The 576,716-nt window shown below is 35.4% G+C and overlaps 9 protein-coding genes across 18 annotated transcripts; 4 read left to right on the top strand and 5 right to left on the bottom strand.

Annotated features, from left to right (window-relative positions):
* Window positions 1–31,134: 31,134 nt before the first annotated feature.
* On the bottom strand, window positions 31,135–40,181 carry LOC128984125 (uncharacterized). The gene is made up of 3 exons (XM_054403411.1): window positions 40,122–40,181; window positions 33,439–33,693; window positions 31,135–31,200 (listed from the first exon to the last, which is right to left on the bottom strand). Exons 1-3 carry the CDS (start codon window positions 40,179–40,181, stop codon window positions 31,150–31,152), a joined length of 366 nt encoding a protein of 121 aa, XP_054259386.1. The 3' UTR covers window positions 31,135–31,149.
* Window positions 40,182–65,542: 25,361 nt separating this feature from the next.
* LOC128986227 (sestrin homolog) lies at window positions 65,543–122,213 on the top strand. The gene is made up of 7 exons (XM_054406458.1): window positions 65,543–65,799; window positions 97,429–97,599; window positions 99,538–99,720; window positions 101,482–101,904; window positions 115,157–115,347; window positions 117,148–117,292; window positions 119,569–122,213. Exons 1-7 carry the CDS (start codon window positions 65,773–65,775, stop codon window positions 119,653–119,655), a joined length of 1,227 nt encoding a protein of 408 aa, XP_054262433.1. The 5' UTR covers window positions 65,543–65,772; the 3' UTR covers window positions 119,656–122,213.
* A 4,133-nt stretch (window positions 122,214–126,346) lies between these two features.
* On the bottom strand, window positions 126,347–150,498 carry LOC128987190 (small integral membrane protein 8-like). The gene is made up of 3 exons (XM_054407932.1): window positions 150,390–150,498; window positions 130,530–130,637; window positions 126,347–126,581 (listed from the first exon to the last, which is right to left on the bottom strand). Exons 2-3 carry the CDS (start codon window positions 130,623–130,625, stop codon window positions 126,426–126,428), a joined length of 252 nt encoding a protein of 83 aa, XP_054263907.1. The 5' UTR covers window positions 130,626–130,637; window positions 150,390–150,498; the 3' UTR covers window positions 126,347–126,425.
* A 5,301-nt stretch (window positions 150,499–155,799) lies between these two features.
* Window positions 155,800–171,647, bottom strand: LOC128986501 (AP-1 complex subunit beta-1-like). Its single transcript, XM_054406902.1, has 2 exons — window positions 170,917–171,647; window positions 155,800–158,364 (listed from the first exon to the last, which is right to left on the bottom strand). The coding sequence occupies exons 1-2, from the start codon at window positions 171,442–171,444 to the stop codon at window positions 156,148–156,150; spliced, it is 2,745 nt and encodes a 914-aa protein (XP_054262877.1). The 5' UTR covers window positions 171,445–171,647; the 3' UTR covers window positions 155,800–156,147.
* A 3,799-nt stretch (window positions 171,648–175,446) lies between these two features.
* On the top strand, window positions 175,447–311,290 carry LOC128985442 (phosphatidylcholine:ceramide cholinephosphotransferase 1-like). 6 transcript variants are annotated; one of them, XM_054404925.1, is made up of 8 exons: window positions 175,447–175,614; window positions 183,378–183,684; window positions 287,274–287,620; window positions 288,698–288,905; window positions 290,586–290,703; window positions 291,413–291,569; window positions 294,146–294,321; window positions 302,756–303,070. In XM_054404925.1, the coding sequence occupies exons 3-8, from the start codon at window positions 287,275–287,277 to the stop codon at window positions 302,909–302,911; spliced, it is 1,161 nt and encodes a 386-aa protein (XP_054260900.1). In that variant the 5' UTR covers window positions 175,447–175,614; window positions 183,378–183,684; window position 287,274; the 3' UTR covers window positions 302,912–303,070. The 6 variants fall into 6 exon arrangements, 5 of the variants coding, with proteins under 5 accessions (XP_054260900.1, XP_054260898.1, XP_054260899.1 ...); XR_008490023.1 differs by lacking the exons at window positions 175,447–175,614; window positions 183,378–183,684 and adding exons at window positions 272,648–272,834; window positions 311,194–311,290 and having other exon boundaries at window positions 302,756–302,973; XM_054404922.1 differs by lacking the exons at window positions 175,447–175,614; window positions 183,378–183,684 and adding exons at window positions 272,648–272,834; window positions 311,194–311,290 and having other exon boundaries at window positions 302,756–302,940.
* Window positions 311,291–313,501: 2,211 nt separating this feature from the next.
* On the bottom strand, window positions 313,502–380,683 carry LOC128984124 (nose resistant to fluoxetine protein 6-like). Its single transcript, XM_054403410.1, has 19 exons — window positions 380,576–380,683; window positions 369,548–369,769; window positions 359,771–359,949; window positions 346,374–346,564; window positions 345,541–345,611; window positions 344,593–344,679; window positions 344,448–344,543; window positions 344,185–344,271; window positions 344,040–344,135; window positions 343,777–343,863; window positions 343,537–343,727; window positions 331,613–331,773; window positions 321,773–321,941; window positions 320,032–320,222; window positions 318,791–318,929; window positions 317,508–317,697; window positions 317,086–317,231; window positions 315,863–315,968; window positions 313,502–314,918 (listed from the first exon to the last, which is right to left on the bottom strand). The coding sequence occupies exons 1-19, from the start codon at window positions 380,643–380,645 to the stop codon at window positions 314,836–314,838; spliced, it is 2,562 nt and encodes an 853-aa protein (XP_054259385.1). The 5' UTR covers window positions 380,646–380,683; the 3' UTR covers window positions 313,502–314,835.
* Window positions 380,684–404,360: 23,677 nt separating this feature from the next.
* LOC128985444 (moesin/ezrin/radixin homolog 1) lies at window positions 404,361–468,602 on the top strand. Of its 3 annotated transcripts, XM_054404928.1 has the most exons (11): window positions 404,361–404,477; window positions 405,931–405,988; window positions 433,098–433,277; window positions 448,100–448,222; window positions 451,777–451,928; window positions 452,520–452,750; window positions 460,632–460,892; window positions 461,420–461,546; window positions 464,066–464,296; window positions 466,274–466,507; window positions 467,140–468,602. In XM_054404928.1, the coding sequence occupies exons 2-11, from the start codon at window positions 405,977–405,979 to the stop codon at window positions 467,302–467,304; spliced, it is 1,716 nt and encodes a 571-aa protein (XP_054260903.1). In that variant the 5' UTR covers window positions 404,361–404,477; window positions 405,931–405,976; the 3' UTR covers window positions 467,305–468,602. The 3 variants fall into 3 exon arrangements, with proteins under 3 accessions (XP_054260903.1, XP_054260902.1, XP_054260904.1); XM_054404927.1 differs by lacking the exons at window positions 404,361–404,477; window positions 405,931–405,988 and adding an exon at window positions 422,165–422,325; XM_054404929.1 differs by lacking the exons at window positions 404,361–404,477; window positions 405,931–405,988; window positions 433,098–433,277 and adding an exon at window positions 445,574–445,591.
* Window positions 468,603–476,359: 7,757 nt separating this feature from the next.
* Window positions 476,360–491,490, top strand: LOC128988011 (high mobility group protein I-like). Its single transcript, XM_054409177.1, has 3 exons — window positions 476,360–476,419; window positions 487,611–487,825; window positions 490,543–491,490. The coding sequence occupies exons 2-3, from the start codon at window positions 487,631–487,633 to the stop codon at window positions 490,657–490,659; spliced, it is 312 nt and encodes a 103-aa protein (XP_054265152.1). The 5' UTR covers window positions 476,360–476,419; window positions 487,611–487,630; the 3' UTR covers window positions 490,660–491,490.
* Window positions 491,491–515,853: 24,363 nt separating this feature from the next.
* Window positions 515,854–569,816, bottom strand: LOC128985810 (uncharacterized). Of its 3 annotated transcripts, XM_054405696.1 has the most exons (10): window positions 569,589–569,816; window positions 558,150–558,244; window positions 552,137–552,242; window positions 545,417–545,565; window positions 540,263–540,769; window positions 536,065–536,226; window positions 521,899–521,995; window positions 518,020–518,115; window positions 517,466–517,556; window positions 515,854–516,030 (listed from the first exon to the last, which is right to left on the bottom strand). In XM_054405696.1, exons 1-10 carry the CDS (start codon window positions 569,670–569,672, stop codon window positions 515,945–515,947), a joined length of 1,473 nt encoding a protein of 490 aa, XP_054261671.1. In that variant the 5' UTR covers window positions 569,673–569,816; the 3' UTR covers window positions 515,854–515,944. The 3 variants fall into 3 exon arrangements, with proteins under 3 accessions (XP_054261671.1, XP_054261672.1, XP_054261673.1); XM_054405697.1 differs by lacking the exon at window positions 536,065–536,226; XM_054405698.1 differs by lacking the exon at window positions 552,137–552,242 and having other exon boundaries at window positions 569,589–569,680.
* Between the last annotated feature and the right edge of the window lie 6,900 nt (window positions 569,817–576,716).

The raw sequence follows: 576,716 nt of genomic DNA, 5'->3' as shown, positions 1-576,716 counted from the left end.
AACGACATTAGGCTTTACGAGTACCTGGGTTTGCTGCTAGAGGGACATTAATAAAGCGAGTTTTTTTATTTATATAATAATAGAATTATATAATAATAGAATAGTTTAAAATAAATACATTTGCCAAGTTGCATTAAAATATATTCATAAACAAGCAAACTACAACAGTTTATGTATTCTCCGTAAGAATAACATGGGAATGATATACTTTTTTTTGTTTTTTCTCTATAACTTATAGCTGTACAAAGACACTTCAATATACTAAATTATTTTTGTTTTGTATACTATCTTCACAATTGTTTATATAAATTGGATAATTTCATGTTTTAAGGGTTAAACAAAAGAAACGCCAAATTTTACCCCTTAAATCCCGCCTAAAACCCCGTTCCCTTGTTCGATGAAACGTAGGTTTACACGTTTGTACCAAATTTTATCAAAATCGGATGATTTTCATAACTCATTTATTAACCCAAAATAATAAATACAAAATTTGCATTGGTCATGTCAATTGATAGCTTAGAGCTAAAATTAAAATAAACAATAAACAATGGTGCTTCAATAAAACTTTACTATTTATTAATTTCCTAACTGACACACACATATACAGACAGCGTGTTCAAAAAGGGTATGGACAAAATTTACGAGTTGATCCCTTGTGCCAAAATAAGAAGAACATAAAGAATAAATTTTTTTACAAAATCGTTTCGTTAACTAGATATCCACAATTTATTTTTTTTATAAAAATTTTTATCCTTTGATTATTTTGACTAAAATTTATGAAACATGGTACCTATGTTTGTAAAGGTAGAAGATGCTAATTTTAGGTAAAAATAATTACTGTACCTTAATCCAATTCAAAAATTTAAAATGGCGTTCTTTTAATTTTTAAATACAAAATTATTGAAAAAGGCAGATTTTATGAAAAAGTGACAAGGACACTTCTGTTTAAAATTTAAAATTTAGCATTTAAAATTCCCCATCAAACGATACCAAGTTCAAAAAAGTTGCAAGAGAAATGATTGATATATCACGATTTTAGTTGTAAACAGAGGCAGAATGAGGCTAAGCTAGTCAGGTTTTCCTCAATTTACAACTAAAAGTGTTAATATTTCAGTTATTTTTATTCCATCGATTTGAACTGAAAGTAGTTTGATAGAAAATTTAAATGCTAACCAAAAGTTTTCTGGTCATTTTTTCATAAAATCTTCCATTTTCAGTAATTTTGATTTTAAAAATTAAAATGCCCGCCATTTTGAAAGTTTGAATTGGACCAAGGCAATTATTTTCCCTAAAATTGGTATGTAGGTGTTTTGAACACCCTGTTTATGTGTGTCCGTTAGCACAATAAATCACGCAAAAATGATTTGATTTCGATGATATTTGGTACAAACGTGTAAACCTATGTTTCTTCAAATAAGCTCACGAACCAGCATGATCGGACCATGGGAACGGGGAGGTTGGGAGGATTTATGGGGTAAAAATTTGTTTCTCTCATATTTGACTATCAAAACATAGAAATCCCTAATTTATCTTTAAACAATTGTGAAGAGCTTAAGCAAACAAATAATTTAGTACACTGATGTGTTCTTGCACGGGTATTGGTTTCGGAGATAATTCAAAGAATTGTAAATTTAAAGTTGCCATGTTATTCTTACGGAGAATACATGAAGTGTTTTAGTTTGCTTGTTTGGAGATATATTGTGAAGAAACCAGGCAAATTTATTTATTTTAAACTGAGCTATTATTATATTAGTAAAAACTCACTTTATTACTCTCCCTGTACCAGCAAACCCAGGTACTCATGAAGCCTAATGTTATTGAAATAGATTTAATTAAAAATCCATTTAGGCAAATGGAAACTCGCTTAGTATGCAGGTTTGCTGTGGTAGGGGTATTTGCCAATTCCATAAAATTTGGAGACGGCATCACAACCTGTTATTGCAAGGAAAATTAATAGGTTGATACAGATCTCTGGAGGGAGTTGAGAACTCAAAAAACTGAAATATTTTTATTATTTTAATTATTAACGGCCACCATTTTAAAACTACTTGATCAAACTCGACCATAGAAAACCTAAGCTGAGATAATGTATTCAAGCACTTGTATTCCAAATTTCATTAAAATCGGTTCAGGCAATTGGGCGCTATAACCAATTCATGGCGACCCAGCATCCTTTTACAGCTGCCATTTCATTTCATTTCATATATTTCAACGGTAAACACCATTTATACAATAATAATAAATACATTATGATACAGGCAATAAATCAGTCTTATAAGTAACAATAAAAACAAGCAGAATAGGACTAGAAATTGATAACAAAAAGGATAACACAACAACAAGAAATCACAATGTGGAACAAGAAAGGAGATTAAGAATAGAGAGGCAGTGTAAAACAGAGATGATAAAAATGGGAAATAACAACCAACAATAAATAGAAAACAACAACAATAATGAATAACAGTGAATAAAAATATGAAACATCAATAACCAGCCTAAACAGATAATAAGCAGTAAGAAATGTAAAGTAACAATAGCAGAAACAGGACACTTGTTTTATCTTGCACTTTTTGTGGCCCATTAGTGGCACCACCAAGGTAAATTCACTTTCACATAATCTGGCTCAGCACAGAGCCGACCCGACTTCTGAAGGAGGCAGTTGATCCAGAGAAGAAGTCGATGTGTGTAGCAATTTGACTCCCTAGTCGATGCAATCTGGACAGACCGCTGAGGAGGGCGAAAAGTGTCGGCTGGGAGCGACGCTGGAAGGAGGTTCTGGAACGTGTCCCTCTAGGTACAGCAAGGTCAATATTCGACAATAGATCAGGGCAGTCGATAAGAGAATTGATTAGATTGAATAAGAAGACTGCATCAAAGATCATACGTCTGATGTGTAGTGGTTGAATCTCTAGCTGTGCCTCAAGCTCCCGGATTGGTGTGTCCCAATATCTGAAGCCAAGCCTGGGTCCAAGCATCCTTATGAAGCGATCTTGTGTTCTTGAGAGCATTTGGATGTGTCCAACCTGATAAGGAGACCATATTACAGATCCATATTCTAAGATGGGGCGAACCAGGGATTTGTATAGGATCACTTGTGTATATGACGACCTGAAGTTTCTTGTGGATCTGTATATAAACCCCGAGAGCGAACTAGCCCTGGCCGTTATATGAGCTATATGCTGGAATGGGCTGAGATTTGGCGTCATGATAATGCCCAAATCTTTCACTTTATCAACTCTTGGAAGTGTGATACGATTTAAGCAGTAGTCGAAATTAAGTACCCTGGTCCCACGCTTGAACGACATAACTTACACACACATATCTTGAACACATATCTTGAACATATCTTGAAGACGTCATTACGGACGACCAAGGTCCTTAAAAATTGGGGTCTGGGCAGTTTTACGTTTAGGGACCTCTACAATATAACCACCTCAAGTTGCATGTTCCCCGCCAGAACTGAATCATTCTGCCACTTTATACAACCATACAACCACATTATATACATTTTGGTCCAACAGGTGCGTTACGTCAGAGTGTACTTTGACACTCGCCATTTACGCCAATACAGTATTGCTCAAAAGTTGTTATATTATACATGGAAAGGAAGCGGAATTTAAAGCCCTAAATGTTTGCTAACAGATAAAATCTGCATTTCCTCAATAATAATGGCGAAAACCTCGAAAAAGTGAGAATATGTGTAATTTTTTTTACATATTTTAAAATTTAATTTGTTTGTTCACTATTAAAATCATATAACTAATATACAATATGGTATTTTCTTGTAGGTAATATTATGGCGAAGAATTTAAGACTAACTACACTTTTCTAGATGGAATGGTTTGGGAACAATAAGTTTTTAAGTGGAACCTTGCAGTGGTCTATAGACTGGCCGCCATTTTCCAAGATGGCGGATTTTGCTACAGTGGGAAAAGTTGGGAATTTTCACAAAATGTTAAGGGATGCATGCCTAACACATTCCAGTTGGTTTTGCTTTGTTATTAATTTTGCCTAGGTCAGGCCTAGTTTTATGCTAATGGTCTTAGACTACATTAAAAAAATCATAACTCTTATATTAGCATTCAGCTGGTCTTGCATTTTGCATGCTATATTGTTTCTGACTTACTCCTGTGAAACTCTAGGAAACCTTTTCAGTAAAGCCAGCTGATACTTACGTTGTGTTTTGAACACAAAGAACACTCCTTAACCTAAATCAACCGTAGACTCTGCCATGTATTCCTCGTACACAACACAAGTCCTGCAGTGGCGGAGATGAAGAAGAAGGAGGCTCCAGACGTGTGGAGGTTGGTGCAAGTGATGGCTGCCCTCGTGTTGTTCCACGTGTTGTGTCTAGCAGTGTTACTCGCGTTCCAACATGCAGCGTATTACCTACAATGTCACAGTATGGACTTCCCATCGCCACCCGACGTGAGACACAGCTCCGTACTCATGGAGGAACTCTACAAGACCCGACAAGCGAGACTGCAGCAGCCTCCTCAGCAACAGCGAACTCGGCCTCGCCTTAGGAAATCCAAATCATAAACTACATTATCAACATTGTTCTGCATCTACGACTTGTGGCAAAGAGAAAAAACATAATTAAATCTTACAATAATCCCGGATTCACAGAGTTAGTCGGTTTACTCGATCCCTGGGAGGTATTTACGAAAGTTACGAAGACAGTTATCCCGGTGTGCTTCCTTCGACGTTATGTCTTTACATCGTAGCATTTATCTAAAGGTTTAATAAAAACAAAAAACAATCATAGAATCACTAAGAGATTTTGACTTTTTTTGCAGATTAATTACTATAAAATATAGATATAAAGATAACATTGTTTGATGCGAAGCATGTTTTGGGGAGCTCTAGAGTATATTATTATGTATATGCGCATAATACCTTGGACCTCTATCCCCACCAATAAAAAAACATAAATAAAATAGTATTCAAACACTCGGTTACTGAATAAAAATATAATAGAGCTATGTATGTAACTGGATAAAACAGAGTCCAATAAAAAAAAAAAACACGATTATAGAAACCCCGCCATATTATACTACTGGTAGAAAAACTTGTAAGGGCTTAAGGCCTTAGATGAGATGGTTCTACTTCCATAGCTTATAATTAAGTAGTAATATGGTATAGCTTAACTCAAACTTGTTTACCACTTGTAAATGATGTATAAATCATCGCTCGCTGTAGGGAAAGTGTTTTGGTGAGAGATAGAAAGACTAATTCGTGCCAAGAATGAAGCGCGCGTGCCAACAGTGGCCAGGGCTACAGAAATACACGCGTGCTATTCCTCTCACACGCGCAACTTTACACAACTTATCCTTCGATTCATGATTCCCCCAATGTTGTTCCTACCACGCGGTTTGCCGCAATGAGTATCGACAATTGTTACTTTCTACATGTAAACTCCAAAATTTAGAAAAGAATCTACTGTATGTAGATATTGGTTCAAAACTGGACCTAGTTGTTCCTGATCATTGGGCTTTAAATCAAATTATCCTGGCCAATGAAACAGCTAATCTTAGACAGTAACAAAACTACACAAATCGTCTCAGTCCATTCTACACTCATACTTCACTCATATTTGGGTTGAAATACGCACCTAGGTGGCGTCCCTATCTCAATTGATAATTGATTACTAAATATTAACATTATATTTATAATGTATACTTATGATACAATGTTAGTCTAATAATATCCCAATCCTGGTATTGAATTCCTAGACTTTCTTGTCAAAAGTTACATTCGCGAGTGTTATGACTAAAAATCTTCAAAGCCCTCTTTATTAGTGACTTGCCTTTCATTAGAATAGGTAAAAGATTCATCATGGTACATAACAGCACAATGCATTGTTACTTATGCAGGTTCGATATTAGAGAGCAAATTATCTATATACTTCAATCTTAGTGCTATAGTCGTTATACAGTATTACTGTATCGTCGCTTCGGGGCTACATAGGTACAGTAATACAAAACGTTGCTTGCCAACCACTGCAGATACGACGGCGTGGACGCAATGTAGGTACAGACGTGTGTTGCGGGTTGCCGACAGCCAGGTATACAACGACACACCATAAGACTACCTTGACTATTTATAGACATTGTAAGAAAATGTGAAGACCTTTTCAAAAGATCCCTGGAATCTGGAATACTCGTTAAGAATACCTAAGTAAGTTTTCAAATTCAAAAATTGTTTAATATAGAAAAAAAATATATAACTGGATATTCCATCCCCATGTTAAAGTTGTTGTCAGTTTTAAAATCGAAAGGAACGTAGCCACCAATAGAATGTGCCATTGTAAATTACTGATTTATGTCGAATACGCAAACCGTATGAATAACGAATCCAAACTTATTGCACAACCTATTTCTTTATTTTGCTAGACTTATTTCGCTAGAATTTCGTACGTCATATGAATCAATCAGGAACAAAAACTAAGGTTGAAAATCTAATTTAAGACTGTAGGGCACCATGTGAGGGGTTCATTGCATTATATTCATTTTGATGAAAAAAGTCTCACCTGTGAATTTTAAATTTACAGTTTTTGGGGTTTCCTTCGTAACCTTGAATCCTACAAGTTTCCAAAAGTATTGAACTATACAAAGAATAGACCAGATTTTTCCTAAAAATTGGAAGCAAAGAAAATAGATTAAGTTTAGGATCATATAACTAGAGGGTATTGAGTATGTTTTATCTATGGTATTAGTGTATTGGGTTAAATCTTCTATATATTAATAAGCAAGCATGTTTCTTTAAAACCTTTATTCTCAGCTTGTGTGCATCGCAGGGAAAATCTATGCATATTGATAGAAATATATTTTCCTGTAGATGTGCAGAATTCCTTTATAAATTAAAATAGGCTCAAAAATAAGCACAAAAAATTAATTAAAAATTAAAAAAAATTACATTGCCTTGCAATGTGTGACGAAATAACAACGAAATATAAACAGAAAATCTAAATACTGTAATTTGAATAAATTAAAATCACATGTTTTATTTACAGTGTGGGGTGAAAATAGAGAAGTCTGTAACTTACATTACATATTTTTTGTTGAGTTTTCGACCACCGGACGACCTCTAGTACTAATTAAAATCAATGCAGTATCATAGCAAACAGCTGATTGATTTGTCACTTGACACAGAATATTGTCATTAGTTGGTAGACCATCTCAACAGATTGCACCACGTTTTGCTTCAAATCTTTACATTACTTGGGAAGTCTATTCTGTGCATAGTCAATGCCAAAAGTAAATGGTTGTATATTATCATTGGTTCCACCCTCACGGTACTACTCGAGACTCCAGGCTCCGGTTTGATCCAGTTTCAACTCGTCATACTCTTATCACACTATCGATTGTTCCTCACTACCCTCCACTGATAACACTGATTGTTTATATAGTCCTGTCTCTTATGAGTCACTCGTAGTTTATCCTAGCTTTGTTTTTGTTTGACAACTAACTGTGACCCGTTCAAAACTACTGTTCGTATCTAAAAAAAACCCTGAAGCTATATGCCTACAATATTGTAGCGCTTAGCTTAAATAGAGCCTGTTTCAATCTTAGTATTACCACACTTGACTTAAAGATGTATGTTGGCACGCATAACTTCTAAACAATGATCTGTTTATTTATAACAAAGTATTATTCTATGACATGAAATGGCATCCACAGTGCATGCATATAAATATCCACAATTCATGATTAGATAGATCTATGTAAATGGTAAATGGCCACCATAACGATTTTGCAAGAACATAAACAAAAGAATCGTAACATGTTCCTTAATAATTAGTATACATAAATTAATTAATTAACGCTACAGGTAGCAGCAGGAGTTACAATTTCAGTAACGGCTTGATTAAGACTAAACCATTGCAACACTTGCCTTAACTGAACTATTCATTTATATAGATAAGTTTTTGTGTACACTGACCACAAAAACTGGACAAAGTGGTCAGTCAATTTCCGAATTGTTTTATGATTTTGTTAATGGTTTGTTTTTGAAGAAATAAAATCATTATTCATCATCCATTATCCATTATATGTTTATACAGAGCAGATAAAAGAACAATTGGAGATATACGGTTGAGCATATTATACAAAAAATGAATAACCAATTTGGTCAATGTCGATTTTAATGAGAAGATAAAACGAAGTCCTCAACCAAAAACACTACAGCATAGTTTAACAAAAGGAAATCACAACGGTGGAACGGTAAGACCTACACTCGAGACCGATATAATTTTTATTTTTATGTCTCGGAGGCCAAAAACACAATTTGTTCAACTTCGTTTCAAGATGTAGGCCGAGACCGAGATAAACTTGAATGAGTTCGCAAACCCGCAAGATCGGTTTTAATTTTTAACTGTTAATTTTCATTACAGCTACGTGTAGAGCTGAAAAACAAATAACTTTTTTATATTGAAGTGTTATCAAATTAATTTTACAGGACAATTCTAGATTTAAGAGATTTAAGATAGACATAGAGATTTTAGATATCTTATCTTACTAATATTATAAATGTGAAAGTTTGTGTGTTTGTTTGTTTGTTTGAAGTTTAATCACGCATTAACTACTGGACAGATTGGGCTGAAATTTGGCATGATGATAGCTCACATTCCCGATTAACATATAGGGATATTCATATCCCAAAAATACTTTCGGGCTCCGCCCTAGTGGCTCTGTTGTTCCCCAAGTAAACCTTATGAGTATTCATATTTAAAGGGAATTAGTTGGTTCTGTGATATGCAAAAGCATTAAAAGTTATAAGATTTACCAACAGGGTGCAGCACTATTATTTTTTATTTATGAAAGCAGCTAATTTGAACCAAGCAGCAACAAAAACCGCAATACGCAATGAGAACTGTCAAAGTTGGATTGTTTACAGTTATGTTTATGTATTTAATTCCATGAATAATTTGTGATAATTTGAGAATCTTTAATAATATTTTTCTCTAGCCTAATTGATTAGTTGAATTGGTAGAACATTATGGCTATGTTAGATGTGCAATACTATAGTATACCGTAAATTTAAAGAAGCAAATTTTATCAAACTGTGTCCTCCCCCATTGCAAACGCAAAGCTTGAGTATAAATGCAATAAGCATTTTATACTTATATGCCAATCCCGTACGAAGGACGGGTACTCTGCTAGCGTTATAGTAATGAAGAAAAGAAAACTTTGTAGTTTGCTTGTTTAGTGGGGGTCTGAATGTATGTTGATCAGATTTGGGCAATTTAGATATTTCATCTTATACTATTAACATTTGTTAAACAAACTTGTTATCTTCCCCCATTGCAGCAAACCCAAGTAGACTACTCGTTAAATCTAATGTTATTTAAATGAGGAATAAATAGTATAGTTTATAAAATACTAGCTGTTGTACCCGTGCTTTGCAACGGGAAGAGGACACAAAATAGAAACATTTCAATCTTTATATCTGTTGCATATAATAGTTACACATCTGCCAACCCTTTTAGAAACAAAATTCAACTTTTATAGCCTTAATAGAAACGTTTAAGTTATGACTTTTAAATCTGGTAAGTAGTGGATACCACCATTTTGGTTTTGATTAATTTTAAATATTGTCTAGGCTGATGTGAGAAAAAACTGACCAAATCTTCAAATACAACTTTTACATACATGATTTACCTTCATCTCCCTTAATTACATATCTTTTAATTTATTATTGACATTTTAAATTTCAATTTTGAAGTTGCAAAAACACTAATTATTAAATTTAAATGAAATTTTTTTTTAATTTCACTCTTCTTTATATTAAATCACAAATCCTTCCATCTTCAGTTTCTTCACTCACGATAAATCATTAGCAAAACTAAGTCAGCTGTTATAAACCTTAGAAATATTGCTGTTCCTTATCAATACAGTCTTTTGAAATATTAAAGAAACGATATCTATAGGTACCTACTATAAAAAATTGTAAACAAAATTATTTAGCATTAAAGACAGGAGACAAATCTAATATGGTTATCAAAGTATCAAGAACTAAAAAATGTAATAGCAAATACAGTATATGTTGCATTGCATCTCTGATTCTACTATACAAAAATATCAACAAACAACTTAATATACAAAACAGTTCTTTTAAGACCTTCTTCCATAGACCATTGCATTTACATTTTCACACTTACCATTAAGTAAACATACTAACAGATATTTCATTGATTTTAGAAACAAAAGAACACTGTGTAACTGCCTTTGACTATTAATACAACAACTGTATCAACTTATGTATCCAATAGTCAATGGTACTGCTTAGTTTTATCATATTTTCCTTGGTTTAATTTAATCAGTGGTGTGGCAAAACACAAATAATATATGTATCAAATAAAGTAAATGTTAACTGAAAGCTATGTTAAGATAAAATAAGAGTATTTTGTACTACCATTTGATAATTAAATATAGTTACACATATACAACATATTTTAGAAAACAAAAATCAACGTACAATTTAGTTATTGATGATATTCTTTAGTTTAATTTAAGCATGGGCTTAGCAAAACACAATAACTTAATGTACCTAAATATACATATAAAAAACAATGTGATGTGCAAGTTATGTTAAGTTAATCAAACACATGTTAAGCAGTTAGAATTTGTTTAAAGTAGCCTCCAAATTCACACAAAACATCTATACATGGTAATTTCCATACTGTTTCCATAAACACATATCAATAACATTATTTTCATAACTTAGACGCTTTGAAAAATCCAAAGCAGAGCCAGAGTTGATACAGCAACGGTTATAGAATATTTTTTTTCTATAATGATTGACATTGTTTTAGAATAAATAATCCATGATAAAAGGTTAGATTAAAATAAGCCTACCTCATTAGTTATGGAAAATATTATATTTAATTTCTTTGAATCAGCTGTCTGAAATTGTGAAATATGCAGTTTAGCAGTTCTTTTTGTTTACATTTAAATGTCAAAGCAAATGTAAACAAACATTGTTAGAGTTATCATCGCAGCCATGGAGACCAATCAATATTTACTTTTAAAATGTTCACCTCAGAACTTTTAAAGCCAAAGGGGCAAAGCCTACGGTCAGTATCGAAATGTGAATAGTCCTATAATGGTTCTTGGTATGATAGCTATATTTTTGTAAAATTTAAGCCCAGTTGGTTCAGTAGTTTTTGCACCTATTAGTAATACACATACAGACACCATTAGATTTTTATATAATAGTATAGAAGTATAGATATAGATATAGATTTTAGTATTTTAGTGTAAAAGAGGCACATTGAAATTCTCTTAGTCAGCAGGTTTGCTGCGGCGGTGGTATTGTTGTTTTGTACAATATTTCTAGACACTTGAGTTATCTTAAATTTCCAAAAAATGTAACATTAATTGTTGTGTACACCCGATATTCCCTGAGCAAAGCTCGGCCCCAGGTACTTTCTCATATAGAAGAATCAGATCAAAAATTGTCTTTCTTGATATAGGAAATATTCCAATCGTTGTTAGTAACATTTTGAATAAACAGTTTGAACAGAACTGTATTTTTATCATTTTCCAATGGTCGAGCAAATTGCTGTTGGACTAACTATATTTAAAAATATGTAATGAATAGTTTTGTATGTGTTTTCTTGACATTTTATAATGCCCATTAGCGTTGATGACCTATTAAATCTTTAAATAAACTCCTTCTTATCTCGAAGCTCTAATGCTGACTTCCATTGATGAACGAAAATATCAGTCTCACTCTCAAGAATAATATCGTTATTGTTATTGCGACCATTTATAGTCAAAATACGTTCTAATAATAGATCTTAAACTTATTAATAACTTTAAATTGAGGTGTTGACTCACCAGTCTAATTTAATGGACTACCAGACCAGATAACATTATTGCTAACTGCACAATATTGAAACTTGGAAGTAAGAATTATACTGTGACTCTAGATATACAGGGTGTTTTTTTTTTTTTTTACTTGCATCTTTATTTATGTAAAAACCGTAATAGATAGAAATATGCAATTGGCGGGAATCATCTTTTGACGTAGGGGCACAATTTTTTTGAATTCAACGTTACATTCACATCCTCCCCTTTCCCCCCTGCCCCCAACTAAATTTTTTTAAATAGCAAGGTACCCCTTGTGACATATCAAATAAAAAAGCATGAAAAAAGTAAATGTTTTATGAAAAAAAAAATTGAAAATCGGTTTATAAATTTGTGAGATATTCCCCCCTCCCCCCCCGGAACTTAAATTTTTTTAATAGCAAGTTACCCCTTGTGACATATCAAATGAAAGAGCATGAAAAAAGAAAATTTTTGGGGAAAAAAATTTTAAAATCGGCTCATGAATTTGTGAGATAATCCCCCCACTTTTCATCTACCCATAACTTGTTTTTTAATAGCAAGGTATCCGCCCTTGTGACATATCAAATGAAAAATAAATTTCACCAAACATTTTCTTTTTTCATGTTCTTTCATTTGATATGTCACAAGGGGTACTTTTCTATTTAAAAAAAATTAAGTTCCGGGGAGGGGGAGGGGGAAATATCTCGCAAATTTATGAACCGATTTTCAATTTTTTTCATCAAACATTTTCTTTTTCATGCTCTTTCATTTGATATGTCACAAGGGGCACCTTGCTATTTAAAAAAATTAAGTCGGGGGCAGGGGGGGAAAGGGGGGGGAATGTGAATGTAACGTAGAATTCAAAACAATTTGGCCCCCTACGTCAATAGATGATTCCCGCAAACTGCATATTTCTATCTATTGCGGTTTTTACATAAATAAAGATGCAAGTTTAAAAAAAAACACCCTGTATAAATATATATTATATATTTATTTTTATTCCATTGGTTTTTAAAGTTTTTTGTACAGAGGACCTGTATAAACCGTGGGCTTGTTACTATAACGTAGACCTTTATTTCGGATAGCACCAGCATTGTTATTGGATGGTATTTGAGTCCATTATCGATTCCAACAACAGTTTTGCTAGGGATCTAACTAGCAATCTCCAGTATTATAGACGATCTCTGAAAATATTCGGATACCCTGACAATTTTGACAATACAGGCCTTGTGAGTAATAGGGGTGCACTAAAATGGAGTGAATTTAGGCAAGGTGAGAGAAATAATAGAAACAGTATGCAATGAAAATATTTAATATTCCATTGAAACAAGGTTATGCTATAAATTAATTACGTTGGCATGATATATACACTAGTCACATACTTAGATGTATACAGTAGTCACAACTCTTTAAGTGGTCCCATTTGGTGCACGTGTCTAATTATTCTGGCTTAGTTCATGTTATGCATTTCTATTGATTTAATAAGCAATGCTGGTTTAGGTCATGTTATTTCTATCGATATCATAAACAATGATTACCGTCATAAATTTAGAATCGACGTTTATTTTGGCATGCGGCATCTGTATTTATGCTATTTAAGGCAAGGTGAGAGAAATAATAGAAACAGTATGCAATGAAAATATTTAATATTCCATTGAAGGGATCATTTTAGACATCTTCATCAGTATTAGTACAAAACAAAGTTTTTATTATTTCGTCCCCAGGTGAGAAAGTACCTAAACATACTGTACTTTCAACATACTTTTTGATTCATTTGAGCCACTATCTTGTGCAGACGTCTCCATTGGCATACCATATTCTCATTTTTTTCTAAAAGTCATTTTTCTTCCAGGAGTTAAACATCTTCTTGTGACTATCACACAGTCATCTGTGAGGTTTCCTCTTGTTGGATTTTCACTTCTCAGCTTTGCCTGGGAGTGTGAACAAATCTTGTCATGGTAATCAGATTCTACTACTAGGGACATTGTGAAAACGGGTTTTGATTACAAATCGCAATGAAAACGTCTGCAATGACTTTAAATGGCACAACCCATTGATGTAATGTAGAATTATTATACATCGATGCACAAGCCTCACCAACGCCAAATTTAACTTCAAACAGTGAACTAGATACAGTGAAAGCTAGAAATAAAATTAATCACTTCAAAACGAATATCGTTTAATATCCATTACCCATTAATATACTGTTACAAAATTTAATATGAAACATTGGAAGCGATTAGTCTAGTCGTAAATCGCGGTGTCTGTCCTCCTTGAAGTCCCGGGTTCAAATTCCATTACAGTTGGATTTCACTATTTGATATTGCTGTGGCCCCTAGGCTGAGGTAATGTGTAAAACGATTCCAGGCTAGAGCTTGTAAAGGTGTTTTGTCTTCCAACACAGCTCTGCACTCTGCAGTTGCCAGGGTCGCCAACAGACGGCAGTGTTGCAGTGTTCTCGGGGTTTCTCGTTTATCGCCAGACGACCTTGAGGCGGTTATTGTGTATTCACTCTTATCAACGTTGTCGTGTCACTGTACACTTGTTTTTTACGTCTGTCTAAGCTACAGTTGTTAGCCACAGTAATTGAAATGATAGGGATAGGCTTACGTTGTTGCTGCCAATGCACATAGGCTGTCGACCGCCGATCATGCTACAGGTTTTGAACCGTTGTCAGTGTAACCGGTCAAATGCGAGATACTGTAATAAGTATTTCTGTATGCTTTTCACTTCAACTATGGTAAAATTGATTAGGACAAAATGTCCTTAAGGCACTAAAAATTGTTTAATTGATCTTTAAAGATAAATATTGCCATTGTAGCTTGTCATTTGGCACAGAAATATTTTTTGATATTGACTGTGGTAAGTAACAAACAGTGAAACAATGCAGGTAATATCTGTCTGCAATGTAAAATATTCTTAGTTCTGAACAATGATTTAACCATACCAGAGGTATAGGCATATTAATATTTTAATGTAAATAAGAAGTAGTAAACTCCCTATTGACACCTCTAGTAAACAACTATTGACGAAACACGTTTAGGTATCAGCAAAGTGCCAGACAGAGCATTCAAGGAATATAACGTTTCGACTATTCCAGGAGTTAAGACTAGGTTTGTAGTGGCTAGTTTATGTTGTACGATTGTCTACTGATCAGTGATCACAGTGTGTAGTATTTTACCGAGGTGTCGCGTAAATGGCTGTACCGAAACTGCCACGACGTTTTATGATCATAATCCATACCGAAACTGCCACGCCAATTAGTGAGGATTATAAGGGTGTTTTTGAGAATGCTAGAAACACTGAAACTGCCACGGCGGATTCCTCAGGAAGGGGAGGTTGGTTTGGCAACGTGCAGGGAGAAACGGGAATGAGAATAACCCTCACTCATCACAGTGACGATTTTGAAACACAACACTTTACGTTGCTCATAACTTAGTTAAATGCTTTTCATGTCGCTACTTAAAAGAGGCCATACTAACTTTGTACTTATTTAACCCTCCGAGTGTCCATAGTTTAGGCCTTAATGTCCACCTATTTTTGGCCCCTTTGCAAGGTTTTATTAAAACGGATCTGAGAAGCTTAAAACAATGTCAATTCTAATGTTCTATATACCATTTTGTTTGGAAAATCATGGGCTTCAATATTATATATAAAACATAAGGAACATTTTTCCAAAAAAATAAGTTCGCGCTCAATGAAATTGTATAAATTATAGGCCTATAAATATTTGAAAATAGCCACTTTGTTCTAAATTTAATGAGGATTACAAATATATAATCATATAGCGAGGTAAGTTATCAAATAAATAAGTTATGAGCGAAAAACGGATTTCAGTACATAGCGTTTAGCTAAGAATGCATAGCCTAACCATAGCTAGGAATCTGGCTGATAATTTACATCAATATCACTACCTACTTCTTCAGGATCATCAACCAGCACTTCAAAACCACTTAAATCTTCTTATAATGCACCACGTATATCACTACTTTTGATTTTTAACACTAAAACAATGATAAACGTAATAAAACACATCAGTCATCGGTCCGGGGGAACCTAGCTGTTTACAAATACACGCACGTCAGCTGTCTGCTACAATATTTTCGGAACTAAAATGAATAGCGCTTAGAGACAGACCTCTGGAGAAAGCTTAGAATATTACGGAAAGAACGATACCTAACTCGATCCAGTTCAATCCGATTCAGTCAGTCATAGAGCCTTCGCCGTAAACGATGTTTGTGCGTCATAAAAGTGACGCGTGACCCTACACAAAGTGTGTTGTGCGTCATTTTTATGACGCGTGACACTCGGAGGATCACGTATCAATAGAAAAAGTCATTTAACTACCGATGAAGTCAGAAATAATTAAATAATATGTTGTAAAGGATTAAAATTGCAATGGAATGTAAAATGTTTCTTACTAAATGTATTATATGAATGCTCTTAACCCGTTATAGTGAATTACTGGCGTTAAAGAACTCGATAAACACATATTTTATCATTAGATTTGAAGTTTTAAGTTTATAAATATACCAAGGTGTAGGTAGGCATCGTCAAAATTGCACAAGAAGAAACATAATCCAATGCAAATAATAGCACAACAGGATACGTGTCGGAAGTATAAATAAAACACAATTGTGATAAATATATTGAACATATATGGAAAATTTTAGTAAGAATCCAATCAAACAAATTGAAATTCACTTAGTGTGCAGGTTTGCTGGGGCTGCGGTGGAGGTAATATATTTAGAAATGAGCTGGGAATACCATGAAAACATGCTTTTCAGCAATGAGTTGGAAATACTGAGCGCACTGCGTTCCAATTGTCTTAGGAATTGGCGTCGAAGTATGAGATCCTTTGTGATGACTAGAATACACAGAATTGAGTTCGAGTCTGTCCAGATTTTGTTTAGTACGAAATACAAATAAAATACAAGACTAGGCCAAGAAATATACAGATACAATTATACTTGTATACATAAGGCGAATAATGTGCAGGTTTACATTAATAATACCAGATAAAAACTTCATAATTGATAAGTATACATTTTAGATACGGTTGATAGGCTACTTGTAGTGATAATTCAGGGTCACCTAATTCTGCCAACCTAGAAACCGGGAAAAGCACGTGAATTTTAACTATCAGGAAAAAGTCCATGAGTTGTAATTTAATTTAGTAAGAAACCGGGAAATAAAAATGGTCAAATATTTTCCGTAAAATCCACCCGAGAACACAGAGTTTACACGTTTTGCGTAATCGAAAAACGCCATTGCGAGAAACTACTGTAGAAATGACCACGAATATTGGCGCAATATCGATAGATCACTAAGCCGCAAGTGCAAGATGATCATTAATTTTTCGTCGATCGCGAAAAATAGTTACGGGTGTTAAAATAATCGCTGGAGATGAATGCGAATGTTGCCGCAATTGTGAAATCATCACCGGTCATCATCATTGCTGTCGTAGTTTACCATCACAGTTATTTCTGTGTTTGATCATGTTTGAGGCGAGAAATTATCACGGATTTGGCCACGATCGCAACATACGATCACGGATGTTCGTTAAAGTTTCTTACGACGATTCTCCATTTTTAGGCGTTTCCGTGATCGCAAGTAATAATCTCGGTCGTTTCTATGATCACAGAAAATTGTCACGGATGTTACAACTGGTGGGAAATCAACACGAATTTGCTTCCCATTTTCTCATGTTTAATTATAATGAAATGAGACTCGGTGTATGTTTTTGCATATTTATTTAGTAATATACCTCAATTATAAATTTTGTTTATTCACATATACAGGGCTGGGCAAAAGTATGGACATCACCAGTTAACTTTTTAATGGGTTACGCCAAGAAAACAAAACTCTGTACACGTCTCTATATCACGCAAGTGAACTTTTTGTTGTATTCAAATTTTGTTATTAAACCCAAAAATGGGTTATTTTGGTGACCCCATCGAGTGACACCTCATATTAATAGGCCATTAGTCGAAGAAATATATATCGAAGAAAGAATATCGACAAAAGCTAGAGGTCTCTATTTAAACTCAACCCACTACCGTGACTGAAGAATGGTACGCGTTAAAATCGTTTCAGTTACTGTTACTCGTTGTTATATATAATCTGTGAAGCATTTTGCTCGACATCCTCCCCGATTTTTTCTATAGCAATACCACTTATTAACACCACACTTTGTATAACAAAACGGTAGCCGTCTACTAACAACGCCGCACCCCTTCTCTTCGTTTCAAATATCTTATTCTCCATCGAAAGACTATCAACTAAGTATAACTAACACACCAACACCCTTACTACTAACTCTCTGAAGGATGGCACAAAACTGTTGAGAAATACCGAATTTGAAAAATATTACATGAGTCAAGCTAATAGGAGGGCATTCCACTGAGATTCCACGTGAACGCCCCTCTGCAGACCATGGAGGTTGGTACAGCATTTGTAGGTTCTGCAACCTAGCGTCTTGGGCGAATAAAACTATTTTTGAATATTACAGTTTTACAGTATTATATTAATATTTGATCACCTCTAGTGTAATTAAAAGCGTCGATCAGATCATATAAAATACAGTGTTATACAGGGTGTCTCAGACCACCCGGCCGGCTTGTATAGCTCCAATATGAAAGCAAATGGAAACCTAATTGCAACTGGAACCCCCTATTTTGACCCCAAGGAATTCAGCTAAATTATTTTCAACCCCAAAAAAGCACCCCAAAGGGCAGATTTTGGGGGATGGGGGTGGTTTTTGGGAAATTTTCAAATGTAAAGGGGGGTCGTGTTATACCTCTTTTTAAAGGTCCTTTAGTCCTGAGTATTTTAGTGGAAAAAGATTTAAATTATCTTCATCCCTATTTACAGGGTGTTCAAAAACGTACAAAAAATAGACCTTTGAACTACTTTTCATTGTAAAGAGGTGGAATTTCGTGGGGGGTTCAAATTTTGACAACACTTTAATTAATAAATGAACTTTCAAAAAACTCTGATTTCAACCCTTTTGCTTTCTTTTTACTTATGTTACGCATTTTCAAACTTTTTAAAGTTTCAAAAGCTGTTGTCTCAAAAATTTCAAATGGCAACATGGGTTTCATTACAAACCACATTGTAGCCCTTGAAATTTGCTATAATTTTTGTATTTAATGTTTTTTGGTATCTTCATTGGTGTAAGAGATATAGCGAAATTAGTGTATTTTAATGTTTTATTAAATGGTATTCAAAGTGTTTGCTGTTGTAAATGTACACGTCTAGGTCTCAATTAAAACTAATTATGTTAAAAAATTAAAATACTACCCAGATTGTTAAACTTGGAGGATTAATAAAGGAAAAAACACAACTGCAAATATTCTTAGTTATTTTACAATTTACAAAATTCTAATAGTGCTTTGAATGAATACTGTCTGCTACTGGTAAATAAAAAAATCATCATGAAATCAATGAGCGTGTGCGTGAAACTGGTCACGTTTGATCAGATAAAACAAATTATAAGGAACTTACTTTATCTGTACGAGAGGTGAATGCACCTGCGGTAGTAAAATAGCAATACAGTACCATAATAGTGGAGAAGAAGTACTACGTGTATAAACAGAGTTGGGGTTTGCATGGAACAAAATGGAAGGCAATTTAAGCATTTGTAGAAGTCCATCGGTATGTAGGCTATTAATGCTGATTCAAACAAATTATTCATTCAAAGTACTATTAGAGCCATGGAATTGTAAAATAACTAAGAATATTTGCAGTTATGTTCTTACCTTTATCAATATTCCAAGATCAACAATCTGAGTACTAATTTATTTTTTTAGACAATATTTGTTTTAATTGAGACCTAGAGGTGTACATTTGCAACAGCAAACACTTTGAATACCATTTAATAAAACATTAAAATACACTAATTTCGTTATATCTCTTTAACCAATGAAGATACCAAAAAACATTAAATACAAAAATTATAGCAAATTTTAAGAGCTACAATGTGGTTTGTAATGAAACCCATGTTGCTATTTGAAATTTTTGAGATAACAGCTCTTGAAACTTCAAAAAGTTTAAAAATGCGTAACATAAGTAAAAAGATAGCAAAAGGGTTGAAACCAGAGTTTTTTGAAAGCTCATTTAGCAATTAAAGTGTTATCAAAATTTGAACTCCCCACGAAATTCTACCTCTTTACAGTGAAAAGTAGTTCAAAGGTCTATTTTTTGTACGTATTTGAACACCCTGTAAATAGGGATGAAGATAATTTAATTCTTTTTCCACTAAAATACTCAGGACTAAAGGACCTTTAAAAAGAGGTATAACACGACCCCCCTTTACATTTGAAAATTTCCCAAAAACCACCCCCACCCCCCATAATCTGCCCTTTGGGGTGTTTTTTGGGGGTTGAAAATAATTTAGCTGAATTCCTTGGGGTCAAAATAGGGGGTTCCAGTTGCAGTTAGGTTTCTATTTGCTTTCATATTGGAGCTATACAAGCCGGCCGGGTGGTCTGAGACACCCTGTATAAGTGGTAAGTGAACATAAAACTTGTTTCTTAGTGGTAAATCATTATTCGTTAAAGTAAATATATTCTCAAGAGACGGAATAAATACTTACAAAGTAAATACTCTAACAGTCGCAACACTAAAAACTTAAATAAACATAAAAATAACTCCTAAAATATAAATACGAAAGGGCAAATCAATCACTTATTTTTCCAATCAACGTATTATTGTGAAAGAAATGAAAAGGTTAAGACAGAAATGGGAATTTTAAGTCTCCCGTTTCTCCCCGTCTATCTGGGGAATCCGCCGTGGCAGTTTCAGTGTTTCTAGCCCTCTCAAAAACACCCTTATAATCCTCACTAATTGGCGTGGCAGTTTCAGTATGGAGCATGATCGTAAAACGTCGTGGCAGTTTCGGTGTCCCCGCGTAAATACAGTGGAGGTGGTTGACCGCCTCACACGGCCACACTACCACACTATGCGGACATATAAACACCACACGACGCCGCTATATTGGGAACCTATTGTCCTCCTTGTTCTTTAAATACCGAACAACTCTTTTGTCCGTGAGGAATTCGTGTGTGAAAAGATTGACAACAGTTATTTCTAATACATTTTTTGCATTGTTTTTACAATAGGAAATTTCCTCTTCATTTTCTTGAATAAAGATATACGTTTACTAATTTGAACAAGTCATGAGTAATTTATTTGGCAGATTTACATAAATGTATTGGCCAAGTCAGAAATTCCATCATTAATACAATTTGTCTTAAAAATACAATGTCTTATAATAAAATAAAATGGATTGGTTTCTATTTCAGTTTCTTTTTTGTTTCCATCACTAAATGCTACCATTTTCAAATTATTTAAAATGTGATCACGTATTTCTACTGTACACGCTGTTTTGTATTGTCTGTTTATGGACAACAGTTAGTTATTTCGCAAAAAGACAAGCTCGTTTATGGACAACAGTTAGTTATTTCGCAAAAAAACAAGCTCGTTTATGGACAACAGTTAGTTATTTCGCAAAAAAACAAGCTCGACATCAGTACTATTTTACATACATAAACAGCATAAAATTCATATTTGTTGCTACAGTCCAAATATAGAGTTCTGCAAACTGATACGACCTAAATTCTTTACTATTAGCGAATCTCCCAAATAGGGAAGAAGCTATTATCATTGTAGGTCACATGGTAAGTCATGGACCAGGTTTTACTTTTTACTTTTTTGGTCCCCGGAGGCCAAAAATACCATTCGATTAAATTCCTATATATATATATACTAGCAGAGTACCCGTCCTTCGTACGGGGTTTGAATATAAGTATAAAATGCTTATTGCAGTTATTCTCAAGGTTTGCGTGTGCAATAAGGGAGGACACAGTTTGATAACATTTGATTTTTTAAATTTACAGTATTCTATAGTATTACACATCTACCATAGCCATAATGTTCTACCACTTCACCTAAACAATAGAGAAAAATAAATTATCAACAATTCGCAAAATATCACAAATTATTCATGAAATGAAAAACATAAACATACCTGTAAACAATCCTACTATGACAGTTCTCATTGCGAATCAGTTTTTTGTTGCTGCTTAGTTCAAATTAGCTGTTTTCATAAATGCAAAAAAAATATAGTGCTGCACCCTGTTGGTAAATCTTATAACCTTTTAATGCTTTTCCATATCATAGAACCAACTTTTTTAGTTGAAACAGCTGACTAAATTCTTTAATTCCCTTTAAATATGAATACTCATAAGGTTAACATGGGGAATTACAGAGCCACTGGGGCGGAGCCCGAAAGGATTTTTGAGATAAGAATATGCCTATATGTTAATCGGGAATGTAAGCTATCATCATGCCAAATTTCAGCCCAATCCGTCCAGTGGTTTATGCGTGATTGAACTTCAAACAAACAAACAAACAAACGAACAAACACACAAACTTTCACATTTATAATATTAGTAAGATATATATATATATATATATATATATATATAAAGATTTTTATTTGTGTCCGTTAGCAAGATAACTCGAGCAAAAATTATCCGATTTTGATGAAATTTGTTATACATGTGTATAAAAAACATAAATTTATTCGAACGAGTTCGCGAAACAATATGTTTGCGTTAAGACTATGGGAACCCCCGTTGCATGGGGGGTTTTATGGGGTAAAATGGTTTTTCACATTTTAGCGAATTTCCCAAATAAATAGGGAATAAGCTATTACCGTAGGTCTCACGGTAAGACCTAGACCCGGGACCAATTTACTTTTTTGTTTTGAGGTCCCCAGAGGCCAAAAACACCCTCAGTTCAAATTCATATATACATATTTTTTTCAAAGTAGTGTCAATACCTATATACGGGATACAATAGGTTGGTAACAGAAATTTTTTTCGAATTGTTAAAAAAAAAATATAATGAATTGTTTTGTCGTATTTATTTCCCCTCCCCATCTTTGTTGCTCATAAATAATTTATACCAGATGGTGCCAAAGCTATAAACACACAGAGGTCTGCTGTCGCGTCAACAAGGTCAAGTTGATTGCTGAATGTTGAATGTTGTCTACAAGTATGTGTACTAGGCTTACACATACGGGCAAACAGACTACTCTGGTCACTTGGATCAATAATTATCAGGGCTATGGTCATTCGTTATATTAATAAGTGTGAATGTCAGTCAATTCATTGTGAATTAGACCTACAGTAATTCAAACGTTTGTGAAGAACATAAGCCGTGAGGGCGAGTACTAATGAGTTGGTACCAGTTAACCAGACCAGCCGCGGTACTAGCCCTGCATTCGTATCGCGAGCTACTTATGGTTTGTACTTCTCCTCCGTAATGTCATAGTCTCAGGTGTCATGTATATTGTCATATAACGTTTAATATGTAAATGTTTCTTATTTCTAACATATTGGCTCTAAAGAACCCCATTAAATGTTATGAGAATAGATAAATGGTGCTGCGATCTCGCCAACCAATGAGGCAAGTACTGGTGCTTAAATGTTTTAAATGGAGACCGCAAACAATATATTCGTCGACCATAGAACTTTTTTGCTCGACTACCGGTTCTTTAATAGTTTTCCTTTCAAAGAAATATATTCAGCAAGTAATTTCTTAAATTATACATATATACAGCCCAATTGTATCTGCCGCTGTATATGTATATGGCACCAACAGTGTACTGTAGTACAGTGTACGGCGTAGCTATGCGAGGACAGTTGTAAAGACAGTTTATGATCTTAACCTCGGTCAACATGACGACTGTTGTGACTTGGACTACTCACTTCTCCACTTAACTACTGGCTTTATATAGCTCCAGCCCGGCAAACAGGTCATGATGGAAATATTACGCTAAGCGATGAAATATCTTCCTGATAATATAACCTTAACATATATTTACAGTATATTTGTTTGAAATCGGTGGCCAAACGACTGACCTTCTAAATAAATTATCATTGACTCTGACTGCACTGGTGTACTTGCCTGTATGAATTTAATTAAACTTTAAGACAACCTTAATAATACAGGGTGTTTATAAAAAACTTTCCAACTTTAAACAACTATAACACCTTTATATTTCCACTTAAATCTATGAAATAACTACCAAAGACTAGGAAATCATATCTTGGTTTGTTACATAATAAGAAGTTGACCAAATTTCAATGTGTTTTCCACAATTTTCACGCAAATAATCAAGTCTAAATTCCAGAGTTTGGGCCAAACACAAACTAAAATGAGGCAATTAATTTATGCAAAATTTGAAGTTTGTAACCACGGAATTGAAGAGTTTTAGGATTTTATGCTGGGGAGTGTGTTATGTGTATCAGTTTCGGCGTGATTGATGAATAATTCCATGTTGTATTCTCTTCAAAATGCATTTTAATGACATGGTGCGCTCTACAGCTCGGATTTCTCAGTTCCTACACCATTGCACTGAACAGCGCCTTGAAGAGTGCTTGCAAGCCTTTTGCATCTGGGTGATTACATCGTTATCATTCAACCTTTTAGTAAACTAACTACAGATTCTAGTTTTTAAGAATCTATGGCACTTCCCCCATTTGTTTTTTTTTTCTCTAAAAATTATTTGTATGCGTTAAAACTTATGATAAAAAAACGCGTATTTTAACATTTTTACCAACCTTTGAGCCCAACATTGTTTTTTAATTATCTAAATTTTAAAAGGCTCAGGATCTACAACAATATTTAACAAAATATATAACACCAAGATCTTTTAAATTGGTTTACGATTGGGGCTATAGTGGTAGCAAAACGGGAGTGCCGATGGAGACATGTGGGGGTGCGTGCGTTTAAAGGGACTTGACCTGGTCTCCATCGGCACTCCCGTTTTGCTACCACTATACAAACAGTAAGAACCATGCATTTTACACCTCCCTAACAAAAAAAAACCGAAGTCCTTGCATTTGCGCGCGCCAGACGAGTAGAGCGCAACCCCAAGTTTTAAATAAATGTCATTTAACAGGCAGAGACTGAGACAATTAGGTTCCAGCACATTGGTCCAGTCCGGTACAATGTCTGGGCAACTATTGACAGTTGGTGTCACCCCAGCGGAGGTTTCCACTACGTCGATCGTAGTATAAGGAACTTTGGGTGTTCCGCCCACTTCGTCGACCTTAGAACCCTGACCATTGTACACAAATGATTGTTAGTACTGAACACTGTCAAACCTACAGACCTGATATCACAGTTACTCCCACCACCTACCCATGATAAGGTTGTTGACAAGCTAATGGGAGAAAGTATGTGTCATATTGCTGATATCGTTTATTATATTGGTAATAATTTTTTGTTGATACGAGTACACGGAAATACAAAATACTGATTGATAGCGCGCTTGAGGACATTTTTTAGAAAGTAAGATATGATACAATATTTTTTTAAATTATGATCATTGTTTTGTTATACTTTATCCTGTATTCCCAACCCAGTCTCAGATGAACCAAGTGATGTTGTGGTGACTCGCACAACGAATGTCTTGTTTGTTGTTCGCTTATCTGTTTGCCGGTACAGTAGTTGTCATGTGTACATTATAACATTCCACTGTATTTTCTACAGAAACTTTACTTTCTCTGTATACAAATGTTGTAGCTCCTCTTCTTCACTTTGATGGGATCAATAAAAATCACTTGAGGGGGGTTTACATTTTATGAATTTTAAGCTGCCCCCGGATCCCCCCCTTTTTGGGGGACACTCAACATTTACAAAATCATAAAATGAAATTCCTGCCAAGACTGCATGACCACCCAAAGAATAATTCTGTAATATTTACTTAAGAGCAATTTAGAGGGGAGGGATAATGACTTTTTACATAAGAAATTTTATGTAAGAGTAGACGTCATTAAACCTTTGACAGGCTACCATTTTGAATAGAGAAGAGATAGCGAACTCTAGTTTTCAACATTCTTTAAGTTTTTGTAAACACGTCAAAATGAGGTGTGACATGAAGGGGGTTAACTCTTGCGTTTCCACCTAAAATCCCCCATTTTTGGGAGACACTCAAAATGTTTAAAATCATAAAATGAAACTCCCTGCTAAATTTTCACGACCACGAAAATTATACATATCTCTGGATATTTACTTAGAAAAATATTGGATGGGGGGGTCTTGAATTTATATTTACCCTGTATATGAATTTTAACAGATGATGTTTTTTTGACTTCTGGGGGGATTAAAACGAAAAAGTAAATCGGTCCCGGGTCCAGTTCTTACCATTAGACTTACGGCAATAGCTTATTCCCTATATGGGAAATTAGTTAAAACTAAAAAAAAAATAGTATACAGGGTGAATCAGATATCCCGTGAATATACTTTTATTATTCCCCCTAAATCACACACGAATAAACCATTTAAAATACTTAGAACATGATCCAAGCACAGGGTGTTACAGAAATGAAGGTAATGGATTCGAATCTCGAAATTTCCTCGAAATTATGTCAACCTATATCACATTGTACGTTTTTAGAAAGGCCTTGCTTATAGTAACATTTTGGTGATAACAGAACTCAATTATCTCAATTCGTTTCAAAATAGCGGCAAATTTTGTGTATTTTTCGCGTATTGACGAATACCCAGTATTTTCAAAACTACTAAACATGTTTCCGTTCTGATTGAAAATTCGTAATTCTACTTATCACAGCTTTACAATGATGTGTCACATGTAATAATTTTCAAAGTTATAATTAATTTTTTACCAAAATTATATTTTTTGTAATGTTGGTAGCCCTGTAAATGAAAAAAAAAAAACTATGTCAAATAGCATATCATTTAAGCCTCTTGTCAAGATGAACAACTTTCCAATTTACACCTACTGTCTATTTCTTTTAGTATTTGAGTAATAAACCAAAAACTAAATTTTCTCTTTATGAAATGGATGTTACAGTACTTTCAAAAGTCTAAACACTTTTAAATAAGTTTGGTATTATTTGGTAATGCTATTAACATCTATATGGGACAATTTAGTTTTTGGATTATTATTAAAATACAAAAAGAAATAGACAGTAGGAACGGAAACATGTTTAGCGGTTTCGAAAATACTTTGTATTACGTCAATACGCGAAAAATTCACAAAAATTGCCGCGATTTTGAAACGAATTGAGATAATTGGGTTCTGTTTTTACCAAAATGTTACTCTAAGCAAGGTCTTTGTAAAAATGTACAATGTGATAGGGGTTCACATAAGGACATTTCGAGATTCGAATACGTGACCTTCATTTCTGGAACACCCTGTGCTTAAATCGTGTTCAAAGTATTTTAAATGAGAAATAAAAATAAAAATACCAAACTTTTTTAATTCGTATGAGATTTAGGGAGAATTAATTTCATTTCGCGTTTCTAGGTAAAAGTTACTCTCGTAAAAAGTATGTGCAGGGTGGGTTCACCCTGTAGAATCACACTGAAGTTAAGATTCATTCAACTTATTTTCATTGAGGAAAACTGCACCTTGTCCACATGACCTATTTCAATATCCAAAGTCAATAGGAAGTAAAAATGGAGATAACATTGAAAGTGGAACTTAAAGAGTTACTTCTTAAAAGTCATACACCTCGAAATGTCAGTCATTCACAATATTACAGTTGCAAATTGTATTACTTTTTAAATTATGAACCAGCGCTTCTAATCTTACAACTAAATTACGCAAACAGAGTTATGTCTGGGTTTTACGATTAGGGGAACAAAAAATGGTAATGGACTAGACACCAGTGACCAGTGACCACTGACCAGTGATTCGCAAGGTTGGTAACATCGTGGCCTCGGTGTGGCGATTCTCTTGACCCACATATGGCAGTGCGGCGTAAACTTTGCACACTCCCGGCAGTCGGCGACGAACAGTATGTAGTGTAGAGTGTGAGATGGACTCAATAACTCAATTCTGATCCGACACATTACACGGACAACTGTTCTAGGATATGATCATATCACATACAGTCATGACTTCTACTAATTGATAATGTACTGTAGTTGAAAAAAAAACCATTACTATTTTATTTTTTCGGATCAGATCAGATGGACTGAGTATACCAATATCATAAAACGAGGAATTAAAAAAAATAACAATAAATTATTAAATGGCCCCATTTTAAGTTGCTATTAATTTTTATGTATGGTAAAAAATATCCTCTTTTTTATCTTGACGCATTACAAAATTGGTGACCTCTCTCACTGTTCTAATTAGATTTAAAACTAATGTTATCTTATATCAACGATTCTGTTATAACTATTTTGGGATTGTCCCCAAATAGCAATTAGTTAATTAACTAATCAACTCTTTACATCATTGACGGTCAACTGAGTGCGTATTTGAAGTTGAATATGATTTATGGACGAGTGTGGGTAGGTGTAAGATTATGTGTAGATGTTTTACTGACTAATAATCAGCGTTTCCATTAACAGTCCAATGATCAAGGACAACTGTTTCTATTTTCGAAGAGTCCGGCGAGCATGTAGGTACAACATTTTAGCGTGCAATGAACAAAGCTGCTATTTCTTTGGTTTATCCTAATTTATCCGTTCCACAAAAAACATGTTAACCGAACGAATTTGTGTACTGAAATGAAATCAACCAATATATTTAATCTCCATCCTATAAGTTATAGCTTTGAATGATGTATGATCTGCAAAAACAACATTTTCTTCTCTACAGATGTTTTGATAGATAATTTACATAACGCTGGTGAAGAGTAGATAAGCCATATGAGAACATGAGTCTGATTTTGCCAGACAAACAGTTTTTTTCACTTGTTGATAATCACAAGGCTACAGAGTGGTGATAAGGTGGGCTGCCAGATGCTGATAGCTGAAAATACAGTGTGTTGCAGAACTTGCTACCAGGCAGATGGTGCCACATGTGTACAACTGTACATATGTGTATAATGTATACCCCCTTGGCATTTGTGGTCATTTAAAAATAATCCACCTTTGTACTGTACATTATAAATTCAGATACAATCTACAGTATTTGCTGTACATTGTTTACTGTTGGTATACATTGTGACAATCTGGATTTTTGTTTCAGAATTGTTACTACACTTTACGCCAGGTTTCCTTACTGATTGTAAGTACACTACTATGAATCATTGAATTCTTGATGAGTCTTGATGCGTTCGAAACATTCAGGTAGAAGAGTTGAAGAGTTAACTACTGGGGTAATCTATTTTCTGTTATACTAATAGGGATACTACAGCTGGGACAGGGGTAGAGGATTTTAATCCATACTACACGACTAGACAAAACCAAACCTCCTCAAAATCTAACATCACTTTATGTTTAGATTTTCACAAAATATGGCTGCTAAAAACTAATATATTTTTGCATGAAGTGGCATTTTTCGAACTTTTCAAAACCTGAATACACAATTGGCTTCAAAACAAAAATTACAACATGATAACCAATAACATAACCAAAGATGGAGACATCAATATGTGTACGACAATATGGTATTTACAAAATTAACTGCACTGATTGTGAACATTCTACATTGGTCAGGCAGGAAGTATGTTTGGATCTAGATTTAAAGCTCTCAAAAGGAAAAATCAAACATCCATGAAGTTAGATTTTGTCGAACATCTCTTATCAACCAGCCACGATTACAAAAATTTAACTAATAAAATGAAAATTCTTTAAAGTTCTAAACAATGGAAACAGAATGGATTCGACAGAAGAATACATTAAATATAAATAAAACCAGAAAAATTCTAATCAAATTATACATAACCAAACTCCTTCAAGAAACCTAATTATTTGAACAAAAATTTCAATCAGATAGGTATTATGTTTTATCTATGATATTACTTAATTTCAAAATTTCCAAATCCAGAACCTTTAAGGAATCACCTGTAAATTAAAATTATATTCACACAAAATGAACAAAGTTAAGTATTTGACTATTTATTAAAGTTGAAAATGGACTAAGTCCGAAAAACGTCACTTCATTAATAAATATTAATTTCTAGGTGCTCAGTGGTTTTTTAATTTACTACCTTAATATTACTTTAGTTAATGATCTGTCAAAAAATATCTAACCTGTATGGGTTAACAAAGTGAACAGATTATCTGCATACAATAATAAACTTTTAAAACAAATAATGTATGAATTGAAACTACATAGACGACACAATTTAAAGACAAACTCGAAAGCAGTTTTATAGTTTTTAGATGGTTGATTCTTAATTTATAACCTCACCGGCACAAAAATGCATTCCTAGAAGTGGAAAGAATCGTTAGAATTAAAACCAGAGCTTTGTGGGACGGTGACTTACGCTTTAAGTTATTAGGCGTTCTACAAGAGATGATAGTTAATTTCTTCCTGTTTTATCACATTTATATTTGATTCACTACTAATATTCTGATAGTTCAACTAAGTTGTTCTTTATCAGCGCCAATGCGGTTTATCAGTTATGACGTGTTTTAAAATGTTATTTATGAGATGAATAAATGCATTTTAACTTATTTTCCTCTAGGGAAGAAGCATTAACTGGCATGTTAGTGGTAATTAAGACCAAGGTCTAAACTATTCTCATTACTTATTTCGTTCCTCTCAGGTAAAGTCCTGGCTAGAGATCACGGAGGTCACTAAACTACAGTAATCTCGTAAAGATTTCCCAAATTCTAACTTCGTATTCTAAATACTACTTGGTTATATGCTGAGGTTATATATGAGAAATATGAATATGATATAAACAAATAACAGTACAAATAGTTTATAAGGTCATTTTTATAAAAAATATTGTACAGATGTGATATGTTGTAATTCAATGACTGTGTTGGTGTCCGTCCACGGTTCGTAAGTATACATTGTTCTTGGAGGAAACGCGTTCCTGTAGTTTGGGAGGCGGAAAACGAATCTCCTGACGATCCTCCACCCTTCGACGACGAAGACACTGACAGCAGATCAGATATAGCCAGATCTTGATACATACGATCCCACAGGAGACTAGGAACAACGCACCGTACACCACCAGGAACAAGGTCCATTCTCTCAGCGTCGCCATCACGGCATCCTGCAACAAGCAACAGTCAAACAACTACAGAAAGAGGTACCAGGAGACCAGGAACAAGGTCCGTTCTCTCATCTTCTCCTTCACTGTATTCTGCAACAAGCAACAGTCAACTACAGACAACAGGTACTAGGAGACCAGGAACAAGGTCCGTTCTCTTAGCGTCCCCATCACGGCATCCTGCAACAAGCAACAGTCAAACAAATACAGACAACAGGTACCAGGAGACCAGGAACAAGGTCCGTTCTCTCAGCGTCCCCATCACGGCATCCTGCAACAAGCAACAGTCAAACAAATACAGACAACAGGTATCAGGAGACCAGGAACAAGGTCCGTTCTCTCAGCGTCGCCATCACGGCATCCTGCAACAAGCAACAGTCAAACAAATACAGACAACAGGTATCAGGAGACCAGGAACAAGGTCCGTTCTCTCAGCGTCACCATCACGGCATCCTGCAACAAGCAACAGTCAAACAAATACAGACAACAGGTATCAGGAGACCAGTAACAAGGTCCGTTCTCTCAGCGTCGCCATCACGGCATGCTGCAACAAGCAACAGTCAAACAACTACAGAAAACGAAAACAGGTACCAGAAGACCAGGAACAAAGTCCGTTCTCTCATCTTCTCCCACACTGCATCCTGCATAAAGCTACAGTCAAGCATCTACAGACAACAGGTACCAGGAGGAACAAGGTCCGTTCTCTCAGCGTCGCCTCGCCATCGCTGCATTCTGCAACAGACCAGTTGTCTCTTTTGCATATAATCTGCTTGTAAAAAGTAAGACGATTGATTTGATTTGACTTAGCCTAAAGTTTAACAGCTGATTGAAAGTCAACCCACTGGATTTGTATATTAATCGTTCACTGTATTTGCATTTTCCTAGGAACCATTTCATGGCCTAACTAATATGATGCAAGAACTGAATCATTCATAATTAGTGGCAAAGGAACTGAATTGGCATTGATGAGAAGATTTTATCTCAATAATTCATCGCAGAACTTAGTCCACAAACAGTGCCCCACAGAAGTGTTGAAGGAGATATGCAAGTCTATCAACGATAAGGATGGGTCTGATGAGTCCAAATATGAGTCATTGCTTTGACAATGCTTTAACTCACATCTTTACAAAGTTTAGTTGGTCATTGGATGATTATGTTATACAGTGGCTGTATGTCTTAAGATGTTCAATAAACCATACTGTATTGTTATTTATATGTCCGTCAATGGGGCATGACAATTTATTTCCCATTCATACACACTTACAACCCTTGTAACGTACACAATATTCATAGTCCCTACAAATTCAACACTCCTTGTTCATATATATACAGTTTGTAACATCAAAGTTGTGACAGCAAAAGGTTCCTCATTTAAAACTTAATGAAGGTTTCTTAAGTAAAATCTCTCGCATTCGTTTAATGGTAATGGTTCTAATACTCTGGACATCTTGTTATTGAATTTTCTTTGTTGCTGTTAAAACTAGACCGCTTTGTACTTGGACAAAGATCGATGCGCATTATATTAACTACTAAGCCACTTTTACTTGTTATCATCTTTTTACTACGACCTTAACATACCTCTAAACTTGAATGAATATAGCAACGCCCCTTCAATGCATTGTTCTATTGAAGGTTACAGATTAGCACACGGTGGTAGCATTATCTCAAAGGTTATTTAGTACAGTATGTTTATCGCTATTACGTAACATATGGGATTAGGTTTTGCAAATGGATCGAGTTTATCTAGTAATTGATGACACTTACTAATAGTTATATTTGTGAATTGAGATATAATAATATTTGGCAAGAAGTTCGTAAAATGTTACAAAATGTACTATGCTATTCATAATATGTAGAATCGTTATATTAAGCGTATTTTATAAGATAATTACTTAGGAGAGAAATAAACTACGACTGTGGAACTCCGTCCATAAATGAAGAAGGACGTAAAATAAGTTTACTTAATCGTTCCACAATCGTAGTTTATTTTTCTCCTTTTTAATTGTTCGTTAAATATACCAACGACACACTGTAATTGTTTAAATATAGTATAACAGTATTGGATGATTACGTGCCGGAAGCGACCGTGCTAGAAGCGACCCAGCCAAAATCGTGCCAGAAGCGACCCAGCCAAAATCGTGCCAGAAGCGACCCAGCCAAAATCGTGCCAGAAGCGACCCTGGTAGTAGCGTGAGTGCCACTAGCGACCCATTGTTTGATAAAGGATTTTACAATGTTTTGTTCAAATCGGATTAACAAAAAACAAATCTTACTGAATCTATAGATGGTCGTATTTGGATTTGATACTAGTTTTACTGAATACCACCAACAATAAATTAAGTAATTTAAGCAAATTGATCAGCAATAACTAGCCGTATTTTTAAAACTATATGTGACTTATCTTTGTGAACTATATTAGTCATACACTTTTATCAAAAGTTAATGGTTATTTTACATTATTGAACTAATTGTAATATTTTCATCCTACTAAAAAAAAAATCACGTACGCCATTTTATGTTATCCGTCCAGACTTTATCCAATATAAATACGAGACATAGGATACTTAAATTATGTCATTATTTGATATATAATTTATTACCTTGTCTCGAAGATGTTGTAGTAGGAAGCCAGCGCACGAGCCGAGGAAACTAAAAATTATCAAGAGGAAAACATTTTCTAACCTAAGTTTTGAAAGTGGATCAACATGGCCGCATCTGATCAGCTGTGAACTGTGAACTTCAGTGTTACCAACACAACCAGATTCACTCAAATTATGGCTCAATGTACCCGATCTTCGACCCTCTCTGTCAATAATAAGTACAGTCGCGTCTCGTTGACGGTACAGTCGTCGCCTCTACAAATAGCTCCTTCTCAAACTGTATTCCTCCATTAGCCCTAATATCCACATAGCAAAGTAACTACCACGGTGGTATTCCTGGTAGGGCAATAGATAAAGTTGGTTGGTCCATGCACTATATATATACACATACTGGTAATTGGTATATGGTAGGACCTAGGCGTGGAAAAGTAATGTATAATGTGTGATCTAGTGTATATAAATAGTAGAATACAGTGCAACATTAACAGTGTATGTTGTCAAATCAATGTTTATGCAAAGATAGGCTATTATATACTAGTGATTTTACCATTAAGTGAAAATAGACAATTACTGTATTTATATTGCTGTAAACCCCGAAACGAGTGTTGATGCACGTTCCGTGCTGGTGACGTTTGAGTGCACTGGCGTCAGATACGAATAGCTTTCATGAACAGCTTTTTACTTAAATCGGACAGAACTAATTTTATCAAGTCTTCAGGTGATCCCATGGGAGTATTTTTTAGAGAAATGCTTATGCTGAAGTTTTAATATTACTTGAAGAAATATTTAGTAGGGCCTATAGTACAAAGCAAACAGATCATAATCCTTACCTACATTAATTATTGTTTTTTACTCGATTCTTCCTTAAGAAATGGCACCGGATTAGTCACAAAACATTCTTTAACTAGGCAAGTAAATACGTATACGCTTCTCAACACTTGAAGATACTACGACTACGCTGGTGCAGCGTTTCCCATTCCGTTCAATGCTTGGATTTAACATAACCTAAAAACGTTATGTAATGTTATAAAACGTTATAGTGTGTTTGAAAGACTAAATTATTTATATGCTTTACAATAACTGTAGGAAAATACTTCGCACACTAGTTACACAAATAACTATTGTTGTAAACCATAAAATATTATGTCTATATCCTAAACTCTTATATGAGCAATGTTTGTTTGTATGATTGCTTGCTTGCTCGCACAAAGATCTTGATGACGGCTTCGACGATTTCCTAAAAACTATACCGAGCCATGTCCTGGTCACCCTGTACTATTATATTGTTTTGAGCAAGGCTCAGTGCCCCGGTACTATTATATACAGTAGTTCAAGCTGTGACATTGACATTATTTACAACGAACTATGTCTACAGTTGACGCAAACTCAAGATAAATTAGACATGGACTGACTTAGCCACAAATCATAGATTCCATGTGTGCCGGCAGTGGACAGCGATACCTGTTAACATTACTTGTTACTGTTACACTGATCAAATAAAGTAAACAACAAGATCAGTGTCAGCCACCATCGACAAACATGTTGTCAACCGAGCAGTCATACAGAGACCACTGGCAAGGGAGTTCTCAACAGTCGTTACAATGGTGGAATTCAAATTGATGACGAGCTAGTTGACAAATATACACATTATTGTTTTTCTCTGAGGCATACAATTACATAGATTTCCTGTTATCAACATATTAATTCAGTTATATGGCAAGCTGGTTTATATGTACACGGTTTACGTACATAAAGTTACGTAAAATATTACGTACACGGTTTACTTTGAATAATTTAGATGATTAGTGATATCCAATAGAAGTCAATCAATTATATCAATTATTTAAGATGGAGACGCCACTATGTGCGTATTTTAACCCAAATATGAGTGAAGGATGAGTGTAGGATGAGTGGCACGATCTTGTAGTCTTGTTAGTGACTAAGGCCATAACAAAATCATCAATTTTTACACGATCTCTAGACACAGCTGTTAATTAATAGCCCATACAGCTAATGGCAACTAAGGGTCCTACAGTTCATAGTGGAATCCGAACCACATTTTAACCTTGGTATTAACGAATTATTCTAACTATCAGATAGTCATACTGTGAACACTGAATAGATGGGCAGCTCAGTGGTTAAAGTGCTCCCTAGAAGGTCGCTGGTTCGATCTTGTGAAAAGTCAGTACCTCTTTGATGGTCGAAACTGGTCCCAGCTGTCCTTTATAATTGGTCTTTAAATAAATGGTCTGTACTAAATAAACAGCTGACCTTACCAACAAAGCTAAACAGATCATCTCACTCTATTCTACCCTCTTCGTGCATCCATACTCCAGCTTAAAATACGCACCTCAGAGTAAGAAGCTATCTCAATGAATCGAATCAAAACTTCCAACTACGTTTATTTCTTAACATTGCCAGATAAATTATATTTAGAGCTAGGTGACTGATGTACGTAGATATAATGTTGCACAGTTCTCAAGTTGTTCTCAAGTACCTATACTCGAGTCCATTGACCCCTGCACAGCTATTAGCCGTACTCCGCTGTCCGCAGGGAAGTCTTATACATAGTACAGTAGTTGTTTATATCGTTGGTCTTTGGAGACTGGAGGAAGGAAGGACACAGTTGCACCAGTCCATGGCCGCGCCTCCTACACACGCCTAACCGGTTCCAAGAGGAGAAATTTACCATAAACCCAAAATAAACACACAACCAAGCTTGTTTTGAAGAGGACGTATTTTTAAAGTACCCAGCTGTTCCCGATCAGTAGGCTTTAAATAATTGATCATGGCTAATGAAACACAGCTGGTCTTAAGTCAATGGGTTTGGACCGCTTTCCCTTAAAAGTGTTTGACTTCATTACAAAAATGCCGCTGGCGTACATACGAGCAAAAAAAAAAAAAAAATCTACACAGATCATCTCACTCCATTCTACACCCATCCTTCACACAATTGGGTTAAAACACTCACCAAGGTGGCGTCCCCATCTCAATTGATAATAATGATAATGATAAAGTTACAGACCTGACCAAGTTTAAAATAAACCTATTTCCACAGAGAAAAGAAATCCGAGGTATTACTCTGTGGCTGTTTACCAGTCCAATTTCCTTCATTGTTCTACTGGTCTCTCTACTGGTCGAGAAAAATGATTAACTGCTTTAATTTGGAGACTTTTATGTCATATACAGTTTATTTCTTACGTTTATGTAGTATTGCTTCCTTCATGTTTTATAAATAAGATATCAGCTTTTACCTATAGCAATTGTAAGAAACTATACGGAGACCTTTGGCGTAGGTTATAAAGTTGCGGTGTTGCTGATATAAACTTTACAAAGATTATACACGCAAATAACAGGTCAGCACTTACCACAATAGTTGACTGTGTAGAGAAATAGTCAAATAGATGTCCCATTTCTATGTTAAATTTGTAGCCATTTTTAGAATGAATATAACGCGGTTGAATTAAGCAAACGCTATACACCTGTAGAGGTGTATAGTCAATGCTATTACTGATGTCTATTGGAAACCAGACTTTTGACGAATCTCAAGCGAAAATATAACATTGGAATAACGCAAACTATAGCATCTTTAATGTTACATAAATGATCGTGATCAAGTATTAAAAATTAAGAATTAAAATTAATAGTAGACTCTTTGGACGGTTCATTAGACTATAATTGATTTGGCTACATCTAATCCATTCCATATACTGTTGATGTCCAGTATAGTATACAGCAAATCAATCCTACACATCTGTTGCAACCCGTTCAATGGTAGGGGTCTAATGGTTTTATGTTATTTTTGTCGACAGCTAACGCGATCTATACATGTTATTGTTCTAAGTATATCTACGTCATAGACAGTATCTTGACATTATCTGGTGTGTTAAGCTTTTATTAATGACCGGTCATTGCATCAGCCAACGGTCCGGGCTTGGGGCGCCGCTAATCATCTGTTCAACAATCAACAAAGCTCAACCAATCAGCTGACGACCCCTTGTTGACACGCCCAGGTGTTTGTTATTTTAACGTTAATGGTGAGGGGATTTCCAGATACCTAATTTGATGTTATGTTTTGATACTATACGATTAATATACATTCAAAACAATAAGTGTGTCCATAGTCAGAGAAAAAGAGGATATGACCTTAAAAAATTGCAAGAAAACGTTTTATGGTTTTTATTTGGTAGTGTTGGGTCTGCAGAGTGACATACTAAAAGTTGCTAAAAATCGGTCGACAGGAAACCACCTAAAATCACTATTTAAAATGGCGGCGTTACCCATCATTGGCCAAATTTGAAAGAAATATACCACATGCATTATTTTATTCAATTTTTTTAGACATTGACTTGGGACGACCACAGATGTTTATTGGGTGGTTACTACTTTATTTCGATAGGGAACTCATTTTTGGCCGCCATCTTGGACCCACCATATTAGATATAAATAAAAAAAATCAAATGTAGGCCTAATGATAACGTTGTGACACATCATTATAAACTAGATTTTCACGCAAATTTCAATGCCGAAATCCATTTTTAAAATTATGTTTACGTTTTGAAGATATATTCAAATGAAAATTCTCCCCCATACATTTCTTATGGATGTTTCGTACTTTCGTAGATTTTTTAAGACAATTTTTCTTATATCTCCAGTTCTTATCAACGCTTGCAGTTCAGTCTAGCCTTTAAATATTCTGTAATGTAAGGGGCTTTCATTTGGCCTATTGATCATTCAAATCGAACGAGTTAGAGACGAGCTATGATCCCCAAACCAATATTAAATTTAACTTTTTTGAAATCTTTTTTTATTAAAGGATTTGTATCTCACGTTGTTAAATACGTCACAAAGTTCTTTGTGGTCTCAAATTACTCATTTATTGTTTTGCTTTAATTAATAAAATCTGGCAAATTTAAAATTAGCAGAGTGCCTTAATTTAACATAAAATTATTTTTATTTTGAAATTTGTCTTTAGTTAAATGGTATTATGTCACCAATTATAAATAACTCCCAAAACTCATAATGGTGTTAAATAATTCCTCAAAGTATTGACTTTTATTTTAGCTAAAGATTACTTATGGATTGTTTTTTATAATTGGGTATATATGTCTTAAACCAAAGACAAACTTCTAAATAAAAATAATGTAATGTTAAATGAAGGTCCACGAGTCACTTTAGATTAGTCAGATTTTATATAGTGATTAATAAAATTAAAGCCAAACATTTACTAAGTAATTCAAAATCAGAAAGAACTTGGTGACGTATTAACAACTCGAGATAAAAATCTTTTAATAATAAAAGATTTCTAAAAAGTTAAATTTAATATTGTTTTGGAGATTGTAGCTCGTCGCTAACTAGTTCGATTTGAATGATCAATAGGTAAAATAAAAGCCCCTTACATTACAGAATATTTAAAGGCTAGACTGAACTGCAAGCGTTGATAAGAGCTGGAGATATAAGACAAATTATCTTTAAAAATGTTCAAAGTACGAAACGTCCATTAGAAACGTATGGGGGAGAGTTTTCGTTTGAATATACTGTATATTCAAAACGTAGACAGATATTTAAAAACGAATACAGAACATATATTTCGGCATTGAAATCGGCGTGAAAATCTATTTATAAAGATGTGTCACAACGTTATCATTACATTTAATTTTTTTTATTAATATCCAATATGGCGGATCCAATATGGTGGTCCAAAATGAGTTCCCTATCAAAATGAAGTACTATTTACCCCATAAACATCCGTGGTCGTCCCAAGTCAATATCTCAGAAAATTTTGAAAAAAATATGCATGTGGTATATTTTTTTCAAATTTGTCCTATGTTGGGAAAAGACACCATTTTAAATCGTGATCTTAGGAGGTTTCCTGTGGACCGATGTTTGGAAAATTTTAGTATGTCACTCTGCAGACCCAACACTACAAAATAAAACCATAAAATGTTTTCTTGCAATTTTTTTAACGTTCCCTGTGTCAGTTTTTTTAGTTTGCTTGGACTACCAGAGAATTGTTTGATAGACCAATACGACTACATCCATCCTCAACAATGTCATAGTAGCCTACTTAAAACGCTTAGTAAATTAGTCATACTAAAATTTTTAAATTTTTAAAAATTATGATTAATTTATCATATTAAATTTAGTTAAAGAAATTAGGTCTTAAGCTCCACTATAAATGTATTGAATACCAATACTTTTCGATGTATCAAAAATAATATTATTAATTTTTCTAAAATGTGAAACGAATGATTTCTGTATTAATTTTGTAACGGTATTCTTAAATTGATTTTAAATAATATTTAACTCCGAAATAATTCTATTTTGGTGAAGTGTGATATACTTGGTTGATCAGAATGCCTTTTACTCTGTGTTTGGTCGGATACCGATGATTTGCGACCTATCGCTCATCGTGAATTCTGGTACTTAGAAATAATCCTCATGCACGACAGCAAAAATACAAAAATATGCACAGTTATTTTCGTCTCTAGTTGACAAGACTTTGGATTTTATTGATATTAAATCCACAAACAAAAAATATACTGGCTATATTTATCAAAATTAGGCTCAAAGAGCAGCCTGTGGGCCCGCCCATCTGCGTCACCGGGGCTGCGTGCTGATAAGGTGATATCTGGACTGATAAGACACTAGGTGATGTCACAAGGTCACTCGTCAGAACACACCCTCCTCACTCCCCAGCCGTCGTCTGCCGAGACAAACAACAGCCCAACAGGGAGGACCATCTCAAAGTGCAACTTTTTAACACAAGGCTAGGAAACGTAAACAATTTTTTAGAGTTACTGTATTGAAGGCTATGACCTTTGTTTGTTTGTTACAAGTTGTGGAATAGTCTGTGTACAGTCAATGATTGAATATAGTTTTTACAGCGCTAATAATACATGCATAAGTAATGCTGCATGGTGGCAGTATGGGAAATTAACAGCTGTGTCTAGGAATAAGTCGGCCTTTTGTCACTAACAAGACTACAAGATCGCGCCACTCACCCTACACTCATTCATACTTGGCTTAAAATACCTACTTTGTATGGTCGCCATTTCATTGAAAAGTATTAAAGTATTAAGTAATAAATACATTAAAAAGTATTCATTCATACATTATTCATTTCCAGAATTATTTGACCGTAGATAAAGGTTCAAATAATTATGTAAAAAAATAATTCTCTCCTGAAAGGTGCTGCAGTGTTGTATTTTCCTTGATATTGCGTCATAAAAATTAAAAACAAATTAGAGGATGAATAAGAGCACATACAAAATATAACGTATGGCCGATCGGTATTCATTGTTTGATATTGTTTTTATTATACATTATGAGAATTCCCATTTATACGTGTACAATTCACATAATGCAACTCACACTTTACCACCTAACCTACGTAACTAGTGGAAATTTCCATTCGTAAACTGCAATACTACAATTCGTTAGTAAGATTCCACTTGAGTTTCAGAGAACCATTTACGTGCTTATACAGCAAGGCTGATAATGCCAGTGCATGTTCGCTCTTTGCGTCTGTATCTGCAGATGATGTAACTGCTGCCACCATTTGTATCATATATTTTGGATCTGCTTTTCTAAAGGTTAGTTAGTTTCATTATATATTTTTATGTGGTTCATTAAGGTATTTACCCTTGAAACACGTTATGCTTGTGTACCAATCAATTTAAATGACAACGTAATACTTGTCCAGGAGAAAAGGTCACTACTTGTCACAATCACAGCCCCCTCTTTAAATGCAATTTTGCTCAAACCAACTTCGTAACTAACCCGTATGAGCGATAACACACTCTTTACAGCAAAACTCTTGACATTTCCCTCCAGTTTTATTCAACGAAAAATAGAATTGTACTTAACTGAACAATTTTTTGCCATTCAACTCTTTTGGAACACTTACATATACACTCGAGTTAGAAGGTAATTCTCAAACAATTCCCTAACAATCTCTTATTGGGATTTATCTACTTTCTGAGACTAGTGTAGCTGTGTACTTGTTTAGTGTTATCGTTGGAGCGGTTGCCCAACGATTCCTTTACAAAGGAAATTATACTTGTCTTATCGCTTTTAATCAATAGACAGAAGTTCTAGTAACATGAGCGATCAGCCACGGGTCAGGTATTATCATGTAGCCACAAACCATCGGCGATTTGCGGGATTTGAACCTGAGACATTGTTAATCACTGGACCAGCCACGCACCATTCAAGGCAAGAATAAGTTGTATCATATTTACGTTATGGAATCGTGGGATTGTAGGTTTACAGTTGATGACATACATGTTTTCACCGTAACAAACACAGCGATTGGCGGCATTGGCGCCTTGTGGCTTGTTTCGAGTGTAATCCAAGATAAGCAAGTAATTGGACTGACTCACTCCCAATTGGGCTGTAATTGACGTTTCGGCGCACCACCCTCTTCACCTTAATTGGATCATTTACTACCGCATTCAATGTTCATGGTCATATACATTCCCAAGAGTTACATAAGAAATCCCAGAGTTACGAAAAACATCCACTCAAATTTTGTTTTCCCAAGAAAAGTCAACTTTGCTTAAGAAATTGATGAACTTCTCAAGCTATTTTAAGATCATATGTATTGTTGCTTATATCTTGAGATTTACAAATAACACAAGAAAACCTGAAGAAGAAAGAGAAAAGGGGTCTTTAAACAGCAGTGAAATTGAGAAGTCTACAAAAACAATTGTCAAACTTATCCAGGAAGAATGTTTTCAGGATGAAATAAAGCAACTGAAAAAACATGGACATGTCAAAAACAAGAGTAAACTGAAAAATCTATTCCCATTTTTGGACGAGGAGGGTCTCTTGCGAGTTGGAGGCAGATTGGCAAATGCAAATATACCGTTTGACATGAAACATCAATTGTTATTGCCAGGAAAGCATCATTTTTCAAAACTTCTGATTAGAAATGAACATATCAGACATCTACATGCTGGCACTCAATTGGTTCAGAATGTAATACGACAAAAATATTGGATTATTAACATCAAGAATGAAATAAAGTCAGTTATTCGGAGTTGTACAACATGTATCAGGTACAAATCGTCAACAGCTTCCAATATAATGGGTAATTTACCAATCTCCAGAGTCAATGTTGGAAGAGCCTTTAGTAAAACAGGAATAGACTTTGCCGGTCCTATTACTACAAAAAGGATGGGAGGAAGAGTAAAAGTATTCTTAAAGAGTTATGTTGCACTATTTGTTTGTTTGATTACCAAAGCTGTCCACATTGAATTAGTTTCCGATTTAACTTCAGATGCCTTTTTGAGCGCTTTCAAAAGATTTGTTGGTCGAAGAGGATTTCCTAACGACATGTATTCTGACAACGCAACCAATTTTAAAGGTGCCTATAACCAACTACACCGTGAAATTGTCAAGTCCGATTCAATTTCGAGATTTTCTCAAGAACGAAGTATCAACTGGCACTTCATTCCTCCATCATCACCACACTTTGGTGGATTGTGGGAGTCAGCAATTAAATCTATGAAGATTCACCTAACTCGAGTAATGGGCGATCAAGTGTTAAACTTCGAAGAACTCTCCACTTTACTGGTTGAAATCAAAGCTTGCCTTAATTCAAGACCATTATCCCCTATGTCTAATGACCCAAGAGACTTAAATGTTATTACACCTGGGCATTTTCTTATTTTTGCTCCTTTAACCTCAGTTCCTAACCGAGATTTGACTGGTGATAAAATTAATCACGTAAAAAGATGGACACTTGTAACACAAATGAATCAACATTTCTGGAAGAGGTGGTCTCTAGAATATTTAAATAACTTACAACAAATGGACGGAGGTAACAAAGAATTTAAAGGTCGGAGATCTAGTCATCATCAAGGAAGAAAATATTCCTCCATGTAAGTGGCACACTGCCAGAGTAGAAGAAGTACATCCAGGAACTGATGGAATAGTACGTGTGGTCACCTTAAAAACGACAAGTGGAATAATCAAACGATCCATCTCAAAACTGATTGTCATTCCAACGGACTGATCTTGAGATACAGGGTATCTCAAGGGGCGGAGAATGGTTAGACTTTACCATAATTTCTTTATTTAAGTCATATGTTTTCTAATTATTAAAATGTTAGCGTTTACTTTCAAAAATGTAAATAAATATTGAGTTGAGTGAGTAAATGAATGAGAAAACCATGTCCACTTTTCTGAGTAAATATCTATAATTTCTTTAGATTGGTCAAGTTCACCACAATTTATTATGTCATCATAGATCTACACTCATGTCGCACCCAAAATTTGCCATTCTTGGATTCTATCTAGTACTTGAAAACCTCAAAGTTCTATTTTATTAGAAGAAAAAACACCAGCGACAATTTGTGGTATTTTAATAACATTTGAAAATCTGATCTTGTTTCAGATGTCTACCTTTTAGTAAATTAATATTAGACATCTATAGTCTAATTCTAATTTTTGGAATTGAATAAAGTTTTAAAACCAACAGGCATCGTAGTAGGGTGCGTATTTCTGCTGTATTAGTTTCAGCCTACATCGTGGTCTCGTAACTTGGCTCCTTAGGAAAATGTCTTTGATAAGCAAATATAATATAATATAATTTCATAGTAACATTATGATTGAGGCACGAATTTGATATTTTGGAAATTCATATTTATTTTGAAATTAGAATTTAGTTATATTGTGCCTATTAGCCATAATGTATTATATTAATTATTCCAATCTACTATGAACAACGAAAACTACCAAACCCATAGATAGTTCTTTATAAAGCTTTCTCTGTTATGAGAAACGTTTTCAGACTTTATGACGTTTTTAAACGATTTATAGCATAGAAGAACTGGATTGCGGATTGCTTAGCTGCAGTAATATGGATAAATAACTTATCTGCATTTACAACAACACATGAACAACAACAACAACAAGGTAGGACTATAATGGGTAGGCCTACTACCCACTGTGACCGTGACCTTGACAACAGCTGGGATGAGGCTCCACACAGTCTCTCATCACCTCACACCTCACACCTAGCTCAGGTTATAGCTGTGTAGCTGGTGTATATTGGTGGTTGATATACATCTACAGATATAATTACAGCAAGGTAGGACGATGATGGCTACTCACTGTGACCGTGACCTTGGCAACAGCTGGGCTATGGCTCCACACAGTCTCTCATCACCTCACACATAGCACCTAAGGCCGCGGCCTTCGATGTGGCAACGCCGCGACTCATCCCCGCCCTGGTCCAACTCCGGGTATTACCGCCAGCGTTAAAACGTGCAATATTTCGCCAAAACTGCGCTTATTCACGTTTAAAGCTATGGAAATGTAGCCAGATCAATAGATTAATTTTTAGCATGAAATGCCGCTTACCATTTTTCAGATTGTATTACGAAATACTAATTAATACATGTTTATATAAACGTATATCCACCACTTAATTCCAACCCTGAATATATGTTGCGCATAATGCACAAGCGATATACATTTGTGATAAAACGTAACCATTTTGGACCCTAATGAGTTATGAAAATATATACTTTTACAAAAGGGCCTAGGTTCCCTTAAAATTCTTTTTCATTTTATTATGAACTGGTCGTCTAGTTGTCGAAAACTCGACCAAAAATATGTAATATTCAGACTTATCTATTAACCCACGTTGTAAATTAAACATTTTATTGGAATTTCTTTCATTTGATTTGTTTCTTACTACTTCTGTTCATTTCTTTGTAATTTTGTCACCAGCATGGCAGCCCATGTTATTTTTTGTCTATTTACATTTATAAAGGGATTCTGCACATCTAAAGGAAAATATATTTCTAATAGTATGCGTGTATTTTCTCTGCGTTGCACACAAGCTGAGAAAAAAGGTTTTAAACACGCTTGCCTATTAATATATGGGTGATATTATAATTTCAAACTTAGTTTCGAGATATGCAAAGTTGTTTTATATTTAAAAATTTTGTCATTGAATGTTCATGCAGAACTGTACTAAGGTAGAAGAAATATTGCTACACCTCTGACTAAATGCATAGGAAATGTATGCAATACATGTATAATAAAATGTACAAAACACAACTGCGCAAGACTTTGATAACATCTTGCCTATTTAAAATATTTTAAATTATCTGTATCAATAGTGTATTGATTTTTCATTTTGATAATACTTAAGAGGTACAAAAACTGTTAGTTCATACTATTACTATTAATATTTTAGTTTTACATTTTTTATCCAATATGTTTTACTTTAGTTTTAATAAAGTAGGAAATGTGTATTTTCTTAATCAGAACGTGGTACTTGATTAAGTTTAAATTTAGGCTATAGCTCTAATCCACTCATCTTGATGCGGACCTTCTAAAGAAAAGTGAAATAATTGTATATACTCCTCAGTTTTTAATGCTTTTAGGTGGTTACTTTTACACCCCCGCACGACACACTTATGAGGCATAACACACTGTCACTACGAATACCATATTGTCTCTAATTGTGTAAAACAAAAAGATTAATCACCGGTGATGCACCGTCTATCTGTGCAAACTAATGGCAGGAGCCGGCTGGACTATGCCTCGGATGCGACGTTGCCAGATTTCGCTCGCCGCGGCCTTATACTAGAGATGGCTATGACCTAGCTCAAGTTGTAGCTGTGTGGCTGATGTTTAATGTGTGTTGCTGATGTTGGTGGTTGGTCTATATCTACAGCGATAATTACAAAAGGTTGGACGATAATGGGTACTCGATGTGACCGTGACATTGACAACAGCTGGGCTATGGCTCCACACAGTCTCTCATCACCTCACACCTCACACCTAGCTCAGGTTGTAGCTGTGTGGCTGATGTTTAATGTGTGTTGCTGATGTTGTTGGTGGTTGGTCTATGTCTACAGCGATAATTACAAAAGGTTGGACGATAATGGGTACTCGATGTGACCGTGACATTGACAACAGCTGGGCTATGGCTCCACACAGTCTCTCATCACCTCACACCTCACACCTAGCTCAGGTTGTAGCTGTGTGGCTGATGTTTAATGTGTGTTGCTGATGTTGTTGGTGGTTGGTCTATATCTACAGCGATAATTACAAAAGGTTGGACGATAATGGGTACTCGCTGTGACCTTGACATTGACAACAGCTGGGCTGAGGCTCCTCACAGTCTCTCATCACCTCACACTTAGCACCTAGCTCAGGTTGTAGCTGTGCGGCTGATGTTTAATGTGTGTTGCTGATGTTGGTGGTTGGTCTATATCTACAGCGATAATTACAAAAGGTTGGACGATAATGGGTACTCGATGTGACCGTGACATTGACAACAGCTGGGCTATGGCTCCGCCTGAAGGGCTGACAACGAACTGCACTCATGGTCAAAGCAATTTACGGGAGGGCTGGAACTGCACTCACGGTCAGTCCCTGGTCCTAATCCAACTACGGAACTGCACTCACGGTCACTTTGAGCCTTTCTGGAGGTACTGGAACTGCACTCACGGTCAGTTTTTAATTAGCCTATATCACATTGTGCAACACCATGATTGAATTGATTAAAACTTATTAAAGTAGTTGAAATATATTGAAAAGTTTTGATTAAATTAATCTAAACGTCAAAAAATAAACTTACTACTGACATTGTAAAAAATACACATATATATGTGCACAGAAAATTCTAGCATAGTATTTACGATAACATGATAGGTTTTTTTCTTATTATAACGAAGCTTCTTTTGTAAAGGTTAGGTTAGGTTAGGTTTTTTATTGTTGTATTTATTGGGACAGACACTAAAACGTGTATTAAATAAAGTACGAGTAATGTCCAGTGGTCGAACTGCACTCATGGTCAAAGGAATTTACAAGGGTTGGAAGGGTAGCCCGCCTAAGCCATATGGAACTGCACTCACGGTCAAAAATCGGTCTTTCACGGCTGAACGCTCGCTAGCCCCTTATAGTCATCTGTTTATTCCGTCCTCTGTCTTACTTTATCCAATCTATATATTAATAGGCAAGCATGTTTCTTTAAAACCTTTTTTCTCAGCTCGTGTGCATCGTAGGGAAAATCTACGCATACCGTTAGAATGCTATTTTCCTGTAGTTGTGCAGAATCCCTTTATAAATTTAAATAGGCTCAAAGATAAGCACAAAAAATGAGTTTAAAAATTTGAAAAAAATTACATGGATCTTATGCATTGCCATGCTGGTGACGAAATAACAACGAAATATAAACAGAAAATCAAAACAAATGGAAGAAACTCCAATCACATGTTTTATTTACAGTGTGGGGTGAAACATTAACATAAGTGAGTACATTACATATTTTTGGTCGAGTTTCGACCACTGGACATTACTCGTACTTTATTTAATACACGTTTTAGTGTCTGTCCCAATAAATACAACAATAAAAAACCTAACCTAACCTAACCTTTACAAAAGAAGCTTCGTTATAATAAGAAAAAAACCTATCATGTTATCGTAAATACTATGCTAGAATTTTCTGTGCACATATATATGTGTATTTTTTACAATGTCAGTAGTAAGTTTATTTTTTGACGTTTAGATTAATTTAATCAAAACTTTTCAATATATTTCAACTAATTTAATAAGTTTTAATCAATTCAATCATGGTGTTGCACAATGTGATATAGGCTAATTAAAAACTGACCGTGAGTGCAGTTCCAGTACCTCCAGAAAGGCTCAAAGTGACCGTGAGTGCAGTTCCGTAGTTGGATTAGGACCAGGGACTGACCGTGAGTGCAGTTCCAGCCCTCCCGCCTGAAGATATAGGTTCTGGTGGAGTATTTGTAAAACAAAAAAAGGAGTGTAGAATAAGGGCGCTACGCTCGCTCCATTTAATAATTACGACGATATCCTACTAAGGTTATGCAGTTGACTTACATATAACCAAAGAACAATTATACAACGTTGTAACTGTGACCTAAATGTAATTGTAAGTTTTGAAGTCCTCAGTTTATACCACCTTAACTGTAGCCGAGTGAGACAGCCAGTAATCAATTTGTCGAGGACAAATGAATCGCTATTTGGATTTACATTTAGGGATGGAAAGTTAAATGGAAATGTCTAACATTTATCACTCGACTTCTAATGTACATTGTATTAAAATGTGACCTCGCGGTAGATACGGCTCCTTTCGTTACCCCACATCACACATTGCCTTGTTTCACATCTATTCTTGGTAAAGATATCTTGACCTTACATTTGTGTCATGTGACCATTACGATAGGCAGCCGTGATCAGTCTGGTCAACTTAGTCTGTATACAAATGTAATTTCTCCCTTCATGACCAAAAACTTTACTAATTAGTAATTAAATATCAGTTGTGTACAGCTGTCAAAGACAATTAGTTAGCGTTATTGAACGAGTAGTTGAATAACTACAGTACTTCAAAATACCATAAAAATAGAAAGCATTTTATAATGATATAATTTAATAGATTTAGGATTGTTTGTACCTCACAGTTATACTGTACTAATAAACTGCTTGTGTCGTAGTAAAAGGTGTAATACTGAGCTCAAGCACATATACCATCTAATACTTTTTTACAACATGAAATTAATAATAAGCCTCATTTTCGAAACTGTTTCCAGCTATTTTAACCTTCAAATTCGATGCAAAGGAGCCTTGGACCGTCCGCCGTGTAAGGCCTTCGACTGAAGCTTCCGCTGCCTGGTCAGCCTTTCGCTGCTTCGCTCAGATGCAGATGTAGAAGATACACTACTGCTGGAGGGATTATCATTATTGATAAACTACTACTATGCTGTTGTTCATGGTGGTACAGCAATCAGCAATTTGTTAATTTAGAATGAAATGGTTTATATTACCTGTCCGTCAGTGATCCTATTGTTGTCGTAGGCGACCGGTTTCAGGATTGGACGTCAAGATGGCGGCAGGTGAAGATTCAGCTATATGTCCTGAGTGTAAATTAATCGTGAAAGATAGTGATAAAGGTCTGCAATGTGATGGGTTTTGTGATAAATGGCATCACATTAGCTGCATGAAAGTGGAAGTAAAGGATTACAAGAAATTAAAAGACTTAGGAGATGTTGCCAAGTGGATCTGTAACGCATGCTCTGGTAAGCTAGAGTCCATGAGAAAACAGAAGATAAGTGCTGTCGACTACGCAAATCTTTCTAATTTAGTAGAAACGGTGGTGAAAATGGTCAAGGATATGGCAAACAATAACATAGATATAAATAACAGGCTTAAGAAAGTTGAAGTGGTCCAAGCTAGGTTATGTATCACTCAAGAAATTGGATCCGATGAAGAGCGATCGATTGGATCAATCGAAACAGATGATCGAATGCCAGAAGTATCGAATGGACATGAGTCGATGCATCAGACCAAAGACAACCAAACTGAACATACGCTAGAGAAATCAAATGGAAAAAATAATAAATTAGAAACTTCACATGTTATTGATCTTGAAGAATTTCCTGCGCTCGGTTCAAATGTGGAACAAAAAAATACCTCAAAGCCTGAGTGGAATTTTGTAACATCAAAAAAAGGAAAAAACTCCAGAAAAAAACAAGTAATGCAAGAGCATATAGATACGAATCAAACTGGCCTTGGATCTAATAGCCGTGTGATGAACACTTCTAGCAGAAGTACCAACGTTTATCGAAAGTCGTATCCAGTTTCAGATCGCAAGTCGAGCTTTGTCATTGGTACGAAGGATACTGCTGGCCTAGTAGCTGGCGAAAAGAAGGCTTGGCTCTACCTAGGACGTCTGCACAGTGATACAACTGAAGAAGCAGTTAAGAAATATATCTCAGACTCTTTTGCGGATGTGACTGCCACGGTAGAGAGGCTAGAAAGTAAAGGCTCAAACGCAAGCTTTAAAGTTGGTGTTGATTTTGAGAAGAAAGACAAACTTTTCAATAGTTCAGTATGGCCTAAGGATGCAGTTTTGAAACGTTTTTTATTCAGAAGAGGCAGGAGCAAGGTCCCGAGTTAGTAACGAAGGCTGCAGAAGATGTAGTACCAAAAGGGCCTTGCATTATATCTCCACAGCCTAGGCCTACAGACAAAGATAGTTTTAAATTAGTTTATGTTAATGTCCAGTGTCTTAGGACAAAGATCAACCTTGTCTCCCTTTTTGTGGAAAATGTGTACCCCGACATCTTGTGCCTTGGTGAACATCATCTGGAGAGCCAAGAGAGTGACTACTACAGCTTAATTGGACACTTGAAATTGGCTGCTGGTTATTTTCGCTCGGACCATAGGAGTGGAGGAGTATCAATATACCTGAACCCTGACCTAGCATTTGATGTCTTGGATGTAAGGGCCTTCTGCTGTGAACTGGACATCGAACTTTCTGCTGTTAGGCTGACTGAGCTATCTGTGATTGTTCTGGTGTTATACCGCTCTCCCGATGGAAACTTGGAAATCTTCTTTCGCTCTTTAGACAGATGTTTAGCTAGCCTAAATCAACTGGGCCTGCCGATAGTTTTGGGGGGTGATGTGAACCTCCACCTTAACACTGAAGATAACCCTTCAAATATATTTATGTGTCTTCTTCATACCTATGGACTGTATATAACAAACCGTGCACCTACCCGGGGGAAGTACTGCCTGGACACCATTGCAACGTCTCTAGATTCTTGGGACTACAAAGTGTACGTGACAAACCCTGTCATAGCTGACCATGATGCTGTGGTAATGGACCTACATAGGAACCTGGTGAGTACGACTTCTCAAAATTTACCTTGGCATGTAAACTACTCTAGAACTATTAGAACTATTAAGGATGAGAGCCTACCCTTATTTAGAGCTGCCCTCATGAATGTAAATTGGACTGAAATATTAAACAACTGTGTAGGACTATCTAGTTCTGAAATTACATTCAATGATTTCTTCAATAAAATTCAAGAAGTATATGATCAGTTCTTCCCTACTAGAAGTACTAGTATGTCCCTGTGCAGACATGCATCGTCTAAACAACGAAATCTGAAATCCCCCTCTCTAAATAAGGGTTGGTACACACCTAGGCTACAACTACTTAGGAATATAGTGCTGGCACTAAATGATCGTTGTAAAGCTAGTATGGGTGAAGAGGTAAGACTTAGGTTTTATGATTCTTATCTTAGGGCTAAAAGGCAATACAGATATGAAGTTGACCTTGCAAAAAAGAATGCTAATATTCTTGCGATTAAATCCTCCAGTAACCAATGCAAAGCTGCTTGGAATTTGGTAAACCATGTTGCAGCATCTAGGAAATCTACCACTAAACCTAAAGTAAAGGCGAGTCCGGACGACTTCAATCGCTTCCTTTTGAGCCAAGTTGATGACATTGTTGAGTCCATACCTGATACTGGTTTGTCATTGGATGATGTATGTCTGCCAGTCCATACCCTAAGAAACAATGCCATAGAATTTGTAAGTTGGACTTCGGTTAGCCCCAGTGAGATCATTGGGCTTGTGAAACATTTCAAGAACAAAAAGTCTCTTGACATATATGGCATGTCTGTAAATGTTCTGAAATATGTAATAGATGTCATTGCTGATCCCTTAAGCCAGGTGATAAATAGATGCCTACAAGAGGGGTGCTTCCCGGATGTCCTGAAGCTTTCGAGAACTGTGCCTGTTTTCAAGAAGGGGGATCCAGCTGATCTAAAGAGCTACAGACCGATATCAGTTATCCCTGTACTGGCCAAGATCATGGAAACAATCATGAAGTCCCAACTAGTCGCATTCTTTGAGGATAATGCACTTTTTTTGAATGCCCAACATGGCTTTAGGTGTGGGAGATCAACCGTCACAGCTATGTCTCAGCTGGTGTCTACGTTGCTCGACTCTTTTGAGGCCAAGGAATCCACTGCTTTAGCTCTTGCAGATTTGAGCAAGGCCTTCGACTGTGTCCCCCATGCCCTTCTCATCGAAAAACTTAGAGCATATGGTGTGAATGGTCTGGTGCTTTCCACCCTCAGTTCCTATCTGTCCGACAGGAGGCAAATTTTAACACTTGATGGGGCAAATTCTAACCCGTTGGCCATTAAGCATGGAGTGCCTCAGGGGTCAGTCATCGGACCTACCCTGTTCCTGGTCCTAATAAACGACCTTGGTCTGTTAGGAAACATCCTTCTTTTTGCTGACGACACCACCATCTTCGCCAGCGCAAACACCCCAAACTTATCCCAGGAGCGAGTATCTGACACCTTCGGTCTTGCTAAACAGTGGTTTTCATCGAATAAACTGAGCCTGAATGAAGCCAAAACCCAAGAAATTACATGTAGTCTCAGCCTCAGCCTGACAAATGACCTGAATGAGGTTAAGCTTTTGGGCTTTACCCTAGACCCTAAATTGACCTGGAACAGTCATACAGACATAATCTGCCTTAAACTTGCCCGGGTGATTTTTCTGCTAAGACGCCTAAAACCCTTGCTGTCCAAGAAGCACTTAATCGAGGTATACCATGCACTCTTTCACACCCACATTGTGTATGGCCTCTTGTTGTGGGGACATTCTTCTGGATGTCAAAACATTCTTCTCCTGCAGAAAAAAACTGTAAGGCTGATCGATTCTGCTGAGTACCTAGAACATAGTAGGCCTATTTTCAGCAAACTGGGTATACTGACTATTTATAGTCAGTATATCTTGCTCAGTTTGACCTACATTAAAGAGAACAACTTGTCCCTTACGAAACGAGCAGAACATCACTCCTACAACACCAGAGGTAAAGACCAACTCGATGTGCCATTCTGTAGGCTAAGTAAGAAGAAAAACTGTTTCCCGATACTAGCAATGAAACTATATAATGCATTGCCAGCTAGTACCAAGGATCTTGATCCCCGCAATTTTAAGCGAACAGTTGAAAAATGGCTGAAAAAAACACCTCTCTTCTCTATTGAAGAATTTTTTGAAGAGGTCAAAAAACCATAAATCCTGCCGCCAATCTGTAAATATTGAAACAGTAAATTCAAGTTTAAGTTTTATTTTTCTTTGTGACGATGGACTGCATAGTTCTAAATATTAGTTTAGTTAGTATCGACTCAATCTATCCAGCAACTGCTGGTCAAAGATGAAGAAAAGAAGTATGAAGTAAGTATGAAGTATGAAGTATTAAAATCCCATCATCAGGCTATTAAAAAATGTCATGTCACTCAAATCGAGGTCATCGGTAAACACAAAAACACACACATACAACACGAAACACGAAAATACGGATTAACATTGCTACTGGCCAGTACAGGACACTATGACGGGGCACGGGTAGTTGCGTGGTCATGAACTACACCGTATTTCTGCAAGTTTATTTCGTTTTTCATTTTAATGTCCCCAGAGGCCAAAAACACCAATCGTTCAAATGTGTATAAATGTATATATATATATATTTTCGTACGAATATAAAATTCTTATTTGGGAATTTTTAATTTAATTTTTTTTAATTTTCTCCTTTACTAATAACGGTACAAAAAAACTTTGGTATACTAAATGATTTATTTTTTAAGCACTCGAAAAAAGTCTAAAGATAAATTGAGAAATTTTGTGTTTTGAGGGCCAAAAATGAGAAAACCAATTTTTACTCCCATAAAACCCCCCGTAAATCCCGTTCCCGTGGTCCGATCATGTTGGTTCGCGAACTCATTCAAGATTATTCCGCATTACACCTTTAAACCAAATTTCATCAAAATTGGACAAAATTACTCAAGTTATCGTGTTCACGGACATATACATCTATATAAATTTGAACGAATTGTGTTTTTGCCCTCTGGGGACATCAATATGAAAAAGTAAATCGGTCCCGGACCTAGGTCTTACCGTGCCACCTACGGTAATCGCTACTTCCCTATAGGGTAATTCGCTAAAAAACAAAAATAACTTGTTATTCCCTAGGGACAAAAAGAGTTAGACCCGCAACATACGTATTAAAAACGGCTGTTGTTGCTGCAGTTGGACGAAAATGTATTTTAATTGTACGCGAAGAACAAAAATCCGGTGAGAGAGAGACTAGGGAACTGGAACTGGTGGAACGGTTTTCTTATTTGTGGTTCGCGTAACGTAGATTTGTGTATATAATGTACGTGCAAGATTGTAGTTCCTTTTGGTTTTCAAACATGTAGAATTTTACTAGAATGCCATTTGAGTTAAATGACTCCTCAAAATTTAAATTGTATTGTTCATACAGTAATGTTGTTGAGAATACAAAGATTCCGTTCATTATGAAATTACTAATCAAACCTCTCGCAACAAATAACACAAATTTTTGTAACATTGGTTAGATCCTTGATCAATTGTATACCATCGCCAATTTTGGTAATGAAACTCATTATCTTTTAAGATCAAACGACGTAATAAGGTAACATAGTACACTGTGTTTATATGTTATAGTTAGTAAACAAAACTATAAATATTCGTTCAATTGTTCATTTATTTTAAACGCGTAATCACAGTCAAGTGTTTCTACGGAAATAGATTACAACAATAGTCAATGATAATAGTCTGTCTGTATTTTGTAAGTGATCGCAACGTAAAGAGTGCTCATAGTCAGTGTAGTCAAGGAAATGGAACGTGGAGCGTTACAGACCAATTGTATTGTATGCATGCAAGCAGGTGGGTGACTCACTGATAAGGCGACCTTGTCAAGGTCAAACTGGCTGTTATCAAGGTTGGATTGAAAGTTCCCTCTTTCTTCACCAAACTGTTATATTACAATTCCACTACATCTGAGTGCTTTTGTCTTCTATTTAGACGTATATATATTTAAATGACCAATGAGCAAAGCGACAGATTCATAATTTCCTAATGTTTTAAATTTTAACTTTTTATTGCAGTCTCACTGTTACGATTATGCCACGAATACTAGAACAGAAACAGTATGGGTCATAAACATAAACATGTGATGTTACTGGCCCGAATGTAAACACTTTTTATCAATGAATGGAACTGTCTAAACCATATTATGTTAATACTATTATAGGTTAGGGTTCGGGTCAGTTACTTCATTTTGTTTATGTTTATGATCCGTACGACTTTCTGTTATAATATTGTAGTAGTTTTGCTAACAGAAGTCCAACAGTTTTCTTAAAAATGCTTTCTTTTATGAGTTGTCAAAAACACATTTGAGTTGAAAAAAAAAAACACATGCAGGATCTCAATCAATATAAAACATGCAAAGCAATGCATGCAACTAAAAATAAAGGAAAAATGAAAACTACATGCTGCAAGCCAGTATCTTCACAGCTGTTTATATGTTGAAAATTCAAACAAACAAAAAATAATAGCGCTTAAAAACTTCGTAACTTTTTAATGCTATTGAACATCATAGAATCTAGCTTATGTGTTTAGTTGAAACAGCTATAAAATTCTTTGATTCTTTAAAGATGAATAGCCTACCCAATAAGGTAAACATAGAAAACTCCAGAGCCACTGGAGCGGAGTCCATAAGGATTTTTGAGATAAGAATATGCTTATGCTGTATATTATTGGGGAATGTGAGCTATCATCTATCATCATGCCAAATCAATTTTGAGCCCAATCCGACCAGTAGTTAATACGTGATTGAGATTAAGCCCCAAACAAGCAAAAAACTAAAACAAACAAACTTTCACGTTTTTAATATTAGATATAGTATAATATGAATAGATTAAGTATCATCATAGACAAAACATACTCCCTTAGTACGTTTCTCATCATTATGGATCAGCTGAGGACAATTAATTCTTATATAGTTCCGTTCGGTGCACTGTAGAGGTCGTGTTTTGTTGGAAAAGTATTGAATGCTATATCCGCTAAATATTGCAAGCAGACAACTGCATTGTACACCTAACCTAATCTAGCTATCTCAGCAGGTATTAGTGTGATAGTACTGTAATAATAATGCTACAGTAGATCACCCTGTCTGACACTAGCTGTTTGTTGTGTCAGTCTACAGTATCTCTAGCTGTCTCAGCAGGTATTAGTGTGATGGTAATAATAATGCTACAGTAGACCACCCTGTCTGACACTAGCTGTTTGTTGTGTCAGTCTACAGTATCTCTAGCTGTCTCAGCAGGTATTGGTGTGATGGTAATAATAATGCTACAGTAGACCACCCTGTCTTTTGTAAGTGATATGGTCTTTTGTAAGTGTCCCTGTCTGACACTAGCTGTTTGGTGTGTCAGTCTACAGTCTACAGTATCTCTAGCTGTCTCAGCAGGTATTAGTGTGATGGTAATAATGCTACAGTAGACCACCCTGTCTGACACTGGCTGTTTGGTGTGTCAGTCCATACTCTACAGTATACATTATCTCTAGCTATAATTGCTCTTATCTGGCCCGCGCCGTGATAACACCGTTACAGCTTCATTGGGATAATTGGTTTTGGAGCTATTTTTAACAATTCAATAGATATAGATTATTTGTTTGTAGCATGATAGCTCGGTTATTTAACTTTTTGCAGATTTTCTTGTAATGATTTATTTTTTTTAATCAGTAATTTTCCATGTGTGTCAATTCGTGATCGGTGCGTGGTTGGTAACTGGTTTTGTTGCATCTAATAGAGGAGAGGGTTTGACAGTCCAGACTTTACAGCATGTCTTCGTTAGTGTATATTATTTGGGAATTTCCATAAAAGCTGTCAGGTATTTATACTATAACGAAAATTTATTAGAACTATTTAAATTATTTAGTACCGGTACATATTGCAAGAAAGTGCAGTAGTCTGATCAATTATATTCAAGGGATATGTCATCCGATGAAAGTTAGAAATGTAAATTGGTTTGGACTAGCAAGGAATTTAGCATGCACCTACCTTCCAACAATGGGTACAGTATTTATAACAGCCTGGTTACGGGAGGAAAAAAGTTTTAAAAACAACCCCAGTAGGCTCGCTACTCAATAAATTAGGCGTTACATCTTTTAAAGAGTTTGGGAGTATGTTTTATCTATGGTTTGACCATCGATGTGGTTAAAAATGGTCCCATTTGGACTATAGATGTGCGTTGCCATTACGGAGGCATTGGGAGATCAAATTACTTGCTCTAATGGGAGGTCATAAATAAAATCCGTAGGGGTAGGACCAAGGAGCGCAGAGGTACCTTGCGCGCCTCGGTCCTACCCATGCAAGGAACTAATCCCCTAATTATACGGATTAAAAGAGACAATGGCTGGGTCAACCCTGCAAGTAAATCCCATTAGTCGCGCCTCATTGAATACACTTCTTTAAAATGAAAATGTAAGGAGTAATTTTGAAACTATAAATATGTTAACAGAGACAATGCAAGATACTGGATTATGCATTCGAAGTAGTTATCTTAAAAACAGTTGGGTTTTGTCCTACGTTAATAAGCCCATTTTCAATGCAGACACACTGCATATTTTTCTAAGTGCAGTTTAATACAAATTAAATATTTATCAAAATAATAGTACGGAACTAAATTTGCATTATTCTATTATAATTAAAATCATATTAGATTATTTGAGACAGCTAAACTTTCTCTCTGCGTTTCAGAACTATCAAATGTTTACATTATTTTGTTTTGCAGGTATAGTTTATACAATTTTGAAATAGCTTTGAAGGCATGACGACTATTAATTGCTTATAGCATGCATGATTCTACGTGATTTGTTTTGATCATCGACCCGTGATTCAACCTTCGTCTCCGTCCTGTGGAAACACCTGACATTTTCTCTCGTGATAGAGGTTAGGATATTGAATGACTTAATATTACCGGACGTTCGTACTATTTAGGAGCAACGCATACCATTCTTGAAACTAATTCTTAAGAACAACATTATATGTTGTGCATTTCCGGATTAGGTGGGTGAGCCTACTGCTGAAAGTGATATTTGCCAAATGACAATGTGCCTGGGCTAAATTTACTTCAAAAAGTAGTGTTGTTTACATAGGCTTTGTTTAAATTTAAAAATACTTTTTGAATAAGAATTACTTAGGTTTTTCTGAAAGTATATAGTTAGAAATATCTGAAAATAAATCGATTATTTTGTTTCGTTTACTTTTTTAACTGTTGTATTGCCGACAAAAAAGTGTATCTAATGAAAACATTTACTCCTCAAGATCCTATAATTATTCCCAACTGTTTAGACAAGCACAAATTTGTTTAATCAGAATTTACTTGGCTATTTCCAAAGTAATGGTTTAAGCATCGTAGATTTTATAGCCTCCGGATTACCAATAAATATAAACATAATTACTCTATTTTAATGCTAAATTCAAATAACAATGCTAAATTCAACAACTGGCACATACTCTAAAAGGAATTCTAAAAAAAGAGTAAACTACAAAAATTAAAACTTGTCTTTATTCAAGTAGTGTTACCTGTTACAAAGTAAATTATCTATTATAAAAAAATAAACTTTTGAGTCTAGAATCAAATAAGAGATAATAAGTAATGAGTAACTTACAATCAGTGACGTGGGTTTTTTTTTTTAATTTCTTGCTGTACATCTAATAAGGTGACCAATTTTACAAATTCGTTACCGGTGCAGATTCCTAAAGAAAGTTCTATTCTCGGTTAATGTTAACGGTGCAATTGGTACATTTTCTAACTAATGTCACAGATTCGTGGGTAAAAATACTTCATTGGGGCAAATAAATCCTAATCAGAGTGCACCATTACTCAGCATCCACAATGTAATATACTGTGATTTTTCTTTAAATTAACAATAACTGTTTCATCTAAATAAGGCTAACTGATTATTTCAGGGCAAAATAATCAAACTTATTTATCCAGCGAGAACAAAGTTATTTTTGAAAAACATCAAACCGTAGGCCTACAGTTTAAACATTTTTTAGGCCTATACAAACATTAGTAACAATGAATTATGTTGTTTGACGTTGTGACATGTTGCTATTTAGACATTGTGATGACAATGTTATATTATACATCATTTGTGTCATTTAACAAACGTTTTACATGGTGACAACATAAACGCCAAATATAGATGATAATTCGAAAACTAAAAGAAAGTACTGTAATACAAATTGAGTTTAAATTAGGAAGATTATTTGGAATTGCAATAACTTTAAAATTATATGGAATTTGAGTCATGCTACCATATAAAGTGTTGGCTAAGTAACTTTAAAAAATTGTTCCTTTGTAAAATCTTGTTTTTGTAATATAATGTTATCACTGTTGGCATTTAAAAGTAAAGCTTACCTCCTAAGAAATGTGAAATGAATTGAGAATGGCCCGTATTGTATTTTTGGAAAAAATATATGGGATTCGAAATAGTACAAAATTGTCTACATAAAAAGTCATCATTTTGACACAAATACAATATACATAGTAAAATTCTGACTCCGATCCTTGCTCTCGAGTCTGAGAAACTGCAAAGTATATCAACTATATACTGTATTGGTACGTATGTTTTGTATTACCTTTTCTTTTTATCAATCAATGGAAAAATAAAGTACTTCAATGGATATGCGCATTTTACATATCATAAAGATGAGATGGTTTCTGTCTGTTGAATTTACCTATAAAACTAAGATGAAAAATTCAGGTTGTTTTTATCAATGGTGGGTACACGTTGAAAGCATTTAATTGTATTCATGGATTTAAATTAGCTAAGGATTTTACAAACCATTCCTGCATAAAAATTAGTATATTTCATAGCGAGGGGTCCCATTGCAAATTTGCACATTTTAATAGGGTTTTAACACCTTTTCCAAGGTAAAACTAACGGTGCTATACCCCTTTCTTTTCAAAGATTATGTTTGTTTAAAGCAGTTATTAAAAGTGAATAAACTTACTAATTTACAATAATTTCCATTCATTGATTTTAGATCCACACCATGAAGACTAAAGTCACCTACCTTAATCAAGTCGCAATTATTAAAAAGTAGCCTATTTTAAATCCATTTTTATAAAATAAAAAAATCTAAATGTGGTTTAACATTCAACTGAAGGATCAGCTTTTATATTGCAATTTAAATTCGAAAGTGAAAGTGTACGGCCTGGTAATTTGTTGATACATTAGTTTGGTAATAAGTTGCACTAGAAAAATATACCTGAATCAATGGTGTAGACAGTGAGGCGCGACTAATGGGATATACTCACAGGGTCGATTCAAGCATTGTCTTGTTCAACCCTCGTAAGTAGGGGATAAGTTCCTTGCACGGGTAGGACCAAGGAGCGCAAGCACCTCTGCGCTCCTTGGTCCTACCCCGACGAATTCTTCGGCCGAGGGGTTGACAGTTTTACGACTTGCGCTCCTCTGTCCGTTTCCCCCAACTGTTACCGCGCACCTCAATCTTGGAAAAAGGTGACGTTTCCGTGACCGCGGGAGACATTGATGATATCTCCAAGAGCGAAGAAGATATTCAAGACTTTGCCGCAATGGCGGAAAAATATGTTGCCGTTTTCATGACCGTGGGAGATGATGATGATGTCTATAATACCGAAGAAGATATTCATGTCTACGATGATCATGTCTACATGAACGCACGATATATTCAAGGTTTGACTGCGATCACGGAAAACGCTGATGATGTTTCCATGACCGAGGGAGACGATGAAAGAACGTCCGCGATAGTTTTTGGATTTTGCCGCAATCAAGGCTTTTGCTGAGATAAACGAATAAAGCATAAGTGGTGATGTTTTTAACGTCATCACTGTGCTGTCTACTGTACGTTGTAGGTCTAGGACTATAGTCCGTGGTAAAGTCCCCCGCACGTAGAGTTATCGCTGGTGTGTGTGTGTGTGCGTGTTGTGAGCCTCCCAAGTCACGTACACTACAGTGTATGTGGCCAGTCAGTGCGCGGTGGTGGTGGTGTCGGATTTAATGTGATAGTGGTTTTCGTTTTGAAAGTGTCGTCTTCAACACATGGACCAACGTCACCACATTTATCTCTGCTTCACTGCTTCAATGGTACGATACCCTTTTATAACTCATGTGCAAATCAATCAATTACTAGGTACCCGTCGAAATCGATGGTCACTCTTGAGGTTTCAAGCAAATTCAGCTAACTGTGATTGATAAATTAAAGTTATTAATACCCCCACTGCAGCAAACCTGCTGACTAAGCGAATTTCCATTTGCCTGGATTGATTTTACATTAACGTATTGAAACCACAACAATGTAGATAATTTAATCCTATTAAAAATGCCATCCTAACTTTGATTCTACGTTTAACGTCCGCACTAGTGGGTACTGCGCATATCCGCAGTACCACATATTGTCTGTGGCAGTACTATCCTGATAATTACACCAATTTGTTGATACCAAGGCAAAAATGTGGTTCGGATTCTACTATAAACTGTAGGTCCCTTAATTGCCATTAGCTGTATGGGCTATTAATTAACAGCAGTTTCAAAGGAATATGTCGGCCTTAGTCACTAACAAGACTACAAGATCGCGCCATTCATCCTACACTCTTCTCCATCCATGCTTGGCTTAAAATACCTACTTTGTATGGTCACCATTTCATTGAAAAGTGTTAAAGTTTAAAAAGTATTAAAACATGAGAAATTTATTTATTTTATACTAAGCTATTGATATTTTACAAAAAATTACACTTTATTAGTTTCCTTGTAGAAGCAAAACCGCAAACTAGACCTAATGTTATTTAAATAGATTTAATTGAAAATCAATTCTGACAAATGAAAATTCACTTAGTCGGCAGGTTTGCTGTGGCGGGGGTATTATTTTGATGTAATAATGATTATTGAAAGTAGAAAAAAAGGCAAGTGGCAACCCTTACAATAAATACAAGCTAACCCGATAAGAAATAATTATCTGTTCCTTTGAAAGAAAAAAAATGATAACACTTACCATGCAGTGTAAAATGAATGTTAAAATCACAAAACATGTTCAACATTTTCATTTTACAGTTTCAGTAAAAATGCTTATAAACATGACCTTTTCAATAAAATTTGAATGTTACTGTAACTGCTGTTTCATTAAAAGATCGTGTAAAATTCTCCACCTGGCCATAATCTAAACAAATCTGGGGAGGGAACTTTAAAGGCCTCTAGGGAAGAGACTCAATGCAATTTACCTTGTTTCTCTTTTGATGGCTCATTGGCTCATTTACAGACCAAAACCTTTCTTAAGACACCCCTATCCTGCCAAGTTTCTACGCCCAGCCGTTCTCTCAAATTAGTGGAGCAAAAAGCCCGTTTTTCTTCCATAAGAATAACATGGGAATTGGGAAGGGAATTTTAAAGGCCGCAGAGACTCAAGGGAATTTACCTTGTTTCTCTTATGATGGCTCACCTACAGACCAAGACATTTCTTTAGACACCTCTACAAAGTTCTCTCAAATTAGTGAAGACAAAGAATAACAGTTTCCAATTAAATATATAGATTGTTGAGATGGGGACGCCCAATAATTGTTCTGTAGAACATATTAACTGTGATTTTAATGTCTCATGTTTATTTTCACTTCATTGGTTGGAATTTGCGTAATATTATAATGCACAGTATAACTCGTATGTCTATTGTAACGTGTTCCTCTTGCTTTTAAAGCGACCAAAGGTGATTTATTAGAATTAAGTTCATAGTATGTACAGTACACTTCATTGTGTTTAACACTGGGTATGCCTAGAGCAGTTATATTGTTGGATTGTATTAAGGGAATTATTATTGATGAAACAATAGTTATCAGGGTGTTCTATCTATCTTATATATTAAAACACTTTTGCAAAACTTATGACAGCCAGGTGAAAATAGAGAAATTTGCACAATTACTTTTGCTCGAGTTTTCGACCACGGGGCGAGCTCTAGTAACCAAAAATCCCAATGATCAAGGACATCCCAATGGTAAGGTAAACATCGCCCCACCACGCCGTTACGGAAGCTGTATATATTCAAGTATTATAGTAATCACATAATGCTTACGACGTGCTTTGCTCTAACGTGTTGACCAACGAGGAGAACATGAGCTCACTGGTTTATAGCTCGTAGGCTGCATTTGCATTCAGTAAACACTTAAGCCAATTAAGCACTTGTGTAAAAAGAAATCTTCAATAAAAACTAATACAATCTCAAACTATATTTTAGCGATTTTTTTAAATGACAGTTGTGTTAAGATTAGATATTTCTGAACCAACAGCCAAATCCAGATCAGAGGTTTCCAGAATTTTGGTCAAACAAATATGCATCCCAGTTCATCTCCGGTTTTTACTTATTGGTAAGTGTTATTCCACTGACCACAACATACCTAGTCAGACACTATACAAATTACAAACATCACGTATCCTGTGGTATGACGTTGATTCTTCAGCTGAAGAACCATCCCGTCCGACGCCCTAACTAAACTGCTGACTATCAGCCCAATCCGACCAACACCAGCATTTCTACAGCTTCAGAGCCAATGTATGGATGTGGCGTGATGTTCATTCAAATTCTACTATGACCTCATTACTCTTATCATGTTAACATTTAACAAAGATAAATAACTCTGCTCTGTGGTCTACCTCCACGATGTTTATTTGTCATCCTTTGCTTGTCATGTCGTTTTATACTGCTGTACATACTTGCTGTACATACTTGGACTCGTTCAACACAATCGTTTGTTACTCACGATAATAATTTATCGGCTATAAAGGCAAGGGGGTTGTTTAAGCTGTTTTGTTTCACGATTGATCCTAGTTGGGAACAACGAAGCCCCCCCCCCCTTAATAGTCTCTCGACCAATTGGTTTATACGAGCACGAGTCATCACTTTGTGATAAAGAATAAACAACCTTAACCACAAAGTTATGACTGTAAATAGCCAACAAACAACCTTGTTTGTCTGTGTGGCTTTTATTGGGCCCAATGTACTTTGAGTGTTCGGATGAATATTTCTTCATTTTCATTTCATTGCTTGTACAAGTGTGCCAAATTGTATGTATGTTTATCATATTTACTGATAGTTTGGTTTTGTTGTGAAATAATAATGCATGTAGGCTATAGTTAAACTGACAAACACGGGTTCTCACCCCATACAATCACGCCGTCATGCGCTGAGTTTGATCAGCACTTTAAGTTAAATGGGAGCTATCCTGGAGCTATGCACCGCGTGAGCGACTCGGCGATCTCTAAATCGCGACAAATCGCAGCTTCAAAAAATGTGTCGCGCGCGGTTCAAGTTCTCTTGCTTGGATCAAATGGGTACGTTTATGCACCGCTACAGTCGCGGCGCGACAGTTGTATTTTTCATACTCCACGTGGTATATTCTCCATATATTGATACTACCATATATTAATATGATATAATATACATTTCACATATATTGATTAACGTCAAATATTAATATTTAAATAATTTCTTTACCCTTTATTTTTAACTAGCTGTACCCGCGGGCTTTGTCCTGGATGAAGTTCGTTCGCTACGCTCACTCACCTTTAGGTTGGAGCTCGTTCGCTGCGCTCACTTGCCTTCAGGTTCGCTACGCTAACTCGCCTCCAGGTTGAAGTTCGTTCGCTACGCTCACTCACCTTTTGGTTGCAAATTAGCTGTTGTCATAAATTAGGGGAAATTCGCTAAAAAAAGCTGCACCCTGTTGGTAATCCTTGTAACTTTATTGCTATTGAACATCATAGATCAGAACCAACTTGTTTAATTGAAACAGCTGTTAAGCTTCATCAATTCCTTTTAAATATGAAAAATCATAAGGTTAACATGGGAAACTCCAGAGCCACTGGAGTTATAAAACATTTTTATAAAACAAAGTGATAACTTTGTTTTACTGGTGTGAGCAACTTTGCGCGACTGAACTTCTTTTAAAGTTCTTGTGTCCAAATTAGAGAACGCAATTATCCTTTCATCGAAGTCACCTGTTTACAAACAGCAGCTGCAATAAAATTTATATTGCAAGTTACAGTATTTATACAGGTTTTAGTGATTTACCACAGTTAATAATCTGTTCATTATTAGAGATAATGAACACAAACTGTAGTAAAAACTTAATAAGTTGTATTATTGCTACTACTGTAATTCTACAAATTTTTAAAATGCTACTTTGACTTTGACAGTTCGTTTTGACGTAAGTGACAGCAGACAGCTCACAAAACAAAACACGGCCGCCGGGCCGGTGCATGTGTGTGTGTGTAGTCTGTAGCCGCCGTTGCCAAGAGACGAGTCAGGTGATGAAACTGCGCCTTGTCAGCCAATAAGCGCGCAGCTACTTTCCCCCACTCACCCGCCGCCATCGACCGCAACCATATGATCGCTCGCCTCCGTTCAGTCAGGTTCGGGTCGAAGCTTGGATCAGTAGGTTCGAGAGTTCGGCGCCCAACGCGCGTCATCTAGTCGAGTTACATGTTTGAAAGGACGTATTTTTTTCAATTAGCCAATTTCGGATTCAGGTAGTGTCTGTGTGTTTCCTTGGAGTGACCATTAACGGCCTAACCATTCCCATCCCCAGTGCCAAACCGGACGACTCGTCCGGCGCCGCTACCCCTGAGGACATGGGTCACCACCAGCCACCTCAAGATGTGAGTAACCCAGTTACACCGTCTTGCATGTAGTCATGGCAGTGAGATTACTTCAGTACGCAGTACAGTACCAAACAATCCAACCTATAGATTACTTAGTTGCGCAGAATCCATAGTATTTATTAAGTTTAGACAGTGGCCTAGCTAGCTAAGCTAAGCATAAGCTTATAAGTTTCTTTGGACCGCCTCGTTCGAGGGATGTAAGTTTGTTTACTTAAGTATACATTTATTAAGGGTTGTATGATGGCTATTTGGGGAGGAGGGTCAGTCCCCCGCTGATGAATTATCAAATTTTAGTGTTGGCCTCTATTTTTAGATAAGGCTGCTCATGACATTGTCAGCTAATTAATTTTGAATCGAATATTTGACAAAGTTTAAGGTTAGACCAAATTTGTGAAATTTTGAGTGGGTGCAGTTCATCCGAGTTGTATAGGCTTTTGGTTTTTTCAGACTCATTATTTAGAGCGATAAGGCCAAAAAACTTGTAGTTCATCGGTTCAATAGATCAATCAATTTACATTCATAGGATGTAGCCTATCTCAGTAATATAATAACTTAGGCCTATAAAACCATAAATAAGTTGGGCTTTGTTTATTGGATATGTTCATAATTTACTGTTGACACAGTCAAACATGCTTTATCAACTAAGTCAAACTAAAAAGTTTTACTTTCTATTTACTCCAAGATTAATTACTTAGAGGATGAATTATCAAATTTTAGTGTTGGCCTCTATTTTTAGATAAGGCTGCTCATGACATTGTTAGCTAATTAATTTTGAATCGAATATTTGACAAAGTTTAAGGATAGACCAAATTTGTGAAATTTTGAGTGGGTGCAGTTCATCCGAGTTGTATAGGCTTTTGGTTTTTTCAGACTCATTATTTAGAGCGATAAGGCCAAAAAACTTGCAGTTCATCGGTTCAATAGATCACTCAATTTACATTCATAGGATGTAGCCTATCTCAGTAATATAATAACTTAGGCCTATAAAACCATAAATAAGTTGGGCTTTGTTTATTAGATATGTTCATAATTTACTGTTGACACAGTCAAACATGCTTTATCAACTAAGTCAAACTAAAAAGTTTTACTTTCTATTTACTCCAAGATTAATTACTTAGAGGGGGTTTTATAATGACAAGTTAACTTAAAAAAGTTAGTTCTGTGTCAATGTATAGACCGACGATGTACGGCTTTTATCTACAAATTAACTAACTGTCTCGTGACATATTTGATTGCATTCTTTGATTCCTTAATTAAGTTCCTTATTTAGTTAATTATACGTGTAGATATACACGGACAAAAATAAAATACAGAAGGATAAAATTATGATCCTAAGACTTACAGGACCACATGGAAACGAAAACTCAATTAAGAAGTGTCTATGACGATTTCCCCATTCAATTAGTTATTTATTGGTTATTTTGTGGTTAAATAATGTTGCTCGATCGCTTTGAACTTGTTAGGTAAGTTTTGGTTTTACTTATCTGTTATTAAAGTAGTAAACTTACTCTTGTCAAGCTTTTTAATAGGCATATTTTTAGTTAAGTAAACACTAATCTTTTGAATAAAGATTGGTGTTTAACGTTAACCGCCAGATTAATTAAGTTTAAATTAGTTTATACACCTGAAACGACAACAAAACATGTAGGCTACTAACTGTGGTAAGCATTCAAAATACATAGTAGGCCCTATAAATAAGACTCCAAAAACCTGTGACCGTTTGGCGTTGATATAATAAACACAAGTCCAACCTCACGCTGTGCCCGACAAAAAAAAGTTTGTCTCTCAAAATGGATGTAATTTTGTTATAACTAACCCGTGAGGTAGACTAAAACAATGGTAATGAATAATGTTTCAGTTTAGTCGTGAGTTAGTAAATAGTTATTTGTGTAACTACTGCGCAAATTTCTACTTCAAAATTTAAACGAATTGTTTGGTTTTTTTTTCCTATGGGGACATTAAAACTAAAAAGTGAATCGGTCCCAGGCCCAGGTCTCAACTGTAGGTTACCACCTGCGGCAATACTAAGCTACTTCCCTATTGAGATATTCCCCAGAATTCAAAACTTAACCATACTAATTTGGCGACTTGGCTTGGTTGATACCTGCAAATAGATGGATATCTGTATTTTAACTACAGTAGACATGCAATGGATTCCGTCACATGCAACATATATATTAAGCATCAGGATCTAAGGAGACTTCATGATCAAAGCTAAGCTAAGCTAAATGAACTATTATGAATAATTGTTAGCTTTGTTTTGTGTATAACACAAGAAGTAGGCCTAGCAAGGTCAACGATAAGATAAATAATCAACTAACTGATCTTCTGATTTTCAGTGACAAAACACTGAAAATACACCCTGAAAACACTGTCGGCGTTTTAGTGAATGGATAAAAATAATGGTGAAATGTAAAATTTAAATCTAGTGATCTCCACAAATGATTAGGCAACTATTGTTGTTTGTATGACGCATATTTCTAGATTTGTTAGGACAGCTCTACAACTTGAATGCTGCTTATAGTACTGTATTTAAGATTAGGAAAGGCAAGGTGTATATTTATTGTTTTTTATCTGTCACAGAGTATGCCATCTTTGTAATTTCTTGTAAAAATAGTGTATACCGTATAAATAAATAAACATTTACAAAACTAGCCCCATGTTTTGAAACGTACGAATAAAGAGAACACTAATGCAAATACCTTTATATTTGTCTTATTGAAATAGCCTACTGAAATTACACACGACCGCAACTTTTGTTTTTGTAAAGGTTAAACCTTGTTGGTTATGCATAGTGGCTGAAAAGTAAATTGCACCCCGCTTAACTTTTAAACCTTTTGAGATATTTAAAATCGGTTTGCGGCAACCTTCTTAGAAATGAGGGGCTTCAGTAATTAATTATGGTTGGTATTGAAAAATTTCCCCTTAGAGGGTAGCTCGAAATTTTCAAATGTCAAGTAGCCCAGAGTCGAGATTGGTATCATTTTACAGACCTTGACAAAACTAAACAATTGACATAAAGAAAACCAAAATCGGACCAATAATAACAAAATGGCGTCCTAAAACGTTTCAAATCCAAATAACCACGAAGGTGGCTGAAAATTAACTTGCACGGCATCTTAACTTTTGAATTATTTGAGATATTTGAAATCGGTTTGCGGCAACCTGTTAAGATATGAGTGGCTACAATAATTATGGGTAATTTTGAAAATTTTGCCCTTAGTGGGAGCGGGGTGTAGCTCAAAATGTTTAAATAGGAAGTAGCCTATGGTCTAGTTTGGTATCATTTTACTGGTCTTGACAAAACTAAACAATTATCACGAAGAAAATAGAAATCGGACCACTAATAACAATATGGCAGTTAAAAATTACTATTAATAACCATTGTCTTAATAATTTTTAGCTGCCATTTTCTTATTAGTTGTCTGATTTCTATTTTCTTTAGCACCTCGTATCCAAACAGGTTACCGCAAACTGATTTCAAACATCTCAAAAGGTTTAAAAGTTAACGGGGGTGCAAGTTAATTTTCAGCCCCCATCATCCGATTTTTGTTTTCTATGTCAATTGTTTAGTTATGCCAAGATATGTAAAACGATACCAAACTCGACTATACTTGTTGCCATTTGAACATTTTGACCTACCCCCTACCTTCGCTACTCCTAAGGGCAAATGTTTGAAAATTAGCCATAATTATTGTAGCCCCTCATTTTTTAACAAGGTTGCAGCAAACTGATTTCAATTAGCCTATCTCAAACTATTGAAAAGTTAAGGGCACCCCCGTTACGTTACCAAGTTACTAAGTATTAAAGTACCAAAAGTTACTTTTCAACCACCCTGCATACCAAACTAACTGACCTTTAACTAGCATTTAACCCTATAGCCGCCTCACCCAGGGCTAGAGTAGCCCTGCGCCTCACCGCCGTTGCGCGCCGTTTTTTTTCAACCCGTTTCTTGAACGATCCTGCTGTAGCTAGATTTAGGGCCTACAGTATTTATATTTACTTCCTGGTTTTACTACTGGATGTTCTCTAATCTGCTAATGTAGGCTATTCCGCTAGTGTTATTGTTATATACTGAACGAGAATAAAGCTCGCCCCGTTTGAACTGTTTGAAGAGATAAAGAGTGTGGGAAGAGTTCACCGATAAACAGATAAACGTAACAAAGGCAACGGCACAAGTTAGCAAAGATGGAAATAATAAATTTGCTGTATCTGTGTGGTTACGTAAGAGAGAACAGAAATAGAATTGCTTATACAGCTTGGTCGTTGGTCGATGTCCTCCTCAGGTCGGCCCGCTCTGTTGGCAACACTGTCAGTGCCAACAGCTGATTGTACATCTTCAGTACAACAGTTGGCAGCAGTTTTCGCTTTTTATGACTTTTATGAGCGTTTAGGCCGGGGCCACAGCAGCAGGCGGTTTTTAGCCTATTCGCCTATGTTCTAATGGCTATATACATCGATAGAACAGACTACTGTAGGTGAAATTTATTTCTCTTCGCACCTTGCCACTGTGGCAAATATTATACAGCGGCTGGAAGTGGCTTGTCATCTACTGGACCTGTCATCAGGTTACACTGTCACTGGAGCTCTAGCGAGCCCAAACTACATTTTTATGACCAAGAGGGTAGTCTTGCATGTTTGCAACTTGGAATTTTGTCATCTTGCCTATGTGCTGTTCTGGTGATTCCATACTTTCTGTTCACGATTTTTCTTTAAGTCTTGTTAAGTGCCTTGTTACGCTATGGACATGTTGAAGGCTGGCTAGGAATTGGTAATCTTGCAACCTTGTGACGATCTTTCCTAGCTACTGTATCTACATCGAGCTGTCATCTTGTCATGTGACAACGGTTGGGACAGAGTACAGACAGTAGTGCAGCAATGTTACATTTAGCATTACCGGTATGTAGCAGCTCTTGTCTCGACATGTCAGCAGTCAGCAGTCCGATGCATGATGCATGCTGTATGACTCACAGCGCACATCTGGCTCGCACCACTCACACTTGCGGTGTCAACGACCTACTCCACTCTACTCTCGTGGAAAATTCCATCGCTGATAACAATTTTATACGCGCTTATCACCACTTAATCCGCACGCCAGGTGAAAGTCAGTAGCAATCATGCCGCAGGGTCGTGTCTCATGTCTGGTGGCTGTTCTCTTTACTACAACCGCAACGCCCGCTCCGATCTCAACTCAGCGCATCGAAAAATTCCATATACAGTACTCACTCCCTATGATTTAATTAGTTTTTGATTAGCAACTATCGATGAATATATATATCCAAAAAATACCTTAGGCCCCGCCGGCCCCGGGTACGATACGAGCGGCGAGCGGTAACCTGAGCGGCACGTAAACGGTGGTGGTAGCTACGATACAAGCGGCACATTTATAACGCTCATCAAATTTCCACAGTTTTATGAGTCAGTTTAGTTGAAAATGGTAAACTATGCTTACCTGCAAGACGTATTGCAACAATTGTTGCTATCTGAAAATTTACTTTACTTTTTAGTTTCGATGTCCCGTAAAAAAACAATTCGTTTACATTTTTGAAGTGGAACTTTGCGCAGTAGTTATGACAACGAACTAACACAATAACTACAATACAACACACAAATAACACACACAAATAACTATTATTTATTTCCTGGCCTTTTGCCAATAAGGTTGTTGTTCAACATGCCAGCCCGAACATTGATTGAGAATCTTCTCATGCCAATAGGATGGGGGTTTTCAGCTGCCCACGTATGGTTGTTTCGGGAATTATAAATGCCATCTCGAGTAAATGTGGACTCGTCTGAGAACAGTACATTTTCTACGAATCTTGGATCTTCAACAATTTTGTGTAGAAACCATCTAGCACTGTTCACGCGACGTGGATAATCGTCGGGATACATGGCTTGCACTTTGTGAAAACTGTACGGGTAACCCGTTTTCTTTAAGTACTTTCCAAACAGAATAAGAACTAGAATCTACTTCACCTGCTACCGATCTTGTTGTTGTTTTTGTGAACAGAACTCCTCCCTCATTTTTGAACCGATTTTGATGATTAAAGTGTCAAAAAAATTGCCCTGATCTGTTGCAAAGTGGTTTTCATCTTTTGAACGGGATTAGCGATCATTACGGCCGCTTCAGTGCTTGCTCGAAATCAGTGCACCGCCTTTAACTTATATCACAGAAAACTTATATTCAGTTCGATTGACAATCGGTGTGGTTTGCAGACTCGGTGGTTGTATTGATTCCCCCAGTTGGAGTGGGACACAGTTCCCTGGATGAGGACTAGGAGTGTCAGTGCTGGAGAGTAGACCTTGGGTCCAGAACCGGTCTGTCCAAACCTCAACTCTACACCCTACACACACCTCACACGTGTGTTGTGCTCTCTCTACTCTCTGGTAACGTTCAGTTGTACATCATACACCCTACATACACCTCACACGTGTGTTGTGCTCTCTCCACTCTCTGGTAACGTTCAGATGTACATCATACACCCTACACACACCTCACACGTGTGTTGTGCTCTCTCTACTCTCTGGTAACGTTCAGTTGTACATCATACACCCTACATACACCTCACACGTGTGTTGTGCTCTCTCTACTCTCAGGTAACGTTCAGATGTACATCATACACCCTACACACACCTTACACGTGTGTTGTGCTCTCTCTACTCTCTGGTAACGTTCAGATGTACATCATACACCCTACGGCCTACATACACCTTACACGTGTGTTGTGCTCTCTCTACTCTCTGGTAACGTTCAGTTGTACAACATACCCCACACCCTACACACACCTCACACGTGTGTTGTGCTCTCTCTACTCTCTGGTAACGTTCAGATGTACATCATACACCCTACATACACCTCACACGTGTGTTGTGCTCTCTCTACTCTCTGGTAACGTTCAGATGTACATCATACACCCTACACACACCTTACACGTGTGTTGTGCTCTCTCTACTCTCTGGTAACGTTCAGTTGTACAACATACCCCACACCCTACACACACCTCACACGTGTGTTGTGCACTCTCTACTCTCTGGTAACGTTCAGATGTACATCATACACCCTACGGCCTACATACACCTTACACGTGTGTTGTGCTCTCTCTACTCTCTGGTAACGTTCAGTTGTACAACATACCCCACACCTTACACACACCTCACACGTGTGTTGTGCTCTCTCTACTCTCTGGTAACGTTCAGATGTACATCATACACCCTACATACACCTCACACGTGTGTTGTGCTCTCTCTACTCTCTGGTAACGTTCAGTTGTACAACATACCCCACACCCTACACACACCTCACACGTGTGTTGTGCTCTCTCTACTCTCTGGTAACGTTCAGATGTACATCATACACCCTACATACACCTCACACGCTGTGCTCTCTCTACTCTCTGGTAACGTTCAGTTGTACAACATACACCCTACACACACCTCACACGTGTGTTGTGCTCTCTCTACTCTCTGGTAACGTTCAGATGTACATCATACACCCTACATACACCTTACACGTGTGTTGTGCTCTCTCTACTCTCTGGTAACGTTCAGTTGTACAACATACCCCACACCCTACACACACCTCACACGTGTGTTGTGCTCTCTCTACTCTCTGGTAACGTTCAGATGTACATCATACACCCTACATACACCTCACACGTGTGCTGTGCTCTCTCTACTCTCTGGTAACGTTCAGTTGTACAACATACACCACACCCTACCTACACCTCACACGTGTGTTGTGCTGGTAATAATAATAACTGGCTTGGTAGTTGAATGGTTATAGTGCTCACCACAGTCAAATATTGCCGGTTCGATCCAGAGAAAAGTCAGTAGCTTTTGATGGTTTGAATCTCTTACTCCTTTTTGCACTCACTCATAATTGGGTTAGGCACCTAGGCGGCGTCCCCATTTCAATTAATTGATTATTGATTATAGCTGGCAAGCTAAAACAAACTGTAAATCACAATGTTACGTGCATGCTTTGCCTACATGATGACTCCAGTTCCTACCCTGTCCGACCTGACACATAGCCTGTTCTACATGTCATACATCTGCATTTGAACATCCTCTAGTCTATGAATGTTCTAGGAGACGCTTAATACAGAATTGCCACCCCACGTACTGTATCAACACTACAGTTTATACAAAGTAAAAGGAATTTGTTGTTTTTTAGCGAATTTCCCATATAGGGAATAAGCTATTACCGTAGTACTCATGGTAAGACCTGGACGCGGGACCGATTTTTTTTTCGTTTTGAGGTCCCTAGAGGCCAAAAACACCATCCGTTCAAATTCATATATATATATATATATATATATATATATATATATATATATATATTTATATATTTATATATATTATTTTCTTGCATTTTTAGAACTACTAACGAAACATGTCGTCATGAAAAATAAAATAATTACTAAAAGGGTACTTTGTTATATATGTTTTAATTTTATTTATATATATATATATATATATATATATATATATATATATATGTGTCCGTCAGCACGATAACTCGAGCAAAAATGATCCGATTTTGATGAAATTTGGTACAAACGTGTAAACGTACGTTTATTCGAACGAGTTCGCGATCCAGCATGATCGGACCATGGGAACGGGGGTTTACGGGGGGTTTTATGGGGTAAAAATAGGTTTTTCCCATTTTTGACCCAAAAAACATAAAATTTAGCAATTTCTTTCCAAACCATTTTGTAGAGCTTAAAAAAACAAATAATTTAGTATATTGAAGCGTTATTATGCGCCTAATGGTTACGGAGAAAATTCCAAAAATTGTAAATTTAAAATTCCCATGTTATTCTTATGGAGAATAAGTAAACTGTTGTAGTTTGCTTGTTTGTGAACATATTTTGATCAAATTTGGAAAATGTTTTTATTTCTTACTAACTATTCACATTTTACAAAAAAAAAACAGTTTTACCCTCCCTGATGCAGCAAACCTAAGTACTTGTTAAACTAATTCTATTTAAATCAAGAATAAATGTTATATTTTTAAGTAGACATTTCAGTGTAAATCCAATCAGTCAAATGGAAATTCGCTTAGTCTGCAGGTTTGCTGCGGCGGGGGTATTTTTATTAAATTTATACTACGAACAATTCTATTGTAATTAACAAATTATAGTGATTGATTTTATTTATAGTGATTGTATTGCGGATGTATGTGTATAAAGAGTTTTCTAATCGTTCCTGGTTCCTATCCTACTTTGGCCTTTTGCATTTAAGAACAAAATGACACTCCGTAAAATCGCCCAATCGCCTTTTTAAAGTGGATGTTTTTCAAATCAAATTATCGTTTATTCATTTTGTACACAATATACATGAATAGTGTCAATACAATAATCGTGTCAAAACTAAAATTTTATACAACACGTAATTACGTAAAATATTTGTGTTTAGGCACTAAACGAGGTACAGTAGTAGTTAAATTAAATTTATAATGCGTTTGTTTGTAACTATGCCACGTTAATGAAGAAAATAGGGAGTATATGTTTAAATTCTTATTATTTACTCTCGCAATGTTAAAATGAAATATTAAATACAGTAACTACTGTCACGCTTTCGAATCCGTTATTTTTACAAAGGAGAAGACGGGCATTGTTTATGACGTGCAAATGATGCAATGAGGTTAGCACTGTGTGATAGTGATGGACAGTCAGCATCCAGCAACAGGAGCAGTAAAGTGGAGTGGTTTGGCGGAGTGAGTGTGTAGTACGACTATGGTAGTACAGTAGTTGAGAATTTAGATAACGGCCACGTGGAGCGGTTGAGTTGCATCACACATTGCCTTTGTGTTCAGCGGCTACTGAACTTCACTTAACCACTACCCAACCCTCGTATTATTGTCAATACATACATGCACAATAAAAACACACGCACGCACTATCAAACACGTCGCGCTCACATTGACCCATTCTAGTATTTTATGACGACGAGCAGAATAGAATACACCAGTTCGTAACAAAAAATCCCTTGTAGGCTAATAACAAGACAAAATTATGATCACCCTGGTTGATTATAGTACAAATAACAAACTACACAGCTCACCTATGTAGCTAACAGCAACCTGATCAGTAGGTCTGCCTATCAGAATGTTTGTGGCCAGCACTCAAACAGTACAGTATATTGGTAATTTATTGTCAGCAACAAATAATTACAGTTAAGTAAGTGCATTCCAGCGAACAATTATTAAGGTCTATGTAATTAGGGGATTTCCCTATCGGGATGAAGCTATTACCGTAGGTGGCACGGTAGTGACCTTGACCTGGGACTGATTTACTTTTTTCCATTTTGATGTCACTAGAGACCAAAAACACTATTCGTTCAAATTGTTATACGAACATTGTTATATATTATATACTGTATAGGTTTATACGTCGCGTAAAATAAGTACAGTATACTGTTGTAGTTTGTTTGTGCATCGATATATTTTGATCAAACTTAGCAAATTTATTTATTTTGTACTAAGGTAATAATATTTCACTAAACACATACTTTAATAACCCCCTGTAGCAGCAAACCTATGCACTTGATACACCTTATATCATCTGTATATAGATTTAATTAAAAATTGAATCAGGCGAATAGAGAAATTCGCTTAAGTCTGCAGGTTTGCTGGGGCGGGGGTATAATATACTCAGCTCAGTAACAATTAACCAACAAACAACAACAATTAACCAGTAGCCAGCAACCGAGCTCAGTCAAAAACAACACACTATAATAGTCAACATCAACAAACCAGTTCAGTGTTACAAACAATATACTGTAGTCAGTCAACAAATCAACTCAGTATCAAACAATATACTGTAAGTCAGTCAACAAATCAGCTTAGTAGCAAGGTAGCAATCAATGTTCTAATGCTCTAATCAACAATTCAGCTTAGTAACAATCATTAATATACTCTAATCAACAAATCAGCTCAGTTACAAACAATATACTGTAGTCAGCAACTCTGTTCAGTATCGTATAGAAACTCTGTGCTAGCAGTGCACTATCGGCGAGGCGTGCGAAGGCGAACACGATATTGGACTCGGTCTGATCGCGCCATGATTCGTTTTCGTGCTCGCCTGGGCTTCCTTTTTTTGTCGGTTTTTGGGACGAATCAAAGTAGACGAGCAGAGGCGAGTGCCGGTTAAAATATCCACCATCAAGCATGTTCGGCGAACATGGGGGGGCGTGTACTGGGCGAAAAGGGCGAGCTCGTGGTCTACGTTCAACGTTCGGCAGTATTCGTCGTCGCAACTCGAGTCAAAAATCCGGAGATAGTCTTATAGTGTACTGCTAGCAAAATCACAGTGGTGGGTGACTTCCAGGTTGGCAACACTGTATCAGGACAGCTTGTAAGCCTGGTCACGTATCAAGGTCAAACCACTGCCACCGACCACCACGACCTACTTGTTTCAGTTTCAGGCAGTGGCTTCGTTATTGCAGCGTGGGTGTAGCCGTGTAGCTCGTAGTTTTGTGCAGGGGAACTGGTAGCTCTAGCAGTGACCTTGAACTCCCATCTAGATAAAGGACAGAGATGTCACTCTTGTCAGCACACGCGACAAGCCACCGTCACACTGCACTGCAGAAACACATAATAATATGTGATACATGTCTGTAATATCAATAACCAAACCGTGAGGGAAATTCAGAAAGTTGGAAGAGTAGCCCCTATGTAAGTGCGATTCAACCGTGATAAAGCGTATACTATAGGCGTAGCCGTAGATCATCCAAATTACCGATTACAACTTTTATTACTTACGCCTCTTTCACACGAAGCGGCGCGCACCGTACGGCGTCCGCCGCGCGGCGCAGCGCCGGACAAGCGTGTGTCTTCACACTATAGTACGGCCGGCCGCACACCTGATACAGCACGGCACGGCAAGGCGAGGCGAGACGTCTTTGCCTCGCCTTGCCGTGCCCGATGGAGATTTGAGATGCATACGGCACAGCACGGCAAGGCGACTTGAGCACCCACATGGTCGATCCCATGGTTTCAGTAAAGTGAGATACTGTGTGTTATATGAGGTTGTTTGTACATTTTGTGACACTTTGTACTACACATTTTGTGAGAATGGATGCAGAAGGCGAAGAAGACTGAAGAGGCTGCTGCCATCGCTGCTAAATGGTACCATTGACTGTTGTGTTTATATAGTCAATGATGGTACCTAATGAATGTAATGGATGATCTCCCTAACAGAGAATCGTGGGTGCATCCCATCAACCAAAAAAGGAACTTGAAACCATTCATTGCATAACTAAGAGCAGATCCGGAAAAAATCATAATTACTAATCGTTGGAAATGCACACTGATTTTGACAGGGGCTGTCACTGCGCTGAACGTGCTGTCGATCCTCGCGCATGCGCACATAGTTTTGCCTCAAGCCTTTTGCCCGAAAGACGAAAATTGAAAAGGCAGAACAAAGCGCCGTACGGCGCTGTTTTGCCGTGCCTTGCCATGCCTGATGATGTGTGCGGCACCCCCATTTGAAATAATAGAAATCTAGTCGCATAAGGCGCCTTAAGGCAAAACGTCGCGCCGTGCCGTGCCGTGCCGCATCAGGTGTGCGCCCGGCCTACGGTTTCGTGCGGCGCGCGCCGTACGGCACTCCTAAATATTTATTATTTTCTGTTCAGTTATGGCTTTTAAATGAATACTCCACTTAAAAGTTCAAATTAAATGAATAGGATAATTTAAATATAATAAACTAGTGCACCTGTTGCTCGAATTTGAGCAATTGCAAAATATTAAAGGAGTTTTTTTACGAATAACTGTCACTATTTCCGTTGACGTGTGAGAGTCAACTCAAAGATAATGTAACCAATCACTCCACTCCAGTTATCGAAACTGGAAACGAACTCACTCTGAAAACGAACGCTCACTCGACTCCATCTATCGAAACTGAAAACGAAAACTCTTGTGTGTATCATGTGTGTACTATGAACAGCTGTAATTAATACAAATTATTCGTCCGTTTAACTAAACAAAATCTTGTCTTCATAAGATATACATTGGGATTTTGATGGCCTGAGGGGCAAAGCCCGAGGACTTTTACTACAGGAATTGGTGAAAGGGAGCGTGTACACAACAAATACTTAATTTTGACACATCGTTTGTAAAAATCGGTTCATTATTAACGGAGGAGTAGTATTTCGTAGAAATCACCTTCACGTATTATACAGGGTGTTCATTTGAAAACTTTCCATATCTGTTGTGTGCAAAGGTAAGGCTTTTAACATTTGTTTGTTCTCATTTCCCCCTAATTTGGACATGCCAAATCCAATAAAATTATTTTCAATTTTGAAAAATGCCCCAAAAGGGCCCAATTTGGGGGGTAGGGGTGCTTTTTGAGAAATTTTCAAATGTAAACATGGGTTGTGTGATACATCAATTTAAAGGTCTAATCACCCCGATCATTTTGGTGCAAAAAAAGTTTAGTTATCTTTAACTGTATTTACAGGGTGGGTCAAAACGTATTAAAAAAGGACTTTGAAGTTAAGTACCGTATTACCCTAACTACTGAACGGAACAGCGCCAAATTTCTTTCCAAACTTATTCTTGAGCTACTCTTTAAGATAACTTGTAGTAAGGGTATTTTCCAAGTTATTTTCTAATTTTTAAAAAATCCCAAATTTTAAGAATAAAAGAAAGCTGAAAACTCAAAATTCTTAAATAGCAAGGTATAACAAATTTCATACCACGTGAAAGGTCCTTTTTTAACAAACATTTTACGTATTTAAGTTTTCTTTCTATCTCTTACCGTTTAAAAATTGCAGTAGAAAAACATAATTTTCTATGGTAAAATTGTAACTAGTTTTCTAATAAAACAGCCAAAATTCGTCAATAGACACATTAAATGGTGCAATAACTGAAGGAAACAATTCATAATTATTTTTAGGCAGATAGGCAAATACGTTTTACTTTGTGAAAAACAAGTTTTATAGCTGATGAGAAAAACCCAAGCGTGGGCCGCTTTCTGTAGTACCATTGACTAGTCAATGGTAGTATTAATTTCAAAAGTACCATTTCCTGTCGTACCTAATCAAATATGGTGTAAACTTAAAAAAATAGACTTTATTTTACTTATTGGTCATAACAAAAGTGTTTCAGGATAACTGCAAAGTGTAACAATAGATATCCAGGTAAGACCTTGAGTCATATGGCTGTAAATGATTTAGTTAGGAAGTTTTCTGAAACTGGCTCAGTTACCAATGAGAAAAGAACAGGATGAGGGGTCCAAGATGAATTCTGACACACGTAAAAGTAGTCGATCAATTTGTTATGAATCCTACTACATCGTTGAACAAAGTGCAATGTGTTTTATTAGAAAACTAGTTACAATTTTACCATAGAAAATTATGTTTTTCTACTGTAATTTTTAAACGGTAAGAGATAGAAAGAAAACTTAAATACGTAAAATGTTTGTTAAAAAAGGACCTTTCACGTGGTATGAAATTTGTTATACCTTGCTATTTAAGAATTTTGAGTTTTCAGCTTTCTTTTATTCTTAAAATTTGGGATTTTTTAAAAATTAGAAAATAACTTGGAAAATGCCCTTACTACTAGTTATCTTACAGGGTAGCTCAAGAATAAGCTTGGAAAGAAATTTGGCGCTGTTCCGTTCAGTAGTTAGGGTAATACGGTACTTAACTTCTATGTCCTTTTTTAAAACGTTTTGACCCACCCTGTAAATACGGTTAAAGATAATTAAACTTTTTTTGCACCAAAATGATTGGGGTGATTAGACCTTTAAATTGATGTATCACACAACCCATGTTTACATTTGAAAATTTCTCAAAAAGCACCCCTACCCCCCGAATTGGGCCCTTTTGGGGCATTTTTCAAAATTGAAAATAATTTTATTGGATTTGGCATGTCCAAATTAGGGGGAAATGAGAACAAACAAATGTTAAAAGCCTTACCTTTGCACACAACAGATATGGAAAGTTTTCAAATGAACACCCTGTATATAAGTATTCGTCATATCTGAAAATATTGTATTCTAGAAGTTAAAAAAATGTTTCATTACGTATAAATTACTAAATTATTAATTTAATACTAAATATTCTCCTCTAGTTATTAAAGGAAAATTTTTGTTTTAATACTTTAAGTTGGTCGATTTGCATGGGATTAACATAAAAATGTATGTTTTGTAATAACTTTAAATATATTATTTTCCGATACAACGATATATATAACGAGGGTGCAACAATTAATTAAGAAATTATATATCGTTGTATCGGAAAATGATATATTTATTAATAATATATATTAAGTTATTACAAAACATATATTTTTATGTTCATCCCATGCAAATCGGCCAACTTAAAGTATCAAAACAAAATTTTTCCTTTAATAACTAGAGGAGAATATTTAGTAGGTATTAAATTAATAACGAATTAAATTTATACGCAATGACAAATTTTTTTAAACTTCTAGAATACAATATTTTCAGATATGACGAATACTTATATATAATACGTGAAGGCGATTTCTACGAAACACTACTCCTTCGTTAATAATGGACGGATTTTTAAAAACGATGTGTCAACATTAAGTATTTGTTGTGTAACACGCCCCCTTTCACCATTTCCTGTAGTAAAAGTCCTCGGGCTTTGCCCCTCAGGCCATCAAAATCCCAATGTATATCTTATGAAGACAAGATTTTGTTTAGACAAATAATTTTATTAATTACAGCTGTTCATAGTACACATGATACACACAAGAGTTTTCGTTTTCAGTTTCGATAGATGGAGTGGAGCGAGCGTTCGTTTTCAGAGGGAGTTCGTTTCCAGTTTCGATAACTGGAGTGGAGTGATTGGTTATATTATCTTTGAGTTGACTCTCTCACGTCAACGGAAATTGTGACAATTATTCGTAAAAAAAACTCCTTTAATATTTTGTGCACAAATTCGAGCAACAGGTGCACTAGTTTATTATATTTAAAATTATCCCATTCATTTTATTCGAACTTTTAAGTGGAGTATTCATTTAAAAGCCACAACTGAACGGAAAATAATAAATATTTAGGAGTGCCGTACGGCGCGCGCCGCACGAAACCGTACTAGTGTGAAGACACACGCTTGTCCGGCGCAGCGCCGCGCGGCGGACGCCGTACGGCGCGCGCCGCTTCGTGTGGAAGAGGCGTTAGATACGTAAAGCTATTTGTTTTGCAGGATATTAGCATAGATTAAACTTTTATAGGATGAGTCCCTAGTTCCAAAATGTAATCAAAATCCTTCCGCTGGATTTCGAGATATATATTACAGACAGACATATAGACATAGCTTGTTTTAGAGTATGGGATTTGCCGTAACTGGTTGTTTGTATAGATTGGATTTACTTGGGTAAAAAAGGCAATGATTGTAACAACATCTCTGGTTCATAACGTTGCGAGTTGTGGCCTTGACTAGATTGAAGTGACATTTGACATCTGATTGACCTGTAGTTGTAGACCTCTGTTGGAGACCATTCTCTCTACATTCACACACACGTATATTTCTAAACTATTTATGTTCATAGACTTGTTGTAATTAAAACACTAATCCAGTACAAATTTGTATGGATGTGATGGCATTTCGTTTGGTTTCCGCGTCCTGTTTTTTAGTCGGACAGAGGCGTACAAAGCTAAATTGAGACCAGAAGTAGGTTTGTGTTGGAGCGATAGCCACTGTGCCGAGCGTTATTGTCTGGTCAGTCGTCATCGTCGTCATGGGTTGTAGAAGTTACCCGCATGTCGCGTGTGTTGAGTACTTGGTATATACACATTATCGTAATTTGTTGTTTGTTGTTTGCCATTGAACATTATCGGTAGACAAAGGAAACGTGACGCAACGTGTGAGCACTGAGCGTTGCTGTTAAGCGTTATTGTCTGGTCAGTCGTCATCGTAGTCATGGGTTGTAGAAGTTACCCGCATGTCGCGTGTGTTGAGTACTTGGTATATACACATTATCGTTATTTGTTGTTTGTTGTTTGCCATTGAACATTATCGGTAGACAAAGGAAACGTGACGCAACGTGTGAGCACTGAGCGTTGCTGTTAAGCGTTATTGTCTGGTCAGTCGTCATCGTAGTCATGGGTTGTAGAAGTTACCCGCATGTCGCGTGTGTTGAGTACTTGGTATAAACACATTATCGTTATTTGTTGTTTGCTGTTTGCCATTGAACATTATCGGTAGACAAAGGAAACGTGACGCAACGTGTGAGCACTGAGCGTTGCTGTTAAGCGTTATTGTCTGGTCAGTCGTCATCGTCGTCATGGGTTGTAGAAGTTACCCGCATGGTCGCGTGTGTTGAGTACTTGGTATATACACATTATCGTTATTTGTTGTTTGTTGTTTGCCATTGAACATTATCGGTAGACAAAGGAAACGTGACGCAACGTGTGAGCACTGAGCGTTGCTGTGCGTTATTGTCTGGTCAGTCGTCATCGTCGTCATGGGTTGTAGAAGTTACCCGCATGTCGCGTGTGTTGAGTACTTGGTATATACACATTATCGTTATTTGTTGTTTGTTGTTTGCCATTGAACATTATCGGTAGACAAAGGAAACGTGACGCAACGTGTGAGCACTGAGCGTTGCTGTTATTGCGTTATTGTCTGGTCAGTCGGGGACCGCGTCTCGTTGTCCCTCCGTCTCGTTGTCCCTCCGTCTACTTGTACCTCGAGGCCTAGAGACAACTAGTCGTAGGTACAACTAGACGTAGGTACAAGTAGACGTAGGTACAACTAGACGTGTATCCCACCGACAAGTAGTATCACCTAGCTTGTACGGATGCGACCAGTTGTCCCTACGACTAGTAGTCCCTACGACTAGTAGTCTCTACGACTAGTGGTCCCTCCGTCTAGTAGTCCCTACGTCTAGTTGTACCTACGCGTATTTTGCGTCCTTATAGTCTAGTTGTATCTATCCTTCAATTCGTTACCCTGTTTAATTGATTACTGCACGAGTACTTTTTAATAATACCCTTAATTAAATCAGGAACTGCAGTGTTCCGAGTCGATTGAGTATGATTGGCAAATATTTTTCACCGCAATACGATGTTTTAGTAGTTTTACAGACGTTAATTGGAGGCTGAAAGCTACGCATTGCTGTCCAGGGTCGAAATGGCAGCTATAGTTGTGATTAAAATTTTCCAGCCCTAGTACCGAAAATCGCTTATTTAATTAAAACATTTATATATATCATTAAATATACAAGCAGTATATCCCTAATGCATTGCAATAGACCGCTGCCCAGCAATTATGTATTACTATTTTTGCTGATTCCTTTAAATATTTTTTCACATAACCTTAAAGTATTTGCATTGATTAGTGTGCATTTCTTATAGTTTACAATGGATTACCCAGTGATCAATGAACAATGAAGTGTACAATGAAGTTGAGGTCCAGCGGTTGAAAACTCGACAAAAACTATGCAATGTACTACACATACTTCTCCATTTAACATACACTGTAAATAATAAATGTGATTGGAATATGTTCCAGTTGTTTTGATTTTATTTTCATAATTAGTTGTTATTTCGTCACCAGCATAGCAACCCGTTAAACCCATGTTAGTTTTAAACATTTGTAATTCTTTTTTTATGTCTTTTTAGCCTATTTTAATTTATAAAGGCATTCTATAGATCGACAGGAAAATACATTTCCACCGATATGCGGATATTTTCTCTGTGATGTTCACGAGCTGATAAAAAGGTTGTAAAGAAACATGCTTGCCTACATTATTGATATATTTTCTCAGTTTTGTATAGTTTGGTGAAAAACAGCAATCGTACCACGGACCGATTTCATCTTCGTCTCGAACTTAAAAATGATCCCGAGCTGAAAAAAAGTCATTTTCTGAACTAGGTACGAAATATACTCTTACTAAACTCTATCTTGGAATTGCATACACTCGCTCCTATCTTTAAGTTTACGTTGTTGCCATACAATAAATGTATAAATAAACACAAAAATTCACAAGTTTTGTTGTAAGTACCTATATCATGTATAAATAAAAACATACAATAGCATCATGTGTAAGTGTATTCTGTAAAACTTTAAACAAATATTAGTAAAATAGTTTTCAGGTAAACTATTGTTGAATGAATTAGTTTTAAGTTGTTAAATTAACCTCGACCCGTGCTATATGTTTAATGGAGTTTGTCCGGAAAAATACCATAGTAAAATTAAATCAAATAAATAAAATCAAAAGCAATTCATAACAAAAGAATAATAGATACAGAATGAACGTAATTTCTGAAAATCGACAGGGCCCACATATGCGAAGCCTGTGCGTGGGGACCAAGTTGACTCAATAATTGGCAATTTGTCATAGTCTTGTAACATAATTAACTAACACTACTATAATTATCATTACATTTTTAAAGGAGAAACAAACGTCCGATTATTTCTAGGCAGCCACAACAGATAACTTTAGAAAACTACGTTATAAGAATTAGAACAACTCAAAAATTAAATTGTTAACATGATTTGTTTAGCCTAACGAAGAAAATCATGAAAACCAAATTTAACTCCCATAAGAAAAACATGGGGAGCAATTTCGTTTACGTATAAGCCGAGTGAGATAATAGAAAAATATACGCCGATGCTTGATGGCAAATCTGTGCGTGCATACCTTTAATTTGAGACCTCAATAATAAAAATGGTCGGGTAGCAGAGCCAAACGAATAACCCATTTTCTTAAATTTATAAGATTATTTAATTATTTATTTATTTTAATTATTTATTTATTTTACTTGACTGTTAATACCAAAGCAAAAGCTTCAACTTCGTATGCGTCCGGATTACGAATAAACCTAAAACAATCTTACACCAATTTACCAATAAGTTTAATAAACCAAAATTGCACATACTCCGGACAGATTTCTTATAAAGAGATGCTATGACAATATGATCAAATCTCTATTTAATATCGTTTAGGTTGTGTATTGATTAGTCAGGACATTGATTGAATAAATAAATATTTAAACAGTATATATATATACTAAAACATAAATACAGCACAAAGCAAACATATAAAACATAAATGTACAGTACATAAATAGCCTAATTGTTACAATAAATTAACAATGATCATTTGTTAAATTAATCAGTTCAATGTTATTTATATAATACGACCATAAAGATAGGCGAATGTCAATCGTGTTTATTAGGACAATAACACAATATACCTTATTGTTGATTCAGGAACACGCCATGAACAGCTATTTCTGAGAAAGGTGAACGAAATACCTGTTGTAAAATGCAGCTAAAGACATCTGCTACAACGTGTTTGACTTATTGTTTAATATAAGCAAAACCATTTAGATTCAGTACTTGGAAAGGCAAAGGAAATATTTTGTAAACAGCGTACAGAATGTCCCGTTAATCCCCACACGTTACTCCGAATGGACTTCATTTGCAAATTCTTAGAGTTTCCTTTCACAACAATCCATTCCAGTTATTGGGGTGTTGGGTCAGCCCTCTATCGCGTAGTTGCGAGAAAGTGATTGACCTCCAATCAACCTAAATATTGTTTTGATTTTACGTAGTACTGTGGTAGTTGCTAAAAAAAAACTCTTTCACTCACAGTATTAAACATTTTCAAAAAAATGTTGATTATATCAAACTGTTATGAACAGTGTGATTTTTTATTAAAAACATAAGCTTTTAGTTGAGTATTTTAAACTCCTTGAATGACAAAAGTTTTAATGTAAAACAGATCTATAATCTGATGTACGCTGCCCAACAAAGACGTTATTTATTTATTAGTTTTGAAATAATTCCTGGTAATACACATAGCTTAAAAATTAGTCGATTTCGAGAAACAGGTACACTACATTATAGTGCAAACAAAACGTAAATAACACTTAGATTTTCAATCCATTACTGATTTTATACTGATTTTAAGTCTAAATCTACACAGGCAACGTAACTTATGAAATACTCTTAGTTTATGAAGGCTTGGTATAAAAAGTCTTGTAAAGTGCCATTCTTGTGTGTTCTCTGGTTAGGAAACTAGCCTTAATATTTAGTTGTTTATGATATAAGCGGTCTGAATCATACCTACAGTGTATTCAGGTTTTGGACTGGCTAGGCCTATATACAAATATGCATGAGTGTTCGATGTCATCATGAGCGTTGGAATGTTTACCTAAAAAAAATGTCGTAGTAGAGGGTGATAGTGTAAATCATAGCTGTTCCCTGGTCCATCGGCCGGTGCCTCGAGGGATAATGACCGACGGACTAGGGATAGAGCTGATGACTCATCCGGTCATGTGAACATCGATATATTAACTAATACTATTTAATAGTAACTAGGTGAAACCCGTCGAAATCGACGGTTACTTTCAAGGATTACGTTAATTCACCTAACTGCGATAAATTGGATGAAATATAGGCTACATATTTTGAGCATTTAGCATTGTTTAAAGAATAATAAGTGTAAAAACAATATTGATATTAATTGCGTTAGTCGCCAAATTCGGTTGATCATTCAATGAATAAAATATTCCCCTTACCGTACGTCATCGGAGTTATTATTAGTATGTTATCTGGTATCTCTTCCTTTGGAAGAACCTTTAAATAGTATTAAAATCGTATTGGTGGATCTTTTGTAGTTAAACACTTCCGTGATTTCATCAGTGTAATTTGTGTTGTAATTTTATACTGAGCTAGGTATGTGTACACTGGCTATGTAGTCTGCAACTAAACCAAGATTAGTTTTACTAAGAACTAATAAGCGCGCGCAAAAATAGTCATATCTGGGTTATTTTTTTAAATGGTATTTCAATACTGAGCTTTAATTACGTTTGCGTAGAAGGTAATTAAGATGTTTTTTTGAGAAAAGTTAGTAGTTAAGTCATGGCCCCCACATTTAATTGTGGGCCCTGTTACCACAATCTGGCTCGGGCCCCCCTACCAACCGGGGGGTGTGGGGGGTATGGAATACCCCCCAGCCTAGAGGGGGGTCCGGGGGTCCTCCGACGGGAAAATTTTGAAAATGTCATGTATTTTAGTGAGTTTTAAAGGCACTAGGTATTAAATTTGTGAGTGGTAAATGGCACTCTTGCAGTATTTTTTAAGGAAGAAAAGAGCTCTTCAATGAGTTTTATAAGACTTGAAATTACAGGAATTCAGCTATTAAAACTATTATATCAATACACAAAAGCTCCATGCCTATTAATATTTAGTCTTTTTTATTTCCCCGTAAAAGGGTTTGGCTATCTTAACTGCTATAATTGTACTTTGTAATATGGAGTAGGAAAAACACTTTTGTAAATCAAGTTTAACAGCTTACACCAATGAAATCATATTTTATTCAGTGAACAATACTACATTTTTTGGGAGTGGATGCCTGAGCTGCCGAACTTGCGCGATTACGATTAGTCTCGGAGAAAAACGAATGTGCACGAGTAACGCCGAGAATGACCGATGCTGTCGATGCCGATGCTATCCAATCCATGCTGTAGTACAGTATTATACCATAGACTAATAGACTTCTCATCCCATTGTAAATTTTGAAGCACGTTTTTCGTGTCTAGTTCATGTACGTGACACAAAGACGCTAGTGTCGATGAAACTTTGTTTCCATTATTTTAGGGTTAATTTCTTTATTTGTGCTTTACTGCTTGGTTATATAACTAGGGGACAAGTTATTGTTTATGATTAGATCGTATTATTTGGTTAAACGAGGTTTTAAATGGCTGTAATAACGGGAAACAAATTGTAAACAAAACACGACCTCTACATAAACCGTACATGAACTAACAATAAAATTGTCTTCAGCTGTTCCATAAGGATGAGAAATCTGGAGTATGTTTTATCTATGATTATACCGAGCGAATTGGGAAGAAAACTTAGGTCAAAATTATTACAATCTTTCATATTTTTTAAACTCCAAAAGTAAAAAATTCTTAAGTTTGTGTCACATAACAAAGGTAGCTGGCTGTTCTGCTGTTTTATAGTACATTACATTACATACATACGCACCTACCAGTATAGTATTTAAATATAAACTAGCCTAGAATCTAGAATTAATACATTTTAAATTATTTAACTTTGTTTTTTGTAAAATATATATATTATTTTTTGTCTTCAATTTATGATCTGCTGTAAAGTAATCTTCGATGAAAAAAAACGGGTAGACCCGGGCCCCCTGAGGGCCCGGGCCCTGTGACCAGAGTTGCACCAGCCCCACCCTTGTGGGGGCCATGAGTTAAGTGTGAAATAAACTAATTCGTCAAAGTATATGCATCAACTACCATACTACGCCAGTTTACGTAATATCCATAAGAATAACATATACATTTTTAATTTGAACTTGTTGTAATATTCTCCTTTACTAATACCGTACAAAAACACTTTATTATACTCAATTACTTGTTTTTGTAAACTCTGAATTTATTTATTTAAGATAATTGTTTAAAGTTGTTGTTTAAGCAAGTTAATGTTAGTTTTCTATAGAAAGGTAGAGTTTAAGTGGAAAAAAACAATGATAGCAGATCTTGACAAGAAATAAGAAAAACCAAAGTGTAATATGGATAAGGACTGACCAAGGGACACAAGTACGTTGTTGTCAAGAACAGGGGTTTCTCAATGAGCTGCAGACAAGCCAAATTTTCCTGGCTTTTGTAGCAAGTTGTTTATAATAAATTGTTGTAAGATTGTATGATTTTTAAAGAAATAAAATAAATCTCTTAAACCGGTGACAAGTTGAAGGGGAGATACAACTACAGCCGCAGGTACAACTAGACGTAGGTACAAGTAGGCGTAGGTACAAGTAGTCGTAGGTACAAGTAGTCGTAGGTACAAGTAGTCGTAGGTACAAGTAGTCGTAGGTACAAGTAGTCATAGGTACAAGTAGACGCAGACGTATGAGGTACAAGAAGACGGTGATGTTCCCGACTAGTTGTACCTGTAGATTTGTAAGAGGTACAACTAGACGTAGAGACAACTAGACGTCCGCACCATCGTCAAGTTGTCTCTACAGCTTTGGACTGGGTACAACTAGACGCCTGTCACCAAAATGCAGCAGGTACAACTAGACGCCGGTACAAGTAGACATCGCCCCGTCAGTCGTCATCGTCGTCATGGGATGTAGAAGTTACCCGCATGTCGCGTGTGTTGAGTACTTGGTATATACACATTATCGTTATTTGTTGTTTGCTGTTTGCCATTGAACATTATCGGTAGACAAAGGAAACGTGACGCAACGTGTGAGCACTGAGCGTTGCTGTTAAGCGTTATTGTCTGGTCAGTCGTCATCGTAGTCATGGGTTGTAGAAGTTACCCGCATGTCGCGTGTGTTGAGTACTTGGTATATACACATTATCGTTATTTGTTGTTTGCTGTTTGCCATTGAACATTATCGGTAGACAAAGGAAACGTGACGCAACGTGTGAGCACTGAGCGTTGCTGTTAAGCGTTATTGTCTGGTCAGTCGTCATCGTAGTCATGGGTTGTAGAAGTTACCCGCATGGTCGCGTGTGTTGAGTACTTGGTATATACACATTATCGTTATTTGTTGTTTGCTGTTTGCCATTGAACATTATCGGTAGACAAAGGAAACGTGACGCAACGTGTGAGCACTGAGCGTTGCTGTTAAGCGTTGTCTGGTCAGTCGTCATCGTAGTCATGGGATGTAGAAGTTACCCGCATGTCGCGTGTGTTGAGTACTTGGTATATACACATTATCGTTATTTGTTGTTTGCTGTTTGCCATTGAACATTATCGGTAGACAAAGGAAACGTGACGCAACGTGTGAGCACTGAGCGTTGCTGTTAAGCGTAATTGTCTGGTCAGTCGTCATCGTCGTCATGGGTTGTAGAAGTTACCCGCATGGTCGCGTGTGTTGAGTACTTGGTATATACACATTATCGTTATTTGTTGTTTGTTGTTTGCCATTGAACATTATCGGTAGACAAAGGAAACGTGACGCAACGTGTGAGCACTGAGCGTTGCTGTTAAGCGTTATTGTCTGGTCAGTCGTCATCGTAGTCATGGGTTGTAGAAGTTACCCGCATGTCGCGTGTGTTGAGTACTTGGTATATACACATTATCGTTATTTGTTGTTTGCTGTTTGCCATTGAACATTATCGGTAGACAAAGGAAACGTGACGCAACGTGTGAGCACTGAGCGTTGCTGTGCGTTATTGTCTGGTCAGTCGTCATCGTAGTCATGGGTTGTAGAAGTTACCCGCATGTCGCGTGTGTTGAGTACTTGGTATATACACATTATCGTTATTTGTTGTTTGCTGTTTGCCATTGAACATTATCGGTAGACAAAGGAAACGTGACGCAACGTGTGAGCACTGAGCGTTGCTGTTAAGCGTTATTGTCTGGTCAGTCGTCATCGTCGTCATGGGTTGTAGAAGTTACCCGCATGGTCGCGTGTGTTGAGTACTTGGTATAAACACATTATCGTTATTTGTTGTTTGCTGTTTGCCATTGAACATTATCGGTAGACAAAGGAAACGTGACGCAACGTGTGAGCACTGAGCGTTGCTGTTAAGCGTTATTGTCTGGTCAGTCGTCATCGTCGTCATGGGTTGTAGAAGTTACCCGCATGGTCGCGTGTGTTGAGTACTTGGTATAAACACATTATCGTTATTTGTTGTTTGCTGTTTGCCATTGAACATTATCGGTAGACAAAGGAAACGTGACGCAACGTGTGAGCACTGAGCGTTGCTGTTAAGCGTTATTGTCTGGTCAGTCGTCATCGTAGTCATGGGTTGTAGAAGTTACCCGCATGGTCGCGTGTGTTGAGTACTTGGTATATACACATTATCGTTATTTGTTGTTTGCTGTTTGCCATTGAACATTATCGGTAGACAAAGGAAACGTGACGCAACGTGTGAGCACTGAGCGTTGCTGTTAAGCGTTATTGTCTGGTCAGTCGTCACCGTCGTCATGGGTTGTAGAAGTTACCCGCATGGTCGCGTGTGTTGAGTACTTGGTATATACACATTATCGTTATTTGTTGTTTGCTGTTTGCCATTGAACATTATCGGTAGACAAAGGAAACGTGACGCAACGTGTGAGCACTGATCGTTGCTGTTAAGCGTTATTGTCTGGTCAGTCGTCATCGTCGTCATGGGTTGTAGAAGTTACCCGCATGGTCGCGTGTGTTGAGTACTTGGTATATACACATTATCGTTATTTGTTGTTTGCCATTGAACATTATCGGTAGACAAAGGAAACGTGACGCAACGTGTGAGCACTGAGCGTTGCTGTTAAGCGTTATTGTCTGGTCAGTCGTCATCGTCGTCATGGGTTGTAGAAGTTACCCGCATGTCGCGTGTGTTGAGTACTTGGTATATACACATTATCGTTATTTGTTGTTTGCTGTTTGCCATTGAACATTATCGGTAGACAAAGGAAACGTGACGCAACGTGTGAGCACTGAGCGTTGCTGTTAAGCGTTATTGTCTGGTCAGTCGTCATCGTAGTCATGGGTTGTAGAAGTTACCCGCATGTCGCGTGTGTTGAGTACTTGGTATATACACATTATCGTTATTTGTTGTTTGCTGTTTGCCATTGAACATTATCGGTAGACAAAGGAAACGTGACGCAACGTGTGTCGGTTGCTTAACTATTGACATTGCAAACACGCGAATGAGTCAATAAGGTCATCCATCCTTAACAGAAAACACGGTTATGTTATTGCTCACTTGGGCATTTATAGTTACACAATTGAACATTTGTTATAATGAAGTAGACTTTCCATCTACAATGGACCAGCTGAAGCCAATATTGTTATTTGAATACAAATCAAACGTACTAGTTTGATTTGTATTCTGAACTACTCCAAACGTAGTAGTTCAGTTACCCACTCACCGTGTGTGCTCTGCATCTTTTGGCATTAAAGAAATAGTTTATGTGACATATGCATGTCACATAACATGTACACGTACTTTTAGTTTGACTTGGTTCGAAAATTGGCTTATTCGACAAATAACAGCAATTTACATCTGCGCACTCTGGTGGTGGTTCACGTACGTCTAAAACTAGCTACAGCTATAACATGGGATTGGCATTAATTTCTAATTGTATTAATAGTAAAATGTAAAATAAAAAATAAAAAATAAATCTTCAGTAGAAAATTACTAACCTTTTTTTAACTTTTGTATGGGTTGTTGAAGGTCTGATATGAACTGATTTTGAATAATGAGCCAATACGTATAAAGATACAATATGGTACTGTATAAAGATATAAGTATATACATGATTCTTTCGAGACTAATTATATGTCTCAATTGGCAACGATTCTCGTATCAGTGACGGAATGTTGGTGCACCTGTTCTCGTTGCAGTCAGCTGTTGTTTTGCCAAACATCAGTTAAAAATACGCGCCAACAGATGGCAGATACAAGCCTTTGACCTGTGGTCGTGTACTTGTATGCGCTTGAGATTAACATTACGTGGGTGGCTGATTGGAACTCATATGATGTAAAGAACACAAACACTAGGTTTACGCCTTTACCTTCTGTTATATTGTATAATTTAATAAATAGGACTGATCTATTTACTGTTAGAATTTGAACGGTGGGTGTTTTGGCCTTTGGGGACCTCAAAAAGAAAAAGTAAATCGGGTCTTACCATGAGACCTACGGTAATAGCGTACTCCCTATATGGGAAATTTGCTAAAAATAATCAAGATAAAGCTACAAAACTTGGTAAAAAGTCACTAGGCATTAAAATCATTTTAACAGATTATTCAGTGATACGCTAACTCCCCAGGGGGACGTCATGTTAGGAGTCAGAAGAAAAACTTAAACTTAAACTACAGGACATTCTTAGCAAAATACAATGCCGCAAATTTGAGCTTAAAAGAACAACTGAGTAAAAAAATGACAACTGTTTAAAGATTCAAAAAGGCACATTCGAGACATCTTTGAAAGGCTCTCATTTATGACTCGGTTGTCTGATTTCAAATTTACGTCGTTGTATTTTAATAGAAAAGGATTTTGTTTAATCGGTTGTCCGTTTAAGTTCGGGTTTGCGGCATTGTAATTTACTAACAAGGACCTTTAATTTGACGTGCATATCAACCTATGCTTCCATTTAAGATTTTCGTCTGACCCCTAGCCGGGGTCTCCCTAGGCGAGGAGGTAGCGTATCATTGAATAATGTTTTTTTTTAAGTTATTTTAATGCCCAATAACTGTGTACCAAGCTTTGAAGCTCTATCTTTGTTATTGATTAAAATATTTTACCGTCCCGGGACTTTTTCCACCCCCATAGTCTTCAAATTGAATACCTAAATACTTTCCTGGATGTATTCCTTTAAAAACACCGTATTGCGCTATTTTTTACGCATTCTAATTTATCAACAGGGATTTAAACCACGTAACTTTTAAAAGCGGCATTTTTCAAAGCATTTAGAACATATTTTTATGATATGCTATGCTCGGCGGCCCTCAACATTAACCATATCACATTATACCAGCAGCGCCACGGAGTAAACAGGAAAAGGAAGTGGTCCAAGGGCGTCGTCCCCGCCATAGAGCAACATTGTTGACGTTTCATGTTGACCACTCGGTCCGGAACGAATGCCTCATAAATTCTCTTGAGAATAAACAATGTTCCCTTTATTTATATGTAAATTGTGGCACCATTTATGCGTTCGCGAACCAGCAAGATCGGGTCATAGGAACGGGGTAATTTGGGGGTTTACAATTTTCGAAAATATTTTTTTTTTAGCTTTTTACCCCTAAAACATGGAAATACCAACATTTTGTTAAAACCATCATGTAAGGATTAAAAATGTCGTATGTTGTAGTGTCATTGTACAATTAAAAGTAATAGAGAAATTCCCCAAATTATTCTTAGGAGAAAAATAAAATCGTTGTAGTTTATTATTTATGGACATATTATGTTGATCCAATTAAGCAAATTTATTTATTTCATTGTATACTATCAACATTTGGTCAAACAACCACTTTTTAATTTCCCCGTAACAGTAGCAGCAAACCTTAGCACTCGTTAAATTTAATGTTACTGTTTAAATGGGGAGTAAATATCCCTTGATTTTTATGGAAGTGTTATGGTTAAATCAAATCCTCAGGCTGTAGGTTAGCTGCGGTGGGAGTATTTAGTCATTCATTTGTAAGTGATATAATTAATGCTTGAATGTACAGTACCATAAGAATAAGAGTAAGAGTTGATTTTCACAGTAGATAAATATTTTATTTTATCACATTTTAAGACAATTTTATTAGCTCGCTTTCTTGTCTGTTTGGTACAAATTTTGCAATCCAATTTTAAATTAATTTCCCGATGAGCTAGATACTTGAAACATATAGCTCACAAATGGATGACAATGCAATATTAAATCATTTAATTTTCATATTGGGCTACACCCCCATGGGCTTCCAAAGTATCAGTGTTTACATTTTGGAAGAATGTAAATAATATATCATTTGAAGTCAGCTGTAAATTTATTAATTTGACCGTTTCTTTAAAGAGCAGAGGTTTTAGGTTAAGAGGGATAGGTTCTGCTCCCCTGAGATTCCAAAGTTTTATGATTAGTATGAGAATACTAGCTGTAACCCGAGGGCTTTGCCCCGTTTAACTTTTTAATTTTCAAGATGATCTCGTTTGCATGGCTCAATCACGTCCTGGTTGAAGTTCGTTCGCTACGCTCACTCACCTTTAGATTGGAGCTCGTTCGCTACGCTCACTCACCTTTAGGTTGGAGCTCGTTCGCTGCGCTCACTTTCCTTCAGGTTAGTTCGTTCGCTACGCTCACTCACCTTTTGGTTGCAAATTAGCTGTTGTCATAAATGTAAAAGAAATAATAGTGCTGCACCCTGTTGGTAATCCTTGTAACTTTAATGCTATTGAACATCATAGAACAGAACCAACTAGTTTAATTGAAACAGCTGTTAAGATTCATTAATTCCATTTCTCATAAGTTTAACATGGGAAACTCCAGAGCCACTGGGGCGGAGCCCGGAAGGATTTTTGGGATAAAAATATGCCTATATGTTAATCGGGAATATGAGCTATCATCATGCCGAATTTCAGCCCGATCCGATCAGTATTTTTTGCGTTCACTTGTCACAAACATACATCCATCCATACATCCATACATCTAAACTTTCACATTTATAATATTAGTAAGATTAGCAACAACATCTGATTACTGTTAAAAGGGGTTTGGTTTGATTTAACAGGCCATATAAAATAGATTTAACATATTTACACATTTATGACTAAAAACTAGAAAATCCTACTAATATTATATTATATTATATTATATTATAATATTATAAATGAGAAAGTTTGGATGTATGGATGTATGTTTGTGACAAGTAAACGCATTAACCACTGGACGGATTTTGCTGAAATTTGGCATGATGATAGCTCACATTCCCAATTAACATATAGGCATATTCTTATATCAAAAATCCTTTCGGGCTCCGCCCCAGTGGCTCTATAGTTCCCCATGTTAACCTTATGAGTATTCATATTAAAAGGGAAGAATTTAGTCAGCTGTTTCAACTAAAAAGTTGGTTCTATGATATGCAAAAGCATTAAATAAATGGTTTTAAGTTACCTTTGTCAGTAGCTCATATAGAGTCCTCAGAACTCTTAACGACTTACTTAACGAGCAGGGAGAATCTTAAATATTAAAAACGTGACAGGGTTTTTTTCTTGATTCTGAATCAACCACTTGGCGGATTTTCATGATTTTTGTGTTGAAAGAAAGATAGTTTTGAAAAACTTACAAGGATTACCAACAGGGTTTAGCACTATTACATTTTTTTTAATTTATGACAACAGCTAATTTGCAACCAAAAGGTGAGTGAGCGTAGCGAACTTCAACCAGGACGTGATTGAGAACGAACTTCAACCTGGAGGCGAGTTAGCGTAGCGAACGAGCTAACCTGAAGGCAAGTGAGCGCAGCGAACGAGCTCCAGAGTGAGCGTAGCGAACGAACTTCAACCAGGACGTGATTGAGCCATGCGAACAAGCTCACTTATAAAGTAAAACGGGGCAAAGCCCGCGGGTACAGCTACTAATTTATAAATTAAAAATCCTTTAAAATAACCACACTTCATTTAAACACACTAAAAAGTAGAAAATAATTTATAAATATGTGAAGAAAATAAATACTTGTAAGATTGAAAACGAAAAACGTTGGGCGCATGCAATAGCTAATAAAGAGGGGGTTTTCATTAATTAGCCATTTTATGCCCCCAACGTTTTTCGTTTTAAATCTTACAAGTATTTATTCTCTTCACATATTTATAAATTTCTACTTTTTAGTGCTTTTAAAAAAGTGCTACAGTATTGGCCGACACCATCTATATTCTAGACCATAGTCCAGTGGATAATCTGGCCCTGAGTTTCATATATTAATAATACCCTAATCTCATTTTTGGACTAGTTGAAGTTGTGTTTAAAAAAATGCCCAACCTAATATTAGGTAGCCTATCTAAGTTAAATAGACAAGTAAAATAAAATCCTTATAATACAGTCTGAAGTGAAATAGGAGGACACTTAAGGTCTTGGTGTTATGCCAGGGTTGCTTTAAATATTGAATAGAGTCTATTTTGATTGTATTCCAATAATAATCTTCAAAGTAAGTATGATGAAATGTATTTTAGTTTAAATGATTGATGTCATGTTTCAGACTCATGCGCTGTTGATAGATGCATTTCTGCAGAACAACCGGCTGGACCATGTGACCCAGGTGATGGGCCTACATCCCAAGTATCTGGACGTGTTTCTGAGGACTCAGAACTTCATTCTGCGAGGGGATGGTCCACTACCTTACGACTATAGGCACTATATTGCTATCATGGTAAGTTGCTTAGTCCAGTGTCTACCACATATTTGATTACCCACTGTATTGTCTCCCAATCATAATGTTCAGTCCCGTTTTTGTTTTAACGTTTCATTTTTACTTTTCACTTTGTATGTTCAACTGCAGGATTTGCTTTTATATACAGTGTTGATTGATGTAGAAATAGGGAAAATATTGAGTCCTTCAGTAAGGTATCAGAAGTACACGCAGTTACACATTGAGAATCTTAAATATTAAAAACGTGACAGGGTTTTTTTCTTGATTCTGAATCAACCACTTGGCGGATTTTCATGATTTTTGTGTTGAAAGAAAGATAGTTTTGAAAGGAAATTAATGTTAAAGCCATAATTTTAGTTTGAGGTTTTAGTTTTTTAGAAATTAATTTTAAAAAGTCCAGCACCCGACGCTAACAATGTTAAGACTTAACAGCTGGTTTCTTACTATCATTGAAATGTTTATTATGTTACAAGTTGTTTGTTTAAAATATTGATCGTCTCGGTGTTTGCCTACATACTATTTCACTTTAAAATTTAGTCAGATTCCTACTGTAAAGCATCTGCGATATCAGGAAATGAAGAAGTATTGGTTTATGGTTTATGCCATGAAAATGTTAATTCATCTTTTAATCGTTAAAGATATAAGTGGTTTACATATTGGGTTGATACTTCTTTTCTTGGTGTTCAAATTTGTGTATGTCAACATACAAAATTTGGGTTTGTAATAAAAATTTCAACCGGTGTAGTAGTAGGTCTTAAGAAAAAACTCCAAAATCGATTCATACCATACCATAACCATCCAAGTAGTACTGTAATGTATGGTTCATAAATTTGGACACTGATCAAGAACCGAAAAACCTCATTGCTGGGTTTGAGAATAGAGTGTGGAGAAAATATATGGACCAGTTCAAGATAACTGGAGATTGAGATACAACAAAAGAACAAAGAGCTAAGAGAAATGTATGAACACCAAGATATAGGGGTGTTTTGCCAAAAGTGAAAGGCTCCGATGGAAAGGCTATGATGCATGGTGGAATCGTGGAGAGAAGATACAACAACTTTTAAAAGTGTATTCTAAGGAGTGCCATAAAATATACGACCACTTGGAAGACAAAGAATGAAGTGGAAAGACCAAGTAATGAAAGACATCTCCAGACTGGTATCTAAATTAAAAGAGGCAGGGGTTAGAAGAGGATTAGGCCAGAATCCTCTTAAGGTTTCACTGACCACGGAGGTAAGATAAGGTATGGTAAGTGATAGTATGCAATGGAAGGTGGTATGTAGCTTGAAACCAGTGTGTGTGTGTGAATCAGCCATCAATCTTACTTCAAGGCTTTTTAAATTGACACAATTGCTCTTCCATTGTAAAATTACAGTATAGGTCTATCGAGATAGGCCTTCTCTTGGATGACAGAAACAGGTGGTCACTTGAGATTTGTTTACAAGATGATTTTCCCATGAAACTGTCAGAATTTGTCTTAATGCTTGTAGCTGTTCTGAATTATATCCAGTTTTAATTGACTACTCAATTCCCATAAGTAGGACGTACCAAAAGCTCGTATACTATAAAATCATTACCACAATCGCTTAATCAATATGTTTTAAGCAGGATTGGCTTAAAACATTTACATGTCCCCTGTCAGTGGAGAAGGAGAATTTCCAATTATTAAGCTGGCTACGGTAAAGTAAAGATTACGGTGCTGGTATTGCAGTTGAACTAGCTAGTAGCTCACTTGGCTGCGACGTGAACATGTTGAAGACCTTAATTTACATACAACACTTCTTATGAAACAGCTTTTTCTGTCACCTTTTGTTCATAGTATGGGTTGATGCACCAATTAAACCAGTGAACCTCATAAAGGGAACCTTGTGGGAACCCTTGCAAACCAATTGCAGCCAAAACTTGTTATACTGGCTTATTTTCCTTGTTACTTTGCAGGCTGCTGGGAGACATCAGTGCAGTTACCTGGTGCAGTTGCAGAAACAGGAGTTCCTCATGCAGGGAGGGGACAAGACTTGGCTGAAGGGCTTGGCACACATCCCTCAGAAGCTGCGGAACCTGTACGAGATCAACAAGATTTTGGCTCACCGGCCATGGCTGCTCAACAAGTCCCACATCAAGGTAGAGAACAAATCAATCTTTCTGACGTAGCCACAGAACTTCAATACCTTGGCACTGATAATTAGGTTTATGCAGGCACGATGTTAAACCAATGTGCCGATAAAAAATAAATGTCACTTCTGCCGAGTGTAATCTGGCTAAGTCGATATCCGGTTTAAAGGTGTCCGGATAAGAGGAAGTCTACTGTATATACCATAGATGAGGATAAGCCACTATAAGAAAATTACCATCCAACATGGAGGTAAACCTTTTTACCTAAAAAAAATCTGAACTGGATCCTCATTGATACACTTGGTAAAACATGTTTTTCAATGAATAGCTATCATTTTATGAACAAAATGCTTTGCCAAACTGAACCATGGAGCTCTAGTTGGAAATCCCAGACACTGTAGTTTGAAGGGACTTAAGTGTAACTCTTAAGACTATAAGAGACTTATAACTTGTGTTATATAACACAAGTTATTAAATTGTTTTTTAAACAATCCTTATCAGATTTTTATTCTGTTACTAGTCATGTTTACAAGCAATTGAAAAATCATCTTCCCGGTGCTGAATACAATTTTTAATATATTTTTTAATTAAATTATCATTAGTGAAAGTGACATTTAGACCTTAACTTTTAGAGCAAAGTTAGTTCCCCTGTCAACCCCTACTTATGCAATGTGTATGCAGTTTAACAAAGGAAACTCATCAGTTCTGCTCCAACAAATGCTATCTAATACAGTAGAACCTCGATAGTTCGATACTTTGTGGACCTAGGGGTGTCGAACTATCAAAATGCCGAACTATAGGGAGTAAATGGAGTTTAATATACAGGAAAGTAAAACACAAGTTTAGGCCTATATAGAAATCACCCAAATTTATTAAATACTAAAAAGCTTAACAATTTCACTGTTAATTAGTCTCACGTCAACAATAAATGACAAATTAATATTCAAGTCAGCTTACATCACAATAGTAACCATTAAATATCACTTGACAAAATAGCTCAGCCCATGTTGAACTACATGGAGTTTCGGCCTATCGAAGGTTTACTATTCTAATACTACCTAATCCTATCTAATAATACATCTAATCCTTTATTGAAGCAGGTATTGAGATGTCCTCTGCCCCACATTACTTCACAAATTATAACCGTGTTGGAATTGTAGTTTTATACTTTTGGCAACAATACAGGAAATTATTTTTTGCCTCAATTGTTTTAATTGACTTTCTACTCAAGAATTTTTTCCGGAAAAAAGCTGTAAGCCACCTGCTTAATCAAATGGGATTCCATTACCTACTACTGTACGATAATACATTTTGCCCGACACTAGCTGATTATAATTATTTTTAGACTTTAAAAATCTCATGTGGATATTTTTAGGGATGCACTGTGGAAGCAATGCTCCCTGGTGTGGATTAACATCTGCACTAGTGAGTACTACGACTATCCGCAGTACTATCCTGATAATTAGACCAATTCGTTAATTACAAGGCAAAATAGGTCTCTTAGTTGCCACTGGCTTTATGAGCCATTAATTAACAGCTATGTCTAAGGAATATGTCGGCCTTAGTCACTAACAAAGATTACAAGATCTCATCACATCATTCTACACTCAACTCCATTCATACTTGGCTTAAAATACCTACATTCGTACGGTTGCCATTTCAGAATAAAGTATTAAAGCATTAACAACTTTTTTGTGATCCTTATAACCTTTCTTATTAACTTCTGTCAATTAAATAGTAATATTCATAGCTCAGGTGTTTTTTTGACAGATGTTGACGAAGGGCACAGACAACTGGTCTCTGTCAGAGGTGGTTCACGCCATTGTGTTGTTGGTCCACTTCCACTGTTTGTGCAGCTTCGTGTACGGCTGCGGAGTGAGTGAAGAAGTGGACGCGAGCGAGACGACCGACACCATCAGCTCCGAGGGCTACACTAGTGATATGGACACCGGTGTGGGCGTGGACACACTCATGCAGCGGATGAAAACACTGTCAGAGCAGCAGGAGGAGTTCTCCGCAGAGGAGCGAGCCAAGCGCTTTGAGAGAGTGGAGCTGCAGAGTGTAGAACTAGGCACCAGCGCAGGTCTCCGTATCACGCCGAGCATCGGACACTTTGTGGATGACCCAGACTTTATATACGAGGATTTTGCCAGAAGAGGGGAAGACTCTACGATACCTACGTTTAGAGTTCAGGTATGGAATGTGCAGATTGTTTCTTTTGTTTGCTCTAAAACAACAATCAAATGGTTTAATGTAGGTACTGTAGTTAGGAAATAGTGGGCTAGAAAAACAGAGTAGGGCAAATAGATCAAACTGTGATATATGATGTGGTGTTATAGAAATGTCATAATACTTCTCGTGGAATACTTAGAGAGGATGTTTGAGTTCTCACGCCAGTTAGAAGGGGTGTTTGGGCTTCTCGCACCAGTTAGAAGGGTTAATTGTTTGGGCTTCTCGCACCAGGTAGAGAGGTTGTTTTGGCATCTCGCACCAGTTAGAGAGGGTGTTTGAGCTGTGTTGGTGGCAATAAGAAGGGTGGTAATGTACCTGGGACTTCACAACACTATGGTTGTTGACATAGATGTGAATCATAGGGCCCCTTACCATTACCATTAACATTACCAACTGGCGATCGCTGACCAGATGTCTGGATTGATCTTGTCAGATAAAATTTACTTTTAAAAATTAAATAAACTAATATTTACAATATTTACACTCCATGGCGGCCAGATTCAAAAGTCAATCTGGACAAATTAGTAGTGTGAATATGTCCAGAAGTTAAACAACTTTCCCCATTTAGGCCATGTCCTCACTCCCAAATGCTTGATTCTTCCATAAATCAAGGTATCCATCAAGCTCCCGTAGCAGTCAAACTAGCTAGTTCAAATCTCAGACCTACATAGGGCGGGTTTCCGAGCTCGGGAATACGTAATCCTGGAGTTACTTAATCAGTGAATAAAGTTAGTCATTGAATAAAAAATCGGGTTTCAGAGCTCGCGAACTAACTCCCTAGTCCGCAGACTAGTCTATTCGACGACTAACTTTATTCCCCAACTTCTGGACTACTTATTCTAGGACTAAGGTAGGAATCACGGGGAATTTTAGTTTTTGAGTGGTGGTAGGGGCAGCGGACAGACGAATTTAAGACGATACCTGCCAAAGTTGTTCACGGTCAGCGCTCATACATTAGTGTCTACCACAGAAAACGTACTAACAATTTCTGTGGTGTCTACTCTCTAGTCTGGTTCTAATCACTTATCAGTTGGAATAATGATTCCTTGAGTTTCACTGAAGATGGTAACTAAAAGAAGATATCGTGTTCAAAAACGTATGCCGAAATAAAAAACCCAGTTATGTGAACCATCATTTACAAAAAAAAAACCTGAAGGTTTATTTACTGCTGTTAAGTTTGATAAAAAAAAAAACTTCCCGATTGAAGAATAAGGTGTCAAATGTGTTAGCCTATGCCTTTACTTTGTCCAAGTTATTTTTTTATGAGAATCTAAAAACTGTAGGCATTTGAGATATTAGAGATTGGTTGCGACTTTTGTAATCCTAATGCAAACCCCAATAATTGTCTATTTAAGGTCTTACAATTATTTTGAAATGAATACTGTATGATGATAAAAAACATAAAGGGAAATATTTTATTATTCTTTGAATGCAAATCAACCGTAAAAAATTATCATTATTACAACAATTTGTTGGTTTAACGCTCTAAGAGTAGGCATAGTTATAATTTATCTGCTTAGAATGTATTTGTGTTCTCTGATTGTTTTGCATTTTAACAATTCATCTGGAAGTACAATATGTAGTAGAGATTAAGTAGGTGTCCAAGCAACTTCAGTTAACTTCCAATCATCTGAGCTCCGGTTATCTGAGACTCCAGGTTATCCGAGTTAGCTCACGGCTGAAATATTTGTTATTTAACCAAATTCCAAATTATTATACTAGACTAGCTGCAACCCGCGGGCTTTGCCCCGTTTAACTTCTTAATTTTCAAGATTATCTCGTTCGCATGGCTCAATCACGTCCTGGTTGAAGTTTGTTCGCTACGCTCACTCACCTTTAGGTTGGAGCTCGTTCGCTACGCTCACTCACCTTTAGGTTGGAGCTCGTTCGCTACGCTCACTCACCTTTAGGTTGGAGCTCGTTCGCTGCGCTCACTTGCCTTCAGGTTAGCTCTTTCGCTACGCTAACTCGCCTCCAGGTTGAAGTTCGTTCGCTACGCTCACTCACCTTTTGGTTGCAAATTAGCTGTTGTCATAAATGTAAAAGAAATAATAGTGCTGCACCCTGTTGGTAATCCTTGTAACTTTAATGCTATTGAACATCATAGAACAGAACCAACTTGTTTAATTGAAACAGCTGTTAAGATTCAATAATTCCATTTCTCATAAGGTTAACATGGGAAACTCCAGAGCCACTGGGGCGGAGCCCGAAAGGATTTTTGAAATAAGAATATGCCTATATGTTAATCGGGAATGGGAGCTATCATCATACCAAATTTCAGCCCAATCCGACCAGTATTTTTCGAGTTTACTTTTCCCATACACACATACAGCAACCACCTCTTTTTTATAATAGTATAGATAGATAGATATGAGTTTCAATTGAAAATAATACTAATACAGAAGTCTTTTTTCGTTAGGCATACTGTTAATTTTGGTTAAAAGTATTCCTTAGTAAAATACTGCATTACAGTAGACTATCCGGACTCCTCAGTGCCGAGGCCAGTCCGAATAACGGGGTTTCCGGTTAAACCAACGTCCCCAAAAACTCGTTAAAATGGACCATTTAAATGCATGTAACCCTATGTAACATTATGTACCGCGTATTAAATACGTATTTAGATTTGATAGGCAATATATTATTTTTTTCATACAGTTAAGTTTTTCTTTCTGTCTTCGTTATATTATTATTTTAAAATCTACGTTTAGTACCTTATAATATTAATTTTAGGGACCGTTTGGCCTATTATAGTCTTGAGCATAAATTGTAGATAAACGGGTTTCATTCAAAGATGATTTTGCATATATACTTAAGAGAAAAATAAAATTTTAAGGAAAAATATCAAGAGGAATGAAATTGCCAGTAAATTTTATGACGATTAAGAATTTGGCATTTATATAGATACAACTTCACAAATTGAGTACTTACGCCAAAAGTTAAGTTAGTCCGCCCCTTAATCCTGCCCTTCACCTGGACTAAAAATTGCTCATATTTATTCCTCGAGTTAGTCTTTGTTGCCCAGTTGTGGATTATATATTTGGCTCCGAAACCCGATCGAATAACATTTAATTCGAGGATTAAGTAGCCCGTGACTCCGAAACCCATGAGAGTAATTCAGGGACTATGTAACTCTCGGAATAGACTTAGTCGTTGACTAGCGTAATCCTGGAGCTCCGAAACCCGATTTTTTAGTCCTAGAATAAAAACTGGTTTGAACTGGATTTTAGTCCAGGAATAGCGTTAGTCCCGAGCTCCGAAACCGGCCCATAGTGTTCCTTGCTTCTTCCAGTAATATTCTTGCCAATTTCCACTTCTACAATTAGTCTTGTCATGGTATTTGTAAACATCATGAAAGATAATGATAATTGACGCTACCGCGTGATCTGTGATTAGGTTTCTAAAGGAGAGTGTTCAATTCCCTTTGATTACAGTTTAAAGTTGACAGATGTGTATAAACTATAAAGAATAGTTATTTGTGTAAATAGTGAGCAAAGTGGCACTTTGCTGCACACGAGAGCAACGTTTACGAATGATCTCGAGTGCAGCAAAGGCCTTTTGCACTTGTTTTACACATTATATTTTTCCTACAGTCACTATAAAGCATACAAATAATTAGTCTTTCAAACACTATACAACACGTTTTTAGGTTCAGCTGGCAACACAAATAGGTGCCCTAGAGAAAGTAGTCCCCGGTCCGTATCACTCCACTAGTTTTTCCTCGGCAAGCAATGTGCTCCGCAACTTGAGAAAATAGTTCCGTATATTTTTGTAATTTTCAGTGGTTTCCGCACCTAAAAAAATGCTTTAAAGGTATTTTCTTGTTTATTAAGATCGTAGGAATGTCATAAAAACGTTTAAAAGTCCAGAAAGTTCAGAGATACCTAAAAGAGAACATAAACTATAAACACGAAATTACAGGTTAAATCGTAGTTATAATAGTCAATCAGCTGCTCATAGTATTATTTTCTTTAAGTGTTGCCAACCTATTTCCAAGCGTACACAGATTACGTGCATAATAGAACCACACTGTTTTGTGTTGTTTCGTTGGATTCCTGATGTGCGCCAAAGTATAAACGGTACGACAAAGTATAAATATGCAGCAATTAGCAGCTTTCTGTACTATAAACAGTATAAGGAAGCCAACTTTGTCGGGTGACTGTAGGAAAAAGTATTTAAATGTAGATAATGTGCATGAGTGGTTCAGGTAGTTTGCAGAAGCCAGTACGTATTTTCTATTACCTACAACACACCTACAGCCTACAGCCTATTTACCTACAGCCTGGTCGGTATCAGATTTTCACCAGTTTTCATCGAGAATGTGATTGAACTTGTAGAAACTTTGCTTGCTGATCAGGGTGTTTCAGACTTCCAGGGCTTACCGTATCGTCGATAGTCTTATAGAGGCGTCGTAGCACCTACACACACCCGCTGACTCTTCCTTGGGCACAATTTGTACATCACTGTTTACTTCATTCACCTTCATTGACTTGTGATGGACTTCAATAGCCATTGACTAATATGACCAAGTACATCTTTATCACAGATTGTGAATATTACATGGCGGGAGCGTTAGTTTTCCTCCACAACATTTTTGAATACTATGACGAGACCGATCATCCCAAAGAAGTGGGAACTGGCTAGTGGATGAAGTAGGCCTAAAGGACACAACTTTGGTCTCAGATTAGAACTATCTTGCTTGGCTGCGACGGACAGTCGTCGTAGATTTCTTTAAGATTTATAAATAAAATTAAAGCATAAACATTTTGCAACACCTTTTACTGAAATCATTATCTCATGTTGAAATAAAAATAGTAGGGAGTGAAAATAGGTAAATATAGTCTATAAGCATTCTCCTGGTATCTTAGTTTTATTATTGACACTCATAAACTTTTGACCGTGCATTTTTTAGATTAGTTATTTAATTTATTTTATTTTAGTTAGTAGTTATTATTTTTTAGTTAGTATTTAAAATCCTTAACACAAGGCATTTTGTAATTTTGCCAAAGATATAAGAGTAATAATTGAAATTTTCACTTAAGGAAATTATGTTCTAAAAGCAAATACATTAATCCAAATAACTTATCACATTCCTATTTTTATATAGGTACATTGTACGCAATTCAGCTGCAATTAGTTTTGTTTTTGTTTAGAATGTTATCATGGAAGAAATGGCTCTTGAAGTTGTGCTATTCTTGCTAGAGTAATGACGTATGACTACCATTCCAATAATATGCATTGTACTTATCTCTTATCACATAGTTGTTTTTCAAATTGACTTTTGACCTTCATGAATAGATTTTTATTTGGGTACCATTAACCTATTTCCTTCTCGGTTTTAACACTATTTTTTATTTGGATTTATGATGTTCATTTTACAACTTTTATCTCAGTTTTGGGAGGGAAAAAGTTTTTTGTATTGTGTTATAAGTAAATAAGTCATAAGTCATTAATTCAGCCAAATCAACCAAATACAATTAGTGTTAGCCATGTCAAAATAAACTTAAATAAACTGAGGTAAAACTAATTTACACACCTTCTTAGGTAGTAACATTTGCAAAACTTTTTATTGGTTGTGACTACCAGCTGAAAAATCCTGGACGCTGTAATACACCTTATTTAAGAGCGATCTCTTCACTCAAGTGTTGTAAGCACTTTTAATATTTTAGAAAGTGTTTTCAATTAAATAAAAAAACCTTCTTTTTAATAAATTGAACATTGCAATGTTTTGTTCCATTTTATCACAATACACAGTCCACCTTCACTTAACCAACCCATACAAGAATGGGCTTTGGCTTAGGTCAGATAACTTAACCTAATGAGGGGATTCTGACTTAGGGGAGGTACGAATGAGGCATTTAGTTCAAAATTCCTCCGTGAACAGCGCTGTAGTAGAGACAACTTTGGCAATGAAGGTTTACTAATCGCAAAAATAGTTCTGTTAATAAAATAAAATTATAAATGTCTCAAATTCAATTTTATTATTTTTTAATTATAAAATTAAACTATCATAACCTAACCGAACTAACCAAACTTGTTGATAAAGAAATAATATAACAAAAGTTTAGTAATCGGAAAAATAATTCTGTTTATTAAATAAAACTAGAATTTGCTCAATTAAAATTTTATAATGACTTAATAATAAAATTAAACTGTAATAACCGAACCAAACCAGCCAAACTTGCTGATAATAAAAAAATCTTGGACAAAAAGTTAATGTTACCAGCGGGATTCGAACCCGGGACCTACAGTATATCAGCCAGGCACGCTAACCAATAGACCACCGAGGCCGATGGCTATCGATCGTTTTGTTACGGTAATGACGTTCCCTCAGCTAATAAGAAGCCCACAGCTGTCATCGTAGCCTCTTCTATACCTCCCCTGAGTAAATACCATTATAATGGGTAAATTTGAAACCATTTCAAATACTAATGTAAGAAATTAAAATGTATTTAGCATATAATTGAAAAACAGAATTTGGAAAATTGCTATGCTTAGTTATGTAAATTTTATCATAAAATATACTGTAATCAAGTGACAGTGGAAGTATGCTGGTGACGTAATTGTCAATTTACCATGCCATAGCAAGACAATCTTTCTTGGAAATAAGAATACTTTGATAGGAAAACCAGACAACAAATAATTGTAGCCCACACAATTTAACTGAAACAAGCTGTTGGCCCGTCCAGGAATCGACAATTGAGTAGTCAATTACAACAGCTGAATATAATTCAGAACAGCTAGTTTACTCGCATAAAGACAAATTCTGGAAGTTTTAATGGGTAAATCATCTTGTAAAAAAATGTCATGACCACTTATTTCTTTCATTCGAGTATATGCCTATAGGATATGCATTTTAGATATGATAATTTTACAATAAAACAGCAATTGTGTCGATTTGTAAAACCTGGAAGTGAGATTGGTGGCTGATTCACACACACTGGTCTTAAATAAAGTAGATACATACCACCTTCCATTGTATATAATCACATACCGTCCGTACCGTACTTTATCTTACCTCCAGGGCCACTGAAACCATACAGTACTAATTGGATGGTTATGGTATTGTATGAATCGTATTTGTTTTCACTGACAACCTGCAATTTATTCAGTTTTCTAGAGACCTAGTACACCGGTTGACATTTTCATTTTCACACTCACATTCAAACATCAAGAAAAGGAAGTACTAACTCGTAAACCACTTTTATCTTGAACGATTAAGGGTGTAATAACGGCATGGCTCACAGGCGCTGGGAGTGTGTTAGTTCCAGTGTTGGCCACTACGCGCGCAACGTGTATTTAACCAAACTCAGTGAATAGAGCAAACCCACCATCACCGTGAGCCTCTCTTGGAGTAGTAGTGAGAGCTAGTTGTATGTCTGTCTCACTCTCACAGTCACTAACCTAATGTTGTACTCCTGGATGGGCGCTCTCGCTCTGAGCTGCGGCAGGCCACCGTGGCATATACACTCTTGTTTATTATACAATATTAACATTTACTACATACTCATTTGGTAGACAAGAAGAAGGGGATTTTGCATAAAATAAATAAATAAAAATCCTTAGGGGTGATTTTTTTGCTGCAAGAGTTGACATACTAAAATTTGTGTTACATTTTTCACACATATTTCAAAAGTAGAGTGCTGGTACTTTTCTTCAAATTTATAACCGACAAAACCAAGTGTACTACAAATTGTAGACATTTTATTGCCTACGTGGAAATATGTTTGATTTGTTACCCCATCTAAAGAAATAAATATACAACATTGGAAAATATCGATAAATGTACACTAATTATTTGAAACGCAGAAAAAATCTCAAATATAACATATAACTGTGTAATAAGCCAAGACTGTTATATTATAAAGGTTATACTAACCTCTATTTTTGCCCGAATCGAGGCAATTAACCTGAGCAGCAGTTTATCTTGGGTCTACTGTAACAAGTGATCCTTATGTCCAATGGCCCTTGTGTTTCAGGACTACTCGTGGGATGACCCTAGTGAATCGTCTGTACAATGACGTAGGCAACTTGCCATTGATCCTGGATCTACAACAACATGTAATCCTTATGTCCAATGGTCCTTGTGTTTCAGGACTACTCGTGGGATGACCCTAGTGAACTGTCTGTACAATGACGTAGGCAACTTGCCATTGATCCTGGATCTACTACAACATGTAATCCTTATGTCCAATGGTCCTTGTGTTTCAGGACTACTCGTGGGATGACCCTTGTGAACCGTCTGTACAATGACGTAGGCAACTTGCCATTGATCCTGGATCTACTACAACATGTAATCCTTATGTCCAATGGTCCTTGTGTTTCAGGACTACTCGTGGGATGACCCTTGTGAACCGTCTGTACAATGACGTAGGCAACTTGCCATTGATCCTGGACCTACTACAACATGTAATCCTTATGTCCAATGGTCCTTGTGTTTCAGGACTACTCGTGGGATGACCCTAGTGAACCGTCTGTACAATGACGTAGGCAACTTGCCATTGATCCTGGATCTACTACAACATGTAATCCTTATGTCCAATGGCCCATGTGTTTCAGGACTACTCGTGGGATGACCCTAGTGAACCGTCTGTACAATGACGTAGGCAACTTGCCATTGATCCTGGATCTACTACAACATGTAATCCTTATGTCCAATGGTCCTTGTGTTTCAGGACTACTCGTGGGATGACCCTAGTGAACCGTCTGTACAATGACGTAGGCAACTTGCCATTGATCCTGGATCTACTACAACATGTAATCCTTATGTCCAATGCTCCTTGTGTTTCAGGACTACTCGTGGGATGACCCTAGTGAACCGTCTGTACAATGACGTAGGCAACTTGCCATTGATCCTGGATCTACTACAACATGTAATCCTTATGTCCAATGGTCCTTGTGTTTCAGGACTACTCGTGGGATGACCCTTGTGAACCGTCCTCAAATGACGTAGGCAACTTGCCATTGATCCTGGATCCTACTACAATATGTATTCCTTTTGTCCAATGGTCCTTGTGTTTCAGGACTACTCGTGGGATGACCCTAGTGAATCGTCTGTACAATGACGTAGGCAACTTGCCATTGATCCTGGATCTACAACAACATGTAATCCTTATGTCCAATGGTCCTTGTGTTTCAGGACTACTCGTGGGATGACCCTAGTGAACTGTCTGTACAATGACGTAGGCAACTTGCCATTGATCCTGGATCTACTACAACATGTAATCCTTATGTCCAATGGTCCTTGTGTTTCAGGACTACTCGTGGGATGACCCTTGTGAACCGTCTGTACAATGACGTAGGCAACTTGCCATTGATCCTGGATCTACTACAACATGTAATCCTTATGTCCAATGGTCCTTGTGTTTCAGGACTACTCGTGGGATGACCCTTGTGAACCGTCTGTACAATGACGTAGGCAACTTGCCATTGATCCTGGACCTACTACAACATGTAATCCTTATGTCCAATGGTCCTTGTGTTTCAGGACTACTCGTGGGATGACCCTAGTGAACCGTCTGTACAATGACGTAGGCAACTTGCCATTGATCCTGGATCTACTACAACATGTAATCCTTATGTCCAATGGCCCATGTGTTTCAGGACTACTCGTGGGATGACCCTAGTGAACCGTCTGTACAATGACGTAGGCAACTTGCCATTGATCCTGGATCTACTACAACATGTAATCCTTATGTCCAATGGTCCTTGTGTTTCAGGACTACTCGTGGGATGACCCTAGTGAACCGTCTGTACAATGACGTAGGCAACTTGCCATTGATCCTGGATCTACTACAACATGTAATCCTTATGTCCAATGCTCCTTGTGTTTCAGGACTACTCGTGGGATGACCCTAGTGAACCGTCTGTACAATGACGTAGGCAACTTGCCATTGATCCTGGATCTACTACAACATGTAATCCTTATGTCCAATGGTCCTTGTGTTTCAGGACTACTCGTGGGATGACCCTTGTGAACCGTCCTCAAATGACGTAGGCAACTTGCCATTGATCCTGGATCCTACTACAATATGTATTCCTTTTGTCCAATGGTCCTTGTGTTTCAGGACTACTCGTGGGATGACCCTAGTGAACCGTCTGTACAATGACGTAGGCAACTTGCCATTGATCCTGGATCTACTACAACATGTAATCCTTATGTCCAATGGTCCTTGTGTTTCAGGACTACTCGTGGGATGACCCTAGTGAACCGTCTGTACAATGACGTAGGCAACTTGCCATTGATCCTGGATCTACTACAACATGTAATCCTTATGTCCAATGGCCCTTGTGTTTCAGGACTACTCGTGGGATGACCCTAGTGAACCGTCTGTACAATGACGTAGGCAACTTGCCATTGATCCTGGATCTACTACAACATGTAATCCTTATGTCCAATGGTCCTTGTGTTTCAGGACTACTCGTGGGATGACCCTTGTGAACCGTCTGTACAATGACGTAGGCAACTTGCCATTGATCCTGGATCTACTACAACATGTAATCCTTATGTCCAATGGCCCTTGTGTTTCAGGACTACTCGTGGGATGACCCTAGTGAACCGTCTGTACAATGACGTAGGCAACTTGCCATTGATCCTGGATCCTACTACAATATGTATTCCTTATGTCCAATGGTCCTTGTGTTTCAGGACTACTCGTGGGATGACCCTAGTGAACCGTCTGTACAATGACGTAGGCAACTTGCCATTGATCCTGGATCTACTACAACATGTAATCCTTATGTCCAATGCTCCTTGTGTTTCAGGACTACTCGTGGGATGACCCTAGTGAACCGTCTGTACAATGACGTAGGCAACTTGCCATTGATCCTGGATCTACTACAACATGTAATCCTTATGTCCAATGGTCCTTGTGTTTCAGGACTACTTGTGGGATGACCCTAGTGAACCGTCTGTACAATGACGTAGGCAACTTGCCATTGATCCTGGATCTACTACAACATGTAATCCTTATGTCCAATGCTCCTTGTGTTTCAGGACTACTCGTGGGATGACCCTAGTGAACCGTCTGTACAATGACGTAGGCAACTTGCCATTGATCCTGGATCTACTACAACATGTAATCCTTATGTCCAATGGCCCATGTGTTTCAGGACTACTCGTGGGATGACCCTAGTGAACCGTCTGTACAATGACGTAGGCAACTTGCCATTGATCCTGGATCTACTACAACATGTAATCCTTATGTCCAATGGTCCTTGTGTTTCAGGACTACTCGTGGGATGACCCTAGTGAACTGTCTGTACAATGACGTAGGCAACTTGCCATTGATCCTGGATCTACTACAACATGTAATCCTTATGTCCAATGGTCCTTGTGTTTCAGGACTACTCGTGGGATGACCCTAGTGAACCGTCTGTACAATGACGTAGGCAACTTGCCATTGATCCTGGATCTACTACAACATGTAATCCTTATGTCCAATGGTCCTTGTGTTTCAGGACTACTCGTGGGATGACCCTTGTGAACCGTCTGTACAATGACGTAGGCAACTTGCCATTGATCCTGGATCTACTACAACATGTAATCCTTATGTCCAATGGCCCTTGTGTTTCAGGACTACTCGTGGGATGACCCTTGTGAACCGTCTGTACAATGACGTAGGCAACTTGCCATTGATCCTGGACCTACTACAACATGTAATCCTTATGTCCAATGGTCCTTGTGTTTCAGGACTACTCGTGGGATGACCCTAGTGAACCGTCTGTACAATGACGTAGGCAACTTGCCATTGATCCTGGATCTACTACAACATGTAATCCTTATGTCCAATGCTCCTTGTGTTTCAGGACTACTCGTGGGATGATCCTAGTGAACCGTCTGTACAATGACGTAGGCAACTTGCCATTGATCCTGGATCTACTACAACATGTAATCCTTATGTCCAATGGTCCTTGTGTTTCAGGACTACTCGTGGGATGACCCTTGTGAACCGTCCTCAAATGACGTAGGCAACTTGCCATTGATCCTGGATCCTACTACAATATGTATTCCTTATGTCCAATGGTCCTTGTGTTTCAGGACTACTCGTGGGATGACCCTAGTGAACCGTCTGTACAATGACGTAGGCAACTTGCCATTGATCCTGGATCTACTACAACATGTAATCCTTATGTCCAATGGTCCTTGTGTTTCAGGACTACTCGTGGGATGACCCTAGTGAACCGTCTGTACAATGACGTAGGCAACTTGCCATTGATCCTGGATCTACTACAACATGTAATCCTTATGTCCAATGGTCCTTGTGTTTCAGGACTACTCGTGGGATGACCCTTGTGAACCGTCCTCAAATGACGTAGGCAACTTGCCATTGATCCTGGATCTACTACAACATGTAATCCTTATGTCCAATGGTCCTTGTGTTTCAGGACTACTCGTGGGATGACCCTTGTGAACCGTCCTCAAATGACGTAGGCAACTTGCCATTGATCCTGGATCCTACTACAATATGTATTCCTTATGTCCAATGGTCCTTGTGTTTCAGGACTACTCGTGGGATGACCCTAGTGAACCGTCTGTACAATGACGTAGGCAACTTGCCATTGATCCTGGATCTACTACAACATGTAATCCTTATGTCCAATGGTCCTTGTGTTTCAGGACTACTCGTGGGATGACCCTAGTGAACCGTCTGTACAATGACGTAGGCAACTTGCCATTGATCCTGGATCTACTACAACATGTAATCCTTATGTCCAATGGTCCTTGTGTTTCAGGACTACTCGTGGGATGACCCTTGTGAACCGTCCTCAAATGACGTAGGCAACTTGCCATTGATCCTGGATCTACTACAACATGTAATCCTTATGTCCAATGGTCCTTGTGTTTCAGGACTACTCGTGGGATGACCCTAGTGAACCGTCTGTACAATGACGTAGGCAACTTGCCATTGATCCTGGATCTACTACAACATGTAATCCTTATGTCCAATGGTCCTTGTGTTTCAGGACTACTCGTGGGATGACCCTTGTGAACCGTCTGTACAATAACGTAGGCAACTTGCCATTGATCCTGGATCCTACTACAATATGTATTCCTTATGTCCAATGGTCCTTGTGTTTCAGGACTACTCGTGGGATGACCAAGGTTACTCCCTAGTGAACCGTCTGTACAATGACGTAGGCAACTTGCGGTTGATCCTGGATCTACTACAACATGTGATCGTGATCCCTATGTCCAATGGTCCTTGTGTTTCAGGACTACTCGTGGGATGACCAAGGTTACTCCCTAGTGAACCGTCTGTACAATGACGTAGGCAACTTGCTGGATGACAAGTTCAAAACAGCCTACAACCTGACGTACTACACGATGGGAGGTCGCAGGGATGTAGACACATCACGGTTCCGTCGTGCCATCTGGAACTACATCCACTGTATGTTCGGCATCATGTGAGTGCAGTCACAGTATTGGCCTGATTACAGCTAGCAATTCCTACCAGAAAAGTCCCAAACAATTTTTTTGCCACCCTAAACATTGGCAGTAGAAATAAACAAAACAATAGATTTAAATTATATAATTAATATTTAAGCTTGTAAAAGTATTGTATTTAAGTAGGTATGTAAAAACTTTCTAAATGTGCTTAAAAACCTAAATAGATTGCTTGAAATGCCTAAATTCTAAATACCCCCGCCGCAGCAAACCTGCAGACTTAGCGAATTTCCATTTGCCTGATTGGATTTAAACTAAAATGTCTCCTTAAAAATATCACATTTATTCCCTATTTAAACAGAATTAGTTTAATGAGTACCTACTTAGGTTTGCTGCAACAGGGAGGGTAAAAAAGTTTTTTTTTATGTAAAATATTAATAGGTACTGCGGTTTAGTAAGAAATTCATGTATTTTCCAAATTTGATCAAAATATGTTCATAAACAAGCAAACTACAACAGTTGACTTATTCTCCATAAGACTAACATGGGAATTTTAAAATTACAATTTTTTTGAATTTTCTCCGTAACAATTAGGCGCATAATAACGCTTCAATATACTAAATTATTTGTTTTTTTAAGCTCTACAAAATGGTTTAAAAAGAAATTGTGAAATTTTGTGTTTTTAGGGTCAAAAATGGGAAAAACCTATTTTTACCCCATAAAACCCCCCATAAACCCCCGTTCCCATAGTCTGATCATGCTGGTTCGCGAACTCATTCAAGTTTATCCCGCCTTACACCTTCAAACCAAATTTTACCAAAATCGGACAAAAATTACTCAAGTTATCGTGCGGATGGACACACACATATATATATATATATATATATATATATATATATATATCTATATATAGATATATAAAAATTTGAACGAATGGTGTTTTTGGCCTCTGGGGACATCAAAATGAAAAAGTAAATCGGTCCCGGGCTTAGGTCTTACCATGAGACCTACGGTAATAGCTACTTCCCTATAGGGAAATTCGCTAAAAGATTGTAACTCAATATTAAAATTAAAATTCCTCAGCAGACCTTTCCATCCATCCCAGTTAGAAAGCTAAAACTAAGCCCATAAGATAAAGTATTTCCTTGTGGAAGCACTGAATAATATGTAAACAGCCAAAACGTTGATCCATATAGTTTTTTTTAATATAACCAAAACGTTTTACAACACAGATTTAGGTGGGACGGTGGCCAAGTCGGTTTGCGTGACAGACTACGAATCCAAGGCAGGAATGTCTGTATGTACTGTACTGGCTCATCTTTTGCTTTGCTGGATACGTTCCACGCGTATGTGGACGGGCAAATGCAAGGTTGAAAAAACCGCCAACTTTTCTTTGAAAAATAAATAAATTTTCTTGTTTCTTGTAGTAGCATAACTAAGCAAATTTCTAGATTCGTCCCAATTTCTTTTTAAATGGGCAGGGATTTAGGTATAGATTTCCATAAAGAAGCTGTCCACAGAGCTAGATTCAGATCATCACACAATTAAAGAAAAAGTTAAAGTTACAAACTATTTTTCAGAAAACAATATTTTATAAATAAATATGGATGCTGTGTAGTATTTGCTATCACACAATTGTCTATGGTCAGAGGGTAATAAGTAGGATGGGGAGAAAAGTCATGGTTCTAGGTAGATTAGAACTATAATACTTTTTAGGTACCTCAAGTTTTAGAAATCAAGCACTGTACACAAGTAAAATGTTTTTCTTTGTTTAGAATGTTATATACCGGTATTTCAGTTATCTATCCCTGTTGTTCCAGGCATGACGACTACAACTATGGAGAAGTGAACCATCTGCTGGAGAGGTCTCTGAAATCCTTTATCAAATCAACTTGTTGTTTCCCCGAGCGCACAACCAAGGCTGATTATGACAGGGTCCTTAGAGAGTTTAAACACAGTGAGAAGGTAAACAATCTATGTTGTTAATCTACTGTACTAAAGGTCAATTCACACATATTAGTTACGGTACGTAGCAGGTCAGTCACGTCACAGTAAAAAAAAATTATTCTTTACCGTTAATAGATTTTCTATTGCGCTTTCTACACTGATCCGATGCAGTTCCATCAGTCGCTCTGCTGGCGTCAGTCAGTCAATTTCAGATTTCTTCTCACCGATATTTTTGGATTGTTGCCTGACAGACGAGTTTGAGGTTCGAAAATATTATTTTTTATATTTAAATTATTGTGTTTCTATTATTAGTATCATCAAGATGGACAAAGAAAATTTGATAGAATATTGTGTTTTAATTTTTTGTATGTTTGTAACATCACTGGAAATAAAGTGATGGAAGACTGACTAAAACCTGACGGTTTGACTGAGAAATTGCGGATACAACTGAGACTGAACTGTGATGGAATGGTGACTGAACTGATATTTGTGAATCAACCTAAATGGGGAAACCAGCATTCTTCCAACAATTAATTATTGTCCTTCATTTTTGGTTGTGGTGTTCCCAGACCAACTGATTGACAATTGAAAAAAAAGATTAAACACATTATTGTTGCCCTGTGGTCCAAGGTTTGTCCAACTGGATTATGCTTCTTTTGTCACGAATGCCATCGTCGGATCTGTATAACATTCCTTATATACTAGTTCCTAACCTTCATTTCATTCAGGGAAGAATAGTTATTAGTTATGGATCCAACAATGGCGTTCATGCCGAAATACACATAATACAGTAGGACAAACCTTGGACCATAAGGCGAGAATCAGGTATTTTAAACATTTTTTTTTTTAGATTAATTATTGTCCTAGTAATGAATGCACCAATAATTACCAATTTTGTACTGATGTTAATACTTTATTTGTATTAAACACAGGATGTTAGTTCTTAAATCTTTACTGTAAAACTGTTTGGGTTACGGTTATTATTGTAAATTCAGCAGTTAATTAATTCAAAGTTCGGAACTAAATTACTTTGGGGATTGACCTAATGCATTTTACTGGACCCTACCATAATCTTGAATTAACAAAATCCACATACCACCTTTGCTTACAAATGTCACATGTAATAGTTGCCACCAGTGATGTCACAACATACAGTACTTCTTGAGACAAACTAGTGCTGTTCTTCTAATGATCTCCAGAGACTATTTTGTGTTGGAGGTAAAACTGCTAATTCTATTCAAAAATTTCAGTATTCCGCTATTTTTGACAAATCAGTATTGTATAGTTCAAACAATAAAGAGTGAGTAATCTGAGTCTTGGAACAACATCCACAACAGCATGCAGGTTTTTCGAGTACATTTAAAAGGGATATTTGTAGAGCTAAACAAAAATTGCAGCATTTGGTGTTTCCTGGAGTTTGTTCTGCAGTATGTTACAGGATGGTTACAGCAATTATTAATAATCTAAAGGCAAAGCCCTCACTGACTCACTGACTCACTCACTCACTCACTCACTCATCACTAATTCTCCCACTTCCCATTTACCTAGGAGGCTGAAATTCGGTACACCGATTCTTTGGGCATTAAATAGGAAAACTAAGTAGTTTTTATTCTGATAGGGCTTTCGGGCTCCGCCCTATTTGCTCTGGAGTTTCCCATGTTAACCTTATGATTTTTCATATTTATAAGGAATTAATAAATCTTAACAGCTGTTTCAATTAAACAAGTTGGTTCTGTTCTATGATGTTCAATAGCATTAAAGTTACAAGAACAGAGTGCAGCACCATTATTTTTTTTTATTTATGACAACAGCTAATTTGCAACCAAAAGGTGAGTGAGCGTAGCGAACGAACTTCAACCTGGAGTTGAGTTAGCGTAGCGAATGAGCTAATGTGAAGGCAAGTGAGCGCAGCGAACAAGCTCCAACCTAAAGGTGAGTGAGCGTAGCGAACGAACTTCAACCAGGACGTGATTGGGCCATGCGAATACTTATGAAGTTAAACGGGGCAAAGCCCGCGGGTACAGCTAGTTGTTCTATAAGCAGCAATTGCACTTGTTGCTTTTCATTATAGAAGAGTGTTTTTGACAGCTGTTCCTATGCCAAAAATCATAAAAGAAAGACTCATAACTTTTAACCCAGATAAATCTATTATAAAAGATCAAATAATTATCTTTAGATTATGGATCAAACTTTTGATGCTTATAGTCATTATACTAGATCTTTCAGGCCTTATTCTCTATATTTAAGATGTTTGTATAATGTGAAGGTCTACATACTCTTGTCTACATTTTCAGGTCCATGTGAACATAATGGTGTTAGAAGCTCGTATGCAGGCAGAGTTACTGTACGCACTTCGAGTCATCATGAGATACATGACGTAACACAGTCCCTACAACATCTTGTGTATAGAACTATGTTAACCAATTCGATTTTAAGGGTCATTATATGATTTAGTTTCAAAATGTGATTTGTGGCGTACGATTTAAGCCTGGTCATAATGTGTTTTGTACGTGAAGATTTATATTTTAGAATGCGTTAATTTTAATCAATACTCTTTTTTTATGTGTTAAGACGTGTACCAAACAGTATGCTAGTAAATTTTGCTCCCAAACAATAAACTTAAAAATAAGCTATAAAGATTGTAAAGCAGAAAAATGGCCCAGAAAATTAAAGAAGTGTCTTTCATTCCTACTGACTGTTGGTCAAAACTTTGTAATGACCATAATCTAAAAAGAAATCATTTTTCTGCAGAAACACAATCACATCATAGATAGTTTACTTTTGAATGAAGATTGTTTCATACTTAAATTGGTCATTGGAAAGTCAATACTAAATTTCTAATGTATACCTGGTTATTTTTCTCTTGTTCCGATGTTTTTCTTAGCATTTTACCATACTGGTTTGTATAAGACCTAATAATTATAAACAAAAAATCCTGCCTAGTAAGAATCACTGTAAAGGCCAAAGGGTTTACATTATTTCAATTAATTTTCATTATCATTTCAGATTTATTTATTCTCATCTCACTTTATCTAAACCTCATCTTAGCAGATTTTCAAGTTGAATATTTCACTATTTAACGCACAACTTTTGTAACATAGGGAGATCGACAAAACTTTGTCTTGATACTTTTTGAAACAAGAAAACCATTGATGTTTGAGCTTGTAGTATTGAAGTATTATGGTCCAGGAGAACCAGTAGTTGCCTGATCTCAACACCCTTCTCCTGTCATTTAGATTTAGTACATCGTATTTTTATTAATTTGTTGCATAAACTTCATGACTAATTGCTTCCTCATCTACAGTATAATTTGAAATAGAATTTAAAATGTTCATGATTGATATAGTTTTTTGTTAGTAAAAATTTAATTCAAACCAACTGTCATTGTAAAATAGGGGGTTATTCAAATTAAATTATTACAAACTTCTTAATTGATAAACTTGAAAAACAAAATCAAAATTTGATTTACTTTCATTGTAGAATGCATGGTCTTAGGAATTGATGCCTGGCAAATGATTATGACCTTTTGCATCATCAAATAATGTAAATCACATCAATAAACCAATTTCAAGTATTTAAGTCATAGCTATTATCAGGTTTCTGTTACAGGGTTAAAGCATATTGGCCTGCTAAGCTATTGGGGATTATAAAATACATAAAAAAATTCTGCATGTTTATTGCATTTTTATAGCAACAATGTTTGTTTTCAAAAATATCCTTTGTAGCTTGAATAATTGAGTCAAATAAATTGATAGAAGCTTTTGTAACACAGTTACAAAACCATTAACATCAGTTTGGTGTGTATTTATGAGAGGATTGTGAATTTCTGACAAAATCAATTCAAAGATTTGAGCATCAATAATAACCCAATTAGCATTGCCTTTCTGCTGCCTTGTCCAAACCCTGTTTGTAATTAGTGTCAAATACTTTATGACTTGATTTTAACTAGAATCAGAAATACTTATGTATTTTAGGACAGGGGACTCCAAACTATGGCTCATGTTGGCATGAGCAATGTGTGATATGATTGTAGCCGTATTTTCGGGCCTTATTTTCCAATATATTTCTCTGTCTCTATCTTAAATAATATTGGACCGACAATAACTTGAAAAATTAAAATGTTTGTTTGATGGTAATTGTTATGGTAGCAATTTTATTTTATACCAATTCATTATTTGTTTGTAGTGGTTGTTTTGCACATTATATTTTAGCGATGAGGGATATCTCTCTACACGTAATCACTTTTAAGAATAATCTGTTAGGTATTTTCTTAATTATTTTACTAAGCTTTCGGATTTTGTATAAACCAACAGGAAAATAACAACTCAAAATTACACCAACCCGAAAAAGGGGTTTTGCTTTTAAACCCCCAAGAGAAAAAGTTTAATCTCATTGGGTTTCAGATTGTAAGCAAGAGATTAAACCTTTTTCTTTGTCAAAATAATTAAAATGTCCACTTTGCAAGTAACGTTTTGCAAAAATTTTCAGGGAGGGCCCCCCTCTACCCTTGGTGGGTATTCCATACCCCCCAGTAATCATGGCCTGGCTGGCCTCCAAGGTATTAAAATCTGGCACTTACGGTAACAATGTTGGAGACCCCTGTTTTAGGATAACAAAATCTTATACTCTGTTAAGAAACATTTTACCTATGTGAATTACTAAGTGAATATTTTTATATGAGCACTCTGGTCAGAAGTTTATCAGAACATCACACGCGTGACTGTGATGAAGTTCTCGTCTTTTCTTGTGATAGTAGACTTTTTAGCTGTTATGTTAAGTCATCTTGTCATTACTCATGTTTTTATCTGTTTTAAAAATGTTAGCGATTTTGTATATTTAAAAACATTGTTAAATATTTTGTCACAGAAACAAAAATTTATTACTGTTAAGCTAATGTGTCAAACAAGTGGCATTTTCAAAATTAAAAAATATAATTTTATTGCCGTTTGTGGGATTTATCTCTTCCCTAACTTATTCTTATTTGTCAATTTTAAGAACAGTTCTCATTTGTACAGTTGGAGAACAAAAGTATAATGTGATTAAAATTCAAATGTAACAACAACATGTATGAAAGAAAAGTGATCACAAACCGGTGTAAGGCAAGATTTAAGAAATATTAACACATTTGAGATGTCATGCGCCCAACTGCATATTGTCTCATTTAGTGTATTGCCTTCCGGTATAAGTATACGAGATGTCAAGTACCTTTTTCTGTCCAAGTAATCTTAAAGTTGTCTATAATACGACCGGTTTTGACATCTATGGCGTCATTGTCAAGTTGGACGTAAAATCTATGGCTCATAGGAGGTCGTTATAAGTCTAAAAAAAAAAAAAAAACTTAACACAAACAAAACCCTGTAAAATGCATGGCTATACAACTTCTCATTACAACACAGCGGCGGGCACAGTTATACAGTGGCAGATAACCCAAACAAAACCCTGTAAAATGCATGGCTATACAACTTCTCATTACAACACAGCGGCGGGTACAGTTATACAGTGGCGGATAACACAAACAAAACCCTGTAAAATGCATGGCTATACAACTTCTCATTACAACACAGCGGCGGGCACAGTTATACAGTGGCGGATAACACAAACAAAACCCTGTAAAATGCATGGCTATACAACTTCTTATTACAACACAGCGGCAGGTACAGTTATACAGTGGCGGATAACACAAACATCAAAACCCTGTCAAATGCATGGCTATACAACTTCTCATTACAACACAGGGGCGGGTAACACAAACAAAACCCGGTAAAATGCATGACTATACAACTTCTCATTACAAAACAGCGGCGGGTACAGTTATACAGTGGCGGATAACACAAACAAAACCCTGTAAAATGCATGGCTATACAACTTCTCATTACAACACAGCGGCGGGTACAGTTATACAGTGGCGGATAACACAAACAAAACCCTGTAAAATGCATGGTTATACAACTTCTCATTACAACACAGCGGCGGTTACAGTTATACAGTGTCGGATCTAGAACAGCCACAAGGGGGGGGGGGGCGAACCAGGGGGGTCTGGGAGGTTTGGGGGTACCCCACCAAAAAATTTGTGTAAACTAAGTCTCCAAAATGGCAGTTTTCTACAATTGCTTTGTCCAAAGTTAGTGTGACAAAAAAGTATAATGTGATTAAAATTCAAATGTAAGAACATGTATGAAAGAAAAGTTATCACATACTACTAGTTTAACCGCCCGATTCCTACATTCATTGATTTTTGTTCATTACATTTGTTGTATGGAATAAAGATAGTCACTTAAATCATGCATCAGCACTTGGTCGCATCATTGACCAATTATGTAACAGCAGTGTTAACGTCGTATATATAAAGTTGGACATACTTTGGTTCAATGTTAGAGGGTATTAACGGTCCAATCCGATGGTAAAAGTAGTACCGGATCTTAAAATTATATAGACTACCAGAATGATGTTGATTAGTGAGACTCAAGATCAATATAAACAGTTTTTTGTATCATACAGTAGTACCCTATGTTGTGTGATTTTTGTTGACCTATTGACTTTAAACTAAAGGCACATTTTTCAACCTATTAAACATAGTAGTATCTATCTATTTTATTAATATGCCAACACAAAATTTGTCCTTTGAACTCCTCCGCCATTTCTTAACGAACTTTGACCATTCACGTCTCATTGGAAAGAGCGTGTTATATTAATACTTTAATACTTTTCAATGAAATGGCGAGTGTAGGATGAGTGGCGCTGAACTGTTATGAACATCGTGAGTATCTATATATTAATTACGTAAGCCGATTCTTTGCTTCAAAATTGTGGGCGACTGGGAAGTTGTAGAACGACGGGAGAGGTTCAAATTAAAGCTCTCGATCCCGTGACGGCAGGAAAAATAGTGAAACTCCCCAAATTTTACTTCAATGTCTTCAATACAGCTGATCAAGATTTATCATTAAGCCAGTAAACAATATTTCATTTTGACTACTCATTTGCCAGTCAATTCTGCAATGTACTGTATGCTATATAAAACCAGCGATAACGTTATCTATAATAATTAAGACACTTTTTAGTTATGTATTGGAAAGTTGAAATCAATTGTTTTACTGAGCAATTTGCAAACTTGTATTTTTAAGTAAATTAGTTAGGCGTATGATAAGTATTAGAATCATAGGAGATGGCTTTTATCAAAGGAATTGAACTTAGTAAGGCTGGAAAAATAATCAAGTTTTTTCTTTGAATTTGAAGGTTGTTGAAGAAAAGTTTAACATGAAATATTCACATTTACACTAACCAAACATAAACTATTCAAGATTAAATGGAAAACTTCTGCTTTGTTTTGGTTTTGATATCAAAACATATTTTAAAGATTTATTCTAAAAATTTTGTGTATATTTACTAAAAATTTTATTTTGAGATTTGTTGTATTGTTTAATCAATATTTTGTATTAAGTGGAATAACCTCAATGGCCACTCTTAGAACACAACTTGGGAATAAAGATGAAATAGATTCATACAGGCAATATATTTGTTCATAAAGTAATAGCCCACTATGACAAGTTCCAAACGGGTGGAAAAACAATATTGTTTTGTTTGGAGATTTTAAATAGGTAGTGTCTGTTGTTCTAAGCAAAACAGGTTGAAATTAGCCTAGCATTTCCTGTCTTGGTGGTAATAGGAGCATCCATACATTTAGTAGTAGAAGTAGTTTCCGTTTCTTAAAACAAACCAAAAATATGCATGTCGAAGATTCTGATAAAAAGCAATTTGGTAATCGGTTTTGATAACTGGGTAATGGAACCCTAACCAGTCACAAAATAGCTAGGGATCAGCCATTGATTAGGCCCTTTTTTATAGAATATGTAAAGTCAATCACGCCTTATAGGAGGAATACCATCACATAATCTAATAGTATACACTAGGCTAATAGTAGTTTTTTTATGTTGATCAGAAAGAAAACTGGCGTTAAGTTTAGTTAATGGGATGCCTTTACTTTACACTAATTTTATTAAACCTTTACAAAAGGAGCATAAACATAGAAATAATAACTGGGTCAGGGTGCTAATTTAGCGGGTTTGACCAAGAACTAAGCTTATCTCAACACACCTTTATTTGCCTTTTCATATTTGACGAATACAAATTCCGTATTTCAATTAGGGAAGCCTTTTTATCATCATTAACTAAAAGACCAAAGCTACCTTAGTAAACCAATATTTATTCAATTGGTTTAAATATCTGCTTCTAGTAATCCAATAGTCGACTATTGGATTACTAGAAAGCAGGTATTTAAACCAATTTATATATTCAACGTAATCCGGAGGCTAACATAAAAAATGACAATATTTATTCACAAACATGTTTGCTGCCTTAAGCAGAGTTAAACCACTGGAGTAATTTTAACTATTTATTGAAAATAACATAAACAAAAGCAAACAAAGATGAACAACAAACTGTTTTTTACATAAAAAATATGGTGTACAGAGGGATACCTATCCTGACACAGATAATTTGATTCTGAGATTGTTTAAATATTACAACAAGCGGTTTTACATTTGAGCTTTTTAGGGACTTATGTCCCTATAAGCCACTAGTTTCCATTAGTTACATAATCTTTGAGTTGATTAAACTCATCAGAAATTATTACTGTTATTCGTTTTCAAGTAACTCCTGGTAATACTTTGCAATTGCTCGATTTTGAGCAACATGTGCAGTAGTTTAAAATATTCATACATGCATCAGCACCTCATATAATTTGTACCAAAGTTAGCCTAGCTTTAAGAAAAATATTTGTTTAGATTAAGATGTGTAATTGAATTTTGTTTCTGAAACCAAAGGTGGATGTATCTATTTCATACACCAGATTTAAAGAACAAATTTTTCGCTTCAGTGTCCTCCCTGTTTCAAAGCACAGGGTCCAGCAGCTAGTTAAGTAATAAAAATACTAATATGTCAATTCAATGGGGTTAATGATGCCTTTAGTTCATTATTTATTCTCTTAACATGAAGATGTTGAAAAAATGCAATTTCTTATTTGTATAGTGGGAAAACATATTTATTTAAGTTTTAGGTAAATGAGGAGGAAGTGTGTGTCAGTATTTAAACCAAATTGTTTTTATTTGCTATACATATTTACAGATAACACTATACAGGTTGATTAGTTTACAAGCTAATCCCATTTAGATTGTTTGAGCTTGTAAACCTCTTTGCCCTCATTGTCGATGGCTGGGTAGTAGCCCATACCCGCGTACTTGTGCCTCATGTAGCCTATGTAACTAACACATCCAGCTAGAGCCAACAACCCGAGCCCCATCACCACTCGGTTCTGCAAATGAAAGCAGCTCATCAGCTATGTTATCCTAAAATAAACTCAATTACTAGTTCCTATTGTCAGTTGTGGCGGCTAGCCCAAAAGGACTCTCTTACGCCGCCCTCCCAACAATACATAAATCAACTACATTTAAATATTCTTAGGTTAAATTAAATTAAAATTACTTTAACGAGTACTTAAACCAATATGTTTTGTATACAAAATAATACTACTAAAATTAGTACTAAAAATAGAACTAATATAAGTACAGTAGAACCTCTTTAATCCGAACTAATTGGGACCGGGGGTAGTTCGGATTATTGAATAATTCGGATTACAGAACATATTGTTGTTTTTACATAACAAAGTTAGGGAAAAGTGAAAATGCTTTTTTAAGTAAAATACAGTGTTTATTTAATACAGTAGTAGACATAAGGAATAAACAGTAGGCCTACTATACATTACAATTGAAATAACTACGGTGCTTATATCAATAAATACAGTATACATACAATATAGAACTACTGTACTGTGTATAGAGTACAGCAATGAGGCGTTCAGATTAGTGGACGTTCGGATTAAAGAGGTTCTACTGTAGTACAATATAAACATATGTACCGATTTGTTGTGTTTTTACAACAAATTAATATGAGTAAACACAAACAGATAGTAAGCTGATCGGAACAATAGGCAAAGCACCCACAATGCACTACGAGGAGTGGGGGTAAAATTGGCCAGCTATGGATAGTTCTTCGTCTCTCAGTCGTTGTCGTTTCCTTCCCGTCCTACGTGTATTAGTTGAGCTATCGAAAATCGATCGTGCAAATTAAATTCAATCCGCGGTGTTTGTCCGGACAGTTATTATTTTCATCAATCGTTAAGCCTATATCCCGCAGGGATATATATGCCGCGCGTGGTGCAAATAAAATCAGTTTTGAAAAAAAGAAAGTGTTGTAACGTAACTTTACCGGCAAACACAGACCGCTATTGAAAATTCACGTTTCGTTGACCAAATCGTTCAATCGCGTTTTTTGGGGAAAAGCTCAGCTAATTCCGTATTCCCCTCCCACACCTCAGTGTTTGTGTCTTTGTAGGACGTCCGAAATTTGTAAGTAATTAGTGTTATTTATTGTTATATTCGTAGTTTTCACTGAGTCGCACATGGTGTAGAATTTTCCTGATATAGTTTGTTACATCTTTTTATATTAGTACATGTTTTCAGGTTCAAGTCCTCATTAGTATCTTTAATATCCATTCCTGGTATATCAATCTGTATTGCATATTAAACTGTGATTGTCTTATTATATCGAACCAATTAAATTGTACAGGATTTTGTATTTATATTTGATGTAACTATTGATACGTACTTGTCCAAGGCATTCTTTCTCTTGATTACTTATAAGAATAAACTTTTAAATTAATGAGAAACAAATTATATTAAAGAAAGGAATTCACACTTTTATTTTGATCACACAAACATAAACATGAACACAGCTTAATATAAAAAGTAAAACATATGATATTGAAACAATGTACATTTAAACAGTTCAGAGGCAAAATTGTCAATGATCCAATAGTAACTTGTAAATTATTCTATTAAAACAAATTCATTAACAGAGTCATTTGTTTAATTTTTGCTGCGATCTTTAATCAGAGATTAATTAAGAGTGCAACAGCCATTATTTTATTTGGGGAAAATCATATAATATTGAAAGTGGAGGTAGGCAGCTGGTTCGGCTAGATACGGAGGTGTTATAGTAATACCGGAAACAAAAGAACCCTGGGCCGTTGCAGGTTTGAATGGTACGCCACACCTACCGGCGCGAACCATGTGATCTTTTCGTTTCTGCGCAGGTTGTTTTGTTCTTGGTATGTCTATAATTGGGGTAGTGTGTGTGTTTGTTAATAGATGAACCGCCAAAGTACCGTTTAGTCATAAAATAATAAGCAATCTTCTAGCACATATTATTGTGATTATACAGAACACTGTTTAATCAGGTTGGACTACGAGACTCGACCTTCGTTTTTTAAATCGTTGGCCAACGAAGGATTTTGCTGGTACTGGTCATCTCAAATATTAAATTAAATATCACACCCAATTTGGCATATTCGGGATCAGTGTGTAATCGTGCCACATACTTCCCTTTCAATGGGTTCATTCATCATTTTTTGATTAAAACTTATAATTGATTGTTGCACTCGAAGCCGGTTTTCATTTATTATTTAATATTGTTGGTAAATTTCAGACAGTCGTAAATTAGACATTAAATGATGGAATAATATAGTGTAAATGTTTTTATACTGCAAAATAAATTGAATTGTTATATATTTTCATAGTTCTCAATATCCTGGGTATTTCTTTTAGCATTAACAGTCATTCAATAGAAGTTTGGTAATATGCAGTAAATAAAAGGCCACTACAAAAGATTCACCTTTGAAGTGCAACACTAGATTTAGTGTGGTAGTGAGCAGAGTAAATTCAGTGTACTTTAAGATTTATTTCAGTTTGGAAGAACTTCAAACAGTGCCAGGGACGTCCCATAAGGACTTCTGGGGATAATTTTATTCTACAGAGCCCACTTAAATATTATTTTTAACATCAAGCCTCCACTGCCAAACGCTCTGTTGTTTATATTATTCACAGTTCTTCCAACCCAGGGGCAACCAAAATTTGTAAAGATTAAATCGTCAGTGAGTTATTGAGGTGATAACAAGGAGAGTAAAACACATATTTAAATACATATTTAAATATATAAATTTAGAAGGCAAAGTTTTCTTTTTTCTTTACACATATCAAATAATTAGATAATTCAATTCAGTAATAGCTTATTTTTGATCGTTGCTTGCTTGGTAAGGATGGCGTGGACGGCGGCCAGACCGTTCCAATCCCAATACATGTAGGCTAGTCTTATGGCAGATCAACCGAACAGCGCTGAGGGTGCCATGACGTCATTCCAATGCTATAGAATGGGCGCTTTGGGGCTTTGAGTCCAAATAAGACATATATTAGTCAATGAACAAAATTACAAAATTTGCAATGGACATCGTCATATGATTCACTCGATATTAATATAGTTGGGAAATCCGTGTAATATAGTTGGGAAATCCGTGTAATATAGTTGAGAAATCCACGTAAAATACTTGGGAAATTCAAAGTGTATCCCCCCAATATTTTTTTCGTGCCATGCCCTGACTGTAGGTAAAATTATTGCGATGGAAAGAGTGACCCTTTCTAAACAAATCTGTTATTAATTAACTTTGTGAAGCTTTCCTCTTTGACATTGTGGAGGACACCCTCACTAAATAACGAGTAACGACAACTAACTGCAGAACACAGGCACAGAAGAACGCACTAGACTGAGCGGGAACTTACAGCGCATGAGCGGCAGTGTTGCCAACCTAATATGATGATTTTCCACGTAATCGCCACTGGAAATTTACTTTTTCATTTTGATGTCCCCAGAGGCCAAAAACACCATTCGTTCAAAATTGTATATATATAATTTTTTTATATAATGTATATATATATATATGTACCCATAAACGTGATAACTTGAGTAATTTTTGTCCGATTTTGGCTTTCTATTTCTCCTAACCTTAGATATTCTTTAGAATATCATTATTGTGTTATTTTCAGGGCAGACCCATTTGCAGACATTTTTATTAGGCCTAAGTTAAATCAAATAGCAGCCTTGGAAACCAGTTTGAATAAATATATATTGTATGTGTGTTTGTGTAGCAAATTTAAACTTAACTTTTTTGTATTCTTTGACAAACGTAATTGATGGTAGGCTTTCGTTTATATGTAAGTGTATTTCATAGAACATTGCACACACGCTGTCACTAGTCTACTCTAATGATACAACAACTTTTATCACACTAAGTTAACTATGCAGCCCTTATGATCCATAAAACAAAAATATGCAATGAACTAGTAACTTTTATTGGATCATTGATACTTACTGGTGTAGCGTACAATTCAAAGTTAACAACCCTAAAGACTGAACTTGTTTTCAAAGACTTAATCCCATCTCCAGGCTTGGCCTCCTTCTCTGTCATGATATTATGATTCTGAAACAATGAAATTATAATAATGTAGACATACTCCCAAACAAAAATCGATCACAACTTAGGCTACCGGTACCATCTTTCATATGTAGTTACCGTCTTGTGCGTCAATAGTATAAGTGTAAATATATTATTACTAGTGTAATTAGACGTATATTTTTATTATTTTTAGTTGATTTCCCATATAGGGAATAAGCTATTCCCTAGGTCCATAGGTCTCATGGTAAGACCTAGACTCGGGACTGATTTACTTTTTTGTTTTGAGGTCCCCAGAGGCCAAAAACACCATCAGTTCAAATTCATATATATATATTTACATAGGCTATATATATACAGGGCGTTTTTTTTTTTTTTTTTTAACTTGCATCTTTATTTATGTAAAAACCGCAATAGATAGAACTATGCAGTTGGCGGGAAGGGGCGATGTCTACTTGTACCTGCGTCTAGTTGTACCTGCTGCATTTTGGTGACAGGCGTCTAGTTGTACCCCGTCCAAAGCTGTAGGGACAACTTGACGATGGTGCGGACGTCTAGTTGTACCTACGTCTAGTTGTCTCTACGTCTAGTTGTACCTCTTAAAAATCTACAGGTACAACTAGTCGGGAACGCCACCGTCTACTTGTACCTCATACGTCTGCGTCTACTTGTACCTACGACTACTTGTACCTACGACTACTTGTACCTACGACTACTTGTACCTACGACTACTTGTACCTACGACTAGTTGTACCTACGCCTACTTGTACCTACGTCTAGTTGTACCTGCGGCTAGTTGTATCTCCCCTTCAACTTGTCACCAGTTTAAGGGATTTATTTGATTTCCTTAAAAGTCATACAATCTTATGACAATTTATTATAAACAACTTGCTACAAAAGCCAGGAAAATTTGGCTTGTCTGCAGCTCATTGAGAAACATTACAGTGTATGTTAAATGGAGAAGTATGTGTAGTACATTGCATAGTTTTTGTCGAGTTTTCAACCGCTGGACCTCAACTTCATTGTACACTTCATTGTTCATTGTTCATTGGGAAATCCATTGTAAACTATAAGAAATGCACACAAATCAATGCAAATACTTTAAGGTTATGTGAACAAATATTTAAAGGGATCAGCAAAAATAGTAATACATAATTGCTGGGCAGCGGTCTATTGCAATTCATTAGGGATATACTGCTTGTATATTTAATGATATATATATAAATGTTTTAATTAAATAAGCGATTTTCGGTACTAGGGCTGGAAAATTTTAATCACAACTATAGCTGCCATTTCGACCCTGGACAGCAATGCGTAGCTTTCAGCCTCCAATTGTCTGTAAAACTACTAAAACATCGTATTGAGGTGAAAAATATTTGCCAATCATACTCAGTCGACTCGGAACACTGCAGTTCCTGATTTAATTAAGGGTATTATTAAAAAGTACTCGTGCAGTAATCAATTAAACAGGGTAACGAATTGAAGGATAGATACAACTAGACTATAAGGACACAAAATACGCTTAGGTACAACTAGACGTAGGGACTACTAGACGGAGGGACCACTAGTCGTAGGGACTACTAGTCGTAGGGACTACTAGTCGTAGGGACAACTGGTCGCATCCGTACAAGCTAGGTGATACTACTTGTCGGTGGGATACACGTCTAGTTGTACCTACGTCTACTTGTACCTACGTCTAGTTATACCTCCTAAAAATCTGCAGGTACACCTAGTCGGGTGAGCCACCGTCTACTTGTACCTACGTCTAGTTGTACCTACGACTAGTTGTCCCTAGGCCTCGAGGTACAAGTAGACGTAGGTACAACTAGACGGAGGGACAACGAGACGCGGTCCCGGCGGGAATCATCTGTTGACGTAGGGAGCACAATTTTTTTGAATTCAACGTTACATTCACATTCCCCCCTTTCCCCCCCTGCCACCAACTTAATTTTTTTAAATAGCAAGGTACCCCTTGACATATCAAATGAAAGAGCATGAAAAAAAGAAAATGTTTGATGAAAAGAAATTGAAAATCGGTTAATAAATTTGTGAGATATTCCCCCCCCCCCTCCACCCATCGGAACTTAATTTTTTTTTAATAGCAAGGTACCCCTTGTGACATATCAAATGAAAGAGCATGAAAAAAGAAAATGTTTGGTGAAAAAAAATTTAAAATCGGCTCATGAATTTGGGAGATAACCCCCCCCCCCCTTTTCCCCTACCCATAACTTTTTTTTAATAGCACGGTACCCCCCCTTGTGACATATCAAATGAAAAATAAATTTCACCAAACATTTTCTTTTTTCATGCTCTTTCATTTGATATGTCACAAGGGGTACCTTGCTATTGAACAAAATTAAGTTCCGGGGAGAGGGGGGCAAAATATCTCAAAAATTTATGAACCGATTTTCAATTTTTTTTTTCATCAAACATTTTCTTTTTTCATGCTCTTTCATTTGATATGTCACAAGGGGTACCTTGCTATTAAAAAAAATTAAGTTTGTGGCAAGGGAGGAAAGGGGGGGAATGTAAATGTAACGTTGAATTCAAAACAATTGGGCCCCCTACGTCAATAGATGATTCCCGCAAACTGCATATTTCTATCTATTGCGGTTTTTACATTAATAAAGATGCAAGTTTAAAAAAAAAAAACACCCTGTATATATATAGCCTATATAAATATACAGGGTGAGTTTTAATTGTCTCCCCCCAACTTTTTTCTACATTTTTTCAAACATCAATCCCAGACCACTTTCAAACATTGTTGGGTGGTAAGTACTTCATTTAAACAAGGTGGTCATTTCCAGCCGCCATCTTGGATCCGCCATATTGGATACCAAATATTTTTTTTCAAATGTAAAGGTGGGGTTGTAACCCATTATTTCGAACTAGATTTTTACCCTGATTGCAATGCCACAAACAGTTTTTAAAAATCTTGATCCATTCCAAAGTTATGAGGGGTTTTTAAAACTTTATTTGTAGTCCATTTTAAAATTGTGCATTTACATACCAAGACCATAATCTCAAAATAGTGCTAGATAAAGATGAGTATACACTACCAGTCATTGTCGACCTATTTTCACTTGGTTATGGCAGGTGTATTTTTTTCAGCCACCATCTTGGATCCGCCATTTTGAAATGTGATAAATTATTTTAAATATGAAGGGGGTGTTGTGACCCATCATTTCGAACGACTTTTTTAAGCTGAACTCAATTCCATGATCCGTTTTTCATTTTCATATTTTGATTTTGAAATATTGAAATTTTTTACAAAAAAAATGCAATATTTCATAACTTGATAACAAAAAATGGATTGCGGCATTGAGTTCAGCTTAAAAAATGAATTTGAAATTATGGCTCACAACACCCCCTTCATATTTAAAATAATTTATCACATTTCAAAATGGCGGATCCAATATGGCGGCCAACAAAAAATACATCAATCATAACCAAGTGAAAATAGGTCGACAATGACTGGTAGTGTATGTTAAAATGGGCTAAAAATAAAGTTTTAAAAACCCCTCATAACTTTGGAATGGATCAAGATTTTTAAAAACGGTTTGTGGCATTGCAATCAGGGTAAAAATCTATAGTGGAATAGAATACAGAATAGGACTGGCCTCTGAGGAGGTAGGGGATGCGACGTTGCCACTTCGTTCTTGGCTGGTGAGCTGACTTTCACCTAGAGCCGGGGAGCGGGCGCGGGCATCCCTCTGACTCTGTCTTCCCACTTGTAGGGTAGTTTAACACTAGAAATTATTAATTTTTTGGCGGTATCGGTTAGTGTTGTCATGTTTATATCACATGGAAGATACATTCATCCCTTAAATGATTATGGATAGATTATTTGCACAATTAATGACTTAAACCACTACTAGATTTAGTTTTTGAAAAATATATTAACAAAGAATTAATAAATATAAATTGATAATACATTTTATATAGGGTCACCTTTACAAGGCTCTGGAAATATGTTGCCTATAGTCAAACGTTTGTCAAACCCCAATTTTTAAACAAATCACCGTAACAATAAGAGCAAATTAATACATAATGGTCCAAAAACTTTTATAGCAGTTTTAAAAATCTTGTAAATTGTTGCCCTGCTTATAGTTTGATACATAAAACAAATTAACATGGAAATGACATGGAAATGCCACTCGACTAAACTTAAACTTACGGAGAACAGGTAGATCAATAGTGACGTTTCTGTAATATTGTGATTTGACAAAAAAGTCCGTTAGTTTTGTATTGAATTTAAGAAAATTGAACTAACGTTTACATACATTTATGTGTTGCATTCATTAAAATAATCATACGATATATTCACTCTTCTATAACAAAAAAAAAACTTCTAATGTAGGTACTCTAGAAATCCTCGAAAAACATACCAGGTAAAAAGGGAAATAGATAACATAACTGCCAATTTATTGCGAAAATGACATAACTATTTTTATTAGAAAATATTATTACATTGCACTGGAAATTGTTACATAAAAATATTTAAAAAAGAAAATATTGACGTATGAAACTTAAATAAAATGTTTAAGGGACAATGACATTTTTATATAGGCCTATCAAGATATTTGCATTACGTAAAAGAACACCACGTCCGACGTTACGATATCGCAAACGTTTCACGTGTACTCGTGGTCGTCCACGTCGCGTACTGTTGTCCGTATTCATTGGGCGAAACACAGTTCATAGACGAATTCTTGACAAAACAGGAGGGTATACTAAAAACGCACAGGTCGGCTATCGGGCAGAGACTGACTGAGTGCGTGGCACAACTTGGCAACAGTGGACAGTTTTCTATAAGCTGATTGGATGCCACATGCCCCGCCCCACCCGACTCGAACTGGTTCCGGTCCTATTCTGTATTCTATTCCACTATAGTTTGAAATAATGGGTCACAACCCAAGCTTTACATTTGAAAAAAAATTTACATCCAATATGGCGGATCCAAGATGGCGGCCGGAAATGAACACCTTTTCAAAATGAAGTACTTACTACCCAACAATGTTTGGATGTGGTCTGGGATTGATATTTGAAAAAAATGTACATTTGAAAAACAATTTTGCATCCAATATGGCAGATCCAAGATGGCGGCCGGAAATGACCTCCTTTTCAAAATGAAGTACTTACTACCCAACAATGTTTGGATGTGGTCTGGGATTGATATTTGAACAAAATGTAAAAAAATGTGGTGGGGAAACAATTAAAACTCACCCTGTATATATAGCCTATATGAATTTCAACTGATGGTGTTTTTGGCATCTGGGGACAAACATTTTTATTTTTGACGTTTTCAACCGATCTTTATAAAACTTGGTATGTAGGTTAAGGTAGAAAAGAGCAATGTTAGAAAAAAAATTCATCTTGATTCAATTTAAAATTTCAAAATGGCGGCCATTTGAATTTTTTTAACTTAAATTACTCAAAAACGGCTAATGTTATGAAAAAATTTCAAGAACACTTTTATTTAGCAGTTTTGATTCCCTATCAAATTATACCAAGTTCAAAAAGATCGAATAAGAAATAGCTTAAATATTACGATATTTAGTTGTAAAATGGGGTAGAATACGGCAGAAGCTAGTCACGTTTACCCCATTTTACAACTAAAAATCGTAATATTTCAGCTATTACTTATTCGATCTTTTTGAACTTGGTACCGTTTGATAGGTAATTAAAAATGCTAATTAAAATTGTTAAAATTGTTAAAATTGTTAAAATGGTGATGGGGGAAAGTATATTTGCTTCTCTAGTCTATGCTCAGACTGTGTTGCTCTTTGCCCCACTACCGCTTTTCAAAACGGTTTGAATTGTAATTGGAGGCCCAAAGCAACGTCAGAGGTTTAGTTTATAACCTCAAAGTTTGATTTGAATCAGCAATAATTACAATCGTAGTACTTATCTGCAATCAATGATACGTAACTCTATTTTTATTAAGTTATTTTATATGTCTTGGGTCTTAAAATACCTCAAAGGCTTTCACTTGAGATATTGATAGTTTTAATCAGTTAAAAGTTCAAGATACTGTATCGCTCAATCAGAAAATATAAATTTGATTATTTCTTGGATATGGAATTTAGTTTTAGATATATTTACTTAATTCTAATTACGTTATTCTATTTGTTTTGACCTAAGAACCTTCAGTGAAATAACAGCTTCCATTTCATTTATTGATTATTAAGATCAGACGTACCTAAAGCACACAGCTAAATCACGAACAACACAAATTGTTCAAAATTGGAGTTATTTATGATCGATTTATAGTTAAACGATCTTGCTTGCAACCTCAACAGTAACTGTCGACTTTGACGGGTTTCACCTAGTAAATCTTAAAAAAACTTTTGTAATTATTTGCAAATCTACACAAATTAGGCTTTCCAATGACCTTTTAATTAATAAAATCGGTTCAGTAGAACTGTAGATTTAATTGTACAAAGTTTAACAACAACATCTTTAATTCAGTATTTTCTCACCACTATAAATTGGGAGGTTGCTTAACGTTTTTGCAAATAACTTTGAAACGGTGAGGAAATCGACCAAAGTTGTAGGTCATATTCTGAAAGAGAATAAAATTTCCTACAAATTACTATTATGTATTTCTTGAAAATACTCAATAAAGGCAGCCTAAAGTTGGCTACAAATATAAACTTGGGAAAAAATGAGTTTTAAATGTATTAGGTATTGTTTATTTTTATTTTTTCACCTCAAATATCTAATAAAATCTAAATTTCATAATTATTTGCAAATCTACACAAATTAGACTTTCCAACGACCCATTAAGTAACAAAATCGGTCCGGTAGAACTGGTAGAAGTCTAGATTTAGTTGTACAAAGTTTAACAAAAATATATCTAATTCAGTATTTTCTCACCACTATATAATTAAACTTTGAAATGGAGGAAAAATCGACCAAAATGGATGTGATATTCTGAAAAAGAATAAAATTTACTACAAATAACTACTATGCATTTCTTGTTCATACTTACGAGGGTTGTTTTAGCGAATTTCCCTATAGGGAAGTAGCTATTACCGTAGGTGGCACGGTAAGACCTAGACCCGGGACCGATTTACTTTTTCATTTTGATGTCCCCAGAGGCCAAAAACACCATTCGTTCAAATTTTTATATATGTATATATATATATATATATAGACTTATATATATATATATATATATATACGTCCGTGAACGCGATAACTTGAGTAATTTTTGTCCGATTTTGATGAAATTTGGTTTAAAGGTGTAAAGCGGGATAAACTTGAATGAGTTCGCGAACCAGCACGATCGGACCATGGGAACGGGGCTTTACGGGGGGTTTTGTGGGGTAAAAATTGGTTTTTCTCACTTTTGACCCCCAAAACACAAAATTTCCCGATTTCTCTTTAGACCTTTTTAAAGAGCTTAAAAAAACAAATAATTTAGTATATAAAAGTATTTTTGTTCGATTATTAGTAACGGAGAAAATTAAAAAAATTGTAAATTTAAAATTCCCATGTTATTCTTATGGAGAATACTGTCAAATGTTGTAGTTTGCTTGTTTATGGATATATTTTGATCAAACTTGGCAAATTTATTTATTTTGTACTAAGCTATCAATATTTTACTCAAAAACATACTTTATTAGTTTCCTTGTAGCAGCAAACCTAGGTACTCGTTAAACCTAATGTTATTAAAATATATTTAACTGAAAATCAATTCAGACAAATGGAAATTCGCTTAGTCGGCAGGTTTGCTGCGGCGGGGGTATTTTAAGTAAGGGCCGTTTTTATTTTTAACAAAAGATACAAATAATTTTGTAAAATAATTTTTATTTTCTGATTCTACATACTTTTACCTATTTTTCTATATAGTTGCCTTGTTTATTTAAGCACTTGTCACAACATACAACTAGGCTAAGTTTTTAATTCCCTCTTCAAAGAATTCGGCCGCCTGCTCCGACAGCCAAGAGTTCACGGCCGCTTTCACTTTATCGTCGTCATTGAAGCGCTGCCCGCCAAGATGGTGTTTCAGGTACCGGAAAAGGTGAAAATCGCTAGAAGCAAGGTCGGGGCTGTATGGTGCATGGTCCAAAACTTCCCAGCCAAAAGAATCAATCAAATCCCGAGTCTTTTGAGAGTTGTGAGGCCTAGCGTTATCGTGCAGGAGCAAAACTCCTTTTGTCAGCATGCCGCGCCGTTTGTTTTGAATTGCTCTGCGGAGCTTCTTTAGAGTTGCACAGTAGGCATCTGAGTTGATCGTCGTTCCTCGTGGCATAAAGTCCACTAGCAAAACACCGCGCCGGTCCCAGAACACAGTTGCCATAATCTTGCGCTTTGACAGAGTCTGTTTGGCTTTGACATTGACGGGTGAGGTTGTGTGTCGCCATTCCATTGATTGTCGCTTGCTTTCGGGAGTGATATGAGATACCCACGTTTCATCTCCAGTGACAATTTGACTCAACATGTCATCCCTTCTTCGTCGTAACGAGTCAAAAAGTTCAATGAAGTGACAAATCTCTTCACTTTGTGGTCCTCTGTGAGGAGTCTGGGTACCCACCGAGAACACAATTTCTTAAAGTTTAGCTTTTCAGACACAATTTTGTACTAAACTGATCTTGAAACTTGTGGAAATTGCAAAGAAAGAGTGGAAATTGTGAATCTTCTGTCCTCACGAACCTTTGTTTCGACTGCAGCCACCAAATCATCAGTGATCACAGAGGGCCGGCCTGAGCGTTCTTCGTCATGGACGTTTTGACGGCCATTATTAAACTCTCTAACCCATTGTCGCACTTTACCTTCACTCATTGCATTCAAGCCATAAACTTCTGTTAACTGACGATGAATTTCTGCAGCCGATAGGCTTCTAGCGGTCAAAAAACGTATCCACTGACCGTATCTCACACGCGGCGGGCGATTCAATAATCGTAAACATTATAAAGTAGCACAGCGATGCGTAGACATCAGCTACAGAGCTGCAACTGGCATCAGTGTGAACGGGAAGGATGCCGGCAAGTGGCGCGGTGGCTTGTTGCGGCATCCGCGCGAACTACGGGACTATACACGCAACCGGCCCTTACTTAAAAAACAACCCTCGTAATAAAGGCAGCCAAAAGCTGGCTACAAATAGAATCTAAAAACAGAAACTTGAAAAAAGCAGTTTTTAATGTATTAGGCCTATTGTTATTTTTACTTTTTCACCATAAAAATTTAATAAAATTACAATTTTATAATTATTTGCATAGGCTATCTACATGAGTTAGGCTTTCCAATGACCCATTAATTAACAAAATCGGTCCAGTAGAAGTCTTAATTTAGTTGTACAAAGTTTAAAAAAAAATATCCCAAACTCAATATTTTCTCATTACTATAAATTCGGAGGTTGCTTAGCTTTTTTGCAAATAACTTTGAAACGGTGAGGAAATCAACCAAAGTGGAAGGTGATATTCTGAAAGAGAATACAATTTCCAACATATTGATACCGTGCACTTCTTGGAAATACTCAAAAAAGGCAGCTAAAAGTCGCACCCAAATGAAAAGTGTGAAAAACACCGTTTTCAATGTATTTCTTATAGAAAACATTTTTTTTAATTTTTCCCCATACAAATCATAACAAAAACAAACTTTCATAATTATTTGCAAATCTACACAACTTAAGCTTTCCAAAGGCCCTGTGGGGAATTTATATTAATTAGAAAGCAATGTGGACTGTATTATAGTAATTTTGAATTGGATACACTAACCTTTTGTTATTAAACTGATGCGTAGACTGGGGGCCCCCTTTGATGAATCCTGAAATGCTATAATGTTGATAAGTTCACTTTTTCTCACTATATGATGTTAAAAAACACTTCAATTGTCTTTATAATAAGTTATAAGCCAGCGCTAAATATTTATGTTGGTATAGAGGTTTATGGTATTTGAAAATGTAGGAGAAAAGGCATGTTAAGTCCTCATAGCAACAGGACTTGCCCAAGAGTGTGCCACTACTCTACTGAAGGAAGGAGTTGGTCATGTGATACATATCAGTGACCAATCAGAGAGCTAGTCTTGAAACCATTGGGGTTTGAAGATACTGATGCACTCTATGAGGAAAACATTTAACTATTTGAAATGGTATTTAAATGGAGATTGTGGTGAAATCAGTTACATATTATTAGAGTGCATTAAAATTAAAAATTAATATAAGAATACTTAGAACAAAACAGTATATATATTTGACATACCGGCCCCCCTGAACCGATCCGGTTCAACAGAAAAACAAGAACCATGCATGATTGAAATATGAGGAATAAAAATAAGGAAGGGGGTTGGTAGCCAGAGTTATGTTAGGTTAGTTTATAGGAAGGCGGGAAACCTTAACTACAGGTCGTGTTAAGGTTTTTGTAGATGTCTTGATTTGAACGACTCTTACAGTGCCATCTTGACCAGGAGAGGCTGAGATGATTCGACCAAGCATCCAAGCAAGAGGTGGAGTATTGTCTTCATGAATGATTACTAAGTCTCCGATCTTGAGGTTTTCTTCTGGAGTAGTCCACTTAGATCGTTCTTGGAGGGTCTGCAGATACTCTCTATGCCATCTGTTCCATATGTGTTGAGCAAATGCGTGCACAAGTTTCCACCGTTTCAGGCGATTTACAGAGATATCCGTGAGATGAGGTTCTATTAGAGACGTCAGAGGTCCTCCTGTCAGGAAGTGTCCTGGAGTTAATGCTTCAAGGTCAGATGGGTCTGCAGAGAGTGGTGTAATAGGCCTTGAATTTAACATTGACTCAACACGAGCAATCAGTGTTAGAAACTCTTCATAGGTTAGAATTTGTGTACCTATGACTCTCTTCAAGTGGTATTTGGCACTTTTTATTGTCCGCTCCCACAAGCCTCCTTGGTGTGGAGCTCGAGGTGGTATGAAATGGAAAGTTATTTTGTTGTTCTGGGCAAACCGTTGTGTTTCAGGTTTTATCATTAGGTCTTGGAAGCATTTTTTAAGCGTTGAGGCTGTTCCAATGAAATTGGTGGCACAATCTGAATATAAATCTGATATAGTGCCTCGTCTGGCAGTAAACCTAGTTAAGGAAGCAATGAATGCATCTGCTGAAAGATCTGTGACCATCTCCAAATGTACAGCCTTTGTGGCAAAGCATATAAATAAACAGAGATAGACTTTAATTGGCTGCAGTCGACGTAAGATGTGAACCTTTACTGTAAAAGGTCCAGCATAATCCATAGCGGAAACATTGAAACAACGAGTAGCCGTAACACGTCCAGCAGGTAAGTCGCCCATTAAAGGTGCTGTCATTTTAGGCTTAGCTTTGAAACATCGAATACATTTAAATATTCTGGAGCGTATAACACTTCTCTGAGACAATATCCAGTAGTTTTGCATTAACATTGCTTGAAGGAGTTGTGGTCCTGCATGTAGATATATTTTATGAAAGAAATCAATCAGCAGGTGGACTACAAAATGGTTCTTGGGAAGCAAAATGGGATGTTTTGCACTGTACTTAAGTGGTGAATTTTTCAGTCTTCCACCAACTCGTATGATTCCTTCTTCATCTAAGAAAGGTGCAAGCCGTTGTATTTGAGTAGAACATGTTTTCTTAGCTTGAAGCGATTTGATCTCATTTGCAAAGCATTCCTTTTGCACACACCAACATATGCGATTTGTTGCACTTTCAAATTCCTGTTTGGTTAAATGAGTGGTTATTTTTGCCTTTAGCTTTAGACATTTAATAAAACGAAGAACATAAGCCATAACGTTTACAAGTTTAGACCATGAGGAATATTTACTTAAAAAATGTAGTTTAGAGTCATCGGTTGATGTTATGAGGTTGAATGTCTCTGATTTCAGTTCATTAAGAGATTCTTCAGGATCTGGGGAAAGTTTAGTTTGTGGCCATGTAATTGAGTCCCATTTAAGCCACTTAGGTCCTGACCACCAGAGCTCATGATTCATTAAAGCGGATGGTGTTAGGCCACGAGAGGCGCAATCAGCAGGGTTCTCTGCTGAGGAAACGTGTCTCCATATGCATGAAGGAGTAAGCTCTTGTATCTGAGCTACTCTATTTGCTACAAATAGTTTTAGCTTGTAAGATGGGGTGTGGATCCATGACAGAGCAATCATAGAATCTGACCACGCATTGATAGCTGTAATATGGTACTGTTTATCAAACTTATTGATGCAATAGTGAAGCAACTTGGCAAGTAAATGAGCGCCGCATAGTTCAAGCCTAGGTATTGTAGTGCGTTTAAGCGGAGCTACCTTTGATTTTGCAATCAACAAATGAGTTGAAACATTGTGATCAGAATCTTCTAACCTTAAAAAGACACATGAAGCATAGCCTGATTCACTAGCGTCTGAAAAGCCGTGTAATTGTATATTACTGGCGTTTACCATGGGAAGGTAGCGAGGTATTTTTAGATTGTCAATTTCTGAGAGCTCACTGATAAATTGAGACCATTTCTCAGAAAGTGTCTCAGGAAGCTGAGTATCCCATTCTAACCCTAAACACCAAATGTGCTGCATTAATGCCTTTGCCCAAAAAACCAGTGGAGAAATTAGACCCATGGGGTCATAAATCTGAGCAATAAAAGAAAGAAGTGCTCTCATTGTATGTACTCCTAAGGGTTTGGGTATAGCATAAGAAAATTTGTCTGTTTGTGGTATCCATTTTAAGCCAAGGACACTGTGACAAGGTTGATCAGTGCTTCGAAGCATGAGGGGAGTTTCACGATGATCCAGCGGAACATTTTCAAGAAGTTTTTCATTATTAGAAGACCATTTTCGTAGCTGAAATCCTCCTTTGAGTAGTAAATCGATAACATCTTGCTGTAAGTCAAGGGCTTCATTTAAAGTGTCACAACCTAACAAAGCGTCATCAACATAGATTTGATCTTGCAGAGCTTTGGCTGCTAGCGGATGGTTATCACCTTCATCGGCCATTAGCTGTTGGATAACACGATTGGCTAAATATGGACTTGAACTCATGCCGTATGTAACCGTGGTTAACTGATACACTTTGATCGGATGAGAGGGCTCTTTTCTCCAGTAAATCAATTGAAATTTTCTATCATCTTCATGAATTAATATCTGCCTAAACATTTGTTTTATGTCACATGTGAAGACATATTTATGTTGTCGAAAGCGAAAAATTATATCAGTGGGATCGTTATGCAGTTTTGGGCCTTGGTGTTGTAAGCTGTTAAGCGAGATTCCAGTAGAAGTTGGGACCGAACTGTTAAAAACCACTCTTAGCTTGTCTCCTTTAAAAACACCATGATGAGGTAGGAAGAAGTGAGGTTCGTCTGAGGGCGGAATTGATTCACAAATTTCCATATGACCAGAAGCCTCATAATCTTGCATGAATTCAACATATTTCACCTTGAAGTCTGGTTGAGCAGCAAATTTATTTTCAAGTGAGTTAAACATACGTTTAGCTACAGGTGCTGAAAGACCCAATTTCTGAGGAGATTCCTTAAACGGTAAACGACAGATATATCTACCGGTATTGTCACGTGAGTGTGAGTTTAGGAAATGTTTTTCACACTCTGCATCAGTTGGCGAAATTTTCAAAGTTTGAGGCGGTTCTTCAATTGACCAGAATCGTTGAAGAGTAGCATGAAGATCTAAGTCGTTAGTTGAGAGAAGAGTGGATATTCCACTAAATTGAAGCGGTTGATTGGAGGGAGCAATAGGTGCGGCACCAAGCACAACAAAGCCAAAAATTGTTCTCATAATGAAGGGTAAATTTTCTCCCATACTTACAGGCGGCTCAAGTAAAGTTTGAGGGAATAGATCCGCCCCTATCAATAAATCAATGGGACCTGGCAAGTCAAAGGTTGGATCGGCTAGCATGTATTTTTTCAGTTGAGCTTTGATGAAGGGTGAGAGTTGAACTCGAGGCAGGTTACTTGTAATCTGATCAAGAATAAGAACAGGATGAGAAGAGGCCAAATTTGACCCACTGAGGGAGGAGATATTCAGATGTGTGAAACCTTTAGGCTTTATGTTAGCCACAGAAATTCCTTTGATATCAGGGACACCAACAGCAGAGCGTTTTACATTTAATATATTTGCACAACTTTCTGAAATAAGTGTGGTTTGTGAGGCGCTATCTAAAACAGCACGTAAAACGAGACCGTTTCCTTTGTGAGTAGAAACTTTCACTAAAGCGGTTGCAAGCAATACAGTATTATTCTGAGTACGAGCCAAACCCATAAGAGTATTCGATTGATTGACATGATCAGGGGACTTAACATTACTTGTACAGGGATCAGCGTTTGCTTCATTCAATGTTGTTTGAGCCTGGTCAAAATGCAGGAGAGTATGATGTCCTTTTGAGCAAGTAAGACAAGTCTGTTTAGATTTACACATTTTAGGTTTGTGCATACCAAAACAGTTTACACATAAGTCCTTACTCTTAATGAAGTCAAACCTGTCTTTAGTATTAATGCCCCCAAATTTAGGACATTTGAATACTATGTGAGTAGTAGCGGAGCAATAAATACATTTAAGCATTCGATCTTTGTCATTAGACGACAACAATACAACATTAGCCCTATTAGTTTTAGCCTTATTTGCAAAATTAGATTTGATTGGGTGGTTGCTCTTATTTTCATTTGGTGAAAATGTTTTGTTCGAAACAAAAGCTAACTCCGCAGCCTCCTCTTGTGTACATTTATTTTCCAAGAAATGAATTAATTCATTGATAGTAGGGACCTTTTTTGAGTCATTACGTGAGTGCTCAAACTTAGTGCGGAGAGCAGAATCAAATTTACGCAAAATATGCGTTGTCAAAAGCAAACTTTCATTAGCAATATCATGACCAAGAGTTTTTAAGGCCTGGTAGTTTTCATTGTAAACTGAGAGAAATTTCCGCAATTGTTTGACAGTAGGCCTAGTAAGTTGAGGCAAATCTAAGATATTGTTAGTATGAAGAGTGATTAGCAGCCTTGTATTGTGGTATCTATCTATCAGAGATTGCCATGCTATAGCATAGTTCGCAGCGTTAAGAGACAAAGATTTCACCAAACCCAATGGCTCATCTGAGAGACAGGATAGCAAATATGTAAATTTTTCTATGTTACTGAGTGACTCATTAGTATGAACTGCATTTTCAAATATGCTATGAAATGGCATCAACTGGTCTGGTTGACCAGAGAATTTACCTAAATCCAATGAAGGCAATTTTATTGTCGGAGGTACAGCCACAGCTTGTGCTGTTGAACTAGCGGTGGACTGATTCAATTGCTCAGATACTGCAGGTGTAGGTATTAATGTGCTACATAAGCTACTAATATTTATGTACAGGTCAGATATTTTATCTTGAAGTTCGGTTACCTTTTCATCTACGATGTCTTCAGGTAGGGGAGTTGTAGAGAACAACTTATTAACAATTTTTTCAAATTCTGCATGTTTTTGAGAAGCTGCAGTTGAAAGTAACTTTATCCTATTTATTTGTTGATCATTTAAAGATTCAAGGGCTTGAACAGTACTTAATGTTGTAACTTGCTTGTCAATACTACTAAGTCTTTGTTCAATAAGTTGACTTTGCTTGACAAAAGATAAAAATCTCATTTTGGAATAGAATAGTCAAACACACAATAAAACTCAAAAGGTCTGTATAAACTCCACCTTGGAATTTATAAATTAAAGTTATTTCTTCACTAGAAATTTCAATAACTTATTTTGCAAAGTATTTGCAATATAAAATCACACTAAATTATTTACATTTTAATTTTCTTTCCAGAAGTTCCAGAAGTATCATTTAATACAATAATGATCTATCGACAATATTACTGTACAAAGCAATCAGCTGTCTTCGTGATAGATGAGAATCAATAACATTTGTAGATAATCAGAACAAGGAAAGGAAGGATATTTATTTCTGGCTACACAATGAATATCCTGGAATGCAAACAGAATACTGAGAGGGGAAGGGGGGTATGTCTGCTAGAGATAAGGCTCATGAAATGGCTGAGATATAATCATGAATATTTAAAATTGGACATGAAACTAGACTTTCACTTTTGTGCATGTTTGGAAATGAAATATGAAAAATCATCAAACTTAAATATGTTTCATTTTGAAAATATATAGTACAATGTCCTATGATTTAAAAAAATCAATAAAACAACACTGGCTTATTTAATAAATGTTCACAAATTATAAAAATGTGTTTGTGATAAAATAAAAAATGTATTTCACAATGAAATTAAATCTTAACAATTCTTTAAATATTTCCAACGCACTGAGTTTATCCGTCCGGCTCGAAGTACCAAAAATGTGGGGAATTTATATTAATTAGAAAGCAATGTGGACTGTATTATAGTAATTTTGAATTGGATACACTAACCTTTTGTTATTAAACTGATGCGTAGACTGGGGGCCCCCTTTGATGAATCCTGAAATGCTATAATGTTGATAAGTTCACTTTTTCTCACTATATGATGTTAAAAAACACTTCAATTGTCTTTATAATAAGTTATAAGCCAGCGCTAAATATTTATGTTGGTATAGAGGTTTATGGTATTTGAAAATGTAGGAGAAAAGGCATGTTAAGTCCTCATAGCAACAGGACTTGCCCAAGAGTGTGCCACTACTCTACTGAAGGAAGGAGTTGGTCATGTGATACATATCAGTGACCAATCAGAGAGCTAGTCTTGAAACCATTGGGGTTTGAAGATACTGATGCACTCTATGAGGAAAACATTTAACTATTTGAAATGGTATTTAAATGGAGATTGTGGTGAAATCAGTTACATATTATTAGAGTGCATTAAAATTAAAAATTAATATAAGAATACTTAGAACAAAACAGTGTATATATATTTGACAGGCCCATTAATTAATAAAATCGGTCCAGTAAAACTCCAGATTTAGTTGTACAAAGATTTTTAAAACTGAATTAGGCCTATATATAAGTTAGAATAGATAATTTCAACGAATGAAAAAAAAAAAATAAGTTAAGTTAACATAGAAGAGTAATTTTCTAACAGTACATGTTAGTTCTTTAATCATACAAAACATATATTTATCTATTTATTCATGAAAGGGTAAATTCTCCGAAACATGGCGCAGGATAGGAACGCCAAATGCCACAATACCAAAACTATCTATCTGATCAAGCGCGCAAACTGATGGTTTATCCATTCATTCTCTAGTTGGATAGTTTATCTGTCTCCGGAAGCAGCACGGACGCCCCCCACCCCACTACACTAAAAACCATCGGATGAATCATCCATCTGAAGACTATCGCCACTATCGGATGAAACATCAGATGGTTGAAATCAGTCGTTTGCCCCATCACTACCCCAGCCCCCCTTCTCACTGAGGGGTATTCCATACCCCCAGACCCCCCCCCCCCCCCGGCAGTCCGAGTTAGCCCCCCCCCCATTTTGGAGCCTAGAGCTGCCTATGTATTTAATACTAGAGGGGTTACAATTAATCCGACTAGAAGTGTACAAATCCCACCTACAGACTGTAGTAGGCCTACCCTACATATTCTTGGATAAGATAAGACAAGACTAATAATTAATTATTAACCCTCCCAGTGTTACTTGACGAAAATTCGACAAGCAGCACACTTTGTGTAGTGTTACTTGTCGATTTTTCGACACGCAGACATCGTTTACGGCGAAGGCTCTATGACTGACTGAATCGGATTGAACTGGATCGAGTTAGGTATCGTTCTTTCCGTAATATTCTAAGCTTTCTCCAGAGGTCTGTCTCTAAGCGCTATTCATTTTAGTTCCGAAAATATTGTAGCAGACAGCTGACGTGCGTGTATTTGTAAACAGCTAGGTTCCCCCGGACCGATGACTGATGTGTTTTATTACGTTTATCATTGTTTTAGTGTTAAAAATCAAAAGTAGTGATATACGTGGTGCATTATAAGAAGATTTAAGTGGTTTTGAAGTGCTGGTTGATGATCCTGAAGAAGTAGGTAGTGATATTGATGTAAATTATCAGCCAGATTCCTAGCTATGGTTAGGCTATGCATTCTTAGCTAAACGCTATGTACTGAAATCAGTTTTTTGCCCATAACTTATTTATTTGCAAATCTACTTCCTTATACAGTCTAACCTTGATATAACGAACCTCGATACAACGAATTCCTTGATATAACGAATTTTTTTAAATCCCCTAGAACTCTCCATAAGACACAATGTATATTTTACCTCTACATAACGAACAAACCATAACAACGACCTTGATTTAACGAATTTTTCGTGATTTCGGCTAAAATAACACACCTCAATATAGCGAATTTATCATTGTCAGAACCTCTACATTGCGAATTTAACCTCTGCATAACGAATTGTCTACGACTTTCCCTCGATATAACAAATCCCCCACCCCTTTATTGTTTTGAAAAATCTGTTTCTTTATCAAATGAAATGGAAAGGTGACGTCATCGCTTGCGCTAACATTTGTCTGCTCCGTTTTACGTGGTTTTACACATCTCTGTCTAATTTCGCTGCGCGCGCTATGTTGCAACTGAGAACTGATTTCATTCTCTGAGGACTGATGACGACGTAATGTTTAGTAAGCTGTGATTGGGCGATAAGTAACTATGGTGAATTGTACAGTTTTTGGATGAAGAGAAACCTAAGAAAGAATATAAAAACAAAACCAAAGAGAAAGAATAGCAACATCGTTATTTTAACATTCCCTTTTCGAGTGTTTTTATTATCTTTAAGTTGGCTATGATTATACACTTTTATAATGCCTTATCTAATAATTTACTGTATTGTTTTCAATACGATTTGTTTCAACTAGCAACACCAATGCTATAGTTAATGATTATTATTGACATTCCTCTGTTGTGATAAATCAGTACTGTACTAAGTAGCCTACCGGACTATCACGAGCAGTAGCTTACAAAACTTTCTACTACTGTTTTGTTTTGTTCTTTACATGGTTTATGACTACGCAATACAGTGTTTGGCTAGGTTTTAGGAGGGTTAGAACAAGCTGTGATTTTAAACTTACAGTTTTTTAACCTGTACCAAGGTCAATGCCATTGTCATGATTGCGCAATATTCAAGATCCCTCCCCTTTATTATGCCGGATAATTTAGGTTCTACTGTACAATGTAAACACTGTACTGTAAAGTATTGTAGCCTATGCTACTTTAATTGTGTTTTAATGACGTCTAATCCCGACCTATATTGACCGACGCTAGTTCTGAACCTCGACTTAGCGAAATTCCTGCAAACATAACCTCTATATAACGAACCTCGTTTTAACGAAACCCTTGATATAACGAATATTCAGTTCGGTCCCTTCAGATTCGTTATACTGAGGTTGGACTGTATTATTATATATTTGTAATCCTCATAAAATTTAGAACAAAGTGGCTATTTTCAAATATTTATAGGCCTATAATTTATACAATTTCATTGAGCGCGAACTTATTTTTTTTTTGAAAATTTTCGAAATTATATTTTTTTTACCTAAAATTTTTTTTTTTTTTTTAATGTTCCTTATGTTTTATATATAATATTGAAGCCCATGATTTTCCAAACAAAATGGTATATAGAACATTAGAATTAACATTGTTTTAAGCTTCTCAGATCCGTTTTAATAAAACCTTGCAAATGCGCCAAAAAAAGGTGGACATTAAGGCCTAAACTATGGACACTTTGAGGGTTAATCAAAACATACAGATAACCTATATTATCTACCTGCACTTTACTATGTAGGCCTAGTGAAAGAAAGTTGCACTTAAGACAGTTAACTATATTTTTTTGGAATCATAAATTAAATATTATAAGTTAAAGTGTAGTTAAACAAACCTTCAAATACTCCTACAAAAACAAAGTAGATGTCTTTAATTACACAACAGCACTTTTGTTTTTGTTTCATTTCGATTTGATTGGTAATGGTAGGTCGGTTCGGGTCGGGTTCGGCGCGGTACGGTGGTAGTTGGTACGGAACGGACCACACCGACGGTCACTCAACTCAACTCCCTCACACACTTCTCTTGAGTCCTGACAACCCGACGCTAAGCCAACGGCATAATTTCTATTTCAGCTGGAGTTTTTTAATACGGACAAAATAACAGTTAAAATACCCCCGCCGCAGCAAACCTGCAGACTAAACGAATTTCAACTTGTCTGATTATATTTTTACTAAAATATTTAAATAAATGAGACATTTTATACCCTATTTAAATAACATTAGATTTAAAGTGTGCTTAGGTTTGCTGCTACGGGGAAGGTAAAAAGTGTTTTTGACCATACGTCAATTGTGTAGGATGAAATGAATAAATTTGTCAAATGTTATCAATATAGGCTATATCATAGATAAAACATACTCGTGTTGGTTAGTCTATGGCTATATCCATAAACAAGTAAACTACAACAATTTTCATTTTCTCCATAAGAATAACATAGGAATTTTAAATTACACTATTTTTTAATTTTCTCCGTGACCATTAGGCATACAACAGCGCTCACACACACACACACACACAAATATATATATATATATATATATATGCGTGTGTGTGTATGTGTGTCCGTTAGCACGATAACTCGAGCAGAAATGATCCGATTTTGATGAAATTTGGTACAAACGTGTAAACCTACGTTTATTCGAACGAGTTCGCGAACCAGCATGACGGACTATGGGAGCGGGGGTTTATAGGGGGTTTCATGGGGGTAAAAATCGGTTTTTCCCATTTTTCACCCTAAAAACACAAAATTTCACAATTTCTTTCCAAACCATTTTGTAGAGCTTAAAAAAACAAATAATTTAGTATATTGAATCGTTATTATGCGCCTAATGGTTGCGGAGAGAATTCCAAAAAATTTTAAATTTAAAACTCCCATGTTATTCTTATGAAGAATTAGTCAACTGTTGTAGTTTGCTTGTTTATGAACAAATTTTGATACAATTTGAAAATTACGTTAATTTCTTACACTACAGTACTACGGTATTACCATTTTATAACAAAAAATACCTGTTTACACTCCCTGCAGCAAACCTAAGTTCTAGTTAAACTAATTCTATTGAAATCTATATTATCTATAAAAGAGGAACTATGTATGTGTGTGTATATATATATATATATATGTGTATATACGTTATGGACTCCGAAACAACTCCACAGATTGTAATGAAACTTTCAGGCATTAATAAGCATCTTTCAAGGATGGTTCGAGTGAAGTTTGATGCAGATCCGTCAAAAGGGCTCTGCCCCAGAGGGTTTTAAGTGGGCCAATGTCAGACTTTTTGATCTACAATTTTTTTTTTTTTTAACAAGTATTTATTTACAATCTATTCTATACTAGAACAATAAGTAAATTTATTAACCATTTTAACATGGGTTAGTTTCACTCCATCAAGTGCACTAACATACAAAAACTTTTTAAAAATTTAACTAAAAACGATTTGGAAGGTCTATTGGATTAACTCTTTTGAGCCTATATGTAGCTTCACTATTGTCGAGGAGGTTAACTGCCAGGAAATTTGGATGGATTTCTAATTTTCTTTGGTACTTTTCACTTCGTTTTTTTTATTTCTTCTTTAACATAGGGTAATTTTGTATCTTGATGAATTACTTTATCTGTGACAAACTAAGGTGCTTGTAAAATTTTTCTCAGTGTTTTCGATTGAAACCTTTGAACTATTTCTATGTTTGAGTTGGAAGGGGTTCCCCAGAGTTGGATACCGTAGGTCCAAATAGGTTTCAATATAATTTTGTATAAAAGTAATTTATTTTCAACAGATAATTTTGAATTTCGACCAATGAGCCAATTTAGTTTGTTTGTTTTTAAATTTAGATGAAGTCGTTTGTTCCAAATGTGTGAATGCCATGTAAGCCGTCTGTCGAGATGCATACCAAGGTACTTAACTTCGTTGGATTGTGGAAGCATGACATTATTCAATGTTACTGGGGGACAAGTTCTTGTAGACATAGTAAATGTAACTTGGACGGATTTTGTTTCATTTACTTTAATTTTCCAATTCTGTAGCCACTGAGACAAATCGTCTAATGCAGCCTGAAGGTTTCATGATGCCAGAATAGGATCCTGATTTGATGATAAAAAAACAGTGTCGTCTGCAAATGTTGCAACCGTAATACCTTAATACCCTGAGTACTTGGAAGGTCATAAGTGAACAAAATATACAAAATAGGTCCAAGAACACTGCCTTGTGGTACACCTGATTCAATTTCATGCACATCTGTAACTATATCTTGATATTTAATTTGAAAAAAGCGTTTGGACAAATACGATTTCAACACTCCATAGTATGTATGGGGCAGCAAAGTTTTAATTTTGAACAACAATCCTGTGTGCCAGACTTTGTCAAACGCCTGGGCTACGTCCAAAAAAGCAGATGAACAAAAACGTTTATTTTCAAGATCTTCCTTGATTACATTCACTATTCTATGCACTTGCTCAATGGTGAAATGCCTTCGGCGGAATCCAAACTGATGGGAAGGCATCAATTCTTTTTCATCAATTATAATTTGGAGTCTTTTAAAAAAAAGTTTTTCAAAAACTTTAGAAACCACAGGAAGAAGAAATATAGGCCGATACGAGGATGCTTGATTTAAAGGTTTACCAGGTTTCGGAATAACAACAATTTGTGAAACCTTCCACTGTATTGGGAAGTATTCAAGGTGTAAAACTGCATTGAAAAGTACTGTAAGGAAAACTATTCCTTTTCTAGGAAGCTCTTTCAACACTTTACCTGTTATCAGATCATAACTGGGGGCTTTTTTGCCGTTTAAATCGTCTTTTATTACTTTAGCTACTTCAGATGGTGTGAACAATTTTATTGGTAAATCAAGTTGATTTGGAGAATCGAGGAATTCCAAAATTTCTTGTTCAACATTTGAATTAATATTATATGGCTTGAACACTTCCTTGAAGTATGAAGCAAATACATCTGCTTTCTCGATGTTGTTTTTGGCCCAAGAACCGTCTTCTTTTAGAATAGGTGGAATGCAAATTTGTGGACGTTTTAAGTTTTTTGTAACTTTTCAAAGGGAGTAGTCACTAGCTTCAGATGGAGAAAGGTTTGATGTGAAATCTTGATGATAAAAAGACCATAAAATTCGTTAAAAATATGAATTCAATTATTTAAAAAATGGCGGCCATTTTCCAAAATGGCAGCAAACTTGAAAAGTGGAAAACTGTTTATTTTATGGTCTTTATGGAATGTGGGTGTAATTTTAAGACTTATTTACTCTTCGCATTTTCGCTATAAACGTACTTGTTTAGGAGCTACATGATGTAAAATGTACACCGGAAGTCATTTTTCCATAGGCTGTAACTCCTAAACGAGTGGGTTTATCGAAAAAATGTCAAGGATAAAAAAGTTTTTAAATTGCATGTTCTATCCGAAAACATAATAAAATATAGGGTGTTCCATAAGAAATTTCAAAGTTTGCCGCCATTTTGGAAAATGGCGGCTGAATTTCGGAAAAATAGAATCATATTTTTAACTGCCACCAAAAATAAAGGGATGTCCCCCATTTAAAGTTTTCTCTAATTCTTACCGTTTCCGATATCCCAATGGTGGCCTCCTTGAGTTGATCACCCTGTATATAATACGTGAAGCCGTATTTTATTAACGCAACTCCTCCCTTATTTGTGGACCAATTTCAACGTTTAAGGTGTCAAAAGATTCGTCTCAATATGTAGTTTTGCAATAAGGTTTTAGAATTTAAAAATTCTTACTCTTAAGGGCGTGAGACCCTCTCAAAGGTCGGGTTATCCCCATAAGAAATACACAGAACAAATTTAAAAACAAAAAACAGCTGTTTATAAAAAGAAACTCATTAGTTTTTTTGGGAGTAAATATTAATGTTTTAGTACCTATTCAGTAGGTTAAGACCAAGTTAAACAGTTAATCAGTTTTGTTGGAAGAACGGAAAATGTCTGAAGTTCAAAGAAGAAATTTTGAAAACGGAAGGAGGAGACAATTAATAATAAGGTATCTTATGCGTATAAGGAGAGTAGAGAAAGAGAGGCCTGGTTTAACAGATACACATCCATAAAATACACATTCACTTGGTGAGATGAATAATATTTGTTCTGCTATGCAACTTACTTTGGAAGTGAAAAAATATACGAAGCACATAGTGTTGTCACGATGGTAAAATAAAGTTGCCTAATGTCAGATCAAATTAATGCATGCGAGAAATGTTTACTTCTGACACTGACAGATCTCAAAAAATTTAGTACAAACAATAATAATGCCTTGACTATGATAAGTTCAAGTAGTAAGATTATACCAAATCTTGGTGGACCTTATGTTTTTATTGTAAACTTTTGTATTAGGTACGTGCTCTACTTTAATTGAGGAAAAAACACAAATGGATGGATTGTTTATTTCTAGGTTATGTTGCCAGTTCCTTGGACAAACTTATACAAAGTTTTTTTACTGAATTTTAGTAGTAATATTAGACATAAGTGAAGGAATTAGTGTTTATGTATTCAACGATCGAGTAGTTACAGTCAAGTTTATTTTTATGATTCACAAGAGGCAAATAATATACGCTGTTCAAAAAGAGAAAATGAAAATTGCTATCCAAATCTTATAGCTACAAGAGTTAATATCCAACCTATTTCGAAAAATGAATCCATACTTTCAAGACTTTAGGACAGGTATTAAGAGAAACCCCACTGAACAACGTGAGAACGTTCTGATGCGGGGCATATTCTGTGACTAACACACAACACATTAACAAACTATCAATGGTGTTGCTGCTTTAGCCTATTCAAAGCAGATTATGGCTTTCCAGCTGATAACCTAGAGTTTGTGAGTAAAAAATTGAGCACATTAAATGGTTGATAACTCCACTTTTCAGGATTCTCTACGGAGAAAATTTGTTTGATTAGGGGGATGCCTAGGCAACAGTTTTCATCAATTCTCAACGCTGGAAAAACTTTGTTGCAACATGTTTGCTCGAATTGAAGCAGATCGATTAGCATTCATTAGAAGTTATCAGTTAAAACTACAGTTATCAGAAATAATGTAGGTGAACCTTGACGACACAAATAGAGATATTTAAAATTAGTTTCTAACATGTGTTTAAACAACACTAAGCTGTAACTAGAATTACTCGAATTTAAGCATAACATTTTCCTCGGTGTTGTGTTTCATACTATGCGGCTCATTGAGCCGCACGGGTTCTCTAGTAGTTTATATTTGGGGTGCACCTATGGAATAATTAGATACAGACTATTGACAAGTACCATAAACATTTATTGAGTTTAGTGAAATGCTCAAACATAACATATTGGGTCCTTTAACGTTTCTAAATACAATACTTATATTATAACATATTTATATATACAGAACATATATTTTGTGATTCAAATGTTACAAGAAATTACTAATGATAAAATTAATTAATAACTCTTTTGAAAGATAAAGTGATAGCAAACACAAGTTTTTTATGCACATGTCATAACAACATGTTATTAACATAGGCCTACAACTGAATACTGGCTTTAAAAATCTTTTACATCAAGCAAATACTAACATTACTAGGAATGAATATATATTGAAATGAGTTAACAAAGAATGGATTTAGTTATGGAGGATGACGTCATACGCTTGAAAGATTTGAGGGGCAACATCAGGTGCTCTTGACTTCAGAGAGAGAGTAACATTTGGATTTCCAGGCTGCACCTTGAGCTCATTGAGGACCCATATACCATTGGTAAGTTTAAGAGACTGGTACAGCATGTCCTGTCCCTCCACATTCCGTTTAGCAATAGTGAACACATTATTCTGTTGCATCTTCTGCACAATTGCGTCAGCATTGCACTGGACATTAGTTAGAGTGTACTGAACTTCATTCTGTGCTGGTATATCTTTCCATGTTGACAAAAATACTCTTTTGTCCATCTGACCATCCTCCACAAAGTAAACATTCATTGGAACGAGGCAAGCGTAGTAAAATACATCGATGTTATTTTTTATTGCAACTTGCAGGTTGTTTAGAGGATCCATCCTTTGAACAGCTCCTGTGGTAGCCAAGGATAGAGAACATTCATGAGAAACCCCAGGAGGTAGTGGGGTTAGTACCTGTAGTGGCCTTGCAGGAGTCAAACCAAAACTGTTCTTGTTCAGCTGAATGGCAAATCCGGCCATTGGCTGCATAGCTTTGTTGGTAAAAGTAAAGTCCATACTAATCTGTCCGTTTTTACGAGAGAATGTACCCCAAATGTCCATACCTTTGCCTTTGTCAGCAGGTAACCAGTTTACTTTTGGGGCCACATACATTGTAGGCCCTGCTGTGAAACCAAAGATGTCACCTAACAACCCTGTAGTGGATTGAGATGCTCCAGTACTCTGCACGCTGACGTCCCCTCCAAGCAGTGAATCCAAACCTCCTCCTAATAGGTCTATTGCTGGAGCTGGAGTAGGATTTGCAGTAGTCCCTCCTCCGATATCCATACTGAGAAGATCTCCAATGAGGGAATCTTGAGAAGGAATTACAGATGCTTCTTGAGGAGGGTTTACTGTTTCTTGTGACCCTGCTCTGGCAGGAAGTGATTTTCTCAATCCTGCTCTACCCTCAACAAACGCTGATGGTGGTTTGTGATATACAGAGGCCAAACTTGAAATGTGACAAATCAGTTCATCTAGGAGAGTGGGCTCAAGTAAATCTGTTTCTTCAGAAATCAATGGCTTTTCAGCAAGAACAACTTCCTTAGCCGCTGCAGGATCAGTTGAGAGAAGTCGCCAGTAGATGAAGCCTCTATCTCGAAGGTCAGGGTTATCTGAGTCTTGTGTGGCTAAGCTAAGTACTTGCTGAACTAATTCTTGAGTATCTGTCGGTCGTTTCAAGAACAACTTAACTATAGCTGTAAGCAACTGGAGTTGAACTTGAGTGTTTTCATCATGGAATCCTTCTAAAAAGCTTTCCAACAGTTCATCAGCATTATCAATTCTTTCAGCATATTCTCCGATGATCCAAATCATTGAAGCTCTAGCTTCAGGCTCATCGAGTGTGTCCAGATTTTCACAAAGAGTCGAAATTATACTCTCGTATTTGTTGGGGTACTTTCTGAAAATATCTTTTATTACAACAATGGCTTCTTGTACAACATAGTTGACTTTTGTCTGAATCAGATCTAAAAGCGTTGAAACACATCGTTCTGCGGACTGTTCAACTTTGATGGCACAACGGCCGATGGCTCTAACAGCTTTTCTGACAAAGTCAACGTCAACTTCAGTAGCATATTCTTTCAACTCAGACAACACTTGAGCTATGTTGGCTTGGGATGCTAAACGAATCATTATGTCCAATTTTTCCAATTTCACATAAATGGGATCATTATACTTTACAAAGAACACCTTCATCTCGTGTTTCAAAATGTCAGGCCTCTTTTGGACGATTAAGTTAATATTCCTGAGAGCAACATATTGTACTTCAGGCTCTGAAGACAAGAGAGTTACTAATGGAGGGGCCAGCTTTTTTGTCAATGTTGAAACAAAATCAGACTCAGCGGCTAACATTTCCATGAATTTCATCAAGACTTTGACGGCAGACAACACAACGGCCGCATTAGCATGGGCCAGTCGAGGTGTTATTCGCTCACATATGCTCTGGGCTTCTCTATCATCTTTAGGGCTGTAGTTTGCTAGAGAGTCTAATATGAATACTTGCCCCCATTCAGTACATTCATTGAGTGCAGTCAGCAGTTTGTTGATAGTCTGGGCATTCATCTCGATCAAAGGAGAACCACTAGTGCTGGCTTCATTCATTTCTGACAGTGCCGCAACAGCATTGGCAACCTGAAATCATATATATTTTATTAGCCTCATATCCAACTCTTATTTTAAATTAAAAAAAGCCTCGCTATCACTGGTTCCAATTCTGAGTATGGTAGTACTAGCAACAAAACAGCTCATTTTAAACAATGGTCACTCAGAAACTACCGGGTGTCCACAAAGTCTTGGTCTGATTTAATAGCTTTGCTGTACGAAAACCATTAGAGCCACACTTAACTTGTATGCCTTGTTTTGAAGGGAATTTATTCAAGTTTTATTTAATGAAATTAGTAACACCTTAACATAGCTGATTGACAACAATACAAGTTATGATTCAATATAATTACAAATCAGAAATGGTGAGTTTACAAGAAAAATTACAGTTTGTTTCGTTGTTTCACGAAACCCAATCTCCTATAGCAGTACAACGACTATCCATTTAAGTGGGAAGGTTAACAGACACATTAATTGTAGAATTTTGGGGAGTTAAAATCTCAGGACCGTGATTAAAAATGAAAGGGCCAGTCCAAAACTAAATCTTTGGTGCGGTGTAATGCATGATGGAATCATTGGATAATTTTTCTTTGCGGAAGAAAATGTAAATGGGTTTGTTTACTTGGTTATGTTAGAGTTGTATGTAAATAAACTCAATAACCTCAATTATAAGAACTACAACTTATGATAATTATTCAGCAAGACAGCGGCGCTCCGCCTAATTGGGCTAAATGTGTGAGGGATTTTTTAAATCTTCACTTCCCCGGTCGCTGTATCGGTCGTGATGGCCCGACCAAATGGCCACCTCGTTCCCCCGATGTAACCCACATGGGTTTTTTTTGTGGGTATTTGTCAAGGACACTGTCTATTCTTCCCCGGTTCATAATTTACACACACTTGCGGGAGAGATTCAGGAATTCTGTGGTGTCTGTAACCCAGGATATGCTGACTAAAACCTGGGACAGTCTGAAAAGACGGATAGAATATCTCAAGGCCACTGTAGGTGCACACGTAGAGTTGTGTTACATTTGTACATAGTTATAAAATCTTAAGAAGTTGCCTGTTATATCTGTAAATAAATCTTTATCCTACTATCACTCGTTTTCATACTATGCGGTTTCTTTATCAGACCAAGACTTTCCGAGCCTTGCTAGGTATAGGTTTATAGGGTTAGCTGCTATGTAAGAATGTGCAATAAACCGAAAATTTAGATAAACATATATGATCTTGAGTTAAAGTGCCACTCCTACTGTATTTTTCTCCCGGGTCTAGTCATTGAAACACGTTCATTTTTCACGATGACCTATGACAGCAGATGAAAAATACAAAATAAACTAAATCATATCATGGCGGTTATATTTGGTGACTTGGTGACAGACAATTTTTTGCTTTTCTGCTATTGCTTCTAAAGAAATTAAGATCTTGCTCATTCTATGGGATTTAGCATAATAGTTAGTAATAAGAGTAGAAATATTTTGTCTAGCCTAATTAGGTACACATTTCTTTCTTCTTCTGTAGTCTAGGAGTTTTTCAGATCTAAAACTCCATATAAATCTAGAGCTAAGATTTTTATTTCCCAAATTATTTTTTTCAGAAAAATTCAAATTTCTTTTCAGTACCGGTACTTAACTTCCAATAAATTTTAAAGCCACAAAACCTTCTACTCCTAAAATTCCAACCAAATTCTTCCCCTAGTTTTTGCCAATTTCCAATATACTGAATAAGCTATTACCTTAGGTCTCATGGTAAGACCTAGTTCCGGGACAAATTTTCTTTTTTGTTTTGATGTTTCCAGAGGCCAAAAACAATATTCGTTCAAATTCATATATCCTATATGACAGGGATACGAGTAACTTTTGTGCGTACAATGATTTTAAACACGGCTCTTCTGAAATTGTTAGAACTATCTTAGTTTATAGCGGTTTTAGTCTAAAAACAATATTATTGCTAGGCTCTTTTCTGGGAAAATTAGATTTTTGTTAAAAACTTTAAATGTCAATCATCAATATTCTACATCGTAAATCAACACAGCCGTTCTTCCTCAAACTTTAGTAGATAGATATAATAAAAAAAAGCTAATTTATTGTAAAATTGATATTTATACTTTTTATACAAGATTTATTTTCACATAAACTACACATTTCACCAACTATGTTTTAACAATTAGTTAGTGCTGTGTTGCCATAAAGAAAACAACACTTAAAAAGTTTTATTGTCAATTGTAACCACTGTATTTAACGAATAAATAAGAGATCTTGTTGATAAATAATAGATATATTTAGAACACAAAATAGTGTAAAACAGTAACAATATCATATAGGCCTATACATATTATATATATATAGGCCCAGTGCTAGATTTTCGGAGGAACTCGGCAGAACAGAGTTCCGAACCTCTCTTTCGGAAGGATAAAAATATTAAAAATATCAGAAACCCATGGTTAGGCACAAGAAGAGAACTTATGTTCGAATAAACCAAGAAAATGTAAAGTATTAACTGGCACAGGTAAGTTGACAAACGGTAATGACAGTTCTAACCTGAAGGTTGTACTCTCAGTCGCCACGTACAAGATGTACCAAACGTAAATCTTCTTGGTTTTGCAATTGATCCAAAACTTGCTTGGGATAAAACACATCCAATCAGTTGGAAAAAGACTGTCCAGGGTAGTCCATCTGCTTCGGAAGTTGACTAGGCTTGTCAGTAAACCTTATTTGATTATAGTGTACCATGCTCTGTTCCATAGTATTTTAAGCTATGGTCTCCTTCTCTGGGGCCATGCACCATCATGTCTTGAAATTCTCAAATTGCAGAAGAAAGCAGTACGTATTTTAACTTCTAGTAAAAGAAATGACCATTGCAAACCTCTGTTTGTCAGCACCGGTATTTTAACTATTGTCAGTCATTACATTTTTTTGTCAGCCGACCATGTGAAGGCAAACCTACATAAATTCCCTACAAGAAATACTGTTCATAGCCATGGTACAAGACATCGCTCCGACCTGGACATACCGTTCTGCCGGCTGTCTAAAACCAAAAACTCTTTCCCAACGCTTGCCATGAAGATTTACAACCACTTGCCTACGTCAATCAAGAACCAAGGGGAAACGGCCTTTCGTACAGCCCTGAAAAACTTGTTGAGGGAGAAACCATACTACAGCCTACAAGACTTTTTTAATGAAAAACTCTTAAGTCAATAAGCCTGCGGCAAAATCATCCACCGCCAAAGTACTTTTAAATACAGTTCATACTTCAATCTATGGAACTTTTATGTATATAGTGTAAATAGAAAAAAGAAGAAAATTGACGCAACCTATCCGGCTTTGCTGGTCTCGGTCAAGGAGGAGGTAATTAAAGGTAATTAAAGGCAGTGAAAAGGAAAGGACTAAATTTGTTTTTGTTCTCAGACTTCAACTTTCGGTTGAAAAGGCCGATGTCGTAAACCATCTTACATCCTTCAAAAGTGGTGATTATTTTGTTGAAAATTTGGTTACCAAGTATCTAAACTATAGCTCTTTCAAAGTTGGTGTTCCAGAATTGCTATGGGACAGCATTTTTTGTGAGGACTTTTGGCCAGAAAAAAACTTTTATTAGTGAATTCAAACTACCAAGGCGCAATTTAAACTATCAACCGAGGGCAGAGACGGGGGCAAACATAGCCTAAGCCCAGTAAATGATAACCTTAATGTCTTGTTTCTTAATGTGGTTACATTCCAAGGAAAAAATCATAGGCCTACATGCTGTGAGTAATCAGTATGACTTACTCTGCTATAATGAGCATTGGTTGAACCCAAACGAGGCAGGTTATATTATCGTTGAGGGTTATAAGCTTTTGTCAACATTTTGTTGCAAAACCCATATAAAAGGTGGTGTCCCAATATTTGCCAATAATAGCAAGCCTACTAGGCCTACCTTTCAAGCGTTGGACAATGAATTTTTTTGTCATGAATTAACCCTCCGAGTGTCCCTTGTTTTGGCCTAAATGTCTGCCTATTTATTGCTCATTTGCAAGGTTTTATTAAAACGGATCTGAGAAGCTTGAAAACAATGTTAATTATACTGTTCTATATACCATTTTGTTTGGAAAATCATGGGCTTCAATATTATACATAAAACATAAGGAACATTTATTTAAACAACATTTTTTAGGTAAAAAAAAATATTTTGGAAAATTTTTAAAAGAAAAATAAGTTCGCGCTCAATGAAATTGTATAAATTATAGGCCTATAAATATTTGAAAATAACCACTTTGTTCTAAATTTTATGAGGATTACAAATATATAATAATATAAGGAAGTAGATTTGCAAATAAATAAGTTATGGGCAAAAAACAGATTTCAGTACATAGCGTTTAGCTAAGAATGCATAGCCTAACCATAGCTAGGAATCTGGCTGATAATTTACATCAATATCACTACCTACTTCTTCAGGATCATCAACCAGCCCTTCAAAATCACTTAAATCTTCTTATAATGCACCACGTATATCACTACTTTTGATTTTTAACACTAAAACAATGATAAACGTAATAAAACACATAAGTCATCGGTCCGAGGTTAACCAAGCTGTTTACAAATACGCACGTCAGCTGTCTGCTACAATATTTTCGGAACTGAAATAAATAGCGCTTAGAGACAGACCTCCGGAAAAAGCTCTGAATCTGTCAAATAAAACGATACCTAACTCGATCCAGTTCAATCCGATTTTGTCAGTCATAGAGCCTTCGCCGTAAACAGTGTTTGTGAGTCGCTGCAGCGACACAAAACACTACACAAAGTGTGTTATGTGTCGCTGCAGCGACAAATAACACTTGGAGGGTTAAGCTTTGAATGTGTGGGAATAGTTTTAGATAATCATAATTAATTTTATATATCATTCTCCTGCTGAACACATTTTTCTGAATAATCTGGAGCTGCTACTGATCCACCTGAGCAAATTGAAGATGATGGTGGTGATGTAATCTCAAAATTCAATGTTATCCGAGATCAACTTAATGTTAGAAGATTACTTAACCTACTCAGGCAATTTGATTGAGTTTACTTAAACGACAAGCCTACCCCCAAAAAAGCTTGCCTGGACAATATTTTTACAAATGTCCCGACCAACTCCTGCTCCACACACGTCGTTCACCCTGACATACCTGATCATGAGGGCCTGGGGTTGAGGCTAATAATGGCATCAGAAGCTGCTGAACCATGGATTGAAGAAATTATGCACCGCAATCTTTCCCAAAGGTGCTTAGAAAACTTTAAAGCTGAACTGAGGAATGTGAACTGGTCTAACTTCCTAAACAGTAACCTTGTGGCCGATCAGTCAGTTGAAGAGACTTTCAATTTTTTCTTTAACAAGCCGATTGATATTTTCAACTTAACTTGTCCTGTTAGTTACCTAACCGCAAAGAGATTTCCGGACATAAGGACAATTAGGCCTAAAGGGGGAGTGGCCTGGTATAGTCATCACTATACCAGGCCACTCCCCCTTTAAGAAACTTAAGGAAACAGTTATGGCTTACCGTACTGTCTACATGAACCTTAGAACCGATGACTCGTGCAGTGCGTACAAAGAAATTAGAAAGCTATATAAAAACGTTGCGAACAGAGCTAAGTTAGCCGCAAACGCTGACTTCATTGAGCGATCGGCAAACAAATGCCAAGCGGCGTGGACGATAGTAAGGCGAATTTCTTCAGAGAAGAAGGACGTTAGCTACAACCATTCTGCCGAGGACTTCAATAAATTCTTCATCGACTCCATAAAGGATGTCCGAGCCAGCATTCCTGAGAGTCCCCTGCTTGCGGATCACTTCCTGCAGGAAGTGAAGAGGCCCAGCACCCAACTTGAGTGGAATAAAGTGTCATGTGATGACGTGCTCAGTGCAGTGTAAAAAATGAAATCCTCAAGAAGCAAAGATGTGTACATGGTTCAAAATGAATATTGTTAACACATTATCTTTGAAATAGTTAGGCCCATTGTCTTTTGTATCAACCTATGTCTGAAAGAAGGTGTTTTCCCAACCTCCGAAAAATTTCTCAAGTCATCCCAATTTTTAAAAATGGGGAAAAAGCAGATAAAAAATTACTGTCCAATTTCTCTAGTCCCTATAATTGACAAGATCATCGAAGCTGTCATCAAACCTCAGGTATTTAATTTTTTGCTACAAACCAAATTTTTCAAATTTCCAATTTGGTTTTTGTAAAAGTTTGTCTACCGTAGATGCCCGGACCACATTGTTTCTAAGATTTTGAGAGGTTTTGAGGAGTCAGGCTTTGCTCAGATCACAGCTTGTGATCTGAGTAAAGCATTTGACTGTATTGATCAAAACCAGCGAGCACAGAATAAAAATAGAGAGGACATCCGTGCGCGGCGGTGAAGCCAAATTTTCCGCGGGTTTGACCGAATCCGGAGTGGGGGGAGCGATGAGTCACCCTAGTACCGAGCGTCTTGAGCGCTGTCACGAGGCTCCGCTAGACAACATTTAGTCGGTTGTTGACATTGCATTCAGCAGAGCTGTAGTGTTTAATCAGTTGAAAATGGTAAATATCACTGAAGTAATCATTTCAAAGGTTTTAAGCCGTTGCATCGGCCTACCCATATTCATATCAGATCATTACAACGATCAAGAATTTGAACAAAACCATCTGATCTTACTGCTGAAATCAATTTGCAGGAAGTATGTGAACATCAGACTTCATCATTACAGTAAAATATTCAATGATAAAGTTCATTCCTCCCGAGTCAGGCACCACCTAACCAAAGTTGTGACGTTTCTAGGCCAATAAGGGTAGAATTGTAAAACCACCGACACTCAATATATGAACTTATAATATTGAACTATATTTACTTGTGAAATACAAGCTTAGAACTAAAGCCTGTTTATTTCTCCACACAATAAATCATCTACAATCATTACCTGAAGAGAAAAAGTGCCAGTAAGTACAAAAATATTTATGTAGGTTAATTAGATAAAGATAAGTGTTTCATTACTCGAATCTTAGGGCAGCAGTGAGTGACGAGACACGGTCGCAGTGACAGCGTGCAGTGCCCGAGTCGCGCCGCCGCGCGCCGTAGGACGGATTTTACTGCCTCTTCAACCTAATTTATTTCCTTTACCAGCCATCACAGAATTCTCAGAAAAATATATGTTAAGGTTCAACTAATGCTCTCAAACTTTGCCGCAGACGAAACTTTCCTGACCAAAAAATAAAAAACTTCCTCGATTACTAATAATTTCATGTTTTCACAAAAGAATTAATAATTTCTTTCAGTTTTATCAATTAATAAAAACAAAATAGGATATATATAATATTTTAAAGCTTACTATCATTGAGCAGTACTAATAAATTTTCCCTGTTCCAAGTTTGGTAATTTTAGGACTACTGTAAGTGCGTCTAATCATCGAGTATCATAAAAAGGGTTTTTGACGCTGTTTTACTCGGTCACGGCGAGTTGACCGAATCCGGAGCGGGGGAACTTGGCGTCACTGCCTATAATGTTATTTAAATACGCATGGCCCCTCTATTTTTATTCTGTGCTCGCTGGATCAAAACATACTCATCACCAAGCTGGAGTACAATAGCCTCCGTGGTATCCAGTTTAAGTTTTTTGAGTCATACCAGAAGATAAAGAACTCAATTCCTTGATTTGTGCTTATTAAAAATAAGCACATTGAAACAAATATAGCACTGAACTCTGGTGGATCAGAAATAAAAGATCCTTGTTTAGTTAGCAATATGTTTAATGATCATTATATTAATCTAGTTGAGACAAATGTAATTCCTAAGTTGAATCAAGTTGCAGCTTCTTCCAACATTTCGTTGCCTAATTATACTGATAAAGTTTTTGTTCCAACTAGTATAGAGCCTCATCAGCAGGAAAAAGTAATCATGTCCTTCAATAATAAGTTTTCAACCGGTTATGATGATATTCCTATAACAATCATAAAACATGCCAGAACCTATCTGTTACTACCGTTGTGTCATTTAATAAATTCATCTTTTATATCAGGTATTTTTCCGGACAAGTTAAAAATTTCTAAAGTAAAACCTCTATTTAAGGCAGATGACTGTAAAGAAGTTTCAAATTATCGCCCACTGTCATTACTTCCTGTTTTTTCCAAAATTTATGAACGAGTTATGGCTATTCAGTTAACAGAATTTTTAGAGTGTAACAAACTGTTAGACAAAGAAGAGCATGGTTTTAGGGCCGGGAAATCAGTAATAACTGCCAGCATTGATTTCATTGAGTCAGCTTTAAATTCTTTGGATAAGGGTAATAAAACAATTAATTGGTATTTTTATGGATCTTAGTAAAGCTTTTGACAGTGTATCACATTCAAGCCTACTTGTAATTCTTCAAAAACTGGGAATAAAAAATAGGGCTTTTTCATGGTTTGACTCTTATTTAAAAAACAGAAAACAGTTTGTTGAAATTAAACATATTAATCATTTCAATCAGTTAATACACCGTAATTCGAATATTAAAGATATTAAGTTCGGAGTCCCTCAAGGCTCTATTCTGGGTCCATTACTTTTTCTATGCTATCTTAAGGGTTTACCTAGCATCACACCTTTTGATAATATCACAATGTATGCAGATGATATAAATTTGCTGATATCACGTAAAACTCTTGATGAAATCAAAGTTTCCGCTTTTAACCAGATTTCAACCTTAGAACAGGCTCTTAACGAAAAATGCTTGCTACTGAATCCTAATAAAACTAAGTTCATCACTTTTACAGCTTGCTCTAGAATTAGACCTGCACCTGAGTTGACAATATTTCTTAATGATCATGTGTTGGAAGAGGTGGATAATTCTAGATTCTTGGGCCTAATAATTGACAAAAACTTAAATTGGAATAATCATGTTTTATCAATTTCTAAAAAGTTAGCTTCTGGTTTATTTGCATTAAGGAAGGTTTCTAAATTTAGCACTTTGGTTACAATGAAAACCCTTTATCATGCCCTTGTACAGTCTCATATCGCTTTTGATATCGTTTTATATGGTAGTACCTCAAATGAAAATTTAGATGAACTTCTTATCCTTCAAAAACAAGCAATAAGAATAATTTTAAAGCTAAATTGGGATGATTCTGTTAAACACCTATTTACTGAATTGGAATTTTTGACTGTATATAGTCTATACATTTTTGAACTTATTTTGTTTATAAAAAAGAATTCTCATAGAATAGAAACGTTAGGACAAAACCATAGTTATAATACTAGAAACAATAGAGTATTTGCTTATACAAGCCACAATCTTAAATTATATGAAAAGAAACCTTCCTATGCAGGTATTAGATTCTATAATGCTCTTCCGGTGGATTTAAAATCCACAGAAGATTTTAATGTTTTTAAGAAAAAACTGAAAAATGTAATGCTATCCAAACCGTTGTACTCTCTAGATGAGTTTTTTTTATTAATGTAATGATATAAACTCATCTCTAGGTCTATTTCATGTATATTGCAGTGAAATCATTAACATCTAATATTTTTGTATAATGTAGTAAGTTAGAAAAATGTTTAAATTGACGCTATTCTATGTACACATGTATGAAAAATGAATAAAGTTATTTTGAATCTTGAATCTTGATGCAGGAAGCAAGGTGTCAAGGTGCTTGAATGTTAGCCCAGGTGTGCCACAAGGCTCGATTATAGGTACCCTTCTTTCTATCACAGTTATCATCAATGACCTACCAGCCAATATAAAAATATCTTCCACCATCATATTTGTGGACGACACAATTTTTTGAGTGTTCATTCCAACTTTTATGATCTCATGTCAGTAACTGAGCTCACCACTGATTCAGCTTATATGTGGTTTAATGCTAAAAGCTGTTGTCTTAATAAGAATAAAACTCAAAATCCTCCTCAAAATCAAAATAAAACAATCCAGTAGAGTCACCGAATGTAAACAATGAAAATGTCATTACAGTTCTAGGAATAAAAATTGATAAATGTTTAAGCTGGTCTCCTCGGATAGATTTGGTTTGTGCAAGATTGTCTAGGGTAATTTGTTTGCTTAGAAACTTATGGGTGTTGTACCTGAAACCTGCATAAGGGTAGCCTACTTTGCATTTTTCCAATCCATAGTTATAGCTACGGCTTGATTCTTTGGGGAAATAGTAGTCTCATAAGTGAAGTGTTAAAATACTCCAGGACAAGGTAGTGAGAATTATAAACAAAGCTCCAATTGGAGAGCATTGCAAGCCATTGTTTACAAGAAGTAGAATTTTTACTGTGATAAATCTGTACATTATTTACTTATGTGTTTACTTAGGGTTAAGAAAAATACCAATTCCCATGTATATAGGTTTAATATGCATTCACACAACACACGTAATCGGTTCCTTTTAGGCATGCCTTATCGTAGGTTAAGCAAATGTAAAAATAAATAACATTATATTTCGTCAAGATTATTTAATAAGCTCAGCATCAATGCCAAAGAATTAGAGACATACTGTATGTGATAATCATCGGGAAAAAGAGAAAGTTGAAAAAAAATCACATAAAATTGGGTTTTTAAACGTCCGTCACTTGATTTACAAAGTAAAAAGACCATAGTTAATAGGCCTACTTTAATACTTTTCAATGAAATGGCGACCATACAAAGTAGGTATTTTAAGCCAAGTATGAATGGAGATTAGTGGCACGATCTTGTAGTCTTGTTAGTGTCTAAGGCCGACATATTCCTTAGACACAGCTGTTAATTAATAGCCCATACAGCTAATGGCAACTAAGGGACCTACAGTTTATAGTGGAATCCGAACCACATTTTTTCCTTGGTATATACGAATTGGTCTAATTGTCAGGATAGTACTGCGGATAGTCGTAGTACTCACTCGTGCGGACGTTAATCCACACCAGGGAGTATCGCATCCACAGTGCATGCCTATAAATATCCACAATTCGTGACCTCCTAGTCGCTGGATTACAGGACGACGCCACCCGTCCCAGTCAATTTCATCCGTGTAAATGTCATCCGTCCTGTAGCTTGTTCATTCAAACGTTAAATATTTGAACGCCAATATCTTTAGTAACCTAATACTATTCATATGCAGTGAAAATAACTTTGTTAATGAATTATTGGATTCAGTAGGTAAAAACTATCAAATACGATATCAAAATTAAACATTTTTTTTAAGGCATATAACTTGTAGACTATCGAATAAACATATTACCTTGTTTGTTATTGTCATAAACTAAACTAAGCCACAGATAAGAAACAGTAGGACACACTTCATGGTAGGATACACTAAAGTGGTCTAACACAAACTTAAAATGGTGACTACCTAGGGCAAAGTCCAGCTCCGCTCCTTCGCCCTCATATACTAGAACGCTCACTGTCGAGGAAGACCCTGTGCCCTATGGGTTTAAGAATTTCCACAGAGTGCTCAGCGTTTGGGCTCTTGCTTGTTACAAGTACATTTCTGCGCCAACATACCAGAGCTAGCGCACAGTTGTCCCATAAATATGTTTCTTCTGTAGGCCTACCCCTACTTCAACTTAGGCCTACATCTCATTGACTAAAAAAGCCAAACTAAACTGAACAATCTTTTAACCTAAGTTAAACGCCACAGTGTAGTGAAAAGTCTTCTTGAAAAACATAGACTAACATACATTGATATTACTATAACGTAAAGCTAAATCTGATACGATATAAATATCAAACTAATATTTCATCCAATAATATATTGTAGGTTCTCTTCGGAACTGTAGGCCTACCCGGGCAATAAATAGCACCTTCTCTGTATAATGTGACCTTTAAAATGACACTAAAGCCGCGTTTACACAAAGCCAGCAGGCAGTCCAGCTGACTGGCGTTAGCTGAGTGTGTGAACTGGAAGCCAGCTAACTGGCACTAATACCCGTTTAGACGTAGCCAATTGACTGTCGCCAGTTGAACTAGGACCATGGAGGAGAGTGCATCTCCAAACCTCACCCGCGTTGAGCTAAATAATATTTTTTGAAATCTGTGTCGAGAATTTGTGTGGGAATCTACTAAGGTGCTGCAAGAAGAACTCAACAAGAAATGAGAATGGACAAGGAAATGGATTTTGGGGAGATTCATCTAGAGCCCCATCTCAACTGTTAACAGAATTGCGGTTAAAAAATCCCATTGAATATATAGAGCTCTGTTGAGAATCTGCCCTTTTATTATTTTTGACTAACTTCTAGATTAAGTAAAACCCTTGATTGCTAAACAGGACACAGTTATGAGAGAAGCACTAAGTTATCTCCCAAGTTAAAAAGGTGGAAGGACTGGAATGGCTGGAGCTGTAGTCGTTCACACGTTTCCAGTGGGTTACCGGTAAGTTACGTCACACTCAATTTTTCGAGGTGGGGGGACTGGACTGGTGCGAAATTTACTCCTCAAGCCAGTGCACTGGTTCAAGGCTTTTTTTCCACTGAACTGGAGTATCAACTGGCACCAGTAGTGTTCACACGAGGCCAATAGCTGGCGACAGTTAACTGGGGATAGTCAGCTGGACTGCCTGCTGGCCTCGTGTAAACGTGGCTTAAGTAACTTAAGCTACCAAGGTCTTAATAGTAATTCAGTCGAAGCTGTAAAAGATGTTTAACACTAACTTACCACCATAGGATTGGAATCTGAAAGAAGATCTTTGAGCTGATCCAAAAAACCCTGATCCTCAACTAGTTGTGCATTGATGTCATAAAGTTTCGCAACACAGACGGCAGCCGTTTTTCGAACATAAGGATCTTCATCCTTTAAGCATTTTCGCAAAGGCTCACACAAATACTCTGTAATTTTATCAACTCTGATACAACCCATGGTTCTAACTGCCAGAGCTCTTATCAGAGGATTTGCATCCTCACAATCTTTGACGAATGTGTTGACTGCCATTATTGCCATATCAGGTTGGCTCTTAGCATAATTCATGAGATACAAGTAGACCAATTTCTTAAGTTCTAAGTTATCAGTTTGCATACAGTTTACAACATCAGGGAAAAGGGCTGACACATCTTTGCCAACAGTCATTGATGCTATCACTTTCTTAACAGCCTCCCTTTTCTTCTCTTTCTTGTCACTGTTTAGTTCTGACTTAAGCTCGAAAATTTCACCCTTTTTAGTGGTAGTGAAATATTTTGAATCAGTCATTTTGTGAGGGTTCTACTACGATTACTATCTTAACACGATATGTATTTAAAAACACTGGGAAACAATTTACCACTTCCGTAAAAACTTCTGCAACACGTTACTCTACTCGTTAAAGTAACTCAGACTGACTAGACATGAAAACGAAAACCTATCTATACTGTTGTACCACCTAAAAACCACCAACACCAACCACCGGACCGAGTTTAGTAATCAGTAATGTCAAAATGTCGTCGATGCCGATGACGTCTTCTCTTGACATTGACAACTAAAACTACAGACAAAAATTAAGCAACTGAACTGAGTAAGCTAGACGGACACAGTAGGAAAGGAAAAACTAGTTTACTTAAGAAGCATTGATTATGAACCACTGTTTAAGTGGTGAGTTAACTATTAATGAGCATAACTGCCTATAATTTCATTATAAAGCATTTTCATTTATAATTATAGGTATGTAGTAAAAATCCTTTGGATGGTATAAAGCAGGGTTGGCATGATATTGACTACTGAGGTTTCGTTTCAAATAACGATTGTTGCTTGAGTATCGGCTGGCCCTGAGCGACTAACAAATCCATTACAATTAATATACTATTACAATAGGGAGGCCCTACAAATAGGCTTTGCCTGGGGTCTATCGCTTAACGAATGTTAGCACAGCCGTATTTCAGATATACCATTTTCCCAAAGTATTGGATTAATATGCTTTTCCACTCAATATTTCAACTTGCAAGCACTAAACATATGCATTGTAAACAGTGGCAGTTCTAGAACCTTGTCAAGGAGAGGGCCACTAGGGGGCTGTGGAGTATCACCCCAATAAAGTTGTGGGGTCCGTCCTCCTCCGGGAAAATTTTGAATTCTAAAGCCGTTTGGTGACTTTCTAAAGTCATTTTAGCACCTAAAACTGTGTCCAATTGTTCATAAACTCCCATTTCACCTGTTGTTTAACATGAGCAAGAAGATATTTAAAAAATTAAACTATAACGATTGTATTAATGAATTTCAAAACACACTGTAGACTACGGCCATATCCTCCTAAAAGCCGTTTATTGGTGACTTTTTAAAGCCATTTTAACGTGTCTCAGAGAACTGTGAGCAAAACCTCCGATTTCCTCATTTAAACTTACTAGGCCTATGATGGTTGCATTCATAAATCTCAAAACATTTTGTAGGCTACGACGGCCATGTCCTCCGTCCTCCTAAAAGCTGTTAAGCCATTATTAATGTCTATATCTGTGTCCAACTGTCCAAAAACCTCCCATTTCACCTGTTATTTGTCATGAGCCAGCTAGTAGACATTTAACAAATTTAAATATGACGATGGAACTTGCATATTCATGAATTTCAAAAGATAGGCCTACTGTAGACTACGAATCAATATCTCTCCTAAAAGCTGTTTGGTGACTTTATAAAGCAATTTTTAACGTCTATAACAACTGTGTCCAATTATCCAAAAACCTCCCATTTCACATGTTATAATATAACATGTCATGCAACATGTCATGCATATTATGTCATGCAAGTAAGGTAGACACGCTTTTTAACCTTACGTTTTTTTCCATTTCATAAGAATAAGAATATTTATTTTCCTTTTGACAAATTATATGCATTTGGAATCGTCAGTTAAACAAGGCATAATGATCACGGCATTCACAAGGCAAATTCAATATCAATCAACATGCTTCTACAAAACTCTCAAAAACTTCTACAATAAATATATAATAATAAATAATCATTGTATGTTCACAACTAAAAAACTAAAAGATACAAGGTCTAATTACACATGCAAGTCAAATAAATATCACATATCAAGAGTCAAAACTTAAAAATAGGTAAAAACTTAAAAATAGGTACTTTACGGATGCTGCTGGTATATTGAAAAAATCATTCCAGGAATACAGTGGGTTGGCCAATAAAAGGTTTCTGAGGTTGGTTTTGAATTTTGAAAAATTCTGGTTTCGGGCTTCACATGGGAGTCTGTTAAAAAAATCTTAAACTTAATATATAAGCTGTGTTGAACTTGACTTTTTATTAATCTAACAAATGGCACATCAAAAAGGTTCTTAGATCTAGTGTCATGCTCATGAAAATCCTCTCTCAAATTAACATTGTCTATTTTACTTTTTAAATTTAATAGGCACACAAATACATATAAGCTAATAAAACATGTCATCAAGCCTTCAGATACAAAAATGGGCTTACAATGATCTGTGGAGTGGACGTTGCATCAGCCAGCAGACGTACTGCTTTCTTTTACAGTAGCAATACACATTTTACATCTGGTGCACTGCCCCATAGCCTCCTTGACTCCATAGTGCTTCAACCAACTTGATTAACAACGTGTCATGATCGACAGTGTCAAAAGCCTTACTGAGGTCACAACAAGTAACCCCAGTAAAGCTGTTCCCCTCAAAGCCCCCAAAAATTTTCGCTCCCGGACAATCAATTGCATCAATTGTCGATATATTACTGCGGAAACCATACTGGGACGTCAACTAAAAATCTGTCACAATATGTATAGTATCACATTCAGCAATAACATTGACTATATAAACTGAAACACTAGTGTTTATATAGTCAATGGTAATAGGCTACTGGTGCTACCGCTGATGGCTGATGGATGTCTATGTGTAAGTTAGTTTTTAGCTAGCAGACAATTTGAATTGAACACTAGGAACACGAAATCAGCTGTTTCCCCGTCGTCGCTGTCGCGCTCACCTTTGCCGTAGCATGTCATCAGTTGACTGCTGTAAATATTGTTTTATTTGTAGTGCTAATGCCCCACAAAGTTTATCTATGTGGAACTTTAATACTGCCATCGTTTATTAAGTTCAATAAAAACTACATTGATGTCTGTTTATTAACATCAAATGTTTTAAGGAAGAAAATGTAAGTTTAAATTTATTTTCCAGGGTTCAAGGGGGGGGGGGGTCCTGTAGTCCCCCTTTGGAATTGGAACCGCCAATGATAGTAAACCTAGTATTATTAGTTTTTTAGAGAATTTCTTTTGAAGGTAATAATTGCTACTACCGTAGTACCATGGATAAAACATACTCCTCCTTGGGGAGTTTGTTTTTCTATGGTAGTACTCATGGTAAGACCTGGACCCGGGACCGATTTAATTTTTAGTTTTGAGGTCCCTAGAGGCCAATAACACCATCCGTTCAAATTCATATATATATTTTTATGTGTCTGTCCATTACCACGATAACTCGAGCAAAAATTATCAGATTCTGATTAAATTTGGTTTAAATATGTAAACCTACATTTATTCGAACGATTTCGCGAACCAGCATGATCGGACTATGGGAACAGGGGTTTATTGGGTAAAAATTGGATTTTCCTATTTTTGACCTAAAAAACATAAAATTTTGCAATTTCTTTCTAAACCATTTTTAGAGCTTAAAAACGAATAATTTAGTATATAAAGCGTTGTATAATGCACCTATGGTTACGGAGAAAAATTCCAACAAATTGCCGATTTCAAATTCCCACGTTATTCTTACGGAGAATAGTAAACGGTCGGAGTTTGCTTGTATATGAACATATTTTGATCAAATTTTGAAGATGCATTTATTTCTTGCTAAATTATTGACATTTTACAAATTAAAACCCGTTTTTACCCTCCCTGTTGCAGCTAACCTAAGTAATCGTTAAATTCTATTTAAATAGGGAATGTGATATTTTCAAGGAGACAATTTATTGTAAATCCAATCAGGGAAATGGAAATTCGCTTAGCCTGCAGGTTTGCTGCGTTAGGGGTATTGTTTATTGCAGTGGCCAAACTCAAATCCGATGGTTGTAAACTTGTGCTTGTGCTTGTACTTGTCGTGTTGTTATTGCATTGCCGCCAGCCGGCTGCACCATCGCCCTTGTCGACAGGTGCTGCCATCTATGATTGTTTTTATCATACTGTACACTGTACAGACAGACGACGAATTTAATCAAATGACAAAATGAAATGAGAGTGACGTCTTTCATTGCGTATCTCACACTTTAGGACGGTCGTCTGCACGCGTCCGGCTATATTTATATTATTTTCGAGGCAAGGAAGTGTTTGCTTTCTATCCATTTATTGTGATTTCATTCATATCAGTGCATATTTGATTGTGTCTATTGCGCTAGATATTATAAAACCACTTGCCATAGCACTCGCTATACCATCCATACAATGTAAGTAGGCCTCTTTGTAACTAACTAGCAAGGATCATAATATTCCACCACTTGTAAATAAAAACACCTGATCCAAAGTTGTTATAAGGAGTTTTACTTATTAGTTCAATCACACATCACTTAGTTCAGTTGTAAATTAATGTAATAAGCTAGTTGTCCCAAATCCATTGCATTAAGTTAGGCTAAGGTAAAATACCTTTAACTTTAGCCCTTTTAACAAAAACCATTGGACAAAGTAGGCCTAGGCTGGCTTTGTCTTTTGAACCCTTTCAACCTAAACATGGGTTGAGTTCAATTATGCTCAATTTTTTTAAATGTTTGATTAAGTTAGCCTATCTGAAAATAAGTAACACGTCCAATGTCCTTCAACAAAAAATGTCAAGTTGGTTTTGAATGACAGAGAATAGGCCTAGGCCTAACCAAATCTCCCAACTTCCAAAGTTCTGCCATAGACAGATTAACGGGTGGCGTCGTCCTGTAATCCAGCTACTTGGAGGTCACGGATTGTGGATATTTATAGGCATGCACTGTGGATGGGATACTCCCTGGTGTGGATTAACGTCCGCACTAGTGAGCACTACTACTATCCGCAGTACTATCCTGATAATTAGACCAATTATATATACCAAGGAAAAAATGTGTTTCGAATTCCACTATAAACTGTAGGTCCCTTAGTTGCCATTAGCTGTTTGGGCTATTAATTAACAGCTGTGTCTAAGGAATATCGGCCTTAGTCACTAACAAGACTACAAGATCGCGCCACTCATCCTGCACTCATCTCCATTCATACTTGGCTTAAAATACCTACATAGGCCTAGTATGGTCGCCATTTCATAAGAAAGTATAAAGTATAAAGTTATGTTGGCCTGTTCCTCTTGATGTGCACATTGGACCTGATTGATGGACCCTTTTATGGGAATTTTGTCTAAAGGTTACCACAGGGAACCATAGTAATTTATATATCATTAGAAACTAGAGTCTTACCTGAAAACAATGGTGCACAAATTTTTCTGCTGTCACAAAAACTGAATTAGGCTAACTACAATACTTTGAATTTTATTATTGTAAGTTACGCTTCTTATTGTCTGCTTGTTTCTGTCGCCATTTCTGTACTGTTAACATCTTAAACATTAAGTTTGTACAAAGAGGTAGAGGGATTTATAAATTCAACTGAACGTTGATTATGAACTACTTCAGTACTTATTTATTTTAAACATTTGAGGTAGGTAGGTTGGGTGTTATGCGGATATAACCTAAAATTTAACTATGGGTAATTCCATATCAGTCCAACCAGGTCATCTCACCCACCATCTCAGAATTTGATGAAACTTGGCTTGTTTGTTCTAACCATAAAGATAAGTCACCATACCAAATTTTAACTCAATACCTCTTACCGTTTTCTTTTTATAGCCTTTTAACGTTTTTCATTTCCGCTAGTGCTAACCATCGGATGTCGCGGAATAAAACTTGCTTACTTTTAGAAAATAATTTATAACTTTTCTGTTTACTGAAGAATCTTCATGAAAATTCATGTACTTATTCTTTAAGACATGAGGATTCCAGAAAAAAATACTAATACCTCTTAGTTTAGTACCTAACCTAACCTATTAATTTTTAAAACGTGAAGAAATAGTTTAGCGAAAAATGGATTATCTAGGAAAGGGTATTAGATAAACACAAAAACCTTTTTTACTAATAATCCTTATTAAATAAGCTATCAGATGCTGCAAAAAAATTCATGGGGTTTTAATACCTTCAAGATTTTTCTTTCTTTGATTTTTGTTAAGTCAAAAATCAAATTATGAATTTATTTTTTTCCCGTGTAAGGATTTCAAGGAATTAAAATGCTCTAGACTTACACTATTACAAAGAACTTGATAGGCCTAATGATTAATTATTATACTAAATTAATATCATCATACAGTATTTTAACCCATAGCTGTCTCAAGAACTTAAATTTAATATGTACAAACGACATAATTAAAATTATGAACAATAATGTCTTGTACTTACATATATATTTCATTTATTTGTATCTTAATTACATTCAGTACCGTACCTATGTACAAATAATTTGATGGAGTTTTGAACATTTCTCTTCAATTGATCTCATACTGTACATTTTTCTAGCAGACTTCAGCTAACGCAGAATTCCTGTATCGGATTCATGTTTAAGGCGATATGACCATGTTACTCCCTATTTCAACTTGCTTTCATTGATGAAGTTAAATGAACTTCGGGAATTTCACACCCTCCGTCTTCTTCACTCCATTATCAATAGTAAAATTTCCAAGTATTTATCAGATAACTTCCATTTTATTTCTGACATCAGTACCCGTGCCACTCGTAGAGGCTCTCACCTTTTATCTACACCAATTCAACAGTTTTTAATCAATCTTTCTTGGTATCAGCAATTCGAATGTGGAATTCTCTTCCTGACCATATAAAACCCAGAGAAAACCGTGCAAGTTTTGGGGCAGAGATAAAATCTATTATATTGAACAGCAGGCGTGGGTGAGTCTCTGGCGCTGGTGTGACGGGTTGTTGGCATCTTGTGTGAATGGGATTTTTTAGGGTTACTAAATTGAATTTCTTCATGATTTCCTATTTAATATATAGGACTTTAGATTATTTAAATTTATTTATATAAGTGAATAGTTTTTTAATTGTTTTAGAGGCTAAGTGGTAGAGAGGAATTGCAAATCCTAACTTGAACTCTTAAATAAAGACATTTTTCATTTCATTCATTTCATTTCGTTAAACACTTGCAATATAATATTTTATGTTTCATCAAGGAGCACTAGATACTGACTGAGCAAAGACCTGCCAATAACAGTACTGGTACAACAATAGAGTTTCATGTTAAGACTTGAAAAAACCTGTTGCCACTTGCTCAGGAAGCTCAGGTTTCAAAGTGTGCTGACTAGGAAAGCCTGTTATTACTTGCTTAGGAAGAGGAAGCTCATGCTTCAAAGTGTGCTGACTAGGAAAGCCTGATGCTACTTGCTCGGGAAGCTCAGGCTTCAAAGTGTGCTGACTAGGAAAGCCTGTTGTTACTTGCTCAGACAGCTCAAAGACAGTATCAGTATCAGACAGTATCTATCTTATCGTTCATATATTTTAAATTACTGCTGTAATATAAAATTAAGTTTTTGAAACAGTTAAGGGGTTGAAATATGACTAGATTAATTTAGTAATTAAAAAAATTTTGTAATAGTGTAAGTCTAGGGCATTTTATTTCCTTGAAACCCGTAAGGTAGTTCTGTAAATCAAACGGAAAAAAATAAATTCATAATTTGATTTTTAACTTGATAAAAACTAGGAAGGTATTAAAACCCCATGCACTTTTTTTGCAGCATATGATAGCTAATTTAATAAGGATTATTAGTAAAAAAAGGTTTTTGTGTTTATCTAATACCCTTTTCTAGATAATCCATTTTACGCTAAACTATGTCTTCGCGTTTTAAAAATTCATAGGTACAAAAAAGAATTTTTTTTTCAGCCTTATTACATTAAACTAAGAGGTATCTATATATTAATTACGTACCGGTAAGCCGATTCTTTGCGTCAAAATTGTGGGCGACTGGGAAGTCGTAGAACGACGGGAGAGGGCTCAAATTAAAGGTCTCGATCCCGTGACGGCGGGAAAAATAGTGGAATTCCCAAAATGTTAACCAAAATTGAGATATAACGTAAAATGTTCTCCATAAGAATAGCATTGGAAGCCATACGCAGCTGATTTTTGTTTACTTTAACATAGTTGATCGCGCTACATTCCAAGCCAGTATTCGATACAGGCAGTTGGCAGTTACTTCTTAGCCAGTTAACTCTTTAAATGTACTGTGTACTATATTAAAACCAGGGATAACGTTATCTATACAGTAATTAAGACTTTTTGAAAACCAAAAACCAAACCAAAGATTTTCGTGTCAACTGTCAGTATTGGCTTCGACAACTGGGAAATTGGATCCCTAAAACCATAAATGTGGATAATAAAACTGTTCATTTTGTATAGTACCTATTTACTTCCCTTAAGTTTCATCACGATCGGATAGTCGTTTAGTAACGCATAAAGGAGAAACATTGGATTGAATATTATATAGATAACAACAACCAAAGCAAATAGAGTGACTTTTTTTAGACAAAGATATGGTGTACAGGCATAGCCATTGACGCTTTTTAGGGACTTATGTCCTTACATGCCCCTAGTTAGTATTTTTTTATGGAATCCTCATGTCTTAAAGAATAAGTAGCCTACATGAATTTTTATGAAGATTCTTCAGTACACAAAAACAATGAATAGTTTCCTACCTCAATACCAAATACCCCCGCTGCAGCAAACCTGCAGACTAAGCAAATTTCCATTTGCCTAATTGAATTTACTCTAAAAAGTATCCATTATTATTATTAGTATCCAGCATTAGTTAAATGAGTATTTAGGTTTGCTGCAACAGGGAGGGTAAAAAGGGGTTTTTTGTAAAATGTTTATACTGTAGTTAAAAACAAAATAAATGCATTTTCCAAATTTGATCAAAATATGTTCTTAAACAAGCAAACTAGGCCTACAACAGTTTACTTATTCTCCATAAGAATATTAATAATTATCTTCTGATGAATATGAAGAATATTAATAATTAATAAGAATAATTATCCATAAGAATTGTCCATGGGAATTTTAAATTTACAATCTCTTGAGATTTTCTCTGTAACCATTAGGCGCATAATAACTTTCTTTATACTGAATTGTTTGCTCTACAAAATAGTTTGGAAATTGCCAAATTTTATGTTTCTTGGGCCAAAAATGGGAAAACCCAATTTTTACACCAAAAAACCCCCATAAACCCCCGTTCCCATAGTCTGATCATGCTGGTTTGCGAACTCGTTTGAATAAATGTAGGTTTACACGTTTATACCAAATGTCATCAAAATCTGATCATCAGACAAATATATTTAGGCCTACCTATGAATTTGAACAGATGGTGTTTTTGGCCTCTAGGGACCTCAAAATAAAAAATTATATCGGTCCTGGGTCCAGTTCTTACCATGAGTACTACGTTAAAAGCTTATTCCCTATATGGGAAATTCGCTAAAAACACAATACACACATGACTTGGTAGCCGAAACTCCATCCTCCCCTAAACACAAGTCCAATTTCTTTGAAAGACAGTTAGGATATAATGGAGTCAAGCTTTACAATGCGGTCCCTGAACTTGGCAAGTTTAAACATGATTTTGTCTGATTTGGGAGAGCAGTAAAAGGGGTTTTGCTGAAAAAAGCCTATTACCGCGTCAGGAATTTTTCAACAAAACTGTAGGCACTAAATAAATAAAAATGAAATTAAGATTATCCGGTTTTAATATTAGTATAGGCCAAGTTTTCATTTTACAGGATTAGTTTTGTTTTTTAGGCTAAGTATTGTTGATCCAATTATTTAGATATTTGTGTAAACTAATATTAGGCCTACTGTATCTATCGTAACTATGCCAAGCATGGTTACCAGCAAATATTGTCTGGGTAGCCGAGTGATTAGTGCTTCAGTGCTTGCCATCAAATTAAAATTTGCTGGTTCGATTCCAAGTGATATCGTAATCGTGTTGCCATTTGTCATTGGGCTATCAATTAATGATGCTTTCGAACAACATGTCGACGTTAGATAGTAACAGGACCAGGGTTTGGACCGCTCCCTAAGCTTTTTCCTACAGTTCCCATAAATGCATCTTTTTTTACCCTTGTTAACAATATGAGAGTTCCCCCAAATGTATTTTAAATGACATTCAGGTGCATTCCCTTATTGCTTGGGGTGTGCAAATGGTTTGTTTGGTTTCCAAACACATAGGCCTTCTAATTTTAGAACATTATCGTGACCTCATTGACATTCCGTATAAAATTTGTATGATGAAATAAGGAAGAATAATCCAACAAGAGGCCGAGGCATTTGACAAGGCTTAATAATGTCAGTAGTTTGTCATCAATTGTTGTCATATTGATTGGTGGTGACTACAAAAACATTTTACTATGCTACAATAGGTTGTACATAGGTTTAGCTTTTCCCAATCATGAGGTAATGGAAGACTTTTGTATCTAGCCCTCAAAGGGCTAAGTAAACACATTTTACAGCAACACGATGTTTATTTATATCAAAACATATTTTCCACATCTAATTTTTATTAAAGGTTGGTTCCATTTAAGACAAAAATAGTAAGCTATTGCTCATGACGATTATATTAGTTGCTTTAACTAAAGAACTACGGTATAGATTTGACAAAAACAGGCAAGAATAGATTAAAATTTTAAAACCCTATACTTAAAAAAATATGTTTAATATAACTCTGCGGATAGGCTACTAAGTGATTGTAAACTACAGTATAGCCTTTTAAATCAGGTACAGTATAGTAAATCAGGTTTAAAGGTATGTTTTATCAAAGGCGTGTGGATACTAAAAATGTTATGAATTTCCTTTGCTAAAATAATTTTGTTCATAGTCTATGATTAACGTTTTTGAACGAGTTAGGTACCAAGGTACCAGTTTATTTAACATCTTAACTTTTATATTTTCTTAAATTTAGAATAAGCATATAATAACAACTTATTTCTTTATCATTTTTACTAATGTTAAAACATTTCTCGTTAGTCATCACCACCTTACTCTGTTTTATTAATCGGTGATTTGAATGTGTTGAGTGATATATTTCCCCATTCATTGACATACGGTTTGTACAATGTGAAATATTTTGATGTGTCAGGAGGTGAGCGTTTAGATTTGTGTTGAAGCTTGTTCTTTTCACATAATTTTTTGTTAAAGTGGGCTATTGTGTGGCATTACCAAATAAATATGGAAAGGTGTTGAAATTGGTTAAAAATTAGTTTATAAACGCTTATTATAAGTGTCTTTTGAATAATAAAATCCTTATCCTTATATATATTACGTGAAGGCGATTTCTACAAAATACTACTCATCCGTTAATAATGGACGGATCTTTACAAACGATGTGTCAAAATAAGTATTTTTTGTGTAGACATATTTTTTGCCCTCTTTTACCAATTCCTGTAATAAAGTCCTCGGGCTTTGCCCCACAGGCCATCAAAATCCCCATGTATTTCTTATGAAGAAAATTATCTAACCCAGCTGTTAAGCTTTGTTCTGCTATTTAATTATATTTGTTTACATGAAGAATTGTTTCTTGCTGACATGTAGTCAATGAAGTAGACTTTTGCATATATTTTAAATGCAATACACTATATAAAGTGATGATAACACATTTAAAAATCTGCATTTAAATAATCAATAAGTACGATTGAGCTTTGCCTATATGTTTCCTGGTAAGTGTGTTGTAACTGTTTCTTATAGGCCTAGTATATTTAAAAAAGTGACTTATTCTTTTCTGCATTCTCACCCTGTAGCGAAGCACGGGCAGAGCAACTAGTAATAAATAATAGTTAAACTCTACCAACACTACCTAATAGATTTAAGGTCTGTAATGATGACATATCTGTAGTTACCAATCCATTTTGCTGAAGATCAAAGTATGTACCTTTCTCAGAACTGGTGAAGAAGGCATATCTTGTTCACTGTTTGTCTTGCAGCATTATTGTATTACAGAATTTAAGTCTGGTATTGGTCAATTAAACCTTGTCACATAAGGTTATTTGTAAAAAAAAAGCACAAATAATATTACCATTAATATGAAGAAAATGCATAGGAAACTTGATTCATAATTATAAGAAATAAGTTATTATACCCTATATATTTTTTTCTGTTTCAGGTTTGAAAATTCCACCCCGAGCTATGTTCGCTTCAGAGAAACTTAAACTATTAGATTTCAACTGTTACCGGTGAGTTGATTTGTCTTGGATCTGGTGTTTTGTCTTGTTGCGTGATGTTTGGTGTCGCGTGAGGTCTCGAGGTCGCGACTGGGTGTTAGGTGTGTGACGGACCATTGTAGAGGTTATGTGGAAGCCTCAAGAGCTTGTCGAGTCCCCTGGACATTCTATCCGATGACCCATCCGTCGGGCCGACCCGGTCCACCCCAGCCTGTCTACTGAGCCAACATGTTTTGTTATTTCATCAGGGTAAGTCTGTCATCTCTTAGTAAATGCACTGTTATACAGCTTACTGCACCTCTATGTCTCTGATAAAATCAAATCAACTTGACAGTGGTATGGTATGTAATTGAAAACGTCAGTAATCGTGTAGACCTTTCGTCCTGTTATCATATAAGAGGGATTTCCAATAATATATTGTATTTTCTCTAGTGTAATAACAAGTGAAAAAGTTGTAATTAATACAAACAATCTCTTATATTAATACGTGAGGGCTGTTTTTTGTGAACAAAACTCCTCCGTTATTTCTGGACCGATTTTAACGTTTGAGGTGTCAAATAATTTGTCACAATTTGTAGTTTTGCATAAAGATTTTAGAATTTAAAATCTCTTACCCTTAAGGGTCGAGACACTCTCAAAGGTCTCATTTTCCCCATAAGAATTACATTGAAAATAAATTGAAAAGCAAAAACAGCTGTGTATAAAAATACCCCCGCCGCAACAAACCTGCCGACTAAGCGAATTTCCATTTGTCTGAATTCATTTTCAACTAAACCTTTTTAAATAACATTAGGTTTAATGAGTACCTAGGTTTGCTGTAACAAGGAAACAAATAAAGTGTATTTTTTTGTAAAATAGTAATAGCCTAGTATAAAATAAATAAATTTGCCAATTATGATCAAAATATATCCATAAACAAGCAAACTACAACATTTTACAATACTCTCCATAATAGTATGGGAATTTTACATTTACATTTTTTGGAATTTTCTCTGTTACCAATAACCGTACAAAAACACTTTGATATACCAAATTATTTGTTTTTTTAAGCTCTTTAAAAAGGTCTAGAGATAAATTAGGAAATTTTGTGTTTTGAGGGTCAAAAATGAGAAAACCCATTTTTTACCCCATTAAACCCCCCGTAAAACCCCGTTCCCATGGTCCAATCATGCTGGTTCGCGAACTCATTCAAGTTTATCCCGCCTTACACCTTTAAACGAAATTTCATCAAAATCGGACAAAAATTACTCAAGTTATCGCGTTCACGGACGTATATATATATATAAATCTATGTATATATATACATATATAACAATTTGAACGAATGGTGTTTTTGGCCTCTGGGGACATCAAAATGAAAAAGTAAATCGGTCCCGGGCCTAGGTCTCACAGTGCCACCTACGGTAATTTTAGCTACTTCCCTATAGGGAAATTCGCTAATAAACTCACCAGCTTTTTGGGAGTAAATATTGATGTTTGTAATATTTAGGAGTTTATAAACAAAACCTAAACAGTTAATCAGTTTTGTTGGAACAGAAAATTTCTTGAATTTAAAGGAGAAATGTTGAAAACAGGAGGAGGAGACAATTAATAGGGAATCTTATTCTTATCAGAAGAGTAGAGGAGAGGCCTGGTCTCACAGTAAGGAATCCAGGTACACAATCACTTCTGGGGATGAATAACTTTTGCCAATTATGCTAAGCAAGTTATTTTGGAAGTAAAAAAAAAAAAAAACATGAAGAATATACACATAATATTGTCACAGTGGTAAAGTAAACCTACCTAAAGTCAGATCAAATAAATACATACAAGAAATGTTTACTGGTAACAGATTTAAGTCGGGAAACATTTGTAGAAAACACAAAAAAAAGGCCGGGTCCAAAAAATTCTAAAATATTTGTACAAGAAGCGTTTATTATTTCAAAGCGCTATTAAATACCGGGAGTATTTCAATTAGTTACATAAGCATTTAGTCGGGTGTTTTAGACTCATCAAAAATTATGACTGTTATTACTGCAGTTTTAAAATAACTTCTGTGTAATACCGGTACTTGACAATTGCTCGATTTCGAGCAACAGGTACACTAGTATTATTTATATCGGCTTAAAGTTATCTAGCTTAAATTACCCAGAATTGTTTAGAATTGAAATAGCAGGGCTTGCACTACAAATTTTGGCTGAAATCTCGGCCACTTAAGTTTGTTTTTTATAAACTTCAATTTGCAGGCCTAATCTTAACAGTTCTTAACGCCTAATCTTAACTCATTTAATATTTTTACGTTAATTGCAAGCGCAACAATATAGTCAATTTGAATTAAGTCACTAGTAGTTTTCGGTTAAGTAAAACGTTAGCCAGTTCAAAGAGCACGCTAAGAAAGTTAACTACAGCTATAAACGGATGGCTGGGAAGCTAGAAGAATAATTTCATTGTGTTCCTTTAATATGTTGTATGTAAATTACAGAGATGATGGTGGAGTAAAATCTCAAACTAAGATTTATCAAGTTGAGGAATGCTCAACTAATTGCTAGCTTACATAACAGAGACAGTGAGGAAGGCTTGAGCGTCTTGTTAAAACAGGATTTCCGTACATAAAATATATTTTTCAACATTTTTTGTATTGCTGAACTCATTCAAAAAGCCTAACCCTTTTGGTATGCAAAACTAGGAATAATAGCTGCTGGCTGAAAAAAACCAAGTATGTATAAACACACACACACACCCATTATCTAATATAGCTTTGTGGAAGAGGCTCAACCAAAGGAACATCCATAATTCCAAAGTACCGGTACCCATGAACTTTTGAGAAAACTAAAAGTCACACCCCCATAAACCATATACTTAAAATGATAGTCATACGAGAGACCTTGCACAATACTATCCAATATTTCATAAATTGCCCTTTAAGGTCGTAATTCCTTTCTAAAGGGAACTTTCCTATACCTAATGTTAAAAATACCTCAGCTGTATTTGTTATTCTTTCAATTTATTACCTTATTAAAATCAGTTGAGATTATTTGTTTATATTACGAATTGTGGATATTTATAGGCATGCACTGTGGATGCGATGCTCCCTGGTGTGGATTAACCGCACTAGTGAGTACTACGACTATCCGCAGTACTATCCTGATAATTAGACCATTTCGTTAATTACAAGGAAAAATGTGGTTCGGATTCCACTATAAACTGTAGGTCCCTTAGTTGCCATTATAGGCCAGTCAAATCGTACATAAAAAGAGGCTAAAATCGCAAAGCGTGATGTATTGCTGCATTTTTAATATGTTGTTGGGACCAGTTAGGGTAACTCAAAACCAAGTTTGCAGCTTCGAGATCCCTGTGCTCCCTGCGTAATAAGTAAAATATTAAAAAATGTATGTAATTTTTTTAGTTTTTGGTCTATAACTTATTAATCGTGCATTTTTTATAATACTACTCAAATGTAACAATTAAAGTACATAAAATTTCCAAAAATTTAAGCGTGGTTTCATTTTTGAGTGTCGAATAGTTTTTGAGCAATGATTTTTTAAATATTAAAATTGTTTTAAAGTAATTACCATAATTTATATTTTTCCTGGGTTGGACCCACACAAATTGGGTAATACCCATATTATGGCAGAACTCTTAAAAACTGCTTTTGTGGTAAATTTTTTTGGCTTTTGTTTTATCACAAAACCAAGTCTGTACCTTCAACACTCTTCTGAAAACTATCTATTCTATATATAATTCAGTTTTAAAAATCTTTGTACAACTAAATCTAGAGTTCTACTGGACCGATTTTATTAACTAATGGGTCGTTGGAAAGCTTAGGTCGTGTAGATTTGCAAATAATTATGAAAGTTTGTTTTTATTATGATTTATGGTGGAAAATTTCAAAAAAACATGTTTTCCATAAGAAATACATTGAAAACGGTGTTTTTCACACTTTTTATTTGGGTGCGACTTTTAGCTGCCTTTTTTAGTGTTTCCAAGAAGTGTATGGTATCAATTTGTAGGAAATTTTATTCTCTTTCAGAATATCACCTTCCACTTTGGTCGGTTTCCTCACCATTTAAAAGTTATTTGCAAAAAAGCTAAGCAACCTCCGAATTTATAATAATGAGAAAGTATTGAGTTTGGGATATTTTTGTTAAACTTTGTACAACTAAATCTAGACTTCTACCGGACCGATTTTGATAATTAATGAGTCATTGGAAAGCCTTACTCATGTAAATTTGCAAATAATTATGAAAGTTTGATTTTATTTAATATTTGTGGTGGAAAAATAAAAATAACAAAAATACATTAAAAACTGTTTTTTCAGGTTTTTATTTTCAAGTTTATATTTGTAGTCAGCTTTTGGCCACCTATATTAAATAATTTAAAGAAATACACAGAAGGTATTTGTAGGAAATTTTATCTTCTTTCAGAATATCACGTGCATTTTCTACGATTTACTCACCATTTAAAAGTTATTGTCAAATTAGTTAAGTGACCTCCAAATTTTTAGTTGTTAAAAATACTGAATTAGGGATATTTTTGTTAAACTTTGTACAACTAAATCTAGACTTCTACTGGACCGATTTTGTTAACTAATGTATCGTTGGAAAGCATAATTTGTGTAGATTTGCAAATAATTATGAAAGTTTGATTTTATTAAATATTTGTGGTGAATAAAGAATAAAAAGCAAAAATACATTAAAAACTGTGTTTTTTTATAGTTAATATTTTAAAATTTCAATTTATAGTTAACTTTAGGTTGCCTTTTTTGAATATTTTCAAAAAACGCCTAAGAGTACTTTGTAGCAAATTGTATTCTCTTTCAGAATATCACCTTCCACTTTGGTCGATTTCCTCACCGTTTAAGAGTTATTTGCAAAAAAGCTTAGCAACCTCCTAATTTATTGTGGTGAGAAAATATTGAATTGGAGAGATTTTTGTTAACTTTCTACAACTATATCTACAGTTCTACTGGACCGATTTTATTAATTAATAGGTCAATAAAATCTGTGTAGATTTCCAAATAATTAGTAAAGTTTGAGTTTTATTTATTTATGGTAGTAATACGTTTGCCGGTATGAATAATCTAAAAATTTGTATGGTAGTAATAATGGGTTAGCCAGTATGCATTATCTGATCATATGGAACACATGTATTAACCTATAGTTTAACAGCTGATTGTTTTATTGTTATTTCCTTGATTTTTCTTTGTTTACATTTAGTTGTTTACTATTTGAATTGGTGGTTGAGGTCCGTAAAGTGTGTTTCTAAAGTGATGTTTTTAATCTGTACCATTAATAAGTATTGGTAAGTTAAGTGATGTATGGATTTCATAACCAAAAAATATTATTTTAAACTGTCAATTATAAATTATTCAAATTTAATTTATAATTCACAGTTTAAAATAGTATTTGATATTCGTTATTTTGAACTGTTAATTATAAACTCAATATTTTACATTAGTTGAAAAATGAATAACTTTACTCTTCACTACATGGTTGGTGATGGAAACTGTTTCTTTAGAAGTGTCTCATTTTTATGCCATAAATCTCAATCCAGATACAGTGATATACGATCCACGGTAGTTGATGAAGTCGTCAATAACTGGGACTACTATTGTCCTTTGATCGTAGGGGATAAGACATGTAGACTAGATGTAAAAAAACGCGACGGAATACAGAAATTTGATGACCAAAGATGGGGAATACGCCGGTAATGTCGAAATCGAAGCTGCAGCAAGAGTTTTTGACTGCCAATTCAAAATATATGCTGAGAAATTGGATTATTTTGTAACGGTTGGTGAAGGCACAACGATCTATAAACTACGATTCTCAGGAAATGTGGATGCTGGGCATTACGATGTTTTGATAGACAATAGTATGCCTGAGAATCAAGAGGATATAATCTTACCAAAATCAAAACGTGACTGTGCATCAAAAAATAGAAAAAGTAAAACATGTTCTGGCAGACGTGAATCAACAGCTCATAAAAATAAATTGAAGAAACCAAATTATAGTATAGATAAAGATTTACTCCAAGGGGTAAAAAAGTGTTTATCAAGCAATTAAAAGGATAGAGACCCAGAAAATGAAAAAGAAACAGAACAAGATAGTCTGACCAACACTTCACTCAGAGATGATGCAACTTCCTCAACCTCCTTAATTTGTGTATTGGGAATGCCAATACACAAATTAAATTTAAAAATTGGAGCCGTAATAATGTTGCTACGAAATCTTAACACAAAACGGGGGTTATGTAATGGCACACGATTAATTGTTAAAGAACTCAAGCCCAATTTAATAATTGCAGAGGTTTTAACTGGATCAGCACTGGAGCAGCACGTGAAATTGTATTCATTCCAAGGATTGACTTAGCACAGACGGACACGGACACAGATTTACCATTTGTTTTAAAAAGACGGCAATTTCCTTTAAAATTAGCGTTTGCTATTACAATAAACAAAGCGCAGGGGCACATTGGATAAAGTTGGGATATACCTTCCAGCACCAGTATTCAGCCATGGACAATTGTATGTTGCAATATCAAGGGTTAAAAGGTTTGAAGACATAAAAATTAAAATTATCCCTGGCAAAGAACAAGGAAGATTATTAAAACAATCAGATGAAGTCTTTACAAAGAATGTTGTTTACAAAGAAATACTGTAAATAAAATATTTTTGTAAAATTGTATTTGTTTTTCATTATTTTACTCTTTTAGAAAATCAGTTTGTTTTCTAAACAATTTCATTCTTAAAAAAAATTTCAGGTACTTACAAGGGCATATATTATGTACTAATGTACCTTCTAGGGACCGTTGTATTTAACTACAACGGGCTCTGTTGCTAGTACAAATAATAATTTATTACAGTCGGGACCACGTAAGTTTGCAGTTGGTGGCAGCGAATCACAAGACAAGGCTAGTGCGACGTTGCCACATCGCCCGTTGACATTACTAATTAAAATATACTAAGCAATATTTTCAAATCAGCTGGTATTATTAGATTTGGCAACACCGCACGGTTCTCATTGGGTCATTCAAAACCATATGGTAATTAGGCTCCTCCCTCAACCGCAAACATACGTGGTCCCAACAATAATATCACGATTTTTTTATTTAATGAGTTGAAATAATGTCCCCCAACCATTAGGTGATAAAACGAAATGAGGAAAAACATATTTAAGGTTATATTTAAAGATAAATTATGACAAAACATTCTATAGTTAGTATTTTGGCTTTTTGGACATTGAAGGCAAGGTATTAGAAATGTTTCCTGATTCAAACTCATCGGGTAAAGACATATTATCGTCAGGATCATCTTCATCCTCTTCAATACTGTAAATGGTAATGTGACATTTTGGCAATTCTTAGCAGAGCAAGGAGTACGTAATGGTGAACCCTTAGCCCGGCCTTCCGACATGTGCAAGCACTCGTGCATCCCTTTTTACACCTACATGAAATTAGTTTCAGAAGGTTGGGTGGAGCTTGACTGCATGAGCACATACAATGGAATAAACCAATTAAAGTATTATATTGTCTGTGGCATGAGGTTGTTACTGGAACCAATCCTGCTGTGCTATTTGACCAACCCCACTCTGTGGGATCCTTTTCAATCCCTAACCATTTTTGCACTTGGTGGTATGCTCGAAATGAGTGGAAGGAAGCTGCATCTTAGGTGGTGGGCAAGTGTTATAAGTTTACGCTGGCTGCTGCCTTTACAAACAGGCGGAATCGAAGGTTTTATAATTCATTGTGGAATGTGTTGCCACCATGCAAAGCAATTAGGCACTATTCTCCAGCTTCCTAGGAGGAATTTTTAGGGTGAGAATGGGGAAACCTATTTTAATCCCATAAAACCTGTTCCCTTTAGTATGATCATACTCTATTTTACTCTATTTAATGTGCTGATGGACATACACACACATTTACATGTCAAAAATATAAGTCAGTCCCGGCTGTGTATAAATAATGATATTTTTGGACATCTAAATAAACAAAATTATAAGGTTTTAGCGAATTTTCGATATAGGGAATAAGCTATTACCGTAGTACTCATGGTAAGACCTGGGCCCGGGACCGATTTCAATACAGTACAAAATCAACAATATTCACCCTATATATACTGTAATATATATATATATATATATATATCAGATCAAAATTGCAGCTTATCTAACTATAGAATGTTTAGTCATAATTTATCTTTAAATATAACCTTAAATATGTTTTTCCTCATTTCGTTTTATCACTTAATGGTTGGGGGACATTATTTCAACTCATTAAATAAAAAAAATTGTAATATTAATAAATTATTATATGTATAGTTTTCAGAAAAGTGTTGAAGGTACAGACTTGGCTTTGTGATAAAACAAAAGCCAATAAAATTTACTACAAAAGCAGTTTTTTAGAGTTCTGCCATAATATGGGTACTACACAATTTATGTGGGTCCAACCCAGGAAAAATGTAAATTATGGTAATTACTTTAAAAAATTTGTAATATTTAAAAAATTATTGCTTAAAAACTATTTGACACTCAAAAATGGAACTATGCTTAAATTGTTGGAAATTGTATGTACTTTAATTGTTACATTTGAGTAGTATTATAAAAAATGCACTATTAATAAGTTAAAGACCAAAAACTAAAAAAATTACATAATTTTTTTAATATTTTACTTATTACGCAGGGAGCACAGGGATCTCGAAGCTGCAAACTTGGTTTTGAGTTACCCTAACTGGTCCCAACAACATATTAAAAATGCAGCAATACATCACGCTTTGCGATTTTATTGTCCGATTTGACTGGCCTATTAGCTGTATGGGCTATTAATTAACAGCTGTGTCTAAGGAATATGTCACAAGCGTCTATGCAGCCAGTGCAACTCCGAGGATCGTGGATTGGATCAGAACACCCCCCACCACCGCACCATGTCGTACGCTTCCGAATTAACCGGCGCATCAGCATAGCCTAACTGTTCGCGGAAAATTGTTATCTCTATCACTGTCCCTGTCAAAACGTATCGTTTGTAGGTTAAATTTAAATTAAAAATAATTTAACTGTCATAACCTAACCAAACTAACCAAACTTGCTGATAATGACAAACTCTAATAAAGGTTTACTGATCGAAAAAATAGTTCTGTTCTAAAAATAAAATTATAAATTTCTCAAATTAAATTTTTTAATTATAAAATTAAACTCATAACCTAACCAAACCTGCTGAGATAAAAAAAATTGTTGACAAAAAGTTAGAGCTACCAGCGGGTTACGAAACCGGCACCTTTCGGGTATCAGCCAGACTCGCTATCCACTACACCACCAAGTCTAATGACTTGGCTCCGTATCGTTGCGGTAGTGGTTGACGTCACGCCATCGGCACGGAGCGGTGGTGGGGGGTTTCCGATCTGATCCATGGTGGAAGTAAATATTTACTTCCACCATGGCCTAGACGCTTATCAATAACTCGGCCTTAGTCACTAACAAGACTACAAGATCGCGCCACTCATCCTTCACTCATATTTGGGTTAAAATACGCACATCGTGGCGTACCCATCTTAAATAATTGATATACTGTATTTTGTTTTGTTTAATTTCAGCTTAACTTAACCAATCAATAACTTAATGAAAGATTACACATGAATCTTTAGTTTTGGTTTTATTAATACTTATGAAGTCAAACGGGACGAAGCCCGTGGGTAACAGCTAGTTATTTAAAAAAATAATTATTCTGATAACAGGAATTTTGTCCACATCAAACTATTTGAATCATGTGCATAATACGAGCCCTTGCTGATGTGGGCGGACATCAGAAAACGTTGTATAACTGTGTTTCATAACAAACAACCCCCTCAGAGACCATAGGAATGCGGTTGATAAGATTGCTCAGTGGTGTGCTGGAGCTCTTGTCGGCGCGGATTCGGCGGATTGTGCAGTTGATCGATCGATGATCGGATGATCGATCGTCAGTGTCATAGTTGGTGACCTTAAAATAAATATTTAAAGTTACACATGTTCAGCTACTGTAGGTAGCTTCATGTGTTGAACTTATCAGAAGTTTCAATATAACCAGAAATGAAGTGGTCCGACATTAATTTAAACCTTTTTTTATAATCCCAGTTTTTGTACAAATCATATTTATGATTAATTTACTTTTGCGAAGTATTTTTTTAAAGCACAAAATGAGTCTGCACGTTTAGGTAATTACGTCCAATTATAGGTATTACAGGTATTACGTACTTAACTAGTTTCAGACATTGCCTGACAAACTGACCCAATTTCACATCACCGCACTTGTAGCTTATTGCAGGCATGCCGACGGTTTGAGGCTCCCTGACAGTAGGGTTTGGTTTCAGGTTTCAGTTTCAGCAGTTTCACTGGACTGAATCAATTCGCTCTACTCCATGCAACAATGATGCCAATGTCACGTTTGTTTTCGTACGATCAGCTGTTCTGCTGTACACTGCCGGTTAACCTAAAACAGTGATAGTGATTTTAGTTTATTTGTAAGTTCAAGTTGTCTAGTTTTTTCTACCAGTTTCATAATCCAAATTTAAAATGATGTGAAGTGGTGCTTTTTGAAGCATGTCATATGTTTCAATCGATCCAAATACACACGATGTTATTATTGAAGTTTACAGTGAACCGAAGAGGGAATCTGACACTGACTCTCCAGTACCGATGTAAGTCCCTTTAGCTACATAAAACAATTCTCTGTCTATTATTATGAATCCTTAAAGGATATATCTTCCAACTAACAATTAATTTCGTAGGCCAACCTTTCAACTTCACTTAACCTATTTAGTGGAGGCCCCTCCTAGCTTAATTTGTGTTTTAACCCTCCAAGTGTCTCTAGTTTTGGTCTTAATGTTCACCCATTTATTGCGAAATCGCAGGGTTTTATTAAAATGTATCTTAGAAACTTAAAAACAAAGTAAAGTATACTGTTTTATATATCATTTTGTTTGGAAAATTATGGGCTTCAATGTGACATATAAAACATTACGAAAAAATGTTCAACAATTTTTGTGGGGTTAACATTTCTCAAAAATTATAAAATAAATGAAAAAATTTATGTTTGCGCTCAATAAATTGTTATAATTTATGGCTGCACTTTACTTGACGTCCTACACTCATTCGATTGTTTTTTTCGATTCGATATTTTCATTCGATTGTTTCATTCGATATATCGTTTGGTTAGTTAAGTTAGGTTAACCTTACCTAACTAACCAAACGATATATCGAATGAAGCAATCGATTAATCGATATATCGATCGATATTTTCATTCGAATGAGTGTAGGACGTCAAGTAAAGTGCAGCCTAATTTATAGGCCTACAAATATTTTAAAATAGCCACTTTGTTCAGAATTTTATGAGGATTCCAAAAATATAATAATATAAGGAAGTAAGTTAGGTTTGCAAATAAATAAGTTATGGGCAAAAAACAGATTTCGGTACATAGCGTTTAGCTAAGAATGCATAGCCTAACCATAGCTAGGAATCTGGCTAATTTACATCAATATCACTACATACTTCTTCAGGATCATCAACCAGCCCTTCAAAATCACTTAAATCTTCTTATAATGCACCACATAGCCTATATCACTACTTTTGATTTTTAACACTAAAACCATGATAAACGTAATAAAACACATCAGTCATCGGTGCGAGGTTAACCAAGCTATTTACAAATACGCACGTCAGCTGTCTGCTACAATATTTTCGGAACTAAAATGAAAAGCGTATAGAAAAAGACATCAGGAGAAAGCTCTGAATCTGCTGAAAAAACTATACCTAACTAGATCCACTTCAATCCGATTCAGTCAGTCCCAGAGCCGTCGCCGTAAATAGTGTTTGTGAGTCGCAAAAGCCACACATAACACTATACAGCGGATGTGTTATGAGTCGCTTTTACGACACATAACACTCGGAGGGTTAACTTACGCACATACCGTATTATGTTAAGAGTCTATTTTTACTTTGGCCACGATTTATCAACACTCAACAGTATATAGGCTATAGGCCTACTGTTCTTTGATTAACTTGAAAATTCTCTCAAATCTTTTTAGGCTAATATCATCAGCCTAAAGCTATTGTTTTTTGTTCATGACTTTTTAAATCTTTTTTTATCACTAAGTAAATAACTGGCCATTGGATAAACGTTTTTTCTCCCCAAATTATTACTTTGTGAATTATAACTAAGGTGCAGTCCCTATCTAGAGTATGTTTAGTGTAGGCTTACAAGATAAAAGGCCTAAGCTATATTTTGGATTAGAACCGCTGGATTTCCCCTCTAGACTTCTAAGATAAGTGTTCACATGTAAATTTAATAACTTTACTTTCTATGAAATCAGTCTTTTAGCGAATTTCCCTATAGGGAAGTAGCTATTACCGTAGGTGGCACGGTAAGACCTAGACCTGGGAACGATTTAGGCCTACTTTTTCATTTTGATGTCTCCAGAGGCCAAACACCATTCGTTTAAATTTTTATATAGGCCTATGTATATATATATATATATATAGGTAGATTTATATATATATATATATATATACGTCCGTGAACGCGATAACTTGAGTAATTTTTGTCCAATTTTGATGAAATTTGGTTTAAAGGTGTAAAGCGGGATAAACTTGAATGAGTTTGTGAACCAGCATGATCGGACCATGGGAACGGGGCTTTACGGGAGGTTTTATGGGGTAAAAATTGGTTTTTCTTAATTTTGACCCTCAAAACACAAAATTTCCCAATTTCTCTTTAGACCTTTTTAAAGAGCTTAAAAAAACAAATAATTTAGTATATAAAATTATTTTTGTTCGATTATTAGTAATGGAGAAAATTAAAAAAATTTAAAATTTAAAATTTCCATGTTATTCTTATGGAGAATTATGTCAAATGTTGTAGTTTGCTTGTTTATGAATTATATTTTGATCAAACTTGGCAAATTTATTTATTTTGTACTAAGCTATCAATATTTTACTAAAAAACACATTTTATTAGTTTCCTTGTATAGCAGCAAACCTAGGTATACTCGTTAAACCTAATGTTATTAAAATATATTTAATTGAAAATCAATTCAGACAAATGGAAATTCGCTTAGTCGGCAGGTTTGCTGCGGCAGGGGTATTTAATGGTCATTTAATCGTAAATGTAGGCCCAAATTTCATTAAGTAAGCACGTCTCACCTTTAAAACTATTGAATGTATTGACTTGTTTATCAGTCAGTAGAACTTCGATCAGAGGTGGCATAAAGGTACATAAAGAAGGTACATAAAGGCGAACAAGGCGGTGCCTAGGGCCCTGTGTTTTTCAGGGGATTCGCACAGCCGTATTTCAGGTATTAACTTAAGAGAGGCCCGCTATTGAACTTAGCCTTGGGCCCCGCAATCTCTAGGGCCACCACTGACCTACCACCGATTAACCGTCACTCCTTTTATCCTTCACCCTACTGCAGTAATTAGATGATTTTTTTTCTGCTGGACCCACTAATATCAAATCCTCTGTTTGAAAAACAAACTATGAAACCAAATTGTTTTAGCGAATTTCCCTATAGGGAAGTAGCTATTACCGTAGGTGGCACGGTAAGACCTAGACCCGGGACCGATTTACTTTTTCATTTTGATGTCCCCAGAGGCCAAAAACACCATTCGTTCAAATTTTTATATATGTATATATATATATATATATATATATATATAGATTTATATATATATATATATATACGTCCGTGAACGCGATAACTTGAGTAATTTTTGTCCGATTTTGATGAAATTTGGTTTAAAGGTGTAAAGCGGGATAAACTTGAATGAGTTCGCGAACCAGCATGATCGGACCATGGGAACGGGGCTTTACGGGGGGTTTTATGGGGTAAAATTTGGTTTTTCTCACTTTTGACCCTCAAAACACAAAATTTCCCAATTTCTCTTTAGACCTTTTTAAAGAGCTTAAAAAAACAAATAATTTGGTATATAAAAGTATTTTTGTTCGGTTATTAGTAACGGATAAAATTAAAAAAATTGTAAATTTAAAATTTCCATGTTATTCTTATGGAGAATATTGTCAAATGTTGTAGTTTGCTTAATTATGGATATATTTTGATCAAACTTGGCAAATTTATTTATTTTGTACTAAGCTATCAATATTTTACTCAAAAACACACTTTATTAGTTTCCTTGTAGCAGCAAACCTAGGTACTCGTTAAACCTAATGTTATTAAAATATATTTAACTGAAAATCAATTCAGACAAATGGAAATTCGCTTAGTCGGCAGGTTTGCTGCGGCGGGGGTATTTTAGATAAAGCGACCAAAATTGTAGGCCTACTAGGCTTGTATCATCCTTAATAAAAATGGCCAAATTATTTAATACCGGTACAGTTTCTGATTTGTGTATCTTTTTGACTGTCATGTCCAATTTCATTTTAGCCCTTTTTGAATAAAGTTAACTTGGTTTAAACACGCATAAAATGCAAACAAGTAGCCTATTGTTACGTTATACTCTCTAGTTGTATGGTGTTGATATAAGTGTCAGCTCTTTTCAAAGCTTCCTTTTTCCTGATTATAAAACACTGACACCACTTTGACTGAATAAACTAGCCTATTTGGAACTAGGCTAATGACCCTAACTAAACTTCTCTTTATTCATATACACTTTTGTTGCAGTTTTTGTACAGTTAGGTAACTTATTAACTGGATGGTATTCGGGTTACCTGGATTACCAGTAGGCCTAATAGGCCACTTAAATAAAAGTAAATAGGCTCTGATAGTTTATTTTTTCAGCTTTAGTTCTTGTAAATGCAAAATTGTTCAATTCTTTGTAAAATTATTGAAATGACAAAAAATATTTTTTTTTAGTTTAGAATGTTTTGTAATGGAACAGATTTCCTTTTATTAAACAGAGCGCCAGGCTTATAAGTAGACCATGGGATTGCATCAAAGCTGAAACCGCTTATTGTGCACCCTCATTCACACGTCCTCATTCTCCGTCAAATCCTAGATTCTTAGTGAACCATGAGATCCTTTTGACTATGATTACCTGTTCTTCCCTTTGATCTCCGGTCAATAGGCCAAGGGATCTCACACGCAGACCTTGCAGGGCTGGGTACATAAATATCACGTGGAAGGCTGTCTCCTCCTCCTCACCAGATTTTCTACATAAGGAGAGGCTTTCAACTTGAATTCCCATCTTGTGTACAATGTCCGCAGAATACCCAGTGGCCACTGATGAAGCCAACCACTTTCCACAGGGTCTTCCTATTCAGCCCAACGGCATCTTCCACTATCGCACACGTCGCCCCCGTTAAGGTTGGAACAAACATTGAGACCTTCACAGCTTTCATTAGGTTTCTGGCTGGGGCAAGCTGGAACAAGATTCCCTCGAAGGCACTCAGCTCAGGAGCTTGCTTGACCAGCCAATCCTTTGTGGCTGGGTTAGCACCAACCACCATGGCTCTGCCTTCTATATGGCAGCTGCTTATCCTGACGTCTTTGCCACGAATGGCATGCCTGGACAGCTCCCCCTTGATTTTGTTGGCTTCTGCCTCCGTCAGCTCCATGTCCGGGTGTTCAGATCTGGTGATGACCATCTTCTCCACGGATAGTTTCTCCGAATAGGCCCTCTGTGAAACAGCCGACCCCTCTCCCTCTTTCGTTCTCGTCTTCTTCTTGCCCCTGTATCTTCAGGTGTCAGGTGCTCTCGCCCCCCTCTTTCCTCCTGTCTTCCTGGAAGCTTCAGTAGGGTCAGCTTTGGGGGTGCCGCCCTCGCTCTGCTTTTTCCCAGCATCCTGGTTAAGAGAGGAACCGGCTTCGCTGGGAGCAAGTTTCAGGTGCTTAACAGCCCATGCCAGCCTCCTCTCCTTTCTGGATATCATCTTTACGCTCTTGTTTAAGGCATCCGCTATCCTCTGTCTTCGCATCTTGCCCCTGGAAAGTCGTTTTTTTCGGTTCCTCCCTGGTTTCTGCGAGCTTGCCGTCATCGTCAGATTTCAGTAGACTTTCCTCCTCCATTGGGGTCATATCGTTTACGCTCAGTCTAGCTATAGAATGCTTTCAACCTGTCGGTCACACTCTTCTTGCAATCAACAATGGTTGGTTGGTTTTTTGGTTTTTATCACTAACATCTATAATGTTCCCCCGAGTACTGCGTATCTAAAGGTCCACAATGTTCCCCCGAGTACTGCGTATCTAAAGGTCCACCTGAGTGACCCGATTAGAGAGGTAATGGCCGTACTTTATTCAGCATTGCTTTCAGGATTGATTTATGACAAAATAAATAGGTTTACGTACCTTATGTCGTCAATCCTTTTGTAGTCTCGGGCGACTAGTTTCGAAGCAGTTGTTTTATTATTAAGCCAATGTTGTCACACATGAATGTTAACACAATGCCGTAATCAATATTTACAAATTTAACACACATGAAAAACACGGATTTGATTAACATAGAATGATGCGCAACCGGCCATAACACCCACGCACGTTAACGGTCACGACTCAATTACCCAACGTCCGTCTGGAGACATTGACCTTGGAGGGGGTGAAACAGCTGGTTATGAGCGCCTTTGTTATCAATGTCCTCAATCCTATCAAATATTATATTTCGGCCAAAATTTAACTTTTAATTTAAAATGCCATTGGGATATTTCTTTGTAGCTTTGTAGATATCATATTTTTTAAGGACGTTCATTAAGGAGTCTGGTACATTTATGTGAAATATCCATGCTATCACTACAGCCATTATTATTGTGGTTTTCATTAATCAGGTGTTCTGCAAACTCTTGTCTTGTGTTTTCAATTTAGGCTTAGGGCCATGTCATACGAGCGCTATTGCTGTCGTGCAGATGCCGTCGCGTTAAAGTCGCTCCAACCCGGCAACGGGGTTCTTATGGAGCATGTCATACGGACGCTAATGCCGTCGGCGAGTCCGCGTTAGCCGGACGCTGAGCGCAGCCAATGCGGACAGTTGCGCTAGCGGCAAGGCGCACGTGACGCACGGACCCTGTCATACGGAGCGCAAGCGCCAGCAGGACGCATTGGCTGCGTGAGCACTGTCAGAACAACTGGAACACCTTTGGAGTGATCATTGCGATATTTGATACGGAAAAATTTATTTATTTAGTTGAAAAACTGCCACCTCTCACACACGGCACTAAGGAGTTTGTCAAAAGAAGCAACCGACATTCGATAGTAACTAAAAAATTTATCTTCATACTTCCTGTGTTCCTGGAACATCAGATGAATCTGTGCTGTCGACAAACGAGAAGAAAGCACAGGATGGGTTCCCCATTGTCTTGGATTCTTCCGATAATACTCTGTGTATCTAAAATGTGCAAAAAGCTTATACAACCTAACTGGATGGTGTCCATCTAGGTAATAACATAATTGCCGCGACGGCAAATGCGCCCGGAAGACGCTACATATTACAGGCACCTGGCGTTGGCGGGACGGCATTATACATTACACCTGAAATGTACTTTTTCCGGCGCTATCTCGACGGCATCTGCGCGACGGCAATAGCGCTCGTATGACATGGCCCTCAGGAAGGTGTTCTTTAAACCTTTTCTTGAAAGAACTACCTGTTTGTTCGATATATATTTTTGGACAGTCGCTGCAGGATAATTTGTAATAAACTCCTGTGCTCTCTAAGCTATTGGATAGGCCTACTGTCAATTTTGATGTATGTGAATTTAATTGGCATTCTAATTTGCTTGAAGTTTTGCTGGTCAATGTTATGTTGTGTTTCTTTAGCTCATTTTTTAAGGTGTAATGTAAGCAGCTGTCAAATTCTAGGGAGACGAAGTTTTGATCTGTTTTTGTAATTGTTTTTGGTTATTTTGTTTATCAATTATGTTGTCGATGATATTGATAGCCATTGTTTACAGCTATGAATTAAACGTTTCATTTTCTGGGTTAAGCTGCCTGAGACATAGTTATTATTAAAAGGCGGTTAACACAACTAGGTATTGTAAGCGGCCATCTTGTGTGAATGTGGATGATTGGAGGTAACATGGATAGTATGATCTGTGGTTGTAGACTTTCTATAGATTTTGTATTCAATGGTATTGTTATTTTTGGTCAGAGTTAGGTATAGAAAATTTATTGAATTGTTATTCTCAACTTCAAGTGTGAATTTTATTTTCTGTGAAATATTGTTCAAATGATTATTAAGAATTTGCAGATGTATAGACTGTCTAGAGTTTCCATTCAAAAGAAAGAGGGTGTTGTCAACATATCTTTAATAAAATTTGATTTTCTTTGAAAATTTGTTGCTAGTAAAGAGGATGTTTTCATTTTTTAAACTATTAGACACATTTTGGAGAGCACACTGGACAAAGGTAACCCCATGACAAATCCGTCTTCCTGCAGATAATATTTTCCATTAAAACTGAAATAATTTTATTCTGAAACTAGTTTGAGAACTACATCTTCTAAAAAAAAACTTTAGAACAAAATTATTTATTTAATGGAAAAAATTATCTGCAAGAAGATGGATTAGCCATGGATTCATCTTTGTCCAGTGTGACAAAAATATTGAAATTTTTAAAAACAATATTCCATGTTGTTTGTTTGAATAATATTCGTTAGAAGTTGATAAATTGAAAGGTTTGTGTTTAAACCTTTTCATACAATAGGTAGAGACTAAGGGTTTTACGTAGACCATTGATTGGCAAGATAACTTGTGTTTGTTAACAATTTGTTATTAGCTTACTACTGAATTGCATAGTTAAAAGGAAAACATCCAATGGTGTTTTTTTTATCACTCACAGTTACTTTGGGAGATGTAGCTCAGGAATAAAACTCAGCACTCGCTTACAAAACCCAACTTTATTGTTAGCCTACAAAGCAATACATAATACCACCGCCGCAGCAAAGCTGCAGACTAAGCGAATTTCCATTTACCTGGCTGGATTTCTTCCAAAATATTCCCTTAAAATTGTCAGATCTATTTCCTATTTAAATAACAGTACCAAGGGACCAAGACTTGCTCGGTTGTGGTTGATTGGATTTAATCGTTAAAACAATATCGTAAACAGACACATTTTATTATTTCCGAACATATAACATACACCGAAAAAAAATTTATTACATAATCCTACCATACACATTTGATTGCCGAAATACGTAAGAAACAACTCTGTACTGTAATGCTGTACTCTGTAGAAGTATCCAATTTTAAACAAAAATAAGATACACTTTTATGATCTTGTCTAAGTTTAAGTGACCCTCGCACAGAATGTTTCTCCCCTCTAGTCATTGAATCCCATTGTTTGACTTTTGCGCTTACCGGTGATAGCAGATAAAAGTATGATTCAAACAAAATCATATTAGTTTCAAATGCTTCAAGTGACAACAATTTTATACTTTTGCGCTACTACTTCTGAAGAAATTAAGATTCTGTCTCTTTTTTCATTTGGATTTAGTATACGGTAATAGTTTTATGCTAATTATTGTTATAATGGTATGATCAAACTTATTTCTGATCCTGTAATTTTCGGATCTAAAACCCCATTAGTCCAATGCTGAGACTTATAGTTACCAAATTAGTTTTTTCAGCAACACCCACAGTACCCTAGGTGCAATAGGCCTACTGGTCCACCAATAAATTTGTTACCTCAAAAATTATCTATTCCTAAAATTGCAACCATATTCTTCCCTAGTTTTTAAATACATTTAGTTAGAACTTCCATAAACAATCAAATCTTTAGTGTTTTGTAATCTTTGCTTAATAGATAAAACTGCTGTTTTCCCTTTTGTACTGTATTTTGTAATTTGCTAGTATACTGTGAATAGTTTGTTACAAACACATGCTACAAGTATTTTGTTTACTTTTTCCTTGTTATTTTGTTCAACCAACTTAGTTTCTTGGCAACCCATAAGGCCAATGTTCAAATTTTACATTTTTAATCAGGGCGAGATTCCAAGTTCACTAACCTTGTTACCATATTTAGTTGATACTGATTGATGGTTGAGCAGTATGAGAGATCTCCATCCTTAGCTTTGTTTTTAAGATGAAAACTCTTATCACATTCTCTTACACTCCTTTGTGCTAAAGTATGAACGCAACCATTTCGTACTTCTAAAAGTTCATTTTTAACCTGTTGGGTTTTAATAATTATTGAAGTTCTGTCATATAACTTCATTTAACCACAAAATCATATAAATCTCAATGTAATTTTTAGAGTACTAGAAAGAGGTCGAAGTTGAACCAAAGAAGAACAATGTCGTACATACCAATGGACTAGACACGGATCAGCTTATTAAGTGCACTGGCCACTCAATTTTTATAGGATGAATCTCTTGTGTGCTGGTTGGTTAAGAGAGTGTGTACTGTATTGAAAAGTCCAGGTTAACGATTTGTTTGCATGTCTTAGGTGGCCATCAGGGTGCTGAATAATGCAAGGACTCTTCTAGTCCATCTATCACCTTGCAATCACTTATGTATCTCTTGTGTGCTGGTTGGTTTAGAGAGTGTACAGTATTGACAAGTCCAGGTTAACGACTTGTGTGCATGTCTCAGGTGGCCATCTGGGTGCTGAATAAAGCAAGTAATACTCTCCTTGTCCTTCTATCAGTAGGTATGTCATCCTACCAGGAAATCACTTCTGTATCTCTTGTGTGCTGGTTGGTTAAGAGAGTGTACGGTATTGACAAGTCCAGGTTAACGACTTGTGTGCATGTCTCAGGTGGCCATCTGGGTGCTGAATAAAGCAAGTAATACTCTCCTTGTCCTTCTATCAGTATGTCATCCTACCAGGAAATCACTTCTGTATCTCTTGTGTGCTGGTTGGTTAAGAGAGTGTACAGTATTGACAAGTCCAGGTTAACGACTTGTGTGCATGTCTCAGGTGGCCATCTAGGTGCTGAATAAAGCAAGTAATACTCTCCTTGTCCTTCTATCAGTATGTCATCCTACCAGGAAATCACTTCTGTATCTCTTGTGTGCTGGTTGGTTTAGAGAGTGTACTGTATTGACAAGTCCAGGTTAACGACCTGTGTGCATGTCTCAGGTGGCCATCTGGGTGCTGAATAAAGCAAGTAATACTCTCCTTGTCCTTCTATCAGTATGTCATCCTACCAGGAAATCACTTATGTATCTCTTGTGTGCTGGTTGGTTAAGAGAGTGTACTGTATTGACAAGTCCACGTTAACGACTTGTGTGCATGTCTCAGGTGGCCATCTGGGTGCTGAATAAAGCAAGTAATACTCTCCTTGTCCTTCTATCAGTAGGTATGTCATCCTACCAGGAAATCACTTCTGTATCTCTTGTGTGCTGGTTGGTTAAGAGAGTGTACGGTATTGACAAGTCCAGGTTAACGACTTGTGTGCATGTCTCAGGTGGCCATCTGGGTGCTGAATAAAGCAAGTAATACTCTCCTTGTCCTTCTATCAGTATGTCATCCTACCAGGAAATCACTTCTGTATCTCTTGTGTGCTGGTTGGTTAAGAGAGTGTACAGTATTGACAAGTCCAGGTTAACGACTTGTGTGCATGTCTCAGGTGGCCATCTAGGTGCTGAATAAAGCAAGTAATACTCTCCTTGTCCTTCTATCAGTATGTCATCCTACCAGGAAATCACTTCTGTATCTCTTGTGTGCTGGTTGGTTTAGAGAGTGTACTGTATTGACAAGTCCAGGTTAACGACTTGTGTGCATGTCTCAGGTGGCCATCTGGGTGCTGAATAAAGCAAGTAATACTCTCCTTGTCCATCTATCAGTATGTCATCCTACCAGGAAATCACTTATGTATCTCTTGTGTGCTGGTTGGTTAAGAGAGTGTACTGTATTGACAAGTCCACGTTAACGACTTGTGTGCATGTCTCAGGTGGCCATCTGGGTGCTGAATAAAGCAAGTAATACTCTCCTTGTCCTTCTATCAGTATGTCATCCTACCAGGAAATCACTTATGTATCTCTTGTGTGCTGGTTGGTTAAGAGAGTGTACAGTATTGACAAGTCCAGGTTAACGACTTGTGTGCATGTCTCAGGTGGCCATCTGGGTGCTGAATAAAGCAAGTAATACTCTCCTTGTCCTTCTATCAGTATGTCATCCTACCTTGCAATCACTTATGTATCTCTTGTGTGCTGGTTGGTTAAAAGAGAGTGTACTGTATTGACAAGTCCAGGTTAACGACTTGTGTGCATGTCTAAGGTGGCCATCTGGGTGCTAAATAATGCAAGGTAATACTTTCCTTGTCCATCTATCAGTATGTCATCCTACCTTGCAATCACTTATGTATCTCTTGTGTGCTGGTTGGTTAAGAGAGTGTACTGTATTGACAAGTCCAGGTTAACGACTTGTGTGCATGTCTCAGGTGGCCATCTGGATGCTAAATAATGCAAGGTAATACTTTCCTTGTCCATCTATCAGTATGTCATCCTACCTTGCAATCACTTATGTCACGAACACCATTCATCGATTGAATGACCTCATTTTCAAATACTTAAGTGATTTCTCACCAAGTTTGTATTAATTTAATGTTATTAATTGTGGATATAAAGATTTTTTTTTATATATAAAGAAACAAACTAAAATAATGTGTATATTTTCATGTACGCATTTTCCTTCCCGTTTGTAGCGTTAATTCCTGAAGCAGAACGTTTTTAAACTTTCTGCAACGGACTTGGAAAAATACAAAAATTTTCTGCGGACTTATATATGCTGTCCAAGCTGCGTGTAAATGAACCATGTGTGTGTGATATTTTAATGAATATTTTGAAATAAATAAGTTATTTAATTGAACCGCTTTGTCAATTTGGCCATTCTATGCGTTCTTTTTCACGATCAATGCTCGGAATATTGACGTTGCAGCTTTTGTTTGTGTAATGCATGATGTTTTGTAGCGTTACCATTTGTAGAATGGAGAATTTTTCTGCAGACAATAAAGTTTTAGACTTTCTACGGAAATATTTTCTACAAAACAATTTTATTAACTTGTTATGTAGCATTATCTGCAGAAATGTATACAGGTTAAGTTTAAAAGGGCTCTTGTGACCCTAACTTTGCCTGTGAAAATAATTTTTTTTAATAATTATAATAATAATAAAAAAAACTACCAGTTGGACAGACTGGGCTTTCTGCAGCCCTTCGCTGCCTTTCTGAGACAATGTCTCACTGTCCGAATGGTTGATCGTTTTTTAGTTGGATATATATTTTCAACACTGCAATATCTTATATGCAACACTAGTAAGCTTTATCGGTACTGTTAACATATTTTGTATTAAAATTTATTTCTAACATGTGTTCAATTTATTATTGTTGAGTTGTTTATGTTTACTTACAGATTGTGATTTAATAAAAACTTACTTTCTATTTTCTTATACAAAATGTGAACTTTTATTAGTAAAATTAGTGGAATCAACAGTGGCGACGAGTAAAATGGTAAGTAGAAAGAACTAGCTGTTGGCCCGTCCTACGAACGGGAATCAAGTAGTTGATTAAAACTCAATATAAATATAGAAAAAATAAAATAGAGAACATAAAAAAATAACTCTATAACCACTTATTGTACATTGTATAATTTTACCCGGGCAAAGCCGGGTTTTGTTGTTATGTAGTTTTAATGTAAAAGAAAAAACCCATCCAATTTATATCAAACTGAGACACGTGCTAATGCATTACAAGAAAAAGTAGAGAACGAACTTGAACAACTGGAAATTTATGGTATAATCACACAAGTCGAATCATCTGATTGGGGCACACCATTTTCCCTGTCGTCAAACCAAATGGTTCAGTCAGAATATGCGCTGATTACAAGGTGACTGAACAAAGTCATCAAAGACAAACACTACCCTATACCTCGTTTTGATGATATCATGTCAAAGATGCATTGTGGAAGGATATTTTGTAGGCTACTCTTGAAATCGGTAACGCATACTTGCACAATGCACATGGAGAGGGAAAACAGTTACATCATGCAAACAATCAGTAATCATAAAGGGCTGTTTAAGGTGAACAGATTAATGTTTGGAGTAAAAGTGGCACCCTTTTTATGGCAGAGATTCATGGACAAAACATTACATAACTTACCGGTACCGTACAATGTTTCTTTGACGACGTATTTGTCGAAGGATCTAACATGGAACAGCTGCCGACTGGATAGGTGTTTGAACGATTTAAGTTAAATGATTTGAGGCTAAATAGAGAAAAGTGTATGTTTTTCCAGACCAAAATTGAGTACTTAGGTCATGTGATCGATAGCATAGGATTACACAAGTCAGATACTAAGATACAGATAATTTTAAAATGTAGAAGACCAGAAAACATAACTGAACTCCGAACTTTCCTAGGCCTTGTGCATTATTACAACAAATTCATAAATAATTTGGCAACACCGCTACATCCTTTGATTTCGGCTGCTACGAAACTAATACACTTTTAAATGGAACTCATCTTGTGAACAGAGCTTTCTGAAGATTTAGGAAAGTATTTCAAGTGACGACGTTTTGGTTTACTTTGATTCTAGCCTTCCACTGGTTTTAGCTACTAATGCTTTGCCGCTATGCATGGGAGCCGTTCTGTCGCACTGCTATATTGATGGAACAGACAGACCAATTGCCTTTGCCTTTCGATATAAGGTGAATAATTAAAAGACATGTTGATCAGCTGATTCTTCGTAAAGTGCCGCAGCACAGTAAATAGAGGAGGAGGTGTTAACATATGTTTTATTTAAATTTTTGTTTCTAACATGTTTTCAAATTATTATTTTGTTTACTTGTTGAATTGTTAATGTTTACTTACGGATTGTGATGTACTTTCTATTTTCTTATACAAAATGTGAACTTTTAATAGTAAAATTAGTGGAATCAACAAGTCTTATAAACGGGGCCGGGCCACAGAATCAACTGAGTTGTATTTTAGATAGGTAAATAAATATTCATAGGTACCTATTTTCAAAAGAACATTTTATTTTATCATTACAAATTGCCTGTGTTGAAAATAGATAGTGTTTAATAAATTTAATGTCAATAAAGCAATACTATTAACATTGTAGTTGTTCTTTTTGTTGATAAGGAGCTCAAAAAAGCTGGGTTTACATGATGCCAGTTGGTGAGACAGTTGACTTCGCCAATTGTCATTACACGATTGCGTTATTGTCAAAAGCCAGTTGTCCTACTCATTGTCCTCAGTCTACTTCCAGAGACGACTTATTTTCAGGGTAATTGTAAGGGCAGTTGACAAGGCAATTGGCCTGAAGTGTTTACATAAAGCTAATAATTTCATACCAGTCAGTTATCTTCTGACAATTGTCTCACCTACTGGCATCGTGTTGTGGTTAGTGGTGATGTACAATGATAAGTAAATTAATGTAATTAACATTTTAGAGAATGGACAAAAAGTACAACATCAAAAGAAAGAAAAAGTAAAAAAAGTAAATATTAAGTTAACTACAATTGCTAACATATGTTTTAAATTAAAATCAATTGAATACTGATAGATGGTTAGGTACAGCTTCATACTCCCCTCCCAGTGACAGCGCAAAGTTTCATGAGAGGTATTAGGAAGAGATCCTCACAACACGCTCAGAGGATTTATGTAATCGTCTCAGAGCGGGTTTTTAGCGAATTCCCCTATAGGGGAAGTAGCTATTACCGTAGGTCTCATGGTAAGACCTAGGCCCGGGACCGATTTACTTTTTCATTTTGATATCCCCAGAGGCCAAAAACACCATTCGTTCAAATTTGTATATATATATGTGTCCATCCAAACGACAACTTGAGTAATTTTTGAATAAAATTTGCTTTGAAGGTGTAAGGCGAGATAAACTTAAATGAGATCGCGAACCAGCATGATCGGACTATGTTAACGGGGGTTTATGTGGGGTTTTATGGGGTAAAAATAGGGTTTTCCCATTTTTGACTCTAAAAATGCAATATTTCACAATTTCTTTCTAAACCATTTTGTAGAGCTTAAAAAAACAAATAATTTAGTATATTGAAGCGTTATTATGCGCCTAACTGAGAAAATTAAAAAAAATGTTAATTTTAGCGAATTTCCCTATAGGGAAGTAGCTATTACCGTAGGTCTCATGGTAAGACCTAAGCCCGGGACCGATTTACTTTTTCATTTTGATGTCCCCAGAGGCCAAAAACACCATTCGTTCAAATTTTTATATATCTATATATATATATATATATATACTAGCTGACCCGGCGAACTTCGTATCACCTAAGTTATAGGTTTCCCCTAAGACAGACCGATGGAATGAAAGTACCGTTACGTTTAATTTTCAAGATGATCTCGTTCGCATCGCTCAATCACGTCCTGGCTGAAGTTCGTTCGCTACGCTCACTCACCTTTGGGTTGGAGCTCGTTCGCTACGCTCACTCACCTTTAGGTTGGAGCTCGTTCGCTGCGCTCACTTGCCTTCAGGTTAGCTCGTTCGCTACGCTCACTCGCCTCCAGGTTGAAGTTCGTTCGCTACGCTCACTCACCTTTAGGTTGGAGCTCGTTCGCTGCGCTCACTTGCCTTCAGGTTACCTCGTTCGCTACGCTCACTCGCCTCCACGTTGAAGTTAGTTCGCTACGCTCACTCACCTTTTGGTTGCAAATTAGCTGTTGTCATAAATGTAAAAGAAATAATAGTGCTGCACCCTGTTGGTAATCCTTGTAACTTTAATGCTATTGAACATCATAGAACAGAACTAACTTGTTTAATTGAAACAGCTGTTAAGATTCATTAATTCCATTTCTCATAAGGTTAACATGGGAAAATCCAGAGCCACTGGGGCGGAGCTCTTTTAAGAATTTCGAAACGGGAAATAGTTTACGTTCGATTCGCATACCTACAGAATTTAAACACCAAATTTCATAACGATCGGTGAAGTCGTTCCGGAGGAGTTTGCAGACAAACACTGTGACACGAGAATTTTATATATTAGATATATATATATATGTGTCCATCCGCACGATAACTTGAGTAATTTTTGTCCAATTTTGATAAAATTTGGTTTGAAGGTGTAAGGCGGGATAAGATTCAATAATTCCATTTCTCATAAGGTTAACATGGGAAACTCCAGAGCCACTGGGGCGGAGCCCGAAAGGATTTTTGAAATAAGAATATGCCTATATGTTAATCGGGAATGTGAGCTATCATCATGCCAAATTTCAGCCCAATCCGACCAGTATTTTTCGCGTTCACTTGTCACAAACATACATCCATACATCCATACATCCATACATCCATACATCCAAACTTTCTCATTTATAATATTAGTAGGATAAGTCAACTGTTGTAGTTTGCTTGTTTATGAACATATTTTGATAAAAGTTGGAAAATACATTAATTTCTTACTAAACTACAGTACCTTTTAACATTTTACATAAAAAAAACTTTTTTACCCTCCCTGTTGCTGCAAACCTAAGTACTCATTAAACTAATTCTCTTTAAATAGGGAATAAATGTGATATTTTTAAGGAGACATTTTCATGTAAATCCAATCATGCAAATGGAAATTCGCTAAGTCTGCTGCAGGTTTGCTGTGGCGGGGTTATTTGTTCAGTGACAAGTCCAGAAGCTCCAGGTTGGGCTGAAAGCTGTTGGTCTTGATGTTTCTAGTTCTTGTTGGGGATGAGTCTATTTCAGGTTGTTTCACCAGTGCATTATCTGACTCCATTGTTTCATCGGTCTGAGACTCTGTAGGCTGAAGATAACTTTGAAGAATAAATGCTAGTTTCAGCTGAAAATAGAAAGGGTATCTTAACCCTGTGGCAATAATATGTTAAAATGCTTTTCATCTCTTGAAACAACTTCGAAAGGCCCTTCATACGTTTGTTGAAGAGGCTTTCTTATGGCGTCATGACAAATAAAAACATGAGATGAGGTCATGAGATCAGGGTGGATGAAAATTGATCGTTTGTGATGATGGCAAAATGGCACAGGACGAATTGATTAGACATGGTCTTGAAGTCGAGTGAGTTATTTAGGGATGTCATTTGGCAGCTTGGAGTCTTCAAAGAAATCAACAGGAAGTGTGATTGGTTCTCCATAGACAAGCTGTGCAGGTGAAACTCCTATTTTTGGTATTATGATTGAATGAAGTCCAAGCAGAACTGATGGAAGTTTGCAAACCCAGTCTACTGTTAGTTGTGCTTTGAGAGCCGATTTTAAGGAGCGATGCCACCTTTCAATAGCCCCATTTGCAGCAGGATTGATGGTAAATCAGAGCAGCATTAGCCAGTTCTGTTTTCAACCTGTTGAAGGACTCTTTGGTTCCATTGTATTTTGCTTTTGTCCTTTCGTTTAGGGGATGGGCAAAGGTCATACAGGGCTTTTTGTGTTGTTGCTGAATTTGGTAGTGATCTCCTATAGAAGTTAACAATTCCTAAAAATCGTCTCAGTTGATTAACTGTGTCAGGAAGAGGATAGTTAAGGATTGTTTGAACTCGTTCAGGCAGTGGAAGTATTCCGCTTTTGTTGATTCGATAGCCTAGGAATGAAATCTCTGAGACAAAAAAACTCACATTTTGATGCGTTAATGCAGCAAGGCCGTGTTTGGATAGGCAATAGAAAAGAAGGCGGAGATGCAGCTTGTGTCCCTTTTCAGATTCAGAAGCAATTAAGATGTCATCTAGATAGGAATATGCGAACGTAAGGTCTCGCAAAACATGGTGATTGAACTGGAAGGCCTCAGCACCTCTCAAGCACTAAACCTGCATCACCAGAAGCCACACCAGTTTATAACAATCTGCCCCACAATGCACTTCTAGAATTTTCAAATTTTCGGATGGGCAGGAATTATTGTTACATAAATGTTATTAAGATTCACAGATATTCAGAATGCAGAATGAATTGTTATTATGTTTGTTTAATTCAATGTTTTTGTTTAGTTCAATGTTTACATTATGAAATGATTAAATTGAGTTTCATACAGTTTTGTTAATAATTCTATTTAATAAATGGCGACGGGGGGTAAAATAATTATTTTTACATTTCTATTTTACACTTATTAAATTTACTAGTACAATTAATTTGATTATGGCCTCCTTACAAGGAAATGAAACATTGAGTGAACTGAAGAAAGCAAGGGCTGTTGTTAAAGGTCAGTTGACTAGAGCTGAAAGAATGCTAGATGAATTGTCTGGTATTAAAGTTGATAGTATCAGAACAAGACTCACAGTGATACATGCTTATTGGGAACGATTCGAGCTTTTCCAGCACAACATTGAAGTAAAAACCGATGAAGAAGAGCTTGATACTGAAATCACATACAGGATCGACATGGAGGGTATGTATTTCAAAATAGTTGATGTATTACATCTCCGATTAAGTGAATTGAAAAGAGTCAATGAAACAGAAGAACTGCAGCACATCATACCATACAGTGTTGATACTCAGAAATTGCGACCACTTACATCAACAATTCCGTTCACACCCTTCCAAGCTGACGAGACATTCAAAAATTTCATAAGATGTCTAGAAGTCTTCATTCATTTATATCGACAAGGAATTCATCTACAGATAAGGTTACATTACTTCATTCCTTAACCCCTAGCTTACATCAGAAGGTTTATGATTTATGTGCTCCACCAGAAGTACCTCTGGATAAATCATATACAGAATGAGTTGAATGTTGATAGATTATGTTTATCCACAGCCAAGTACTTGGGCTTTACAGCACAAATTCATGTCTAGAGTACAGGAACCCAATGAAACAGTTAAGATTTATTCAGTGGAATTTCAACAACTTTCGTCTAACTGTGAGTTTAACTGTGAGTCTTGCCAGAAATCAATCGCCAATACACTTACGAATGCAGTTCATAAGGGTTAATAAAGATATTAGAGCCAAATTGCTTCAGGATAATTCATTTTTATCGTTTCAAGATATCATCATAGCAGCAACAGCGATGGAAACTGGAAACCATGAAAGTGATCTATCTGAATACTATGAAACTAAAACCAATAGGCCTAGTACAGTACATCAGATTGAGGATAAATAAAAAAAAATGTATCAACACAATCGCACATGACGTCAAAGCATTAAACGCCTTCACCTCTTTTTGAGAGTCTTAAAAGAAAATGTTATAGATGTGGTTATCAAAACCATAGGGCCAATAACTGTGAGTTTGCTTGAAAGATATGTAATAAATGCAAGAAACAGGGACACTTAGCCAGAGTATGTTTACGATCTACAAGGACAAAAATTCACCAAGCCGAAGAAGAAGACTATCAAAATGAACAAGTAAATAAGTAAATAATAAGTTAACAATAATTGCTAACATATGGTTTTTTTGTGTAAACCTGGCTTTACTTTCAAAAGCTCTTACCTCGCAACTTTGAAACCTTGGGCGGAACAATCGTAGGTTGATATAATAGAATTCAATACAGTCTATAATAATACTGGGTGTATCGATGACCTTTTTGTAGGTTGTCAATTTTCTTAGTTCAGTGGTTTTGGAACTATTGATTTATTAGGTTTTGTAATATTCCTCTTTTAAACTACCACAAGTATTAATTGTTGTGTCATCCTGATAAATTCTAACATTATTGAATCGTACACTCTAATACTACATAGCATTTGTATAAAGTAGATACCAATTCAATACAAATAATGTAGTTTTTTTTTTTAAATGTCTTCTAAAAAATGATAATATTCTCTGGGATTCATTGGGGGAGATCTAATTCTACATGTAAGTTTATGTACTGTAGAAGCAGCAACAAACGTGTGGTGTGCTGCTATTGACCCACAGAACACCGTGGCAGTGACCATGTTTATGTTGGCACCTCACCTCCTGCCCTTGGATGGTGGCCAAACAGCCCTGGCTGCTGGCGAGTATCCACACTAAGACTTAGACTGTTCAAATTATTTAAATTACCAGCGGTGTTAACTAGTACCGGTAAAGAAATAAACAAATGTCTAAACATTAATGTATTTTTTCCCAATTTTGAAGAAAGGTTTTGTCTTTCCATAAGGAATAAAAAAACTATTCGACAAATTAAGCTGAATCATCACACATGTTAAATTTAGTTACTTCTTTTAGTCTTGATATAACAGCTTATAATTACTATAATACGAGTATGGGTTTGCGCACACAATGATTTGCAACAAATCTTGGTTTTGGCTAAAAACAATATCCATGACAGGGTTCTGGGACAATTTATTTCTCATTAAACACCTTTTAATTAACATTTGATTTGATTTATTTTTAAGGTGAATGGCCTTCCATTCACAAATAACATTTCATTCGCCTATTGGGTCTGATGGTGATTGGAGTGTCCAATCGAAATCGATCACCACTTACCATCTTTCATATGTATTTACCGTCTTGTGAGTAAACAGTATAAGTGTAAATATATTGTACACAAATATGTTGTTTGTTTGACAAGTGTTATTTGACATATTTTTTGTACTTTCAGGTAAACATAATATTTTAGCGAATTTCCCTATAGGGAAGTAGCTATTACCGCAGGTCTCATGGTTAGACATAGGCCCGGTACCGATATACTTTTTCATTTTGTCCCCAGAGGCCAAAAACAAAATTCGTTCAAATTTTTACATATGTATATATATAAATGTCCGTCCAGACGATAACTTGAGTAGCCTAATTTTTGTCCGATTTTGATAAAATTTGGTTTGAAGGTGTAAGGCGGGATAGACTTGAATGAGTTCGCGGACCATGGGAACTCTTAACGGGGGGTTTTATGGGGTAAAAATGGGTTTTTCTCATTTTTTACCCTTAAAACACAAAAGTCTTCAATTATTCTCCAGACCTTTTAAAAGAGCTTAAAAAAATTATAATTTAGTATATCAAAGTGTTTTTGTATGGTGATTGGTTACGGAGAAAATTCAAAAAAAATTTTATTTAAAATTCCCATGTTATTCTTATGGAGAATATTGTAAAATTGTGTATGTTGATGGCTTGTTTATGGATATATTTTGATATGGATATATTTTGATCAAACTTGCCGGATTTATTTATTTCATACTAAGCTATTGATATTTAAATAAAAAAAACAAACTTTATTAGTTTCCCTGTAGCAGCTAACCTAGGTACTCGTTAAACATAAATATTAACTTAATAGATTAATTGAAAATCAATCCAGGCAAATGGAAATTCGCTTAGTCAGCAGGTTTGCTGCAGTGGGGGTATTTAACATTGGCTTTATTTTGATTTTGATGACATTTGGTATGTGGGTACTAATTCATTACTAGTGTACATGTTGCTCGAAATCGAGCAATTGCAAAGAAGTAAAGTAGTTACAGTATTTAAAAACAAATAATTAACTTATTTAAAAACGAATAAAAGTCATAATGTCCGATGAGTTTAAAAGACTCAGCTCATAGATTACGTGACTAACAGTTACATATAATCAACATTTCTAGTAAATATTTGATCATTTTTCAAAAGCTGATCTGGTTTTTTAGAATATTCTACATATCTTTTTCACTTATAGCCGCATTAGGTGGTCCAGGTTGATCTTCGTCAATGATAATGTAGTCTGCATAGTACTACCCGTTGTCGCTAGTATGTTTACAAATTTCAGTAATTTTTTATAGCGATGACATTTTGTTTACATTACTTAAGAACTGCCTGATTTTCTGCATAACCTCTCTGTCATAGTTTTATTTGCTTCAATTGGCATTAATTTGGCTACCTAGTTACTGTTATAACGTAAGTTATATTTACCTGAAAAAAATGCAGAATTGAAAGGCCAAATGTCGTTCAGATGGTTTTTTGTTTCCCTTAAATGTGAATAATGCAAATCCTTCAGTGAAAGTTTTTATTAAGGTTTCTTGGATGTAGTCATTTTATTTTAAAATCACTTGACTTTTATGAAAACATATATTTAATGTCCTTGCCGTACCAGTTTAATTCAGCCCTAGAGTGTTTTCCTTTGCCAATCATCATAAAGTTAAGTCAGTGTTAACTACAAAATAGTAACACTTTGGCTAACATCCCTGTTCATTGTTTGTGGGAATCTTCATATTGTAAATGCTCTTCATTATTTAGGATGATAACGATAGTAAATGGTTTTTTTTAATCTCTATTGTTTCTACTTGGTGGTGTTCTATGACTCCTATGTTTCCATGGTAAAAAATCGGTTCTTTCAATTATTGCTCAAGAAATACAGTACCCTGTCAATTCATTTTTCTTTTTTGGTAAAATATATCAAATTGCCCAGGCTTTCTCGATTTTTTACATCGGAATAAAGTACGAATGTAAATTAAAGTAGCAAATATTTAATTTCAACCAAATCAGTAAAAAATGTAACCTATGCGTTTCGTTGAATTGGAAAATAAATAACAGCAATTAAATTATACAGCTGATCAAAATGTAAACAATTATGTTCTTCATAAGGATAACATGGGAACTTTCAAAGCCACTGGGGCAGAGCCCAAGGGGCTTTTTCGAAAATGTAAGGCCAGTTTGCAAATCTACGCGACACGCTCTTTCCAATGAGACGTCAATGGATAAAATCGGTTAAGAAATGGCGAAGGAGTTCAACCGACAAAGTTTCATGTAGCGTATTAATTATATAGATATCTCCAGGTTTTTTTTTCAATATTGATTTTTGTTGCGGTGATTATACAATAAAACCCATAAAATAACGGTAATGTAAGATTTAAAAAAAATCATTCTGTACAATTTGGATTAACATTTAGTATGTTACTGTCCAATTGATTCTATACAAGATGGTACTCTACCCATTGTAAATATTACTGTTAAATTGTTATTGCAACTTATGGGATTTTCCCATTAAAATCTCACTAAGTAACGGGAAAGTCGGATTAAAAGAAAATAACTTAAACAGTTTGGATTACATTTTTGTATGTTACAGTCCTTTTAACTCTAAACCAAATGGAACAACCCTCATTGCTCTGTAAAAATGACAGCGGTTCAAATGTTACTGCTACTTTTGTGATACTGTATTCTCAATAAATATCCTACCGTTTCCCATGATAAGGGTTGTTGACAAGCTATTCGGAGAAAGAGTGTTTGACTAACTAGTAAGTAGACTACAGGATCGCGCCACTCATCTCCATTCATATTTGGCTTAAAAAACCTACTTTCGTATGGCGGCCATTTCATTTAAAAGTATTAAAGTATTAGTAGCCATCTTCTTAAGAAAATCAATCTGTTACTGTATGTGTTTAGCCAAACATTATGTTTTAGTGTCTCCAATGACATATTTTTTAAATGTCAACATGTAGAAACCAAATCCTACTTTTAAACTAGACACAATAAGCCAAAAAATTAAAAGGAATTGTACTTTTAGCGAATTTCTCTATAGGGAAGTAGGTATTACCGTAGGCGGCTCGGTAAGACTTGGAGCCGGCACCGATATACTTATTCATTTTGATGTCCCTAGAGGCCAAAAACACTATTTGTTCAAATTTTTATACATGTGTATATATATACGTCCGTGAACGCAATAACTTGAGTAATTTTTGTCCGATTTTGATGAAATTTGGTTTGAAGGTGTAAGGGGGGATAAACTTGAATGAGTTCGCGAACCAGCATGATCGGACAATGGGAACAGGGTTTTATGGGGCAAAAATTGGGTTTTCTCATTTTTGGCCCTTAAAACACAATATTTCCCAATGTCTCTCTAGACCATTTTAAGGAGCTTAAAAAATAAATAATTTAGTATACCAAAGTGTTTTTGTACAGTTATTGGTTACAGAGAAAATTCAAAAAATTGCAAATTTAAAATCCTTATGTTATTTTTATGGGGAATATTGTAAAATGTTGTAGTTTGCTTGCTTATGTAAATATTTTGATTAAACTTGGCTAATTTATTTACTAAGCTTTTTAATGAGCTACTAATATTTTACAAAAAAAAACAAAAAAAAAAAACACGCTTTGTTAGCCTCCCTCTAGGAGCAAACCTAGATACTCGTTATTACTTTTTATATTAAAACTTTCATCTCTATATAACATACTTATTTAATACAAAAAATGCAGCAATACCATAGCAGACTACAGAGAGATAACTTTATATTATCTTCATTATTAACATTTTAAACTCTTGAAGTCATTGATAATTTTTTATCATTGTCAGGAAACAAGACCGATATGAGGTTGCAATTTGTTTTCCTCTCAAGTGGCTTGCAGCCAACTTAAGTATAGTAAAAAGTTGAGATAGCTACTGCTGAAGCAGCATTTTAAATTATTCTCATCTGGCATGGTCCATAATATCGGAATGTCTTGAGACTGTGCAAAGTTTTCAAAAGGCATCCTCTAGTTTGCAAACATGGTAAATTTTGAACATAATATTTGATCTAGCTTTGGTAAAAGTTTTAAGATTCTTTCAGAATGGTAAACAAATATGCTTAAATTGCAAAAAAAAAATCTACTTGCAACATGTTTCCCAACTAATATTTTTAACTAGCTTCAATATTGAAAAATATGGAATCGGTTGGTTATACTCATTTACAGTAGTTTAAAAAATTTGACAGTTAGTAAGGAGAATATGACATTATGGTTCTGGCAGGAATAGGAAGAGTGCAATTAATTGATGTTCGGTATACTATCTATTCTTTACTATTTTACCAACCTAAAACAAAATATAGCATTAGGCCCCGGCCACACGAGGTGATTTAAACCACGCGAAGTTAAGCTGCGCGAAGTTTAAGGATCGACAACACATTGAATAAAATGTTGAGTTGCCACACGAGGCGAAGTTTAGCCGCATGTATGGTAGAGCCGCGCCATGTCGTCCCTCGACCGCGCGTAGTTAAGCCGCGTTGGAGGGGATGACACACGTAGTCTTATGAGAGTGGCCACACGATCCAGTTCGACCGTGCGGCAGCCGCGCTTATTGGAGATATTCTTTGGACATTACCAATGGTTTATGAGTTTGTTTTGCGTGTTTGTTACCGCTTGTGTGGTGTTAAAACAATGTTTGACACAGACAAGCTTATTGAACTGGTCCAAGATTCTACATACAGTAATAACAAAAAAAAACTCCGAACTATGGTTTCGCATGTGCTCGTAAAAGGTTTGGAACACAAATGGTTTTTCCGTTATGAAGGGATAGACCCAATGATTTCTGTTGGCATTTAATCACCACACACTTCTAATGAACAAACTAACATACATGTTTCGTCCATGACTAAAAAGAGTTAACTGAACTATGTTTTATTTTAATAGAGTACTGATACTGAGAAAACCCAACAGGAAGCGGTTCATTCGCCCCGTGTGGCCAGGCACTCCGCGTGGCTTAACTTCGCGCGAAGATAAGCTGCGCGGCTTAAATTCGCCTCGTGTGGCCAGGGCCTTAAAATAACCATAGAACAGAATTTATTGAAACATAAAACAGCAACTAAATGTAACAAAGCATAAAATATTGAGATTTTAACAATAGTAGCCTACTGTAGCCTAAGGTACAAAGGGCAGTGAAGTTAAAATCTAAAGTTAATAATAAAATACCCCTGCCGCAGAAAACCTGCAGACCAAGCGAATTTTCATTTGCCTGATTTGATTTGTACTTAAAAACCCTTGAATGTGCCATGTTATCGTCAAAACCTTTTTAAAGCTGCAATGAATGAAAAAATAGCCCCGCCGCAGCAAACCTGCCGACTAAGCGAATTTCCATTTGTATGAATTGTTTTTAATCAAATCTATTTAAATAACATTAGGTTTAACAAGTACCTAGGGTCTCTGCTACAAGGAAACTAAGTAAAATATTAGTTTAGTATAAAATAAATAAATTAGCCAAGTTTGATCAAAATATATCCATAAACAAGCAAAGTACAACATTTAACAATATTCTCCTTAAGAATAACATAGGAATTTTATATTTAAAATTTTTTGAATTTTCTCTGTTACCAATTACCATACAAAAACACTTTGATATACCTACTAAATTGTTTGGTTTTTTTTGTTTCTTAAATAACTAAAAAACCGTTGATTTTATACAAATGTTTAATGACCGCCTTTTTGTTTTATGAATTTGAAAAATCTTCATAATTTTTTGGTAGCTTTGTCTAGTTGTCATAAATGTTTGTGCAAAGTTTCCATTTTGTATGTTTAACCATTCTTTAGAAAAAAATTAATAACTGAAAAAACAAAATGGCGGCTGTGTGAGTAACTAAGGACTTACGGACAATTTAAATGTGATATTTAGGTATGTTTCTTACCCAGGAGCAATGCCCTAAAATATTGGTAGAGAGTTCCGGGACACCCTGTATATATATATATATATATATATATATACAAACTTCCTCTTTTATAAATAAATATATATATATATATATATATTAAACTAGCTGTGTGCCCGTTCTACGCACGGGGATCTTATCATAGTCAGTTTAAACCTTCTTATATTGAGAACAGCAGTTGTTTTGCATACTTTCAGATATGCTGACAAAACTATTATATTTAAACCTTCGCAAATACAGTATCTGACAGTTTCAAGCCAAAACTAATGCTTCGCAATTAGTTGTCACCCGGATCTTGTTGGTCCATGTGTTAAATCCAATTATTAAACTAAAGAAGTGCTTTATAGATCTATGAGGCATAGCCCTGAGGTAGGCAAAGTTACTTTCCACAATGGTTAAAAGTATTTAAGGTACTACTTCAACCTCACAATTTAACACTTTATTCGGTTGACATTTTCATTATCAAGGTGCACTTGTCCATTCCGTGAAACACTGAGAAATAAGGACATTTAATGCATTACCAACAGACATACACACACAAATACAGAACTTAATTAGGGAATTTGCTACGCTTTAAGCATAACAAAGTAGGCCTACATATAAAATTAGTATTTGAAATCTATCTTTGTTAATGTTATACAATTTTATCATAACAATTTATATTTGCTTGGACCGAAGATGACCCGAAATGCTTGCTGTTGAAATGCTACATGAATCGGCTTGCTATATGAAATGAAGTACTATAGACGATTTAGATTGGTAATTTATAAAAAAAATTACCAAAATAGGCCACGAACTATTGATACATAAACAACGTTTAAAGCGTTTGAACAATTCATAAATGTTTTACTAAAATGCGTTATCGTTTTCTTACCTTAAACTAACATTTTGGAATCCAGACAGAAAAAGCAAAACTTATACAGTTAAGACATCAATTAAATTGAATACGCCTGTTATAAATAAGGTGCAACACCAACGATAACTAATTTGTAAATTACAGTGAAGTGTTGGTACGTAAAAATGATTCTTGCTGCTACCAATGGTTCAAAGGAAAAGAACCAGTACCAGAAACCAACGTTTACAGTTAAGAACTATAGTACTGTACATTTGAATATGCGTTAATCAAGGTTATTGATCTCTTGGTTTTGGATTTTCTCGTATAAAAAGTTATCGGCAATCAATGTTATTTCCCATTAATTGCTTTATTTGTAAACAACTTTTAATGTAAACTTATCGGTGTCAGTTAAAATAAAAAACAACCTTATACAACAACTTTCTGTTATTTAATAGATTACGTATTCCCTAAACAATGATTGGTATATTTATTAACATTAGAAGGAAATGTGACAAAAATCACACAACGTTGGGTTTTTGCACGTTTGTATTTTTATTTCTTAAGAGGTAGGCCGTGTATTCTAGGGAAAAGTACCGGTATCAAGGATCGTCGTCGAAAAGGTTGTTATAATTGGGTAGGCGTACGTACCCAAGAGATGGGCTATGGGCATATTGGCTGTATGGTCCAGCGATTGCATCACAAGGTGAGTAGGAACTATTGACTGTATAGTCAATGGTAAGAACAGACAGTGACACATTGGAAAATGGAGTTTAGCATCATCCGTAACCCTCTGTTACAATTACCCACTGCAGTTGTGATTTTTTACTTTACACTTTACACAACCGCCATTGAAGCGCCGTCAATGAGTGGAATCCATGTTAGTAAGCTGTTGGCGACGATCATTAATAAATTCAAGTTTCCCAGCCCTATACAACACTGATTCAAGGTCTTCTTTCTGGTTATCAAAACTCAAGAACAATTTTACACACAAAGAATCTCTGGTTCCTGACCTGGATGATGCCTAGTTATTAATTATTTCATTTACGGTTACACTATATTATTCCACTTGCGATTAATTAAATCCGTTATGTAAGACAACGTTTTTAATGTCACTTGGATTTGATTTACCTTCAAAACGCGATCTGATCGGAAATGGTTGCGGTATTTGTAAACAACATTTGTAAACATATCACTGACAGCTAGAAAAAATAATCTTGATCCGAACAGCAATTATTTCGTTATTTCATAGATCATTATGTGATAAAAATTGGACGAAAACTTGACAAATTCGCACAAAACTGCATTTTTGAACGTCCGTAATTTTATTTACTAAGTAGTGAGGCCATATTTTAATGGCTAAAGACACTCTCCCCAATCCAGTGAATACATTAAAATGACTTGGATCTTGATAGGTACTCTCGTTTTCCTGGAGAAGATTGCGTAAAATGCCATCTTGAGTGTTACAGAAAGACAGAAAGACAGAAAGACAGACAGACAGACAGACAGACAGACAGACAGAAATTTAGATGAGACTTGTTTCGGCTTCTTTAATGTATAAAACGTAAAAATAACCTACAAATTTATGATTCTGAGCAATGTACAGACAAACTTATAGAAGATTACCGTGCCACCTACAACGGTAATAGCTAATTCCCTATAGTGAAATTCGCTAATCAAAAACCTACAACATGGTTGTATTAAATTTGTTTCAATCAGCTGTATGAAATTTTGTGAAGGAAAGGGGATTTGTCAGTTCTTCATGTTTACACTTAGAGATTGTGAGTTAGCTCTATGTTATCATAGAGACCAATCATATATACTTACTTTTAAAACTGTCACCTCAGACATTTGAAAGCTCACGAGGCAGAGTCTTAGGTTGACATGGAGGAAGGTAAAATGGTAATATGGAGGCTCTGAACTGAAGCTTTAGTTGTGTTTAATTTAAGCTAACCCCAATCGGTTCAGAATTTTTGTATTTAATCGTGTACACACACACACTCACACAGACAGACGGACAACACCTCTTCATATAATTCTAAAGATGTATTTTTATTATGTAAAGTATACTGCTTTTAAATTAAATAGAAAGTTTGTAATTGAGGTTTAATTGAAAATGCCTTGTTTTGAGGCACAAAAATAAAGTAAAAGACAATTAATTTTCACAGTTTTGATTTTAAAAAGATTTTACTCTAATACCGTTTGAGATAGAAAAGAGTTTTAAATACATATGTTGTAGATAAGCCTAATTTAATTGCAAACTTATGATTTTTCATTAGATTTAGAATCCAAGCATTGTTTCAGCTTATACAGACCAAAATAAACGGCTTTACAAGGTTGAATTTCACTGTAAATAGTTATTTGAAGAACAAATTCAATTTCCAAAACCCCCCCTTAAATTTTGAATTTCGTTATACCCCGCCTTATTGCACATCTACTTATACAGGTGCCGAGGTGCCCCCTATACCAAATTTGATAATTCTAGGTCTTATATCATCAATGATTTACCTTTTATAAGTATAGATATACAGGATGAACAAGTCCTATCTTTACTTTGACTATATTTGAAATTGGTATAAATTAAAGATACAGAGAGTCTCTGTAGAAATGTAATGGAGATTGATGCTTGGCAGCAAATAGCAGGAAGTTGTGGAATGTGGTTATACAAGCCTCCCATTCATTGCCTCAAGTGTCACTACAACCAGTGCTGCCACCCTGACCACCGCACAACACAGACACTACCAATACAACACCAACCACCAACTACAGCATTACAGTTTGTGTTAACACAGTTAACAGTAGAATGTATAGGTACACAAGCCTCCCTTCCATTCATTGTGTCAAGTGTCACTACAATCAGTGCTGCCACCCTGACCACCGCACAACACAGACACTACCAATACAACACCAACCACCAACTACAGCATTACAGTTTGTGTTAACACAGTTAACAGTAGAATGTATAGGTACACAAGCCTCCCTTCCATTCATTGTGTCAAGTGTCACTACAATCAGTGCTGCCACCCTGACCACCGCACAACACAGACACTACCAATACAACACCAACCACCAACTACAGCATTACAGTTTGTGTTAACACAGTTAACAGTAGAATGTATAGGTACACAAGCCTCCCTTCCATTCATTGTGTCAAGTGTCACTACAATCAGTGCTGCCACCCTGACCACCGCACAACACAGACACTACCAATACAACACCAACCACCAACTACAGCATTACAGTTTGTGTTAACACAGTTAACAGTAGAATGTATAGGTACACAAGCCTCCCTTCCATTCATTGTGTCAAGTGTCACTACAATCAGTGCTGCCACCCTGACCACCGCACAACACAGACACTACCAATACAACACCAACCACCAACTACAGCATTACAGTTTGTGTTAACACAGTTAACAGTAGAATGTATAGGTACACAAGCCTCCCTTCCATTCATTGTGTCAAGTGTCACTACAATCAGTGCTGCCACCCTGACCACCGCACAACACAGACACTACCAATACAACACCAACCACCAACTACAGCATTACAGTTTGTGTTAACACAGTTAACAGTAGAATGTATAGGTACACAAGCCTCCCTTCCATTCATTGTGTCAAGTGTCACTACAATCAGTGCTGCCACCCTGACCACCGCACAACACAGACACTACCAATACAACACCAACCACCAACTACAGCATTACAGTTTGTGTTAACACTGTTAATAGTAGAATGTATACACAAGCCTACCTTCCATTCATTGCGTCAAGTGTACCAATACAACACCAACCACCAACTACAGCATTAGTTAGTGTTAACAGTAGAATGTGGTTACATAAGCCTTCCAGTTAGCTAACATGTTTGCTACATATTAAGGAGAAAATGAGTTTTATTTTTTGTAAAAGAGTGGATAGTTTTCAAATTACTCTTCATTTCATACAATAATTTCCAATTCATTGAGCATGGACTACATTATAAGATTTGACACTTTCCTATCCTAGTTTTGTTTGAGTTAAGCCTCCGGAATCACTGATCAAAACGCGTACTGGTGCAATTACCTGCTGTCAAGTGATCCTTTTGACCTTGCAGGGGCGGCTCCAGAGGGCAGGCCTGGTAGGCCCAGGCCTACCCAAAATGTTGGTAGATATTTCAAAATTATAAATAAATAAAGTAATTTATTATATGTAAATAAAGGTAAAGCATTTAAACTCATTCGTTTACATTTTAGTAGTAAAATTCACCCCTTTTTGCGGGGAAGCCCCCCTCAAACCTCTCGTCCCCCGATCAAACTCCTTCTTGATCCTTGTCAGGCCTACCCAAAAAATTATTCCTGGAGCCGCCTTGCTTGTAAGGTGACCGGTTTCGATCCACGCGGGATCATCTTCAGGCGAACATCATCTTAGTCTCGTTCTTACAAACACGTAGATAAAAAAAATAGACATTTTTCTAGTTATACTAAGGCTCTAGCACAGTAAACCGATCGGTTACGCAGCGGGCTTCACGGAAGTAGAGTCTAATAGTTTTGGCCAATTTTATGTGTTTTGTATATGGGAGTGACTAAGTGTAACTTAGAAAAAATGTCTCAGTGTTTATTTTTTTAATTCTTTGTGTTCCGAATATCGAAATAAAGATAACAACTTTCGCCTGAAGATGATTCCGTGAGGATTAAATCCGGTCGCCTTTCAAGGTTATAAGGATTCTTGACAGCAGGTAATTGGACCAGTAGGCCTACACGCAAAGCACATGGTTAGGCTTTGTAGATAATAATTAACTCACATTATATAAAAAACATTTATTTGACACTGGCAGAGTTGATAGTATATACTATACTAGTTTTTGGTAGTACTAGTTTTTTTGTGATTACCAGTTAAATTATGTTGACAATAAAATAACTATGGTTGAGGGAATCACAATACAAATTTCTTTCACTCCCCTACTCCGCACATGATCATTGTACAGACAAATAATTTCTCTTAGCCCTGATGGCAATGACACACTTCTGCAATTCTAATCTTTCCGTTTTAAATTATTTTTTGAATAAACACTGTAATTATTTTTATTGTTTAGTTTTATAAAAACTTTTCTTGCAGTACTTGTCTGAGTAAAACAAATTTATTTTCTTGTTTAAACAAGTTATAAATAGAGGGTTACTGAAATGATTACAATGAAATCTAAATCAGAGGTTGTTGGAAGGTTTATAGGTGGTTATCTAAAATGTTTTCTAAACATTTTTCTGGTTTCAAATGTACCTTAAATGTCTTCAAATTCTCCATTATTCACCTTTTTGGACATGCGTTTTATCATTAATTTATAATCTAAATTATACAGAGTTAGGCAAATGTGTGGATACCCCTAGTTAACTTTTTAATGGGTGACACCAGGAAAACTAAACTCCACATACCTTCATAAAAAGTAAAACTGCACTTTTTGGACGGTATCCCAATTTTTCCCGGGACCCCAAAATGGGGTATTTTGGGGGTAGCTCCAAAATTTTAAATGTAAAGCCCCATCGAGTGACACCTCATTTTAAAGGCCTTTATTAAAGAAGAATATCAGCGAAAACTAGAGGTCTCTATCTCAACCCAAGTACGACATGGCGGTCATTTGAAAATTCATCGTACAATTTAACCTCATTAAAAGTTTCTCTCAGGCTGATAAAAATTTAAAATGACTGCCATGTCGTACTGGGTTGAGATAGAGACCTCTAGTTTTCGCTGATATTCTTCTTCTACCATCAATAGCTCAATTTAAAGCCTATAATTACTGATTATTTTGAGTCTAAAACATACATGAACAATACTGGAGCTATTGATTTTTAGTCATAGAAAAACCTTATGAAAAATAATGTTTATGTTGGTTGTTCTCCTTGTACTTGCTTGAAACTCGTCCGATTTGAATAACTAATAAAGTAGCTTAAATGAATGCAGGTATTACACTGAAGGTCCTTAGACCAAAATATATAGGATTGTATAATTATAACTGGTGAAATACATCTTAAATTGAAGTAAGGATTAAAAAATGGAATCAAACTATGTATTTCGGTCAAATAATACTGTAGGTAAATATATGCCTATGCATTTACATCGATGGTCGATGCTTGATGTAAAATCTTTGTGTGTCAATTTAAGACCTCAATCATGGAAATCGGTTGGATAGAAGAGCCAAACGCACTCGGAAAAGAGACACCAAATTTAACTCCCATAAGAAATACATGGGGAGAAAGTTTTGTTGACGTATAAGCCGAGTGGGGTTAAAGATAAATATATGCCCATGCTTGATGGCAAATCTGTGTGTGCATACCTTCATTTTGAGTCATCAATCATGAAAATCGGTTGGGTAGAAGAGCCAAACGAACTCAGGAAAGAGAAACCAAATTTAAGTCCCAAAAGAAATACATGGGGAGAAAATTTTGTTGACGTATACACCAAGTAATATTATAGATACATTTATGCCGATGCTTGACGGCAAATCTGTACGTGCATACCTTCAATTTGAGACCTCAATCATGAAAATCGGTCGGGTAGAAGAGCCAAACGAACTCGGAAAAGAAAAACCAAATTTAACTCCCATAAGAAATACATAGGGAGCAAATTTCGTTAACGTATATGCCGAGTGGGATTATAGATACATTTATGCCGATGCTTGATGGTAAATCTGTACAAGCATACCTTCAATTCGAGACCTCAATCATGAAAATCGGTCGAGTACAAGAGCCAAACGAACTCGGAAAAGAAAATCCAAATTTAACTCCCATTTCGCTTACGTATATGTCGAGTAAGACTATAGATAATTATATGCCGATGCTTGATGCTTGATGGCAAATCTGTGCGTGCATACCTTCAATTCGATACCTTCAATTCTAATCATAAAAATCGATCGGTTAGAAGAGCCAAACGAACTCGGAAAAGAAAAACAAATTTTTTTTTATATCTAAGATTTGTGGAGAATATTTAATATTTAACATGGTGGAGAAGTTTCGGTTTAATTTAGAATTCTTAAGAATGCCTTTGTATTTAAGAGTGTGAAATCTGATTTGAGGTTTTTGCTGTCAAAACATCTTTATGGAAATTCAGACACTTAGGACCTTAGCGAATTTTCGCATGTAGGCAATAAGCTATTAACGTAGGTCTCATGGAAAGACCTAGACCCGGGACCAATTTACTTTTCCGTTTTGAGGTCCCCAGAGCCCAAAAACACCCTCTGTTCAAATGCATACATATTATTATATATAATATAAATTTATATTTGTGTCCGTTAGTGTGAACACTTGACCAAAAATTATGCGATTTTGATGAAATTTGGTACAAAAGTGTAAACCTACGTTTATTCTAACAATTTCTTGAACCATGGGAACAGGAGTTTATGGGGGGTTTAATAGGGTAAAAATAGGTTATGTTTAATCTAATCGGTGTGTTCATTAAATATTTATAATTTTAGGTCAAAACACATCAATGTATAACAGTTCAGAAAGAACTGATAGTGCTCAGTTTTTTATAACTGGGCATGATCAGGTTTGGTTTTAAATGTTTAGTAATGGAGTTTTCTTACTGTAAAATTAGTTAACAGTATGTTATCTGGTAAATTTAAAAGTTAAATTACAGAGCATGAAAAATAATAATGGTCAGGAAAGAATAGGCCTACAATACATACCTATTTTTTAAAGGCTTTAATTCAACGTTTAAATTTACCAGATTACATACTGTAAACTAATTTTATAGTTGGAACACTCCATACTATATATTTAAAAACCAAACCAGATCATGCCAAGTTACAAATATCTGAGCACTATCTCAACTGATACATTGATGTGTTTTGACTTAAAACTAAAAATTTGCCATGAACCTACCAATTTCATTCCTTTGACCAAGGGTAATACACTAGTGTGTAATATAATTTTAACATAGTTTTTTGCCAAAAGAGGCTATTTACATAGAATTGATAAGTTATATTAACTAACAATTCTCAAGTTTCTTCATGTTCCTATTAGTATTATACTTGTAAGATGCTTTGATTTATAACTCAAAAGTTGATGTGGCCCAATAACATTTTAATTGACGAAATCAAAACTACCAAAAATGTATACATCCAAGGCGTGATAGTACTAACTGTGTGTCTCAAAGTTGGAAAGGCGGTTTTAGTATTTTTCCAGTCAATTAATAAAAAATCTTTAATTTTTTTCAACATTTTTTGTCTATGAATTGTTAATTAACCGAAAAGACAAATTGTTTTGAATTAAATCTATTTAGATTAATCACCAAACTGATGCTATATACATCAGTGATTGCTGAGAGGTAAATAAAGAATCTGTGTTGCATGAATGATGAACCTAGTTTCAAACAAAGATCATTTTCCCAAGATAATAATTATGTAAAATTAATAACTTAACCAAGAATAGATGGCTACAGCTGTAGCACAATACTTTGTAAACAAAGATCTATTCTATACTCTGTGGTATGAGAAACTGTAATATTGCCTAACAGTAAAATTCTTTTAACTGGAAACGACAGGATTTTTTGTTATTATTTTTAATTCTAATAGTAGTTGTGATTGTTTTTAATAATAGATGTGTTTCTTTCTAGGTAAGTTGGACGGAGTTCTTCACAAATGTAGTGAGTGGAGTGAATTTAATATACCGTAATACAAATTAAGTGTCCGATTTTTAGTTTGTAAGTCTATATTTCTCTCACCCACACAGTGGCGGTTCTAGGACTTTGTCAAGGGGGGGGGGGCTACCGGGGAGCGTGGAGCACCTAAAGCAAAAAAAAAGTAAAGCAGGGGGGTCTGGGGGTCCTCTCCCCGGAAAATTTGGAATTTTCAAAGCCGTTTAGTGACTTTCTAAAGCAATTTTTAACACCTAAAACCATGCCCAATTGTCCATAAGCTCCCATTTCACCTATTGTTTGTCATGAGCAAATAGACATTTTAAAGATTAAACTATGACGATTGCATTCATGAATTTCAAAACACACTGTAGACTACGGCCATATCCTCCTTAAAGCCGTTAGGTTACTTTCTACAGCCAGTTTTAACGTCTAGAACTGTGTACAAAACCTCTCATTTCCCCCATTTATTTGTAATGAATAAGTAGACATTTAAAAAAACACCTATGACGATTGCATTCATAAATCTCAAAACATATTGTAGGCTACGACCATATCCTCCTAAAAGCTGTTTACTGACTTTCTAAACTGTGTCCAACTGTCCAAAAACCTCCCATTTTACCTGTTATTTGTCTTTGTCATGAGCAAGTAGACATTTTAAAAATCAAATTTAAAAATCAATGTCGAACTTGCATTCATGAATTTCAAAACGTAGACTACGAAGCTATATCTCCTAAAAGCCGTTTGGTGACTTAATAGCCATTTATAACAGCTAGAACTGTGCCCAATTGTCCTTAAAATAAACTTTAACACTAGTGTTCATATAGTCAATGGTTATAGGCTACTGGTGCTACCGCTGATTGGTGATTGGTGCATGTAGTTAGTGGCTAGCAGACAATTGGACAACTAACTATGGGGCATCTGGAAATCAGCTGTTTCCCCGCGGCGCTCACCTTTGCCCTAGCATGTCAACAGCTGACTGCTGTAAAAATTGGATGATGCGTACAACTTTCCATAGCGTAATATTGTTTTATTCGTTGTGCTATTGTCCACAAAGTTTATGTGGAACTTAATACTAGGCCTATTCCTGCCATCACTTATTAAGTTTAATAAAAACTACATTGATGTCTGTTTTATGACATTGCGTGTTTTAAGGAGAAATGTACAGCCCCCCCCCCCTTGGAACCACCACTGCACCCACACAAACTCAGCCAAAATTCAAAATACATGGACCCTATTACTTTTTTTTACTAAACATGACAGTGCAGTAGTAGCTTCCAGGCATTGCTAGTTTCAGCACTATCTTATCACTAATGGCTTGCTTATGTGACATAGACATGCTGTCAGCACTATCCCTACAGTCCATTATCTTGCCTATGTGATCTGGACAGACTGTTAGTGCTATCTTATCCCTACAGTCCATTATCTTGCCTATGTGATCTGGACAGGCTGTCAGTGCTATCTTATCCCTACAGTCCATTGGCTTGCCTATTTGATCTGGACAGGCTGTTAGTGCTATCTTAGGCCAGGCGCACACAGGCGATTTTGAGTCACGCAACAGTTGCCCGACTAATCCCCCGACTGTTGCGCAACCCACTCAGAGACTCTGAAGTCTAGCGACAGTTGAGCTGGAGTGCGCACACAGGCAACTTTTTAGTCGTGAATCTAGTCTTGAGACGTGTTGGACATACATTTGTTACAGTGTTCCGAATGGATTTCAATGATATAGCCGTAGTATGTGCTTTGTTGCTGAAGTTTCGCGCGCAAAAGAAAAAGAGAAGATACTGAGTTCATCCCATATATCGTGAGCGACTTCCCACAACTTCTTCTTTAAATTAATACCCGAATAGTCTTTCAATGACTTTAAATATAAAGGCGGCCTCTTCTCAACTTCGTCAATTAATTGTTCGACATCCTCATCACGCACACTCATACTTTTCTAAAATTTTCTAAACACTTCACACAACAAGAGAGCAAACACTAGTGACAGTTCTGGCCACGAGTAGTTGAACTCCTGGGGTGAGACTGAGCGACACAGCGACAATTTAGTTTCATGTGTGCGCGTCTACACTTGTTTCAACGGATACCAAACCTGGAGCGACAGTCCCGCAACAATTGAGTCGCAGAGCAGTCGCTGGCAAATTGGGTCCGGGAACATCGGTTGCAACAGTTGCACGACTGTCCCTAGACTGTTTCCTTGGTGTGCGCACTCCAATTTAAAACAATGTTGAACATTTTAGTCGGGCAACTGTTGCGCGACTCAAAATCGCCTGTGTGCGCCTGGCCTTATCCCTACAGTCCATTTGGCTTGCCCATGTGATCTGGACAGGCTGTCAGTGCTATCTTATCTCTACATTCCATTATCTTGCCTACGTGACCTGGACAGGCTGTCAGCACTATCCTCTGCAGTCCATTGGCTTGTCTATGTGACCTAGATAGGTTGTCAGTGCTATCTTATCGCTACAGTCCATTAAAACCTTATGACTTGCCTATGTGACCTAGACAGGCTGTCAACGCTATCTTATCTCTACATTCCATTATCTTGCCTACGTGACCTGGACAGGCTGTCAGCACTATCCTCTGCAGTCCATTGGCTTGTCTATGTGACCTAGACAGGTTGTCAGTGCTATCTTATCTCTACAGTCCATTAAAACCTTATGACTTGCCTATGTGACCTAGACAGGCTGTCAGCACTATCCTCTGCAGTCCATTGGCTTGTCTATGTGACCTAGACAGGTTGTCAGTGCTATCTTATCTCTACAGTCCATTAAAACCTTATGACTTGCCTATGTGACCTAGACAGGCTGTCAGCACTATCCTCTGCAGTCCATTGGCTTGTCTATGTGACCTAAACAGGTTGTCAGTGCTATCTTATCTCTACAGTCCATTAAAACCTTATGACTTGTCTATGTGACCTAGACAAGCTGTCAGTGCTATCTTATCTCTACATTCCATTATCTTGCCTACGTGACCTGGACAGGCTGTCAGCACTATCCTCTGCAGTCCATTGGCTTGTCTATGTGACCTAGACAGGTTGTCAGTGCTATCTTATCTCTACAGTACATTAAAACCTTATGACTTGCCTATGTGACCTAGACAGGCTGTCAGTGCTATCTTATCTCTACAGTCCATTAAAACCTTATGACTTGCCTATGTGACCTAGACAGGCTGTCAGCGCTATCTTATCGCTGCAGTCCATTGGCTTGCTTAAGTGACCTTCACTATAACGGCTCATCACTGTCTTTCGATTGAGGTCTACGGCGTTTTAAGGTCTATGCGCTATTTCTAGGTTCGATTCCTAGACTAACCTTCCATTCTAACCTTCCACTAGACTTACGAGACTATGACAGACACTCAATTACAACGTACAAAAAACACATTGTTCACTGGCTAACACTCATTGGGAGGGATGGAGCTAATAGATTATTAGTTTCCATATACAGACAATAGGTGATACAGCTGATACAGCGTGTGTTTGTGTTTGCACGCGTGTCTGTGTGAGTGTGTGTGTGTGTGTGTGTTGGGGGGGGGGAGGGGGGCGTTTTGGGGGGTTAATGGTAGGGGAAAGTCAACGAGTCAACCTGATATCATTTTATCTATGTTCCAATGTGATTTGCCAAAATTCCGCTAGCGCTTTGGAATCATGCCAGTGGATAGAAGTATTTTGTTTTGTTTCTTATTACGTATAAATTTTTTTTTCTCTTTCATATTAAAGTACAGAATGACTCACTCCCACGCACGGGTTCTCCCATGTGGGATTCATTTCGTTTAGTTCAAGTACTCAGTTATATTCTTATGGTAATCTGATACTGTATTTTGTAAAAACTGTCAAAATGATTACTTTTACGAAATAAAGACATTTTGATTTGATTTGATTTGATTTGATTGAGGTAAAAATATTTTTTTTTTTTACATTTAATCACGTAGGTAATTAATAACTACACAAAATAATAAATTGATTCTCTTTTTTGTAACAATTCTTTCTAATAAAGTAACAATCAGAAACACAAACGTGTTGTAAAAACAAAGATGTTTGAAGGATTAACCATTTGGGGTTTTTAAATAAAACAAACTCGTTACTGACATTCTGTAAAATTTGGGAATACGCAATTTGACAATTCAAAACTATTTATAAAGTAAAGTATGTTTTATCTATGGTAAAACTAAGAACATTGTTGGTCCAGTGACAGTGTTACCACGCGGCGCCTGTGTCGGTGTCACAATTTGAGTCTGCGACGTTGGCAACAACCACCCTGCTGATGCTGATCGAACTGTGTGTGTGCTGTACTGTGTAGACGGACAACAGCTGCTTGATATCGTGATACCGTGTTGTGACAGTGTAGTTAAACAGTGTTATTGAGGCTGGTCTATAGTGCAATAGGTTGTTTGTCTCGCCCTTGCCATCAAACCACGTTTGTGTCTTGATAAACATATAGTATGTTCCCCTGACAATTTATATGTTTTAGTTGATCATGATTTTTTACAGTTCTTATTGATAATAGTAGGTCAACGTAGATGGTATTTTTTAAATATTAACAAGCTTAGATTAGGCATGAATCATGATTAGCACATGGCAGAGAAACATAATCATACTTAAAATCCGCATATAGCACTGTGATTTTCACAATAAGGCATGCAGTGATTTATTTGAGTTTGTTTCATAATAATTATGATAGGTAAATCTTAGATATTATAAATTTATTGGGTTGTAAGCAAACGTGTGTGACGAAGCTGCGAGGCATTGATTGCATTTCGGCGCTGTCAGGCAGCGGAAGCCGGCAGAACCTACGTCGCGCCTTTCAACGAACGATATGTGCTTATCGATAACAATAGTTTGTTATGAAAATTATACAACTGTCTACTTAGCATTTTTGCTTGTGGCTTTCTCGTGAAAATTTGTAATATTACTTAATATCGTTCTTATAATGGTGTACAATACCTGCATAATATTAATCCTTTTTTGCTCTTTTGGCAACCAGTTTCGGTTCTTCTGAATCATGATGAGACCTCAAGGTGTCAGGTAATCGCTTAAAATTCGAAGGTTGTTTACAATATATATATATAAAAAAAACCACACACAACTGTAGATCAGTACTGTATATCTTTTAGTGACAGCATGAACAGTTTGTACAAACCAACACAAATGATTATGGGTTAAAGAAATTCTATTCTAAAATTTATTCAGAGTCTTGAGAATTCTATCGGAAGACGTCATAGGGAATGGTCTAATCCAATAGCTTACCGTATATCTGTTTCCTAGGTTTCAGTATTCGACTGTCTTATTTTCTCTTGATCAGGGAAATCATATTTATTTGTATCAAACCTTATTTTAGGTACATCCACATGATTCAGGTCAAAAATTGATTAAAATAACATGGCAACTTACACTATAGTGCGCCGCCCTTTTGAAAGTTCTGCTGGTAGGAAGCTCAGTACAGGCGCCCTCTGATGCCACCGCAACATCTTATCTATCACACTCAGTTGCTCAGTTGATGATTAACCAAGACAAGAGTGATAGTGCAGCGTGTCTTGGTCAATATGAGCAGCAGTTCGGAAGAAGATTTGTTTTTATTTTGTTTTCTGGAAAGAGGACGAGAAACGGCAGAGAGAGATGCGGGTTCGTTCAATAAATGTGGAAATAGGTTCATTTGGATGATTCCATCATTTGTTTCCAGAATCGCTGAAGGATCAGCGCAAGTTTTTTCAGTACTTCCGAATGTCACCTGAAAAGTTCTTTAAGCTCCTGGATATGATCAGGCTTGTAAAACCGGCGTGACTTGAAAAACATAATGCATCTTCCAGACTATGACTATTGATGAATTATCGTGAGCACGTCGGACCAATGGGTTATTGCCTTAAAAAGTGCGGAAGTTTTCGAGCCCAGTCGGAGACTGAACGGAACGGATCTGATCGGATCGGAGAGCTTCGGACTAGTGTTGTGGGTTTCCCGAAGTCAGAAAGAAATTTTTCCCTGCTGCGCGGCACGGCCATCGAAGTGTTATACAGGGTGTCTCAGACCACCCGGCCGGCTTGTATAGCTCCAATATGAAAGCAAATGGAAACCTAATTGCAACTGGAACCCCCTATTTTGACCCAAGGAATTTAGCTAAATTATTTTCAACCCCAAAAAAGCACCCCAAAGGGCAGATTTTGGGGGTGGGGGTGGTTTTTGGGAAATTTTCAAATGTAAAGGGGGGTCGTGTTATACCTCTTTTTAAAGGTCCATTAGTCCTGAGTATTTTAGTGGGAAAAGATGTAAATTATCTTCATCCCTATTTACAGGGTGTTCAAAAACGTACAAAAAATATACCTTTGAACTACTTTTCACTGTAAAGAGGTGGAATTTCGTGGGGGGTTAAAACTTTGATAACACTTTAATTGCTAAATGAGCTTTCAAAAAACTCTGGTTTCAACCCTTTTGCTATCTTTTTACTTATGTTACGCATTTTCAAACTTTTTGAAGTTTCAAAAGCTGTTATCTCAAAAATTTCAAATGGCAACATGGGTTTCATTACAAACCACATTGTAGCCCTTAAAATTTGCTATAATTTTTGTATTTAATGTATCTTCATTGGTTAAAGAGATATAGCGAAATTGGTGTATTTTAATGTTTTATTAAATGGTATTCAAAGTGTTTGCTGTTGTAAATGTACACGTCTAGGTCTCAATTAAAACTAATTATGTAAAAAAATTAAACTACCCAGATTGTTAAACTTGGAGGATTAATAAAGGAAAGAACACTACTGCAAATATTCTTAGTTATTTTACAATTACAAAGTTCTAATAGTGCTTTGAATGAATACTGTCTATAAATGCTACTGGTAAATAAAAAAAAATCATCATGAAATCAATGAGCGTGTGCGTGAAACTGGTCACGTTTGATCAGATAGAACAAATTATAGTTACTGGACCTGTACGAGAGATGAGTGCACCTGCGGTAGTAAAATAGCAATACAGTACCATAATAGAGGAGAAGAAGTACTACGTGCTTATAAACAGAGTTGGGGTTTGCATGAAACAAAATGGAAGACAATTTAAGCATTTGTAGAAGTCCATCGGTATGTAGGCTATTAATGCTGATTCAAACAAATTATTCATTCAAAGCACTATTAGAGCCATGGATTTGTAAAATAACTAAGAATATTTGCAGTTGTGTTCTATCCTTTATCAATCTTCCAAGATAAACAATCTGAGTACTATTTTATTTTTTTACATAATTAGTTTTAATTGAGACCTAGAGGTGTACATTTACAACAGCAAACACTTTGAATACCATTTAATAAAACATTAAAATACACTAATTTCGTTATATCTCTTTAACCAATGAAGATACCAAAAAACATTAAATACAAAATTTGTAGCTAATTTTAAGGGCTATAATGTGGTTTGTAATGAAACCCATGTTGCCATTTGAAATTTTTGAGATAACAGCTTTTGAAACTTCAAAAAGTTTAGCAAAAGGGTTGAAACCAGAGTTTTTTGAAAGCTCATTTAGCAATTAAAGTGTTATCAAAATTTGAAACCCCCACGAAATTTCACCTCTTTACAGTGAAAAGTAGTTCAAAGGTCTATTTTTTGTACGTTTTTGAACACCCTGTAAATAGGGATGAAGATAATTTAAATATTTTTCCACTAAAATACTCAGGACTAATGGACCTTTAAAATGAGGTATAACACGACCCCCCTTTACATTTGAAAATTTCCCAAAAACCACCCCCACCCCCAAAAATCTGCCCTTTGGGGTGCTTTTTTGGGGGTGAAATTAATTTAGCTGAATTCCTTGGGGTCAAAATAGGGGGTTCCAGTTGCAATTAGGTTTCCATTTGCTTTCATATTGGAGCTATACAAGCCGGCCGGGTGGTCTGAGACACCCTGTATACTTCGATGGGCACGGCGTGCTGTAGTGTGCGCAGTTCAATTAGTACATGTAGGCCTAATGAAATCAGCTGATCTTTTACGGCTATTCGCGGCGCGTAATGCTATAAGCTGTTATAATCGCTGCTGCCGCTGTCTAACACTTAATAAGGAAAAAGCCCCCTCCACACGTATACATACAAAGTATTAACAATGTTTTGGTAAAAGCTTCGTGTATCTTGATCGGCTGGGAAACATTAATCCGTCAACCATATATCCGCTTCTCTCTATTCAGTCGATACAGTAGTGGTTATAATACCAGTTTAACCAGTGCTCTGTTTCCGTGACATTTTCTACTATTCTGCCGTCCTCAGATGTATATACTCTTTGTATTGTTCAGTAGTGCAGGCCGCGAAGTCGTTCCCATAAACATGTGGCCGCAATCGATGCCACGGAGCTGATAAAATATTCATAGTGACGTCATAGACCCGATAACATCCCCGTCCAACGTCCATCGGCCAAAGTGGGAGTTACATTATCAATACATACTACGCGGCAATCTATACTTTTGTTTGATACGTTGAAACTGCAAATTCTATGTCCTCTGATATGTCCTATAAACCTTCCTTGTTAAAATCAGCACTATCTACTGTATCTCAAAATGAGGCAGCAAATATACTAATGTGTAACGTAGCTAAGATAATTCACGTTGAATAGTGCGTGTATACTCTCCATCCCACTACACGTACGGTAATATTTTTACACGTAATATTAGACAAGCATTAGTTTTCAAATATGTGTAACGTATTGTTGTTATATTCAGTTTAAATACTTTTAAAAATGTTGCTTAGCTAGTAAAAAATAAAAACAAATAGTAAACAACCACCGATATAACAACAGTGGTTTTTATAACGGTTTGAACAACAAACCCCGGTAGACTGGTGGACTGATCTAATCTCAAAAGTGCTTTCAGCTGATCACAAGGAGGCCTCTGCTGAATGAATAATCTATGATCAGACACCTATAAGGCCTTTACTTTTACAAAAGCTATTTTTTCTATCATTCAACGTCCGCGACCTAGGTGATGGTTTGGTAATCTAGCGAAATTCTTATCCAATCTAAGTTAAGTTAACTTAAGTAACTTCGTAAGTATAAAGTGTAAAGGGCAATATCCTGGAAAACGGCAAACTCTCGCAATACGTAGTGCTTTGTCAAAATGTTATTCCAAATACTCTCCCTGAGTATGAATGTTCAATTGTTTGGGAGGTTTGCTAAATAATATCTATTGTGAGGTAAAACCAAACCTTACTTATAAAATCCACTGAACTGTATATTCTTACATTTTGAACTTAGTTTATATACTGTAAATGATTAAATGCTCCAAGACTAGAAATTTACCATTACACGCCTGGCTTATTACAACTATCATTCTTTTCATGAAAATCTCAACTACCATCCGAGGAAATTTCTTTTTGATTTATGCTAATTAAGTGATAATGAGTTGCATGCGTCGAGGAAGTGGTGGACACCGATGTGATAACCCCGAGCATTGTCAGAGCAATGACCTAGAAAACGGCACACTCTCGCAACATTTCATTCTAAATTATCCAATCAATTTAAAAGAGAGGTTTACGTTGGGAGCCTACCAGTAGACCGACAAGATACTTGGTCGTCTGGCCACTAGACCGTCTTTTTTAATTAAATAGATAAATACTGAAAACCAGTACGTCGACAAGTTATTTCATCGTCATTCCAGTTGACCGGCCTGTAAAACTAAATTATTATATACGAGAAACCAACTTGTCGTCAATCGACCCGACCGACTTACCACTTGCTCGTCTTTTAGGTGGGGATAGGGGACAGAGTGGGAGGAGCTAACCGGGGATTACCCAGGAGTTTGAGGCGCTTCTCGTGGTTGAACCACGTCGCTCGAGGCTAGAAGCCAGTCTTGCCAACTGAAAGTAGCCTAGCTCCGTCGAACACTACACACTCGGCGTGTTTATACAGTCTGGAGTTAAGTTGACGTTGGCGCGCAATTCTAATGGATAGTTTCGTCGTTTCTATAGCAACCGTGAAGTGACCTCGTTCTCGCGCATTCCTCTGCCTTTGTATTATTTAATCTGCTTTGAAAGATAAGACTCGCTTATGTGCATTGACTATTGAATCAAATAACAATATCATTAGGGGGTTTTGATCGTTTGTTTGGATAAAACTACGTACCGTATATTGTAGAATTACATTTGTAGTGTGGTAATATGGTGTATATATATATATATATATATCCGATTTTATCCATTGACATCTCATTGGAAAGAGCGTGTCGCGTGGATTTGCCAACTGGCCTTACATTTTTTACAAAGTCCCTTGGGTTCTGCCCCAGTGGCTTTGAAAGTTCCCATGTTATCCTTATGAAGAACATAATTGTTTACATTTTGATCAGCTGTATAATTTAATTGCTGTTATTTATTTTTCGATTCAATGAAACGCATTGAGTAAATTTATTTTCACCACACTATGATGTTTTTGGCTGTATTACATACGTTAATTGTTGGCTGAAAGTTACGTTTTGCTGGCCATGCCAGCTGTCGCCAATTTGGGGACCGAGCAGGTTTTTACAGGCCGGGGCCGCAAAATCAGCTGTCCGCTTACTTACTTAGAACATGAATGCGTTTTAAATACACAATCAAAATCCATAGCATTGCAATATAGAATTGTGTCATTGTCACCGTTGCCTAGCAACTATTTATTTATATTTTTGCTGATTCCTCAAATTATTTCTTAACCTTAAAGTTGTAGTTGTGTTGACGATCAGTGTGCATTATTATAGTGGTGAATAGTGGTAATAGGGTATAGTGTGGTGAAAAATAGCGTTCGTACCACGGACCGAAATGGTTTTGCAGCTCTCGATCGATTTAAGTTCTCGACTTCGTCTCGAACTTAAAAACTATCTCGAGCCGGCAAAAACTCATTTTCGGCCCTTGGTACGAAATATACTATTTCACCACACTATGATGTTTTTGGTTGTATTACATACGTTAATTGGTGGCTGAAAGTTACGTTTTGCTGGCCATGCCAGCTGTCGCCAATTTGGGGACCGAGCAGGTTTTTACAGGCCGGGGCTGCAAAATCAGCTGTCCGCTTACTTACTTAGAATGAATGCGTTTTAAATACACAATCAAAATCCATAGCATTGCAATATAGAATTGTGTTATTGTCACCGTTGCCTAGCAACTATTTATTTATATTTTTGCTGATTCCTCAAATTATTTCTTAACCTTAAAGTTTTAGTTGTGTTGACGATCAGTGTACATTATTATATTTTTATAGTGGTGAATAGTGGTAATAGGGTATAGTGTGGTGAAAAATAGCGTTCGTACCACGGACCGAAATGGTTTTGCAGCTCTCGATCGATTTAAGTTCTCGACTTCGTCTCGAACTTAAAAACTATCTCTCATTTTCGGCCCTTGGTACGAAATATACTATTACTATTTGAGTTTGTGTAAACATAACCCCCAAAACGAAAACGGACCGTGTTAGTATGGTTGTATCTTGAATTTATATATTTATCGTTGCTTTGTGTCGCTATGACGGATCGTGTTAGCATGATTGTAACTTAAATTTGTGCATTTATCGTTGTTTTGTGTAGCTATAATTTGTTTATTTGTTGTTTTTTTCTTTTAAATGCCTCCGACGCGACGACAACGAAACATAGAAAGGAGGCGTACACGTCAGCACCTGACCCTGGACAATCTCAACTATTAGGTTACGAATGCGAGCTAACACTACCCCTAAAAGACTTTTCGTTCTCAATTTGACCCTCTATCAATGACATGTGTTGCCTGTACAGCGAGGCATTTTGAGAAGGAGAAAAACAGCCGGAATGCTTTAGGTTTATCAATAACGAAGATCAGGGATTTAGGTAATCAGGGTCTGAGTTACACAATGGTAATATTTGAGTTGACTCTTTTTAAACTCTTTTTAATCTTTGAGTTAAACTTTTTTAAATATGACTGTTATTGGTTTTGAAATAACCCCTGTAATACTTTGCAATTGCTTGAATTTGAGCAACATGTACACTAGTATATATATAGGACCTGTGTATAATTTTGGGTAACATGGAGGTCAATTTACCTTGTGTAGGCCTATATCAAAAAAGTTTAATATCTTAAATTAATCCAAACGATTCATAGTAGCCAACAGGCACAAAGTATTGTAATTATGCAAGATGTTGTAAATTAATGTGTAACAGTTAAGTTTACTGCAACAGTAGTTCGTTAGGATTGCCTATTTAAGTAAGTTGTTATTAGGTGTATAAGTCGTTCATCAAGCGTCATGAGAAACGAAATCTGTTATAGAAGTGAAAAAATACAGTTAATCAAATGGTGCTGTATATAAAATATCTGCAAATAAAATTAGAGTTTTGTCTGTACACTGTTCAGAATGACATATTTTCTGTTGTTTTTGCGTTTATACATTAAAAAACTTTTAATGGTTTTTCTCAATTTCTGTCTGTCTGTCCGTCACGGCCCAGAAGATATTTTACGTAGTGTTTGCATGTAAAGATGAACAAGAGGTCTTCTCCTGAAATACGAATACGAAATACGATAGGCATTTAAATAGTCTTTTTGTATTCACTGAATTGGCGAGAGTGTATTTAGCCAAATATGCATCGCTACATATGAAATAACCTGCCACCTCGAGTAAGCTCTCCTGGTACTTGTGTTGTAATCAAACATTGTCACATTTTTACACTACTACAACAGAAACAAATGACCTTTAACTTGTCAGATAATGAACATCAACATCAAGTGAAGACAATATTTTGACACTTGAGATGATATATCAATCACTAAACAAACATTCTCCCTTCCTACCCATCAGTGCTTGGTGTGTTTATAATGGCCGTCACTGCCCTTCCACAGACAGGACCACTGCATTCCAAAGCAGCTGACTGGACTTTCTCTTTCCTCACCCCTGAATAAAAAAAAATACCAAACCCTTCAAATATTTAAGTTTACGGGAGTGGGACCTACCACTTCTAAAGAACGCCACCGTGTCTGTCATCCCTATTCTCTTACTTAAGAGGGCGCGGGAGTCAGCCACAGGCCGTACGCCGCTGACACAACTTATAGCATGGGGGAATTGCTTCAAACTGTGTTTTAAAAACACCCCTAAAAACCTTCACCGAATAGGTAAGGTACTATCGTAAAAATAACGAGGAACATATATAAATCAGTTTTAATTTACAATTCTCTGGACGTACATCACTGTGAGAACCGAAGCCTCGGGGAAAGTCCATGGGTGCGGGACTTGCCACTAGGGCGGTCAATATCTTCAAAAGAACGCCACCGCGTCTGCTTTCCCTAACTTAACAACACCCTTATAAGCCCTAAATGAATAGAGACTATCATAAATATGACAAGCACCTTTTACAACTTCTTTCCATTTCCAATCAACCTGACCTGTCCTTCATCGGCGTGAGAACGAAAGTATTGGGGAAGTCCAGAGAAGCCTAGAACTGCGTAGATGAAAGAGAAGCCGCGTTGGATGACCTTGCCACCCCTTCGCATACCTTCATCAGCAATATGTCATAGTGAGTTTTTACAACGCAATTTTTGTTGTCAATTTGTCTGATCTGAACAATTTAAATATTTCAAAATTAACTAAGCGAATAGCTGATTATAATTGATTATTTTTATTGGCATTTGTGTAGCCACAATATCCGGATTGAGCGTAGTACACGAACATCAACCAGGACGTGTTTGATTGATGCGAGCGAGCTCATCTTGAAAATGAAAGAGCATTTGACATTAAACCACAATAGGACCACATGGTATATTGGATTAAAATTTGCACTGGTTATCAGTGTTCGTTGACTTTGGAAATAAGTCAAACGTCACAGTGTCTAATGCTATTCAGCAAACATTCCACATAATTAGTTCCACTATTCGATCAACTTGAAATGCTTACATTTCTTAATAACGCTGCCATTGATTTTTATCGTATTAGCTTATCTAATGGCATAGTAAATACAACCCAAGTACATGAATATTTAAATGAATATTTTACAGTACATAAGAAATAAACAGAGTATTACAATCATGACAATAATCATCCGTAGTGGAGTGGCTTAGCCAAAAATGACAAAAAGATATTATCATCATTGTGTCACGCACAGTTTAAATAGACACAGTTTAAATTTCGATCATAGTTAGTTGTAATAAACATTATGAATCGGCATATTTTGGGGTAGGAGTTAAGAATTTTATATTTGAATTTCAACGCAAAAAATCTTTTAAAATCAATATTTGATTTTCTCCGTAATTTTCTCTCTACAGCTTAAACCATACATTTTCGAAAGTTTAAAAATACCATAATCGGATTCCTCACCTATTAAAACATGCATTTTGACATACGGATCAATATATTTGTACAATCCGTTCCTTAATAAAAACCTATATATTGTCATAATCGTCGCGCGAAATATAAGAATTTGTATCGACCTTATGGCTACAGCTTTTATAATGTACTGTACCTAAGTTATTTAGCCAATTTGTAGACAATAAGGTGTAGGCTACAAACTCTACAGAACTCCCATGCTTCCATTGGGAGCAATTAATTATTAATATTTAATTCCTGAATTAATATTGGAGTTTCAAAACAATGTTTGTTTCCCGTGTTAATCTTATGGAGAAATACGAAACTTTAAAGGGTCCCAGGGCCTCACTCTCTAATTATTTACCTAAAAAGAAAGTTTCCTGCACAACTTCACGTTACGCTCTTTCCAATGACACCAAAAACATGTCAATCGGTTCAATAGTTTCGGAGGAATAATTGTCACAAAAATCCTGCTTGCGTATTAAATAAGTATAAAATAGATGTGACTGTGGACCCAATTTTGTACTAAACACACGCTGTTGTTTGATCTCGAGTAGCCGACCCAGTGTTAGCATCAAGAGGCCAAAAACTAGGAACGTAGCGCCAGCCACGTCCCTTTCACTTTCAGCAATTTTACAACCCTCGCCAACCCTACACATCCAAAGACAGAGAGAGAGAGGGGGAGAGAGACAGTAAAACAGCTGTCGAAGTCGATCGGGTCGACCTAGCCTCGGTCGTCAACTCGCTTTCTTTTTCTTCGCCTACAAGCGTTTGAATAGGGGCGCGGGAAAACTACTTGTGTGATGCGGCACGCGTAATACCGGAAAAGGCCTTCGGGTAGTTCTAGAGCGCCGCCAGAATTGGGTCGCAGGAGTTGCGTTTTAGTTGCCACTTTACTATTGAAGACTCTTAAGTGGCAAAAGAGTTTATGACGAAATATACCCCCACCGCAACAAACCTGCAGACTAAGCAAATTTCTATTTGCCTGGTTGGATTTACACTAAAATGACTTTTTGAAAATATCCCAGTTATTCCATATTTAAATAGAATAAGTTTAACAAGTACTTAGGTTTGCTGCAACAGGGAGGGTAAAAGTATGTTTTTTTTTTGTAAAATAATAACATTTTATAAATAAATAAATGATTTTTTTCTAATTTAATGCAAATATTTTCATAAACAAGAAAACTACTACAGTTTACTTATTCCCTGGTGTGAGTGAGGGTATACATTCAACTCTAGAAAATACGCTGGTCAACGAACGACAAAGAGCCGCAGATGTCTAGAGTTTCCTTGGATGGGTGGCCGACCGACCGGTGGTCATAGGGTGACGACACAAAGGGGGTGGTAGGCGGGTATCCGTGTCGGCCAGTGAGTCAGTGTTACCGGTGTTACTTCAAAGATGAATTATTGCCCTCGGGGAATCCCGAGGTAGGCGCGGCGCCGCCAGCTCGACTCTTGTTTCGGTCACTGGTCTTGGTTGATTGTTTCGTTTTCGTTTTACTATCTTTTGATACTTTTACATAAACGATATAGCCATGATATATTACTAATGAAAATTCAATAAGTACATTGCACACTATAAAAAAAAAACTTACATATAGGATAGTTCATGTAAACAGTTGTTACTTAAATCGTTTGGAACTCTGGCCACGTCTATATTCTTCATTAGAGTGAACTTAACTGCAGGCTATTCAATAGACTGTGAAAAAAAACTGTGAATGATTTTATGTACTTGGTTTTTTTTTATAATTATAGCAAAAGCTACCAATCTTTGTCATCCGCGTCATAATTCTTGAGCTAACTACTTCTGCAGTGATATACCTTACACGTCACAAAACTGTATTAACCCTAGATCCAGTACCTCTGCTCCAACTAGTATTATAACATTGCCGTCCAGGAATCTTTGAACATATAGTTTGACAATAATTGCATGGATAGTACAGCCGTTTCAACAAGGACTTATTTACTATATGTTCTTAAAACTGAAATTAATTAGAAATAGCCTACTATTAAAATAAATTAAATTAATTAATTTGATGTGAATTTAGCTTTAGTTAACAACACTCATACAAGTTCATAAACATAAACCAAATAACATTTTTTTTACTAGAAACGATTTGCAGGGTCGTCCAGATGAACTTGGAAATAGTACCATAGATAAAAGGAGTAGACATACTCTGTCATACATACATGTCTATACTCCTTTTATCTATGATAGTTCATTAGAAAATCTGAATATACAGTAGTGCCGTGCATTTGAAGTACTAACTCAGAACACAGACTTACTTGAGGACAGTTACACAATAAAACGCAAAGATCCACGGAAGTAAAGACTACATTATTTAGTAAAAAAAAAAAAAACAAGGATGCGTCAGTTAGGGCCAGTTAGACAATTGAAGTACACAGAATTGAATCACCATAGTATTGTCCACGCAACAACGTGAGAGGATAAAACATGTACTTCTTCAATTATAATTACATGTTTCTTTGTAAAACCGAAGACGTCTACAGACTTTACTAAGAAAAACTTCTCCCCGGTAACACAGGCAATAGGAATTCCTTCTAGACAAGGTTTTCAATAGGCCTACAACAAAATCATAAAACAAAAGATGTTTCTCAGGCTAAGTAGCACACTGTGCACTTCAGCAAATAAATAGTTTACCGAGATAACTATTGCTTACCAAGACAGCAGTGTCATTTAAGGAGAAATAGTACAAACTAATGTCACCAAAAGTCTAAATTCATTCTTTATTTTATTTTTTTAAGAGAGGGAAAAATAGACAACAAAGCTTTAAATAACCGGTATTATCAATTTGTATTTATCTCTCAATTGAATAAATGTAACGGTAGTTACCTCACCACTGTTAACAATATTTGACCCTCCTATTACATAAATATGTTAGTTAATTTAATATTCAAACTCGTGTACATGTTGCTCGAATTCGAGCAATTTCAAAGTATTACAGAATTTATTTCAAAACGAAAAAAAGTAATAATCAATGAGTTTAAAAGAGTCAACTCAAAGATCACCAGTGTGTAACTGCTGGAGATACTCACGATGTATATACAGTAATCAACATTTCCTGTGAATATTTTATCATATTTCATAAATTGGTATTGCTTTTTAATGTTTCTACAAATGTTTCCTGACTTATAGCTGCATAAGGTTGTCCATGTTTATCTTATTTATTGATAAACCTATGTATGGCACCACCCTTGTCGCCAGCAGTAAGTTTACAAATTTCAGTAATTTTTTAATAAAGATAAACACTTTTTTGATCATATTAAGGACTTCTTGTTGTCTGTAACAATTTTATTTGTTCAATCGGCGTATTTTTATTTATTTAGCTAAATAAAACATTTATTTCATTGAAGTAAACTAATATAGGCCTATTTATATTCACTGTACTGTGTATAACAAAATATCGATTGAGAAACAAACAATTACACGTAATAAGAACCTCGCTAGTCCGCTGCATTGTGATAGCTGAAAATCGTCGGAATGAAAACCGCCGCTACAAGATACAGAAGTTGGTACGCCTGCAGTGCCCTCCACAGCTGCGCGCGCCGCTGGCACTGCCGCTCAACACATCCCCACCTAAAAGACGAGCAAGTGGTAAGTCGGTCGGGAGAATTGACGACAAGTTGGTTTCTCGTATATAATAATTTAGATTTACAGGCCGGTCAACTGGACTGACGATGAAATAACTTGTCGACGTACTGGTTTTCAGTATTTATCTATTTAATTAAAAAAGACGGTCTAGTGGCAAGACGACCAAGTATCTTGTCGGTCAACTGGTGGCCCCCCGTTTACGTTGGCGTACGATGTTCCACCTTTTAAAGTTATTGCTAGAATAGTTTGTATACTCACTGTTGTACCTAATAAGCACGTGATATAAAAATATTCTCTTCAATTAAATATTGACTACAGTAATACAGTATATACTTAGTGATTTGTTATTTATTTATTTGCCAACGACATAGCCAATGCAAAGTAAGAAATTAAATAGGCAATGGCAATAGAGAGAAAACTAAGAAACGAGCAATACACTGTATTAAATAATGATAACTATTTACGAAGATTGTTTTCATTATTTACTTGTCCTTATTTGTTATATTTTATTATTAGAATATGACAAATTATAACAAGCAATAAAAGTGCGTACGAGAGTAAGATCTAAATAATACAGTATAAAATCGTACAGTAGTAATGAATAAACAGAGAACCGATGCAGCAATGAGACGAAAAATAATAAAGTATTACAAAAATAACATACACCAGTGACATGTTTTAATAATGTTAAAAGAACCGTCGACATTTTCGCTAAACGGAGGGAGCGGCGTAATAAACTGTTGTTACATACTGTGTAGATATTGCCTTCACTGCGCCACCAATTAAACCCTTTCATTTTCATAACACCGTGTAAAAAAAAATTATAGCTACCTTTTGCAAAAATTGATTTGTAAAATTATGTTGTATATTCGTAACAACAAGTATATATAAACATATCCTGGTACCAAATATTAATTGCAGTAGTGTTTTTAAGTAGCTTACCTATATGTAAATGCTAAGTGAGGTATCCCGCCAGAGTATAGAGTTGTGACGGCGACGCGCGATACTCGGTCAGGAGCTTGCACTCAAACAAATAGGCTAAAGTAGTCAGTTTTCAACTACTGTAGTTACAAATAATAGCCGTGTAGCTATAGTTTTTTAATAGTCTACACTCTACAATCATAATAATTCGCCTCTTGTGCTATTATACTTTTTTACTTTTATGTATATGAACGTATAGGCAACTACATATTGTTAGTTTGTTTTGCATCGAAAACTCTGGTAATGTTAATTAAAGTAATATTTGTCAATAAATTGTTTTTAGCAATTGTTTTAATAGATTGTTAGTAGTATGGATTGTTTTTTTTACATAGTTTTCATAGGTTATTCAAATAGGTTGTTTTTCAGTTTGTTTTATATGTATAGTTTTTTTTTAGGATTAAGAACAAGAGTTGTTTTGAAAAACAGAATGTATTCTTCTGAAAAACGCTTGCTAATAAAGACCTTTTTATTTATTTTTTATTTATTTATTTATTTATATACAGGGTGGGGCAGCATAACTTCCTTTTTTAAAAGCTTAATAAAATGCATTGTATGAGTCAGACAAACTTTATTTGGTTTTTACAATGTAAGTACATTCCTAAAGTTTTGTTTTACGTAGTTTTGAAGAGTAAATCATGCAGGTGTTGTCCCCCATTCTAGATACATTGAGTATACCGATTTTTTGCGATTTCTAGTGTTTTCCATTACCCTTTCAAGCATAGCAGGCGTCATGTTGGCAATTTATTCCTGGATCTTGTTTTTTTTTATCTTGAAGGGTCCCTGGGCTGTCCACATAAACTCGGGACTTCAAAAAACCCCATAGAAAAAGTCGCAAGAGGACAAATCGAAAGAGATTGAGCCGGCCATTGCAAATCGCCCCTGATTAAAATAAGGCGTTTTGACAGTTCCTGCTCAATCACCATCTTTTATGGATGGAATTGTAGGTCATCATGGAGAATTCTCGTTACAGAACGATTGGAAAGTCCAAGTGGAGACTCATGTTTGAGCGCACAAGACAAAAACACGCTTCTGTTTGAGCGCGTGTCTTGGTGATTGCAACATTGAAGCTCTCACTGCCTCAATGTTCTCAGTGAACTAATGGGACTCCAGTTTTTCGTTTTGTAGCACTTGCAGTTTGTCTAAACGTATTGAACCACATAACAATTGATTTGCGGTCCGGTACAAGGGCCAATGGGGCTAAATTAAACTGATTCTGAAAGGCGCGCTGGGTTACGATCACTGAACATCCACTCAAAAGGTAGGCCTGAACGGCAAACGAACGCTCTTCACTGTTCCAACGCATAATGACGACTAAACTGTACAAGGACAAAACTTTATAGCTTCGCCTCTCAAACGAGACTGCTAGCTCTTCGATATGACATGAACAAACAAAATGGCGCACATTTAAAAAAAGGAAGTTATGCTGCCCCACCCTGTACTATACTATAACATTTTGCCTAGATTATTTGTCATTTTATTAGAAAAGGACGCTATGCGATCAGAGTTGTTTCAGTTTTAACTTTAAACACTAGTTTTAACACTAAAAATTATAATATTTCTTGGTGGTGTCAATTATCGATTTAATTTATCATTTTAGATAGTAGCAATTATCTTGTTGGTTCAAGTATACTTATAATTTCAACACGTTAGAATGATTTGGACTACCTAATACGACTTAGTCAGTTAAAGACATTTCTTCAAGTTCAATACGTTGCAAAAGTGCATGGTGAAGACGTAAAAAAAGAGTAACGTAGATGTAAGGTTTGTGTTGAGTAAATTATCGCTTAATGACGTGTTGAGCTCTGTATTAATACAGCTTATTGGCTTAAAGATCCTCGAAATCCGTTTGGCAACAAAGTTGCTGGTAAAAAGTGTCATTATTATTCCAGAAATAGCGACGGCCCTTGTGTGCCGCGGAGGCGGGAACGTGGGAATCAATAATGGAGGTAATGGGACGAACATTCGAGCCGTCTGGGCAGTAATAGCATAGCTCGCAATACTTTCCAATACACTTCCATACTGTAATTGGTTTTGGTATATCTGATCGGAGAAGCAGAAGATCGGACCTCTACGACGAATTTCTAAATGTATTGTCCATGATGAGTTCGAAATAACACCAAGAAATCTACCACCCTTCCCCTTGGGGTTCTATGTTCTATAGCGTGTACCGCACACTGCATTGCATGGTGTATTGTTCGGTGATTGTGGGCGCTAGACCGGAACTATAAAACCTCCCACCCATTGTCGCCGGAAGTTGATAACATCAGCTGTTTGTACACATTTGTGAATCACACGTTCTCGTTTCTAATCATCAGATGATTAAGGCCCCGGCCACACGAGGCGAATTTAAGCCGCGCGGCTTATCTTCGCGCGAAGTTAAGCCGCGCGAAGTGCCTGGCCACACGGGGCGGATGAACCGCTTCCTGTTGGATTTTCCCAGTATCAGTACTCTATTAAAACATAGTTGAGTTCACTCTTTTTAATCATGGGCGAAACACATGTTAGTTTGTGCATTAGAAGCCAGGTGATCTGGAACCAAATGTTAACATAAATCATTGGGTCCATCCCTTCATAACGGAAAACCCATTTTTTTGTCTTCCAAACCTTTTACGAGCACATGCGAAATCATAGTTCGTATCAAACATTGTTTTAACACCACACAACCGGTAAAAAAACACACAAAACAAACTCAAAAACCACTGGAAATGTCCGAAGAATATCTCCAATAAGCGCGGCTGCCGCGCGGTCGAACCGTATCGTGTGGCCACTCTCATAAGACTGCATGTGTCATCCCCTCCAACGCGGCTTAACTTCGCGCGGTCGGGGGACAACATGTCGCGGCTCAACCGCACATGCGGCTAAACTTCGCCTCGTGTGGCCACTCTCATTTGATTCAATGTGTTGTCGAAGCCCTTAACTTCGCGCGGCTTAACTTCGCGCGGTTAAACCGCCTCGTGTGGCCGGGGCCTAAGTGATATATCGCAGTTAATACTGCCGTTGCTCCGAGTTAACTACTGTAGTTTACGGTTTTTGATACACCTGATTACTATCTTTTTTCGATCCAGTTAAACTACTGCCAGTTAACTTTTCAAAGTATTGGTATACTGAAAATGGCTATATTCTACCATAGATTAAACAATTTCTGACTAAGCGGATTTCCTTTAGGCCTAGTATATTTTCATCCTAGTGTCTTCAATATTTATGTTGGATTTATATTTGGAAAGCTAAGATCCATGTATTAATATTCCTGAGTTTTTTTAGGACTTCAGGTTGCTGCTATAAGAAATATGCTAAATTCATGAGGATAATACAGTATAACCTTGATAAGAAGACCCTCGATAACAAGCCACTCTTGTAAACAAGTGCAATTTTCAAATCCCCTTGAAATTATTTTACATCTAATCACATGTTACTGCAAACCTCAATAAGAAGTCAACCTTGATAACAACAACAACACAACAAGGTTAGATCTTAGGCCTATTTAATAATCCCCACGAGAGTCTTGTTATCAAGGTTCTACTGTATATTCAGATATATTTTTATAATAATGGATAAAACTGTTTACAATGCATAGATGGTATTTGTTTTTATAAGCAGCTCTAGTAATGACGTGGAGATTTACTAATTATAAATACTGTTGTAATGAATGGGTGGCGCATTGCCTCTCAAAGTTGTTAACATTACGTTAGAACTTCAAATACGTTTTTATAAGGATATTTGCTCTTCATAAGCTAAACTATTGTGTGTTCTGCTGAGCTAGGCCTACTTGTTAAATTGTATAGGCTGTTAGTTACACCTCTGTATTTTAACTAATATTCTTTATTTATAACATCAATCAATACCTTAGAAACTGTATGTGTATACTGTGATTAAACATGTGTAACATGTGATTAAAGTAAAGCTTTTTCAATTTTAGTGAACTCTGTAGTAAAGTAGAAGTAGGCCTACTGGCACCACAGCCAGACCTCTCGTGATCGGCAGTTGAAACTCTTCGAGTATATTTTCATTGAGTTAAGCCTGAGCAATGATCTGCAAAATTCAAACGGTACAGTACAGACAACTTGAGAGTTAGCAAACACTTTTAAAGTACGCCTGTATCCTCCAAACTCAATTAAATTTCCTAAATATGTTAAACTAAACGTACATTTAATGCTTGATTCATGTAGGGCGCTAAGGACCTAATAAATGAGCTCAAGGTATCTTTGTATTTATGAGTATTATGATTATAAGAACCTGATCATTTATCGGAAAAAGGTAACTTGTTCAAGGTGTAGGTAATATACAACGTGTGTGTAAATATTTAATGTCGTCAAAGATTGTTATCTGTAAATTGATTGCTTTTCCCGGCATTTTTGTCCTCCTTACCTCCTTGTATGTAAGTATTTTTTTCACCAAGTATAAGTAGTGGTGTTGTCAAATACAGTGTGACTTTGTTTATCTAAAATCCCGTTATTGGTATAATACAATATATACTCTTTTTACCTAGCTAACTTCACATGACTTTTTTACAATCAACAATAACAAAAAAAAAGGTCCTATGCGACCTTTACCGTGACCATATATATTTTAACCTCGTGTATTTGTTGTGTGATTTATTATTTACAGTATTATTTTAGCTGTCAATCCAAAGATCTTTACTCATACAGATATAAGTTGTATATGAGTAGGGTTGAATTTGACAAAAAAAAAACAAACAAAAGCTGAAAACATCTCTTAGGAGACATTTGACTAACCGTGAAATAAAAGCACAACCGGCTCATATTTTTCTGTAAATTTAAATTAAATTAAAATACTATTATAACTATAAATTATCAACACTTTGATGCTAATTTTGATATGAAAATGAATAAACTAATATTGGCTGAGTGTAATGTTATTTAAATGTATTAATTAGTTGTACAATAAATATTTATCGAGACATTTAGTTAGATAAATCTTTAGGCCTTTTAGTTGATAGCAATAGGCCTAGCAATAGTTAAATAGTTATTTATGCTAGGCTACAGTTACTGCCATTAATACTCCGTGATTTACCTTCCTATTTTAGGTTCCATAATTTCATCAAGTCAAATCATCTCAGACATTATAATTTCTTAAGTGGAGAACAATTAAGTTACTTTATAATGAACACTGAATACCCTCTTGGTCTCTTTGACCAATAACAACAAAACAGTAAATGTAAATCTTGGACTTTTTAATTTTTTCATCCAACTTACTATGTTTAAACTATTATACACAATTAGGTTCATTGTAAAAGGTTTTCTGTATTTTCTAAATCTATCGTATATACATTTTCGTTTTTTTGACAGTTTCAATTAATGGTTTAGCTTTAGGATAGTTTTCAATAAACGTTTGTAAGATAAATATCTACAAATTGACTATTTTCCATCAGACAGATACAGATGTCGAGTGATGCAAGGCTTGTAACTGTTATGGCATGATCTGCGGAACTGATGGATCTCACCAATGTCTACTTTCTCCTAAACTACCAACATTGGCTTCCTTGTCCTGTAATCCAACTACTTAGCGGTCATGAATTGCGGATATTTATAGGCATGATCTGTGAATGCGATACTCCCTGGCGTGGAAGTACTACGACGATCCGTAGTACTATCCCGATAATTAGACCAATTCGTTAATTACAAGGCAAAAATGTGGTCCGGGTTCCACTTAAAACTGTAGGACCCTTAGTTGCCATTGGCTGTGTGGGTTATTAATTAACAGTTGTGTCTAGGAACATGTCAGCCTTAGTCAATAACAAGACTACAAGATCGCACCACTCATCCTATACTCATCTCCACTCATACTTTGTTTAAAATACCTACATTCGTATGGTTGCCATTTCGGAATAAAGTATTAAAAAGTATTTGTTTAAATGTTTCAAAATGTTTTCAGGACCATTTAGATTTTTCAAATAGTCTAATGACTGACAGTCCCAAGTCCCAAAAAAGCAATATTTGTGAAGATTTCCCTGTTTTGAAACAATAACTCTATAACCATCAGTATTATAAACATGTTGTACTTTTCATTACATCAAAGCAAGTGACTGTAATATCACAGTCAGATTTTTGTACACACAGAATAAACTTGCAATGCAATGTAAAAATTTGAAGAAAAAAGAAAAAAATCCTGGTTCAATCTGTTGAGATGGTCGCCAATTTGATGACAATATTCTGTGATAAATCAATCAGCTGTGTTTGCTATGATACTGCAATGGTGTTAATCAATATTCAACCCAATACACAAGTAAACTCTGGTGAGATGGTCCCGAACTTCTATTTTCTTGGCTTCAAATTTTTATATCACATGGGAAATCTATTAATTGGTTGTACTTTGACAGCTTAACCAACAAAAATATTTTAATTTCACTTCCAGTTTAAGTCAGACCCAAATTCAAAATATTCAAACTGTTGAAACTTCAAAGACTAACGACGTTTTCCACATTTGACCTGTAGGCCTATGTTTTACATTTTCAAATTACCTGATCAATGTAATTACTATTGAGTCATGACCCAACTTAATGTTAGACGTTTTAGTTTTCAAAGTATAGCTTGTGCAATAATAATTGATTGTAAAAAAAACATTTAATCGTAGCCTATTTATTAGAAGCCTGCATTAAATTCTATTTGTATGTATAACCACACACACGACACATGACAATCATTAAAGATTACATCAATATAGTAAGAGATTTAGTCGCTTGTATTTAGGCTAAATAAAGGATGTTTTCCTTGTTTACCAGTCCGTAGAATAATTTAGTGTCGTCAATTAGGCTATTTCATTCTCTAGTTGTAGTACATACTTAAAAATTAAATTTTAAAACAATTTGGAAAAGGGAGAAAAACTTGTTTGGGTTACAACCACCCCCCCCCCCCCCCAAAGTCCCTTTTCCTTAGTTCATGATATTGGCTAAGCTGAGAATGTTGGTCTCGTACTTTGTAGACCTTTTGACACTTACAAGAAGATTCAGTACATAAGCATTGATGGTAGTAAATTAGTATAAGTTTAATTTTCAAGAAAACCAATGTCATACATCCTCGTTGTGCTGCGACTTTAAAGAGAGGTTGACAAAAAATTCAATGTAGTATTTTTTTTTAATTTTACCATTATTATAATCAAAGATCCCCAATTAAAATCTTACTAATTGCTCTACAACTAGGGCTTTAAACATATACTAAATTTGGAATAAACGTAAGTACAAAGATGTCAAACACAAAGTTATCATGGGAAATGTTTTATAAGTAACATAAAAGTGAGGATGTTTTCAACATCTATCTAAAGAGATAACAGTGTAGGTTACATAACAAGATATGCAAATGTTTGTTATCAGCAAGCTGATATTTTATAATTTTGCAATGTCCATAGGCCTTCTACTACTATACCCCAGTGATAAGGTTCAAATCTAATTTATAAATTTCACTGTATAAAATATTTGTATATAATTGTATTGAATTGAGGAATCAATTAACCTAAGATATATTTTTATCTGTACTAGCAACCTGCATCACTTCATGACTTCAAAATCAGTGATATATTTGATATTTAGTTGAAGGGGAAAACGATGTCTCATCATAATATCCCTATTATTTTCTTTGCGTGCGCCATCTCTTCAAGGCATCTTATAAATATTACAAATATTATGAAAACACAAAACCTAACGTAAGTCATTTTCTTTTTTACATTTTACACAAATAGCATTGCATTGTTTTATCTGAATTCCCTAAAACGTCAATAAAACATACTAAGAAACACAAAATCCTATTACAACACAATACCTTATGAAAGTCATTTTCTTTTTTAATTTTATACAAATAACATTACGAAACATCACCAACTACAGATAACCCCATTTTCGATTAACATTAATAACCCCCATAACATTAATTTTTAAGATTAGGACTACATAGGTTTTCTGCTGCCGGGAAGGTAATCAAATTAATTTTTTGAGTTATGCTAAAATGTGCTAATTGCGCATGGGTTCCATGTATATACATGGTGTTAAAAAAAAGTGGGGACATAATTAATTAACGTACTGTTTCCTTGGGTCAAAGAAAAAGAAAATCAAGAATAAAATTTTTTTCCAAACCCGCTTCGTCAACCAGATATCAGCCATTTTATATTTTTTACATAAACATTTTTATCTTTGAAGTTTTTAACTGATCTTTATGAAACTTGGTATGTATGCTAAGGTAGAAGGGACCCATGTTAGAAAAAATGTATCTTGATTCAACTTAAAATTACAAAATGGCGGCCATTTTAATTTTTTAAACTTAAATTACCTGAAAATGGTTGATTTTATGAAATAATGTCAGGAACACTTTTATTTGGCATTTTTAATTCGCTATCAAACGATACCAAGATCAAAAAGATCGAATACGAAATAGCTTAAATATTACAATTTTTAGTTGTAAAATGTGGAAAACCTGACTAGCTTCTACTTTATTTTACACAATTTTACAACTAAAAATCTGATTATTTGAGCTATTTCTTAACACCCTGTATATATACAAATAGGCTATATTATGGCAGATGGTGTTTTTGCCTTTTGAGTACATGAAAACAAAACAAAAATCGACCCCCTATTGCAAAAAAATGACACTTGGTTATTGGTACAATGCTTTTATTTGCTGGGAGAAGCTCCAATCTGTGTCACCAATGAGGAGGCAAAATTATATGACTAATAAATTTCAAATCTCGTTCCCCGCTGTGATGAGCTTCTCAATTGGTTTGGTGACTGCAGAAAAGTAGTATTTCAGTTGCTCTTTTAAATGTATAATGGTCTTTTTATCGTGTACAAACTTTTTATTTTATTCCAAAATGATCATAACTTTCTGAACATCCCTCCTAATGAAGTTCTTGGACTCATTGGTTTATAACAAAATTTTATAGTAGCTCAAACTTGTAAAAGCTTAATGAAGAACATTCGTAAGACACACACTCACAGAATACATAACAGTGGAACATTATCTATAATATTAAAACGAAACAGTGCTTTTGTATTTCACGATTCTGAATCAACCACTCGACGGATTTTCGTGATTTTTGTGTTGAAAGAAAGATAATTTTGAGAACTAGGGAATGTCGAAGCCATAAATTTAGTTTAGGGTCCCAGTTTTTTAGAAATTAATTTTTAATTTTTAAAAAGTCTAGCAGCCGACGCTAAGATTCTAAACTAGCTTTTGGCATAAAATAATTTGCTTAACATAACAGCTGTAAACATTCAGCTTTTGTGTCACAAATTCAGCATTTGGATAAAAATGTAAAGACATACTTAGGGTTGACTTATTTATACTATGTGTAATGCTAATCATTGATACGCTCAATTCTTCTGTAAGAGGATGACATATTAATTAAATTATACATAGTAAAATACTAGGATGTTCAAATTATTTTTTTTAAAAGCAATCTTTGTAATCTTTGTTTTGTTTTAGAGCAATATAATTTGTTTTAACTAACAGCTGGTTAAATATAAGCTATGGAACTGTGAGGTTATTTTATTTACTCTTATTTCGTCATTGATTATAGGAAATAAGTAAGATTAGTAGAGATAATTAGACCACAGTTTAAAATAGTTTAGACCAAAATTAATTAAACCACAGAACAAATCGAGGCTCTGTACACGAGTCTTAATAAAACAATGTTTACATGTTTTAATTCTTCATGGTAGCTTTTTTTCCATTAATGTTTAGGCCCGGATATATTGATGTCATAAAAAGAAGATCAAGAATAATCAGGAATCACGATTTTAAATTACCACCACAACCTCAGCCGGACCATCTGTTTTTGTACAAAGATAAACAGATGGATGGCATAGATTGAACACAACGTCAACATTGATCTAGGATACTGCAATTAGACAAACCACCCTTTTATGAAATCGTGTTCAGTTGTGGTTACGTTTGGGGGTGCCTATATCAGCGCCCCCAAACGTGAAAATATCACTTTTATTTAAACTATGAATATATGGGAAATTACGATGTACATTTATTCAATGAGGGTGGGTAATTATCAAGGATAGAACTGATAACGGTATGGATAATAAACATTGACAATTACGTCATTAGCTTTACTAGCGTGTTTACGTTTTTATATTCCTGCTACATGTGACCAGTTCTTTTTTTTTCAAATGAATGTTATTTGAACCAAACAGCTGTTTCAAAACAAACTGTTATTGTTTTTACTTTTCTTTGTTTACACTTATTTATTTAGCAATTAATGCAGTGAAATAAATTGATATAAAGGATAGGTGTGACGATTAGTTTTGATGTTAGGACACCAAAGTTAAATTATGTGTACTGTGAATTTTATTGGATATTAACGTTTTATTTTAGGTCGTTTCTATTCAGACCTACTGGAAATTGTGTATATTAGTTGTAGTTGTATTATGGTGATAATAATTATGGAAGAGGCAGGTATGCTATGGAAGGTGGTATCGTTGACTAGGTATATTCACTTCTCAATTGACTATTACTCTCTCTACTGTAGGCTACTTATAATCAGTGTGCGTCTGTGCGAATTGGCTGCAAATCTCACTTCAACGATTTTCACATCGTAAAAAATTCAGAATTGCTGTTTTATTGTAAAATTATCGGATTTAAAATGCATATCGTATAGGCCTATGATTGAATAAAAACATATTTGGTCACACAACAATTGTTTACAAGATGATTTTTCACATTAAAACTGCAAGAAACTTTGTCTTGTATGTTTAAACTAGCTGATCTGAATTATACACGGTTTTAACTGACTACTGAATTCCCGTACGTAGGACGGGCTAACACATCGTTTTTATTAAAAAAATTCAAGGTACAATTTTTTCATTAATATCAGAGACTAATAAATTACCTATATATTTTACTATTCAATTTGTAGATGGATCAAAAATTAGTATTTCAATGAAGCCGTGACACTTTCAGTCTCCTTATCTTTAATCTGAAAAAGTGTATATTTAACCAACATTACTGTGTTTTTTGCAGTGCTGTAAATAAAAAATAGTCTTGTCACAGCAAACCTGTAGACTAAATTGTAAATTTCCATTCGCCTGATTGGCAGTTTACTAAAATATTTCCTTAAACGTGGCCGATATATTGCCTATTCAAGTATCGTTGGGTTTATCGAGTACTTAAGTTTGCTGCTACAGGGGGAAAAGTAGATCAGTAGGACCTCAGAGCACAGAAAACATATTACTATAACCCCATATATACTATGGGTTATAGTAGTATGTTTTCTGTGCTCAGAGTAATGTAGCACTCACTACTTGTTCTTGATTGTAATATCTTATTTACAGTGTTTTAGAACTTATTTATTTATCAACCCGTGCTCACTGGTAGGAATTAGCCTAATGCATTGATTATTTCGGGGGCATAATACTCATATCGTTTTCAATCTAGCTCCAGCCGAATGCAAGGCATATCCACCGTAGCATCCTGTCTTGTACTATACGACCACACCTCAGATCTAAACATAACCGTATCTCGCTATGTTAAGGTACGTTTTGCTTGGAGCGACAGGTGCGACGGTCGCGCAGCGACTGTCGCCGAGCGGCTGTCGCGGGACACTGATCTCAGGGGTTTTGCATAGTCCTGTTTTGCTTGGAGCTGCTGTCGCTAGAGCCGCGAGCTGCAGTCGCTGGGTACTGCTCCAAGACCAGTCAGGAGCGACAGTCGCTTAGCGACATTTACATTTCTGATTGTTTTTATAGTGTATAACATTTTGACAAGGTCTACGACCTTTTATTTTCGCTATATGGCGTCGTCGGCTACCCGGACAACGCCTGGGATTAAGTTAAATTTTAGTGGTGAGGAAATTAAACGACAGTTTATTAGAAGTAGTGGCAAAATACCCTGCGCTTTATGATTTGAAACATATCTCCTACAAAGAATAAAGGTAACGTCTGGTTGGCAATAGCTAGTTAATTCGGGAGATCAGGTTTGTTTAACATTATGTAATGGTATTACAAGTTATTTTAATAAAGGTATTTTTTCATTTACAATACAATCAATAAAATATAATTTTCACTCTGTGAGGAGGTTGTTTATAACACTGATTTCCAATTCAAGTTATGCTTGTGTACTGCAATTTACGGAGAAATTGAGTAATTTTATTACATTTTGGCTTGTGACATGGCAGTTTTGGAATGTTTCTTATAACAAATAACTAGGCCTATAAGGAATACTTTATTTGTTAAGTTTTACCTGTTTTACTAAGGCCGGTTTTATGCACCGCGACAGTCGCGTGTCGCGTGTCGCGGCGCGACTCAAGTTCTATTGAGTTAAATGGGAGCATTTATGCACCGCGACAGCGACAAACTGTCGCGTGAGTGAATCTGCGATCTCTAAATACCCGCGACAGGTTTTAGAATCGCAGCTTCAAAAAATGTGTCGCGCGCGGTTCAAGTTCTATTGGATCAAATGGGCACGTTTATGCACCGCGACAGTAGTATTTTTCATACTCCACGTGGTATATTCTCCATATATTTCTATTGATTAATGTTAATAACTAATATATAAATGAGTTCTTTACCCTTTATTTGTAATATAAATTTCATCATTTTATTATGTAATGACATTTTTAAGAGGGTTGACCCAATTCCAACTGTAAATTGTATGCGTTGTTTAAATAACTGGGATTTTGTCATTAACGTTTACAACACTACAGGGTCTATATTTGTACAACTTAATTATCACTTCTACATCACAAACACAACACACAACATTGGATTGAGAACAGACTGATTTCTTTAATTCCCCCACCACCGGATGTGAGTTTACGCGACAAAAAAGTGTCGCTGTCGCGTGACATTTTGGTCAGCCGCAAGACGTGGCGCGACTCGCGACTGTCGCGGTGCATAAAACCAGCCTAAGTGAATTTATCGATTTTATTTAGTGACTTTATACTTAGTGCGCACTTTTGAGGTTAGGTGCACTGACGGTACCACGTCTCGTGACGCCAAAGAAGTTGTCGCTCCAAGCAAAACAGTCTACCATCCCGCGACTGCCGCTCGGCGACAGTCGCTGCGCGACCGTCGCACCTGTCGCTCCAAGCAAAACGTACCTTTAGAGTGTAGACATCTGCCATGAACAGTAGGCCTACCTCACGTCGTCCACTCGACACATGGTCATTCCATTGCGTAGTCCACAAACAAATCTTACGCACACACTATGACCCCTTTACATTCCACTTACGTTCCATGAGGAGACGATATTTCTGTAAACAGAAAAACAGTAGTCAATTTATATGTACACTGTATTATTTCCAAAATAAGTGTACTTTTCCAATCCGTAGTCATTTATCAAGGAATTTGTCTTTCCTCTATTCAGTAAACCATCCAAGTCAGGTCTCACAGGTGGCGGATTTACTTTATTTGTGACTAGCTGTACCCGCGGGCTTTGCCCCGTTTAACTTCACAAGTGAGCTCGTTCGCATGGCTCAATCACGTCCTGGTTGAAGTTCGTTCGCTACGCTCACTCACCTTTAGGTCGGAGCTCGTTCGCTCCGCTCACTTGCCTTCAGGTTAGCTCGTTCGCTACGCTAACTCGCTTCCAGGTTGAAGTTCGTTCGCTACGTTTATTCACCTTTTGGTTGCAAATTGGCTGTGCTGTACTCATGAATTTAAAAAAATAATAGTGCTGCACCCTGTTGGTAATCCTTGTAACTTTAATGCTATTGAACATCATAGAACAGAACCAACTTGTTTAATTGAAACAGCTGTTAAGAAATTCCTTTTAAATATGAAAAATCATAAGGTTAACATGGGAAACTCCAGAGCCACTGGGGCGGAGCCCGAAAACCCGATCAGAATAAAAACTACTTAGTTTTCCTATTTAATGCCCATAGAATCGGTGTACCGAATTTCAGCCTCTTAGGTAAATGGGAAGTGGGAGAATTAGTGATGAGTGAGTGAGTGAGTGAGTGAGTCAGTCAGTGAGGGCTTTGCCTTTTATATATTTAGATATTGTAAAATCAGCTGGCTCTAATGCAAATCCTTATCAGGTTGGAGTAGGGTAGCAAAATTGATAAAAGTAAAACAAGATAAGAAGCCAAAGTGAAGTAGTGACCTTGCTGATATGATAAGGCTGTGTTTACATTACTGTTGGTGTGCTCATCTATGCATTGTTGACACGGCCTACTGTAGCAGCAGTATGGTTAAAACATTTAAGTATGGAAACCACATCACAATGAATCTTGCCTTCTAAATTGGCACAATCCCTGGTCATAGACTCTCTCTATGCACTGTTGTGTTTGGATACAGAATATGTAGAAATACACTTGTGAAATATCAGCAGAGACATAATCATGATAACATGAACTGAGGCGGACGCATGAAAATTTTGTTAGTCTCTATTGGAGGAGGCTTGTACGGTTTTATACGTTTCATATTTGCGATAAACCATACTACTATAAACAATAATGGTTTCTCTTGGCTTAAAAAAAGAACTACTAGCAGGAGGAGGACATTGGTAATCATACAACCCCATAAGGTTATGGATCTCATGCGGTTGAGAAGAGTTTGAGGACTGTTTTTACAAATAAGAATCCAAATATCTCATACACATGAATTATATTTTGTAGATTTTTGTTACACTTTACGTTGGGATTAAAAATAAAACCAGATATATATATATATATATATACATGATAGTGTCATAGTGATAGTTGAACAATATCAGAACAAATGAAGTTCCAAACAAAATGTTCACTGGTCTTACAGAGAAAACTAGTTGTAATTCCAAAATGTTTAACAGGAACTACAATTAAAGCCTTGGCTATGGTAAGCACCAGATGTAACCTTAACTTAATAGCAGTCAAGCGTATGTGTTAATGTTAATCATCAAGTTTATCGTTAACCACGAATAAACCATAACCACACAAATAGCTGACATTAGCAATTTTATTTTTATGAAACTGGACAAGCTGCTAAAATGAGACACGACACAATACAAAATTTGGGTTTTGAATCTACTATGAAGTGGAGAGATCTTACACAGGTACTCAGTGAGATAAAATTTAAATGACCACACTTAAAAAAGAATGAGAAAAGTTCTGAGAGAAACTACTGAATATCAGCAACAAAACGTCCCTATTGTTATATGGACAGATCAAGGATATAACGCCATAACGGTAGTATAACTTACTAACTACAAACGACATTACTGCAGTATTCGTTATATATAAAAAAGGAGTTCCAGAGAATTTAGCAGTACACACTGCTCTGATCTTGACCCTAGCCGTATCCTTTACTGTTTCCCTATGCATACGAAGGTGGTTTCAAGATATACCTCAAGCTCCATAGTAAGTAACTGGATACTGCGACAAGGTAAAACAGTTGCAGTTCACATTCCAAAGATTCTCTATCACATGAGAAGTGTCACCATGATGGTCAATTATTATATTATTCAATGCAATGTTGATATGTCAACTAGAATCGAGGGAGAACGGCTGGCATTGGCCAGAAGAAAACAACCAAAGCACAATGCTGACAATAGCTTCATTTCATCTATAAATTGCATTAACCTGTAAATTCATAACCATTCATAAGGTCCATCTATTGGTTGGCAGGTACTTTTCATGGCAGTTTTCGCAATCTATACAGAGTCCAGTGCAATGGCTTACTTAGGTTGCTTTACTTAGATGCAATGGCTGTCAACCAGGAAAACCTAACCTCTTCACCCTTTAAATAAGGATTTTAAATGAAGAGAATGTTACTATGGTTGGAATGAGACCTAAGCTCTGGCTTGTTATAAAAGTGAATCCTCTAATCCTCTGATAACATTTTTAAATGCCACTAAAATTCTTATTGCTGTTTTTAACAGGTTGTATCGTGTCAGAATTATCTTATGAAACATTGGCGTACTTTGCAACTAACCTGGCAGTGTCATTATTACAACAAAGTCTTATTCTTACGGGTTTTTAGTTTTCTGCTAAAGAAAATACTTTGTAAACATAACTGGTACAGTATAACAGTTTAATTTATTCTCAAAATTAAAACTGACACGAACATTTATGGCGTCAGCGCAGGGCGGGTGTTTTGAAATAAATATCGAAGTTTTAATGATTTATGATTTCTACTACATCAAACCTACAGTGACAAATTATACTTCAAATTCAATTGAAGCTCAATGGTTTTGTTCGTGGCACGATTAAGTACCTTGTATATCTGGCATAATGGTAGTACTGAGGTAGTACACAATGAATAAAATTATTTAGATTTCACCGTATCCTACTGCCCTATACAATACTGGTGTCGAGGTTTCATAAATATATTGGCAGCACTCTTGTTATTACATTGTGTTCTACGAAGAACGGTACTTTCATTGAATCCTACACTAGGTTTAAGAATGAAACTATAGGTGTATAAGTGGCTCTCATTTGACATATAATTTATAAATGTAAAATTAATATAAATTCAGTTATGGATCTCAATAATAATTATACTAGAGGACCCATGCTGCTCCGCAGCGTTAAAATAAATATTATATCAAAGAAATAATCAAATTTATTATTTTTGATTGAGTAGTACAGTATCTTAAACTTAACTGATTCAAACGATCAATAACTCAAATTAAAGTCCATAATTTACTGATTATTTTGAGTCTAAAACATATAAAAAAAAAAAAACAATACTGGAGCTATTGATTTTTAATCATTATGAAAAGTAATTTTTATGTTGGTCTTAAATCACCTTGCGTTTGCTAGAAACTCGTCTGATTTGAATAACTAATAGCTTAAATGAATGACGGTATTTCACTAAAGGTCCATAGACCAAAATATATAAGATTATATATTTATAACAACTCGTCAGATTTGATTTTATTTGATTAAATAATAGCTTAAACGAAAGCCCTTATTTCACTGAAGGTTCTTAGACCAAAATGAATAGGATTAATAAAATAATAAACGGTGAAATACATCTTAAAATGAAGTAAGCATTTGAAAATAGGCCTAAGTCATATTTATGTTTTTTGGTCGAGTAATACAGTAGATAAATATATGCTGATGCTTGGTGAAATCTGTGCGTTCATACCTTCAATTTAAGACCTCAATCATGAAAATCTGTTGGGTAGAGGAGCCAAAAGAACTCGGAAAAGAAAAACAATTTTTTAAAAAAATAAGATTTAGAAACACCATGTACTTGAGAGTAGTAAAATATAGTTTTACATGCAAGCCATTAATCAATATTCGTAAATCAGATCTTGGTAATTATAACACTTCAACTGTTTAATGAATACACCTAACTTATTTCCCTCATACTTGTAGTTTTACCTCTAGGATTTGCTAATAGCATATTGATCATTTGAAGATTAAAGTGGTCTACGTTTTATTCACAAATCAGATGTTTGATGAAAAATTAATAAACCTTACTCTTACAGTGTTAAGCTCCTGGGTCTTACTATTTTCTCTATAATTTAAACGGTTTATCATGATTATCTGTTTCGTTAACGGAGATTCGTTAAATTGTGATATTGCATTAACCACAGTCAAACAATTAAACTGACATTATTTTAAAGATAATGCTATTCCTCCACAGAATCCACTATCATTCAAAGTGAACTTTGATAGTTGTGAAATATCAATAACTGTGAACCTTGATAATATAGATGACTAATTTTTCTTCTGATCTATATAATCAAGGTTTGCTATATTCACCAAGTTGCTAGGAAAACCCGATAGAGTATCAGCCTGTGAAGGTTAGTACTGTAGAGTGCAGTGTTGTTAGGAGTGAATTACTGTAGTGCAGTACAATACACAGTGACAGTGGCTAGTGACATCCAGATAGGTGACGGCAGCGGCCCGGACCAACGTCCATGTTCACTGCTGTGGGATATGAAGTTGCAGCTCATTGTAGTTGAGACTGGCCAGATATGGAGACGGGCACTAGTCAGGTAACTAACTATTGGCTTTTGGTTTTATTATGTACCAACATTTATTTGTGATTGTAATAATCCAATGTTAAGCCAACCAACAAACCAGGTAGCCTATCACAGCTGAGCACAGTTTTATGAGGCCATCTAACAGTAGAGGTAGTGGTGACACTTGTTGGATGAATGAGTTATTGGTTGATGAATGGTGGTGGTTCCCACCCTCCAGTCACGTTGCCGCTGCTACACCCTACACCCAACGGTCGATCCAGCCACCCCTACCTCACACACACACACACACACACACACACTCTCACCCACACTCTGCACCTCACTGATAATACACAGTCACATCTAAATACTCTACATTCGCTTGTCCAAGATTGTAATACGGACCTTTACTGTTATAAAAATATTCTTTGTACAATACATTAAAGTTAACAGTCTTCTAAAAACCCTAACTCAATAGAATTTCTTTTATAGTTTTGTCCTGTGTAGGATAATTTTATGTTCATGTTTACTTTTGGGAACAACACATACCACCACATTTTTTCCGAGTAAACTTTGCCATATTTTTAGCTATTGTTATCAATCTCTCCTTAAGCTATAGTTTTTATCGGATTGCAAATGGTAGAAAAATCGTATCGCCTTTAAAATTTTGCATTTGAAAATTTTTGAATATTAAATCGATAACATTTTTATAGAGGTCTGCTTGCATCTCGATTTTCAAAAACCCAAGTCTCTAATCTAAAAGCTTAAATGAAAGATCAGTTAATCAAAAAAACCGAGCGAGCCGAGCAGATATTTTTTGCAAAACAATATCATCATCGCAGACAGCATCCATGAAGATTTAAAATTCAAATATTTTCAGCGATTGCAGAAGATGTCCTCAATGCGTCCGTGTTTCTGGCAGATGATCATGATGCCTCTGCTATCTAAAAAGCGGAGCACCTGAAAAGAGCCCGAAATTTTAAACCTCGCAAAGGTTTACTAATCCTATGCCTGAAAAGAGCCGGGTCCCCACAGGTACATGATGAGGAGGACACTAACTCATGGGACTTAGATTCAACCAACTATGCCCGTCGCCCCACCCCAATATACTTATTTTTGTCAACACTTTGACTTCTATTCAAGTAGATTCTTACACAAGACAAAATAGTGCCTGCAGGCTGGAAGTAACAATATGTGCCACCGTACAATACAATACAATACAATACAATACAATACAATATTCTTTATTGTTAATTCATTAAGAATTACAATAGTGTCGATACAATAGTGAATTGTACATGTTAATTTTCATAAAATTCCTTTATTGAGTAGAAGGGTCTTGCGATTAGCCACTTCTTCAACTCCTGGTGTAGCTTGTTGCCAGTCAGGTCTCTCAGGTAGTCAGGTAGATGGTTCCTCAGCTTGCAGCCGGTGTAGGAAGGTTTTTTCTCCCAAAGAGTTGTTCGGTGAACTGGTAGTGCAAATTTGGAGCCATGACGGGTGTTGTAGTGGTGCAGGTCTTGGTTTCTTGGGGGGTTTATTTCATTCACATACTTTACGGTTTCAAGTATGTAGAGAGACACCACTGTGAGGATTCCTAGGTTTGCGAATACTAGTCTGCAAGTCTGTGGTGGGACAAGGTTGGCGAGGGCTCTTATGGCTTTCTTTTGAAGGACAAGAATTCGATTCATATTTTTTGTTGAAGTTCCTCCCCACACTGTCAAGCCATATCTAAGATGCGACTCTACCAGTGCGAAGTAAGCTGTTTTGGCCACAGAGAGTCCGCCTATGTAGTTTATTCTTCTGACGACATATATTCCAGTACTGATTTTTTTGCTTAGGTGGTTGATGTGCTCTTTCCATGTTAGTTTGTTATCAAGGATAACACCGAGAAATTTTGTGTGGTTTTCTATTGTTACATCCTCTAATTGAGGGACTACGTCTTTTTTCTTACTGAAATTCAGAGTTGTAGTTTTTGTGGGGTTTATTGCTAAGGCATTGTTCTTTGAGTAGAGGATAGCTTTATTTAAGATCGATTTTGAATTAAGGTAAAGGCTTTGGGCTGTGTGTTGGGCTGAGTAAACCTGCATTCTAAGCGAATTTCCATTTGCTTGATTAGATTTTCAATTAAATATATTTTTTAAATACAGTATCATTAGGATTAACAAGTACTTGAGGTCTGCTGCTACAGGGAAGGTAATGATGTGTGTTTTTAATAAAATATAGCTTAAGTGTACTTATTCTACATAAGAGGTCACCGACCCAGGTCTTACTGCTCCACCTGCGGTAATAGCTACTTCCATATAGGGAAATTCGCTAAAAAATATGTTTGCGGTAGGAATTTTTAAGTACACTAACAAGAAGGCAGTTAAAGAACGGTCATATTGACCTTATGCCATTAACAAAATGTGTTGGAAATAAATCCTCACCTCACATGTAAATAGGCCTCTATCTTTTAATAATGTATATTTTAATATTGTAAATAAATTCACATTCTTAGGCTGTGTCATTGTTTCTTTCTACTTTGACAGCACGCTGTGAAAGTCTTAGAATGAGCCTGGGCTCTTTTCAGACTGTCCTGGGAGGTTCCGGGCTCTTTAAAGGTGTATACCTGAATTTTGGGCTTTTTTCAGGTGCGCCCCTAAAAAGATATCTATGTTCGCAGGCGTAGGAGACGATCATAATGTCTTTACAGTTGAAGAAATTGTCCACAATGTCTCCACTATTTTAGAATATGATCATGCAATCGGGTAAAGCCACAACAGGACTGAATCTGACCTGGGCCAGTCTGAGCCTTCTGGAGGTTCTGGGGCAGTCATGCGGCATTTTCTGAGAGTGTGACATTAGGACTGAATGGAATTTCCTGGTTCTCCCTGCCTAATTCCCATCACCCTACCCCCCGGACACATAGTGAAATAGTGGGCTAGGGCTAGTGAACGGATCGGCTCATGGAATCGTTCACGGAAATATTTACTCCATGTAAATTTGTCAGCACTTCTCTTTATTACACACTTGTCTTTTTTAAATAATTTAAACATGTACAATTGCTCGTTTATATAATAATAATATTGTAGTAAATATTGTTATGGTTTGAGGTGAGGTTATGTTAGGATAGGCTATGATGGGACATTTCTGTCATCATCTGAAAAATTATGCCGCACAGTCAAGTTTGATCTCTTCGAAAACACGACGCTTCAATTCGGTGAACAATTCCATGAGGTGATCCGTTCCCAGCGACCTTGTGAACGACTCCATTGATCAGTTCTCTAGAATCTGTGTGTGTAGATAGGGAAAAGGGAGGTAGCTGCGGGAGAATAGGAAGAAACCGACGCGACGAGGGAGATTTAACTCAGTCCTATTGTCGCACCCCTGAAATTGTCCCTGCGGACCCAGGCCGGACCAGGTCAAATTCGGTCCTGTTGTCACACCACCGCAATCATGGTGCTACCGCAATTTAGAAGGAAATCTAAGATGTCTTCTCGATAATAGGAGACAATGCCTCGCGATGTAAAAAGAATACACAATGTCTCCGCGATTATGGGAGGCAAACATTACATCTTCGGGATTGAGGAATATTTTCTCGATTTCACCCACACATGGGAGATGAATACTTATTGAAATAAGATTATTTCCCAGCAAATCCCCTCAAAATTTTAAACTATTTTTTTCATTGTCAAATACTTGTATAAAAAAATTTAGTCTACAAACCTCATTTAGTATGTTTTAATTAATTAATATAATTAATTTGTTTATGTTCTATTTATTTGTATTCTTTGTCTGTGTCTGTACAAATTCAGAAAATGTTGCTTTTGAAGAAAAAATATTGCCATGTAATTTATTTTAAACTCAGTTCTTTGTTTGTTAATGATTTTGAGACAACTTATTCTTTTAAAGTGTAAAGTTCCTCAGCTAGCATGGGCACCAAAGCAGTTAGTTGTTTGTGTACATCTGCCTTGTCTCATTGTGATTACTTCTGGTTGAACAGTGTGCATCCTAAGAAGAGTGTTAGTTCTCAGATTAAGTGTCAACTACTGCAGTATCCCTGGCTCCCAGTGTCGAGTCGTATTATCACTCAGAGTTTTTAGGAAGGTATTTCAGGAATTCGGTTTTAAAACCAACTTAGGTTCCCAGTAAACAAACAATGTGTTGCGTTTTATGACCAGTGACCACATAGTGCTGCTGTGATGTTGCTATATGTAACAGTACCAGCTGTTGGTGCTGTATATGAAGGCGTAGACTGGTGACGTTATTGGTCTGATTACACAGGCCTTGGTTTGCTGTTTGGTATCAGTTTATTTGATACATGTATTTCCTTTGCTCATGTACCCATGTTTGTTACAGGTGAGTTATGATTTTCTTCCCGTTCTCATTTTGTAAGTACCTTTCTTTTTATGCATTATGCATGTTTGCTTACAACTGAGATAGAATTTTGGATTAATCATAGTTCTTGTTTTATTTTATTTTATAAAAATCCACTTAACACATTATTTACACTAACTTGTAATTCGGGATGGTTCTAGTTTTTTTAAGATCTACATCGCAGTAACAGTTCCATTAAATGTAGACTGTAAATCAAAAACATATGGTTTAGGAGTTTGAAACTTATTTAAATTAATCTATGTGTAGACTACTTGGCTTAATTGTGAGGGTCTCAGTTGATTTTCCAGCAACTTATAGGCTATATCTTAACATATTGCTAGTTAATAATGGCATTTTATGTATACCCTAGTGCATTATTAATAGAACTTGAATTTATTGATAGGTTTACCTCAACTAAAGGTTGTCAAACCAACTAGTATTTGAAGCAATTTGGCTATTATGAGACAGTTGTAATAGTTGTGCAAAACAAAAAAAAACTATTTTTTTCTTGCTTCATCACACCTTCTCACTCATACAACATAAGAACTAATGAAGCAGTTTGACTTGAGGTATTCTGAATTTAAAATAAGTAATAGCCAAGCCTTACGATTCTGACTCTGAAAATTTACTTGACTTATTTTAAAATCAAAGCAACCTACTGTAACATTTTTAAGAATGAGTAACTAAACCTTGCTTTCATTATTCTGTCAGACAGCTCTTGACAAGAAATAACAATTAGTTGAGAAACAGTTTTCCAAGAAAATTGAATTGCCTGTTTATACAAGACGTAGCTGATAAAATATTTGTTGAGGTAGGATGCAAGTGTTATCAGATGAGGTGACCTAGTTGTTAAATGTTAATGTGCCCATCACTCTTTAGCCCTGGTAGTTATCATCAGACATTCAGTGCTAAATGGAATACATCTTCATTGTTTTAACATTGTTAAAATCATAACATGGTCTTTTTATTACCGATATTTTAAAATGAATGAATTCTTTATTTTACCAGGCAAATTTAGACCCACATGTTTTTAAAGTTATTTGACCGTCTCACAAATTGGTCATCAAATTCACTTATGAGATCATAATTAACATCATAACATCATTCACATTGCCTGACCATCACCATACCACCAGCTGTCAAAACCTTTTCATTGATCATCATCCACCAGTTCCGTAGCATTGTCACTAATTTACTAATCAAATAATTTTTATTACAATCTTCCTAAGGTTAGTAATTATTTTCTGCCAGCTTTACATTCATTGAATATGGGAAATACATTTCTTTAATATATGGTTCAGGCATTGAAAAAAGATTCAAAAAGTGTTATGCTATAGCTAATGAAACAAAAAGAGTAGTGTATGCATCAAACCTATCAGTCTTATCAGTCTTATTCCTCGACATTAAATTAAAGAAAGTGGGTTCTGTTACAGTAATTTTTTACTGTTTATGTCTATGCATGGCAATGTTTAAAACTTGAGCAGATAATGTTTCTGTTTGTAGGTCATTCTGGTTTTAATTTTTTAAACTAAACTAAAGGCTTTAAATGTCATTAATACTATTGCATGAGGGATGTGTTTTCAAAACATTATTGAACTATGTGTGTCGTATATAAGAAACTGATTAACACAACTAAACTATTGCAGATAATCTAACTTTAAAGGCTGCATGGTACAGTAGAATTAGGTTAGCCTTTAACAATGACTCCCCCGCAAACCTGCAAGAAGAAAGACAAAATGTCTTTGTTCCAACTGCTACACTTGAGCTATGAACAGCTGATGGAGTATTGCTTCCTGAGACATTGGATATTCCGCTCAGACTCTCAGTCGCAGTTGTTGATAAATGAGACGAGACTGTGCGCTAAAGTCCTCAATCCCAGGTAATACAAGAGTTGGTCAGCTGATCGGTGTTGGGGTGTGATAGTGAGTGCTGTGCAAGCTCTGGAATAAGTTAAATAGACAATATTACTTTTACAACACACAGTAAACCCCCGATTGACCTAAAGAGGCAGGTAACTTGTGTTTCGGTTTAGTAGGGTGCAGTGAAAAGGGGTTTTGCAATTGTTTACCTATAGATGACTTGCGGTCTAGCTTAGCGTATTGAAGGGTTTCCCATACTATTACAATCTATTTTTTCTCCAGGTTTAAACTTTGTGCTATTATCGGTCTGTCTATTCTGCATTAGAAATGTACACTTTATAAAAACTAATACACAATTTGCAATATACATATATAATTTCCTCAATCTAATATGTCTGTTACCAAGATTTCTGTCGCCATTACCTCAGTTATGTGTGTCTAGGTACTCCAGCTTGTTATCAGCACTTTTCTTATCTAATTGTTTGATATAACTATACACATACAGTACTTTAAATGATTTCTTTGCCACGTGCTCAAACCCTTTGTGGTGTATGCCCAAGTTTCATATGAAAATTAATAAATACTATTGAACCAAGTTTGTTTTTCGGGTTTCTCCCAGGTATTTTATATTCCTTTGCCTTGTTAGAATAAAAGAAAAGTGAAAAAAATGTCCTTTAACTATTTAAACAAGTTTTTTCCTTATTTACTGTATATTTTGTTCACTCAATACAAAGCAATACACGTTCATTTCACCACTAAGCTGCATAAGCCTTATAAAAGGCTGGTAAACAGCGTTTCATTATTTCACTTTTGTTTTTCCTTTTATCATGTTGAGTCTGCCATTATTGGGTTTCTACTTCTGAAAAAGTAACAAAACTTGTAAATGTATACAGTACCGATTAACTAGAAAACTATTTAACATGACCATAGAAATCAAATGGTTGAGTAGAGAAAATTAACAAAATATGACAGTACAACAAAATTTGTATATTCATAAATCTCTTATATTAATACGTGAGGGCTGTTTTTTGTGAACAAAACTCCTTATTTTTTGACCGATTTTAATGTTTGAGGTGTTAAATAAATCGTCTCAATTTGTAGTTTTGCATTAAGGTTTTAGAATTTAAAAAAAACACCCTTAAGGGCACGAGACGCTCTCAAAGGTCGCATTTTCCCCATAAGAATTACATTGAACAAATTAAAAAAAAAAATACCCCCGCCGCAGCAAACCTGCCGACTAAGCGAATTTCCATTTGTCTGAATTGATTTTCAATTAAATATATTTTAATAAGATTAGGTTTAACGAGTACCTAGGTTTGCTGCTACAAGGAAACTAATAAAGTGTGTTTTTGAGTAAAATATTGATAGCTTAGTACAAAATAAATAAATTTGCCAAGTTTGATCAAAATATATTCATAAACAAGCAAACTACAACATTTGACAATATTCTCCATAAGAATAACATGTGAATTTTAAATTTACAATTTTTTTAATTTTCTCCGTTACTAATATTCGAACAAAAATACTTTTGTATACTAAATTATTTGTTTTTTTAAGCTCTTTAAAAAGGTCTAAAGAGAAATTGGGAAATTTTGTGTTTTGAGGGTCAAAAGTGAGAAAAACAAATTTTTACCCCATAAAACCCCCCGTAAAGCCCCGTTCCCATGGTCCGATCGTGCTGGTTCGCGAACTCATTCAAGTTTATCCCGCTTTACACCTTTAAACCAAATTTCATCAAAATCGGACAAAAATTACTCAAGTTATCGCGTTCACGGACGTATATATATATATATATATAAAAATTTGAACGAATAGTGTTTTTGGCCTCTGGGGACATCAAAATGAAAAAGTAAATCGGTCCCGGGTCTAGGTCTTACCGTGCCACCTACGGTAATAGCTACTTCCCTATAGGGAAATTCGCTAATAAAGCCAGCTTCTAAATATGATAAAATATTTTATTTTTACAAGAAGCATATATTATTTCAAAGCGCTATTAAATAGTGTGAGTATTTCAATTATTTACTTAAGCTTTAAGTCGGATCTTTTCAACTCATTGAAAATTATGACTACTATTACTGTAGTTTTAAAATAACTCCGCTAAAAACAGCTGTATATAAAAAAAACTCACCAGCTTTTTGGGAGTAAATATTGATGTTTGTCATATTTAGGAGGTTATAGCTTTGACTATTGATACAACATCCAATATTGATACAGTATCCAATAGTCAATGGTTATAGAAAAATTCAAACAGTTAATCAATTTTGTTGGAAGAACAGAAAATTTCTTGAGTTTAAAGGAGAAATATTTAAAATAGGAGGAGGAGAAAATTAATAGGAAATCTTATACTTATGAGAAGAGTAGAAGAGAGGCCTGGTCTCACAGTAGGAATTCAGGTACACAATCACTTGTGGAGATGAATAATTTTTGCCAGTTATACTATGCAACTTATTTTGGAAGTAAAAATAAAACCATGAGGAATATATACATTATGTTGTCACAGTGGTAAAGTAAACATACCTAATGTCAGATCAAATAAATACATGCAAGAAATGTTTACTGGTAACAGCCTTAAGTCGGGAAACATTTGTAGAAAACAAAAAAAAAATACCCCCGCCGCAGCAAACCTGCCGTCTAAGCGAATTTCCATTTGGCTGAATTGATTTTCAATTGATCTATTTAAATAACATTAGGTTTAACGAGTACCTAGGTTTGCTGCTACAAGGAAACTAATAAAGTGTGTGTTTTAAGTAAAATAATTATTGCTTAGTATAAAATGAATATATTTGCCAAGTTTGATCAAAAGATATCTATAAACAAGCAAACTACAACATTTTACAATATTCTCTATAAGAATAACATGGGAATTTTAAATTTACCATTTTTTTAGTTTTCTCCGTAACCAATAACTGTACAAAAACACTTTGATATACTGAATTGTTTGTTTTTTAAAGCTCTTTAAGAAGGTTTAGAGAAAAATTGGGAAATTTTGTGTTTTGAGGGTCAAAAGTGAGAAAAACCAATTTTTACCCCATAAAACCCTATTCCCATGGTCCGATCATACTGGATCGCGAACTCATTCAAGTTTATCCCGCCTTACACCTTCAAAATAAGTTTCATCAAAATCGGATAAAAATTACTCAAGTTATCGTGTTCACGGACACATATATATATATATAAATCTATATATATATATATATTTACATACATATATAAAAATTTGAACGAATGGTGTTTTTGGCCTCTGGGGACACCAAAATGAAAAAGTAAATCGGTCCCGGGCCTAAGTCTTACCATGAGACCTACGGTAATAGCTACTTCCCTATAGGGAAATTCGCTAATAAAGCCAGCTTCTAAATATGATAAAATATTTTATTTTTACAAGAAGCATATATTATTTCAAAGCGCTATTAAATAGTGTGAGTATTTCAATTATTTACTTAAGCTTTAAGTCGGATCTTTTCAACTCATTGAAAATTATGACTACTATTACTGTAGTTTTAAAATAACTCCTGTATAATACCGGTACTTGAGAATTGCTCGATTTCGAGGTACACTAGTGTTAACTTAAAACTTGTTTAACATACAAGTTTTAAAATGTAAACATACAATTTAAACACATTACACTTTTGTATGAATATATTTTTAAATAAACACGTGGTCAGTCAGTATGAGGAATTCACCTAGATTTTATAATATCAGTTAGTAAAACTATTTATTTCAGATATCTTTTAATGCAAGTAAGTATTGCTCAAGTGTTTGATTGCTTGCTTGCATTTTCCTCCAGGTATTTCAATTTTAGCGAATTTCCCATATAGGGAATAAGCTATTACCGTAGGTCTCATGGTAAAACCTAGACCCGGGACCATTTTGAGGTCCCCAGAGGCCAAAAACACCATCCGTTCAAATTCATATGTATATATATTTATATATGTGTCCGTTAGCGCAATAACTCGAGCAAAATTGATCCGATTTTGATGAAATTTGGTACAAACGTGTAAACCTACATTTATTCGAATGAGTTCGCGAACCAGCATAATCGGACCATGGGATCAGGGGTTTATGGGGGGTTTTATGGGGTAAAAATGGGTTTTTCTTATTCTTGACCCTAAAAACTTTAAATTTCTAAATTTCTAGACCATTTTGAAGAGCTTAAAAAACAAATAATTTAGTATGAATGGAAATTCGCTTAGTATGCAGGTTTGCTGCGACGGGGGTATTTTTATATATTGGAGAACAATGTAAAACTAACATGATCAAATAATTTTCCCAAAATTGTGGTAACTAATAAAATAAATGAAAACTTGTTATACAAAATGTAGATAGTAAGTCTCTAAGTTGAAATGTCTGTTTAAATCTCCATGAAAATAAATGCTTATAGTGTTTTGCCAGCTTTACAGCTTTAAATATAGGTCACAAACAATGTGAATGTAAAATACAAAAGTTTATATTAAATAAAGATTTGTAAATACCGGGTGTCTGAAAATGAACTTCCTATTTTTTTTAAATACCTCGCTATCGTATTAGTTTAAATGGATTCGTAATAATCCTTTGGTGCTGTGGAGTATACTTGTAAGTTTTAGTTTCGTACGTTCGCAATAAGTTTGGTACACCTGTTTGACATTGAGCGTAGTGTTGGTAATTAATAATAATAACAAAATAATAATAAAAATTAGTAAAAATCGCTTGGATATCAGCAGACTACATGTGGTTATCATATCGAGGTTTCCAAGTGTAAAAAAACGTTTGTTTCATTACTTTTCATTTTATGTATCAGTCATTGTAATTTGTATACTGTACAATAAATAAATACATTTTAAACTAGGGAGTTCTTTTTGGACACCCTGTATTATACAGTACAACCCTGCCCTGATATGGAGTATTAGAAGTACCTCTAATTTTGTAAATATTTAATATGTGCATTTTCTGTTATTAGTTTTATTTAGTATCAGTTAAATTACAACAGTTATCCTGTAAAACAGTTTGAGAAACGCTAGCTAAATAAAGGCATTTTCATTTTTATTGATTTATTATTATTTTATAGACATATATAACAATTTGAACGAATACTTTTTTTCGCCTCTAGGGACAACAAAATGAAAAAGTAAATTGGTCACGGGCCCAAATCTTACCCAGAGACCTACGGTAATACAGTAGCTACTTCCCTAAAGGGAAATTCATTAAAAGAAACTTTAAAGTGAACATACTAAAAATTACTTATTCATGGTATTGTTTCCTCTATAAACTCGAACATCCAAAATAAACCCATATAACAACTACCCTATTTAACTGTTAAAATTATGTCAACACGTTCTATTCTTGTACCTCTATTCTCAACAATTTCTTCTGTCCACATTGTTCCCCGATGCAAACAATAGTCTACTTGAACTGAACCAGAAACTGCATTTGCTGCCTAAATTAGGTCAATTATACATCAATTTGTTTTTCGGCTATAACTGGGATTCAGTTTTTCGATCACTTTTTGTTGTTTTCAACCTGTGTTCCTGGCAAACTGTTATTCAAGCACAGTACAACCAAAGATTAAAGGAGTAGACAGTTGCACGGCCTTGCAACTGCGCTTGTCGGTTAGCTACAAACGCCGACTGATCTAATCGGGTTTTGGACCCCAAAGTGTAAACACATATTAGCAATAGGTGTGGTATCTATGTCTACTTCTTTAATATATGGTGCAACATAATAGAACCGTATTATGTGGGGTTTTAACCCTAATGCGAACCATGATCTATTTAATCCTAACCCACGACAGATTTTTGCAGTCTAAATTAGATCACATTAAAAATTGTTTTCCCTTTTCGTTTTTAAATTGCATTTTATATTTCTCTCCATTGCCAAACCTCATTATTGATTTTATAAGCATTAATTCATAGTTGATATTTGACATGTTAAGTCATCCCGACGAAGATGCATGGGGATTTCAACAACGCCGGCGTTGAAAAAGGTTAAGAAAAACTCGAATGTGACCGCTGTCAGTTTTTGACCGAAGAATGTAATTATCTCAGTGGCCTCGTGTGAGGACCGGCGCCTTGGGTCCAATGACGTCAGTTGCCAATCACCAATCACTGACTGGTCCAGTGTACAGTGTAGTACCATTGTCACTGGGCTGAGGCAGGTGGTTTTTGCTCATTATAGCATACACGCGGGATGGAAGAAAGTCGGCGATATGAATCAGGATGAGATCACCGCGACCTTGCGTTGTGAGCCTCAGCCTGGAGTCTGTAGTTGGCTGGTGTGTGGTGTGTGGTGTGTGTTGTGTGTTGTGTGTTGTGTGTTGTGCTAGTGTGTCGTAGCCATGGCGATCGTCCTGCACGAGTAAGTCTACCATGTCTACTGTCACTGTGTCAGGTTATATGAGCAGTTAGGTCAAGCATCAAATTCGAGAGAATGACAGGTGGTAGTTTGAGTTGCCCGTCGTAAACACCGGACGACCGTTCTTTCCTTCGAATTTCAATAATCGTCTTGTTCCACATAACTACGAACTTGGTCAAGATAACCCAAGATTCTAATGAGAAATCATTTAATTTAATTACTTGCGAACGTATTTTCAGTCGGTCGGTTATACCTCTGTATTCTCCTCATAAAATATTAGTATAGTTAATGTAAGTTTCTTCAAGCTTCTTCGGTTCTAGATCATTTATTTGCCAGACTATATGCTATATAAGGGGTCGTTTTGATAATATGAAAAAGCCACATGAAGATTGGATTTAATGATTGTAGTGAATCGTGATCAAAATTATATATTTTGAAGCGTCAGTACTGGACCTAAAAATTAGCAATGTTTCAAAGTAAAATCTTAAAATCGTCCTACCACATTTTCAGAGTTTTCGCCTTAAGAGTTTTGAATTCTTGATTGATTTGACCACAGATTTTCGATTTGTTTAATTGACTCTGGGAATCTGCTCTATTTGTTTTCTTTGAGCCTGAGACGCATAAATTAAGAATGTAAAGAAGAATGTTATTTAAGTTTGGCTCGTGTTTTAAGATATTTAATTTCACATAGCCAACCAGGCAGCTTCAATGTGGCTACTTTGCTTTATCTTATGGCTAAAGTCCCAACATTTTTAAAAGTTTGTTTGGTAAAATAAAGCACGTACTGTTCCAAATCCTACAGTATTTCGTCTGTAAACAAAGAGTACCATTTGAAAACTATGCCTAGTAGGTTTTTAGTATTTGACTTTGCTGCCTTGACACAGCATAATCTCGGGCCAAGTTTGTTTCAGCGAATTGTTTATAATAAAGGGCAAGGTGGCAAGTGTGGCGATTATCTAATCATCTAAGCAATCGCTGAAGGAGACAGGCCGGCGGCGGCGCCCTCGGGCGGAAATTGGAAATCGTTGGTTCAGATTGCTGATTGCTGACGCGGGCGTCGGTCCTTGGCTCGCTTATGAAGGTTTATTTGATTTTGGTTGATTTTCCCCTTTCTATAATAATTCTCTTAGCAAAACTCACATTAGCCCCAAATAACACAGCTTACACATCTGTTTTGATACATGTTGCTTATTGAATTCTTTAAAGACCTTTAATATGGATATCGTTTTGAATATTGAGCGCGGCTGTTGGGGCGACTGTGCTGGAATTCAAACACTGACAATTATTGTCAGTATAACTTTTTACTTTCTCCCCCTATACATAGTATATGGAGAAAGAACTGTTTTCATCAACACTTTCGAGTTTGAGTTTTGAGTGTATATATCCGTTTTGGGACACTTTTTCCCCGTATACCTACATAGTATATGAAGAAAGTATGGTTTCGTCAAAATTTTCAAGTTTGAGTTTTGAGTGGATATATCCGTTTTGGGTCCCCCTGAACCCAAAAGAGTGGTTTTCAAAGTGATGTCTGTGTCTGTGGATGTGTACAGAGCTACAGACCACACCTGTCGTCCGATTTTGATAGCATTTTGTATGTAGGTACTAACCCATTACATCTCTAGGTTTTTTTCTTTTTTTCAAAATTTTAATTTAAAGGCGATTTTGTCCATACAACCCATAAAATAATGGAATTAATATGCTATATACCTTTAAATTCTGAACAGAATGGTACAAATTCAATTTTCGTAAAAATTACGATTCCATATTTTATGTAACTTATGTTATTTTCTCATAAAACCCCATAAAAACGATAATTTTGATTTTAGAAAAAAAATGTCACTTTGGACTCGGACAAAAAACTTAATTTGTTTATGTTTATGATCCATACCGAGTATTATTCTAGTATTCGTGACTAGTCTTCTAGTATATAACTACTATAGTGTCAAATATCTATGATAGGGTTTTTGTTGTCGTTGATAGATAGAAATGGTTTTTGTATACGGTTTATTTTGAAATGGTTGGTTGTTAATTTAGACTAGACATATTTGGGAAATACGCTATAACTGCAATAAAAATGGCGTTGTAAACCAAATATGTGGCGAGTTGTGAGGTAGGCAATCATCCATGTGCATGACGTGACGTAGGACATAGACGTGTTGTCTACCGTCTACCGCGCGGCGCGCCGGTGTCCAACTGACCTTGACCTACTCAACTGTATCTCCTGACATCGGCCAATACAACACTATTTATCATATTTACTCTCTCACTCTTCCTGTTGCCATAAATGGCTAATAATCTTTTATGCAATAGTAATTAAGTAAAGTATTAAGTATTAAGTAAAATATTATTGCATTCTAAAAGAAATTCGTCGTTACATAGGTAGGCCTACGTGTTGTTCAACAAGTTAAATTGCTTCCTTTCCGTAATTAATTTTGGCTAAATATTTCGTGTGAACTAATTACGGATAGAATCAGCTATTTTCTGGACTAAATCCATGCGTGGAAAGTTCGTAAAGGCATAAAAAATTTATAGATGGTTGTTTCTAAAACTAAATTAAAAAATGTATAATTTTAAACATTTAGGTGACAATTTACACTAGTATTTGTTTTTATTCAATTTTCAAAATAAATTTCAATTATACTACCGTTGTTTTGTCCAGGAAGCTACAACTTGTATTTTCTTTTTATTATTTACTTAGACTTAATTTACTAAAATAAGTCTACTTTTTGTATGCTATTGAAAAATCTAAAGCCTTTTGAACTGTATTTCATGAGTGGTTTCGATTGAGTGTCCTGATGGTAAAATACTTACAAAAAAATTTCACATAACTTGTAATAATTACCGTGCCTTAGCTTTTTCACATTTGAGAAAAGGCGTTGTTGTATTTTTCTACAACACTGCTTTCATTTTAATATGGAGAATATCACAAAACTAAGCTGCAATTCACTTTTACTTCTAAAATCAATTAAATATTTGTTAGTATATTCCTTTACTCAATGGTTAGCGTCTAAATTAACGTAAATACAATATGAACTAAGGAACAAGTAAAAATAAGAACTGGTATGTATTACGTTGTTGATTTCTTATCATACTTTTTTATTACTTATTACTACTTATCATTCTTATTATTACTGTATAATTTGTGTAGTGTTATACTAATTTATATCATTTGTGTCCTGATTTACGATAATAGGGGATGACTTTCTTACAAAATGTAATACAAGTTTTCCGTCATTTTATTTTTGCCTGCTGTGATATTTACATGATGAGCTGCAGGTAATGATTCCTGACAAAAGTTCAGTATTTAGGGTACAACATAGGCCTATCATGTGAAATCATTATACATTGTTTTTTGCTTTAATATAGTACCCTCGTGTAATTCTTTTTTACCCATCAACTTTTAACATGTAATTTTTTTCAACTAAGTAAACTTTTAAGTAAGCGTAATATTTCAAAATAAAATCGTGTGTTATAGTACCCCTTTCATACATACATCAGCGCCTCGTATAATTTCTACTAGGAAGCCTTATAAGTTAGCATAGCTTGAAAGAAAGATATTTTTTTAACTTAGGGGTCCAATGAAATAGTTTCCTGAAATTGAAAGTGGATGTGTAACTATATTAAACAACAGATTTAAACATCAATATTTTCTCTTTAGTTCGGCCGCTTAGAAAACGACCTGCGCGCTAATGCTAAACCAATGCTGGAGGAGGTCGCTTTCTAAGCGGCCGGTCTATAGTTGGCCAGTTCATGCTGAGCGATAAACAAATTAATGCAGCAACCCAGCAGCCTCTAGGGGATCATATACACTGTGTAAACATTTTAATTTGAAAATGATTATATCACTAAAAGTAGCCTATATAGAGAAAATCGTTTGTTTGGTTGAAGTAGACACGGTACCACCGCGCACGTCTTCTAAACAGCGTGGTGCTTACCATCATATACCGACGATTTTACGTTATCAACATAGCTGTAAACAATCAATGGTTCACTGTTATAGTTGTTCAGTCAGTATACAACTGCGGTGGTGGGGTGGACGATGTCGATGGCGATGACGTCACCATGATTCACAATAACCACGAGCTTACAGCATATATATGTGTCCATCCGCACGATAACTTGAGTAATTTTTGTCCGATTTTGATAAAATTTGGTTTGAAGGTGTAAGGCGGGATAAACTTGAACGAGTTCGCGAACCAGCATGATCGGACTATGGGAACGGGGGTTTATGGGGGGTTTTATGGGGTAAAAATAGGGTTTTCCCATTTTTGACCCTAAAAACAAAAAATTTCACAATTTCTTTTTAAACCATTTTGTAGAGCTTAAAAAAACAAATAATTTAGTATATTGAAGCGTTATTATGCGCTTAATTGTTACGGAGAAAATTCAAAAAAATTGTAATTTTAAAATTCCCATGTTATTCTTATGGAGAATAAGTCAACTGTTGTAGTTTGCTTGTTTATGAAAATATTTTGATTGATTTTGGAAAATACTTTTATTTCTTACTAAACTATTATCATTTTATACAAAAAATCTTTTTTACCCTCCCTGTTGCAGCAAACCTAAGTACTCGTTAAACTAATTCTATTTAAATAGGAAATAAATGTGCTATTTTCATGAAGGCATTTTAGTGTAAATCCAATCAGGTTAATGGAAATTCGCTTAGTCTGCAGGTTTGCTGCGGCGGGGGTATTTTATAGTTTGTATTATTTATAGTTTTATTTTGTAGCTAAAAATATTAAATATATATGCATTCATAATTATGTATTTTATATGTATTTAGGATATATGTTTACACTATTGTTTATACTTTTTTTTTTAATATTCCTGACTGAAAAAATCATAACATTTTTTAATGTTGTTTTATAGTATTTTAGAGCTGAAAACAATAATGAAATGATAATGTATAGTATATTATAATATTAGTAGGATAATAATGCATTTTATATATTTACACTATTTTTATACTTCTCAAAAAATAGGTACATACCTGCCTGTATCACCTAATTTTCAAATCATTCAAGAAATATAATATTTTGAGAACAAATTTAATGAATGTCCGAAAAACTTGTAAGTGATGTAAAATAAAATGTTTTTAGGGTACTTTGGTATTTTAATTTACTTTATAACATTTAAAGTAGCCCTCATTGGTGTATATAATGAAAATATATATACATATATATTAATAATTGGAAACATTATAACAACATTAAGTACCCTTTTAAATTCATTTTAATTAAGAAACAACATGTTTCGACACAATGGTCATAGTCATGTTTTTTTACAAATACAATAACAGATTAATGAAAAGAATAAATATAGTCATATGTTAAGTTAACTTAAAATTTAGAGGATCTTGATCTATTCTTTGTTTAATTTTGCGTATATTATATAATATTTCTGTTTTATTGCAATTGTAGGATTTTTTCGAATATCGGATTTGTTTTGTTGATGTTCATGGTGTTCAGTAAATTTTGAGGAAATCTTTTGTAATTTGTGTATATATGAAAATCTTCCTTGACATTTAATTTTGTTTTATTTCTTTCATATTCTAGAATTTCTAAATTTTCATTTATATTTTTGTATTCATGTCGAGTTTCGATAAGGTGCTCTGCAAAATTTGATTTCATTGTCGTTTTGTTACCTGATTTTAATGCTTGTATATGTTCTTGGAACCTTTTTTTAAAACTACGACTTGTTTGGCCAATGTAGGATTTATTACAGTCTGAACATTTAATTTGATAAATGCCTGATTTGTTTATATCTTTAACTTGGTTGTTATATGCTTCATTAGAAATTTTGTTTTTTATCATCTGAAAGGCATTATTTTTAGTTCTGTAACTTATTTTCAAATTAGAATTTAGGAAGGTTTTTCTTGTTGCTTTGAATGAAGCATATAACAACCAAGTTAAAGATATAAACAAATCAGGCATTCATCAAATTAAATGTTCAGACTGTAATAAATCCTACATTGGCCAAACAAGTCGTAGTTTTAAAAAAAGGTTCCAAGAACATATACAAGCATTAAAATCAGGTAACAAAACGACAATGAAATCAAATTTTGCAGAGCACCTTATCGAAACTCGACATGAATACAAAAATATAAATGAAAATTTAGAAATTCTAGAATATGAAAGAAATAAAACAAAATTAAATGTCAAGGAAGATTTTCATATATACACAAATTACAAAAGATTTCCTCAAAATTTACTGAACACCATGAACATCAACAAAACAAATCCGATATTCGAAAAAATCCTACAATTGCAATAAAACAGAAATATTATATAATATACGCAAAATTAAACAAAGAATAGATCAAGATCCTCTAAATTTTAAGTTAACTTAACATATGACTATATTTATTCTTTTCATTAATCTGTTATTGTATTTGTAAAAAAACATGACTATGACCATAGTGTCGAAACATGTTGTTTCTTAATTAAAATGAATTTAAAAGGGTACTTAATGTTGTTATAATGTTTCCAATTATTAATATAGTAGTAGCCCTAATCGCAACCATAATTATTATACATATATATATGATCTTCTTAATTTTTGATATTGAAATCATATTTATATTATAAATGGTATAATTTTTGTAAAAATAAAATTTTCTAATTTCATGGATGACGGTCAGCCATGATACTGTACATCACGGACTTGACGTACTAGTATGTCATCCGATGCAATTGGCTTAATAGATAACCTGTTTTAGATTAGGCCTAACTTAAAAACCATGCATTTGCGGGATGGTTTTTTACTTTGTAATGGTTATTTTGCCATTGCTAAGGAACCAAGTAGCAAAAGCACGTGTCCCATTTCAATAATAATACGTACATCCTTAAAACAAAGACGTTTGTAAGTTCTAACATAGATAATGGCAGAACGCCCAGAATCAACAGAATAAAGTTTGGTTACCTTTCCTTGTCTAGGCATACAGTCAGATGTTTTATATAGTAGGCTACTACAACTGTAGTATCATACTGGTCCCTGTAATTTTCTCATTATTAAATATTTTCAAACAATGTTTAAACCAAGTCTAGTTATATTAGGGTCTTAAAGATATGCATTTTCCGTTATTACCTGTCTTTGGTGTTTTATTTTATGCCACCTACTTTTTACCAGGATCAAAATAAAATAAAAATCTTTTATGTCACCTTTTATCGTATAAAGTACTATATATTTTTAATTTTTTAGAATAATTTATTCCTTTAACTAATATCTTTCTAATATATAAGTATAAAGCCAATCATAGTGCAATTGTATTGCAATAACTTGATTTTATTGCAGTAAACTATTTTAATATATTTTTTAGGGATGCACATAAATAAAGTTTAAACTACAAGGAAAACTAAATACTTTCTTAGATATTTCAATAGGTCATTGAACCTCTTAAGGACCCTAACCATACAAACAAAGCAACAGTAAGAGATGAAGTACTAGTTAAATGTATGTTGTAGTAAACCTGCGGCTTTCATTTGAGGCTAAATGTAGTGGTTCGGAATTTAATTTAAGTTTGAACTATTTTGAAGATAAATTTAAAACAAACATTTGGACGTTTTTGCTGCTTTTTGTTGTGCTTTACCCCAATTTATTGCGAGGGAGAGGACAAGATAGGGATGTTGGATGTTGGTGGATGGAGACAAGGGTTAAGTCTAAAATATGTAAGTTGTTTTTGCTTTTTTGTGGAAGGGGAGGAGCGGATAAAACGTGGTGAATGGAATAATTAAACGTGAATTAAAACTACATTTAGTTAGAACTCTTTTATCTCAATGACAAACTTATATCAGCCTATTATTTTTGGCAGGCAGCGGCAACAATTAATTCATTATTCTGCAATGAGTCGCTCAGAGGTAGCAAAAAATAGACATTAGAGAATGCTGGCATTGCTGGCCGGCTCCCAGCTCTGGAGATTGTCTGGAGCTGCAGTCAACATCATTCTACTCCTTCATTGATTATTGTATATATCTTAACTTATGCAAGGTGTAAAAATATAATAACAGCATATTAATTGAAAACTATCAATCAATAGATTAAAGAGAATTCCTTCTAGAGTTTTTATTTGATTAACTTTTATACATATTCTGTGACTTATAGTGTATTGACTATTGACTGTTACGATGCTGTTCCAGGATGGTTTTGGATCCAAAAAGCGGTGGCAGCCATAACGACTACGGAAGCTTCTCCGGTGAAGGTGAGGGGGAGGGGGAAGGCTCAGCTCCAGTGACAGCAGCAGCAGCAGCAGCAGCAGGGGTAGTGACGGGGGGAGGCGGCGGCCCGGTGATGGCTCAGAGTGACTTGTACCAGCGGCAACCTCTGCTGACCAGCGACACTCCATGCCAGGACGACGAGGACGACAAGATGGACGGTCTCAAGCGCAACACCATCAACTCCAACGGTGTCGTCAGGATAGATGTGGTGCCACCTCTACAACGCGAGGAACCGCGCTATCCCAAGGAGAAGATGAAAACATTTATAGGTAACCACTACAATTGTTTTATGTTAACAATTTCTGTTACACTTTTAATGTCATATACTTTTGAGATTTGAATTTCTTCAAACCATTTAGTTTATCCATTTATCTGAGCTACTGTATTTGGTAATTCAAATGCTGTGATTCCTGCTTAAGGTAATTAAAGTTGTAGCAGTACAGTACAAACGATAAACAAACCAAAACAAACAACCAAACCAAAACAACCAAAACAAACCTATTTGAAGCTTTTTCCTTAAATTAAAACTACTAGCTTTCATGTTGATTCCATTATCACAAACAACATACGAAATAATTGACAAAGGAAAAAAATATTGTAAGTGAAATATCAGATAAAGTGATATTCAGCCAATCCGCCACAGGCCTAAGTTCCCTCGATAACTAACTAACTTACAGGGACTTATGGTAGCGAGAAATGTGTTGTTACGAGGAGTTGAGAAAATATGTGTTACACAGTGCAAACAAAGAGACACTACAGTGAAGTGAATATCCTTAAAACCTCATGGGTATTTCACAAGTACAGTAAAAGAGATTGTCTTTATGCACACGGTTTCACAATACTCAAAACATTCCTGATCTGTTGGCAAGGATATGATAGTGTTCATATCTTAGAGTAGTATTGCCACAGATAGGACCAGATAACGTGGATTGTTGGATAACATACGGATGGATGATCTACAAGACTCTACTGTGACTAGCTTTTGCTCTGAGGCTGGTGAAGGATTTGCATATCCATCTTTAAATTAAAACTTTTATCTGTCAATCAACAATTTAAAACAAACAACACAGAAACAATTAACAGCTGTTTTTAAGTATTTTAAATCATCTATAGAGTACTGGTGATCAGTGTAATAAATTATGTGTACCTTTGTATCACCTTTGTCGTTTGTAAAAATCTCTCCATTATTACCAGAGGAGTAGTGTTTCGTAGAAATCGCCTTCACGTATACTGTATAAGGATTCTGGTCCAAGAAAATGTATACATTCATATCTCTATTGATGCTATGTTTATGTTGTTGAGCTGTAGTTTGGTCACTCAGAATGGCGATTGCTGTGGTGTTTCAGCAATCCTGGTACTGTTGTTCCACATGGTATTGTCCACACTGTCCCTCGCTCTGATACATGATAGAGTGCCCGACCGGTCGTATCCGCCACTCCCCGACACGTTCCTGGACAACATGCCGACGGCAGACTGGGCCCTCGACGTCTCTGAAATACTTATCATGATCTCCATCAATGTCAGCACTGGAGTCATCCTCATGCACAAGCACAGGTAGATGCTGTACCACTAACTTTTAACATACAGGATGTTTTGTTAAGCACAACTCAATTTACAATTACAACTTTGTGTACTTGTAAAAAACTCATGGTTAAATGAAAGTATGAAGTTGGTAATCCCACTTAATTTTCTTTATGACTCATTGTCTGCTTTCTATTGTTGAATTTTTTTAATGCCCTATTAGAGTTATCTTTAATGTTACTGTACTAATTTAATGTTACAAACAAGAATCATAAAGTTTTCATTGTGTGAATAATTCAAAACAAATCTATCATATATCATTACTACAGTTGAACCTCGTTTGTACGAACCTCGTTAAAACGAATTCCTCGATAAGACGAATTTTTTTTAATCCCCTTGACACTTTCATATAGGTCAATGCTAAAAACATCTCTATACAACGTAGTAATTAAGTTAAAAACCTCCATAAGACGAATTTGTTTGTGACATGGGCTAGGACTGATTAACCTCTATACAACGAATATTCTTAGCACAAAACCTCTACAAGACGAACGTGACCTCTATAAGACGAATTTATCATAATCTTAACCTCCACAGTACGTAGTTTTCAAAACAAACAGAAGCTTGTCTCAACATTAAACCCCCACCCATCCCTCCTCCTTCCTCAATCATTGTTTGGAAAAACCTTGGAGCAAGGAGAAACCTCTATAAGAAGAATAACAGCAGCATTAAACCTCGATAAAACGACCCTCTTTATTAAGAATACCTCTATTGTACGAATATTTCCCGTACCCCTTGAAATTCGTCTTATAGAGGTTCAACTGTACCATATTCATACTATGTAATTATGCTAAAGAAGTCCTATCCTACCTTCCTCTCGTAATATATTTATTAGTTGGATTCTGAGAAGCAAAATTCATAAACAGTGGTTTGTTAATAATTTAAACTATGCATAGTATAATTTTTGGTGGAACAGTGTAGGACTCTTTAAAAACGGTTTTCATTTCTGACTGATTCCTAAAATAAATTACTGTAATTAGAAACAATTGTTTTTCATTACCATGTTCATGAAGGCAAACTGTAAGTGGTTTTCCCACCTATTGAAACATAAATGCATCTTTACTTTTGTTTATAAATAAATTGATTAATTTTTAGATAAAAAAGAGTGATATTTTCCAAGCACAAGCTATGGTGCAATAAGCGAATGGCATTTGCACGCACAAGCCATCATTGGCACAAGCGATCATATCATGACAATAGAATTGTATTTGTCATACACAATCCATCAAATCATGACAAAAGACAGTGGTATTTGCAAGGCGCAAGCCATCATTTTGTGGTCAAGAGAGAGGATCAGTTATAGTGGCAAATCATACCATAGTAATTCCTGCAAAATGGTAACTATTTAGAGACTAACTTGTTAGGCTCTTTAATGTTTCCTTAATCTTACTGGCCTTAATCTTACTGGCCTTAATCTTACTGGCCTTAATCTTACTGGCCTTAAGCTTCAGAGACGATAATCGTTCAACAATTTGTTAAACTATTTCCAATTGCTGCATGCCTGTAGCAAAATGAATGAGAACTCATAACTTGTGCTCAAATTTGGAGGTTAGGCTACTTTGTTTTTGGCTGTTGTATGTGGCAGACCTAGTGGAAATGCAGTTTCCTCAGTTGTTCTTAAGGGTTTGCTTTGACTTGAATGTGTTTTTGCAGGTTCATAGTGTTCAGACGAGTGTGTCTGATGCTGTCATTGTTGTATCTGATGCGCTCCATCACTATGTATGTCACAGTGTTGCCCATGTCAAGCAAGACATACGTGTGCTCACCAAAGGTAAGTCTTTGTAAATCAAACATGTTACATTTAACTCTTAAAATTCCTAGGATTATTAAGTATTTTAATACTGCCTAGTTACCGGCAATCATGATTCCCTCTTATTTTTTGGACAAATTTGTTGATAGACACTTGTAGTGAAAATGAGCAAAAGACTAGTAATGTACCCAAGCTGTCAGATCTCTTCCGCCTAGCTATGCCACAGACAGTTGAACTCATCATAAGTTACACACTAGACTTAAATGAGAAAGGACTCTCGATTTATGGTATTGCCTATAGGCTGGAGAGACAACAGCTGAGACACACACACTGACTTAGCTTGCTTGTCATACAGGCACAGGGCTCAAGTCATATAACATAACCATGCCACCGCAGTTGTGAGGGTGTGTCTTGAATTATTCACAGAGTGACTATGACAAATAACTGTTTACAAAAGGCAGGCATTTTCAATACTGTAGTGTGTACTGTGCAACTTGGTAGCAGTGCACGCCAAGAAGAGGCATCATTAATTATGCTCAGGAATTTAACTGCCACAGCAAACCTGCATACTAAGTAAATTTCTATTTGCTGTATTGGATTTTACAAAAATATTTTGTTTAAAGTTTCGGACTCATTACCTGTTTGGATAACATTAGCTTTGACAATTGCTTAGTTTTTAAACTCTAAAGTTTGATTTGGAACACCAGTATACAAGTGTTATTGTCAACAGGAGAACCACACGAGTGCTATGACAGTCGCCAAGCGAGTGTTCCAGCTCATCTCTGGGTTTGGGCTGAGTATCAATGGCAAACACACTTATTGTGGTGACTACATATACAGTGGCCACACCATCATGCTCACCATGAGCTACCTGATCATCAGTGAATGTTAGTATCCAACAAAGTATCAGTGTTTTGAATTATTAACTAAATTAGAAAAAGCCAATTTTTTATTTACACTTTGTCGTAAGACTGTTAGACTGCTTCTCTACATAGACATCATTTTGTTATAGACATTTATCTTTTAAACATTTAAAAGTTATTAGGTTTTCAATGCTCTCCTTCTAGAAATTGCCATTTGCAAGATCACATTTCATTGAGTTTGGGGTTAGTGTCAAAGTTTTGCAGAGTAAACAATGCTGAGATAAGATATTAGTCCCTTACTATCAAATCCAACGTGTTCAGCCAAAGATTTAAGATTTCCTATCAAAAACCATCCAATAAATCTTGGGTCAAATTTTTCTCTATAAACTGGTGTTGTGTGAAAATAAACCATTTAAATGCCAATTTTTCCATACTCTTTTTTTATTGCTCAGAACCAATGCGGACGTTTGTTATACCATTCAATTTTTTTTTTAGATCTAGCCTATAACAAAATTTCCTAAACAAGTTGTGGCACATACAAGGTTTTTTAATGGATTCTACTTTAACAAACTAAACTTTTTCTTATACACTAGAACCCCGCTAATCCAACCTTGGCTAGTCTGACTCCTCACTTAATCCGTCCGTTCCATCACCTATCGGTAACAATTTTTCTGCCTAATTTCGTGACTATTTGCCATGGTCGTATGGAGATCATTACCGTCTCTTGCAATCGTGGCAAAATTTTGTTTATCCGCCTTGATCAATTATCAATTATTATCAATTATCAATTAGTTAAGATGGGGACGCCCGGAAACATCATCATCGTTTTGCGCTGTCATCGTTATCCTCCATGATCGTGGCAAAATATTGAACTTTTCCTGCGGTCACGGAAACATTATCATCATCTTCCAGGATAGTTAAAAAATCCTAGACAAACCCGACAGTTCGGGAAGGAATCATCAGTCTTCGGCGATCGCGGCAAAATCTTGAAACTCCCCTTAAAAATCAATACATCCCCTTGGATGTATCGATATTATCATTGTCTTCCACAATTGCAGACAAATAAAAAACTTTTCCCAAACTTTTGGGGACATCATCATCATCTTTAGCAATCACAGAAACTTTATCGTTGTTAGGGGTCTATGCGACCGTGGAAACTCCTGAATATCTCATGCGGTAAAGGAAACATCATCTTTACCTTCCACAATTAATTGTTGCATGATCTGGAAAGTTCCCGGTGATCATAGTAACATTATCATCATGTTCCGCAATCAAGAAATGCCTGTTTTAATCAATCATTTTATATGTTCTTGGATCATCTGACCTTTTCATGGTTCTGATCTGACCATGTGGTCCCAGTCCCGTGGGCAACGGATTGAAAGCAATGGAAATTATCATTATAGTGGCTAAAAGCTGAAAAAGGAGAATTCAATAGGCAATGCCAAGAAATTTTGAAAAATCTAATCGTAGCTGTTTCTAAAAAAAGGAGTGGGATATAACTATCGAAATTCCGTAATTTTATTTAAAATTTTTTGCATAATAATCTCCTAAAATTTTTTGACACTGACTACCAAATACCCTACTTACAGTGGCGACGCTTCCATAAGGGCCAAGTAGGCTGGGCCCACCCAAAATAAACAGTAAAGTATATTTTTAAATACTTTATATGTTATTTGGTTGATATTATTCAATAAACTGCCATATAAATTAATTTTGAACTTTCAACGGGTCATAACTTTTGTTGAAATACAATGCAATCATCTCGTAACACATTGGAGGGCCACAGATTTCGGGCCCTTCTAGTCACCATAAAACGTAAAGGACAAGGCAACGCCAGCCGGCGGCGCTTGACTATCAGCATAGCCGTCTCTGCTATCAGGGAACAATGCATTGGTATATGGAGCAGGGTGGGCCGATTTGAGCTGGCCCACTGGACATTGATTCTCAATATTCTCGCTGGGAGTGCTGAGCGCTAGTGTAGCTTTGTTTACATCCCGCCGTGTATGTTGTTTTTAGTAAGTTTTGTGATATTATTCGTACAGATTTATTAGAGTACCCATATTACGGTTTAAGTGATCATAAATTTAAAGGCGTGATGGTGATGTTATTGTGAAGTGTGTTTGTGTTAAAGTTCAAATGGGGTTAGGCCTGCATCAACGGTACTGCAATCTTCAGAATTGTCAGTTATTATTAAAAAATGTAATTCTTGCCATCATTGAAATATTAAATTTAGAGGCTCAAATAACTTTAAAATTTTTTAACGAACCCAACTTACAATCAGGTTCCTCAAATGATTTAATTTATAACAAAAATTTCAACAACCCCCCCCCCCCCCCCCCATACCGAATGATCCCACCCCGCAATGTCCCACTAAGGCCCACCCTACTGTTCAGGTAAAGCGCCGCCACTGCCTACATATTTGTGAGTTTGTCATTAAAAATTAAAGATGTACAATACTTTTGTCAATTCGATAACAAACTTGAATCATAGTATGCTTTTGTTTGTGTGTTAAAATATACAAAGCCCTCTCACCAGCCGCTACTCGTTCTTATCCATTTTGTTGAGTAACTAAAAATAAGTGTATCTTACGGTTTTTGCAGACTCTCCAAAAAGGCTGTGGCCGCTTCATTGGGCCTCATTTGTTGCCTCGTTTGTTGGTGTAATCTTTGTGTTGGTTGCCCGAGGCCACTACACTGTGGATGTCATCATCGCCTACTGGGTCACCACTCGGATCTTCTGGATTTATCACACCCTCGCCAACCACGCATCACTCAAGGTACAATCAATCTAAATCTTTACTTCCTACCCAGATTTGAGCTAGCGAGAGTTGACTAATGACTATAGTATACATTAATTGCTTGACTGTTTTATTAAGAAGTTATATTTTTACTGCTGTCATATGTGTTACTTGCTTGGTGTTCTTGAAGAATCAATTACAGTAGACCTCCTCTTAACCGACCCTAATGGAACCTAGGTTGGACAACTCAAAAGGTCGGTTAAAACAGGCAACCCCTAATTACGTAAAAAAGTTAAGTGCTATTCATTTGGAATTATATAATCATTTACCTGAAGTTTTGTGAGCACTATTTACAAAATAAACTACACCTATCTCCTTTTTTTCTTAAGTAACTTATTAACGATAGAAGAGTTACAAATAAACCCAAAACACGTTAAAGTCAAATAACTTAATAATACTTTCAGTGGAATAAATTATAGTCGTAGGCAAGAGTCAATAAAAATTCTTATTTTAATATATTCAGTAATATTAATTTATACTTTCTAGATCAATCGTAATACAGTACAGATTTTATTCTCAAAAGATACAAGCAACCATTTTGTTATGAACAGGATGTTCATTTATAACAATATGCAATTATTTTTTAGGATAAATACAAAAAAATGTATTCTTAGTAACATTCTGAAGAGTTTAGCGTATTGATTCTATCACCAAGCATGGGAGTGGAATTGCCGAAATTCCGGCGGTTAAACCGAACTGCTCTCTAAACAAGGTCAGTTAAAACAAACTGTAAAATTTTACGAGTGACGGTGGATAATCAGATTATCAGTTAGTGCAAGGTCGGTTAACACGTTCACTGCGGTTGCGGGAGCAGCTGATGTCCTGCGTGAATGAGTGCACGAAAACGATTAAATTGAGTTTCACACTGCATCCCGCTAGTTGTGGACGTAGTGTTACAAGAACCCATCAGATAATAGAACTAAAAAAACTGCTAGCAGGCCCTCAGTATGACCAAATTGAGGGAAAAGCAGGGGCGAAGTACCCGAATACACCATAAAAAATACCGTAAAAATGGGGTCAAGCGCAATTTTGAGGTTCAGTTCCTTCCACAGTGCTACACTTCAGTCATTATCGTTACTCTATTCCATATCACTAAATCTTGGGACTACCCCTCGAGGTCCCGGGTTCAAATCCTTGCCAAATCACCAATGCATTTTATCTAAGTGATAATGCCGCAACCCCTAGGTCTCTAGCCTGAAGTAATGTGAAATACAATCTGGGCCTCTTAAGAAAAAAGCATCTTAGCATCTTAAGAAAAAAATCACTAAATCCAAGCCTCCCCACACTACAATAAATTTGGAACAGTCCCACCACTGATAAATTAGTTGGATCTAAAATTGAACTATACCGGATTGAAGTATAAAACTGGCAAAATATGTGGTAAGTGAAACAACTTCTTACGGCATAGTTAATCTCACACTGGAACAATAGTTTGTAAACAGCGCTTTGACGAGTATACTCGTCGCACCTCTAGAAAGTGCTAGTGGTGACGAGATTACTCGGCATGCATGGCCAAAGTGTTAAGAGGGGGTCTACTGTAATATGAAAATACCCCCGCCAGAGCAAACCTGCAGACTAAGTGAGTTTCTATTTGCCTGGATTTTTATTAAAATGTCTCTTTATAAGTGTCAAGAGTTTAGCAACATAATAACAAGAGTTTAGCAAACAGCTTAGGATTGCTGCTATATGGAAGGTTATTAAGTGTTTTAGTGAAATGTGAATAGTTTAGTATGAAATAAATAGTTTTGACCATTATACGCATAACAACACTCTACTTTGCTAAATTATTTGTTTTTTTTGAGCTCTACAAAATAGTTATTGCAAAACTTTATGTTTTTAGGGTAAAAAATAAAAAAAAAAACTATTATTACCCAATAAATACCCCGCAAAACCCAAGAAATGTAGAAGATTAATTTGTTTTTTTTTTATGTAAAGAAGGATAATTATTTACAGTAGTAAGATTATTTTAATTGAGAAGAACAATGGGGTCTCATGTGGATTTATTATTAAAGACTGAACTAACTTATGAATTGACAGTTAGGGGTGTAAAAGTAGATTCTTCAACAAACGTAGACACATTGAGAAAACAATTGAGATCAGTTCTAAAATTAAATATAGATCCTAACCCTATAAACTTAAATAAACTGATTGTAGTTGCCGAAGAAATTAGTACCATCGAAGTAGCTACAGCGGATTTATCAGTTAAAATCGAAGATTGCATCAAGAGTAAAAGAGTAGTTGATTTTTTAAAATGTAAAGCTAAACTAAATCATTACAAATTAAGAGTCAATAAGTTGAGCAATTTTAAAGTAAGTGAAGAAGTTAAAAAGCTAATTGAACAAGCTAAACAGTCCCTGTTAGAATGTGACAATAGCCTAAAGAAAGTAGATGTAGATAAGGAGCTTGAATCAGGAATCGAACGTAAATTAAGTGAATCGGTACGGTAGAGGAAGGAGAGGAATTAGAAGTCAAAATTAAATAGCTCAGTAGAGTCCAAAGAAGAATCAAGTAGTATTGAATCACACATGTTTGCTAAGTTGTCTAATCCTATAGAAAATCTGTTAAAATATTTAAAGCCAACTAATGGATTAAATGTAAAAGAACTTTTGGATTTTATCAGGACAATGCTAAAGTTAGATAAGGAATCAAACCTTTCTTATCGTCAAATCCTTGACACAGTTTTGGGTTATACAACCGGTCCCCTGTATGATAGGCTAGTAGAATGTAAACAAATGGGTAAATCTCTTGAAAGTGTGCATATTTTGCTACTAGATTATTTTGTACCCTTGGGGCTGAGGGAGAGCCTAAAAAGAGAACTTGTGACTTGCCCACAAAGGATGGGGAGCCCTTAAATATGTACATTTTGGAAGTTAAACAAAATTCAGAGATGTTAAAAACATGTTTTTTCTGAAAAGGACTTGGTTGATTTAATTAAAATAGGACTGAATCCAGAAACTAGAAGTCGTCCAGTCTTTGCAAGTAATCCTACAACATTTGAAGAGCTTAGTAAGTTGTGCATTCTCGACCAAAATGTACGTTTTGAGGATTTTAGACAAAGTAAGAATGTTAAGTTGCCGCCTTATCAAAATAGGAGTGCAAACGTGAATTTTTCCTCAACTCCTAGGAAGTGTTAATCGTGTGGAAAGCTAGGACACATTGCAAAATCTTGTTATGCTCAGCATAGTAGTAACAACAATGCTAACAAAAATCATTTTCAAAGCTCTAACACTAAGTATGTTCCAAAAAACGGGCCTCAGGGGAGCGTTTTGACAGAACAAAATTAAATCAGGACCTCTCCCACTTTCCATCACTAGTGTTTTTCAACCAAAAAAGAAGGAAGCGTTTTCTTAATAATGTAGAAAAGAAGAAATTTAAACAAAATGTGAAAAAATGAGTTAATTTCTATAGTAGATAGACAGGAACAATGTTATAGTACTTTGCCTACATTAAAAGTAAGTTTTGGTAAGAAAGTGTTGGAAAATGCATTAATTGACACGGGAAGTTCAATAAATTTAATTAATGAGTTTATGCTAAGAACTTTAACAACAAAGAATATTGTAACTGAAATAACCCATGCGGATATTGATTGTAAAACAGCAGTAAATACAGCTATTGAAATAATAGGCAGGTGTAGGACGAAGATTAAGATAAATAAATTTTCTTGGTATATGGACTTTGTAATAGCTAAGAGCTTAGCCTGGAATGTAATACTCGGTGCAGACTTTATAAGAAAAAGCCAAATGTTGCTAAATTTAAGTGAAGACCGATATAGTTTTGGGTTTGAGCCGGATTGTAAATTAGAGTTTGCAAGTAATGCGTCTGTGATTGTTCATAAAACTTCAGACAGTAAAATAAAAGTTGGATGTAACAAAGCGTTATCGGATGTCACTAAATTGATAACAGAATTCCCTAATGTGTTTACTGATAAAATAGGCAAAGCCTTAAATTTTGAGTACACAATTAAGCTCAAAGATAAGGACCCAGTTAATTTAAGACCTTACCAGCTTAACCCACATAAAATGCAGATAATGAAGGACTTAATAGACGACCTGCTTAAGCAAGGAGTAGTTGAACCTCCTCTGTCCAGTTAGTTACGCAAGTCCAACGTTTTTAGTAAAAAAACCAAACGGTGACAAATACAGGCTTGTTGTTAACTATTCCGAGCTAAATAAGAAGATAGAAAGAGTCAATTATCCTATAGGCGACATGCATGCTATTTACCACTACTTGCAAGGGAGTGAATACTTCAGCGTAATCGACTTGTGCAACAGTTTCCATCAAATTAAACTCAGCGAAGATTGTAGGGACTACACAGCCTTTGTAACCCCTTTTTCACAGCTAAGATTTTGTAGGATACCCTACGGTCTACATTTAGGTTCCTCGTTGCTAAGCAGTTACATGAATGAAGTATTAGAAGGCATTAAATTTAAGTTCGTTATTAATTTTGTAGATGACTTGATTATATACTCGAAGACTTATGAAGAGCACATGATTCATTTAAGAGAAGTAATAACCAGATTAAATGCCCACAACTTGACTGTTAACTCGGAAAAAGCTAATTTTGTATCTAAAGAAATTAAGTTTTTGGGGTACTTGGTATCTAAAGACCAAATCAAAATCGATCCTGATAGAGTCATAGCAATAAGAGATTTTAAGCCACCTACAGATGCCAAAGCTCTCAGTCGATTTTTAGGCATGACAAATTATTGGTCAATGTTTATTGATCTACGGAGGAAAGACAAAACGTTTATTTGGAACGAAAAATGTCAAATCAGTTTTGAGAAGCTTAAACAAAGCATAATTGAGCCTCCAGTCTTGTCTATACCTAATTACGACCTACCATATTTTACATTGCGACGCCAGTGACAGAGCCTGCGGTGCATGCCTTTTACAAAATCAGGACGGCATAAACCACCCAATAGCATTCTATTCTAAAACATTCTCAGATAGCAAACAATGTTTATCGATATATGAAAAGGAAGCGCTATCAATGGTTTGCGCAATCAACAAGTTCAGGAAGCTGTTAGAAATCAGAGAATTCACTCTTATCACTGATAACAGCGCACTAGCATTTGTACTCAGTCACTTTAAGAAATTAGGTAAGCTAGGGCGTTGGGTCGGTACTGTTTTGTCTTTGCCATTTAAGATTGTGTTAGTAAAAAGCCAAGACAATGTAATCGCAGATTTCTTATCAAGAATATTTGATAAGCATGACATGGAACCAGAAATTAATGTAAATAATGTAAAAAATATTGTAAATATAGATCTAAGTAAAATCAAATTAAATGAGTCAAAAATGCCAAGTGTACAGTATGATATAGACATGAACAAAGTAGTCAATATATGCAACAATATCAAGGATTTTCCTCTAAGTTTTAAAGAGCTAAAGGAATATCAGCTACAGGACCAGGAAGTAAGAAACATTCTATCGTGTTTGAAAAATGGTGAAGCTAAAGACAATTTTTCAATGAAGCAAGGAGTTCTAATAAGAGTGCGGAGAAAATCTATTTACCGGAAATGCTACTAGACATGGTTTTTAAATACTTTCACGATTCTTACATCGGTGGACACCTAGGTATTTTCAAAACTGTGAAGAAAATAAATCAGTATTTTTATAGGCCTGGATTAATACCGGAAGTGACAAAAAGAGTAAAAAGTTGTAAGCTGTGTGCACAAGGAAAACCTCCTTGGCGAGTATATAACGGACCTCTCGTTACTTCAGTGTCTAACAATGCTATGGATAAACTTTACATAGACACCTATGTTCCATTGATAAGAACTAAAAATTTAAATAAATATTTGTTGATTGTTGTGGATGACTATAGCAAGTTTACTTGGCTCTGTCCCCTGAGAGAATGTACTATGTATAATTAAAGCGATGGAAAATAACGTTTTTAAACATTTTTCTGTATGCAAAGAAATAGTAAGCGATAATGCTAAATATTTCGTAAGCAGCAAGATTAAACGCTTTTTGTTCAATAAAGGAATAGTTCACCGGCTAACAATCCCGATGGTTCCTAGGCAAAACAAAAGCGAACGGTATCTCAGGAATTTGAAAGCAATTTTCCAAATTGTTTACCACAAAAATCAGAACCAGTGGGACGCAAATTTGGATGAGTTGCAGCTAGCAGTGAACAGTGCTGTAAACGAAACAATAAATGCGCCACTCTTTAACTCTTCAAAAAAACATCACTCTTCAATACTTGGTATATAAATAATAGCTATAAATGTCTATTGTTTTAAGCTATTATCACTTGTTTATGCCTTAAGGGGGATGGCCCACGAGGGGTCAGACAAAATTCTTAAATAGCAGCATAGGTCGAGTTTGGTATCTAATTAAAGGTCTTAGTTAATAGAATACATTGCCGCAAATCCGAACTCAAAAGGACAACTAAATAAAAAATGACAGATATTAAAAGATTCATTGAATTTGCATTGCTATTCTACGCTACCTCATCAAGGGGCAACCGCGATAATTCGGAAGAAAATTATTAACTAAGCATCTAAGGTCAACATGCACATCAAATTAAAGGTCTTATGTAGTAGAATACAATACTGCAAATTTGAGCTCAATAGAACAACTGAGTAAAAAATTACAGCTGCTCAAAGATTCAAAATGGCAGATTCAAGAAATAGTTTAACGGCTGGCATTTTTGACTCAATTGTCCGTTTGAGTTCGGGTTTTTAGCAATGTGTTCTACTAACTAAGACCTTAATTAAATACCAAACTCAACCTATGCTGCTATTTAAGAATTTTGTCTGACCTCTCATGGGCCGTCCCCCTTAAGGCATAAAAAAGTGATAATAGCTTAAAACAGTAGATATTTATAGCTATTATTTTTATACCAAGTATCATTACTACATACATACATACATACATACAGGTTCCTCTTCTCCGTAGTCTTGAAGACCAGGGAATTGTCAAATCTTGAGGTTAGGGTAGGTGTGTTTGTGTGTGTGTGTGTGTATGTGTGTGTGTGTGGGTGAGTTCATTTGTTGAGATGTTTGTGGTCGTCAAAGAAATCTTTTAGGGTGTAGTATGGTCTTTCAATCAGGTATTCTTTTAATTTTCTTGTGAAGGTTGTTGTGTTGGCTATTTGTTTAAGGTAATCAGGGAGGGCATTGAAAATTTTTGATCCAGCAATTTGGGGGGTTTTACTAGTTTTAGTTAGCCTGTGTTGTTGTATGTCGAAATTTAGATCTGTGTTCCTAAGTTTATATTTATGGCAGTCTCCTCTGGTTTTTGGGGGGTTTAGTTTGAGAATTTTGGTGGTTTCTAGGATATAGATGGATGTGATGGTTAGGATCCGGTTGGAAGTAAAGTAGGGTTTGCAGTCTGTTGATGGTTGAAGGCATTCTATCGTCCTTATGGCTTTTTCTTGGAGCGATATTAGCTTATTTATTTGTGTGATTGAGGCAGATCCCCAGGCGATAATGCCAAGCCTAATATGGCATTCAAAAAGGGCGAAGTAGGCAATTTTGGTAGTTTTCTTGTTGGTGATGGACCTTATTCTTCGAATTGCAAAAAGAGATGATGAGAGTTTGCTGTCCAGAGAGGATATGTGGTCATGCCAGTTTAAATTGCTGTCGATGGTAATGCCAAGGAATTTAGTTGTTGTGGCTGAGGCTATGGGTTCTGGTTTGCTTGGGTTGGCAGGGGGTAGTGTGTTGGTTCGGTTGATTGTTGAGAAATTTACGTTGATGGTTTTGGATTTGTTAATTTGTAGGTTTAATGTGGAGCATATGTCGGTAGCCAGTTTGAGGGTCTCTTCAGTGGTTGAGTTCTCATTTTGAGGTGAAGTTGGAGATAAAATGGTGGTGTCATCAGCATACATTTTGATGGTCTTGTCCATGGGTAGAAAGTCCGGGAAAGAGTTTATATAAATAATGAAGAAAAGGGGTCCAAGGATGGAGCCTTGGGGAATTCCTTGTATTGTTGTTGTGAGGGTGGATCTTGTTTTAATTTTGAAGGATTTTTGTTGGTGTTCAATTTCGACTTGTTGGTTTCGATCTGAGAAATAGCTGATAATCCATTTAAGAGCCAGGTTATCGATGTTGAGTTGTCTTAATTTGTTTATTAGAATGGTTCTGTCAAGGCTGTCGAACGCTTTCTGGAGGTCCAGAAAGATTCGTTCCAGAAAGAGAAAGATTCCAGAAAGTACACAGAAAGGTTACTTTATCTTTATTAGTAACAAATATATTTAACTGTTCCGGGACTTTTCTACCACCCTGTATATGTGTTTCTAGTGTTATTGGACGTATTTTTATTTATTTTTTGTTAGTAAAACTCCTCAAATTCACCAAAAAATAAATATAAATATAGGTTTTGAAATCCCGTTAATCCCAGGATCAAGACCCCTAATTGTATAGGTAGTTGTGGTGTATCTAATTTAGTGTTTTGTGTGTTGAGCAGAACAGAAGTCCCAACAACCTGTTGTCGAGAGCCTGGTGGTTCAGGATATTCCAGTACTTTGAAGGCAACGTGGGAGGACCTCTACCACGGGTCCACGACTGGCCGCTGCCTTGGCCTCGGCGGTTCCTCGCCAAACATCCCAACCGTGACAGTTAGTACGCATCCAACCAGGACAGCTAGCAACTGTAAGATTTGTTTCTTCGTGGTTTGGAAAAATCGTTAGTACCTTACAGCTTTTTACAACTTTTTTTATCTTAACATTTTCTTTATACATTTTGTTGTTATTTACATTACTGAGTAAATCTGTGAGTAAAACTGCATGTCTATTTTTTTAAACTACCATCGTATTTAGGTTACTTTTACATCGTTCAAATCGATAACTGTTACAGTGAAAGTTAGGACATTTAGTTATGTATAACTTATTTATAATCTTAACCTTAGAGTTAACTAATCAATTGATTAAAATATCAGTGTGTATTTACAATCACATGTTCTTTGGTTTGAATCTTTTAGACCAGTGTAATCTGTACCTAGTTCTACAAGAAAAGAATTTTACTACAACTAAGTTGGTACTCTCTTATGTGCCAGTATTTTATAATATAATCGTGCATTTAATTACATAACTTTGGACGAAAATGTTGTAGAAAAAGTATTTAAACATCTTTTTGGAGTTTGCCAAATAATATATACAAATATTGAAAAATACCACTTACGAGAATAGTAGTCTGTAAATAGCTACTAGTTAGCTGATCTATAGACATAATAGCTAGAAAAATATGTATCGGTTATATTTGTCCTACTAGGGTTTTCATTGTAAATTCACTGGTAATGTTTCTGTAGGATCTTTGAATTAATAACTCTTAAGACTGAACTGTGATCATGTAGTAAATCCATTGAAAAGGTTTAAACAATAGGTGTTGATTAGTACCAAAAACAATTGCAAGTTTGTCGACTTAGCTGATGTATTGTTAAGATAAATTGTCATGCAGCATCATTTGTTTAACTGCCTTGAGGTAATAATTTATTTGATAATCTATGTGATCTTTCTTTTATGGTAATTACTTTGTCACATCCTGTCTATAGTGTACATGAGACTGTAAAGCTACTATCCGCTTATCCCACTAAAACAAAATACTAAGTGAAGAAAACTATGAATCTTTTACAACAGGTTTGGCTTTAAATCATAAGTTTTAAATTTCAGACCCTTACCTCAATATTAATTATTTCTATATTATCTATGTAGCACAAACTTGCAATTCCTCAAAGTTATAAGGTTATTAAAATTGTATCTAATCATTTAAAACATGCGTGTTCTTAGTTTTCAAATATGATAGGAATTCTTGTACTGTACAAAGTTTTGTAGACCTAGGATGCAGAGTGTTGCTAGTGGGGCTACCTGAGTTGTAAATAATACCTGCTTAGGCTAGGCATATCTAGTGTCTTCCGTTAGCCTCTTTCCATCAGGTCTTTGGTTATTGATTGCTGTAAATACTTGTATAGGATGTGGATGTATATTATGTTTGAAATTTGTTTGATTCAATTGGAATAATTTTCATCTTGCATTGCCTACTGCATCATTCAATTTACATATAAATGGTGTTGTATTTGGTTTTAAACAATGTTTAAATAGTGAACTAGAAATATGATCTGAGATAAAATTTACAATGATGGGTTTATCTATTCAAGGACGCCTACAGAAATTCTTTTAGGGGAACACTGGAATGTTCTTCCAGGGTTCCCGAAAAATGCCCCTGCTAACAATTTTAATATAAAATGTACCAAAACATATTTTTTATATGTGTAAAAGTTGGAATTCTCTTAAAAAACATTTATAATATAGGCTACTTGTTTGTCTCTACAATATTTATACATATACAGTGTGTAAATTAAGTATGGAAACAAATCTGTATTTTTAAAACCGAAATAGATAGAAATATTCTATTTGTGGCAATAATAGTTAACAAAGGTTCCGCAATTTTTCACATCAAACATATTTTTTTACCCCCCTAACAGGGTAGGTGGTAGGGGGTAACTTATTTTTTTCAATTAGCAACCCCTATTGAATGACCCCTCATTTTGAAGGGTTTGTCAAAAGAAACACAATGACGCAAATCTGAGGTGAATATCTCACTCCTAGCCCAAATGGCGGATATTCCAAAATTTGATTTATTGTACGTGAAAAGCACCAATTTCACAAATAATGGAAAGAAATCTGTATTTTTAAAACCGAAATAGATAGAAATATTCTGTTTGTGGAATTGATTGTTGACATAGGTTCCGCAATTTTTTTAATTAACAATATTTTTTCAACCCCTTTAACAGGGTAGGGGGTGGGAGTGACTTATTTTTTTCAACAACAACCCCTATTGAGTGACCCCTCATTTTGAAGGGTTTGTTAAAAGAAAAAGAATGACGCAAACCCGAGGTAGATATTTCACCCCTAGCCTAAATGGTGGGTAATGAAAAATTTAATTTTTGTAAAAAAAGCCCATTTTGGAATATCCGCCATGTTAGCTAGGAGTGAGATATTCACCTCGGATTTGCGTCATTGTGTTTCTTTTGACAAACCCTTCAAAATGAGGGGTCACTCAATAGGGGTTGCTATTTGAAAAAAATAAGTCACCCCCTACCACCTACCCTGTTAGGGGGGTAAAAAAATATTTTTCATGTGAAAAATTGCGGAATCTTCGTTAACTATTATTGCCACAAATAGAATATTTCTATCTATTTCGGTTTTAAAAATACAGATTTGTTTCCATACTTAATTTACACACTGTATTTTAAACTACTAAAAACAAGGTATAAAATTTAAACAAGTGTTAAAACTAAAAGTGATCCATTTAAAATAAAAGGTCAAAATATTTGTTCTACATTTAAAGGATGATTTACGTATAAAGAATCTGTTTTAAATACATTTATTTTTTTCCTTGACTTGTTTAACTGTGCTTCTATATATTTAACTGTTTCTAATAGAACTTATTACTTATTGAGGTTTCTTATTCAGATAGTTATTTTATCTCTTTCTCTTGTGTAAGCCTTTTGTTACATTATTTTGGTTGTGATTATTCACCAATTACGCTGATTTATTTTATTTATCTCAGGGAAGACCATGCCTCCCTCTGTGGGCGTCCATGTATCAACAACTTATATTAAACTTCCCAATTGTTATTGTAAATACTTTTCACATACTAACGTTGTTGGCTTCAAACAGTATTCAATAACAATATATTACTCAAAACAGCCAAAATAACACACCTCTTCTATATACAAAAATTTTTTTATTGTTTAAAAATAGCAAAAGTAGTTTGTCTCATAAACGTAATTTAGTAAATTGTACTTTTGCAACACCACTAAGAAAATAGTATATTTGTAAGAAGTAGAATTATGGAGCAATAAAATTGTATCCTCTTTTTGTTACAATCTTTCAGAATTATATTTTTTATAAAGTACAAACCTAGAGGAAAGCTATAAAGTTAATGCATATTGATGTATCTTTAATTTATGTTGATTATGCAACCAAAATTACAACAGCTGACAATCATTTTGGCGATAAACTATGATCATTATTAAAAATTTTGGTCGATAAACACAATTTTTAAATGAAATTTTCATTTCATACAAGACTAACCGACCTGTGCGAAGCATTCACACTGAATCCTTCTCTAATCCCACTTATTAAGGTACACAACATAGTTAATTCTGCGTAGTAAGTGCATCGTTGATTAAAGTATGGTTTCTTACTTCAGGAATAGATGTAGGTTTACATTTTAATTAACCTTTTCAAAATATACTGTTAAGTTATTTACATTTTTACATGTTTACAGGACCTATTTGAACACTATTTTTGAAGTATGCAATAATTTGGTAATTTACGATTTTTCTTTTGGTGGCTTTGTAATTACACAAACATAGTTTTCACTGAAAAAAGCGCACCCTTGACAAAGCCACACAAACTGAATGGGTAAAAAAACAGAGTCTGGTGCGTGCAACCCTTCCTTTGTTACCGTTTGTCCATATACCTTATTTAAAGTCATGGCAAAGGTTACTTTTAAGGGAAATTCCTTCTTAGTCAGTTTGAAAAGATTACGGACTATTGCGTAGCATGACAGTTTGACCGGAGTCAGCCAACTTCACTTTCATAGAGTATGTGTCCAAGTGAGCTACAGCTAATCTTGGACCATGCTTAGGTTTCTCATCAACATGATAATAGAGTTCTTTTTAGCATGGGTTTATGAGCTAACAAACCTAAAGGGCTTAGTGAGTTAAAAAAAAAACAAAAAAAAACTAATGGATGTGTTCTACGTCCCTTGGTAAAGAACCGAATCAAAACTGATTCAAACCGTTTCCTGTCAGTAAGAAATTCAACACAAAATAACTATTCAAGTTGAAACCTGAAGTTAAGAAAAGATAAGAGATAAGAGGTGATGTTTGAAGGTAGGTAGGTATATCAAAATGAAGGCTTTGTTGTAAATAAACAAATATAAAAGCTAAAGAATCCATGCGGCACTTACTTTTGAGTTGTTCTTACTTTAATTTAAACATTTCAGGTGTCAAAAGATTTGCTTCAGTTCGCAGTTTTACAATAAGGTTTAAGAATTGAGACAAGTCTATTTTAAAGGGCACAGGCAGCCCTTAAAGTTGGTGGAAAGTTGGTATTGAAATAGATTTAATAGAAAATCAAGTCAGGCAAATGGAAATTCGGTTAGTCTGTAGGTTTGCTGCGGCAGGAGTATTTTGTACAAAAATGCATCAATATACAAAATTGTTTGTTTTCTCAAGCCCTACAGAATGGATGTAATGAAAATTAGGAATTTCCATGTTTCATGGTAAACATTTAAAAACAAAACTCAAATGTGACAGTTTGATCAAATTCTCTTTTATGAAGAATGTAGACTTCCTGTTTTTTGCCTTCATCAGGGCTTAAACCCAACAGTGAAGGCACGACAAATGCTATTCCTTATCTGAGGAAAATACAAATCTAAATATTGTATGGATTTTGAATTTGATTGAACTGTATCAGCTGTGTGGCAGGATGAAATTAGTAAGTTAAACAAACTAGCTGTTACCCACAGACTTCACCCTGTTTGACTTCATTGGTTAAGATAAGCTGACATAAACAAAACAGAAATACAGTAATACAAAAAAATAATCACACCTGATTTCAAGAAGGTAATAAATTGAAAGAATAACAAACAAATAAGAACAGCTGAGATATTTTTAACGTTGGGCATATCGAAAGTTCCCTTTAGAGAGGAATTACGACCTTAAAGGGCAATTTATGAAATAATGGATAGTTTTGCGTAAGGTTTCTCGTCATGACGAACATATTAAGTGTATGGTTTATGGGGGTGACTTGTAGTGTTCTCAAAAGTTCATGGGTACTTTAGGATTCATATATGGATTATAAACAAAGTAAGCTATAAACAAATACTGAAACTATAAATCCTCTTGAATTTCGGTTTATTGCCATTGTGACTAACCAATATTTCTAAAATATCAACCTCGGACGTCTACAATGTGTTAGCATGCCACTTTATTATCATGTTATAACTACGTATATTCCAGGAGTGCATTTTAATGTTGTAGGTTGCATAATCAACATGTTAGCAGCTTTGAGAATTGTTATTAGTTGTACAGTAAGAATGTTATTTTATCTAGGTTAGGTATAACTGTATATAGTAAATGTGGATAGTAATTGATAAAGAAAATTATTCATAAATACCTATTATGGTGCATTAACACTAATGAGTAGTTAATTTTTAATCGTGCTGATTTTAGTTAGTTAACGTTATTTCTTAGGGATGTGTCGATTCTCAATACCGATTCTCGATACCACCTATACTTGACCGTTGGTATCAGTATTGAGAAATGATCATCAAAAGTTGATTCCGATACCGATACCCCCGTGCAATCGGAAAATTATCGACATTCCCGCGAACGTGCAAGACAATGACGACTTTTCCGTGACCCCGGGAGATGTTAATGATTCTGCCGTGATCTCGGAAGACGACGATGATGTCTACACTGAAGCGGAAGATGTTCATGATTTTGCCGCTAATGCAGACGACGACGATGATGTTTCCGTGACCGCGGGAGTTAATGATGATGTCTACATGGCCGCAGAAGATTTTTGTGATTTAGCTGCGACTGCGGACGACGAAATGAACAACGTTACCGTGACCGCGGGAGTCAATGATGTCTACACGGTAGCAGGAGATTTGAATGATTTTGCCGCCATTGCGGACGACGACAATGACGTTTCAATGACTGCGGGAAATGATGATGACGTCTACACAGCCTCAGGAAATATTTATGATATTGAAGGGATCGCGGACGACAACGATGACGTTTTCGTGACCAAGGGAGTCAATTATGATACACTTACTTTTTTTGTATTTCAGTTATGTATCTTACAACATTGTGATATTGTTCTTTTATATCCATCCAATGTAGGTTTTTCCATATATCATTATAAGCGAACTACACAGCCTCAGAAGATTTTTGTGATTTCGTTGTGATCGCGGAAGACGACGATAACATTTCCATGACTGCGAAAGACGATGATGATGACGGCCTTGGAAGATGTTCTTTGCCACGATCGACAAAGATGATGTTTCCTTAACCGCTGGAGTTGATGATGCTGTCTTCAGGACTGCGGAAGGTATGATTTTTCTGCAACCGCGAAAGTCAGTGATTGTGGGAGATATTTCGGACTTTGCAGTGATCCCAGAAGAGAAAAATGATATCTCCACAACCACTGGCGATGACTAACTTAATTTGGCTTGACTGAATATTTCAGGTACACCGCAATAATATCACTTTCTTTTTGGCATTTGTTGTTAGATCAATTCATTTATCCTTGCATTTGCCCGTCCACATAGACTAACTGCCCGTGCGTGGAACGTATCCAGCAAAGCAAGGGGTGAGCCGGTACAGTACAAAGGTGAACTGTACTGATAAATTTTAGTGGCAGTGATCAGGATCCGAACCCACGACATCGCTGCCTTGGGCCCGAAGTCCGTGACGCTACCAACTGAGCCACCGACTCACCAAGAAGAAGGGAGGCTTTAGAAGGGGTTAAACTTAATTAAGAGTTGGAATGTTTAATTGCTGCATAAATCTTTCTTTACTTGCAAAAAACTCCATTTCCTCAAAAATTGTTAATGGAAGGACATAAAGATAGGGGTTGGTGTAGTATATAACCAATCCATTCAGAAAATTTGGAAAAAAAAATTCCAACAATAAATAAATGGTATCGGTACAGAGAATCGATTTTTCTGGTATCGGTATCGAGAATCGATAAATTTTGATATCGACACATCACTATTCTTAACCTACTTAGTTTTTGCTGGAATCAGTTATGAGAGGGAAATGGAATAATGTAAGTCAAGTCTAGTGGGTTACTTTGCTTCCTATATGTTTAATGTGTGTTAGCTGTATTTATTTCATACCATCTTTTATAACTATCTGTTTTTTTTGTTTTTTTTAGTTTTATTATAAAGATAATTTTTGGATACACATGAAATACCAGTATATTGCTTTAATATTCCTTAAAATAATAACATCAACTGATTCCCCCTTAAACTCTTATAAATTTAAAAGTGGACCCTAAGTTCAGGTGGAAATTATTGTTCATTAGTGCAAAATAGTTGAATAGAAGTCTTTGCTTTCAAATTACAGTTTTTAGCAAAAACTATTTTTAACATGTTGTATCGTTTACCTATTTATTATCAAAGTTTGAACATTTATAACATAAACATAGACTTATGTATTGCATTTCGATATTCTAATAGTATCTAAGGAAATCTGAGTATCCAAAAACAAAAAGTCAGATCGGTTTACCTGTCCACCTCTACACTGTAGTTTTTAAAACGGCAAAAATGGTGGTCTGTATTATAATATGTTCTGTAATTCAGTTATGTTTCTTATAACATTGTGATATTGTTCCTATCTATCCATCCACTGTAGGTATTTTCATATATCATATAAGAGTTGATACTTTGAGATATATTTATACATGTGTGAGGGTAGTGTACAGTGTACAGTTGTATAGTAGCTTACCTCGTACCGGTACTTGTTCAAGTTTGCTGTTGAAGCACAAACTCATTTGTTCACAGCCAGTACTCTTGAGCCCAGCCAGTACTTTGTCGTCTCTGACAACGAACTCTTATGTTTGTATCTTGTGTTAAGGTGTGTGATTCGAGATGGAACTCAGTGTTAATATCAATGAAATGTGCCTATATTTTTTTACTGATGAATCTCCGTCTGTTTGTTTGAACATTGTGTTGTGCTTCTTAGAGTAACTGTGTATACTTTTGTTTAACAAATAAGGCTGATAAATAATGTGAATATAGATAAACTGTTAGCAATCTTGATCGATTAATATTTATTTTTTCTTGTTTATATATGATATATTATCGGTAAAAACATCTTTTCAGGGTCCGGCTGGATTGTGATTGTAATGAAGGTTGGTCCCGGTGTTTCCTTGTGGAAATGTTGTTTTTGTAACGTGATAATAAAGTTTTTATGTCATTACTTGAAACATTTCTTCACACCTTAATAAATTAGGTTCATCTTCAGTCAAATCCTCTTCTAACATTAGTATTGTAAGCAAATAATTGTATGGTTTTTAGAAGAGGTAATTCTCCCATACAGATTAATTCTCACTGTCTGTTCAGTGGATCTACACAGTGATGTAGAGTGATGATCAACCACCAGCTCTATGACATTGACATTATCAAATAAAAAACAACTTTTGTTCTAAAATTTAGGTTTGATTCCATCATAATTAATCTGTGTGGTCATTTACTTTAATCTGCCAATTTTCTTTATACTCTGCAAATCCTTTGTTTTTTTCTTCATTATCAAAGACCTTTTATCAAACCTTTACTAATACATCAACTTTTTTTTGTATTTATTTACAACCTGTTCTATGTTAGAACAATAAGTAAATTTCAAGACAGTTTAACATGAGGGCGGTAGACCCCGCGTTTGTCAAACGTGCATTAGCCAAGTACCTAGGAGCAAATGGGATCAATCACATGCAAACACACGCTTAAAACCAATGTCGCCAAAATGTGGCGCTTGTAGTTTTCACTTCAAACGCTACGTTTGCTGATAGTATGTAATTTGTCTGTCGAGATGCATACCAAGGTTTACAGCCTGCAGAGCATTCCCTCTGCGGGTTGGATCCTTTTATTTTAGTTCCACAAATGTAAGCACACTATTCAATCCTTAAATCTGCGAAAAGTGTTTTGACGGCCCAGGACCAAGTAAACTAAAAAAACTTACAATGATAAAATTGCATCGTGGAGTGGTGTTCTAGTAACTGACACATATAGGCTCGATCAAATTTGTTAAATATAGTTTTTAGGGGAAAATACTTTAACCCCAGGAGTGGCCAACGAGCGTAATACGCTCGTTCGCCGTGACGCCTAGAATGGCCACCAGAGTAATAAGCTAGTATGGGCTGAATTTTTTTTAACGGTGAAAAAACCGCTTATAATCAACTCTGATATGAACAATATATATACCATTCGAAAGATCACATTCTGAACTTTCATTTTATTATATAAACAAACCCTGTAGCAGGTATATAACAATGTCACGACGATTAGAAATCAAATGAATTTTTGGCGCGGCAGCTGACACTTGGGAACTGTCAAAACACGACTTGTTTGGCATTACACTGCTCGGGTATTTTTCGTCTTGGGATGTTGCGGGTGGTACCACTGGATAGCCATTGATTTGATCTTCGTTGTGGTATTGATATTTAGAACGAAATATTGATTGCACAACAGGTACGATTTTATGAAAACAGCTGTTTTTGAAATTTATAACAAATGGCCAACCAGCGTAATACGCTAGTACGGAAAATATGAATTACATACAGTGTAAGTTATTATTACTAGTCATATAATATGTCTTTGAAGAGGAAGAAATGTAGCTTGTGATAGTGGCAGCCCTGCACTCAGGGTTATTTCCGGTTTCTCTCACTAAGACGACGATAGTACCTCACCACTGTCAAGGTCTCATACACAAAGTCCCTTGTATTCTCCATTGCATGTATTGTTTTGCCTGTGTGTTTTCGCTCTCGTGTTATCAACGATTTATTACTAAATTCGTTATTATTCCGTATTGTTAGAGAAATGTGAGTGTGTATATAACAGTAATCTCATGCATTGTATCATGCATGAATATTTACTGAATAGTGTGAAATTGTGTTTATAAAAGGTTGTATTTTTTGCGGTTGTATTTTCGGTTTTCCATGTATTACATTATTATGCACCTAACACGTAAAAAAAGTTTTTATTCTTTTCACTTTACTGAAAAAAACTTTCTAAATCATTATTATATTACTATTTCTAAAATCTCCTATTCTTTTCGAACAAAAGGAATATGAGGTTGACTAAGTTTACTTCTACGGTTGAATTTTTACGAATTTTCAAAAAAAGGTCTGCATAATCACCAAAATGGACTGGCCATTCCACACTTCTAACATTGGCCACTGCTAGGGTTAACAACCAGACAAGGGGTGGAAAACATTATCAGGCATGCTTGTAAAGCTTAGCTTTACTTTGTAACTTGCTCTTTCCTGTTGTGTCTCGCAAATTATAATGCTTTCTCATTCACTATTCAAATCATGATGTGATGGAACAATTAACAAGGTGTAGAAAATTGGAGTTATGTCTTTAGAGTTTAGATATTAGAGGTTGTGTTTAGTATCTCAAAAATTTCTCAGGTAAGAACTTTTTCTCATAGAAATATTTATTTACAAATATCTAATAAACAAATCTATTTATATGTACATTTGCAACAGCAGGGATTAGTCTTCTTAATCATATTGTAATAGGAAGTACAATGCAATTTAAATAATTATCAGCTGTTTCAGCTTGATCCATTTATAAACTTACTATAAACTATTAGATTAGGCAGTTATCTGTCAGTTAAGCTGGGTTTTCCTAGGCGAGGAAGCAGAGAGCGGATAGAGGAACGCGGAGAGCGGAAAAGAGATTAACATGGTGTTCCGCTCCGCTTCTAGGAAAACAGTAACATTAAACTACCTAAGACAAGTGGAGTCCGCTCTCCGCTCACCATTTCCGCGCCTAGGAAAACCCAGCTTTAGGAATAACTTGATTAAGAATTCCTTACCTCTTATTGTTTCTAATCAATTATTATCTCTAAAATTTAAGTGTTCAATCATTTGGGTTTAATTTGTGTTGTCATTAGTTAACACTTTTGAGATTCTTCTATTTGTACCTGATTCAACAATGGATATTATTAAGTAAATTATCTATCTGGCATTCTTATATGTGTGTTTAAAAATGTGGTATAGCCAAATGGTTACTTAAAAAAAAATGTGGTATAGCCAAATGGTTACTTAAAATTAGTATTATTGTGCATAGTATTAAATATTTATATAATATAAATCCTTACTCCTCAGTCCTTATAAATATAATATGTGTGCATTAAAACCTCAGTTTTAAAAACTAACAGACTATAGAAAATACATTTGAGTAAGTAGTTAAGTACACATCATCAAACATTTAATTTGCTAACTAAAATCATCATAAAAAAATAACATAAACACTAAAACTTCACTCTAACTTATTATAAAATGAAAAGAAAAAAGTAAAAACATCATTCTATTGCGGCTGAGGTGATCTTACAACACTTAGCTTTTAATTAATTAATTAATTATTTAAATATTACCTCAATCAAATAAAATTATCAATGAACTCAAAAATTATTCAACCGTTGTTGAGGTATGTAAGAATTAGTGATCTTAAAGATTTTTCAATGTTACAATAACAATACAAGTTACAATACCAGTTACAATAAGAGTATTTTGGCTTGCTTGTAAACTTTAGAGAATATGCACACTGAGCCCCTAACTCCATGGACATTAATCTGATTACCATATACTTGTCAATGTATCAGGTATTCAGGTGTAGGTTTAGTCTACTTATAAATAACATGTAGCCTATGTGATGTCTGCAAATACTAGTTTCACATTGGTCATGTGTGCACATATATCCAAGACTAGTATATTGGGCTGATTAATTTTCTTAAGCAATTTGTCACGAAGACGATTTATATTTGAAGACAGGAAGGGTCGGTGCGTTGTTTGATGTGTCTTCACTGTTCTTTGGCTTTTTATTTCCTGAAATAAAACATAAAACTTTTTAATATCAAGATTTATGACATTCTGCATGACTTATCTATCACAAAAGCTTTACTTTGAAACTTTGCCATGAAAATGTTATGGAGCTTCTGAATATATCACCAATGGTCTGTGGATTTAATGGTCAACAACACACTGAGCAGTGTGTCAGGTAACAAAATTTTAAAACCATCTAACGTGCTGATTTATGAGGTTTTACAATTTTCAAAGCCATTACATCTTCTAGAATGCAGTAGGGCCTACTAATAATGGTTTTCACAAACATATAACATGAGATACTAAAGCTGTTTCAAGGGTGAGTGTCAGGTGTTGGTATCAGGAATTGCCGTGGACACACACACACAAGAAAATACAGTATTGCTTCTCTTTATTCTAGAGTTGTTGTTTTTTGGAAAACACATATTCAAGTTAAATTTAGGTGCCCGTTTTAAAATTCAAATACAGTATATACCGTACTATCCATCACACAAATTGCAATGTATCCGCCTGTCTTTCCAGCACATGGTTTAAAATATTACAACAGGTAGTATGCTAGTAAAGAAATACTTTACTAAAGCAACCTCATTAAAAGAGTTTTCTAGTTTTTTTTCTTTTTTTCTTTTCAGAAAGGATTAGTAGAGGGCATGCAATCTTTAGATGCAAGGAGACTAGCTTGCCATGCAGATGCACACTTATTCTACAAACTGATTTGCTAAAATAATGTAATCCAAGTTGAGTGTTAATCAAATTTTTAGTTAACTGAAAACTAAGTTATAACATAACCAATAACCATTGATTCCAGTGCCTAAACTGATAACCTGGTGTTTTATAAAACACGATGCGTGGTCCTTCTTTGGTGTTGGCTAGGGGCATATTTTTGTCTCAAATATTTAGAAGAAATGAATATTTATAAAAAAGAAAGGAAAAGTGAGGATAAAATTTACCTTCAAAAAAGTAAGAGGTGATATTAGCTACAGGAGCTTCCACAATGAGGTATAGAGCTGCAGCCGACAGGAAACTGATCACTGTGTCTGCTGCGAAGAGGAAATACTGCAACACAGGTTACATTGTAAGTGTTAACCAAACTAATGATATTGACGATATTGTCATATGAACGTCCAGATCTAATTTTTGATTAACAACTCCTAAGCCATTTAAATTTTTTTTTTTTTTATGCTTGGACCCACAATTTCAAAGTTTCTTTACAACATTAACCCTTCGCTTCCATGTTGTAAATAAATAGAGAAATATGTAGGCTAACAGAAAAATAGGTTATCAGAAGAACGTTTTTTTACCAATTTCTGAAAATAGTTACTGGTTTTCAAATATGATTAATTTTGGAAATGTTTAAGTATGTTGATATTGACTAAAGCTTGTTGTCAACATATAATAAATTATATTGATCATATGTAGTGGAGTAGTGGAGTGGAAACGCATGGGAACTGCGCTTTATCCAAAGAACAACTTGTTCGATGAACAAAGGTGACATGATGAATATTGATAGACAACCCTTATTTTTTATACCACAATGGTTAGCATTCCCGCATTAAAGACTTTACGACTAAACTAAACCACTGATCATATGTAAATGGGAATGAAAACAACCACTATTAGCGAATTTCCCACGTAAGGAATAAGCTATGGCCGTAGGTCCTATGGTAAGACCTAGACCCAGAACCGGTTTACTTCGTTCTTTTTCAAGTCCCCAGAGGCCAAAAAACCACATCCATTCAAATTCACATATAAATGTATTTACATGGTAACATAAGGTGTCCACTGATCATTTCAAACAAGCAAATCTCTAATTGCATAGGCCCTAGTTGGATTTTCACTAAAACACTTCCTTAAAATTGTCAGATTTATTCCATATTAAAATAGCATCAAATTTTATGAGTACTTAGATTTGCATTTTAAGTAGCAAGTATTCTCCCTAATAATGTTTTTTTTTTTTGTTTTTAAACTGAAGTTAAATAAAGGTTTACTTCTCTTTGTATTTTATTGAATTCTTTTTGACACACGGTAACATGTACCCATCTCCCCTCATGGTTGTGAGGGGGGGAGGAATCGCTAGGGTGGTTTAGGAGATGGGAAAAGATAATTTAATTCTCTTTGATGTAATTATATCAACACTCATGTCATATCTTCATGTAAACTGTCTAACACTTACTATCACGTAGGTGGAATGCAGAGACGTGGTAGTCCTCATGCTGTTAGTTTGTGAGTTCTGAATGAACACATGAGTGAGGTAGGCACAGTATGTCAGTCTAGCCATGGGAATCCAACCTCTCCAAGACAGGAACTTGTCTACAAATCCTACACAAAAAATCAGCTAAGTTTGTCAATTTTTCACACATTTGATTTAAAGTTGTCAACTTAATTATATTACGAGTATTTTTAATAGCATGCACCTTATGGAAATGAAATAGCAACTGTGATTGGTTTTTATTTTATTGCTTAAACCATTTAGTGTTTTTGGAAAACCATTCATATTAGGATTTCTCTTTATTGTAACCCATACAGCCATTTCCTGGAGTTTGGCTGTTTACTTACGAGACATCCAATTTATTTTTATAATGTTTTTGTGTTCACCTCCATATCCTAGAGTACACACTAGGATGATCCATGAGAAGCCCAGAGCCAGCAGATGTCTGTGGAGTATGTGGTAAACAGTGTCTACAATGGGGTTGTACACGTACGAGGGAGCCAGGAAGTAGTTGACAAAGAAGATGCTGAATAATATAAAAAAGACTGAGACAACCCAACCAACCCAGAGCTTCCACTGGAACAAAGTAGTAGAAGAATTTAGTATTCATTTTCTTTTTCATTTTTTTTTCATTTTCTTAGTTTACATGTTGCATTTGTTGTTAAAGTGTGTGTTTCTAAAGTTATGTGCTTAATCTGTACTAATAATTATTAGTGAGTAAACTGGTGAATTTCATAACCATTATTTTCCTTGAGACCGTTGCATTTAACCACAACGGGTTCTGTTGCTAGGATTATTACATCATATTTGGCATTTTATGTTTTCCCGTGACGCGGGTTCTAGGACTTAGTCCTCTCAAACCTTTCATTTCCTCTGGGCTCTAAAAGCTTTCTGAGGGTGAAACTTTGTGTCTCTGTAATATTTAAGTAGTGTACGCAACTCGCGTAAATAGTGTTAACGACACTCGTAGAAGTTTTTAAGGCACTCGCCAAGGCTCGTACCTTAAATTTTCTACTTGTGTCGTTAACACTATCTGTATGCAATCTGCGTAAACTACTATAACACATTTTTCATATGGGGGAAAAATTTGTATAATTATTTGCAAATCTACACAAATTAGGCTATCCAATAACCATTTATTAACAAAATCGGCCCAGTAGAAGTCTAGATTTATTTGTACTAATTTTTAACAAAAATATCTTTAACTCAGTATTTTGTCACCACAATAAATTCTTAGGATGATTAGCTTTTATTGAAAATAACTTTTAAATGTTTAGAAAATTTACCAAAGTGGAAGGTGATATTCTGAAAGAGAATCAAATTTCCTACAAATTAATGTGTACTATGCATTTCTTGAAAATTCCCAATAAAGGCAGCTAAAAGTTGCCTCCAAATAAAAAATGTGAAAACCAACGGGGGTTCAATGTATTTCTTATGGAAAACATGTTTTTTATAATCTTTCACCTTAACATAACAAAAACAAACTTTCATAATTACTTGCAAATCATCTACAAAAAATTAAGCTTTCCAACGACCCATTAGTTAATAAAATCAGTCCAGTAGAGTAGAACTGTAGATTTAGCTGATTTTTAAAACTGAATTATTATATAAGTAAATGATTATTATTGTGTTGTTAAAGAGTATATAGAGTAATGTAGTGTTTACTAACTGTAGGTAGCTTGATGATGATCTTTCCTTTTTTGATGAGGAACAAAAGGTAGCCAAGTGCCAATCCCAGCAAAAATGAGAAAGCTCGGAGATGGGTGATAATGTAGTCTTTGGTGTTGTTTACCTCCGTCCTGCGATCACTATAACAGTACAATCCACAAAGATATCAAATATTTTACTCTAGTTAGACAATATCACTGAATTCATATCCACAAATTCACAGTTTAAAATATATTATACATTGATTTTAAAAACCAGACAAACACATAGCTAAGCATAGTAGTAAACACATACAGTTGTAACAGAGAAGTTACAAGGTTATTTAAATTGGGTTTAGTTGTTCTGCCGTGCTTCGCAACGGGACAAGAATACTTAAGAGATTAATGTAGGTCTCGAAATCTATTGTAAAAGACAGTTACACACACTTACAATGCTAATTATACAGGCAAATCTCAATTGTACTTAAGTTATTGATTTTTTAAATGAAAATCTCTTCTGTTTTTGTATCAAACTGTGTGGCAGAATCAAAAGAATGAAAAAGTAAACAAACTATAAATTAAAACAAATCGATCTTTTTTTTCACTTACCATCTTTTCTAAGACGATAAATATACAGAAAAGATGGTAAGTGAAAAAATCTTGTGAGTAACAGTATAAGCGTAAATATATGTTTTAAGTGTTATAAGATGTTCCTTTTATTTACTTCCCGTAAATTTAATAACACGTACAATGCTGATCAAGAAGTTATTTAAAACAAATGTAACAGCTGATGCATATTCAATATTATTTTACTTTCATATGTTTTGTTAGTAAACAAATCTAACTAAAACTCTCTCAAAATCCCTCACATGGGTACCTTTAAGACAGTCCTAGGGCTATGAAAATGGCCATGAAATTCTACATGTATGTACCAAGTTTTGTGGCCACCGGTCCAGCGGTGTCTGAGTTTATCACTGCTAAACAAATATACAATCAGGGCTTTTTGTTTAACATTTGTTTGGTTCTTGTAAGTACCTACATCATAAAAAAAAATTAACTTTTACTCGAGAATCATTGCTAACATGAAATTCTACCATGTTTAGTGTCTATTTATGTGGTGTTGTTAGCCAACAACAGATTTGAATCGAGTCAGTTGTGCTATTTCCATCTTCTTACAGAGAACCATCTTCTTAGCAGAGAAATGCGTAAGGAGCATCAAGATGACAGCAAGTTTTAACTATTGGCCTTATAAGGGAATGCTCACAGTGTGACAGCTCCTCCAGCCTTGAGCTCCTCCGTGTAAGCGTTGATGAGAGCAGCAACTGTAGTGAGGGTAGCTAGCACTGCAGTGATGGTGAGGCCTACTCGAGGACGGCGCCACAGTGGGAGCAACACCAGCGGAGACAACACGTACAGCTGGAAGTCTGCACACAGGTACCACGCCTGAGGAACACACTGCAAAACAACACTCTGATATACAAGGTATATAAGTGTTTGTGGTTTAGAAGAATTGTTCAGCCTAAGTTGGAGGAGGACCAACTCAATTACGTGATGAGTTCCGGAAAGTGTGCCATTTTGAGGGAAGCTCTTGAAGAGACCGAGAAAGCTACTAAATGATAACAAAACAACATTCTCCAGAGTCATGTGCATTTATGTTCTTGCAAGTGAACCTAAGAAAAAGCTCAACAACTCAATGTTTGGCTCTCTAGAACGCAAGGCACACATACATCATACTGCTGTCTGAAGTATACTCCAAAGCAGTGCTTAATAACTGGTTACTGGACAGAACCTACAGGTCGAGCTGCAATTTTTAAATGCAATCCTGACCTGAGCTAAGCATAATGCAAACATTGAGTATTTTTGAGCTGAACATCTTCAGAAAAGCATTGCAGCTAGTGGCTAGTTTTTCCTGCCAAATCGATTGGGTAGAGTGGGATAGAAAGTCACTGAGTCACCTAAGCCAGTACCATCAGAAACCATTTAAATAGGTTGACGAGTTGGAACAAAACCATTTGAAATTTACGAGTTTAGTTAACATCGTCAGAATGAGATTTAAAATACCAAACCAGCTAAAACAGAATAGCTAAGAAACTAAAATCCCATCTGGTCCTGAAGAAATTATGAAAAACTGTTACAGGGCCAGAATGCAACATGAGTGATGAAGAAAGGGGAAGTTTTTTAGTGGGTTGCCAGAAAGGAACAAGACCAAGAGGGAAAATAGCCCACTCCAACACCACATGGTCACTGGTAAACCCCAACATACCCTTTAGGGATCTTCCTTCACTGGCAAATTCTACAAACCCTTGTATTGAGCAGTTTTTTGTCATCCTCCAAAAAGAGAAAAAAAGTTTTATTGTGGTAAAATTCACAAAAAACAACAAAACACCACAACTACCTGTGGTTGTAGGATTTTAGTTTAAAGCTCTTCATGTCGACTAGCCGTAAACAAACAAGAACAAGGCATTATTGAAACAGTAACACACAATAGACAACTGCACAACCCAAAACAAATGACACATGTGTCATAACGTTTAGCTTCATTATGCACAATACACTGCCTTTTGAGCGCAGTGAACGTAACAGGATGGCCTGAAAACGACTGCATTGAACTGCATAGTTTTGAGTAGGCTCTGCAGTGTTCTGTAAAGCTTGGAAACACTAAAATCCTTTTTAAATGTAACTCTAAAGCTAACAGTTGGTAGAACTTTCAGGAGTTCCATATCAAATTGAACAAGTTTATGAATTAACAAACAATTGAAATTACTTTTGAATTGCAATGAAAAGTTGCTTCTACCAAAATCCAAGAGACCCTTAAACATGGCACAATTTGCTCTGAACAAGCCACTTCATAAGTCTGTTTTTTTAAAGGTAGTTCTTTCAATAGTATTAACAAGTAATAAGAGTATACTCATTAAGTTAAAACTAATGAATGGAAACAAATCTGTCATACCCTAAACATCCTAAATCCCTGAACTATGACTATCCAAACAACACAATTAACTTACCATAGACACTGGATTGACATAGTTAGCTATGTAAAGCAGAGTAGACCACCAGTTGGTCTGGCAGTTGTGTTGGTAGTCATAGAACATCCTACGCCAGAGAGGACCATCAGTGGCTCGCCTGAGTATGGTGGCTTGTAGTAACACCAGCGCAGCCAGTGTAGGGGTGAGTCTACAGCAGAACATGTATTCAGCATGAACGATAAACATGCTAAATCTATAGGCTGTGTGAAATTGTGACCTTTATTGTTATTTTGTATTTGGTTGGTTGAGGTATAAACCTTCAGTTTGTGTTTTTTTTTTATTAGTTATTCTTTCTCCTTAGAAACTTCTGTACAATCAAAGTTTTATTTACAATTGACTTCTGAAAACTAAAGTAGACATCCCAATAAATGAGACATCTTTAGCCAATTTTTGTTTCAAAAGAACATAGAGGCCTCTATAGAGCTAAAAGCATAAAATTATATTTTCTCCTTTGGTTTTAGCAAATTTCCCTATAAGAAAGTAGCTATTACCGTAGGTGGTGAAGTAAGACAATACAGTATTTAGGCCTGGGCCCGATTTACTTTTTCATTTTGATGCCCCCAGAGCTGAAAAACACCATTCGTTCAAATTGATATATATATATGTGTGTGTCCGTGAACGTGATAACTTGAGTAATTTTTGTCCGACTTTGATGAAATTTTGTTTAAAGGTGTAAGGCAGGATAAACTTGATTGAGTTTGTGAACCAGCTCGATCGGACGATGGGAACAGGGTTTTCCAGGGGGTTTTATGTGGTAAAAATTATTTTTTCTCATTTTTGACCCTCAAAACACAAAATTCCCTAATTTCTCTCTAGACCTTTTTAAAGAGCTTAAAAAAACAAGTAATTTAGTATATCTTTTTTTACAAGTAACTGAGAAAATTCAAAAAATTGTAAATTTAAAATTAGGTACCATGTTATTCTTATGGATAATATTGTAAAATGTTATAGTTTGCTTGTTTATAAATATATTTTGATCAAACTTGACCAATTTTTTTATTTTATATTAAGCTATTATTAATAGGTACATTACTAAATAACACACTTTATTAGTTTCCTTGTAGCAGCAAACGTAGGTACTCGTCAAACCTAATGTTATTTAGGTTGCAATAGGTAGATTGCAATTTCAGTTTGAGCGCATTCATTAATGTCAGTATATTCTATCAATGGCTCAATATTCAACCAAGTCCATTTTATTTCTAAAAATGATTACAGCTTTAACGTGGGAATGGATTACTCCATGGGAGATTACAAATAAAACTATATTTTAATACTTCTACATATTTAAAAACTTCCCCTAATGGAGGGGAAGGTTTTTTCTGACCTTTTAGTATTTAAAAACTGCAGAGAATAGGACAGTTCAGCTACTGTACAAACCCACTGAGAAGTGGTAGACTACTTGTAATAAGAGTCAATAAGAGTACTTGTACAGAGGAAGCTTGCTTATGGGATGACCTGAGCTCTAGTGTGTTGTGATGGGAATATACTTGTGACGAGCAAAGAAGAGCACATAAAAAATTAAAAATATTTAGTGGGTTAATGTATAAACTAGAGGACCCATGCTGCTCCGCAGTGTTAAAATAAATATTATATCCGAAAAATAATCAAATTTATGATTTTTGATTGAGTAATCCAGTATCTTGAGCTTAACTGATTCAAACGATCAATAGCTCAAATTAAAGCCTATAATTTACTGATTATTTTGAGTCTAAAACATATAAAAACCCTAAACAATACTGGAGAGATTGATTTTTAATCATAGAAAAACCTTATGAAAAATAATGTTTATGTAGATTGTTCACATTGCGTTTGCTTGAAACTCGTCCGATTTGAATAACAAAAAGCTTAAATGAAAGCCGGAATTTCACTGAAGGTTCTTAAACCAAAATATATAGGATTATGTAATTATAACTGGTTAAATACATCTTAAATTGAAGTAAAAATTCTAAATGAATCAAATTATGTTTTATGGTCGAGTAATACAGTAGGTAAATATATGCCGAAGCTTGATGTGAAATCCTTGAAAACCCAAATTTAACTCCCATAAGAAATACATAGGAAGCAAATTTTGTTTACATATAAGCCAAGAGGGATTATAGATAAATATATGCCGATGATTGATGGCAAATCTGTGCGTGCATACCTTAAATTTGAGACCTCAATCATGAAAATCGGTCGGGTAGAAGAGCCAAACGAACTCGGAAAAGAAAAACCAAATTTAACTCCCATAAGAAATACGTGGGGAGCAAATTTCGTTTACGTATAAGCCGAGTGGGATTATAGATAAATATATGCCGATGCTTGATGTGAAATCTGTGCCTGCATTCCTTCAATTCGAGACCTCAAACATCGGTCTCGGTAGAAATCGGTCAGGTAGAAGAGCCAAACGAACTCGGAAAAGGAAACCAAATTTAACTCCCATAAGAAATACATGGGGAGCAAATTTCGGTTACGTATAAGCCGAGTGGGATTATAGATAAATATATTACAATGCTTGATGGCAAATCTGTGCGTGCATACCTTCGATTTGAGACCTTAATCATAAAATTCGGTCGGGTAGAAGAGCCTACCGAATTCGGAAAAGAAAAACCAAATTTGTTTAATATATAAGATTACCTGTATATTTAAAACAATATAGTCTACATTTTAAATAATTTAATGTTCAGAAAGTTTTAAATTTACATATAAAGCAAAAGTTTGAAAATTGAAAGACAAAATTTGTTCTGTTTAGGACTCCCCTTAAGCTTAAAATACCCCCGCCGCAGCAAACCTGCAGACTAAGCGAATTTCCATTTGCCTGATTGGATTTACACTAAAATGTCTCCTTAAAAATATCACATTTATCCCTATTTAAATAGAATCAGTTTAACACATACTTAGGTTTGCTGCAACAGGGAGGGTAAAAGTGTTTTTTTATGTAAAATGTTAATTGTTAGTAAGAAATAAAAACATGTTCCAAATTTGGGCAAAATATGTTAATAAACAAGCAAACTACAACAGTTTACTTATTCTCCATAAGAATAATATGGGAATTTTAAATTTGCAATTTTTTGGAATTTTCTCCGTAACCATTAGGCGCATTATAACGCTTCGATATACTAAATTATTTGTTTTTTTAAGCTCTTCAAAATAGTTTAGAAAGAAATTGCAAAATTTGATGTTTTTTGGGTCAAAAATGGGAAAAACCCATTTTTACCCCATAAAACCCCCCATAAACCCCCGTTTCCATGGTCTGATCATGCTGGTTCGCGAACTCGTTCGAATAAACGTAGGTTTACACGTTTGTACCAAATTTAATCAAAATCGGATCATTTTTGCTCGAGTTATCGCGCTAACGGACACATATACAGGGTGTTTCACGGGAACCCTGACAAACTTCGGGAAATGGTTCCTGGGGTCAATACTAGAAAAAAATGTCCTGTAAGCATATGTCCTAAACTCAATCGTTTGCTATTTATACGTAAAAATGTGTTTTTTTAGGTTTTCAGTGTATCTGTTGAACATTTTAACCTCTAGATTAAAAAATCTTCAAGATATTTTAATTAAACTTGCATAGCTAGATAGAATATTAAATTACAAAGAGATTTCATTAATATTATGTGCACACATGTTGGGTATGACTGAGAAAAATGAGTTAAAAAATCAAATTTTCCCGAAAAAATGATAATCCAAAAATATTTTTTATTTTTGACAGCTCTTCATACTTAAACCATTTAGTCGTTTGGCTTGCAACTTTACCAAAAGTTGTAGAATTTAATGGAGAACAATAAAATATCAACTTGTGTATACCTTTTATGGGGATTATCTTTATCAAAATCAAAAATATTGTAAGGTAACACATATTAATTTAATTTGAAGGAATAAACAAAAATGTATATTTAGCTTATTTATAAACATACCTCACTAAAAATTCGTATATTGGTTTTCCTAGTTGAGAAGGTTCGTATAAAGGCCTAAAATCCTCCATCCTTTTCATTTTTTATGGTGTAAAACAAGCATACTCACTCACTTTTCTATGTTAACCTTATAGGGAAAAATAAAATATGACAACTTGCAAATTTCTGAACATATCTTATTAAAACTTGGCTTATGACTTATTTTGATTGAGGACTTTAGGATTAATGCCAAAAATTCCAGTTTTATATTCATTTTGCACAAAACTAGCACAATCCTATCCTTTACGGGAAATAATTAGTCTTTTCAACTATTAGTCCTAATGGACGTTTTGACCTTTTAAATTTAAAAATGTAAATGCTATTTTAAAAATAAGTTCTTCATAGTTAGTATAGGTTGACGTGAAAACATTTTATGGAAGAAAGTAAAATATTTTACAACTCAATCAATTTCAACAAATCTAGGAAGTGCACTAACTTGGACGCATTATTATAAACATTTAAAATCCTAACATTTACCAACTGAAGCTCATTGGGTTTCAGGAGGGATCGGATTATAAGGGTTCAGGTATTTGAAAAATCGATATTTGTTGTTATTATTTCGTAATTGATTACATTTTTTAGTGTGCAACTAAAAATAGCTTTGAATTAAATAGAATATTGGTAAACCTGTAAATGCAGTTAATAAATCATCTGTTTTGCTCGGTCAGATGCAATTTTTATTGTTGCATACTTTGTTTACATTGAATTTCCAGTCCATTGTTATTGGCAGTGAATATCATGTACACTAACAGTGAATATGCAGATATGGTATTTATTTATGGATTTTGTGATGGAAAGTCAAGATCATCCGTTCAAGAATACGCTAGAAGATTTCCCAATAGGCGTACGCCTAATAGGCAAGTATTTACAGATCTATTTAATCGACTAAGGGAGACAGGATGTGTTAGAAAAGTTGTCCCTGACGGTGTAGTTCAAACTCCTGTAGAGGTTGAAAATGACATCTTACACTCTGTTCAGCAAAGCCCAGGAACAAGCGTAAGAAAGCTTTCACGACAGCACCTGGTGTCTATTTCTAAAACCTGGAGAATTTTACATAATGAAGGATTATATCCTTATCACTTAAGAAAGGTTCAGGCGCTTCACGCTGGTGATACCCTAAGAAGGTCTCAGTTTTGTCGCTGGGTAGCAGGAAATCGTCACCAAATTAAGTTCATACTCTTTACTGATGAAGCTCAATTTACTCGGAATGGAATAAACAACTCAAAAAATGTCCACATATGGGCCGAAGACAATCCACATGCCACAGTGGAGACAAACTTTCAACAGAGGTTTTCGGTGAATGTTTGGTGCGGTCTTTTAAATGACAAACTTGTAGGACCTCACATCTTAGATGGTGCTCAAAACGGTGTAAGTTATCTACATTTCCTAAACAACACTTTGCCGGAACTGCTCGAAGATGTTCCCATCCAGTCAATGGCAAGGATGTTTTATCAACATGACGGTGCTCCCCCACACAGGAGTCGAGCTGTAGTTGAAACGCTGAGAAACCGTTTCGAGGAAAAACTTATTGCTCATCAAGGACCAGTGAATTGGCCCCCTAGGTCGCCCGACCTGACTCCGATGGATTACTTCCTATGGGGATACATGAAAACAGAAGTTTACAGAAGCAAGCCTCAAACAAGAGAAGAGCTGGTAGAGAAGATTCACACCGTAGCAGAAACAATAAAAAGTAATCCTATCATGATAAGAGCAGCTACATCATCTCTGGTTAAACGTGCTAGACTGTGTCTGTCTAAAAATAAAATGGAGGCCATTTTGAAAACCTCATCAGTTAAAAAAACTTTACTTCAAGCCTTCATAGTTTATATTGGCAAAAAAAGAATGATGTTTCCCTAGTTACTGTTTTTCTTCTTTAATTTGCAGTAATTTAAAGCTTATTAAAATTATTATGATACATTATTATATTAATATTAATTAAAAACATACCACAACATGTAAAACTTGGGTATACTAGGTTATAATTATTTAGTTCCAATTAAACTATGTCAAATAAAAAGTTTTAATTAAATATGTACTTAGAAATATGAGAGCTATTTTATTTTATTTTTCCTCGTAATGTTAACATAGAAAAGTGAGTGAGTATGCTTGTTTTACACCATAAAAAATGAAAAGGATGGAGGATTTTAGGCCTTTATACGAACCTTCTCAACTAGGAAAACCAATATACGAATTTTTAGTGAGGTATGTTTATAAATAAGCTAAATATACATTTTTGTTTATTCCTTCAAATTAAATTAATATGTGTTACCTTACAATATTTTTGATTAAATGAATATAAAACTGGAATTTTTGGCATTAATCCTAAAGTCCTCAATCAAAATAAGTCATAAGCCAAGTTTTAATAAGATATGTTCAGAAATTTGCAAGTTGTCATATTTTATTTTTCCCTATAAGGTTAACATAGAAAAGTGAGTGAGTATGCTTGTTTTACACCATAAAAAATGAAAAGGATGGAGGATTTTAGGCCTTTATACGAACCTTCTCAACTAGGAAAACCAATATACGAATTTTTAGTGAGGTATGTTTATAAATAAGCTAAATATACATTTTTGTTTATTCCTTCAAATTAAATTAATATGTGTTACCTTACAATATTTTTGATTTTGATAAAGATAATCCCCATAAAAGGTATACACAAGTTGATATTTTATTGTTCTCCATTAAATTCTACAACTTTTGGTAAAGTTGCAAGCCAAACGACTAAATGGTTTAAGTATGAAGAGCTGTCAAAAATAAAAAATATTTTTGGATTATCATTTTTTCGGGAAAATTTGATTTTTTAACTCATTTTTCTCAGTCATACCCAACATGTGTGCACATAATATTAATGAAATCTCTTTGTAATTTAATATTCTATCTAGCTATGCAAGTTTAATTAAAATATCTTGAAGATTTTTTAATCTAGAGGTTAAAATGTTCAACAGATACACTGAAAACCTAAAAAAACACATTTTTACGTATAAATAGCAAACGATTGAGTTTAGGACATATGCTTACAGGACATTTTTTACCAGTTTTGACCCCAGGAATCATTTCCTGAAGTTTGTCAGGGTTCCTGTGAAACACCCTATATATATATGAAACATATATATATGAATTTGAACGGATGGTGTTTTTGGCCTCTAGGGACCTCAAAACGAAAAAAAAAATCGGTCCCGGGTCCAGGTCTTACCATGAGTACTACGGTAATAGCTTATTCCCTATATGGGAAATTCGCTAAAAAACTAGGAAAGAAGCTATTTACTTTTACATGGATGTATTGCATAGGCCTACCTGTTTATAACTTTGTCATGGTATTCAAATATTTTAGAGACATTAATAATAATGTTATCCTCATGATGCTTATAATAATTTTGATCATATTAAATATTTCAATCATAGATCACCTATAGTTTTGGTTACCTAATATACCTATTTTTTCCAATACAATTTTTTAAATTTTCTTCTGGTAAATATATGTATAACCCAGCAACCTTGTTATAAAAATCAGGGTCTACCTTGCATGAAATGGGGTAGTGGGTTTCTTTTTTTATGTTGTTTGTAATAGTACCGAGTTGCTAAATCCAAATATTCGACCTCGGCGACCTTCCGGATCACCTCCAAAAAGCTTAAAAATCGGCTGAATTTCGCACTATTTTTACGTTTGTCCGATTTTGACCCTGAAGCATCACTTTTTCCTAAAGAACAACCATAACCATTTTTAAAGTACATTGGATTACCTATAATCTTAGACCAAAATGGCTATTACAGGCCTTATAGTTTTCAAGATATGACTCAGCAAACAACGGCTAAAATTACAACGTTTTGATTTTTTTTAAGTTTGGCAAACGTTAACCGTTGCGTTAACCCTAAATCATAACTTTCTAATTATTTTTCATTAAAACAACCATAATTAATTATTTTAAAACTACATTAAAACTATGCCTCTTCAAGGTTCATAAAATCGTCCCTAAATGCTTTTATTTTAAGTTTCAAGCTATTAAATTTTGTGAAGTTTTATAAAAGAACCATAATAAGAAATAAACTAATTTATTTCATCTCAAGAACAGATAAATCAATTGTATCTATCAACATAAACACACACGTACATTGTTACAATAAATGGTTCTCGTGGATAGAACATAGGCCCGTGACGAACGGTATTTATTTAATTGTATCGCCGCGGGAGCAGGTTGGAGAACACTGAATTATAATATAATTCACTCATATAATATAATATAATAACATTATATATAATATAATATAATAACACTCATTATAATATAATGAGGGCGACTGCGTCTGTGATTAGATGATCCTTGTACCCTTGGACATGGACTCGTTCTGTAGGGGTATCAGTTGAAGATTGACTTGTATGAATAACTTGAGACGTTTGGATGTGTGAACTATAATTTAGTTGTTCATTCAATTGAGACAAGGGTAATGGTGAAAATCCATGTGTAAAGAAGTGCTTACATTCTTCATCCGACTGCTTCAGAACGCATAGCCTGTGAAACAGTGTAGGGGGGGGGGTCAATAGTCATCTTTATATTGCCAACAGTCAGAGTATTAACATCAGAAGAAAGAGATTCTACTTTATTCTTCCTTTTGTATTTGACTTATTCATATTTTTCTCATAAAACTCTCAACATCTTTAATACTTTAATACCTTTCTTTGAAATGGCGACCATACAAGAAGTAGGTATGTACAAGAGAAGTAGGTATGTTAGGCCAAGTATGAATGGAGATGAGTGTATGATGAGTGGCGCGATCTTGTAGTCTTGTTAGTGACTAAGGCCGACATATTCCTTAGACACAGCTGTTAATTAATAGCCCATACAGCTAATGGCAACTAAGGGACCTACAGTTTATAGTGGAATCCGAACCACTTTTTTTCCTTGGTATATACGAATTGGTCTAATTATCAGGATAGTACTGCGGATAGTCGTAGTACTCACCCGTGCGGACGTTAATCCACACCAGGAAGTATAGCATCCACAGTGCATGCCTATAAATATCCACAATTTGTGACCTCCTAGTACTACAGGACGACGCCACCCGTCCCAGTCATCGCTTCATTGCCAATATCTCTAGCCATATGACAGTTGACAGTTTCCTTCCAACAATTCCACTGCTTAAAAACATTATAACATCACTATTAGGGAGGGTGACAAAGTAACCAGTCACACAGCTTCTCTGTATTCGCTTCAACTCGAGTGACTCGTGAGGGTCTCGTTTCTACACACTACTCAGTTGTATGTGCCTTAACATTGCAGTAGGCCTACTCCTCAACCTCAGCACTTAAATTCTACAGATAAATTATATCATTCCTACTGTCCATCGGATAAGAACGGTGTCAGCTACTGTACACCACGGTCCCGAGTCAAACCTACATAGCTTTTCATTAGGCAAATGAGCACCTGCTCTATACAAATATACAACTCTAGTCTGCTCTATACAACTATCGTCATGTCCGTCCAAACACCCGTCTAGAACTACTTTTCAGAACGCTTAAATGATAGGTAATTTAATGTACTTTAAAAATGGTTATGGTTGTTCTTTAGGAAAAAGTGATGCTTCAGGGTCAAAATCGGACAAACGTAAAAATAGTGCGAAATTCAGCCGATTTTTAAGCTTTTTGGAGGTGATCCGGAAGGTCGCCGAGGTCGAAAATTTGGATTTAGCAACTCGGTACTATTACAAACAACATAAAAAAAAGAAACCTACTACCCCATTTCATGCAAGGTAAAATGCTCTGGGTTACTGGGTTAATAGCCTTGTGAGTAAAAGTGGTCATGCACTTATACAAAGTATAAATGTAGCGCCTGTCTCTTGTCCTTAACTTAGTACTATACAGTACTAAACTGATATTGTTGATTGTCACCTCAAATATCTGTAGACATAGAACTGTACTAGGTTGAACTTCTTGCCCTTGTCCAAGTAGCGGAAGAGGCCGTAAGCCACCAACACTCCTGACATTAAGAAGAATATCTCCACTGACAGTTGGGTGTTCTCTATAGGAGCCATTTCCAACACGTCAATCATCTGCACAATACAAACATTCTAAAAATCTCCCATATCGTTCCTATATAAGGTGAGGTATAGGAAAAAAGGATATTGCATTCATTTTTTGTTTGAAGCATATTATTTAGTTCATGAGTATTATATTTTACATAACAGTTTAACATAAGCTAACACAGTTTTATAGTTGGATCTTTAAACTATCTTTTTATGATTTAGGATTTTTTAAGAGATTATGGTGACTTCTTAGCCTGCTTGCACTAAGGATCCAATACAACCTCACTCTTTGTTATTCCTCGAAGAAGCCTACTATTGAAGGGGCCGAGATTATCTCAGATTGATTTCAGAGAGAATCAGACTTCTTGTGTCAGAGTCATCTAAATAGGGTTTTAGAATAAAAATATGGTGTGACAGAAAACTGGCTAAAACAAGTTTTCAGTGATTTTTAGTTTTATATTGTTTTGTAAAATTATTATTTATTGAATTTGTCAATACATGTTTGTAATTGTAACTATATCATTGCAGACCATTGTGGTAAGATAAAAATTACAAGGAATGTTTGATTTTTAACAATGTGTTACCGGTATTATTTTTTATACAAACTTACAATAGTACATTTCGCACCTAGGGCCGAAAATGAGATTTTGCCGGCTCGAGATAGTTTTTAAGTTCGAGACGAAGTCGGGAGAGCTTAAAACGATCGAGAGCTGCAAAACCATTGCGACCCGTGGTACGAACACTATTTTTCACCACACTACTACTATACACAATAATAAGTAATGCACACTGATAGTCAACTCAACTTTAATGTTATGTGAAGAAGTAATTTAAGAAATCAGCAAAAATAATAATAAACAGTTGCTAGGCAACGGTGAAAATAAATGGATCCTGATTGTGTATTTAATATGCAAGCGGTCAGCAGATTTTGCGGCCCTAGGGATGTAAAAACCTGCTCGGTCCCCAAATGACGATGACAGCTGGCATGGCCAACAAAACGTAACTTTCAGCCTCTAATTAACGTATGTAAAACAGCTAATAACATCATAGTGTGGTGAAAAATATTATTTGGTTGGTGTAATATTTGTGTACGCGTACTTCACGTCATATTATTCCCTCGCACAGCCATACTAACTAAAAGTATAAATGTAACTAAAAGAATAATTACTGTCGATTTTTGTTTTCTAGTTTTATGTAAAACCAATCATGCAGTAGGCCTACTGAGTAGGCTAGAGATACAACTTTATTCCAACACCCAGAAAGAGAACTTTAAAACCGGTTCACCTCCACTCATTCTGATCACTTGAGGAAATATGTACCAACTACCAATCACCTACTGGTTTACTTAATATCCAATGGAAATGCAGTTTTTAATAGACAAAAAACTACTAAAGTCCAGAATGTTACCTTACTTCGCTAAGCATGACCAAGGAAATGTCATTGGTTGTTTAACTAGAGTTAGATCGCATATTTACACCTAAATTATATCCTGGTTTGGTGTCATTGTAAAATGAGTAGTGGTCTCATTCCATAGTCAACACAAATTTGACACAAATTTATTGTTCTTAATATGAATTTGTAATATTTAAAAACTTCCTTACAGAGAAATTTTAACAAAACTATTTAGCACATTTACCTATAGCACATTGTAGGAACATTTAAGCCAGATGTTTAATAAAGATTGAGACTGATCAACATTGTTGAACCGTGTAGATTCCCTTTACATGTAGAAACCAATCTAATTTTCTGATTTTAAAATTTACTTGTTCTGCATCATATCATGTTTTGCAATATAACGTTCAATTAAGGAATCATTGGAATATCTTAATATTACATAACTCTTAAAATAATTTCTTATCGAATTATCTTATATCTATTGTACGGGTTGGTGTCTGCCTTTTTGACCACTTATGCCGATATTTTGTCACATTATTCAAGACCGATCATCATAGGTTCATGAGATTATTTTCGTTCATGTTTTCAATTACGGTATTGGAAAAGATTTCGATTGTGTAATACCGTTAACTTTACAGTCAATGGTAATACTAATACAAAATAATACAAGTGCAGAAGGGCAGAAGGGCACGTTGTCCATGAGCCGTTTCTATATTTTGTTAAATTAATAGTGGTTTACAGCAAGTGGATTAATTGTTTAATAATTTTTATGAAGAAATATGTGCATAATTTAGAAAGTCATTAATCTGCAAAAATTGCAATTTATTGCAGACTTTTTAGAGATGTTACTTCGATGTATTCATTCAGCTTAGTGAAAACACAATAGAGCCTTATAGAGCCTTAGAATGTTATTAAAGTAACGAAAAGGGTTGTACATGTTTACTAGCAACAAAAATCATTTAATTTATCTCTAAAAGAAGTTTGTCAAAGTGCACCGGTAATTTACCCAAATAGTAACATAAACAAAATGCCGAAAATCAATACTGTACTACAAAAAAGTGCAGGCCAGAGCCATTTTAATGCCCTTGGATTGTGACATTTATTAATTCGGCTTACATTTCTCTTAACCAATGGATTATTCATCTGCAGAAGAAGTTCATTGTGCTCTTATCGTGTCTAATAACATCCAAACACAGAACCCTTGCCTAAAATAGTACGTACATTTTGACAGTTGTTTTTCAGAGGCCTATTACGGACCGTGGCCCACTTGGTTGGCCTTAAATGAGATTTGTGAAAATAACACTACCGTATACACTTCGACTATAAAACAAACGAGGTGTTAGCCCGTCCTACGTACGGGAATTCAGTAGACAGTTAAAACCGTGTACAATTCAGATCAGCTAGTTTACACATATAAAAACAAAGTTACTTGCAGTTTTAATGTGAAAAATCATCTTGTAAACAAATGTTGTGTGACCAAATATGTTTTTATTCCATCATAGGCCTTTACGATATGCATTTTAAATCCGATAATTTTACAATAAAACAGCAATCCTGCAATTTTTACGATGTGAAAAGCGTTGCAGTGAGATTTGCAGCCGATTCGCACAGACGCACACTGATTATAAGTAGCCTACAGTAGAGAAAGTTAATAGTGAGAAGTGTATAGACCTAGTCAACGATACCACCTTCCATAGCATATCTGCCTCTTCCATAATTAATTATTATCACCACAATACAACCACTATACACAATTTCCAGTAGGTCTGAATATAAACGACCTAAAATAAAACGATAATATCCAATAAAATTCACAGTACACATAATTTAACTGTGGTGTCCTAACATCAAAACTAATCGTCACATCTATCCTTTATATCAATTTCACTGCATTAATTGCTAAAAGAAAGCGAGGTAATAGAAACGTTTTAATAAATAAGTGTAAACAAAGAAAAGTTAAAACAATAACAGTTTGTTTTGAAACAGCTGTTTGGTTCAAATAACATTCATTTGAAAAAAATAACTGGTCACATGTTGAAGGAATTTAAAAAGTAAACACGCTAGTAAAGTTATTGACGTATCTATGTTAATAATCCATACTGTTATCAGTTCCATCCTTGATAATTACCCACCCTCATTGAATAAATGTACATCGTGATTTCCCATATTAGTTAATTTAAACTACAATATATTCATAGTTGAAATAAAAGTGATATTTTCACGTTTGGTGGCGCTGATATAGGCACCCCCAAACGTAACCACACTGAACACGATTTCATAAAAGAATGGTTTGTCTAATTGCAGTATCCTAGGTCAATGTTGACGTTGTGTTCAATCTATGTCATCCATTTGTTTATCTTTGTATAAAACCCGACTGAGGTTGTGGTGGTAATTTAAAATCGTGATTCCTGATTATTCTTTATCTTCTCTTTATGACACCAATATTTCCGGGCCTAATCCAAACAAAGTTAAAGCAGACAAACATTAATTGTAAAAAAAAGCTACCATGAAGAATTAAAACATGTTAACATTGTTATTTTTCTAATCATTCCTTGAAAAGTGGAGCAGTAAAATAATATGCATTTATCCTTTTTTATTAAGACTCCTGTACAGAGCCTCGATTTGTACTGTGGTTTAATTAATTTTGGTCTAAACTATTTTAAACTGTGGCCTAATTATCACTACTAATCTTACCTATTTCCTATAATCAATGACAAAATAAGAGTAAATAAAATAACCTCATAGTTCCATAGTTTATATTTAACCAGCTGTTAGTTAAAACAAATTATATTGCTCTAAAACAAATCGAAGATTACAAAAATTGCTTTAAAAAATAATTTGAACATCCTAGTATTTTACTATGTATATTTGATTAATCTATCATCCTCTTACAGAAGAATTGAAGTATCAATGATTAGCATTACACATAGTATAAATAAGTCAACCCTAAGTATGTCTTTACATTTTTATCCAAATGCTGAATTTTTGACACAAAAGCTGAATGTTTACAGCTGTTATGTTAAGCAAATTATTTTATGCCAAAAGCTAGTTTAGAATCTTAGCGTCTGCTAGACTTTTTAAACATTAAAACTTAATTTCTAAAAAAACTGGGACCCTAAACTAAAATTATGGCTTCGACATTCCCTAGTTCTCAAAATTACCTTTCTTTCAACACAAAAATAATGAAAATCCGTCGAGTGGTTGATTCAGAATCGTGAAATAAAAAAAACACTGTTTCGTTTTAATATTATAGATTTCACAAAGAGTAATTACCATTTAAGCAGTTACTGTCATGACAGAAAGGTCGTGTTCCTTTGGAACTAGATATCCGTATCCTTTCTAAGATACGTTGATTAACAACAATGCATGTAAACGTCACTATTTACATAACTATTTACAATATTTGCTTTTTGGAAATGCAGCATTGCTTTGTCATTTGCATTATTTGTTGCCAATGAAGCCGCATGACCATATGAACGAGGTCCCTCATTTCAAGAATAATAGCCAGCTTCACTACAAGTATATCCACTTTCCACTACACCTAACATTCCGAAGATAAATTATATTGAACACTTTATGTAATTGATAAGGCTGAGACAAATGACATCTGCATGTCATGGAATCAAAGTTATGCTAAAAAAAATTATTGCTAAATTTAGAGCGTTATTCATTGGCACAGAAGTACAGTATGATGACCGTCATGACGGAGGAAAATAAAATTTACACTTTAAATTGTCTTCAGAAAATGATCGAGGATGGTGAATATACAGGTTGTCCCAGGCCTGTGGCTTCCATAGCTCCAATATGAAAGCAAATAGAAACCTAATTGTAACTGGAACCCTCTATTTTGACCCCAAGGAATTCAGCTGAATTATTTTTAAACCCCAAAAAGCAGATTTTGGGGGGTGGGGTGGTTTTTGGGAAATTTGCAAATGTAAAGGGGGGTCGTGTTATAACGTCATTTTAAAGGTCTTTGAGTCCTGAGTATTTTAGTGGAAAAGTTTTAATTTTTTAATCCCTATTTACAGGGTGTTCAAAAACAAACAACAAATAGACATTTGAACTACTTGCTTTTCACTGCAAAGAGGTGGAATTTCGTAGGGGCTGGAATTTTTATAACACTTTAATTGCTAAATGAGCTTTCAAAAAACTCTGGTTTCAGCCCTTTTTCTAACTTTTTACTTATGTTATGCATTTTCAAACTTTTTGAAGCTTCAAAAGCTGTTATCTAAAAAATTTCAAATATCAACATGGATTTTATTACAAACCACATTGTAGCCCTTAAAATTAGCTACAGTTCTTGCATTTAATTTTTTTTTGTATCTTTATTGGGAAAAAATCTGTAGCAAAATTAGTGTACCTATTTAAATGTTTTATTAAATGGTATTCAAAGTGTTTGCTGTTGCAAATGTACGAGTCTAGGTCTCGATTAAAACTAATTATGTCTAAAAAATCAAATACTACCCAGATTGTTAATCTTGGAAGATTATTAAAGGAAAGAAAACCACTGCAAATATTCTTAGTTATTTTACAATTCTATAAATCTAATAGTGATTTGAGTGAATAATTTGATTGAATCAGTATTAATAGCCCACATACTGCTGGGCTCTTTGACTTCTACAAAATTTTGTTCCATGCAAACCCCAACTCTGTTCGTATGCACGTAGTACTTCTTCTCCACTTTAGATGCTAATGCTATTTTACTACCGCAGGTGCGTACCATTGACTTTGGATACTGCAAATAGGCACTTTATTTATGTGAATAAAATTAACTATTAACTTAGGATACCGGTACTGCAAGTAGACAATTCATTTACGTGAACTAGACTTATAATTTACTTTAAATACTACAAATAGACATTCCATTTATGTGAACCAAATTGTACTGCAAGTACTGTGTCCATAAAAAACGTTTCAGGACTTTGGGAAATGAATCCTCATACTAAAAGGAAGAAAAAAGTATCAGTGAAGGTACGTCCGAAAATGCATATTTACCCAGTTATCCGCCATTTGTTTTTTATACAAAAATATTTTTATCTGTGAAGTTTTTCATTCGATGATTATGAAATTTGGTAACCATGTTAACATACACAAGACCTGTTATAGAAAAATAATAAAGTTTTTCCGATGATAAATTTCAACATGGCCACCGTATGAATTTTAAAATTTAAATAACTCGAAAACGGCCAATTCTATGAAAAATGTTAAGAATACATTTTTTTGCATTTTTAATTCCCTATCAAACGATGCCAAGATCAAAAATATCGGACAAAAGATAACTAAAATAGAACGTTTTTTAGCTGTTAGACCAGGCAAAATTAAGGTTGGTTCCCCGACTAACTTTGCCTTATTTTTACACAAAAACCGTTATATTTCATTTATCTTTTGTCCGATATTTTAATCTTGGTATCGTTTGATAGGGAATTAAAAATGCTAAATAAATTCTTGACATTTAGAATTAGCCGTTTTCGAGTTATTTAAATTAATTATACAAATTCAAACGGCCGCCATCTTGAAATTTACAATCAAAACAACTTTATTATTTTTTCTATAATAGGTTTTGTATATGTTAACATGGTTACTTAAATTTCATAATTATCAAATGAAAAACTTCACAGATAAAAATATTTTTGTATAAAAACAAAATGGCGGATAACAGGGTAAATATGCATTTTCGGACATACCTTCACATAAACGTTTTCCTTCCTTTTAGTATGATGATTCATTTCCCAAAGTTCTGAAACGTTTTTTATGGACACCCTGTATATCTCTTTAAGACAAACAAATGTAGCATTGACTTTAGTAAAGTATGGCATTAATATGCTAGCTCCGCTCAATATTGCAAGCAGACAACTGCATTGTACACCTAGTACATTTTTAAATTTTCATTTTCAACTGAGTTGTGTAGCAAAATAAGAATTTTCCTGAGGTAGTGGCTGTCACCAATCACGTTATATGGCTATAAATCTCTAATTCCAAAATGTAGTCAAAATCCTTCCGCTGGATTTCGAGATATATCTTACAGACAGACAGAGAGACAGACAGACAGACAAACAAACAGAAATGGCTCGTATTAGAGTATAGGATATCTCTTAAAACCTATTTAAATTAGCCATCTGCAAAATGTGATTACACAAAACTATGCAAGTGTTGTTTCGTCCTAAATTATCAAACCTAATAGCTACACTGGAATTGCCCACTTAGCGTACTATTGATGTCACCCATGAATGTTAATTGAATATATGATGAGTATTTAGAGCAATGAAGCTATAAAGATGTGGTCAACTTAATTTGGCTATCAAAATCTACAGATCTTGAGTGTAATAAAAAACAAACAAAACCCTCCTGTATCATTTGTAAAACGTCGAACTTGAAAGGGGTCAAACGTTTTATGAGCTAACCTTCGCACATTCTGCTGTAATTTAGGCAATCCCATTAGCGTGTAGTAATCCAGTAATCCTTCACACAACATACAACTGATATAACCATAACCGGGTAATGATCCGACAGTAATAACTAATGAAGACTATTTAGATTTACGTGCAAAACGTGTTGCCTTTCAACAACTTAGTATCTGAAGGGAGATCAAATAAATAATTCATACAACGTATTAGAAATTTAAACTGGATTGCAGGTGTATAAAGTACATCTCATTCTCATCTATCCTCAAAATGTAGAAGTCTGTATTGTTTTTTAGGGAAAACAATCTATAATTTATCTGTGATGTAATAATTTGATTCACCCTTGTTTTCATGACGTTTACAAACAACTTGTAAAAGTGTTTTACTTTCTATTCTATAACTCCGAGATATTTGATTTGAGTGAAATTGAAGTAATTTGAGTAATATTGATTACAATCAATGGCGTACGGTATATAGCTTAAAGGATCACAATATACAGAGTTTTAAAATTCATAACGACGTTGGTATTTATCATGTTATATTATTTAATTAATTTCCAACGTGTCTTGTGTTTTAAACTACACAACGTTTCTGGAGGTGGATAAACTCCTCCCGTTATCAAGTGAAAATATACTAACGCTTCATTAAACTAAATTGACCCTCAAAAGTTGGCCAGTCACAAACACTTTTTGCTGAAAAAAAAACAACTATTTACAACGTATATCCACCTCCAAAAACGTTGTGTAGTTTAAAACACAAGACACGTTGGAAAAGTCCAATTAAATAATATAACATCACAATATACACCCGTTTTCTTGTTATTTGGTTCGTCGGTGCAGAGAAACTGTTTAATCTATTTAGATTTTATTGTCGGGGTTGGATAGTTTGTACTAACCCATTATTAGCATGTTTATTCACTGACGGATATTGACAAGATAAATTTAGAACTATTTGGTCTTATTCTATCACAGTCTTATCCTATAAGTTTAAGGAACCACAATAATGTAGCTTATGTTATTTTATGTTTCTATTTTAAGTTCTTAGGAAAACATTTTTTAGGACCAGTTTCAGCACTAAGTCAATATATTGTCTAAATCCACGCCAAGATGACCTAGTGTATATTTCTCATTAAATAACATCTATTCTGAGCAGTAAAAAAACTTTAAACTGACATTATTTGCTCTTTTATCGCTGCATTGTTCAATCTATCTCAAAAGCCCCGACTGATATCACCTCTGCAATGACTCCGAGACATGATTGGTCAGATAATTGGAACATTGCGATAAGTTCTTGGCAAACACTGAAAAGACTCGAATGACTCTAATGTGAGTGTGGTAATAATGAGGAAATGATGGTGACGAATTCCTAGTTTTAAAATATCTGCTGCTTGATTGTGAAAATAATCTGGACACAACGCGGCTAAATACGTGATACATAATACACATAATACGTGATACATACGTAATACATTTAATTTATTATCATTGAAAGTGACAAACTTACGGTTACAAAGATGTGAAACATGCCAAGTGTTATGGTTGATGAAAGCTTTAAAAATAGTCAAAACATTAAAAACAATTGATCAGCCCCCCCCCTGAATTTACTTTGTAGAATAATTATAGCGGATAGGCTCACAGCCATTTCTCAATACCAATATGTGATAAACAAATCTTCAATTATAATTGATGATTATATATATAACACTATGTTTGAATAAAGAAACAATTTTTTTTATTTAATAGAGTCTGGCCCCTGTCTATCAAATTGTTCTCATAACTCTATTAACATTGGGACGCGAGCGTGTAATAATTAAAGACTGTTACGCTTCTAAAAATTCAAACCTATAAATTACACAGTTATTGGTTTTATCATTAAATTTTACAAGTACAAATTTCACTATTTCACTACGAAATTTACTGATAAAATATTTACAGATAAGGTTTAACCATGGAATAATTTACAGGGTTAAAGAGAAGATAGGTTATGCTACATTACTATTTTACAGTACTAGCCGTAACCCTGTGCCTTGCAACTGGGTCAGTATGCAAAAGAGACAATGTGTGCTGTCAAAATGCCTTAAAATGGTTTCAAACCCACCATTTAATAAAACAATATCTTAATCCGAATAAAAATATCAAAATGGTGGCCATTTAAATTATTTCATAAAATTTGCCATTTTTAATAATTTTAATGTAAAAATAAAAATGGCCACCATTTCGATATTTTTATTTGGATTAAGATACATTTTTAACGTTGGTCTGTTTTACCTCAACATAAATACCAAGTTTCATATGGTTGGTTAAAAAAATGCAAAGATAAAAATATTTATGTGAAAAAAACAAGATGGTTATAAACCTGATTAACGACGCGATTATGTAAAAAAATGTTTTTCTTGATTTTCTCTTTATTTTGAACCATAGAACCATTTTCTAGAGTTTAGTTGTTTACTTACGGGACACAATTTATATATGAATTTGAACGGATGTTGTTTTTGGCCTCTGGGGACCTCAAAACCAAAAATTAAATCGGTCCCGGCCTCCCGGGTCCAGGTCTTACCATGAGACCTACGGTAATAGCTTATTCCTATATGAGAAATTCGCTAAAACCAATAATTCTCAATAGATAATAATAAAATTTAATTACATAGTACTAACGCTTATCAGGATAAAATGTGTAAATATGATTTCGAACGGTCAAACAGGTTTCGCTCACATAAAAAGGTAGATTTTCGTTTTGATTAATGGCCTGAACTGTGATAATTAGCCGTTGGAGCTTGGACTAGGAAGGCCAACAGGTGCATGTAAACTGTACAGGATCAGATAAGCTCAAATCAATAACGTTATCCAGCGACCACAGTGGTCGCTGACGTTATCGCAAGCTTTTGAATTTGAGAATTCTGTGGTTCTTCCTTCTTTATCTCATTGAGTGAAGTTTTAACTTCTTCCCTGAGATCAACAATTTCTATATAAAATATTATTTGTTGAAAACTGGAGATCCTAATCACTATGATCCCATCGATACTTCTCAAAATTTGAAAAAAGACCTTAAGATAACATGCGGTTTTTTCAAATAATGAAACAGAATATACGGCCACAATCTGACAGTAGAGACAGTAAAGACAATTATTGAATAAGTTTTGTGATCAAATGTTTTAACAAACACCAACTAGGTACTGTAAGGAGTTTGGAATTTGACTGTGTAAACTAATAATTAAGTTTAAAGTCTATCTTTTACATGATTCAGTACAAGAAATCGTACTTATCAATCGAGTTAGACGTTTGAAATTGCTCATGTATCGTACTTTGATTGTCCTAGGACGCTAGGCGCGAGCCCGGGGTCGTTTTTCACAGTACAGTACTTCATAGTGGTTGCGGCATTATCACTTCGATAAATTCCATTGGTGATTTGGCACGATTTGAACCCGGGACCTTTGGGACCGATGTCCCGCGCTCTAACCACAACACGAGCTGGCTCAGTGTCTCTAAGAGCTACTTTTAACGTTACTTTTTAGGCACTCCGAGTTTTGTATCAGCAAGAGCGATAGCACTTTGAGAAAACAAATCAAGTGGTTCATCGTGTTATGTTAATTTTAACTGCAAAATTTTCTTCTAGAAAATTTCGTTTTGAATTTTATTGAACATTGTTTAGGCCTATTACTGTTAGCAAAATCATCGCCCATATATCGTTTTGACTTTGTCATTCTGAAAGCTGATGGCTCGAATAAGCAACCCTCAAAAAGATCATTTTAAACTGTTAATGGCACCAGTAAAATATGACAAAAAACTATGTTTGAGGAGGTGGGGAAAATTTAAAATAACTCAAAACATATAAAAAACGTGGATGACTCGAATAGTTCAAAATTTAGTGTAAATCATAAACAACGATAATGTAAGACTTGCGCCTGTATACAGTTGTTGAGACCGGGACGTAGGACAAAGTCAAGTGAAAATGAGAATAAGACTGTGCTAGAAGAAGATGGAATGAATGATCATACCTCTGGTATGGCACGGTATCGTAGAGATGGAAAGCTTAATAAGTGAAGCGTGCGGTGACCAATGATGACCCAGAGCATGGCGATCACTCGTAGACCATTCAAACATGTGATGGCAGCGGTCGTGGTGGAGGTGTTCACCATCTGACCAATGTTAGCTCCTAGCGACCATGCTGCTAGCAGTCCGTTGCGGTCTGAGGATAATAAATACAAGTAATAAATATAGGCTCAAACTTGGCAAACATGTGATGGCAGCGGTCGTGGTGGAGGTGTCCACCATCTGACCGATGTTAGCTCCTAGCGACCATGCTGCTAGCAGTCCGTTGCGGTCTGAGGATAACAAATACAAGTAATAAATATAGGCTCAAACTTGGCAAACATGTGATGGCAGCGGTCGTGGTGGAGGTGTTCACCATCTGACCAATGTTAGCTCCTAGCGACCATGCTGCTAGCAGTCCGTTGCGGTCTGAGGATAACAAATACAAGAAATAAATATAGGCTCAAACTTGGCAAACATGTGATGGCAGCGGTCGTGGTGGAGGTGTCCACCATCTGACCAATGTTAGCTCCTAGCGACCATGCTGCTAGCAGTCCGTTGCGGTCTGAGGATAACAAATACAAGTAATAATTATAGGCTCAAACTTGGCAAACATGTGATGGCAGCGGTCGTGGTGGAGGTGTCCACCATCTGACCAATGTTAGGTCCTAGCGACCATGCTGCTAGCAGTCCGTTGCGGTCTGAGGATAACAAATACAAGTAATAAATATAGGCTCAAACTTGGCAAACATGTGATGGCAGCGGTCGTGGTGGAGGTGTTCACCATCTGACCAATGTTAGCTCCTAGCGACCATGCTGCTAGCAGTCCGTTGCGGTCTGAGGATAATAAATACAAGTAATAAATATAGGCTCAAACTTGGCAAACATGTGATGGCAGCGGTCGTGGTGGAGGTGTCCACCATCTGACCAATGTTAGCTCCTAGCGACCACGCTGCTAGCAGTCCGTTGCGGTCTGAGGATAACAAATGCAAGTAATAAATATAGGCTCAAACTTGGCAAACATGTGATGGCAGCGGTCGTGGTGGAGGTGTCCACCATCTGACCAATGTTAGCTCCTAGCGACCATGCTGCTAGCAGTCCGTTGCGGTCTGAGGATAACAAATACAAGTAATAAATATAGGCTCAAACTTGGCAAACATGTGATGGCAGCGGTCGTGGTGGAGGTGTTCACCATCTGACCAATGTTAGCTCCTAGCGACCATGCTGCTTTGTAGTCACGCAGACTGGTTTAATAATTGGTGTATGCACAATGGACATAAGGTTGGTTAAGATATGCCCTCCTGGAAATATTAAAACACTATTTAGGACAATTATCGTTAGGATCTTGATTAATTAATGATGATATTCCTTATGGATTATGTACATGCACGTAAGATCGGAATAAAAATATGTTTGAGGTGGTTTCATTAAGTGAAGGTACCCGCTACAAAATATATCAAACACTGCAAACACAATGTACAAGTTTATATTAATAGATTAAAAAACTATTAAAATATTTATTTTTTAGTTTCACAAACGATTTATTAGCGAATTTCCCTATAGGGAAGTAGCTATTACCGTAGGTGGCACGGTAAGACCTAGGCCCGGGACCGATTTACTTTTTCATTTTGATGTCCCCAGAGCCAAAAACACCATTCGTTCAAATTGTTATATATGTGTATATATATATTTATATATACATACGTGAACGCGATAACTTGAGTAATTTTTGTTCGATTTTGATGAAATTTGGTTTAAAGGTGTAAGGCGGGATAAACTTGAATGAGTTCGCGAACCAGCCTGATCAAACCATGGGAACGGGGTTTTACGGGAGGTTTTATGGGGTAAAAATTGGGTTTTCTCATTTTTGACCCTCAAAACACAAAATGTCTCAATTTCTCTCTAGACCTTTTTAAAGAGCTTAAAAAACAAATAATTTAGTATATTCAAATGTAGTTGTAATTTCTTACCTGATTCTTTGCATCTAGAGTCGTATATCGTGCTGAGAACTATCATCACTAGAAGAACAATAATGATGAATCTGAAACGATCAAAGCATCACACGTAACTGAATGTTTTACAAACATTACTTTCTGAGCATTAAGTTTTTTATACAAAGGCATATGTAACTATGAAATTATAAATCATTATTTATACTATTATTTGTTTATAAGTATCTTAAATTTTTACCTTAAGAAGACCTAATTTGAACTTTATTTTTAACATTTACCTTTTACTTTTTACCTATTAGTAAATTTAGTGGACATTTTAGACATACCTTTTGAACAACGCTAAAATTTGATTTCATCGTTGGAATATTGTGCGTTACAACTTATTTGGAAATTATTTTATTCATCTAGGCCTAATCATTTTAGCCTATTACAACCAGCACGAAACCCTACATGTCATTGTCAGCCTTTTTCATTGTAGCTTTTAATTTTGTTACACTGTCAATTTTGAGTTAATATATAATTTGAGTTAATTGTCGATTTTTTTTCTATTAATCAATCATAGAATGTCATAACAGTGGACAAGGATTTAATCGATAGGTATTTAACATATCTCAATAATAATAATTTAGTAACATCAACTCAGTATAAACTAGAAACACGAATGAACTCAAGCGTTATTGAACACAAATTTTAAATTTGTCTTCAGTTGATCGAGGATGGTGAATATACAGGGTGTCCCAGACCATTGGTTTCTATTTACTGTTTTTTTGGTGTTATAGAAGCCGGCCGGGTGGTCTGGGACACTCTGTATAAAGTGTAAGGTTTATTTGTGTTTTTGTGCAGGTACCTACATTGAGACTACCTCGCCAGCGGTGTATGGCAGAGGTACGGAGGTAGAGCAGCTGTGAGGGTGTATGATAGCACTGGCGTTGACAGAGTTGAGAGCGACGTCCATGTGAACCTTGACATCTCTAGCAGTACAGGAGGACGGAACACACACTGCGAACGCCAAGTCGCTCCGGATAGTTTCCAGGAATGGACTCTGGAACAAACACATTTAATTGGCACTATGTACAAGAGCACGGAACACACACCACGAACGCCAAGTCGCTCTGGATAGTTTCCAGGAACGGACTCTGGAACAAACACATTTAATTGGCACTATGTACACGAGCACAGAACACACACTGCGAACGCCAAGTCGCTCCGGATAGTTTCCAGGAACGGACTCTGGAACAAACACATTTAATTGGTACTATGTACAAGAGCACAGAACACACACTGCGAACGCCAAGTTGCTCCGGATAGTTTCCAGGAACGGACTCTGGAACAAACACATTTAATTGGTACTATGTACAAGAGCACAGAACACACACTGCGAACGCCAAGTTGCTCCGGATAGTTTCCAGGAACGGACTCTGGAACAAACACATTTAATTGGTACTATGTACAAGAGCACAGAACACACACTGCGAACGCCAAGTCGCTCCGGATAGTTTCCAGGAACGGACTCTGGAACAAACACATTTAATTGGTACTATGTACAAGAGCACAGAACACACACTGCGAACGCCAAGTTGCTCCGGATAGTTTCCAGGAACGGACTCTGGAACAAACACATTTAATTGGCACTATGTACAAGAGCACGGAACACACACTGCGAACGCGTCGCTCCGTATAGTTTCCAGGAACGGACCCTGGAACAAACACACTTCTACTGACACACGTACTTGAAAAATAACTCATGTACGTACAGTAGTAGTAAACGTTTGCCGTAATTTATAACGAACACACACTAGGATTGTTACTGACAAAGATCAGCTGGTTCTTAATCCTGGACCACTTACTGAAAGCTTAAGAACACAATCACACGGACAGCTGGGCCCAGTTTCGGGCCATCAAAAAGATTCTGACTTTTCTCAGGGTCGAACCATGGTCGAACCGGAAACCTTCTGTTTAATAGGCGAGCACTGTATTCACTAACTGTGTACTAATTCTGCAATACTAATTAATTGTTATTAACCCTAGAAAATTATTATGAGTATTATAATATATTTCTATTTAAAATGTTTCTCTATACAATTAAGTCGTTACATTCATTTTGCCTTTTAACTGGACTTAAATATCTTTCCCCTAGTAATAATCCTGTCATATATTTACCGTCCATGGATTACAGATGCATGTTGTAACAGATATTCACTTATACTGTTTTGGAACATTTTCGCACGCTACAACAAATTAAATTCCCAAAACCAAACAAGAACGCATCATTACAGAAGGATTTCCACAATAAAGGGCAAATTAAGCAGACGCCATCGATAACTACATCCTGTAATACAGATGTTCTCCGGTAATTGGCTGTTAATAGTGGCTACAATCACGTTTGCCCATAGAGTAATTAAACGTAATAACCCCTTGTAATCCAAGGTCAAATCATACTCTGTGGAAACTCACGTGATGTGTTCGCTCGGAATGTGATGCGCATTCTTGTACACCACGTGCTCGTTCATGTCAAAGTACTTGTACACACACGTACGCTCGGACACTTGAAACTTCCAAGTACTTCTTACATCTATTTATCATATCAAAGATTACATATGCTATGCAAAATTTTTGCGTAGCATATGTAATCTTTGATCATACAAACTAATTTTGTTGTTGGCTCCAAATACTTTAAATTGCACCATTTTGATTGCTTAATCATAATAGATTTTTTAATACCCCGCCGCAGCAAACCTGCAGACTAAGTGAATTTCCATTTGCCAGATTGGATTTTCAAATAAATCTATTTAAATTACATAAGGTCAAGTACTTAGGTTTGCTGATACAGGGAGGGTATTAAAGTGTGTTTTAGTAAAGTATTAATAGCTTAGTATAAAATGACAGTGATACAAATACAGTTATGACTTTAAACAATCTAGTTCCGCGAAAAAACAGCATGTCCCTCCTCGACGCCTTCTATAAAAGTAAATACGAAAAGCAAACAAATTTAGTTAACCGATATTATTGTACATTTTAAGCTAAAGCAAAATAAATTATACATTATTAAAGTTTTTAGTTTTTAGAGTTTACAAGTAAACAGATACATTTATTTAACCTTGGCTCATTTATATTTTACGTCGAATGCTCCTAGAAAGCGTTGGTTCTGTTTTCCTGTAAACATATTAAATACTTGCTTGTAAGTAGACAATCTTGAAGCATCAAGGACTGCAAGTAAAAAGGTTAAAGTGATTGAGATAGACTAGCTATGATGGTGACGTTATAAGTCATCTTGTAGTCGTAGTCTGGACATGAACACAGTAACCCTGACCGTTGACTTTAGCTGCATCAACATAGTCTGTCGTATGGACTATCGGCTGATTGAAAAGTAATCTCAGTCATTGATTTAAAGTGAGGCCTAAACGTACCTACATAGGAGTATTCATAGTTTTCACGTTACAATGACTTTGAATTGTACTTGTTGACCCCACGTCATATTGTATAACTTGAAGCCGGTTTAGGCTAAAGATAAGACATATATACTTTAATATGGTATATTTTACTATAGTTCGGCCGCTTAGAAAACGACCTGCGCGCTAATGCTAAACCAATGCTGGAGGAGGTCGCTTTCTAAGCGGCCGAACTATAGTAAGCTTTACTGTTAGGTTAGATGTCTTGTCAAAACCCGACTCTTTTTTTCTTCACAAAGAAAAACAATTCTTGAACGGTTGGTATTTGTTTTATTTCCTCAATAGTACTTTATGTAACTAAAATATTTAGCAAAAATGTGTGTTGAGCAGTTAAACTTGCATTTATTTGGAAAACGAATAACTACTTATTGTACAGATGATGGTTTGTGATAAATACCTGATGCGAATGTAATGGGAAGTGAAGTCGTATAATTAAGGTTAATTTGATGGTTGAAAATGCAATTTAATTTCAAATTGCCATAATTATCAGGCTTTAGTAATTAATTGATACTCTGAAAAAATACAAACAGACCTATTATAACCTTCGGTGTGTAATAAGGAACAAAGGAGTGTTATTACTAAGTTACTTGCTAGTTACTACTAATCGGAAGGGGCCACTACGTCGAATAACAAATGCAGAGATAATACATCTGCGGTTTGTAAAATTGTGTTGATTTGTTTTATATAAAACATTGCCAAATGACAGGGTAAGTGGTTGTGGTTTCAGTCTGTAGACGATTTATTAGCACCCTACAGCGTAACATGTTGCTCGCCTTGAAACTGCAGGCTTTACTAAATCATAAGAGATCATAGTGAATTGAAACGTGGAATTAGACAACACGTGGGTTATTAGTTCTGTCGGCATGGAGAGGCATGTAGAATCATCAAAAGTGTAAGGTCAATTCACGAAAGAAAATTAATATTTTAACCCAAGTATCTGGTACGAATATTAGGCCGGAAACGGTATGGATCATAAAATATAAAACAAAAATATGCCACTAGCCCTAAAGTGCTAAACATGATCGGTTAATATGTTTTTATCTAATTTCCCATATAGGGAATAAGCTATTACCACATGATCTCATGGTAATACCCTACACAGATTTATTTTCTCGTTTTTATGTCCCCAGTGGTCAAAAACATCATCCGTACAATTCACAGTACGAATACAGTACCGTACTGTAGTAGAACTGCTATCGGTTAGCATGGCGTTTATACATGCAGTTTTTTTTTTGTTTGGAGAGTTTCCCACGTCGCCTCAATCTTGTAAATCTTGTCTCGAGTTTTCCTCATTGTAGCTGCAACGCTAACAATTAATTTATCGGATAAGAATAGTCCTTTACTCAACGCGATTACCTGGTTGTACAGGAAACGGGTATCATGCGTGGGCAACGACGTCGAAATCATGGTGGGTTATGTAAAATAGACAATATTGTACATCCATACTATCTACGATACTCTTCCATGTATGCACGAAATCATGGCGGGCTATGTAAAATATACAATTTGTACAACCATACCATCTACGATACTCTTCCATGTATACACGAAATCATGGCGGGCTATGTAAAATATACAATTTGTACAACCATACTATCTACGATACTCTTCCATGTATACACGAAATCATGGCGGGCTATGTAAAATATACAATTTGTACACAAAACTATTACCGTATGCTAAATCCCAATGAAAAAGCAGAATGAATCTCAATTTATTTAGAAGTACTGTAGATGCGAAAAGGTGAAAATCGTTGTCAGAAGCCATTTTGAAACTAATATGATTTTGTTTACATCATTTCTTTATCTGCTGTCATTGGTGAGCATAAAAGTCGAACGATGGGTTTCAATGACTAGAGGAGAATAAAGTCTGTGCGAGTAGCACTTATACTTATACTACATCATAAATGTGTATCTTATTTTTGTTCATTTGCATACTTTTACAATACAGAGTTGTTATTATTTCAGCAATCAAATGTCTACGGTTTGTAATAATAATGTTTTTCGTATTTATAAAATGTCTGTTTACGATATTGTTTTAACGATTAAACCAATTAACCACAACCGAGCAAGGCTAGGTCCCCTATTTTTCTTCAACTACCAAAGTAGTATCATGCATTGTATTACTCAAGCTACACGCTGTAGTTTATGGCCTCTGGAAACATCACAATATTGATCATCAGCTATAAAAATCAAGTTTGTACATTCGTGCATACATGGAAGAGTGTCGTAGATAGTATGGATGTACAAATTGTATATTGTACATAGCCCGCCATGATTTCGTGCATACATGGAAGAGTATCGTGGATAGTATGGATGTACGCAATTGTCTATTTTACATAGCCCGCCATGATTTCATGTATACATGGAAGAGTATCGTGGATAGTACGGTTGTACAAATTTGTCTATTGTACATAGCCCGCCATGATTTCGTGCATACGTGGAAGAGTATCGTAGATAGTATGGTTGTACAAATTTGTCTATTGTACATAGCCCACCATGATTTCGTGCATACGTGGAAGAGTATCGTAGATAGTATGGTTGTACAAATTGTATATTTTACACAGCCCGCCATGATTTCGTGTATACATGGAAGAGTATCGTAGATAGTATGGTTGAACAAATTGTATATTTTACATAGCCCGCCATGATTTCGTGTATACCAAACCCCCAGAAGTATTTATTTTACTTGGGATGCCTCAGTACTTCAGGGATTAAGTTTTTGTGGGAGAGGGACAAGTAAAATAATCAGTATTTGATTGGAACTGTTTTCCCCTATATCGAGTAAACTTCAGTGTAATGTGGTGTAATCTTTGCACTGGTGTTTTTCTCTATGTACTGTATTTTTTTTTTATTTGCAGTATACGGTGGATGGCTTGTTATAAAAACATGTTACAAGTCTTTTGTTTACTTTTTCTTTGTTATTTTCTTCAACCAACATAGTTACTTGGCAAACCAAAAGGTCAATGTTAAATATTTTATTTGAGATTGTGTAGCGAAATACAAATTTCCCTGAGGTAGTGGCTGTCACCAATCACGTTTTTAGTGCTATAAGTCCCTAGTTCCAAAACTCAAAATCCTTACGCTGGATTTAGATATATATATTACAGACAGACAGACAAAAAAGGCATAGTTCGTATTAGAGTATAGGATATGTACGGAAAGTAGATAAAAAAAAAACACACTTATACTGTTAACTAACAGGACGGTAAATATACATAACGGATGGTAAGTTTAATTGGCGATCGATATCGATTGGATACTCCAAACATCAGACCCAAAAGGTAAATTCAATAACACTTACAATGCTGATCAAGTAATTATTTAGTAAAATAGATACCAAACACCCGATGTTAATGTCCTGCAACTTAGGCAAAATTTCCTCAATTATCTCGTAATTGGCGAGCCAAGCCAGGGTCAAAGCCTCAATCGCCTCCCACGGTGGGCGAATAGTCCAATAGCTGTCGGTTTTATTATGGGTAATTAGCCACATTTAGAGATATTTATTATATTTAGTGTAGCTCCTTAATTTGACTGTTACGTTCTATATTTGTAGAAGGTTAGGTAATAGTTTCGGCATTATGATCTATGTATCTACGATCTGCATTATTACAAAATACAGTATAAATATGTAATATAACTCAAGTATTGGTTCTATTTTTAAACAACATGTTTATAATCTTGTAATCTCAAGTCATTAAAATATACACGCATAGGCCTACTGACACATCAAAGAAAAATGCCAAAATAAAAATCCTAATATGAAAGTAATATACAGTACCAATAGAATCCTTTATTTAAGCCAGACTATGTTCAAGGCTTGATTTTATCATATTTAATAATTAATATCAAACCATATTTTACCGTTTATTGGCCCATATTGGCATAGGGTAACCTCTGTCAATTAAATGGTCTAGCCGACAGATGCAGCAAACAGTTATGTGCTAGGCCTACAGAAAATGTTATTCATACCTTAACCCATTGGGGAAGGAATTAATCCGCTACCTGCAGCACCCTCTGGCGGCAATTAATTTTACCGAATTTGTAGACTTTTACTCTAACTGCTATAGAAAGAAAACCTTAGATAATAAATTAATAATTCTTTCACCATTTTGTTCACAGTAAAATTGTCTACAGAAAAGTGTTAATTGGATAGTCAAAGTTCTAAACTACAAAAATATATATATATAAAGATTATAAAAATAAAAATTTTAAAAACAATATTTTGAAAGTAAACTTGATATACAAATTCCAAGATTAATCCAGACACCAAATAACACTACTATTATAAAGGTCGATCGATTCCCTACGTAGAAAAATCAAAAGTTGTGTACTTTTATAAGTAATAACATTTTTTTTAAATTGTTTGTTTACCTTACCGCAGCTGATTTTTGGTGATATGTGGTTTCCATGGCAACACAAAATTGTTTGTTATTCGCTAAAATAAATGAGTAAATACGCAAATCAAGAAGCAAGATATTTATAAACATTATAATAGTAAGAAGAAACAAAAAGGGCGAAAAATAATAATAACTAAATAAAAAATGGCGCTGCCGAGCGGTGACACAAGCGGCTCTCGTAAGTCGGCCTCCGGGCCTGCAGCGGCCGTACGAGGAACGCTCGTAAGTCGGCGCCAATGGATTCTACAGACAAATCTACACTAAGAAATATATAAAAATGTAGTGTAAATGTAAGTTTTTAAAAACGGCACATAAACACTCTGAATACTCTAAAATGTGGGTTTAGGCTGGATAATATAGTTTCAGAGGCTAAATTTTAGGGTTTGCTAGAAAAGAAGTTATAAACTTAACTTTATTTATGATAAACATAAAAATGTGTTATGATCATGTTATGATTTACACGTCAATACATTATTCTTAATACTGATCCATCCTTGGAATAAGTATAAATAAAACAAACAAGTTAAAAAAAAACAATAATGAATGGAATTCTAGTTAACTTTAAAAAAATATAATTTATTGGTTTTACCTGTAAATCACTTTAATTTTTAGTTTTGACTAGTTGTGTGTGTTCTACGGACGGGATCATGTAGTCAGTTGAAACCTTCTTATAATCAGAACAGCATTTGGTTTGCATATTTAGTGTGCATTTTTCCAGATATGCAGGTAAAACTCCGTATTCAGCACTGTTTCAGGGTCTGTTTCCCGGTTATCAAAATTCAAGTACAATTTGATACACACACACAAATCTTCGATTAGCGACCTTATATGCCTAGGAATTTAATTTCATTTACAGTTGCACATTACATTATTGCACCTACGATTAATAAAATCCGTTATGTAAGGCACGACGTTTTTAATCTCACTTGGTTTTGGATTTTCGCAAAAAAACCACGAAATATTTAAACAACATTTAATGTAAACATATCATTGACAGATAGAAAAAAAATATCCATCCAAACAGATGTTCGTCACTTCATATATGTCGTGTTTTTTTAGTGTGGCCTTGATTCTCCAAACCGATGAGTATTTCATAAATAATGACGTATGTGGTAAACATGAAGAGAAAACCTGACAAAAATTGCACAAAATTGGTGTTTTGAACGTCCGTTATTTTATTTCAAAAGTAGTGAGGTCATATTTTAATGGCTAAAGACACTCTTTCCAATCCAGTGAATACAAAAAGACTAATTGAATCCCGATCGATGCTATCGTTTTTCAAGAGAAGGCCGCGTAAAATGCCTTCTGGGCCGTGACAGACAGACCCAGTAATTCGATCACCACTTACCATCGTTTTTGTATATTTACCGTCTTGTGAGTAACAGTATAAGCGTAAATATATGTTTTAAGTGTTATAAGACGTTTCTTTTATTTACTTTCCGTAAATTTAATAACACGTACAATGCTGATCAAGAAGTTATTCACAAGATAATGTCCAACCCCTGTGTATAAGCATAAATCATCAACCGTGCATTATTACCGGTTAAACAAAACACAGCTTACGACAGCATTGGTCTTGAACTGAGGTAGTTTAATTCATCAAATGATCTTGTCAATCACTTCAAACCTGCGCAGTTTAGAGACTAATGATTACCTCTGCGCAGACGTACACTAGAAGGTAACATGATTATTTACATTAACATACCGCCTCTATCGTGAAGCCCCCGAAGGTGATACACAATCTGGGCTTAGCCTGCACAAGCTCTAGCCCAAGGACGGTCAGTCGTACTTACGGCAAAAACTGAGCCATTTAAATGTGTTATTGAAGCTGGAATGTTTATTGGAAACTACCTTGAAACTTCACCTCCTGATCACTTAGATATCCTGTGTGAGAGGATGTTGATAGTTAATAGTTTTAATTTATCGGGAATTTGCCACCGAGAAAACTCAGAAGACATGCTCAAGAAACAAGGGATCGTTAAAATCAATGGATTTACCATCATTATTAGCTCCATTAGCATTATTAATTATTTCAAATTACTTTGATGGCGTTAATACTCTAATGTGTGGCTTCACGGTTATCACTAATGAGACAGCTTGTCCAGATAATTTACGGCAATTCTTGAGTAAAAGTGTCTGAAAACATTACCAAAAATTAACCAATTATACATATTATACATAATTACCAGAACTGATTATTATGTTCTTGGTGAAGGTCGGGACAGATAGGGTAGAACTACTACAAACCATAGACTATAGATTATACTTTTTTTATTATATAGTCAATGTACAAACTCACAGGATGGATTAATCAACCATATAGATTAAATTATATCAAAATATAATTGAACATATAATTATATCATCATATAATTGATAATTAAATAATCAACCATTATTATCTAGCATATTTAATTATTAGCTGGGAACCAATGTTCAGAGCGATAGAATGTGGGGGTCTATAACTAACACGAAAATATAAAAAATCTAGAAACTAGATTGTACATATTTTCACAGTGGGGACAGATTTAAATTTTGGAATTGGTTACTCAAGAATTCAGAAATATATAACATAAACATCATGACCATAAAAATAGGTTTTAGGTTCATGAACATAAAAATAGAGTAACAATTTCCTGTAACAAGACCTGTAAAATGATACCAAACTCGACTATACTTGTCATATAAAATTGTTGAGCTACCCCCTACCTCCGATACCCCTAAGGGCAAAATTTTCAAAATTGAACATGATAATTATTGTAGCCACTCAGACCTATGAAGGTTGCTGCGAACAGATTTCAAATATCTCAAATGGTCGAATAGTTAAGGGGGGGGGGGTGTAAGTTACTTTTCAGCCACTCTGTATATAATGTGTGTGTGAGTGTGTTTGTGTGTCCGTTAGCACGATAACGGAAACAAAAATCATGCGATTTAGATGGAATTTGGTACAAAAGTGTAAACCTACATTTATTAGAAAAATTCGCAAACCAGCAAGATTGGACCATGGGAAAGGTGTTTTACGGGGGTTTATAAAAAATGGGGGTTCTCAAAACCCCCCCCAAAAAAATAATCACAAAAAAAATATATAATTTCACAATTTTTCTTCAAACAATTTTTCGGAGCTTAAAAAAATAATTTACTATCTTGAAGTATTTTTGTATGGTTATTAGTTACGGAGAAAATTAAAAAAAAATTGCAAATTTAAAATTCCCATGGTATTCTTATGAGAAATAAGTAAATTATTGTTGTATACCTGTTTTATGGATATATTTTATTAAACTTGACATAATAATCTTTTTTTATACTTAGCTATTTATATTTCACTAAAAACACACTATATTACCCTCACCGTAGCAGACAACCTAGCTACTAATTAAATTTAATGTTATTAAAATAGATTTGTGGAAATAAAATCAGGCAAATGGAAATTCGCTTAGTCTCTAGGTTTGCTGTTGTGGGGATATTTTTTGGCAGTTTATTTAAAATGCCAGAACTGCGCATTCGTACTGTGAAGCGCGTGTTTCCTTGGGTCTGCTCAGATAACATCATACGACCTTGTCTTAGCACGTGTGTAGGAGCTCCGGGCTAATAGCCCTCCAGTGCAGCAGCAGCAGTCGGGGCTAAATTATAGCCCTTCGCTATTTCAAGCCTTTTACTTAATCGACGGGTATTGGAATCAGTTGAATCAAAGAAACAAACCAACTGATTTTCCTCGGTCAATCAGGTACTTACAGTTTTCTTCAAATGTGGGTTTGAATACAAAATAAACGGTCATGTATCGGTTTGTTACTGTTATGGTTTTTAGACACATTAGTCGAACTGTTCGGAATGTTACATCCATAAAGACGATAAATTAATATACTTCTTCTGTGTATTTACTAGACGAAGAAGTAATGTCACTTTTCTCATCATACTAATATTATAAATGTGAAAGTTTGTGTGTTTGTTTATTTGTTTGTTTGTTTGTTTGTTTGTTTGAAGTTAAATCACGCATTAACTACTGGTCGGATTGTGTTGAAATTTGGTACGATGATAGCTCACCTTCCCGATTAACATATAGACATATTCTTACCTCAATAATCCTTTCGGGCTCCGCCCCATCGGCTCTAGAGTTTCCCATGTTAACCTTATGAGTATTCATATTTAAAAGGAATTAAATAATTTTGCCAGCTGTTTCAACTACACAATTTGTTTCTATGATGTTCAATAGCATTAAAAGGTTATACGGTTTACCAACAGGGTGCAGCACCATTTAGTTCTTTATACATTTATGACAACAGCTAATTTGAACCAAGCAGCAACAAAATCTGAGTGTGTGAACTTTACTTCTTTCTATTGTTAAGGTGAAGTGGTAGAACATTATGGCTATGGTAGATGTTCTATATACTATAGTATACCGTAGATTATAGTAAACCAAATTTTCTCAAAACGTGTCCTCTCTCATTGCAAATGCAAAGCACGAGTATTTAACTGCAACTAGTGTACGTGTTGCTCGAAATCGAGCAATTACAAAGAAGTACAGGAGTTATATATAAACAAATAACTTAACATGGGAAACAAAAATTGTTTTGAAACTCCAGCTGTTGTCAGAAATTAAATATTAATAATTGGTCACCATGGAAGCATGAGAAAATTATGTTAAACTAATAACAGTCATAATTTCCGATGATTTGAAAATAGTCAACTAAAAGATTATTAACTAATGGAAATACTCACAATTTACATAACAGTCCTATTCCAGTTTAAAGGGTTAATTTTTAACTATCAAACTGCCCATGGACGGGAAAAGGTAAGCTTACAATTTAAGTCAACGTAAAAAGGCAGTCAGCTTTTATAATGTACCGTACATTGAGATATAAGTTATTTAGCCAATTTTTAGACAATAAGGTGTAGGCTACTTTAAACGCTACAGAACTGGGTTAGGCAAAAACTGGCAGAACTCTGAAATGGTGTTATTCATCATAGGCATACTCATATGCCAAATCCTTAAAATAAAAATTCTATAATTAATAACTTATATCATTAAACAAAAACCAACATCCAAAACTATACATATGTTTAATACAACATAGATAATTTACACATTGAGTGTTTACAATTAACATATGTTCTTCTTCTCACTTTTAATTTTTGCTTCGCAACGGGAAAAATCTGTTTCATAATCATTGAAATAAATAATCCATCATAAAGTTTAAGATTAAATAATATACATAGTTGTTTTATTTTTTTGGATCAGCTGTCTGAAATTGTGAAATATGCATTTGACAGTTCTGGTTGTTTACAATTAAATGTTAAAGCAAATGTAAACATTGTGAATTTTCTCATGCTTCCATGGAGACCAATTATTAATATTTGATTTCTGACAACAGCTGGAGTTCCAAAACAATTTTTGTTTCCCATGTTAATGTTATGGAGAAATACGAAACTTTAAAGGGCTCCAGGGCCTCACTCTCTAATTATTCACCTAAAAAGAAAGTTTCCTGCACAACTTCACGTTACGCTCTTTCCAATGACACCAAAAACATGTCAATCGGTTTAGTAGTTTCGGAGGAGTAATTGTCACAAAAATCCTGCTTGCGTATTAAATAAGTATAGATAAGCATTGTATACCAACCCCGTACGAAGGACGGGTACTCAGCTAGTATAAACTAAAACAGTATCGCTGTAACCACTGTTTATGGAGCACAGGACCCATAACAACGCACACTCTATATAAGGATTTTGGTTTGATAAATTCTTAAATTCTTACTGCTAATAATCCTACAGTAACAGAAGGTACAGTCTTATCGCTTAGTTCAGTAACGTCTAGAGTTGAAAATTAGTGGTCTTGTTTCGTCAATACTCCAGAGTAGTGCAAAGTTCAGGATACCCCTTTTTAGCGAATTTCCCGATAGGGACAACAAACACATTTCAGACCATCCTATGATCTTATATGAGCAATGTTTGCTTGTATGTATGTATGCTTGCAAATTTATCTTAAAAACGGCTTTGAAGATTTTCTTCAAGGTTTGTAAATAATTTATGGCCTAAAAATTGATTTACGACAGCCACTACTTCAAGAAAATTCGATTTCACTACACAGCTCATTTCAAAATTTAACATTGGCTGTTTTAGTTTAAAAACAAACTGTCAATATTATATTATATCAATATTATGCAAGTATAGACTCTTACAAACGAATGATTTTTAACATCGACAGTAAAATATTAATGTGTTGTTGGGTTCCAGGTTAAAATGTCCATGTTAATAAATTGAAATTCCACTGAAACTTAAATAATAAAAGCCAAAATTAGTTGTAAATAAAACGTGAGTTTCCTTTATATTGCTTAACAATCGAATATACCGAGACATGGATCGGTCCCCCGTTACTTATATCTCTAGCCCCATAGTACTGACTAACCTCCGGGTTCAAGCGGGCAGTGAGGTCCCTAGGCAGGATTCCCTCGGTCTCTACTAGGCAGTATTGTCCTCGGAACCTCCCCTCTGGCTCCTCTGCCCTGATACACTCGTCGTAGCTGCCGAGGTCCATCATCCGGCCATCCAAGATACCTGCTGGGATCTTACTGCTGGCGTCGATCACTGCAACAGATTACGTTCGTGTTACATTAGGGTTGTCTCCAAAGACAGAACATATCAACACTTTGTTAGTATTGCAGGACTCGACATAAACACACATACATATACATACATCACACGCAATAGTCCATGTAATTAATTCTGCGGAACTCGAAAAACGGCCCGCTTAATAGTGAGTTCTGGATATCACTATAGACAAATAATAATCAAACAATACCTAACAAAAAAGATACTTGAGTGGAACCCACAAATAATTTTCATAAATTAACTACAGGACCAATGCTGCTCCGCAGCGGTGAAATAAATATCATTTTCAAGAAATATTGAAAGGTATGATTTTTGATTGAGTAATACAGTATCTTGAACTTAACTGATTCAAACAATCAATAGCTCAAATTAAAGTCCATTATTTACTGATTATTGTTAGTCTAAAACATAAACAATACCGGAGCTATTGATTTATAATCATAGAAAACCCTTATAAAATAATTTGTATGTTTGTTGTTCACCTTGCATTTGCTTGAAACTCGTCCGATTTGAATACCGAAAAGCATAAATGAAAGCCGGCATCTCACTGAAGGTTCTTAGACCAAAATATATAGGATTATATAATTATAACTTTTAAAATACATCTTAAATTGAAGTAAAAATATCTCGAAAATTTATGTTTTTTGCCAAGGATGCTAAATTGATAAATATTCGCCGATGGTTGATGTGAAATATGTGCGTGCATACCTTCAATTTGAGACCTATTTTTTAACTAATCATGAAAATCGGTCGGGTAGAAGAGCCAAATGAACTTGGAAAAGAAAACCCAAATTATCTCATTTAAATACAGAATGTGTATATGACGTCTAGTTAAATAGCCTTGCAGTGAGTAATACATATTTGAAGCCACGAATAGAATTTCCTTAAATTTAATTTACTCTTGCCTCTGTGGTTCAATTCTTGCACAACAAAAGTAACAAGTTTGAATGAAGGATTTTATCAACCCTATGCGTTTCACAAAAAGTTGTGCAATTCGGAACCTTGTTAAAATGTGTGAAAAAAAAAAAACATAAAATACTACAAAATATCCAAAACCTAATTTGCTTCGTCCTTTGCCGTTGGCTTGCACGCGATTGTTTCGGTTCCAAACTGGACAAGGTCTCGTGGATAGTGGTATTACAAGGATTTCCTCAATAATTCTCGTTATTTAAAACATGTTCAATTACAACCTAAGTAAACATCCTTTGGTGTAGTAATTCTATTAGCTAATCGATAACCATGATACGTGTTTTTATTGGATTTTAACTACTTGTTAAGTCAAAAATGTTTAACTTAAAATAACTTATACAGTATACAAATTTTAATCTGAAATATTTAATGTTTTGGTTTTATAGTTGTAGGAGTATAATTATAAAACAACATTGTCAAATTATTTTATGCTATACGGCAAAAACTTTTAAAATCTGTAAAACACGTTTTAATTTGTTTATGTGGGTAGGCCTAGTAAGGTCGATAGAACAATAAAATGTGTTTATCACATTATGTACTTATACATGTTTCAAAAAATGTAAGTATGAACTAGGAAATTTATATACACTTTAATTTAAAAATAATTTTACTAACAAAGTCTCAGACTGATTAATCGGTAATTAAAATGTCTACAGTGTACGTAGCCTGTAATTTACTTGGACTTTTGAACAATAAAATATAATACTAATCTTTGTTTATGAACAAAAATCTGCATTTTATTACAAAATCCCCCTTTACAGCATACGTAAAACGTCGTATCTGTACAACAATTAACACAGAATGTTGCGACTACAGGCTACATGTAGCAACTTATTATATAACTCCTCAGGGCCGACATTCAGAACAAATTGAGCGTTCCATCACCGGCGTCGTTTTGGAAGAGGCCAAGTAATTAATGCGATTATTATTCGAAGCCAAAGACCATTTATCAATCAATTTACGGCTAAAGTCTGTGTCGTAAAACATTGTACTTTTCTCTTACAGTGAGTAAAATATAGATCTAGTCCCGAGTCAGTTGTCGATTGTATTAAATGGGAATCCATCACAAAGACTTTGAGCGACGTATTTATTAGGTCTTTGTTTCCTTAGGTGTGACGAAATAAATAAACACTGGTCGTAAAATGGATTGTTCTCGTCATTTATTGTTCTTTGATGATGTCCGCGAGGTGTTGTAACTGTGCGTGCCACATATGTGGATGGTTTCCTAAATGAGGCATTTACGTTTTGAAACTATTTTAAGAATTTTAAAAATAATGAATTTTTTAATAATATTATTATTTCAATGCTAGACAAAGCTTTTCTTAGATTTGTTCAAGTAAATGACAGTTGAGTTCATATTTTGATCTTACCTGGACTTTGTTTGATTCCTCCCCGTTGAAAGAGGTATTCATGTAACAAGTACCTATATGTCTCGAAATCTAGCAAAGTATGACGATATTAATAAAGGGTGTGACGATTTTTGACCCAATATTCTAATGCAACGAATAGGAAATCAAGACGATTATAAGGTATACCATACAACGTAGATCGCTTATAAAAATATAGATAGGTAAAGTCATTTAAAACATATCTTTAGCTAGATTATTAAATAAAAAATCCTCTTCGCCAGACAATTTGGGTGATGTATTCTGTTTTACAAGAATTTAAGAATAGACTACATTTGACGCGTGCTCGTATGTTTTGGTGTCTCGCTAGGCGGCTGTGCGCCTTGGGCTAGGTTTTTGTCAGAACCTCAGTAACCGGTTGGTAATTGGTTAATTAGTACAGACTCTGTCTTGTCTTTTGCAAGGGCGATAGTTTTTAGTGAATTTCCGTATAGGAAGTAGTTATTACCGTATGTGGCATGGTAAGACCTAGACCCGCCGGGACCGATATACTTTTTCATTTTGATGTCCATATAGGCCAAAACCACTATTCGTTCAAAATTGTACAGGGTTATTCTAAATGATGGACCCATTTCTAATGCTTTATAATTTTTATACTACTTACCGCCATAAAATACACATCAAACAAAAAAGCAACTCAAAGAGTTTATGCCTTCCACAGACACATTATTTAACAATATCGATCCAACAGAACTGTAGATTTAATTGTACAAAGTTAAAATGTAATCTCCAACTTTTTTTACCACTAGAAATTTAGAAGGTTACCGGTACTTGACGTTTTTGCAAATAACTTTTAAATGGTGAGGAAATCGACCAAAGTGGAAGGTATTATTCCGAAAGAGAATAAAATTTCCTACAATCTACTTCTATGAATTTTTTGAAAATACTCAAGAAAGGTACCGAAAATTGCCTCAAAATGAAAAAAAAATTGAAAATCCCCGTCTTCAAATATTGTAGACAATAAACATAGCAAACATTAAATTTCATACTTTTTTTATTTTAAGCCAAATTTAGGCTACATTTATTGAGTATTTTCAAGATATGCGTAATAGTAGATTGTAGGAAATGTTATTCTCTTTCGGAATATTACCTTCCACTTTGGTCGATTTCCTCACCATTTGAAAGTTATTTGCAAAAACGTCAAGTAACCTCCAAATTTCTAGTGGTAAAAAAAGTTGGAGATTACTCTTTAACTTTGTACAATTAAATCTACAGTTCTGTTGGATCGATATTGTTCAATGATGTGTCTTTGGAAGGCATAAACTCTTTGAGTTGCTTTTTCATTTGATGTGTATTTTATAGCGGTAAGTTTAATAGTATAAAAATTATAAAGCATTAAAAATGGGTCCATCATTTAGAATAACTCTGTATATACAGGGTGTCTCACGAGAGGTGTCTCAAATTGATTACGGAAAAACGGCTTGACGTACAAGGATGAAATAAAATTATTTCCCGCTAAATCGACCCCAAGGAATAACGTAAAAATATTTTTAACTTTTTCCCAATACAGGGTGTGCCTGTACCAAACTGTAACAAACATCCTATATCAAATGCATGTTATTTGGGTTTAACACTTCATCAAATTGGGCCTTTGGTGTTAAACCCAAATAACATGCATTTCATATAGGAAAATTAGGTTTTTTGTTATTTAGGGTACGCAAAAACTAAAAGAGATACGAAGTAAGAGTAAATTACAAAGTTGTTAGGAATTAAAAAACCTATAAAATGATGTGCCACTTGACATATGTTGCTATTTGAAATTTTTTTTAAATAAGCATTTGCAAATTTTCAAAAAAAAAGTTTTTTTAGAATTTTTATAATTTAAAAAAACCGTTACTTGTAGCATATCAAAGTAAAGCTAATTTCATAACGAGTAAGAAAATTCAACCGGAGAAGGGATAAATGCATTGGTATAGGAAACACAGAGTATTTAAAAAATATGGATTTTTTACAAAAAAAATGCCACCATTTTGAAACGTAAAAAGATAACTTATTTCTGTTTTCACCAAAATGTTTGTCTATCAAATACCTTTAAAATGATGTATAACATGACATATGTTTACATTTAAAAATTCCGAGATTCGAACTAGTGACCCTCAGTTTTTGGCACACCCTGTATTGGGAAAAAGTTAAAAATACTTTTACGTTATTCCTTGGGGTCGATTTAGCGGGAAATAATTTTATTTCATCCTTGTACGTTAAGCCGTTTTTCCGTAATCAATTTGAGACACCTCTCGTGAGACACCCTGTATGTACTAGTTGCTGTCTAAAAAATTACCCAAAATAATAATAATAAAAAACTACTTAAATTCTGTTAATTATACGTAACGTAATTATAAAAATGTTAATTGTTGTATAAAATAGTTACACATTCCTCTTTGGTTTTAGAAACAAAATTCAATTGGGCCACTTGGTTTGAAAAAATATCTTTCTTTAAGGCTAGGCTAATTTATTACGAATTATACAGGGTTAGGCAAAAGTCTTGAACCTCCCAGTTAACTGTTTAACGCGTTGCAGTAGGAAAACCAAACTCTGCACATATTTACATCATAAGAAATTGCACTGTTTCATCAAAGTTACAACTTTACCCCAGCCCCCAAAATAGAATATTTTGGGGACAACCCTAAATTTTCAAATGTAAACACCTACCATGTGACCCCTCATTTTAAAGGGGTTCTCAAGACAAATAAAATGGCGCAAACTATAGGTCAATATCACACCCCTTATCAAAATGGCAGTCATTTTTAAATATCCCCTATTATCTTTTTAACAGGTTATAGCAGGTAAACTAAACTCAGCATACCTTTATAAAAAAGAGAATTCACCTTTTGGTCAGTATTAAAACATTTTTTTTTAAGTTAACTGGGGGTGTCCAGACTTTATCTTGCTTGCTCATCTTAAATAATTAAATGGCTGCCATTTTGATTAGAGGTGCGATATTGACCTCTGGTTTGCGCCATTCATTTTCTCTTAATAAACCAATGAGGGGTCACATGATAGGTGTTTACATTTGACAATTTGGGGCTGCCTCCAAAATACCCCATTTTGGGAGCTGGGGCAAATTTGTAAACTTTGATGAAAAGTGCAATTTCTTATGTTTTAAATATGTGTCGAGTTTGGTTTTCCTACTGCAACGCGTTAAAAAGTTAACTGGGAGGTTCCATACTTTTGCCTAACCCTATGAGGTGCTGATGCATCTATGAGAATAATGTACATATACGATTTAATTTGCAAATGATAAGCTTACTTAAACATTATTTCGTTGGAAAACTACACACGAAGTCAGTAGGGAAAAATATTCGCACAACATAAGGTACTGTAGTAAAGCAAAATACCACAGAAGCAGGAAACCTGCGGACTTAACGAATTCACAATTGCCTGATTTGATTATCAATAAAACTTAATAACATTGGGTTTAACGAGTACCTAGTTTTGCTGCTACAGGGATGGTAATAAAGTGTGTCTTATAAAAATAAAAAAGTAAAATATCAATAGCTTAGTATAAAATAAATAGATTTACCAAGTTTGTTCAAAATATATTCATAAACAAGGAAACTACAACAGTTTATATATTCTCCATAAGCATAGGCATTTTAAATTTGATTTTTTTTTCAATTTTCTCTGAAACCAATAAGCGTACAAATACACTTCAATATACTAAACTATTTTTTTAAGCTCTATGTTCTACCCTAAATGGTCTATGGAGAAATTGGTAAGTTTTATGTTTTCAGGGTCAAAGTGAGAAAGCCAAATTTTTACACCAATAATTCGACCATAAAACCTCGTTCCCATGCCGTTCCTGATCATGCTGGTCCGCGCAAACGTTCACATAAACGTAGATTTACACGTTTGTACCAAATTATATGTCCGTGAACTTTGACGGCCCACTTATAAGTTACGGCAACTTAGACGGCGATAACTTGAGGAATTTTTGTCCGATTTTGATTAAATTTATATGCATGGTGGGAAATGAGTTCGCGAGCCAGCATGAGCGGACCATGGATACGGGGTTTTGTGGGAGATTTATGCGGTAAAAATATGGTTTTCTAATTTTTTACCCTCAAAACATAACATTTCACAATTTTTCTTCTAACAATTTAAAAAGCTTAAAAAACAAGAATGTACTAAATTATTTAATTATTTGTAAACTCATCAGTGAGTACAAAAAAAGTTCAAGTACATCATTCAGAACATACCCAATTTGCACTCTAACATGTGTTTATGTAGGCTAAGTTCATGTAGCCGGTAACTGTTCTCGAGGTAAGTTAGTTCGATGTGTTCTTGTGATTTCAGGAGGGTACATTGAAGTGTTTTTTACTGTTATTGGTTGCGGAGAAAATCCAAAAAAATATAGTTTTAAAAATCTCCATGTTATTATTATAAAGAATAAGTAATCTTTTGTAGTTTGCTTGCTTATGGATATAGGTATCTCGATCAAACTTGGCAAATGTATATACAGTATTTTATACTAGGCCTAAGTTATTATTATTTTACAAAAAAAATCCGTTGCAGCAAACCTGGGTACTTGTTAACCCCAATGTTATTTAAATAGATTACATTAAAAAGCCAATTAAATGGAAATTCGCTAATCCTGCAGGTTTGCTACGACGGGAGCCAAAGAGTCTAGTTATCAGTTTGACTACAAAAACACGTCGTAGTATTGCAATTATTTCCTATTTGTAAAATTAATAATTATTTATGTAATTATATTATAGCACTCCACGTGTAGAAAAATACTTGCAATTCGATTCTTGAAACAAACATATATGGACTAGACTATAAACAAGGCTCTAGATTATCTAAATCTAAGTTTTTTGATTTACCTTTAAATATTTTTCTCGCGGGGAATCATGACATCATTTCAATAAACAGCTGGAAATTGGCCCACCAAAGGTGTTAAACCAAATAAAAAGTTGTATTATAGTTGTTTTTATTATAGTTAAATAAAAAGATCCCCTTATGAGTTTATACACAGAATTAGTCTTATAGTTTGAAAAGAAATCATGGTAAAAGAAACTATTGAAGAAAACCAAATATTGATACATTTACCGAAGTTTATGAGATCTTCTATCTTGCTATATATCTACATCTATTAGCGAACTTCCCTAGATAGGGAAGTAGCTATTACCGTAGGTGGCACGGTAATACCTAGACTCGGGACCGATATACCTTTTAATTTTGATGTCCCTAGTGGCCAAAAACGCTAACTCATGCGTTAAAATTGTTATGTAAATATATATATATATATATGTCCGTGAACGCGATTACTTGAGTATTTTTTCCCGATTTTGTTCAAATTTGGCTTGAAGGTGCAGGGCGGGATAAACGAACCAGCATGATCGCGCTATGGGAACGGGGTGTTATGAGGGGTTTTCTGTTTCTGGGGTAAACATTTGTTTATTCATTTTTGACCCTTAAAATATAAAATGTCCCAATACCTCTTCAGACCTTTTTAAAGAGTTTAAAAAAACAAATAATAATCGGTTTTTGGCTACGGAGAAAATTCAAAAACTGTAAATTTAAAAATCCCATGTTATCTTATGGAGGATAAGTTAACTTTCATAGCTTGCTTGTTTATGGATATATTTAGATAAAACTTGGCAAATTTATTTATCTTATACTAAGCTATTCATATATTACTAAAAAAACGCAATTTATTACCCTCACTGTAGCAGCAAACCTAGGTACTTGTTTAACATAATGTCATTTAAATAAATTTAATCGAAAATCCAATCAGGTAAATGGAAATTCGCTTAGTCTGCAGGTTTTCTGGAGCGGGGGTAGTTATACTTACGTTAGTAATGGTTTAACTAAATAGTATATTACGTTACTAGTCCTGAAAATAAGTGTTTACCGGACGAGTGTGGTCGTCCCCGTGCGAGACGAAGTCGAGTACGGGATTACCATACGAGTCCGGTACACACATTTTGGACGAGTTACGTACGATAGTTTACGCCATACTACTAAATCTGTACAAATCCTTATATATTTCCACCAACTAAAGGACTAAAAATCACTAGTCATAACCTCTAAGAGAGGCTATGTTTTTGTTTATAACCACTCACTGCCACCTAAATACAGTATAATCAGCTGATTGGTGTCCGGCAAAACTCATTGCAGCACAGTAGTACGCAATGAAACCCCATTTGAATAAGCTGGTGGCAAACAGCTGTTTTCTGGACTAAATCCTTGCGTGGGAAGTTCGTCAAAATAATGTAGTGTGGCGTAAAGTTCTTTACAACGGTTTGTGTGAATAGCTTATCCTTCAAATTCAAATTCAAATTCAAACAATTTTATTCATGCAATTTTTAAATTAAGTACATAATCCCATGTGCCATGCAAAGCACGCGCGGGATGAAAAACACATTTTTATTAATACATTTCATTTTCTGGCAGCAAACAGTTAATTTTTTCTTCTTTGTTACTTTAATAGAACAGTGAGTAGACATTTCCTATTGCAACAGTTTTAATCATATAAATAAAACTTATGCTATAAATAAACAAGTTAGAATAATTTAATAAGAACACGGGTTTTAGAAAGACAAGTCCCTTCATTTGAATTTTTTCATGTATTCAGATTGTAAACTTTAAACAATACCTACAGTTTATTAAATTGTATTTTAAGTATACAGTACTACTTTTAGTATAACTGTAACATGATCGAGGTAGATTTATCACTTTTTATAGGGGAGAACTAAAATGTAAACAGACCATTTATAAAAAAAAAAAAAAAAAAAAAAACAGTTAATTAACTGCAACAAACAAACGTTATCTTTGAAATAAAATTGTATTGCGTCTGATTTTTGCAACGAAAAAAAGATTCAAACCATATTCAAATGCGTAATTTGAATATGGTTAATTGCAAAACATTTGTGGCGAAACATACTTTACGTTTGACAAAATAAACTAAACTAATGTACTGAGCAAGTTATTTTATGTTTTTGGATTAGGGAGAAAAAATAATAATAACACATTATACGTAACGTAACGTTTTTATACTACTAAATTGACGTTTATACTGAGAAGTGAGATAAAAAATGAACAAACAAACTCAACCGTATGCAAGCAGAGAAAAAGAATGAAACAGAAAACTGCAAATACAATAATAGGATATTCATTTTAGGATATAGTATATCGTGAAATGGCCTAGCGTATGAGCTAAAGGATAAGTTTATACATATTGCAATGATATTACTTACTTGTCAACGCCCAGAAGTCCTTCTTGAGGAAGCTCTCAAAGAAGTAGTTGCTGTGGTTGCGACAGATCTCCGTCTCAGAGTCGATAGGTATGTAGTAGGAGCCGATGTGGTATAGAGCCTCTTCCAGTTGCTGCTCCGGCACGGGCAGAAGGATCTTCCTCACTTGGTTAAACCTCTCCAAGACGCGGTCCCGGGGCATCAGCCAACCCCATACCTCACCTCCTGCAACCCAACAAACCATTACTGTGTGAATCAAATCAAACCATTCACTGTGCTCTAGCTCTAAGTCGGTAGGTGTAGTGTGAGAATGTGTTTTTTTTTTCGTTTCATCTTAAGTACAAATATACGAAGCAATATTGTCCTTTGAGTGTCTATCGGTGTCGCTTTAGCAGCTCTTCCGATACCTATTTCACGTTAAAGCAGCGTCTCGGGTTTCCTGGCAAGCTATATAATGTAGTTATTGTTATTAGATTCTTAGACAAAGGTTCGACACAAAAGATATTACAGATTTTACACTAGTTAATTGTTTAACACCAAAACAAGAGAAACTGTTATCGAACAAATCAACAATGGTTTCGATTTGTTTATTATGGATAAGCTATATCTGAAAACATTTTACACGTTAAACAAACTGCTTGCTGACATTTCTGTTCACTACATAAGATATCATGTTACTTTTAACACGATCGCTGTATTGCCTGAGTACGGTGAATCGTTGAGAAATTTATTGTACTACACTACAGAATTAAAGAGTAGCCCACTCTGGTAATAAAAATATACCAAGAGATATAAACGATTATCTAGTAAATATATTTCTGCAGAATTATGCACGGTATCAACAACAAGGTGTAAAACTTGTGAACTAATGAGGATCATTTTGTTAAGATATGCATACTTTAAAAATTTATTTTAAAACCTTTGTAGTTAGGTTTTAGTTTTAGAGATATCTATCACTGAAGGACGGATACAAATAAAAAGCTAGTTTGAGAATATAAACCACCGAACCACCGCAATGGTTACTACGAAAAAATCCAAACAGTCGGGACTTCAGAATCATATTACAGTACCGGTATTTAAAATATTGAATTATATTGGATGATTCAACTTGCTCCTTAAAACCTGCATCTAGGTTAAGATTAGTATCTTTTGGCAATTCTTTTAGTTAAACCTTGACTGTTTGACTTCTCTCAAGAAATAACATGAAGCATGGTTAGCTCACGTAACTATTTCCTATTCTAGGTCTGTAATACACCTGAAGCAAGATTACATTTCGTTATTATTCAGAGAGCAGAGCCCATTGAGGTCCAAGTCCTATCCTTGACTCTAGAGTTTGGAGAATTTTGATTGTAAAGAGCTATACCTCCAGCTCTCTCCGTTGTGGTTTTAAAAATAGTATACTGCTTGTCAAATTACGTTTAACTACAATAACATCAACAATTACTCTTCATCAAAATTATTTAGAAAAATTTTAATTTTAAAATATTTTATTATGTTGGATTAGAAAATATTATTGAGTTACCAGCTAAAGAGAAATACATGTTGCTTCCAAATAACGGTATTTGTCTATGGTAAAAACAAGAAGTAAACCATTTCTAGATCTAATTTATAATGATGAAAATTATTTTACGAAATCATCGCTTCGAGAATTATTGAGTGGGTTTGTAAACTACATAATGAAAACTAATAAGGGTTTTCATCCACATAAAAGTTTCAACGCTGGGAAGTACGGTGTGCATGCGGCAGCTCTGTTAGCGGGTATTCTCAGATCCGGAAACATTAGTGGCCACTAGTAGCTATTCTCACCTTACTACTCACTACTCAGGTAAACCAACGTGAACATGAAACATGACCCTCAGTGACCACGTAGTACACACGCAAGCCTCGTGGGAGTGACCACGCGAGCAACTAAGAATGAGATGCTACTGTAGTAGGAAGTCTCGACAACATGTTAGTGTCTCTGTCCGAGGTCAAGATTTAGCCGGAAAAGTGTAATTTGGACAGTCAAACATGATTTTTTAACAGGAAAAATAAAAAAAGCAATTAGTGAGTAATTGATATTCAGAAAAAGTATAATGATTTTTAGTATTCTTTACAACGACCTTAACACCATGGTGCACATAGTTTGAGGCGGAAATGAGCAACACATGAGTTTGTGGACGAGTTGTTCCTGTCTAACTTCGAGTGAACTCTTAAAAGCCAGATCATTGTTGAAAAGGTAGAGTCATCATTCTACTGTAGAGTCTGATCTCGACGCTCCACTTCTGTTGTGCCATTAAATCGCAAAAATCCTTATTAGTTTCTTTTGATTTAAACTATTACATTTAACGTGGACTAAAAGATAACGCTTCACATAAACATTTTCCTTATGAAAAATAATCTTTCGGATTTTGAAAAGTAATCTTTGGTTGAAGAAATTTAGTTAATCTTAATTGTTTGTATTATTTTGTCTTCCTCGATCACTCTTGTCTCTACTGATTTGTGTCAAGTGTCTTCGAGTCTGCACTTCGCTAGGTTTTAGCAAATTCCTTACATAAGGAATAAGCTATTACCGTAGGTCTCATGGTAAGACATGGGCCCGCGACCGATTTACTTTTTCGTATTGAAACACCATCCGTTAAAATTCACATAAGTATTTATATGTCAGTTAGCCGATAACTCAAGCAAAAATTATCCGATTTTGATTTGGTACAAACGTCGAAAATTGGTACAAACGTGTAAATCTAATTTTATTCGAACATGTTCGCGAGCAGCGTGATCGGACCATCGGAACGGGGTTTTATGGGGGTATAAATTGGGTTTTCTCATTGTTGACCTTCGAAACATAAAATCTCCCAATTTATTTATTTTTGTTTAAATATCATAGAATTTTACTGAAGAGCACAATGAGTATTTAACAATGTTAATATACAGCAGGGTCAACACAGATAGCAGCACTCGCATGTAGAATGTGAGCAGACATTACGGAGACTTTAGTACTCCAGATCACGTCCCCTTTACAAGTCATCAGACCGTATACAGCGAACAGCTGTCACAGCGGACCAGAGCATTAGTGAAGGGTTTCATCATTTCATTTATGTGTTTATAATTATTTATAACCTCTCTCTATTTACCTAACCATATGTATGTTTCTTATAAATTATCTGTTAAATATTTGTCACTAAATTGTTACAAATCGTTCCAAACTCCGGCTGTATTTTTATTATAGGCTAATCAGTAAATATCACAGTATAAATCTTCTTGAAGACAACAATAGGCTCAAGATATGATAACAAAGTTATCACCAGCTAAGGCCTATTATTATTTCAGACGACAGCTCCACAAACTTCGTTGTCCGTATTGCGATCTGCTGCACAAGAGTGTTGATTATGTAATCATCCGTAGAGCTACCTCGAGAGTCAATCTATATGATTAATACAATACGGATTTTCTCTATTACGTCCCTTTTTTAACTGTCCTACTCAAGCGATTTTCACGATTGAGGTGTCATTTTAAAAGATTATGATCCAGCACACCTGCGAATGGTAACGAAAAATATTTTCCTTATTTCGATATCTCACTTTCAAACTTTATAAACGGTTTGCATATGAACTAGTGGCCGTCCAGTGGTCGAAAAATCAACCAAAAAATATGTAATGTACAACAGGCTTCTCTGTTTTCACTCCACGCTGTAAATAAAACATGTGATCGGAGTTTCTTTCATTTTTTTCTGTTTATATTTCGTTGTTATTTCGTCACCAGCATGACAACCCGTAAGCAAGGCCCCACTAATAAGGCCCATGTTAATATTTTTCAAATTTAAAATTCCATTTTTTTTTTTTGCTTATTTTTGAGCCTATTTTAATTTATGAAGGGATTCTTCACATCTACAGGATAATAGCTTTATAATGGTGTGCGTAGATTTTCCCTGCGATGCACACGAGCCGAGAAAAAAGGTTTTTAAGAAACATGCTTGCCTATTAATATATAGATTGTAATCAAACAGCTGATCCTTCAGTTGAATGTTTAACCACAGTCAGATTGTAAACAAGAGAGAGAGACGAAACAGTTTACAAGGATTTTAAATAAGCTACTTTTTTATAATTGAAGCCTGATTGAGGTAGGTAAATCACTCTTCGGCCTTTATGGTGTAGATCTAGATCTTTGAAAAGTAAAAGGGTATTGCATTGTAATTTGTTTCTTTGAATTAAGCTTTGAACCCTATTTAAAAGCGAAATTAGCGCATGGGTACCATCGTTAGTATTTATAGTTGTAGTGGTTTCTTTAGTGAATTTCCCATATAGGGAATAAGCTATTACTATAGTACTCATGGTAAGACCTGGACGCGGGACCGATTTTTTTTCGTTTTGAGGTCCTTAGAGGCCAAAAACACCATCCGTTCAAATTCATATATATATATATATTTATATATATATATATATATGTGTGTGTGTGTGTGTGTGTCCGTCAGCACGATAACTCGAGCAAAAATGATCCGATTTTGATGAAATTTGGTACAAACGTGTAAAACTATGTTTATTCGAACGAGTTCGCGATCCAGCATGATCGGACCATGGGAACGGGTGTTTACGGGGGGTTTTATGGGGTAAAAATAGGTTTTTCCCATTTTTGACCCAAAAAATATAAAATTTAGCAATTTATTTCCAAACCATTTTGTAGAGCTTCAAAAAACAAATAATTTAGTATATTGAAGCGTTATTATGCGCCTAATGGTTACGGAGAAAATTCCAAAAAATTGTATATTTAAAATTCCCATGTTATTCTTATGGAGAATGAGTAAACTGTTGTAGTTTGCTTGTTTATGAACATATTTTGATCAAATTTGGAAAATGTTTTTATTTCTTACTAACTATTAACATTTAAAAAAACACAGTTTTACCCTCCCTGATGCAGCAAACCTAAGTACTTGTTAAACTAATTCTATTTAAACCGGGAATAAATGTTATATTTTTAAGTAGACATTTCAATGTAAATCCAATCAGTCAGTCAAATGGAAATTCGCTTAGTCTGCAGGTTTGCTGCGGCGGGGGTATTTAATGTATGTACTTACTATGTCTGAAAATAAACAGAATTACAATAATTTCACTGTCAAAAAACAATACATAAAATCACATTGGCGATTTTTGTTAGGTACGTGCATACTAAGGTTTTTAAGGCCATTTTACAAAATACATTTTACAAAAGGTAGTTAAGATATAGTGGGAAATACAACTTTCGTTTAGAAATATTAATTTCATTTCTGATTTATAGTTTTACAGCCAAGAAAAATTCTTAATTTAGACATTATAGTTAATTTTATGAACCAGTCCATGTAGGAATAATCCAAAAGTTAGGTTATTGACCTACCGCCTCGTACAGGAAGTTTAAATGGTTCGTCTTTGGCTCGATAGCCCGGCAAGGTGCGAAATTACACATATTATACACAATCTGGTCTTATTAGTTGCCTACTACGTGGCCCTGTAAAAGAGCAATTCTGGACTACGGATATTCTTCTTTGATGTTGGTAAAGATATTGACCTGTCTCACGCAGATCACTGGGAAACAAATTTAAGTTCTGGTCGGCTCTTTGGCAAGACAAATCCCTAGTTTAGCTCAAAATTGAGTCAAATTTTAAATCAAAATATTTTTCATTTAGTTTATAATATTTTGAGTTACTTGTACACGGAATAGTCACTCATGTTCAGAGAAAGTGTTGCTCATTCAATTGTTGAATTCAATTTTGAGCGAAAGAATCGAGTTTAAAACATAAGTTTAATTAAAATACCCTAGATACGATAAACGTCGAGCGCATCACTTTACTTGATGTTACCCAATGATTATGAATGGTGATGTTTTATTGATTTAGCGAATTTCCCATAAGGAATAAGCTATTACCATAGGTCTCGTGGTAAGACTTGGCCCAGGACCGATTTACTTTTTCGTTTTGAGGTATCCGAAGGCCAAAAACACCATCCGTTCAGTTGCATATTCAAGGTGTTCAAAAAAGGCTGAGAAATGATTTACGTAGTGATTTCTTGGTTCATAATAAAGAGAGCATTTTTTTCAAAATCACTTCGTTAACTAGATATCCGACATTTTATATTTTTTACATAATTTAACTTTGAATTTTTTCACCTGATCTTTATGAAACTTGGTTTGTATATTAAGGTAGAAGAGACCCATGTTAGAAAAGAACTCCTTTTTATTCAACTTGAAATTTTAAAATGGCGGTCATTTTAATTTTCAATATTTAAATTACTAAAGAATGGCTGATAAACAAATGTCAAGAAAACTATTATTTAGCATCTTTAATTCCCTATCAAATTATTCTGAATTTCTTTAAGTAGTTTTTCCGTTGTTGATTTAGTTCTTGTATTTTAGGTATACAATTTTCACTCTACACATGCCATTACATATATTTATTGTTCTAATTATAACACTGTAATTTGTAGCTCGTGAATGTGTTTAAATAGCATCTCCACAATAACGAGATGTTTTATCCTGGTCGACGTTTAATATGACTCAGATATAGAACTGCACGTGCGTTGTGCGACGTGCGACGTGCGTCGTGCGAGTGACGATGTTTGAAGGATTGTGTTTCTGTAATTGTATATCAAGGATCTGTTGCTCAATCACTCATCAAACACACTCCAGTCTAGTTACTGATTGATGACATCCACTGCTACTGTTTACATTATTTCTATGCAGTGGCAAAGAGGGTGGTTATAAAAAATTGAGAGTAATCACCTCAAATATTAGTTTGGTTAATGCGATGCATCTATTGCAATTAACTGTTAATGGGTATTATAATTCGACTTTCAATAGTTTCAAAACACGTATAATACTAATTCAATAGCATTTTGTTCCTTTAAGCTTGTGACGAAACCCCCTCCCACTACACATGTATAACCCTCTCGTCACATAGTAAAATACGAAGCTTGTTCTGTGTTCTGGTGTGTTTCAAGTCAAGTATCAAATCACTTTATGTAGATTATGTTAATGTTCTTCTCTTGTTTTAGAGTAAATTCATAAGTGTGCACTTTGCTCTTTGGTTGTAATAAAATGACTGTTACATGGCTGTAGATTACTGTTGCAATCAGTAGTTTACAAATACATGTCAATCCATAGGAACTTAGCTTGACTTACAGCTACATAAGGCCAAAATAAAAAAAGTCCACTGTCCATAGAGATGAGCTTCTGCTTCAATGTACTACGATTATTACGACAATTTTTTCATTCGAAGGAGTTCCATGTGGGATTTTGATATCTTGAAATCTGTGATATTTTGCTGTGGAGCGAAATCTACTTCCAAATCCAACCCAGAGCAAATAAGCGTTAAAGAAGGCAATATTTCAATGTGGTCGGCAAATTAATTTTAAAAAGGTATGCTATGCTATTTTCAAAACGATTTCCTTTAAACAGCAGTAATTGAAATTAAGAAATTAAGTGGTAGCCTTATAAAAAAATATTTTTACTTTCCTAAAAAAATACCAAAATTAATTGGTGAAAAGGCAGACTATAATTATTGTATTCGCCTGCTTAGTTTAAATATGGTATTTTCCAAACAATTTGTTTTTAAGTAATTTCAAGCGGAGAACTCTCTGTATTTTAATGAGACAGGCAGATTGAAAACTCGTATAATAAAATGTTGTAGTGATGTACACGTGTGGTCATGGTAAGATGTTTAGCCAAACCTGTTTATATGCAAGATCATTTCTGGCTTATGGATGGTTCTGTATTTACTGTATGTAGTCAATGTTAACAAATATGGCACTAAGATTCTTTGTACTCTCATAATGATAGCTATGAACAAAATCATTGCTTGTAAAATCGAATAAAAAGACGAGTAAAAAAATACAGTATTAAATCTCGATTATCATATAAAATACAAGTTTCACATTTCGCAATTGGATGAAAAGATGTAGTAACACTTCGGCCCAGTAACATTTCGGACAAACTCAAATTTCTTAGAAAAACAGTATCACTTCGTCCCACTCGCTTTTACAGATGATTAAATAAGCTAATGGAGTAACATTTCGGCCCGACGGGCCGACGAAAAATTGACAAGGGTTGAGGAACGCAGTTTAGGTAGTAAGAGGTACATGAGGATGCGGAATACTATCCCCCAGAAAACTACCCCCCCACACGTGACGTCACAAAATCTGCTAACTTACCAATATGGAAGCCGTGTCCGCGACTGGAATACTACCCCCCCTAGACAAATCCTGCTATGTAATTTTAATTGTAATTCGAGTAATTCCGTTGGATAATAGAAAATGCGTGTGGTGAATATAAAAGAGATTTTCGAAATGTTACAACAAGTTTGGTTGGTTAGGTTAGGTTAGATTAGAACTGTTTGACAACTAAATTTGAGTGTCCGTGACTGGAAAACTACCCCCCGGTCTCTGACGTCAATATGACGTAGGAACCTGCTTGGGGGGGGTAGTCTTCCGGGGGGGAGTCTTCCGGCGACCCAGGTACATGACCTGTATACTTTGCAACCACCCTCTGGTGGAATGTCGCCCAACCGTCACCCCTTGCATCCTCTGACCTCACATGACGGAGAATCTGTGGAATCTTACCTAACCTAACCTAACCTAACCTGTCAAATATTTTGTTGGGACGAAGTGTTACTAGTGGGCAGGTAGAGAGTTGGACCGTAGGCCACATCTGAGGGTTTCGGGCCGAAATGTTACTGGGCCGAAGTGTTACTTGGGCCAAAGTGTTACGACACGGATGAAAAGTCTATCTTTGTTTGGCTAGTATATGATACTACTCATGAACCTGTTCATTTTGTACAGTACCGGTGCTTATTTATTTTATAGTTTGTTTTATAGTAAACGATGGATATGGATGGCAATGGATAGTCACACTGCTAATGGAAAGTAAACCAACAACTGTGAGTGGCTATTGTAGCTTTATAAATGAAATGTTTTAATTTAAGAACATTTGTAAAAAAAATTACCCCCCATAAGGTTAATATTAGAGAATTTGAAAGCCATCAATAGATAATTGGATCAGTTGAGTTGTACACTTACTTGTAAGAGTATTAAGTCAATTGTAAAACACTTTCTCAGGTATTTTTTGGAGCAAAAATACTAGATAATTTGTATTGAGCTATTACTGTTATGAACCAGTACACTTCATTGAAAAACACATTAATATATTGCATAAATTAACATAAACAAACGAGATGACAATATAACAAGACAATATAAAATTTTAGAAAACAGTAATCTTTATTCAACTTAAAATTTTAAAATGGCGGCCATTTTAATTTTTAAAACTTAAATTACTAAAGAATGGCGATTAATAATAATTTAAACAGGTAAGATTATTCTTTTCTTTGGGACTGCATGTTGAATTGTATGTGTGTTTTTTTTTAATTTTTATACAGGTTGACAATTAAATGGTGGAAAAATAAGGAAACCTATGGCTTTTTCAAAAAATGCTATTTAAACATCCTCGAACACATATACGATTAGAGCAACTTTATTAAGTTTCATGGTGATCGATAAAAGGTTTGGCCACGCATTAAGGACAGGCGGACATCCGTTATTCAATCTATACAGTACAATATGTATATATCTTCAGGCTCATTTTAAATAAATCATCATGTTTTGTGTTGGACTTAACTACATTAATTATTTCTGGAAATTGTATAGTGTTAACAAGATGGACGGATTACTTTAAATGAGTGAGTGAAATCGTATACTGTATTTACATTCTCAATATAGCACAACAATATAGGTTTATAAATAATGTTATATGTTATGATAACGATTCACACTTAAGAGAAGGATTAAAATATGCAAAGTAAAATAGTTTGATGTTGAGAAGTATTTAAAATGAAGTTATCAGTATGATAGTGCGATAGAGAATGTGCATTGTGTATCAATCTGACAATATTGTATCCAATGTCATAGAATGAACACACTCTCGTACGGGTTTATAATACTTGTGAAAAGGGGCTAAAGTCGACTTTATGTAGCTACTTGTTAGCTATATACCTACTAACATTTAAACATAAAACAACCCAAAAGAAGACAACTTCAATCAAAACGCTCTCTATTATTCAATGGTAATGAGAAGTTTACCACAGGTTTTAAAGCCATTTTGTAGAGGTTAAAAAACAAATTATTTAGCATTTTAAAGCGTTGTTATGTAAAGAAATTTAATTAAATAATTAAAAAAACTTTCAATTTAGTTTGATTGCATTGAACATAATTTGATCAAATTTGGAAATATTCTTTTCTCTAAACTATTAATTTTTTACAAAAAAAAATACTTTATTACTTTCCCTGCAGCAGCAAACATAAGTGCTCATTACACTAATGTTATTTAAATATGAAATGAATCTGAAAATTGTAAGATGCTATTTTAGTGGAAATCCAGCCAGGTAAATGGAAATTCTAGTCTCTAGGGTTGGCGCGGCGGGAAATATTATGATTTGTAAAATAAAAATAAGGAACTCATAGTATAAAACTGTATAAGTTAAATCTATACACTGAATATTTTTTAGAATGTTAAGCCATAATAATGATTTATACTTTGTCAAGATGAATCAAGAGGATATTTTTTTCCTACCATGGGTCTCTTCTACCTTAACAAACATAACAAGTTTCATAAAGATCGGTTGAAAATTTTCAATGATACAAATGTGTATTTAAAAAGTACAAAATGGAGGATATCTAGTTATCGAAGTGATTTTGGAAAAATGTTATTCTTGATTTTCTCTTTATTTTGACCCAAGGAATCCACTACGTAAATTATGTTCCCACCTTTTTTGAACACCCTGTATACGTTTTTACACACCTATCCTACAAGTATATATTAATTTGTCCTCAACATTATATCTACGTTTATTTATTACGTTTGATTGATCCTGCTTATGAATGGATTGTTTACCACATGTTCGTATTCAAGATTATTTCCTGTAGTCGTCAACTCAAAACCACCAATTCTAAAACTGAAATTTACGTAAAAAATGTAAAATGAACGTCTGTATATTTAAAAGATTATGTTAAGTTATGACAAATATGGTATGCTTACCATTTTCAATCGTGGCGTGTGAGGGTATTGGCCCTAAGAGACATGTTATCAACAGTATCAGCGCGTACATGACGACGGAGGGTCCACGCTCCGCACTGGACTGGTAGACACTAGACAGGTAGTGAGGTATAGGCTAGTGGTATAATGGTTGTGGTAGGTATGCCGACCTTGGCCATCGTACCTTCGCGTCTCACACCATTTGCGACCTACAATACACAAGGTTTGACGGATGCTCCTTGATGAATTTTCAGTAATTAGTGAGTAAGTTAATTATTTCTTCACACGTCAAAAATTCCACCAGTTTTTTTTTAAGTTTTGATTTCACCATCGTGCCAGAAAATATTACTTTGTAAGAAACTTATGATGAAGTTATGTCCTTCATATGCAGGCTTACTTATGACAAATAATGGCTAAACGTTCCTCGTCAGACAATCCTTGACACGTAGTATCGAGTGCTACATTTATGTTTCGGCGGTTATTTAAATATCTCCACCATCGTCAGGCTAACAAAGGATGTTCTTCAATGAACTAATCGCACTTGAGTGTAACGGTAACGGAGTGTACTGTGGAACATCGTTAAGAAGTTTAAAAATGTCATCAAGAGTGGATCTCCATCAATCTTGATTTGTTATTTTGAGGAAATATGCTCTGAGGAAATAAAACTAACCTTAACATGAAACTTAAAGAAATGCACGCATTATTTTGTATGCATTTTAAATGTTTTGAAGCTGTCAACATTAATCTAACTTAAAGATTTTGAGTTTTCTTACGAGCTTAATGTTTGAAAATCATGGAAAACGGGGTTGTTTCAAGATTCATTTTTAGGGTTTTGGACTACTTTCATCGGCTTGTCTCGTAACCTATTTTTGATGGACACTGGTAAAATTAATATAAATAAGTGGCTATCCCGTTTAAAAATATATTGCGCAAAACACTAATAGGTACCACTATTGAACCAACTACCAGTACTACGTGAAATAAATCACAAATTTGCATACTTTTTACTAGATTATTGTGCCAATCTAAAAATTACTTCTTTTTAAGTTAAGCACAAACCAAATTATAATAGGCCGAGATAAATTAGACATAATGTGAGAAGTGAAGAGTCGTAAACGAAACAAAAATATTGTACATTAATTATGAGGATGAATTCGACACCTTCGACACTTTGAGAGAAGTGCTCGTATTTTACGTATATCATGTATGGTTACATGCCTTGTAGTTTGTTTACAACAATAATAAATAAAACATAATTACAGTGTATGTATTTTCACCAAAACATATAGAATCAAGAATGGTCCATTCTTAGTACGCAAATCAGCAAATTGGAATCGGGGTTGGTTGAAGATATAGGAAATAATATTGATCTCGTGGATACTACAATGTAAGAAATATCATATGACCGGCTACATGTTCAATGCTGCGGTAGTGGTGCGGTCATATTATGTTACATAGTGGCCTTCCTGGCGGTTACAGGGAAGTTCTATCTCTTGAAAATCGTATAAGCATTCGAAGCATCGAACATGATTGTGGAGTGAACTACAATCCAGAAATCTTGCTGCCAAAAATTCGTAGGCATTAAGTATCCACAACTTTGTTGAGCGAAGCTCTTATAAGTCGACTCGTATGCATTTCGTAATACGCAACTCCTCCTAGACGGCTGAAGCAATCATTTTCAAAATTCGCTTGGTGATAAAGACCAAATTGGTGAGTGCTAACATCTATATGACGTTAGGAATCCGCCCCACGGGCCCTCAAAATTACAATGTAATCCTTATGGAAGCAGTATTTGACACAAAAACTAATGCATAAGATCAGTTGTTGACGTAAAGGAGTTATAGTAACTGTTATCATGGATATTAGAAAAGAAACGGCTAGGATCAAAGAACATAAACAAATTACGTCACAAGCTTGAACCACTAATAACGTTGGTTTGGACGTTTTTGGCCGTTTCGGGCTAGTGTCGTTATTTGTATAGGATCAATATAGTTTCTGTTCTAATATTCATCTTGTTTTGTATTATTTTAGTTCGTGATTGGTTCTCGGATTCAATTTGAACATGATTCATTAACCTACAGAACAAGTTTATTATTACGTGTATTTGTATCTTAACTTTACTTTTATACTTTTCTTTGAAATGGCGACCATACAAATCAGTGTTCCATTAGTTTTACCTTGCGAACTAAACATTGTTATGGCAAGTCTGTAGTTATAACTGAAATTGCAAACACAACGGAATCAACCCACGGTGACGGTAGGTGCTTGGTGGTCTTATTGCATATCTGTGTGGTTGTATGGCTTTATCGGTGCCATTTTGATCTTTATTCATGCCATATGATCTTTCAAATCAGATTATATATTCAGATTATAGATTCTTTTATTTACGATTCATATAAAAAATATCGACAAGATCAGAACTTTTCAACATTGTTCGTATCACGGTAAGAAAAGAAGATGCGGTTTTAAATTAGATTTGTCACTACTGAAAATCTATGAACTTCGAGTCAGAACAGACTAACAGGCACACAAATATATTCTCCTTATGTTGTCACAATGGGAAGGTAAAATTAGCTCCTTATCAACATTCTGAGTTAATGGAAGATCTTATCAACCGGGCTACATATACCGACTATAGAGAAAATATTAAGTATCAAAAGAAACAAAAAACTTTCAAAAAACTATTTGAATAATACATTTGTAATGGCGAGCTCCAAGACTCACTTAGATGAATCAACATCATTCTGGTAGTTTATATAATTTTAAGATCTGGTACTACTACTTTTACCATCAGATTGGACCGTAAATACCCTCTAACATTGTACCAAAGTATGCTCAACTTTATAAATACGACGTTAACACAGCTGTTACTCACAGAATAGGTCAAAGATGCGACCAAGTGCTGATGCGTGATTTAAGTGACTACTTGTAGGGTCTATCTTTATTCCACACAACGAATATAATGAACAGAAATCAAGGAATGTAGGAGTATACATAAGCAAATTATCTCCATAGAATAAGTAGCTTATTAGGTTATCAGCATTGCGCAGTTCATACATTATTTATTTTTCAAATGAAACTCGAATTAAAATAAAGCATTCATTTCGTTAAACTAATAAATGGGTTTGATTAACATAAAATAGTTTATAATATAGGCCAGCTATCAGTTCTATTTTATGTAAAAAAAATAAGCTGCCTCTAATTAAATACAAAGATAAACAGTATTTGTTAATTGGTATGTCTCTTATTGCTGAAAATATTCCCGTGGCAGAGCACGGGCGGTTAACTAGTTTAACATTAAATTTGGATTACTTTTTCTCCAGTCAACTCTGCAATGTATAATAATGAAACCAGAGACAACGTAATATATACAATTATTGATAAGTTTTAGTTACTTCCCTGTGTTATGTCTTATATTTTTTATGAAGCCTTTTACAGTTCAAGGCGATTTGATATGTAAATTTGTTATGCCGAATTTAACATTCGGGTAGTTAAACATGGGAGGTGACTAAAATAAACGTGGTAGTGAGTGCTCTTGGAACAGCTGAACAAATTATAATGTAACTAAAATTCAAATATAAAGTATACTAGCTGTAATCCGCGGGCTTTGCCCCGTTTAACTTCTTAATTTTCAAGATGATCTCGTTCGCATGGCTCAATCACGTCCTGGTTGAAGTTCGTTCGCTACGCTCACTCACCTTTAGGTTGGAGCTCGTTCGCTGCGCTCACTTGCCTTCAAAAATTCAATTATAACCCCAATTCAAAAGAGTCTGTGTTTTTGTAGGGACTGCCAGAGCACATTTAAATGCAATTTACTTTTTTAGTTTGATGGTTCCTCTACGTTTTTTTTTTTTTTTTTCAATCTGATTGTCTCTTTACGCACAGTTAATGACTTTTTATATTTTCTTGTTCTTTTTGTACTTTTCACACCCTGTGTAAGCAACTTCCCTGTGTAATAAAAAAAAATGGTTTGGGTATAGTTCACTGATAAATTGTAGTTCCACATATCCAGAATACTCGCCATCTCGATAGGTAAAGTTTGGTACTGCTGGACGTCTAACACTGAACTTGAGCAAGATTCATCACCTATGATAAAATATTTGTATGTTTACCACTCATTAGCAATTATCTGTACAACTTGATTGTTCTGGTGGCCGTAGAGAATAATTGATATTGATCAAAACAATAAGTTTCCGTCCCCTACTATGGATATTATTTCATATTCCATACTCAAAACATAAACTCAATTACCACTTTCCTTCAGATGACTTTGCAGGAAAACTAAAACATTTCATAAATACAAAATGTACACCAAAACATAAAAATAATGTTCAAATACATTTATAAATAATTTATTGTGGTATAAAAAGTTAACAAATACACTTTTCCTTGATCAAAATCGTGTGTTTATAAACAGAAACTCATAGATTAATAATTACATACTGAAAGTGAGGTTATAAAAATAATAACAAATGTCTGACAAACATTAAACAGCTTACGAATAATTTATAAACTGTGTATTGTTTTCTTCAATAAGAATTGTATTGACTCAACCTTTGAAGGGCTGTAGGTCGTAGACCAACGTAAATTCTAAGGAAGTTCGGCAAATCTACACACTACCCCCTTTAATTTGAGACATAAATCTTGTAGATCGGTCCAGTAATGACTGAGAAAACAGTGTTACAACTGTGTATTAAATATATAGATTGTACTGGCTTAATGAATAATGATACATATCACGATAGCCTGAAGTAAACATATTCAATATAAGTAGGCCTATATATTGAAGTAAAGAAAAATCTGCTCTGTATAGCTTCCAGGGCTATTCTTTTGGGCTTTACGGTATATCTAGTTTTGTGGTAAGACACTAAATTTCACTATTTTTTCTGCCGTCACGGAATAAAGACCTTTAATTTGAGGTCCCTCCCGACGTTCTACAACTTCCCAGGCGCCCTCAATTTTGACGCAAAGAATCACCTTACGTAATTAAATATCCAGTGCCCGAAAACTCGACCAAAAATATGTAATGTACAGACTTCTCTATTTTCACCCTACGCTGGAAATAAAACATGTGATTGGAATTTCTTCCATTTGTTTTGATTTACTGTTTATATTGCGTTGTTATGTCTTCACCAGCATGGCAACCCATAAGGCCCATGTTAATTTGTATCAATTAAAAAAAAATTTGTGCTTATTTTTTAGCTAATTTAATTTACGACGGGATTTTGCACATCTACAGAAAAATATATTTCCAACAGTATGCGTAGATTCGATGCACACGAGTGAGAAAAAGGGTTTAAAAGAAACATGCTTGCCTATTAATATATAGATAGATGGATGAGAAGATTTTTGCAGTTTATATTTTACCCCTTGCTAAAACTAGCTGATTTTTTTGTCATGACCGATAGTTAAACTGCATTACTGACAGCTGAGTTTAGTTTAGATCGAGATAAAGGAGGTCGACTGTGTAATATATTGCAAAGATATTACGTTACTAATTGCCAACCAGCTCGCTGGAAGGTTTATGGTGGTTTTATAAACAACATGGTTATTTCATGTTAATCAATGCGAGCTTATATTTATGTCGCTCGTTGAAATTAAGATTCATAAAGGTTAATGTAACTTGGGCTTAAGAAAACAAATATTATTAAGGCTGAATATAGACTACTGTGCCAAGTAATAAACTATTACGATTTTGAATAAATTAATAACAAATTCAAAGTCTAAAGTAAATACACTAAGTCAGTGCGCCTTAACTTTGTACAATGGATTCAATCCCAATGTAACCACGGCTAAACCACTTGTTCTAAGCCGATCATGTTAAGGCTACGCTAGAAAAATCTAGCTTTTCACATGCTATGGATCTGGAGGGTGCTACCCCCACAGTTATCTAATGATTGTTTTGTATACGGGGTACTTAAACCCTTACTTGTGCTGTTTTAACTAGAACTAGTGTACATGTTGCTCGAATTCGAGCAATTGCAAAGTATTACAGGAGTTATTTCAAAACGAATAACAGTCATATTTACAATGAGTTTAAAAGAGACAACTCAAAGATTACTGGTGTGAACTCAGTAACTCAGACCATATTTATCTTCGTTATTGATAAACCTAAAGCATTCCGGCCGGTTTTCACCTTCTCAAAATGCCTCGCTGTACAGGCAACACAGGTCATTGATAGAGGGCCAATTGAGAACGAAAAGTCGTTTTGGGGTAGTGTTAAGGCGCATTTGTAACCTAATAGTTGAAATTGTCCATGGTCAGGTGCTGACTGTTATGAGTTAAGCCTATTACGCACCACTGTTCTGTAGCTGCGGTCGTCATGACAATTACGCCTCCTGTTTATGTTTCGTTGTCGTCGAGTCCTAGAGGCATTTAAAAGAAAAAAAACAAATAAACAAATGATAGCTACACAAAACAACGATAAATGCACAAATTTAATTTACAATCATGCTAACTCGATCCGTCATAGCGACACAAAACAACGATGAATACATAAATATCTTTAAGATACAACCATCCTATCGCGATCCGTCTTGGAGGTTATGTTTTCACAAACTCAAATAGTAAATAAAATGTACTCAGGGCGTTTCATTGAATTGAAAAAAATAACAGCAATTAAATATACAGCTGATCAAAATGTAAACAATTATGATCTCCATAAGGATAACATGGGAACTTTAACAGCCACTGGGGCAGAGCCCAAGGGACTTTTCAAAAATGTAAGGCCAGTTTGCAAATCTACACGACACGCTCTTTCCAATGAGACGTCAATGGATAAAATCGGTTAAGAAATGGCGGAGGAGTTCAACCGACAAAGTTTCATGTTTATTAATTATACTAGGGTTGCTTTCAGAGAGGTGAAAGCCAGTTGAGCGGAACAAACGTAATATTGATATTTGTATAAGTAACTAAATGTAAAAAGGTCAATAGATTTATTTACTAATGCTGGTTTTAAAGATTAAAATTATAATAATTCAAATTTACCTCTTCGAGAAGTGCATTATGGTAGTTTTGACCAGGAAAATATTACAGTAGTTGGAATCTGATGTTAACATCCAAAAAGGGCATTTAAGTATAAAAAAGAGAAAGGAAATTTAACATTCAAATTTAACTGTAGCCTACAACAAAAACATTGGACTTCATTTTTCACCCTTACAATTGGTTAAAGTATTTAAGTATAAAAAAACAGTACCTATTAAAAACGAGTATTGTATAACAACAGGAGAGGAAATGTGACATTTAAATTCAACTGTGCAGCATAAACATCGGTTAAACTCAGCTTTCTTTGCTGGAAATAATTTATGATTGTTAATACCAAGTATTCTTGATGGAGGATATGATTGTAATGTAACTGGAATGTAGGTATTCTGCCATTATTAGGACGATTTAGCGACGGCATTTTAATACTGGCCTTAATAATACCATTGGCCATTGAATACAGTAGATTTTGATGAAAATGCTGGCTACAAATTCAACATGGGGATGGAATGTCTAGTTGTATTGATAGTTCTGCTTGTTAGGGATTATGTAGATAGGTCCCGAGTGTTTCTTGCACTAAATGCGTCGGGGCGCTCTACCATGGACCTCTGGGTCCTGACCTAGTGGAACCCAGGTGGAGTGACGCTTAAACAAGCAGCCGGAATCCCTGGTTAGGATTGAGGGGCAACCCTCCTTCCGAAGGGTCTGCTTCGGCAGCCGGCGAGCCTGATGACCTTAAGTCATCCGCTCATGATGTGCTAAAGGTTGATGCGTAAGCTTCGGCCTACATCATGGAGCCCGGGTATGTCCTAACGGATAGGTACCGGGTATGCAGTCAGGGGGCTTCGGCTCTCATGACAAATAAATGTAATGTAATGTAATGTATTGATAGTCAAAGATAAAACATAGGCCTACGAAAAATGTAGGGCTATTTTAATGTAAGACTCAAATGTAAAACGCCTTTAAAAGACTAAAATAAACTGAATTATCAGTCATGTATTTCAATGTGTAAATCGTAAAAACTGCAAAAAGACTTACTTATTGAACAATAAAATAAGATGGCTGAAATGTAGGCATAAACATAAGTAAGAAGTAAACATCGCATTCAGCTGATTTAAGTGAAAACAGAATAATATAATAAGTAGAGAAGACATGCCTTAAATATACAATGTAGATAATACAATTAGAAATTAGTAGCCTACTTCTGGACAGGCCTAGACAATTATCCATACCGTGGTTAAAAATGTACTTCTATAAGCCCAGGTTTACTTATTACGGTTGTAACTGGACGTATGTATAGTCCGTGGCTTGGCAATCAAATAACAGTATTTATATAGGATAGGCTACTGTTATCAACATTTGAAATGACTGAATTGTTACCAAATTACTGTTTCACAACAGCTCGGCAGATTCCATTTTCAGCCGAGCCATTAAAATGAGGATTTGCCGAACAATTATTAATATTACAGAATAGTATATAATGATATACAACTTTTCACATTCCATAAATTATATGTTAGTTTTGCTATGGTCAAAGGTCCAAATCCAAATGTTCTCTTTTCTTTTGGTCAGTATGTAATAATTTGCTAGAATCATTGACTTTATATAAAGTCAAAGCTAGAATACTGTAGATGGTTTGTTAAGTTAAGACCATATGCAAGCATTTTTGAAATCGTTTCCCCGTTTATCCTTAACCAACTATTCCTTTCCAAAAGATAAAAATTATATGGTGCAACACAAATAAACAACCCGATCACCTACCTATAACCTACACTTTACCTTCTTAATCTAACCTTACTTCAAAACACTTAATGTAGTCACGAATGCTCATAAACCCCGACCTACCTTCCCCACATGCCTAAATTAGATCAGTGTTCAATCTGCGTTTTATCAATAAGTGTAATAACTTACTGTAACCGTCGATGTAATTCAACATAATATAACCTATGAGGTATTATCGGATTAAATGCCGATTTCGATGCGGTTCGATATATCGCTTATTAAATCCTGATTTCTAACATCGGCTGTTTCTAATCAGCTGGCAACACAAATAGGTTCCCAAGAAAGTAGTCACCGGTCCGTATCCCTCCGCTCCTTGTTTATGCTCCGCGCATTGAGAAAGTAGTTCCGTATATTTTCTCGATTTTCAGTGAATTCCGCGCCTTAAAAAAGTGTTTTAATGGCATTTTCTTGTTTATTAAAATCATAGGAATGGTTTAAAAACGTTTAAAAGAAAAGTATAGAAAGTTCAGAAATACCTTATGATTCTCTTGTTTACATTTTTCTTGTAAACAAAAAAACTGTCATAGCTACTTTAATCCCATAAGCCTAATGTTAAAAATTTGAAATTTTAAGTTAGTTTTAAATTGCATTAGCGTTATCTAATTGAAATTTGTTTGTTTACAAACCATCTCATTATTAGTCTAAGTAGTCTTGTTAAGTTTGGCTGAAATGTGTTCAGCCGTTATTGAGTGATGGTGTTATATTGCTTGCATTGAAGTTGATCCCAAAGAGCTTCGCTCGCTTCGCTCGCTCCGCTCAATAAACTAGTGAACCTGTGCGGCTCAATCCCCCGCAAAATAACATATGAATTTAGAAAACAAATTCATCGTGTTATATATTGACTCGACGACAATAATTAAATACAGTAATAATAAAGCCTTAGAAGGGAAGCAGTCCAGCCATTTTTATAGTAAATTAATAAGTGTTTAAGTTCAAGTATGTTATAGGGTAGTTATTTTTTAAGATTTTTAAAAACACATTTAACAAAACATTTTATTATATCAAACCAATAGGCCTTTGTAGCATATTTTGAGGGTTATAAAAATGCTGCTTGAAGAAAACACTTTTAAAAACAAACACTAAAAAAACGGTATTTTAACCACAAAAGCACTTCCATGAATACTACGATTTTAGTCTTCAGGAAGATTACCCTCGTCAAAATTGTCCGTAATGAATCAGAATACTTTATTCTTGAACATAGAGTACAGAATATGCGTCAAACATTACAGAGATTTAAATATAAAACAGCATAAAGTTGTTGGGCTTTGAGGCGCTGTCAGTAGTGATGGTTGAATGGATATGTGTAACCTATTAAATGATATAGCCTTACTTAAAACAACATATAATATAGTTGCTCATGACTGAAATTGGTCTGGGTAAGAACAGTGCTGCTCTTTAATTATAGGGCTTAAGTTACTTGGCTTGGTACTTTCATAACTGCAAACTCAAAATACACCCACAAGTGAAAAAGAATCAAGTTATTGTAAAAAAAAACCTATGTTTGTGTAACAAAATTATTCAAATGAAGTTGATGATTTATTGATTCGTCGATCAGCTGGTTTGTTTCAAATGAATTAATAATGTCAAAGATTTGAGATTTTAAATACATAATTTATTATAGTAAAATTTTATAAACCATGGTAACTTATTCTCAACTAAATTTTACTATTCTCAGCATTAAAATAAAGTAGTAAGATCCATTATGACTAGATATTAAGGTATACAATCCTTGATTGAAATGTAGTACACATTAACAGTCATAATACACAGCAATTATTATGTAGTGGACTTTATGACTATATGTTCAAGTAACAAACATGTGTTTCTGTAAATAAAAAGTATCTTCCATGTTATCCTTATGGAGAAATACGAAACTTTAAAGGGCGCCAGGGCCTCACTCTCTAGGTATTTCCCTAAAAAGGAAGTTTCCTGCACAACTTCACGTTACGCTCATTCCAATGACACCAAAAACCTGTCAATCGGTTCAGTAGTTTTGGAGGAGTAATTGTCACACAAAAAATTCTTGCGTATTAAATAAGTACTAGTGTCCCTGTTGCTCGAATTCGAGCAATTTCTAAGTATTAGAGGCATTATTTTAAAAGGAATAACGTTCATAATTTCTGATTACTTTAAAGGATTCGATCTAAAGATTATGGAAATATTCAAGATGTACATAAAAGAATATATCAATTTATCCAGGCTCTCTCGCTTTTTTCCATTGTAATATTTACGCCAACCCGAATTCAAATACAGTAGTAAATATTTCATTTCAACCAAGTCAGTAATAATGTTTGAAGCAAACTGTAAAATTAGCAAACTTATTGACTGTTTAAAATTAACATATGTTTTTCTTCTCACTTTTAATTTTTGACAACAGCTGGAGTTGCATTACAAATTTTGTTTCCCATGTTAATCTTATGTAGAAATATGAAACTTTAAAGGGCCTCAGGGCCTCACTCTCTGATTATTTCCCTAAAAAGAAAGTTTCCTGCACAACTTCACGTTACGCTCTTTCCAATGACACCAAAAACATGTCAATCGGTTCAGTAGTTTCGGAGGAGTAATTGTCACAAAAAACATGCTTGCGTATTAAATAAGTACTAGTGTACATGTTGCTCGAAATCGAGCAATTGCAAAGAAGTACAGGAGTTATTTATAAACGTTTAAAAACTAATAACAGTAATAATTTTCGATGATTTTAAAAGAGTCGACTAAAAGATTATTAACTAATGGAAATACTCACAGCTTACATAACAGTCCTATTCCAGTTTAAAGGGATAATTTTTAACTATCAAACTGCCCATGGACGGGGAAAGGTAAGCTTACAATTTAAGTCAACGTAAAAAAGCTGTCAGCTTTTATAATGTACCGTACCTAAGTTATTTAGTCAATTTGCAGACAATAAAGGTGTAGGCTATTTTAAACTCTAAAGAATAGAGTTAGGCAAAAACTGGCAGAACTCTGAAATGGTGTTATTTATCATAGGTATACTCATATGCCAAATCCTTAAAATAAAAATTAAATGATTAATAACTTTAGTAAATCATTAAACAAAAACCAACATCCAAAACTATACACATGTTTAATACAACATAGATAATTATTTACACATTGACTGTTTACAATTAACATATGTTCTTCTTCTCACTTTTAATTTTTGCTTCACAACGGGAAAAATCTGTTTCATAATCATTGAAATAGATTTAGGAAAATAAATTAAATAATTTATCATAAAGTTTACGATTAATTAAACCTACCACATACATAGTTGTTTTATTTTTTTGGATCAGCTGTCTGAAATAGGCATTTTTGACAGTTCTGGTTGTTTACTTTTAAATGTCAAAGCAAATGTAAACATTGTGAATTTTCTCATGCTTCCATGGAGACCAATTATTAATATCTAATTTCTGACAACAGCTGGAGTTTCAAAACAATTTTGTTTCCCATGTTAATCTAATTAGTGCAGTAAAAATAAGAGAAAAATTTCATAAACCTAAAAAAAATTAGCACAACCGGGGAATTTGGTACAGATGTTGGGTGTACCTTCCTTTTGAACATACTAAAAGTCCCCTAAAATTGAAGCTGTGCTACGGCCGCCATATTGGAAAATGGCGGCATATTTCTGTATTTTTTGCTATAGTGACTTTATTATTAGAGATACAGGAAAAAGCTAAATGTACAAAATGTAGGTCATCTATAAATACACATTTTTTGTATTTACCATCTTTCTCTAAACCCAACGGTTTTTGAGTTATTTGTTATTAAGTATATTTAGTTTTTTTCTATTTATCAAAAATAGGTGAAACACATGGAAATTGACCGTTACTTTCAAGGATTATGATAATTTATCCCATTTAGTTAAATAGTGTGATATTATAAAATCTTAAAATTTTAGCTTATTTTATGATTAAAACAACTATGCCACAGCAAACCTGCAGACTCAGCAAATTTCCATTTGATTGGATGTTTTATTAATTGTATTTAAATAAAATTAGATTCAACAGGTACCTAGGTTTGCTGCTACAGGTAGGTTATTATAGTGTTTTTTTTTTAAGTAAAATATCAATAACTTAGTATAAAATAATTAATTTTCCAAGTTTGATCATAATAAATCTATAAACAAACAAACTGCAACAGTTAACTAATTCATAATAATAGCATGGTAGCTTAAGATTTACAATTTACAAATTTAAATATAAAAAATTTGGTCGTGTTTACTAAAAATATGGCGATTATTCATCACGTTTCGAATACTAACCGAAGGGGTTTTCAAAAGGAGATGAAGCAAGTAATTTAAGTATTGTAATATTAACTTGTACCAAGTATCGGAAATATTGTATGCAGTGAGGAAATCAACTATATTTTGTAAACTACGCAATAGTCATATTAATATTTTATACTCATTTTTACTCATTTAATAAATTAACATTTTAATTTTTTGAAGGCACTACCACTATCACTCTGATATCAACTAAGTGGGATGAATAATTGTCGTAAACCTTGAAAGTAACCGTCGATTGCGATGGGTTTCACCGATTTTTGATAAATAAAACTAACTATACTATACCATACTTAATTAGTCACCAACATGAACTAGACACGAAAAACACCCTTCCAAATTTACAATTGGATGTCAAGTATAGTTAGTTAGTGTGGTGGTGCCATCAAAATACTAAAATGTTTACTATTAAATGGGTAAAAAATTAAGATAAAATATTAATATGACTATTGTGTACTTTACAAAATATTGTAGATTACCTTACTGTATACAATATTTTCGGTGCTCGGTACGAATTAATATTACATATAAATAACAGGCTCCATCTCCTTTTGAAAACCCATTTGGTTAATATTCTAATCGTGACCATTCACCATCTTTTTAGTAAACACAACCAAAATTTGTATATTCAAATTTGTTTATTGTAAATTTAAAACTCCCATGCTATTCTTATGAATTAGTTAACTGTTGCAGTTTGCTTGTTTATAGATATATTTGGATCAAACTTCGAAAATTTTTTATTTTATAGTAAGGTATTGATATTTTACTTAAAAAAACACACTATAATAACCTACCTGTAGCAGCAAACCTAGGTACCTGTTGAACCTAATTTTATTGATATACATTTTTTAATAAAACATCTAATCAAATGGAAATATGCTGAGTCTGCAGGATTGCTGTGGCGGAGTGGTTTTACTCATAAAATAAGCTTAAATTTTTAGATTTTTTAGTATCACACTATTTAACTAAATAGGATAAATTATCATAATCCTTGAAAGTAACGGTCAATTTCCATGTGTTTCACCTATTTTTGATAAATAGAAAAAACTAAATATACTTAATAACAAATAACTAAAAAACCGTTAGGTTTAGAGAAATATGGTAAATACAAAAAATGTGTATTTTTAAATGACCTACATTTTGTACATTTAGCTTTTTCCTGTATCTCTAATAATAAAGTCACTATAGCGAAAAATACAGAAATATGCCGCCATTTTCCAATATGGCGGCCGTAGCACAGCTTCAATTTTAGGGGACTTTTAGTATGTTCAAAAGGAAGGTACACCCAACATCTGTACCAAATTCCTTGGTTGTGCTAATTTTTTTGGGGTCAAAACATATTTTTACTGTACTAAATGGAGAAATACAAATCTTTAAAGGGCCCCAGGGCCTCACCCTCTAATTATTTACCTAAAAAGAAAGTTTCCTGCACAACTTCACGTTACGCTCTTTCCAATGACACCAAAAACATGTCAATCGGTTTAGTAGTTTTGGAGGAGTAATTGTCACAAAAATCCTGCTTGCGTATTAAATAAGTACTAGAGGTCGTCCAGTGGTCGAAACTCGACCAAAAATTTGTAATGTACAGACTTCTCTATTTTCACCCCACACTGTAAATAAAACATGTGATTGGAGTTTCTTCAATTTGTTTTGATTTTCTGTTTCTATTTCGTTGTTATTTCGTCACCAGCATGGAAACCCATAAAGCTCATGTTAATTTTTTTCAAATTTCAAATTCATTTCTTGTGCTTATTTCTGAGCCTATTTTAATTTCAAAGGGATTCTGCACACCTGCAGAAAAATATCTTTCTAACAGTATGCGAAGATTTTTCCTGCGTTGCCCACAAGCTGAGAAAAAAGGTTTTAAAGAAACATGCTTGCCTATTAATATATAGATATGATAGATAGATATAGAATATAGATTAGACGATTAGACTAGAACTAGATGTTTACATTTAGCGGGAAATGCAATATCCTAAACCATTTGGTCCGGTTTCAATATTTGATTAAACTCAATTTTTTGTGTACCTTAATAAAGGGACGAGTTAGAAAACTAGGAGTTTCTAGCTTGGAGTTAGGAAATCTAAAATGAACTTGTATTCAATGGTTTGAATAGGTAGTAGCCATTGACTATCCTACATGCCATGTGTAACACAGCTGATTCAGATTGTTGGATTTAGATTGTGATCGCTGAAATCGGAGCTGGAATCACGTATTGCTGGAAGGGAAAAATACCTAAAAATAACTTAAAAAAACAATGTCCCTACTATTTTTAAACAGGTGCCAAAAAACGGGGAAACGTCAACTTCTCCTCGAAACGGCTAGAGTGTTACTACCAAAACGTTACTGGGTTGAGGAGTAATTTGGCCGATCTCTACAAAATGCCTTGGTTAATGTTAGTGTTTACCAGCCTTACCCTGCTATAAGTAACTCTGAGCTTGGTCTTCCTGGCTTTTCAATATTCAAATATGTGACAGAACTAACTGGACCAGTAATAAAACTAGCGGGGATAGTGTTCTCCTCTCTTTGCTGTACGCAGTCCAATATCCTGTTTGTTACCAAATCAGCATATCAGCTAACAATATTGAACATGTTTATGTTCTCTGCAGTATTGGTAACACCAAATTTCTTCTGGGAAATGTTTATATTAGGCCTGGCAGGACTTTACCAACATACTCTGTTATAAGTGACTCAATTATTGAAGTTGTCAATTCTGCTGGAACTCCTAGCCAAATTCTCCTGATAGGCGACTTTAAGCTTCCCAATATATGCTGGGAAAATGTGGATGTCTCAAAGGCTCACTAGGTCTTCACGCCTGATTTTCAATATAGACACAATGTATGATTTTAAACAGATTATAGTGTTAGCAAAACGGGAGTTCCGATGGAGACCTGTGGGGGTGCGTGCGTCGTGCGTTTGAAGAGACTTGACCTTGTCTCCATCGGCACTCCCGTTTTGCTAACACTAAATACAATCACAAGCTATCGAGGAGTCTGTTTGGATCTCATATTTTCTGCATTTGCCAACTTCGGTAGTTGAGGAGGTGCATGATGTTTTACTGATGGAGGACAGACATCACCCTGCTCTTATGATCTCATTTGAGGTTCTCAACACAACTTCTACCTGTACACCAAAATTTGTCACAAACTTTCATCGTTGCAGCTTGGAGAGAGTTTTTAATCTGCTTCAGTCATGTACTTATCCCGGCCCAGCTGACCTTCAAGATGTGGAAAGAGCTTTTACAAGCTTTTACAGCGTTTAATTCTTTCAGCAACCGTCTAAGCCAAGCAGTCATTGAGTCGTCCCCTCTTAAAAGACTTAGTGTATCTCACTTCCCTCCTTGGTTTTCATGCATCCTCAAGAAAATGGTTATCCTGAAGAAAATTCCACATAAAAGATTCAAGCAGACTCATAATATAGATGATTTCGTAACATTTCAAAACCTCAAGAGAAGAACTTGGCACGTGAATTTCGAGCAGCCTATATGAACAGGATTGAGGAAGGCATCCTGATTAACATTAAATCTTTTTGGCCTCATGTTGAAAGCCTAAGGAAACCTCCAATGGCATAATCTACAATTGTCTACGAGACCAGAGAGGCATCTGGACCTTCTGAAAAGTTCGAGCTCTTTGTTGAGTATTTTGCTTCCGTTTTCAGTGACAATCAAGTGCCCGTTCCCAACTTCGATTATGACTCTAACATCAATCTCTCAGGCTGTCAAGTATCTACTTTTGATTTGCAATCAAAGTTAGAATCTCTAAATCCCAACAAGGGAGCTGGCCCATGGAATACCACCTATGATTCTCAAATATTGTGCCCCTGTCCTCGCTCCTACGTTGGCCATACTCTTCAATTCTCTCTTGGCAGCTGGAACCTTTCCTATATTCACTTAAAGAAAGCCATGTGGTTCCCATTTTCAAGTCGGGGGTTAGAAAGAATGTGATAAACTACAGGCCTATTGCAATCCAATCCTACCTTGCCAAGATTTTTGAAAGCATAGTCCTCGAGTACCTGGTCCACCATCTTAACAGTATTCCCTTTAGACAACTAGCATGGCTTCAGACACGGGAGGTTGACACTGACCAACCTACTCCACTTTCAGGAGTACATTATGTCTGCGTTTATGGATTCTTCTTCAGTGGATTGTGTCTGCCTGGACTAAGTCCTTTGATAAGGGAAACCTCGGCCTCTTAATACTAAGCTAGCAGGATATGGCATCTGTGACTCTTTGCTGAGCTGGCTGAAGGACTACTTGAGTGGTCGCTCTCTCCTTGTGAAATACGAGGGGTCAACCTCCATGCCTTTTGGTGTCACGTCTGGGGAACCTCAGGGTTCGCATCTCGGCCCACTGCTATTTAATGATGTTATTGATGACAATGGCCTCATTATCAAGACTGAATACCTCATGTTCGCCGATGATCTGAAGGTTTTCTGCAGAGTCACTACCCCTCAGAGTTGTGCAGATCTTCAGCTTACCTTGGACCGTATTGAGGAGTGGTGCCGTGCCAATGCTAAGGAGCTCAATATTTCAAAATGTCAGGTAATTACCTTCAAGCGTGGAAAGGGCGGAGTTCTCCATGACTATACCATCAATGGCTCTGTCGTAAGAAGAGTTGATGAGTCCAAGGACCTTGGGATTGTAATTACTTCTACCCTTAGTCCGGAAAAGCACTTGCATTCCATTGTTAACAAGGCATCCTCACTTGGATTCGTTATGAGATCTACGAGGGATTTCAACTCGCCAAATTCACTTGTTATTCTTTACAAAACTCTGGTCCGACCAATTATGGAGTAAGTAACGGATCCATTCTATGGTCACCGTACCTATCAACTCGGCCATCAGGATATGCTGAACAAGATCCAAACCCGCTTTGTCAGACCGTTGGGATTTAGGATTGGCTTTGACTACAGTGACACGCCTATCAGAGAGGTCGAAGAGCTTTTTGATCTCCAACCACTCCAGTCAAGAAGAACCATTGTCCGGCATCAACTTCACAATCCCTAGGGGAACACGTTCCAGGGCTAGCTTTCGGAGAAGGTACGAGCCCTGCTACTACGCTTATCACCATGGACTTCAAGACTTCTTAGACTTGGCTGCATTTTTGCTCCTAAGCTAAACTCCTTTGGTGTCTTGGCCAACTCATTCAAGAAAAAAGTGCAGGGGCTTCTGTAGTAAATCCATGTAGATCGGACTGAATGAAAAGTGCAGCTGTCGCATTGACCTGAGTTAGCCTATATAGTATATAATTTATAGCTTTATCTATCGCATGTTATAGCTTATTGCATTTATTGGCTAGGTTATTGTTATCCTAAGAGTTATCTATTTATTGTTACTCACTATTGTTATCGTTATTTGTTTGGAGCATTGTTTGGAGTATATTGACCTACTGAACAACTGTTCACATATATTTACTGTTTATTATTGGTTGCTTTGGATGTTACTGTAGTTAATCATTTAATTGTAGTGTCACTTTGATATCTATCATTAGCCATCTTGTTCACGTGTACCATATTTCAAATCTTCACTATTTGTATGGGTTATTAAATAAATAAACAAATAACTAAAAAGGCATAGATAGGCCTATTCAATTTTATGAATTAATAACCTACCTAATTAGGGCATAGATAAATGTATTTCTTGGTGATTGGAAATGCATTAAAAGAAAATTAAATATGCAGAATAACCCAGACAGCACACTTTATCCCAGGGACATCCCATAGTAGTCCCATATGTCCTGAGAATGTCTCGGGATATGTGCGCTATCCTCAGGATATCCCGCAAAATCCCGGGACGAGTACGAAATCCACAGGATATCCTACAATATACTGTAATGTCCCGGGATTTGTAAGTTAACCTCAGGATATCCTGTAAAGTCCCGGGATATGTACGAATGCCATAGGATATCCCAGAATGTCCCATGACATCCCGGGACATGTACAAAATCCACTGGATATCCTGTAATGTCCCGTAATGTCCCGGTAACAAACTGAAGAAAAAAAAGACTACCACTGATGAAATGTACAGTATATCTAAATTTAAATGTTCAACAAGGCCAATATATAATAATTTGTTTTTTTCACTAGTGCTTTCAGAAACTTGGTTTCCATCTTCAGGCTGTGTTTACACTAGTACAAAAAGTAAATATTTACTTAATAAATTAATTTTAAACAAAGTTAAAACAGATGATTTAAATGATATTGGAAAAATAAAAAATAATATTAGAAAAATTAATCATTTGAATTTTGGATATGTTACAGTGTTGTTCTTGATGTAATTATTTTCAGTAATTCCGAATTTATAATTGGGCCGTCTTCATTATTTAACAAATAATTTTGGTCTGTTTTTTTTTCTAAAAATAAGATTCCCACGCATTAAGATGTTGAGGTTTTATAATTTATTTTAAAGGTTTAAGGTTTCCCAGATTGAAAATATTTCTTGTTAATACTATGGCTAGCAAGGGTTGACTTTACTCTACTGACATATTACTACCACTGAGTTCAGGAAAACTAGAGTTCTATCATAGTTGTGTGGAATGTGAATTTAATTCTAACTTTAAATTAATAAAACAACAAAAAACTAATTTTAATCATATAACAATCAATTATTACAGTGCTAATCTAATGGTGATTAAATAATCTATATTCAAATACCAGTATCCTCTCCAACTACCAGAAAAACAATTCAACTACTTGAGGCCTAAACAGATTAACAGAATCATATATAGCCTATACTGTAGTATCAAAAATATTTTAAGTATTGCGACCATTGCAACTGTCGGCTACTCTTTAACCACTTGAAAACACCCATAATCAACAAGCGCAGATAGCTCAGGAGGTAAGGTAAGAGGCTCACAAGGCGAAGGTACCAGGTTCGAAACCCGTCTGGGCCAAAAACTTTTTTCTCGTTTTTTTCTTCAAAATTTGTGTTTATTAACTATTTAATCAATTTACTAAACTTATAATTAAGCTTTTCATACTAAATCTATATTATTTTGTGTTTTTTATGTTCAGGCCCAGACCACACTTTATCCCAGGGACATCCCATAGTAGTCCCATATGTCCTGAGAATGTCCTGAGGACTACCCTGGGATGACCTCGGATGTCTCACGGATATGCGTGTGAGCTTATCCGTAGGACAACCCCGGGCGGGGACATTAGGCATTCCTGTGGATATCCTGTGATATCCCAAGTTGCCCATAGGACCACTATGGGATATCTTGCATATCCTGTCGCAATATCCGTGGGATGTCCTGAGGAGAAAGTGTGCTGTCTGGGAAGCTCTGATCACACATTCAAATTAAAAAGACATATAATTTCAAAATTGTTTGTAAATGAAAACGAGGTGTTAGCCCGTCCTACGTACGGGAGTAGTCAGTTAAATCTGTGTATAATTCAGAACAGCTAGCTTACACGTCTAGACAAATTTTATTGCAGCCTAAAGAAGAAAGAGTAATTATCAGTTGAGAACTGTATAGGCCTAGTCAACGATACTGTACCACCTTACAATTCCATCGCATACCTGCCTCTTCCATAATCAATATCACCACAATACAATTACTCATACTGTACACAATTTCCAGTAGGTCTGAATAGGAACTCCCTAAAATAAAACGAAAACGTCCAATAAAATTCACAGTACACATAATTATAACGTTGGTGTCCTTACATCACTAAACGAATCGTCCACAGATATCCTTTATATCAATTTCACTGCATCAATTGCTAAATAAATAAGTGTTAACAAAGAAAAGGAAAAACAACAACATATAGTTTGTTTTGTAAACAGCTGAGTCAAAAATTAAATAATATTCATATGGAAAAAAAAGAACTGGTCACATGTTAAAGGAATTTAAAACGTAAAAACGCTAGTAAAGCCATAGACTAACCAACACCCAAGAAAGCTAATAATGTAATTAATTGTCTATATATTCAGCGCCTCCAAACGTAACCACAACTAAACACACGCCAAACAACTGTTAAGACATAGATAAAACATACTAGTCTATGGTTAAGATTTCATAAAAGGGTGGTTAGTCTAATTGCAGTATCCTAGGTCAATGATGACGTTGTGTTCAATCTATGTAATTCATCTGTATATCTTTGGATAAAACCCGTCTGAGGTTGTGGTGGTAATATAAAATCGTATTCCTGAGGATTCTTGATCTCCTTCTTTATGACATCAATATTTTCGGGCCTAATCCAAACAAAGTTTAAGCATTCAAAAACACCGGTTGTAAACAAAAAGCCACCAAGATAAAATAAAACATGTACAAATTGTGATTTTTCTACTGTTTCCTAAAAAAAAGTTGAGCAGTAAAATAATTTGCATATCCTTTTTTTAAGACTCGTGTACAGAGCCTCGACTTGTATACATCGATGGTGTTACTTATCTCGGTGGTCTACTAATCTTACTTATTTTCTATAATCAATGACAACATCAGATTAAATAAAATAACCTCATCATAGTTCTATCATAGACTAACCAACTTTTTATCTATGGTTCTATAGAGCATTTTTATATTTAACCAGCTGTTAGTTAAAAGAAAATTATATTGCACTAAAACAAACCGAAGATTACAAAGATTTATTTACAAAATCCTTTGAACATCCTAGTATTTTACCTATGTATATTTAAATAATCTGTCATACTCTTATCGAAGGATTGAACGTATCAATGATTAGCATTACACATAGTATAAATAAGTCAACCCTTAGTGTGTCTTTTAATTTTATCCAAATGATGAATTTGTGTTACAAACGCTGAATGTTCACAGCTGTTATGTTAAACAAATTATACTACACCAAAAGCTAGTTTAGAATCTTAGCGTCGGCTGCTAGACTTTTCAAAGATTAAAACTTAATTTATAAATAACTGGGACCCTAAACTAAAATTATGGCTTCGACCATAGACTAACCAACACAAGTAGACTTCTCATCCCATTGTAAATTTTGAAGCACGTTTTTCGTGTCTAGTTCATGTACGTGACACAAAGGCGCTAGTGTCGACGAAACTTTGTTTCTATTATTTTTGGGTTAATTTCTTGATTTGTGCTTTACTGTTTGGTTATATAACTAGGGGACAAGTTATTGTTTATGATTAGATCGTATTATTTGGCTAAACGAGGTTTTAAATGGCTGTAATAACGGGAAACAAATTGTAAACAGAACACGACCTCTACAGAAAAACGGACAGAACTAACAATAAAATTGGCTTCAGCTGTTCCATAAGGATGGGAAATCTACTAAGGGAGTATGTTTTATCTATGCTTCGACATTCCCTAGTTCTCAAAATTATATTTCTTTCAACACAAAAATCATGAAAATCCGTCGAGTGGTTGATTCAGAATCGTGAAATAAAAAAAACCTGTTTCGTTTTAATATTAAAGATAATAAAATGTTAAATTTTAATTTCCCACATTATTCTTATGGAGAATATTCTAAAATGTTTGTAGTTTGCTTGTTTATGGATATTTTGTTTGATAACACTTAGCAAATTTATTTATTTTATACTAAGCCATTAAAATTTTACTACAAACACACTTTATTAGTTTCCTTGTAGCAGTAAACCTAGGAACTCGTTTAACCTAATGTTATTTAAATAAATTTAATTGAAAATCAATTCAGACAAATGGAAACTCGTTTAGTCAAGGTTTGCTGCGGTGGTTTATTATGAGTTGGTATGTCATCATTGTATTAAATATCATAAACCAATGCATAAAGATAGAACGCTCATGTCGTGATTTTAACAGCACCTTCTATATCTGATATTGCAATACGGTCTTGCTTTTAGATATTGCAAACTGCCTTGGCAGATTTGAAGGGGTTTATTGAATTGAAGTCATTGCGTCAATTTTTTAGTGGAGTTAATTAATTAATTATTATTACGTTTTATTTGCTATGGAATCATATTGTTAATTACTTAATAAAAAGTACTAAATTTGTAAAAAAAAATAAATATGATCGCTTTATCATCATTAAGTAGGTCTATATGCACATAGAGAATGTGTTAAACGTTTGGAGGCTTTATCACAGATTAAAGAGAGTAACCTCCTCCTCTCTTTAATATAGTAGGTGGTTTCCTCTCTTTAATCTAGTTGTAGATCTCCTCTCTTTAATATAGTAGGTGGACTCCTCTCTTTAATCTAGTAGGGGGTGGGTAGCAGAAAAATATTTCGGTTCTGGTGGTGATCCTGCAACTTAGAGTGAAGATAATATAAAAGACCAAGAATGTAAAACCAACCAGACCCCAATTTTTAAGTACCTCGGTCGCCTCTGATGACGTCATCAATATGGCGCTCGTAAGAGGATGCTGGGTCGCTATGAATTGGTTATTATACTAAAATGCCTGAACCGATTTTAATGAAATTTGGCATACAAGTGCTTTAATACGATATCTAATCCCAGTTTGTCAATGGTGGAGTTTGATTAGGTAATTTCAAAAGGGCGGCAGTTAATAACTAAAATAATTAAAAATTGTTTAATGTTTTGTTTTTTCAACTCTCTCCAGAAATCTGCAGCAATCTTTCATTTTCCTTAAGGTTCATAGGTTAGGTTATCATAGATAAAACATGGTTTTATCCATGCTACCAGTAACCAATCACGGTCGCCTTACATGTAAATAATAAGTCTATAATTTGTCCAATACAGTACAACTAATGGGTCATAGACGAAATCAGAATAGCTGTAGTTTTTTTTCACGTTGAAGTCTGGCTCTTACCACCCCACCCCCCACCCCTTTTACGGTAGCCATATTGCTCGTGAGTTGTCAGTCAACGTGACAAAATATTATTTTCATTTTGGAATTAAATTTTATTTATATTAAATGCATTGTCAGTGTGTTCTTTTAAAATAAGCATCTACCGCGTAAGTATAGTTAACTTTGCTTATGATCTATGTTAGAAAAACAATTAACTGCATTAACAAAAACGAACCTATATTTGGGACTGGTCTTGAAACTTGTCGTGTACCCACCGGTTGATTGAAAACTCATAACAAATTTTATTTTTTCCAGTTTCAGACACATTAAAGAAAGACAAGATCCATCTAAAATAGCCTAATACTTGCCATAAAAATTACTGATTGCAGGCTCGTTAGGCCTAATCTTTACTTTATTAATTACGCCTTTTGCCTTTGAATTTTTGAAGTGGTCTTGGGGGATTTTTTTCTACTTAGCCTAGCCTATGTCTAACTTAGCCATAATCTTATAGTCTTGAATCTTCTTACAGATAACCCCAAATATTGAAACACATTCTTGGTTCCCGAATTCGAAAACGACTATTGTTGAACATAAAAATTCAATTTTGAAACGAAATTTAATGTTTTTGGCAACTTAATATAGACTAGGCTACATTAATTTATATAGTTAGCCTAAGTTAGCATAGACTAACTTGGGTAACTACTTAGACCTACCTTTTGATTGGGTAGGTGGGCACACACCTGTATATTGTGCAGTGAGTGTACTTTAGAAATAAGGACATGTTATTATATCATGCAGTAGTAATGTTTAACTTGCCTCTTCAGGGGTTTTTATTAAGTTATTTGGTACTTTATTAGGGTTTTTTTAAAAGCCAGTATCTATAAATTAAAACATTTGCCTAAATATATATTGGAAGTAGAGTAGGCCTGGTTCGATATAGCCTAAGTGAATTTCCCCTAAACTTAGGCCACAAGGAATAAGTTAGGCCTATAGTCCTCGCCAACCTAACTTGAGGCAGCCCAAGGCTGCACGGTGTATATCTAGTGCGGCCTTGGGCTGCCTCAAGTTAGGATAACAAGGACTAAACTTAGGTATAGGCGTATTGTTGTATGTCTCATGGTAAGATTTAGACCTGGTTCCAATTAAACAACCTAAGTTAACTTAATTAAATTAAGTTATTTTGTTTTGATGTCGCCAGAGGTAAAAAGTACCATCTCATGAACAAAGTATAGGTTACTAGTAAGTTAAGTGCCTGTATTTAGTTATATGAATCCATTCTTTGCCCTGGCAACTTTTAAGGAAAGCGTTAACATTTGCGTTAAAGGAATTGAACTTTTAACTTAGCCTAAGTTTAAACTTCTCCCAAGTCTTAAACCTGAGTTTTGTAAGCTGTATAGTAACTTAGTAAAAGAATCACCATAAGTTATTAAGAATGGTTAGGTCTTACTCCTAGCTACAAACTTTAGCAACTTTGCTCGCAACAACTTGTCGGTTCCACTTATATCTGTTTGTTTGCATAAGTTTTAGTTCAGTTTGTTCTTCGTAGATTTCACTCTTCAAATGTATTTTTATGTTTTGGCTATCTAGAAATATTAAGTTAATAGCCTTTATTTTTTATAGGTGGAGTGTTGTCAATCTTCAGTGTTGTTTGAATTATTCACTCAACATGCCGAAACAAGTAAGTTTTAAAATTATTTTGTCTTACATGAACAAGTTATAAGTTAATTGTTTTTAGATGACCTTTAATGTTAATTAATCTGATAACTTAGTAGGCTAGGTATATAAAATTAGGCTAAACTACCGGTATTTCAATATAAGTAGGCCTAACAAGTGGTAAAATGGAACCGTTACAAAATTACCGTACTTACTTACTTGATACTTGAATACTGCATCGGTGACCGACAAAGTTGGAAAAGAGTGTGTCCCATTCTGCAGGATTGCGTCCTATTACTATCAGGATTGGGTCCCATTAATATCAGGATTGGGTAGGGCCTACTTTCCTGTTAAAGGGAACATTCATTGAGTTTATTATCAATGATTTTTTTTATACCTATATCAAAATTTTACTTTTTGATCCGAGATAGCCTATTCATTTAACTTATTAACACGTTCGCTACCACAATTATATGGAATTTACTTTTGCATAGACCAGCGACGCAATTGTGCGTCGACTCGTTTCTCACAATAGACCACCGACGCATATTTGCGTCTGCTGGTCACATTGAAATAGACTAACGACGCACAGTTGCGTCGGTGTTCAATGTTATTAATCAGCATACTTCTTAGCAACGGTCTATTTTAAAGCCCTGATTTTATCGTATTGGTCTAGAGGGATATCTGCCGCAAATGTGCGTCACTTGGTCTGTGGATATGACGATTGGTTATGTCACACAACAGTTGGCAACATTGTTGTTTACATTGTGTATTCCGCGACATCACAGAACAGATGTAAACGTTATAACCTTTGCAGTTTTGGCTAGTGTTTAGTGGAGTTTCTTTATTTGTTTGTGTAAAAGCTTGAAACAACCAAATTTTCAACGACGCTTACGTACGTCGCCTGGTCTATTGAAACGAAAATGTAATCTTTTTAACTGGATTTTATTTAATAGACTGACCGACGCATATATGCGGCGTTTTAAAATTTTCTCAAAACGATAAATAAAAACAATATTTATTGCTTACTAATTCACTTAAGGTTAATATTAAATCAATTAGTCCATTTAAACGATATTTCTCTTTTGGTCTGTCAGCAATGTTATTCCTCTATCACTTGGTCTGTAAGTAACGTCATGCTCATTCCTCTTGGTCTGTAGGAGTGACCGGACCGACGTAAATGTGCGTCGCTCGGTAGCGAACGTGTTAACCCTTTCAGTGCTAGGCCAATAATTCATATTTTGTAAGACTTTTTTGTTTGCCTTTTAATTCCATTACCTGTTGTTGAATTTTAACTGTCATGTTGTCACTATTTTATTAATTAGGCTAATTTTGAATAATAACACAATAAGAAAATATATAAGAAAGATAAATCCCGCTTTTTGTAGTAAACATTAAATAAAACTTAGTTTTTGTTGTAATTTTCCTGGTTTTCCTATAAATTTTTATGTTCTGATAGCATTATTTGAAACCAAAATCTCATAAAATCAAAAGACATATAGTTTAGGCCTACAATGTAATATTGAATTTAACCTTGATTTAGTTGGACGAGGTTATTGTAATATAGCCATTTTAGGGAAACTAATGTTTTGCAGCAAAGTCTCAGGAACACATTTATGATCACTGTTGTGTTTAAACTAAAAGATTGCATCTAAATAGTCCGTGACTAACTGGTGCTGCTACCTAGTAACGCATTGAACAACCATCTGCAGCGCCATCTGTTCGCAATCGGTGGCGACAGCTTAAATACCGGGTTTTGACTCCCCAGTCTTCAAGCACAGATAGCCGAGAAGGCTAGGGCGTGTGTCACTTGGCCAGTGGCATTCGTCTGCTCGGGTTCGAATCCCGTCCTGTGTGAGTGTGGCAAATAATTGGTGACCTGTGTGTTTGTAGCGATATACTACAACTACTGGGGCATAGTGAGGTGTTCATAATCCTTGGTTTAGACATACACCTCAAAATCATCAGATTGGGCGAATCTTTTAGCTAAGTGGTTGTTAGTGTATCCTATGAACATGCAGGTCACCAATGGCCGTTTTGCTATTTTTTGTTAAAATAACCTCCCTCTCTATATCCATTAGAGATTTTTTAAAACAACGATATATCGTTTCATAGCACTCAAAGGGTTAATGGATTTAAACATATCAGCCGGCAACAACGATAAATAAATAGGTAACTTGTTTTTCAGTATCAACATGAACAATTTAATATAAATAGGCCTAATATAGGCTATTGAAATGAAACTCTTCTAAACTAACCTAACTAACCAAATTTAAAAATAGGCATAGCCTAATGGAAATTTTGGAAAATTTATGAACTTACAAGTAAATAGGCCTAAACCCTAGCAATAGAAGTGTACTTAGTAGGTAGGTACACAATTAAAAGGTCTTCAAAAACAAACATTTTCTACATTTAAATATTGGTTCTATCTCCAACGGTTTTGAAACGTAAAAACACAAATATTCAAATAATAATCTTTCAGTAGGCCTACCTACTTTGGTATTATATGGAGGCCACTTAATTTACAGCGTGCTGTGGCGGTCATGTTAGGTTGGATTATCATAAATATGCTTGTAGGACTTTCCTAGTTTTGTTATGAATCGAATGATACCAGATGAATCATGCTTTCTATTTATGATTACCCAACCTAACCTAACTGCCACAGTGTGCTGTATAATAGTGGCCTCCGTATAATACCAAAGTAGGCCTACGGCCTACCAATTAGGCTGTAGGCCAATCCAGATAACGGTTTTTCGGTTAAACCGACATCCCCAAAAGCATGTAAAAACGGACCGTTTAAATGCATACTGTGTAGGCCTACAGTATTTGACTTAAATTTAGGAGAGCATTGTGTTTAGATACGTGATCACTCATCTCTAATCTTTGCCATGAGAACAGTTGTTTCATTACCGTCCACTTCCTGCCGATCTAGTCTGGTTAAACCGAAGTCCTGATAAAAATTGTCCAGTTAAAGAGATGTCATTTCCGTCGAGTGTAGTCAGGTTAAACCGATGTCCGGTTAAAAGGTATTCTGATAAGAGGTAGTCTACTGTATTCAATTTCCAGGAATAGCCATTGTTTATTTTCTTAAAGACTAGTCTCCGTTTCCACTTATAGTGACAACAAATGATTTCATTTGTAATTTAAATTCGAACAGTTATAGGCCATAAGCAGAGAAGAAAATGATTTTAGTCAATTTCTCAGATTCCTAAGAACCAGATATTGCCTTCAAAATTAACAATCAGGTATTATAATATAAATTAACTTAAAAACAACCTAAACCAACCACTTCACACACTGCGCTTTAGTATGAGCTTCCATTGCGATACTAACGAAACTCATCAATTATTTGTTATTGTTTACCAAGCAACAATATAAACTAATCAGATCTGATAAAACTGTTCTTGAACTTTTTTTAGTAGCTTTGCAAATGTGGTGTTTTAAGACAACTATAATGTTCCATGAAAAGATAAGGGGGGATGGTAAAAGTTGTAATTTTTTTTTATAACCCTGTACAGAACAAACAGTAGGTAGATGCGTAGAGGACCAAACCTACCAACAAACTAAAAGTAAACACAAGTAATAAAAAATGTTATAAAGGCCTACATGTATTGTACTGAACATAAAAATAATTCTTGACTTGCATGAAAAATTCTGTGATTTAGTAGTAATCAAAGAGCTAATGCTGGTGAGTAATTTTTCAAGTCTGAATGCACTCAGCCTAATTAACGGAGATAGAAAAAGAGTACTGCCAACAGGGACGTAAGCAGAAGGGGTCCACAGCGATTTGTAATAAAACAATGCTCTTGGGGGAAAAGTGAATCATTTACCACGATCACGGTGACTATAATGGCGTCCATGTGATTGCGGGAGGTGTCCATGATTTTTCCGCGATTGCAGGTGTTGAAGATTGATGTCTCTGGTCTCTCTGATTCAGAGATGTTAAAGATTTTGCCGCGATCATGGGACAGTTCCACATAAGGGGCGGGGGCTGCTTGGATTAATTAAGCTTAGGGCCGCACGTATCCTAAATCTGGCACTGACGGTGGGACACTTGATCGGTTACCCGAAGTGTCGGCTTTGCTTAGGTCGTATACAGTATTAGGGTTTCTACTGTATAATCTATTGCCTTCCATCAGTGGAGGATGAAACATTTATGTGATCCATTTGTCCCAGGTTTTGAAGACCTGCTTCGGTTTGAAGCGAAGCTCTGATCTTGTAAATGAGTCTGGTTATGTAAGCTTATGTGTTGTGGTGTTAGCTTAAATAGTTTTGCTCTTATGCTTGATATATTACGAGTTCTACAATTTTGTTTGAACACACACTGAGCATGGTGTTTGTTTATTATAACCTCTATACTTTTGACCATATGGGTTTGTTAAGCTTTTATAAACTGGAGTCTGTCATAAAACAGGGTGTCTACCTGTCACGGATGTCACAGATTTTAGTAATGTATCACCGATGTCCCCTATTGTCACGGAATATGCTTAAAATGTCACCTAAATTGATGTAGACCTTCACGTTTCCATATTTTTTTTTTTTTTTTTTTTTTTTTTTACAAAACCAAATCTTTAGACAAAACTTGCCATGTATCAATAATATTTATGATCACACCCAACAGTTCACTTTGAATGAGCTTTCCAAATAAAGGATAATGCGTAATGCTAACTGTACGTTCAGTCTTAGTGTTGTAATATCTGCCCACTGTCGCCATTTTGCTGGCTAGTGCGCGGTGCTGCCATTTACAATTGCATTGGGCTTTTTATCCCTAAACAGGACTTTTTAAGACCATGTGCGAGGTAAAATGGGATGCGGGGTAAAACGAGACTATCGGTTCTTACGATTAGCTTCTTTTTATACAGCTTTCCAGATAAAAACTAACACTAATTGCTTAAAAAATATTCTACCGCAGTATTGTTGAAAGGTTTTCAAGGAGATATCTAGACATGTTACATCATACCGATCACCCTGGACAGATCGTAAAATATCATGCGGGATTTTTCATTACAGTAAAACAAGATAGACGGGTATTTTCCCAACCCTGTAAGTGGAATTTTTGTTTTCTGCGTGTAGAGAGGTTTTTGAATGTTGTAGTTGTTCTACCGACGTTTTGTGCAAGGCAAGTGCAGTTAGTTCTGAGAGAAAAGAAGACATTAAATGTTTGCATTTGTTGAATGCTAAAAATCCTTCCAACTTCCAACAGTAACTGTGTAGTTATGTGTTGGATTTTAAAAATGTCTACGTTTTAATCTGTGGTTAGATTCAATCTCCCCCATTGTTGACTCGTAAAATATGTTAGTTGTTAGGCATTTGAAAATGAGTTATATAACCATTAAAATCCTGAATTTATATTATTAGGCCTAGTTTTTGTGACTTATAAAACTGTTTTACTATAGGCCTACTTAATATTTTTTACCTCAACAGCAAATATAAAATGAACTCGCAAAAATTTACTTAGTTTTACGTCACTGATTTTTGCCCCCAAATGATGATTGATAAAGCCCCCAAATGTCAATTGATATAGCCCCGATTTTTCAAATAGCTTACTGGTAGACACCCTGTAAAACAGTCTTTCCATCATATTGCTATAGAACAAATCGGAAAATAAGACACATTCAACCAAACACAAATATTTACATGCACATACATTGAATCACAGAATAGTGATCACAACTTGCCCAACATGATGAAAGCAAAGGAAATATCTCACACTGATGCCATTAGCTATTGAGTATGGTGGTGCTAATGTTTCTTTTCAATAGGGGCCACCCACTGTTGTCATGGCTAACTCTTTACACCAAATTAACCAGATTAAACATTACTCAATATTAGTGGTCCCTGTATTTAGAACCCTGGCCAGTTTTTAATACGTTGAAATACCAGGATTAGGGCCTTTTAACCCCAGGGATAACAGGATTACAATACCTGTAGTTTTTGTTGTTGTTAACTTTAAGGAGTTTAACTTAGCATGAAATACAGCATTTGATATGGCAAATGTAACGTGACAATCTAATCAATGAATAAGTATTTATTTCCTAATAGTAAGCATAAATAATTTTTTATAAATACAGTACGGAAGTTTCAATACACACCAATTGCACTACTAAAAGGTTCGGTTAATGATTATACCCTCGTAATTCGTTCTAGATTAGTGTCCTGATTAATTATTTTATGGGGCAAAAATGCTTGCTTCGTACCCACATTGCTTCATGAACAGCTGAGGTTTTCTAATTTTTATATCTTGAATGTTTTATTCCTCTAAACAACTAATCTTTACTGCTGTAGCTGATTCTTGACCTGTCACTTTTTGTGCTTTAATTTTGGTTTATTATTGAACTGAGCAGAAATTGTTTTTAGTTGTTCCTTAGTAGTTAAAGTATAGCTGTGCTGTGCAATTTAGCTAGTAAAGTTTAGAGTGAAGAGTGATGTTTTTTACAATCAAGTTTTTGTGAGCATTACATTAACTATACATTTACCTATTTTTATACCTATAATCAGAAAGACTGTGATGAAAGTTCCTTCTGCTGCTGTATTTTTGAGCAGAGCGAGCAAAGCTCTTAAACGCTGACTCTTATGCATTTTGTCATACGCAAACTCCTCCTAGGTGGCTGCATCAAAAGACGATATCGATGAGTGCCAACATCCTGGGTTAAAATTTCTCCCAGGAATCCTCTCCACATTATTCCTGACACCAAGGCATAAGATCAGCTGTTAATTTATGATGCGATGCGATACATAAAATAAATGGTATCAGCAATCTTACACATAGGCTACTTTCTCCCATTAGCTTGTCAACTACCTTTATCATGGGTAAGCGGTGGGAGTACTGTGATATTTTATAGGGAAAATCACAAAAGTTGCAATAACTTTTGAACAGTAATTTGTACAGCAATGGAGGGTTGCACTATTATGTTTAGAATTATAAGGACCATATTATACTAACTTTAATCAAACTTGATTTTTTTAGAAAATCTGTTTTAAGTTAGGCTACTGTTATTTTATGTTTTTTAATGGGAAAATAACATAAAGTTACAATAATAACTTTCAACCCGTAATTTTTACAGAAATAGGAGTTAAAAATTTACCATTTTACCATTTTGTAAAAAATTTAAAGGGCATAACATACTAAATTTTTTATCAAAATCATTCGGGCCAATTTCAAGGATTAGTTACTAAGGATTAGTATTTATACACAAAATTTTATAAAAATCGGACCACTTGTGTGATCTGTAGCTCTGTACACATTCACACCCACACAGAGAGACATAACTTCGAAAACCACTTTTTTGAGTCTAAAGGGAACCCATACTCTATGTTACAGTAAAGGTTTTTTGTTACTTACTGTTCAATAAAGTTTTAAGAGAACTACTGACTGTACTATTGAAAAATTGGGTCCAAGTGAGAAATTCTAAGGGAAAGGAGATTTAGCAGGAATAGTATTCTGGTTTAAACATATAGGTTGTCCCAGAGTGAGCAGTCCAAAGTTCATGGTGGATGGACGGTTAATGTTTTAAATGAAAATAGGCTGATTCTCCCTCACAAGTTTAACTAACTTTATTGATTACGAATGGATTGAATTTAAGTACAACTCATTTTCAGATCATATCCGTTATGTTTATCTTTTATTATGATTACAGATCAAACCTGTAGCCCTATAATTAAAATTGCCATGGGCAAAGCCAGGGTTATGCTAGTTAAGAGCATGAGAAGTTGGATAAAAATATTTGCTCTCTTGATTCAATATACAGTAATTTGCAAATGTAATGTGTTTTATGTCCTTATCAAATTTACATTCTTGGATTCTTGTGACTCAGTGGCAGTAGGTGACTGTTTCCCTGATAAGGGAACTAGTGTCAGCAAAGCCGATATTAGCCTGTTATTCCATCTGCAATAGCTTATGAGTAATATTCTCTGGGGTAATATTGAAGTTCCATACTGATACTGTAATGGGTCAGATATAGCAAAATTGCATTAACACAACTTTTATATTAAATTATTTTATATTCGTACAATCATACATATTATTCTTTTTATAGTTTGATTACACATTATTATTGTGATTCACTAATCTTTGTACAGAATTTATAGTACCATTTATAGTAGCATTTATAGTAGTTCAATCAAATATCGACCTATGTTTATGCTCATTAATGATAATTTACTAGATTAGATTAACTATCAATTGTAAACCAAATTTATTTGAGCTAAACTATTGGTTTACATATGTGTTTATATAATACTAGCTGTGTGCCCGGTCTACGTACGGGAATCTTGTAGTAAGTTGAAACCTTCTTATATTCAAAACAGGAGTTGGTTTGCATAATTAGTGTGCATTTTTCCAGATATGCTGGCAAAACTATTACTGTAAAGGAATAGGCTACATAAACTTTCGCAAATGCAATATCTGACAGTTTCAAGCCAAAACAAATGCTTTGCAATTAAATGTCACCCGATCATGTTGGTCCATATTTTATATCTAATGATAAAAGGAATTGCTTTATAGATCTATGAGGCATAGCCCTAAGGTAGTCCTGTAATCGAAAGTTACTTTTCACACTGGTTAAAAGTAGTTGAACACTACCTCAACCTCACTACTACACACTTTATTCGGGTTGAAATTTTCATTAACAAAGGTGCTCTAGTCTTTTCCACGAAACACTGATAAATAAGGTCATTAATGCGTTACCAACAGACAACAGACATACACACACAAATAGGCCTACAGAATGGAATTTGGGGATTTGTTACGCTTTAACCATAAAGCAAATTACAAACAAAATAATTATTTGAAAGTTTTGATAGTGTCATCAATTTTTATGATAATCGTATTTAGGTCTAAACAAACTGTAAAATTGGTGTAAATCTGTTGGCAAATATATAAATAAGTAAATAAATACACAGTTCATAAAACACTGATACGTTAACAATGTAAAGCTTTAAAAGTTCATGATGGTTTGCTAAAAAAATCCTTCACTTAATGTTTTATAATTTTCAAAGCATAAACTAACATTTTGGAGTCCAGACAGAAAACGAAAAAAATTATACAGTAAGACATCAATTAAATTTAATAAGAAATAAGGTTCAGCACTAACGATAACTAAGTTGTAAATAGTGATGTGTTCGTACATAAAATGATTATTACCGTACTGCTACCACCGGTTCTAAGGAAAAGTACCAGTACCAAAAAACCAACGTTTACAGTTAAGAAAAGAACTATAGTACTTACGACCAATTCAAACTGTCCTTGTAATCAAACTGTATTATAGGTGTTAATCCGTTGGCAAATATATAAATAAATAAATAAATACACGGACCACAAAACATTGAAAAGTTAACAACGTAAAGCTTTAAAAATGCATTAATGTTTGCTCAAAAAATCATTCACTTGAAGTCGTATCAGTACCCAAGTTATTATCTCCCTTGGTTTTGGATTTTTTTAAGTTTTCAAAAATCAAAGTTATTTTCCATTAATAGCATTATTTGTACGCAACTTTTAATGTTAACATATTAATGACAGTTTCAAGAAACCACCTTTATCCAAACAAAGGTTTCTTATTTAAAAGATTAGGTACGTAATCTCTAAACGATGATCGGTATATCTAGCAAACATTCGGAGGAAATGTGGCAAAAAAACGCACAAATCTGGGGTTTTGGACATTTGTAGTTTTACTTCCTAAGTAGGAAGGCTATGTATTCTAGGGAAAAGTACCGATATTGTTGTCGAAATGTAGTTGTGAATAATTAGGCCTACGTAGGGCCTACCCAAGATATGGGCTTTGAGCTAAGATTTGCAGTATGGTCCAGCGACACTACAAAGAGGTAAGTAGAAACTTGCGATTAATTAAACCGGTTAAGTGTAAGGCACAATGTTTTTTATCTCACTTGATTTGGATGTGCTTACAAAACTTGATTGGAAATGGTTGCGGTATTTGTAAACAGTATTTAATGTAAACATATCAGTGACAGCTAGAAGTGAGAACTAATCTTAACATCTGATCGTTATATTATCAAATGTAATAGTAAACATTTGGGAGAAAATTTGATAAAAATCAAACAAAATTGGGTTTTTGATGGTTTGTTATTTTGTTTTCAAAGAAGCAAAGCCATGTTTTTATAGCCAAATACACTCTCACCAATCCAGTAAATGCAGAAAATGATTTGAACCTTGATCGGTACTATAGTTTTCTAGGAGTAGGCCGCGTAAAATGACATGTTGGCGTCACAGACAGAATGGACAGACAGACAAAAATTGAGATAAGACTCGTTTCGGCTTTCTTAGGCTATAAAACCTAAAAATAACCAAGAAATGCATGATTCTAAGCAATGTAAAGACAAAACTGTAATTTTATTTATATAGATTATTTATATAGTAGGTAAATTTAATTTGAAAACTCCTTATTTTCTTTTATATTTAATACGAAAATCAAAATGTTGGTTTAAATCAGGATAAAGAACTCTTGCTTTAATAATTATCACCACCACTTATCTTGGGCATGTTGTGTTGTAGTAGTAATGTGTTATAGGGTAGTTTAAGTCCAGGAATGATACCTTAAAAGAGCAGTGAGAGTTCAGGTCTTCAGGGACACCCTGCATATTACCCTTTGTAGATCAAACTCATTCAGTTAGGTTGTCTAGTTCATTAAAAACATGTTGAACAACATACATACATTGCAGTATACATCGACATACATCAGATTAAAAATCACTTTTGAAAGTCTAAAGATCACTTAAACAATTAGCTAACAGAAATACTTTTCTGCTCTCTCTTGTGCCATTTTTATAAATGGATTTCAAGTATTGATATCATTTCTATGCACTATTTACATACTATATTTGTATTACATGGTGAAGTGTTCTGTATTAGGCTACACCTGTATCGCAGTATCACGGATCGCCAAGGTTAAATGACATTCAATAGAAGCATGACTGCTCTATAGTTCCAGCATTTACAAAGCTGTAAAGTTGCAAATGTAGCACTGTAGATAAAGCACTGCTGCTAACCGAGCAAATCGTGTAGCCTAACTCTTAATGTATGAAGCACATGCACTGATAACTGGTGCACACAATTATGCAACTTAAACCTGTCTGTCAAGACCTTTTTGCGTACCTACCTACATTGACTATACAGGGTGGAAAATGTCTCCGGACAGTTAAATATTTTAAATACCCCCGCCGCAGCAAACCTGCAGGGCTGCAGATTAAGCAAATTTCCATTTGCCTGATTGGATTTACACTATAATATCTTCTAAAAAGTATGACATTTATTCCCTATTTAAATAGCACTACCTAGTTTAACAAGTACTTAGGTTTGCTGAAACAGGGAGAGTAAAAGTGTTTTTTATGTTAATAGTTTAGTATGAAATAAATGCATTTTCCAAATTGAATCAAAATATGTTCATAACTAAGCAAACTACAACAGAATAACATTGGAATTTTATATTTACAATCTTTTGCAATTTTATCCGTAACAATTAGGCGCATAACAACGCTTCAATATACTAAATTATTAGTTTTTTGAGCTCTACAAAATGATTTGGAAAGAAATTGCAAAATTCTATGTTTTTAGGGTCAAAAACGGGAAAAAACAATTTTTACCCCATAAAACCCCCCGTAAACCACTGTTCCCATAGTCCGATCATGCTGGTTCGCGAACTCGTTCGAATAAATGTAGGTTTACACGTTTGTACCAAATTTCATAAAAATCGGATAATTTTTGCTCAAGTTATCGTGCTAACGGACATATATATATATTCGAACGGATGGTGTTTTGGGATCTAGGGACCTCAAAACGAAAAAATAAATTGGGTCCAGGTCTTACCATGAATACTATGGTAATAGCTTATTCCCTATGTGGGAAATTCGCTAAAAATAATCAAGATAGAGATAAAAAAAATGATACAGAGTTACTGGGCATTAAAGTCATTTAAACACATTATTTAGTGATATGGTAAACCCTCAGGGGGATGGCCTGCTAGGAGTCAGAAGAAAATCTTAAATGTAAGCATACGTTGATATGCACATCATGCCGCAAACTCTAACCGACAAACGGAGCTAAAAAAGGCAGCCGTTCAAATGTCTCTTAAATCTGTTATTTTAAATCTTTGAAGGACTGCCATTTTTTACTCAGTTTCTATTTTGAACTCAAATTTGTATCATTTTATTCTACCAATAAAGACCTTTAATTTTATGTGCATATCGACCTATGTTTACATCATTGATTTCCTTCAGACTTCAGTAGTGGGCTTCACCCCCTCCCTCGAGCAGGTAACATATACTGTAATAGCATTGCAAATTCAAGGAATCTTTGAACAGCTGTCATTTTTTACTCGGTTTTCAATTTGAGACTTCACTAGCCAATACCTTTAATTTGATGTGTATGAGCATATCAACCTATGCTTACGCAGTTGAAAGCACAGTGTATTGAATGGTTTATAGTATGGTTATGTATTGAATGGAGTCGAAATCTGTGGTGTGATTTTTTTATCTGGGGGGTTGTGGAAGATCAGTGTATTGCTCGCCGATCTTAAACATAGATGACTAAAAACCAAGATGAAGCAAGGGAAAGCCTTTGAAAAAATATCTAATGAAGTGTGCCACAATTAAATGTGTGGTCAGAGCTGAAAACTCGACTTGACTTTCTTCGAGCACATTAATGGGAATTGAACCAGAAACCTCCAGATTTCTTGTTCATATCACATCGAAAAATTTGCACCCTCCATTTAAGATTAATTTTAAACACGTTAAAGTACAAATAAAACGTGTGTTGTTTTTAAATGTTGTACTTGAAGGCTTTCTTTTGATAAATGTTTCCAGTACATTAACATATCAGTCACGTAGGTAAAGGTAACTCTATGGAAAATTGAGATTCTGTAAAATACCAGGATCTTATTCAATAGCAATACAGTATACATTTCTGTGTGATGGACTCCCGCGTGAGTGTGACTACATTTCCATTACACAGTATCGGTGACGGCCTTCACGGCTGGACGTGGCTGTGGCTGGTGACTCCACACTTTCACCCCAACACTGTCACCCGTCACCGTGTCAGTACGCTGACGACGTCCAAATATCACAATGTCCAAAAGTCTTTCTACAATCCCTGGACGTAGTGGGATTGGCCATCGTGCAACAGCGCACTTAATACAGTACTCTAAAAACGTAGCAATAGCATAATGTCTAAAGTCGCTGCCAGTTGCACGACGTCCAATAGCCGTCCAGAGCTCCTGCTTACGTATCAAGGTTAGGTTAGGTTAGTTTGCACTATAGACGGTAAAACAGTACTCACAGCGTGTACCAATATATTAGTGACCAATATTCACGCCCAGAGCCAGCCACGACAGCCCTTAAGCCGGCTTAAGCCTCGGTCACACTAGGCTGTTTGGCAGCCGCTGGTAAATATCGCCAGCAGGGTTTATAAACCACTAGCCGCCAGTAAATAGCCGCTAGTTTGTAGACGTCACCTGCTCCAGGACCACTCTTCTTTGACTTCTTTACGTTGTAAACTTTATTTCTTTATAAATCACTTTTTTCTCTTTCATAAGACCAAAGCTAATTTTAGTCTTCGTACTTCAAGTCTTTGATATGACTAATTAATTATAAGCTGCGTCTTTGGTATTCCTGTCAATGTAGTTGGCTGACGAGCATCCCTCAGGCAAGGGTAATAAATCTAGACTTGTTAGCCCTACAATGTTTTTGTCCGACCACTTGTTGGTGTCAACCATGTTCAATATTCACAAAAATAAGTATAAAATACATTACAACGAAACTATCATTGCATAGACAAAAAAATCTAGACTCATGTTAATTCACTAGCCGCTTGTGAGCTACTAGGGGTTCACATCGGCTGGCTGCCACCAGCGAGGTCACGTGACTGCCAGCGGAGGGTAGGCAGCGCAAATATGTTCGACTTTTGATTTCGTGAAAAATGAAGCCTCCATTCAAAAGGATTTGACTTTCGAGGCCAATGTTATTTCCTGTTAGATTCCCAGGGTTATCGTAGTTTCCTGTACACTGTGGATTGGAAATATCTTTATTGGTTGTCGTTGTCTCATTCCACATATGGGTCCCTCATGGTTGGTTGTGTTTAAATCACTGGAAATGTTGGCGATGGTGTAATTTTACATGAATCGCAATGTATTTCATAACGCTGCGGCGCGGTGCTGTGTAGTGTGTACTTGTTTGTACCGTGAGTCACTAGTGTTGGTCTTTGTCGCAACAACGCGTCGTCCTCAGTTTCCGTATTTCCCAACATAACTAGTACGGGTTTGACATCCTGTTCTGATTATTATAGGTCTTTGGCGAAATTGTAGGACATATTGCCTATATTTAGCTGAGGATGCACAAATCTTTAAATATGTATTGACGAGCTGAAGAGGACAGAAATCAGAGTAATGCGATTCTTTATATCTTCTGTATGAAATAGTTACTCATTCGTTTTAGAAACAAAACTTAATTGCACTTCTTGTTGTAGTAAAATGCTTTCCTTTAAATTCAGAAAAGGGGTTCATATTAGATCCTAGGCAACCAATTCCAATATGCATACAAGTGGCGCTGATACTTGTATAAAAATATTGTATGTAACACTTCAGATTTTAGTTTGATAGATCAACTCGTGTAGCAATAAAATCAATTACTCGATATTAATGTTTCATAAAAAATAATATCAACAATAATTTTTGGCAATTCTACACATTCTAAGCTTTTAATCCATGTGCCATGTGCCTAAATTTGTATGACCTTAAACGATTACTAAAAATTGTACCTTATCACTTTTTCGGAGCGGAAAGCTTTAAAACTCATAATGACGAGCACGACAGTTCAGAATTGGCAATAATTTGCATACACTTTACCGTGATCGTAAATATTGTTCATTACCATTAGGTCGACGTGATGTGATAAGATGTCGTTAACATTCCTGTTTAAGTGATCACGTGAGGTTTCACTCGACGTTATCACTAGACAGCTGTGCATTGTTGAATAGGTTTGAGTTTGATGAACCTTTCAATATTGATATATAATGTTTACATTTTGTCCCTTCAAAATCAGTATACAACTCTGTGTTGTCATGTTTTTGGCAACTAAATAGGTTTATATGTTCAGATTGGTTTATTCCAACACTTGTGCTTGACAGCGTTCATTTTTTAGTAAACGAACATTTACCTATTTTCAATGTATCACCGATTTCCATCCTTCGTTTATAAGAAAAAATATGTTTAACAATATAATTAACATTTACTTCTGAAAGGCTTGAGAAAATATAAGCCGTTTTTAGTGATACAAGTTGTTCGAAATTGTTACTAACAACATTTTTACAGAACATACTATTATTTAATATCCAATACAAAATATAGATATGGCAAATATTGCTACATCAAATTTAAAGACTTCAAATTACACTTCACTTCTTCACTGTCTTGCTTGGTCATCATTTTAAACGTTTGTTTAACCGATTTGTTACCGATTTGTTTTAGACACTACGTTAATCTAATAAGTAAGGTAATGTAGTTATTTTAGTCCAGTAATAAGTAAAAAAGTAAAAAAAAAATACTACTCTTTTGGTATTTTCAACCCTCGAAACTGATTGAACGAATTATATCACGCACCGACAAGAAAAATAATATCCAGTTACAGTAATTACTGTACAGTTAATTTATGTATCGTACAAAAACGAAAACACATCGCCCAAAAGATGTGTTGAAACAAAACGCTATCACATGAATACGTGTTATCTATTTCAGTAAAACAAGTCGGTGATCATCAGAGCCCAGAGCTGTATTCCTTTTTTGTTACGACCCACTCCCCCTACCACCATTGCCCCACTCAGCGCGGATAAAAACACAAACAGCCGGATGTGCGATCATCTTATAATTTACAACCGAGAGTGAGTCATGTGCGACCAGCGATGTTTGAAAATTCAAAAGTTGAAGCGTAAACGGGTAAACCCAAGTTTTACTTTGGGTGGAGGGTGGCCGTCGACGATTGAATGGTGTAATCTCGTCTGTGTCGGTGACTAGGCGGGTCCCCTGAGGAAAGTACTTTCTCTCTCCTGGCTGGAGACGCACCTGTTATCACCTAACCCCTGACATCTGCCGCGGACGTTACAGCCCCCTCCTCACCTTGTGACGTACTGCGCGCTCATTGGCCGAGGCGTCCCCCTCCTCTCTACTCACGCGCCAATTCTTCGGTCTGGGGTTCTTGTTCTTGTGTTCTTGGGCGTCACTCGGGTTCGACTAACGTACGTTGTTCATCTTTAGTGACCGTATCTAGTTTTATTGTGTCTGTGCCTTTTCCCGGAGTTCGGTCAGTCGGTTGAGTTTTATATCACTCATTAGTCCACCCGTCAAGATGGTGTCGGGTAAAACGGTGAGTGAAATTTGCTCCATTCCGCTCTGTTGCTACCTGTTGGACCTACCTCAACAGTTGAGCCGGGCTTTATTACACTGTACATTGTAAAATGCAATAGATTTATGTTTTTATTATAAGTTTATCGCCACCAAGTAAGCTCGTTTCTTATGACTTTTTGGAATTTTACATTTACGGACTTCAATAATTTAGTTAATGTACCTATTCACCATCGTTTGAGGGATTCAAACATAGCCAGATTACGCAATTTTTGCAAACAGCTTTATTGAAATAAAGAAATTGAAGCATTGCCTTCAATTATGTTATACCGGTATTTTTCAAATCAAGTCATAGTGGACCAATTTGCGCGTTGATTTTTAAGGGAAGAATCATTTCTTTTTCAGTGACACAGAAACACCTTTATTCAACTAAAGCCAAAGCTCTCCAGTGTGCATGTTCAATTATTGTGGTTCTGCTTGAAATAACTAAACAAGATTTGTCCAACTGAGATAATCTCTTAGCCTCGTATTGGAAACCATTCATGTGATAACAACTTTATTATTTATTAAAACGTAAATAGAGGCAGTACATTAACGATCGGTATGCCAAGAACCAGAACCCCCACTTTTTTCAAGAACAAGTCAATTAAGTATATCTTATTACCTATTTATTTGACCAAAATAACAAGCACAGATTTGCATTAAGTCATGTCCCAATCCCTATAAATCTAAAATAAATAATAAAATAACCGTAGATGGCCTAATTCATACTTCATCCAAACTCAAGTTATCTAAAACTTTTAAAGTAACTAAACCCATCAGCAATACAATCACAAACACTGTGGTAGCTTAAAATATGTAATTTATATTTTTAAATAAAAACTGTTAAGATAATTTGATCTTAAAAACTATTTTATTAGCTCGCTTTCTTGTCAGTTCGGTACAAATTATGCAATCGATTTTAAACTATTAGCTACAGACTAGAAACTTAAAACATATAACAAATGAAATGGATGACAATGCAATATTGAATCATTTTAATTTCATATTTCACTTGGGCTACGCCCCATGGGCTTCCAAATGTTCAATGCTTACATTATGGAAGAATGTAAATAGTTAATTATATAAATTTAAATCAGCTGTAAATAATTTAGTTTGACAGTATGTTCAAAAAGCAGAAGTAAAAAGGTACAGCTTCTACTCCCGAGAGATTCTAAAAATATAAACAAACATTTTGAAGTAAAGGTAAAACTTCTGTTTACAGATAAAAAGGTTTTGGTTATGTATTAGCAGGCCATTTAAATAGATGCAACATACTTACACATTAATGACTAACATTCAAAAGTTCAAAAATTTGTTTGGTTGATACGATGTTAATTGCAATTAACTGTTAATGGGTCAGTATTTGTATTAATGGTCTTGACCACTATCTTATTACAAGTAAAGTTTGAATATATTGGTATTATAATTCGACTTTCAATAGTTTCAAAACACGTATAATACTAATTCAATAGCATTTTGTTCCTTTAAGCTTGTGACGAAACCCCCTTCCACTACACATGTATAACCTCTCTCTCGTCACATAGTAAAAGAAAATAATTTATAAATAAATAAAAAACTTTTAAAATACCATGTTTTTATTTATAAATTATTTATCTTATAGTTTACAGTTTTTTAATGAATGAATGAATGAAAAAACTTATGGCACTTTTTATTAAACTTAAACTGACATTGTTTTTGTTTTTTCCCCCACAAAATACAGTACTGTAAGGCTATACAAGTTGTTGCGAAACAAACAGTTTTTTTTAAATCGAAGCCCTTATTAAGATGAACCCTATTTCTTTATTTGACATTGAACTCAATAAACATATAAAAATTGAATAATCAATGTTCACAAAAACTAGGAATTGTAATTAATTGGAGAAATGAATTAATAAGTTGTTTACTGAATTTTCAACTGAACAAAAAGTGTAGCCTTAGTAGGTAATAGGTGTGGTCTATCTGATGATAACTACTGGTACAAGGTTATGCCTGGTGATAACAATTAGACAAACATTACATAGGTCTAACGTCAAGGCTTATGTAGGCCTCACTTTGTCTGATTGAATACACTCTGTGTCTTTACAATACTGGTACTTAAAAGTTAATCTAATATTTTTAATTGAACCTCTGTTGGAGAATTATTTCTTTATTAGTTTAAAGTTTATAGGCCAGTTTGGAACTAGAACATTTTATTACAAAGTAAAATAAAAACAACTTAAACAAGACAACAACATTTTATTCCTAGGATGAGCTGATCTTCAGGGCATTTAGCTTAAGAGTCTTCCGTAGTGGAAGCCATGTTTGATTTCTTCCCCATAAGAACAATGTTAACTTTGGGTCCAAATATCTCATCAGCAAATTGTCATATAATTATGGATAAGGAGTTAAATTTAAGGAATTGCGGTCCTCTAGAGATTGACGTTTTTTATTTCACAATTTTTTTATTTTTATAATGAATAATTGATTATTAATTAGCTTAAAATTAAGCTAATTATTGAAAGGAAATGAAAATGGATTTTCGAAATTCAAAAACCTCAGTCACTAGTCTATTGTGTTAAAAATACAAATTATAAATTTCAAAGCTATATCTTAACAAATAACGCCGTTACGTGTCCACAAATGGTGCAATTATAACATTGTTCTTATGGGGAAGAAATCCAACATGGCTTCCACTACGGAAGACTCTTAAACTCCTAAATTTAAAAGGCTACTCAGGGTTAGCTACTTTGGGGGGAATGCTTAAATCTCAGCTGTCAGTGTGGGCATTTACTTTAATAATCATGAACTATATTTAAGAAAATCAAAACTAAAACAATAGTTTACAACCTGAAGAAACAAATCAAACATGACAGTTCATTTCTAGGATCTGATCTTGAGGACAGTAAATCAAGAAACACATACTGTACAATTCATTTTTGTTATACAGAATTGGTTTGTCAAATTGAGTGTCGTAACAAATTCCTACCGTGTTGCTCTTTAATATTACTCATGAGGCCATTTTAGTTGGTTGCACTTGTTGCTCATAGATTGCTAGGATCCTTGATTTTTTTACGTATATGACAATGCTAATATTAAGTCAAAAAGATGATTCATGGATATCAAACCTGACACTTAAGCCAGTGTAAAATTTGTCACTATCTCATTGTAGCAAGTGTGGATTATACATACTCCGAGGTGTTATGAGTAGACTAAGTGCTCTCTGGTTATTTCCTCTGACCTATTTTTTTATCAGTTACAGTCTCTGCAATGTTAAATTACTAATAAGTCCTAGGAGTATAGAAATAATAACAATTGTAAGATCAATCATACCAAATGTATTTTCACTATATAGTTAGATTGCAAAAGCTAGTTATTAGCTAAACATTGTATTTATTACTATTGCAAGTTTTTCTGTACAAGATACAGTAACAGCATTCAATGGTAATAGTCACAGACCTGATATATGTCATGGTGTTGCTGTTGCTGTATAAGGTGCCATTGTACATAACATAGCCATTTGTAAGGACTTAAAAAGTATTGAAATAGTTACATTTACTTATTTTTACATGCCAGTTCAAAATGCAGTTCTTAGTGCAGTACTTAAGTCCTTATAGTTCAAACTAATTGGGACCGATAATATTCGGATTAGCTGGACGGCAAATGTAGTAAAAATATACCCTAATAAAATAAATGACCACAATTTGCTTCCACAAGTTCAGCCATTGTTAAGTTTACCTATAGCTACTAGTTAAATGGAAACTGTAGGCCTATAAGTTATATGTTTAGTATATGCTGGAGGAGGTAGAGAATAATATACGATCATTGGTGTCCCAAGGTAGCAATGACATAAGTTGGGCCAGAGCCAAGAGTGGTTGGGTCAGTGCAGGACTGGTAGCATTGTAATGCATGTGGCAAGTGGCAAGGCTGGACAATGTTCACCTTAACCTAGTGGTCTCCGTCTCGGTGGCATCACCACCGCTTACCTTGGCAAGGCATTCTCCTCCCCTCCGCCATCACTGAATGTTGCTGGAGACAACATTCACAATTCTTATTTTCTTATTTTCATCAAAATTACAGAATAGGAAATATGTTTTTGTGCCTTGTATTGTTAATGTTATTGCCAAGTGGTAGCCTACATACACATATAGGCTACAATTATAAAATTGAGGTGGTGTCTGTCCCTGCCTAAACTTGTTAGGAAACCAAACTTATGATTGATGCTGAATTATTAGAAAAATATTAGGTTTTGGATGAATCTTTCTTAACGATTCAAACTTTGCTTGAATTTTAATGTAATTAGATTTAAATATGCTGTTGCATTTGATTTCATGATTTTTTCACTTTTTGTGTCTAATATCAATGGGGTAGGGGGTGTTTAAATATGTTTACAACTATAAAATGATCTATACATGAACATAATCACATCTATACATTATCTATTGCCTATAGGCTACATAAAGAACAACAATGTTCTTTCTGTATACTCATCCTGTAAACTCAAAAGGCTGGGTAAAAGAATTAGTGTTATGATAATTGTGCTATATATAGCTAGCTATTAATCTAGGCTATTACTACTTCTAATAATTTGTTATCCTAGCTGGTTATCATTAAACACCAACCTTATCAACATATCCTTGAGCCAACTAACAACCATTTCCCATTTCGGCTCAAAAGTACCATAACTCAAAAAGTATGATTACCGGCACCTAATATATTACACTTTTACTTGTACCTATAAAATTTTATTCCTCATTTAGGCTACAGTAAAAAACATAAAAAGTAAGGTAAATAACAATCTTTTACTATTGGACATTCATGAATCCAACTAGTTTGTACTGTAATACTTTGATATTTAAAAAAGTGTAGGTTCTTTATTAGCCCAGGCAAAACCAAAAAGAGCTGTAGCTCCTAAAAATTGGGGGAAAGCTGGAAATCGTTTTAATCTGATCTGGAGATCCTCAATAAGTTAAAAATGTGTTCTGAAGTGTATAGGAGACAAAAATAGACAGATTTTTCTAATTTTTCAGTTTTTTGCTTATAACTAAAAAAACAGTGCTAAATTCTGCGTCCAATGACGTTAAAATCATTCAAATTGGTTCAGTCGGTCTTCAAACCACATAACCATATAACAGGTCGTCAAAGTTCAGTAATTTCAACATTCTCCTTGTCATCCTATTCTTGATTATTACAGCGTGTTCCGCCAGATGGCAGCGTATGCTATGCTTTTCGGTTAAAATTACTGAACTTTGACGACCTGTTGTAGCAGAACAACTGAATCGATTTTAACGATAGACGCGGAGTTTTATGTTCTTTAGAAAAGTATATAAACACTTTTTTAGTGGGATTTACTGTTTTTGAGTTATAAGCCAAAAACAAAAAATGAGCAAAATCGGCCTAGTTTTTTGCCTCCCATACACTTAGCTCACTTCAGAATCCGTCTCAAACTCATTTTTAACTTATTTACGATCTCCAGAGCAGATTTAAACGATTTCCAGCTTTCCCCCAAGTTTTAGGAGCTACAAGTCTAATTTGCCTGGGCTGTATGTGCTATTTCTGCTAGTTATCTTAAGTAAGTTCATTTGGCTAGTTTTTTTCTTTTTGGGCTACGTCAGAGAAATTATATTTTGTACTTGTGCCAGTCTTGAGTTTTTTATGGCTGTGTTTTTAAAAACTCTATTTTCTAATCTAAGGCCCTTTTGAAACCATTTTCATTGTTGCCGAGATCTATTGTAACTTCCTTTGTCATTTACGACCAATAAAGATTTATGATTGTGGGTTTGTTCTTAAAGCTTCTTACCAGGTATTTATTCACCACAATACAATAACTATTTTCTTTATCCTACAAACCACAACACCAATTAAGTAAAACTGGCTGTTAGCCTTGTCTTTTATTCAGTCAAGACAGTACAAATGATATTTGACCACTATTCCTGAATATCTTTTTTACTGGATCAGAATGTCAAGGAAACCCATGTCAGAAGTTGCATGGAACAGCAAGTCCAAGAGCAAGAGCTGACATCACTGACCAGTTTATGATCAGCAGAAATACCATCTGGCTGCCTACCAAGAACTGCTCTTTGGTGTTTGACATCTTATCTCTAATAAAACACATCACTAGAACTTGAAAATAAATGTGTATTTAGGCTACCTATTAAAGCAAACCTGCCAACTCCCCTGATTTCTATTAAAAATGTGTAATATGTAGGTGATCAAAAAATAATAAAATAATCATCTAATCATTTTATAAAGTTTTTCTTAACCGCTACACCGTAAAAATATATACAAATTAGGCCTACTACATTTTTATAGGTACTTGATTTGTCTAAATATTATTAGTTATTTATCAAAGTCGGACAAATGAAACTCGGACAACTGATTTTTTCTAATATTTTGTAATTTTTAAAAAACTCAGACAAATGATGAGATCACAAAAAAATCAACTACAGATCTTTTAGCAGCTTAAACAGTCTACAGTTCATAGTTTGATAGTTTTAGGTGGTTTTTTTCACTTAGCCTACTGTGAAGGTATTTATCACTGTAAATTTTTTTGTGGCTTTTTTTATAATACTAGTGTCCCTGTTGCTCGAATTCGAGCAATTGCTAAGTATTACAGGCGTTATTTTAAAACGAACTTCAACCAAGTCAGCAAATATTTGTAGCAAACTGTTTTATTAACAAACTTATTGACTGTTTACAATTGACCTATGCTCTTCTTCTCACTTTTGATTTCTGACAACAGCTGGAGTTTCATAACAATTTTTGTTTCCCATGTTAATCTTATGGAGAAATAAGAAACTTTAAAGGGCTCCAGGGCCTCACACTCTCATTATTTCCCTAAAAAGAAAGTTTCTTGCACAACTTCACGCTACGCTCTTTCCAATGACACCAAAAACATGACAATCGGTTCAGTAGTTTCGGAGGAGTAATTGTCACAAAAGATCTGCTTGCGTATTAAATAAGTATAGATATATAATTTGTTGTACACATATCTTTGTACATTTTTCCAGATCTAAAAACAATAAATAATTTAACCAAGGGAAATAAAAATAGGCCTGCAGTCTATGGTTGATAACTGGCTTTAGTGATGTAGAGACCTAGGTTAGATAACAGACCAGTTTGGTGACACTTGAGCCCCCGACATGACCTGTCCAGTGTCCATCTGTGGGATAGTGGCAATGTTAACTTTATTGTTACACTTCTGTTTATTACAGGCATATAACTGTTCATATCCCTACTTATTAACCCTCTTTGACAACCTAGGTGCCAAATTCAAGACATGAAGCCCCAACCTCCCTCATAAAAAGATACTAAGCATCCTTTTATACTTGTAAAAGAACAAAATATGTTTGTTTTCATGAACACCAAATCACAAGAAAATATTTCAATTAGGATTCTTTGCTTTAATTCCATACTAGCAACCTGCATCACTTCCTGACTTCAAAATCCGTGATATATTTGATATATAGTTGATAAGGGTAAAAACGATTATTTCTAATCACATCCCTATTTGCATTGCGAGCCCTATTATTTTAATTGCGTGCGCGATCTCCTCTAGGTATCTTAGAGAAATTACCAATGACCAATCAAACATACTATGAAAACACAAAACATTACAATTTTTACTAAATTCCCTAATACATCAATAAAACATACTATGAAAACACAAAATCCAACGTAAGTCATTTTCTTCTTTACCTACATTTTAGCGAATTTCCCATATAGGGAATAAGCTATTACCGTAGTACTCATGGTAAGACCTGGACGCGGGACCGATTTTTTTTTTCGTTTTGAGGTCCCTAGAGGCCAAAAACACCATCCGTTCAAATTCATATATATATATATATATATTTATATATTTATATATATATATATTTATATATTTATATATACGAGAGGTCGTCCAGTGGTCGAAACTCGACCAAAAATACGTAATGTACTCACTTATCTATTTTCACCCCACACTGTAAATAAAACATGTGATTTGAGTTTCTTCCATTTGTTTTGGTTTTCTGTTTGGTTTTCTGTTTATATTTCGTTGTTATTTTCGTTACCAGCATGGCAACGCATAAGATCCATGTTAATATTTTCAAATTTTTAAACTCATTTTTTGTGCTTATCTTTGAGCCTATTTAAATTTATAAAGGGATTCTGCACACCTACAGGAAAATAGTTTTCTAACGGTATGCGTAGATTTTCCCTACGATGAACACGAGCTGAGAAAAAAGGTTTTAAAGAAACATGCTTGCCTATTAATATATAGATAGATATATATATATGTGTCCGTCAGCACGATAACTCGAGCAAAAATGATCCGATTTTGATGAAATTTGGTACAAACGTGTAAACCTACGTTTATTCGAACGAGTTCGCGATCCAGCATGATCGGACCATGGGAACGGGTGTTTACGGGGGGTTTTATGGGGTAAAAATAGGTTTTTGCCATTTTTGACCCAAAAAACATAAAATTTAGCAATTTATTTCCAAACCATTTTGTAGAGCTTCAAAAAACAAATAATTTAGTATATTGAAGCGTTATTATGCGCCTAATGGTTACGGAGAAAATTCCAAAAAATTGTAAATTTAAAATTCCCATGTTATTCTTATGGAGAATGAGTAAACTGTTGTAGTTTGCTTGTTTATGAACATATTTTGATCAAATTTGGAAAATGTTTTTATTTCTTACTAACTATTAACATTTTACAAAAAAAAAAAAAAGTTTTACCCTCCCTGATGCAGCAAACCTAAGTACTTGTTAAACTAATTCTATTTAAATCGGGAATAAATGTTGGAAATTCGCTTAGTCTGCAGGTTTGCTGCGGCGGGGGTATTATACAAATAGGATTACAATATTTAACTTGAATTCACTGAAACATCACCAACTACAGATAACCCGATTTTCGCATGAATGTAAAAAAAATTTACTATGGCCATCTGTTTTGATGTAAACAAATGTAAACTTAAAACAGTTCAGATGATTGACAACAGAATTCTGCACAAACTCTGAAATTTTAAAAGCCTGTAGGACGAAGGGCTTTCACGAGATATCATCCAAACCCACAAAACGCACATCTAGAGGACAAGAGCTTTAAATGATACCCAATATGCCCATAAAAATAAATATTTTGGGGTCGATTTGCTGCACACAAAAATCCAACAAATTCTTTAAATAATATAGATTTGAATCTTAAGACTATTTAGTTACACCATTTCTTTGTGTTGGTTTGATGCAGCTAACGTAATGGATTCTGGATATTTCCAAACTTACTCCTATTTCCATTATTAGGGGCATTAACAATAACTTGAAGTAAATCTGGAACGGTGATAAAATATCCTAACCTAGATGGTAAAATATTTTATCCTATGGCATAAAAAAGCAATTTGTTTGTATCAAAAGATATCCTCAGATGTTGCCGCAATATTACAGCATGAGCATGGTGTTGCTGTGATTATAATACCAGTTTTAAGGTTCTGACTCCAATTAAATTTTTTTTTACCATCCTTACTTCTCTCATTGAAAAGTGGTGTAGATTATGTTCCCTTGCAAACCCCTACCCCCCAACACCCTAGGCTGTAGCTTAAGATGAACTCTGTTTGGGTACTGTGAGTAAGGTGTTTTACAAACTTGCATGGTAATGATGTATGCATTAGTTGGCCGACTGTGGAATACTAACACTGTACTTGTACTAGCGAGGCTGCCTCATATAGGCCAAGGCTCTGACTCCAGTCGGCTATCTTTATGTCCCTTTAACACGGCTGTTAACCATATTATTTACAGTCTCTCATGACAAACCACAAGATACTGTCTTTACTCACTGATAACATACACTACATTTCCTTTGGTAGCCTTGCACTTAAAAAATACTGTCATAGTCAAACTTGAGTAAACCATAGGTACATTATTTCAGAATTTGTTCCGCTTGTCTTTTGATTTTCAGATATGTTTTACTTATACATATTGCTAGTAATGTATTAGCTTAAACTTGGTAAACTGTTTATTTAAATGATTAGCCATTACCATTGACTATTGAATACAGAAGAAGACATCCCACCTATATGGATCAGGTGTCGCAAACTTTTTTACTAAAAAAGAATGTAGTTGTGTGATCCAGTCACAGAATGCGCTAGTATCTTAAATTCCATTTTCTACCTTATTTTTTGTTACTCACATCATTGATGGGTCATAACAGTTGCTATAGCTCATAATAAGTCGTTCCATCAGTTTATTCACTTGGTAAAAACCATTGTGTATTCGACAGAAATCAGTAAATTAGATCAGCGCAATCTGTGGGTGGCTTACATCAACTAAGAGAAATTTGATTAAAAACCTGGCGACAACTTTAACATGGGGATGGAATGTTTAGTTGTATCAATAGTGAAAGCCATTACCTACTCATTTCATTTTAGGCCCTGATTTGAGTGTTTATCAGTCGGCTTATGGTGGGTTTTTCAAGTGTTTGTTCTAAAATTGAACTGGAAACATACCATAAACATAAAAATAACTTAAAAACATAAAATATCATACATACATAAACATAAAAATACAAACACAAAAATTACCTGGTAATGCAGTGTGATTCAATTTAACTCTGAATATTTATCTCCAATGTAGGCTATATGAAGTCATTTTTTTTACCAAAATTGTCTTGCCTTTAGTAAATGTTTTTAGTGCTACCTTACTATGAATTCTGATATACTGAGAGAGGTTTTAAAAGTACCTTTCCCTACAAGAGGGTTGTTGTCTGTCAGTCTACTAACAGTTTTCTTGTATTGCAGATGAATGTGCGAGTGACCACAATGGATGCCGAGTTGGAGTTTGCTATCCAGCAGACGACAACCGGCAAACAGCTGTTCGACCAAGTGGTCAAGACCATCGGCCTCCGTGAGGTTTGGTTCTTCGGCCTCCAGTACACAGACAGCAAGGGTGACCTCACCTGGATCAAGCTGTACAAAAAGGTTAGTTTCCAGTAACTATACCTGTGAAAATTTAACCCTCCGAGTGTCCCTTGTTTTGGCCTTAATGTCTGCCTATTTTTTGCTAATTTGCAAGGTTTTATTAAAACGGATCTGAGAAGCTTAAAAACAATGTTAATTATACTGTTCTATATACCATTTTGTTTGGAAAATCATGGGCTTCAATATTATATATAAAACATAAGGAACATTTGTTCAAAAAAAATTTTTAGGTAAAAAAAATATTTTGGAAAATTAAAAAAAAAAAATAAGTTCACGCTCAATGAAATTGTATAAGTTATAGGCCTATAAATGTTTGAAAATAGCCACTTTGTTCTAAATTTTATGAGGATTACAAATATATAGGGTAATCATATAGTGAGGTAATAAATAAGTTATGAGTGAAAAACAGATTTCAGTACATAGCGTTTAGCTAAGAATGCATAGCCTAACCATAGCTAGGAATCTGGCTGATAATTTACATTAATATCACTACCTACTTCTTCAGGATCATCAACCAGCCCTTCAAAATCACTTAAATCTTCTTATAATGCACCACGTATATCACTACTTTTGATTTTTAACACTAAAACAATGATAAACGTAAAACACAATGATAAACACATCAGTCATCGGTCCGAGGGTAACCTAGCTGTTTATAAATACGCACGTCAGCTGTCTGCTACAATTACGATCGGCTCGGAGAACATAAAGCGCTTAGAGACAGACCTCTGGAGAAAGCTTAGAATCTAACGAAAAGAACGATGCCTAACTCGATCCAGTTCAATCCGATTCAGTCAGTCATAGAGTCTGTTCGCCGTAAACAGTGTTTTCGAGTCGCTGCAGCGACACAAAACACTACACAAAGTGTGTTATATGTCGCTGCAGCGACAAATAACACTCGGAGGGTTAAAATTGTCTTGAGAAATTTTGGAAAGCAAAAAAAACATTTCTCCCAAAGGAAATTTTATGAGGGCAATTCATAGACAATAATTACGATGTTATGCAACCTCCTCTAGATCCGTACAAAGACAAATGCAAAAGATAATGTTGGAGGGGTAACGTAGGGGGCTGCAACCACTGTATTCTATTTGTAAATGATTATATTGTATATAGATTTTACCAAGGCTAGAGCCATCATATTTTGTACCGGTACATTGTGTTTTTCTTATTTTTATTGTAAAATATTGTGTCATCTATTAATTTGGCAATATTCAGGTCAATGTAGTAATTACAGTAGGGATTTTCTCGTGCAAAGTTGACATGTGTATTCCTAGTACACTAATAAACCGCCATCTCTAGCAGGACTTAAGTTTGTTGATAATTGTAACATGTAAGACTTTTGAAAGTGACGAGTGTGATTGCCAATTATCCAGAGTAGATGTTAATGAAGTGTGGCGTGTGAGGAGAGATGATCTGAGCAATTAGCAGAACAGTTATGCTGCTTTCTATCACATTGTAGCTGGCAGGTCAGGTCAGGTGGATGTGCCACGATGCCTTCCACTTGGTCTGGCCCACACACAATTGTCTCTCATTGGAATAGCAACACGTATACAACATCCAATCAATTACACTGTGTTTGAAAAAAACAGTGGATTTAAACTGAAGAATGTTTGTGTTTATAAAGATTGGAAAAGTAAACTATTGTTTGAGTTTAGTCATACAAACCACTGTTGAGGTAATCTAATTGGAAAAGGAAAAAACTTAGGAATGTAGATTACTGCAGTTGAAAAGCTTCAGTGAGAGCTACAGTTGATTGTGTTTTTATTCATTCAAATTCTCAATTTTATGATAATTGTTAATCTGAAGTTTCAATTATCAAAATCTCTGTTTTGCTTACTAAAGAATACAATTTAGACTTCATTCTCTTTAGCCAGTACCATCAAAATCCCGGTTTATCCAGACAAGATTATTAAAATAACCATAGACTAATATGATGTTAAATTTTGTTTTGACAGAAATATAGGTACTATGCTTACAAAAAAAAGTCCAATAAAATTAACAATTACGAATTTGTGCAATTAAGATGCAAAAAATCAAAAATGTGAAAGCAAAGTTTGTTGCTGTAGGCCACACTTCATGTTTAAACTATTTTTGTTTGCTATCAGATGTTCTAAAAGGACTTCTGTAGAAACTGCCAATGTAAACTCTTTTTATAAAAAAAAACCAAAACTAATTAAAGCTTTATAAAGTTGTGGTGTGTGACGAACAAAAAATATGTAGTTTGTGTTAACTAATACTGTAAATTCAAATTTACCTCCACATACAAATTGATTGCAATATGTTTATGGTACTGTTTTGTTTTTTTAATGCATTCATGATATGGTGGTTTTTGTTATTGTAAATAACATTTCATGGTTCAGATTTTTCTATCTTAATAAATTAGTCATCAACCAAAATAAAAGAAACTGCCTTTTTTCAAAGATTGTTTGCCTACTCTGTGATGAATTGGCTAATTGGCTCAGTGAGTCATTGTCGGTGGAAGCTCAGTACACTCACCTGAGTTCTGGGAGAGAGTTGAACATTCCAAGGTTCCAGGAATGTGGCACAAGTTTTCTCCAATGATTTCAAACAAATTCAGTCTTGCTTTTGATTTTACAATACTCTGGGGTGATTATTTTTGGGCTTTTTGTTTTAGTGTAATTTGCCCTTGAATTAAAGATTTAGAGTAGGACAGTAGGCTATTTAATTATTATATCTGTCTCAAAATTGTACTGACAGTCTAGAATTAAAATTGTTTATCATCCTACCCTAAACCCCAAGGGGACCAAACAAACATATTAAGACCCATAATAGCTCTATTTTGTTATGAATTCATCAATAAATTCATACACATTGTCCTTCAGCTGTAAGTCTTTAATGATAAAATGATTTGTCATGTTTATCTGTCACTAAGGTGCTTTTGTGTGTGTTGCATGGCAGTAGCTAGAAGTTGGTTGTGTTGTGTACTAAAGGATTGTTTTCTCAGAGAGAGTCTTGTGTGAAAGTCATACCATCCCTCTCCACACAACATTGGCTAATTACTCTCCCTATCCCACATTCTGCTAACTACTGTAGCATACTCCTTAGTTCATTTTGTTTATCTAACACTTGTTCCCTCCGTGATTAATTATCACCCATTACAATCTGTTGAGTACCCTACTAATTGATAAGTAACATTAATTATATTCCAATCAGGTTTTATATCTCTTTTTTAATCCAGTAAAGTGATGAGTTTGATAAATGATAGTTATTCTGATTTAAGAGCTTCAAATATTTTATAAGTTGTTATTGTTAATACTATCAATAACAACTCAAGACAAATATGCAGCAATTTTATGGCTTCAAATGTTGATAGCCTTCATATTTTGATTCAACAGCTCTAAATAGTCAAGGCCATGAACATTTAACAAATCTTCCTTGCATTTGTTTTATTGTGCGATTCAGACAGTTGAAATTTGTTCGTGGCATCATTAATATGTTTAGTGAATGATTTTCAGTCCATCCCATATTTAGGTGCAGAAAGGCATAGCTCAGTTTTGAAATACGTAGGCCCACAATATAAAAAGCTGCCAGCATGTAGCATAAAAAAGCTTACAAAAGAACTACGCGCTTGGTTTTCATAAAATAATGGAGGCAAAACCAATTTCAACCATTTGACGTAAGTAATGATCAACGTTTTTTTAATTCCCCTTTTAAATTAATTGTTTCTATTAGTCTAGTTGGTTTTACATTTTAATAACTTATTGGTGTGCGTTAAATAAAAGAATCAAGTTAAAACTTTAAAAGACCCCATTAAAAATGAGAAGGATGTGGGAAACGTGGTGTTTGCACTAGTCGGGTGCCGGGCTTGTTGCGTAAGCTAACCTTGTGACTTCTTCAGCCTTGTCATGCTCAATGCTACCACTGGGAATATCTGTCAACCTTCGTCTCAGGAAGTCATTAGTCCAACACTTAACAATCAAACCTCTGACATTCAAAAACAAGTAATGGCATTTCAAAGTCTATATAAATTGTACCTATAAAAGAAAATCTAGCACAATTTAAGGTATAATTTCCTATCCAAAAATATATCATTTAGATTTTACAAAATCACATCCAGTAAATGTAGCCTATCATATATTCAAACTCCAAACAAGAGAATGAATATCGTTGGATTAGTTGCTTGCAGAAAGAAAGCCTTACAGCAGTCAGTAAGGGTGTGTGTAACATACAAGGGTGTCTTAATCCTCCTTAGAGGGGATCTTCTAGTGTTTTATTTTTCAAGTCACTACACCACTTATTATGACTTTTGTGTGATCACATTTAAATCAATGCATGCTCTATACTGTGCTTAAATCTGTTAAAAATATTACACAAAGCAACATATAACCGGATATAATAACCAATAACAATTGTGTGAAATTTATTCATTCTGGTCAAGTTTCAATCGGTACTCTCTGACCCTGTATGACCATCGCCTAGACTCAACCATTTACTCTGCAGCCTAAGCCCCACTATTACTGTAGTAGTTTGACTAGTACATCCTCTATATAGCCTATATATAGCCTTAATGCTATATAGCCTTGACTGACATGTGATGTGATGAGCCTGTGGCAAGGTTCAAGGTGAATGAGTTTGTCAATCAGTCCTCTCTGTCGCTCTATGACTATCTCCTAGACCCAACCATCAACTCTGCAGCCTAAGCCCCACTATCACTGTAGTAGCTTGACTAGTATATCCTGTACACTGTGCTATATAGCTTTGACTGACATGTGATGTGATGAGCCTGTGGCAAGGTTCAAGGTGAATCAGTTTGTCAATCAGTTATCTCTGTCTCTCTATGACTATCTCCTAGACCTAACCATCAACTCTGCAGCCTAAGCCCCACTATCACTGTAGTAGCTTGACTAGTATATCCTGTACACTGTGCTATATAGCTTTGACTGACATGTGATGTGATGAGCCTGTGGCAAGGTTCAAGGTGAATGAGTTTGTCAATCAGTTATCTCTGTCTCTCTATGACTATCTCCTAGACCTAACCATCAACTCTGCAGCCTAAGCCCCACTATCACTGTAGTAGTTTGACTAGTACATCCTGTACACTGTGCTATATAGCTTTGACTGACATGTGATGTGATGAGCCTGTGGCAAGGTTCAAGGTGAATGAGATTGTCAATCAGTTATCTCTGTCTCTCTATGACTATCTCCTAGACCCAACCATTAATTCTGCAGCCTAAGCCCCACTATCACTGTAGTAAATTGACTAGTACATCCTCTACACTGTGCTATATAGCTTTGACTGACATGTGATGTGATGAGCCTGTAGCAAGGTTCAAGGTGAATGAGATTGTCAGTTATCTCTGTCTCTCTATGACTATCTCCTAGACCCAACCATTAATTCTGCAGCCTAAGCCCCACTATCACTGTAGTAGTTTGACTAGTACATCCTCTACACTGTGCTATATAGCTTTGACTGACATGTGATGTGATGAGCCTGTGGCAAGGTTCAAGGTGAATGAGTTTGTCAATCAGTTATCTCTGTCTCTCTATGACTATCTCCTAGACCTAACCATCAACTCTGCAGCCTAAGCCCCACTATCACTGTAGTAGTTTGACTAGTACATCCTGTACACTGTGCTATATAGCTTTGACTGACATGTGATGTGATGAGCCTGTGGCAAGGTTCAAGGTGAATGAGATTGTCAGTTATCTCTGTCTCTCTATGACTATCTCCTAGACCCAACCATTAATTCTGCAGCCTAAGCCCCACTATCACTGTAGTAGTTTGACTAGTACATCCTCTACACTGTGCTATATAGCCTTGACTGACATGTGATGTGATGAGCCTGTGGCAAGGTTCAAGGTGAATGAGTTTGTCAATCAGTTATCTCTGTCTCTCTATGACTATCTCCTAGACCCAACCATTAATTCTGCAGCCTAAGCCCCACTATCACTGTAGTAGTTTGACTAGTACATCCTCTACACTGTGCTATATAGCCTTGACTGACATGTGATGTGATGAGCCTGTGGCAAGGTTCAAGGTGAATGAGTTTGTCAATCAGTTATCTCTGTCTCTCTATGACTATCTCCTAGACCCAACCATTAATTCTGCAGCCTAAGCCCCACTATCACTGTAGTAAATTGACTAGTACATCCTCTACACTGTGCTATATAGCCTTGACTGACATGTGATGTGATGAGCCTGTGGCAAGGTTCAAGGTGAATGAGTTTGTCGATCAGTCCTCTCTCTATGGCATTTTACTGATTAACCTTTAAAAGACCCACCCTCAGTATTTTAATTTTGTATGATCGTGTTGTTTCTTGCTGCCAAAGCCGGACAATCTAGTTAAGCGAATGGTGAAGACTCTTCGTAAATCACCTTCAGAAGAAAGACCTGATGATTGGGTAAGGTGCATCTTAGTGTGTTTTATTTGCTTTTCTTTTCTCCACTCTTGTATTTAATGTTGCACTATTTTTGTTGTTCTAATTGTATATGTAGAAGTTGGGCCTGAATGAGAAGTTAATGTTCTGTTTTTGGTACCTATGTTGTATTCAAATGGATTTAAAATTTGATTTCTCTTGATTGTCTCCAAACTATGTGTATGAAATAATTATGTAATAAGTTCTATAAAGTTATTATTTACATCATAATCTATAAGGTAATAGCTTTATAATAGGCTACATCTTTTCAGTCAAAATCATAAGTTTTTTACAATTATGTATTAATTTCCGACCCCTTAAATCCTTACAACTAATTGTTAAATCTAATCCACAAGCAGTATCTGTCACTCATAACTACAATCCACGTACTACAATGGTGCCATATTATTATATTGTTTACCAAACATTAACCACTTGCATGTTTTCATGTCTTCAAAATTCAACAAAAAAACATTCAAACATACATAAATGGATCAGTAGTATGCAAATATGATGTCACTCTATTACTGGCACAACATATAACACCAAAGTTAATTATTTCTACTTGACACACATATTTACTATTTACGTGAGTCTTTTGTTGTGCAGTGTTGTTACATCTGAAGCGATTTAAAGGTTAAAGTGACTGTACATGTATTATAACTACTCACTACATCTCAGCTAGTCAGCCAAGCACTGAGGTGTAGTGCTGGAACTATAGGCGTGAGGTGACTGTACATGTATTATAACTACTCACTACATCTCAGCTAGTCAGCCAAGGGTGCAGTGCTGGACCTATAGGCGTGAGGTGACTGTACATGTATTATAACTACTCACTACATCTCAGCTAGTGAGCTAGTCAGCCAAGCACTGAGGTGTAGTGCTGGAACTATAGACGTGAGGTGACTGTACATGTATTATAACTACTCACTACATCTCAGCTAGTCAGCCAAGCACTGAGGTGTAGTGCTGGACCTATAGGCGTGAGGTGACTGTACATGTATTATAACTACTCACTACATCTCAGCTAGTCAGCCAAGCACTGAGGTGTAGTGCTGGACCTATAGGCGTGAGGTGACTGTACATGTATTATAACTACTCACTACATCTCAGCTAGTCAGCCAAGCACTGAGGTGTAGTGCTGGAACTATAGACGTGAGGTGACTGTACATGTATTATAACTACTCACTACATCTCAGCTAGTCAGCCAAGCACTGAGGTGTAGTGCTGGAACTATAGACGTGAGGTGACTGTACATGTATTATAACTACTCACTACATCTCAGCTAGTCAGCCAAGCACTGAGGTGTAGTGCTGGACCTATAGGCGTGAGGTGACTGTACATGTATTATAACTACTCACTACATCTCAGCTAGTCAGCCAAGCACTGAGGTGTAGTGCTGGACCTATAGGCGTGAGGTGACTGTACATGTATTATAACTACTCACTACATCTCAGCTAGTGAGCTAGTCAGCAAGCACTGAGGTGTAGTGCTGGAACTATAGGCGTGAGGTGACTGTACATGTATTATAACTACTCACTACATCTCAGCTAGTCAGCCAAGGGTGCAGTGCTGGACCTATAGGCGTGAGGTGACTGTACATGTATTATAACTACTCACTACTCCCAGCCACAGTTGAAGTATAGAGGTATTAGTGAGGTGACTGTACATGTCCGTCTGACCTTGAATGTCTCCACACTGATGCACATTGCCTCTGGCCTGCTCTGCCACTCTCTCCACTATTTCTGTCTCTCTCACTCTCACTTTCCTAAAGTGTTCAGATTTTGAAACTATAACTGTACTTCCTTTTGGTTTGTTTATTTTTGTACATCTAACTAGTTCATAACTAGATCACACATTTTTCATTACACGTTATAACTTAAAATTTTATTTCCATTACAGTTGAACCTCTATAAGACGAATTTCAAGGGGTACGGGAAAAATTCGTATTATAGAGGTATTCTTAATAAAGAGGGTCGTTTTATCGAGGTTTAATGCTGTTGTTATTCTTCTTATAGAGGTTTCTCCTCGCTCCAAGGTTTTTCCAAACAATGACTGAGGAAGGAGGAGGAATGGGTGGGGGTTTCATGTTGAGACATGCTTCTGTTTGTTTTGAAAACTACGTACTATGGAGGTTAAGATTTTGATAAATTCGTCTTATAGAGGTCACGTTCGTCTTGTAGAGGTTTTGTGCTAAGAATATTCGTTGTATAGAGGTTAATCAGTCCTAGCCCATGTCACAAACAAATTCGTATTATGGAGGTTTTTAACTTAATTACTACGTTGTATAGAGGTGTTTTTAGCATTGACCTATATGAAAGTGTCAAGGGGATTAAAAAAAAATCGTCTTATCGAGGAATTCGTTTTATCGAGGTTCGTACAAACGAGGTTAAACTGTACAAGAAACAATATGGTGTAGGTAGGTTGAATTAAATTATATTACTTTGCCATGGTTAAATTTTGTAAGTTCGTCATTTGTATTAAAACATTCGTTTTTTTATATTATTTTTCTCAAGTTCTTACTTGAAATCTAACCTTAAAAATCCAAAGTTTATAAATGTTTACTGTGTTTCATTCCTCTCATACATTAATATTGTCTTTGTCGGTTCTGTGTCTATTTATCACTATTTATAAAAAAAAAATAAAAAGAAAAAACAATCATAAATGATAAATAATAGTATATTTCTATTATTTATCGACTCTTTTTGACCTGAGGTCAAGTTTTACCTCATGGTCAAGAAAATGAGTGAAGGATGAAAAGTCACTTTTTGTCCGCGTGATGAACTATATTTTCCGTCATATTGCATTACAGTAGACTCCCTCTTATTCGGACACCTTTTAACCGGACATCAGTTTAACCAGACTACACTCGGCAGAAATGACATCTCTTTAACCGGACAGATTTTATCAGCACATTGGTTTAACCAGACTAGATCGGCAGGAAGTGGGTAGTACTGAAACGACTGTTCTCGTTGTAAAGATTTGAGACTAGTGATCACGTGTCTAAATACAATGCTCTCCTAAATTTAAGTAGAATATCACAGTAAACAGTCCATTTTAACGAGTTTTTGGGGATGTCGGTTTAACCGGAAAACCCGTTATCCGGACTGGCCTCGGTCCCGAGGAGTCCGAGGGAGTCTACTGTATTAATTAACAAAAACAAAGCTAGGAAACAAAATAATTTTTATGTAAAGATAACCTCTCACAATTATACTTGTTTTCAATTCTGCTAATGCAAGTTAGAAGGGGTTAAGTAAGTGATTCAATTGTTTTGTCTATTATTACGATTGTGTTATTATACCATCAATATGTCGAGCAATCGACAACAATAGGTTAAAACCTTACCTAATAAATCAACCGATAAATAATTTTGATCGATACGATTGCCACAATCAAAATTTACAACTGTTTAAAACAGCAGATTTATATTCCCTAAAGAGTAAAAATGCTACTTTAGATCCTTAAAGCATGCATTAAATACCCCTGCCACAGCAAACCTGCAGACTAAGGGAATTTCCATTTGCTTGATTGGATTTACAATGAAATATCTCCTTACAAATATCAAATTATTCCCAAATAGCATTAGTTTAACTAGTACTTAGGTTTGCTGCAGCAGGGAGGGTAAAAAGTTTTTTTTGTGTGAAATAATAATAGTTTAATAATAAATAAATGTTTTTTTTTCAAATTTGGTCAAAATATGTCCATAAACAGTCAAACTACAACAGTTTAGTTATTCACCATATGAATGGCAAGGGAATTTTAAAACTACAATTTTTTTTTCCTCTGTAACTATTGGGCGCATGATAACCCATCAACATATTCAATTATTCGTTTTGTTTAGCTCTTCAAAATGTTTTTAAAAGAGATTGCAATCAAAAGTGAGAAAAACCCATTTTTACCTCATAAAACCCCCCATAAACCTCCGTTCTCATAGTCCGATCATGCTGGTTCGTGAACTCGTTCGAATAAATGTAGGTTTACACGTTTATACAAAATTTCATCAAAATCGGATAATTTTATGCTCAAGTTATCATGCTAACGGATACACACACTCACAAACGGACTGAGTTTTTGGCCTCTAGGGACCTCAAAACGAAAAAGTAAATCGGTCCCGGATAAGACACCAAAGTTGAGGCCTAGTGTTGTGTAACTGTGTAGCTGTAAGTCTCAGTCAGGTATCAGTGTTTGAGTTGGAGATGACATCATAGTCTACATGAGATCACCTGGCGGCACACAGACCCAAGGTCACTCTCAGTGCAATTTGTTACACACTGTTTTAACTATCAAGAACGTTCCACAACTCAATGAGTGCACTTAGATGGTGCTATATGAGGAGTCCTCTCGTTGGTCCTCTTAGTATAATTAAGTTTAAAACTTCAATGGACGTACTATGCCTTATTTATTTATTCCTACGGCAAGATCATCAATTTACAATGTGTATAAAATTTTACAATGTGTGATTTATATTTCATAATTTCATACCACAATCTTCTTACAGTAACTTTATGTAAAATTCTGCCTGGTTTTTTTTTTTATTTAAAACAAAATGCCATTCAATCTAGTAGTAAGTAAGTAACAGGTTTTAAATTGAATGAACAAGAAACCCAATTGCAATAAAAGAAAGCTGGTCAACAATATTATTAGTTGTGATATTAATAGCAGAGGTATACAATTATATAGTGAGTCAGAGCCAGTAGGCAGTGCTGAGTCAGGGCTTAGAGCTAAGACTTGCTGACATATAGCTCAACCTATACAAGTGCACTACATCAGTAATCAGCCGCAATAACTGATTGAATTGTATCAACTAGTTCTGTTTAAACTGAAAATATATGTTTTGTATATTTTGGATACTAAATATAAAATAAAAATACTTAAGACCAGCAAAGTATTACCATTGACTATAGTCAAAGGTATTACACTATTTTCACCATGTGTGATATTTTTATTATTTTACCTAAAGGAAAAAGTAAACCAAATGTCTGTTTATAAAAAATGCTTATGGACTTGGATATTTCATAGGTTCTAGGATTTGTTGTACTATCAGTACTGTATTTAATCATTTACAATCATTTTAAAACAGATAAACTATTTTTAGTTTAATTTATATATGTGTTTTTTTTTTTTTTTTTACTGATAACTGATTTAAATGTTTAACCCATTGTGTTCATTATGCTCTATGAATTTCTGAAACCGTAAATGCATATTCAGTATGCCTGAAATATACATCTCTCTATTGCCTGGTAATAAAAAAATATGAAGCACTATTATAGTATGCCTAGGACATTTTGTAAAATTATATCTGTGTTACTCCCAATTTGGCTGTACAATCTAATACAGCAATGGAAAACACTCAAAACTGTTAACAATGAAATGATGTAATTGCAAGTGCTCCTGTTACTGACAGGTTGTAATACAATTTCTAATATTTTTTTATAATTAACTCATTTGGATGCTAAGCCTTTTGAGGTGGGTGGTGCAGTTGGTACACCAGGATGCACCATCGTGGCCTTCAATTGTTATCATTATAACTGCTTCCTGTCCACCATTCATTCTTGTTAATTGATACTGTGCTTGGTAGTTGACCACAATTTTAGATACAATAATGCAACAATAGTAAATTAAATCATTTAATTTTGTTGAGTTGCAAATTACTTAAGCCGAATAATGTTTGGTATTGATTGTAGTTTTGAAAGTAGGCAAGCTATTTTACCAAAGTGTAGCCAGCTTAGAAGAAATCATAACCAAAATTCATAATCACGTAAGAACAACAACCATTCCAGTTCATAATCTCAACCTCAATGAAATTTACTATCAATGGACAGTACCTTTGTCAATGTAGATACTTTAAACATAAGAACATGGACATTAATGTACTCTTGTATCTGTTGATTGCTGCTTGTTTTACTGGCATGTGACAGTCCAGTCTGACATCTTGGGTAAGCTAATATTGGTGTATTAACCTTCTCTGATAATGATATAAAGTTGTTCATGGTTGGTGTCCGTCTCTTTTACTATGATTTGGTCTTTCTAAAGTCCATTTCACCCATGTACCATTTCACATTCATTGTGCAGTGCAGGTTTTATGAAAAACAGGCGTGCTATTGACATGACTGGAAAGATTGCGCTTATTGTCGTGCTGGATGTGTCAACAGACCTATTCTCGTGGATGTGCTAAATTCATTTGATTTATCTCTGTAACTTGATGAATTTTAAGATTCATATTTTGACTTGAGTAATTTTAGTACTAGAATATTTAGTTATAAAAACATAAAGTGCTAGAGCGTTTTGCGGATCCAGATGTTTTGAGGGTGGCTGATATAACTAAAACAGCTGTTTGTAATACATTGCCCTACAGCTTTGGCCCAAAAAAGATTGAAATCCCTGGGAAGACTGAAACTGGAACCTGAAGAGATGAGGAAATTGGGCGTCTCACATCTCCTAGGCTATGCTAAAAGCCTAGGACTGTCATACTGAGTTGAGGGGTTCTACAATAGGTCAAAGGCCAAAGTAGCTAGGGGTGGGATTATACAACCCCCCCCCCCCCCCACATACACACACACACACACACAAATACAAGACTCATGAACACAACATGACACACTGCACAGTGAACGTGGAATTAAGTATAGTATAATATTTTGTTACGCAAAGCTATACGTCTAGTAGTCGGGGAAATCGGGAAAGTCGGGAATTAGTATTGAATTTCAAAATGGTCTTGAAAAGTCGGGATTTAGTCTTAAATTTGATTTCAAAGTCGGGAATTTTCATGATTTTTCCGCGATCGTCGTCTTGCGTTTACGTAACCGCGAAAGCCGATGATGATGTCTACACGGCCTCGGGAAATTTTCACGATTTTGCCGCGATAGTGGACGACGACGATGACGTTTCCGTGACCGCGGGAGATGACGATGGCGTTTCCGTGACCACGGGAGACAACGATGACGTTTCCGTGACCACGGGAGACGACGATGATATCTGCTCGGCCGCGGGAATTGTTCATGATTATATCGCGATCGCGGACGACGACGATTACGTTTCCGTGACCGCTGGGGACGACGATAACGTTTCCGTGACCGCTGGGGACGACGATAACGTTTCCGTGACCGCTGGGGACGACGATGAAGTTTCCGTGGCCGTGGGAGTCAATGATGATGTCTACACGGCCGCAAGGAATTTTCATTATTTTGTCGCTATCGCGGACGACGGTGATGACGTTTCCGTGACCGCGGGAGACGACGATGACGTTTCCGTGACCGCGGGAGACGACGATGACGTTTCCGTGACCGCGGGAGACGACGATGACGTTTCCGTGACCGCGGGAGATGACGATGACGTTTCTGTGACCGCAGGAGACGACGATGATGTCTACACAGGTGAGGGAAATGTTCATGATTTTGCCGTGATCGCGGACGACGACGATAACGTTTCCGTGACCACGAGAGATGACGGTGATGTCTAAACAGCCGCAGGAATTGTTCATGATTTTGTCGCGATCGCGGACGACGACTATTACTTTTCCGTGACCGCGGGAGATGACGATGACGTTTCCGTGACCGCGGGAGATGACGTTTTCGTGACCGTGGGAGATGACGATGATATCTGCTCGGCCGCGGGAAATGTTCTTGATTTTGTCGCGATCGCGGACGTCGACGATGACGTTTCCGTGACCGCGGGAGATGACGATGACGTTTCCGTGACCGCGGGAGATGACGATGACGTTTCTGTGACCGCGGGAGATGACGATGACGTTTCCGTGACCGCGGGAGATGACGTTTCCGTGACCGTGGGAGATGACGATGATATCTGCTCGGCCGCGGGAAATGTTCTTGATTTTGTCGCGATCGCGGACGACGACGATGACGTTTCCGTGACCGCGGGAGATGACGATGACGTTTCCGTGACCGCGGGAGATGACGATGACGTTTCTGTGACCGCGGGAGACGACGATGATGTCTACACAGGTGAGGGAAGTTCATGATTTTGCCGTGATCGCGGACGACGACGATCACGTTTCTATAACCGCTGCAGTCAATGATGATGTCTAAACGTACGGTACGCGGAAGATTTCATGATAAAAAAACCAAATTTGCAAGTTAGAATTTTTTATTGCTGCATTATTTCTTTACTTGAAAACACCACATTATCATAATACTTCTTTATGACAAAGACAGGGGTTGGTGTGTAGTATTATTTAGAAAATTTGGTTAAGCTATAAAAATTGGTATCGGTATCAAGAATTGAGAATCTATACATTTTGGTATTAACACCCACTAATTGTTGAAAAAGTAGTCTTGAAAAATTTGGAATTAGTCTTGAAAAGTCTGGAATTAGTCTTGAATTTTATAATGGAAATAAACTAGACACCCTGTATACAGATCACCCACACCTGTTTTGCGTCCAATCAATGTCTATCTTGAACTAATCTTGTCTGTTTGTTTACACAGGTGATGAGCCAAGATGTCAAGAAGGAGAACCCACTACAGTTCAAGTTCCGAGCCAAGTTCTACCCCGAGGACGTTGCCGAGGAGCTGATCCAAGACATCACTTTGCGCCTGTTTTACCTTCAGGTGAATTTTCTAAGTACTTTGTAAACCTACAATTTCATTTGAAGGCAATATGTTATTTGAAAGCTTTTTACTCTCAAACTAGAGGGGAAAAAATCTTTACTATTTAAACACTACCTCTACAGGCTAGGAGGGCTATAGGTGAATAGTGCCCTGGGCTGCAAAGTGATTTGGCACTTCTTTTTAAAACTTAATTAGCCGAAAACAAGTACAAACAACACTATTTGTAACGTCTTGTACTTAGCACTCCTGAAAATATTAGATCGGCTGAAAAACTGTGTAAGTGGTTCAAGCTTAGCTGAGTTTGGTGTTGGGAACTCGTCAATCACAGCCCAAAAAAAGTGCATCAGTGCATATATTACAAACATTGTGTCTGTGCTGGACAGTGAGGACGGAAGCCTACACAGTATACTAGTAAATCATAAATCATAAATAATTTTATTTGACCATTAAATACATATTGTACAATAGGCAAATCATACCAAGAATTACAATTTAACTCTGTAGGGCCGACAAGTATTCTATCTCAGTCAATTTGATCAAACTACTCGTATTAAACTTTAAACTATTTAAGTAAAGGCTCTGGAAAAGTGAATGAACGTGCGGCAATCAAATTAACAAACTATAGTGTAAAAATCCCTACAGAGTCGTCGGGGCCCAATTAATATATTTAAACGAAGAATTTGGTGTGATATGGTTTAAAATTAAAATTAATTTAATACTAATATCCTTTGTAATTAATTGTTCAAAAATCTAAACACTTGCAAGACTCGATTCTTTCACCGCCAAAAGACGGGATTTAGAACTCAGACGAAAAGTCTCGAGGTATCAAAAGGACGAAAAAAGAGAAATAATTTAGACGTAAAAACTATACTGTAAATCTAATAAACAAACGTGACTGTTATAGTTTTGAATTTATTCAATTAAACCGAGCCAACTTACGGCCACCGCTAGTAACTGGCATAATGAAATTGGCGGGTATGAAGCAAGTTGCCAAAATCTAATTTATTAAAATTTAGATATTTAAAATCAAATTTGGAAACGAGAATGTGAATGTTAAACGAAAATTTAACGTTAATCGTGGTAATGTGATTAACTAATATAGCTAACCTTTGGGAAACGAATTATCGACATGACGAGATTACTTTGACGACAGCGTACGAAGGAATAATTCTCTTCCTTCGCCAAATCAAGGTTTCAGCTCAGCCGAGGCTAATGCGCTCTGGTGGCGAGTGTAAGGACTAGTCAACAGCTGATTGGACATTTTATGTTAGGCTAATCTTCGTCTCTCGTCTGTCAACAAACACCGGTTTGGGGTTATGTTTTGTAGTCGTCGGCGTTAAATATTGGTAAAATCTGTCGGTTTAACTTTTTTTGATGAATTGGCGTGCTATTACTGATAAATATGTCGTGTGAGTAGTGATGTAAAATACCCGGGTCAAAATCCATAAATACCCGGTTTTTTTTTTTGGGTATTTATGAAATTGATTGAAATTAATTTATATTCACCCCTAAATATGTTATTGTTATCATTACATGAAAAATTAGGATAGTCTATAACACCTTTTACAGTAACTTGAAGCTTTGCTAGTACTTTTTATTTAATGATTTAGCATTTTTTTTTTAATAAAATAAAGTTTAAAAATAAGAATGGGGTTTCGTTTTTTATCAAGACAACACCTCATCAGAGAAATGAACCTAAACCTACTTCTACTGTTATTAAATTATGATAGTTAAAAAATTTTATCGTATAAATGGCTTGGAAGGCTAGACAGACCTAAGGCAGAATGGCAGAATACTAAAAGTAATTTAACTTTTCTGTGTTACCGCTTAGTTGGAAAAATAATATATTTGTATAAACCTACTAAAAAAATGTATCTCCTGTTTTTTGGTCTAACTTAAGAGTTTGAAAGATTTATTGTTCTTTAGATTTAAATGTTTTGTATCACAAGTTTATGAAATTAGTTTTTTTTTTTTTTTATACCATTGATACCAACAAAAGATCTAAAACAAAAATATTATTAAATCCTGCCATCCTACAGATTGAATTTTAATTATTTTCTTAAGTTGTTTACACGCCTAGGCCACTACTAGGTTAAATTTTCATGTATTTATAAATAATAATTATTACTTTGCAAATAATTTTTCTTCACTTTCAATAAAATAAATTCATCTATCCATCATAGAAATTAAAAAATCATAAGTAGTCAGGACCAGTGCAAAAATTTAAATCCATGTGTGTAGCCCCTGAGCTGTTGGACATAATGTAAGACTAAATTACTTACGTAATTCCCGTCACAGCTCAATAAAATATGTCTATTCAGGACATGTTTCGGTGTTAAAACACCATCGTCAGCTTCAGGTACATAGTGTAGAGTTAAACAATTATGTATTTATTCGTGTCCGTACTGTGTTTATCTTCTGACGATGTTAACAACTGATCAACTCTACACTATGTACCTGAAGCTGACGATGGTGTTTTTAACACCGAAACATGTCCTGAATAGACATATTTTATTGAGCTGTGACGGGAATTACGTAAGTAATTTAGTCTTACACCAGTGCAACCATGCGACCAGGGTATTTATGCTGATTATGCTTTTTGCTCAGACCTGGGTATTTATGGCGATTGTACCCAGAAGTAAAATGCTAGTAGTGACCATATGAAATTTTGTTTAACACATTTTATCATCATTTTACTATCCTTACAGGGTTATAATTGCAAAAAACATCTCAATCTTCTCTAACGTTAATAAAAATTATAAATACCCAGTTTTTGGGTAGGTATTTATCCGGGCCTGGGGTAAATTCCCGGGTAAATACCCAATTTATATGTACCTACCCACTGGGTATTTACTCGGCCCAAATCACTACGTGTGAGTGTATGTATATACTTCACTGTGATTAAAACTAGGCCTACGTTCTTTGGCCCATAGCCCAAGCTATGGCCAATACATAACCTTGGAGTAGACTATTGTGGATGGTAAGTTGTGGTGTTTATTTAATCGTGACATGTTTTACCCCCCTTAATATTTGGTTCCTTACAACGTAATAGGCTAAACTCATAACTTTAATTTTTCTACTTATACAAACTCTTGCTATGATTGTTGTTTTGTGTTTTTTTTTTTACACAGTAGCCTTTAACAGTGTGACTTTCTTATAAACTTTTTTGTCTTAATTCTTTTTGTGCAATTAATTCAAAAACATATGAATCAGGAGTTTAAATGATATAAGTTTTACTGTACTTTTCATTTTATTTTATAATTGAGGGCTAATTAAGGTTGAGTCAGACAACAGGAAGATAATTGGCTTAAAGTGGTATTATTACAAGTGATTATCTAACCAATTTACCTGAACACTTGATTGGTTCTTATGTGAAGAAGCTTCTAAGCTAACAACGCATTGAATATCAAAAATGATGAAGGCAAGATTTTTCTGTACCTAACTTTTATTGTAAGCAACCACAAAAAATGTAATTGCTGTCAACATGGTTTTGACATGTGAATATTGTGTTAGCTAAAATGATTTTTTATTACTGTAATGTGTGGTGTTGACAGGTGAAGAATGCCATTCTGTCTGATGAGATATATTGTCCGCCAGAGACATCTGTGTTGTTAGCCTCGTACGCAGTGCAGGCAAGGCATGGAGACTACAACAAGAACATCCACAACTCTGGCTTCTTGACCAACGACAGGCTGCTGCCTCAGAGGTAAAACTCTCATCTACACACACACTACGCACTGGAATAAACGGAAGAAAATAAGTCGTTACTTTGGTCATAAAAAAATCAAAAGTCAATTATTAAATGTTTTTAAGCTCTCCAAAATGATTTGGGAAGAAATTAAAACATTTTATATTTTGGAGATCAAAAATGAGAAACCTCTATTTTTACCTCACAAAACCCCCAAAATATTTCTTACCTTAAGTCTGATCATGCTGGTTCACAAACTCGTTTGATTTTGTACCAAAATTTCATCAAAATTAGATAATTTTTACGCAGGTTATCGTGCTAACGGACATATCCATAATTATATGAATGGTGTTTTTGGCTTCTGGGGGCATCGAAATGAAACTGAAAATCACTTTTGTACCTAAACTAGAAATTTTTTCTTTGATTGCTAGATATTAATATATAATACAAGTCACCTAAACCTAACAATTTACTATTTGACAGCTGGTGTTGTGACAAAAACAAGCTGGTTTTGTTTCCATTCTGCTACTTTTGCCTTAAAAATTAAAATCTTAATTTTAAACTTTAAGTCTCAATAAACACTTAAACATCACATTACTTGGTCTGCAGAGTGATGGATCAACACAAGATGACGAGGGAGGAGTGGGAGCAGAGCATCACCACGTGGTGGAATGAACACCGGGGGATGTTGCGTGAGGACGCCATGATGGAGTATCTCAAGATAGCCCAGGACCTGGAGATGTACGGTGTTAACTACTTTGAGATCCGCAACAAGAAAGGAACTGAGCTGTGGCTTGGAGTCGACGCTCTTGGACTCAATATCTATGAAAAAGATGACAAGTGAGTGTCCCTATTAGGCTCTACAGAGAACTATTTACAAAGAGCATTATTAAGTGGTTTTGTTTTTCTCATCAATGTCACTACCTACTACTCAAGAAAACCTAATCCGCCTTTAAAAAATATACAAGGAAACGCTCTGTAACACTTTTGTATATTGGTTCCTTAGGTCAATACAATGAAAAATCATTGTAAACATGGGTCTAAAATGCCTGGTTTTTGGCCGTCTGGTCTCACAAAAATTTCAATATCTTGGTTGCTTATTAATCGATCTTTAATTTTGAACTCTTGTTGGATTAGTCATACGATGTTCTACTCTTAATAGTTTTTAGTAGGATCTCTTGGTTCTAGATATTTAAGATAGAGCATTTTGAATGGTTGCCATTTTGTATTGGTAGAATTAAGAAATTTGGTACTTTGTGCAAAGAAAAGTCCTATACGTCATTACTTATGTTCTTGAGTCAATTTCTTTTGGGGTTCATAATATATGGATATATTTGTAAAAATCATATACAGACAGGAAACAAGAAATTTTAACCCATGACGTTTTTTTTCATCGTTTTGACCTAAGGAACAGTATATAAAAGTGTCCCAGAGCGTTTATTCTTGTAATATTAAACTAATTAAGGTTGAATTTAAAAACAGCAATAAAACTATTAATTTGAACTAGTTTTCTTTCTGATAGTGGTTTCTTCAATAATAGGCTACTGTTAAAATGTTTGCAGTCTAGATCACAAGAAGTAGATGCTCTTTCCTCTGAATATTATTCCAAATCTATATATATAATACGTGAAGCCGTTTTTTGTTAACGCAACTCCTCCCTTATTTGTAAACCAATTTCAACGTTTAAGGTGTCAAAAGATTCGTCTCAATATGTAGTTTTGCAATAAGGTTTTAGAAGTTTAAAATTCCTACTCTGAAGAGCGTGAGACCCTCTCAAAGGTCGGGTTTTCCCCATAAGAAATACATTGGAGAAATTTAAAAACCAAAAACAGCTGTTTATAAAAAGAAACTCATTAGCTTTTTGGGAGTAAATATTAATGTTTGTAATATTCAGTAGGTTAAGACCAAGTTAAACCGGTAATCAGTTTTGTAGGAAGAACAGAAAATGCCTCAAGTTCAAAGAAGAAATATTGAAAACGTGAGTAGGAGACAATTAATAGTAAGATATCTTATGCGTATGAGGAGAGTAGAAATAGAGAGGCCTGGTCTAACAGACAACCATCCAGATACACATTCACTTGGTTATATGTATAATATTTGCCAGTTCTGCTATACATCGATGGTTCTGCTCAGCAACTCACTTTAGAAGTGAAAAAATGTACGAAGCACATAGTGTTGTCACGGTGTTAAAGTAAACTTGCCTAATGTCAGATCAAATGAATGCATGCAAGAAATGTTTACTTCTGACAATGACAAAACAAGATATTTCAAAACATTTAGTATCTATATATATAATACGTGAAGCCGTTTTTTGTTAACGCAACTCCTCCCTTATTTGTAAACCAATTTCAACGTTTAAGGTGTCAAAAGATTCGTCTCAATATGTAGTTTTGCAATAAGGTTTTAGAAGTTTAAAATTCCTACTCTGAAGAGCGTGAGACCCTCTCAAAGGTCGGGTTTTCCCCATAAGAAATACATTGGAGAAATTTAAAAACCAAAAACAGCTGTTTATAAAAAGAAACTCATTAGCTTTTTGGGAGTAAATATTAATGTTTGTAATATTCAGTAGGTTAAGACCAAGTTAAACCGGTAATCAGTTTTGTAGGAAGAACAGAAAATGCCTCAAGTTCAAAGAAGAAATATTGAAAACGTGAGTAGGAGACAATTAATAGTAAGATATCTTATGCGTATGAGGAGAGTAGAAATAGAGAGGCCTGGTCTAACAGACAACCATCCAGATACACATTCACTTGGTTATATGTATAATATTTGCCAGTTCTGCTATACATCGATGGTTCTGCTCAGCATCTCACTTTAGAAGTGAAAAAATGTACGAAGCACATAGTGTTGTCACGGTGGTAAAGTAAACTTGCCTAATGTCAGATCAAATGAATGCATGCAAGAAATGTTTACTTCTGACAATGACAAAACAAGATATTTCAAAACATTTAGTATAAACTATATTTAATGCCTTGACTATGATTAGTTCAAGTAGTAAGATTTTACCAAATCTTGGCGGACCTTATATCTTTATTGTAAACTTTTGTATTACTCGCTCTACTTCAATTGAGAAAAAACACAAATGGATTGTTTACTTCTAGGTTATGTTTCCAGTACCTAGGGAAAACTTATACAAGGTCTATTGACTGAATTTACCAACACAATCCAGACATTTCAAGTCAAAAATAAGAAGTTTCAACAACTCATTTGCTATTGAAAGTTTTAGTGGCAATATTAGACCAAACATAAGGGAAGGAATTAGTGTTTAAGTATTCAACGATCAAGTTGTTACGGTCAAGTTTATTTTTATGTTTTAGGAAAGGCAAATAATATACGCTGTTCAAAAAGAGAATACGAAAATTGCTATCCAAATCGTATAGCTACAAGAGTTGTCCAACCTATTTCAACAAATGAATCCATACTTTCAAAACGTTGGGACAGGTATTTAGAGAAACTCCACTGAAAAACGTGAGACTGACAGACAACACGTTAAAATATGTTAACCAACTTTCAATGGTGTTGCTGCTTTAGCTAATTCAAAGCAGATTATGACAGTTAAGTTGGCGAAAAATGGACCACATGAAATGGTTGATATCACCTAACTTTTAAGGGTTCTCCACGAAGAAAATTTGCTTGATTGGGGGGATGTCTCAAAGAAATAAAATGACCCAACTTAAATTACTAAACACAGGTTATCAGTAGGCCTAAGGCAACAGTTTTCTTCAATTCCCAATTCTGGAAAAAACTAAGTTGCAACATGTTAACTCGAATTAAAGCAGATCGTTTAGCATTCATTAGAAGTTATCAATTAAAACTGAGAGCAGAAATAATGTAGGTGCAGGCCCACTTTTATAAACGGGCAGACTGGGCATATGCCCAGGGGCGCCGGTGGTTGGGAGGCGCCCGAGGGGCGCCCTGAACCACCACCCGCACTAGGAAAAATAGGGTTTTATCAGCCGGGATTTCAAAAATAAATTGGGTGATTTCAACTTGTAGTTAAGAGATTTTCCCTTATTGCAAAAGTAAATAAATACAACAAAATTGAAAATACTCAACCTTCAGATTGTGTAGTCAGGGAAAGGCAGGCAGCAGTGTGAACCGGGCGCACTCACTATACTATCAGAGGCAGGGAGGCCTGCATGGTGGAAGGAAAATACATAGGTGTGCTATTCCCATCATATGCTGATGTCACTCAGATTGCAAACACCATTTTACCATTGAGAAAAATTATAAAAACAATAACAATCAAATTAAAACAAATATATACTTATATGGCAATACATCAGCTGATTTTTTAGGTGACGTCTGCAAATTACGGGAATAGCATGTAGGCCAGCTGTAGTCTACAGGCCTACGGTTCACGTGCCCCTCCTCTCCATCCCAGTCCCGACCCCATCCCCACAAGTCACAATCACAACTAGGTACCAACTACCGCGCGGCGCCAGTCCAGTAGTACAGTACTCCACCCTCAGTAGTCAGTAGGTTGTGTTCGTGTTGTGCCTGCTGAACAGTCTTCAAATCAGTCACAACACAACCTAAAGTCAGTGTTGACACTCACACTACAGTTAGTGAACCAGTAATAAATAAATAGAGAAGGTGTTGATACAAGTAAGTAGGCCTATAAACAGTGAAAAATGCATACAAAACCTAGTGGAGCCGAGAGCCGCAAGCGGTTGGCTCAAAGAAAACAAACTCAAGAAGCAGTTTTAAAGAACGTGAGTGAAGAACGTTTTAATGACTGGTTTATTAACCAGTATTTCCATTGATACGGAATTGAAAACTCCCTCCCGAAACAAAACTGGTAAAAAAACACGCTAATGTATAAATATATATATGCATAGGCCTATAGTAGAACCATGGAAAAAATATACTCCTTAGTAGAATCTTGTTCAATACGTGTGTAATGCAATGAACTGTACTGTACTGAACAGTAATCCAATCACTGTGTAGTGCATTAAGATTGGTGCAGGGCAAGAGGCATTCGCATAGCAACTTGTCAAGTTCATTGCACTCACCCCAACCCCCAATACACCTGCTGTGAATTTCGGCGAACTGATGAGTCAACTCCCCCCTTCCCTCCTCCCCTCCCTGCACTGCTGTGGTCAAAACCTTTATAGTTATTATATATATATATGGGTCCGCGGAATTGGCTAACTCTGGAACTCGCTAACCCCATGTTAAATGCCCTATCTTCAAATTTGGTCGATGAGAGGAACTTGCTAACTTGTTCGGTTTCGGAATTGGCTAACTCCGGAACCCGCTAACCCGCTCTAGAGCCGGGTTAGCGAATTCCGTCCTCGTACGGAAGTCGCTAACTCGGTCCCTCGGCGGAACTCGCTAACTCCCAATCAGAAGCCTCGCGGGCCGTCCAATGGGAGCCAAGCACGAATATTTTTGGCCAGTGTTGCCGAAAGTGTAGTACCTATATAGTATCGGCACCATAATGTCGTATCCTACGATTAATTAGGAGTAAGAGCAACGTAGTCGATAAAATAAATATATTTAGAAGTATGTTTAACCACAGAAAAGTTCTTATGATTATTAGGGTGGAAAATGCATTATAGTCTTACCATAGACTAACCAACACAAGTAAACTTTACATCCCATTGTAAACTTTGAAGCTCGTTTTTCGTGTCTAGTTCATGTCCGGTGACACTGTTCGCTAGTGTCGACAAAATTGTGTTTCTATTATTTTATAGTTAACTTCATAATTTGTTCCTTACTGTTTGGTTATATAACTAGGGGACGTGTTATTAGTTGTGATTAGAACGTTTTATTTGGTTAAACGAGGTTTTAAATTACTGAAAACAAGAAACAATTGTAAACAAAACACGACCTCTAAAGACAGTGCACCAGACAGAACTAACAATACAACTGTCTTCAGATCATCCATAAGGATGAGAAATGTACTAATATAAGGGAGTATGTTTTATATGTGGGTTTCTTACTTAAATAGTAGCTTATTGGTATGAAAAAGATAAAAATGCACATTTAATTTGGATCTATTACATGTTATGAAATATCTATTTTCGTAGTCCGCCATTTGTTTCTTTTATTCGAATAAATACCATTTTGTGAACTTCTGCAAATAAAATTTTTGAGTTTGTATTTTATATACTGGGCTTGTAGTAACCTTAAATCATAAATCATAATAAAATTTACACGTTAAACGTCATTACAGAACTACATTGTAGTGGTTATGTATTTTTAAATAGAGCTATTGAATTTAAATAAATATTTATCAATACATTATAAAGTGGTAGGCCTAATGTATTCATGGATTGCATTAAAAGTTAGTCTATGCATAAATACAACTTGTAAATTTATTTTATTGTAGGCTATTAGTGTAGAACCCGGGTCATCCTCTTAATTTTGTTGAATTAATATTAATTTTACGTCTTTCAGTAGGCTTACTTTTTAAAAGTCTGGAGTTTTTTTCCAGGCTGGTTCTATCTTATCCAAAAACAAAGCTATTGTCTATTGCGTAGCTCAGTACTGGGGAACGGTGAACCGAGCAATGGCTTGGTATAGTTTATATCGTTTGTGAAAGCAATATAAAGGAAACCCAAACACTCAAATCAGGAAAATCCGTCAATTAGTTTATTAAAAATCGTGAATTAAAATAACCCTGTCACGTTTTATTATATGAATATTATATCTTCTCCTATTTTTTACTAGTGGTGCTTAGGTGTACAATCTAAAAACCGTTTTAAAACATGTAACATTATTGCTAAAAAATTCAACACATTTTAGAATTAGGCAACTATTTACTAGTAGGCCTACAATGCTTTGGTTCAAATTATTAGGCCTAGATAAAAACTTAGTCTATGTCATCATATTTGTACACGTAAGTTGGACGGTTCAACGACGAACATTTAATTTAAAATCTATGAATTAATTATGAAAGTTACGATGGTTGATGACTGTATTAATTAATGGTTTTGGTTTATTACGACATTACAATTAAATCTGTTTTCCGTGTTTAAGAACTTGCGTGTATTTTAGCTTAATTTCGTAGAGATTTGATTATTTATTACCAATTAAACTAAATTTTGAATATTTTTCATATTCTATTATTTTCTTTTATACTGATGGCATTTATATTTAAGATCGAAATCATAAACATTTAACTGGCCATTGTACAGTTTAATAAAAAACACTTTTTCGTGATTTTTTAATTGTCTTTTAATTACTTTGGGCTAGTTATCTGTTAAAAGTGGAATTGATAACAAAAAACAATAACATTTACTGTATCTTTATAGACACTGACATTTTGAAATACGGCAGTGTACGATTATTTTGTCGCACAAGGTTGGCAACGCTCCGAGCAGTGGGCGCGGCCGGGTTAGCGACTTCCAGAGTTAGCGAATTCCGCCGCGAGACAAAATCGAGTTAGCGGGTTCCGGAGTTAGCCAATTCCTGACTGAGACGGTTAACCAGTTCCAGAGTTAGCCAGTTCCGCCACACGACCGAGTTAGCGAGTTCCTGAGTTAGCCAATTCCTACGTCTCATATATATATTATATACATATTATATATATATTATATACATATTATATATATATTATATACATATTATATATATATTATATACATATTATATAATATATATTATATACATATTATATATATATATTATACTGTATATATATATATAACGGGGGCGCTGCTTTTGGGTTTGCCCAGGGCGCCACTGACCCTTAACGCGGCCCTGTGTAGGTGAACCTTGACGACGCAAACAGAGATATTTAAAATTAGTTTCTAACAAGTGTTTAAACAACTCTAAGATGTGGCTACAATTACTCGAATTTAAGCATAAAGTTTTCATCGGCGTTATGTTTCATACTCTGCGGCTCATTGAGCCGCACGGGTTCTCTAGTTATATATAATCAGGGTGTCCGGCAACCGGGAAAAGCGGGAATTATACTGAAATTCTGTAATAATGGTAGTAATGTGAGAGAATTTTTTGGGGATAGATTTTTTATTTTAAATATTCAACAATTATTGAGAGCTAAACAGAACACATGTAAAACCTTTCGCCATCCGGAAAAATTTATTAGCGTAAAATTCTAAATCAGCATGTTACGAAGACGACAGGCTACAAACGCCTTTTTCTCGAATCCGTCCAGCCCAGGACCAGGATTCTAGCTACTACGTCAGAGCTCGGTTTCTGAACGACGGCTTGACGCGTGAATACAACAACTAAATTCTATGTATAATGGCATGGGACTGGCATCTTTGGTCTAATTTCTCGGCTACCTGCTACACTCGTCTAGATTGGCAACTCAGACAAGCAATTTTGTTTTTCCGTTCTTATGTGTAATGTTGTCATAATAAAACCTGGCAAGCCTGGTATATGCTGCTCATGAGGTTAACCTCTACGCGCTACGGCACTAATATCCACTTCTGCAACTCAACATTTCTCACTCGTGGCCACCCTTCCCCAACAGCTACCTAACTGCTACCCCAGCTAGAGGCCTTACTTCTTCTGCCACATAGATGGGCTTTGCTAAGTGGTGATGTGCGCATGTTTTTAATCGGTTTTGCGGCTTGCATGAGTGTGTTGCTAAATTTACCCTTAAAAAATGCCTTGGGAAAAAATTGAAGTTACTTGGGAAATATGCGGGAATTCATCTGAGCCGATTTGCTGTACATCCTGATAACAGTCTGTTGTATTAACCTGTTATTTTATTTCATAATACCCTATCCGATCTTGTTGCAGGTTAACGCCCAAGATTGGCTTTCCTTGGTCAGAGATTCGAAACATCTCCTTTAATGATAGAAAGTTTATCATCAAGCCAATTGACAAGAAGGCGCCAGATTTTGTGTTTTTTGCTCCTCGAGTGCGTATCAACAAGCGCATCCTAGCTCTGTGTATGGGCAACCATGAGCTGTACATGCGACGGCGCAAACCTGACACCATCGATGTGCAGCAGATGAAGGCCCAGGCCAGGGAGGAGAAACAGGCCAAGCAGTTGCAGAGGTAAACACTTGTCACTACTACTTCACTACAAGAGCCATCTCTAAATTTCTAGTTTAAATACTATTCCTATGTTTTGCATATTGAGATATTCTTTTTCTCCTTTAACAGTAAAATGAAAAATAGATGTGTATTAATGATCTATTCCATCACATTTTTTGCTTGGTAACGCAGCCACCAAGAGCTTAAAACTCATTCATCTTAAAGACAAACTTAAAAACAACTACTAACAATGTATATAATTATATTTTTAAATGACACGCTTGTAGGTGAGGTTATAGTTAATGGATGAACTTAGTGGGCTCCATTCACATTAGTTGTGTGTTTATCCAGAACCTATCAGGTGCACATAATATGATTTAACACAAACACACAATTGTCTGATACTTCCGTGTGTAATTGGACTAGTCCTGAATAATCAAGTGGAGCGTACAAATATTTTATAGGTCTAATGTTAATCATTTCAGAACAATTGTAAAAATTAAATAAAACCTAACTGTTTTGTGATATTGTTTTTTTGTTTTTTTTAGGGAAAAGCTTCAATTAGAAATAGCAGCAAGAGAAAAGGCAGAAAAGAAGCAGCAAGAGTACGAGGAGAAAATTAAATCAATGCAGGATGATTTGGAGAAAAGGCAAATGGACTTAGAAGCAGCCAAGGTATAAAAAACTGATAAGGGTTTATCAGGGTATCTAGTAGTCGGGAAAATCGTCGGGAACCAGTATTGAATTTCAAATGGTCTTTAAAAGTCGTGAATTTTATGGACCTTGTTATATCTAATTAAATAATAATGATTTATTTGCGATCGCGCAAGAGCTTCTGATTACGTTTTTGTGACCGCAAAATACGATGATACTCAGGGCCGTATTTCCCTAACGGCGATTGCCGGGGGCCTTGGCCTAGGAGAGGGCCTCACTTGGGGCCTCAAATTTTTTTTTTTTTACCATGACCACGGGAGATGACACGATGATGATGATGTTTACACGGCCGCAGGAGATGTTTGTGATTTTGCTGCTGTCGCGTAAGACAACAATCACGTTTTCGTGAGCGCGGGAGACGATGATGATGTCCACACAGCCGCTGGAGACATTCATGATTTTGCCGCTATCGCGCAAGATGACGATCACATTTTCGAGAACGCGGGAGACGGAGATGACAAAAGTGTTGCACCACTCACCAAACGATATACACGTTCACCACAAAACTGTAAATTTAAACTCAAGCTTTCAGAGCTAGCGAAATGTAACTTGCACTCTAGCACGAATTTACCAAAACGGCAAAGTACGAGTCCAACAAAATCACTTCAAAACGAACGAACGAATAGCCGGGACAAGAATGAAAAGCAGCAAGACCCTCTCCCTCTTCTCTCCTCACCTACGTCACAATTCAAGAGGAAGGTAAAATCACTTACTGATTGGCCAGCCGAACAGAAAAAAGCTGAGACTCTTGACAGCGAAGGCCGGCACAAGACGCTGCAGCGAAATCGCTGAAAAATATGGCTCGTCCTCCCGGAGCCTTTCCCAGACGTAGTCGAACAACCAAACACTGACACTGACATTGTCTGCGGTCTTGGATTTAGAGGTTATGTATGATGTCAGTTTAGAGTTGCGACTAGGCCTCCACAACAGCCAACATCTGGCTGTTTAACTTTCGTGGTAGTGATGTGGTAATAACAAACAGTTCAAGATAACTGTTTGTAATTATGAATGAAGTTATTTTTACCCCCTAAACATTTGGCCTGTTACAATATAGTAGTTATTTAATGTGTTAAGAAGAGTTTGAACCCGAATTGGCTAGTTAGAATTTTTCATTGCTATTTTTTCTATACTTGAAAAACACTTCATTTATCTTAAAAAAATACTTTATGAAATACAGACAGGAGTTTGTGTAGAATAACCAAATCATTTAGAACATTTGGTAAATTCTAAAATTTAGACAAAATCCTTCCGCTGGATTTCAAGATACAGTAGAGCGTCAAAAATCTGAAAAGTAAAATATCCGAACCGCTCCTGAGGGTTTTAAAATTATGAATTAGCGCAGAGACAAGAGTTGTTTTACAATTTCGCAGGCCAAACAGTCGGCGCCCGGCGGGGAAATGAGTAAATGTGCCGAGCTAGTCAGTGTTTTGTTCGTTTCCAATGTATAAATTCTACATATTTTTTTTCAAGAAACGAATTACTGTAATACCTAAGTACAACAAACCATTGTTTTTATTTCATTTACCCTATCCTAGAACTGTATTTTTAATACTATATGCCTAATTATTATGTGTCTATTAGGCATTTCTAGGCTATGTTTGAAAATGCGAACAAATCGGTAATCTGAACTACCTACGACCCCAATTGGTTCGGATTTTCGACGCTCTACTGTATTTATTACAGACAGATAGACAAACAGACATAGCTCGTATAGAGTATAGGACTGTATTAATTATTTTAGTTAATTAGTCTTTATTACAAATGTTCTTTTAGCCTTAAAAAAATTTGTTTGTCATATTGTAGGTAACTAAAATGTCTTTTTTTTTATACCTCCATTGCAGGTCTCAAGTAGACTAGCTTTATTCTTCCTAGAGTGTAAAAATCTCTTTTTCTCATCACCTGTTCATTTTGCTTACTTGTTGAATTAAAAATATTTTCAATTTGTTGTTAACGTTTATAATGTTATCTATGTTCATTACATCCTGAATGCAATGTCACCTCTAGACTTCCCATGTAATGTAAAATTTTGAAGCCAAGAAAATATATGAAGTTGAGGACTCGACTACTGTATCTCAACTCAACAGAGGGTACCAGTGTATTGGGTTAAATATTAATTAAAATCAATGCAGTATCATAGCAAACAGCTGATGATTTATCACTTAACACAGAATATTGTCATTAGTTAGTAGACCATCTCATCAGATCGCACCACTTTTTTTGCTTCAAATCTTTACATTACATGGGAAGTCTATTCTGAGTCAATGCCTCTACTGTATCTCAAGTTGATCAATCAGAGTGTTATATCATTGAACAGTGCAGCAGTAACAGTAATATATTATGCTTCTCATTGCTGCTCTTATATCTAGTACAAACAACTTAAAGAAGTGTCGGCCTTGTAAAGCCTATATGATATAAATTAGAAAGTCTCCTGTGGTTCATGTGTCATCTCTCTTACTGAGTTATATACTCATGTTGCGTAGGAGATGATCCGACGGTTGGAGGAGCAGCTGAGACAACTACAGGCTGCTAAGGAGGAGCTGGAGCAGCGCCAGAACGAATTGCAGGCTATGATGGAGCGGCTGGAGGAAAGCAAGAACATGGAGGCTGCTGAGAGAGCCAAACTGGAGGAGGAGATCAGAGCCAAGCAAGAGGAGGTGTCTCGTATACAGACTGAGGTCACGGAAAAGGACCAGGAGACTAGGAGACTGCAGGTACTTTCTATATTTACAATATTTTGATAATAAGCTTCATAAAGGAGGAAATCAGAGCCAAGCAAGAGGAAGTGTCTCGTTTACAGACTGAGGTCACGGAAAAGGACCAGGAGACTAGGAGACTGCAGGTACTTTCTATATTTACAATATTTTGATAATAAGCTTCATAAAGGAGGAAATCAGAGCCAAGCAAGAGGAGGTGTCTCGTTTACAGACTGAGGTCACGGAAAAGGACCAAGAGACTAGGAGACTGCAGGTACTTTCTATATTTAATATTTTGATAATAAGCTACATAATGGAGGAAATCAGAGCCAAGCAAGAGGAGGTGTCTTGTTTACAGACTGAGGTCACGGTAAAGGACCAGGAGACTAGGAGACTGCAGGTACTTTCTATATTTTCAATATTTTGATAATAAGCTACATAGAGGAGGAAATCAGAGCCAAGCAAGAGGAGGTGTCTCGTTTACAGACTGAGGTCACGGAAAAGGACCAGGAGACTAGGAGACTGCAGGTACTTTCTATATTTTCAATATTTTGATAATAAGCTACATAGAGGAGGAAATCAGAGCCAAGCAAGAGGAGGTGTCTCGTATACAGACTGAGGTCACATCCAAGGACCAGGAGACAAGGAGCTGCAGGTACTTTCTATATTAGCAGTATTTTGATATAATGATTTTACCGCAATCGCAGACTACGACGATGACGTTTCCGTGATCGCGGGAGACGATGATAACGTCTACATGGCCGTGGGTAATGTTAATGTTCTTGCCCCTATTGCGTGCGAAAACGATGACGTTTTGGTGACCGCGAGAGACGACGATGACGTCTACACAGCTGCGAAAATGGTCTTAATTTTTCCCCAACGGCAAAAGACAGTGATGATGTTTATGTAGTTTAGGAAGATATTTCGGATTTTGCAGTGATCCCAGAAGGCTAAGATGATATCTCCACGACCGCGGGTGATGATCACGATTACCTCAAGTTTGGCTTGACTAAAAATGTCAGGCTAGCACACTTCTAAAATATCATTTTCTTTTTGATTTTTGTTTTTAGATCTTAATTTATCATAAATATGGTAGTTTTTTTTTATTGGGTTTAGAAGGGTTTAAACATTGGCTAGTTTGAATGTATCATTGCTGCAAAAAGATTTTTTCTTGAAAACACTTAATTGCCTCAAAAATACTTTATGGACATAAAGTAGGACATAGACATAAGAGGACATAGACAGGAGTCAGTGTAGTATAACCAATCTGGTAAAACTAGCCTATAAAAAAATCGTATCGGTATCGAGAATTGATAAATTTTGGTAGCAACACATCGTTTATATCAAAGTACATAAAATTATTGGATTCTGAGTCATAATTCGTCTATTAACATCCGAGGATACATCATCAATGAATTTGTTCTTTCACTGAAACAAGTTACTACTTGGGAAACACCTCCTCATATTCCTTTCTCGATGAGCATATAATGCTCATAATCTACAAGTAGATACCTGTCATCTTTAGACATGACTTCCTATACCAAACTCTTTTGTTCTTTACGTGATTTATTGCTGTTTATGTTTGGCAACTTTTTTTCTTAAGTTGGAGTAGGCCTAAGCTGTGAATTTAAACTTCAGTTTTATAACTGAACCAAAATTAATGAATTAATAAATCACAATTGGACAGTATTCTTAATGTAGTTTTATATATATATATATATATACAAATATATATATATATATATATCATCCGAATCTGAACCTCTAATTATCCAAACCGAATCCGATGACTAGCTTATTGAAAAGAGCGAACTGCCTTTAGTTGTTGATCTAAAGTTTATACTCTTTAATGGAGGTAGAATATAGGAGACTGAGGATATGTTTTTCTCATAGGTTTAGACCTAATTATAAATAATTGATCAAACTCTGGAGGTCTTCATGATTTTTCAGGGTCCAATATAATTAATAATCTCCTGTCTTTGTGTTTGTTATCAGGAAGAGGTTGAGGCTGCACGTAAGAAGCAGATCGAGGCGGATGCTTTGCTGTTGGCTGCCACGACGACGCCCCAGCACCACCATGTGGAGGAGAATGAGCAAGATGAGAATGACGACGAGCTACCTAATGGGGATGTGAGCAAAGAACTGGACACTGATGACAACATCGTTGACCCTGTTGAGGAGCGACGCACACTGGCAGAACGCAATGAGCGCTTGCACGACCAGCTCAAGGTACTCAAGATAATATTAGTACTATGAAACTAAAGTAGAATTGTCTAGTTTGGTTATAATCCTGGCTTTTCAAGAATATTTTAGAATCTGATTATACATTTAATTTATTATTTCAATAATTTTATAAATATAGCAAAGCAATAATAATCATATAAATTTAACTGTGTGAGTGTTTTTATCAGTTGTCAATACAGTATTTTACATGTTTACACAGGTGCCCATTTTAAGCGACCTCTAATATTATATGATTGTGAGAGTCAGTTGAGAGATGGTGCTTTGTAACTATGGTACTTAGGGTAGTTTGATCAGACTACATTACTTCAAGAAGAACTGGCAATATTGGGTTCACTAAAACTTAAAATAGATACACCACCAATATTTAATATTAAATACCTTCATTAAAGATTGGTGATGTTTTTTATTTAAAATTTTACATCCACGTTCCATATAATGTGTTTTCATTCCTTCTTCCTTAATATTGTGGATTGAGGAAATTCTGAATCCATTTTACTAGCAGTGAAAACATAAAACATATTTGGTTTCTCCCATTTTTTTTATTTTATATATATATATATATATATATAGGCCTAAGTAATTATTTGTGAAATTACATGTTCCACTTTTGTTTTTAGATGCTGAAGCAGGATTTGGCCCAGAGCAGGGATGAAACCAAGGAGACAGCAATGGACAAAATTCACCGGGAAAATGTGCGTCAAGGCAGGGACAAATACAAGACATTAAGAGAGATTCGCAAAGGCAATACTAAGAGACGGGTCGATCAGTTTGAAAACATGTAAATTAGAGACTTAAAAAATAACCTTAGTGATTATGCCTTAGCATCTCGAACTGCTAGGTACATAAATACTGCATCTGCCAGCAGATAACAGCAGTGGCTCAACAGTACAAGGTAGCTGAAACAAATTCTATATATACTATCAAGCCCTTCCAATCGAATTTCTTGACACCTCGTGATTTGTTGAACAAGGAGCTTGTGACTGTGAGAGTTAAGTGTTACTGAACAGTAATTTTATTCGAATTGAGACATTTCATTGTTGGTATTATTTACACACTTCTATTTATTTTGTGGTCTCTATCGAATGCTCTTGCTGTTTGATAACAATAATACATATTAATAAATAAACTCATTTTTCATCTTTCACTTTTAATTTTAAACATCAGTATTTTCCTGAGAAGTTATTGACTCTTCCTAATAGTAGTTATATTCTGTGTTTTCTTGATTATTTTAATATCATTATAGATAAGCATTATTACATTCCATAGTTTGTTGTTTATCTGTTGTTGGTAGTTAGTCCCTGTTTATCGCGCTTCCAGTGTTGTCATAGTTTATTATTTATAGCTCAATATTGAACTACCCATGTTGGCCTAATGGTGCGTTAACATGTCTTCTTTAAGTTTGTTGAACACATATCTTTCAGAATGGTGGCCTTTGCCCCTGTAAAGGGCTTAAATAAGTTAGGATTATTAACATTTGAAAAGTTATTTATTTCATTTTTTGAAGCAATTTATTTTCCTACAAGTGATTGCTGTGTGTTAAAAATTTAACAAATAAATTTTCTTATACAACTGAAACACAAATCTTTACTTTGCTATTTTACTTAATGAAGTTCCTTAAGTATCCTTTGGACTGTGTTGATTACAAATGGTAACTTAATTGGAAATGCAATAGTATCTCTAATGATAACATATATTTTCTAAGAAATTTTGAAATGTGAAATGTACATGTATTTTAGTACCTTTATACACAATCATTTTGGTATACATTTCATTAAAGTTTCATATACTCATCAGGTTTCACCATGGTCATTTAACTGTGGTAAAAAATCATATTCAAACTATACAGGATTAATTGTTAATGTATGTTATGTACTTATTTTACCTTTGTATAAAGCATAGCAATTTCGTATTTTGCTAAAGTCTATCTTAAAACTTATAAATTCTTATTATATTCATTTTATAGGTATTATAAGTTTATTTGTAGATAAATTTTGTTTCTTTATTAAGTAATTTTCTTTATCAATAGAGTTTTATGTTAACATTTTAAGTTATGTATAGTATTAAAAATAAATTAACAGGGGAGTTATTTTTATCATTATTAATCAATCATTCCTCACACTTAATCCTCTTTAAATAACAAAAGCAAACACCCATAAACAAATTCAAATAAAACACAGATTATAAATGTGTTAAACACTAATAGGAGCATACCTATAAAAAGTATTAAACAATAGGTACTGAGCTGACCCCTCGCACCGTCCCCAGACGAACAACTATTGGAAGCGTGTCCCCCATAGTGACAGTGCGAGTGGTCGCCCCACATCCCTAACTAAAAACTGAAGAAAGGCCGTGGGTGAATTACAAGACAAGACAAAAAGTGAACAAAGCCTTTAATTTTACCAGAAAAAACAACGAATAACAATCAACAATGCAACCATCCAAAGAATTACCATAAAAAAATTTCTCTCTTTCTAAAAATTAACCCTTCTGGATTTACATAGTGGTAACTGTGACTAAAAGAAAAATTAGGGCTAACAAAATAAATAGGATGGTAACTGGTAAATTTGTTTTAAACTTTCAAAAGATTAACGAATAAATAAATAATAAATGACTAGAAATAAATACTGTAATGATGATAAATTATTTTGGGGCCCCATCAAAGTCTTTTAAAAAATTACCATAAACTTCAAAACAACTTGCGGTTCACTTGGCGACACAATACAGTAGTCCTTGTTGGTGGTAGGCGGTAGTGGTAGATGGCGGAGGGTGGCCTACTGGTCCCAGGAGCAGGGTGACAGGCAGCCCGAAGAGGGAGAAGGTGTAAGGTCTCCCCGGAAGCAGCATAATAAGGCCTCCCATCAGGGACCTCATCTGACGTCCTGGCACAAGCTAATTACATGTTACTGACGATTATGTTTGCTCGAAACACAGTAGAAAAAACTAAAGGATGGTAAAAGATAAAATTTGACATAACCTCAAACACAAATCTTGACAGTAACCTAAAACAGCCGCACGTCTTCTGGTTCACATCTGTCAAGCGGACAATGACTCTGGGTGCAGGTCTGCTGCCAGACCCAAACCGACTGAGTTCCGGCGCAAAGCCAGCACTCGCACTATAAAAAAACAGAGGCGTGACATTGGTGGGACGCTTGGTGGACATGCCACGGCTCAGAACAATTTTCCATTTTCCACTAGTGCAAGATCATAAATTTTCCAAAATAACAATAATGAATACAGTTAGGTAAAACTTAGAATATAGTACCGGTACTAAAAAAATGTGCGGTGTAATTAAATATAAAGGAGGACAAATCAAGGATTTTGATCTAAAAAAGGTTTATTTTATAAGAGAAAAAATAAGTACAGTACAGTACGTGTTTCTATAACGGGTGATTTGCGATAAATGAATGCATCAATGGAGATTTATATATGGCTATGTGATGGGAATACACAAAGATTATTAGAAACAAAGATATCTATCTACAGGGTGTCCCGGAACTCTACCAATATTTTAGGGCATTGTTCCTGGGTAGTTAAAATACCTAAATATCATATTTAAATTGTCTGGAAGTCCTTAGTTACTCACACAGCCGCCATTTTGTTTTTTTAAGTTATTAATTTTTTTCTAAGGAATGGTTAAACATACGAAATTGAAACTTTGCACAAACATTTATGACAACTAGACAAAGCTACCAAAAAATTATGACGATTTTTAAAATTCATAAAACAAAATGGCGGCCATTTAAAATTTTGTTTCTTAAATAACTCGAAAACCGTTGATTTTACTAAAATTTTACAACAATAACTTTTTAAGGCAATTTTATTACAAATCGATTGACACCTTAATTTTGAAGATTGGACAAGTATTAACTGAGATATGATAGTTTTAGTGATACGTGACCGCTTTTAGCATGCGCTGCAACTAACCTCCAGAGGTTACGTATCACTAAAACTACCATATCTCAGTTAATACTTGTGTCAATCGATTTGTAATAAAATTGCCTTAAAAAAGTTATACTTGTAAAATTTTTGTAAAATCAACGGTTTTCGAGTTATTTAAGAAACAAAATTTAAAATGGCCGCCATTTTGTTTTATGAATTTTAAAAATCGTCATAATTTTTTGGTAGCTTTGTCTAGTTATAAATGTTTGTGCAAAGTTTCAATTTCGTATGTTTAACCATTCCTTAGAAAAAAATTAATAACTTAAAAAACAAAATGGTGGCTGTGTGAGTAACTAAGGACTTCCAGACAATTTAAATATGATATTTAGGTATTTTAACTACCCAGGAACAATGCCCTAAAATATTGGTAGAGAGTTCCGGGACACCCTGTATACAGGGTGATTGATATAAGTGTGACAGCCGTTTTATTCTAAAACTATAAGAGATATCAAAAAAAGTTAAATGGTAAGTGCCTTGGATTTTTAGCGAATTTCCCTATAGGGAAGTAGCTATTACCGTAGGTGGCATGGTAAGACCTAGGCCCGGGACCGATTTACTTTTTCATTTTGATGTCCCCAGAGGCCAAAAACACCATTCGTTCAAATTTTTATATATGTATATATATATCTAATATATAAAATTCTCGTGTCACAGTGTTTGTCTGCAAACTCCTCCGGAACGACTTCACCGATCGTTATGAAATTTGGTGTGTAAATTCTGTAGGTATGCGAATCGGACGTAAACTATTTCCCGTTTCAAAATTCTTAAAAGGGCTCCGCCCCAGTGGCTCTGGAGTTTCCCATGTTAACCTTATGAGAAATGGAATTAATGAATCTTAACAGCTGTTTCAATTAAACAAGTTTTCGACAATGGTTTTTCGACTTTACTAAAATTTTTTAAATACAAAGTCCAAGGCACTTACCGTTTAACTTTTTTTGATATCTCTTATGGTTTTCGAATAAAACGGCTGGCACGCTTATATCATCACCCTGTATACAGTGTGTAAATTAAGTCTGGCACACATTCATCTTTTTTTCTATAGTAGATAGAAGAAATCAATTTGCGGGACTGATTAATAACAAATGTTTGGCACTTTTTCATAATTTTGAAAAAAATTCCCCTTAAGGATAAGGTGGGGGTGGGGGGGTAACTAAACTTTTCAAATGACAACCCCCATCTTGTGACCCCTCATTTTAAAGGTATTTGGAAGACAAATTTAACGATGTGACTGATTTTTTTTTTTTTTTGCATCCTGTCCAAGATGGCGGCTTTAAATGTGCTTGGGGTTAAACGGGTGGGGTCTGGAACACAATTTGATCTTTTTTGCCATTAATAGATAGAACTTATCCACTTGTGGGACTGAGCCAAAATTAGGCACTTTTTTATTTATTTGAAAAAATCCCCTCAGGGTAAGGGGGGAAAAAATCTCCTTTACGCAACTAAAAATTTTCAAATGACAACCCCCATCTTGTGACCCCTCATTTTAAATGTATTTGGGAGACCAATTTAACAATGTGTCTAAAAATGTTTTAGCACCCTGTCCAATATGGCGGCTTAAAATGTGCTTAGGGTTGAACAAGTAAATTAAGTCTGAAACACATTTTTATTTTTTTACCAAAAAGAAAGTCATAATAGATTTGATAGTTTATATCAGAAAAACTTGGACAATAGGACGAACTGCAATAAACAAATTTATGTAGTACACTATTGCTGTAACTTGTGGTATATAACATGATGTGTTGTGGTATCTCTGAAATGGAAACAGTTCAGTTACTCGGTCCTTTATAGCTTCTGATCCCCTCTTTATGTAGGTCCAGAACATGTAGGTAATTGTCATTTAACTACATATTAATTTTTAAATGTTGGCCTCTGACCCAGCCATGGAGCGCTTCGACTGCCAGGTCTCATGGCTTAGTCTACTTCCTGGGATGTGCATTACACCAACCAGGTTGCGAGATCTCCAATGGCTTGGAGATCCCCCCTCACTTGGTTTGGTAGGTGGATCAACACCCAGAGGCAGGAGGCAGCTCTTGCAGCTAACAAGTGAGAGTTGATGTCCGAGTGTGGACCAGTCTACTGAATCCATCTTGTGCAAGATGTAATCAGAACAGCACAAAACGTAGTACCACTCCTCAAATACCCGTTTCCCCCATCAATGTTAAGAATCTTTAAAAATCCCGTACTTACCGCCTGTCAAGGAAGGACTTAAATTGACCAAGATATAAGACCTGGTTAAATGTTTTTTTTTTACATTTTTGATTATTTTTGCAATGACATGTAGCGTCCTTTTCCTTCAGTCAGTCTCTTCAAAACATCTAAAAATTTGCTACAGCGTGACGAGAATACGTTTCCAAAACTGCCTACCGTACTATGAACTCAGGTAAAAAATTCAAATGTATCAATTATCAATCAATGATATCAATTAATTATTGAAGACGGGGACGCCACTATGTGCGTATTTTAACCCAAATATGAGTGAAGGATGAGTTTCGGCTGAGCGGCGCGATCTTTTAGTCTTGTTAGTGACTAAGGGCGGCTGCCACCGCGGCTCACGCCTCGGTTGCGGTGTGAATTGACCGTCAACCGACAGCCAGTGCAGTATTTACCTATTTTTTTATTCCACTTCACAGTCCTTTTCAGAAAATGTACAACTAAAACACTTGCCACACAAACTTTGTTAAAACCCGATTTTATAGTAGTTGCATTAGGCTACGGCCACATGGGCGTTTTTTCACGCGGTAAAATGTAGCTTATTTTCACGCTGCTTGAATTCCCGCTGTTGTATGCCACACGTGCGTTTTTTTCACGCGGAAAAATTTAGCTTATTTTCACGCAGGTTGCGGCAGGAGCGGCAAAAAGCCGTGGGAACCCGCAGTTGATTGACGAATTCACGTAATTATGTTATATATCTTCCTCATGGCCGGAATAATAACCTTGTTTCCGACTAGTGAACAAGAAATATGAATGGTATATTGATTTCGGTACGAAAACAATTCTAAAATTATTTTATTTTGTTAACCTTTCATTTAATTATTTACATTTAGTATGAAAAATAAATTTAATATATTAATTTCGATACGAAAACAACACAAAAGTTATTTTATTTTGACATTTAGTATAAAAAATAAATATAATATAAATATTTTTATGACAAGATTTTCATTAGATCTTTGAATATTCTACTACATAAATGCCTCTTTACATTTTTTAGTCCAACTAAATGCCTTTCCTTTTAATAACAAATTGAAATTATTAAGTGGCCCAGTAAGGTCGACCTATGTTTAAGATCCTAATGTATAATTGGCTAGACCCAAAAATATTTTACGCTATCCTGGAAAAAATTTTATACATTTCACTTTATTTTAACTTGCTAGAACGACTTGATCAAAGCTGCGTGTTGCTCCCGCCCGTGTGGCCAGGGACAGAGCGTGAAAACAAGCTTCAAAAATGCACCCCGGTCCATTCTTCTGCGGGCCCGCGGCGGTCGATTTTGAAGACGCGCCTAATCTGCGTGAAAACACACTCCGTGTGGCATACCTCATTACATTTAATGCTGCCCATAATTCTCGCGTTTTTTCACGCTGCGTTCTTGCGTGAAAAAACGCCCGTGTGGCCGTAGCCTTACATGTCCCAAATGCATCGTCTTTTTTGAACTTATACAATGAACAGTTCAGTGTCAAAGACTGGTTCCACATCAGCTTGTATGGCCATTTAAACTTCGCAGAGGATACGCGTCCGGTAACCGGACTTGGATTAGGCGTCCGGCACAGTGGCGGATTTACCATAAGGCACACTAGGCACGTGCCTAGGGGCGCCTCCGGCAGTTACTGTCATAACCTAACCTAACCAACCAAACTTGCTGATAGTGAAAAAAATCAAATGAAGGTTCAATTCTCTTCATTACATAAAATTATAAATGCCAAAAATTCTAACAAAAGATGTACAGTTAAGAAGAAATTACATTCAAAGCAAAATCTGTGACAAAAATTTACCGATGGGTTACCGATGGGTTTCGAACCGGGGACCTCTCGCATATCAGTCGAGCACTCTATCCACTACACCACGAACACTTGATGGCTAAACATCGTATCATTGTGGTAATGGCGTTCCGGGACCCCCTACCGGACGCCTAATCCACGTCTGGTTACCGGACGCGTATCCTCTGTGTTTAAACTTACACCACACCGACTACAGCTACAGTACAACTACAGCTACACACTACACCAACGCACAGAGAGCGATATCCGTAGGGCGAGCGCGCAGATGTCGCTGATCCTAGTAACTGCAGTCGACCGCGGCGAATCAACGGCAGTCGAATGGAAATCTACAACCGCCGCGGATTCTGCACATTCCAACGCCGCGGTTTGTTGCGGTTGATTGAAAGTGGGTGGTCGCATGTGAACGGTCCCATTTGCTTCTTGTACTTTCAACCGCCGCGTTCCCGCGCAATAGCAACCGCGGCGGCTACCACCCTCATGTGTACAGGGCCTAAGGTTTTATCGGTACTCGGTAGCCCAAGAAATGTCAAAAGACGAGACAACAAAAGCAACAATAATATCAAATCAGGAGCATATCCAGACCATGGTGGAAGGAAAATACATTTGTATTGTACCTATGTATTTTCCCCCCAAAATGTATCCAGGCAGTGACTTGGCCATTATGTCACAAAATGCACCCTAACCCTTAATTCTGTTAAAACCATCCTTTAGATTTATATCATAGATTAAACCATTAAACATAGGAGTATGTTTAATCCCTCTTTTACATGAAACACTAAAACATACAAAGAAACACTAAAACTACTCTTAACATAAATAAGTCACTAACAACCAATATATGTTTATTTATTTGTTTATTCATACCATTTTTACAATCAATAACACACGAGTGGCAAGTTACAAGATAAATATTTATAAATATAATATATATATATATATATATATATATATATATATGTTCTCAGGTTTAAAAGATGAAAAAACTAGCTGTACCCGCGGGCTTTGCCCCGTTTAACTTCATAAGTATTCGCATGGCTCATTCACGTCCTGGTTTAAGTTCGTTCACTACGCTCACTCACCTTTAGGTTGGAGCTCGTTCGCTGCGCTCACTTGCCTTCAGGTATGCTCGTTCGCTACGCTAACTCGCCTCCAGGTTGAAGTTCGTTCGCTACGCTCACTCACCTTAATTAGCTGTTGTCATAAAAAAAATAATAGTGCTGCACCCTGTTGGTAATCCTTGTAACTTTGATGCTATTGAACATCATAGAACAGAACCAACTTGTTTAGTTGAAACAGTGGTTGAAACAGCTGTTAAGATTCATTAATTCCTTTTAAATATGAAAAATCATAAGGTTAACATGGGGAACTACAGAGCCACTGGGGCGGAGCCCGAAAGGAATTTTGAGATAAGAATATGCTTTAATGTTAATCGGGAATGTGAGCTATGATCATGCCAAATTTCAGCCCAATCCGTCCAGTAGTTTATGCGTGATTGAGCAACACACACACAAACATACACACAAACTCACAAACTTTCAGATTTATAATATTATAGTAAGATAACCAGCCCAGGCAACCACAGAAGAAATTAATAACAAGATAAGTAAATATTTCATTACCCAAGTAGGTTCATGGCTGTTATGCCAAGTCTTGCCTGTTAGGCACAAGAAAGGGGGGAAAAAGATAGTAATGTTACATAATGATTCTTTTCCAAACGGTTCTTAAGGTTTGATAAGTTTACTTTAATTTCTACGGATAAATAAACAACTATTTAAACACTTTTTTGTTGTGTGGAAATTGTAAAAAGAACTATTCCAGCCCACAGTATTATTATATGTAGGCCCTATGCAGTATTTTTTTCTTCATACGTGAGCAACATTTTTTCCGTGAAGTTGCCTGCATGCGTACCGGTGGCATACTCCACTCCTGGCGCCTGTTGTGTACATTTCGGAATTTTCAGGTAATTCATTTTCCTATTAAAATTTATTTGCAAATAGAATGATTTTTGTGGTATGCGTGCAAATTTTCTTTTGGTGATTTGGTATTTAAAGTTATTTCAGAAATTGTCTTGATATTATTCTGTTTCTTTGTACTGTTCTATAATCAATACTAAGTCAAGCTAGGGCTATTAATTTCTTAGCTTGGCGTCCATTTTCATTATAGGAACGCATACCTTGTCCAGATTTGTCAAGTTTAATATTTAAAAATTTCGTTCTGAACATTGCTATGTACGATTTTTATCGACCTCGGTTATTTAATCTTGTTTATTTTATTTGATTTTATGCTGTTACCGCGTCCTTAATTTATTTTTATTAACTTTGAAAGGTATTAGACCTATAATGCAATTTGCACAAGTTAGTTCAAGGCTCACTCTTTATTCTGCTTAAAGTGGCCATTTCCGATTTTTACGTGTCAGATCCTGAGGGATCAATCGTAGGGTAGGTGTATGGCTCTACAAAAAATTCTAGACCAAATACTGGATTGTTACTTAGGTTGATCCTCAGTTTAAAAAAAAGTTAGCCTAGGCCAATGGCCATTTTCACTCATTAAGGCCTAACTTATAGCCTTTTAAAATTAACCGATGTAAGAAAATTATTTAGGCATAGGCCTTAAGTAGTTATTAAATTAGTTTTGTAAAAAATCCATTATTACGATGCACTTAACTTAGGTAACTAAATTATTTAAATGTCTTAAGTTAAGGTCAAGTGGGGCAAGTGTACGCCCGGGGCAAGTGAACTTCCAGCTTATAAGTTAATACATTTGGGTAATACTGAACTTAACTTAGGCTAGCCTATACTACTTAAGTTATGTTCTATGCTATTGCATTTTTTTACGTTACTTATCTACTTACCAAAATTAGTCTATTTTAAGCACTTTTTACATATCTTTGACAATTTTGGGGAAAACGCCTAAGTGACTTAAGTTAGGCCTAAGTTATTTAACCCCGAAAATCACGATTGAACATCGGGAAAAGCGCTAGAAAACAATAACTTAATTAACCCTGCAACACTCGCGCGGGTGATAGTTGTCACCCAGCGCTTTTGTTTAGGGCACAGCTCGGTCGCCGAATGGGGGAAAGAGGTGTGATCTTCAGTAGCTTTCTGTTATAAACAATAGATCCTCCTATGTGTGTTTTCGCGCGTCGAACCGGTTGGTGGCCCGTGTTATATCGCTCAATAGTCGACTGGGTGACAAGTGTCCCCCGCGCGAGTGCAACCGTTATGAGTGTACCGAAGCGCCCGCGATTGTGTGATGACCCATAATTCTGGACATGTTGATGGTAGATAGTTCTGATAAAGATATAATTGAAAATGACAATGAAGAGGACCAGATAGAGGCAAAAAACCACGTGTTGGACATTGAAGAACATTGTGGACAGACATTGTGGAGTAGACAATACCTCCTGTCATTTATATAGTTCTGCGTACATTTTTTTCTATTATTTATTTTGCTTTTTTATGCTTTTTATTTTTAAATGATATATGTCAGTAGAGGAATCAACGGCACATGTTTCAACACACTTGTAACTATGCATACCTTCAATACCATGTGATTTACAAAGATGCACACTTTCATTTGAAACTGCTATATCTACAGTAATTTCAGTTTTTACAAAATAAAAAACATATTTTGGCAAAGAAATATCTGTGTTTGTGTTCATTATTAAACTACTTTTTGAAATAAAAATTATTTTTTCTATGTTACCTTGAAAAAAAATTACAAATGTTAAGGGTAAAAATCCGTAAAATTATTTTTGGTCAAAAAAGAATGATACCGTATTTTAAAATTTAACATTTTTAAGTTATACTGGACAGAAAAAAAACATGAATACTATTCATAAATAATCTCAAATAGTCACTTAATAGGTTTTGAGACATAATATTACTATAAAACAAATATTTTTACATATATATATACAAAAACGAAATGGGGGACAACTGTCACCCGCGCGAGTATCCATGTTATGAGATATGGCGCGAGTAGTGCAGGGTTAAATTGGGGCTAGAAAATTTGAATTTTTTTAAAATCCTAAGTTAAAATGTGTTTTTCTTATTAACTTAACTTATTAGTCCGTTTCAAATACTCTTTTGGCAAATGCCGTTTTTACCCAGAAAACCCGGTTTGAAAATCGGGTAATTCTGAGCAATTACTTGGTCATCCCCAAACTTTTTCATATTTTACCACGATCTTAATGCAGAGATGTAGGCCTAACTTATGTTAAAAAAAAAACATAATTTATGCACCGGAAAGTTAATATTCTATATACAAATAGAAATTACCTCAGTAATCGCCAGGTTCGACGTCCTCATCCGAGTCAGCAGCAACATGATCAGTGTTCTGTTGTGATGGTTCCCCGTTGTAACCTAACCGAACCTAACCTAACATAACGGTACTGCCAAAACTGGCCTCCCGGCCGTCTCCCGCAAGCCACTGTTATCGCATGGACTTTGAACCTTCTTATCGCTCGGCAACCTGTACGATAGCCTTGCGGGGCTTGAATTATATGTTTCTTGTTTTCTGAGAACTACCTTATGACCGTAGTGAAATATGAAAACGTTTGGGGTTGACCACAAGTAATTGCTCAGAATTACCGAAAATCGTAGGTAATATAAAAATGGCAAAGTGCGAAAAATTACCCATTTTTGAGTAAACCAAATTAAATATAATCAAAACTAAATTAATTTAACCTAATCTAAGTAATCTAATCTAACCTTACCTTACATAAGTTAATCCATACTTATAGTCCAGTCAAGGAATGAGGTGTAGAGTGCGTGAGCAGGTAACTAAGCGATTCCTTCAGAAACTTGTTCAGGGGGCTTAGGGTGTTAACATACCAAAAGTCCTGACTCCTAGGTGGTGAGCCAGGGGGTGGAGGGGGGAAAAAGGGGGGGGAGAAAGGTACGCATTTTGGGTTTTTTGATTATATCTCGAAAACTATCAACTTTTTGTATACTATAGTAAATTATAAAATTAAAGAAGATTAAATTTTCTACAAGAAAAGTGTATAATGTGTTTATTTTGGTTCAACAGATTACGAGTTATAACTTATTTAATTGATATCTTATTAAAATCTTCTTCCATAAGAAATACGTGTAAATTAGTATGCGAAATGGGGTGAATCCTATCCGCCCAATGGAAATATAAATGATATTCTGGAAATCTTGACAAAATTTCCAGTAATTTGACACTTTAATCATTAAAATTGATCCAAAATTAAGGCGAGGGCGAGGTAACAAAATGTCGAGTTTTGGTGTTTTTTTATTGGAAATATAAAAAAAAACCTTAAATCATCCCATTTTTAAACACTCACCCTCGCTTTAATTTTTGACAAAATTTCATGATTAAAGTGTCAAATTACTGGAAATTTTGTCAAGATTTCCAGAATATCAGTTATATTTCCTTTGGGCGGATAGGATTCGCCCCATTTCGCATACTAATTTACATGTATTTCTTATGGAAGGAGTATTTTAATAAGATATCAATTAAATAAGTTATAACTTGTAATCTGTTGAACCAAAATAAACACATTATATACTTTTCTTGTAGAAAATTTAATCTTCTTCAATTTTATAATTTACTATAGTATACAAAAAGTTAATAGTTTTCGAGATATAATCAAAAAACCCTAAATGCGTACCTTTTCCCCCCCCTTTTTCCCGCCTCCACCCCCTGGCTCACCACCTAGGAGTCAGGACTTTTGGTATGTTAACACCCTAAGCCCCCTGAACAAGTTTCTGAAGGAATCGCTTAGTTACCTGCTCACGCACTCTACACCTACTTTTGGATCATTCATTGACTGGACTATTAGTAGGGCCGGCCTGAGGGGTGTGGGACGAGCCTTTTGGAGAGGCATAAAATTGACCATTCTTGATATAAAAAAAATTAAAATTTGGCAAATTCATATCTCAAAACTGCCTACAGTTCAACATCAAAGTTAAAACCAAAGATCTACCCCCCCCCCCCCCATCATCATTAGTGAGTTCTGAAATACAGTTAGCCTAATGCCCTTGACTAACGTCCAAGGTCAGTAAGTTAGAGCAGCCGTCTAAGTCTGTGTGGCGGGTCGCAGGAAGGGTTGTGGTTTTGACATATTTCTGCCTCCCCTTCCACGGGCGTTTTATATTTTTAGACAGTTCACTACCAATATTTTTATTTCACCCATGAGATATTAAATTTATTGGTCTGGCGTACGGTAATTCCAGCTCCAGCATTTGCTATTTATTCTGAAAGTACCTACTTGCAATATTTGTGTAAAAATCATTGAAAAGTGACTACGAAGCTTAACATCATAATAAGTTACAGTAGTGGTTTAAGGTACAACAATTTATAAATAAAAATACTTTTTTTAAATGTCACCTTTTTAATCGCACTAAAAAGTAGAAAATAATTTATAAATATGGGGAGAAACTAAATACTTGTAAGATTTAAAACGAAAAACGTGGGGCGCATGCCAATTTACAATTATCTTTGTGAAGATATTAGTAGAAAATAATTTATAAACATGTGGAGAGACTAAATACTTGTAAGATTTAAAACGAAAAACGTGGGGCGCATGCCAATTTACAATTATTTTCGTGAAGATATTTTAAATAAGCATGCGCCCCACGTTTTAAGTTTTAAATCTCACAAGTATTTAGTCTCTCCACATATTAATAAATTATTTTCTACTTTTTAGTGCTTTCAAAAACATGACATTATTAAAAAGTATTTTTATTTATATATCATTTTCTACTTTTAGCGAATTTCGCATAGGGAATAAGCTATTACTGTAGTACTCATGGTAAGACCTGGACCCGAGACCGATTTAATTTTTCATTTTGAGGTCCCTAAAGGCCAAAAACTCCATCTGTTTAGATTCATATATATCTATACAGGGTGAGTTTCTACTGAGCGTGTTAACTTCGCCAGTAGGTTCTAGTTGATGTGACCCACCTACAGATTGCGCATGATGGTTTTTACCAAGTCAAACTGATGGATTGGCTTATTAATGAGCTGTAGCATCTGTTGTGACCCAGCGACTATGTCAGTAACGAAAAATAAGGTACAAAATAGAGTTTTAGACACTAGCGCAATCTGTGACTGGCTCACACAACTTCGTTAAACCAGACATCCGCCATTTTGTGTTTTTTACATAATAATTTTTATTTTTTAATTTTGTCAACCGATCTTTATAAAACTTGGTATGTAGGTTAAGGTAGAAAAAAGCAATGTTAGAAAAAATATTCATATTGATTCAACTTCAAATTTAAAAATGGCGCCCATTTTAATTTTTTAAACGTAAATTAGGTACTGGTACTCAAAAATAGCTAATTTTATGAAAAAAATGTCAAGAATACTTTTATTTAGCATTTTCAATTCCCTATCAGACGAAACCAAGTTCAAAAAGATTGAATAAGAAATAGCTGAAATATTACGATTTTTAGTTGTAAAATGGGGTAGAATTTAAGGCAGAAACTAATAATATAAGGTCAGGTTTGCCCCATTTTACAACTAAAAATCTTAATATTTCGGCTACCGGTAGTAAGAAATAAAAACATTTTCCAAATTTGATCAAAATATGTTCATAAACAAGCAAACTACAACAGTTTACTTATTCTCCATAAGAATAACATGGGAATTTTAAATTCACAAGTTTTTGGAATTCTCTCCGTAACCATTAGGCACATAATAACGCTTCAATATACTAAATTATTTGTTTTTTTAAGCTCTACAAAATGGTTTGGAAAGAAATTGCTAAATTTTATGGTTTTTGGGTCAAAAATGGGAAAAACCTATTTTTACCCCATAAAATCCCCGTTCCCATGGTCCGATCATGCTGGATCGCGAACTCGTTCGAATAAACGTAGGTTTACACGTTTGTACCAAATTTCATCAAAATCGGATCATTTTTGCTCGAGTTATCATGCTAACGGACACACACACACATATATATATATATATATATATATTACTAAGCAAATCAAAATACCACAGTACCCTAAAAACATTTTATTTTATATTACTTACATGTTTCGGACATTAATGCCATGATCACAGTATAGTATATAACCTATTAGTTTCTTTTATTTACAAACATTATTAGATATTTCTTATTAAAGAACAGGTGATAATTTTTATATTAAGGGAAGGAGGTGTTTTCTTTAAGATGTATAATTTCATTGAATATTACGTTTTGATTTTGAATTTGTGTCAAGTTTAGTAAATTGTCTTTGTCATTAATATGATGAGTATAAATATAAAAGTCTTCCTTTGTATTCATTTTTTCACCTTTATTTTCAATATCCAGAATGTGCATATTTTTATTCATTTCTGAGTATGTATGGTCGGTCTGAAGTATATGTTCGGCGTATGAGGATTTTTGTGTTGTCATATTGTTTGATCTGATTGCCTGTATATGTTCTTTGTATCTGACTTCAAATGTTCGACCTGTTTGACCAATATAGTATTTTTCACAGTTGTTACATGATAATTTGTAAATTCCTGATTTCTTATATACATTTGGTGGGTTGGGTATCGGATTTGTTATTTTTTGTATTATGTTAAAAGCGTTATTCCTTGTTTTATAACTTAGTTTAAATTTTGAGTTTGGTAATGTCTTTCTTAAGGTTTTGTTTAAGGATGAGCTGAATGGAATACATATAAATTCTTTCTTTACGTTTTCTTGTTCTTCTACTTTCATTCTTTTTGTTTTTTCATTTTTTATTAATTTTTCAATCATTTTTTCTTTGTATCCATTTGTTCCTGCAATTCTTTTTATAGTTTTCTTTTCTATTTCAAAGTTTTCTTTAGACATTGGTATGTTAAGTAGTCTAAATACCATTGATTTGAATGTAGAAATTTTGTGTTGCCAAGGATGGTTTGACTCAAATGGAATGATTAGGTCAGTTTGGGTAGGTTTCCTATATATATTGAAATTATGTCGATCGTTTTCTTTAGTAATTGTTATGTCTAAATTCTATCTCCCCAACAATTAAATTTACGATGGAGACACAAGAAAAGAAGATAAATTTCTTAGACATAACAATTACTAAAGAAAACGATCGACATAATTTCAATATATATAGGAAACCTACCCAAACTGACCTAATCATTCCATTTGAGTCAAACCATCCTTGGCAACACAAAATTTCTACATTCAAATCAATGGTATTTAGACTACTTAACATACCAATGTCTAAAGAAAACTTTGAAATAGAAAAGAAAACTATAAAAAGAATTGCAGGAACAAATGGATACAAAGAAAAAATGATTGAAAAATTAATAAAAAATGAAAAAACAAAAAGAATGAAAGTAGAAGAACAAGAAAACGTAAAGAAAGAATTTATATGTATTCCATTCAGCTCATCCTTAAACAAAACCTTAAGAAAGACATTACCAAACTCAAAATTTAAACTAAGTTATAAAACAAGGAATAACGCTTTTAACATAATACAAAAAATAACAAATCCGATACCCAACCCACCAAATGTATATAAGAAATCAGGAATTTACAAATTATCATGTAACAACTGTGAAAAATACTATATTGGTCAAACAGGTCGAACATTTGAAGTCAGATACAAAGAACATATACAGGCAATCAGATCAAACAATATGACAACACAAAAATCCTCATACGCCGAACATATACTTCAGACCGACCATACATACTCAGAAATGAATAAAAATATGCACATTCTGGATATTGAAAATAAAGGTGAAAAAATGAATACAAAGGAAGACTTTTATATTTATACTCATCATATTAATGACAAAGACAATTTACTAAACTTGACACAAATTCAAAATCAAAACGTAATATTCAATGAAATTATACATCTTAAAGAAAACACCTCCTTCCCTTAATATAAAAATTATCACCTGTTCTTTAATAAGAAATATCTAATAATGTTTGTAAATAAAAGAAACTAATAGGTTATATACTATACTGTGATCATGGCATTAATGTCCGAAACATGTAAGTAATATAAAATAAAATGTTTTTAGGGTACTGTGGTATTTTGATTTGCTTAGTAACATTTAAAGTAGCCCTCATTGATGTATACAATAACAAAATATATATATATATATGCAAGATAGAAAAATAGGGCTACTATATATATATATATATAAAATAAATAATAGGGCTACTATATATAAATATTTTACTATATATAAAATAGGGCTACTATATATATAAATAAAATACTATATTTTCAAAGTCTTTGAAAATGGCCTTAGAGGCGAAACTATAGTCAGTAAATATTTTAATAGATAATTTTACTTGGGTACTAAGTTTATTAATGTTTAATCTTTATTTATATATATATAAATATAAAAATATATACATGGTATCACAAAAAAGTGTGATGGGCTATACAGGACCTAATTCTACATGCAAAAATAAGTCAAAAATGAAGAATAAAATTTTTTGGATTTCGGCTTAGTTTAGCCGTAATCCGCCATTTTGTTTTTTGGGAAAAATATTTATTAGGCCTATTTCAAAATCCCTTTGAGATATTTTAACGAAACTTGGCAAAATTTTTTACACTATAGTAAGTAACATTTATAAAAAAAAAATATTATTTTAACTTTCCAAATTTCAAAATGGCGGCCGTTTGAATTTTTTAATGCCAAATTTCATGAAAACCGGTACCTAAATCAAAATTTTGTAAGACACTAAAGTTTTAGTATTTATTATAACAAATCCAACAAAACAAAAATGAATAAAATCGGTTTATAAATAAAGAAGCTGTGTTCATTTTAGTAATTTAGACTGAAATTACTTAATACGTTACATAAATTATTACATTACATTTAATACATTTTAATATTAATAATTTCAGTCTAAATTACTAAAATAAACACAGCTTCTTTATTTATGAACCGATTTTATTCATTTTTGTTTTGTTGGATTTGTCATAATAAATACTAAAACTTTTGTGTCTTACAAAGTTTTGATTTAGGTACCGGTTTTCATGAAATTTGGCATTAAAAAATTCAAACGGCCGCCATTTTGAAATTTGGAAAGTTAAAATAATAGTTTTTTTTGTAAATGTTACTTACTATAGTGTAAACAATTTTGCCAAGTTTCGTAAAAATATCTCAAAGGGATTTTGAAATAATAAATATTTTCCCCAAAAAACAAAATGGCGGATTACGGCTAAACTAAGCCGAAATCCAAAAAATCTTATCCTTCATTTTTGACTTATTTTTGCATGTAGAATTAGGTCCTGTATAGCCCATCACACTTTTTTGTGACACCCTGTATATATGAATTTGAACGGATGGTGTTTTTGGCCTCTAAGGACATCAAAACAAAAAAAAAATCCGTCCCGCGTCCAGGTCTTACCATGAGTACTACGGTAATAGCTTATTCCCTATATGGGAAATTCGCTAAAAATGCTAAATAATAGTGTTCTTGACATTTTTTCATAAAATTAGCCGTTGTTGAGTTATTTACGTTTAACAAATTAAAATTGCAGCCATTTTGAAATTTTTAGTTGAATCAATATGAATATTTTTTCTTACATTGGTCTTTTAGCGAATTTCCCATATAGGGAATAAGCTATTACCGTAGGTCTCATGGTAAGACCTAGACCCGGGACTGATTTACTTTTTCGTTTTGAGGTCCCCAGGGGCCAAAATCACCATTCGTTCAAATTCATATATTTATATATGTGTCCGTTAGCGCGATAACTCGAGCAAATATGATCCGATTTTGATGAAATTTGGTACAAACGTGTAAACTACGTTTATTCAAACGAGTTCGCGAACTAGCATAATCGGACCATGGGAACAGGGGATTATGGGGGGTTTTATGGGGTGAAAATGGATTTTTACAATTTTTAACCCTAAAAGTAAAAACTTTTTGAGATTTCTTTCTTAACCATTTTGTAGAGCTTAAAAAAAGAAATAATTTAGTATATTGAAGCGCTGTTTTATGCCGGAGAAAAAAAAAAAATGTAATTTAAAATTCCAATGTTATTCTTATGGAAAAAATATATGAGAAAATATTTAAAAGAAAATATGAAAATATCTTAGTTGAGAAAATATATACAACTACTGTTGTAGTTTACTTGCTTATGGATATATGTTGATAAAATTTGGCAAATTTATTTATTTCATTCTATACTATTGACATATGGTCAAAAAACACTTTTTAGGCTACCTTCCCCGTAGCAGCAAACCTAAGCACTCGTTAAATCTAATGTTTATTTAAATTGGGAATTTAAATAAACAACAGACATTTTAAGAGAAACCATAATAGGCTATTACTTTGTGCAGGCTACTCGTATGTAATACAGTAGTGTCGAAAATCCGAACGTCAGAAATCCGAACTACTCCTGAGGGTTTTAAAATATATTGAATTAGCACAGAGACAACAGATGTTTTACAATTTTGCGGGCTTAACAGTCAGCGCCCAGTGGAGGAATGAGATAATGCGCTGTGCCAGTCAGTGTTTTGTTTGTTTCCAATGCATAAACTCTACATGAGTTATTTTTTCAAAAAACAAACTACAGTAATGTACCAAAAATACCTAAGTACAAAACATTTGTTTTGATTTTATTTAGTGTATCCTATAACTGTATTTTAAATACTCTTAGACCTAATCATGTGTCTATTACGCCGGGTTTTCCTAGACGCAGAAGAGGAGCTTGGAGAGCGGAGGGCGGAAAAGCGATTAATGTAGCGTCCCGCTCCGCTTCTAGCAAAACAGCTGAGACATTAAATTGCCTAAAAGACAAGTGGAGTCCGCTCTTCGCGTTCCTCTCTCCGCTTCCACGCCTAGGAAAACCCAGCTTTAGTTATTTCTAGGTTATGTTTGAAAATCTGAACAAATTGGTAATCTGAACTGCCTACTATGATTGTCTGATCTGAACTGCGATTGGATCGGATTACTCTATTAAGGTGTTAAATTAGATTAGCTTTTAAGATGCCGACAGACCTGGGTGGGTATTTTGGGAAGGCAGGTGTTGGAAAAGTGACATGATATTTTTGTTACTGCATAAGATCAGTGTTCTTTAGCCAGGGCCATTCATTGAAAGCCCAATGATCAAACCCATATTTAACTTTTTCACAAGATCAAACAGGCAAACTTCTGATAACCTAACTAGTTTAGCACTGTTACCACTCAGCTACCCAGCTATTAATTTGTTCATCCTTTTTAGGTCATCCATTTGTCACTAATATGTCTGACGACGGAGTAGTTGTTGAGAAGAAAGGCCGGGGTCGTCCGCCTAAATCTGAAGAAGCAAAGAAGGCCGAGAAAAGGGCTAAACCTGCAGTTGAAAAATCAGCGGCAAAAAAGGAAGATGGTGAAGCTCCGGCTAAAAGAGGAAGGGGAAGACCCAAAAAAGGAACATCAGCTGCTGCAAAACCTAAGGTAAATGTGGGAAATTTATTATAAAATAACCTTTTGTTTTTGCATTGATAGAGATGACTTCTTTCACGATTGGCCCTCTGGCATTGACCTGTGTTGTGTGTACAGCGAAGAATTTCCCATAGTACAATATTTTTATCAACCGAGACTATTTTTAGGAAGAGTCTTGTTACTGGTGTCTATTTCAGTTGCAAGTTTCTATCTTCTTAGTGCAGTTTTCTTGGGGAGCGAGCTGGTCTTAGAACGCGGGGCTTCGGTGCCAAAGGTCCCGAGCTCAAATCCCGCCAATCATTATAATATTGGATTTTATCTACGTGACAATGCCGCAACTAACTAGGACTAGCCTGAAGTAATGTGTAAAACAATTCCAGGCTAGAACTAGAGTCCTAAACAAAATTGTTTTACTTCACTTTTCTTCATAAAAATTATATTGCAAAACAGGGTGTCTACCAACCGGGAAATCCGGGAAAACCGGGAATTGTACTTAAATTTTTATTGGCCATGAAATGTACGGGAATTGTCCTTAAATGCCAGACAATGTCCTTAAATTTTTAATGGGCCATAATTTTATTGATCGCTAGTTGGTTAGGAGCACATAAAAGGTTTATCAGATGTTTGTTTACATTTTCATAATTTATTACTAGAGTAATTATGCAATAAAAATCCCATTAACAATCTCAAACCCATTAATATTTTATCACGCCAATCAAGGGTCAAGTCAAGTACTTCTATAGTAATACCAGAAACAAAAGAACCCTCGGCCGTTTCGAGCCGCGCAGGTTTCAATGGTACGGCCCACCTACCTGCGCGAACCACGTGATCTTTTCGTTTCTGCGCAGGTTGTTTTGTTCGTGGTATATCTATAAGAACTGTTGACTCAGCAGCTAGCTCATAAAAGTTATATCACTTTTATTCATTTACAACTTCTTTTTTTATTACTAGGGTATTATTATTAGATCCCAAACCTATTTTATCATGAAAATAATAGCTTTATAATGGCTGTTAAATTTCACTTCTTACTTGTACTTTTGGCTTGAAGATTCAATTTGCCGCGGCCAGTGCCTAGTGCCATAAAACTGTTTATGGTTTCATATTAAACATGTAAATAATCTACAGTCTTATTTTGTAAGTTAACCCCTTTTTTAAGGCCTGCTTGGTTTCAAATTATGTCATTGCATTTTCTGTATCTTTGTCTTATATTGTTGGCTATTCAGGTTTCAATGTTTTTTGTTTCCCATATATTTATTTATTGAGTTGTATGCTTTAAGCAATCAAAATCTTATGAACTAGAATGATGATAGTAACTTTGCTGCTATTATAACCTCATTGTTTGTTACTCAGTTTATATAGGCCCTCCTAAATAATTAGGCTTAGGCCTGGGTATTTTGATTCTTGAAAGAGCTGTAAAATATATTAAGAAAATGTAATTGAGCCCAAGATAAACAACTAATGATTGCTATGTGTCGATATTAACTTTACAAATGAAAATACAATAACCTTACTCTGTGCTTATTGCTTATTAATAGCCGCTTACCATACCTTGATTTTGTACTAAGAATTGAGTAACAATATGCATTAAAGATTTTTTTTTTCAAAAGTAGTCGAGAACCTAACGTTGTGCCAGGGCGGATCATGCCAAATTAATCCGCCTGGATCGGATAAGCTATGTTATGAAGTTTACGTGACGGATGGAGATATTTGTCGCTATCGCAGGAGACAATGATTGCGTTTCTCTGTTACACTATAAAAGCTTTAGGCCTACCTAAAGTATAGGTAGGCCTATGTTTGTTTACTTTCAATAAATTTCTATTTTGTAATTTTTAACTCTTATCTATCATTATTTACTTTTCTCTCTCGTACAACTACAGTGAATAACAAGATTAATACAGTTTGACAAATCAGGAAAATTATTCGGTAGGCCTAATGACACCGACAAAGGTTACGGCAAAGTGTCCTTAAATGTACGGGAATTGTCCATGAATTTTTTATCCAGAATGTAGTAGTCACCCTGAAAAACTTACAGTTCTTTCTGTTGTGGTTGTGAGTATGATAACGTGGACAAAAACAAGAAGTAGACACTGCAGTCTTCTACCTGAGCCAGGACCGACCGCGTAGTGTGGTAGGCCTATCAATAGTAATTTAATTATTGTTTTGTCTTATCTATATTGGTATTTTCCTGTTAAAGAGAACATTCATTATTTTGTATGCATGTGACAGCAACAACGATGTTTTGTAACACTGACAATGCCGTCCGTATTAACAGCAAAACATGTACCTAGGTTATTAAATCTACAAAATTTTGATTACTTGACGAGGTAAATTGTACTATGATAATTATTGAGTTTTAGAAATAAAATCAACAGGAAGGCTTAGTTAGGCTAATATAAACTTCCTGTTAAACAACAAGTTTGTCAAATATTAATGTTTTGGATTAAAAATATTGTATTTTCAAAAATATCATCCTCCAATTTTTATTTGGTTGTGTGTTTCTCAGTGTACATGATGCTATTGAGAAATTTTATGATAGTAAATAATCATAATATCCTATTAATAATATTTATAGGTGGGTCAGGAAAAAAATTCCAAGGTAGAGGTGGGTGTGAAATAAATTCCAAGAAGTTGGTGGGTCTCCACACCAAGATTTTTGGGAACTGCTGCTTTAGACATATAAAATAAAAATAAAGGAAAGGGATGATTACTAACTGAAGCTGTTTAACTAGGCCAAGGCGAGTTCTGGTAAAGGCAGAGGACGACCCAAGAAGGACAAGGAAGAGAAGTCTGAAGAGGAAGAAGAAGAAGACGATGCTGCAGATGAGGACGAAGGTGATGATGAGTGAATCTACAAGTGAATCTGTGTTCCTTTAGTGTTTGTGAGAGAAGTTCATTATACTGTCATTGATTACAATGTTCCTATAGTGATTTAAGTCCAAACAGAAGGTACATTCCGTTTAGACAAATATTGCTCTCAATGTAAATGAAGGTATGGATTTAGGTTTTAGGTTAGTATTTTTGTCTCACTAGTGTGACATTCGTTCAGTATTAATTTATAAGTAAACACATCAAATTTTACATCTTGAATGTTTTAATGTACAAAAAAGTTCTCACTCTGGAAGATTGTTCAAGTACAATAACTAACAGGTTTTACTCTGGTTTTTCTAACATTGATTAGCCTATCATCAACGCTTATGGTAGAAATTTTAAACATGCCATTCTGCCGTGATATGAGAATTATGTTAAGTTTAGTCTATTATACTTCTTTTTTGTAATTGAATTTTCTTGAACTTTGAATAGGCACTCTAAGGTGTGATTATTAAACCCTCTGGTAGCCTACTTAAAAAAACAACCATATAGCCTACCATGACCATGCCAATTTTACTTGTCACTGCTGTCTAAAGAAAATTCTCTGATTCCACGGACAGAAGAGTGTTCTTTAGCTAATGATTCCTGTTATCTATTATAAACTTAGTTCTTACCTGTTAAAACTACCAAACCTCTGCTTTTGTAACATTTTTGTTGGTTAAAGAATCCAAAATTTAAACATCAGCCAACAATTGGCATGGATTAAGAATATACTTTCAGTGATGCTTTTATGTAGTTAAGTAGTTTTTATAATTGTAAAATGTATTCTTTATTATTTGTGTGGAAAATAAATTTTGAGTGCAACACAACAGTGTGATGAATGATTTACCTTGTGAAATCAATACAAGTGAAATGGTTACAATTTGATTGTGATCCAACCCTTATTTTTGTACAATCATAATGCTATACAGCAAAACTTGGAGCAAGAAACTTATAGAGTACAAGTAAATGTAAATTATTAAATAGTCTGTACTATACTTCTAGAAATCATTTTGTTCCTCAATCAGAATCTGTAGGCCTAAGTGCAAATGATTGGCATTAAAACAATTTCACCTAAACAATTTGACTTAGGGCACAGAAAACATACTACTATAACCAGAGGTGCCCATCCCCCCCAAACCCAGAGGCCCAACCCCCCCCCCCCCCCCCCCAAGCCAAAGGAGTAGTTCTCCCCCCCAATTTATGCTGCCGTCTATTTAAACCTACCCTCCCCCCACCAATTTATCTGACAATTTTCCCTTTACCTCATAAAACGAGCATTCCAATTTAGTATTTGGTAAACTTGAGGTAAAGAAAAACAAACTTGCTGATAATAAAAATTAAATGTGTAATAGGAAACGTTAACAACATTTAACAATACTTCATTAGGTATCTATATAATTAATACGCTACATGAAACTTTGTCGGTTGAACTCCTCCGCCATTTCTTAACCGATTTTATCCATTGACGTCTCATTGGAAAGAGCGTGTCGCGTAGATTTGCAAACTGGCCTTACATTTTTGAAAAAGTCTTTTGGGCTCTGCCCCAGTGGCTGTTAAAGTTCCTATGTTATCCTTATGGAGAACATAATTGTTTACATTTTGATCAGCTGTATAATTTAATTGTTGTTATTTATTTTTAAATTCAATGAAACGCACTGAGTACATTTATTTACTATTTGAGTTTGTGTAAACATAACCTCCAAGACGGATCGTGTTGGTGTGGTTGTATCTTAAATTTATGTATTTATCGTTGTTTTGTGTCGCTTTGACGGATCGTGTTAGCATGATTGTAACTGAAATTTGGGCATTTATCGTTGTTTTTTGTAGCTATAATTTGTTTATTTGTTGTTTTTTATTTTAAATGTCTCCGACGCGACGACAACGAAACATAGACAAGAGGCGTACCCAATCGTGATAACGACCGCACCTACCGATCAGTGGCGCGTCTATAGGCTTAACCATAGATAAAACATACTCCTCAAGAATACATACAAGAAAACATACTCCAATGCGCCCTAACACTACCCCAAAACGACTTTTCGTTCTCAATTGGCCCTCTATCAATGATATGTGTTGCCTGTACAGCGAGGCATTTTGAGAAGGAGAAAACCGGTCGGAATGCTTTAGGTTTATCAATAACGAAGATAAACATGGTTTGAGTTACACACCGGCAATCTTTGAGTTGACTCTTTCAAACTCATTGTAAATATGACCGTTATTCGTTTTGAAATAGCTCCTGTAATACTTTGCAATTGCTCGAATTCGAGCAACATGTAAACTAGTATCTAACTAATGGACGAATTAGAAGTGTTTCAATTTACATTTCAGAATCTCTATTGTCAGCTAACATGTGCTCAGTATTGCAATAGACAACGTCTTCAAAAAGTACAACAATATACTATGTGAATTACTCTACTCCAACACAGTATTGTAACTGTACAATATATTAGGTGGCGTTAAATTTTACAGAGAAAGAATCTCAGAGAAGAATTTTAAGAAATCAAACCGCTTTAAAAATGCATTAATAATACCTTGGCAAAGAGTTTTTTTTTTTTTTTCAAAATTATAGGCAGTCACGAAATAAGACAGACTTGTTGCTCGCCACTCCCTGGCTCTACAAACACCGCCACTCCAAACAACACACTCCAAAAACTCGATTTTACTCTACAAAAATCGCCAGGCAAAATACCCACAAAAGGTTTTTAGGACGAAGTAATCTTATAAATAATTAATTTTGATAGCCCCAGGATTGCCTTTTATGACTAATAATGGTAGAAACGCATCTTGTCAGACAATCTGTTTATACACAAAACACGAAACGATAACAGATAGGCCTATATCAATTCACGTGAGTATGTTGCCGCGGGCAGGACTGGAAGTAAACTGAATCAGGTTATGACGGAAAGACGTGGTCTCTGGATTGTCGTCTCAAAAGCTGATATTGGACTAGTTGTAGTGACGGAGGAGAGTGTTGAAAATATAATGGGATTCATAATTGAGTTTTCCATTTAAAATTATTGACAATAATAACCAATTTATCTGCTAGATATAAATTATGGTCTCGAAATTGTACAGTACTGCACAAAGGAAATTTATTAAATACTTTGAGGAGTTTGAAATATATAAATACATAAAACTAGGGACAGCGCAAAATTGTTGAGTGAAAACACTCAATTATGAATCCCATTATACTTTTAACACTCTTCTCAGTCACTACAATAGTCCTATATCAGCTGGTGACAATGCAGACGACAATCCAGAGACCACGTCTCTGTCCGTCATAACCTGAACCTGATTCAGTTTACTTCCAGTTCTGACGACGGCAATATATACGCGTGAATTGATAGGCCTATCTGTAATCGATTCGTGTTTTGTGTGGTGGAGGTAAAGAACCACCAAAACATAATGTAGCAAATACAATTCGACACTGACACTGGTATATTAAGGATTGTCTGACAAGGTGCGTTTTTACCATTCTTAGAAGCAAATCTTAATTACGAATGGCAAAATGTTGTTGGTGTTGATAGTGAGCTACTTAGAAACACTTTTTCGGGCTGCTTATACAAAATTATTCATTCATTATGACAGAGCTAGCAAAAAACATCCCCCCCAAAATCCCCTCAAAAAAGTCCCCCCCAAAAATTCCTGTGGCGCAAACGCGCCACAGTACCCCCCCTCTGGGCACCCCTGACTATAACCCAGAATGCCAACCGCATGGTAAAAAGCATTAAGTGTTTTGAGAGAGCTTTGCCTGTCAATCGTAGGCAGCGCCACCAGCGTTGCTATGCTGAGTGCATGGCAACGCTGGTGGCGCTGCCTACGATTGACAGGCAAAGCTCTCTCAAAACACTTAATGCTTTTTACCATGCGGTTGGCACTCTGGGTATAGTAATATGTTTTCTGTGCTTAGGGTCAAGACTTTTTTGTAAACATTTTTTAAAGATGCCCTATGAGGACAGACCAGCCCTTACTAATTTCCATTGTCATAATTCGCATAAGCGTATTCAAGAAGTAACTAACTTATGTAACAGTTGTATTGCTAAGAAGTAACTAACTTATGTAACAGTTGTATTGCTAAGAAGTAACTAACTTATGTAACAGTTGTATTTTTAAGTGTTACTACTTTTTGGTACAATGGTATTTATAGTTATAGTATATTGTGGGGGGTATGGTCGCTTGGCAGTGAACCCAAAGAAAGGTAGGTACTGGAGATTTTATTATAGAAAATTATATTTTATATTCTCAATCCAAACATTCTTAAACAGTTATAGAGATATACTTACTTACTCCCAGGGCCATTTATATCCGAGGTGATATTTGGTCACACCTACAAATCTTCGCCAAGTTAACCGGTCTTTCGCGTCATCCTCCGTTGCCCCAATTCTCTCCGAATCTTCTTGCACTTGCTTCCACCACCTCTGCTTAGGTCTTCCCCAGGGTCGCCTTCCTGTAGTGTTTCCCTTTAAAACTCTTCCCAGTCTACAATCTTCACCTCTCCTTAATATATCACCAGCCCATCTGATTCTTCGGCACTTGATTTCTCCAATCACATCTGTGCTATTATACAGTTGCCTTAATTCCCTAGTACCTGGGGACCGAGCTTTGCTCGGGGGAAATCATTAGTCCTCTCTGAAAGCAGTCTTAGTACTGTATTGGAGATACATAAATCCATTCCCAAACTACACTCGGCTCGCCTTTACTACGTCCTACACCATTTCCTACGTCATGGACCTATTTCCCCCATTTCCATAGCACTTTAGGATTGTAGATACCTTAATCTAATCGTCATAAACAGTTCCCACACTCCGGACAGCTCGTCTTGACTACTTCCTTCACCACTTCCTACGTCGCGGACCTGTTTTCCTCCCTTCCCATAGCATTTTAGGATTGCAGATACCTTAATCTAATCGTCATAAGCAGTTCCGAAACTCCAGACTACTCGCTTTGACTACTTCTTTTACCACTTCCTACGTCACGGACCTTTTTTCCTCCCTTTCTATAGCATTTTAGGATTGCAAATACCTTAATCTAATCATCATTAACAGTTCCCACGCTCCAGACAGTTTGCCTTGACTACTTCCTTCACCACTTCCTACGTCACGGACCTGTTTCCCTCCCTTCCCATAGCATTTTAGGATTGCAGATACCTTAATCTAATCGTAATAAACAGTTTCCACACTCAGGACTACTCGCCTTGACTACTTCCTTCACCACTTCCTACGTCGCGGACCTGTTTTCCTCCCTTTCCGTAGCATTTTAGGATTGAAAATACCTTAATCTAATCATCATAAACAGTTCCAATGCTCCAGACAGCTCACCTTGACTATTTCCTTCACCACTTCCTACATCACGGACCTGTTTCCCTCCCTTCTCATAGCATTTTAGTATTGCCCATACCCTTATCTAATCGTCATAAACAGTTCCCACACTCCGGACAGCTCACCTTGACTACTTCCTTCACCACTTCCTACGTCGCGGACCTTTTTTCCTGCCTTCCCATAGCATTTTAGGATTGCAGATACCTTAATCTAATCGTCATAAACAGTTCCCACACTCCGGACAGCTCGCCTTGACTACTTCCTTCACCACTTTCTACGTCGCGGACCTTTTTTCCTTCCTTCCCATAGCATTTTAGGATTGCAGATACTTTAATCTAATCGTCATAACCAGTTCCCACACTCCGGACTACTTGCCTTGACTACTTCCCTCACCACTTCCTACGTCGCGGACCTGTTTCCCTCCCTTCCCATAGCATTTTAGGATTGCAGATACCTTAATCTAATCGTCATAAGCAGTTCCGAAACTCCAGACTACTCGCTTTGACTACTTCTTTCACCACTTCCTACGTCACGGACCTGTTTTCCTCCCTTTCTATAGCATTTTAGGATTGAAAATACCTTAATCTAATCATCATAAACAGTTCCCACGCTCCAGACAGTTTGCCTTGACTACTTCCTTCACCACTTCCTACGTCACGGACCTGTTTCCCTCCCTTCCCATAGCATTTTAGGATTGCAGATACCTTAATCTATTCGTCATAAACAGTTCCCACACTCTGGACTACTTGCCTTGACTACTTCCTTCATCACTCCCTACGTCACAGACCTGTTTCCCTCTATTCCCATAGCATTTTTGATTGTCTTTACTACTTCCTTCACCACTTCCTCCGTCGCGGACCTGTTTCCTTCCCTTCCCATAGCATTTTAGGATTGCAGATACCTTAAACTAATCGTCATAAACAGTTCCCAGACTTCTCACTGCTACCCTTGACTACAATGTATCGAGTAATCTACAGTATAATTTTTGCTAATAATTGATGTTTATCCTTTTGTACTGTATTTGTAATTTGCTAGTATACTGTGGGTAGTTGGCTTATTATGAACACATGCTACAACTTCAAGTCTTTTGTTTACTTTTTACTTGTTATTTAATTCAGCCAACATGGTTACCTAGCAACTCATAAGACTAATGTTAAAAAAAATGTGATTTTCATTTTCATTTTTCTACGTAATTAGATTTTTGTTGGCAGTTCTAACTGCAGTAAACTCGTTTTTAGGCCAGAAATAAACTATTTACAACAATTGAAGAAAATCGTCGGAACCGTTTCCGAGATCTTGGTGCAAGCAAGCATACATACATACATACATACAAGCAAACATTGATCGTATTAGAGTATAGGATTGTGTCTTATTCTCCATTCTCCATTCTCCTTGCTCAAATATTGGTCCAAAAATCTTCCTTAAAATTTTATTTTCGAATACTATTAGTTTCTTTTCATCTCTTTTATTTAATTTCCAGGTTTCTGATCCATATAGGAGAACTGGGCAAATTATTGTTTTGTACAGCCTGATTTTTGTTTTGCAGGACAAAGATTTAGATGAAAGTAATTTATTGCAAGCAAGAAAACGTCAGTATTTTGGTTAGATATAATTACTCCTAACTGTTGACTTTTTCAAATGTATGGCCATCAATTTCTATTGGTTCTTCAGTATTATCCAGGTTTCTTGAAAAGTGCATGTACTTAGTTTTTGAACCTTTTGATTTTAGGCCTACTTTTTATGTTATAGAGATATAGATAATAGAATAGAGATATTATAACAAGAACAAAGAACGGCAAGTACTAAAGGACAAAATATGATTTTCAATCAAGTATAAATGTTTACGCCACACTACATTATTTTGACGAACTTCCCACGCAAGGATTTAGTCCAGAAAACAGCTGTTTGCCGCCAGCTTATTCAAATGGGGTTTCATTGCGTACTACTGTGCTGCAATGAGTTTTGCCGGACACCAATCAGCTGATTATACTGTATTTAGGTGGCAGTGAGTGGTTATAAACAAAAACATAACCTCTCTTAGAGGTTATGACTAGTGATTTTTAGTCCTTTAGTTGGTGGAAATATATAAGGATTTGTACGGATTTAGTAGTATGGCGTAAACTATCGTACGTAACTCGTCCAAAATGTGTGTACCGGACTCGTATGGTAATCCCGTACTCGACTTCGTCTCGCACGGGAACGACCACACTCGTCCGGTAAACACTTATTTTCAGGACTAGTAACGTAATATACTATTACGTTAATATTCTCAATTATATATTTCGTACCTAGGGCCGAAAATTAGGTTTTGCCGGATCGAGATAATTTTTAAGTTTGAGACGAAGTTGAGAACTGGCGCTGGTTCCAGGGGGAGGGTGCGTTCACAAAGAAAGCTGGTTACAAGCGCTTGTTGGCAAGCGCTTACAAGCTCGAACCGGCGTGAGAAAAGTTAACATAGTATCAAGCGTGTGTGTTCACAGACAAAGCTTGTGCCGGCTAGCAAGCGCTTGTTACAAGCTCTGACAAGAACGCAAGAACGTTTCGTACTTGTTTTCCGGCGCTTGTTGAGCGAACCAGTCAGTTACAAACTACTTACAGTGCAGTGTGGATGTCGATGAGTTGATAGTTCAAGTATTTAGAGCTTCCAATGTCAAAAAAAAATATATTACCCACAGAATGTTCAATAACGTAACCAATAGGACAAATATAACATATATGTATTAGATAGACAAACACATTTAATTCAATATTAATTAAGTGTTGTGTTGGATTTTTTATAGATGAGACTTGTATACTTTTACTTTATTTACTTAGAAAATTAAAACATTTGAATATCTTTCACAATATTATTTGCATCATAATTAATCAGCTACCTAGGGTGTTTAAAACTCCCTTCAAGTATTTTTTAGGTTTTATTATTGGTCCAAAATTCGTTCTGGTACATGGATAGGTTGCTTATGCCAATCCCCCCAAAACTTCACTAAAACACTTTGAATTTTCTTGAGGATGAAATTAAACGTGATTAACTTCCGCGGCTAATTGCATGAACGCCTTCCTAATTCTACATCCTTTTAATTCTACATTTTCAATAAAAAATAACTCTTCATCACTTGAGGAAGATATTGTCTCAACCAGAGCTGAGACTACACTGAGCTTGAAATGCAAGCGTTTGTTGTGAACACACAACAGCATTCTCAAGCGCTTGGAACAAGCGCTGAAAGTAAGTTACTTGTAACCAGCTTTCTTTGTGAACGCACCCGGAGTGTGTGGTTTTTGGTCAAACTCTACCACCCATGGTATTTTAAAATTTAGCTACAAAGAGAGAGCGTAAGTCCATGATCAGAAATTTTTTGGATATTGAACGTACTGAATGCAAGAAGCAGCACAAAACTGCTTACACTCAGCAACCTACTTTAAGGCTAGTACTCACTAGGACACCCGGTCGCTTATCAACCGGCGACCTGGTTGACGAGCTACTAAGTTGATGATTGAACGTTTTATTGCCGGGGGGTACACACTAGGATACCTAGCACTTTCAACCGAGCAGGAAATCAAAATTTGGTGGGGATGGACTGTGTTTGGTTCTGGAATCTGGTTCGAGCTCTAATTGCACTGACCTGTGTGTTGTGACAACATGCACACCTACGAAGAAGTGATTGCTGCCGCAGTTATAATTCTATTTAATTGCAGTAACCATAGAAGAAGGTAGACATTGTTCAACAGATTTTGGGCTAAAGGGTGGCTTCAACGCGGACACAGTTACAGCCACATAGCACTTCTACGAACTTTGCGAGATGATAATCCTCAGGATTACAAGAATTATTTGAGGATGTCAGACGACAATTTCCATCACATTTTGCAATTGGTGACGCCTCATATTGGAAAAAAGGACACCCGATTAAGACAGGCAATCCCCGCCGAAGAAAGACTCGTAGCAACACTTCGATATCTAGCGACTGGAGCAGTCTACAATAAACTCAAAAAATCGAAAAACCCCTCTAGCTTAAAAGGTACCACGTTTACTTTAGCACTAGCATTGTTTAGTTTTGACAGTTGACACAAACAGTGGACTGCGTATGCGCTAGCCGTCTATAGTTGATCAACTTGGTCGCTGAAGCGTACACACTCTAGTTTTTTGAGAAATCTGATTGCCCGGCGATAAAATGGTTGATCGGAAACCCCCAGGTTTTCGATACATGTCCGAAAACCAAAAAGTTGCCTGGCTATTTTTACAAATCGCCGTCAACCAAATTGAAAAACACGTACACACACGGCGATATTTGTGCAATTTGGTCGCTCGTCAACCAGATCGCCGGTTGTTAAGCGACCGGGTGTCCTAGTGAGTACTAGCCTTTACACAACCAACTGTTGTAACTGATACTCCTACAATTGTTTGATTGATAGAAAATCATTTAAAATATGAATTATGAATTTTAAAATTTATTATTATAAAATTAAATTCTTTGGCCCAAAAATTAAGTTTATCCTACCATCACACTTATATGCCTACTATAGGTCGGCCGCTTAGAAAACGACCTCCTCCAGCATTGGTTTAGCATTAGCGCGCAGGTCGTTTTCTAAGCGGCCGAACTATAGGTGCCTCTTGAGCTATAATAATCTTGATGTACTCCACTGTGGTACATACATACTGGAATACATGCAATCAGCTGAGCCAAATAAATAAATTTTACTCCACACTACACTATTTTGACGAACTTCCCAGGCAAGGATTTAGTCCAGACAGCTGTTTGCAGCCAGCTTAATCAAAATGGAGTTTCATTTTCATTAACCACTGTACTGTAATGAGTTTTACCGGACGGCAATCAGCTGATTATACTGTATTTGGGTGGAAATGAGTGGTTATAAACAAAAACATAACCTCTCTTAGTGATGTTTAGTCCTTTAGTTGGTGGTAGAATATAAGGATTTGTATAGATTTAGTAGTATGGCGTAAACTATCGTACGTAGCTTGTCCAAAATGACCACACTCGTCCGGTAAACACTTATTTTCAGGAATAGTAACGTAATATACTATTTCCTACCACTGCATAGAAATGATCACATTGCCATAAGGCCCCTCGCCCACTATACGATTTCGGTCGTACGACACTGTGTCGGAACGACAACATTTCAACAGTGAACCATTGGATCTTATGAGAGCTCGCCCACTATACGATAATCTCACGACTACGACAAACTGTCGTGAAGCAGTCGTCCACTGCCACTGTGATACACGACTGTCTACCTCGCAGTGGCGTGTACGATCAAATGGGCGCTCGCCCACTATACGATTTTTGTCGTGCATTCTCCCCAGTAGTCCTATATATACTTTTTACAATTAACTCAAACTTCTTCATCATTATAGTTGTTATATCACTCGGTTCTGCCTTTTTTACCATTCTCTTGCGTATTTCTTATAGTGAATAAATATTTTTTTTACAATTCATTCATACTTTTGTATTATGATGTTTGATATATCGTTGGTTTTTTTTCAACCATTATTTTGATCTTCCTATATATTTTTTACAATTTGATCATATTTTTTCTTTATAATATTTTTATATGCTGCATCACTTATATAAGTAAATATACCAAAATAATTATTGAAACCATGCGAGTTTGGTTATTATTTAATATTTTATAATCATTGATTATTCTGTGTGAAATAGTTTCACTAATACCTAAATATTACTTTTTGCAGATTATATTAATAAAATTAAATCATTACTGTTTAAAAACGAATCCAAAAGATTGAAACATACAAACCTTTCACCAGACTTTCTTAAAAACCTATGATAGTTATGGTAAATTTAAAAACTTGTAAAAGGCATGGACTTGTATAATTTGAAAATTTCTTTAAATACATTAACTTAGGAAATAATCTACACATGAAAAAAATGATTTCTTTAATGCTGTGGGCCTACATTGGCCACTATCGCTTAATCTGCGCCACAGCAGACACATTGCAACAACATGGAACAGATTCATTGTTTTACTTAATTGATACAGAACCACTGTTTTAAGAATTGCGCAACACACCTCACTCTTCCAGGGCTACCTGGTCATTTATCCGATAAAGTGTCGTAAAGTGGGCGAGGACCACACATACGATAAGAATATCGTACGACACAGTGTCGTACGACCGATATCGTATAGTGGGCGAGAGGCCTAAGGGATGAGCATTGATAGTCGATGTTTTTGAAACATCGATATTCGATGTTTTTTACATCGTGGTAGGTTGCCGATGTTTTTTGTCAAGTATTGAGATATCGGTGTTTTCCATTACTCTCGAGTACAAAAAGCAGATGAAAAACAGAAAAAACGGAAGAATGACAAAATTGGTTATCTGTTAGCGAGTTGTAAACAAAAAAGAAGATATACTTTTTCTGTGTGTTATGACGAGTTAATTTATGGTGTTAGGAAAAAATTGTGTGTATTACTGGCACAAACAGTCATTACTGCTCTTGAAATGTATGGCCCCACTCAGCTAATACTTTGTGCGGGCCAACTACAGTGTCAAGCGGCAATGACGTTCTTTGCTCTCTTAATAAAGTTCACATTTAGCTATTTCCTTTATTCATTCTCACTCGCTTAATCAGTTGATCTTACTGTTGGCGTTTCTATAAAAAACACAAACATTTGGTAAGCAAACAACATAGCCCAAATAAATGGTATTAGCAATCTGACACATAATTTCTCCCATTTTCTTGTCAACAACCTTAAACATGGGCAAGCGGTGGGAGTAACTATGCATTTTATGGTTTTTTATGGGAAAATAACATAAGATACAATAACTTTCAAACAGTAATTTTAAGGGAATGAGATTTGTACCATTTTGTTTATAATTTAAAGGACTATAACATTACTAAATTTTTATCAAAATCATTCGGACCGTATTTTATAAAATCCAAATTTTCTATTATGTTATGGGAAAATCACAATTAAAAATCAAAATTTCAAAAAAATGCAAAAAACGCCTGAAGGTTCCATGGATTATTACCGATATAGGTAAAAAATTTCATTAAAAAATCGGACTACAGACATGGTCTGTAGCTCTGTACACGTCCCCTCACACATTACTTCGAAAACCACTTTTTTGGGCTCAGGGGGACCCACAACCAATATATATCCACTCGAAAAAGTTAAAGAAAACGATACTTTCTCCATATACTGTATAGGGGAGAAAGTAGAAAAGCATAGGCCTATATAACCTAAATGCCATTTTATTTACAACTAAAAAGTAAATCTGTGTATTTGGGATGAGTTATGGTGGTAAGAAAAATTTTGTGTGTATTACGAGCACAAACAGCAGTCATTGCCAAAAATGTATGGCCCCACTCAGCACCACAATGTACATTATTTAAGGACTTATGACAAAACTACATCAATTATATCTATTATATTATCAAAGTGATACAGTCAAATTTTATGTAAACGGTTAAGGTCATTTACCAAATAAAAATAGAGGCATATGGCATATCAAAATTAAGCTTAGAGTGTGTAGATTTGCCGAAAAGTATTGATATGGACGAACTCCCTAAGGGATCTGCCCCACAGGCTGATTTCCAAAGGGCTATGCCTTGCATGTTTTGGAAGTTAACGTTATTCGATTAATTTAGTGAACAACAGCTGGTCAATGCAATTGACAATATAGTTTGTTTACATTTTTGTTTTAGCGAATTTCCCTATAGGGAAGTAGCTATTACCGTAGGTGGCACGGTAAGACCTAGACCTGGGACCGATTTACTTTTTAATTTTGATGTCCCCAGAGGCCAAAAACACCATTCGTTCAAATTTTTATATATGTATATATATATATATATATAGACTTATATATATATATACGTCCGTAAACGCGATAACTTGAGTAATTTTTGTCCGATTTTGATGAAATTTGGTTTAAGGGTGTAAAGCGGGATAAACTTGAATGAGTTCGCAAACCAGCACGATCGGACCATGGGAACCTAGGAGGATTAAACATTAAGGAGAGGGCACGCGAATAGGAATACACGTGTTGCGGTGAAGCCAGCTTTAGCAGAACACTAGAGGGGCACGCGGAGCCGTAGAGTGGCAAAAAGCCTCGGCTATAACATGGGAGAGATAGGGAAAAACGCGACGCGCGCTGTTTCGAATTAAAATTGCCGCTAAACTAAAACACCTGTGTTATTCACCGATGGCATTCTTAAAGTAAATTAAATTTCCTATCGAACGGTGTCAATCATTCCTATAAAAACTATTATTTATTATTTATTATTGAAGATCAAAGTTGAAAGAATTGACCTGGATTTTGAACATATGATTACTTAAATTACGTTTTTGAAAAAAATACGATGTATCTACACAAATTAACAATTTATTCGTGTTCCTTAAGAGTTTCTCGAAATAAAAAATATATATTTACCTATATTTAAAAGTGGTATTTAGAAAAATAATTACAATAAAGTTTTTTTTTATTTTTCCAGTTTATAAAACAATCTTACTAATAATAGGTTAAAATGAAAATTTTAATTCGGGTGGTGAAATACTTTTTAAATTTGCATTTTTCATAGTTTTCTCGATTTGTTAATATCATTTTTTACTAGTTTTAAGTAATTTATGTGCTAGGCAGGTGATTTTAATTAGCCAAAGTTAAGAAAAAATGCAAAGCCGCTCTAACTTTTTTTACACCAACAGCCGTTACAATTAAATTACAATCATAAAAAGTAAAACAATTTCTTGGCAATCAAATTCTAGATTTTTTAAATATCATATTGAACTATATTTGATCTGTTTGCCCAAAGAAACTTCGAGTAAAAAGTGTTAATGTTCAACAATCATCGCGTCTTCTGACCGCCAAAGTGCGTTTATCATTCTTTTAAACGATCAAAACTTATTTTATTTCTCTTTAAGAAAATGTTGAAATACACATACAGTACTACTCATGATTTGAGTTTTAATTTATGAACAGTAAAATCCATTGGTGATATGGCGGGATTTGAACCCGGGACCCCATGAATCGGAGTCCCGCGCTCTGGTTAGAGTATTATAAATAATACACAATACAAGTATGGCAAAAAATAAAAACAAGGACAACGAATTCCAAAAAATAAATCATCCTTGTGTAAATTGCTCACCATTGAACGTACTATTGGTTATTGGTTCATAAATACGACTTTCCTCTTATTAGGCTCCTAATATTACGGTTAGAATTTAACTTTTTAATTTTAGTAGCATGATGAAGTCTAATTTTTAAATAGTTAATTGTTATTTATGTTACCAAATCTTCCAGTAACGCATACAACGCAGTATGAGAGGGGGGCGGGAGAGTAGCGCTGCCTTCCCCCCTCACCAGTACGCTGGCTTCAACGAAACTACAGCGTGTCCTCTCCTTAATGTTTAATCCTCCTAGATGGGAACGGGGCTTTACGGGGGGTTTTATGGGGTAAAATTTGGTTTTTCTCACTTTTGACCCTCAAAACACAAAATTTCCCGATTTCTCTTTAGACCTTTTTAAAGAGCTTAAAAAAACAAATAATTTAGTATATAAAATTATTTTTGTTCAATTATTAGTTACGGAGAAAATTAAAAAAATTGTAAATTTAAAATTCCTATGTTATTCTTATGGAGAATATTGTCAAATGTTGTAGTTTGCTTGTTTATGGATATATTTTGATCAAACTTGGCAAATTTATTTACTTTGTACTAAGCTATCAATATTTTACTCAAAAACACACTTTATTAGTTTCCTTGTAGCAGCAAACCTAGGTACTCGTTAAACCTAATGTTATTAAAATATATTTAACTGAAAATCAATTCAGACAAATGGAAATTCGCTTAGTCGGCAGGTTTGCTGCGGCGGGGGTATTTAATTTTTTTATTATTTACTTTTATGTTCTTAAAAGGTGTGGTGAATGGACTCTGAAGCTATTTCTAGCTGTTTGATACAAGTGAATGATTAAAGGTGTTCGAAACACGATGAATATGAGATTAACAAACCATGTATGTTGTTTGTTCAAAGAGGTTGTCATGGATCTTTAATAGGTCGCCAGTTCATTGAAAAGTATTAAATACGTCGTGAAAGAGAGCGGCGAGTTCAGGTACAACCGTACCCAACTCGGCCACCTTAGTTCGTAAGGTATGAAGGTTCCACTGCTTTTAACATCCTTTCAGATGACAATTTCTCGAACTTGGGCCCTTTAAATGAAATATAAAGTCAAAGTTGATTAAATTAATTTAATGGTAGCTTCTGTACACTCTTAATTCGCGGGTAGAACCTCTTGTTATTATCTATTTTAGTAGATTAAATGATACTGAATTAACAGTTAAATAAGACTAGCTGTTACCCACGGGCTTCACCCCGTTTGACTTCATAAGTATTAACAAAACTATTGGTTAAGTTAAGCTGAAATAAACAAAAAAGAATACCCCCGCCGCAGCAAATCTGCAGACTAAGCGAATTTCCATCTGCCTGATTTGATTTACACTAAAATTCCTCCTTAAAAATATCACATTTATTCCCTATTTAAATTATGTTTGCTGCAACAGGGAGGGTAGAAAAGTGTTTTTTAGTTGTTGTAAAATGTTAATAGTTTAGTAGGAAATTAATGTATTTTCAAAATTCGATCAAAATATGTTCATAAACAAGCAAACTGCAACAGTTGAATTATTCTCTATAAGAATAACATGGGAATTTTGAATTAAAATTTTTTTGGAATTTTCTCCGTAACCATTAGGCGCATAATAATGGTTCAATATACTAAATTATTTGTTTTTTAAGCTCTACAAAATGGTTTGGAAAGAAATTGTGAAATTTTGTGTTTTTAGGGTAAATAAGGGAAAAACCTTTTTTCACCCCATAAACCCCGTTCCCATAGTCCGATAATGCTGGTTCGCGAATTCGTTTGAATAAATGTAGGTTTACAAGTTTGTACCAAATTTCATCAGAATCGGATCATTTTTGCTCGAGTTATCGCGCTAACGGACACATATATATATATATATGAATTTGAACGGATGGTGTTTTTGGCCTCTAGGGACCTCAAAAAGAAAAAGTAAATCGGTCCTGGGTCCAGGTCTTACCATGAGTACTACGGTAATAGCTTATTCCCTATATGGGAAATTCGCTAATACAGTAGAATAAAAAAATAATCACACCTAATTTTAATAAGGTAATAAATTGAAAGAATAACAAACAAATAATAACAGCTCAGTTATTTTTTTAACATTAGGTATATGGAAAGTTCCCTTTAGAAAGGAATAACCTTCTTAAAGGGCAATTAATGAAATAATGGATAGTTTTGCGCAAGGTGTAGGTTGTGCGTCATGACGAACATTTTAACTTTTAAGTATATGGTTTATGGGGGTGTGACTTGTAGTTTTCTCAAAAGTTCATGGGTACATTGGAATTATATATGGACTACTGTAGTAGTGTACCTGTTGCTCGAATTCGAGCAATTGCGAAGCATTACAGGCGACTCACAAAGATTATGGAAATACTCACGATCTACGCAACAATTAGATATAATCAAAATCTTTTGTAAATATCTTATCTTTTCTCAAAAAGCTGATCTTGTTTTTTAGTGTTTCTACAAATTTTTCCCTCTCATAGCCGCATTAGGTTGTCTATAATAACGATTATAAATAAAAAAAAAAAAACATTATTTCTTTTCTTCTACTTGGTTGTGTTCTATGACTTTTTCTATGTTTCCATTGTTTGCAAATCGGTTATTTCAATGATTGCTCAAGAAGTGCAGCATATTGTTAATTCAGTTTTATTTTTAGCCTATATCAAATTGTCCAGGATTTCTCACTTTTTTCCATTGTAATAATTTCACCAACGCAAGTTTCGTCTACAGATGCAATACACCAAAGAATATCACCTACGTACAATCTCCAAGAAGTGGTAAAAAAACAGAAACCAAGCCATACAATAGATATAAGTTAACTCCATAAGAAATAATTTTAAGAGTTACTGTGATATTAGGATTTTCCACTGATTTGGTAATAGAACATTATATTGCAAAACATGAAATGAATGAAATGAAATGAAATGAAATGAAATGAAATGAAATGAAATGAAATGAAAAAATATCTTTATTCATATGGTATACAGTCGCATACATTGAATGGCGTCACTAGGCTTAAAACTAAATAAAACTAATCTACAATTCATCGAAACCATAAAGTGTTTTATCAGTTAAGAAATGTTTAAGTTTTTTTTTAAATTTGGAAATATTATCAATATTCCTCACCTCAGCTGGGAGTTTGTCCAAAAACCTTTTCCCTGCACAGGTGGTTTTTTTGTTAAAGAGCTCCAAGTTATGGACACTGACAGCAATTTCGTTTCTGTTCCGGGTAAAATAATTATGACAATCACCAAGTTTAGGGACCAAATTAGCATTAGAAAGTTTTTTTGTGTGTAAAATTGTATGAAAAACATAAATACTATACACAGTCATTATTCCCAATTTTGAAAAATATTGACGAGCGGAAGTATCCCATTCTAAATTTAACATAATTCTGATTGCACTTTTTTGAAGAGTAAGAATTCTATCCAGGTTTTGCTTAGAGGTACAGCCATAAATACTTATGCCAAAAGATATTGATGAATCGATAAAAGCAAAATAAAGAATCTTTAAGGTTTCTATTGAGCAAAATTTTGACATTCTATTAATAGCATGGATACCAGAAGTAATTTTGTTGACTACCTGGTCAACATGCTTATTCCATGTAAGATTTTTGTCTACAATTAATCCTAAAAACCTTGTTGTGGTGATTTCTTCCAATTTATTATTTTGAAATTGAATTACAGGCTGTACAATTTGTTTTCTTTTTCCTGTTGTAAAAACCATAAAATTACTTTTGCTTAAATTTAACAAGAGCTGATGAGAATTTAAAAAAGTATTTAGCATATTTAAAATATCAGAACAATGATTTTCTAAATTTGATAACGATGAATTGCTGATTTTAAAAGTAACATCATCAGCATACAGGCAGATATTACTACTGTGTAAACTAGTTGAAAATGGAATTGACAGATCCCTAATATAAATGAGAAATAAGATCGGTCCCAAAATAGACCCTTGGGGTACCCCATGGTGAATCTCTGTAAGAGGAGAAGATCTTGAGATTAACCTGTTATTTGTCAAATTTTTAATTTCAACGTATTGATATCTGTTAGAAATATATGATCTAAACCATTCAAACGAAATGCCATCAATGCCCAAACTTCTGATTTTATCTAAAAGAATTGTATGTGACACACTGTCAAAAGCCTTACTTAAGTCTAAAAATATGCCAACTGTTGTTTCACCTTTGTCAAGAGAGTTTATTACTGATTCTATAAAATCTATTGCTGCAGTTGTAACTGATCTTCCTGATCTGAAGCCATGCTGATTATTATCATGTAAAGAATACGTTTCCAGATAGTTCGTCAGTTGTATGTAAACTGCTTTCTCATATATTTTTGAAATGGTAGGTAATAGCGAAAGAGGACGGTAATTGGTTATTTTTTTAGAATCGTTGTTTTTATAAAGAGGAATAACTTTAGCAATTTTTAATTTAGAAGGAAATAATCCACTAACAAAAGATGAGTTAATTAAATGCACAAGAGGTTTCACTAACTGATAGCAAGCATGCTTTAATATTGTCATGGGTATCTCATCAAAACCAGTTGAAAGTTTGTTATCAAAGGAACTGATAATTTTTAAAACTTCACTATCTGTGACTGGTTTTAACCTAAATTTAGTTTGGGAGACTTGTTGAATTGGCTTGTTGACATGTGTGTTGCTATTTTGTGCAAGGTGAGGAAGTATTGATGAGGTTACATAGGTGCTAAAAAAATCATTAAATATTAAGCTAATATCTCCAGGATCAGTAAACAATGTATGATTAAAATCTATTTCAATATTACTAAATGCTGGTTTCTTGTTGGAGACCTCATTATTAAGGATTTTCCAGGTAGTTTTACATACATTACTAGATTGCTTAACCTTAGTCTCAAAATGTTTCTTTTTAGTAGCAATGACTTTTTTTCTAAAATCCTTATTCAGACTTTTGGCTTTATCAAATAAAATTTTATTTTTTGTGTTACGTGCCATTTTACTCATGTTTACAATTTTAGATTGTTCATTCTTCAAATCATCTGTTATCCAAATATTATTTGATTGTTTGCATCGTTTTTTAAACTTAGGAAAACATGTATTAAAATAAAACATAAAAATTCTATGAAAAGTGTCGAATTTCTCCATAACATTTGCGTTGTAAACATCTATCCAGTTTTCATGATCTAATAATTTAGTAAACATGTGTAAATTTTTTTCACTAAAGTCTCTTACTTCTTTTACAGTTATTTTATTTGGAGTCAAAACATTTTGGTTTGTGAACTTATTATTTAGGCAACTAATCTGCAACAATAATCCATCGTGATCAGATATCTGGGTATTCACTCCAGTAACATTCATCTTATAATCTAAAACATTTGTCAATACATTATCTAGAGCTGATTCTGACATATATGTAACACGAGTAGGAAAGTTTACAAGATATCTCATGCTATATACCTGTAGTACGTCATTAAGCATTTTCCTGTAAGTAGTGTCCAATACATTAATATTTATGTCTCCAACAATTACAATATTTTTAAAATGTTTCAACAATAAATTTAATAAAGAGTCAAGCTTCTCTAAAAAGAGATTAATTTTTACAGAAGGGGATCGATATATTGCTACTAGTAAAAGCTTTAAACTATTATGCTTGTACTCTGTAATACAACACTCAAATTCTTTTTCACATATTATGTTGGTATTTTCCAAAATATTTATTTTTCTATGTTTTACATTTCCATTGATTTTACCAAGGATCATAACCTACCAAGGATCATCACCTAACATGACACGATGCAGACTAAAATCAATTTTAAAATCAGAAAAACCCATTGCAAATACTGTACTTCATTTTGAAAAATTCAATAAATCACAATTTAAATATTAACAGCTGTTTCATTAAATTTTAAGTCTTACAAAAACAACAGAATTCGGTTACATAAAGGCATCAAATACGGCTAATGAAGTTAAAGTTATATTTCGACATTTTAACTATAAAGTTGAGAGTGTTCCAAAAATAATCACGAGGGTTAAAAATTAATAAGGATTGACCATTTTTTTTACATTTGAATTTTTGAGCGGAGCGAGCGAAGCTCTTATACGTCGACTCTTATGCATTTCGTAATACGCAAACTCCTCCTAGACGGATGAATCAATCGTTTTCAAATTTTGCATGGTGATAGAGACCATATCGGTGAGTGCCAACATCTATATGGCGTTAAAAAAGTCTCTCAGGAATCCGCCCCACTGGGTCTCAAAGTTTTAATGTAATCCTTATGGAAGCAGTATTTGACACATAAACAAAAACATATGATCAGCTGTTGACTTTTGAATGCAGTAGAAAAGAAATAGCTGATAGCATTAATCCACAGATATTAGAACAGAAACGGTATGGATCATAAATATAATCAAATGACGACACTAGCTTGAGGTCCGTGACGTAGGAAGTGGTGAAGGAAGTAGTAAAGGAGAGCAGTCTGGAGTGTGGAAACTGTTTATGACGATTAGATTTAGGTATCTGCGTTCCTAAAATTTTATAGGAAGGGAGGAAAACTGGTCCGCGACGTAGGAAGTGGTAAAGGAAGTAGTCAAGGCGAGCTGTCCAGAGTGTGGGGACTGTTTATAACGATTAGATAAAGGTAATATTAAAGGCATTCCTAAAATTCTATTGGAAGGGAGGAAAAGGGGTCCGCGACGTAGGAATTGGTGAAGGAAATAGTCAAGGCGAGCTGTAGGGAGTGTGGACTGTTTATGACGATTATATTAAGGTATCTGCAATCCTAAAATGCTATTAGAAGGGAAGGAAACAGGTTCGCGACGTAGGAAGTGGTGAAGGAAGTAGTAAAGGCGAGCTGTTCGGGATATGGAATCTGTTTATGACCCTTAGATAAAGGTATTTGCAATCCTAAAATGCTATGGGAAGGGTGGAAAACAGGTCCGCGACGTAGGAAGTGATGAATGAAGTAGTCAAGGCGAGCTGTCCGGAGTGTGAAAACTGTTTATGACGATTAGATTAAGGTACCTGCAATCCTAAAATGCTATGGGAAGGGTGGAAAACAGGTCCGCGACGTAGGAAGTGATGAATGAAGTAGTCAAGGCGAGCTGTCCGGAGTGTGAAAACTGTTTATGGCGATTAGATTAAGGTATTTGCAATCCTAAAATTCTATGGGAAGGGAGGAAAACAGGTCCGTGACGAAGGAAGTGGTGAATGAAGTAGTAAAGGCGAGTTGTCTGGAGTGTTGGATCTGTTTACGACTAATAGATTAAGGTATCTACAAACCTAAAATGCTATGGGAAGGGAGGAAAACAGGTCCGCGACGTATGAAGTGGCGGAGGAAGTAGTCAAGGCGAGCTGTCCGGAGTGTGGAAACTGTTTATGACGATTAGATAAATGTATCTACAAACCTAAAATGTTATGGGAATGGAGGTAAACAGGTCTGTGACGTAGGAAGTGACGAAGGAAGTAGTAAAGGCGAGTTTTTCGGAGTGTGGCAACTGTTTATGACGATTAGTTTAAGGTATCTGTAATCCTAAAATGTTATGGAAAGGGAGGGAAACGGGTCGTGACGTAGGAAGTGGTGAAGGAAGTAGTGAAGGCGAGTTGTCCGGAGTTTGGGAACTGCTTATGACGATTAGATTAAGGTATCTGCAATCCTAAAATGCTATGGAAAGGGAGGGAAACAGGTCCGTGACTTACGAGGTGGTGAAGGAAGCAGTAAATGTGAGCTGTCCGGAGTGAGGGAACTGTTTATGCCGATTAGATTAAGGTATATGCAATCCTAAAATGCTATGGAAAGGGAGGGAATCAGGTCGGTGACGTAGGAAGTTGCAAAGGAAGTAGTAAAGGAAATGTTGTTCAGAGTGTGGGATATGTTTATAACCAATAGATTAAGGTATTTGCAGTCCAATAATGCTAAGGGTAGGGAGGGAAACAGGTCCGAGACGTAGGAAGTGGTGAAGGAAGTAGTCAAGGCGAGCTTTTCGGAGTGTGGGAACTGTTTATGACGATTAGATTAAGGTATCTACAATCTTAAAATTCTATGGGAATAGAGAGAAACAGGCCCGCGACGTAAGAAGAGGTGGAGGAAGTAGTAAGGTGAGCAGTGTGGAGTGTGGGAACTGGGAACCCTTTGTAGCAGTTAGATTAACTTATCTGCAATGCTGAAATGCTATGAGAAGGGATGGAAGCATGCCCACGACATAGAAATTGGTGAAAGAAGTAGTAAAGGCTAGCGGTGTGAAGTGTGGGCAATGTTTGTGGCAATTATATTAACGTATCTAAAATACTAAAATGCTATGGAAAGTGATGGAAACAGGTCCACGATGTAGGAAGTAGCTTAGGAAGTAGTAAAGTATGAGCATAATGTGAGAACCGTCTGTGGCAGTTAGATTAATGTATCTTCAATCCTAAAATGCTAAGAGAAGAGAAGGAAACAGGCCCTACGACGTAGGAAGTGGTGAAGGAAGATTTAAAGGCTGGCAGTGGAGAGTGGGGGAACCGTTTGGGCAGTTAGATAAATGTATCTAATACCATTATATAGTCAATATACCAATATATAGTCAATTCTAATACTTAAATGCTACGAGAAGGGAAGGAAACAGGTCTATGGCGTAGGAAATGGTGAAGGAAGTAGTAAGGCTTGCAGTGCAGAGTCTGGGAACTGCCTTTGGCAATTACATTAATGTATCTGCAATCCTAAAATGCTAAGGACAATAAGACAATAGATAAATTTCTTCCATAGAGGCTAAAAACGATCTTTACTCCCTAAAGAGTAAAAATGCTACTTTAGACCCGCAACGCATGCATTAAAAACGACTGTTTTTACTGCAGTATGACAAAAACAATATAGTATGAACCCCTGGTGACTCCGCTCAATTTTGTGGATGCCTCTGCAAACGCCACCTAGTTATCACCATGTACAAATTACAGGAATAGAAATAACAGAGTTTTGGACATTAAAATAACAAGTGGAATTAATCGCTAAACTATTATGATCAGGATACAAAAAACATGAAAAAACAAATAAAAATAAAAAATAACAAACAAGTTTCCCGATCCCTTAGCTCTATAGTGTGTTTCACCAACTGTGTCACCTGACAGATCCCCCCCCCCCCCCCAAGGAGGCCCTTGACTCTCACACACACACTCACGAGCTTCTGGGTCTGACCTGCCCGGCCGGACAGATGACTCACCACTATGGTATCCAATAAGCAAACCCATAAACAATAAATTTTAATAAATTTAAGGGATATTCTAAATGTTCATTCAATCTAAAAGAAAATTAAACCTTACACGACATGATTGTGATAGTATATGCATACAAACCTAATTAATTCATGATTAAATTTTAAATACCCATTTTATTTTAATAGGCTACTGAAATAAGCACTATGTGGTTATAACTATTGTCACCATCAACCAAACTTTACAAATTAAATGAAGTTATATTGAGATTGAAATGAAAACTGAGATTTAATAATTACAAAGTTTCACCCTTAATTAATTACTCCGCAAGTAATTAATACATTCAATACAGAACTTATGTATTGTAATTTATTTTATTCTAAATATTTTATTTAGCAGTAGTTAAATTTGTACCTGTTATCTTAAACTTAAAACTTCCTTGGTCATTAACGTGAAAATATTTAGTGTGTGACTGGACTCTGGCATGTAATAACTAAGGGTTGTTTGGTTTTTCCTTTTTTTGCACTACACCCCATTGACTTTGAATTATATACAAGTAGAATTTTCATCATATTGTAAAATTTAAAGTATTTTTGTGGGTTTAATGTAGGCGACTTTTTAGAGTTGGTTTTGTTTTACTTCTGGGTTATGTACCACAGGACATGAAATACTTTACAAATAGACTGTTCTATTTAGTTACAATTTTTTTTCATTAAAATATAATTAAATACCCCCACCGCAGCACACCTGCCGACTAAGCGAATTTCCATTTGCCTGAATTGATTTTCAATTAAATATATTTAAATAACATTAAGTTTAACGTGTACCTAGGTTTGCTGCTACAAGGAAACTAATCAAGTGTATTTTTTAGTAAAATATTAATACCTTAGTATAAAATAAATTAATTAGCCAAGTTTAATCAAATTATATCCATAAACAAGCAAACTACAACATTTTACAATATTCTCCATAAGAATAACATGGGAATTTTAAATTTATAGTTTTTTGAATTTTCTCCGTTACCGATAACTGTACAAAAACATTTTGATATACTAAATTATTTGTTTTTTTAAGCTCTTTAAAAGGGTCTAGAGAGAAATTGGGAAATTTTGTGTTTTGAGGGTAAAAAAATAAGAAAAACCAATTTTTACCCCATAAAACCCCCCGTAACACCCCGTTTCCATGGTCCGATCATACTGGTTCCCGAACTCATTCAAGTTTATCCTGCATTACACCTTTAAACCAAATTTCATTAAGATCGGACAAAAATTACTCAAGTTATCGCGTTCACGGACGTATATATATATATATAAATCTATATATATATATATATAAATACATATACATATATAAAAATTTGAACGAATGGTGTTTTTGGCCTCTGGGGACATCAAAATGAAAAAGTAAATCGGTCCTGGGCCTAGGTCTTACCGTGCCACCTACGGTAATAGCTACTTGCCTATAGGGAAATTCGCTAAAATCTAAAATTTGAAAATAAGTTTTAACAGATTTGGAATGGGATTTGCAATTTAAAGTTGTCCCATTTTTATTTTACCATCGATTATTGTAGTAAGCATTTAGTTTATGATAAAAAAAACAAAGCTATTACAGTTTTTAAGTAACACATTTATTCAACAAAATTATTTAATACAGTGTAACAGACAATGGTTCCTTTTTTTAGCAATAAGAAAATATATCAACATCTTTTAACTTGGTTGGTTCTGTTTCGCCACCTCTGTCGCTGATCTGACGGCTTGGACTGATGGACGGAGACGGAGTCGTCTGCAACAACACCACTCACTTATCAAAGTTAAAATTATTTGAAAAAACAAGAATCTACTTTTGCCATACTTAAGCAAAAATGACAGTACAAACTTTCAATAAATTATTGCAGGGTAAACAAAAGCAGTTCTTTTTAGCCCTAGGGTAAAAAATACCCCCGCCGCAGCGAACCTGCAGACTGAGCGAATTTCCATTACCTGGTTGGATTTTCACTTAAATTGTTGCTGCTACAGGGAGGGTAATTAATTGTGTTATTTTAGTACAATATTAATAGCTTAGTATAGAATAAATAAATTTGCCAAGTTTGATCAAACTATATCCAAAACAAGCAAACTACAACAGTTTACTAATATGCCATAAGAATAACATTGGAATTTAAAATGTAATTTTTTTTAAATTTTATCCGAACCAATAATGGTAAAAAACACTTCAATATACTAAATTATTTGTTTTTAAGCTCTTTATGTTGGTTTGTAGATAAATTGGAAAATTTTATGTTTTGAGGGTAAACAATGTGAAAACCCCATTTTTACCACATAAAACCCTGTTCCCATGGTCCGACGATTCTGGTTCACGAACTCATCCAAGTTTATCTCGTCCTACATCTTTAAGCTAAATTTCATCAAAATCGGACAAAAATTACTCTGCTTACAAAAAGTATTTGTAGGCCAAGATGTTTGTAATTTTATTTAAATGTATAACTGCAATTGCTTTTAAAAAGAAATACAAAAACTGACAAATGACTTAGATTAATACTTATAAGCCTATTTATAAATTAGAGGAAACTTTATTAGATCTCATCATACTCAAATTCAAACATTTACAGTATTTTAAAATAATTAACACTCAGAAACTTTTGTGTAATGGAAATCTGCAAGCGACTGAGGCCGAAGGTGAGGGAGGGCATGTTAACCAAGCTTTAGAGCAAAAACTTTCCCTTTTCCTACCCCATGTCCCGTTAGACGGTGGGCAGGGCTTCACACTAATAAACACTCAGTTCATTCATTCACAGTAGAGAAGAGTTTTTGTGGCAGTGATGTAATGTCTCTTGTCTGCTCTTCACTTCATAGATCACACGTAGACTTCTTTCAAAAATTATAATATTAAAATAAGTGAAAAACTGTTGAAATGTTTTTGCAATTAATAATAAACCTTTAACACCAAAATATAAGTTCGATACACATACATATTGTGTTTTTTTTTTTTGTGGTATAACAGTTTTTAACCAGGTTTATTTTTGGTGAATTGAGAAATGCTTTGTTCGTAAAAATGAAGATGGAATATGTCAAATAAAATTGTTGATTTTCTCGTTAACTACTCGACTCCACTCGATACTAGAGTATTAGGTCTAATTACTCGACTCGACTCAAAAAAACACTTCTCGCCCATCCCTAGTGACTATTGTGATCATTTGTTTGATCTGACATATATTTACATGTTTCTTGGGGGTAGTGGTGAAGCCAGGGTCGTGAGGTGGTCACAGGTGTTTGCTTGATCTGTAGAGAATCTAAAGGGCTCAACACCACCTGGTTAACAGAGAACAATACTTGAAAATGTAAACAGAAAGCTTTTGATTTTTTAAATATTACAGTACTAAAAATATCAGCTAATTGAATAAGTTCAAAAAGGTTCTTTATTAAGTCCTATTATAACTTTATTTTCTTGATTTTGTCCTGGTAGTTCAAAAGAAGACAGGGAAAAGAAGGACTGCTCACCATTCGTAAAACTATCTTAAGCCCTTTGAAACCAAGGAATTTTTTCAATTGTCTAAACTTTAATCTGATGATTAGGATGCTCTGTCAATTATACTTTGTTATTCCTGAATACACTGCTTGGCAACTGTGTACACCTAAAAAATACTGTCATGTAGAATGAGTTCAAACAATAATATTATGAAACTACACAGAAAAAGTTATAAGTTTACACATGTTAATATTTCACAAATTAGAAAAAGAGGCTTGAATTAAATACTATAACTTGAGTAGATACCTTTGTAGCAATAGATGTATTAGGTCTAGAATTACTGTTAAGCTTCCCTCCTTTGAATAATGCTGACGCTGAACGTTTGCCTTTGGATTCCGTCATCTGTGAAAAAAGAATTGAAAGCAGTGTATACAATCAAGAGATTTCACGTGGGAAAAGAAGTAGGTACTTTAAAAACTAATACAATTGTAACGAGCCTTTATCCTAGTAGAGTAAGTTTTTGTTGTCTAGCCTCGCGCTGATTGTTGAAGTAAGCAAATGACAGTGGCGAAGCGAGATAGCGCCCTTTGACCCCAGCTTATCAGTTCCAACAAGCATCGGGTATCCTGGAACTTCATGATTGTCTAGGACAGTTTGAGTTGGACATTTGAGTCGTGGACGACGGTTAGTGAGTTGGCGTATTGTGCGAGAATTGCGAGTGGACGATTGTGCGTCGGTAATTAAAAGAACAAGGGAATATTTAATATTTAGTTCCATTCTCATTAAATAGTTCACCGGTACAGCTGAGGAATAAATTTCACTGTTGAGTTTTAACGATGAAGTTAAAGAATTTATATCTAGATCTGAGTTGAAAATAACTGTGTTTCATTATATTATTTTATCATTGTTGTTTACTGTTCCAAATGTTAATTATTTTTAATTTTTTAATAGTTTATATAATTGTTAAAATCCTTTTATTACTGTTACTTTTTTCATTGTTTATCAATAAGTACCTGGGGACCGAGCTTTGCTCGGGGAAAATCATTAGTTAACTCTGAAAGCAGTTTAGTATTGCAGATACATTAATCCACTCCCAAACACCACACTGCTCACCTTTACTACTTCCTTCACCACTCCCTACGTTGTGGACCTGTTTGCCCTCCTTCCCTATACCAATTTAGAATTGCAGATACATAAATGCCAAATACAGTTCCCACACTCTGCACTGCTAGCCTTACTACTTCCTTCACCATTTCCTACGTCATGGACCTGTTTTCCACATTCTCATAGCATTTTAGGATTGTAGATACCTTAATCTAATCCCCATTAAAAGTTCCCACACTCCAGACTGCTCACCTTTACTACTTCCTTCACCACTTCCGACGTCGCGGACCTGTTTCCCTTCCTTCCAACGACATTTTAGGATTGCAGATACCCTAATCTAATCGTCATTGACAGTTCCCACACTCCGGACTGCTTGCCTTTACTACTTCCTTCACCACTTCCTTCGTCGCGGACCTGTTTCCCTCCCTTCCCATAGCATTTTATGATTGTAGATACTTTAATTTAATCGTCATTAATAGTTCTCACACCCCAGACTGCTCACCTTTACTACTTCCTTCACCACATCCTACATCACCGACCTGTTTCCCTACCTTCCCACGGCATTTTAGGTTTGCAGATACCTTAATCTAATCGTCATAAACAGTTCCCACACTCCGGCCTACTTGCCTTTACTACTTCCTTCACCACTTCCTACGTCGCGGACCTGTTTCCCTCCCTTCCCATATCATTTTAGGATTGTAGATACCTTAATCTAATCCCCATTAAAAGTTCCCACACTCCGGACTGCTCACCTTTACTACTTCCTTCACCACTTCCGACGTCGCGGACCTGTTTCCCTTCCTTCCAACGGCATTTTAGGATTGCAGATACCCTAATCTAATCGTCATTAACAGTTCCCACACTCTGGACTGCTTGCCTTTACTACTTCCTTCGTCGCGGACCTGTTTCCCTTCCTTCCAACGGCATTTTAGGATTGCAGATACCCTAATCTAATAGACAATAGACAATAGACAAATAATCTTTATTTACACATTCATTAAGAATAGTAGTAGCGTCAATTTACAATTTTTTCTAAATGTTTGGTTGAGGTGTTGTTTGGTCAAAGATCTGTTGATGGTATTCTTCTAAGGAATAGAAAGGTCGATTAATGAGCCATTGATGCAAAGCTGGTTTGAGGTAATCTTCTGACTTGCTTCTTAGATCTGGAGGTAGCCTGTTGTAGATTTTCATTCCTGCGTATGAAGGTTTCTTTTCAAACTGTGCCGTGCGATGTTGTGGAAGGTTGTACTGCATGGTGTTTCTCAGGTTGTGTTGGTGCATTTCGCCACGCCTTGTAGGGTTATTTCTTACTGCAAATAACACAACTTCCTGGATGTAGAGTGCTACAAGGGTAAGTACTTTGAGTGACCTGAATGCTTCCCTGCAGCTCTAATCGTCATTAATAGTTCTCACACCCCAGACTGCTCACCTTTACTACTTCCTTCACCACTTTCTACGCCGTGGACCTGTTTCCCTCCCTTCCCATAGCATTTTAGGATTGTAGATACCTTAATCTAATCGTCATAAACAGTTCCCACACTCCTGCCTGCTTGCCTTTACTACTTCCTTCACCACTTCCGACGTTGCGGACCTGTTTCCCTTCCTTCCAACGGCATTTTAGGATTGCAGATACCCTAATCTAATCGTCATTAACAGTTCCCACACTCCGGCCTGCTTGCCTTTACTACTTTTTTTCACCACTTCCTACGTCGTGGACCTGTTTCCCTCCTGTCCCATAGCATTTTAGGATTGCAGATAACTTAATCTGATCGTCATAAACAGTTCCCACACTCCGGCCTGCTTGCCTTTACTACTTCCTTCACCACTTCCTACGTCGCGGACCTGTTTCCCTCCCTTCCCATATCATTTTAGGATTGTAGATACCTTAATGTATTCTTCATTAATAGATCCCACACTCCGGCCAGCTTGCCTTGACTACTCCCTTCACCACTTCCTACATCGTGGACCTGTTTCCCTCCTGTCCCATAGCATTTTAGGATTGCAGATAACTTAATCTAATCGTCATAAACAGTTCCCACACTCCGGACAGCACGCCTTGACTACTTCCCTCACCACTTCCTACGTTGTCGACCTGTTTCCCTCCCTTCCCACGGCATTTTAGGTTTGCAGATACCTTAATCTAATCCTTATTAACAGTTCCCACACTCCGGACAGCTCGCCTTTACTACTTCCTTTACAACTTCCTACGTCGTGGACCTGTTTTCCTCCCTTCCCATTGCATTTTAAGATTGCAGATACCTTAATCTAATCGTCATATACAGTTCCCACACTCCGGACTGCTTGCTTTTACTACTTCCTTCACCACTTCCTATGTCGCGGACCTGTTTCCCTACCTTCCCATCACATTTTAGGATTGCAGATACCTTAATCTAATCGTCATAAACAGTTCCCACATTCCACACTGCTAGCCTTTACTACAATCATAGATAAAAAAAGTCCTGCTACTATGTATCGAGTAATCTTCAGTATAATCTTTGCTCAATAGTAACAACTGATGTTTTCCCTTTTGTACTGTATTTTGTAATTGCTAAAATACTGTGGATAGACTACTTACAAGTCTTTTGTTTACTTTTTCCTTGTTATTCAATTCAACCAACATGGTTACTTAGCAACCCATAAGACCATCATCAGCAACCCATGTTAAAAAAATGTGAAAAAAATTCTGTGATTGGTTTGGTATATTATTGAATTCTGTGTCATGGTATAGTTTACTTACAGAAAAACAAGGGAAACAAAAGACTTATTGAATAACAAAACCCCCAGACCCTCCGGTGAGCTGGCACCACCTGATCTTTTAAGTGAAAGGCAGCACCTGTTTAGGGGTCTCAGTCTAGCCCTGCTTGCGTCTCATACACCAACCTTCAGAACTCAAAAGTTAAAAAATTTGTACTCATGTATGTAAGTTTACTCATTAGATAGTTAATAAGGTCCAGAATTTATCATTGGAGCACTCCAAAAGGTAATTCACCCGCAATTATCTTATTGTTACATTTGTGAAAATTCTTTGTTTATTAAACATGAGTTGAACCAACAGAGTTCATGATAGAAAACGATTTTTACCTTGGGAACAATATCCATGGTTTCTATTGGAGGCAGAGTAACATGGCGGGACCATGGGAGTGGGGGTGATGTTTTGAGATTCCTGCGACAGTCAAGCCTGCAACAAGTGTGGTGTGGTGATCAACTTATCAACTCCAACAATGGTTACTACTTCTTGCAGCAATACCTAACAAGGCTTTTTAAACTTATTTATATTTCTAGTTGGACACCGTCATATTTATGTATACATTTTACTGACTGTCTTAATCTCTTCACAAATATTGTAGCAAACATGCAAAAACACATACATTACACATTATCCGAACCCAGTTATCTGAGCCCTCAGATTGTCAGAAGTTGTTTTAGGCCTACATAATATATACTTTTTATTTTTGGTTTGGAAAACAATAATTTTTTTATTAATGTAGGTTTCTGTTTAAAGTAAAGTATAGATAGCAATTAATTTGCAATTTGTTGAAATCAATTCTTGAAATAATTGTTGCAAGTATTATTTTTAACAAGCGAATGTTCAATGTGAATGTGTACCTAATACAATGTTTTGATGTTGATATGATTATGTCAAGTATAGCTCAGGAAGAACTCAAACAATAAGAAATTTTATACTTTTAAAAGTGGATTGATTCGCCCTATTATGTTTTTAATCCTGCAGTGTGTTGCTTTAGAATGATTTTCTATGATAAATTTTTTTTCAAGAAGATTAGTGTACTGTATTTTTTTATGTTACGCTACGGAAAATGTATATTCACACAAATTAATTAACGTAGGATATTTGTTTAGTACTTGAGTAGACCTACATTGTAAGATTAATTTCACAACATAGTTCAGTGCAAAAAATATGCGGTTTCATTATTATTACTACAATTTAAATATAGTACTAATTTTTTAACCACATTACTCTTTCTTAAATTTAACTCGAGCTATGAGGAAAATAGTCTACACTCCTTAAGACCTTAAGACTAACCTTATTCCTGGTTTATGGCTCTGTTTTAGCAGGATGTGAAAAAATATAGGGTTGACCTCAATATAGTTATAGGGGTAGATTATAGGGTTAACCTACAAATATAGGTTAATCAATTATATCTTAATACTTTTCAATGAAAAGGCGACCATACACAGTAGGTATTTTAAGCCAAGTATGAATTGAGATGAGTGTAGGATGAGTGGCACGATCTTGTAGTCTTGTTAGTGACTAAGGCCGACATATTCCTTAGAAATAGCTGTTTATTAATAGTCCATACAGCTAATGGAAACTAAGGGACCTACGGTTTATAGTGGAATCCGAACCACATTTTTGCCTTTGGTATATACAAATTGGTTTAATTATCAGGATAGTACTGCGGATAGTCGTAGTACTCACCCGTGCGGACGTTAATCCACACCAGAGAGTATCGCATCCACAGTGCATGCCTATAAATATCCACAATTTGTGACCTCCTAGTAGATGGATTACAGGACGACGCCACCCGTCCCAGTCAATTATTTAAGTCTCATACATTTCTAGGTGTTTACATAAAGATGAATCACTTAAATGGGATGTACATCTAAATCAATTAAAAAGTAAACTTAGATCCATGTCAATTGTATTTTTTGCACTTAAGGGACTGCGTTCCTAACGAAACTCTGAAAATGGTCTATCATGCTTATGTAGAATCAGTATTGAGGTATGGTATAATCTTATGGGGTCAGGCTACCGGAGTCAAATCAATATTCAGGCTACAAGAACGCATTATCCGTATTATGACCAACTCTCATCAACGTAGTTCATGCAAAAACCTTTTTCGAAATTTAAAAATCCACACTCTAACAGGACTGTACATTTTGGAATCACTAAACTACATTCATTCAGCTAAAAAACGACCTCCCAGAATCAATTCAAATCAACCATAGATATAATTTAAATTTAATTGAGCGGAGCGAGCGAAGCTCTTATACGTCGACTTTTATGCATTTCGTAATACGCAAACTCCTCCTAGACGGCTGAATCAATCGTTTTCAAATTTTGGATGGTGATAAAGACCATATCGGCGAGTGCCAACATCTATATGGCGTTAAAAATAACTCTCAGGAATCCGCCCCACTGGGTCTCAAAGTTTCAATGTAATCCTTATGGAAGCAGTATTTGACACATAAACAAAGACATATGATCAGCTGTTGACTTTTGAATGCAGTAGATAAAGAAATAGCTGATAGCATTATTCCACAGATATTAAAAGGAAGTACTAAAGGTGAGCAGTCTGGAGTGTGGAAACTGTTTATGACGATTAGATTTAGGTATCTGCATTCCAAAAACTATGAGGGAAGGGAGGAAAATGGGTCCGCGACGGCGGAAAATGGCGAAAGAAGTAGTAAAGGCTAGCAGTGCGGAGTGTGGGAAATGTTTGTGGCAATTATATTAATGTATCTAAAATACTAAATTGCTATGGAAAGTGATGAAAACAGGTCAATGATGTAGGAAATGGCTTAGAAAGTAGTAAAGTATGAGCATAGTGTGAAATCCGTCTATGGCAGTTAGATTGATGTATCTTTAATCCAAAAATGCTATGAGAAGGGAAGGAAACAAGTCTATGACGTAGGAAATGGTGAAGGAAGTAGTAAGGCTTGCAGTGCAGAGTGTGGGAACTGTCTTTGGCAATTACATTAATGTATCTGCAATCCTAAAATGCTATGGGAAGAGAGGGAAATAGGTCCAAGACGTAGGGGGTGGTGAAGGAAGTAGTAAAGGTGAGCGTGTTGAGTGTGGGAATGGATTAATGTATCTGCAATGCTAAAACACTATGGGAAGAGACTGTAGACTGTAGGTTAAAATAATTACGAAGCACGAATCGATACATATTTCGATACATGCAATCGTTTATAATAGTAATTTACAATTGAGTTGACAACAGCTCATTCTTACTCCATAGAGGATAAAAACTTTTTTTACTTCCTAAAGAGTAAAAATGCTACTTTAGACCCGCAACGCATGCATTAAAAACGACTGGTATTACTGCAGTATGACCAAAACAATATAATATAAACCCTTGATGACTCCGCTCAATTTTGTGGATGCCTCTGCGAACGCCACCTAGTTTTACTTGAATTTTACATAAACAATGTAAATTACTGTATAATGCTTCAAGACTATATAAATTCGTATTTTATTTTTTGAAAAATTGTAAATTTTGTATATATTGTGGAAATAAAACTGATTTGATTTGATTTGATTCGATAATACTCAAAATGAAAACATTTTTAGATTTTTAAGGCACCATTCAACCCTTTATGAAAAAAGTCCGCTATATGCTGGGCTGAGGCTGTACAATGTGCTGCCTGCAAACTATAAATTGTTAAGTGAAAATAATTTTAAAAATAAAATAAGTGAACTTTTAATTGACAGAGCCTTTCATTTAATTACAGATTGTCATAATACTCCTTTAGTTTAGAATAGTTTTATCATTCAATTTTGTTAATTTACATCATCTTCTTGATTACTATTTTATTTTTTACTAGCTGTAACCCGCGGGCTTTGCCCCGTTTAACTTCTTAATTTTCAAGATGATCTCGTTCGCATGGCTCAATCACGTCCTGGTTGAAGTTCGTTTGCTACGCTCACTCACCTTTAGGTTGGAGCTCGTTCGCTATGCTCACCCGCCTTTAGGTTGGAGCTCGTTCGCTGCGCTCACTTGCCTTCAGGTTAGCTCGTTCGCTACGCTCACTTGCCTTCAGGTTAGCTCGTTCACTACGCTAACTCGCCTCCAGGTTGAAGTTCGTTCGCTATACTCACTCACCTTTTGGTTGCAAATTAGCCGTTGTCATAAATGTAAAAGAAATAATAGTGCTGCACCCTGTTGGTAATCCTTGTAACTTTAATGCTATTGAACATCATAGAACAGAACCAACTTGTTTAATTGAAACAGCTGTTAAGATTCATTTATTCCATTTCTCATAAGGTTAACATGGGAAACTCCAGAGCCACTGGGGCGGAGCCGATTGGACGGATCACGAAATTGATGGTGTATAAATAAACCTATTCCATGAAATTCTACACGTATGTACCAAGTTTCGTGGCAATCGGTTCAGCGGTGTCTGAGTTTATCACTGCCAAATATATATCTATATTTATAAAAGAGGAAGTTTGTGTATATATAAATATATATATCTAATATATAAAATTCTCGTGTCACAGTGTTTGTCTGCAAACTCCTCCGGAACGACTTCACCGATCGTTATGAAATTTGGTGTGTAAATTCTGTAGGTATGCGAATCGGACGTAAACTATTTCCCGTTTCGAAATTCTTAAAAGGGCTCCGCCCCAGTGGCTCTGGAGTTTCCCATGTTAACCTTATGAGAAATGGAATTAATGAATCTTAACAGCTGTTTCAATTAAACAAGTTGGTTCTGTTCTATGATGTTCAATAGCATTAAAGTTACAAGGATTACCAACAGGGTGCAGCACTATTATTTCTTTTACATTTATGACAACAGAATTTGCAACCAAAAGGTGAGTGAGCGTAGCGAACGAACTTCAACCTGGAGGCGAGTTAGCGTAGCGAACGAGCTAACCTGAAGGCAAGTGAGCGCAGCGAACGAGCTCCAACCTAAAGGTGAGTGAGCGTAGCGAACGAGCTCCAACCAAAAGGTGAGTGAGCGTAGCGAACAAACTTCAACCAGGACGTGATTGAGCGATGCGAACGAGATCATCTTGAAAATTAAACATAACGGTACTTTCTTTCCATCGGTCTGTCTTAGGGGAAACCTATAACTTAGGCGATACGAAGTTCGCCGGGTCAGCTAGTATATATATTTGAACGTTATGGACTCTGAAACCGCTTGACAGATTGTAATGAACCTTTCAGGCATTATTAAGCATCTTTCAAGGATGGTTTGTGTGAAGTTTGGCGCAGATCCGTCAAAAGGGCTCCGCCCCAGAGGGTTTTAAGTGGGCCAATGTCCGACTTTTTGAACTACAATGTTTACAAATAAATATGACAGCTGTTACCAGGCAACTGTTTTGTAGGTTTGAATAATCACAACATGCTGTATTAGTTATGATTTTAAATAGTGCCACGATGTTTCTACAGAAAGCAGCACAGAAAACTATTTTACTTTTGGATAAGTACAAATATATTTAACCCCAATTGCAGCACACCTGTGCACTCAACAACATTTTCTCCAATGTTAAATACCGTATGTAAACATAAAAACCTTTATAAAAGTATTATAAACAATAAAAGGGATGGAAAATAATAGTTGTTGAGTGCAGCAACGCGCGCTGGGTAACCGCTAGTATATATATATATACAAACATCCTCTTTTATACTTATAGATATTCTGATAATCTAACTCTTACAATGCACCTATTCTGTATGTACCAACACATGTAAAGAATGTTATGTGCAAATAAAATATTTCTATGTCTATGTCTAAGATGGGGACGCCACTATGTGCGTATTTTAACCCAAATATGAGTGTAGGATGAGTGGCGCGATCTTGTAGTCTTGTTAGTGACTAAGGCCGACATATTCCTTAGACACAGCTGTTAATTAATAGCCCAAACAGCTAATGGCAACTAAGGGACCTATAGTTTAGTGGAATCCGAACCACATTCTTGCCTTGGTATTAATGAATTGGTCTAATTATCAGGATAGTACTACCAGCCAACCTAACTACTAGTAGTACGCTTATTCTGCGCGTAACGGGATGACGTGAACGTGAGCGCAAAAATGGAAGAGTCCACCCGCACCTAGCCTACTTACCGTGTCACTGGTGAACACAAAGTTATTTGTATGGGCTAATCAACCAAATCTCAGTTAACAACAATCCTAAGTTCTCGTCCATTAATTAAACAAAGTCATTGGTAATATACATAATGGATTTCGAACAGTTATCGATAGGAGGTAAATCCATCATTCCTGTACAAAACGTCTTTGATTAATTTGAAGTATATTTCCTTATTTTATATTAGGCCTATCATAAACTAAACTAAGCCAAACTGAACTAATCTAAATGAACCTAATTGCCTCAGAACGTTGTAAAGGAGTCTTCTTAAAAATATCGTATGGCTTATAATAATGATATATACCACATACATTATTACGATTGGAGGGGATGACATTGCTTGAGTGAACGCGTGTTCAGTTCGGCTCCGTTAATTTTGCCAAAATATTTATTTAAGTTGATATTTATTTGTTTTAATATTGTGTATATAAGTGGATTTTTAGTTTTCTTCGTGTTGTTCGACTTATTTTATTTAATTGAACTAATATTAGTGATTGCAAAGTTATTTTTAGTTTCTAACCTCAAAGACAGTTTTCATGTTCCGTTCTCCACCGAAGTTGAGATCAGGAAACAAAGTCAAGCCGGTGCTGCTATCCAGTGGCAGAAAAGAACATCTACAGCGCTCGTTATCAGACCCGGCTGCAGCTCCAGCAACGAGTTCTGCCAAAACATCAACAATGCCAGCCGGCCGCACTGATAACATGGACGCAGCGCTACTCGCGGCAATACAGACGGCAGTGGAGAAGGCTGTACGAGTGGCTGTGGAAGCGGCATTGGCTACTTTCAATGAAGTAATATGCAAGTTGCAAGATGAGGTCGGTTATCTGCAGAATAAACTGAAGGTGGTCAACGGGAGGTTGGAGGACAGGATCGACGACTTAGAACAATACCAGCGACGAGATAACATTCGTGTATTCGGAATTGAAGAGAAAAAAGACGAGATACAGACGCTCTGGTGTTAGAGTTGTGCCGTGAAAAACTGGGAATCGACCTATCAAGGGACGCCATCTCACGGTCGCATCGTGTCGGTCCACATCGGGAACTGGAGCCTGGCGAGTTGAAGCAAGAGAGACCCATAATTGTACGATTTTCATCCTACAGATCACGACGGACGGTTTTTGAATCGAAAAAGAAGTTAAAAGGGACTGGTATCATTATCAAGGAGGATCTGACACACCGTCGACATCAGGTATACCGGAGGGTCGTGTCGAAGTTTGGCGCCAAAAACGTGTGGACACTCGACGGCAGGGTGCTGTGGCTTGATAAGGGGACCAAGAACGTGGCGACGAGCATGGCTGATCTTCCGCCCGAGGTGAGAAACCCGACACCGACCGGATCCAGGACCAACTCGCCCAGATAAGAAAATTGTCTTTATTAGTTTTCTTTTCTCATTCTTCTTATCCTGTTGTAAATTTTGCATAACAGCTTTTTAACAGTAAACATATTTTTTATTTAACTATTTTTCATACAAAAGTAATATTTTAAGTTTATTATTATTATTATTTGTTACTAAAACATTGAATATTTTATTATTTTCACAAAATTACTTGATAAGGCAGATTTGCAAATAACTGTTTCAAGACTGCAATGCTTTTAGTAAAACCTCGTAAAACTATTACTGCTATTACTATCTACAGTATATCTATCTAATTATTATAGAGACAAATGAATTTTCTTTAATCTATGTTAGGTTTGTTTTATTTGTTTATAAAGAATGAATGATAAGTGATTTATGAGAATTATTGTAGGCATATATATGGTCTGCTATTTATTTAACGTACTTCTAAACTTATTTACCTATATCTGATTAATGATTTATTAGAGTTGTATACGTCATTTACAGCGATTTTATTTTATAAAGATGTATTTTAATTTTTATTTAATTACTTTGCCTATTACCTATTTATTTTTAATGAAGCATTATTATTTTTTTAAATTTATGATTGAAATTAAGTATACACTCGTTATCAGTATTGAATTATACTATTAACATGTTTTGTTAGACACATTGTTTACCTTTTTGCCTGCATTAAATAAAATAATATCTATATTTTTGTCTGAAGTCAAGCTGTTTCATCAAGTAAAACTTATAAAAATACATGTCTCGTTGCGTATTAGTTATTTTATTTTTTATTTATTTAATTGCTATTAACTGAAATAATATTGTATTGCTAAGTCTATTGTTTCGGAGTCTGTAATGCTTCACGCGTTTAAACAACATTTTGCTAGTTTAATTTATGGAGATTATCTCCTGTATTGAGTTGAGTGATTGTATGCATGTGTGTGTGAATGTGTCAGTGATCACAATGTGTGTGTGCGCCTGGGATGCGCCTGCCGTGGCGCTGCGACACGTGGATCCAGGATAGCCAGTCCACATCCTCATAGTGCTCGTCACACCGGCCGGCTTATCACTCCCCCCTCACCACTCCCTCAGCACCCATTATCAACCGCTGACCTTCTCTCTCGCTCCCTTTCTCCTTACCCCAAGAAACTAAAGGCTGCGCACATCAACGCTCAGTCGTTGCGTGCGCATATTGATGAGGTAAGAGAAATGTTCAAATACAGGGATTTCGATGTAATTGCAGTTTCAGAGTCGTGGTTGAAGCCAAGTATTCCATCACATGAAGTAAACCTCCCTGGCTATATTCTGCAGCGCAATGATAGAACCGGCAAGCAGGGTGGAGGTGTTGCAGTTTATATCAGGGAGGGAATCAATTTTAAAGTGGTCAACTGTTCAAATTCTGAGTACTCTGCAAAACCTGAATTTTTAATGATAGAAATTAGCCTATCTGGTGTTGATGACCTTTTGTTAAGTGTGTGTTATCGCCCACCTAGAGTAGGCAATCTACTGGAATTTGAAAATGCTCTTTTAAATTTATTATTTAGATTTAGTCATGTCTTGATCATGGGTGACTTCAACACTGACTTACTTTCAACCAATCAAAACTATGAATACAGACAACTGACTACATTGTTCGACTCATGTAACTTAAACATACTCCCACTGGACCCTACACATCATACTGCCGAGTCTGACACTCTCTTAGACTTAATAGTAGTATCAGATGCTGAAGACATTGTACATCATGGGCAGCTTCCAGTTCCAGCAGTATCCAAGCATGACCTCATATTTTGTGTGTGTTCAGTTAAGGCACCCAAACCCAAGACTAAATTTATAAAATATAGGGATTTTAAGAATATGAATGAAGTTGAGTTCATGTCAGATATCCAGAACACACCATGGCATCTAATTGAAAATTCACCATGTCTTGATGAAATGGTAAATGAACTGAACAATACAATTTTAAATTTATTTGATAAACATGCTCCAATTGTTTCAAAACGTTTGACTAAAAAACGACCAGTGCCATGGATAACCCCTGAAATACGTAGCTTGATGGCAAGACGTGACTGTCTTTTCAGGAGAGCAAGGCGTTCCCAGAATCAAGTAGAAATGGAAGAGTATCGGTATTTACGTAACAGAGTCAAACAACTTTTGCGAAATTCAAAATTAAATGCTTTTTGAAAATAAGAACCAACCATCTAGAGTGTTATGGCGTAACGTAAAAAGTCTTGGGCTTGGGAAACAACCTGACGCACAGAGAGTCAATATTCCTATCAATGAATTAAATGCATTCTTCTCTTCCTTTGGCCAAAGCATTAATCAACAACAAGTTGAAAGTCACCTAACTGAGTTAAGAAACTCCCCTGCTCAAGAATTGGGTTATCCTAAGTTTACGTTCAGACCTGTACTGCAGTCTGATGTTCTGAAATCTATTCGACGTATTCGGAGTAATGCTGTCGGATCAGACGGCATTCCAATCCGCTTTATTAAAGACATTCTCTTTGCTATTCTCCCAACTATCACATATATTTTCAACACATCCTTAAGGCAAAGCACATTCCCTATTTCTTGGAAGTCTGCCCTGATTCGACCCTTGAATAAGATCCCAGCCCCGGCTTCTTGCCAGGATTTCAGGCCGATCAGTATATTGCCCGCATTATCTAAAGGCCTTGAAAGAATCGTTCACTGCCAAATAACTGATTTTCTGACTGAAAACAATATCTTATGCAACTCACAGTCTGGCTTTCGAGCAGCTCATAGTACAGAAACAGCACTTTTACGAGTGACGGACGACATTAGACTAGCAATGGAACATCGGCAGGGAACGATTCTTACCTTATTTGATTTCTCTAAAGCCTTTGACTGTGTAAATCACAAGCTCCTCTTAGAAAAGCTAAGGGCCATAGGGTTTTCAAATGGTGTATTGGACTGGCTGGGATCATATCTGTCAGACAGGGCAGTGTGTTGATGTTGATGACTTACGATCTGACTGGGAGACAGTTACTAGTGGTGTACCTCAGGGGTCCATCCTTGGTCCTCTGTTGTTCGTACTATACATAAACGACTTGAGCTCAGTCCTCACACACTGTAAATACCACATGTATGCTGATGACTTACAGATTTATACACATTTTTCACCCAAACAGATCAACAAAAGTGTTCTGAGAGTGAATGAAGATATTGAGAAAATCATTACTTGGACTGATAAACACGGACTCAGACTTAATCACGAAAAAACTAAACCTATCATAATTTGTCATCCACGGTTACGAAACTCAATTGACTTTCTCACGACAAATCCAATAAATATAAATGGAACAGCTCTGCTTTACTGTGACAAAGTCAAAAACCTAGGACTTACTATGAACTCGACACTTACTTGGGGCGATGCAGTCGTAGACATCCGTAAAAAGGTGTTTGCATCAATCCACGCACTTAAAAAATTACAAAACTTCTTGCCAATGCACATAAAAATACATCTTGTCAAATCACTTGTCTTCCCCCACTTCACTTACTGCAACACTGTGATCAATGACATGACTGTAAACCTTGCTGATGCTCTCCAACGCGCTCAGAACTACTGCTTGAGATTCATTTATGATCTGAGACGCAGTGAGCGTATCACGCCTTACTACATTAATTCTAAACTATTAAAGCTATGTGACCTTAGATCAATTAAAATTCTTTTGCTAACCTATTCAATAATAAAAACAAATTTTCCAAAATATTTTGTAGATGATTTTAGGTTTGTAGCTGAAGAAAGTGTTAGATATTCACGCTATGCTTCATTGACTTTGCGTATGCCTCATCATAGGACTGCAGTTTACGACGGGGCGTTTGTTGTGACCGCTTGCCGACTTTGGAATGACCTCCCCTTAGCCATCAAATCCCTTGATAACCGTTCCCGGTTTGTGGCAGCGCTAAAAAATATGAATTTTGAACGTATGGCCATGGTTGGTTTGTCCTAGGGGCTTGTACGCTGGTTGGTCACTGACAGATGTGCTTGGTGTGTGTGTGTGTGTGTGTGTGTGAGAGAGAGAGAGAGGGAGACAGGAAGATTATTTTTGTACAGTTTAAAATGTAAGTTATTTTCTTTTGTTAATGTTTCTGTATCCATGATTTAGATTTTGTCTTTGTTGTATATTAATGTAATTGTTAAAATATATGTGTTATATTTATGACAGGTTAAGTGTAAGAAAGGGCCATGTGGCCCTAACTTTTGCCTGTATAAATAAATAATATTTCATTTCATTTCATTTCATACTACCGATAGAGCTATTATATCAACTAAAACTGATTAAATATCCAATATATGTTTATCTAACTAATGTATCTAAATGCCATAAACGGTTCCCACACTCCGCACTTCTCGACTACTTCCTTAACTACTTCCTACGTCGTGAACCTGTTTCCCTTCCTTCCCATAGAATTGTAGTATTGCAGATACATTAATCTAACTGTCACAAAGGCTTCCCACACTCCGGACCCCTCGCCTTAACTAATTCCTTTATCCCTTCCTACGTCGTGGACCTAATTCCTTCCCTTCCCACAGCATTTTATAATTGCAGATACATTAATCTAACTGTCACAAAGGATTCCCACACTCTGGACCGCTCGCCTTGACTACTTCCTTCACCACTTCCTACGTCGTGGACCTATTTCCCTCCCTTCTCATAGCATTTTCTTCTTGCAGATACATTAATCTAACTGTCACAAAGGGTTACCACACTCCGGACTGCTAGCCTTGACTACTTCCTCCACCACTTCCTACGTCGTGGACCTGTTTCCCTCCCTTCCCATAGCATTTTAGAATTGCAGATACATTATTTTAACTGTCACAAAGGGTTCCCAGCTCACCTTTACCACTTCCTACTCGTGGACCTGTTTCCCTTCCTTCACATAGCATTTTATTATAAAAATAGACTAACATCTTTGACATTTAATAGTCAATGCCAACATTAAAATAATGTAAAAAGCTGCTTAGTACTAAATATGTACATATATATATATTTGTAATGTAAAGGTGAATTTTAATACTGAACATAAACTGTATATAACTGCCGACTATTATTGTAAAGTTCAATTAAATATTCTGAAAGTTGTGAAATTATAATCTATATATATAAAAGGCAAAGCCCTCACTGACTGACTCACTCACTCACTCACTCACTCATCACTAATTCTCCCACTTCCCATTTACCTAGGAGGCTGAAATTCGGTACACCGATTCTTTGGGCATTAAATAGGAAAACTAAGTAGTTTTTATTCTGATCGGGCTTTCGGGCTCCGCCCCAGTGGCTCTGGAGTTTCCCATGTTAACCTTATGATTTTTCATATTTAAAAGAAATTTCTTAACAGCCGTTTCAATTAAACAAGTTGGTTCTGTTCTATGATGTTCAATAGCATTAAAGTTACAAGGATTACCAACAGGGTGCAGCACTATTATTTTTTTAAATTTATGACTACAGCCAATTTGCAACCAAAAGGTGAGTTAGCGTAGCGAACGAACTTCAACCTGGAAGCGAGTTAGCGTAGCGAACGAGCTAACCTGAAGGCAAGTGAGCGGAGCGAACAAGCTCCAACCTAAAGGTGAGTGAGCGTAGCGAACGAACTTTAACCATTGTATATATTTATAGGTGCCAAACTGTTTACTCCATGAATGAAAGAGCTTAGAGTAAAAGTCGTTCTCTCTGTCTTAAGTAGACAACAAAATTGTTGGTCGCAAAACGTAAACAAATAAAAAGAAGAAGAAGGTAGCTTCTAATGTTATTCTTATGGGACAAATTTAAAAATGTATTTTTACGGTTTTATAATTACTACTGATCGGAATCGTCTAGAATTTTAATGGTGTCTTCACACTGGTGTCATGATTATTTGTGCAAAATTTGAACGCTATAAGTGCAACGGTTCTTGAGTTTTTGATGCGAACACACTCACAGACAAGCGGACAACTTTTCTCCGACTCCGCTATAACAGGAGTAATGTATTCGTTCACTTCGTTCACTCATCTATTATGTCCAGACTAAAAGCCAACTTTAAGTTAATTTTAGTTAATAAATGCTATAGGGCCCTTAAATCACTGCTAAAAAGTAGACTTTTGTCAAGGAGAACCAAAGAAAAACTCTATAAAACTATAATACAGCCAATAGCACTCTACAGATCTGAAACCTGGACATTGACAATGAACAACGAAAAGAAGATAATTGATTTTGTTTTTGAAAACAAAATAAGAACTATCTACAGTCCCATCAACGAAAATGGGGTGTGGAGGATCAGAACAAACAAAGAATTAAGGGAAATCTGTCCTGTGTGTACGTGCTCAACGCTCAACAGCATAGGTTTTGTTATTGCGCCGTTGGCAGACTGCCGCCACTGCTGTACGTTGTCTGTGAATTTTTGTGTTAGCTGTCTTCTCGAAAGTTCTATAAATTTCTCGATTTTTAAAGTATCCTGAAAACATGGTCTCTACTTCCAGAGAAACCTTCCTCGTGGGGAAGGTTCCCCTTCATTTCATAGGCCCTTTCAGCTTCACCCTTTTGATCAATGGAGTTGGTACTTTGGTAAAAAGTCCATACAGACCCAGACGTAATAGCACAAATAAAAAGTAGGAGACGGGCTGGTAATGTGAAGAGAAGAGAGAAAGATTCTACGCTAAGAATGGTATCTAAAAATCTTCCTCAGGGAAGATGACCTCGGCTAAGATAGTAGGACCAGGTGTAAAGAGACATAGGGAAGCGAAGAGCAGAGACAGAATGGATGGAAGACAGAGAGGTGGCGACTTGTTGTTGTTGTTGTTGTTGGTGAGACCAAAAACCTACTGCAGTTTGAGTGGCCACATAGGTAAGGTAAGGTAAAAGCCAACTTGCGAAAGTGTTTCATCGCTTGAAAAAAATATTATATCCTCGACAGTGAAGTTTTTATAACTACGTTCATTCCACGTAAACATAGTCATTTCAACCAATATAGTTTTAGTAGGAAGTATTTGTGTAACCTGTACAAAAAAATCATGTTTATAGGATCTTGGTTAGTAAAAAAATTGTTATGGTAGCAGGAAATGTATGTACCTAGAGTCATCTCTGTTGATCATACGGCCAGTGCGTGCGTCGTACTGAGGTTTGGGTCTGGATAGGCGACGTCCAGTGGCACTGCGAGCCTCTAGAGGGAGGGGGGACAACAGTCTCTCTGGGGAAGGTTGTTTCATTCCCTGCGACAACCTTCCAGGCGACCTGGTGTAATTGCATTTACAAATGTTTAGATATGGCAAGATATAAAAAGTACTAGAATGACTTTTTTTTTTTCTGGGTAGTCCTAGGTAGTCCATGGTTTTAAAAGGTATTGAACAAAACCTCAATTTAATTATATCCATAGGTTACAGTATAACCCTCCCATATCTGGCCACCACAGGACCAAGCCCCCCCCATGGATAAAGATTTGGCCAAATAAACCAATCTATTACAAAAATTATGATTTGTACCTAATACAAATGTGTAATCAATAAATATAGTCAAAAGTATTGTTTAAGTCTCTTTTGAGGTAATACAGGGTGCGGCAAAAAAACCGATCTATTTTCTGTACCGTACTGTTCAGGGACAGGTCGTCTGAGGGTGGTGGGGGTAGGCTCATTGGAAAGCCTATTCGATGCCATTTTCTGTAGTTATAGAGCATGGGTCACCTGAGCAACGCGTGTTTGTAATCAAGTCAAATTTAAAATCCGATTTACTTTTTTGTTTTGAGGTCCCTAGAGGCCAAAAACACCATCCGTTCAAATTCATATATATTGTGTCCGTTAGCACTATAACTCAAGCAAAAATGATCCAATTTTGATGAAATTTTGCATAAATGTGATAAATAAATGTGATATTGTTAAGGAGGCATTTTAGTGTAAATCCAATCAGGCTAATTGAAATTCACTTAGTCTGCAGGTTTGCTGTGGCGGGGGTATTTGTAAAATGTTGATAGCTTAGTATGAAATAAAGGCCTTTTCCAAATGTGATCAAACTATGCTCATAAACAAAGCAAACTACAACAGTTTGCTTATTCTCCACTCCATAAGAATAACATAAGAATTTTAAATTTAAAATTTTTTGGAATTTTCTCTGTAACTATTAGGCACATAATAACGCTACAATATACTAAATTATTTGTTTTTTTTTAAGACCTGCAAAATGGTTTGGAAATAAATTGCAAAACTTTTTGTTTTTAGGAATTTTTACCCCATACCCCATAAACCCCCGTTCCCATGGTCCGATCATGCTGGTTCGGGAACTCGTTCGAATTAATATAGGTTTACACGTTCATGCCAAATTTCATCAAAATTGGATCATTTTTGCTTGAGTTATAGTGCTAACGGACACACATATATATATATGAATTTGAACGGATGGTGTTTTTGGCCTCTAGGGACCTCAAAACAAAAAAGTAAATCGGTCCCGGTCTTACCATGAGTACTACAGTAATAGCTTATTCCCTATACAAATTCGGTAAAAGTAAATTATTAAAACCTTCGCACCACATGACCAATTATTTATTAAATTAAAAACATAAACATAACTGTAAAAAATCCTACTTTGACAGTTCTCATTCCAAGGAAGCAACTCAGCGTCACTTCCGTGCATTCTTTTAATTGGGGCGACGTGGATTCCGTCAAGTGGCACAATCATGTGGTGGGTTACCAACTTTAGAACAACGGTTTTAGCGCTCAAAAAGAATCTGCCAAGCCATCCAAAGCAGATCGGACGCCAGACAACTAAAATTCAGAAGTGTTTGTGCTGCTGTGGAAAACAATCCTCGTAGGCCCGCCCAAAAACCAGCATCTGCTTTGAACATGTCTGCCCTCTCGGTTACACTAATTTTGAAGTTCGATCTTAAATTTTTTATCCCTACAGATTAATTTGTATTTATCTGTTTAGTTTTGTTTATTATCCATAAGGAACCTAAGCGTGATGGAACCTCTCCATATCGACCTAATTTAAAGAATGCATGAAAGTGCCGCTGAGTTGCAATGACTGAATCATTACTTTTTAAATTTGACTTGATTACAAACACGCGTTGCTCAGGTGACCCATGCTCTATGGCTACAGAAAATGGCATCGAATAGGCTTCCCAATGAGCCTACCCCCACCACCATCAGACAACCTATTTGAACGGATGGTGTTTTTGGCCTCTAGGGACCTCAAAACGAAAAAGTAAACAGGTCCCAGGTCTAGGTCTTACTATGAGTACTACGGTAATAGCTTATTCCCTATATAGGAAATTAGCTAAAAACACTTTTTTACCCTGTTGCAGCAAACCTAGAGTAGTCGTTAAACTAATGCTATTTAAATAGGGAATAACTTAAATCTGATATTTTTAAAGAGAAATTTTAGTGTAAATCCAATTAGGCAAATGGAAATTTGCTTAGTCCACAGGTTTGCTGCGGCGGGGGTATTTTCTATTGTTTAGGTGCAGTGGTAGAACATTATAGCTATGGTAGATGTGATATACTATAGCATAGGCTACCGTGAATTTAAAGAACCAAATTTTCTCAAACCGTGTTCTCCCTCATTGCAAACGCAGAGCCATTGACTAAATACAGAATACTTGTAATATAAAAATTTGAAGCCAAGAAAATAGATGAAATTCAGGACCATCTCACCAGGGGGTACTAGTGTATTGGGTTAAATATTAATCAAAACTAGAGGTCGTCCAGTGGTTGAAAAATCTACCAAAAATATATAATGTACAGACTTCTCTATTTTCACCCCTTGCTGTAAATAAAGCATGTGTTGTGCTTATTTTTTAGCCAATTTTAATTTATAAAGGGATTCCGCACATCTACAGTAAAATATCTTGCTAACAGTATGTGTCGATTTTCCCTGTGATGCTCACGAGCTGAGAAAAAAGGTTTTAAAGAAATATGCTTGCCTATTAATATATAGATTAATGCAGTATTGTAGCAAACAGCTGATTGATTTATCATTTGACACAGAATATTGTCGTTAGTGTAGACCATCTCAGCAGATTACACCCCGTTTTTTGGCTTTAAAGTTTTATATTGCATCGGAAGTCTATTCTGTGTATAGTCAATGGCAGAGCCCACTGCAATGAGCATTTTATACTTATACGCCAACCCCGTACCAAGGACGTGTACTCTGCTAGTTTCAATATAACACTCATACAAAGGTATACTTATACCTTATATACGTATACTTAGCTGGAGAGCTGAGTGGCTGTAGTGCTCGCCTAATAATCAGAAGGTCGTGAAAAAGTCAGCAGCTTTTTGATGGTTTAAACTGGAGTAAGCTGTCCTTTAGCTTTAAATAAATTATCTTTGCTAGAGAGACAGCAGATCTTTGTCCATAACAAAGCTACACACTCCATTAATTCATAATCAGCTTAAAATATATGCAAAGTGATAGTAGTTGTCATCAATAGGAGCGAAGTGGCTCTTGGTAATACGATTGAGCACGATACCAAAAAGACACTTTTGCTTTGTGAGATGAACAACTATTTTCATCATACTGTTGAAATAACCTTCTAATCGTTACAAAATTAGACCGCTTAATTTGAGGTAGGCCTATATAAAGTCGTCATCAATGTTTACATTTCTGTTGTTTACAAACATAACTAAAAATAGTGTGCTTTTACTAGCTTTTTCAAAATGTACTAATAAAATTACGCAGTAAAATTTTGGGATTAGGGAACCGAAAAATTTACCATAGCCTGTGTTTTTTCTGTTCCCTTAAAGTTACCTGAAAACGATGATTTTGAGAACGATTTAGAGACCTAAAAACGGCTGTATTCCGAACAGTATGATGAAAAAGTAATTTGCTGTTTTAGTGAAGTGATTGAGTGCTTAAATACAGTGGTGGCAATAGTGGTGCGGGGGGGGGGGGGGGGGGCGTGAGCTAGGTGACCAGGGTTTTTCGGAAAATTTTACCGGGACCCAGGCCCACGACGGGTGTTTGCCACATGGACTCCCTATCACAACAATATTTATATGAGAATTACAAAAAATTGTATATGATGAAAATTTGTTAAAAACAGTAAAAGCGCTAGGAATAGTAGTTTACAACAGCTAAACTGACACTAATTGCCCGATCGATAGAAATTCTCTACTAATCTAAGTCAAAAAATTGTCATCGATCACGCGGGTTGCATCAACTGTCCTCAGGGCCTCTATATCTTGATTATTTTTTGAAATATTGAACCGGCCCGGAACATTTTTCCCACCCTGTATAGAAGAGTGTGATATAAGACACATGTAGGAGCATGTTTAAATACCTTCTCAGAGGAGAGGAAGTCCTGTTGACTAACATTGGTACGGGGATGGAACACTCCAGTACGATGGGTTTGACTGGGACCTTGGCTGATAAAGTTCTACCTGATCTTCTACCAGACTTGGGCCTCGTTGTCACATCCTCAATAATATTCAAACTGTTGAAGCCACTGGTAAGCTCTGTACTCAAACTATCACACTTTAACCTCGGCTCGGGGCTTACACTGAACGGGTCATTCTGTTCAGCAGCTACTTTGCATAAAATTGGTTCTATTTTTTTCACAACTTCAGGCCAGATTCTTAAAAATATTTGGTCTATCACAGCCTTTTTAATTTTTTCTTTATAAAGTTCACTGCAGTCTACCACACTGTCTTTTTTAACAACAGTCCTAGCCAAGGCGTCTTCACTGTCACCATGAGCAGAGATGATTTCCTCCAGCTGCTCCTGAATTTGCTCATGTCGACTTCGGGTTTGACAGCCAACAGAAGGTTTTACTGCTTCGCCATAAATCCTAGATGTAGAAACAAACAAAAAATAAACCATAGTTGTATGTGTGTTTTTTTAATTAAAATATCATTCCTGCAGATAATTAAGCTGTATCTATTCCTTAACGTTCATAAAGAACACAAAGTTTTGATAAAACAGTTAGCCGGACTCCTATCAACCACATAGGTTTTGATAAGAAATTCCTAGTTCCAACTTGTTTCAAAGCACGGGCAAAGCAACTAGTCTCAATAATGTTAATAAATCAGGTCTAATTATTATTGAGCAACAAAAATCATACATTTTTAATAGATGGGTTTGGATTCCAAATTTATAATACCACCCAAATGATAATCTTAACTTGATGCTTTAACGCCAATTTAAGTTAAGAGGTACTTTCAAGCAACTTAAGGATGGTCAGCCGCAAAGGTAAGAACTCCTCTCCATTGGTTTTCAAGGAGTGGATCTCAACCTAACAACTCACATGCCCAATATGAATTTAACCCATACCGATGAAGTTGGATGCCCTTGTAGATATCTTAAGGATTTGGAGGCTACACCCTAAATCATTGAAAACTTAAAAATATTAAAAACTAGGATTACAGGCCAACACCAAAAATTACTAAATAGAAATCAGCCTTTGCCCATTACCTGGTTGACTCAAATTACTCAATGAGCAGCATAGACGATGGTTTAGAATTTTCCATGTCTGTGGGAAAGGTAGCAAACTTGACACCTTGGAGGAGTTTGAGATTTATCAAATTTACAATGACGAACTATTTGAAGACCATATACGCAACAAAAAGTTACAGTTCTGGTCTCACTGGATTGTCGATAAAATTCTACACTCAAAACTAGCTGACTCATCCAATAACATCAGTGATAACAGAAAGAGAGGAGACAACGTGACGTAGACCTCCAGTCTGCTACCAACCCCGTGCCACACCGGACTAAATCAGTATTATCATGATAGCGCTATTAAATGTTTGTGTATATGTACCATTTTTATGTTCATGTCATACATGTTTTAATTGTATTTGTATTTTTTTTAACAAGGTGCAAGCTTTGAGAATGTTGTCTTCTCAACAAAACATCTAAGCTACTGAGCAATCTTCATCGTTGTACTATTTGACGGAGGAACGTAAAACCTATTATTGTCTTAACAAAATAGTCCAGGGTGCAAAAACATGAATTTTGAAATAAATAAATCTACAACTAAAGTAACTACTGTAGTGTTGTGACTTACTTAAAAAATCACATTAATGTCTGATAATGTAAGTAAAAAGTTATAAGTGATAAGCCATAAGTAGTTATAAGTGATAAGTGATAAGTGGTGTGTGATAAGTGTATAGTAAAAAGTTTTTTTTAATGCCATGTATAAGCTCAAATATAACTGGCTCATTGAAAATCAACTGTTACCTATTCTTAAACTGCCCATACTTAAACTTATCTACTAGTTTTATAAATCACTGTATATTATCAAACGCTGAAAATAACAAGTTTTTTTTTACTTCACTTACATTGCTTCCCTCTTTATTTTGAGATAAGGAGCGATGAAACGTCAAATAAATGGGAATGTGATGTACCAAAACATTTCTTTCAATGTTGTTTTAGCAGATAATCCCATGAAAAGAGTAAGTTTTAATAAAGGTTTACTGTAAAATCTAAAAATACTAGTCCATGTTAAAAAAGACAGCTTAAAACCGTGTTATAATTAAAATACTCAAAATCAAGATACACTGATAGAAATGTGATATATCAAGTACGTAACTCAGACTACTGTTGAGTCAGAATCAATACAAATGATCTTAAGGTGGCAAGTCAAGAATGTTACCTTGGCAACAGAAAACAATAATTATTGCTATGTAATATTGGCCTAACTGTAACATGCAATGTATTGAGAGGGTGTACAAATGTAACCTTTCAGTGCAAATTGATCTACTGTTTTGAGAATATGGTTACAGGAAAAATACTGTCTATTTTAATAAGGGTATATCTATTTTTTTAACTATTTAAAAGTAATTAGTTCTTCTAGATTAGGAGAGAAGAATAATCATCCAACACATCTAAACATTATAATATCAGTTGGATAGTATCCGTAGGCTACTCCAAACTTTAAAAAAAAATGTCATAAAATGTCTGAAGTTCTTTTGCAGTTGTAATGTAAAAAATGTTGCTTACATCTAAAATTATCGAAATAAAAATATACCTTTCTCACAATAAACCTCAATTAATTGAATAATTTAATGTTGAATACCCCACCGCAGAAAACCTGCACAGTGCACACTAAGGGAATTTCCATTTGCCTGACTTGATTTTCACTTAATTACCTTAATTACCTCCTTCGTCACCAAGACCAGCGATGCCGGATGGGTTGTGTCAATACTATTTACATATTACTAAAAATAAAACTTTTCTCTTTAGATAAACTTTTATGTCATGGCGGTGGATACACCCATACTTTCAAAAAAATCTTTCAGGCTATAATATGGCCTATCTTTTAGCCATGTCTTCAGGGCAGTGCTAAACTTAGGAGCTTCCAGGTTCTTCAGTGTTTGGGGTAGACCATTGTAAATCCTGAGTGCCATGGTCGGGTATGAATTTTTTGTTTTTGAGAGTCTGCAGAAAGGGATGTCTATTTCATTGTTACGCCTGGTTTGATGTGCATGTATGGTACTTCTTGTAGGGAAATTTAATAGGTTGTCTTTAACATGGACGGAACACAGAAGGAATTAAAGTACACTTATATCTACAGTATTAAAGTAAAATTAATTTTAATGAGTAGGATTTAGGTTTACTGCTACAGAGAAGATAATGAGGTGTTTGTTTTAAGCGAATTTCCCATATAGGGAATAAGCTATTACCGTAGTACTCATGGTAAGACCTGGACGCGGGACCGGTTTTTTTTTTTGTTTTGAGGTCCCTAGAGGCCAAAAACACCATCGGTTCAAATTCATATATATATATATTTATATATTTATTTATATATTTATATATTTATTTATATATTTATATATTTATTTATATATTTATATATTTATATATTTATATATTTATATATTTATATATTTATATATTTATATATTTATTTATATATTTATATATTTATATATATGTGTCCGTTAGCACGATAACTCAAGCAAAAATGATCCGATTTTGATGAAATTTGGTACAAACGTGTAAACCTACGTTTATTCGAACGAGTTCGCAATCCAGCATGATCGGACCATGGGAACGGGGGTTTACGGGGGGTTTTATGGGGTAAAAATAGGTTTTTCCTATTTTTTACCCAAAAAACATAAAATTTAGCAATTTCTTTTCAAACCATTTTGTAGATCTTAAAAAAACAAATAATTTAGTATATTGAAGCGTTATTATGTGCCTAATGGTTACGGAGAAAATTCCAAAAATTGTAAATTTAAAATTCCAATGTGGATTTAAGTGTACTTATGTACTTATGGAGAATAAGTAAACTGTTGTAGTTTGCTTGTTTATGAACATATTTTGATCAATTTTGAAAAATATTTTTTTTTCATACTAACTATTAACATTTTACAAAAAAAGAACAGTTTTACCCTCCCTGATGCAGCAAACCTAAGTACTTGTTAAACTAATTCTATTTAAATAGGGAATAAATGTTATATTTTTAAGTAGACATTTCAGTGTAAATCCAATCAGTCAAATGGAAATTCGCTTAGTCTGCAGGTTTGCTGCGGCGGGGGTATTTTTTTTATTAAAATGTTGATAGCTTAGTATAAAACAAACCGTAGCCTAATACATAAATTACCAAATTTGATAAAAAATAGCCTTATCCATAAACAGGCAAACTACAACAGTTTGTTTACTCTCCATAAGAATAACATGGAAAATTTAAATTTACAATATTTTAATCATCTCTGTAACTGTTAGGCATTCAATGCTTCAAAATACAAAATTATTTAATTTTTTAAGATTTACAAAATGGTTTGGAAAGAAATTGGGAAATTTAATGTTTTTGAGTTAAAAATGAAAAAAACAATTTTATCCCGTAAAAACCCCGTTCCGATAGTCCGATCATGCTGGTTTGCGAACTCATTCAAATAAAAATAAGAATTAATGTTTAAAGCGTTAGATTTTACAGTATCTGATCAAAATTTTTTTTGCTACATACCTATTTTTAAAATTATGTTTAGTATTCTTGTTCCACTGTGAGTTTCAGTCAGTTTGCTCCAATATTAAATTGTACGGCGGAATCGCTCTTGTTGACTCTCAAAGGCAAGAAATAATCTAAATAGGAAGAGTAGTGACATCAGTTATATGTGTTTATCAATTTTCAAGGATAGAGAAGTTTGCCGCTGCACGTGCGTAGGTGCAGAGTCACGTCTTTATAGTAGTTGTGTGTTTACGGTGTATTCACAAAATGGGTGCATAATGACCCCGCCCACCCACAAAACCACTAAAAGTCACACCTAACCCCAAGGTCATACCCCCAAAACCCAACTGGCCCATGATTGATGAAGACTCTTATGATTAGTGTAATCAAAGTCTGAATTAATCAGCCTTATGTTTTAACAACAAAGAGTAGACTGTAGATGTTTGGAACAATTTACTGGAGAGGGACACATCACCAACTTCTCTTCCCTCGTCATCATGGACAACCTGGTTCTCACCCATGTGATTGAAATATAATACATACCTGAGATGAGGGAAGTTTTGCTGCCACAGTTTGCATTCCTCTCTCAAAGGGCTATGGATAGGCAGTTCTTGTCTTCCATCATGGTACAGAGTCTGTTCTACCAGGTGCAGCTGTGCCTGTAGTGATGGGGTCAGGTCCCCTTCCAGCTCCTGTCATCACAACAACCTGATGTAAGGATAAACTTTAGATGATAATCTATTGAAACTATCACCCGAAGCACGGCAATAAAAAAATACCCCCGCCGCAGCAAACCTGCAGACTAAGCGAATTTCCATTTGACTGATTGGATTTACACTGAAATGTCTACTTAAAAATATAACATTTATTCCCTATTTAAATAGAATTAGTTTAACAAGTACTTAGGTTTGCTGCATCAGGGAGAGTAAAACTGTTCTTTTTTTGTAAAATGTTAATAGTTGGTAAGAAATAAAAATATTTTTCAAATTTGATCAAAATATGTTCATAAACAAGCAAACTACAACAGTTTACTTATTCTCCATAAGAATAACATTGGAATTTTAAATTTACAATTTTTTGGAATTTTCTCCGTAACCATTAGGCGCATAATAACGCTTCAATATACTAAATTATTTGTTTTTTTAAGCTCTACAAAATGGTTTGAAAAGAAATTGCTAAATTTTATGTTTTTTGGGTAAAAAATAGGAAAAACCTATTTTTACCCCATAAAACCCCCCGTAAACCCCCGTTCCCATGGTCCGATCATGCTGGATTGCGAACTCGTTCGAATAAACGTAGGTTTACACGTTTGTACCAAATTTCATCAAAATCGGATCATTTTTGCTCGAGTTATCGTGCTAACGGACACATATATATATATATAAATATATAAATATATAAATATATATATATATATATGAATTTGAACGGATGGTGTTTTTGGCCTCTAGGGACCTCAAAACGAAAAAAAAAATCGGTCCCGCGTCCAGGTCTTACCATGAGTACTACGGTAATAGCTTATTCCCTATATGGGAAATTCGCTAAAATTATAAGTAGAACTTTGTCTAACGGAGAATGCATTTGTTGTACTCTTGAGTGTTGACTGATAATAAAGTAGACTGGAAAATCCATTGTCTTGTGCTCATGAATCCACTGCCCCCAGTGACAATCTCCACAAGTTTGAGTCAAAAGTACAAGGTGACTGACCGAAATTGGATGTATTTAAAATGGGTAGTATATGCATCAGAGTTACTATCTCAAGGGGGGAAGAGGTGTAATCCATTTTTGTATATTGTTTTAGTAAGTATGGAGCAGTACAACATCTAATGTTGGCCTAGGATGTGTATATATGAAACGGCGAGCCTATCACGGCCGCACAGTGATTTGACTTTGTTAACTTTCATCTTTGATACCATGATATAATTTCCAGCCAAAATGCAATAAATCCTCAGGTGGGTTGACATTATTTTAAGAAAAATTTATCCATCAGAAAAACAAAACCAGTCGCCCGAATAAAAAAAAAAAACTTTAACGGCGCTGCAGAATGTTGAAACGGTTAGGCAAGCTTTGATTCCTAAGTGTTGATATGCTCACACAATTTTTTAAGGTCACAGGTGAGACGGCAACATTTCATTAACAATAGTTAAATGTTTATTTTCAAAAAGATGAAAATCAACTGGGTACACTGCTCAGGATTCAATGGCCGTGGTGTTTACTATGGTTCTAGGAATGGTTATTTTAGTTTCGGTTATATTTTTTGGCCGCAAGGTCACCTGACCATGTGATTTTTTTTTTTTTTTTGGGTGGGGGTTATCTCAAATGTTTTGTTTACACTCACAAACACCAATCCCTGGCAAATCTTAAGAAAACAACTAACCAGGAAGGGGCGACAATGAAGTGTGACCTTGAAATTCTGGAATGTGTAATGGAAGTACTTGAGTGAAAATTTAAAAACGTACGTTTTCATGTCCCTGGCCTTTTACTTCGTAGATACTGGATTTGTAGTTTATTATTATGTGTTTTAATATTTTTTGGGACAGGGGCAACATGTTACACACATTTATTTTGTTTTAAATAGGTTCTAGGTATTTTTTTTTTTTTTTTAAAGTCTCCAAATTCACGACCATGACGTGTCCCTAGGGTACATTTTCCAACTTTCACGCTGTTTTTAGACTAATTATTCATGCCGAAATATATAAAGCCATATTTTTATGTCATCAATGGTTATTAAACTTACAAGAAAGGAGCATATTATAATTTTATTGTCATTACAAACTGACTACCATGACAAAATAAGTCTGTCCCTCGATTTGGAGTCACGACCATTTGGGAAAAATTTTCAACTTTGGAGCACGACAGTGGCAAGCCTGGCGTCGATGGAGTCAGTTGGTTTTAGAGACTAGTTCGGGGTGTATGTCAGGATTGTAGTGCCGGTCGTTTCGAGTTGAAAGGAGGAATTGCAAGATTAATAAAGGAAAGATTGTGTTTTTTGTAATTTTGGTGTGTCCATGACCGTACGTAGTCATTCGATGAAGTAGACATGGTGTTAATTTTTGTTTACAAGATATTTCAATTGCTAGATTAACCTAGAAGTCCACTTTGTATCCTCGAACATGAGGTGCAGGGCTACCGCCAGAACAGAGCCAAATAACACGTAATTTCACGACCAAAGTTTCACGACCATCGCTGGTTTTTTCACGACCATCCAGCCTTATGGATTATAGTGTGTTTGGTCGTGACAATAACTTTAATATAATTGTAAATTGAACAGTTTAGTTCAATTGAAACACATATTTTTATTATAACTAACAGGATAATTGAAGGATTGTTTAGAAAGATGTAGATTATTCCAGACAATTCACGACCATACAGCTTGTCCCTGACCATCACGTTTTAAATTATTTCTATCATAAAAATTTCAAAAATTAAAATATCGTCATATTTCAATGTTTTATACACAAAAGAAGCACACCTCTATACAAACATAACGATTTTTCGGGTCTCAGGTAAGTTTTTTCGGAGTTATACAAACTTAAAAAGATTTTATTGGCTTTTTTTCAATTTTTTGAGTTTTTTTATTTTTTTCTAGAAAGACCAAATATACCAAAAGCTCAGTGACCTTTTTATTGTATAATGGTCATAAAAGTAAATAAGTTTATAGCAAAACATGGTTATAAAATAATATTAACTATTTTTAATATTCATTTAAACGTCCGTTATGGTCGTGACAGGATTTTGTGTATTTCCACTAAAGATGCTCATTTAAAAAGAAACTACCAAAGATATTGTGTTACCATGGACATTTTATGAAACTTCAAATGTTAATGAAATAAAAATAATAATACATTTTTGAAAAAAGGGGAAAAGAATTTGCAAAGTGCTTTTCCTGAAAACGTACGTTTTTAAATTTTCACTCACTTATACAGGGTGTCTCACGAGAGGTGTCTCAAATTGATTACGGAAAAACGGCTTAACGTACAAGGATGAAATAAAATTATTTCCTGCTAAATCGACCCCAAGGAATAACGTAAAAATATTTTTAACTTTTTCCCAATACAGGGTGTGCCAAAAACTGAGGGTCACTAGTTCGAATCTCAGAATTTTCAAATGTAAACATATGTCATGTTATACATCATTTTAAAGGTGTTTGATAGACAAACATTTTGGCGAAAACAGAAATAAGTTACCTTTTTCCATTTCAAAATGGTGGCAGTTTTTTTTGGAAAAAATCTATATTTTTTTAATACTCTGTGTTCCCTATACCAATGCATTTATCCCTTCTCCGGTTGAATTTTCTTACTCGTTATGAAATTAGCTTTACTTTGATATGCTACAAGTAACGGTTTTATAGAATTATAAAAATTCAAAAAAAAATTATTTTTGAAAACTTGCAAATGCTCATTTTTCAAAAATTTCAAATAGCAACATATGTCAAGTGGCACATCATTTTAAAGGGTTTTTAATTCCTAACAACTTTGTAATTTACACTTACTTCGTATCTCTTTTAGTTTTTGCCTAAATATCAAAAAACCTAATTTTCCTATATCAAATGCATGTTATTTGGGTTTGACGTGGTTTAACACTTAATCAAATTGGGCCTTTAGTGTTAAACCCAAATAACATGCATTTGATATAGGAAAATTAGGTCTTTTGTTATTTACGCAAAAACTAATACCCCCGTCGCAGCAAACCTGCATACTAAGCGAATTTCCATTTACCCGGCTTGATTTCTACTAAAATATTCCCTATAAATTTTCAGATTTATTTCCTATTTAAATAACATTAATTTTAGTGAGTAGTTAGGTTTGCTGCTACGGGGAAGATGTTGAGATGTGTTTTTCAATTGAAATATTGATAGCTTAGTATGAAATAAACCAAATTGCCAAATTTGATTAAAATATATCCATAAATAAGCAAACTAGAACAGTTTATTTATTCTCCATAAGAATAACATGGGAATTTTAAATTTACAATTTTTTAAATTTTCTCCGTAGTCAATGAACATTCAAAAACACTTCAATATACTAAATTATTTGTTTTTTTAAGCTCTTCAAAATGGTCTAGAGAGAAATTTAGAAATTTTAAGTTTTTAGGGTCAAAAATTAGAAAAACCCATTATTACCCCATAAAACCCCCCATAAACCCCTGATCCCATGGTCCGATTATGCTGGTTCGCGAACTCGTTCGAATAAATGTAGGTTTACACGTTTGTACCAAATTTCATCAAAATCGGATCAATTTTGCTTGAGTTATCGCGCTAACGGACACATATATAAATATATATATATATATATATATGAATTTGATCGGATGGTGTTTTTGGCCTCTGGGGACCTCAAAACGAAAAAGTAAATCGGTCCCGGGTCTAGGTCTTACCATGAGACCTACGGTAATAGCTTATTCCCTATATGGGAAATTCGCTAAAAGAGATACGAAGTAAGTGTAAATTACAAAGTTGTTAGGAATTAAAAACCCTATAAAATGATGTGCCACTTGACATATGTTGCTATTTGAAATTTTTGAAAAATGAGCATTTGCAAGTTTTCAAAAATAATTTTTTTTGGAATTTTTATAATTCCATAAAACGGTTACTTGTAGCATATCAAAGTAAAGCTAATTTCATAACGAGTAAGAAAATTCAACCGGAGAAGGGATAAATGCATTGGTATAGGGAACACAGAGTATTAAAAAAATATAGATTTTTTCCAAAAAAACTGCCGCCATTTTGAAATGGAAAAAGGTAACTTATTTCTGTTTTCGCCAAAATGTTTGTCTATCAAATACCTTTAAAATGATGTATAACATGACATATGTTTACATTTGAAAATTCTGAGATTCGAACTAGTGACCCTCAGTTTTTGGCACACCCTGTATTGGGAAAAAGTTAAAAATATTTTTACGTTATTCCTTGGGGTCGATTTAGCGGGAAATAATTTTATTTCATCCTTGTACGTTAAGCCGTTTTTCCGTAATCAATTTGAGACACCTCTCGTGAGACACCCTGTATAAATTATAAATTATTAAAATCTGCATAAATGAAAGTGGACACCACCTGAAGTGTATCCAAATATGTTTAGCAAATAATAGTGTATTTACTTAAATGACAAGAGTTTACGAACATTTTAATGAAACTAATGTTATAACTGACACAAAAAAAAATGATTAATGCATTTTTATAAACATCTAGTTTTTTCATTTACCCTTTATATTGTACTAGCTGTACCCGCGGGCTTTGCCCCGTTTAACTTCATAAGTGAGCTCGTTCGCATGGCTCAATCACGTCCTGGTTGAAGTTCGTTCGCTACGCTCACTCACCTTTAGGTTAGAGCTCGTTCACTGCGCTCACTTGCCTTCAGGTTAGCTCGTTCGCTACGCTAACTCGCCTCCAGGTTGAAGTTTGTTCGCTACGCTCACTCACCTTTTGGTTGCAAATTAGCTGTTGTCATAAATTTAAAATAAACGGTATCAGCATTCTGACTCATACTTTCTCCCATAAGTTTGTCAACAACCTTTATCATGTGTAAGCGGTGAGAGTAAATATACGGAAATGGGATCTGTATAATTTTGTTCAGAATTTAAAGGACTACATACTAAATTTTTATCAAAATTGTTCGGGCCATTTTTGTGAAAATCTGATTTTTCCGTTATTTAATGGGGTTTATATGGGAAAATAACATAATTTACAATAACTTTTGAACCATAATTTAGATTCATTAATTCCATTTAAATATGAGTACTCATAAGGTTAACATGGGAAATCCAGATCCTCTGGGGCGGAGCCCAAGAGTCCGATCAGAATAAAAACATCTCAGTTTTCCTATTTAATGCCTAAAGAATCAGTGTACCAAATTTCAGACTCCTAGGTAAATGGGAAGTAAGAGAATTAGTGATGAGTGAGTGAGTCAGTCAGTGAGGGCTTTGCCTTTTATATGTACAGATCAGTTGTGTGCTGGTTGAAGTTGTTTAGTGCTTAAAGAGGATGTCTTAGACTTCTTCTTACACAAAATACAAAATTTGTAAGTGTCTATGGTTTGTCATGACAAAGTTTTATCCTACAGTACTTTAAGATTTTTTGTTCTTCTTAGTCACTAAATAGTAACATCATTATGCTAAAAAGTTTTATAACACAATGGTCAATTCACTTCATTTACAAACATTTACAAAAAATGTTTATGTAAGGTAATTATTTATAACATGGCAAACTCTTGAAAAAGCTTATGAACTTAGTTGAACTGAGTTGAAATTCATCTGAAAGTAACTTACATCTGACCAGGATGTGGAGCTTCCGATACTTTGGCTGAGAAGATCAGAGCTACCAGAGTCATAATAGGCCACTCCTCCCCACTCATTGGGCCAGTTAGAAAAACTTCTAAAAAAATCATGTAAAAATTATTCTTCATGCTGTTGCAAAAACTGCTGTTTCTAACAAATTAATTGTGGTGCTAAGTACTTTTTTTAGGCCTAGGACCTAAAAAAAATCAGCTTTTGTCAAGGAAATCTACTGTTTCTCTATTCATCATAGTTTAATAGAACTACATTATTGATATGTACGACTATTGAAAAAGTTAGTATACAAAGAGTCTGGAGATAATTTTGTTTGTTTATTTTGGTATTTATCTACACCAGTGGCATTTTTCACTTTTTTTGGGTTTAGTAGGGGAATGGTCCAAACCTTTAATTAATTGCTTAGGGAGAAGGAATCCTTTCTTGGTATCAATCATAGCTCATTGTAACATTGTCTTAATTTCAATTTTTGATTGTTTTTAATTATGCTTTTGAGTCAGACAAACGCTATGTAACCAGGATTGTGAAATGTGTCCATGTTTGTAAAAAGTAGCACAAAACAAAATTAACTGCCTAAATTTGTTTACAACCAACAGTAGACATTGACTGCTGTACTTATACTGTTTAGTTGCTATCATGGTTTGTATTGGGTACATCAAGGTTGACTGTGTGTGCCTATTTAAAACAGCTTTTCACCGGTCGTTTTGCAATACCAACACAACAATGGGTTGAAAGTTTAAAAAAGTTGTAGCACTCCTCAAAAACTCAGGACAACGTATGACAGAGAACTGGAAAATGTTGGTTGAACTGAGTGTAAATGAAGATACCTGGGCCCTATATACCTTCCTCTTACCACTACCAAATCACGCACATTTCCTGTTGTTGTTCAACTCTACTGCAAGGAAGTTAGCTACCTCGTCAAAGTGCACAATATTACCTTAGCTGCATATCACAGCCAGCTTTTATGTTATTTAATATATCTAATTATAATGTAGTGAACAGAGAAATAAATATATATCTGGACTTATTCTAATTCGTGAAAAGTAACTAGATTTAGCAAATGTGAATTCTAAATTTGGAATATTAAATACCAGACCACGACCATTGGTGAACCTAACAAATCACATAATTAATTACTATCTACCCTAACCTACACCCTTCCCCAACCCCTACGAACCTATCTAGACATAGTCTTATGCTAGTACTTATCTGGCTAGTCGACTGTTGCTGGGGGCACGCAAGACACTACTGTACTCTCCTCACATCGCGCGTGTTTGTCGCGGGGAGACTGCGCGCGCACCTAAGTCACGTGACTTGCGCTATTGTCTTGTAGCGAATCGCTACATCCTCCCCCCGGTGGGTTTGTTTTTTTGGGTGGTTTGGGTTTTGGGAAAGATGAAGGAAGAAGAATTTTTATTTTTTTATTGTGCTCGCCGTGAGATTGTGTCGTTGTGACATCGGTGTGCAAATGTTCCAACAGTTTTCTGCACTCCTTTTGGTTTCGCTCATTTGAGGTTATAATGTGTGTCGGCCTTGCTTATAAACTATTAACTATTTTTTTTTTTTAGCGAATTTCCCTATAGGGAAGTATTAGCGAATTTCCCTATAGGGAAGTAGCTATTACCGTAGGTCTCATGGTAAGACCTAGGCCCGGGACCGATTTACTTTTTCATTTTGATGTCCCCAGAGGCCAAAAACACCATTCGTTCAAATTTGTATATATGTATATATATATATCTATATATAGATATATATATATATATGTGTGTCCATCCGCACGATAACTTGAGTAATTTTTGTCCAATTTTGATAAAATTTGGTTTGAAGGTGTAAGGCGGGATAAACTTGAATGAGTTCGCGAACCAGCATGATCGGACCATGGGAACGGGGTTTTCACGGGGGGTGTTATGGGGTAAAAATTGGTTTTTCTAATTTTTTACCCTTAAAACACAAAATTTATCCATTTTTCTCCAGACGTTTTTAAAGAGCTTAAAAAAACAAATAATTTAGTATATCAAAGTGTTTTTGTACGGTGATTGGTTACGGTGAAAATTCAAAAAAAATTTATTTAAAATTCCCATGTTATTCTTATGGAGAAAATTATAATATGTTGTAGTTGGCTTGTTTATGGATATATTTTGATCAAACTTGGCAGATTTATTTATTTCATACTAAGCTATTGATATTTTAATAAAAACACACTTTATTAGTTTCCCTGTAGCAGCTAACCTAGGTACTTGTTAAACATAAATGTTAATTTAATAGATTAATTGAAAATCGATCCAGGCAAATGGAAATTCGCTAAGTCGGCAGGTTTGCTGCAGCGGGGGTATTTTTTTTTTAAGTAAGATGCATGAAATGTCGTGTGCCTGTTTAAGGTCCAATTCCTATCCTGCGACTGTTATGAATGCCGCGCGGCTGAAATAATTGACTGCTTCAATGCAAAGTAAATGCAACCCATTCCTATCGAGCGTCTACAGCCGCACTAGAGCCGTCGCAACTGGACTGCTCGGTGAGCGCGTGGCTGTAATGAATTTACAGTTTATAGGCCTACATACGGAGTTTGAGATGTGTACCTTCATAGATGATTCAAAGTTGATGGAACTGGTTCGTCACCACCCATACATTTTCAACCCCAATACTTGAAGAAGATGTCTCTGAATAAGAATACTCTGAAACCCCTATTTTTACCATACCATGAACAATGGATTCTTTACTATGCTTTATGCACACTATGCTTTATTATGGGTTCATTGTGTTCAACAATGGTGTCTCAGAGAGGGACTCAACATTAATCCTTCTAAGACAGTCGTAGTTCCTTTCACCAGGAAAAAGAACCTGGATTCTCTTTCCAGGCTGAAAATTGGCACTACTCAGCTGGGAGTGTCGAGTGCGGTCAAGTATTTAGGACTGACACTTGACTCCAAGCTGACGTGGAACAACCACCTGAATAACGCGCTGCATAAGGCCAAATGGGCGCTCATGACGTCCAGGAGGTTTGCAGGAACCACCTGGGGAATTAAACCCCACATAGCACTCTGGCTATACGAGGCTGTGGTCAGGCCTCAGATTACCTATGGTTCACTAGTCTGGTGGACAAAGGTGAATCAGGTAACTGTCATAGCCAAGCTAGAAAGCATGCAAAGGCTCGGCACGCTACAGGCCACTGGAGCCTTCAGGAGCAGTCCATCAGCTACTCTAGAAGTCGCTCTTGGGCTGCTACCACTGGACATCTTCATCAGATCTGAGGCCCTCAAGGCAGCTTACCGTCTGAGGGTTGCAAATCTGTGGAGTGAAGGCCTGTCAGGGGCAGGCCACTGCGCCATTGCTGAGACTTTGGATGAGTGCCCTGTGCTTGACATGACCTCGGACTTCCTAAGCAAGGAAGCAGTTTTCACCAAACCCTTTAATGTTGAATTCCGCTCCAGAGATGAGTGGAAACATCAGGAAGGGCATCTCCAAGATATGGAGAGCTTCGTCTGGTACACAGACGGCTCCCTAATCGATGGAAAATCTGGTTTTGGGGTTTACTGTCGATCACCAAGAACAGAACTATCAGGAAGTCTGGGACAATACTGTACCATCTTCCAGGCAGAAATCTATGGCATCTTGGCTTGTGCCAACCTAGGACTAGCCAGACGGTACCAAGACAAAAGGATAGTGATTTTATCTGATTGTCAGGCTGCTCTCAAAGCTCTTGACTCAAATGAAGTCACCTCAAAACTGGTCTGGGAGTGTTTCAACACCCTCTGCAGACTTGCATCACAGAACTCTGTAACTCTCGGCTGGGTCCCAGGCCATGTAGGCTTTGGCAGCAACGAGAGTGCAGACAAGCTGGCAAAAAAAGGTGCAAGCATGCCACTCTTTGGACCAGAGCCATTTTGTGGCATCAGAAAAGCGGCCGCTAAACATGTAATCAACAAATGGTCCAGGGGACAACATCTTGAGCGGTGGCGTAATTATCCTGGACAATCACTTGGCAAAAAACTGCTCTCAGAACCTAGCACCCTCTTCACTCGCTGGATGCTAAAGCTGGGGAGAGGGCAGGTCAAGCAGGTACTTGCTCTTATCACTGGACACGGCCATTTCAGGAAACATCTCCACACTCTAGGAATTGTCAATTACCAGCAGGAGTGTCGACTTTGTAACCAGTCCGATGAGACTGCAAAACACATTATTCTGGACTGCGATGGACTACGGGCTAGGAGAAGGGCTCTGTTTGGTCTAAAGCAGCCAGGTGAGGAACCAGACGCTAACATTGGGCAAAAACTCCTGCACCTAGTTAGGGACACAGACATAGGCTTACCCAGTTAGTGGCAAGCGGGATGCACAATAAGCTTCGGTTGACGTGCTTGGACCATGAGTCCACCCTCTTACAATCAATCAATAGGTTCATTGTTCATTGTTTTTTACCATGAACATTAATATTTCCTTTTCCTCCTTTTCTCCAAGAAATATATTCGCTGCCAACTGTGCTTATTCCATGACGGTCAATAATGCAATTGCACTAGTCACTAGTCGTGGGAGTCGCGGCATAGGAATTGAAGCAAGCGTCTCAAGCCGTACGACTCTAGACACGCGGCTAGAGTCATAACAGTCACAGGATAGGAATTGGACCTTTAGGATTAAACAAGGAACAAGATAATAACATGAGTTTACAGGGATTTTATATTTTTTAGTTGTATGTGTTCAAAGTTATTGCTTACACAACTAAACAAAAATATTATCAACATTTTTCAACACTATAAATTTATATTTCTGTATATTTATTTACTAATTCTAAAGTAGAATTTCATTAGGAATAATTTTAAAACAAATGCAAAGTGCTAGGTCCCATAGAAAAAAAGATAATGACCTGAACTCACTGACCTGCTCCAGACACAAGAGACACACATTTTTTCAACTGCCTGTAGATAGCGTTAAGGTTAACTTAGACATACAAGCCTTTGTGTAATTTTGGATCAAATGAAAAGTAGAATCTTTTTCCATAGAATTATCGAAAATAAAATAAATCAGACTTGCAAGGTTTTACATGTAAGCCATCACATGTTAAAAACAAACTGTTAAAGGTGTAGTAAAAAATGATAAAAATTTACCATAATAACCATAATAAAATTTACCATAATATGGTAAATACCATAAAGACTATTCATTACACAGCTTAAATGAGTCTATCTGATTTCATAAGCTCATTTTCCTGAAACTTGCTAACCTGTAATAGTATATTTTGTACCTATGGTGGAAAATGAGGTTTTGGCGGCTTGAGATAGTTTTTAAGTTCAAGACAAAGTCGAGAACTTAAAACGATCGAGAGCTGCAAAACCATTTCGGCCCGTGGTACGAACGCTATTTTTCACCACACTAAAACCTATTTAATGTCCCACTATTCACCACAATAATAATGCACACTGATAGTCAACACAACTACAACTTTAAGATTATGTGAAGAAATAAATTGAGGAATCTGCAAAAATAATGATAAATAGTTGCTAGGCAACGATGACAGTAAAACAATTCTATTGCAATGCTATGGATACTGATTGTGTATTTAATATGCATTAATGTTTTAAGAAAGTTAAGCGGACAGCTGATTTTGCGGCCATAGGGATGTAAAAACCTGCTCGGTCCCCAAATGACGATGACAGCTAGTCTACTACCTTAACATGGCCAATTAAGGTATGTAAAACAGCTAAAAACATGATAATGTGGTGAAAAATAATTTTCTTTTCAAATTAACGTTATTATTTGTATGCTTTATTAGAAAGAAATAGACATTGGGCTAAAATGTGTTACCATGACCAAGTTACCAAATTCATTTTTTATTTTGACATAGTTTGAAGGATAGTTTATGAAACTGTTTTGGAAATGTCTGCCTGAATGCACAGTTTATCAAATTCAACTTGCAACTAAACTAAAGTAAGCTCTATACTTATTTAAAAACAGCAAATTTAAGTAAATAAAAGGTTTCTATAATATGATATATTATTTCTACCTGTATCCTAATGTAGGTGAATTTGATGGTATTGGAGAACACACTGAGCTTGAACATAGTTTGACCTTATTATTTGTTTTTTCTTTTGATTGCATCTGTAAAACATAGATAGAATTTTAGATTCAAATGCAAGCTAATTATTACAAATTTGAAAATGAATCAAGAGTTATTTTAATTGAAACTGTTAACCATGAAAAGATACTGCATCTTCTTAAAAATAACATACCATAATGAGTCCTACTACAATAGTTACAAAAACTGAATACTCTTGTTATTTTATTTATCTATTGAACACCTTTTTTGCTGAGTTATGTCACCTGAAAAGACCTGGAATATTCTATTTAATTCCTTTAAACAAGTGAAAAAAATTGTGTATGCCGTCTATTTAAATAAATAAATAAACTCAATTTTCCAATTTAAACCAGCAGAAGTTTAGTGGTTTAGTACAGTAACTTTTATGAAAGGGCTGTGTTAAGTTAGGGTCTACTTTTTTTTTTACTTTTCATCAGGGGTTGAAAGTAGGGTATTTTGCAAAAGGTGTCTCCCAGGCTGTTACAAGCTGTTTACCATGTGACACAATGTTAAGTTGCCTAGGAGAAACTTGTTTATTGGTTTTGTGACAGTTAATATTTTTCTAATAGCTCCACTGTCATTCATTAGCTAGAGGGTTTTTCTTAGGTGTCAAGTTTTTTTTAATTGTAATAATAAGTTACTGTTTATTACTTAGCCAGTACAGATACAAGTTATTGCTATTTCCCAGCAACGTTTTTTGCCTGCCAATAACAGGACTCCGCACCCTGTTATTTCTGTAACAATGCTAAGACTTTGTTGTCAAATGTCTGTAGTCGAGAGTCGGTTGTCGGCAGCCTTTGTGTCCCAGCAATTGTTATTTAAACATAGTACTTAGGAAGATATTTGGCCCGACGCTCGAGGATGGAGTATGGAGGAAAAGGCATAACACTGAGATTATAGAACGCTACAAAGACCCAGACATCGTAGCAGAAGTCAAAAGTAGATGGTTGAGACGGTTTGGGCATTAGTATGGAAGAATGCAAAACTCCACCATGAACAACATACGTAATAGAAACCTTGAAGACAGAGACCACCAGGACGGCCCAAGCTCAGATGGAAGGATCATCTTTAAAAAGATATTAGAAGATTAGGAAGGAGGGAGAATGATGCTCAAGAAAAGAGACACCTGGAGGCAGTGTGTGGGTGAGGCCAAGAACATCTTTCTTTAGGATACCAGTGTTCATTCAAGTAAGCATCAAGTATGCCTAAGTAAGTATTCAGTGTTACGCTACCTCCTCAGGGAAGCGGCCGCTAGGAGTTAAAAGAAAATCTTTGATGTAAGCATAAGTTGATATACACATACAATTAAGATTCTTTGCTGTAAAATACAATGCCACAAACACAAACTTAAGCAGACAACTGAGTCAAAAATGGCAGCTCAGTAAAGATTTCTTGAATTTGCAAAGCAATGATTCGCCTCCTCAAAGTCAGGCAACTGGCCAATTAGAAGTCAGAAGAAAATTATAAATGCAAGCATAGCCTGATATACACATTAGGCCTAAATAAAGTCTTTATTAGTGAATACAATACCACAAACCAAAACTTAAACGGACAACTGAGTAAAAAATTACAAATTCAAGAATCTTTCAACGGCTGCCATTTTTGACTTCGGTTTATGTTTGAGTTTTGTGTTTGCACAAATGAAATAGTGGGTGAAAAACAATAAATTAAAAGTCTGGATATAACATAAATTAAAATGCCCCGCCACAGCACACCTGCAGACTAAGTGAATTTGTTTGGTATTTTCCTGTTAAAGGGAATATTCATTCTTATTGATGATTTCTTTTCGATATTTTGTTTTTCGATCCGATATATCAATTAGATTTAATTTAGCTTAATACTTGACTTTGTCTATTGCTGTAAAGCTTAGGCTAACAGCAATAAAATTCTTATTTATTTATTTATTAACGAATTGAAACATATCAGCTGACGAGCTGACAACTATGATAAAGAATATTGTAATAGGCCTAATAATAATAATACCCTCCCCTTTAGTCCAAGCTCTAATAGGGGAACCGAGCCTCAGGTACAGGGCGGGTCGCAGTTGGCGGATGGCGAACGTTCCATCAGATATGGTGGACAGCTGTGAATAAGGGATAACCCGAATAAGCAGTCCCGGACCGAGGCGGCAGCACCAGAGGGCGTGGGAGGGTGATCTGTGGCGGGGTCACACTCAGCAAGTCCACATGAGCCCGATGATAGTACTGTGTCATGGCGAGGAAGTGCCGCCATTAAATAAGCACTGCCCGTACTGCCTTGTACGATAGGGTTAGGCACCCAAAGGCTAGGAGAAGGAAACTCTGAAATTAAACCATGGCCAGGTCGGGGTCTGGAAGCTGTGGTGGAAGCAATTGACCTAGGAGAAGAGGACTCTAAATAAACTCCTGGTTCTCCAGGCTGGGGGTTGGGCGTGAGGTTAGCAACCCCACCCTGTCAAAAGAAAATGGCTACGAATCTGCAAAATGAGCCTCGGAGATTGGATGGAAATACAGGATACGGACTTGGAAATGCTCAATGGACTCAGAAACGGAAAAAGGAAAATATTTTGTATGCAGCAACATAGAATGTGAGAACGATGTTGATGCCAGGTAAAATGAAGGAAATTGCACTGGAGATGGAAAAATTCAATTTAGACATCTTGGCCTTGCAAGAGGTTAGGTGGAAGGGAAATGGAAGAATAGACAAGAAAACCTATAGTGTGTTATACAGTGGCCCGGAAAGGAGAACAGGACTAAATGGAACTGGATTCATATTAAACGCTAAAACCCGTAAAAGTTTATTGGCCTTTGAACCAGTAAGTGACAGGATATGCAAACTCAAATTGAAAGGGAAATTCAGAAACATCTCAGTGATTTCTGCATATGCGCCCACTGAGGATGCAGGTGATGACGAAAAGGAAAGTTTTTATGATCAGTTAAGCAACACATGTAAGAAAATTGCCAAGTATGACATGTGTATCCTTGTAGGCGATTTTAATGCCAAAATTGGCAAGGAGGATTTCCTGAAGGGAATTGCTGGTATACACTCGTTACATAATGAAACAAGTGAAAACGGAAGGCTGCTGGCCCAGTTTGCCGCAGAACATGGCCTCGTAGTAATGAGTACCTCCTTTGCGCATAAAGATATCCACAAAGGTACATGGAAAATGCCAGGCAGGAATTGTGTGAATCAGATAGATCATGTTCTGGTGAGCAAGCGACATGCAACTTCAATCATGGATGTGAGAGCCTGTAGGGGACCTAATTGTGACTCTGACCACTTTCTGGTTAAAGCTTTTGTGAAGGAGAAAATCTCTTTAGTTGCAAATGGCCCTGGAGTGAAAAAGAAAAGGTGGAATTGTGATCTGCTCAATGACAACGTCAGAGAACGAGAATACCAGCAGGCTATTCATGAAAATATTATTTTACAAGATGCAAATAATGGAAATATAGAAGAAGCATGGGAATCGATCAAGGAAGTTATACACACAGCTGCTGAGAGTACTATAGGTGAAAAAAAATTAGTAAGAAACGCAGAATGGTTCGACAATGAGTGTATGGATGCAATCATGCGTAAGAATGGAAAGAGACAAAGAATGTTGCAAAGGCCAACAAGACAGACAACTGAAGAATATAAAGAAAGCCGAAGAACAGCAAATGGAATACTAAGAAACAAAAAGAAACAACACATCAAGGCCCAGATAGAGGAAATTCAGAATTTAGATGACCAAAATGAAACAAGGAAATGTTATACTGCGATCAAACGTATGACTAAAGGTTTTCAGCCGCGAGTCAACGCTTGCAAAGACAAGGATGGAAATTTGATAGAGGAAGCAACCAGAGTCCTTGACAGATGGGCTGAACACTTTACAGAACTCTTAAATGGAAACCATACCGGAGAAGACCGAGCGTTGGACTGGCAGCCAAAATATCACACCGCTGATCCTTGGATTGAAGAGCCCTCCTTAGAAGAGGTCGAGATATGTATAAAGAAGCAGAAGAACCACAGAGCGCCAGGTGAAGACAAGATTAATGCTGAGCTTTGGAAGCATGGTGGTCAAGAATTGGCGTGCTGTTTACACAAACTTATATTAATGATTTGGAGACAGGAATCTCTTCCCAGCAGCTGGAACAATGGAGTAATTACTCCTGTGTACAAAAAGGGTGACAAACTAGCATGCAGTAACTACCGTGGTATCACTTTGTTGGATGTAGCGTACAAGATATTCTCTGCTATTTTGGCCATGCGACTTAGCGCCTTCACAGAGAATGTACTCGGGGAGTACCAATGTGGATTCTGACCAGGAAGAGGAACTATTGATCAAATATTTAACATGCGCCAGACTATGGAAAAGACTTATGAATACGCAGTTGATTTGCACATGTTGTTCATTGACTTTAAACAGGCATTTGACAGCATAGACAGGAGAAAACTACTTGATGCCCTTGAGTGTTATGGTTTTCCAGGGAAGCTGGTGCGGCTCACAAAAGTTACATTACAACACACTTATAGTTTAGTAGCAGTGGGTGGTAAACAAAGTAAAGTGTTCAGGATTTCAAGAGGTGTCAGGCAGGGTGATGCGCTATCAGCTCTGCTTTTTAATTTGGCCTTGCATAGTGCTATGTGTAGGCTAGACCTGAGAGGGAACATTACTCGTAGATGACATAGCGCTTGTTGCTAGACGCCTTGAAGACCTAAAAGAAATGTTTCAGACTATTGAAGAGGAGGCTAGTCGTATGGGTCTGGAAATAAATGAGGAAAAGACACACTACATGAAAATGTCTGAAGCAGAGGCCATAAGAAGAATCCAAAACTTGGATGTAGGCAATTATTGTTTTAAGGGTGTGTATAGGTTTGTTTACCTTGGGGCAGAGCTGAACAGCAAAAACACTGTTGCGCAAGAAATCACAAACCGAATCATGGCTGGTAACAGGGCATATTATGCTAACCTTGGTATCCTCAAATCCAAGCTGGTGACCCGCAACACAAAGATGAAGCTGTACAAGACTCTCATTAGGCCGGTTGTTACGTACGGTGCAGAAACCTGGTCCCTATCTGCAGTGAACACAAACGCACTGAGAGTGTTCGAAAGGAAAATAATAAGAAGAATACATGGAGCGGTGAAGGAAGGGGATAGATGGAGGATATTGAAGAATGCTGAAATAAACGACATTTTGCAAGGGGAGGATATTGTGCACTTCATCAAAGCAAGAAGGATCGGTTGGTTAGGCCATGTGGAGCGAATGCCTCAAGGAAGACAGCCCAAAGAACTATTGTGCCAGAACATGGAAGGGACTAGGAGAAGGGGTAGGCCGAGAAGAAGATGGCTTGATGAGGTGGAGGATGACCTGAGGATGTTGAGAGTGAGGAATTGGAAAGAGATGGCGCAAGATCGAGGCGATTGGAGGCGAATTGTAGCAGAAGCCAAAGGCCACCAAGGCCTGTAGAGCTGCGGAAGTAAGTAAGTAATAATAATAATAATAATTAATATAATAATAAGAAATAATATTTCAGTATCAACAAACAATTTAAAAAGTATGATATTGAAATTAAACTGTTCTAAACTAACGTAACCTAACCAACCAAACTTGCTGTAACATATCAAAATTCCGTTTGATATGCACCACATGCCTTTTCTTTTATCAAATGGAATTTTGAAAATGGTATCTTACAGCAAGTTTGGTCAGTTATGTTAGGTTAGTTTAGAACAGTTTCATTCCTCAATCCATATATATATATAAGTTAAGTTATATATTCAAATTCAAGTATATTTATTTAAGATATTACAAGCATGGCCTCGCCAAGTTTACAAAAACTTGTCGGCGAGGACCAATAGATTCAAAAAATGACAAAGTTTACAGATTTTTTTTTCTTTAGTTTTGTTTTCTAAGTGCAAAGAAATAGCCTATGAAACTAGTTCTGATAATATATATATATTATTTTAGCCTAAACAAAATTAACTTATAGTTCTCAACTTGTAATTTAAATGCATTTGAAGATATTGAAACAGAAGGAAAATGGATCGTAAAGGAAAACAAAAATATTGATCTATCGAAAAGAAATCATCGATAATAATGAATGTTCTCTTTAACAGGAAAGTACCGTGGATTTCCTTTTGATTTTCATTCAAATCTATTTTAATAACATTAGGTTTAACAAGTTTCTAGGTTTGCTGCTGCGGGGAAATGAAATGAAAAATGTCTTTATTTAAGAGGCGAAGTTAGGACTTGCAAGTCCTCTCTACCACTTAACCTCTAAAACATAAATAAATAAAAACTTATCCACTTATATAAGTAAATTTAAATAATCTAAAGTAATACATTAAATTTGTAACATGAAAAAATAACTTAAGTAATCCTAAAAAAATCCCATTCACACAAGCCGCCAACAACCCCTCACACCAGCGCCAGAGACTCACTCAAGCCTGCTGCTCAATATAATAGATTTAATCTCTGCCCCAAACCTCGCACAGTTACCTATGGATTTGATATGGTCAGGAAGAGAATTCCACAATCAAATTGCAGATACCAAGAAGGATTTGTTAAAAACGGTTGACCGGTGAATTGGTGTAGATAAAAGGTGAGAGCCTCTACGAGTAGCACGGGTGCTGATGTTAGAAATAAAATGGAAGTTGTCTGATAAATAATTGGGAATTTTACTATTGATAATGGAGTGTAGAAGACGGAGGGTGTGAAATTCCCGAAGTTCATTTAACTTTATCAATGAAAGCAGGTTAAAATAGGGAGTTACATGGTCATATCGCCTTAGGCCAAACATGAATCTGATACAGGAATTCTGAGCTCGCTGAAGTCTACTAGAAACTTCATTAGTCATGTCATTGATCACCACATCACAGTAGTTGAAATGAGTCAGGATGAGAGTTTTTGCTAACATGATTTTCAAGTTCAGTGGAAGGTAGTCTGCAAAACGTTTGATGGTGTGAATAGCTCCAAAGACCCTGTTACAAGTGGAGTTGGCTTGGTCAGACCAATTCAAATGTTTGTTCATGATGAGTCCTAAGTTTTTCACTTTGTCGCAGTAGGTGAGATCCTTTCCGTCAAAGTTAAGTCGTTGTGCAGTGAGTAAGTTGATTTTAGTCATTAGTCTGGGGTAGCCAACAATCATCGCTTGTGTTTTGTCAATATTGAGTTTAAGTTTGTTGTTTATAGCCCAGTGAGTTATCGATTCAATGTCAATGTTCATGAGTCGTACAGCAATATCCATCTCGTCTACATTGAAGTGGGAGTAAATCTGTAGGTCATCAGCATACAAATGGTAGCGTGAGTTAGTGATATGTTCTGTGATGTCATTGATGTAAATTGAGAACAGTAGTGGGCCAAGAACAGATCCTTGAGGAACACCTCTAGTAATCTGTTCCCAGGTGGAACACTTGTCACCGACTTTGACACACTGCTGACGATCAGATAAATAGGACTCAATCCAGTCAACACAGTTGTCAGAGAAACCAGCCAAGCGCAGTTTAAGGAGCAAAAGAGGATGGTATACGCAGTCAAACGCCTTTGAAAAGTCAAAGAGGTTTAAAATTGTGGCATGTCTATTATCCATTGCACGGCGGATGTCATCTGTAATTTTCAACAAAGCAGTGGTTGTGCTATATTTAGCGCGAAACCCAGATTGAAAATCCGATATAATTTTGTTCTCTTAAAAAAAAACAGAGAATTTATTATGCACTATTCTTTCAAGGCATTTAGAAAGGGCAGGAAGAATGCTGATTGGTCTATAGTCAGAAGGGGTATTGGGAGAAGAAATTTTCTGAAGTGGGCGAACAATGACAGATTTCCAGATGGAGGGGAAGGTAGAAGTTGCTAATGATCTGTTAAATATGGAAGTTAGTACCGGGAGAGTAACTGGAAGAGTGTCTCTAATAAACCTGATAGGAATATCATCGGCGCCGACTGTGTTACTTGTCATCCTCAGAATTTTCCTGCGGACTTCAGATTCACTAACTGGGGAAAAGAAAAACTGGGTTTCTGGCATATCAAGTGGTCTAGATGTGATATCGGCAACATAGTTAAATGCACCTACAGAACTTATAGGGATATTCACAAAAAAGTTGTTAATCGTGTCGAGACTAATAGTTATTTGATGTAAATTGTCAGATTTGCCGATACCAAGGTTCTTAACTTTGGTCCACAAAGTTTTGGAGGATTGTTTCTGGGAGAAAGATGTATAATAATACCTAGCTTTTGAGTTTCTGATCTGTTGTTGGGTTTGATTCTTGAGCCTTTTGTAACAGGCCCAGTCATTAGGTAGCTTGGTGCGCTTGGCTTTACGAAATGCAGCATCTCTTTTTTTTTTAAGTTGTCTAATAAAATCATTTATCCAGGGAGCAGGTGGCTTCCAAACTCTTTTAGATACAATTGGACAGTGTTTATTATGAAGATTAGAAATGAGGGAAGTAAAATGTTCAACCATTGAATTGACATCAGGATCATTAGTAACCACATCCCACGGTAGGGTAGAAGCGTCTAAAAGCAGAGCAGTGAGGTTGAGATTTCGATAGTCTCTGTATTTGATAAAATTTGGGCTAAATTTGGGCTTTTTTAATTTATATACACAGAAAATCAGGTCAGGGAGGGTTAGCCTATAAAGTGTTTTTAGTAGAATCAATAGCTTACCAAACTACTAGGTATAAATTATAAACTAGAATATGTAGGCTAAATAAATAAAAATAAAAATACATTGTTTACAATAGGTCTCGTCAAATTAGTCTACAAAATTTAAATCCAATCAGAGAAACAAGGGTAAGGCTTTAAAGCTAAATACAAATTTCTATTTAAGCTATGTAGGATGACAGCATAAATAAGTTACTTAAATAACTATTTCAGATTTTAAAAAAACTCATCAATCTGGTACATTGGGTTTTCTAGGAGCCATTTGTAGAGTATTTCAAAGAATACCGTAGGCCTATTACTTAGAGATTAAGGCCGACATATTCCTTAGACAAAGCTGTTAATAATTAATAGCCAATATTGATTTATTTTGATTTATTGATTAAACTGACTTCTTTGTAAATTTATCTATAACAACTAACAACAACACCAAATATCAACTTTTGCTTTTACAGTAGACTCTCTCTTATCCGGACACCTTTTAACTGGGCAACGGTTTAACCGGACTACACCCGGCGGAAATGACACATCTTTAACCGTACAATTTTTATCAGCACATCAGTTTAACCGGACTAGATTGGCAGGAAGTGGGCCGTACTGAAACGTCTGTTTTCGTAGGAAAGATTTGAGGCCAGTGATCATGTGTCTAAATACATAATAATCAATATTTGCTTATACAGTATGCATTTAAACAGACCTATTTAACGAGTTTTTGGTGACGTCGGTTTCACTGGAAAACCCGTTATCCGGAATGGCCTCGGTCCCGAGGAGTCTGGATAAGACTGATAAGAGAAAGTCTACTGTATAAATAAAATGTTACCTTATGAATAACGTACAATCAATATAAGTTATTTAAGTTAAGATTGGCTGAAAACTATTTTATTGGCGTGAACCTGGCAATAACTCCAGCCATAAGTAGTGCGCTCACCCGCTAAAATCTATTGCCGGCCGTTTTGCGGAAAATACATCCGCGATCCATATTACCGATGATGCCAACAGATAGAGGACACTTTAACGGACACGACAGTATCAACATTATGTACTGGGGAGTAGAATAAGGGGGGTAAAATCAGCAATAAGTTGTGCGCGCGCCCGAAAAAATCTATTGCTGGCCGTTTTGCGGCAAAATAAGTCCGTGATCCATATTACCAATAATGCCAACAGATAGAGGACACTTTAACGGACACGACAGTATCAACTTTATGTACCCGAGGAGTAGAATAAGGGGGGTAAAATCAGCAATAAGTTGTGCGCGCGCCCGCTAAAATCTATTGCCAGTAACAGTCGTGTCCGTTAAAGTGTCCTCTATCTGTTGGCATTATTGGTAATATGGATCACGGACGTATTTTGCCGCAAAACGGCCAGCAATAAATTTTTTATGGCGCGCGCACAACTTATTGCTGATTTTACCCCCTTATTCTACTCCCCAGGTACATAATGTTGATACTGTCGTGTCCGTTAAAGTGTCCTCTATCTGTTGGCATTATTGGTAATATGGATCGCGGACATATTTTGCTCCAAAACGGCCAGCAATAGATTTTTTATGGCGCGTGCACTACTTATTGCCGAGTTATTGCCAGGTTCACACAAGTAACTATTTTAGCCTCTAAAAGGATATACCAATTATCAAACTAATATTTCATCTGATAATATTAATTAGTTATCAGTCTCTGAGGAACTGAACCCCTAGTTACAATAACATATAGGCCTAATTTGGTAATGTTGTAGGCCTTATTTACTTAATTGTGGTTAGGGACTCCCTATTTTGTTGACCCGGGTCAACAATATTAGTTAAATAGCAAAATAGATAAATATTTTTAAATCGTTACCAAATTTTACATACGTGTAGAATACATGTTGACATACCTTCATTCCCCGTTTCAAGAAAATATCTACATTCTAAGTTAAGTGGTTATTTTGCTAAATGTATTGCATTTGTTGACCCGGGTCAACAAAATATAAAATAAGCTAGGCTGTTTATGGCGGTTTTTTATATAGTAAAATAGGTAAATATTTTTCAATCGTTACCAAACTTTACATGCATATAGAATACAAGTGGATAAACCTTGGTTCCAAGTTTTATGTATATAGTTTACTTCTAGGTACCTTTTTTTGGCGATTGACCCGGGTCAACAAAATAAAATTAGCTATTTACGGCAGTTTTTTGTTAATAATATAGGCAAATATTTTTTTCGTTACGAAATTTTACATACGTGTAGAATATCAATTATCAATTATCAATTAGTTAAGATGGGGACGCCACTATGTGCGTATTTTATAATAATATATGAGTGAAGGATGAGTGTAGGATGAGTGGCGCGATCTTGTAGTCTTGTTAGTGACTAAGGCCGACATGTTCCTTAGACACAGCTGTTAATTAATAGCCCATACAGCTAATGGCAACTAAGGGACCTACAGTTTATAGTGGAATCCGAACCACATTTTTCCTTGTAATTTACGAATACATGTGGATATACCTTCGTTCCAAGTTTCATGGAAATATCTACATTCTAAGTGGTTATTTTGCTACATGTATTGAATTTGCTGACCCTGGTCAACAAAATAGTCAGTCCCATGTGGTTATTATTAAAACTGAATAATAAGCTAGGCCTAATCGAATTTGTAAAAATAGGTCTAATAATGTGTATAGTCTATCTGAGTATCATGTGGTTTATAGGCAAAGGATATAATGATAATAATAATTAAATATGATTATAATATTATTAAGTTATGTCTTAGTTGTACTCCAACTAACCTTACTGCAATCGCAATGAAAAAGAGAAAGTATAGAGCCTAGATGATCATCTATTAACACGATGTTAAACAAATACACAAACATCTATTCTAATAGTCATAATTTTTTGTGGAATTCAGAAGCCGAAACCAGAAACTAAAAAAATGTTTAATTTGGTTTTCATTTGACTGCTTTAAACATTAATAAAAAACACCTAAAAATGTATTGTTTACACTCGGGACACAATACAGACAGTATATCCACTTCGACACTTCTGCTTCTGCCTTCTGCTGAGTGCTGTGCTGAGCCGAAACAGCTGTTGTTTTTTTCGAGGCTGCTAATGCGTATTTTGTGTATTAGCGAATTTCCCATATAGGGAATAAGCTATTACCGTAGTACTCATGGTAAGACCTGGACCCGGGACCGATTTATTTTTTCGTTTTGAGGTCCCTAGAGGCCAAAAACACCATCTGTTCAAATTCATATATATGTATATATATATATTTATATATATATATATATTTATATATATATATATTTATATATATATATATGTGTCCGTTAGCACGATAACTCGAGCAAAAATCATCCGATTTTGATGAAATTTGGTATAAACGTGTAAACCTACATTTATTCGAACGAGTTCGCGAACCAGCATGATCGGACTATGGGAACAGGGGTTTATGGGGGGTTTTATGGGGTAAAAATAGGTTTTTGCCATTTTTGACCCTAAAAACACAAAATTTTACAATTTCTTTTAACACCATTTTGTAGAGCATAAAAAACCAATAATTTAGTATATTGAAGCGTTATTGTGCGCCTAATGGTTACGGAGAAAATAAAAAAAAAACTGTAATTGTAAAATCCCCATGTTATTCTTATGGAGAAAAAGTAAACTGTTCCCAGATAGCAAAAAATACTTGATTAAAGCTTGAAACAAGTTTGATTTGTCAAATCTGCAAACTTGAATAAAGTTTGCTCGGATGGGTCCGTAAACTTGATTCAAGTTAATATCATGCGTCGAAGTTCCCGCTCTTCCAGTTTGAATAAAACTTGAAACATCTAATTTGAATAAAACTTGAAATTTCTAATTTGAATAAAAATTGAAACATCTTATTTGAATAACACTTGAACTATCTAATCTAAATATAAATTGAAAAATTACTTGATTCAAGCTTGAAATAAGTTTGGTTTTTCAAATCTGCAAACTTGAAGGATCGGGTTTGTAAACTTGATTCAAGTTAAAATCATGCGTCGAAGTTCCCGCTCTTCCAGTTTGAATAAAACTTGAAATATCCAATTTGAATAAAACTTGAAATTTCTAACTTGAATAAAAATTGAAACTAATATAATATAAATACCTCGTCACAGCTCTGTAGTTTCTGTAGATTACAGCTGTTTCGGCATCAAAATGCCATCCTCAGATATACATACATCCACCTGAATTGGCGTCGTTAAACTGTACACATACACGAACACGATAAAAACACAAAAACACGTAAAACAAGAGACAGGCCTGTCGCGTACATGATTGCTACGAGTACGGTCAGCTTCCGTACTCGTAGCAATCATGTACGCGACAGGCCTGTCTCTTGTTTTACGTGTTTTTATCGTGTTCGTGAATGTGTACAGTTTAACGACGCCAATTCAGGTGGATGTATGTATATCTAAGGATGGCATTTTGATTCCAAAATAGCTGTAATCTACAGAAACTACAGAGCTGTGACGAGGTATTTATATTATATTAGTCACCAATTCAGCTCAGGGGCTAAACCATGTCGATTGAAAAATTGAAACATCTAATTTGAATATAAATTGAAGAGTACAAGAAATAATTCTTTTTTAGCCACTTACAAGCTCTTTTTATTTCTGAAAATTTAATTAATTCATATGCTTTTACCAGGATTCACACAGTCTTGACACATGTAATAAAAATTTCATATTTTTTAGGTTGAGATGCATAGCACAATATAATCTTCCAATATTTCAGATAATTTTTCACAATCACAACATAATCTAAACTTCAATGCCTCTAGTTGTTAAATGCCAAGACACTTCTCCAAATAAAAAAGCGAGATACCATCTAAAAACTTATTTTTATAAAAGAGCAGGAAAACATGAGTTATTTTAGTTTTCAACCCTACAATTTTACATATTATTACTATTCAGTACGTAGAATTCAGAATTCTTTGAAATTAAAAATAAAACACAAGAGGTAATTTGTCTAAATAGATTTATATTGAAGATTTACATAACTCATTTACATTTGAAAATGCCTCGTATCTTTAACTTTCAACAAACAATTCCCTCAAAAATTCCTCATTTTACGATTACTTTAATAATACATATAGTAAGTTATCTATTCAACAAGATCTTCATCCCCATTGAGTGGAACTTCCTCCCCACTGTCCACAAAGGCAGGTTTTTTCCCTCTGAAAAAAGTCAAAACAAATAGAATCAATATTAAATTTAAGGATAATTAACCAAAATGATTAATTTTGTATCTGGTATAAAAAATAGGCAAGTAAGCAACATTTTGAACTAACACAGTTTAACTCACAACCAGTGTAGGCCTGTTTGATGAAAATTAATTTATTCCTACAATGATATACAAATACAATATTATGATCTTCCCAATAATATTAATATTAATTATTAATATGTATAAAACACAATTACATTTTTATTGTCAAAAAATGCTAGACACAAGCCCAGGATTGTTTATACATTACTTCAGTGAATCTGCGGGATTTTATATTTTATCGTTTAAGTATAAAACTAGTGACAGTTCTTGGTTGGTTATCCTAAATATAGCCAAGACATTTGTTACAAATCTTGCTCATACTTTACAAATATATATAAGCTTTCATTTACTATATAAATTAACCCAGGTAAGCCCAGCATTGCTATGAAACATGAAAACCCCTCTACAAGAATAAAAATACTAGCATTTTTCTTTTGGCGAATTTCCCTATAGGCAAGTAGCTATTACCGTAGGTGGCATGGTAAGACCTAGGCCCAGGACAAATTTACTTTTTCATTTTGATGTCCCCAGAGCCCAAAAACACTATTCGTTCACATTTTTATATAATGTGTATATAGATTTATATATATATATGACCGTGAACACGATAACTTGAGTAAGTTAATTTTTGTCAGATTTTGATGAAATTTGGTTTGAAGGTGTAAGGCGGGATAAACTTGAATAAGTTCGTGAACCAGCATGATTGGACCATGGGAACGGGGTTTTACGGGGGGTTTTATGGGGTAAAAATGGGTTGTAGGATTGATTTGAGACCATTCATCACATGTCTAAAGATCAAAAGATTTAAAAGGTATAAAGTCTTGGCATCTGTGTTTTGTTTACAGTAATTATCCCAAAGTGTCTATAGTCTGGCTATTTTTACAGAATTAACATTATTGGCTTATATGTTTTGCATTACACTTTTATCATGTAACAAGTATGAGGCACGTCAGTTTCAACTGTCTCCTCCTCTGTATAATAGAGTCCACTGTACCGGTACAGTATTATTAGGCTACCAATGGAATTCTAATGATTAGTTGAATAGTTAGTTTTTTTATCCTTACCTTCTTTCACATCTGGTTTTGGCTTGTTGAAGCCACTTAGCAACAACACTTGTAACTTTGGCTTCCGTGGCTTCACTTGTGCCGAACATTTTCTGTGCAGCAGCTAAAAAAAAAAAATACTTAAAATGAACTTAATAGGCCTACAGAATAGTAGCCTACATTTAACCCCTAAGACCTAAAGTTTGTCTTCCCATTTCAAACCTGGGGTTAGGTTTAATTTCTGAAGTTTCAAGATTTTACTTTCATATCATCCTTAATATTTTAATAAATCAACTGTTTGACAAGTTCACTACTGATCGGTTGTACTTTCGCCGGTAGGGCGATCAAAATAGACCGATCCTAATATTCAACGTCACTGATGGACTAAAGGTAGTAAATTAGTCAGTAGCGATTAGTAAACCTTTATTTGATTTTTCCATTATCAGCAAGTTTGGTTAGATAGGTTAGGTTACGACAGTTTAATTTTTATATTACACAAATTATAATTTTTTTACTCTCATTTTGCCCGTATTAAAATTCCGCAGGTGAAATAAAAATTGCGCCACCCCTACAGTGCATATCTTAACCGCTTCTGGTTAAAAATAATCCAGCTGTAGGCCGATGTGTATAACTTTATTTAGAAGATCTTTATTACATAACCTGTGTCTAAACTTAAGCCTAGACCTAAGTTATTGTAGTAATAAAATATTTATGTTCAAACACCCAGGTACAGTTCTGCAATAAACCTACAAAAGGCCTATTTTATATCATCAAATGCAACTTTTATTCGATAATTTAACTTAGGTAACTTAATAAAATATTAAGTTAAGTTAGGAGTACGTTATTTTTCCATAAAATACTTAAGTAAAGTTATAACTTTAAATGTTTGACTCAGATCAAAATATTTCATTCGATGTAAAATATTAAGTTTAACTTAGGCCAGAGTTTCTCTTAAAGTGAAGTGAGGTCCGCAAGCATTTTTTTGTTGGGTCCACGAAAAACATTTAAACCAAATTTATTTTTATATGTATTGTAAATTATATTGTACTAGCCTATTTTGCTATATGCTAAAGGATTAAAATTCAGAAAAATGCAAACAAACTTAAACCTAAATAAGTAACTTACTTATTTATTTAGGTTTAAGTTCGTTTGCATTTTTCTTAATTTTGATTTTAATAAGTTTTTTAAAGGCCTATTTTGCTTGGAGCGATTGCAGCGATAGTCATGTGGCGATAATCGCTCTGCAATACTAGCTGGGCACTGCTCTGACGGAGTTTGCGTTGTCCTATTTTGCTTGGAGCGACTATTGCAAGAGCCGCTAGCTACAGACGCGGACCACTGCCCTGGGTACCAGTCTGAGCGATAATCGTGCCGCGACTGATGCACAGTAAAAACATGCACAGAACCTCAAAACAGTCCAGTTCACTCAGTAGGCACATTAATAATAGCCTACGGGTTAAAATAGCGATAATTTACTTTTTTGTTCACATTACTTTTTCCATTCATGTGCTGTTAAGGTTGTACTATTTTGGTTATTTTTCCTTACACATTAATTTCATTTTTTATATTTAATTGAAGAAGAAACAGGTGACTCTTTATTACCAGCAAACTTTGCATTGTTTTTGCTCAAATGGTTGTGTTTACTTTTTTTAGGTAATCCTCGTCTATTCAAATTTAAATATAAAATGCTTGACTGTGTGTTATTTAGTTGTAGGTTTTAATACTGTACCTAGTGTACCTATCAGTTTTTTGTATGAATAAATATTTTTTATTTAGACTCCAAGTTTTATTTTCCGACATTTATATAGGCTACTCTTATTGATATCACTAATTTGTTTTTATTGATATAAATATATTTTTTTATTGATATCACTACAGTTTTCTATTTATATCCTACCTAGTGACATCTAGTGATACGTATCCGTCCAAAATCCTACGTATCACTATGTAACTTTTGAAATTAGTACTACCATTGACTAGTCAATGGTAGTAGTACTAATTTCAAAAGTACCATTTCCTGTAGTACCTAATCAAATATGGTGTAAACTTAAAAAAATAGTCTTTATTTTACTTATTGGTCATTCCAGGATAACTGCAAAGTGTTTAACAATAGATATCCAGGTATAACCTTGAGTCATATGGCTGTAAATGATTTAGTTAGGAAGTTTTCTGAAACTGGCTCAGTTACCAATGAGAAAAGAACAGGATGAAGGGTCCAAGATGAATTCCAACACACGTAAAAGTAGTCGATCAATTTGTTATGAATCCTACTACATCGTTGAACAAAGTGCAATGTGTTTTATTAGAAAACTAGTTATAATTTTACCATGGAAAATTATGTTTTTCCACTGCAATTTTTAAACGGTAAGAGATAGAAAGAAAACTTAAATACGTAAAATGTTTGTTAAAAAAGGACCTTTCTTGTGGTATGAAATTTGTTATACATTGCTATTTAAGAATTTAGAGTTTTCAGCTTTCTTTTATTCTAAAAATTTGAGATTTTTAAAAAAATAGAAAATAACTTGGAAAATGCCCTTACTACAAGTTATCTTAAAGAGTAGCTCAAGAATAAGCTTGGAAAGAAATTTGGCGCAGTTCCGTTCAGTAGTTAGGGTAATACGGTACTTAACTTCAAAGTCCTTTTTTAAAACGTTTTGACCCACCCTGTAAATACGGTTAAAGACAATTAAACTTTTTTTGCACCAAAATGATCGGGGTGATTAGACCTTTAAATTGATGTATCACACAACCCATGTTTACATTTGAAAATTTCTCAAAAAGCACCCCTACCCCCCAAATTGGGCCCTTTTGGGGCATTTTTCAAAATTGAAAATAATTTTATTGGATTTGGCATGTCCAAATTAGGGGGAAATGAGAACAAGCAAGTGTTAAAAGCCTTACCTTTGCACACAACAGATATGGAAAGTTTTCAAATGAACACCCTGTATAACTAGGGGACAGGTTATTGTTTATGATTAGATCGTATTATTTGGTTAAACGAGGTTTTAAATGGCTGTAATAACGGGAAACAAATTGTAAACAAAACACGACCTCTACAGAAAACCGTACAGAACTAACAATAAAATTGTCTTCAGCTGTTCCATAAGGATGAGAAATCTACTAAGGGAGTATGTTTTATCTATGATTTAACCAAACAGTAAAGCACAAATCAAGAAATTAACTCTAAAATAATGGAAACAAAGTTTCATCGACACTAGCACCTTTGTGTCACGTACATGAACTAGACACGAAAAACGTGCTTCAAAATTTACAATGGGATGAGAAGTCTACTATGGTATTACCATAGACATAGATAAAACATACTCCCTTAGTAGATTTCTCATTCTTATGGAACAGCTGAAGACAATTTTATTGTTAGTTCTGTACTGTTTTCTGTAGAGGTTGTGTTTTGTTTACAATTTGTTTCCCATTATTACAGCCATTTAAAACCTCGTTTAACCAAATAATACGATCTAATCATAAACAATAACCTGTCCCCTAGTTATATAACCAAACAGTAAAGCACAAATCAAGAAATTAACCCTAAAATAATAGAAACAAAGTTTCGTCGACACTAGCGCC

The sequence above is a fragment of the Macrosteles quadrilineatus genome, unplaced genomic scaffold (assembly GCF_028750875.1).
Source record: "Macrosteles quadrilineatus isolate MER2022 unplaced genomic scaffold, UCM_ALF_1.0 Scaffold_2__2_contigs__length_208266976, whole genome shotgun sequence".
Taxonomy (NCBI): domain Eukaryota; kingdom Metazoa; phylum Arthropoda; class Insecta; order Hemiptera; family Cicadellidae; genus Macrosteles; species Macrosteles quadrilineatus.
The sequence above is the reverse complement of the archived record's forward strand: the minus strand, read 5'-3'. Positions and strand labels throughout refer to the sequence as shown.

Excerpts from the sequence above, each read along its gene's own strand:
- LOC128984125 (XM_054403411.1), bottom strand. The coding sequence starts at position 40,181 with ATGGTCCTCCCTGTTGGGCTGTTGTTTGTCTCGGCAGACGACGGCTGG. Across the intron at positions 33,694-40,121 it reads ACGGCTGGGGAGTGAGGAGG|AGGCGACGACTGTACCGTCA; the intron begins GTGTGTTCTGAC and ends AGCTATTTGTAG. Across the intron at positions 31,201-33,438 it reads TACAACATCTTCGAGACAAG|GATGCCGTGATGGCGACGCT; the intron begins GTAATAAATTAT and ends TGCTTGTTGCAG.
- LOC128986227 (XM_054406458.1), top strand. The coding sequence starts at position 65,773 with ATGGGTCACCACCAGCCACCTCAAGAT. Across the intron at positions 101,905-115,156 it reads TACCTACGTTTAGAGTTCAG|GACTACTCGTGGGATGACCA; the intron begins GTATGGAATGTG and ends CTTGTGTTTCAG. Across the intron at positions 115,348-117,147 it reads CACTGTATGTTCGGCATCAT|GCATGACGACTACAACTATG; the intron begins GTGAGTGCAGTC and ends CTGTTGTTCCAG.
- LOC128987190 (XM_054407932.1), bottom strand. The coding sequence starts at position 130,625 with ATGACAGAGAAGGAGGCCAAGCCTGGAGATGGGATTAAGTCTTTGAAA. Across the intron at positions 126,582-130,529 it reads TTGAATTGTACGCTACACCA|AACCGAGTGGTGATGGGGCT; the intron begins GTAAGTATCAAT and ends TTTCATTTGCAG.
- LOC128986501 (XM_054406902.1), bottom strand. The coding sequence starts at position 171,444 with ATGACTGATTCAAAATATTTCACTACCACTAAAAAGGGTGAAATTTTC. Across the intron at positions 158,365-170,916 it reads CAGATTCCAATCCTATGGTG|GTTGCCAATGCTGTTGCGGC; the intron begins GTAAGTTAGTGT and ends ATATGATTTCAG.
- LOC128985442 (XM_054404922.1), top strand. The coding sequence starts at position 272,656 with ATGACTCCCCCGCAAACCTGCAAGAAGAAAGACAAAATGTCTTTGTTC. Across the intron at positions 272,835-287,273 it reads GCTAAAGTCCTCAATCCCAG|GATGGTTTTGGATCCAAAAA; the intron begins GTAATACAAGAG and ends ATGCTGTTCCAG. Across the intron at positions 287,621-288,697 it reads GAAGATGAAAACATTTATAG|CAATCCTGGTACTGTTGTTC; the intron begins GTAACCACTACA and ends GTGGTGTTTCAG.
- LOC128984124 (XM_054403410.1), bottom strand. The coding sequence starts at position 380,645 with ATGTACGCGCTGATACTGTTGATAACATGTCTCTTAGGGCCAATACCC. Across the intron at positions 345,612-346,373 it reads GCTGGCGAGGTAGTCTCAAT|ATTCATCATTATTGTTCTTC; the intron begins GTAGGTACCTGC and ends TGATCGTTTCAG. Across the intron at positions 344,272-344,447 it reads TGCCATCACATGTTTGCCAA|ACCGCAACGGACTGCTAGCA; the intron begins GTTTGAGCCTAT and ends TGTTATCCTCAG.
- LOC128985444 (XM_054404927.1), top strand. Across the intron at positions 451,929-452,519 it reads GACAGGCTGCTGCCTCAGAG|AGTGATGGATCAACACAAGA; the intron begins GTAAAACTCTCA and ends CTTGGTCTGCAG. Across the intron at positions 464,297-466,273 it reads AGGAGACTAGGAGACTGCAG|GAAGAGGTTGAGGCTGCACG; the intron begins GTACTTTCTATA and ends GTTTGTTATCAG.
- LOC128988011 (XM_054409177.1), top strand. The coding sequence starts at position 487,631 with ATGTCTGACGACGGAGTAGTTGTTGAGAAGAAAGGCCGGGGTCGTCCG. Across the intron at positions 487,826-490,542 it reads CAGCTGCTGCAAAACCTAAG|GCCAAGGCGAGTTCTGGTAA; the intron begins GTAAATGTGGGA and ends CTGTTTAACTAG.
- LOC128985810 (XM_054405696.1), bottom strand. The coding sequence starts at position 569,672 with ATGTTTGTGTATTTGTTTAACATCGTGTTAATAGATGATCATCTAGGC. Across the intron at positions 540,770-545,416 it reads CAAAACTTCCCTCATCTCAG|GATTTATGGCGAAGCAGTAA; the intron begins GTATGTATTATA and ends TTCTACATCTAG. Across the intron at positions 517,557-518,019 it reads ATACATCTATTGCTACAAAG|GTGGTGTTGAGCCCTTTAGA; the intron begins GTATCTACTCAA and ends TCTGTTAACCAG.